At 44.4% G+C, this 576,716-nt stretch overlaps 1 protein-coding gene and 2 long non-coding RNA genes across 5 annotated transcripts; 1 reads left to right on the top strand and 2 right to left on the bottom strand.

Annotated features, from left to right (window-relative positions):
• Positions 1-12,070: 12,070 nt before the first annotated feature.
• On the top strand, positions 12,071-93,629 carry LOC310700680. Its single transcript, XR_014522706.1, has 4 exons — positions 12,071-12,575; positions 17,768-17,836; positions 21,483-21,555; positions 93,441-93,629. It is a non-coding gene; the product is annotated as an uncharacterized lncRNA (long non-coding RNA).
• Positions 93,630-132,209: 38,580 nt separating this feature from the next.
• On the bottom strand, positions 132,210-134,503 carry LOC310696009. The gene is made up of 2 exons (XR_014520385.1): positions 134,386-134,503; positions 132,210-132,483 (listed from the first exon to the last, which is right to left on the bottom strand). It is a non-coding gene; the product is annotated as an uncharacterized lncRNA (long non-coding RNA).
• A 12,368-nt stretch (positions 134,504-146,871) lies between these two features.
• CA10 (carbonic anhydrase 10) lies at positions 146,872-486,550 on the bottom strand. Of its 3 annotated transcripts, none has more exons than XM_083490417.1 (10): positions 486,005-486,550; positions 484,358-484,857; positions 418,707-418,781; positions 341,408-341,550; positions 219,216-219,401; positions 172,406-172,501; positions 169,228-169,300; positions 154,643-154,797; positions 151,308-151,482; positions 146,872-147,665 (listed from the first exon to the last, which is right to left on the bottom strand). In XM_083490417.1, exons 2-10 carry the CDS (start codon positions 484,416-484,418, stop codon positions 147,643-147,645), a joined length of 987 nt encoding a protein of 328 aa, XP_083346543.1. In that variant the 5' UTR covers positions 484,419-484,857; positions 486,005-486,550; the 3' UTR covers positions 146,872-147,642. The 3 variants fall into 3 exon arrangements, with proteins under 3 accessions (XP_083346543.1, XP_083346544.1, XP_083346545.1); XM_083490418.1 differs by lacking the exon at positions 486,005-486,550 and adding an exon at positions 485,867-485,945; XM_083490419.1 differs by lacking the exon at positions 486,005-486,550 and adding an exon at positions 485,667-485,684.
• Between the last annotated feature and the right edge of the window lie 90,166 nt (positions 486,551-576,716).

A 576,716-nucleotide genomic window follows, 5' to 3' on the forward strand; every position in this document is an offset into this window, starting at 1 on the left:
AGCAAGCTCCTTCTTGACCCAGTTTCTGTGTGTGCATTTTCATTGGTCCAAGAGATGGAGTTCTCGCCTTTCCATCCCTCTCTAGTCCTGTGGTAGGCGACATGGTAGCATTCAGATGTTCTGGACTACAACTTGCACCATCCCTGACCATTGGGCATTCTGGCTGGGGCTGATGGGACTTGTAGTTTAACAATATCTGGAGAATGTCATGTTGGCTGCCCCTGCTCTAGTCAATGTGATATGGGCAGCTGTATGTAGGACCAACCATCTTCATGATGGTACTTGGGTCTATGGATGTTGTAGCCCTCTCTGAACCCCCTCAAGCACATTTAAAGCACACACTTTTCTCGGATGTACTTACTGTCATAGACCATTCGGATTGTAAAGTTGGAAGGGACCCTGAGGATTATCTAGTCCAGGGGTCTGCAACCTTTAAGACAAAAAGAGCCACTTGGACCCGTTTCCGAACGAAAAAAAACTGGGAGCCGCAAAACTAGTCATTATAAAAATAACTTTTTTGTCACTTTTTATTATTTCTTTGTTTGACACCTCAGAATTACTCCTCCTCGTAGAAATAAACGTTAAATTAACAAGTTACCTTTTTGTGTGTGTGTGTTCTTCACTCCCCTTCAAAACAGTGACCAGCGTACATGCCCCCTTTCAATGCAGTGACCAGTGTACATGCCCCTTACAATGTAGCGGGCAGGCGGGAAGGTGACGTCAGGACGGTGCGTGACTAATGCACGCACCGCCCCATGTGACGTCACAGCCAGTACAACGCCCGCCACAGTGGGGAGTGTCGGGGCGCACAATGCGCCTCCTTCCCTCGCTAGTATCCGCCCCGGAGCTGTGGCAAAGGTGTAAAAGAGCCACATGCGGCTCCAGAGCCGCGGGTTGCAGACCCCTGATCTAGTCCAAACCCCTGCAATGCAGGAATATGCAATTGTCCCATATGGGGATCGAACCTGCAACCTTGGCATTATCAGCACCACGCTCTAACCGACTGAGATATCTAGCCATTCGAACTTTCTCAGGAGGAAACTGCATACAGAAAGGATTTCCTGGGGTGGAGGTAGCTTTGTTGCACATTAAGGACTGACAAATTTATTAATGTATAATCTGATGAAGTGGATTCTAGTCCATGGGCGCTTATGACATCCAATGCACTTTGAAATGTGTTGGGGGGGGTTGTTTTCGTTCTTATTTTTATTATGCATTTTGTGTGTTTTATATTGTAATTTTATGCTGTGAAGTGCCATGAGTTCTACGGATGAAGGATGATGATAATAGTAATAATAATAATAATAATAATATTGGGAGGAGGAGGAAGAAGAAGAAGATATAAATGTTGGTGTTGACCTTTAAAGCCCTAAATGGCCTCGGCCCAGTATACCTGAAGGAGCTTCTCCACCCCATCGTTCTGCCTGGACACAGAGGTCCAGCTCTGAGGGCCTTCTGGTGGTTCCCTCACTGCGAGAAGCAAAGCTACAGGGAACCCGGCAGAGGGCCTTTTCAGTAGTGGCAGTCACCCTGTGGAATGCCCTCCCATCAGATGTCAAACAGAGAAACAACTACCTGACATTTAGAAGACATCTGAAGGCAGCCCTGTTCAGGGAAGATTTTAATGTGTGACATTTTAATGTATTTTTAATCTTTGTTGGAAGCCACCCAGAGTGGCTGGGGAAGCCCAGCCAGATGGGTGGGGTACAAATAAATTATTATTATTATTATTATTATTATTATTATTATTATTATTATTATACGTTTGTTAGCCTTTTGATGTCACAACACCCTTAGTCAGGGCTGGCCAACCTATAGGAGGAGGGTTGTGGCATGTTCACAGGCTGGTTCAAGATATTTTGCTGTCTGAGGCAAAGGAGAATGGCACCTTCTCCTCATTCCATGTACAAAAGACAAAAGGTGAATCTTACTTCAACACCAGAAAAGGAATACAGTGGTGCCTCGCAAGACGAAAATAATCCGTTCCGCGAGTCTCTTCGTCTTGCAGTTTTTTCGTCTTGCGAAGCAAGCCCATTAGCGGATTAGCGGATTAGTGCTATTAGCGGCTTAGCGGGTTTAGCAGATCAGCTGATAAGCGGCTTAGCGGATCAGCTGATAAGCGGCTTAGCGGATCAGCTGATAAGCGGATTAGCGGATCAGCTGTTAAGCGGCTTAGCGGCTTGGGAAAAAAGGGGGAGAAAAGGAGAAAAAACCCCGCAGGAACTCGCAAGACATTTTCGTCTTGCGAAGCAAGCCCATAGGAAATTCGTTTTGCGAAGCACCTCCAAAACGGAAAACCCTTTTGTCTAGCGGGTTTTCCGTCTTGTGAGGCATTCGTCTTGCGGGGCACCACTGTAGCATCTTCCACTGCACTAGAGCCCCCATCCCCCCAGATAGACTGCGTGTGGCACATACAGCTCTGTGATCTTGTAGAGTGGAGTGGGTGGGGGGCTCAGGAGTAACAGTCCCTGGAATTTGCTGTCTGGGGCAGTTGCCTCACTCTGCCTTATGGTAGGGCTGGTCCTGTAGGTCCAGATGCACCTGTAAAAACAGCTGGCTTCCTAAAAAAGACAACTGAGAAGGATTTCTGCTCTGAGTCTGAGTTTGACCTTCTGGGGAACCTCCGCTAACACTAGCTTGGAATTAGCACTGCCTGTGATCCTGTTGCTTTGCTCCCATACCTGCACATTTGCCAAGAATTTTATGAAATCATAAGCCACCAACATCTTCTCTTCCAAATGAAGCTGATTTGCTGAACTTCCCTTGGGGAGGGGAATATCATTTGACTCTCTTAAGTCCGTTCCCCCCCCCCCCCCAGGCATCAAGCGATGTAGCTCATAGATTCACATTTCCACTGCAGACGCACTCACTCACAAACAAGGCCAACTAGCTGGGGAAGGAGGGTTTTTTTTAAAAAAATAAAAATTAAAGGGGGTTAAATCAGTGGAAAGGAACACATGCGGCATGCAGACATAAATAATAGATTAAAGAAAGCGAATTCTGCAAAGCCTCAGGGAGCTTTTATACATCTGAAAACCTCGTTTCCTCAAGAAAAGTGAACTACAAATGATCTGCAAAAAATATATTCAACTTAGTAGGTTTAAAACACATGCCTTTTTGGGGGAGGGGGGGAGACTAATGAGAGTTTCTGGCTAAAAAAGCAAAAGCCACAAGGGCTGTTTGCTTGGAATATTTATGCAACTCTCTTAAGGCTGGATCAGTAGTGATGCTAGCAGAACAGTTTATCTCCATCAGTTGTAAAGAGCATCGCTTAACTCTATTCAGCTGTATCCCAAGCATCTTTGCTTAGAAGTAAGGCCCAGAAAGTTAGCAGAGAGCTTCACATTGCAGGTGTGGCTAAACTGATAACTCCTATCATCCCTGAGCATTGGCCATGCTGACGGGACTTCACCCTTGATTTAGGAGACTGGGATGGGTGGTACATATGATGCACCATATCTAGTTTGTGTAAAACCAAATGCTTCAGTTCTGAGGAACTTCCCTATGCTAGTTCTTTTGGTTTTACATAATTTCCTTTACAAATAATTGGCCTGGGACCAGAAGCTGATTTATATCTCCCTTTTTTCACAGTTAAAAAAGACATGTGCAATGCCACCCATTGTGGATGCGCATATTTAAAGGCAGACTTTCTCTGGCAATGGGACCGCATAAGATTCAACACATGACTCCCTCTGTGTACTACTGCTTAGATTATCGCCATGCCTTTTAATTGCCAATACAACTAGAAACCTTTTCCGAGAAAAGACTATTTATGTATGTGACCACGGCTGCCCGGATGTTACTGGCCCAGAGTTGGAAAGGAGAAAAAGTCCCGACCAGAGAACAATGGCAGATGAAGTAGATGGACTATGCCGAAATGGCAAAAACGACCGGAAGAATCAGAAATCAGGAAGACCAAAATGTTAATAAAGAATGGGGATTTTTTAAATTATAATTTATCTTAAAAACCATTGTAAACAGTTAATTTTTTTTAGTAGGATTGGAATAACACTTGTAGTTTGATGGTGAATTTTGGATAAAATGGATTTGTAAAAGACTTGGATTATTATAAAAGATGCAGGAGGAAACGATTAATAATAGGACCCACAAGGAAAGGAAGGAAGGAAGGAAGGAAGGAAGGAAGGAAGGAAGGAAGGAAGGGAAGGAAGGAAGGAAGGAAGGAAGGAAGGAAGGAAGGAAGGAAGGAAGGAAGGAAGGAACAATAAAATTATAAAGAAAAGAAACCTGTTATGTACTGAAGTTTTCACCCTGGGCCAGCAGGGGGATACTGTAGATAGTTATGCAAATGAAGGATCGAAAGTGACGTTCAGTGATTGGCTAGTTACAGAAAATGGTTACTGTTGCATTATAGTGGAGCTCTATATAAGCAGGCTGACTGAGCTCCTCAGTTCAGTTCTGTTCCAGCTTACAAATAAAGAGCTGCTTTGGAAGAATCGCTGTGTTGTCTGATACAGTATGTTCACCCACAACTTAACAAAACCTTTTCCGAGTTAACATCTCACACCATTATAAGCTTTGTTTTAGAGCTGTGGTTGCCAACCAGACCCAGGGCAGAGGCATATTTGGAATTGTGAGAGAGTGTCACTCACAAACTTTCAGCCTAACCAACCGGTCAGGGACTGGCTGGATGAGGAAGAGGGATGGGGGCTGCCCACACTAAAGCCCCCTCAAGGAAGGCACAGATGATGATGACTTAGATCCCAGATCCTGGTGGTGGGACACTGAAGAGCATTCTGCAGAAGGGACGAGCTGGGAGGTGTTAGAAGCAGGGGGCTTGAGCGATCAAGGGGGCGTGATCAGAAGGAGCGCCTTCCAGGGGTTAGCAAGGGTCAGCAAACTTTTTCAGCAGGGGGCCGGTCCACTGTCCCTCAGACCTTGTGGGGGGCCGGACTATATTTTGAAAAAAGAAGAATGAATTGCTGTGCCCCACAAATAACCCAGAGATGCATTTTAAATAAAAGCACACATTCTACTCATGTGAAAACATACTGATTCCCAGACCGTCCGAGAGCCGGATTGAGAAGGTGATTGGGCTGGATCCGGCCCCTGGGCCTTAGTTTGCCTACCCATGAGTTAGAGGCTGAAAGTCGCAGTGTGAGCACAGACTCAGACAGAAAGGAATCAGAGGTTGGCCCTGGTAGGCAGCAGCAGGTCTCTTAATCTCAGGGTCATGGATTAGAGCCAGGGCCGGAGTTAGGGTTGATGATGTTCTAAGCTACTGAAGGTAATGGGGCCCTTTATATGTCCATTTGTCCTTTGTCAACAACAAATTGTCACTGTTTTTTCTGTTGAATATATGCTATATGGTAATTTATAGACCTACTATAATAGGTATCTAAAGCCATTTGCACATAACAAATAGGAGTCTACACAACACAAAACACTGTTGCTGTATGTAGGTTTTATTTTATTTGCTTTTTATCTTATATTTTAGAAATGTACATCCAGGTTTTTTTCCTTGGGGGGCGGGTAAGAGAGTGGGGCCCTAAGCTATAGCTTGTTTAGCTTATACGTAAATCTGGCACTGGTTAGAGCCCAACACTGGGGGAAAGATCCCTGCATTGCAGGGGGTTGGACTAGACGACCCACGTGGTCCCTTCCAACTCTACAATTCAATGCCTATGTCTATTCCTATTCTACGCCTATTGCACAATGGTCACACCAAGGTTAGACTATGTCTAGCCCTTATTGAGGAGTCATTCTGATTTGTTTGCGGGGAGGTTATACAATAATGCACATTCATCCTGATTTGCTTGTGTGGTGGTTATACACAGTGCTTTTTTTTCCTTCATGGAAAAAAATGTGTTGGTATTCACCATGAAGTTGTTATAGTAAGTGCCACACTTTTCACATGGGGGGGGCATGTCGAAACTGCGTACCCTCAGTGGCGTAGCGTGGGGGGTGCAGGGGGGCCGTTCGCACCGGGCGCAACATCTGGGGGTTAGGGTTAGGGGGCACAAATCCACGGGTTAGGGGGCACAAATTACTTGCCTTGCCCCGGGTGCTGACAACCCACGCTACGCCACTGCGTAACCTTGAGTACCCCCAGGGGGGGAAAGCACTGGTTATACATCTTCCTGTTAGTAATTCATTCATCCCACACTTTTCTGTGAATTTCTCTGCTTTTCTTTTTTAGAAAAGAAAAGGGGAGGGGGGTTGGATTTGTAGTGACTGAGTGCCCTTAATATACTTTAATTACAGAAACCTAAATTTTTAGCATGCGTTTGAATTCCTATTGCAAAATACTGACGGTCTAGAGGCAACCACAGTTATTTTTGACCTCTGTTATATCCCTCTCATCTTGATGCTTTGAAGACCAGGTATATTTCCAAATTTTGCCCTCCTGAGTTTCCGCCCACTGTTAAGCAGGTAGGAATGTAGCAGAAGGTATTCCTGGGCAGGGGCAAAACTAGGCTTTAATTCATCCGGGTCAAAATCCAGTTTGGCAACCCCACTATGCACATATGTGTACACACACAAACACAGGCTGGGAGCCTCAATGGCGCCCCTCTGGAGGCTTCACCCAAGACAAAAAACCTGGCTAGTCCCACCACGCCCTGCATCTATGACATTGTCCTAGGCAACTGGTTTTGTTTGCTCCTGCAGCTACACATGATGTGGGATGCCGAGAGTCGTAGCAGGTCAGAGGAGAAATGCCCACTCCTAACTGAAGTGTGTGGCGCTGTGGGTTAAACCACAGAGCCTAGGACTTGCCGACCAGAAGGTCGGCGGTTCAAATCCCCGTGATGGGGTGAGCTCCTGTTGTTCGGTCCCTGCTCCTGCCAACCTAGTAGTTCGAAAGCACGTCAAAGTGCAAGTAGATAAATAGGTACCGCTCCGGCGGGAAGGTAAATGGCGTTTCCGTGTGCTGCTCTGGTTCGCCAGAAGCAGTTTAATCATGCTGGCCACATGACCCGGAAGCTGTACGCCGGCTCCCTCGGCCAATAAAGCGAGATGAGCGCCACAACCCCAGAGTTTGCCACGACTGGACCTAATGGTCAGTGGTCCCTTTACCTTTTAAAGTACAGAAGTAATTTCATATAAGAGATATGCAATTGAAGTGTGTACTGCACACATATTGCTTCCTGCAGGTCTGACGTGGGCCAGGCACTTCTAAGCCTGCCTTTGCTGCTAGATAATATCATGATGACAGAATAAAAAGGTTACTGCTTACGCAACAGAGATATTGGCTTGGTAGAATGTTTGACAGCAGGCAATTGGCAGTACTTGACTGACATTCCAAGTCTCATTAAGGAAGAACAATCTACCTCCCAGGAAGGTGCCCCATATTTCCCTAGCAAGGCCCACCTCAGAGAATCCTGGGTCTCAGCCGAGACAGCAAAATGCAATGTCATGATATTACATAAAAATAATAGCACATCTTGTAGGTTAAGCACCGTCTCTTGGGATTTTGAAGACTCGTCCTCTGAGCTCAGCTTTAGGGAATTCTAGGCGCCAAATGCTGAGCAGGCAACCTTGTGGCAGAGGGAATGTTACACCCGAGGGCTCATTTATCATGCCCTGGAAAGCTTGGGTGCCTACATATGACCTCAGGAAACAAGCAGCTGCAAGCAGGACTGGCATGGCTTTGGGAACTGAGCCTTGAGGCTGTATTTAGCCTACAAAGAGGATGCATATGTGTATGTTTTCCCATGCTCTCCTATGAAAATGCTTACAAGGTCATTGCTATTGCACCCATTTTATAGAAGGGAAGACTGAGGCTGAAAATAGCAACCTGGACATCGAAACCTGGTCTCTAAGTTCAAAGTACAGCACTCTGCCAGTGATGTCACGATGAAAACCATCCAATAGGGGACCATCCTTTAAGCAGCCACAATCCATGCAGCATTCCCAACTGCAGACAGACACATTAGCTAGGTAGAGAAGCAAAATCACACAGCCATGCCCACCAATACGTTCTTGATTTGAGTGCTGGGAGAATACGACAAGCTTGCCGCAAAAGCAATCCCTCGCATCTGGGATCCCCCTAGAGCAAACAAGTAACATAACTGCTAAGTAATTGCACAGACAGGTGAAAGATCATCTGCAGCGGCTCTTAATAGCTCTAGAATAGCGTTCTCTTTGCAGAGGATGCCTTCCTCTAAGCAAAAGCTCAGGGAGGCTCAGAAGCAAGGCAGAGCTGTAACTATTGATCTGGCAGTAACTGGCTGACAGCGCAATGTCTCTTTAAGAGCGCACAGCTGTGAGGCTGTGCCAGCAGATATCCACCCATAGTAGCTTCCCTCCCATTTCAAGGGATGTGTTTGTATTCCTGCCTTGTTGCTGATACATAAATCTCATTGGCTTTGTTTTATGGTGCTAGGCAAGGATCTGCCGGCTGTCTTTATGTGGGCTGAACCTGAGGTGAATGAGTTGTCATTTCAGGTAGTTTGGTGGTTGCTGGCCAAGGGTCCCATTTCCAGTTACTCCAGATGCCCCAGAAGAAACTGGCAAGAGCTGGCTGAGCGAATTAGCAGGGATGTTATTAGTGGGTGGCCTGGCAGAGGTGGGGAGAGGGGAAGGCAAGTCCCAGGTCTTTTAGACCAAGCCCCACAGCTCTTTACTTTTTACAAAGCAAAATAGCCAACAAAGGACCCCACCACTCCATACGAGAGCATCTTTCTGGGGGAAACTTCCAGGTGACCTGTTCATCACGATTTCTTTGCACAGAGATTAGCTGACATGGCTATTTAATGCACATTCATTCCATTTTGTTTGCAGGGATGTTAGATGCAGCAAGGCAAGTGTTACTTTCTAGCACATTTCCCCATCTCTTATCACAAAACCTCTGTGCAAGTCTTTCCCATCTATTGTAATTGTGCAACCTGAATTTCTTGGTATGTGATTGAATCCCACCCCAAAATAGCAGCAGGATGGAAACACCCTGAGATTGCATAGATAGCACCTTGTTTTGCTGTGTGTTTAATAAAAGCTTGCCAAGTGGAATTGAATATGTCCTTTTTTATCTGCACCTCTTGGGCCAATTTTCCCAGAAAAACTCCAGAAATTGGACTATAGCAGACCCCCAGAAAAGCTCCCTTTAATTACTTCTGGTGAAGCAACAAGTAGTCTGGCAGCCATTAAAAGAAAAGTAACAATGTTTTCCTGCTTGCTGTCTTTATTCTTGCCACTCCAGATGTTAAGGAGCACCGGTGTGGGCACAGGGCACAGCTGGATGTGCTGAAAACCACAGTACGGGCATGAAAACCCACCCAAAAAACTTCAGCCTGGGCAGCAAAACAAATCTTTGGCAGCAAGTTAACTTTTCAGAAGCTGTCCTAAAATTTCGTACCTCCATTTAAAATAGCCTATATTTAAACAAATACAGTGGTGCCTCGGGTTACGTACTTAATTTGTTCCAGAGATCCGTTCTTAACCTGAAACTGTTCTTAACCTGAAGCTCCACTTTAGCTAAAGGGGCCTCCTGCTACTGCCACGCCACTGCCGCGCGATTTGTGTTCTCACCCTGAAGCAAAGTTTTTAACCCGAGGTACTATTTCTGGGTTAGTGGAGTCTGTAACCTGAAGCGTCTGTAACCGGAAGCGTATGTAACCTGAGGTACCACTGTATGCATCATTGGACTACGCTGTGAGTCTTTTTGGTACCTAGCAGATCACGTCATGTTTAATGAACCCATCTCACAACAAAGTAGGCATCGGATTCCTTACTCTCAGGAAACATCTTTTCCATGCTGAGAATCCCTGCATTTTGCAAAGAATCTTGGGATGCATTCAAAGGCAACTTCTTAGTTCACCCTGGGTCCCTCCCTGCTCTCCGGCCTAGAAAGTGACAGACACTCCCCTGATGTTGCACATTGCAAAAGGAAGATCGGTCGCAGTGGAAAAGCTGCTTCAGGGAAGCTTGCCTGTCACTGCCGATCTAAACCGGCAAGGAACCCCATTATCCCTGGGAACACAGTTTGAAAGCCACTGCAATGGCACTAAAATATTGGCTTGGGGCGGGGGGTTACTCTGGGTGTATGGATTTCTCGCTGTCGAAACAATTATACCAGGAGCTGAGCGGTCTGAGGTTTTTTGCACATTCATGGCAGGGTGAAGCTAATGCGAGCTGACTTTGCCATGCCGTTGTTTCTCAACACATCTCCAGATAGCGAGTTGATGTGCCCTCACTAAAGCTACTCCACATCATCCTACTGAACAGATGCACTCATCTGCAGCATGTGCATGTTTTGAACTGGGATTCAGAGGTAAAAAGGGACACTTTGTACCTCCTAATCGATGCCACCTGGAAGCGTCTTTTCACCCACCCATAAGAAATGCAAGAAGAACCTTCATCTAATCCAGCATCTTTTATGGGATGGTATCATCCATTGAATTATGGTGCTGGAGGAGACTCTTGAGAGTCCCATGGACTGCAAGAAGATCAAACCTATCCATTCTGAAGGAAATCAGCCCTGAGTGCTCACTGGAAGGACAGATCCTGAAGCTGAGGCTCCAATACTTTGGCCACCTCATGAGAAGAGAAGACTCCCTGGAAAAGACCCTGATGTTGGGAAAGATGGAGGGCACAAGGAGAAGGGGACGGCAGAGGATGGGATGGTTGGATAGTGTCTTTGAAGCTACCAGCATGAGTTTGACCAAACTGCGGGAGGCAGTGGAGGACAGAGGTGCCTGGCGTGCTCTGGTCCATGGGGTCACGAAGAGTCGGACACGACTAAACGACTAAACAGCAACAAGCATCCAAAATGCATATGTAAAGTGTTAATTGCAAGAGTTGTAGGATTCTGTGACACCATACATCCTGTGGCAGTTATGGCAGTTGGTACAGTTATGGCAGTTGAACAGTCTTAACAGTTAGAGCGGCAGGTATAAACTGTTATGCAGTTGTCTGCCCCAGAGTTAGTTAGTCTGTAACTATGTGTAAGGTGTCTTAGCAATTTAGGAAACACCCACCTGCATTGTATATTTAATTTGCAACTGCAAGTATACCAAGTAAAAGTTATATGCTCTTTTAAACGTTTTTTTAAAGTGTCTTCCGTAGTTTTTCATAGCAGGGGTAAAGAGAACCAATTAAAGGGTCAAACGACCCAGGGCTGTCTTCCGCATACTCCACATATGGGAACTAGAGTTTAATTCCCATAGTGGCTCACCAGATGTTTCTGGGATGTTACTCAGCAGGGCAGGAAGGCAACACTTTTTCCTGTTACTCCCTCAGTAACTGGTACTCAGATGCCACTCACTTTTATAAAAAAATGAAAATATTTTTATTTATACTTTCCATGTTTACACATTTCACTGGTTTTACAATCATTTTAACATTTCAAAACCTGACTTCCTTCCCCCCTTTTTCTGCAGTTCATTAAATTTATTTGTAATACCTTCTGCATATCCAAATTGACTTAATTTGCTCATTTATTCATCTACTTTAAATATATAGTGTTATAAAACTGCAGGTTATCACAATAATCCTGCCAATGTTCTTATCTGTTTACAATTTGTCTGCAAATATTCAATAAACCATTTCCATTCTTTTATAAAAAGTTTGTTATCTTGATTTCTTATTCTTCCGGTAAGTTTTGCCATTTCTGCATATTCCATAAGTTTTTGTACCCATTCTTCCTTTGCTGGGACTTCTGCTTCTTTCCATTTGGGGGCAAGTAACATTCTTGCCGCTGTAGCCACATAAATGAATAAGTTTCTATACAGTTTAGGTAGTTCTGTCCCTATAATTCCCAAAAGAAAAGCTTCCAGTCCCAGATGCCACTCATGGCCAGCATGATTACTAGCCATTGAGAGAATTCTCATCCGTGATTTTGGCAACACTTCATGCTACGTCAGTGACCATCGCCACATCTCATGGCTGTGTTCCATAAGTTAGTCATCCGTTGTGTGGAAAAGCACTTCCTTGTATCAGTTCTCTTGGCTCCCCTGCCTATCGTGGGATGATCCTGGATTCTAGCATTATGAGAAATGATGGGAGGTGAAGAAGTCTACTCCCTTTCTCCTCAGTATGTGAATGTACAATCTACACTTTCATAAAAATAGAGGAGGAAGAAGAAGAAGAAGAAGAAGAGGAGGAGGAGTTTGGATTTGATATCCCGCCTTTCACTCCCCTTCAGGAGTCTCAAAGCGGCTAACGTTCTCCTTTCTCTTCCTCCCCCACAACAAACACTCTGTGAGGTGAGTGGGGCTGAGAGACTTCAAAGAAGTGTGACTAGCCCAAGGTCACCCAGCAGCTGCATGTGGAGGAGTGGAGACGCGAACCCGGTTCCCCAGATTACGAGTCTACCTCTCTTAACCACTACACCACACTGGCTCTCAAGAGAGCAGGACCCAAGGTTCAGACATCACCGAAATCCGAGGGTAAACCAATTCTGCGAGGTAGTAAGCTGCCACCACTCCTGACATCTGTCCGCCCATCCTGAGGTCTCAGGTCAAAGTCTAGACATCCCTAAGATCCCAATGAACAACAGCTAAAGTTGCACTCTCTGTTTTCAGGGGGCGTTCAAATTACACGGCAGATGTGACCAAAGAGATTGAGGACACCGGTTTAGAATCAAGGCTTAACCCAAACAAGTCCACCAAAACGAAGAGGTAGATATTACATTACTGTAATAAACCCGTTGTCTTCTGCATTTTCCCCTGCCCCCTACCTCCCAGTTCCAAGGCCGAGAGGAAAAGTTGAGCAATGTATGCCTAAGTACACATGGGAGGCTGAAATGCTTCCTTGATTTATGGAGGACCAGGCGACAGGTTCTTTAAAAACCCTGCTCTAAGCATTCCTGCCCTCTCAGAAAGCAGAATCACCAATCAATCTCATTTTGTCCTGGCAATCAACTGTAATTCTTCATCCTCTCCAGCCTGGAAGATCACCTCTCCTTCTGTTTCAGGGATTTGGTCCATGGTACTTCAGGCGCTGCTGGACTACAAATCCCATCAGCCCCAGTGAGCATGGCCAATGACCAGAGATGGTGGGAGCCGTAGTTTGGCAACATCTGGAGGGCCACAGTTTCCTTAACCTTGTTGTGCACCCAAACCTAGCTTCCAAACTCAAGAGCTGTGCACAGAGCACCATCTAGTGGTAACGTCTTGTGAATGCCTCCATTTCTCCAAACTCTATTAAATCAATTTGACTTTTCTTTTTTTAAGCCATCATTTCAAAGACAAAACTTTGCTTTATTGACTTCTGTATGGCCAGTACAGGTTAGGAACACAGGTAAAAACCTTTCGCCTGTAGAAATGACACCAAATTTGCTTGTAACTCACATTGTACCCCTTTTATCACTGCAATTTAACTGGCCCTCTCTTTTTATTGTATATGCTGCGGTTTCGTAAAAATAAAATAAAATGCTTACGTTTATCTCCTGCCTTTTCCCCCACTAGAGAACCTAAACCTTGCAGTGGTTCTCAACCTGTGGGTCCCCAGATGTTGTTGGACTACAACTCCCATCATCCCTGAGCTCTGGCCTTGCTAGCTAGGGGTGATGGGAGTTGTAGTTCAACATCTGGGGACCCACAGGTTGAGAAAGGCTGAAAGGCACCATGCATGTGTTTCCTAGACAGTATCACATCCAGACACTGACCAGCCCCAGCCTCATGGGTCTTCAAACCATACCCTGTGGGTTTTTTTTAAATAAAAAACATAGAGTTTATTTTATTTCCCATTGCTATTAACTACTGTGCTGTGGGTTAAACCACAGAGCCTAGGACTTGCCGATCACCCCGCGACGGGGTGAGCGCCTGTTGCTCAGTCCCTGCTCCTGCCAACCTAGCAGTTCGAAAGCACATCAAAGTGCAAGTAGATAAATAGGTACCGCTCTGGCGGGAAGGTAAATGGCGTTTCTGTGCACTGCTCTGGTTCGCCAGAAGCAGCTTAGTCATGCTGGCCACATGACCTGGAAGCTGTATGCCGGCTCCCTCGGCCAATAAAGCGAGATGAGCACTGCAACCCCAGAGTTGGCTACAACTGGACCTAATGGTCAGGGGTCCCTTTACCTTTACTGTCTGAAAGGGGCAGCATTGAAATGCAAATGTTTCTTTATTTATGGCACTGGTTTTAGCATTTGCATTGCCTGTTATTCCATTCTTAGGTGCTTAACTCTTTAGATCAAATCTTCCACTCCTTATTTGAGGGTTGAGCTATAGTCTTACTGCAGAAAGCTGCCACATTAGCCTGCCCAAGGAAAATGTGAAATACAATCGATCAGCAGCTGCTAGGAGAACCCAGAGTCATTATGGTTCTGGGAAAACAAAGGATGAAGTCAGCATTCTGGGAAAGTGCTAATGAACCAAAAAGCACAGAGAACCTTCTGAGTAATCACCAAACAAATGTAAACAGACCTACATACTAAAGAGACATGTGCAGGATCTGCCTAAGGTGGAGCTCCTGTGGAAAGGGAAGTGCATTATGGGATAAGGAGTCCTCTTCCAGAGTTTCTCATTTATTGCCTCTAATGAGAAATCAGGCTGAGTCACCTTTTCTTTTTCCTGCCAGCTTTCTTTCTGATGGGAAGTGGGCAGTTGCTCCTGGAGACTGTCCAGGATGCTACCAGTCAAGTGTTTCAGGTGGAGAGGCTGCTTTTAGCGGACACATCTCTGGGTTTGTGGTGGCGGCACAGCAAAATGGTGAGAAGGGCGGCGTGTGTGCATTCGCACGCCTGCACACACAAGCCCTGAGTTATGTACTGAAGTTCTCACCCTGGGCCAGCAGGGGGATACTGTAGATAGTTATGCAAATAAGGGATCGAAAGTGACGTTCAGTGATTGGATAGTTTTAGAAAATTGTTACAGTTATGTTGTACTGGAGCTCTATATAAGCAGGCTGACTGAACCCTTCAGTTCAGTTCTGTTCTGGCCTGTGAATAAACAAGACCTGTTTGAAGAATCACTGTGTCGTCTGATATGTTCACCCACAACTTAACACCCTGAACCCGAATCCCATTGCATCAAAATCCTGAAGACTGGAACATATGAATTAAGGGTACAGTCCTTTGGAGACATCTGGGAATAAATCTCAAACTCAGAGGAATCTGTTTCTGAATAAATATGCATTGGAGCGGGCTGCATTAAGATAATATTGTGACCCTCTCCCCCACTTTCCTAAGAATAGACCTACATTTAAAAACTACAATAGCCATCCCATGGGCTGGGCAATATCTGGTTTTCCACATCACAATATATCACCAGCTAAACATCATGATAAGGGATGCGGGTGGTGCTGTGGGTTAAACCACAGAGCCTAGGACTTGCCAATCAGAAGGTTGGCGGTTCGAATCCCCGCAACGGGGTGAGCTTTCATTGCTCAGTCCCTGTTCCTGCCAACCTAGCAGTTCGAAAGCACGTCAAAGTGCAAGTAGATAAATAGAACCGCTCCGGCGGAAAGGTAAACGGCGTTTCCGTGCGCTGCTCTGGTTTGCCAGAAGTGGCTTAGTCATGCTGGCCACATGACCCGGAAGCTGTATGCCGGCTCCCGCGGCCAATAAAGCGAGATGAGCGCCGCAACCCCAGAGTCGGTCACGACTGGACCTAATGGTCAGGGGTCCCTTTACCTTTACCTTTAAACATCACGATATACCGATATATCATGATGCCTGAAATAAGGATGGAACTATGTACAGCGGTACCTCTGTTGCGAAAGGGATCTGTTCTGGAGCTCTAATTTCTGACTTATTTATAGTGCTCCCCACCCCCCGGTGTGTAGATTCACCCAGAGATTCCTATGAAGTGGAGCACTTATTTTTAATCTTAGTTGGAAGGGACTATCAAGACCTTACAATACAGGAATATTTTGCTCAATGTGGGGCTCAAACCCATTAAGAGTCTCATGCTCTACTATCTGAGCTTTAAAACACATTAATATTCCAATTTTCCGGTGTGTATAAAGCAGCCCAAAGTAGCTTACAACTAAAAAAGAGTTAGGTATAGCAATTTTTGAAAACAAATAACAATAACACAGCAGGGATAACCATTTTTTTAAAAAAATGAAGGAAAAGACCAAAAGATAAATCAATCATCATACATGTCATAAGCCTGCTGAAATAAAGAAAAAGCTTTTCAGGGGTCACATCTGCAAAATAAAGCAAATAAAAATGCAATCTGCTTTCCCTGGACTGAACAGCCCCTCAACTCACCAGGTTCTCATAAGATTCTTACTTGAGTTTCAGCTTTTTGTTTGCCTTTCTTTTTATTGTGTTGAGCACGATCTTGAACTGAATGAGATTCTGGATGTTCACCTGCTAATATAAATGCCCCATGTCAATCATGAGCACCGCGCAGGAGGCCACAGGAAGAAATGACTACCCTAGATGGGGCTGTGACTTTTCTCACTACCACAATGCCAAGTTTTGTCAGCAAGCTGGTTAACCCTATGCTCCCCAATGAACAAACAGGTAAGATATGCATCTTGCATATAATATGCAACAGCCCATGCAAACGGTTCTTTTAAAGAAAGCCTGGGAAGAAATGCCTTCCCATACAGTGGTACCTCGGGTTAAGTACTTAATTCGTTCTGGAGGTCCGTACTTAACCTGAAACTGTTCTTAACCTGAAGCACCACTTTAGCTAATGGGGCCTCCTGCTGCTGCTGCGCTGCCGGAGCGCGATTTCTGTTCTCATCCTGAAGCAAAGTTCTTAACCTGAGGTAATATTTCTGGATTAGCAGAGTCTGTAACCTGAAGCGTATGTAACCTGAAGCGTATGTAACCCGAGGTACCACTGTACTAGCAAAATGTGCAATGGTCCATAATAATGGTCCTAGGTCCAATTTCCTGGCATTTTCAGTTCAAAGAATCAGGGAGCAGGTGATGGGAAAGATCTGAGCCTGAAACCAGGGATAGCTGCTGTAATGATTTCTGGCAGGCAAGCAAGCCTGATAAGAAGTAAAGACTCTCCAGCAGTTTTATGTATGTTTATTTGCAATACACATCCAGAGCACGACTTCTTGCCTGCTCGAATTTACAATAGTTGGTCAGTCTGAATTTTCGCCCCTCCCACAGCAGAAAGGATGCCAAACTCCTTCCTTTCCCATCTTGCCCTTCTGTTGCCATCTGATCTTATCCAGACGGCTACAACAGGGACTGAGAGGTTGACCTCCCCCCCTCCCCACTTTCACTCGACACAGACTCAGACCTCCGCTTATCTGCTGATTGCCTAGCAACACTCTGGCTACCTTCCAACTCTTCCTCTTCTTAAGAGCTAACAGAGTTTTCCCCAGGAAGGGGGGTTGAACTGACCTTTTTTGACTCTGTCAGCCAGGTCTCATCTGCAGAGGCAATCTTACCTAATTCCAGGCATGCCAACTTGAATAAAATATAGGGGTGGGGGCAGGTAAGCCCCACCCTGCATAATTGATCACATGATGTAGCGCATACACACCATTTGAATGGCGATGCCCATCAACTTTGGGGGGTGGGGGGGCGGCAGTGGCCCTCTCAAATATTTTATTGAGAGAGCTGAAGGGACCTCGGTCTCTAGGAGTTGGCTCCTATGCCTTATCCATATTTGCTGAAACCATATGAAATCCACTATCTTTTGAAATTTGCACACCTTCCAATTTTCCAGTGCAACTCTCCAGCCACATATTGCAATGTGTACAAAAATGCATATACTGGGGTGAAGTGTGCCTAGAAATGCATATATTAGTCAAAATAACATACAAAATGCATTATATGGGGGGAAATGGCTTCTCAGATTTGTGTGTATTAGGGAAAATGCATACTACATGCATATATTAGGGTAAATCCACACTAACCTGCCTATGAATTTTCATAAGGACTTTTTTTTTTAAGGGAAAGTGATGTGGAACTCTGAAGACTGGAAAAATGAAAAAGAGAAAGAAGCCAAAATTGACACATTTGGTAATTCCTACTGAAGACATCCTCTGCTCATTAAGCAGAATCTTTGGTATAAAATATGTATAACAAATGGTTTTTGGATCTAGTTCTTTAAAATATTCCTCAGTGGTTTTCTGCTATTAGAGCCAACTGCTTTTAAGTGGAAGTCTGTCTCTGTGACTTGAAAAGTAGCTTCTTTTGCAAGTTTTGCAGATTTAACCTGCTGGGAATTTCTGTACACACAGGATAATTTGGAGATAATTTGCTGTGATTTGGGCATCACATTTTTTATTCTTTATGGTGCAGATGCATATCATGTAGTTTTTTAAAAAACGTCATCAGATTATGTAAATGTTAAGTTTTATTTGTTTTTATTTTCCCTTGGAAATGTACAGTGGCACTTTGGGTTGACAGTCACATTTACTGCTCTAAATTGTCATAGCAGGTTGACTCATAGAATCATAGAATCATAGAGTTGGAAGAGACCACAAGGGCCATCGAGTCCAACCCCCTGCCAAGCAGGAAACACCATCAGAGCACTCCTGACATATGGTTGTCAAGCCTCTGCTTAAAGACCTCCAAAGCAGGAGACTCCACCACACTCCTTGGCAGCAAATTCCACTGTCGAACAGCTCTTACTGTCAGGAAGTTCTTCCGAATGTTTAGGTGGAATCTTCTTTCTTGTAGTTTGGATCCATTGCTCCGTGTCCGCTTCTCTGGAGCAGCAGAAAACAACCTTTCTCCCTCCTCTATGTGACATCCTTTTATATATTTGAACATGGCTATCATATCACCCCTTAACCTCCTCTTCTCCAGGCTAAACATGCCCAGACTCCACAATAAAGTTTTGTTTGACTAATACACATAGCAAGCACCTCAGAGAGAAGCTCCCCATGCGCCTGGGCAACTGGAACACAAACATATGTGGGACACTAACAGTCCGTTTTTTCTAAAAAAAAATATGTTTAGGGGTACTCTCATTTTCCTACTCATATTGAAATACTGCCCCTCAATGAGGCTAAACTTAGATTCACAAAACGTTTAGGGGTATGCGTACCCCTGCGTACCCCCAGAAAAAAAATCACTGGACACTAATTATTTCACAGAACACAGTTTAGAACCAAACCCAGAGCATGCTCTGGTGTGCTCCAACTATCTTTTCTGAATTTTATTCTGTTTCTCTATTCCTTGAGACACATTGCCATCTAGTGGCAATCACTGGGGTTTTTTTTTTTTTGCACAATAGTGAGCGAGAGTAGGCAAGTAAATATTTGAATTTCCATGGCAAAGCTAACCACTTCTCCATCACTATGAGGGGTCCCTGCTGTCAAAATTTACAGTGTGGGCTGATGCTACAATCATCATACGTTGCAAAGAAGTAAGCCCCACTGAATTCTATAGGGATTGCTGCCTTATAAGGTTGTACACAGGATTGCAGCTTGAATTGCTTAGTTTTAAGGTGCCACGCAAGATTGTTAAGGCCCCATGAATTTGCGGAGCTTCGGGAAAAGATTTTTTCTTCCCACAGCTTCCCTTCTGTGTCTTGTTTGCAGAATGTGGAATAAGGTGAAGGAATCTATCTCCAATTCTGATGGGAGGTGTGAACTGCAGGATAAAATTGGTCAGCAAGGAAATTATTTGTTTGTATTATTATTATTATTATTATTATTATTATTATTATTATTATTATTATTAATTATTCATATGTATTATTATTATTAAAATTATTTATAGCTTGCTCTTCACTGAATATTTTCAATCTCAGAGCAGGGAAGGTAAAGGTAAAGGTACCCCTGACCGTTAGGTCCAGTCACAGATGACTCTGGTGTTGCGCGTTCATCTCGCTTTATAGGCCGAGGTAGCCGGCGTTTGTCCGCAGACAGCTTCCGCGTCATGTGGCCAGCATGACTAAGCCGCTTCTGGTGAAACCAGAGCAGCGCACGGAAATGCCGTTTACCTTCCTGCTGGAACGGTACCTATTTATCTACTTGCATTTTGACGTGCTTTCAAACTGCTAGGTGGGCAGGAGCTGGGACTGAACAACGGGAGCTCACCCCGTCGCGTGGATTCGAACTGCCGACCTTCTGATTTGCAAGCCCTAGGCTCTGTGGTTTAGACCACAGCGCCACCCGCGTCTCCAGAGCAGGGAACAAAATAATAAAAATAAGCAGAGGGAAAAAGAAAAGCATAAAACAGTGACAAAATCATATAAACAGGTCCAGGAAACAACGAAATGACAACTCTGTCATAAAGTAGACAAGTAAATCTAGAATGTAAAAAAATAAAATAAAAAATCAAGATTTTCCCATTTAAGGAAACACTTAGGTAGAAACCAACGTAAGACATTTACACAGATGAAACCATCAATGGCCTTAGCAACCGTTCCCACCCTGGTTTTCCCTTAAGGCAGCCCACTCACTTGATGTCAGGGACTGGCGGCTGTGATAAGTGTGTGCCGGAGGCAAGGGGGCTGGAGACTGACTTGAGAGCCAGAACCAGCGATTTGTGGGCTTTAGTGCCACCCCAGAGGCAGGAGCCAGGGCAAGAGGAGAGGTCAGAGCTGTCAGGGATGGGGGCACAGGACATGTCAGAGAAGCTGGAATAGACTGGTCAGAGGAGGGTTGGGAGAAGCTAATGGGGGGGGGGGGAGCTCCCAAGGCAACCTGCCATTGACTTTCAATTCTGCTCTACAGCGCCGTCTGGTGTCACATTTTTATAGCACATTTTTAACGTTATAAATTGACCTGTGTAGCTGAGTCTTGGGTTGCCCCAGCCATAATGAAACATTAAACATTAAAAATAACTTCTCTGTACAGGGCTGCCTTCAGATGTCTTCTAAAGGTTGTATAGTTACATACCTTGTTGGCTTGTGAGTTGCTCAACTCCATACCCTCCAACATTTATCTGATGAAAATAGGGACGTCCTAAGGAAAAGCAGGACATTCCGGGATCAAATAAGAAACCGGGATGGCTTCTGTAAATCCGGGACTGTCCCTGGAAAAATAGGGACACTTGGAGGCTCTGTTCTTTTCCCTATGTCATTTTCTCTATTGGATTTGAAGCTCCTGAAGAGGGAGGGGAAAACCATCATTTTTTTCTGCAGGGGTCACCATGGTTGTTTCTGCTGGACACAAATACAGGTGATTTCAAAAGGAACATAAGAAGCTGCCTGATACCTGATCAGACCATTGTTCCAACTAGCTGAGCCTCAGCACGGACTGGCAATGTTTCCCTGTGGTATCAGTCAGGGAGACTTTCCCAGTCCTACCAGGAGATACCAGGAATTGAACTTGGGGCATTCTTCCTGCAAAGCAGAACCAGGACCATACAGCAAAAGGCTTTGCAGATGGGAAGGAAGCATTGTCAACAACAAGGCTCAAGTCAAATAGCAACGATCGCCATTTGACAGGCATGTGAGAGAACCGAGCCAGAAATTACAAATCTGGCACAAGCCATAAAAATATATAATAATGATGTCAATATGTAGAAACTAGAAAGACCGTAGATGGAAGCTCATTAGCATCCCTCAATCCATCAGGTTAATGAAGAACATGGTCCATAAAATATGCACTTGCATGCTGCTATAAAACACAACCCTCCGATGTTTCCAGCTAATAGAATTATTTTTCACAATGCAAATTAATTGCTGTAATTCTTCATCTGTCTCTAGAAACAGGCCAATGAGTTGTTATGGATTAGTAAGCAAACCTGTCCGAGTTCAGTCCTTTCGAAAGCATCCCTCGGTAAGTCCACCTCTCTCCTTTCCACTGACAGCTATCAATCCTGGTGGGGTTCTTGATTCAACTCTGGCAAGGAGTATTCCTGTGGAAACTGCACATGACGTCTTTGTAGGAGTGCAAATATCCAGAGTGTGGGGTCAGGTGGGATTACTATGAGGAATTATAAAATATGCATCAAGCCATTGTGTCCACGATGAATGCGTTGTGCTGACTGGGTTTGAGACATTGTCAGTAATTTCTTATCAAATTCCACAACCCTCTGCATCTCTGGCCATTTCTTCTACTGTCCATTTCTCTTGCTTGACAAGTCACGTACTGCAGGCAGGCATGCTGGGTCATCAAAGACAATGGGCAGTTTCTTTGATGTAGCTTTTCTGATATGTTAATCTTAGGATGTTAATCTTAGGACCAGGAAACAGGTCTCACATAAAGGTGATAATGATCGCTGTCCTCCTGGCCATCCTTCTTATCATGTGTATTGATTGTTTATGACCTCCGGGGTTGCTGAATGCACTCTTTTGTAGTTTTCATTCATTTACTCCAAAAGTATGCATGCTTAACTAGTGTTTGTAGTTTAACTTTGTTCCCACGTGGGGTTTGTTGAAATGCTCAGAAGAAATCTGATTGGTTCTTAGAACACTCTGTAAAAAGTTCTTTTGTGAATAAAACGACCTGGGCTGAGGGGTGGAAGGACGCAGAGATTATTATAGGCACCCTTCCCAGAGTTTTGCTGATTCAAGCCTCTGTGTGTATTCTTATTAATCAGAGTTCAATCCTTCCTTTACTTTGGGAACGCCTCACATCTTATTCAGAGCCACCCCTCTGGCTCATGAGAAAATATGCTGCCTGTATATTTCTGAGAGAGTGACTTGCTCTGTGGCTGCATCCACACCATACATATAGCATCCCAGGAACTCTAGCTTACCCTGTAGCAAGGTTTTTGGTGGGGGTAATTAGAATTAGATTTATTATTTGATTATTGATGTAACCCCCCCAAATGTATTTTTTATAGTTATGTTTCCACCTCTATCTTCAGTACATTTTATTTTATTTTATTGCTATGGCTAGTGGCTGATGCAAATAAAGATTCTTCTTCTCTAGCTTACCCCCAAAGCTACAATTCCTGGCACCCTCGACATACTACACTTCCCAGGTGTATTTTTTTTTGGGGGGGGGGGAGTCCTGTGAAGGGGTGAAGGTCAGGATGACCAATGGAGAGCCAGACCAGAGCCAGGCTAAGAACCTCTGAAGCCATATTATAGAGCCATCTAAAAGCTAAAAGCATAAAGCCATTTTAGAAAGCTAAAGACTATTTCTCTTTCTCCTGTTTGCCACTTTGCCACCTTTTGCAGAGGCAGCTAGCTTGCAAGGATGTGGTTAGGGTAGCTTGCACCTGAGGTTAAGCCATTTCTGAGAAACGACCCCTGACAAAGGCAAGTAGCAGGATGTTTGCTGACCACCGGGCTCCAGATATAACTCTTAAGTGAGAAGGTGCTAAACCACACGACTCGCTTTGGTACATTTCTAGGAAGCAGGGGGTTCAGGGGTATTTCCTGGAACTAGTAAATAGGTTAAGCAGTTTATAAGCTTCTGGTGCCATCTAGTGGATAGGGCAAGCTTGGAACCAAACACGGCAGCCACCAATCTGATTGGTAGAGCTATGATGAATATGCAATAGATGGGGAGTGGTGAGGGGCTGAACTATGCTTTGCAGAAAGGTATATAAGTAGGCTGCCCCTAAGGAGGGGTGGGCATTTTTCCCATTTTCTTAAATGCACCCTTTGCTTTTGTCTGACAAAACCAAATAAAAATCTTCTTCTTTAAGAAGCCTTGCTGCCTGGTTTTTACATTCCTGGTCTGGATACCGAAGTCCCTTTCACTGTACTTTAAATATGCTTTAAGTGTACGGCGTGTACACAATTCCTTCTTGTCAGCACAGATCTTCCAGGAAGACCCACCTGAATGTCGTGCCACTGGGAACTGTACACTTGGTGATACAGTGGATTCCTGGCTCGGGAAAGACCTCCTGCCTAAATTTCAGTGGACATCCACACTGCTGGCCTTCAGCTGAAAAAACATAAAATCTGGCTGTTTTGTTCAGGCCTTTCTTTTTTTTAATATACTTTTCAGGTTTATACACTTCACTAATGTTACCATCATTTTAACATTTCAAAACTTGACTTCCTTCCCCCCTCTTTCTGCAGTTCCTTAAATTTATTTTTAACACCTTCTGCATATCCAAATTAACTTAATTTTCTCATTTATTCATCTTCTTTAAATATACGCTCTTATCAAACTGCAGCCTATTACAATAATCCTGCCAATGTTCTTATCTGTTTACAATTCATCTGTAAATATTCAACGAACCATTTCCATTCTTTTATTTTAAAAAATTGTCATCTTGATTTCTTATTCTTTTGGTAAGTTTTGCCATTTCTGCATATTCCATAAATTTTTGCATCCATTCTTCCTTTGCTGGGACTTCTGCTTCTTCCCATTGTTTTGTTCAGGCCTTTGGGCGCCCTTTGCAGCCGTCATTTGATACTACGACTAAATATGCTTTTTATTCCTCAAGGATACGTGTTTTAAACTGTGAGGACTTTGTTCTTTTATTCATGACTCACCTGGGGATCCAAGGCCGCAGGGCGAAGTATAAATAGCTTAAGCAAAACAAAAGAAAGCAAGAAAGCAGATCTCCTCAGGAAACTGAATTCTGGGCCACAGGTACTGTCAGGGCAGGGCTCTGAAGGCAGAAGGCCAGACCCCTACTCAGTGCCGGATTTTCATATAAGCTAAACAAGCTATAGTTTTTATTTATTTATTATTTAAAGGGGGGGGGAACCCTGGATGCACGTTTCCAAAATATAAGATAAAAAATAAAATAAAACCTAAATACAGCAACAGTGTTTTGTGTTGTTTTGTAGGCTCCTATGATGTAAACAATGGCCCCCGCCTGCTAGCCTGCTCCCTAAAATATCACTGGTTTGCTCATTTCAACTATTTGTTGTTGTTGTTTAGTTGTGTCCGACTCTTTGGGACTCCATGGACCAGAGCATGCCAGGCACTCCTGTCTTCCACTGCCTCCCGCAGTTTGGACAAACTCATGCTGGTAGCTTCGCGAACACTGTCCAACCATCTCGTCCTCTGTCATCCCCTTCTCCTTGTGCCCTCCATCTTTCCCAACATCAGGGTCATTTCCAGGGAGTCTTCTCTTCTCATGAGGTGGCCAAAGTATTGGAGCCTCAGCTTCACGATCTGTCCTTCCAGTGAGCACTCAGGGCTGATTTCCTTAAGAATGGATAGGTTTGATCTTCTTGCAGTCCATGGGACGCTCAAGAGTCTCCTCCAGCACCATAATTCAAAAGCATCAATTCTTCGGCGATCAGCCTTCTTTATGGTCCAGCTCTCACTTCCATACATCACTACTGGGAAAACCATACGGACCTTTGTCTGCAATTACTTTAACAAAATACATACTGTATTTGGTTATGTGCAAATGGCTTTAGATACCTATTAGGTTCATAAATTACCATATAGCATATGTTCAACAAAAAAACCCCCAGCAACAATTTGTTGTTGACAAAGGACAGCTGGACATACATAAAGGGCCAAATTGCCTTCAGTAGCTTAGGGCCTCGTCAAACCTAAATCTGGCCCTGGACCTACTTGGCAGAATGAGGAGGCCCTCAAAATGTGTTAGGACATGCATGCCACATTTTGAAATAAAGTGAAGAAATGGACAATACCATCTCTAAAGAGTCTGTCCCGTCCCCCTCCGCCAGCTGACTGTTAAGGTCTTGCCACCTGTCCTGTATAACACAGGATTGCCCTGTATTTCAACATAAAATGCTATGTCCTGTATCAATACAGTTTTGCCTTGTAATGACCTCTCCCGGCTATTGACAAAAAGAAGAGGAGGTGCAGAGGACTCCTTGCCTGAGAAGAAAGGAGGTCTTCAGTCCTTGTGAGGAAAAAAAAGCCGAACTGGACACCAGGACTATGTTCACCAGGCATCTGATGTTGGGATAAAGGAGTCAGGCATATGTGAGTTCTCTGGTGCTTTGTGTACGTTTGCAGGATTAGGTACTTTGGTCTATACAGTATACAGTTATAATCCCAAGTGGAGCCATTCTGGTTATCTGAATCTGAATTCAGAATAGGAAGAGGCTATTCTGCGAAACCTGTAACCCTCCTGGTGTTGCTGGAGAACAGCTGCCATCACAGCTAGCCAACATGGTCCCTGGTGTGTGTTATTATTTGTTAAGTTGTGGGTGAACATATCAGACGACACAGCGATTCTCCAAACAGCTCTTGTATATTCACAGGTCAGAACTGAACTGAACTGAAGGGTTCAGTCAGCCTGGTTATATAGAGCTCCAGTACAACGTAACTGTAACAACTTTCTGTAACTATCCAATCAGTGAACGTCACTTTCGATCCCTTATTTGCATATGTGGACCTGAACTATCTACAGTATCCCCCTGCTGGTCCAGGGTGAGAACTTCAGTACATAACATCATCATCATTATTATTATTATTATTATTATTATTATTATTATTATTATTAGAATTTATATACCGTCCTATACCTGGAGGTCTCAGGGTGGTTCACAGATGGGAGGGTTGCCAAGAGGAAGGTACTGATGTACAGTGCCCACAGCCAGAACTGTCTTTCAAAACATAAGGAAGTTTCTAGCTCTCCTTGAAAGAGAGGTAAGAAGCAAAATGTTCTGGTATCATCTAAGCAATTTCTGTGAGATGAACTAATCTGGCTGCTTCCACCTTTCAGTGTTTTTGAGCAGGGAGTCAGAGCTGTGATTGACAAGTGAGTTGTTTAGAAATCAGAATATAGGAATCCCTGGGCTCCTAAAGAGCTGCTGTTTTCCCCTCCTATTCAGCGAACATTTCTTTCCTGCTTCTGTCTCACTTTTCTAGTCCAGGGAGTCCCTGTGGATTCACCTTCCTTTTCCCCCTAGCAACCAGGATGCATCTTTCTGGTGGTGGGTTTGTCAGAGATCAGGTACTCCCTAGAAGTTATTTTCTGCAAATGCTACTACACAATAAGTGCAGGTGGAACTTAATGAATCTTCAGTCTCCCAAATGGCAAATGCAAACGGTGAAAACTTTGCAAAGTGGCTTAGGCAGGAGCTAAAGATCAGGCAAAGAATTCACTGTATAGTTAACTTAACGTACAATAGTACACAGCACATGTCCGCCTCATTTGTGTTTAATGAGGCTTACTCCCAGGTAGGAGGGTACAGGATTTTGTATAGGGCTGGCTTTGTGGGGAAAGCAGGGTTCTTCTGCCACAACTGGGTATTCCAAGGAGAAATTCAACAGGTTCAGTCTTTTCTAGTATGGAAACAGAATCACAGGGAATGCTTTATCCTTCTCATTCTATCTGTCAGACATTTTATAATGTTTGTGGCCACTGATTCATTTTGTGGACCCTCCAAACTTCCTGCAATAGAGGACACACATTTGCATACGGCGCAAAATATATGCGAAGCTTATGCAAATCTGTCTCCTCCTTTGCAGGTGGATTTGGAGGGCCCAATCCACAGGCAGAGCCCAGGCACCAGAAAATTCCTGGCCACAGGTTGTCCATCTCTGCAGCGCTCCTGAAAGCCATTCAAACCTATTTAGAAATCCTGGCTTAACAGTCTTAGGCCTTTCATCAGTTCAGCGTTTTTGCAAGTCGGCAACAATTGCTGTGCAAATGACGTGTGAAACATTGTCGAAAATGGAGAGCACATTAGGATGGGGGCTCAATATTAATCTCGCAGACAGTGTGTGTAATAGCAAAGGATTTGAACTGTAAACTGAGCTGGGAGCTGAGGCAGATGATTCTATTTAAAGGCTTTAGTTTTCCTTGTTTCTCCTTTCGTCCTCATTTGCAGTGACATTTCTAATTGCACTATTTGCTCTCAACTTGTCTGATGTATCTTATTATATGCTTTAATGATTTTTATACCCCAAATTGTTAACTCCCGTAGAATAATATCGGCAATATTTTACTCCCGAGAACATTACCCATGGCTGCTTAGTCGCGAGTGGAAATCTTGCATTTAAAAAAGATTAATTCACTTGGGGACATTAACGGCATCTGCCTTTAGAATAATTTAAGTCATGTAATGCTATAAGTATAGTTTTTGTGATGAGTAGGGATGAGAATCACAGAATCAAAGAATTGCAGAGTCATCTAGTCCAACCCTCCACAAAGCAGGAATCTCAACTAAAGCATCCATGACTTCTGCTTAAAAACCTCCAGTAGAGTCCAAAGGATCTTGCTGGATGCCTGAGGATGCCCAGTGAAGATGATTCCAGACCTGGGTGTGAGGCTGTTCATGCAATGATCCTGTGGATAGCTCAGTTGGTAGAGCATGAAACTCTTAATCTCAGGGTTGTGGGTTTGAGCCCCATGTTGGGCAGAAATTTCCTGCATTGCAGGGGCTCGGACTAGATGACCCTCGTGGTCTCTTCCAACTCTGCAATTCTATGATTCTATGCAACTCCTGTGCAATGTCTAGCTCAGCCCTCATGTCTTTCCATAGCCTGCCACCAGACAGCCTTTTAGCTGGGTTTCCCAAGGAATTGAAATCGGGACCCTTCAAGGGATGTGGGTGATGCTGTGGTCTAAACCACTGAGCCTCTTGGGCTTGCCGATCAGAAGGTTGGTGGTTTGAATCCCTGCAACGGGGTGAGCTCCTGTTGCTCTGTCCCAGCTCCTGCCAACCTAGCAGTTTGAAAGCACGCCAGTGCAAGTAGATAAATAGGTACCGCTGTGGCAGGAAGGTAAACGTGTGCTCTGGCTTCCACCACAGTGTCCCATTGTGCCAGAAGCGGTTTAGTCATGCTGGCCACATGACCTGGAAAGCTGTCTGTGGACAAATGCCAGCTCCCTTGGCCTGAAAGTGAGATTAGCGCTGCAACCTCATAGTCGCCTTTGACTGCACTTAACCGTCCAGGGGTCCTTTACCTTTTTACATACCTCATACCCCAAGAGCGGTATAGCAAATCTCCTGTGTTCTCTGCCCGTTAAACCGCACAACTTGGAGTGGATTGGAAGGAGGCTTGTTTGCCCTGTTCAAGAGGCATCTGAGTGCTCTGCAAACAACTCATCAGGCTGCCTTGTTCATTTCAGTGAGAGGAGCTAATCTGTGTGCACGTGGATTTGAACAACAGGATGTTCTCCCTCCGTGTGTTTGTGTGTGTGAAAGAGAAAGAGAGAGAATCACAGCTTTGAATCACATCCACACCATATACAGTAGTACAGTCATTTTGTTGTTGTTTAGTCATTTAGTCGTGTCCGACTCTTCGTGACCCCCTGGACCAGAGCACGCCAGGCACTCCTGCCTTCCACTCCCTCCCGCAGTTTGGTCAAACCCACGTTCATAGCTTCAAGAACACTGTCCAACCATCTCGTCCTCTGTCATCCCCTTCTCCTTGTGCCCTCCATCTTTCCCAACATCAGGGTCTTTTCCAGGGAGTCTTCTCTTCTCATGAGGTGGCCAAAGTATTGGAGCCTCAGCTGCTTAAAGTCGCTTCAGGTTGAGCATTTTGAAGTTACGCTCCGTGGCGACCCAGAAGTAACGGAAAGTGCTACTTCCGGGTTTCACCGCTCGCGCATGCGCAGACGCTCAAAATGACGCCACGCGCATGGGCAGAAGCGGCAAATTGTGACCTGCAGATGCGGGTTGCGTTCTGCTCTGGATGCAAACAGGGCTCCGAAACGGATCCCATTCGCATCCAGAGGTACCACTGTACCTCTACTTACGGACACGATCTGTTCCGGGGTGCTGTTTGCACCCCCAAAAGTCTGTAAGTAAAGCGCCGCTTCTGCGCATGCGCGTGACACAATAGAGCACTCCTGCGCATGTGTGAAGTGCGCAGAATAATTCTGCACGTGTGGCGAAACGTGGAAGTATACACTTCCGGGTTTCCCACGTTCACAACCCGAAAATCCACAACATGAACCTAACGCAACTAGAGGTATGACTGTATAACATATATAATATAGCATGTGGCTTCCCCACCCCCAAAGAATCCTGGGAGCTGTAGTTCACTAAGGATGCTGGGAATTGTAGCATTTGAGGGGTGAGCTCAGTGCTTTTTTTCGGGGGGGGGGGACGCATACCCCTAAACATTTTGTGAATCGCAATTTGAACTATAAAATCACTATGGTGATTTTCTTGAGTGAAAATGAGAGCACCCCTAAATATTTTTTTTAGAATAAAAGCACTGGGTGAACTACATTTCCTAGGATTCTTTTGGGGGTTGAAGTGTTTTTTAATGTGGGTTAAACATATGTGGGCTTATATCTTTATTTCTCAAGCGACTGCAGGCTTCCAGTGACTGCCCAGCACCCAAAGCCTGCATATTGTGGGGTCATTTGACAGAGAAGCATTGTTCAATTGCCAATGCCATTGACAGTTTGTAATCTGTGCAGTCCCCTAAAGGGAGGCTTTTCTGTTATCTTGTTGAAGCCATGCCTAGTACTTTCTCTGGTTTATTGTTTTGCCGTTGCCTATAGATATGCCAGTTTCCTTTCTGGCTCAGTTGCCAAATGACTATGCCACAATTGGTGAATGTCTATTCTGAAAACGTAAAAGGAATTGGAACAAGAAAAATTGAGTAGCATATTATTGTCTACATCATCGTTTTCACAGCCTCTGAACTCTTGTTTGTGCTTTTATTGTCCCTTTATGTGCCTATCTTCAAGGACGTATCATTGATCTTTTGAAGAGGGGGAACCCCATTTGGAATTCTGCTATCATCCTTTTATTGTGCTTTCAGGTACCAACTAGGGATCTTCACTGGTCCTTGTTCCCTGAGCACTGGGAAGGGGCGATTTGATTCAGTTTGCATTTAAAGGCAACTCACCAAATTTTCCCTTTCCGAAAGAATATGCGAATCAAAGCACAGCCAGCCTGTAAAAATTGCACTTCCCTGTATTCTGCAATGCAAGGTATGCAGCCATGCAATCTCCAGCCATGCAAGGTATGCAGAAATGTACCTATTAGGGTAAAGTGTGCAGAACAATACATATATTAATAAAGTAACACAAAAATGTATTAATTCAAAAATGCATTAAAATTTCTTTGCAAATTTTGTTTATTAGGCAAAAATTTCATACAAAAATGTGTCTATTAGGAGAAATTTGCAGTAAGATGCTGACAGATTTCCATCAGGACGTATTTATTTATATTTTAAATAAATTGGTGCGAAAAAGTAGAGAACTGATCTTAAGAGTGGTGAGAGCCAGTGTGGTGTAGTGGTTAAGAGTGGTAGACTCGTAATCTGGGGAACTGGGTTCACGTCTCCGCTCCTCCACATGCAGCTGCTGGGTGACCTTGGGCTAGTCACACTTCTTTGAAGTCTCTCAGCCCCACTCACCTCACAGAGTGTTTGTTGTGGGGGAGGAAGGGAAAGGAGAATGTTAGCTGCTTGGAGACTTCTTCCGGTAGTGATTAAGCGGGATATCAAATCCAAACTCTTCTTCTTCTTCTTCTTCTTCTTCTTCTTCTTCTTCTTCTTCTTCTTCTGGGAAAATACGAGAAACTGAGATGGACAAAAACTAAGATAGATATACCTCTCCTTACTGGGAAGCCGAAGGGAATTTTTTATGGCAGGCTTCACCAACCTCGTGCTCTCCAAATGCTATGGGCTACAACTCCAGCCAACATACCTGTACTGCCTGAGGGCTGATGGGAGTTGTAGTTCAAAACTTGGCACTTGTGGCACATTGCTTTGCATGGGACAGGCCTCCCAATGGGCATTCTTACCCACATTCCACAGGTTAATAGCTTTTAGTGAATAAGTAGAGCTGGATCAAGGTCTCTTGTGTAATCTAGATCCACCTACCCCACAGAAGGCTACCTCAATCCATCCAGGGGAATTCAAGAGACAAAAATGGAGCCTTTTGGTAAATATGCTTCGTTGTTCCAGTCCTGTCTTTTGAACGGTAAATACATAAAAGATAATAAAGGGAAGAGGGGAAGATGCTGCTGCTGTAATTAAGTCTGGCAGAGTCTGGCTAAAATCACAAAGGGAATTCTAACTCTTCTGGATACAGAACTTGTTTTATTCACACTTCCTAGCTTTTATGGGGGGAAGGCACTACAGTGGTACCTCGGGTTACATACGCTTCAGGTTACAGACTCTGCTAACCCAGAAATAGTGCTTCAGGTTAAGAACTTTGCTTCAGGATGAGAACAGAAATCGTGCTCCGGCGGCGTGGCAGCAGCTGGAGGCCCCATTAGCTAAAGTGGTGCTTCTGGTTAAGAACAGTTTCAGGTTAAGAACAGACCTCCGGAACGAATTAAGTACTTAACCCAAGGTACCACTGTATGAAGATTAAATCAGCACCATAGAGTTTGGCTATCTCTCGCCTTTACCTTTTTTTTTTAAAGCAACCAGTGCTTTTTTTCCTCTAAAAAATGTTTAAGGGTACTCTCATTTTCCTACTCATATTGAAATACTGCTCCTCAATGAGGCCAAACTTATATTCACAAAATGTTTAGAGGTATGTACACCCCTGCACACCCCCAGAAAAAAATACTGAAAGCAACAATAACAAAACTAGGAACGTTTCCAGGCTTTGCACTCTATGTTTTGCGGTTGCTGTTCAGCTCTGACACTGAGGTCCAGCTCCGATGGCCTTCTGGCAGTTCCCTCACTATGAGAACTGAAGCTACAGTGAACCAGGCAGAGGGCCTTCTCAGTAGTGGTGCCCACCCTGGTGGAAGGACCCCCTCTCATCAGATATCAAGGAAATAAACAACTATCCAACTTTTATAAGACATCTGAAGGCAGCCCTGTTTTTAATGTTTGAAGTTTTATTCTGTGTTTAGTGTTTTGCTGGGAGCTGCCCAGAGTGGTGGGGAAAACCCAGCCAGATGGGCGGGGCATAAATAATAAATTATTATTGTTGTTGTTGTTGTTGTTATCTTGTTTCATGATAGAGATGTGCTAGCAAAACAAGAAGTCTGTGAGCAGGGATGAAATGATTCCATGGGCAGGATGGACAAAATTATGCATGCTTTAATACTTTTGATACCCACAGCCTAACATAGCTTCAAGACTAGCAATGAGTTATCATCTGAAGGACTATGATCCTGCAACATAGTATGCCGAGGCAGATATTTTTTGCTGAAAAGGCATCTCTTTCCGTTTAGGTGTGGTTGCTGGTCAAGGATCATGTTTGACCTTTCAACCCAGGGCAAGTGGAACAAAGGCTGCAGTGTGGGGTGCAGCCTGCTCCATTCCATCTCCCTCCTCCAAACGTTGCATGGCCATGCTCCATCAATGACATCATGTCAGGCTTCAGGGAATATGATCCCTCCCGCGGTAGCAGCCAAAAAGCAGAGAAATAATTAAAAGTTTTTACCGCATAATTTTAAGGGGACGTAGGTGGCGCTGTGGGTTAAACCACAGAGCCTAGGACTTGCCGATCAGAAGGTCGGCGGTTCGAATCCCCGTGACGGGGTGAGCTTCTGTTGCTCGGTCCCTGCTCCTGCCAACCTAGCAATTCGAAAGCACATCAAAGTGCAAGTAGGTACCGCTCCGGCAGGAAGGTAAACAGTGTTTCCGTGCGCTGCTCTGGTTTGCCAGAAGCGGCTTAGTCATGCTAGCCACATGACCCAGAAGCTCCCTCGGCCAATAAAGCTAGATGAGCGCTGCAACCCCAGAGTCGGCCACGACTGGACCTAATGGTCAGGGCTCCCTTTACCTTTACCACATAATTTATTAATATTCACAGGACGAGATGAGGAATGCAGTTTTCCCTGGAGATTGGCGTTGCTCCAAGTAATGTCCCACCCCACTACACCCCTCCTATTCTATGTCACCCCTGTGTCGGCTAATCTGAGCTTTCTGCCTCTGAGCTTTCTGTTCTACTACCCTCAATGCCCGCCTAGTTCTAGGAGAAGAGGAGTCAGGAATGCTTTCCAAAGACACTGAGTCTGTCAGCTGTCTCTCCCCTGGTGCTTCTTCTTCTTCCTGCTGTTCCTCTCCCAATATTCCCCAGCTTCTTCCCTCTACAGACGCTGAACTATGGCCTTATGCAAACCACTGTTCTAAATCTATACTATCCTACTGTTCTCAGGAAGGTTCAGGAAGGGGGGCTGGTCCCCACCATTCTTCCCCAGTCCAATATAGTGTTTTGTGAGAGAGATAGTAATTGGCCCAAGATCACTCAGTGAGCTTCATGGCTGAGGGGGAATTTGAACCCGGATCTCCCAGGTTCTAGTTTGACGCCCTAACCACTATCCTGACCACCCTGGCGTATTTATTTATTACTAGGTTTATACGGCAGTCCATCAACACATGTTCCCTGCTTGGCTTACAGGGCAAGGAATAAAAGACAGCATAAAAATCCCAGGGAATATTAAAAGCAACAGCAACAAAAATAAAGTACCTTTCTAATCCACGCCATTTTAGCAGCAAATTAGTTTCGTTTTCTTGACTGATTTTGAAATTTGTGCCAAAATATTTATTTCACTGCACTCAAACAAATACTAAAATAAGATCTCAATAAAACTTAAAAATGTGCATTTCTTTTATTTAAAAATAATATTTTTAATAAGCCTGCCTCTTAAGTGGATGCTTGGGTGCAACTCCCCCCACCCCCCAACAGCTCACATAGTGATGTTATGCCTGCTAGTTGTGAGTGGAGAGCCATGGGTACCACACAGTCTGGAGGTAGTCCCTATGCTTCTTTCCTAGTAGTTCATATTGCTCAGCAGCTATTCTGTGACATCACAGCATCTCAGCCAATGACTGCCGTGGCTTCGCCGACTGGCAGGAGGCTTTGCCCGCCTGGCACGCATTACATTATATTGTCCAATCTCATGTGCATGTGGCCACCCAGAAAATATATGAAATCAAAGGGATAAAAATATCCGGTGGCACCAGACACATCAAATTAAAGCAGTGGGGGTGGGCAGGGGATGGGAGGGAGAGATCAGAGCTCATCTTTGCATTGCCCCGAGGGGCAGTTCATATGGCTGCTTTTTGTTTATATTTGTTTGTGCCATTCATAAGGCGCACTGCTCAGCTCTCTCATCCCTCGAGAGTCATTTTGCCTTTGGTTGCCCTTGGGGGAGCCGTCTCTCAGCCTCAGCTGCTGGGCTTCTCAGCATGGGCTCTGGCAGCAAAAGCCAGGATTTATCCATCGCATTTCAAAGAACAGTAAAAGTACACCAGTGCCCGGAATAACTAATACACTGCGCGGGGCCTGGGGAATATTTCTGCAGCCACGAGATGGCAGCCGAAGCCCAGAGAGCGCTGACCTGCCGTGCCAGAGTTGCGTGTGCGTCTCTGCAGCAAAAATGCACAACATAAATTAACACTCTGCTCCTTGAACTGCAAAGATGGTCATAAAATATAAAATGGTGTAACAGCTGGAGAAAGGTACTCATGTAGCATGGGATATAAAATATGCATATATTTGCCTAAAAGGTATTCCTTTCTTTACAAAGCGCAGGGACAAAGGACTGTGCGTTGTTTATGTGCATTATGAAGCCTTAACGGGTTTAATAATTTACAAAGGGTAACTTTCCTTGCCATTTATCTTCATCCTTTTAATACAGAAAGGAAGCAAGTGTGTGTGTGTGTGTGTGTGTGTGTGTGTTTGGCGGGGAGGTGGGAGAAGTGCATTACAGTGTTACATATTTTATCATAATTTCTGTGCCCACTATTTCCTGTAACACTGATTTAATAGTTTAGTTGAAATTTTAGCACTTTCACTCAAAGCCACATACTGTAATTGCATCTGATTAAGTTTCAGTTGGGGGGGGGGATTAATTGCTGTATCAAAAAACAAAACTATTTGAGAGATTTCTTGGCTGAGTTGTTTTGGAGTTCAGAAATACACTTTCCCACCACAGCCGGTACTTAAGAAAACCCGTCGCACAACACTTCTGGGCTGTTGGGATTCTTTTGGGCTGTGATTCCTAAGCACACTCCCTTGGAATGAAGTTCACACCAAATAACTACAGTATGCTAAGCAAGTCAAATAAATCTGCATCTTTGTTTCCCCCCTTAAATCTGTTTCTTTCAGCTAATCACCACGATGGTTGCCATATGTCCTCTTTTTCCAGGGCATGTCCTCTTTTTCATGTGTAGAGTTGTCGTAGCAATCCATATTTAAAAGTAAAGTAAAGGTAAAGGGACCCCTGACCATTAGGTCCAGTAGTGACTGACTCTGGGGTTGTGGCGCTCATCTCACTTTATGGGTCGAGGGAGCCAGCATACAGCTTCCGGGTCATGTGGCCAGCATGACTAAGCCGCTTCTGGTGAATCAGAGCAGCGCACGGAAACGCCGTTTACCTACCCGCCAGAGTGGTACCTATTTATCTACTTGCACTTTGACGTGCTTTCGAACTGCTAGGTGGGCAGGAGCAGGGACTGAGCAACGGGAGCTCACCCCGTTGCGGGGATTCGAACCGCCGACCTTCTGATCGGCAAGTCCAAGGCTCTATGGTTTAACCCACAGCGCCACCCGTGTCCCTTATATTTAAAAGTAGAACTCGGCAAATGTGTCCTCTGTTTTTACTCTTCAAAAAATGGCAACCCTATTTGAATCCCCAAACCTTGATCACTAGAAGCAGAAATACAACTCCACCCTGATCTCATTTCTGAGGTTCTGCCAAGTGTTGCCCTTGTTGTCTAACCACCTTAAATGTGCCTTTTGCCCAAGGAAGTGGGCATGGTTTGGATTATAGCCTTAGGGTCCTGGGTTCTGTAAAATGCATATAGCTTTGGCTCTAGCAGACACTCTCTCTCTCTCTCTCTCTCTCTCTCTCTCTCTCTCTCGTGTGTGTGTGTGTGTGTGTGTAGAGTCAGGGCTCTAATCCCGACTGGACTAAGTTCCGGCAGATGTAGACCCATTTCACTATGTTCAGCCTCATTTTTCCCTTCGTCATCTCCTACTGGAAGCGTTTAGCAGAGACGTTAAAAAACCATCATCTGGAGCAGGACTCCGCTACGACAGCCAAGCTTGTTTTATCCCTGACCCATTAAGCTGGGAAGCCAGGCTGCTTCATCTGTCACTAAACTTGAGCTGCAGCTTTTGTCCCTAGAGAGGGGATGCATCATTTAATTTCTCTTATGGTTCGGAATAACTGGAAATATTTATTGTACAAGTTAATAAGCATACCACTGGCTTGCAAGCAGAGCATCAAGAATGCACAAGCCCTTTCCAGAAATCTTTAGAGGTATTCAGCATTGCGCTTTTGGACTACGGTCCTATGCAGGGAGTAAGCTCTGCTGAACTCTGGGGCTTCCAGACAACCCATTTATTGAGAAATCATCCAAAATAGTTTGCAGGGACATTAGGCGACATTGACTATTTGATGAGCAGGCATTCTGATTTGTTTGTTTGTTGGTGGGTATATGTTGATGCATCATAGAATCATAGACTTGGAAGGGTCCCCCAAAGGTCATCCAATCCAACCCCCTGCAATGCAAGTGTTATCACATTTCCAGTGCGTTTCCCCATCACTTTCCTTATAGCACAAAGTCCAATATTTTAGGGAAGCAGGTTTATTGCACAACAGCTCCAAATCAACCTGAGTTTGCTGGTATATGATTGAATACCACCCCCAAACAATGACAGTCCATAAGTGCCCTTACTTCTATGTAACTATGCATATGCTTGAGCTGTGGTATAATTTTAGTTTCAATTACAGTTGTCCACTGATTAAATATTGTTTAATTGGTTCTGCATTTTACTGATTACTCAGTGAGTAATTAATTTAAATATATTTGCATATTGCCAAAACCTCAATATAGGTGACACAGAAAGCCACAAACTTACAATTTAGCATACAAAAGCTACTACCAATAAGAATGAAAGGTCATTTTTAATATACTTTTTTGTTCACTTTCATTCCTAATGAACAGTAGCCCACCAGAATTAATTCATTTTGCTTTAACTGTTGTGTGCCATAGGCCCCGTGGAGGATCCACAAAAACCGATTACAAAATTAAATCTGAGCAAATACTAATCAGATTTGCCATGCACTTCTATTCATGTCTATTTAGAAGGAAGCCCTAGAGAGTTCAATGGGACTTACTCTCAGGTAAGATTGCAGCCTAGCAACCATCTCTAACAGTCACTGAACAGCAAGACCACTGTATGTGTAATTGCTTTCCTTTAGCAAGAGTAAAATGTCATTTAAACAAAACAAAACAAAACAAACAAAAAAAGACCCACAAGTTTTTAATAGCTATGGAAGAACATTCTTAATAAACTTCGCTTTGCTTCCAGTTCCAATGAGTGCAGAAAATATTACTGGATGCTACTCTTTGATCCTTCCCATTTAATAAAATATTAAGTTTTTGAACATCTGTGAGAAACATCCTGCCTGACAGGGAGTGGAGCCAGTTGATCTTCTCTTGCCTTCTGATGCAAAAGGCAATGCAAAAGTGAAGCAAATCCTCCCACTAGTTCAGCTCCACAAATGGAGAAGTTGAAGAGCACTGTGCAAACCATTATGTTGTTCCAGGTCCCAAGAATGCACACATTGTGAGATTTAGAGCCCACGGCGCTGTGGTCTAAACCACTGAGCCTAGGGCTTGTTGATCGGAAGGTAGGTGGTTCGAATCCCTGCGATGGGGTGAGCTCCCGTTGCTCGGTCCCAGCGCCTGCCAGTAGTTCGAAAGCACGTCAAAGTGCAAGTAGATAAATAGGTACCACTCTGGCGGGTAGGTAAACGGCGTTTTCGTGTGCTGCTCTAGTTTCACCGGATGTGGCATAGTCACGCTGGCCACATGATGCGGAAAAACTGTCTGTGGACAGTCTGCTCCCTCGGCCAGTAAAGCAAGATGAACGCTGCAATCCCAGAGTCGTCCGGTACTGGACTTAACTGTCAGGGGTCCTTTACTTTTATGCATTGGCAGAAAGCGGTTCCAATCAGTTACAGAAGAAGTGGTGACAAGTCCTCCCAGCAGCTGCCACTCATGCCTCATGGGGGACCGCTGGTGGGCTGGCCGGTAAGTTGAATCCCAACAAGCCAGAGGTCCTATAGGGGAATGGTTCTCAAGTTCGGAACATAGGTAGTTGGGATGTTCTGGGATGCATTGCCCTTGAAAGAGCAGGCAAATAGTTTGAGAGTGCTTCAGAAAGCGAGGACACAGCTCCCTTTTATTAGCTTCTGCTAGTGTTACAGGTAAAGCCATTGATAGACTGGGATAGCCTTCCCATGGTGACCAATATGCTGGGAATCTCATGGCGGGATCACCGTAATGCACTCTATTTCCCCTTGAAAATGGTTTTGAAGGTGCGCCAAGTGCAAATTGTTGTAGCTAGGGAGCTGAGTGGAGCTGCCTACTGGGATCATAAAACACCTATCCCACGGGCTTCCAGTTTTCCATGGAGGCAAATTCAATTTCAGTGCCAATGAAGAAAGATTCGTCAGCATCAGCATTGAAACCAAAACACCCCTGAAAGGAGGGCCCTTAGCTCACAACCCTAATGAAACAAAAACGCCTTAAAAGTGTGCCGAATGATCAACTAAAGATGAGCAGAACAATCCAACACGCCCCCCCCCCATGCCTGAAGAGGGTTTGGATTATTGTTAATATTGTTAATTTTATCTATGAATCACTTCCCATGAGGCACCCCAAAGTGACTTACAATAAAAGGTACAGAAAACAGTTGATCGATTTATCTATCAGTTTAATCACTGAAGGTTTGATAACCTTAACCTCCAGCAGAACTGGAGTTGCTCCTTAAAGTTGATGAAAGACCAAAAGAAAAGCTAAAAGTTAAATAAATCCTTAGGCCAGCTGTTGTCTGTTTAGGGGATGAGTTGCTGAAAGCTACACAAAAAACTCTAAATTGTTTTCTTAGGTGTATTGTCTTATCAAACGCTAATGTTTTGTGTGAACTGTGTCTGGAACTATGTAAAACCTGCTAAATCCTCAGCAATATCACACCTTGGCTTGCCTGAGTCACAGTAACCCCCGCTTATGTGTGCTCTAATTTCTGACTGTTTATAGAGGGGATGTCCTTCTTCTCCATACCAAAATGCAAACCCTTAAAAGAAGCCTGTTGCAGCAGAAACATAAAGATCTGCCTTGCTTTCACTGCATCCTGCCTCCATCTATTCATCTCTGGCAAAAGCCAACCACCTCTATTTTTTTATATTGCCACACATTCTGGTCCTGATTCTAATAAGCCCCACACTGTGGTTGATACGTATTTAGAAAAAGTTGGGAACCTAGGCATTTCAAAATGTCTGATTTGACTCTGATTTTGGAGATAAGCAAATTGCTTCCTCCTTCAAATCCTGTACAGTGGTACCTCGGGTTAAGTACTTAATTTGTTCCGGAGGTCCGTTCTTAACCTGAAACTGTTCTTAACCCGAAGCACCACTTTAGCTAATGGGGCCTCCCACTGCCGCTGGAGCACAATTTCTGTTCTCATCCTGAAGCAAAGTTCTTAACCTGAAGCACTATTTCTAGGTTAGCAGAGTCTGTAACCTGAAGCGTATGTAACCTGAAGCATATGTAACCCGAGGTACCACTGTATATTTTGTGGGATGTTTACAATGCAGTCAAACCAACAACACATGTTTGCTACATAGGCACATGATAGGAGCTGGAGCTCACAGAGTTTTCCTGTTGGTTTCCTAGAGAGAACTCTTGAGAGACACACCCACCGTGCCCTGATAGGGGAAGGGCGTGGCCATCTGTAAGCTCCTCCCCTGGCTGGGCACTTCCTCTTTGCTCTTTCACTTAATTCTAGCAATTTAGATTAGAACATATGCCATGTCACAGACACTATCTTAAACTAGATTTTGAAACTGGAATTACCATTTTAAGCCTGCCTGAGCAAAACTGCTGTATCTTCTCCCCTTCAACAAGTATTCTGAGTGAGTAAATGTTACTTTTTACTTTTTACAAGACTGTTTGTGTGAATATTATTTTAAGGGGGAGAAAAGGGGGAAATACCAAGAGAATTCCTGACTGCCTTAAAACGTCCTGGATTTCTTTAACTCAAAGGCGAAAACTAGCCTGTCTAAGCTTCCATTTTAATCTGCAAAGGGATGCATTCTGCTGAACTCACAAACATGAGGAAGGATATTATTATTATTATTATTAATTGAATTTATATACCTCCCTACACCCAGAGGTCTCAGGGCAGTTCATAGGACAAAATCAAAATATAAAACAACAAAATATATAATCAAAATAAAAACAACAACCCAATAACCTAATAAATATGTCCTCTGCTAGCATCTATACACATCACTACCCATTTTGGCTCCTCACTTAACTGAAATATAACAATACATAATACTTCAGGTAATGACTCCCATCGTCCAAACCTTTGGATAGTAGATGGGTTGGTAAGTTATAAAGTTATTAAAACACCCAGACACCCTTTTCCCCCAAAGAAGACCACCCTCTAATCACAGTTGACCCCATTAAAAGGATGAAGCATTTAGGATCCTCTTTCTTTGGTTATCAAGTTGGCGTCTAATCTCGCAATGTTTAGGAATCTAAACCTCATCTACATTATTGGAAGAATGCTCCCTGCACAAAGGCGATGTACTTTAATATTAATGAAATGTAATGTGTAATGCAAATATTTAAGATATCCTGGGGTGGTCTCCCCATAGCGAACTGACGATGAGGCGCACTCATTTCAGCAGCTGCTTTGAATAGGGATGCCAAGATTAAGTACACAAATATGTGCACAGGAGAGACGCCATAACCTCTGCAAGAAAAATGTTGCAGCACTGAATGGGGGACTGGGGGAAAATGTAATTGCCTTGCGCATGCAAAAGGAGATTTAGCAACCCGGGGGCATGTTTACGCGGCAGGCTGCCACGCTTCATGCTGGTATAGTTCTGCTTTCTCATTCCTAAAGCATATTTGTTTTCAGCTGTCTGTACCCTGCCTGCTCTTGAGTCTAGATTTCCTTCTTCCTCAGCCTCAAGAATTGACAAGAGGTATAACTAAATTGGGGAGAACAATACAGGACTAATGATTTTTCTCTTTGTCAGAAGGGATGAGAGGTGACTGAGCCGTAGCTGGGTGAAACTCCCAGCTTTTCAGGATACAGTGGTTTTAAGCGTTTTGCCTCAAATGCTGAATATCAGGTCTGCTCTATACAAGGGCAAATTAAGGGGTTCCCTTAATTTCCCTAAATTAGTTCCCTAAATAGCCCTCCTTCCCTTCCCAAAAGGAACACATGAGATAAAATAGTAAAGTCTTGTGGTATCTCAAAGACTAACAAATTGATTATGATACAGTGGTGCCCTGCAAGACGAATGCCTCACAAGACGGAAAACTCGCTAGACGAAAGAGTTTTCCGTTTTGGAGGTGCTTCGCAAAACGAATTTCCTATGGGCTTGCTTCGCAAGACGACAATGCCTTGCGAGTTCCTGCTGGTTTTTCCCCCTCCCCCCCTTTTCTAAGCCGCTAAGCTGCTTATCAGCTGATCCGATCAGCAGATAAGCCGCTAATAGCGCTAATAGCACTAATCCGCTAATCGTTCAATGGGCTTGCTTCGCAAGACGAAAAAACCGCTAGACGAAGAGAATCACAGAACAGATTTTTTGCGAGGCACCACTGTATAAGCTTTCATGGACAAGAAATAGGATGCTGAGCATGTGCAGTTTTACATTGCTCAGGAAAACACAAATGAAAAGCATTTTACTTATCTTGTACCCTCAACTGTCGTGCTTTAAGTGGGACATCCCAGAATTGCAGCAGCCACCTCGGCTTCTGATTGGATCCCCAGATGTCCTCTTTTGGCTCCCCTGAGAGCGTGGTCTCATTGGCATCAAATATTTGATCCTTTAACCAGAGCTAAGGGATTGATTCCTAAGGAAGTATCTTAGGCCTGCAGGGACAGAGAGCTATGCACACCTACCTGAGAGTAAGTCCCATTATACACAAAGAGGCTTATTTCAGAGTTGACATGCATAGCATTGTAATGTAAGTTAACAATAAGTTAATTCTTAACGAGGACCCAAAATTCAGCTCTTGTACTGCAGGAGGCATGCCAAAGTCTCCTTGCAAAGTTTCCACATTATGTATTTGTTCCATGTCATGAAATGCTGCAGGGTTTGTGTGTGTGTGTGTGTGTGTGTGTGTGTGTGTGTGTGTGTGTTTAAAAAAGGTTATATTGAAATTATAGGCTGCTTTATTTTGAGACGGTATTGGGTTGCAATATTCTAATTTTATCATATCATTGTGCTTTAATAAACTTGATTGATGTTTTGAGTGTTTGGTGCTGGGGGTATTTGTTAAAGGTTTTCAAGGAACTAATAAATACCACGCATTTGAAAAACACCACCACAAATTAACTCCGGAGTACACTGCTGATTGCACATGAAATGGGAATCGGCCCTCTGTATTAGCTTGCTTGATTGCAATATCCCAGGGAGAGGGCAATTTGTTTCACCCATGGCATTGTTGTTTGTGAACTTCTAAATTGAGCCGGGAAACAAGTAACCAGCATAGCCAGAACAAGATCAGAGTTATGTGCACTGATCACTGGGTCTCAGAAAATAGGGGTGGGTTTCAGTTCAGTGTTAGAATGCATGCTTTGCATGCACAGGGTCTCTAGTCCAATCCCTGCTGTTCAGACTCTTATCTGAAATCCTGGAGACCTGCTGTCAGTCGCTTTCAAGAACATTGAGCTAGATAGACTAAACATTAGTCAGTTGTTCCGGTAAGGTATGTTCCAGTGTAACAGCCTGGTGTCCGCATTTTGGACCAATTTGTTAATGTACAGTGGTACCTCGGGTTACATACGCTTCAGGTTACAGACTCCGCTAACCCAGAAATAGTACCTCGGGTTAAGAACTTTGCTTCAGGATGAGAACAGAAATCGTGCTCTGGCGGTGCGGCAGCAGCAGGAGGCCACATTAGCCAAAGTGGTGCTTCAGGTTAAGAACAGTTTCAAGTTAAGAACGGACCTCCGGAACGAATTCAGTACTTAACCCGAGGTACCACTGTATAAGGGTTTATGCATGCAGGGGAGAAAAGGAGAAGAAAGGGTTAAGTTAGGTGTGCTTGTTAATTTTGAGTTAAGCACTAGCTAAGCATGGGACGTGGGTGGCGCTGTGGGTTAAACCACAGAACCTAGGACTTGCCGATTAGAAGGTCGGCGGTTCGAATCCCCGTGACGGGGTGAGCTCCCGTTGCTCAGTCCCTGCTCCTGCCAACCTAGCAGTTCGAAAGCACGTCAAAGTGCAAGTAGATAAATAGGTACTGTTCCTGTGGGAAGGTAAACGGCGTTTCCGTGCGCTGTTCTGGTTCGCCAGAAGCGGCTTAGTCATGCTGGCCACATGACCTGGAATCTGTACGCAGGCTCCCTCAGCCAATAAAGCGAGATGAGCACCGCAACTGGACCTAATGGTTAGGAGTCCCTTTACCTTTACCTAAGCATGTGAGAGTGAGTCAGCACAATCTAAAGTATAAACATAAACATAATAATAATTTATTTATACAGTCAAACCTTGGTTGTCAAACGTAATCCATTCCGGAAGCCTGTTCGACTTTCAAAACGTTTGACAACTGAGGCGCGGCTTCCGATTGGTTGCAGGACCTTCCTTCACTCAGGTGGAAGCCTCGTCGGATGTTCGGCTTCCAAAAAACGTTCAAAAACCAGAGCATTTACTTTGGGTTTCCAGCTTTCAGGAGCCGAAACATTCAAAAATGGAGCCATTCGGGAACTGAGGTTTGACTGTACCCCGCCCATCTGGCTGGGTTTCCCCAGCCGCTCTGGGCGGCTCCCAACAGAACACTAAAAACAGAATAAAATTTTGAACATTAAAAACTTCCCTAAACAGGGCTGCCTTCAGATGTCTTCTAAAAGTCGGATAGTTATTTATTTCCTTGACATTTGATGCGAGGGTGTTCCACAGGGCGGGCGCCATTACTGAGAAGGCCCTCTGCCTGGTTCCATGTAACCTCAATTCTCGCAGTGAGGGAACCACCAGAAGGCCCTCGGAGCTGGTCCTCAGTGTGTTTGAAGCAAGTTTGCTGTTGGCCAGAGCCTAGTTTGTGTTGGGACACTGCAAGGAGACCATATCAAAAGACTATATATGACAACTGTATGTAACTGCTAAGCTGTGGAGCTGCATCTTACTGTTACTAAGGGGACTGACCCTACCTCAAACTGTCTGGTGTTTTTCTGTTCCATTGGTACACTCTGCTGGCGTGTTGAACGGGTACTCTGCTCATGCCCCAACAGTTTCTGAATTCAAGACAGCCCCAGGTAGAGAGTACTGCAGCAATCTAGCCAGGAAAGTAACTTGCGCACAACTGACAGATGCCCAGTCTGTCCTTTCAAGGAAATATTGCCAATTCTTAGCTTCAAATGGCACCAAGAGTGCTTTCTTCCAGCTCCAGCTGGTTCAATAGCTTCAAATCATCACCCTTGCTTCTTTTCCATGTCTATATGGCAGGCATAGGCAAACTCGGCCCACCAGATGTTTTGGGACTACAACTCCCATCATCCCTAGCCATAGGCGCCGACTCCATGGGGCCTGAGGGGGCTCGAGCCCCCTCAAAAATTTTTTTGGGGGGGCTCAGCCCCCCCAATAATCTCGGGCGCCTTTCCAGCAGAGCGCCGCCGCCGTCCCCCGCCTCCTCCCCACCTGCTCCCTCGCCAGCCAGCCAGCCAGCCGCGCGCCCTAGTCGGAGAGCCCGGGCCGTCCACCGCGAGATTAGGGAATCCCCGGGGGCGGGGGCTCCTGCCTCGCTGCTTCGCAGCACCACCGCCACTGCCAAGGCACTGTCGGGGGGAATTTCCTTCCTCCTGGCGGTTTCAGCCCCCGCGAGAACAGGGGAATCCCGACCGGCCACACCTCCCAGCCAGCCAGCCAGCCTATTTAGGGCCGGAGCGGAGGGGGCTCGCCCTCTCTTCTCCGGCTAGCCCCACGTTTCCCGCATATCAGCTGTTCCGGAGCTGATTAATAGGCGCAGCACGCTCTCCCCTATTCGCTCACGAGGAGGCGGTGCCACTTTATTTGCATATTCATGAGCTTATTTATTATTCATGAGCTTTCCCGGGCCCCCCCAATGTTTTTTATAAGTCCGCGTCCCTGTCCCTAGCTAACAGGACCAGTGATCAGGGATGATGGGAATTGTAGTCTCAAAACATCTGGAGGGCCGAATTTGCCTATGCCTGCTATATGTCTTGGCCGTAGTGATTGGTGCTTGTTGGGACTGGTAGGGTAGGAGGCCAACAGTAGGTGGAGACAGAGATAATAACTGGAAGGGCCAACTAATACTAGATTTGTCCCTATCCTCCTTCCTGTTGAGTTCTGCAGGGGCAGCACAGAGACTGAGGGGGAAGCTATGTGCTGGCTGCGAGGACTGACTGAGGATAGACAGAGCTTAGTGGCGCCTTTCAACCTAATGGACCACATCTTGGCAATTTGTGGCAGAAAAGCAGTGAAGGTTTCATGTGCAGACAACACCCCCCCCACACGACTTTCCCCTTCCCAAGCTGACTTTCCTCGCTTGTAGGGTTCCTATTACACCCCCATATGTTTTAACAAAGAGTTCCACCCTTCAACCTGGTGAAATGTTAAAAAATTAACGCGCAAACTACAGGGCTACAACACCACCTTCCGTCCTCTGAAAAATGATCACCTGTACACAGCCAATAAAAATACGAGGTCCTAGCATATTTTTTCTTATCCTGCCAATCCCACGGCCCTGATGCCTGTGACAGTACAGGCCACATGTCACGAGATTTCCTGCTAGGCTGGTTATGAGATTTCCCAGCGCCGTTTGCATTCATTTAAAAATCGCATTTATATCTGACTTTTCCTTTGACGTTCCCAGGCGGTCTCCTGTTCAGTTACCAGGCAAGGCCAGTTCTTTTAGGGATGGCATTCTTATTCGTTGCTATAGGACCGTTTTCGAGGAATGGTTCTTTGGAGTAATTGGAAGCAGCATTCCACATATGAGAGAGTGAGAGGGGTGCTATTTGCCACCCTCATAGCAACAAGTTCAAATGCAGCCTTTTTTGATCCATTCACTTCCACTGCTCCCCCCCACCCCCGAATGACCATAGATCATTTAGGTTAACAAATCTCTGCAGCATTTCAGCCCTGACGCTTAATGGCATTATTCGAAGCAGCACTTGATTTAAGATTTGAACTTTTGTAGCAATTCTTTCTACTGCCAATGAATTTCCACATTTCTAATAAAATGAATATGACTTTTGCCTCTGGTCATGTAGTAAATCCATACTCTCCTGCAGTCGTGTAGTAAATCCATACTTTCCTGGGCTGTAGAATTAGCCACCTCATGCTTCTTCCCATTAAAGATGGAGCTTAAATCATGTTGTGCCTTAGAATGTTTTCCTGGATGACTTGATCCATTTCGGTGCCACCTGCAGGAATTGCACGGGGAATTATTTTATTTAAGATGACATGATTGATGGAGAAAATGTTGGATCTGTTCCGGCAGTTATATGTATTTGCTCTGCAGGTGCTTGTGACACACCCTGTTTTAGAGCTACAGAGATAGATTTGTTCTGTCTTTGTCCTCGACAAATATAGTTTGGTGGAGCTGACTAAAGCCGATGTCAGGGCCAGCCCTAAACATTTTTCCACCTGAGGTGAAGAACAAAGCAGTGACCACCCTTTTCACATACACAGAAGCTGTCTAAGATGGCAGCTGAATCTTATTTCAGTGCTGGCAAGCAACTAGGGGGAGGACTGCCCCTCTTGTCTCACAGCTTTTGCCACCTGAGGAGGTTATCACACTCGGCCTAATGGTAGGGCCAGCCCTGACTGGTGTGTGAATAGACAGACTCATGACTAGCCATTCCAGAATTATCAGCAGTGTTGAGGAGGATTCTGGGATGTACACTCAATAAGTGCAGGGAAGCTTTCCATTGTCTAGTGCTTTGGTCCCAGGATAAAGTCTGAAGGCATACGGGATCATCATCTTGCTGAAGCTAAGCAGGTCTGGCCAGTGTCTGTATGGATGCCTGCCTGGTAACCATATATATGCCACCTTGATGGATGAGAGGAGGTATATAAATATAAGGAAATAAATACAACAGTGGCTTTAAGAATCTTGAGCTGGCCCATTTTGGTGTATACCTATGACATTTTTGTGGCTGTACTCAGTAGTGTACATTAGATAGCTGGAAGTACCTCTGGAGAGGTCACAATGCTGGTAAATTCCTGAATGTGGTTCATATTGTAGAATGCCTTGTTAAGATAGTTCTCCTTGGTGACGGTAGCAGTGATGAATGATAGGAACTCAAGTCAGGAGTCCCTGCGAGGACCAAGACAATCACAAAGGATTTGCGGCTCAATGTTTTTCTTAGTTCTGGCATTATTTTGTAAACTGAAAAGGCTTTTCGAGAAGAAAACATCCAAGTTTTTAATTAAAACGCTTAGTCTAGAGAGTTTAATGAAGCACTGGGTACTGATCTAACCTTTTATTCAAAACAGGCTCAATTACTTCTCAATTAAGAGACCCTTTCAACAGTCGTTTTTGTTTGGCTAACCCCAAATTAAAAGTCTCACAGTGTAATATAGTAGGTGGTGATTCTAATCTGCTTTCTGTAGCTCTCCATCACAAATAATTTGAACTGAGCCTCTCGTGTTAGCATGTTCAGCAGTACCCATGCTTTACGGCAGAACACTTGATGCCAGTCTAACTTGGTCCAAGCAGTTTTAGGGCAGCTTTGCAGTACTTGGATTCAGTTATTATACAAACTGCTTTCAGGCTGTAGATTCCAGAGATCTATGCCCAAAGGACAAGCTGGAATAAGTACAGTATTTGTTGTTTTGCATTGCATCAGCCCGAGAGTGGTATCCAACGTCAGTCCTACTTTTGTCTGCATTGCCTATCTCCTGTGGTTACCAGTTGACTGGAATTACAAGTGAGGAGAGGGATGTTGCGCTCAGATTCTGCTTTGGGGCTTCCCAAGGGCAGGGGCGTAGCATGGGTTGCTGGCACCTGGGGCAGGGCAAGTGCTGTGCTTAGGCAGTGGTCAGTCCCTTCACCAAGGGAGTCTCTCCTTGCAAATCACTGTGTCACCTTGCCTTCCTGTCCTTGTAACGAGGTGGTCTGGGCAATGCACGTGGTTCCAGCAGTGCTTTCCTGCCTTCCTCTTCCTCCTTTGCTCTTCAGTGGGCAGTGGTAGCACCCTCACCCTCCATATCGGTAGGCCAGGGGTGTGGGAGTCCCTTTGCCGGCCACAAGGAGGAGGAGGCGGTGCTGTTGTGGGATGTAATCCACTGGGAGCAGTCAAGTACAACATTCCTTGTTTTGCTAGAGTGGACATGCAAGGGAATGTTTGGTCCAGCCAGTCGAAACTTCCTGTTTCTCCTGGCCTGGAGCGTCCTTCCTTGCATGTGACTAGTGGGTGAGCATTACCTTTCCAGACCTGGTAAAAGGCCAAGGCATGCTGCCACTCTCTCTTTTCCATCTTCCTTTCGTCCTGTGAACTGCTGGACTGCTAGCCTGCAGTCACTAGGTAAAGCTCCCTTATGGGGTAAACCTGTTTGTATACGTTTGAAACTTTAAGCCTAAAATCTGCCTTCAGGGATCACACTGTGCTCTGCCTGATCACGAGTAAACTTTCTTTTTGTTGCTTATGAATAAGACTGTGGTGTCTTTATTCTTTTAGGAAGGATTCAAGGGTTCTTACCAGGAAAATATTAGAACACATTTCAATCTGGACAAGCCAGATTGAATTGCGTTTTGTCTTAAGAAACTCACACGAGTTTGCAACTAGTTTTCTGCTGTGTAAAGGGGAATGCACTCTGCTAAGTGAACGAACTTGCTAGCGCAGGTTAGGAAGGATATTAATAAACAATATATCCTCTCCTGACACCCTGAACATTCCCACAGCTGTTCCATCCCCAAAGGCCCGGCCTGGGTGCGACTTGCCTCCCCGCAGCTCTGGCCTTGAGGAGGGAGCCTGTCGTAAGGGCACCTGCTGGTGTCCTCTCATAAATTTGTGCCCGTGGCCATGGCCCCCCTGCCCTCTCTGCTATGCCACTGCCCATAGGCATCTGGTTGGCCACTAAGATGGACTAGATGGGCGATTTAACTGATCCAGCAGGCTCTTCTTATGTGCAAACCATCCACCCATTAAATGCTCTTATTAAACTCATCAACTTTGATGCCTCACTGCAGTCTACGAATGAAGTCAGAAAGGATGTTAATATGAAGACCTGATCTAGCAAGAGGATAGCCATGGGAATTCTGACCACAAATGCAGAACGGGGGATAATATTTTGGGCACTGATGCTAGGAAAGACTTTATAGTAGAATCATACTTGATGTTCCTCTTTTTCTTTTTCTTTCTTTTTTTTTGGATTTGATATCCCGCCTTTCACTCCCCTTAAGGAGTCTCAAAGTGGCTAACAATCTCCTTTCCCTTCCTCCCCCACAACAAACACTCTGTGAGGTGAGTGGGGCTGAGAGACTTCAGAGAAGTGTGACTGGCCCAAGGTCACCCAGCAGCTGCATGTGGAGGAGCGGAGACGCGAACCCGGCTCCCCAGATTACGAGACTACCGCTCTTCACCACTACACCACACTGGCTCTATGTGTGTTTTCTATGTTGTCTGCCTCAAGATTTCCCAAACATTCACTTTAAAAAATCATTAATTTAAAAAGAAAAGTGAAAGTCTCAGTGCATTAAAAAAAACAGGGAGAAAGAAACAGAGCAGATGCTCATGAAAGTCAGGCTGACTCATTCAAAAACTTACAGGGCAGTAAGCCTTGTACAACCCCAGGAGCCCTTTTTTGGAACAAGAAAAAGACCTTTGAAAATGTGCACCAAGAAACACCAGATATTGTTTGAAAGTGCTTATGGAAGCTGGCAGGGCCTTTTTCATTATTTCCCTGGCACTCTTCGTTTCCTTTTGGATACTAACTTCTTGGTACATTAGCTTTTTTACATGTGATTTCATCCAAGTATTTTATTGTTTGGGTTTGTATAAAACTCCTGTCTTTTGGATAAATAGGAACTGCAATTTTAAAAGCTTCAACAGTGCGCCCAATTAAGATCCACTCTTTTACCCGAGTAGCTTTGTTGCCCTGAAATTCATCCGAAAATTATTTATCAAGAAACGGTCTAATTTTCTGAGAATCTTCTTTTTTGAGCTCCCTTCTAACTGTTGCAGAATATCGCCCACTGTCTTCCCAATTTCATCTCCTGTTACTTGGATGGAGAATTTTGGATCAAACCCAATATAGTTTATGTAGTTTGTTGAATGAAGCAACAGACTTGGCTCCTATCCTTTCTAGTTCTCAGCCCGAGGATGAGATCTGCATTTCTTTGTGGACAACCTTCAAATGAACACGTTTAACGGATGGGTAGAGCTTGGGGGAGGGGGAATGAGTGGGTCAGTGTAAGTGACTCTTACCCTAACTGTACAACTACACAAAAGTCAGAGGAGTCTGTACACACACACCCTGCTCCCTCGAGGCAAGTAAGGGGCTTTATCACAGTTCAAGGACAGATTCCAGAGAGGCAAAATCACTCAAGGAGGGTTTGGAGCAGTCAGTGGAGAGTAATAATAAGAAGAGAGAAGAAGAGTTTGGATCTGATATCCCGCTTTATCACTACCCAAAGGAGTCTCAAAGCGGGTAACATTCTCCTTTCCCTTCTTCCCCCACAACAAACACTCTGTGAGGTGAGTGGGGCTGAGAGACTTCAAAGGAAGTGTGACTAGCCGAAGGTCACCCAGCAGCTGCATGTGGAGGAGCGGAGATGCGAACCCGGTTCACCAGATTACAAGTCTACCGCTCTTAACCACTACACCACACTGGCTCTAAGGGCTGGATAGAAAGGCACCCTACCCTTGTCTTGCTCCATTTCTTCCTTCCTTCACATCTCCACCCCACAAAGTGAATGAACAACGTTGTGTCATTCAGTGAGTGAGCCAAAACTAAGCAGAAGAAAATCTCCCAATACTTTTTCTAGAAAATTGCTTTTCCAAAATGTTGGGTCATTCACCCTCCTGGAAAATATTCAGTGAACCTCCCCCTTTTTAAATTTCTGTAAACAGTGTTGTTTTTTCTAGGAAAAGAGATGCCACAACTCACCACAAATGCCTCCCTTGTTCTCTTATAATGGCAATGGAGCCCACCAGAGAGATGCTAGAATTGAGTTTTGGCTGAAAAATAGGGTGGTCTGTAAATAGGATGGAGGATTTTCGGAAGGAATACCCATCTTCAGAGGAGACAATATATTGTGCTTCTGAGTGACAGTGTTTTGGAGTCCTATTCCAGCCATAGATCTTAGTCGTACGAAGGAGCCATGTGTATTCAGTCTAATATGTGTAGATACCTCCTTCAGACTTTCTGCCCAACAAACAAAGGTCTAGAGGTGGAGTTGATGGGCATGAGAATGATGAAGCTTAGGGCAAGCACTGAAACACAGTGGGGTGGGTGGGGGTGGAGAGGAACCTCTGAATGGGGCCCCAGAACAATGCCAAACTCAGAAGCATAGTCTGGAATAATATACAAGTGCCAGGCTTTGGGAAATTGGCTTCTTCCCCCATGGCAGTAAATAAGAAGATCAAATGAAAGGAACGTCATACCAGTTAGATTCTTTAATAAGCACAGTGACAGACAAAAGATTGCGTCTTGCTAGAAATGGTGGTGCTCCCAGTTAAGGCTCACTACACCCTCTATTGTTCCACATCACTCCTATGTTTTGTAATCGGAGCTTGTACCCTCTGCGCTTTCTGTTCTGAGACTTTCTGAGCTCTTCTCGACCTTGGGAAGGGCAGTGGAGGAATGCTGTCCAACGACTGTTAATCTGTTAACCCTCTCTCTCCCAATGTTTCTTCTTTTTCTAGCTGTTCCCCATTCAGTATTTCCCAGCTTCTGCCTTCTGAACTATGCCCCTCTTCAAACCACTGTTCCATATCTATGCTGTCCTCCTGTTCCTGGGAAGATTCAGGATCAGGGGGAGGGGGGTGGCTCCCACCATTCCTCCTTAGTGCAGCCTTCCTGAGCACGGACCCTGACACCAAGGAAGGCGGATGTTAAGGTTTGAACAGACGCCATCTCCCAAAATTCTTGCCCTATTTGCAAGTGAGCACAATGCCCAGGGGTGTTGGAGGTGGGACCACCATGCATGGAAGGAAGCTGTGAGCAGCTCCCCTTGCTCTCTACATAGGGCTGGCATGTGTCTGTTTCGAGAGACAATGGAGTAATGCACCACTGTGGGGGGTGAGTTACAGCACCTGCTGTGGCTGTAGAGCCCAATATGGAAGAGACATGTTTTGTTGCAGCTGGGGCAGAGGAAGGCATCCAGTTGTGCTGCTGCAGATGTACCGTGATGTTTCCTATCTGTATTCCTCCCAGAGGTCATTCCTTCTTTCATCAGTGCGGGTGGCGCTGTGGGTTAAACCACAGAGCCTAGGACTTGCCGATCAGAAGGTCGGCGGTTCGAATCCCCACGATGGAGTGAGCTCCAATTGCTCGGTCCCTGCTCCTGCCAACCTAGCAGTTCGAAAGCACCCCAAAATGTGCAAGTAGATAAATAGGTGCCGCTCAGGCAGGAAGGTAAACGGCGTTTCCGTGTGCTGCTCTGGTTCGCCATGCTGGCCACATGACCCAGAAGCTGTACACCAGCTGCCTCGGCCAATAAAGCGAGATGAGCACCGCAACCCCAGAGTCGGTCACGACTGGACCTAATGGACAGGGGTCCCTTTACCTTTATGGATGCACAACCTGACCGTCTGTCTCCAAACACTGTGGTTTTCTGCAAGGGATTTCCACACAGCGAGGTTGATGTTGCCAGCGTTCGTGTCATGCTTGCAGACACCTTTGTAACACAGAGTTGGTTTGCCAACGGACCTGGTGCCTGAAGCCAGCTCCCCATAGAGCACGTTCTTGGGCATCTTGCCATCTTCCATGCTCTCGACATAAGGAGTGGTGGAATGGTACCAACTGCATCAAATGCAGAGTTGTGGCGCTGTTACCCTCCCCTCGAGGAGGCTGGCTGATTGGAAGGAGGCAAAACTAGAGCAGTAAATCATGCAGAAATTCAGTGGACAGGCTTTTCTACAGGTGAGTGCCTTGGACTCTGGGGAGCTGTTAATGGATTGAATAGTTTTCATGGCACGCAACCTGTTCTTTCCAAGGACAAAGGGTGGGAATTTTTGATGCATCTTGTCAAACTGGGCCCCACCTCCTTTCTACATCTTTCATGATTGGCACACTGTTGATTCTTTGCTCCATTGTATGCTTCCCCAGCTCTTTCAAGCAGGAATGGGAACTAGCTGACCTCCGTACGTCGTCAGACTAAAACTCCCACCAACCACTGCTAATCTTAACTCCTGAGAAGGTTTGAAGGGAAGGAGACAATATTTGGGGCCTAAGTCATTTAGGGTTTGAAACCCCAATGCGAGCACCTTGAATTGGGCTCAGAAATGAATGGGCAATCACTTTGCTGAAGGCATTTCCTTACAATATAGGACATAATGTTTTGATATATGGAACACTGTACATTATAAATTGCCTTCATATGCTGCCTCATTGTAGCTGTATATTGTGCGCTTGAAAAATTCAGCAAAGTTTAAATGAAAGAAAGAGTGCCTCTACCACCATCCTTTTTTCTGCCGGCGTATTTGATGTCACTGGATAAGGGCATGCCACAGTTACATTTTTCAGCCATGCAGGTGATTTATAGGAAGGCCAAATCTTTATTATGTTTTAGAAGTTAATTTGGTTTTGGTGCAGACATTTTTGCAGAAAATGAGGCTGTAAGAATGTTTTTATGCTCCGAATCTGAGTGCAGCAAATGGAAGAACGCCTAAATGGGCTTACTAGCCGCGGAATGCTACCCAGGACACGTCTCCTGAATTCATAACCTGTGACTGCCCCAAAGGGATTTATTAAAATTCAAAGCATGCTGATCCTAGACCGTTTGATTGGAAACACAAAATTAGGGAACTGACTTTGATTTAGAATGGGGGAGGGAAAGCCCTCTTCATCACAATGCAGATCACTCTGAAGGTGCATTCAATTACCTGATGTCCAGCAAAATAGTAGATGTGTGTTGATATAAGACTCAGCTTCAGAGAACTCTCTCTCTCTCTCTCTCTCTCTCTCTCTCTCTCTCTCCTCCTATATTACAGTTCTAATAAAATTGGATCTGATGTTCTGAAGGATTTTAATTCTCATGAAAAATGTCACAGTCATCGCACTAGGCATTAAACCATACCAATCCTTTGCAGTTTTGTTGGCGATGCCCTACCCCATTAAAAATACCTATTGATAAAATTGGGACAGATACCATAGATGTCTCCTGCTCCCTCTTTGTAAAATGTGGTTAATTGTACAGTGGTACCTCGGGTTAAGAATTTACTGGTAATTTGTTCTGGAGGTCCGTTCTTAACCTGAACCTGTTCTTAACCCGAGGTACCACTTTAGCTAATGGAGCCTCCCGCTGCCACTGCACGATTTCTGTTCTTAACCTGAAGCAAAGTTCTTAACCTGTGGTACTATTCCTGGGTTAGCGGAGTCTGTAACCTAAAGCGTCTGTAAACTGAGGTACCACTGTATTCAAAAGTGTGGGCCAGGGGTTGGCAACCTAAGGCCCATGGGCCACAAGCGGCCCACGGGGGTTGTTTAACCGGCCCACAAGCCACCCCCGAACCGAGCCACCTGCTTAGCAAGTCCCTGTGCGCTGCGCTAAACCAGCATGACACGGGGACTTGCTTCTGCAGTCCCGGAAATCACATCTGCACAGACACAGATGCTGGAAATCGCGGGGGCGCGCGCGATCGGGCCCACAGAGGGATCTCCGCCGGAGTGAAGCGGCCCAGGTGAGGTAAACCGTGCCGACCCCTGGTGTAGGCAGTGCCTGTGCCAGGCAATTTTACACGCTGGGCAAGGCTAACTACTTGCACCACCACCCCAAATTCCCCCTCGCCCCGACTTCAAATTTGAAAATCAGATGCCTTGTAGGAGAAAGAAAAAACACAACACGTGAAACTGCCAAATTTATTTTCAATTGCAAGAATAAGTAATACAACAATCTCTGATGATCTTTCTCAAATAAAACGTTTTCGCGCACAAATCACATTGAATAATCTTGTGAACGGTGATGTTAAAATTTAAGCTTCTAAAAAAATTCTGTTTCAGGCACATCAAAATAGCACTTGACGTGCCTTTCCCTTTGCAAATTTTGTCACCCGTTCCTCCAGGTCAAGCACTGATGCTTGGGCGCATAGCTGCCAAGCCAACTTGCATCTTTTGCCACATTCAGGGGCTGCTCGTGCTGTGCAACCAAGTTGAAGTGAGAGGGAGATAGCAGGAACTGGTGGCTGAATAGGGCGGCAAATGTTGGCTCTCAGAGAAAGTGTGAGAAAATGTCATTTGGGGTCCGCTTTAGGCATAGGATTCCATAGGCTGGCAGCTACTGACATGATCTGAGGTGGTTCTGATTTATCTATTATGTATGGGAGTTCCTGAATGCAGGAACAAGGGCACAAGATCCTTATTAAGCCTATCTTGAAAATTTTCTGGACATGATTCGAATGACAGCACAAGGAAATTCAACTTTCAGAAATCTGCTTAAGGAATATTTAATATTGGGCATGCTGAAACAAACAAACAAACAAACAAATAAACAAACCAAAAGCAAAAACCACGGCTTAGTTATACAGTGGTACCTCGGGTTACATACGCTTCAGGTTACATACACTTCAGGTTACATACACTTCAGGTTACATACGCTTCAGGTTACAAACCCAGAAATAGTACCTCGGAAATAGTGCTTCAGGTTAAGAACTTTGCTTCAGGATGAGAACAGAAATCATGCTTCGGCGGCGCGGCGGCAGCAGGAGGCCCCATTAGCTAAAGTGGTGCTTCAGGTTAAGAAAAGTTTCAGGTTAAGAACGGACCTCCGGAAAGAATTAAGTACTTAACCCGAGGTACCACTGTACCGCATAAAGGGAATTTTAAATTTAGACTTCAGTTCCTATTTTTTGGAAGCCGCCAGATGGGCGGGGTAATAATAATAATAATAATAATAATAATAATAATAATAATAATAATAATAATAATAATAATAATTTCTAAACAGCCTTTGAAGTATCTCTCCACCTGTTGGCACTCTTGCTCTATAATTTCAATTGCTGACTAACTATATCCTATAGGTGACTCAGCTTCTCTCTTGCCTGCTATATGATCGTTCCACTTTCTCTGCTTGTGCCTGCAACCTTGTGCCCAGTTATGCACCCACTGATCTCACTGGGACATAGGCATATGTTAAAGGGCATTAAGTGGTAGCCTAGAGTCATTTTCAGAACACTGACACACTAAGAGAGAAGAAGAAGAAGAGTTTGGATTTGATATCCCGCTTTATCACTACCCGAAGGAGTCTCAAAGCGGCTAACATTCTCCTTTCCCTTCCTCCCCCACGACAAACACTCTGTGAGGTGCGTGAGCCTGAGAGACTTCAGAGAAGTGTGACTGGCCCAAGGTCACCCAGCAGGTGCATGTGGGGGAGTGGAGACTCGAACCCGGTTCACCAGATTACGAGCCTACCGCTCTTAACCACTACACCACACCGGTTCTTCAGCCAGTATTCAGCCAGTGTGGTGTAGTGGTTAAGAGCAGTGGACTCGTAATCTGGTGAACTGGGTTCGCTTCCCTGCTCCTCCACATGCAGCTGCAATGGATATTATCGCATCTTGGGCTAGTCACACTTCTCTGAAGTCTCTCAGCCCCACTCACCTCACAGAGTGTTTGTTGTGGTGGAGGAAGGGAAAGGAGAATGTTAGCCGCTTTGAGACTCCTTAGGGTAGTGATAAAGCGGGATATCAAACCCAAACTCTTCTTCTATTCAGCCACACAGGACCGGCATGAGGATCACAGTGATTCTCAAGTAGACCACATGGCTTAATTGTGGTCGGAGAAATTGTGCTCCGACGGCATGGTGGCAGCAGGAGGCCCCATTAGCTAAAGTGGTGCTTCAGGTTAAGAACAGTTTCAGGTTAAGAAAGGACGTCTGGAACGAATTAAGTACTTAATCTGAGGTACCACTGTGTGTGTCTATCTATACCTATACCTATACCTCTATACCTCTATACCTATACCTCTATATCTATATATCTATATCTATATCTATATCTATATCTATATCTATATCTATATCTATATCTATATCTATATCTATATCTATATCTATATCTATATCTATATCTATATCTATATCTATATCTAATCTATCTATCTATCTATCATCTATCTATCTCTATATATAAGCAATACATAGCTATCTTGCAAGGTTGATGCATTGGTTTCACACGACTTTAACTGTAACGGTGTCCACTCATATAACCCTGGGAATTGTATCATGTATGACAAGGTGATGCTGAGAAATCACAGTTCCCCGAACAGAGGGAATTATAATAAAACCAGCTATAAGGTTTGGATATGGGCTAACAGAATCCTCAAAATGGAAAAGGCCAATAAAAGGTTTTCTTAATTTCCTTCGGTGCTTTGGATAAAAAGAGAGGCTGTGGTGTTTTCCACGTTTGTTTCATTTTTATTCCTTCACAAGCCAGCGTGACCAATATAAACAACAAAACTTTCCTTTATTCCTTTGCCACTGCTTTCCCTTTTCAAGACAAGGCATATTTCTAGATGCATCCTGCTGAAAAAGAGTGCTGAAGAATAAAGTATTATTTTGCTACATAGAATCATATGAGATTCCGATCAATGTCGGCTGACAACAAATGACCTTGGTTCATCCATTTTTCTGTGATGCCCCAGTGATGGTGTTCATTGATTGCATGCCTCACAGAGACCAAGGAATTTCTCCTTTCAACAGCTATGTGAAATAAGATTCCAATACCTCCTTACCACACTTACATTTTGAATGGGAAGCTAGAGTATACAAAGACTAGGGACTCAGCTACATTAGTCAAAAAACAGCGTTTTAAATCCATTATAAACATGCAACACCAGATGGCGCTGTAGAGCACAGAACTCTTCTATGCGATTTTGCATAGGTTTTTTCTTCTGTTATAACGATTTAATTTATGACTGACTTATAGCATTTTCCCCTGTGTGTAGATCCACCCTAGGTGTGTCATGCTGTAAATGTGTGACACAGCCAGTACTATAATAATTTATTATAATAATAATTTATTACTTATACCCTGCCCATCTGGCCTGGCCTCCCCAGTCACTCTGAGCAGCTCCCAACAGAATATTAAAAACATGATCAAACATCAAAAACTTCCTTAAACAGGGCTGCCTTCAGATGTCTTCTAAAAGTCAGATAGTTGTTTATTTCCTTGACATCTGATGGGAGGATGTTCCACAGGGTGGGCGCCACTACTGAGAAGGCCCTCTACCTGCTTCCCTGTAACCTCACTTCTCGCATTGTGGGAACTGCCAGAAGGCCCATGGAACTGGACCTCAGTGTCCAGGCTGAATGATGGGGGTGGAGACGCTCCTTCATGTATACTGGGCCGAGGCTGTTTAGGGCTTTAAAGGTCAGCACCAACACTTTGAATTGTGCTCAGAAACGTAATGCTCCAATCGAAACATCTGGTCTGAAGCATAAGGTTTAATTTATAACATTGTTTGCCCATTTTATCACATGCTTTCTTTAAGGCAATGCAGAAGAAACTCAGTTCATCAGATATTGCCCCTCCAAAAAATAAATAAATTGGGGAGTAGTGCAGTTCATTTCAAGTCCACTTCTGAATTAAACTGGACTCCACTGCATGCTCTACAGCAGTGGTTCTCAAAGGGTGTGCCGCACCACGTAGTGTGGAAGGAAAGGGTGGCAAGTGTGGCGGGAGAATTCAAGGACAATCAATACTATATTTGGGAATGAATCATGTTCTTATGTAGCTGCATTTTTTAAAAATACTTTCTGGATGTCCCATGACCTTATTTTAAAGTTGTTGCATTCTGTGTTATAAATCAAGTCCTGTTCGTTGTTGTTCCTTTTTGTTTTCCAATGTTTTTCTTATCACTAAAAAAAATTGCATGAGCAAATTTTTATTCTGGAACTGCGGCCTGGGTGTGTGTGTGGGAAGACAACCACTGCTCTATGGCATCATTAAGCATGTTATGAGATCTGATCCTTCTGCCAACCCACTGTGAGCATCCAGCCCTGCTTATCTGGCTGCTGCTCTGGTGGTGGCAGGAGAAAAAAGAGCTGGGAAAGGTCTCTCTTTCTCCCCTGGCACCTGGACAGTTGCTATAGCAGTTGCCCGGAGTCAGCTAATCCCAATTGACTAGAACCTCCAGCCAACAGAGTCTTCCATCAGCCAATAAGAGAACCCATTGGGTTACTGGCTGAATGGTCCCTGCTGTTGTACCTCCAAGGGTAACATCCAGTTCTGACCTATGGCCTCCTGAACCCCCTGGCACACACAGCATTTCATAGCTCTGGAGCAGAATTTCATTAAAAACCCCCATAATGGAAATCTCATTCCAGAATGAGCCTGTGTCGTGAAAAGACACCTCAGCATATGCAAAGCGACAAATGTAGCTTAATTTCCCTTCACAATTGACGACAAATTCCTGTTAGCTGCTGACATGTGTAATGAATGCATTGATACATGCCACACATTAGCAAAGATCTCACAAGTCTTAGGTAAATTGGATTGCCTTTGTTTTGATTGCATTTTACTGCTTCTGCCTCTCCTGCCTCTGGTCTGGCCTTTTCGATCATGTCAGGTTGGTCCCTTTGTGGTTAACACCTTTTGAATCGTGAACTCTCTGAGGAGGAAGGCTTGAGGCACCAAACAAGACACAAAAACACTGACAATGTCAAAGGGAACACACTTAAATGCTGCCACATCCTCATTGACAAGAACATCCTCTGCTAATTGCATTAATTTATTGATTCCCCCCCCCCCCGAAGGCCCTGTCCTTTGGTGGGTTGCACATCCGCACATGGCCCTCCTGGCGTTCTGGTTCAGTGTTTCAGTGCAACATCTGATGTGCAAAAAGGTCTCCCTGAAAAGGAAGGAAATGACTTTGTGTGAGAGGCCATCAGCAGCACGGACAGTTAGAGATACATGCATGGTTCCTCAGCCTAGACCAGGGGTCAGCAAACTTTTTCAGCAGAGGGCCGGTCCACTGTCCCTCAGACCTTGTGGGGGGCCGGACTATATTTTGAAAAATAATAATAAATGAACAAATTCCTATGCCCCACAAATAACCCAGAGATGCATTTTAAATAAAAGGACACATTCTACTGATGTAAAAACACCAGGCAGGCCCCACAAATAACCCAGAGATGCATTTTAAATAAAAGCACACATTCTACTCATGTAAAAACATGCTGTCCACGGGCCAGATTTAGAAGGCGATTGGGCCGGATCCGGCCCCTGGGCCTTAGTTTGCCTACCCATGGCCTAGACCAATACACCTGGGAGTGTTCAAGCCAAATGCACCCCACCAGCTATGTACTGTGGTTTGCCAAATGATCGACACTCCCTGTTTTATTGTGTCATTGTCATAGGTAAGAATGAAGGCTTATTGAGCCCTCAGTGTGCTAGTGCATGTGATCCATAAACAGCATTCAGCTCAGTGAGTCAAAAGTCCTTTTGGCCTGTTCCTAGGGGGCAGCGATTTCTATACTGTCCTTTCCGCATTCAACACTGTTTCCATTCTGCTGCAGTTTGGCTTCTGCAAAAACCCACATTGTTTGTCTTGTTATATACTGTGGCCAAACGTAACACAATTCATTATGCAATTAATTTCAATGCAAGGAAAACAACTTCTGTCTTTTGTGCCACAGCAAGGAAAAATGCCAAAAACAATACGGAAAATAATGTAATTATTTACATAACATTTGTGAACAAAAAAAAAACCTATGGCAAATACTGCTTGTAGAGGAAAGGCTTGAACATTCAGAAGCATCAGTGACCCATTTAGAAATAACACTTTCAGCTACAGGTTTATTGGGGCCCATAAAGAAATTGTATCACACAGAGGGCCGCTGTTTAGTCGAACCAACATTAAAGATTTTTGTAGCCAAGATTGTGTCTCGCCTTTTATACGGTGCACCAATCTGGGATAACCCCTACAGGAAGGAACTTGATGTAATTCAAAATAGGTCCCTGCGTATGATATTGGCAGTGCCACATAGTACACCTGGAGGACTACCAAGGACTGAACTAGGTCTCCCCTCTATAAAAGCTTGTATATACACCTCCATACTTTTGTACTGGGGAAAAATATCATTACAACCAGAAGCCACATTGTGAATGTGGAATTCTTGTTTGCATGCCATCTTGTCTATCTCGGGTAGCCAAATGCTTTGGGCTGGACCCAGTTGAATTCTGCTGCACGGTGCTTTCAATGGGTTGACAGTGAAACTTCAAAAAGTGACATGAATGAATTATTGGGGGGGGGGGGGAGTCTTTGCCCTTTTGGTGAGATTGCCCTGGAAAAATAATACCGTATTTTCCCATGTATAAGATGACCCCTATTTTTGGGAGCCCCCAACAGTTGTTGAGCTTCTTCTGTAAGTTCGCTGAGCTGTTGAGCAGCTTTTCGGTGATCTGCCGCTCTGGCTGATGAAACTGGTGCCGTAATGCACCACATACTGGCACTCACCAAATACTCTTCCTAAACTGGGAAGAGCAGGTAAACAGCCTCCTCTCCAACATTTCCCTGCTACCGCTGCAGCATCAGCCCTCACTTCCTTAGCATATTAACCCGTGTATAAGACGACTCCCAATTTATCACATTTTTTTTTTAAAAAAAAGGCTGTCTTATACATGGAAATATACGGTAATTGTGCATTTGTGATACCTCACCCTCCGAGACAGGTCTTCTTTGCAAAGCTCTGGTAATGTCTATGTGAGGATGGAGAAGAGAAACACAGGATTACAGCTATGGGCGTTTTAGAACCTCTGTGTTTTTTATGAAATAACATTTTCTTTAATTGTACAATTAGCAGTGGCACATCTACCATATGCCAGATTGATTAGCTCACAGTTAGCCAGATGAAAAATCATTGCCTGGGTTTCAGAGTCCATTAACAAGCCACCTCTTCAAAGTGCACACATTCTAACGGTGATTTGAAGTTGCAGGGGGAAAACATATCAATTACGACTTGCTGGATGCATGAGCCACATCCTTCCGGGTCCCAGGTTTTTGAGCGGCGTTCCAGAGTAGAACCCTTTCTGACAATCATTCATGCTTTATTCTTTCTTTTGCACGAACGAGGGAATCTAAGGAGTCCTTGAAAACACCAAACTCTGATCCTGGGGAAATGGAGTCAGATGGCTTTAATTTTGTCTCCAACAACAAACCCAACCGGCCAAGAACGGAACAGCCTGCCAGATTCTGATAAGCTGTCGGCTTTTGCTCTACCCTAAATCATACAAAAGAGGTGGAGGCAAGAGCATTAAGGCTTGTTGCGCGGAGCTTAGAGAACACCAGTCAAAGACTACATGACCTTTAAAAAGATCTAATAGTTTTCTCTGGTCACCCTCCTCAAAGGGGATTAAATTGCCCCTCTTGAAGGATTTATTCGAATCACAAAAGCTGCTTGTGTTCACACTTCCCATATCTGGATCCTTTTGCGTGCTGGATGCCGTTGAACCCCATGCTGCTATGGACACATCTGTGCTGCTTATTCCTGCTGTTCCAGCCAAACTCCTCTCTTGGCTGAACTGCAATAGGTCCAGACTAGAGATTGCTCACCATAAAGATTTGCAAAAGCTTTTGTTGTGGAACTTTATAGCTTTGCGGCTGCAAAGAGAAAAGAAGCATGATGCTAAAAGCAAGCGACCAAACAGTCTAGATTTGTAGATAAATGGTGTGTCAGTGTAGTGCTTAGAGGGTCGGCCTAGGACATTGGAGACCCGGGTTCGAATTCCTAGTTTGCTGCGGAGCTCAGTGGATAACCTTGGGCCAGTCACCACCTCATAGCACAAACCTACTTCTCAGGGTTGTTGTGAGGATTATAATGGGAAGAGAGAACTGTGTATTCAACATTGAGCTCCTTGGAAGGAAGGTAATAATAACGGTAATAAAAAAATAAATTTTGATTTTTAAAAATGAACACAAACTAGTCTTTCCAAAAGCCTCTCAGAGGGTTAGGAAGGCCACCTCCAATTGGAAACAACAAGTAAGTAGTGCCAGATTTCAAACACCTCTCAAGTCCCTTAGGACCCAGTCATTATTGTTTGGTAGGCCTTCCTCTGGAAGGATACCTTCCAACATTTTTCTGATAAAAACAGTGCCGTCCTCTCCAACATTTCTCTGATGAAAATAGGGACGTCCTATTCCATATCCTCCAACATTTCTCCAGTGAAAACAGAGATGTCCCCTCCAACATTTCCCTGACGAAAATAGGGACATCCCATTCCATACCCTCCAATATTTCTCTGATGGAAATAGGGACATTCTACCACACCCTCCAACATTTCTCCAATAAAAATTGGGATGTTCTGCCAGTGTTTAAAAAAGAAAAGGTTCTGACCTCCTTTTTACTCCTTTGCCTAGTCCTCAGACCTTAGTTGGCACAAAAGAGTCTTTGAGAAAGAGTATTCTTGCAGAGTACTGCTGCTTTTATTCTTAAAAAGTCTTCTTCTCCAACCACAACCGACAGCTTTTACACATACCAAACGCAACCAGCTTTCTACCATCCAACCAACCCACACCAAACACTAACATTGACCACTCTATATATACAGGTACAATTTGGAGAAAGGTTGCATGAGTCGTTGTAGGCTGCTGACTCATGCTGACTTGGTTCTTTTAGCATTAAAGAAACAGCGGCCAATTTTTAGCCGTGACATGTCCTAAGGAAAAGCAGGACATTATGGGATCATATCAGAAACCCAGGTGGTTTCTGTAAATCTGGGACTGTCCCTGGAAAATAGGGAACTTGGAGGGTCTGGGAAAGGCTTTTTTGGGATGGATGCATGGAGGTACAGAGGATGCAGTGGGAAAGTTAGGTAGAGAATGACTGGTTTCATGAGTGCCTTTTACTCCCGTCATGTTTGATACAACCCAGTACCCCTTCCCTTTCCATTTCCCCATATTTCATTCATTACAGTGCTGCATTTGACAAAACTCTGTATCTGTGCCTGAATTTCTTGAATTAAAAGTTATCTTTTCTTTAGGATCTTATGCCTTATATCCAACCAGCCTTTTAAGTAGAGATCTTAATACAGTACACAGGCATTTTCATTTAAGGGTCAGTTAAATCCATTATGCTCAACAGTTTATATCATGCTCTATCTTATGTGGTGTTAAGTTAGGGCCAGCCTATCCATGAGGTAGGCTGAGGCACCTGCCTCAGGTGGTAAAACACCAAGAGGTGGCAGCCTATCCGCCCTACCTTTGGAGAAGTGGCGACGGCAGCTTTCAGCAAGATTGTTAGAGATCACACTGAAATCTCATGATATCTTGAGCTGCTTCTTCTTTGGTGATCACTCATAGCTGAGTAAGGTTGTCTTCCATGAACATGGTTTGAACAGTGAGTTCGTAAGTGACTGTGGAGGCCAATTCTAGATCCACAAGTCCTTCCACAGTGGGAACATAGGTTTCTGGGCGAGAGTTGATCACAGTGAGGGTTTGCCAAGCGTGCCTTCCTCTTAGCATGTTTCTCCCTTTTGTCCTGAGTTTGAGCATCTTCAAAGCTCATGGCATCTTAGGTAAAGGCTGTTCTCCAGTTGGAGCACTCACAGGCCGGTGTTTCCCAGTTGTTGTTGTTTATGCTACATTTTTTAAAGATTTGCCTTGAGAGAGTCTTTAAACCTCTTTTGTTGACCACCAGCATTACACTTTCCATTTTAAAGTTCGGAATGGAGTAGTTGCTTGGAAGAGATAATCAGGCATCCGCATAACATGACCAGTCCAACAAAGTTGATGTTGAAGAATCATTGCTTCAACACGGGTGATATTTATTTCTTCCAGGACACTGGCATTAGTTCTCCTGTCTTCCCAAGTGATGTGTTAAACACCGTTGATGGAATCTTTCAAGGAGCTGGAGATGGCGTTTATAAGTGGTCCATGTTTCACAAGCATACAGTAAGGTTGGTAGTACAATAGCTTTGTAAACAAGCATTTTGGTTTCCCTGTGAATGTCCTGTTCCTCAAACACTCTGCACTTTAACTGGGAGAAAGCTGCACTTGCAGAGCTCAGGTGGTGCTAGATTTTGGCATCAATGTCGGCCCTTGTGGAAAGATAACTGCCCAGGTAGGAGAAGTGATAGACAAGTGATAGACACTGCCCAACATTACACCATTGAGTTGGATTTGCTGCAGAGTGGTTGTTTTGTGCTTGTTGGTATAGCACCTTGGTTTTTTGGATGTTGAGCGATAGGCCAAGCTTTTTGTAAGCTTCAGCGGATATATTTAGGATGGTTTGGAGGTCATCTTCTGAGTGTGCACACACTACGTTGTCATCAGCATACTGAAGCTCAATGATGGAAGTCTGGAGCACTCTGCAAGATCTTGCCAGAACCCATCGTCATCAGCACTGGTTTGTGGGCACTGCCCACAACCCAGGTAAGGGAGGCTTCAGTGGGAAGGGGGAGCTTTGGGGTGGTGCTGGGGGTACGGCACCTTCCTGTTTTACCCCAGGCTGCAAAATAGGATGTGCTAACTAAATTGACCCCCCATACAGTTCCACCAGATACATTTAAATTACAACCCTCTTTCAAACTATAACACAATACCAAAGTGATACCAAGAAAGACGAAGCCTTATATATATAAAAAAACTTTTTCTTTCATTGAGTAACTGGACCTATCTGTACATATAACATTTTAAAGGTGATTTGAAGAACTAATACAAAATATTTCCCGCGTCTCTTTTTAATTCCGTTTTCAGCCTCTTGTAAGTCAGATAGCAACTGATATATTATTGATAATGCCGTTACCTGGCACATCATTATAACAAATTATTTGGGAGCGAAAAGCTTTCGGCAAACATGTAGAATTAATTGTATTTGCAGATCAGGATCTGCAGTGTAAGCTGGTCTTGTCTCTCGGCTGTTAGCGCTTAACATTTAATTAGTCAAGAACTTTGCTCATTAAACAGAAGTGTTCATCAATGAAAAGAGAACCTGCTGAATAGAGAGATATGGTGGACTCTTAGCAGGTTTAGGCTGAAATTGAAAGTGGCGAGGGAATTGCAAAAGCATTTAGCTGCCTCAGCCAATGCCTTGCTTGGTGCATGTTGGCAGAGTGGAACTGAGGGTGGGGGGAAAGCTATGGGTCAATTTCTGGTCCCGCCCTTTCCATTGAAATCAATGGGAGGAGGAGAGGCACACCTGCCTTTTTCACCTGGTTTGGGGTGTGTACTAAGGGACCAGGAATCCTTAAAAATCGTTGGAACCTATCCGCTTCCCAGAATACCCCTGGCATATCCCTTTGTGGTCCTTCAGATGTCAGAACTCTGACACTGGTTGGGGCACACTTTGGAAGAGCATGAAGCCTCAAAGAGGTAGGCTCCTACATCAGATCTCCCTCTCCAGGATTGGACCTCTACTTCCATTGTCCAATACTCTTCCAGGTACCATAGATGACGCTTAGAGTTCAGATTTTACTTCTGTAGTAGTTTAGTAGTAGAGAATCAGAATCAGAAGAATCTTTATTTGCATTAGCCACTAGGTAAAAGGTAAAGGGACCCCTGACCATTAGGTCCAGTCATGACCGACTCTGGGGTTCATCTCATCTCGCTTTATTGGCTGAGGGAGCCGGCGTTTGTCTGCAGACAGCTTCTGGGTCATGTGGCCAGCATGACTAAGCCGCTTCTGGCGAACCAGAGCGGTGCACGGAAACGCCGTTTACCTTCCCGACGGAGCGGTACCTATTTATCTACTTGCACTTTGACATGCTTTCGAACTGCTAGGTTGGCAGAAGCAGGGACCGAGCAACGGGAGCTCACCCCGTCACAGGGATTCGAACCGCCGACCTTCTGATCGGCAAGTCCTAGGCTCTGTGGTTTAACCCACAGCGCCACCTGCGTCCCAAATCAGCCACTAGCCATAGCAATAAAATAAAACGTTCTGAAGATAGAGGTAAAAGCTTAACTATAGAAAATTCATTTTGGGGGTTTACATCAATAATCAAATAATAGATCTTATTCTAATTGCCCCCGCTAAAAACCTTGCAGTTTTTGCTGTCACCTGATCATCTTGAACTGCTAAAAGAAAGGACATGGTAGCAATGGTTGAGCGACCCAGCATGAACAATAGTAGAGGGGTAATAACCTCACTCCTCAAATCTTTATGAAGAGTGCAAGCCAGAAGCACATAAGCCACTGACTCACAGTACAGTGGTACCTTGGGTTACAGACGCTTCAGGTTACAGACGGTTCAGGTTACAGACTCTGCTAACCGAGAAATAGTACCTCGGGTTAAGAACTTTGCTTCAGGATGAGAACAGGAATCGCGCGGCGGCGGCACGGCGGCAGCGGGAGGCCCCATTAGATAAAGTGGTACCTCAGGTTAAGAACAGTTTCAGGTTAAGAACAGACCTCCAGAATGAATTAAGTTCTTAACCTGAGGTACCACTGTAGTAGGAAGTGTATGGGTTGTTAGAGGAGGGTTAGTACCTCTGGTGGGAGACATGTTCTGTGGTAGTTTGTCCACTTTTGGTCCCGACCCTGCACTCAGCTCTCACCTGTGGCTCCTAGAAGCTGTCAGCATGTGATAGCAGCCACATACTGGGAATGCCTTCGACTGGCTCTCTAAACCATGTGAGGGGTAGCTGATGGGTGTCAAGCCCTCAATGCAGCTTCCTATGCAGTGGTGTAGCATGGGTTGCCAGTGCCTGGGACTGCATGGAGGAGGGGGGAGAGGGAAATGGACAGAGTACACATGCACATTCAACTGCCCAATGGCATCCATGTCACCCAGGAAGTCACAGCCACAGAGATAACAAGAGTCGTTGCATTGCCTGGAGAGGTCACATCCTGGTTCGGACAGAGAAGCTGATTTCGACGGAGCACAGTGAAAGAAGCACGCAGCTGCATTGAGGCATCACCGGGTGTTGAAACTTTGTGCCCCTAACAATTTTGCACCGGGGCAAATGTCCCTGCCCCCCCCGCCACGCTATGCCACTGTTCCTACGGTATAAAGTGGTTTCCTATACTTCTGGTCCTGCATGTTTTAATTTTCATTTTCTCCTCGGGCATGGAACCTGAAAACAGCCACTGACCCCCTATTCCAGTGTTTCATATCCAGTCCAAAGGGCATACAATTGTTCCTTTAAATTATCAGGAGCACAAGGTAGGATGGCTGCTTCCCACCATGAACATGATTTATAAAGGGTTATGCAAATGAAGGAGGAAGGCAAGGCTGGCTCAGTGGCTGCCATTTCCTTCTATGGAACAAAGTGAGCTGCTTACTGATTTTTTTATGCGGTACCTCTTCCACTCAATTTGTGAACTTGGTGTAGATTTACATGGCTTAGATCTCATGAAATTTACCACATGGGAATCCTGTTTCTTGCAAGTTCTGTCCCCGTTGATGGGCTCCAATTATGTACAATGAAAAGGATTAAACTGAGATAAATGGCATAATATAGATAGGGAAAAAACAGCCTATTACATGATAGTTATATTAATTGCATGCCCTTGGGAATCCATCTTTAGATGTTTATTGCAGAAGATTCCCACCTGCAATGCTTCTTGGTCTAGACTGTAGAGCAAATTTACATGGACCCAGCATGTATCTTGGCCACAGGTACGTTTTCAAGGTATGCTCTGCATCAGAAGCGGGGTAAAGGAAATTGTTGATGCGGCTGTTGCTTAGCAATCTTTTGGAAGTTTAGGTGAAATCTGTTAATTAGTCGGAGAAAGACTGTGACCTTTGATGTGTTGCTTAGCAACCAACAGCACCAGGGATATGGAAACGGGGAAAGTTTTGTTCAGGAGGATACAGTGAGAGTCAGTCTGAGTCAAGACATTAAACAAAAAACGTCGACTCCTTGGAGGGTGTATTTACAAAACCTTTTGAAGCTTTGCCAATGTCAGAATTTCTATAGGAAATAACATTGGGGCTCACTCTCTGAATGCCAGCACCTTTCCCACAACAGAAGCAAATTAATTGCTTTGCAAGTTCCTCTTAATTCGGTTTTGGAATCCAGGACAACACTAATTATGATGTGGTTAATCAGATGAAGAGTAAATTAAAAGTTTGATTTGCCTTTTAATTTTTTTAAGCCTATCTCTTGATCAGGGGTCAGCAAACTTTTTATGCGAGGGGCCGGTTCACTGTCCCTCAGAACTTGTGGTGGGCCGGACCATGCGCACGCTTGCACACACACATGTGCACATGCACATGCCTTCCCTCCCTCCTTCCCTCAGAGACAGAGCGGCTGAGATACTCCCTCAGAGGCTGGGCTGGGCTGGGCTGGGGAGGGGGTGCCCCGCTGGTGCTGGGTCTTGGCTTGCATGGAGGGGCCACAGTCACCCTGCTGGGAAGGGCCCCTACCCCAGGGTGTCCATGACCGTGCTGCTAATGTGCCACCACCCAGCAGCACAGAAGAGTCCTCCTGTGGTGTAGTGGTTAGGATCATAGAATCATAGAATCATAGAGTTGGAAGAGACCACAAGGGCCATCAAGTCCAACCCCCTGCCAAGCAGGAAACACCATCAGAGCACTCCTGACATATGGTTGTCAAGCCTCTGCTTAAAGACCTCCAAAGAAGGAGACTCCACCACACTCCTTGGGAGCAAATTCCACTGTCGAACAGCTCTTACTGTCAGGAAGTTCTTCCTAATGTTTAGGTGGAATCTTCTTTCTTGTAGTTTGGATCCATTGCGCCGTGTCCGCTTCTCTGGAGCAGCAGAAAACAACCTTTCTCCCTCCTCTATGTGACATCCTTTTATATATTTGAACATGGCTATCATATCACCCCTTAACCTCCTCTTCTCCAGGCTAAACATGCCCAGCTCCCTTAGCCGTTCCTCATAAGGCATCGTTTCCAGGCCTTTGACCATTTTGGTTGCCCTCCTCTGGACACGTTCCAGTTTGTCAGTGTCCTTCTTGAACTGTGGTGCCCAGAACTGGACACAGTACTCCAGGTGAGGTCTGACCAGAGCAGAATACAGTGGCACTATTACTTCCCTTGATCTAGATGCTATACTCCTATTGATGAGGCCCAGAATTGCATTGGCTTTTTTAGCTGCCGCGTCACACTGTTGGCTCATGTCAAGTTTGTGGTCAACCAAGACTCCTAGATCCTTTTCACATGTACTGCTCTCAAGCCAGGTATCCCCCATCTTGTATTTGTGCCTCTCATTTTTTTTGCCCAAGTGCAATACTTTACATTTCTCCCTGTTAAAGTTCATCTTGTTTGTTTTGGCCCAGTTCTCTAATCTGTCAAGGTCGTTTTGAAGTGTGATCCTGTCCTTGAACAACAACCTTCTGCAGGAACGCATGAGCCATGTTGGTGACCTCTCATCATCACTACTTTGTGACCTTTTAGTTAGCCTGATAAAGGTATTATCCTGCTGTTGGCTTTTTAATTTATGGGGCAGTTCATATCTCAATAATGGGCATTAACTTCCCCCTGCTCAACCTATATATTCCTTTGAGTGTTTGTTTTCTGCAAGTACAATGCATGTCATGAGATTTGCTCAACTTTGTGATTTATCAGAAGTTCTCCCAACAACGACTACAGGGAAAATTAAATCCATAACTTTTTTAAAAGAAAAAAAATCTGCTTATAAGTGGCGATTTCTTTATTAGCAGCTGTTCATCAGCGTGCACAAGAAAAAAAAAAACAAGCTATAGGGTGCCATCAACAGCTGATACCTCTTGTGGTAAAATAATGACACTGAATATTTTCACCCAATTACAATTCTTATATTTCAGTGGCTGGCAGTGAGAAATAAATGAGGCTACATATTGGCATGAACTCAAAGGTGTTCTATAACATTGTCCTGTAATATAAACTTGCATAATCAAGTGAATTAATTAACAGATATCATTCTAGTGTTTCCAAGGACACATCTATAACTACACACTTAAAGGAGGTCGATCCCAGTGTAGTCTCCATAGCTTCCCCCACAGAATCTTGGGAACTGTAGTTTGATGAGGGTGCTGAGAATTCTCTGTTAAAGTTCGGCTTCCTCCCCGACAGAACCATAGCCCCATGTTTTCCCTAAGGAGACAGAATGGCCACTGAAACAATTTACATCTTTAGAGATCTCCTGTGAAACTCTAGGCCCACACTGGAGGTTTTTAAGCAGAAGGTGGATGGCCATCGGCCATGTTTGATCTAGTTGAGATTCCTGCATTGTGGGAATTGTACTAGATGACCCTCAGGGTGCCTTCCAATTCTACGATTCCATGATTATATATAGGTAAAGGTAAAGGGACCCCTGTCCATTAGGTCCAGTCGTGGCCGACTCTGGGGTTGCAGCGCTCATCTCACTGGCCGAGGGAGCCGGCGTTCAGCTTCCGGGTCATGTGGCCAGCATGACTAAGCCACTTCTGGCGAACCAGAGCAGCGCACGGAAACGTCGTTTACCTTCCCACCGGAGCGGTACCTATTTATCTACTTGCACGTTGACGTGCTTTTGAACTGCTAGGTTGGCAGGAGCAGGGAGCGAGCAACGGGAGCTCACCCCGTCGCGGGGATTCAAACCGCCGACCTTCTGATCGGCAAGTCCTAGGCTCTGTGGTTTAACCCACAGTGCCACCTGCGTCCCCATGATTATATATAGTGTGGCTTAATTCACACTCTTGGAGCATCTGGAGCTTACTTGCTCTGTCTTGTTTTTGTTTGGCATTTCATTCTGATCCTTTCCTTTTTTCCTGTGTGCAGCTTCCATTAGCACAACTTAGTTGCCTGCTCTGGGGTGGTTTCCCTCCCTCTGTGTAATCTGGGAGTGCTCCTAGATCCAATACTGTCACTGGAAGCACAAGTGACACAGGGCTAGCCTGGCCATGGCGACCCATAGCACTGGTAACTTTGCAGCTGGATTTCTGCAATGCAATCTATGTGGGGCTGCCCTTGATGTTGTTGCTTTGGAAATGTTGTTGCTTTGGGAAGAGAGACGAACTGGTGCCAGTGTACTGGAAGAAGCAAAGATCACCAATGTCGAAGCAATGTTTCTTCAACGTTGACTTCGTTGGACTGGTCATGTTGTGCGAATGCCTGATTCTCGTCTTCCAAAGCAACCACTCTATTCCAAACTTTAAAATGGTGGTCAACAATGCTGGTGGTCAACAAAAGAGGCTTAAAGACTCCCTCAAGGCAAATCTAAAAAAATGCCCCCCAATTTATCGTCATACCAGCTGTGTGAGGTTTTGGCTAATTTGAGAGATAGTGACTAGGTTTGGGTCACCTAGTGAGCTTCATAGCTAAGTGGAGATTTGAACCCCAGTTTCCCTGCTCCTAAATTGTTGTAACCTGCCCTGGGACAAGGGTAAAGGGGGGGGGGCGGTTACTGGGCTGTTGTTTTTATTTTGATTATATTTTTTTGGTTTTATGTTTTGATTTGATTATACCTGAAGGAGTATCTCCACCTGCATTGCTCAGCCCGGACACTGAGGTCCAGTTCTGAGGGCCTTCTGGCGGTTCCCTCGCTGCGAGAAGTGAGGTTACAGGGAACCAGGCAGAGGGTCTTCTCTGCAGTGGCGCCCACCCTGTGGAATGACCACCCATCAGATGTCAAGGAGATAAACAACTGCACAACTTTTAGGAGACATCTGAAGGCAGCCCTATATTGGGAAGTTTTTGATGTTTTATATTTTATTATGTTTTTAAATGTTTTGGAGGCTGCCCAGAGGGACTGGGGCAACCCATCCAGATGGGGGGCATTATTATTATTATTATTATTATTATTATTATTATTAAGCTTCACCTGTAGAACTGCATCATTTGACTTCAGACTATTGCCTCAATCATGTTATCTCTCCTTTGAGGATTAAAAAAATTTAATACATTCAGGTTTATTTTCTGCGCAGTCCCCCTCCCCCTAATTTAGACAGAGCTCAGGGGAAACCTCCCCCAGGACCCCTCTCTCCCGTAAAACCTGCCTGAGGGGAATTTGATACACCCGACTCTATGAGATTTCCCTGTCTTGCAACTGCAGAACAGTATTGCTGTAATTCAATTTATAGCACCGTAAAGCATAGCATTAACAACAACAGGAGCCAGAGACCAAAATCATAATGGGATTTATGCAAATCTCATTTCCACCTGAGATGCCATGGAATTACTATTTGTAGAAATTATCATTTCATCTTGTCACATTGTAACATGTTGTGTCCTGGCTTTTGTACCTTGTTTCACCATGTTAAATCCTGAGGAGGAGGTGGAAATGACTGCAATATAAAAACTCATCGGCCTGCAGTGAGCTTTGCATTTCAGGCAAACAAGCCGTGTCAGACGTCAGGAATATGCCAGATGGTGTGAGAGATGTTGCTTTGAGGTTCCTACCTGGGGCAGGAAGGATGAAGGATTTTCTAGGAAAAAATAAAAGTGAGAGAGATTGATGCTTATCCACTCTCTGTTTATACTTCTGAAACCTGTCTTCTGTTTAAAAACAACTGGGGAGGCAACAGTGAATTGGGTGCTTTCCCTGCAGTCTCAGCACCTGAGATTTATTTATTTTTTGCCTCCAACACTTCACAGCTTTTCAATTTTCCATAAGGGTGTATGAAATCCCAGGGTCATGCAGATGTCAATCAAAATCCCCATACTGTGCTTTCCTTCCCCTTCTCTACCCTGCTTGATTATTTACCCCTCATATCTCTGTTTTGAGCTCATCACCTCTGGGTGTTGTCTAAGAAAATGCTGTGTTTCTGGCTCCAGCTGTTTGCAAATTACACATTCCTAGCAGTGGAGCTGACAAAAGGTTGCCATTTCTTGTTTTATCTGGTGGAACCCATGTTCGACATTTGGCTCCTTCCAATGGTGGTGAGATCACGGGACGCTCCTTTCTCTTCTGTTTCGGAAAAAGGAACCAGTACTAAAAAAGAGGTTTCATTGTTACTGCCATGCTGTATCATTTGTTTGTTAGCAGCAAAAGGAGAGGCAAAACCGAAAATGATTCTGAAAAGTGCCTTTATCAGGTAATAATAGCCCTACTAAATCAGTGAGAGAGATGCTTCTTTGACAGGAGAATCGTGCAGTCTTCTGGCCCCGAGGAAGGTTGTCATCAGGGAAAATGCACTCAACATTTTATTGTTTTATTAAGAGCTATTATTATTTGATGAATACATTCTTTCCGGTGCTGTCTTTGAGACTTTTCTGTTGTTTCCTTTGAAGCACTGGGCAGGTGGGAATCATAAAATCGTAAAACCACAACGCTTGCATGGAACGTTGTGGGAAATTAAAAGTGTGGCTAAACTCAGCTGGCGGGTGATGCTCAGAGTGCCAGGTTAGGAGGGGAAATTGAGGTAGGCATCAGGTATTGGGCCCTTGCCAGGCTTATGAGCTCCTGGCACCTGTCCAAGGATTTCACACACTGACCCTGGACCTGCATAACACATTTGCACCAAGCCTGCACAATTTCTCACATATCCAACCAAATGCCACCCACTAGGTAAATTGGGTCCTCCCTTAAAGAGGGCACGTATTGCGGTGAGACCTGGAAACCGACACCCTGTGTTGTGGGTGGGTACGATTGGTCAGCCGCAACACCCGATTGGTAGGCCCCTCGTAGCTGGGTGCAATCTGGCCAATGGGACGCAGTCCAAACGGTATGAGGAACCTATTTAAACCCATGCACGTGACCCAGAGCTTCCTCTTTCGGCACGTGCATTTGAAACACCTGCCCACCTCTCCCTACTTTTAGGGCTTTGCGCTTGACCTTGCTATGCCGTTGTGTGTCGTCTGTCATTGGGACGGGGGCATGGCAGGAATTTCCCCACTTTGCTGATTTGCTGTTGCCATTTGGGTTTTGCCTGCCGCGTAGTAAATCGTCACAACTTGTAAGATTGCGGATAGGCTCTGGTTCAGGTGATAGGGATGGGAGAACACTCTCGCCATCCCTTTGTGAAGGGTATTCCGTTAAAGGAATCCAGGGACTCGATGGTTTGGTCAACCCCTGAGAGGGGGTTGTGCCTTTGCCTGAGTCCAGGGGGACATTTGGGTGGCGGAGATAGCCTGTTCCTAGGTTTCCGCTTATCCAGGTGTTCACCCTTGGCTGACCTATGCTGGAGCTGTGGGTCAGCGCTACCTGCGTGGCAGGGAGCTAGTCAAACCAGAGCCTATGCAACCAGTCAGTTTCTGTAATCAATAAAGTTGTGGCTTAAATTCTGCCAAAAACCAAAACCAAAATTTGAGTCAAGTGTGAATTTATTTAGGGGGGAGGTTTCTGGGTCTGAACACACAAAAAGTAAAGGTAAAGGATCCCTGGACGGTTAGGTTCAGTCAAAGGCGACTATGGGGTTGCAGCACTCATCTCGCTTTCAGGCCGAAGGAGTCAGTGTTTGTCCACAGACAGCTTTCTGCGTCATGTGGCCAGCATGACTAAACTGCTTTTGGTGCAACGGAACACCGTGATGGAAACCAGAGTGCATGGAAACACTGTTTACCTTCCCACCGGAGTGGTACCTATTTATCTACTTGCACTGGTGTGCTTTCAAACTGCTAGGTTGGCAGGAGCTGGAACAGAGCAATGGGTGCTCACCCTGTCGCTGGGATTTGCACTGCCGTCCTTCTGATTGGCAAGCCCAAGAGGCTCAGTGGATTAGACCACAGCGCCACCTGCATCCTACTAGACATGCATTGTGGCCAGTCAGGTGCCTGACACCCTTCCTGCCCTGTTGTTGTTTTTTTGGAGTCCCAGCATGCAGCAGAACCAGGAATTTCACAGATCCTCATGAGGAATGTGTTCACAGAGTACCTCCATATCCTAGAAGCGATACCATTTTTGGCATTGCACCATCAACCTTCGGTGTGAAAGGAATAAATATGTACGCCATGACTGCTTCTTATCCACTTGCACGTATTCTGCAGTTGTACAAGCTTTTTGCTGTGTTTTATTTTTGGTCAGTTTTGTGTGCCTGCCCAGATTCTGTGATACCAGATGTCCCTGTTTTTGTTTTGCTAGAACTTTTCATTAGGCTTGCTGCTGAATTCCGTGGTGTCTGAAATTCAGCATTTTACCGGTCTTTTGATATTGTGATCTATTCTAGTTGTGAACCGGAGCCACAGCCACACTTTTGCAATGGTCAGTCTTGATTAGCATGTGATGGGGTGAACTCACAGGAGCACTGTGCACTTATTCCAAATTGTTTAGTGCCAAGTTCCACAATGACATGGTTTTGACAGAACTCACTTGTCCTACTACAGGCTGGCAAGCTCATCTTTTGCAATGGAATAATTGAAAACATAGTTAGCTTTTTAGGAATTCATTGTAATATTCTCTGTTTAAAGTTTAGCAGGTCAAAGGAGCTGGACAAGAAACAATTTTATTAGGAAGTTTTGTAAGGAGGACTTTACAAGTTATTGTTAAAAGGGTTAAAAATAGTGCGGGGCCTGCAAGACAGAGCTGTTCCGCCTGGCCTTTGGTTTGGACTCAGTCTGACCCTTATGTTTCCCTCCCCTTATGGTCTTGATCTATGGGCTACTTTTAAAACGAGGCTGCATTTTAAATTGCATTTTAGCCTGTATTTTAAATTGGTCCTCCCCCCCCCCATTATGTTTTTACTCTAATTTTACTGGTGTTAGCCACCCTGAGCCCGGCTCTGGCTGGGGAGGGCGTGGTATAAATAATAATAATAATAATAATAATAATAATAATAATAATTTGATTTCTAGTAATAAGTATAGTAACAAAATGCAAAATCAGAAAGGAATTAATAAAACCATTAGACAGAATAAAACCATTAGAAGTTGAAGAAAGGCTTAGGCTGTGATAGCCAAAGATTTGTTACGTTGTTTTTGAGTTGTTATGTTGGAAAATATGTGCAAAAACCATATCCATATATATATATATATGAATGAGAAACAATTTTATTACTAAAGAACTAAACATAACAGGTCTTGACTTATTTTGCTAGACCTGCCTTCTGCTTGGGTCTGACTTACCAAACTAGATACAGAATGTGCAATTCAAGGTACATCACTTTTATCTTTACACTCATGGGTTTAAAAAAAAGTCTGGCATGACGGTTTTGTTAGTTCTGGATCTCTGCCCCCTCAGCCCCTTCAAGTGTCCCTATTTTCCAGGGACAGTCCTGGATTTACAGAAGTTGTCCTGGTTTCTGATTTGATCCCGAAATGCCCTGCTTTTCCTTAGGACATCCCTATTTTCATCAGGGAAATATTGGAGGGTATGGACATCTCTATTTTCTTTGGAGGACTGATGGAGAGTATGGGATTATGTGATCCCTCAGCCAAGGATATAAGTAACTCTACAACCTTTAGAAGATATCTGAAGGCAGTCCTGTATTGGGAAGTTTTTTTTAATGTTTAATGTTTTAGTATGTTTTTATACATGTTGGAAGCTGCCCAGAGTGGCTGGGCAACCCAGCCGGACGGCCAGGGAATAATCATAATGATGATGGAATAGGACAGCCCTGTTTTCATCGGAGAAATGTTGGAGGGTATGCGCTGAGTTGATTCTGGATGATTCTGTGAGCAGTGCTTTTGCCTAGCCTGGAGTTCGCAGTAGGAAGACATTATCAGGTAGACTGAACACACACACACACACACACACACACACACACAAGTGTTCTTTTGCTTCCTTTTCCTTCCAGGTTCCTGCTCTGCTTTCCTCCTAAACACAGACAGAAAGGGGGGAAGGGTGGATCCCTTACTATGATGCAGAGGATGTGTTGTTGCTCATTGGCTCGCAGCATTCAAGCATCTGATCCAGTCTCCATATATGGAATGAAGGTTCCATTGAAATCAGTGGGACAAGATTGTCATGAGTTAAGCCCCATTGTCTTTGATGGGACCTCAGTTCAACTGATGTAGTCAACAACCAACTCCATGATAATAGGCCCGTAAAGTCCAGCGAAGACTCTTTAAAAGCAGTTTTACAGAGAACTACAAAATATAATGTATAATAATTTCTATATGATTTAAAATTATCAGAAGGATAGATAGTGGGTGGCATTACCATCTATTTGTCTGACAAATAAATTATTATTTTAATTTCTCTATTGCTGCGTTGAATATTTCATTCCAGCTAAGCGTTAACCACAAGCAGGGTGCTACATGATGGCTTGGTCATCTCTTCCTGATTTTTCCTAACTGCCAACAATTAAGAAGTATTCCTGTCAGAAGAACAAGTCAGCTATGCACTTGGCTCTCAAATTATCCCTGAAAGTATATTTTGCTTTCATGAACAGCAATCTCTTCCTTAGCTTGGATGGATAAGAAGAATATACTTTCCTCATTTATGAGAAAACTTGTATTATGGCCTCAAGGCTCTTGTTTAATAAAGAAAGAAAGCTTTTCCAGATCCACACAATCTTATTTTTGAAAGAGAAAATAACCCTATCATTACACTCTGTGACACTGATCTGCGGTATAGAGCGAAGAAAACGAACTCTTAAATGGTGCCATATTAAATATTTGAAGTCAAAAAATAATATATATATAGCTGTTTCCTGCAAGAGCTGTTATTAGAGGCTTATGAAGAAGTGTTCTTTGTAGAAATAAAGATGCGTGGTAATGGACCTGTAAGCCGATTTGCATGACACATTTAAATTACTACCTCATTGCTCGATATAATCTATCTCTGGAGACATTTCAAATAAAGTACATTTTGAGAGAGAAGTATATGTTTAATATCAGTACTGTCCAATGTGAATTAGATTGTTTTCAGCATCTGAAGAATGTAGAATGAAGGCAGATTAGTGATGGTGGGGTGATGGCAACAACTCCTTGATGGGATACAAGAAATGGGGATTGCAAGTTGTTCATTAACCAAATTTAGCAGGGAAGCTTTATGGATTTTACGTTAGCAATGAAATGCAGAAATCTACAATGGCCTTTTTGTGGAACATGTGGTGATCTAAAGGTCTTCACAAAAGATCAAAATCAGGATTGCTGCAACTGACCAGAAACAGAACTTTTTTTGGTTTGATCTGGTCCTGTACTTGTACAGTGGTACCTCGGGTTACAGATGCTTCGGGTTACAGATGTTTCAGGTTGCAGACTCTGCTAACCCAGAAATATTACCTCAGTTTAAGAACTTTGCTTCAGGATGAGAACAGAAATTGCACGGTGACAGCGCGGGAGGCCCCCATTAGCTAAAGTGGTGCTTCAAGTTAAGAACAGTTTCAGGTTAAGAACGGACCTCCAAAACGAATTAAGTTCTTAACCCGAGGTACCACTGTAATAGGTAATAGCAGCATAATCTGCAAAAATCAGCCAAATGAAGCATCTCGTGCCAAGAAGGTGAGCATTATGACCTGTTGACCAGTGATCTAGACAAAACCAGATAAATGTATAAAGCATACCTTATAGGTCGCTTCAGTTGTCTTCTTCAGAAACCTACAAAAACCTGGACCTAGATCTCTTATAACACTATAAGTGCATTAGCTCTATAGATTATTCATTTAAACACAAAAAATACAAATAAGGACTTGAATAATGTAAAAAAATATACAGGTGCCTATTATTTATTTGTCATGCTTTTAAAACACCCTTCAATCAAAGTACCTAGGGCGGTATACAATTCATCTTAAGAACACAGCCTAAAACATCATAAACTTCCTCTAAAGTACAGAAGGGACATTGGTGGTGCTGTGGTCTAAACCACAAAGCCTAGGGCTTGCTGATCAGAAGGTTTGGTGGTTCGAATCCCTGCGACGGGGTGAGCTCCCGTTGTTTGGTCCCAGCTCCTGCCCAACTAGCAGTTTGAAAGCACGTTAAAGTGCAAGTAGATAAATAGGTACCGCTCTGGCAGGAAGGTAAATGGTGTTTCCGTGTGCTGCTCTGGTTTGCCAGAAGCGGCTTAGTCATGCTGGCCACATGACCTGGAAGCTGTCTGGACAAACGCTGGCTCCCTTGGCCTATAGAGCGAGATGAGTACACAACCCCAGAGTCGCCCGCGACTGGACCTAATGGCCAGGGGTACCTTTACCTTTTAAAGTACAGAAGTAATTTCATATAAGAGATACGCAATCATGTAGATCTCACAAGTAGATTGGTTGGTTTTTGCATACCTACCACTCTCTGCAGGACAAGCATTTGCAATTGGGTGATTTATAAATAAAGCATCTACTTACCAAGAGTTCCATTTTAATTGGTGTGGTTCATCAGTGTGGACTTGGCTGGTGCCAATACAAGTCCCATGTCATCTAAATCAAGATGCTAATGTCAAAGCACCTGGAGGGGTTTGTCTGAGTAGCTTTCCAGTTCAATACCACCACCAGGCAAAGCTCTGCAAGGTCTTTATTGGCATGTGTTCCCCGAACGACTAATTGTATAAAGTGGCATCTCACGTTAGTGTCTGTGGTGATGCTGGCTGTGTATGTGGAAATCTAAAAAGCCAGTTAATATCCTTTTAATTGCTGGAGTTCAGTGTCTCATTTCTGCCTTGGAAATGTGCCAGCAGAGAGATGGACACTGGGGAATGAAAGTGACAGCTTTTGCCAAGTTACTTCTATAGTGTAATATTTTAGCCTATTTCCATCAGTAGCTCCCAGATTTTAAATGGAAAAATGAGAAACAAAAATAGTCAGATTTCTCCAGATTCTCCAGATTTTTGGTCATGGTAATCACCCATATTGGCACCTCTTTTTATGTCTACAGCCACCATTTTGTGCTGGCACCCACAGCACTTATCAGTACAGTGGTACCTCGGGTTAAGTACTTAATTCGTTCCAGAGGTCCGTACTTAACCTGAAACTGTTCTTAACCTGAGGTACCACTTTAGCTAATGGGGCCTCCTGCTGCTGCTGCGCCACCGGAGCACGATTTCTATTCTCATCCTGAAGCAAAGTTCTTAACCTGAAGCACTATTTCTGGGTTAGCGGAGTCTGTAACCTGAAGCGTATGTAACCCGAGGTACCACTGTATGTGGGTATTGGAACCACTTAAAAAAACCAAACCAAACCAAACCAAACCAAACCAAACGGTCCATTCCTAAATCAAAGAGGACCGAGTTTGGAATATTGGGAGTCAGGTTATTGAATACATTCTTCTTGCCTAGGATTGTGCTGCAAATCTTCACTTGGTGTGTCAACGAACACACGCCATCTGCTCAAACAAGCATCATGCTCAAAGTATTTCCACATGGCAACACTACAGCCTTAAAAATACATTTGCCATAGGTGCAATTGGGGAATCTGGGTCTTAAATGGTGCTAATTGAAGGGCCGGTTCCAATAGGAACATGCAGCAGCAGCAGCAGGAGGGACATAATAAGGAAAAGGCACATGAAAGGTTGCATTCTGACATCATGTTTTTCATAGGGAGAAGGATTAGCATTTCCTGATAATCCTCCAGCTCTTTTTCCTGTGATACTGATACAGGCAGCCCCCCAATTTAAGCACATTCAATATGCATGCAAATGCACACCGCAACAAACCCAGAAGTGATTTTGAAAATCCCCCAAACAAGCCCAGAAGAATCCAGAAAGGTCAGAAAAGGCACAGAAAGAGCACCTGGCCTTTGCAATTGAAATCCCAAGAGTCCTTGCACCAACCGTTGAGGCCTGCAGAGAGTTAGAGTTCGGGGAAGGAGGTTATGAGAATGCGATGGTCTTGGAGTTTGGTGGAGTTTTTGCTCTGATTTTTTTTTTTTTTTTTAAAATGCACTTCTTGATCTCACCCACTCTGCTCGACGGTGAAGATTAAAATTTATTCTGAACGTATTGAAACAGAATGCTGGGTAAACCACGGAGTTATTAGTGAGGCAGCATTTGTGTTATTTCAGCTTGGCTGCAGTGTAAAAGTATTAGGATATGAAGGAATCATTGCAGCATGATTGACAGTTCGAGCGGGATAGACAGCTATAGTAAAATGTGCTGTGGCTGTAATCTAATGTGACTACCAAGGCTATAACTAATGCTGGTTGACTAGTAAAAGGCCATAATAAATATGTTGGTAGCTTGTCCTTATTATAGGGCGGATGCCTGGCTTAGAGTGCCAAGCTTCATTAGGCTGCTTTACGGCGCCCCAGTGTATCATTTTTTTCCTGCGTGTTGTAATTTTCAGAATTACAGTAGCATGTCCTAAGGCTGCCATAACAGAGGCTGTGCTGTAAAATGAAAAGCATTTTGGACAGGCACAGGGCATGGATATTTGCAATCTGCCATTCTGCAAAACTGATAAATGGGGAGAATGCTGATTAAAGAAGAGGTTTCTTTTTAAAAAAACAAACAAAACAAAAACAAGTTAATTGCTACCTAGCACTGGTTTCCGCAGAGCAGTAGGTTTAATTCTTGTGCCAAAAAGATGGGCGTTGCCCATAAGATGCCAAGAAGCACAGGATACGCATAAAGAAGCTAGCAAGATTTGTAAGTACAGGCATTTATGCTCATTCAATATGTGTGTGAATGCGCACACGTGCATTGCGCTGAGTCTGGAAGTTACCCAGAAATGACACAGAGAGGGGTGGAATGGGGCAGGGGCAGAATGGGGTGTTTGCAGGGTTTCCCCAGTGGTTTCAAATAGATGTGATTTCACTGACTCGCACAGTCCCTTGGAACACAACCTCCAGCAGCTGTTTCTCCCTTGTACTAACAAGACATGATGCATGTTTCTATCATCAGGGTTACATGTGCACATTATCATAGTAACCACATAGTGCTACACCAAATTGATGCTCCCATTCTCCCCCTCCCACTGTCTGGTCATATAGTCGCAGCTACTTCATTTTCAGAGACAAAAGTTCAGATTAAGCACATCTCTTTCTGGAGGGTCTAATCATGAATGTGCCCATTTTCTGATCTCTCTCTCTCTCTCGGACTGGGATTAGGATGAATAATCAAGCTGTATAGAAATGTGAATTTAAGACCACCATTCAGAATTGCCTTTACTTTTCTGCTTAGACTTTGGCCCTCATACCAATTATTATTTTTGTACGGTTTACAAGCATGTTCTCAAGCAGCATGTTTTCAGCAGACCTGCAAGGCACAGTTGTAAAGTCTTGTCAAGACTTTAAAGACTCTCGACTTCCGGTCGGTGCCAGCGCTTAATGGCGGTCCTACCTCCGAGCTCCGGAGAAGGACTGCTCCGCAAGTTCGGGTCTTACCCGCTACGGCGAGCGGGGGACCCCTAAAATCTCAGGCGCTGAAGCCTGAGAACAAGGAGATTCGGTGGGCACCTTTGCGCCCCCCGGTACTGCGAAAGAGCCTTTTTAAAGGCTATGGAGCGGCATCGGGAGTGAGCGCGGTGCTGAGAGTCGCTACCCAGCCTGCGGAGTGAAGCCGCGTCGCCATAAGCGGAGAGCGCCGATTCCTTCCTGAAAAGAAAATCTGGACTGAATTCCCGTGAGTAGGAGCTGAAAACCAATTGGGATCCTTTAAATTGAGAAAATTGGGCTAAAAGCGGGGAGGTTAAAATTAAGGAAGTCTGCCTCCCCCCGACTGCATGAAAGCGAAAGCAACGGAACTTCAAAGCTGCATCCGTTGAAGCCTGCTCTTTACTTAACTAAACCGGACATTTAAACCTCATATCTCCCCTCTAGCTAGCAGGGCAGAGGGGAGGTGAAAGAGACTTTAGAAACTGCATGATCTACCTAAAGTAAAAATCCTCTGCTGCCTCAGTTATCAAAAGCATGAAACGGTCTGCCTTTTAGGACAATAGGACACTGAACTGACTTTTTCCTGTAAAAGTGATACTGTGACATAAAGTTTATACAGTGTTTGGCTACAGTACATAATAAGATGAAACAGTATATACTGGGAAACGGTGGCAATTTGTAGCTACAAGCCTTCAGCTATACTTGCTTTAACTGTGTTAACTTTTTTTTTTTACATCTTTGGACACTCTCCTTTGTCTTAGTACTTGGACATTTTATTTTTTGGCCATTTTGATTTGCTCCCTCTAGAGGGTAAAGTAAAGTTCGGCACGGCCTAAGAGAGTGGAATTTTCCAACAGGGAACAGCTCTCGTGGGAAACGACCTTGACATGAGTGGCTCACAAGAAGAGATAGTCACAAGAGCCAAGACCAAGCAACAACAACAACAACAGCTGCAGCAGCAACAGACAAGGAAAAGAGGCTCAATCTCAGGCGTAACTGCTGGATCGGCAGGAACAACAGGACAAGAAAAAGGGACAGCTGTCTCTATGGAAGCCGTGACAGAAGCCCTGCTTAAAATAAATCAATCTTTGGAGTCTCTGACAAAACAGACTTCAGAAAATACACAAAAATTAACAGAAATATCAGTAAGACTAAACCAGAATACAGAATCTATAAACAAATTGGTGGAGGAAAATGCTACCACGCGTAAAATTGCTGAAGATGCTAAAGCTACTGCTGGAGAGACGCAAGAGAAATTAGAGCCGATCGCTAAGAAGGTTTATGAGCATGACGCAACTTTGGCCTTGTGGGAGTTACAGAGAAAAGAGAGAAATTTGAAATTAAGACTGATTCCAGAGAATGAAAGAGATAACCTTGTGGAATATCTGACACGGGAGTTTGTTGACTGTTGGGATCTTGAGGAAGACGAATTTAAAATTACAACAGCTTTTAGATTGGGCAAAAAACAGGACAGAAAGACCCCGAGAGACTGCCTGATCACATTTAGATCCAAGGAGGAAAGAGACAAAATATTAGGACTACATTTTGAAAAGGCCTTGCAAATTGGAAACTCAGCTGTACAGATCTTCAAAGACATTCCAAAATATATCTTGGATTTAAGAAACTTCTACAAGGATTTAGCTCTTCTGTTAAAGAAAAACTCCATCCGCTTCAGGTGGGAATTCCCACAAGGGCTGTCTTTTGATTACAACGGAAAGAAGGTGAAAATAAAGACAATTCAAGACAAAGACAAATTTTTGGGAAGAAACCAGGAGGACCTGCAGAAGGGGACCGTGGATCCAATTGCAGAACAAAGGAGAGCATTAGACATCTTGAGTCTCTCGTTTGGACAAAAACCACCACCATCAGAAGAAGAGCAACAACTCGGGGCTGTTGGAGGAGTGCCAGGAAAATAACAAGATGGCGCTGCAATTCCTTAGCTGGAATTGTAATGGGCTCAACGGGCCTTTGAAGAGAAGACAAGTATTTCATATTTTGAACAGAGAACAACTGGACGTGATATGTCTACAAGAAACTCATATAACTAGAGCTCACAGGAGATTACTCACAAATAAAAGACTAGGACAAGAATTTATTTCATCAGATAAAGTCAAGAAAAGAGGAGTTGTAATATATGTGAAAGAGAAATGGGCCCCAAAAATGATATTTAAAGATGAACAAGGGAGATATCTGGCAGTGGAGATACAAGTACAAGGAGAAAAATTTTTAGTTGTTGGAATCTACGCACCAAATGAAGGTAAATCTGACTTCTTTAAGAGACTCTATGAAACCCTGATGGACTATCTGGATTACAATATGATAATTATGGGAGACATGAATGGTGTGGTCTCCACTAACATGGACAAGGCACAAAGACTAACAGTCAGTAAGGAAGGGAGACTTCCTAAGACTTTCTTTGAAATGACGGAAAGCATGGACTTGATAGATATATGGAGAACAAGGAACCCTCTGGAAAGAGAGGGAACCTTTTTCTCTCAAGCAATGATGACCTGGACCAGAATCGACCAAATTTGGATCACTAGTGCTATGGCTCCAAAGATTAAGAAGGTGGAAATCTGCCCAAAAACTTGCTCCGACCATAATGCCGTGAAGATGGAGATGAAACTTACAATAACTGGTCAATTTAGATGGAGAATGAATGACACCCTCTTTCGAGATAAGGAGATCCTCACGAAGGCCCAAAAAACTCTAAAAGACTATTTTGAAATAAATTTGAGGGCCGACGTAGAGAAAAGAGTGATCTGGGACGCAAGCAAAGCGGTCATGAGAGGCTTCTTGATTCAACAAAATACAATAAAGAGGAAAAAACAAAACGAGAAAAAAGAAAAGATTTTGGAAAAGATAAAGGAAGGAGAGAAAAAATTAAGAACAAAACCAAAGTCCCAGGAGATCTTAAGAGAGATTAAGCTATATCAAACACAATATATGGAATTGATGAACCAAGAGATAGAATGGAAGATAAGGCAAATGAAACAAAAGACATTTGAATCAGCAAATAAATGTGGCAAACTTCTGGCATGGCAACTGAAGAAAAGGCAGAAATTAAATACGGTTACAAGCCTAGAAGTGGATGGAAAGAATATATCTAAACCCAATGAAATTAGAAATTGCTTTTTGAGTTATTTTAAAAAACTTTATACGCAAGGCCCGCAAAATGAAGAAGATATAGACAAATTCCTTGATAAATATGGATTACAAAAAATCTCTCATCAAAGCAAGATGGATCTGAACCAGAGAATAACAGAACAAGAGATAGAGGCTGCCATTCAGAACATGCAATTGGGCAAATCTCCAGGACCAGATGGACTGACTTCTAGATATTACAAATCGCTGAAGGAATGGTTGACTCAACCACTAAAAGAAGTTTGTAACGAGATTCTTGAGGGAAAAAGGGCACCTGAATCGTGGAAAGAAGCATATATTTCACTCATACCAAAGACAGAGACTGAAAAGACTCAACTGAAGAACTACCGCCCAATATCACTACTTAATGTGGATTACAAAATCTTTGCAGACATTTTGGCAAAAAGATTTAAAAGAGTGTTGATGGAAAAGATTCATAAGAACCAAGCAGGCTTTCTCCCCAAAAGGCACCTAGCAGACAATGTAAGGAATATAATAGACATTTTGGAAAAGCTAGAGGTGAATATAAACACTAAAGCAGTACTGATTTTTGTGGACGCGGAGAAAGCCTTTGACAATATTTCTTGGAGCTTTATGATAAAGAATCTTCATGGGATGGGGGTAGGCCAAGGTTTTGAGAATGGTATGGCTGCAATATACTCTGAACAAAAAGCTAAATTGATTGTAAATAATGTAGTAACTGAGGAACTTAAGATACAAAAAGGAACACGACAGGGGTGCCCAATTTCCCCATTACTTTTCATTTCAGTTCTGGAGGTGTTGCTGAATATGATTAGGAATGACCAGCAGGTTAAAGGAGTGCAGGTCGGAGCTAAACATTACAAGTTAAGAGCGTTTGCAGATGACCTAGTATTGACTTTGCAAGAGCCAAACACTAGTACGAAAAGGGTGTTAGAAATAATACAACAGTTTGGCCAGGTAGCTGGATTTAAGTTGAATAAACAAAAAACCAAAGTTTTAGGGAAAAATTTAACAGATACGGAAAAGGAGAAATTCCAAGAGGAGACAGGCTTGACAGTGGTCAAGAAGGTGAAATACCTAGGGGTTTATTTGACATCTAAAAATGTGAATTTGTATAAGGACAATTATGAAAAATGTTGGTCAGAAATTAAAAAAGATTTAGAAATATGGTCAAATTTGAAACTGTCAATGTTAGGCCGAATTGCTGTGATCAAAATGAATGTATTGCCTAGAATGCTATTTTTGTTTCAGACCTTGCAGATCCTTGACAAGATGGAATGTTTTAAGAGGTGGCAGAAAGACATTTCGAAATTTGTCTGGCAGGGCAAAAAGCCCAGAATTAAATTTAAAATATTGACAGACGCTAAAGAAAGAGGGGGTTTTGCCCTGCCGGACTTAAAAGTGTACTATGAGGCAGCAGCTTTTTGCTGGCTGAAAGAATGGATGCTCCTCGAAAACACAGACATTTTGGATCTGGAAGGTTTTAATAATGCTTTTGGTTGGCATGCATATCTATGGTATGACAAAGTCAATAGTGCCTTCAAAAACCACATTGTTAGAAAAGCACTATTTAATGTTTGGACAAGATATAAAGATCTGTTGGAAAACAAAACCCCTAGATGGGTGTCACCAGTGGAGGCTAAAGCAGTGAAGAAACTCAATATGGAGGTCGGATGGCCGAAGTATTGGGAAATTTTGGAACAGGATGGAGATAAGTTTAAACTACAAAGCCATGAGAAACTGAAACATAAAGTACAAAATTGGTTTCAATATCGGCAAATAATGGAGTTTTTCAAACAGGATAGGAAAATTGGCTTCCAGGTGGAAAAATCAAAATTAGAAACTGAACTGTTAGAACCCAATACTAAGAACTTATCTAGAATGTATAACTTGTTGCTGAAATGGAATACACAGGATGAAACAGTCAAATCGGCTATGATTAAGTGGGCACAGGATGTTGGGCATAACATCATGTCAGCTGACTGGGAATGGTTATGGAACACCGGTATCAAATTTACGGCATGTAATGCCTTAAAGGAAAATATTATGAAAATGGTCTACAGGTGGTACATGACCCCAGTCAAGCTGGCAAAAATTTATCATTTGCCCGATAATAAATGTTGGAAATGTAGAGAGACCGAAGGTACTTTCTATCACCTTTGGTGGACGTGCCCGAAGATTAAGGCTTTCTGGGAAATGATCTATAATGAAATGAAAAAGGTACTTAAATGTACTTTCCCTAAAAAACCAGAGGCCTTTCTCTTGGGCATTGTCGGCCAATTGGTGTCAAAGAGGGACAGAACTTTCTTTATGTATGCTACAACAGCAGCAAGAATACTTATCGCAAAGTATTGGAAGACACAAGATTTACCCACTCTGGAAGAATGGCAGATGAAAGTGATGGACTATATGACATTGGCCGAGATGACAGGCAGAATCCGTGACCAACGAAAAGAGGCGGTGGAAGAAGAATGGAAAAAATTTAAAAGTTATCTTAAGGACTACTATAAACTTAATGAATGTTAAAGTGTTGTGGTTTTCAGAAACAAAGGGATACAGTGATATAAGGTCAGAATATAAAGAGGACTAAGATGACAGAGGTTGGAAAGTAATAATTGGGAGTTGCTATAAAATTATGGACATTGGGATGCAGAAAGGGGGGGTATGGGGAAGTCCAAGAAAGGAGGTTTATGAAAATATGTTATGAAACTATACGTGTATGTTTGTCTTTTTAAGTGTTTGTCTGTTCTTTAAAAAATTTTGTAAAACCAATAAAAATTTTATATAAAAAAAAAGACTTTAAAGACTCTCTAAACTGCTGCTCTCCCTCTCCTCCAAGATGTTTTTTCTACTGCCAAGGTTCCAGGTGCATGTTTGCGTGGCGAGTTCCCGCCTCCCCCTCAGAAATAAGGACACGAGACACAAGAATTCGAGTTAATGGATCAAATTAGGCCACAATTTTATTGATTACAGGTGGTATTGAGCGGTATTGGCTTAGGCATTGGTCCTATCAACTAACCGGCGGCTTCAACCCGCTTGCTTGAAGACCGGTAAGGGTTAACCACCAGTAGGGGGAGTCCCGCTGATGCACATCAACTAGGAGCTCCCCCGGGGTCACCGCTCGGGGGCGTGCCGTGAGCCCAAACCTCCATAGGCTTAGGACAAGGCCACGCCCCCCGGAATCCTTTACCAGACTACCCTTTGTTTTGGGGGAAGGTGATGACGCTTCCTCCCCCCACTTCTTCTGCATAATAATACCCCCACCAATGCCTAACTGCCCATACCGGGAGTTGTGACGGTTTGCTACGAGGTAGGCGAAAACCAAATGGCTGGTGCCAATCTGCCAACTGGAAAAATTCCTACCAGGCCCCTTGATGGCGACCAACCGAAGTCCATAGCAACGTCAGAGAGCCTAGTGTAAAGGGTGGGAGGGGAGGGAAAACCTGATTAGCTGAGGCGCCAGCCATAAATAGAGCCGGCCACGCCTCCCGGGCCAGCCGAGGATTCCCCTGGTATTGCTTTCAGCCCCCGCGTGTGTGGGGAGGGGCGTGAAGCCCGCAACCCCACCTCCTCCCTAGCTCGGAAGTGGCTTTGTCAGAGGGCGCAGCATACATGTGGAATCTCACAGGGCAGGAAGGGTTTAAAATAAAGCACATGGAAGCAAAACATTAAAACCCCTGTGTGCTTCAAGTTTTGTTTAGCAAACCCGCAGATTCCTTTCCATTCCACCGTTTGACAGATACGTTTGAAAAGATCGATTCCGAAGTCCGTGTTTTGCCATGTGATACTTGCACTTATTGAATGATGGCTCAGTGCTGTGGCACAGCTAACACAACCCAGCTATCACCGATAAGCCTTTCTTATCTTTTTTGTATTAGGAGAGAGAGAGAGAGTGTGTACTTCTTATCGAGGGAACACAGTTCCCCTCTGGAGCCATATTCACTGAGTGGTAACCAATTCATCCGATTGGCTGAACTGAACTTAAAAAGAACCAAGCTGGCTTAGATTAAAGGTTCATCTAGCCTAGCACCCTACTTTCCGCAGATGCCTACAGAAAACCTCCAAGCCAAGCTTGAAGGCAATAGACATTACCTCATCACCTGGTATTCAGAGGCAGGCCGCATGTAAACCTGGTGCCATAGAGTTGTACGCATGACCATTTCCTCCTGCTCCAGTGCTTTCCCACCACTGGTGTTTGAAGTGGAGTACATATGTTGATGTTACCCACAATCCCTAGATATAGCTCCCATAGTTTATTGAGGAATACTGATGTTCGATGCGTTTACCTTCCAACTAGCTCCCATCCAATTTGAAAACGTAAGTCACAGTTAGGCAAAGGTGTGTACAGTGGTACCTCAGGTTACATACGTTTCAGGTTACAGATGCTTCAGGTTACAGACTCCACTAACGCAGAAATAGTACCTCAGGTTAAGAACTTTTCTTCAGGATGAGAACAGAAATCGTGCTCCGGCGGCAGCGGGAGGCCCCATTAGCTAAAGTGGTGCTTCAGGTTAAGAACAGTTTCAGGTTAAGGACAGACCTCCGGAACAAATTAAGTTCTTAACCCAAGGTACCACTGTACATCTGAGGTGGTGTCCATGTGCATGGTATCACTGAATTGGAGTTCACTGGGTTTGCAAGCAAGAGGAAACAAATGGAACAGTGTGCATCGGGTAAAAGTAAAAAAAGGGTAAAGGACCCCTGGACAGTTAAATCCAGTCAAAGGCGGTTATGGGGTGTGGCGATCATCTTGCTTTCAGCCCGAGGGAGCCGGCGTTTGTCCACAGACTGCTTTCTGGGTCATGTGGCCAGCATGACTAAATCGCTTCTGGTGCAACAGGACATTGTGACGGAAACCAGAGTGCACGGAAATGCCGTTTACCTTCCTGCCACAATGGTACCTATTTATCTACTCATGCTGGTGTGCTTTCAAACTGCTAGGTTGGCAGGAGCCGGGAAAGAGCAACAGGAGCTCACCCCGTCGCGGGGATTCAAACCGCCCACCTTCCAATCGGCAAGCCCAAGAGGCTCAGTGGTTTAGACCACAGCGCCACCCGCGTCCACATTGGGTGCAGGGCCATTCCGCAAGAGAGGGAATGGTGGGAGTTGTTCAACAGTGGAACAGCCTCCCGCTCGGTAGTGGACTCTCCTCCCTTCGAGGTTTCCAAGCAGAGGTTGGTGGGGCCATCTGTCATGGATGCTTTAGCTGAGATTCCTGCATGAAACCTTGGTGTCCCTCCCAACTATACAGTTCTGTGAAAACTTGCTTACATTTGTAATCAATAAAAGTTGTGTCCCAAGTACTGTTTGTTGGCATCCTTCGGGGGTCGAGATGCCAGCTGACTAGCCCCCAGCTGGATCATGCCCTTCCAGCCATGACGATTCCCCGATCTCTGGTGCGACGTAAATCAGCGACCATAGGCGCCAACTCCATGGGGCCTGAGGGGGCCCGAGCCCCCTCAAAAATTCGTTTGGGGGGGCTCCGCCCCCCAATAATCTTGGGCGCCCCTCCAGCAGAGCGCCACCGCCGCCCCTCCCCCAGCCCAAAATGCACAGGGTCGGGCTGCATGCCTCCTGCCCTCCCTCCCGAGCAAAAGCTCCACCCAATTTCCTTCGGAGCTGATTAATAGGCGCAGCACGCTCTCCCCTATTCGCTCACGAGGAGGCGGCGCCACTTTATCTGCATATTCATGAGCTTATTTATTATTCATGAGCTTTCCCGGGCCCCCCCTATATTTTTTATAAGTCCGCGCCCCTGTCAGCGACTCAGACTTCAAAAGCCCAAGCATGCTATAGTAACAGAGCATACTGTGCAAACAGAACAGGCATGAGGCTTGTGGAAACATACTAACAGCTAAAGATTTATTAAGCATAAATCAGGACAAAGAAAACACGTCGTATCCCTTTCTTCTCCTCAGAGAGACAGAGTCTAAAGCAAAAGCTATACACACACGGAAGTTCCCAGCAGACTGTGCTGGTATGTAAACAGACATGTGACATGCAACAGTTCCATGTCTGCAACTAAAGGTGGAATGGAATTTTCCAACACTTGTCCTGTATCTCAATTGTGTCTTGTTTGTGTGTGTGCCTGTCCCCACTCATGGCTTCACCACGCCCGGTCCCACAATGTCTGGACGGCCACAGGTCCCCCCCTGCTCTCTGTGCTGTGAGGCTACGAGCAAGGACCACGTGATGCAACTGGGCTTTCTTTTGATAACACCTGAAAGGCTGAGCTCCACTTTTGATTTCACGTACGTTGCTGAAAAGAAGATTTAGCCTCCACAAGCTATATTTCGCCCCTGCTGTACACTGACACGTTTTTAAAAAGAAATACTGTTTCCATAATTTGAACAAACAAGTTGCTCTTTACGGCCCCTTTCTGGGTGATGCACTGCCCCGTTCACAGTCTATCAATATAACTGGGCCACTAACATTTTACAAAGGAGACATAAAGAGGTTAAAAATGTTAGGAGAGTTCTTAGGTTCTCTGCCATCTCCCCCGCCCAGGGTTATTTCCTCTACCCCTCTCTTGAGTTTTTATCTCAGAATAATAGGATGGTTTGTGCTGAGGTGTGTGTTTGCCTCCATGCTTTATAGTTCTTGTTATTACTGCAGTGTTGACCTCAGCACATTTTATTTAGGTTTTTCTGTTTTTCATTTTTTAGTAAACAGCATTATGGAACAACGATTGGACAGCACGTATGAGAAAAGGAATGATTGATGAAAGACGAGCCGCTGGAGAGAGCCCCAATCTGCAAGACACTGAGAATCTTCAGCGACGGGAAGGGAGGAACTGATTTTTCAGTGCATTTTTTTTGGGGGGGGGGAGAGAAGTTTACGTAAAATAAATAAGAATGCAATGAAGAATAAATAGCATTGTAAATTCTAGGAAGCAGAGAGGATGGCATTATGCATTTTATCACGCACACAGCAATCTGGAGTCTGTGTTAGTTTTGAAAGTTCTCAGAGCTACGAAGCCATTCTAAAAAGAGCATTTAGATTGCCAGCAGTCTTCTGGCAAGGTGTTGAAAAGGTGTTGTTGTTTAGTTGTGTCCGACTCTTTGTGACCCCATGGACCAGAGCACGCCAGGCCCTCCTGTCTTCCACTTCCTCCCGCAGTTTGGTCAAACTCAAGCTGGTAGCTTCGAGAACACTGTCCAACCATCTCGTCCTCTGTCGTCCCCTTCTCCTTGTGCACTCCATCATTCCCAACATCAGGGTCTTTTCCAGGAGTCTTCTCTTCTCATGAAGTGGCCAAAGTATTGGAGTCTCTGCTTCAGGATCTGTCCTTCCAGTGAGAACTCAGGGCTAATTTCCTTCAGAGTGGATAGGTTTGATCTTCTTGCAGTCCATGGGACTCTGAAGAGTCTCCTCCAGCACCATAATTCAAAAGCATCAATTCTTCAGTGATCAGCCTTCTTTATGGTCCAGCTCTCACTTCCATACATCACTACTGGGAAAACCATAGCTTTAACTATATGGACCTTTGTTGGAAAGGTGATGTCTATGCTTTTTAAGATGCTGTCTAGGTTTGTCATCGCTTTTCTCCCAAGAAGCAGGCGTCTTTTAATTTCGTGACTGCTGTAACCATCTGCAGTGATCATGGAGCCCAAGAAAGTAAAATTTCTCACTGCTTCCATTTCTTCTGCTTCTACTTGCCAGGAGTTGAAAAGATAGGTGACCTTTAATGCCTTCCGGTTCCAGCCCTGTCCCAGGGGCCAGTTCACACCCACCCACCCAAGTTAACAATCTGATACTTCTTCTTCTTCTTTGGTGATCACTCCTAGCCGAGTAAGATTATCTTCCAACAATCCAATACATGCAGTGGAGGAAAGGGCGCACGTCCTTTCCACAGGATACAAACCTTTGTGATGCAAACACTGCCGTGCACAGTAGGCCAAATTCACAATTGTTCTTCCCTGCCTTTTGAAGGGGAGGGGTCACACAATGTTTGGCTCAAGCAGATATGGACCTATATCAAAGGTGGGCAGAATTCAAATCTTGTCGCATCTGCCGCCCTGATCTGCCAGCCAGATGCAAAATATCCCAAGAGTCAAACAGAGCACATTCTGAGCCTAAGAAAATGTTTTCAGCATTAAACTTTTAGGGAACTCGCAGTCCTTGCACTCAGAAGTCCATTTATTAGCTTTGTACACACTCCCAATTGCTCTGTATCCCATGCACTCTGACCCCTGGTTTGGGAAGTGATGTGCACGAGATGCTAGCCACAAATCCGTAACTGTTATTATTAATATTAATCTATTTATACCCTACCTGATGGGACTGAAGAGAGCTTGCAGATAAAAAAGAGAATCGCTAAAAACATAGGGGGTGGGGATCATTTTTAAAACCACTAAACATTAATAGAATGAAAACTATATACATATAAAAAAATCTGTTTAAAACATATAATAAAAACAGTATGGCACCAGCCCTTTAATGAAAACCAGCAAATTACCAAAAGCCTGTTGGTACAAGAAAGTATTTACCTGCTGGTGAATGGCAACAAAGAGGGAACTCCAGGGAGGGAATTCCGGATTCTGGGAGCAGCCACCAAAGATCTCTAAGTCCAGGCAGGTTCATATGAAAGAATAATAATTCCACTGCCACTACTCATAATCATTATCATAATCGTCCCACATTAATTTCAGTCCCACTTTTCAGGGCATCTTCCGACACAAGATGGCTTACATATGTAATAGTAAATTACAACACATACAATGACAAACATTCCAAACTGTTGAAATAACAATACAATAACACAAAACATCAGCCTTAACGTTAATGTAACAGCACCCAATGTAACAGCACCCAATAAGAATTTCACAACTATTTCTCTCTGCCCTGCTATTATCAGATCCGGTCCTAACCATCAGCTCTTGTTAATGAAACATCGGTTGACCCTCCCGAGCTATTAACCAGCAAATGGCCTCGTTTTCCAACTACAAGTGTGTTCAGTTACAAATAAGCCTAGGAGGCTTGCTGAATTCATCGTGTTGTGTGATTGGTTGACAAATTCTCTGAAGCTATCCTTTAAGAGCTGAAAAGGGAAGAGGCGAGAATAGCCAAATAATAATAATAATAATAATAATAATTTATTATTTGTACCCCGCCCATCTGGCTGGGTTTCCCCAGCCACTCTGGGCGGCTTCCACAGAAACCAAAAAACACTAAAATATCATACATTAAAAGCTTCCCTGAATAGGGCCGCCTTAAGATGTTTTCTGAATGTCAGGTAGTTGTCCATCACCTTGACATCCGATGGGAGGGCATTCCACAGGGCGGGCGCCACCACCGAAAAGGCCCTCTGCCTGGTTCCCTGTAGCTTCGCTTCTCGCAATGAGGGAACCGCCAGAAGGCCCTCGGCACTGGACCTCAGTGTCCGGGCAGAACGATGGGGGTGGAGATGCTCCTTCAGGTATACTGGGCCGAAGCCGTTTAGGGCTTTAAAGGTCAACACCAACACTTTGAATTGTGCTCGGAAACGTACTGGGAGCCAATGTAGGTCTTTCAAGACTGGTGTTATGTGGTCTCGGCGGCCGCCCCCAGTCACCAGTCTAGCTGCCGCATTCTGGATTAGTTGTAGTTTCCGAGTCACCTTCAAAGGTAGCCCCACGTAGAGCGCATTGCAGTAGTCCAAGCGGGAGATAACTAGAGCATGCACCACTCTGGCCAGACAGTCAGCGGGCAGGTAGGGTCTCAGCCTGCGTACCAGGTGGAGTTGGTAGACAGCTGCCCTGGATACAGAATTGACCTGTACCTCCATGGACAGCTGTGAGTCCAAAATGACTCCCAGGCTACGCACCTGGTCCTTCAGGGGCACAGTTACCCCATTCAGGACCAGGGAGTCCTCCACACCAGCCCGCCCCCTGTCCCCCAAAAACAGTACTTCTGTCTTGTCAGGATTCAGCTTCAATCCATTAGCCGCCATCCATCCTCCAACCGCCTCCAGGCACTCACACAGGACCTTCACCGCCTTCACTGGTTCTGATTTGAAAGAAAGGTAGAGCTGGGTATCATCTGCATATTGATGGACACCCAGTCCAAACCCCCTGATGATCTCTCCCAGCGGCTTCATATAGATGTTAAAAAGCATGGGGGAGAGGACGGAACCCTGAGGCACCCCACAAGTGAGGGCCCAAGGGTCTGAACACTCATCCCCCACCACCACTTTCTGAACACGGCCCAGGAGAAAGGAGCGAAACCACTGTATAACAGTGCCCCCAGCTCCCAACCCCTCTAGACGGTCCAGAAGGATGTTATGGTCGATTGTATCAAAGGCCGCTGAGAGATCCAGCAGAACTAGGAAACAACTCTCACCTTTGTCCCTAGCTCGCCGGAGATCATCAACCAATGCGACCAAGGCAGTTTCAGTCCCATGATGAGGCCTGAACCCTGATTGGAAGGGATCCAAATGGTCCGCATCCTCCAGGCATGCCTGGAGTTGTTCAGCAACCACACGCTCAATCACCTTGCCCAAGAATGGAAGATTTGAGACTGGGCGATAGTTGGCCATACTGGCCGGGTCTAAAGATGGTTTTTTAAGAAGCAGTTTAATGACCGCCTCTTTCAGCGGATCTGGGAATGTTCCCTCACAGAGGGAAGCATTCACCACCCCGCAGAGCCCATCGCCCAGCCCTTCCCGGCTAGCTTTTATAAGCCAGGATGGGCAAGGATCAAGGAGACAGGTGGTTGGTTTCACTCGTCCAAGCAGCCTGTCCACATCCTCGGGGGTAACGGATTGAAATTGATTCCATGCAACTTGACCAGACAGGGCTCTAGCACTCTCCCGCCCCAGCCCTGCTCCCACGGTGGTGTCTAGCTCCTTCCGAATATGAGTGATTTTATCTGCAAAAAACTTTGCAAAATCGTTGCAGGAGATCTTGGGGTCTTTACAAGGCCCCGATGGTAAAGGTGGTTCCGTTAAATTGCGGACCACCTGAAAGAGTCTCCTGCTACTATTTTCTGCAGATGCAATAGAGGCGGTGAAGAAAGTCTTCTTCGCCGTCGCTATCGCCACTTGGTAGGCTCGACATTGAGCTCTAACCTGTGTCCGGTCAGATTCGGAGTGAGTTTTCTGCCACTGACGCTCTAGCCGTCTCAGCGATTGTTTCATCGCCCTCAGCTCCGAAGAAAACCACGGGGCTGTCCGGGCTCCATGCAATCGGAGAGGGCGCTTCGGAGCCAGACAGTCGATAGCCCTGGTTAACTCCGCATTCCAGCGGGCCACCAGGGAATCAGCTGAAAGGCCATCAACATGGGATAAAGCATCCCCTACCACTCTCTGGAAACCATTTGGATCCATTAAGTGGCGGGGGCGGACCATCCGAATTGGTCCCACCTCCCTGCAGAGGGGAAGGGTCGCGGAGAAGTCCAGTTGCACCAGGAAGTGATCTGACCATGGCACTTCTTTGGTTTCATTTTTACTTAGTGTCAGATCACCCACGTCGCTAGAGGTGAATACCAGGTCTAAGGCATGTCCATGACTATGAGTTGGGCCCAACTTATTCAGGGACAGCCCCATGGAGGCCATGCTTTCCACGAAGTCCCGAGCGGCCCCTTGTAAGGTCGTGTCGGCGTGGATGTTAAAATCCCCTAGGACAACCAAACTAGGTGTCTCCAGGAGAACATCCGCCACGACCTGAAGCAGCTCGGACAGGGAATCCTTGGTGCAGCGGGGAGGTCGGTACACCAAAAGGAATCCTGTACTGCCCCTATTGCCCAACTTCCAGAACATGCACTCAGAAAACTGGGTCTTCCCAGTAGGACGCCTGGTGCAGACTAATGACTTCCTAAAAATCACTGCAACCCCCCCTCCCCGCCCACATGACCTGGGTTGCTGTGCGTAAGAGAAACCTGGTGGGCAAGCGGCAGCAAGGACGGGCCCATCTGTCTCATTCAACCAGGTCTCTGTCACACAAGCCAGGTCAAATCCTCCATCCACAATCAGGTCGTGGATGGCAGTGGTTTTATTCACCATTGACCTGGCATTACACAGCAACACCTTCAGGTTATGTGGGTTTCCCCTGTTGATTCCAGTATCCATCTGGTCAAGGCCAGACCCGGAGGCAGGGATAGTCTTCAAACAACGACTAAACCTGCCTCCTCGGTAATGACATGGTCTGGTCTTAGCGTAACTCCGCCTCCTGCCCATGATCACCGAGATCGGATGTCCCAGTGCTTCCCCCCCTGTGGAACTTGTCCCAGCCATCGTGTTGGCTGGGGCCTCACTCCCAGGCAGCCCTGATCCCGCCCCTTAAAAACAAAACACAAACTATACAGAACCAATAAAACAACAGAAAACAAAAACAGAACAATTACACTAAAATTAATCCCCAACCAAATATCCATTACACCCACCCACCCCCAGCAAGAGAAAAAAGGAAAAAAAGAAATACAAATTTAAATTGCCACCGACTGCTTGAGGACATTTTAAAACACATTGGAACAGGGAAGCAATTGCAGAACACTTCCCAGCTTCCCCAAAAGTTTGTTCCAAATAAGGGCCTGGGCCACGCCCCCTGGGCCAGTTGGAGAAGGCCCTGGAAGGGAGCAGGCCCTGCAGTCCTCACCCAGCCGATGGTCCGAGGCTTCCCTGCAGCAGGAGTCCCTTTATAGCCGGGAGAAAGGGCCTGGGCCACGCCCCCTGGGCCAGTTGGAGAAGGCCCTGGAAGGGAGCAGGCCCTGCAGTCCTCACCCAGCCGATGGTCCGAGGCTTCCCTGCAGCCGGAGTCCCTTTATAGCCGGGAGAAAGGGCCTGGGCCACGCCCCCTGGGCCAGTTGGAAAAGGCCCTGGAAGGGAGCAGGCCCTGCAGTCCTCACCCAGCCGATGGTCCGAGGCTTCCCTGCAGCAGGAGTCCCTTTATAGCCGGGAGAAAGGGCCTGGGCCACGCCCCCTGGGCCAGTTGGAGAAGGCCCTGGAAGGGAGCAGGCCCTGCAGTCCTCACCCAGCCGATGGTCCGAGGCTTCCCTGCAGCAGGAGTCCCTTTATAGCCGGGAGAAAGGGCCTGGGCCACGCCCCCTGGGCCAGTTGGAAAAGGCCCTGGAAGGGAGCAGGCCCTGCAGTTCTCACCCAGCCGATGGTCCGAGGCTTCCCTGCAGCAGGAGTCCCTTTATAGCCGGGAGAAAGGGCCTGGGCCACGCCCCCTGGGCCAGTTGGAAAAGGCCCTGGAAGGGAGCAGGCCCTGCAGTCCTCACCCAGCCGATGGTCCGAGGCTTCCCTGCAGCAGGAGTCCCTTTATAGCCGGGAGAAAGGGCCTGGGCCACGCCCCCTGGGCCAGTTGGAAAAGGCCCTGGAAGGGAGCAGGCCCTGCAGTTCTCACCCAGCCGATGGTCCGAGGCTTCCCTGCAGCAGGAGTCCCTTTATAGCCGGGAGAAAGGGCCTGGGCCACGCCCCCTGGGCCAGTTGGAGAAGGCCCTGGAAGGGAGCAGGCCCTGCAGTCCTCACCCAGCCGATTTCAGCATTGTAGCACAGGTAAGTGTCTGTGCGGTTACCTAAGTAGGAAGTCTCCACTCAAGCTGGGAGGGGTGGCTAACACCCCAGAGGACAGGCTCACACTTCAAAACGACCTTGACAGATTAGAGAACTGGGCAAAAACAAACAAGATGAATTTTAACAGGGAGAAATGTAAAGTATTGCACTTGGGCAAAAAAAATGAGAGGCACAAATACAAGATGGGTGACACCTGGCTTGAGAGCAGTACACGTGAAAAGGATCTAGGAGTCTTGGTTGACCACAAACTTGACATGAGCCAACAGTGTGACGCGGCAGCTAAAAAAGCCAATGCAATTCTGGGCTGCATCAATAGGAGTATAGCATCTAGATCAAGGGAAGTAATAGTGCCACTGTATTCTGCTCTGGTCAGACCTCACCTGGAGTACTGTGTCCAGTTCTGGGCACCACAGTTCAAGAAGGACACTGACAAACTGGAACTTGTCCAGAGGAGGGCAACCAAAATGGTCAAAGGCCTGGAAACGATGCCTTATGAGGAACGGCTAAGGGAGCTGGGCATATTTAGCCTGGAGAAGAGGAGGTTAAGGGGTGATATGATAGCTATGTTCAAATATATAAAAGGATGTCACATAGAGGAGGGAGAAAGGTTGTTTTCTGCTGCTCCAGAGAAGCGGACACGGAGCAATGGATCCAAACTACAAGAAAGAAGATTCCACCTAAACATTAGGAAGAACTTCCTGACAGTAAGAGCTGTTTGACAGTGGAATTTCCTGCCAAGGAGTGTGGTGGAGTCTCCTCCTTTGGAGGTCTTTAAGCAGAGGCTTGACAACCATATGTCAGGAGTGCTCTGATGGTGTTTCCTGCTTGGCAGGGGGTTCGACTCGATGGCGCTTGTGGTCTCTTCCAACTCTATGATTCAAGCAATTCTGCACATTGGGAATTAAGTAGGGAAAAAATGCTCAGGCACGTTAATGCAGAACGAAAGCAGAAAAGCACCCATTCCTTTGAGAATCTGCCTTCTTCTTTGAGTACCATGTGTGAAATCTCTCTCTCCCCCTCTTTGCTTGATCTGCCGATTGAAGCACATTTAACCTATTGTAACCGGTGAAGTGATTAATGTGCCTGAATCCGAGTTGATCTACAGGGGGAAAAGATTCAACCTGAAATTCATTATATTGTACCTAGGTGAAGCAGGAGAATAAAAACACCCGAAAGGTGGTTTCTCATCTCCTGCAATGATATTTAATGAGAAGGGGAGGGGGCTGAATTCATTTCTCTCACTTTCTAAATATAACTTTATTGACTTGAGTTCATTGCAATTTATCTTCCCACCTTTGCAGCAAGGTTTACTTTCTCAGAAAGCTCCGCTCACCCTTTGGAATTCCTTCTAATAATACTGGCACAACATGCGCTGCAATATTGAGTATTTCCTGAAGCACTGATACAGTTGAATTAAGCTCACAGGCTCGCGCTCCCACTGATCTCAGCGCTCCTGCTTGAATAGCCTGCCAGCGGTGTCCCGTACTTTTCAAACTTTCTCTACTCTAGGAACAATGTTCTACATTGCCCTGTTTGCTAAAGAAGCCCTGAGCGTCCACACTGGGGTCCTTTGCAGACTGCTCAAGATTCTGGAGCATGTTTAAAGCCGCACAGTCAGTTTGGGTACAGCACTGTTACCTGCAATCTGTCCCAGCATCAGCAAATGGTACCTACCGTATATGCATCTGTCTTGGCTGCAGTGTATTTCTAATGCCTTCCTCAAAATGGGATGATCATACCGTCAAACATTTATCCGAAGAGAATTGGGATGTCCTATTCAATAATAATACAGTGGTGCCCCGCAAGACGAATGCCTCGCAAGACGGAAAACTTGCTAAACGAAAGAGTTTTCCGTTTTGGAGGTGGTTCGCAAAACGAATTTCCTATGGGCTTGCTTCGCAAGACGACAATGTCTTGCGAGTTCCTGCTGGTTTCCCCCCCCCTTTTTCTAAGCCGCTAAGCCGCTTATCAGCTGATCCGATCAGCAGATAAGCCGCTAAAAGCCACTAATAGCGCTAATCCGCTAATCCGTCAATGGGCTTGCTTCGCAAGACGAAAAAACCGCTAGACGAAGAGAATCACAGAACGGATTCTTTTCGTCTTGCGAGGCACCACTGTAATAGTAATAATAATTTTAATTCACACCCTGCTCATCTGACTGGGTTGCCCCAGCCACTCTGGGCAGCTTCCAACATATATAAGTAACATAATAAAACATAATAAAACAGTGAAAAACTTGCCTATGCAGGGCTGCCTTCAGATGCCTTCTAAAGATTGTATACTTACTTATCTCCTTGGCTCATGGGTCATATACCTCCATGTCCTCCAAGTTTTCTCTGAAGAAAATGGGGATGTCCTAAGGAAAAGCAGGACTTTCTAGGGTCGAATCATGGAACACTTGTTTCTTTCGGTCCTTTAATTTTCCTTCAGGGCAGCAAAATGTGGTCTGAAAGTTAAAAGGACTAATAACTGCTCTGTTTGGTGAAGAAATATCCCTTTCAATCACAATATTACAGTGGTGCCTCGCAAGACGAAAAGAATCCGTTCTGTGATTCTCTTCGTCTAGCGGTTTTTTCGTCTTGCGAAGCAAGCCCATTGAAGGATTAGCGGATTAGCGCTTTTAGCGGCTTTTAGCGGCTTATCTGCTGATCGGATCAGCTGATAAGCGGCTTAGCGGTTTAGAAAAGGGGGGGGGGAGGGAAAAAAACCAGCAGGAACTCGCAAGACATTGTCGTCTTGCGAAGCAAGCCCATAGGAAATTCGTTTTGCGAAGCACCTCCAAAACGGAAAACTCTTTCGTCTAGCGAGTTTTCCGTCTTGCGACGCATTCGTCTTGCGGGGCACCACTGTAGTTTCAATTGTAGATGCTTTCTGTTTCTTTGTTTTCTTTAAGTTGCTCAAAATGACCACCAATGTTTGTCACTTTTCAAGCCTCCTTTTTGCAGCCTTAATGAATTCCGAGTTATTTTCTCAAAGGAGTAAATAACTGAAGGTTCTGGAAAGGATTTGAATCAAAGGACTTAATGCTATTGGTTGTGATCTGTTGTTGTTGCAGTAGTAGTCAGGGATTCTGAAGTTCTGAACCAGAAACCTTTATAGCCTAGGGCTGGGATTATAGCTTTGGGAGCTACCTGGGTGAGCGATCTGAACCTACAGTGCATTTCTAACTATGTCTCCTCAGTCCTATTGAATTCACTGGGCTTACTCTTGAGTAAGTGGGATTAGAATTGCAGCCTTAGATCTCAGATCACTATTCAAGTACAGATGGGAATAGGACCACCCACAGCTTCTCCTGAAGAGGAGGAAAGAGGATGAACTGCAGGAATAAACCCAGAAAGGCACACCCACCATACACAAAAAATGAACCATAGAGCCGATACGTGATATAATGGCAAAAGCAATGATGCTGAATTATCACAACATCATTAGGAAAAGCAAGCACCTGCAATATTAAAGGAGTACAAAACGCAATAGCGAAAAACACTGAAAATGCAAATGCCTTCAAACACCTGCAGCCGGCACCTAACTAGCTAGAGCTAGGTCTACAATTCACAAGGAGGTTAGAGAGAAATTGTTCCAAAATACATCAGAGCAGACAAGACATCTCTTCATACTCTGAGTAAATCCTGTCTGAATAAATACTGTATTTTTTGCACCATAACACTCACTTTTTTCCTCCTAGAAAGTAAGGGGAAATGTCTGGGTGTGTTATGGAGCGAATGCCTACGGGTGGCGGGGGGACCTGCTGCAGTTGTGAGCAGAGGATCCATGGTTCCCCTTCCTTCCCTCCTCCGTGGCTCGCTTTGAAACAGCAAAGCGGGAGAAGAGCCGCTGAGTGGGGAGGAGAGAGGGACAGAGAGCCTGCTTGCTTTAAGGAGCAAAGTGGGAGAGGAGAGGAGCCTTCTCCCCTTATACTCCTCTTCTTCATTATTAGCAGCATCCTTCTCCACACACCCCACGCATGCTTCTTCTCCCCTTAAACCTCTCTCCTGCATTATTAGCAGCATCCTTCTCCACACACCCCATGCGTGCTCCTTGTCCCTTGAGTGCTTTTCCTTCCCTCCCCACTTAAAACGTGGTTACAAAGCACGGATCCACATGAATCCTCAGGATTTTTGTACTGGGTCACTTCAAATTCACCATCAGATCACATAGCACGTCCATGGCTACATCTTGCACCAAAAAAATCATGCACCCACTGTTGCCTGGAGCCGCAGTGGTGCAAAAACGTGGTTACAAAGCATGGATCCACATGGATCTTCAGGATTTTTGCATTGAGCTACTCCAAACTCACTGTCAGATCACATGTCTGTGGCCACAGCATGAACCACAAAAATCATACATCCACTGTTTCGTTTAGAATATTTTTTTTCTTGTTTTCCTCCTCTAAAAACTACGTGCGTGTTATGGTCTGGTGCGTGTTATAGAGCGAAAAATACGGTATATCCATGGGCCTGTATGCAGAGCCGTCTTTCCCATTGGGCTTAGTTGCACCAGGGCGCCGGCCTCTCAGGGTCGCCCCAGTGAGTGGCGGAGCTGCGCAGCTTTGCCGGCAGCCTCCCCTTTCCCTGCATGCCCACCAGCTGCACCCCATCAACCATATGGCTGGTGGGCGTGCAGCTTGCTCCCAAGCCTCTGCGGGAGGAGAGCGATCCCTGCAGGGGCTTGGGAAAGGTCGACAACTCTGGGAAACGGGGGTGGGGGGCGCCGGAGGGATCTTTGCATCACAGCACTGGATACGCTTAAGACGGCCTTGCCTGTATGATTTGTGTTTCAGAGCCAATGGCAGCTTTTGGAAAACTGGGATGGCAGACATGGTATGGGAAGAAAAGGTTAGAAATGCCTCCTTTCCTATCGCCCCAGCTCTGATTAACTCTGAAGCTCCAGCAAATAAAATCAAACTAAACCAAGGGTCTTCTATATCTTGCCCCTTCTGCCCTTCATAAACTGTGTGAGCTTTCCAGAAGTGTTGGAGGAGAATGGGGATCCCTTCTGTGACTTCACTCGCTATTTAGGAGTCGAATTAGGTTGGAACTGATCACTGCAGTCTAGTACTTGCATCTCCAGAGAAATGTGGACCACACGCCCATGGGTTGAGAATCACTTGTGGTCTTAGTTGCTGTAGAATAACCAGCCTCTTATTACTGCTTAAGTCTGTTTAATCACGAAGGGGTTAATACCCTAGAGTAAGCTATCCCACCTGCCTTCTATTGCCTTGGGAAGAAGTAATCAAGTCTACTGTTCTCCACCAATCTACTTGAGAAGCTCAGCTGTGTCAAGAGGTCTTCATTGATGGTTCCAGTTCAGCTGCATGACTTTCAGAAGCCTCTCTTGTGTTCCTAACCTATACCAATAATTTAGGAACTTTCACCACTTTGTAACTTGAACTGCCTGTGCAACTTTTCTGAAGAATGCGGGCCTCACCTTTGAAGAGTTTGTAAGTAACCCATTTTTAAAAAAAACTTGCCAAACTTGTGGTCTTTTTCCTAAGCTGGGGGAAAAGGGAAATGTTGGAGGTGGGGACTTTTAAGGGGACATTTTGCAACTCACTTGGTGGGGACATATTTTAAAGGTCCAGTAGCACATATTGTCATGCTTTGCTGCATATTTTGTGACTTTAAATCTCTGCTGGGGTTCTCACCAAAGAGTACTTGCCCCAAACTTGGATATTAGCATCCAGAAATTCTCCACGTATTGCACCAATAGTTACCAGCAATATTAAAGAGTGAGCACATAAAACTCAGTGAAGAAAAAATATTGCAAAACAAATTGGACTCTTTATATATAGGTACAGTGGTACCTCGGGTTACATATGCTTCAGGTTACATACGCTTCAGGTTACAGACTCCGCTAACCCAGAAATATTACCTCGGGTTAAGAACTTTGCTTCAGGATGAGAACAGAAATCGTGCTCCGGTGGCGTGGCAGCAGCAGGAGGCCCCATTAGCTAAAGTGGTGCTTCAGGTTAAGAACAGTTTCAGGTTAAGAACAGACCTCCAGGACGAATTAAGTTCTTAACCTGAGGTACCACTGTGTACATATTTTTTTAAAGAGCTGAACTGCTCTGTGAACCTCCCTGAGACCTCCGGGTATAGGGCAGAATATAAATTTAATAAATAATAATAAAACCTGACTGCTATCATCTATTGATGCTGAAAAGATCAAGGTGGGAAACCAGAAATCCCCCCTGCGTAGCCAGCATTTAAGCAAATAGCACTAAACCATCAGTACTGCTACACTAGCTAAACCATTTCTCTGGCTCTGGATTGTTATATGGTATAACCCTTCCCTTGCAAGAAACTTTCATTGCTCCGCTTGGTGATCCTATTAATCCTATTAATCCTTGAATCATCTTTTCAGCCTGGTAGTCAGAGCCCTGAATAGAACATTAAGAGGGAAATGGGGAAGAAGTCTCTGTTCTATGCAACTAGTGTAAATACGGTACATTGATTTAAATAAAAATAAAAGTACTGTTTAAAACAGTGTACCCTATGGGAACATGACTTTAGCAATATTTCTGAGGCATTGGGCTTTATGCAGGTACTCCTTACCACACCAGAGCTGGGCCGCCCCCTATTGGCTGGGGGTGATGGGAAATGTAGTCCAAAACATCTGGAGGGACTCAGGCTAGGGTAGGCATAGGCTGTGATGCGGGTGGCACTGAGGTCTTAACCACTGAGCCGCTTGGGCTTGCCGATCAGAAGGTCAGTGGTTCAAATCCCCATGACGGAGTGAGTTCCTGCTGCTCTGTCCAGGCTTCTGCCAACCTAGCAGGTCGAAAGCACACCAGTGCAAGTAGATAAATAGGTATCACTGCAGCAGGAAGATAAAAGGCGTTTTTGTGCACTCTGGTTTCCTGTCACGGTGTCCTGTTGCTCCAGAAGCGGTTTAGTCCTGCTGGCCACATGACCTGGGAAGCTGTCTGTGGACAAACACTGGCTCCCTCGGCCTGAAAATGAGATGAGCGCTGCATCCCGTAGTTTCCCTTGACTGGACTTAACCGTCCAGGGGTCCTTTACCTAGGCATAGGCTGCTTTAATATTTCTTCTAGTTAAGGTCAGTTGCAGATGGCATGATGGGGCAGATAAACAGCAGTGTCTGAGAGGACCTCTCCAGGGTACCTCTGCAATCTTTCCGTTTGGCATTGTCATGTGGAAAGCAGCAGCAAACGACAGCACACATTTCAGGGCTGCGAAGAGATAAAATCTCTATAATTAAGCGTGGGAGAACTTTTATTTTTCTCCCCAGGAGCCAAAACACATACTACACCTCAGAAGTACTGCTTCTGGAATGATAAATGGTGGTTAGGATTCTTCACAAATATTGGTTGGCTTAGTAAGTGTATGTCTCTCTGTGTACCAGCTCTCTCTCCCCACCTTGTATCAGCGCTTGAGTGGGAGCTATCATTGGTGTATTGATTTCTACACTCCTGTAAGCTGCTTTCACATTTAGCCTGCACTGAAGCATGTTGTTTGGATTCAAGCACGGCTTCTATCGGCACAAACAGCAGCTGATAGGACTTAGGTCTCTCTGTAGATCCCCGTATAAATGCCACTTAAGCTGTTGGCATAGCCTCACCCTCCAAGTGTCTCTATCTTCCAGGGGCAGTCCCAGATTTATAGAAGCTGTCCCGGTTTCTGATTTGATCCCAGAGTGTCCTGCTTTTCCTTAAAGGTAAAAGTAAAGGGACCCCTGACCATTAGGTCCAGTCATGGCCGACTCTGGGGTTGCGGCGCTCATCTCGCTCTATAGGCCGAGGGAGCTGGCGAAACAGCTTCCGGGTCATGTGGCCAGCATGACTAAGCCACTTCTGGCGAACCAGAGCAGCACACGGAAACGCCGTTTACCTTCCCGCCGAAGCGGTACCTATTTATCTACTTGCACTTTGACGTGCTTTCGAACTGCTAGGTGGACAGGAGCAGGGACCGAGCAACGGGAGCTCACCCTGTCACGGAGATTCGAACCGCCGACCTTCTGATCGGCAAGTCCTAGGCTCTGTGGTTTAACCCACACCTTAGGACGTGCCTATTTTCATCAGAAGGTATGGAGTTACGCAACTCCTAAGCCCAAGGTCTTTCAGGACCAGTGTTGCACGGTCCCAGTGGCCGCTCCCAGTCACCTGTCTGGCAGCCGTATTCTGGATTAGTTGTGGTTTAATCAGGCTGACTCACAGGAAAGCCAACATGTTAAATCACAATAAAAAGAGGGGAAATCAATGATATCGATAAGAGTTTAAAATGATGGGAACGTAAACTGCAGCAGCATTAAAATACATTAAAATGCTTTCACCCTCCTTTTGTGCCTCAGCTCAAATGGCTAACGCCTCGTTGTTTTCGGTGACAAAGCTCTTGGGTTTGATCTCGTTGACTCGCTCATGACGTCTTGCTTGCAGCGTGACCACAGCTTGATTTCAAATGACACCCCAGATGGTCGGGAAGCACTGGTACCTGTGAATAGTGGCTGTAACAGACTGCATTTGTCATGTTCAAGCTGTGAGCCTGGGATGTTTCTCAACACAGGCTGACCTCAGTGAACGGGGGACGGGGGGGAGCTGCTCTTGACACATTCCCCATATGTCAGGCATGACTGGTTTGTATTTTAAAATATCTATATCATGGCCAGTAGAGGGGTGTCTGTGATATTTAGGACCAGCTTGAGTAGGAGTTTGTGATATTCTCTTGTGGGTGTCAATAATCAAATATTGGAGTTGGAGTCCTGAAGTGATGGAGCTGGTTTGTTTTCCTTTTGCAAACTTAGGAACCACGCTCAGTCTTACAGGGCCCTTCAAAGTCAAAGAGGAAGAACACTGCTTGTGCGTTCTTCTTGAAGTCAGCAGTGGTTTTCAGGTCCTCTACCGTCCAGATTGAGATTGCATTGATCCTATCTTGCTGACATCCTTACACAGAAACCATGGGATCTTTGCACACTGCAAAGGATTTGGGGAAGTCTTTGACAGGGCATTCTTAGTTGGTCCTGGGCAACAACCAGGCTCCTGGGTCTCAGAATGTGTATTTCTGAGAGGCCACCCTAAAATGTTCCCCAAATTCTGCTGAACTTTGTAAGGAAAGGAGAATAATGCAGCCGTTGTTCATTATCAGTCTTAATACTGAGGAAGCTCTGATAAGTTTTCAAAGAACGCCAGGGTTCCTAGGAACATGGTTTGAAAACATGTGTACCTTTGCCTTGCCTACCTTTGTGTTGAGAAGAAAATCTAGTTATGGACCACGGAATGCCTTTGTTGGCTCACTCTTTTTTGAAGCCACCTTACGCCTGCTCTGATGCCATGAATAATACGTGCACAGGTTATGTTGACAGTTCCCTCCATTTTTCCTTACGCTGTCATCCATCTGAACTGTTAGCAAAATTATTCCCCCGCCCCCAAGGGGGACGTTTAAATATCCCAAAGAGCAACCAAATGTTTTTCTCCTTTAGAGGCTGATAAATATTTATCTTCTTGCCGAAGGCCTGAATTACTTTGCCTTTCATTAAATAGGAAGTGCGTGGAGAGGATGCTTTGTAGATCTACATTCAGGGTGATGAAGGTTGAAAGAGATGTATCCTGCAAATGCAAAACCATCTTGCTGAGGGTGTAATATTCCACTGCTTCATTTCTCCCCCTTAGGAAACTGGTGGGGGTGGTTGTTGCTGGAGATAAATGATACATGGCATGGAGAAAGCGAATAAGGAAGAGGTTTTCTCGCTTCTCTCATCATCACGTAGAACCATGAAACTGAATGATGGGAGATTCAAAATGGACAAAAGGAAGTACAGTGATACCTCCGGTTGCAGACAGGATCTGTTCTGGAGCTCCGGTTGGATCCCAAGGTTTTCACAACCGGAGGTGCCTGTTCTGTGCATGTGCACGGTGCGGTAGAGCACACCTGCGCATGTGTGTGCGGCGAAACCCGGAAAAATACTTTTGGGTTTGCCGCATGCGTAACCCGAAGGATACATATCCAGAGGTTTTCAAACATCTTTGATGAACATTTTGGTTTTTGAACTGAGGTACCACTGTACTTCTTTGCATTGTTGTTGTTGTTTAGTCGTTTAGTCGTGTCCGACTCTTTGTGACCCCATGGACCAGAGCACGTCAGGCACTCCTGTCTTCCACTGCCTCCCGCAGCTTGGTCAAACTCATGCTGGTAGCTTCGAGAACACTGTCCAACCATCTCGTCCTCTGTCGTCCCCTTATCCTAGTGCCCTCAATCTTTCCCAACATCAGGGTCTTTTCCAGGGAGTCTTCTCTTCTCATGAGGTGGCCAAAGTATTGGAGCCTCAGCTTCACGATCTGTCCTTCTTTGCATAGCACTTACTTAAACCCTCCACCACTCATTTGGGTCCCCCCACCCTTTGTGTTCTCTTTTACAACAATGCATACATTATGCAGAGGGTGCCAACACCTTCAGGCCCATGGGCACATGTGGAATTTAGAGAATGCTCTGGGCACCACTTTTGTCTGGTTGCTTTTTCCCTCCCCACGTCTCCCTCTTCTAACAGACTGAAAGAGACATACTCCCCTCCCCAAATGGGTCTGAGTAAAAGCTGGACTCAAGAGAATTAAAATGGACCATCTTGAATTTGGTTTTTCATGGCCCCCCCTCAAAAACGCCATCAAACGGAAGCTTAAAGTGGTAGACTGCACAGGAAAAAAAATAACATCGCCACAAAGGCATTGATCTGAGGCATAAATTCTCACTGATCTTTGTGAGTTTTATATAAGATGAAAACAAAACCACCAACAAATCAAAGAGTGTACGCAGAGGTGGCTTATGCTTTGATGGTGATTTCTGAGGAGGTCCCTTGGAAAAATTATCAGGATTTCTGCCATAGCCTCTTCCTCTATCACCTTTAGATGCTTTTCAAGACTTGCATCAGCAGCTCAGGACCAGATCTCAACCTTGGAAATCATATAGAGCTGAAATTGAGGATGCCAATAGGATTTCTTGGGTCTGGTACACGGTATGTGGACTGTCCCCTGTCCCCTTCCATTTATTGACAAGAACCACAGCTTATGTACACATATTAACTTAGCTACCTCACAGGGCTGTTGCAGTTATAAAAGGGGGGTGGAGAGTAATATACACAACACTGAGCTCCTGAGAGGAAAAGCAAGATACAGAGATATGTTGCTCACGTAAAGAAAATTGAACATGCACAAAGGCACAAAAGCAGCCCCTTTTCCTTTAACTTTAACGTCTTGGAGTCCCAGTATTTACAGCAAAATACCAAACCCCACAAAAGAGCAGAAGTTTGCCAACCCTAATAAATAAAAGCAAGCAAAATACACTTCACCAGTTGGGTGTTTGAATTACCAGCTCTTAATCGAACTCACCTCGCAGGGCTGGTGTGAAGATTAAAAAAACGGGGAGGGGAAGGAAGCGTCAGTTATGTCAAGGGCATTACTTCTGAGTAAAATATACCAAATCCATCCAATTGTATTTTGTAGTGTAAAGTTAGCAAGCACACTCGGAGAGTGAATGAAATAATGTTGACACAGAGGAAAGTGCTTAAACAGACATAGCCCAGTATCCTCCTCCTGTCCAATTTCAGACTAGCAGCAGCAACAAGGAGCTTATGTTTTTGCCCTGGTACTGTGGGAAGTCCTCCTGTAGGGTCCCAGCCTAATAAAACTCTAGAATGTTTGAATCTAATTAGTGCATGGAGGGGTTAAAACCATAGAGTAAGGTGTCCTGCCAGGCTTAGTCTATGTAATCACTTCCCAACTTGAAGGGAAATGGATCACCAAGCCTTTCTTTCTCCCTCTCTCTGTATGCAAGGAACTCTGAGCATGGCTTTAACTAGCCTGTTTTGTTTCAGACTATAACGGAGTCTGAAACTAGTCCCCCGCCATAGCAATAGTTTAGAAACTTTTGCCTTTCATAGCTAAGCAACATTTTGCCTGCATTTTTCTGACTGCAGTATGGGAAAGCACAGGAATCTGATCTTTGGAGAGTTTTGTAAGTAAACCATTTTTTGACTTCCAAAACCCGTGGTCTATCTATGCCATAGCTTGGAAGGAGCTTTTAGAAAGGGGTATTTTACTGACTAACAAGGGGATCACATTTTAAAGGTTTCACAGCCTGCATTTCCACATGTTGCTTTGCTGCATGTTTTGTGATGTCAAATATCCGCTGGCGTTCTGTCGCCAAATGATGCTTACCCCAAACGTGGGTCTTGACTTCCGGGAATCAACACCCGCTTCTCAGTCCCAAGTGCGGGTGGTCAGTATTCCTTCCTCTGATTGCTTAGCAACCATGACTGACTGAAATTAGCAATGTTTCTGCCTTCTGAAGCCTTGGACAGCTGCATTTATGTTTGATTTTCTAACTTTATTTGTAGTTGCCTGTTTGACACATTATTTTTAAAAAATGAAAGCTAAGGGGGTCCTGCTGGTTTATGGCCCTGTGCACGTGTGACCCCCTTGAACCACCTGCCAGTCACCCTTGCGAAACGGCAAAGCGAGAAACAGTATCATGCCTGGATAGCTCAGCTGGTTAGAGCGTGGTGCTAATTGTTAGTTTCTGTTTTGCCACTGAGCACCTGCTTTTGGAGTCACAGGACTCTGTTTACATTCCAGGGATTCCAGGCTATTGGAAGTCTCACGGAGACGGGATGTGACGTTAGTGGTTTCCTGTTTCCTTTGTTCCTTTGTTTCAGTTGCTCTCTGCTTTCATAGAGAGAGGATGTGTTTTTTGTCTGCTTAGTAAGAAATAAAGCATAGAATGTAGCCCAAACCCCTCGTCTCTTTCCTGTGCTGGAAACTCCGCTGAATGGAACGGGCCTTGGAGCCTTATCAAAGGCTCAGGTCATTAAACACGTTATTCCGAAGGACTCAGGGGAAGAAAATGAGCTTTATCAGCTTGGCCGAGCGGAGATCCTGACACTAATAATGCCAAGGTTACAGGTTCAATTCTCATATGGGACAGCTGCATATTCCTGCATTTCAGCAGACTGGTCTTGATGATCCTTGAGGTCCCTTTCCAGCTGTACAATTCTATTATTCTATGTTTGCTTTTCAAGCGGGCAATAGGTCTTCTTCTTCTTTGACGATCACTTGTAGCCGAGTAAGATTGTCTTCCATAAACACGGTCTTAACAGTGAGTCCGTAAGTGACTGTGGAGGCCAATTCTGGATCCACACGTCCATCCACAGTGGGGACATAGGTTTCCGGGTGGGAGTTGATCACAGTGAGGGTTTGCCAAACGTGCCTGCCTCTTAGCACATTTCTCCCTTTCGTAACTGACTGCCCTCACCACTCCATGACGAAAGGAGAATGCAGGGCTCAGAGACTTTGTGGGACATCCTCAAGGGCTTTGCTGTGCACATGGGTGCCACTCTGGGGATCCCAACATTTGGGCCTCGCTTCTCCTAAACCACAAGTATCTTAAATGGCAACTTTTCTTAGCAGTATACTGCTTTATGGGGTTCTCCTTTCGTTTATACCTTTGCAGTGTGCTTTTATTTCCCCAGAGCAGGTAGCAGTTGCAGAGCATATCATTTCAAATGATTTCTTTATGGGGTACATTTTGCCCTCTCACATGCTGAAACAGACGTGTCACTCTGCGGATGTACTTACTGAACCCCTTCAGAAACTGGCAAATGCTTGGCTGCGTTCTGGCGGCGCTACTAATTTGTGTTTATATGTTTTACTGCATTCTACCCCAGTGGTACCTCACACATAATTTTCATGTATCATGCAGCTGAAGAGACTTATTGTACTAATAAAAATATGCCAAAGTTACGGTATGTGTCACATTCTTTTCCCACTAGAGCTTCCTCCTTCAGATTGCGAGAATAAATACCCAGCGCTCATACCTTATTTATAACCTGCGTGTAGCTTCGGGTTCTTAATAATTAATTTTCACTAATGTAAACACCTTTTGAATTTATTTCGGAGACATGATGTATCCACTCCCTCTTCTATCAGTGTTGTATGTATTAATGGGGGGGGGGGAGATTTAGAATACACAACATATCCAGGTCTACTGTCCACATTCGTAGTTTGGTAATGAATGGAAGGTGGAACGACTTTCCAGCCTTGCAAGGATCTTCACAATTCCTTCACAATGGCTTTCTAATTAGTCCCCAAAAGATCAGGTTTGGAGGCAGGATGGTTGTTGCAACAGAATGAGGAGGAGGTAGTTTGTATCCCCTACCTGCCCACAGATTGTCCCCTACCTGCCCACAGATTGACCCTAACCTTTGAAGGTGACCCAGAAACTACAACTAATCCAGAATGTGGCAGCTAGACTGGTGACTGGGAGCGGCTGAAGAGACCACATAACACCTACACTGGCTCCCAGTACGTTTCCTAGCACAATTCAAAGTGTTGGTACTGACCTTTAAAGCCTTAAATGGCCTTGGTTCAGTATACCTGAAGGAGCGTCTACACCCCCATCGTTCTGCCTGGACACTGAGGTCCAGCGCCGAGGGCCTTCTGGTGGTTCCCTCACTGTGAGAAGCCAAGTTACAGGGAACCAGGCAGAGGGCCTTCTCGGTAGTGGCACCCATCCTGTGGAACCAGGGAAAAACAACTACCAGACTTTTAGAAGACATCTGAAGGCAGCCCTGTTTAGGGAAGTTTTTAATGTTTAATAGATTATTGTATTTTAATATACTGTTGGAAGCTGCCCAGAGTGGCTGGGGAAACCCAGCCAGATGAGCGGGGTATATATAATAAATTATTATTATAACATTATTATCATCATAGCCAGTCTGGAAGGACAAAACATGTATTTTTTGAAGCAAAACATGAAGCAAAGTTGCTGAAACCCCTTCACTTTAAACCGTAATGTGAAAAGGAAGCTAGTTCTTTAGTTGCTAGAAACCTTTATGGAGTGAAGGAGTTAAAATGAATGATGAGTGTTTTCTTTGGCAGGTGCAGGCATGGGTTGAAGCCTGTCATTTCTCTGTGCACCAGATGACTTGAAATTTCTGCATGTGAGCAAAATAAATCTCCATACCCAGAAAAGGGGACCTGGTTCTGACTGTTGTTGACTTAATTAAGCTACCGGTGTCTTTCTCTTTTTTTGGCTAAGTAGGAGTTTGAGTCCCGGTTGAAGAACCAAAGTTGCCATCATTCATTTCCAAATGGAAGCTTTGTTTGGACCGCACTGACTTATCTGTGAAGGCAAATAGTGTGTCCATCCAAATTCAGCTGAGCATTATGTTTCCACTTCACTCATTCAGTATTATGTTCTTGGTTGTTGTTGGTTGCTGTGTGTGTGGTTCTCTCCCTCCCCCAAACATCTTGCATTGGGGAGGATGCCATCATCATAAAACATCACCATAGATGCAAAGCCAACACAAAACAAAAGAGAAAGCATTGCTATAAATCAGTTACAACCTAAAGAGAACATGGTACTAAATGTGAGCTCAGCTGGTGGGTCTCACTCTTAGCTTCCAGCGGGCCTTTCCTTTCATCAGAACTGAAATACTTTTTTACTGGCACTGCAAGTAGACCTTACATTTGTTCTTGGACCGAGTTATAGGGCTGAGGCACATAAGTGGCAGGCATGGGGTTGCCAACATTCAGATTTACATTCAGGATAAAACATCAACTAAGTCCAATCTAGATGCATGGGTGATTCTCAAAAACATGATCTCAGAAACAGCAAACTGCTTTATGTACCCAGAAAAAAATGGGGACAAGTACCTGTGATCTATATAAAGGTTTGTGGGGGCCTGTTATAGGGGCATGTCCATGCTCAAACTCAGACCCTCAAAGTATTCCTGTTTTTCAGGAACTGTCCTGGATTTACAGAAGCCGTCCTGGTTTCTGATGTGATCCCAGAATGTCCCGCTTTTCCTTAGGACGTCCCTATTTTTATTGGAGAAATGTTGGAGCATATGCATCATCATGGGGCTTGGGTGGTGCTGTGGTTTAAACCACTGTGCCGCTTGGACTTGCCGATCGGAAGGTCAGCTGTTTGAATCCCTGCGACGGAGTGAGCTCCAGTTGTTCAGTCCCAGCTCCTGCCAACCTAGCAGTTCGAAAGCACCCCAAAATGTGCAAGTAGATAAATAGGTACCGCTCCGGCGGGAAGGTAAATGGCATTTCCGTGTTCTGCTCTGGTTTGCCAGAAGCGGCTTAGTCATGCTGGCCACATGACCCGGAAAAACTGTCTGTGGAAGCGGACAAACACCGGCTCCCTCGGCCTGTAAAGAGAGGTGAGCGCCGCAATCCCAGAGTCGTTTGTGACTGGACTCAAATCCTTTTACCTTTACCTTTTATGCATCATCACAATACAATTTGTCTGAGCTCCATACCTTTGTACATGAAAATCTTTTCCTCTAATCCCAAATCATTCTTTCTCAGTTGCTTATTGATTGCACAGGTATCGTAGTAAACAGTGAAACTTGCTCAAATGGACTCTCTTTTTTCCTGGTTTTTCTTCTTGACTTCATTTTTCAGTTTCTAAAAATACATATAGAAAACAAGCTCCGCATATCCTCACCACCCAAGAAGCATTCCAAACATATGTAATGTAAATAATGCAATCCAATATGAAGTGAGTTTGTAAATAGTTTAGAATTGATCATGTCAGTTAGGTATCTTCTACTCTCTGTCTTAATAGCCTGTCCCAGAATGAGCCGTGGGTGGTGAGGGGACAACCTTGTCCTTTCCAGTTCATCAAATAAACACGTACCATAAAGTTTCAAAATTGTCTTTGTTATTTGTGTTCCTGAGCACTCAAAGTTGCTATGTTAGTTCTTCATAAGGACTATATTCCATAGGGTATCCTGTCATGACTGTACAGTTAAATTAGTAGCTGTTTTCCAGTGTTTTTATTTCATTTTTAGCTTCAGAAATGAAATAGATTATTAGTGACCTCTATCCACCCAGCTCAGTGTTGTCCATGTTGATTGGCAATGGCCTTCCATATTTTCAGACATGGTCTTTCCAACCAAAACCTGGAGATCTGGGGGTTGACCCTGAGACCTTCTGCATGCAAAGCAGTTGCTCTGTAGATGGGCAGATTCTCCTCATTTTGCCCTACACTGCTGCCGCTTCTAGTCTTGTCAGGATCCAGAATCATACATTTGTACATGCCCTATGCACGCCTAGGCCGCTTCCCAGAAGTTGCAGGACACCTTCTAGAACTTAACCAACTCTCCCATGTTCAAAAAGCAGTTTAGAGATCAGGTGAAACTTACCAAGCACACATTAACTTTGGCCTTGTAGGTCACGATTGGTTTGCAATGTGGCATTTTGAGCTGAGCAACCTGTTCTATTGGGATGAAGGAAGAATGCTCTGGGTTACTTTCATGGGCATGTTTCATGGTTCTTCAGAAATGTGTATAAGGTCCACAGAGTTTGCTGCTTTTAGTGGCTGACCGCTAGTGACCATTTAGAATTATATGGTGATACCCTCTTTTTAACTGTACAGTGGTACCTTGGGTTACAGACGCTTCAGGTTACAGACTCCGCTAACCCAGAAGTAGTACCTTGGGTTAAGAACTTTGCTTCAGGATGAGAATGGAAATTGTGCAGCGGCGACGCTGCGGCAGCAGCAGCAGGAGGGCCCATTAGCTAAAGTGGTGCTTCAGGTTAAGAACAGTTTCAGGTTAAGAACGGACCTCCGGAACAAATTAAGTTCTTAACCCAAGGTACCACTGTATAATATGACACACTGCAGTGGAATTTTGTGCCCTGAATGATATAAGCTGGCAGTCCTCCTATTCCTTAACACTGATGCTTCCCCAGGTATTATTACTATTGCTTCTGGCTAGTCTCCTCGCTCCTCCTCCCCATTTCTTAGAGGACTTCGGAAAGGTCTTTCCCTCCATAACAAATCACAGGTTCATCTTCCGAATTTGGCAGTGGGGAGGGCAAAACACAGAGAGACAGAGTTAGTTCCTATTGCAGGGAGACAGCTCCTTTGGCTCTGCAAAGGTGTAGATAGCAAATTTCCTGGGGAAATTGAGGACATGAACTTTTGCCAAAGCGAATATTTCCAGAATCATGGGGAGAATAGAGATAAAGTGGAGGAAGCAGAGAAAAAGATTGAAGGTCAGACCCATCAAGCTTTCAGAGCATGTTGAGGGAAGAGAGATTAGCAACAGCAATATTGAACTTTTCTGGAGACACAAGATTTAGAAGCTTTAATTGAAACATCGGCCTTTGCCTCGACACTCGGAGCATTGAAATCCTTCTTGTTGAAATGTGTGACAACAATGAGAGGAATGATTCAGGCCACAGCAAGTACGGAGGAGACTCTGATTTTCTTTCTTTCTTAACCTGTCTCTCTTTCAGCTACATTTTCCTTTCCTAGGCTGCAATATACCTATTTAATGGAACTAATTCCATGAGACTTACTTCTAAGTAGGGATGGGCAGATCCGGCCAGTTCAGTTTCACTTTCTCATTTTTCCAACCTCTAAAGTTCAGTTCTACACAGTTCAACATCATAAAATGTCCTCATGAAAATTCAGCGGCTTGTTACTGCAGATTTCTCCTAACATACGTAGTTTGTATGCAAGTTTGTCAAATATACATACTTCTGCAAATCAATTTTCCTATCTTATAGTATAGTGGTACCTCGGGTTAAGAACTTAATTCGTTCTGGAGGTCTGTTCTTAACCTGAAACTGTTCTTAACCTGAGATACCACTTTAGCTAATGGGGCCTCCTGCTGCCACCACGCCGTCGGAGCCCGATTTCTGTTCTTATCCTGAAGCAAAGATTTTAACTCGAGGAACTATTTCTGGGTTAGCGGAGTCTATAACCTGAAACGTCTGTAACCCGAGGTACTACTGTATCTACCTTTCAACCCAAGGCCTCCAGGGTGTGTGTGCGTGTGTCAGTCACAACAATTTAAAGTACAATATTAGAAACAGTTCAACCCCAATTACAATCACAATAATAGTTTGGGCCCTAAAAATAGAAATCTCAAGCAACAACGGTCAGGGCAAAGAGGTGCGCCTTCAGCATACGACAAAAGCTGTAGAGTGAGTGTGTCAGACACACTTCTGTGCAGAGCAGGCCCAGCCATGAGGCAGATGAGGCTGCTGCTTCAGGTGGTAGAAGTTCCTCATACGGCATGCCTGTAGGTGCCCTGCCTTCTCTGTAAGCAGCAGTGCTGCAACAATTGGTGCCTATTTTGGACAAGATCGTGGTCATTTGGGGCAAGAAATTGCTTAAGATCTTGTGTAGCGTGCAAGATCTCGCATGATTTGGGGTGAGATCTCACCCAAAATCAGTGCAATCTTGCCCAAAATCGACACCAGTGGCAGTTGAGGCAGGGGTCTCTCCCAGATGCTGGGGATTGAAGGTGGGGCCATCTGTATGCAATACAGAGGTTCTACCATTGATCTACGAACCTTCCCCTTGGAGATGAGCGTAATCTCTTCCAGTCCAAGCTCGGTGGTAGAACATGGGCTTTGCGTGCGTAAATTCTTTGGTTCAATGCTCAGCATTCCCAGGTAGGGTTGGGAGAGATCGCTACCCGAAATCCTGCACCACTGATGGACGGAAAGAATCTCCCACACTAGTTGTGTGGGTTGGACTCTTAAAGCAATCAAGGCTGTAATCCTATACAGTCATACCTTGGATTGAAGTAGCTTCAGGATAAGTATTTTTGAGTTGCGCACTGCGGCGACCTGGAAGTAACGAAGTGCGTTACTTCCGAGTTTCGCCGCTCGCGCATGCACAGACGGTCAAAATGACATCACACGCATGTGCAGAACCGGCAAATTGCGACCAGCTTCTGAAGACGCAGGTTGCGTTCGCTTCTGAATGCGGACGGGGCTCCGGAACGGATCAGGGTTGGCATCCAGAGGTACCACTGTACCTGTTTACTGAGTTAAATCCCTAGTGGACTTTCTGAAGAGCAGGGGTGTACGGAGGGGAGTGCGGAGTGTGTGGGCCGCCCCGGGTGTCACCCTGATGGGGGGGTGTCAAAATGGTGGGCGGCACTCGTCCCCAAGGGGCCTGCAGCGCACACGAGCCATGAGCCATGCGTCTTGGGGCCCGCAGGCTCCGTGCAGTCTGCCCTCCCCCAACTGTAGGACGGCTGAGGCCCCGCTGTGCACCCTTCCCTATGGGTGCTGCACATCCTGTGGTATCCATAGGGATTGGGCGCGCAGCACCTACAGGGACGGCATGGGATGGCACGGGGTGTGCAGTGTCCATAGGGATGGGGCACGCCATAGCGCCCATAGGGATGCCCTGGGATGCCCCACGCCCCCTTCCCTCCCTGTGGGCGCCATGCATCCTGCCCATGGGCATGCCGCCCCAGTTGCCTGAGGGCCTTCCTCCGCTGCTGATGAAGGGGCATACATGGGAAAGCACTGCACTACTTTGTTACTTTGAGTGGGATGGAGGGAAGAGATACCTTGCCAAGCACATCTTATCCAAAGGGGGGGGGGGAATCCTTCAACTCCAGGAGAGATTTAATTTGTTAGAAATAAAGAGGGCAAAGAGTTAAACATTTCACCAAAGCTTTAGACATCAAATGCTTTTTTAAAAAAATGCTTGGAGCTGTTGAGTATGCAGTGGTGCATAAATCACGAAATATAGAAATGCTGTAAAATAGTTTTAGTGGGTGGGTGGGTTTCTTTGGTGCCGGGGTTGGGTGGGGAACCTGCCCAGGGGTTTAGAAGAAAGGTATGATCTGTAAAATGCCAAAGACAAGCATTGAAGTGAGGAGGAATAATGCCCTGCTCAATACCTAAATTAGCCTTTCTGCATTTTTTTTTAAAGCAGAACTACAGCCGTCATTGAGTGGGCAATCTATGCAAGAGGCCTTAGGGCTTCATGTGAGAAAGTTGACTTACTGCCTTTCGGGTGATTGATTAATAGTTCAATCCTCTAGACGTCTATTCAGAAGAAACCCCCATTGATTTCAGTGTAGCTTACTCCCAGGTAAGCAGCATAGGATTCCAGCCTCAGAGTCCGAACCAATCCTTCAGTCTCTTTTCTTCCTCAGAAAAGAGGCTTCTGTTTTTGTCTCTCATTTTCAGGACACTCTAGGATTTATTATTATCAATTTGGGTGTGGAGTTGAGCTTACCTTATAATTGTGAGGTGGCCAAGGGTGGTGGTTGTGTTTTTCTTTCTCTTTCTGTTAAGCCTTTCCCCAGGACTTGGCAGCCTCCCTGGCTGCCCACACTTTCTGATCAGAAAAAGACCTAGTAGGTGGGTTGCTGTGACTTACCGGCTGGAAGAGGGTTGAGGCAGCAGGGAGGTTGCCACACTGAAAACCTTCTAAAACAAATAGACAAAGGAGAATGTAGATTTCCACAAAATGTCCATATGCTAATTTGTATGTGCAGAGGCAAATGTAGATATATAATAAAATGAAAAATAAAATGAAAATCCACTTAAGACCCGGGGGGGGGGGGGAGGGGGAGGGGCGCTTTCCCAGTGATGGTATCCACCATGTGAAATGATCTCTTCCTGGATACTTGACAGGCGCAGTACTGATGTTTCAATCACTAGCTATACTGATATTTTGCTTGCTAAAACTTTTGTGAGCCTTTCGTATGGTACGCCAGTTTTTATTGTTCCTTAGATGTGCACGTGTTTTAGTGCATTGCCTGAAGTTTTTATGTTGTACACTGAATTGCTAACTTCTCATCTTTTTTGCCAAATCATATTTATTAGTTTTCAAAAAAATTAATAAATCAGTGCCAAATCATATCAATTTAATACAAGTTTTTCAGGAAAGTTGACTTCCCACTCTTGGTTCCAGATGTGTCCCTACTTTCCCCTGTTGCTGCTTGATAATCATATTTATTTCTAATTCACATTTCATTCCTTATATTCAATTTACAATACTTTTTTTTCCACCTTCCCATTATCCATCAGCTGTTGATTTATCAATTCCTCTTTGTATATTTACATAAATGATGACATATTCCCTTGCTTCTGGGGTGTCATATATGTGGCTGTGAAGCCCCTTTAACAGCCCCCCCAAATGCAACAGACTGGCTTACTGCTTACTTCCTGTGAAGCAGGAAGCTGGTCCATTATGCACTGCCCCATGAAACACGGTCTTGGTTCCCTCAAGCCCACTTGCCTCCATTATTTCCATCCATTCCAGGACAGTGGTGGCTTGGGCTCTCTGCTTCCTCTTCCTTAGCCTGTTTTTCCTTTGTCGAACTCAGCAGCGAAAGAGAACGGGGGCAAAATGAGAATGAATTGGCTCTGGCTCCATTGACTTTCCTCTCTTCCGCCTTACCATTCCCAATGGGCACCAGCCACCACCAAATGGAAATAGTACACAAGACCATCTTAAAAATATGCTCCCTCCCCGCTCTGAAGACCATTAAGGCCAGAGTCTAAAATTGCCTAAGCTACACCCTTAGGAATATGAAGCAGAGATGAAGATATGTGTCATTATGAGAGTCGCTTGGACCCTTCAGGACCAAGAGATTTGCATACTCTGTAACTTGATACTTCAACTCCATTTACAAAGCACAGGGCATCACTTAAACTGCTGCAAGGGAAGCTACTGTGTTTGCATTGCCGGGGTGAAAATGGACCCTTAGGACCGGGCTGCCAGAGAATGAGCAGTTATGGCATTCTTGGCGAACTCCAAAGACCATTGACTTTGCTTTGTGATTTCAGGCCGGTCACTTCATCTTCCAAATAGGTCCTTGCTATTTCACCTGCATCGCCTCCGTCCTAGAAATAATTGGAGTTAACCAACTGCAGTCCTCCCACTATATTCTCCAGGGGAGAATTTTAGTTATAATAAAGGAAGAGAAAAAAAGGCTTTCATGGCTCAGGAATGCTAATAGGAGGAAGAAATACATACACATGAAATGTGAGGTCCTCAAGGGAGAGAAGAGTCCACTTCAGTATTTTTCCCTCCTCTGCCTCTGTTCAAGAAATATGCCTGCTTGTCTTGCTCTCTTGACCATATACTTATTATGAGTGCATATTCATAGCTGCAGGTACAAGAGTTTTTCATGATACTTTATATTAGGCATAGATTGATAGCCCCAGAAATCTCTCAAGTACTTCGCAAACCTTAAAATTAATGCTAGAATATCTTTAAATATTTATGCCTGTCTTGTACCTGAAAGTACAATATGGCAAAGACGGTGAAGATTTAATGGACTGAGTCTGTACTTTTATATAGATGCATATATATATATAAAGACAGCCAGGAGTACAAAACGAATTTGAGTCTCTAACAGTTCCTACATTTCTAATTACATGTATATTTGTTCCACCCCAGAATACACCTTTTGCGTGCCTCAAAAGGAGTAAAGGACTGAAACTAACAGGAATCATTTTAAGTTCCATCTAAACCTCTGTTCCGCTTTTCCTCTTTCTCTCAAGGTATTTTACTTGATAATGAGCAGCTGCATCATGTTGAATGTTGGAAGAAAATGGCTTTGGCTGATCAAATGATTCATGAAAGGGTGGGCACTAAGTCTACTGGGCTTTGCGAAGTGATTAACAGTTTTCTTTGAGAGCTAACCGCTTCACAATACAAACGGATTGTTTGCAGATTCAACTCTGCCAGTGAAGTTGAAAGCTTTCTGCAGCTTCATAGGAAATTTTTTTCCACAGTGATTAGATTGTGAAGCTGTAGTTTGTTAGGGTAGTGTCCATCAAATATTTCCGGAAGCCCACTGCAAACTGTTCTAGGTCTTGGAAATGTTTGTAGCTAAAACATTACCAATTTGCAGCAAGTTATGAATATGCAAGCAGCTCAAACAAAGGGCACCTGAATCTTTTTTTATATATAATAAAAAACCCCTTCAGTTTATCAGCAAAACCAGGTAGGCAAGTAGGTCCACTATGACAAATTCACAAGCTTGACAAAGTGTTACCTCTATTTAAGACTACTGACCAACGTTTATAAAGCAGTAAGCAAATTTCTGAAGAAGCAGAACTGTCTGAAAGAATGTATGTTGGAGTTTTTTATTGTCTTTGGCCACCTATAAATTTTGTGCCACACGAGCTTCAGCAAGCTGTTACACTCACCCACAAGAAACAGTTGCTGATTTAAGTGGAGTTGCTTTAGTAGCACACACAATATTTACATATTGTATACAGGTCAGGGGTCAGCAAACTTTTTCAGTGGGGGCCGGTCCACTGTCCCTCAGACCTTGTGGGAGGCCGGACTATAGTTTGAAAAAAATATATGAATGAATTCCTATGCCCCACAAATAACCCAGAGATGCATTTTAAATAAAAGCACACATTCTACTCATGTGAAAACACGCTGATTCCCGAACCGTCCGCGGGCCGGATTGAGAAGGCGATTGGGCAGATCCGGCCGGCAGGCCTTAGTTTGCCTGCCCATGGGTTATATGAAGGCTTTTCTCAGTCTGGTACCACACACAGAGGTACTGTGGTACCAGACTGAGTCCTGCAAAGTCCTTGCTGAACAGGGTCCATACACAAGTTCTAAGTCAATTTGCGCTGAGTCCTGCGAAAGCTGAGAGTTCTCTGAGACTTGAAGTCTGGCCATTCTACAATTCCGCACTGACCTACTCCTTCCTGATATTTATTGGAGGCAAATATTCAGAGTCCCACTGAAAGATGCATTGATTGATTCATTGCATATTTTTTTTTATATCTTGCCTTTATTTACAGCACATAGGTGGGATTGATGGGAATTGTAGTCCAAAACATCTGAAGGAGGCCAAGTTACCTTCTGCTTCCATTTTCTTTCCATTGAAAAAAAACGGGAAGAATGTTTCTCACCTTTGCTTCATGTGTTGAACGGCGGCTGGGGTGCATATGTGGCCTATCAGTTGTGGAGGCCATCAAGAGCATTTCAGAATTTTCTTCTTTTGTTTGTTATTAAAAGAGTGGATTCTTTTGGCAAGAGTAGCAACAGTGAACCAGGCAGAGGGCCTTCTCAGTAGTGGCGCCTGCCCTGTGGAACGCCCTCCCATCAGATGCCAAGGAAATAAACAGCTATCTGACTTTTAGAAGACATCTGAATGAAGGCAGCTCTGCTTAGGGAAGTTTTTAATGTTTGAAGTTTTATCTTATTTCTAATAATAGTAATATAATAATTTATTATTTATACCCTGCCCATCTGGCTGGGTTTCCCCAGCCACTCTGGGCAGCTTCCAACTGAATATTAAAAATAATACAGCGTCAGACGATAAAAACGTCCCTAAACAGGGCCACCTTCAGTTGTCTTTTAAAAGTAAAATAGTTGTTTATTGCCTTGGCATCTGCTGGGAGGGCATTCCACAGGGCAGGCACCACTACCAAGAAGGCCCTCTGCCTGGTTCCATGTCACCTCACTTCTCGCAGCGAGGGAACCACCAGAAAGCCCTCGGCGCTGGACCTCAGTGTCCGGGCTGGATGATGGGGGTGGAGACGCTCCTTCGGGTATACAGGACCAAGGCCATTTAGGGCTTTAAAGGTCAGCACCAACACTTTGAATTGTGCTCGGAAACGTACTAATATTCTGTTGGAAGCTACCCAGAGTGGCTGTAAACCCAGACAGATGGCTGAGGAATAAGTAAATAGTAAGAAGAAGAACAACAACAACAACAAGAAGAATTTTATTTACTGATAAGGACTGTGCAAAAGATGATCACATATAGAGAAAGAGCTTTACTAGCCCTGTCTCTCTACAGCAGGTAATGAACGGCTTTATAACTTGATATCTCTTCTGTCTAGCCCCTACATTTGAAGAATAAGTGATAGAAAATGGAAGGTTTTGTTTTGTTTTGGGTTTTTTGGCAAGTTGCTGCCAAACCCTCACAACTACACAACAAAACTGTTTGCACTGGCAATCCCAAAGCTAAACAATGAGACTTCTGGCTCTTTTACAACTTTTAATTAAGCCTTTTACGACCAACTTGGTTTGAAAATGCCTCACCAGCATTCAAAAAAGAGTGATATATGGGAGCCGCCCACATCCGGACCCAAAGGTCGAGTATTAGCCGAGTAACAATGGGCCGTAAAAGCACCTCCTTTGCCGACAACCGCTGCTAATTATGCCATTACATGAATGTAAACGCATTCTCAGCAATGAATCAGTGTGCACCTTAATGGATAAATCATCTTTCTCATTATTTGCAAAGCTGTGGGAGAGAAAATAAATGCATGCAAGGCCACTTCCTGACATTCTTGTCAATATGCATGTTTGGAAGTGACAGCATGAAAAATTGCAGCCGCGACTTAAAAAATGAAAATCCTTCGGGGCTCAGAGAAAACACAAACGAAAAGACTGGTAGCATCTGCATACAATGGCTGTGATATATGAATTCCTCTGGCCGTTGTGGGAAGAGCTGTGGCTGCCACACACATTTTCCCCTTCAACCATCACCAGTCAGAGTAATTAGTGCATAATGAAAAGTATTAGAATAAATTTGGGAGGGGGTGGAGAGAGGGAAGTGTTAGCTGTCCGCCTCCCGAACACCAGTTTCTCTGCAAGCAAATCATTGGTTACAGGAGTGTAAGTGATGAGATGGGTTGGAGAGAAATCTGTAGTCAATTTGAGAGGGAAATCTGCATAACGCTGTAAAGTGCAATATAATAATTTAATAAGGCTATTACCAGCGCTGTGTGTGTGTGTTTTTTGTTTCAACCACTATATGCAAAGTTATGGAGGAGAATTTTACGAGCCTGCCTGTTAATTGGGAAGTGAATTTGAATAAGGAATAAGCCTCTTCTTCGAGATATGCACAAATGCTATGCCCAGCTTACAAAACGAACTTTAATTAAACGTGGTTGCTTGGGATAGCATCTTATATAAATCCCCGATCATAAAGATATTCTGGTGTTTTTATTAATTTTATGCTTTGCTGATTGCTCTCTGTGGCCACGTCCCGAGGTACAAGGGAATGATTCTCTGTTACGTTTTCACTGTTAATTGTATATTGATCTTCGGATTAATTTTGTTGTTGTTAGCTGCCTTGGCCATGGTTCAGGCATAACGGCGTGTAAATATTTAGAATTGGAAACATTAAGATGATTTCACTTTCCTCTTTACCTATAGTGGCACTTGTGTCACATGGGGCGGTACCTATAAAAAGATGTTATTAAGATTAGACTCCTTAGTTTTCAATAGTATATAAAGTTGTTGTACATTACCTGCTGACTTAACACTTACTTTGCTCACAGCTATGAGACTATTTTCCAGTCCAGGTATCTCTAAAGAGCAGGCAAAGGCCTTTATCTCCTGATCTTAACACTAAATTGCTTTGACTTAATTCAGTGATGCAAGTTTGATACTGACACCAAATCACCTTCAGTAGCAGCCTTTGTCCACCAGGGTGTGGGATAAGATCTAAGAGAGCTTTCACATTTACAACATACCCTCCAACATGAAAATAGGGACGTCCAGGGCTATTTTTCTAGAAAAAGAGGTGCCGGAACTCACCATGGACGCCTATCTTGTTCTCTTAGAATGGCAATAGCACACACCTGAGAGGTGCCAGAACAGAGTTCCAGCTGAAAAAAAGCCCTGGGGATGTCCTATTCCATACCCACCAATATTTCTCTGATGAAAATAGGGACATCCTAAGCAGGGCCATCTTTACCCAGGGGTGCAAGGGGTGCGGGGCACCCAGGCGCTAAATTCTGGGGAGCGCCAGGTGCCTGCTGCTGAAGCCACCTAAGCTCTTAACTATCTACTTTTTATGAAATAATAAATAATTTTGATCAAGCTAGAAAAACAAAATACATATATACCTAGGTTTTACTGAAATGTATACCTACTTCCAGGACCGTCCCTGGAAAATAGGGACACTTGGAGGATCTGTTACAACCTGCACATGTGCAAATAATTTATAGTAGTACCTTGGGTCACAGACGCTTCAGGTTACAGACGTTTCAGGTTACAGACTCCGCTAACCCAGAAATAGTTCCTTGGGTTAGCTTTCCTTGGGTTAACTTTGCTTCAGGATGAGAACAGAAATTGCGTGGCGGCGGCGTGGCGGCAGCGGGAGGCCCCATTAGCTAAAGTGGTGCTTCAGGTTAAGAACAGTTTTAGGTTAAGAACGGACCTCCAGAACGAATTAAGTTCTTAACCCGAGGTACCACTGTAATGTAGTGCAGCACTGGGGAGGCTGTGGCCTGTGGGGCCAATAAGGCCCAGCAGGGCCCCCAATTTGGCTTGTGAGACCTGCTTTCCAAAACCAAATGTGCCTGCCCTATATATGATGACCTGTGTGGGGGAAGGCAAAACTGTGTCTGCCTTAAACTGTGCTCTCAATTGTTCCTTAGAAAACGAGGGTTGCTGTAGCCAAGGCCCACTGGGATTGGTTGATCTATGACAGGAGTGGGGAACCTTTGGCCCTGCAGTTGCTGCTGAACTTACAACTCCCATCAGCCCCAGCAAGCATGGCCAATGGTCAGGAATGATAGGAGCTGTACTTCAACAACATCTGGAGGACCAAAGGTTCCTAACACCTGCACTCTTAAGTTCTTGATCACTCACAAGCCTAACCCACTTCCCCCCTCCAGATTACTGTGTTGAGTATATTTTAAAACTCTTCTCGTTTACTTGAACCTCGTTTACAATAATGAACTTCAGGGAGCCTTGAGTTTGTGTGTCCCTGCACCTCATCCTCTTGCGCAGCCATGAGGAGGAGTTCAGAAGTGCCATCTTTCATTTTAGATTGAGGAGCTTGTTGTGTCGTCCAATTGCAGACCAATGTGTTTTGTTGGAACAAGTTGCCTTCAGATTTCATAGTTCAGATCAACCATAGTTTAGGGTTGAGATGATATGCTAAACCATGGTTAATGGGCAACAGAAGTTGAAAATTCCCATCTCCTCCATGTGACCATACTAGAGTAGGAGACGGAAGGGGAGAAAGCAGTAGCAGTTGGGTGGGGTGGCACAGATGGAGTTGGATTGCTCATGTGCCTTCTGAACACTTATCACCATATCCCAAGAGGGTGAGAGGTAGGGCTGAGGAATAGAGAGCCAGGCAGATTGACTCCACTGTCACACCCACACCATGGCTCACTCCCCATGTCTTGCCCCTCTCTTCCTTAGGAACCAGCAGCAATGCTCAGTGTTTGGAAGGCAGGTGAGTAACTACATCCTACCTGCATTGCACCACCCTGAGGCTTATAAAAGCTCATTCTCATAATGCTAACCATGGTTGCATAGGAATGCAGTACATGCACTAGAAAGGTAGAAACCAGGAGATGATAACCCAACATCACTCTTGATTCTACTGTATTTTATATGCCCCCCCCCCCAATTTTAGCCATGGGACTAAATGATTAGTAAAGATGAACAGAAAGAACAGAACACACTCAAGGCTCCTACCTATCTGACTTTGCATATCAGTTGTACCAGAGCTGTATATGTCAGTGTATTTTATAATCTCGTAGCAAAGTAATAATGATAACTAATAATAATATTTTTATTATTATTTGTACCCTTCCCATCTGACAGGGTACCCCAACCACCCTGGTCGGCTTCCAGCATATAAAAACATAATTAAACATTAAACATTAAGTAATTAGTAAATAAAGTACAACCTTGCCATCCATTAGGTTTCCTCTTAAGTTTTGTTTTTTTCTTTCTCTATGACTTTGTGTTGCAAATCATTCTTCACAAAACAAAGTTTTCATTGCTGATTTTCATTAAAAGCTTGCATTTCTCCTCAGCGTTAATGGATGTATTCTCTCAGTTATTTAGTTGTGCAGTTGCTATTGTCTTTTAATATTATCTTTTGGCCTTCACCTTTTTGAGCATTTTCCTATACTGTTGCCTGTTTTCTACATTCTGTAGCTTTTATTGACAGCTTTTATATCTCGTTAAAACAGATCACCAGCCAACTATTACACCCCCCCCACCTTTTTCTTAATTGTCTAAAGCATCCTGGTGGCAAAGATTGAAAGATTAACATTAAAAAATGCCCCCTGAATCTCCATTGAGCAGGCCAATGATGACACTGAAGTTTTTGTGTTGATGTCAGTACCAATTTGGGGCACAACCAACAAGGCTCCTATAGATAATCTAGGATTGAGCTAGGTTATAAGGGTTCAGGTGGTCCATAAAAGCTACCCGGGACCTAAGTTCTTCAGGGCTTTGTAAAATTAATACAAGAACCTTGAACTTTGCACAGGCTCATTTCAAATGAAAAGGATGCTGGTGAGAATTGTCTAGATTAGTAGGTGCACTTGCTAAGATCTTCCTTAATTCCATGTGCATGTTATTTTACCTTTTGCTCCTTTCCATGAGCCGTGATAGTCCCCTAGACTGAAAATAGGTTCTGGGGAGCTGATTTAGACATGATCTCTTTCCAAACCAGAGGAGAAGACTATGAGGTCCTCCAGATTATTGTTGTTCCGTCAGCTCCAGCCAGTTTGGCCAACAGTTGGACATTGAGGACACAATCAAAGCTACCTTGTTGATCTGATGATAGGTGATTTTGGCATGTCCAGGAGCTTCCATATTTCCATATCTCTGCAGGATGGGATCCCTGTGTCACAAAAAATTAGCTGCAAGGAAAAGGTTATGGAGCAAGTCCTTATGACAAAGGGAGAGAGGGAGAGCTTTTCCACACAGATCTTACTATGTTGTTGTTGTTGTTGTTGTTGTTGTTGTTGTTTAGTCGTGTCCGACTCCTCGTGACCCAATGGACCAGAGCACGCCAGGCACTCCTGTCTTCCACTGCCTCCCGCAGTTTGGTCAGGCTCATGTTTGTAGCTTCGAGAACACTGTCCAACCATCTCATCCTCTGTCGTCCCCTTCTCCTTGTGCCCTCAATCTTTCTCAACATCAGGGTCTTTTCCAGGGTGTCTTCTCTTCTCATGAGATGGCCAATGTATTGGAGCCTCAGCTTCAGGATCTGTCCTTCCAGTGAGCACTCAGGGCTGATTTCCTTCAGAATGGATAGGTTTGATCTTCTTGGAGTCCATGAGACTCTCAAGACTCTCCTCCAACACCATAATTCAAAAGCATCAATTCTTTGGCAATCAGTCTTCTTTTTGGTCCAGCTCTCACTTCCACACCTCAATCTTACTATAGCTTGTAGTGTTTACTGTGTTTTATAATATTGTGACTCTGGAGCGGGTGGCACAGTGGTCTAAACCACTGAGCCTCTTGGGCTTGCTGATCGGAAGGTCAGTGGTTTGAATCCGCTCAACGGTGGTGTGCTTCCGTTGTTCTGTGCCAGCCCGTGCCAACCTAGCAGTTCGAAAGCACACCAGTGCAACTAGATAAATAGAGGTAAGGTAAGGTAAACAGCATTTCCATGTGCTCTGGTTTCTGTCACAGTGTCCCATTGCGCCAGAAGTGTTTTAGTCATGCTGGCCCAGAAAGTTGTCTGTGGACAAACACTGACTCCCTCGTCCTGAAAGCGAGATGAGCGCCACAACCCCATAGTTGCTTTTGACTGGACTTAACTGTCCAGGGGTCCCTTACCTTTATAATATTGTGAGTTACCTGGGTGAGCCATGCCACAAAGCATGCTGTATAACAGATATTATTTATAAATAAATAAGAAAGAAAGAAAGAAAGAAAGAAAGAAAGAAAGAAAGAAAGAAAGAAATATGATTATATAGCACTTTTTCCTCAGGTGGTGTTTCTATGTGAGAAACTTCTACTCTACTATAGGAAGTTATTTTTATTTCTTGCTTTCAATTCTTTCTTAAGACCAGTTCTATTTTTCTAGAAACTCACCATGCCAGAACTCACCAGGAACTCACCTCCTTGTCCTCTTATAATGGCAGTGGCACCCATATGAGAGGTGCTGGAACTGAGTTCTAGTAAGTTCCGGCTGAAAAAAAGCCCTGCTTAAGACTTCTTTTAAATATGCAGTGATGTATATCGATTTCTAAGCCCCCAAGCGCAAACCATATGTGTGCGTGTGTTAGGTGTGTGCATGGAGGGGTGGAAGGAGAAAGGGAGAATTTTTGTCTTCAGAAGATTGAAAGGGTGAGGCTGAGGGCAACTGAATAAGCCTGTGGAGTCATTCCTTGCGGTTATATATCAGTGGACAACACAGACAGCTAAAGTATACTTGTAAATAAAGCTAATTGATATTGCTGTTGAGTTCCTTAAAGGAACAGTTTTATGTACTTCGACGCCGTTCATAAAGTCTCGCTGAGCTATCCTGACCTCACTTACTACTAACTTATGTGTTTCCAGAGAAATCCATCTCTGCAAATGCACGGTTTCTGCAGTGGCGGTGCTATATCTGCTTCATTTTCAACCTCTCATTTTGCTCTTTGGCACAGGCTGAATTCCATTTGACACGGCAGAAGAATTCCTTTCCCCTTCCTGGCAGGTCAACAGTTGTGTGGTGGAGCATTCTGCATCTTCCTGCAACCAATGATAAAAACACATATTTTGAGTGTACTGGATCGGGATTATATTAGATAGGTTTGAGGCGTTTTCTGTAAGGAAAGGTTTTATGTTTTGGCCGTGGTGGCACTTACGGAAGAGCTGGGAAAGGTAGACAAAAAGGGAATCATGGTGTGGTGTTTGTGTGTGTGTGTGTGTGTGTGTGTGTGTGTGTGTGTGTGTGTGGAACAGAGGGTGTATTTGGCTTAGAGAAAGTGAGTAAGGTGGAGTAGTTATATAAAAGTATGTGACTGCTTTGAAAAAGGCATTAAAAAAACAAAACCTATATTTTTATTAATTTTCCAATATTCACCCAATATTAATAACATCAATAATACATTTTATTTATACCCCACCCTCCCCAGCCAAGGCCGGGCTCAGGGTGGCTAACAAGCAATAATAAAAACAAGTTGAATGAATACAACTTAAAAATAAGATTAAAATACAACATTAAAACATTAAAATTACACTTTTGCCAATTATACAGAATGGAAAAAGGCAGATTTTACATTTGAGTTCATTGGGATAGATTGCTCTTCTACAATCAGTTGGTGGCTGGAGGAGGGGCCGCCCCGTCCCGTTTGACCACATGAGGCGAAAATGGAATACGCTTTCTCCTGCCTCCCAGATGGCCCCCCCCCCGCTCTCACTGAAACTTGGTTGGGGAGGGCATTCCACAGCGCCCTGTGCCAGAAGCCCCCTCTTGTCAAACTCACCAAGAGACATGCACAAAAACCACCAAGTGTCCCTATTCTCCAGGGATAATCCTGTATTCACAGAAGCTGTCCCGGTTTCTGATTTGATCCTGGAATGTCCCGCTTTTCCTTAGGGTGTCCTCATTTTCATCAGAGAAATGTTGGAGGGGGTGGAGTTATGGGACCCCCAAGCCAAAGAGATAAGTAACTATGCAACCTTTAGAACACATCTGGAGGCAGCCCTGTATAGGGAAGGTTTTTTTTTAAAAAAGTTTAATGTTTTATTATGTTTTTATATGTGTTTTTTCCCCAAAAATTTTTTTATTCATTTTATAACACAGATAAAAAACACAGACAGAAAAGACAAACAATAAGAACAAATTCTTGTCCTATCATTATTTTCTAAACATTGTTAAGTTGACTTCCCCAAGTCCCACCTATCTGATTTTCATTTTACTTCATCTTTAGCAGTTTACATATATCGTAATTTCTAACCATCTTTTTATCATACTTAAAATAACTTTTATCACTTACAAATAATACTATTTTAAAATACCCTATCTTCTACTTCTGACCCTACAGCCTATATCCACTTCCAAAGCTATTCTAAGGTTTAAATATGAACGTATTTTTTAAAATATTCCTTAAACTTCTTCCAGTCTTCTTCCACCGTCTCTTCTCTCTGGTCTCGGAGTCTCCCGGTCAGTTCAGCAAGTTCCATATAGTCCATAATCTTCATCTGCCATTCTCTGATAGTTGGTAAATCTTGTTTCTTCCAATTCTTCGCTAACAATATTCTCACAGCTGTTGTGGTATACAGAAAAAAGTAACATCCTTTTTGGGGATTTCACCCCCCACTATACCAAGTAAAAATGCTTCTGGTTTTTTAGTAAATGTGTTTTTCAACACTTTTTTCAATTCATTATAAATCCTTTCCCAGAAGTCTTTTACCTTGGGGCACGTCTACCACATGTGGTAAAAGGTTCCTTCTTTTTCTCCACATTTCCAGCATTTATTATGTTTTTGTATGTGTTGGCAGCTGCCCAGAGGGGCTGGGGCATGGGCGAGATATAAATAATAATATCATCATCGTTGTGGCGTTTGCCCATTCGTTTGAAAATGTCTGTACAGGGGGAGAGAAAGAGTTAATAGGTAGACCAATAGAAAAGCCAGATGTGGAGCCTACCTGTTTATAAAAGGGCTTAGCCTGAGGTTTAGTTGTTTTGGAAAAGGCAGTTGGGAAAGCAGTTGGCAGACAGTTGGTATTAGAGAGACAGTTAGTGCAGTTGGTTCTTGTGTGAGGAGAGGTACAGTGGTGCCTTGCAAGACGAAATTAATTCGTTCCGCAAGTTTTTTCTTCTTGCGAGTTTTTCGTCTTGCGAAGCACGGTTTCCCATAGGAATGCATTGAAAATCAATTAATGCGTTCCTATGGAAACCGCTTGCCAGGCTGGCGGTGTGGAGAAGGGCTTTTCTCCCCACCGCCAGCCTTCGGAGGAGCCTTCCGAAGGCTGGCTCGGGGAGAAGGGCTTTTCTCCCCACCGCCAGCTTTCGGAGGAGCCTTCCGAAGGCTGGCGCGGGGAGAAGGGCTTTCCGCCCCACCGCCAGCCTTCGGAGGAGCCTTCCGAAGGCTGGTGCGGGGAGAAGGGCTTTCTGCCCCACCGCCAGCCTTCGGAGGAGCCTTCCGAAGGCTGGCGCGGGGAGAAGGGCTTTCCTGCTGTGCTTCCCCACTGTCCCGGAGATTTCCCTATGGGCTTTCGTCTTGCGAAGGAAGCCCATAGGGAAATTCGTTTTGCGAAGCGCCTCCAAAACGGAAAACCCTTTCGTCTAGCGGGTTTTCCGTCTTGCGAGGCGTTCGTCTTGCGGGGTACCACTGTAGAAGAGTTAGAGACAGAATAAAATAAGACTAGGAGGGTAAAGGGGAACAGCGTTTCAAATGCATTTAAAGTTTATTTTTGTTTGCAATAAACTACAATCTTCATTGTTAACTTAAGAACCTGACTGAGACTAAGTGATTTATCAGGGAGGACCTGGTTGGTGGCAGCGGATTAGTGGTGTACGGGTCAATAGTACGTGAGACGACCGGGGGCTCCGTATGAACGCCACAATCATCATCATCATCATCATGATTGAATAGGCTGTCTCTGTTTTCATCGTAAAAACGTTGGAGGGTGTACATGTGTGGCCTTGGTGTCCCTGTGGTGGTGGAGGCAAGTGACAACACCACACGCTGGAATGCTTCCCTCTTGCAGCAAGAGAGGGGTGTTCTGGTGGCGCCAGAAGCAGTGTAGTAGGCAGTGCGCTGCCTCTTGTGCTTTATCGCATCTCACGGGTGGACTGGTTCTGGGTGCACTTGTAATACGATGAGCCATTGTGGCTTCCTCTCCTCAGACAGGATGTTGTGGAGCTGTAAAAGCTTCAGGAGGGCAACCAGAATGATCTCAGGGGAGAAACACCCCTGAGAGCAAATGCTACGGTGTTTGGGTCCTTTTAAGCTTTGAAAAAATGGGGTGAATAAGGGCAGCGGCATGACATCGGTGCACAAAATTAAGAGCCTCTCAAGAAGCTGGAGGTCATTTCAGTGAAGTTGGATGGCGGGAGATGGAGGTGAGACTAATGGGAGAACATCTCTCCAAAGCATAGTTCAACTATGGAGTAGTAGCAGTAATAAAAATAAAATAAAATAAAATAAAATAAAATAAAAATTATTATTATTATTATTATTATTATTATTATTATTATTATTATTATTATTTTGTTTGTTCATGCATGCATGCAGGCATACATACATACATACTCTGGGCAGCTCCCAACAGAATATTAAAACATGTTAAAACATCAAACATTGAAAACTTTCCTAAACAGGGCTGCCTTCAGATGTCTTCTGAAAGTCAGATGGTTGTTTATTTCCTTGACATCTGACGGGAGGGCATTCCATAGGGCGGGCGCCTACTGAGAAGGCCCTCTGCCTGGCTCCCTATAGCCTCACTACTCACAGGGACGGAACTGCCAGAAGGCCCTCAGAGCTGGACCTCAGTGTCTGGGCTGAAAGATGGGGGTGGAGACGCTCAGGGCTGTCTTAAGCATATGCGGTGCTGGGGTGCAAAGATCCCCCCCCCAGGTTGCCAGTCCCAGGAGGGCAGGAGGGCAGAGCCAGCCAGCCGCATCCGCGTCTCGCTGACTGGGTCCCCCCCGAACTCGTGGTGCAGAGCCGTCTGCAGCAGAAGAACCCACCATGGCACTCCGACCAATGGGTGGGCTCTTCCCCGGACTCAACTCTCGGGCCCTGGACTCTTGGCCTGGCGCCCCTGAGAGCCTGGCACCTGGGTGCCCCGCACCCCTAGCACCTATGGGTAAGACGGCCCTGGAGATGCTCCTTCAGGTATAATTTGTCACCACAAATTGTAGTGACGTCTGTTAACTTGGTTGGCTTCGGAGGGAAATTGTACAAGTTTATGGAGGCTACTAGTCCTGATGACTGTATTTTACAATCAGTTTCAGCGGCAGCATTTTACAGTGGACAGTGGAGGAAAACACCTTGTATGTGTAGGGGCGACTAGGAAGTGTGCTGTTGAATTCCCAGAATAAATAGCCTGTTCCTGTTCCTGGTTCAAATAGCGTTGAGATTTTTAAACTCAAATAACTTTCAGCATTTGAAGCAGAGTTTTTTTAAAAAAATAAAAAAATAAAAAATGCAATCTTTTCACGTTTAATAGAACACTAAAAAAAAGTGTTCCCTTTTATTCAAAGATGTCATAGATAGTCTGCTTCCTATTAGAGCATTATAAAAGTGCTGACACTGTAGCACATTATTTTTGTGGTAAGCTTGCAGACCAAATTCAATTAAAAGGTAAATTGTGAAACTGTAACGCCTTAAAATGTCGATTTTTTCAGCTTCAGAGGAGGTTCCTTCGCTCAGAGAACTCTGGGTTTGTTTGTTTTATTGAATATGACCCAAACTCATTTAATGCATTTTTCTTGGTGGAATGCTTGTGTTTTTGCACTACATGAGTTTTATTAAGATGATCTCCACGAGACAGATTCATTCAACACTACATTTAATCTCTCACATTCCCTTTTGTTTTTGCAAACAGCTAATGCACAGGCAACTAGCAGCGTCTTAAATACATTTCTAGCTATAGTGAAATTAATGCAGATAAATTAAGAATAGAAGCAACACAACAATACCCCATCTCCGTTATTTGTGAAAGTGTGCGCATGAAGGGTGGAATTCAACACTGTAGGCTTCCAGTTGTCCCACCTGTACAAGTACTCCAGCTTGCAGATCTCCCACCTCCGTGTGCTGTTCTGGGGGGTTCTCCTGACCCCCTATGGAGCTGATTTTGGGGTGTGTGCAAAGGGAGGAGGGGGTGGGAAGTCACAAGTGGAAATCCTTGAGCAGGGCTTCTGCTGATGGGGGTGGTTAGGTGATTCTCGCCCAGCAAAACCAGGACATCTTCTGTAAATCCATGACTGGAAAACAGGGGCACTTGGGTGGTCTGGGGTTGCTATTCACAGGAGCTGGCAAATTGTATACCCAAACAGCAATATGTGGGCACCTACTCTTACCTCATTTTGACTTGTATGCTGGTTGTTGTTTTTGTTTTGTTTTGTTTATTGGCCTCCTATGAAGACCATCAGTTTGGTTCTTTTGTAGTTCAGTGCTTGACTTGTTCTCTTGGTAGTATGATTCCAGATTGGCCAGACACCTTCTGAGCCTTACTTGGATACAGAATATATGAAGGCTGCCAAACATGGTGCTCTCCAATGTTGTACACTAAATTTAATCTTAATAACCTTGGGTTACAGACACTTCAGGTTGCATTTTTTTGGGTTACTGGCGTGCCAAAACCTGGAAGTACCAGAAGGGGTTACTTTTGGATTTTGGCGGTTGCGTATGCGCAGAAGCGCTAAATCACACTTTGCACATGCGTAGAAGTGCCGAATTGTGAGTTTGCATACGCAGCGCTGTGGGTTGCGAACATTGTGGGTTGCGAACGTGCTTCCCGCATGGATCACGTTCGCAACCAATTGTCCACTGTACTGTACTTCTGTTTCCAGCAGTCCGAGTGAAAATGGCTAATGGCTGGGTATGGGAGTTGTAATGTAACAAAACCTGGAGGGCTTTGGTTTCCTCTGGCCTTTTGTTTACCTGTGTTCTTAGCTTTTTATTGTTGTTTTAAATTGATTTTAATGTACGTTGCTTTGAGTTTCTTGGTAAGGAAAGCGACCATCTCTGTCTCTGTCTTTGTCTTAACTCTGGATAACACTTAATGCATCTAAATGAAATGCACTATAGCCCATGACAGGCAATGATAATTTGCTAGTCCTTAAGGTACAAGAACAGGGATGCGGGTGGCACTGTGGGTTAAACCACAGAGCCTAGGACTTGCTGATCAGAAGGTTGGCGGTTCGAATCCCCGCGACGGGGTGAGCTCCCGTTGCTTGGTCCTTGCTCCTGCCAACCTAGCAGTTCGAAAGCACATGAAAGTGCAAGTAGATAAATAGGTACCGCTCTGGTGGGAAGGTAAACGGTGTTTCTGTGCACTGCTCTGGTTCACCAGAAACGGCTTAGTCATGCTGGCCACATGACCCGGAAGCTGTACGCCGGCTCTCCAATAAAGCGAGATGAGCGCCGCAACCCCAGAGTCGGTCACGACTGGACTTAATGGTCAGGGGTCCTTGAGGTACAAGAACCCTCTGTTGTTTTCCCAGCGTAGCGTGGGTTGCTGGCTCCCAGAGTGGGGCAAGTGTGGCGCCCCCTGTTGGACTAGGCAGCTGGAGTGGCGGTGAACGGAGCCCACTTCCAACAGGCTCCTCACCCGCTTCCTCCATCCACCTACCAATTGTGGAGGCACCTGATTGTGCCCAGGGCCACCCCCCCATGCTACGACTCTGTTACAGACTAGTACGGTGGGCTACTGTTCTGAAATTTCTTTCATTCTGATAATTTTGGCCTTTCAGCCTTTAAACTATCCCCTTCTTTTTCTGTTCAATTACCCACATTTCTGCTCAGCAGTTCTGTTTTAGTGCTGTATACGTCTTCCATTTAAAGCATATCCACAATGTTTCAAAGTTGGTTTGAGCCAAGCCCAGGTTGGTTGTACATCAACTTTAGAACAATGTGCAAAATCCATTGTGGGATCCATAAAGCAGCCCATGGCAATTATTTGTGCAATCACCCGGCTGCACTGCACATAGCGTTTGCAATGACTCTGGCCCTTAGATCTCATGAAGTGCACAGTTTCTGGCTAATGAAAAACTCTGTAAGTTTTCTCTGCTCCAACTGAAAAGGAGGGCAAAGAAGTTCTACCCCGGGCTAAAGAGTGCCTTTAACACTTAAAATTCCCCATAGGCAGGAAATCAGTAGAACACATTATGTATTCCAGAGGCACAATTTGTAAATTCATAGTAATTGTTTCAGCAATCTTGTCCATCTGGCATTCTTGGCTAATATCCCAGAATGGACTCTGCCTTCCTTATTCAGCTGGGACCATAGAGTTGATTGTTTGCTCTTCAACAATCAGCAGGAGCATCAGATATGTGACATGAAGTAAATGAAACCGCTCAGATGCGTGCCGGCCATTCTGGGTGCAAACGGCCATGGAATGAAATGTAGCAAAACAGAGGCGGGTAAAGGACTTCAAAAATTGTAGCATGGTGATTACAGAGGAGCCAGGGCCAAGGGGTCTTCAGCACCCCCGATAAAACATTTGAGGGGGCTGCACCCCCAAAGTTAATTCACATTGCTATTCAAATGGTGCATATGTACCACGTCATGTGATCGATTATGCTGGACGGGGCTTACCTGGGACCCCCAATATTTTATTTGAGTTGGCACCCCTGGGTGATTGCATACCCTCCAACATTGCTCTGACGAAAATAAATCTGGGACTGTCCCTGGAAAATAGGGACATGATGGATGGGCATGGACTTGTCTGTGGCCACAACAAGGTCTCCAGGATAGACGTCCATTACAGTGGTACCTCGGGTTAAGTACTTAATTCGTTCCGGAGGTCCGTTCTTAACCTGAAACTGTTCTTAACCTGAAACACCACGTTAGCTAATGGGGCCTCCTGCTGCTGCCGCGCCACCAGAGCACGATTTCTGTTCTCATCCTGAAACAAAGTTCTTAACCCAAGGTACTATTTCTGGGTTAGCAGAGTCTGTAACCTGAAGCGTATGTAACCTGAGGTACCACTGTACTTGCAGATGCCATAGGATTGCACTGTTACATCTGAATAGACATGTGTATGATTGTGCTGTAAGTCCAACAAGTTCAATAGGATTGCAGCCTCTGATAGGGTAATTTTAGAGCTCATCATAATATGCATATCAGTCTCTTGTTTCTTTATCTGCTCTGTGTTGTTATAGAAAAGGAATGAAACCAATTTAAAACATGATAAGGATCTGAAACCCCACAAAGCTCCTTTATGCTGGCCAAGCTTACTTCTGACTTACCCAGAGGATAAAATAAGATAAACAGCATGCATTTGAAGGGCTTCTGGATTCTGCTTGCACAAAACATTGCATTTAGTGTAGCAGCTCCACAATTCCCGAGCAGTAAAATCATTCTAGGTTAGGCCAAGTCAGACACAGTTGGCTAGCCGTGGATGCTGTCCTAGCAATGAGGCTGGATCAACCTCCTGCCTTTGCTACTGGCTTTGAACTGCAAAAACAAGGGGGTGTCAAGTCACCATGCGTAACTGTGCTTCACGTTTTGGGTCAGATGTGCCGGTCTGTTCCAGATTTGCCCAGTGTACTGAAACTCAGCTTTTGCCAGGTTTCATTCTTGTGACACGCAGGGAATAGGAACAGCAGCGCATCCATCTATCTTAGCTTGATTCGATGTCGTGTTTCTGCAAACGCTGCGGAGACTCTTGTCTGCGAGAGACTTGGCTTTCGTTTAGAGCGGCAGCCTAAGGCAATAGATAGGAGGCTTCTGCGAAGTGAAGTGCACACACGGCGATAATACTCTTGTTTCTAGCTCCTACTGGTAGAGTGCCACTTATTGATAACAACAACAACAACAACTTCAAAAACCGTGTGGAATTTGGACTAGACATTGTTAGCCTCAAAGCACACAGAAAAACAGCCTCCGGGACCCCAGTCAGCATTGCCTGATTTTCTTTATACCTCGTTACCTTAACCCAAGCTTTCAGGACAGGTTAAACATAGAGCTGTGGCAAGGGCTCTCGGCTTTCCCTGTTTTCTTTGAAATTAGGATACCCAACACAGCCAGACAGTTACAAACATTTGCCTTCTTCCTGAACCCTTTCATTTTCTAACTGTTGCTTCTCTGCACCCGTTTTCTGCTTCGTTGCCTTCTTTTAATCTTCATTCAATATGGTTTAATTGGCTGGCCCATACAGTTTCGTTTCCTGGGAGATGGGAGTCCTCTTTGCAAGACCCTCCAAGTGTCCTGATTCTCCAGGGACAGTCCCCAATTTAAAAAAGCCGTCCCGGTTTCTAATTAGATCCCAGAACATCCTGCTATTCCTTAAGATGCCCTTATTTTCATTGGAGAAATGTTGGAGGGTTTGGAGTTATGTGACCTCCGAGCCAAAGATATAAGAAAATATGCAACCGTTAGAAGACATTGGAAGGGAGCCCTGTACAGTGGTACCTTGGTTTATGAACTTAATCTGTTCTGGAAGTCCGTTCTTAAACCAAAACCATTCTTAAACCGAAGGCACGCTTTCCCTAATGAGGCCTCCCGCCGCCGGTGCCCTTCCACCGTTCAGATTCTGTTCTTAGGTAAAGGTAAAGGTACCCCTGCCCGTACGGGCCAGTCGTGTCCGACTCTAGGGTTGCGTGCTCATCTAGCTCTAGAGGCCGTGAGCCGGCGCCGTCCGAAGACACTTCCAGGTCAAGTGGCCAGTGTGACGAAGCTGCAGCTGGCGAGCCAGCACCAGCGCAGCACATGGAAACGCCATTTACCTTCCCGCTATAAAGCGGTCCCTGTTTATCTACTTGCACTTAAGGGTGCTTTTGAACTGCTAGGTGGGCAGGAGCTGGGACCGAACGACGGGAGCTCACCCCGCCGCGGGGATTCGAACCGCCGACCATACGATCGGCAAGTCCTAGGCACTGAGGTTTTACCCACAGCGCCACCCACGTCCCAAAGTTCACAAACTGGGGCATTATTTCTGGTTTTGCAGAGTTTGTAAACCGAATCTTTCTTAAACCGGACTGTTCTTAAACCGAGGTATCACCGTATAGGGCTCTATAATGTTTAATGTTTTAGTATGTTTTTATATATGTTGGAAGCCACCCAGAGTGGCTGGGGCAACCCAGTCAGATTGGTGGTATAATAATAATAATAATAATAATAATAATAATAAGAAGAAGAAGAAGAAGAAGAAGAAGAAGAAGAAGAAGACATTCCTAATCTCATCAGAAAAATGTTGCAGGGCATGTTATGTACTTATAGGCAGGATCTCTCACAAAGGACCTCAAACCCTCTTCTTTTTTTTTTAGTGGCCTTCTGAAGCCAATCTACATGATTTCATAATCGTGCAGCCATTTGTGGGACAAAATAAAAGAGATGCATTTCAGAAATAATTTGAATATCTTACTTTGCACAAGAATAGCCACTACTTTGTAGCTCTCCTCTGCACATCACATGATGGGAGAATGAAAATAGAAGAAAACAGGCTGTCTCATTTGAACATTTCCTCCAGTGCAGACAGGAAAATGGCATTTGGATGAAATGTTGTCTATCAAATTTCCTTTCTGTAGCTTTATCATGGAGCACAGGCACACAGCATAAATGTTTAATGATTGGGGCCCTCAGCCTGGGAAAACTTTGGCATCCAATATCTGAAAATGTCTCTGATTAGTCATTACTGTCACATTTCAAATTATGCCTGAAAGGAGGCAGAAAGCGGAAATCAACCTTGCTTGTTGCTGTATTATTGCCATCATTAAATACGAAATACTCAGGATATTTTTTCGAGCGGTACAGAGAGGAAGGAAAGAGTCTGAGGCTAACACTCAGCATCCTCCCTTCAGTCTTGCAAATATTTTGCAAACATTTGTCTTTACTCATGCCTTGTGTGTCTCTTTTTTTGGATTATGCTTTTGGATGAACTATTTCCTAACACACCGTTCCTCTGCTAATGATTGAATATTTTGAGCTAATGATGACAAGGTAATATTAGAAAGCCTTGCTTGCCAACCAGTCTGGGAGCTAGCAGACTTTCAGTTATAATTCAGCTGCCTTGGTGTCTGGATTGTAAACAAATGAGCTGCCTTGTGCAGCTGCAAGACGAGAACTGAAGTCGTAGGGGAATGAAATCCAAGATTTGGAGAAGCCAGAAGACAAGAGTAATGATGGGCTAGCCTGCCTAGCTTCCATTAGTGCTGGGGCCAGCAATTATAAGAAAAAGTGAAGAATGTTCAGGAAAAACTTATTTATGTTCGGGAAGAAAAACCCCCAAATCCTGGAGTTCTAAATTCACTTGTCACTTTTGCTCCATAACCCCTGCAATTTCCTCCATCGTGAGTTTTCCTTGCTAAGTGATGATGGGAGAACACTTTCTCTCTGTCTCTCTCTCTTCTCTGCTTAGTTGCTGTGGCCATAGTTGAGCTCTGTGTGTCTTCTCTCTCATTCTCTTTCCTCTTTCTCATTCTTCTTCTGTTCCCACCCCTCTACCTGAAAAAGGGCAAGAACAGTTCTCAGGGTGCCAGAATCCATGGGAAATGTAATTTTCCCTAGCACCCGGGATCTATATGAACATGTCCCAGGGCGCCCTGTGTCTGGGATGCTTCTGTGGCAGTTCCAGGAGTGAGGAACTGGAGAAGTTGGGAGGAATAAGAAGAGGAGTGTGGAGAGATACCTCTCTCCCTCTCTGTTAGTACTACAGAAGCTACTGTAGCTGCAGATAGGAAAGTGAAGCGATGAATTGGGGAGGGACAGAATTCTTCTCAGGCTCAGATTAAAATCTGTGTCAGAAAATAATTCAGACGTTATAAAGTTCACCTTATATTGAAGGCAAACTTTACAGATCACCAACACTAACATCCCAAGTGAATGAATTCATCTGGATATGACTTCTCCAGGCAAGATGCAGTACACAATCAAACATAGCATTGACCAGACATGATCTAAGGCAGCAACCGATTTATGTGCATCCAATTGATGCACGACTGTGCAAGTGTGCCTTGTAGCAACCAGGAAGTGGCTGGAAAAGGGGGGGGAGAATGGAGGGGCATAATGGGGGCAGGGTCGTAATGGGGTGTATGCGTGCTCCGATGCCGTGTATGATGACCTGGAACGCAACTGCTGTGCAAATCAGGTGTTGTCTGTGTTAAGAATTAGAAATCTTTCTACTCCTGCTTTTATTGCTGTGTCTGGAAATCAGTTCTCTAACAAGGGACTAGGAACATTGCATTTGCAAACCAGGAATAGATGATGCCAGGTACTGATAGAGCTATTGATGGGAATATAAGACGTGTCAGAGTTTCATCCTTTGTCATCTTGCTGGGGAGAATGGGTCTTGCAATCATCTACCAATCTGTAAAGGTTTCTAAACTATGTGAAGTCGTATGATTGGGGCTCAGAAGAAGACTCCACCTGTTGATGCTTTCTCCCCGATGACTCTCACAACATCTTGCCTTGAGCTGGGAAAGATGGGATTTTATGAGGATCTTATGTGCGGTTTTCTTTGTGGTGCTCTCTCATCCCCATTGGTCTACTGAGAGGTTGAAAGGGAAGAACCCAAGGCTATGAAGTGCATCTGAAAAAGCACTCTTTGCTGCACAAACCAACAATGTTGCTTTAGTAACCTGCTTTTCCTGCATGGCTATTTGCCATGACACACCTTGGCCCCTTTTAAAGTTCTTTGCCTTGGTTTCCATTTGCTGCAATCTATTATATCAGCTTGCAAGCAAAGGGGTAAGGTACCCAGCCACCTGATTAGAGATTTATCCCAGGGTCTTCATATGGTATTTAATATGGAATAAGAGCACACTGTGGAGAAAGGGTCCAGACCTTTACTTGTTATGGTTTCCGCTTTGCAAGCAATATCCAGTAATGTGACCCCACATTTGCATTCTGAAGAGGTGCAGCGCATCCCGGAACCCCATAAATATTTTACCATCTCATTGTACTGCATGGACTGACCAGGGCATGTGTGGCTTGTAGGGTTTAGATCAATGATCCTATTGCTGGGTGTGGGTGGGGATCAACTCACTGAAACATTGTCGAGCCTTAACAAAAAAATACCTTGGGAGAGTGATTTGATGCCTTCCATGTGCAACTTTGATAATGGCAGTTCTTACCACAAGAAAGATCCTCTCCTCTCTCTTGATCTACTGTATTTTCCCCATGTACAAGACAATGTTTTTCCACCCCAATTTTTTAGTAAAAAATCGGGGGTCGTCTTGGGTGAGCTGATGGCTCCTGGCAGCTCCTGAGTCACCGAGTATGATTCAGACATAGAGATCACGGCAATTTGGAGTGCTGCTAGCAATAGCATTGTGCATGTGTCGCGAGCACCGATTAGAGTACAGTCCCAGTGACAGCTCCATGTTATGACCTATTCCCAGTCCATGGGGCCCATCTTGAAACTGAAACTATTAGCATTAAGAAAAACAATTTAGGAGGTTCTTGTTAATGCCACCATCTCCCATGGGAATGGCAACAGAAGTCCCTTTCGCTCATTCTCCGTCCCCAGCTGCAATTGCCATCATGTGTGAGAGAGGAAGGTAAGATGCACCGCTTGACCCACTTCCTGTACATCCCCTCCCTGCAGCCCTCTCTCACATGCTGGGGGCCCAGAGTCTACCAAGGGCGGTGGCGGACAGCGTGCTGGGGCTGTGCCATCCATTCACCTGATCTCACTCCAGCTGAGTCGGGCGAAAGGCTTTGGGTAGTGGTGAGGTTAAGGTAAAGGGACCCCTGACCATTAGGTCCAGTCGTGACCGACTCTGGGGTTGCGGCGCTCATCTCGCTTTACTGGCCGAGGGAGCCGGCGTACAGCTTCTGGGTCATGTGGCCAGCATGACTAAGCCACTTCCGGTGAACCAGAGCAGCGCACGGAAACGCCGTTTACCTTCACGCTGAATGGTACCTATTTATCAACATGCACTTTGACGTGCTTTTGAACTGCTAGGTTTGCAGGAGCTGGGACAGAGCAACGGGAGCTCACCCCATCGCGGGGATTCAAACTGCCGACTTTCTGATCGGCAAACCCTAGCTCTGTGCACAGTGCAAATGTGCTAGCTGAGCCAATGTGGCACTCCTGCTTCATCACCCCACCCCCATCCTAGTGTGCAGCAGCTATTCAGCTGGAGGGGAGCAAGGCAGCTGCACTACTGGCTGCAGGAGACTGAGTAGGTCTCATTGAGATTAAAAAAAAAATTAAATCCCAGGAAAAGCAAAGTTCTTAATTGTTATTGAGTAGAGCAAGGGAGGAGGCTGTGGGGTTTGGCTTACTCTGTAGAACACTTTGCAATTGTCTTTCCTGCTTCTGGTATCTAAATCTTATTCCTTGTGAATCGCATGGCAGAATTAAATGCACACCGCTATATTTTAATATATCCCCCAATGCTTTAGCTTAGACAAACTAGCAATATATTTATAATATATATGTTTAGGGTTTTGTTGCAATTTTTTAAAACGTAAGACAAAATATATAGGAGGACAGAGTAAACCAAAGCAAGTGTAGTAAATTAATTTGTTAAACACATTTATTGAATTGTTAACAGTAACCAAACACAACGTATGACCTTTGTAAAACAAGGAACAGAAAAAAATGGATTAATCCCAGTCTTGGCAGTTCCTACTACAGATATGTGATGAGGGGCAAATATTTCAATTTCCTTTATATTTCTTCAGTGATCTATTTACAATACTTATCCCGGTATCTGTCCATTATTAAATAAACAGAAGGATCATGACCCAGAAACAAGTTTCCCTTAACAATCTCCTAGTTCTGCTTTGCCAGTAACCAGTAATGAGAGTGATATCATGAGCGCTTCCCAAGGATTACTTGGCACACAGAACACAAACCCACTTGGATGCCGTAGTGAACCACCATGTATGGTATTTTTTTCTTTTTAATGGGGGGGGGATGATGGGAGGGGGGAGAAGGGAGGAGGGGTACAGAGGAGAAATTTCATATGTACAAAGTCTGAAAAGTCTTTGCTTGGTGAGCTACAGTAGTTTCAGGAAAACAGTATCAAAATTGTAATCATGTTATCGGTAAGATCATTGTCTTTTTGCTTTTGTTAGGACCGATCATCTATGAACAAATTTCATCTAGCTGAATTCCCAACTTGGCATCCGTTTATTTTTTCTCTTTTCGTTGCAGCACGTGTGTGTGTGCACGCCATCTATGAAGTACAAAGACTGAATGAGGCTGGGGCATTCTGTATTACGTCAATTCACAGTAGTAGCATTCAACTGAGGTTAGGAGTTCTTCCTGCTTCTGTCGGAATCACTTGAGGAGCCATTCATTTACTGGAAAAGGAACACAACAAGAACAACATCATGTAGGTTTTCCACAGTGGTACCCACTTTTTATGGGTAGGGGAAGCTCCCACTTGACTAAAGAAGATCACAGAAGTGCCCTGGGAATACAGATCTTAGGTGAGTCATTGGGAAAAGAACAAAACTCACCTTGCTCCTGGGAGAAACAGGTAGCCTGCTTGCCCATGGGAAGGCAGCTAAAGCAGGCAACTTCTTCAAACTGCTTTGCTGGAGGGGCCTGTGGTTGCTGCACCTCGGTAAAAGCAATTTAATGAAACCATCTCCCTGCGCCGTACCTATGTGGTATAAGGGCCAGAGAGCAATGGCGGCTTCACCCAGTGATCAGTTGCAAGTGAAACTGCCACCTGCAGACAAGTGGCAGAGGGGGTCTGGAGCGGTGGTTTCACTCATGATATACCACTGGGTGAAGCTGCCATCACACTTTGGCCCTCATACCGGTCCTGGGTGATGTATCGATACATCGGCCAGGCCTATTGTTGAGGCTGCTCAGTTGAGGCACGGCTTTCGCAAGCATCAACTGAGGAGCCTCAGCAAAGCCCCATTGTGCCTTCGGCTCTAGAGGAGGGGTCTCACCCCCCCCACTTCTGAGGGCCCAGGTGAGAAGTGTTGGAATGCCATTCTGATGACTACTCCCAAGGAAGCATGTATTTGACAACAGTCTCTTTGTAATGGGCGTTGGAGGGGCCATGGCCTTGTGCATAGAATTTTGAGGGGCACAAAGCATCCCACAATGAGAGGAACACCAGGCTGGGGGTCCCCGCTTCATACCCACCAGGGGCCATCAGCTGCTCGGGCTTCCCCTTCACAGACCCCAGCCTTGCAAGGCTGCTTTGGGGGGTGGGGTGGGGTGGCGGCAGCAGCCTTGCCCTCTTAGACCCCAGCCACGTGTGAGGCTGGAATCAAGTGGCTACTGGGTCTTCACACTGCCCTTCCCGAGCGGCCTTGCAAGGCTCAGATCCAGGGAAGGAGGCATGAGCAGCATGCAACAACTGTGGTACAGTGGTGCCTCGGGTTAAGAACTTAATTCATTCTGGAGGGCCGTTCTTAACCTGAAACTGTTCTTAACCCGAGGTACCACTGTAGCTAATGGGGCCACGTGGTTTCTGTTCTCATCCTGAAGCAAAGTTCTTAACCCGAGGTACTATTTCTGGGTTAGCGGAGTCTGTAACCTGAAGTGTCTTTAACCCGAGGTACCACTGTATTTGGTGATGGTATTGCTCCAGCAGTTGCAGTGAGCCCTCTTTGTCCTCTGCTGGGCACCCCCTCGTGGCATGGAGAAACACTCTGCTGATTAAGAGCACTTTCATCCATTGCGAAGATCAGGTGCTCCTACTGCCTCCCCTCCCCACTATTTGTAGGGCTGCCATATTTCGAAGAAGACAACAGAAGGGTAGCACTGGGGCTGGCTCAGCTGGGAATCAGGAGCCCTCCCACTCCCCAGCTGAGCTGTGCAAAGGGCCACCCGACTGCTTGCCTGCTACCAAACAAAAAAAACCTGGACCTTTCCCCAAGTTTAAAAATCCCAAGATTTTAACCCCCACCAATAGAGGATGTATGGCAACCATTTGTCACTTTGCCAAAGAGTTAAAGCTCCCCCTCCCTGCAGGCTCAATGCGCCTTTGCCCTTCCAGCCCTATTGATGGCAACTGGCGAAAGAAAAAATGAGTCACCAAACTATGTGATGAAAATCACATCAAGTTTGGCCCGTTGTGTGCTCACGTGAGATTGGTACACAGGAGCCAACTCATGACAAGTAAAAAAACGAAGGTAAAACTTTAGCCTTAGAGTAACACATTGAAGGGAGACAGGGCTTCAGAAAAAGGGATAACGTGTTGTTCACAGTCTGGAAATATGAAGAGCTGTCTCCCACTGCACTGCTCCATCTGGCTATATTCTTTGACAGTGACCTTCCAGGATCACAAACCCATTTCTATGTCCTACTTGAAGATGCCAGGGAGTGAATCTCAGGTTCTAATTGTGAAGTCACTGCTGCTCTGTAAAAAACAACCACTACATGATGCTGGTGACTGCATGATGTGTATAGGGGTATAACTGCTACTGTTTAGATCAGACATGAGAACCATAAGTTGTTGGACTACAGGTCCCACCATCCTTGACCATCCACTGTACTCCAATGACATCTAGAAGGCCACAGTACCCCCTAGCCTGGTCTAAATGAATGGGCAGGATCCATATTCACTATCGGTGTGTCAAAACATATACTGTGATTTCTGAAGTATCACTATAGTGAGGTATTTCCTCGTTGCTGACTGGACTGACACACAGAAGCTCTTCCATGGAAACAGCTGTTATTTCTCCTACCCATATCAAATCATTTGAAATTAGGGACATAAAGAGAGGGTTGCCTGTGGAAGGGGCTAATTCTGGCCATCTGGAGGCAACGGCATACTTTTCTCTGCTACCTCGCTGTTTCTCCAACCTTTAGGCCTCTGATATTTGCTGTTTACAGCGGAGGCTTGGCATTTCACTCCAATTTGGAGAGAGAATTTCCCACAGTGCGTATTGTGGAGATTCCTCCAGAATAAGTAATTTCCCCTGTGCAGACATTCAGTCGTTCAAGCCCCTTTCGTTTCCAGCTGAAACGCCTTCAGCCCACCACAAGCATCAGACTCTAGCCAGTACTGTCTGGAGTCATTTTACTTTCCTAACATATGCTCGATTTTGCTTAATGTTCAAGGAGCTTGCTTGAAACGTTGAGAGTGTTTTGGAGAGCGATTGTTGATCAGTGGCAGAACAGCCCATGTGAAGGGGCGTTGGGGACTGGCTGGCTGAAGAAGAAGGCTCTGAAGATGACACCTTAGGGCCCGGAGCCTGATTGTGGGACAGTGAGGAACAGAAGGGCTGAACTGGGAGCTGATAGAAGCAGGAGACTTGAGTGATCAAGGGGGAGAGGGTCAGGAAAAGGTGAGATCCCGAGTGAGAGGCTAGAGAAAGGAGCATGCGTAGAGCTTAGTTTCAGCAACACTTTCATTAAGATGAACCAAGGACACTGCTGTACTGTTGTTGTTCTGCTAATAAAAAGCTGATTGCATTCCGTGCCTTCTGTGTGTGTGTTTGCCCTGTGGATGACCTGGCTCCTTGACAGCTCCTTGACAAGGGGCCATGCAACTGACCTCCCATCAGCAGAGATGATGCTGCTTACTGGGAGGGAGAGGGGTGAGGTGGGGCCGAAGGCTGTCTGTGTGCAGATACAGAGGTAGGAGCATCAGATTGACTCTGCTGGTGCACACGCACAGTGCTGACCTCCCCACCTTTCTCCCTTCCGGTAAACAGCGGCTATTCTGCTGATGGGAGAGCAGTGCACAGCTATTGCCTTTCTTGCCAGCCACTACTAGTCTGGCCAGTGTCTTTGCATGTGAAACGCCCCAGATTCAACCCCAGCATCTCCAAATAAAAGTGGAAAATACCTTTCTTTTCTCCGTCTGAGAGCTGCTGCTGGTTAAGAGTATTAAAAATCCCTGTGTTACATTGACAAATCAACTCACCTGGTTAAGGCAAGGTCCTGCGCTCCTAAGCCTGGTTGCTGTCAAGGGATGCTACAGAATTATGACAACAAGCATTTAAGAAATGAAAATAATGTTGGGAGCATACCTCTGTACTGTAGTTTCTGTGCTCTATTGTTTGGGCAATCTTTTCCCTGTAAACTAAAGTTGATGTTCGTTCGGATACATCGATTGTTGAGAGGCTGGACTGGTCTGAAGTTGTCGCTCATACTCAGAAAAATCTGTGAAGGCTGATTCTGGCTTAGCAGTCGTAATGAATGCATCTGCACAAACATAAATGGACCCACTTAACACAACAAAATTTACATCCGTTAATATTCAGGAGGAAAAAATACGAGCAAACTTTATAACCCAGGACAGACAATTAGTGATAAGTACCCAGAAAATTTACTGTCTGTGCTCTGTTCCCCTGTCTTCTGTTTTTTGATTTCTGTTGATTATCTGGTAGTGTAATGCAATTGCAACGAAAGCCTGTATGCAGTTGTACCTTGGACCTCAAACGCCTTGGCTCCTGAACAAATGGCTCCCGAATGACCGAAACCTGGAAGCAAGTGTTCCAGTTTCTGAATGATGTTCGGAAGCCAAACATCTGGCGCAGCTTCCGATTGGCTGCAGGACGCTCCACATTGGTTTTCAAACAGTTCCAGGAGTTGAATGGACTCCCGGAATGCATTCTGTTCGAGAACCAAGGTACAACTGTATAGGCAAATTCAGTTTATTTCGCCTTTAATGGAAAGCTTCCCATTATGGCTAGGAAATAATGCTGCAATGCCTCTTAAGGGACCCTCTGTGTAAGCTCCTTTCCCCCTGAGGAGTGTGTTAAATTACTGCCCCCTCCCATATTTCTTTTCTGTCTTTCACTGCGAAAAATTGTTATTGCAAAGAAACAATGGCAAGAAAGCAATAGTTTAATCCCTCACCCCTAGCAGGTGGGGGTGGGGCAGCTGACTTAAGGGCAAAAGCATCATTAATCATTATGCAGGAAGAAATAAAATGGTCTGAGCCTACAGTGAGGAAATTTCAATTCAGGAGAGGGGAACCCCTGGCCAAAGGTTGGATCCAGCCTGCAGTCAGATGTAATCTGCCTCCCCGGGCCCTGTGCCCCCTTCCACTCATCAGTGGTTCAGTGGAGAGCTGCACTTTCCCTCTTGCTCAGCTGGAACAGCTCAGCATCTTTTGTTAAACATTGCAACGGAGGGGGAATTGCCATTTGGCAATCTGTTTTTCCAGGTGCGCATTTGTAACTCCTTCCTTTGCAAGGAAATTATGTGAACAATTTCACATAATAAGGTTGCTGGAAACCTGCCCGTTTGAATGAGCCTAATCACCTGCAAGCTAAGGGGCGGGGCCATGGTGGTGGACTGACTGGGGACTTCAGCCATTAGTCTTCACTCAAGTCCACCCATTTCCTACCTGAAGGAGCGTCTCCACCCCCACTGTTCTGCCCGGACACTGAGGTCCAGCTCCAAGGGCCTTCTGGCAGTTCCCTCACTGTGAGAAGTGAGGTTACAAGGAACCAGGCAGAGGGCCTTCTTGGTAGTGGCGCCGGCCCTGTGGAACACCCTCCCATCAGATGTCAAGGAAATAAACAACTATCTGACTTTTAGAAGACATCTGAAGGCAGCCCTGCTTAGGGAAGTTTTTAATGGTTGATGTTTTATTGTGTTTTTAATTTATCATCATCATCATCATCATCATCATCAAAATGGGCCACTTGCTCCCACTTAGGTCCTGTCTGTAGGTGAGTGTCCGGGTTATACGTGGCTATGAAAATACTTGGTCACCGTATTTGGGGCCAGAGAGGAATTGTTCTGCAGACAAACTGACCCTGTCTAGAGGTTTTGTCTTACTCATGGCAACCGTCACAACTTGATAAAAGAGCATTTATTCTATCTTTCACATGCACACACACACCCCCGAGAACAAAAGAGGCTCCAAAAGCACATCTAAGTGACACATGTGAAGCTGATTCAAGTCCCGCTTGCCTGATGAGACCTTTAGGCAGGAGCCACCGCTAAAAGGTTGCAGTAGGAAGTGACAGCCACATCTTACTAGATTATAGTTTTTAAGACATGGGACTGTCTTGTAAGATTGGTGCCATGAATATCAGAGACTGGCGACTGTGCAGTTCTGTTTCCCAGTAAAAAAAAGTATGCATTTAAGCAAAACTGCAGAAGCCAGTTCAGATTACTCATGCTCATCTTGGAAAATAGATATGAAGCCTGAGTATTTCTGGGAGTCCCCAAACCAGATAAGACATTTTCCCCCCAAGCTCAGGTCATTTATACAGTGCAAAGAGATCCTGGAGACAGCTGCCCCGGCCATCATGGTGATTAAGTCTCTGGCAGTGACTGCTCAGCTCCCTTTTCCTGACACTGAGAATCTGGTTGTTTTCAAGGCCCTCTGGCAGTGCTTGGCTCACCTGCCTGCCTGCCACAGAGAAACTGAGCAGTGATTGGCTGAGCTGCTCTGATGATAAGGCAGGGCAAGGAGAAAAGCTAAGTGATGTATGGGAGAAGGAAGCAGGGCTCTATCAACGCAAGTCTGGAGGAGAGGGGTGCTTTGGGTGAATGCAGAGAAGAAGGAAAGGGGGCAGAAATCTGAGAGGGAGAGGAAAACTAAGTGAGTGAATGGGCAGAGAGGCGAGATGTACGGTATATAGGGCAGGTTGATTCAGCATCAAGGGAAGCTGTCTACTAGCTCCATCTGGTACGCCGGCTGAGACCCTGCCTGCCTGCGCACTGTCTTGCCAGAGTGGTATATGCTCTGGTTCTCTCCCACTTGGACTACTGCAATGCACTCTATGTGGGGCTACCATAGAAGGTGGCTTGGAAACTTCAACTAAATCACATTGCGGCAGCTAGACTGGTGACTGGGAGCAGCTGCCAGGACCATCTAACACCGGTTCTAAAGGATCTATACTGGCTCCCAGTACGTTTCCAAGCACAATTCAAAGTTTTGGTGTTAAACTTTGAAGCCCTAAATGGCCTTGGCCGTGTATACCTGAAGGAGCGCCTCCACCTCCATCGTCCAGCCCAGACAGCAAGGTCCATCTCTGAGAGCCTTCTGATGCTCCCCTCACTGTGAGATGTGCAGCTACAGGGAACCAGGTGGAGGGTCTTTTAGGCAGTGAAGCCCTCCGTGTGGAACACCCTCCCATCAAATGTCAAACAGATAGACAACTATTTGACTTTTAGAAGACATCTGAAGGCAGCCCTGTTCAGGGAAGTTTTTAATGGCTGATGTTTTATTGCATTACGTTTCATTTGCTAGAGAGGCAAGGAAGACTGGACTTCACTTTTTTGAACTAACCTACCACATATTTCCCCACACGCTTCGGTTTATTCTCATATCCCTTTAAAAAGATATACCTGAAATTCGTTATTCTAACCTGGCCTTGTCAATAGAGATAGCAGTGCATACCTGCATCCTTGTAATGTAGACAGGCTTGTTCATTAGTATCCAACTTGCTGTTTCGTAGCAGGGTGGAATTGTCATCGACCCATCATATGTAATGAAACTAGAGGTTTCGGGGTAAAGTTGTTCGATATTAAGTCCCTGCAGTAAGTATGCATCGTCTGTGGGATAAATTGGGGCATTGTTATTCACAGGACACAGCATTCACATGACATCTTGAAAGACCTACATTGGCTCCCAGTACATTTCCAAGCACAATTCAAAGTGTTGGTGTTGACCTTTAAAGCCTTAAATGGCCTCGGCCCAGTATACCTGAAGGAGCGTCTCCACCCCCATCATTCTGCCTGGACGCTGAGGTCCAGCGCCGAGGGCCTTCTGGTGGTTCCCTCATTGCGAGAAGCAAAGCTACAGGGAACCAGGCAGAGGGCCTTCTCGGTAGTGGCACCTGCCCTGTGGAACGCCCTCCCAGCAGATGTCAAAGCGATAAACAACTACCTGACATTCAGTAGACATCTTAAGGCAGCCCTGTTCAGGGAAGTTTTTAATGTGTGACATTTTAGTGTATTTTTGGTCTCTGTGGAAGCCGCCCAGAGTGGCTGGGGAAACCCAGCCAGATGGGCGGGGTACAAATAATAAATTATTATTGTTGTTGTTATTTGCTACGAGTGTTATGGCAAAGGAACCTAACGCAACTGGTGTGGGGAACCTGTGGCCCTCCAGATGTGGTGATGGAAGTTGCATATTACAGCAACATCTGGGGGCGAAAGGGTCCCTACCGCTGTAATGCAAGGAACTCGAGGTACTTCTGGTCCAACTGCCCTGCACTTAATATTGATTTCTTAACTGCCCTACATGATCAGGAAGAACAACCTGGACAAAACTGCAGTAAACGGTAAGAGAGATTCAGAAGCCTAAATAGGAAAGCATTGTCTGCTATGTGGAGTCCCCAATCTACACATGTACCTGTGTTTTATTACCTTGATGGTTCAGGTAGTGGCTCTGACATTTATTTTCCTGACAGTGTATGGTTTTGTCATGGGTTTTGGCTAGTACAATAAAGCTTGTTTTGATTTGGACTGCCCTACACTGCAAGGTCGGGTTACAACAGCACAAAATTAATTATTAGCAATAGTTGAAAAACAAGCTACAGTTACAGAAATAGGATGTGACCTATTGCAAATACAACGTGGGTTTGGGGATAAGCTACACAACCTGGCTCTTCTGAGTGGAAAAGCAAGATGGCAATAAATAATGTCCTTCATAGCAGCCCCCCTTGCTTCAACCACAACATTTCATTGTCCTGATATTTACAGCAAAATACCTCCCCCCCCCCCAAAAAGTTCCCCCTGTCAAATAACAAGCAAAGATATTCTAAATATGTGCCGTTTCACAAGTTTGGTGTCAGAAGTGCAAGTTCTCATTCTTAACCTGCTTCACAAAGCTGTTGAGAAGCTAATGGGTGGGAGGGGAAGACAATAAACACACCCTGAGTTCCTGGGAGGAAAACCAAGATGCAAATATCCAACAACGAGCGGCAAACACGGGGCAGTTCCACAACTCTCAGCAAAACACCCGCACACCCAAAACCGTTTGCCAACCGTGATAAACAAAAAAAGCATCCTTGCGTCTATAGGAATTTTGGCTCGCTGCAGCTGCAGGGTGCTTGCAGATTTATTTTGTGTTTTATGTTTTGTTTTGTGGATGCTCCACACCAGTAAGTACCAGCCTGGTGATGGCAAGCAGTCCAGCAGTAACTGGGTGGGGGCTCTGGGTTTCTGCCCCATTACAGCAGCTGCTACTGATTCCAGTGGCAGATTTTGAGGTCCACTGCCTTCATCTCTACATCATCTCAGCACAGCAGCATTAGACGGTCAGCTGGAGTTATTGCTCTCCCCGCCCCCCTGCAGATGAGGGATGGCGAGGCTGCAAGGCAGTAGCTTGTCTACGCCCACCTACTGAGGTGCTGGCAGAGGTGAGATTTGAACTGGGAACTTCTTAGCTGAAAGCTCCATCTCTGAGTACTGCAGAACAGCCATGCAACTTCAAGCACGAGCAACTCTTCCTCATTACTGTGGCTTCCATAGCTTTGAGTGCACACAGGGGGGCACCCAGCACTTGAGCCAGAACGTGACTTTAAATTTAGTAAAACTGCATTTTATCGAGCAGCATGCAGAATGAAAATGCTGACCCCTTTCCCCCCCTTTTGGTTCGGGAGAGGAGAGAGAGGGAGAGAGAGAGAGAGAGAGAAGGGGTTTGATTAACAATTATTATTTTTTCTGTTCAACATATCCTGGAAAGGCCAGGAGTGTTTAGATTTAATTACCCTTGCACTGCAGAAAAAGATTGTTCTACCTTGTTAAGGTTAACGTATGATAATAAAGCTGCTCAGCGAAGCCTAATGCCCTTTAGTGTGCGCAGTGGGAGTGTGGAAGGCACTGAGAGCTCACTCCAAATGCTCAAGCCAATGAGGAAATATGCTTTTAAGCAAACGGCTGGGCTTCCCACTTTGCTGCTTCTTCATCGCATCCTTCCTTCTTTGCTAATTAATGAGCCGTCCCTTTGTAGAAGATTTCAGGGTGCGCGTGCTATGTGCTCAGCTTATAATTAGAAAGAGTCTGAGCCTTTAAAAGCCGCCTGAGCAGATCGGCACCTGTCATGCTGTCTGTGCTTGTACAGCAAAGTGGTTAATAAACAACTGCGGCATTTTTTTTGGTCTCCCTCACAGCAACCCTGCCAGGTTGGTCTTCTAATTTTGCAGATGGGGGTCTGAGGTTAAGAGAGTTTTGCCCAAGTCCACGGAATGAGTGGCAGAGATCAGACCTGAGTTGGTCTACTGGATAGAACAGTGGCGTAGCATGGGTTGTCAGCACCCGGGGCAAGGCAAGTAATTTGCACCCCCTAACCCGTGGATTTGCGCCCCCTAACCTGTGGATTTGCGCCCCCTAACCCTAACCCCCAGATGTTGCGCCCGGTGCGGCCGGCCCCCCCTGCACCCCCCATGCTACGCCACTGGGATAGAAACAGAGCCGTCTTTCCCATAGGGCTTAGTGGTTCATTGTGCCAGGGCGCCAGCCTCTTAGGGGCTTCCCAGCGAGTAGGGGAGCTGCATGGCTCTGCCAGCAGCTTCCTCTTTCCCTGCACACCCGTCAGCTGCGCCCTGTCAACCATATGGCTGGCGTGTGTGCAACTTGCCTCCCAAGCCTCCGCGGGGGGAGAGCGATCCCTGCAGAGGTTTGGATGGAACTATATGGCTGGCGGGCATGCAGCTTCCTTCCCAAGTCTCTGCAGGGATTGCAGTGGCATGGGGGAGAGTTGTGCCCCCGTGGCTGGCAGTGCACAGCTTCACCCCCCCCCCATCCATGGTAATTTTGGGGCACTGGGCAGATATTTGCACCCCGGCGCCGCATCTGCTAAAGACGGCCCTGGATACAAATGAAAGCTCTCCTGGAATACATTGGCATTTGTGCTCCACCAGCCATAGCCTGCCAAAAATCATATTTCAGGTTTTGCAGGATAGCCCCCTGGCTTTTTGTTTCATTGACAGAAGCCAGAGGTCATGGAAAGAGCTGCATTAGGCGTATGTTTCTCTCTGAACAGCACTCCTTCCTTTTCAAAAGCATTTGCCCATGTGGCCAAAGGCACTTTGGATGTGAAGTACAGATGGTTCTTTGGATCCCAACCATTGGTGACGGTAGTGGAAGCCTTGTGCATGCGCGCTCTCTCTCTCTCTCTGTGTGTGTTTGTGTGTCTTACATTTTTTTAAAAAAAATAAAAAAAGTCCATTTCCCATTTAGGGGAAAAAAGCACATGGCATTCAGCGAAGTAGAAAGAAAGTACACAGCGGCTATAGAATTCGAAAGAGAATTATGCAAAGGAAGTTCACACAATGACTCAGAGAGTTTATCCCTAATTTGAACCCAAACAAAAAATCCCAACAGTGTATGATACTGGAGTACCACCTTTTCGCAGTACAAAATAGGGCACTTCAGACAAATGTGTTGTCCCTGCAGCATAAGTGCGACCTTGAGATGGGGTATGAAAGCCACAATATGCAACGAATGTGCAATCAACGGATCACATAAAAAGCCCAAGGTCTCAAAATCTGCTGCTAGTCCTTTTGTTGAGCATTAATAGCATTCCACTTCCGCAATGACGCTTAAGACTAGTCTAACAAACAAACAGAAAGGTGTGTTTTGAACAGGAGTACGTGTGGGTCCTTCCCTGCCCTCTGCTTTTGGAAACTAACAGTAGAAACTTTTTTGGATATTAATGTTCGAGCCAGGGCCAGACCAAGACATTTTGGACCGTGAGCCGAACCACAAAATGGAGCCCTTATCAGGAACAAGGGGAGGGGGAGGTATAGATCTACATTGCGGAAAAGGGTGAGAGGAGACCTCCTATTTGACAAGAGGCTACTGCAGAGAGGGCACGGGGGGTGGCTGCTGAGGAGATGGCAGATCCAGCCTCCAAGGAGCAGTGGCAGTAGCAGCGGGCAATGCATTCCCTGCTGCCCCTGCAAATCCTGCCACCTGAGCCAGTTGCCTCACCTTGCCTCATGTGTGGGCTGGCCCTGGTTTGAGCAAATGCAGGTTAAAACCACTGGCCAAGACCTCTCCATGCACAGCAGAAATAGCCATGTTGGGCAAGCAACACTTAATCAGCACTTCCTGAATTTATCTAACATTCCTATATCCAAGGGCATTGCGACACAGTGAAAGGGCAAGGGCACAGGCCCTTGATACAGATTTGCATATGCTAATATGCAATTAAGATGATGGAGGGCTAGAATCTCGCCGGCAGAGCATCCAGGTGAGAACATAAAGCATGAAATGAAGAAGAAAAGGGGCATATGATCTGGGGTGCAGCTCAAGAAAGAGACCTGGGATTTGGGCTCTCCTGGGTCCCCCTTTAACAACACTCATGCCTGTATCCTCCTAAAAATGTACGGCATTTATGATTCCAGTACAACAACGTGGCAGTAGGAAAAAACACATATAGATTCCTGTAACTCTCAAAATTCAAATTATGAATTATGGTGCTGGAGGAGACTCTTGAGAGTCCCATGGACTGCAAGAAGACCAAACCTATCCATTCTTAAGGAAATCAGCCCTGAGTGCTCACTGGAAGGACAGATCCTGAAGCTGAGACTCCAATAGTTTGGCCACCTCATGAGAAGAGAAGACTCCCTGGAAAAGACCTTGATGTTGGGAAAGATGGAGGGCACAAGGAGAAGGGGACGACAGAGGACGAGATGGTTGGACAGTGTTCTCAAAGATACAAGCATGAGTTTGATCAAGCAGAGGGAGGCAGTGGAAGACAGAAGTGCCTGGCGTGCTCTGGTCCATGGGGTCACAAAGAGTCGTACACGACTAAACAACTAAACAACAACAACAAACTCTCAAAAATGTAAAGCAGAGCAAGGTGAAGACAAGAGAGAAAGTGGTGAAATTTGTAATGAGCGATACAGTTGTCCCCACTCTTAACCGTAGTGAGGTCTGAGCTTTTTCCCAGCTCAACCTTGGCTGTCAAACTGATGTCAGGTGGTTCCTTCATTGGAGCAATGCTTGCACCTTCTCCCCCCTCTTCGCCAGCCTGTAATATTCTGCACAGTTTGTGCTCATGCTTCACTTTTATATGCGCCACAATTGTGGCCAATTCATGGGCTTCTGAGAGGGAGGAGCCAGAAGATACCCTTTGGATTGGACGCACCAGGCACCGTGTGTTGGCTGTTGCTCATGGTGACTTCATGAGGCCCCAAGTAGGTGCAAAGTGTGAATTGTTCTCGTCTCAGAGGAAACGGCTCACTCTAGGAAAAACTAGATGAGCTCGCCCAGGCTTTGAGACATAGCTGTCAACCGTCCCTTATTTGGTGGGAAACTCCCTTATCCCAGCGCTGTGTCCCGCTGCTGTCCCTTATTGATGATATCCCTTAAATTTCCCAGGTTTCAAAGGAAGCAGCTCCTCTCCCTCCCTCCCTGCCGGCCAGGGAGGAGGGAGGCTCCAACTGTATTTTGCTTGGCTGCCCGCCCCGCCCCTCTCTGGCCTCCTCTCCAAGGGCTAACCATAGAGGGGGAAAGCGGAGGAAGGACTGCAAGCGCTTCTCCCATAGATTTGTAATGGTAGACTAGCATAGATGGTCTGATCTGCGGGTTTACTTTGGGCGCTATTCCCCCCCCCTTCCTCCCACCCTGCCTGATGGAACTGAGAGCTGCAGATGGAGCACGAGAGAAAAGATACAGAACTGCAGCAGCATCTTTGTAGCTTGGACTTCGTTTTCCGCAAAAAGTGGTTGCTGTTTGTAGTTATTTAATTGCAGTGTTTCATCAGCTGGTATCTTGAGCAGCAATCTCTGGAAACGAAGGGCTAAAAACCAGCGCGGCTCTTCAAAATTATCTGGTCCCTTTTAACTTCATATTTCAGTTGGTTGACTAAAATCCCTTATTTTGGCTGCTGATCCCTTATTTTCAAGGCTGCTGGTCCCTTATTTTCAAATCTAAGTTGACAGCTATGCTTTGAGATCTTCTGGGAAGGCCTTTTCTCAGTCCTGCCACATTTGCAGACATGTTCGATGAGGACACGGGAGAGATAGGAACTTCTAAGCGGATGCTCCCAGTTTCTGGAACTCCCTTCCATGATCCCCTCTTTCCTTTACTTTCACCAGCAGGCAAATACTTGTTGTTGGGTTCAGACAGGTCTTTTGGCCACAAGCTGACGTCACACACATGACCCTCTGAACACCGGGGAGTGGGGGGGGGGCAAGAGTCTTGGCCCCCAGGAGCCGGCACCGATTATTGCCACCGCGACTGCGGCCTACCTCTCAGGTGCAATAATGTCTAAGGCGGTTCCATTCTGCAGATGTCCCCATTGCGTTTTGTGCAGGGTGGATAAAAATCAATGATTAAACAAACAAACAAATAAATAAATAAGTAGGATTTTTTTTATTTAAATTGGATTTTTTTGATTTAAACCACATTTCTAAAATGCTTTTGGAGGAAAAATCTTTCGAAAGATAGTTTCCTGTTCAAGTTACATTATAGTCCAAAGGCTATTGATCCGGAAATAAGGATTTGTTTTAAGTTTTTCATGTGTGCTAAAACTCTGTCTAAAGTGGTTTTTAAAAAAACAACACACCATTTAACCACATCAGTTAACAAACATGGATACATATGCTATAACGTTATTGTTTTAGTTAAATAAATTGTTTAAATTGTTATTAAGGAAATGATTATTTTTCTCCTCCCACTAAAGTACAGCAGAAAAGTTGTCCAAATATAAAGAGTTAACTTATTAAACCTCACGATAATTTCATAGTTATCTGTCAATGCATTTCTAATAGTATAACCAAATCAGTAATTTTTGATATAACTATAAAAACTACTCTGAAAATTTATAATTCCAAAAATGAAACCTTAATCTGGTTGTAAATATTAAGATTACACCAGCAAGAATGAGTCTTTCTGTAAAAATATATATGATTTAAATCATGTCTTACTTACTAGTGATTTAAATCGTGATTTAAATTGATTTGATTTAAATCAAATCCACCCTGGTTTTGTGATCCCAAGGGAAGAGGAAGCCCTGACTCCAACTCTTGTTTCCTACTTACTGCAGCTGCTTTTTCCATGAACCTCATCACTCTGCTTCCTTGACCCACATTATTACCCTGACTCAAGCGAAGGGCTCGGGACGTGAGGCTGCTTTCGTCTTGCAAGTTTAGCTTCCCAAAGATGGAACTCGTGAGGAGGCATTCGTGCCCATGCATGCATGATGCGCCTGAACTGTGGTGGTGGAATGAGTGGGGGAGACAAGGCAAGGCATCCCTGCCAGATGCGAGATATTTGGCTATGCTTTGGGGGACCCGCAGTTAGTGTGGGTGCCTCCTTTGCTCCCCCCATCTCTTCTCCCACTTCATGGGCTTCATTTCATTTTATTCACATGCTCTGTCTTCATTGCAGAGAACCCCCAGCAAGGCGGTCCCCCCCCCCCATGCCAGCTGAAAAGCACAAAGTCACTCCAGTAGTGTTACTGGGCTGGAAGACGGTCACAATATACTGTATTTTTTGCTCTATAAGACTCACTTTTCCCCTCCCAAAAAGTAAGGGGAGATGTGTGTGCGTCCTATGGAGCGAATGCAGGCTGCGCAGCTATCCCAGAAGCCAGAACAGCAAGAGGGAATGCTGCTTTCACTGTGCAGCGATCCCTCTTGCTGTTCTGGCTTCTGAGAGTCAGAATATTTTTGTTCTTGTTTTCCTCCTCCAAAAACTAGGTGTGTCTTGTGGTCTGGTGCGTCTTATAGAGCGAAAAATACGGTAACAGCCAGAGATGACCTCAGCCCTATTTGCAATGAAGATTGGAAAGTAAACCATCATTTTGCGAGAATTACGTGCAGCTTAGGGTGATTTTGATTTGTTTGTTTTTCAAGCCAGTGACTGGTTTCTGACTCACCCTGGTTTCTCTCTCTCTCCCCTTTTCTCACCTATTCATTATTTATAAAGCACAGAGTGTGATGCACAGCACCAAAGAGTTCAGTCGAAATGAGGCATTTCAAATTCTAAAGGCCAAGTTCTCCTAGTTATCACCCTATTATTTTTTCAGCGAGACGGCTTGGGTGAAAAAAAGAGGTGGTTTCTGCTGGCGGAATGAAAAACCAGGGACACTGAAACACACACACACACACACACACACACACACACACACACACAGTTTTATTGTGACAACTTTGGTCCATCTGCTCTGCCATATGCCCACGCTTTATTATAAATAAACACCTGTAAACAACGCGGTAGAGTCATTAAATGAAAGGCGCAGCCTCAAAATGAGAGGGAATGAAACCTCTGTTAAATTTTAATACTAGATATGTTGCCCCTAAAACGCATCAATCTGCCTTGTGCAGAGTCTGTCCATCTATCCTAGCGTTGTTTATGCCCAATGGCAGCAGCTGAGCAACATCTTTCACAAGGGGGGCTTAGCCTGAGACCCGTTTAAAGTGAATTAAACCTGCGCGTAAGACATCTGATGACCTCTTTTCCACTGCAATGAAAACTTATTCTCGATTTTGTTCTTGGTCTCTGGTTTTTGGTCTTAGAAGCCATGAAACGCAGAATCATTGAATTGAAGAGCTGGAAGGGACCTCTATGGTCATCTATTCCAGCCCCCTGCAATGCAGGAATACACTGGTACCTCAGGTTACATACACTTCAGGTTACATATGCTTCAGGTTACAGACTCCGGTAACCCAGAAATAGTACCTCGGGTTAAGAACTTTGCTTCAGGATGAGAACAGAAATCGTGCTCCGGCGGTGCAGCGGCAGCAGGAAGCCCCATTAGCTAACAGTTTCAGGTTAAGAACGGACCTCCGGAATGAATTAAGTACTTAACCCGAGGTACCACTGTAGTTTGTCCAACGTGGGGCTCAAACCCATGAACCTGAGATTAATACCCTCATGCTTTACCAACTGAGAGGTATATAAAGTTAATACTATTGCTGCTAATAAAAGGTACTAGTGAGAAAAGAGTCTTTATATTTGAAACATTCTAGCTTTGGAATGTTCTCCCCAGAGAGGTTTGTCCAATGCTAACTCTCATGTCATTTTGGTGCCTTTATATTTAATCTATTAATCTGTTCTTGCTTTAAAATAAATTTACCCGGCCTATGGTTTTAATGTTATATTTTTTGTATATAATTTACATTTTTTGTTTAAAGCTGCATTTAGAAATTTTACGGTTACAGGAGGGCATATAAATATTTAAAGCAAACAGATTTGTTGCATGATGGTGGTCTTGTTCGGTTGTCTACTAAAGACATTTACACTCGGGTCTTGAAAGAAACATTACAGTGGTACCTTGGTTCCCGAACGGCTTGGCTCCTGAACAAACCGGCTCTGAAACACCACAACCCTGCAAGTGAGTGTTCCAGTTTGCAAACGTTTTTCGGAAGCCAAACATCCAATACGGCTTTCGATTGAGTGCAGGAAGCTCCTGCAGCCAATTGGAAGGCGCGCCTTGGTTTTTGAACGGTTCCGGGTGTCGAACGGACTCCCGGAATGGATTATGTTCGACAACCAAGTTACAACCGTATTCAAAGCCCGGACTGCAGCAAACTGCACAGGAAGTCCAATTACCATGTTACTTTTGCCTTAGTTTGCTGGCTGAAACCAGTTATCCAAGGTTTGAACATTTGACAGAACGCCCAACATAGATTAGTGCTATGCCACTTGTCACACAGAAAAGAGTGGCCAACTAACAGATGGCCACATGATAACTGGTCAAAAACCATCGGTATAATCTTCCATCACAATATAATTGTACTGTTAGCTTTGCCATGTCGATAATGAATGGACTTGGCACAAAAATCTTAATTGGTCAAGGAATTGCAGGAGTTCTGTGAGCTCTTATGCTATTCTTGATGTTGCATGCACCCATAAAGACAACAAGCATAATCCAAGGCTAAATCATCCACTATTTATTTCCTGGCACTCTCTCGAACCACCGTCAGATCAATTTACTTCCTGCAGCGTAATAGGTAGTCAGTACTTTTTGGTCTGCCAATAACTCCACAGGTATTTAAGTGCAAAATAACCGTGCTTTGTATCTTTTAATCCAGAAATCAATGGTGTGGCTTCCAACGGTTGTTGCAATGTAGGCGTTAAAGTTTTAAAACTGATGGAATTCTGGGTTCTGTCTTTCAAATACAGGAGCCCCAAAATTAGAATGTCTGCAAAAGGTGCAGAAATGTAGAGTTTCGACAAAGATGATGAGCACAAGGGGAGTAAGAAGTTCTTCTGATCTGAGAGAGGACCAGGCTCTCTGAGGCTGCCCTTGGATTGCCTGAGAGTATTCTCCAGGAGACAGAGAATCTGGGTAAAAATCCAAGCCAATCCATGATTGCCACATCCCACATCCCACCATCCTGTCACCTCCCACCCAAACAGATCCGCCCCTTTCCCTTAGCAGCAGCAGCAGCAGCGAAGATACCCTCATTTCTGTTGCTTCATTCATGATGGATAATAGTGTGGTAGGGTGTAGGGGGTTAGGAGAGCTATAGTTCTTTCTGGGGCTGTTCACCTCTCATTTTAAGATTAGCTTTATGAGGCCCCAAGTCCTTTTTTGAGTTTGGTAGGACATTTCTGGCCTACACTTGAAACAGGCAGAGTAGACAACACGTGATGAAGCTCACGGCGAAGAGGACTCCTATCAAGGGCAGCCAACCTGCTTTGAAACATAAGCTTGATGTAGGAGGGCTAAGTAGGCACAAGGAGAAGATGCCCTATCACAAGGACTACATCTGCCAAGGGTGGGAAGCCAAGATGGAGACAAAATGTACTCATCTTCTTGGGAGATTCATATGCAAAAGAAGGAGGAAACTGTTCATCACTGTGTGGGTCAGTTTCATAGATCGAGCTGCAATTGTGCAGTATGTGTCATGTTGAGTTTAAATTCACCGGCACTGGCTTTTGAAAGCCCCCAAATGGTCTGGGTGGGATCAGAGCAGGGGCTGGGAACCTTTTTACACTAATGGGCCACATTTCATTGTTAGTCACCTTCTGAGAACCATGTGTCAGTCTTGGGTGGGTCCCTGAGGGAAAGAGTGAGTAACGCAGTAAAAAAAAAAGTAAAGGTAAAGGACCCCTGGATGGTTAAGTCCAGTCAAAGATGACTATGGGGTTGCGGTGCTCATATCGCTTTCAGGCTGAGGGAGCCAGTGTTTGTCCACAGACAGCTTTCCAGGCCACACAGCCAGCATGACTAAACCACTTCTGGTGCAATGGAACGCTGTGACAGAAACCAGAGCGCACGGAAACGGCGTTTACCTTCCCGCCACAGCAGTACCTATTTATCTACTTGCACTGGCATGCTTTCGAACTGCTAGGTTGGCAGGAGCTGGGATAGAGCTCATCCCGTCGTGGGGATTTGAACCGTCAACCTTCTGACTGGCAAGAGCAAGAGGCTCAGTGGTTTAGACCACAATGCCACCCGCATCAGTGGTAACTCAGTGGTACATTCCAGCTACACAAAAGTCTGAGAATTTTATACCTGCAGCAACAAAACAAAACATCACTCCAGCAAAAATCCAGGCAGTTAGAGCTGACCAGCTAATGAAACAACTTGGGGGGGGGAATCTCCTATGAGCAGGAATCTGAGGGAAAGGAGGGTCATTCCTCTACACAGAGCAGCTGGGTAAAGGAATGCTAGAGAACTGGACCTAGTAGATTGATAGTGCTAGCAACATATGCTGGATGCACAGCTTCCGAAATTGCTTTGGCCAGCCCTCTTTACTGCAAGCATACATCATCTGCTCATAATCTTCAAAAGTAATTTGGTACCCTGTCTTCTAGAAGCCTTGTTTATCTCCTGTTGGTCTCTGAGCTGGATACATACTGGAAGTATGAGTTCTTTGCCCAACTCTATTCTGCTTTAGGACAATTTGTGAACTTCTCACTTAGAGTTGTATCCAATGAAGCCATCCCATTCACAAGGATTTCTGCTTGCTCAATGGAACTTCTCCTCTGTCCACTCCCCCCAGCACATCCACCAATTCTGTTTCCTCCAATTCTCCAAAGCAGAATTATTATTATTATTATTATTATTATTATTATTATTATTATTATTATTATTATTTGGATAGCGCATCAAGGAGGAGGAAAGGGAGGGGAAGTTCCATTGTGTAAAAATGTAAGATTCTATGATATATGTAGGAAAGAACCTAAGACATGAAATGTGTGATGAAGAGGCCCTCAAACAATAGTTTTAGATGTTAGTTCCTGTAAGAACAAATGTGTTTCTTCTGGAAGTGCAGCAAAGAGAGTTTAAACCCAGAATCTTGAGTCCCCCAGTTACTGGCTTTTAAAAAGCTGAAATATTAGAGCAATGATTCTTTAGAACTATCAATATCGTTCTTATCACACTTACAGTCATTTCCATGAATTCCCATAACACTGCATGAAAGAGGGGTGGTTGCTAGAAATCATTAGGAAATAAATGAAGCACTCATCTAAAAACCCACTCTGAAAATCCAAGGGGCACTTGGCTCTTAGGATATTCCTGACCCATCTTCTGTAGAGTATCTTTTGTGATGCTTTGAAAACTAGCGCTTCAATTATTGCATTAACTTTTCCTCATCTTGAACCTAATTCCGCACTCTTTAGCCTAACCAAAATTAAGTGAATGGCACTTCTTATTTTCTTCAAACTGAAACTGAACACTGACTGCACAAATGAAGCTCCTAAGCATGGGTTTTTAAAAAGCCAGCTGTTTAAAAGCAGCACGGAATTCCTTCTAATATAGGAAACAAAATTAGATCTCCCCGCCCCGTGCAATGACACTATAATCCATCATCCAAGACATCTGTGAAATTACGTTCAATAACTTGGGGTTTTTTTGCATTTCTTTTTTGTCCTGAAAATGCTTCTAATCAATACTTGTTACTGCAGGAAGTAATTCTTATGTACTGTCTTTGACAACTCTATTCTAACAGCATTCTAATGCTGATGTTCTAATGCTATTAACTGGGCCACATGCTACCCATCACAGCTCTTGACTCATAGTTTTTGCAAATGGGTTTATGGGCTCTCTTTTTGCCTTGCTTTCCATGCAGGCTCTCCTCCTTACTACCTAGTTTCATCTAAGCATAGCTTATCACAATGTCCAAATTTATTTTATTTAATTTATATCTCACCCTTCATCAGTTTTAATGATCCCAGGGTGCTTAGCAATCAGGCATTGTAGCATGATCTTCACCCAATGTGGCATGTGCCCTGATTGGTTGTGTAGCGCTGAGGGAGTTTTCCTCTGTATGTTTGAATGAATGTCTACTTGTTATGTACAAGGCCTGACCTAAGAACGACCACTCTACTTGTTTCTCCGCAAATTATATACTGTTTTTGTTCAATTTGCTCAGTAGAGTGTTATCAAGACTTTTCTCTCTGGACTCAATTTCCATTATTTAATTGACTTTGCTAACAGTTTTTAGGTGCTGTTGAAATATAATTAGGTCCAGATTTAATTAACCCAGATGATATTTAAGTTCACAAGCACTTTAATATAATAAAGACATGTTTTTGAGAAAGCTTGATGCAACCATGAATAACTAGAAGTTATATCTCAAGTTAACACCAGCTAAGCAGATTGCTCATATCTTGTGTGGTAACTCCTTTTTTTTTTTTTTTAACACCCCATGGTTACCTTTGACATATTTTTTTATTGTGTATCTTCCGTTACGTTTTGATTCTGGTTTGAATTTTTGTTACCCACTTTAAAGGGCTTAGGCTGAAAAGGATGTTTATGAATGTTGAAATAAAAATTCCTTCCTTGCAGGGGGTTGGACTAGATGACCCTCGAGATCACTTCCAACTCTACAATTTGACAATTCTATGAAATATAAATTAAATAAATGTTTCGTTGATCTCCATTCCCTCCCACACCTGAAATACCTGTACTTATATTGAAAATGGTCTCTGACCAAATGCCCCTGACGAAAACTTGAATAAGCTCACAGCCAATTTGGGAAGTGCCAAATCTTGGATTAGGCATTCCTCACAATGTGAATGATCCCCCCAGAACCCTTTATACATTTATTTCAAAAAGAAACTTACTTTTATACGTTATTCTGGTGATGGTGTCTCTGTTAAGCATACGGTTTAGAAATGGATTTGATGATTCAGACACCTGTGAGAGAGATAATCTGTCGTCAAAAACCGGTCACCAAAAACACCTCATTATGGAAAAGTGCATCTGTTTGGATGGTGGGTATTGGTGGAATAAAGCTGCAACTTGGGAATTGGCAGAAAGTTAACTTCTGAGGAGAAGCGCTCAACTCTGCACCCAACATAATTCTAAAGAAATTCTGTATCACCCTGTGAATGAGGCAGAAGAACAGAAGCCTTTCTTCTGCGGAGGAAGGAGACGTTCAAGAAATTGGCAGGACGGGTTTCGACTAAAAGCAAACATATTCAAACCCTTTAATATATGTGCCTTCCTCATTTCTGGTCTTTGAGGTTGTGTGAGACACTGTGACATGAAACATGCTTTCTTCTTTGCCAGATCTATGAATCTGCTTCTCTTTTGTTTCTTCCACTCCTTTTATTCTCCTCAGGCCTCTGCCTCTATTTATTTTGATGCTTGGTTAAATTTTCATGTTGTGGACATGATTCAAGGCCACACAGTTGTTGAGCGGGGCCTGACTGCAAATTTTATATAGGAGTTAATCAGCACTTGACATTTTGACTTGGGTTTGGATGACACGGGAAAGCAATAAGCGGTATCTTCTAGGAATTGTTCAGTACAAAAATCACATTCTCCACTAAGGAAGTCTTCAAAATTCATGAAGCAGCTATTCACACTGCCAACCGCCACCTCCCTCCAGCAGTGTGATTCTCTCTCTTTTCTAGAAACATATTGTTGGTACTGGCAGAAGGGTAGGACTGGAACTGAGCAACCGAGAGACCTATTTTATTGGTCAGTCTTCTGTTGTTATGGAAGAAGCTCCAGTTGTGCCATACAGAGCTTTTCTGCATATATATATATATATTATATATTTAAAAACAACCTCTCCAAAAGTTAAGAAACAATTTGCCAAGGTCAAACAGATCAAAGCCTCACTTGGTCCTGTGGGATGATTTAATGTGATGAGAGAAAAAGGGATTCTACAGAAGAAGAAAAAATATTTGTGGAAAAAACCTACATGCCTAATCATTGGCAGCCTGCAATGTGAGGGCTGAACAATCTGTTTGGCAGCACAATCGGATCTGCAAACCGGAGTGGCTGCGAACCAGCTGAAAAAGCAGTAGGGAGGAGGATTTGCTTAACCCTCTTCCACCCACTGCTTTTCCTGCTAAACCCCTCCCCAAGCCACCGTTTCCCTTGCCATAGCAAACACAAATCTGAGAATCCATATTCGGGAGAGGAGATGGCTGGAGGGAGGGCAATTCAAGGGGAAGCAGTAGCTGAGGAAGGGTTAAACACCTCCCCAACTCACAGCCTCCCCAACCCTCCTCCAGCTGTTTGGACGTGATTCAGAGTCTTACACTTGGTTTTTCTTGCCAAATAGGTAAAGGTAAAGGTACCCCTGCCTGTACGGGCCAGTCTTGTCCAACTCTAGGGTTGCGCGCCCATCTCACTTAAGAGGCCGGGGGCCAGCGCTGTCCGGAGACACTTCCGGGTCACGTGGCCAGCGTGAAGAAGCTGCTCTGGCAAGCCAGCACCAGCGCAGCACACGGAAACGCCGTTTACCTTCCCGCTATAAAGCGGTACCTACTTATCTACTTGCACTTAGAGGTGCTTTCGAACTGCTAGGTGGGCAGGAGCTGGGACCGAAAGACGGGAGCTCACCCCGCTGCGGGGATTCGAACCGCCAACCATGCGATCATCGAACCCTAGGCACTGAGGTTTTACCCACAGCGCCACCCGTGTCCCTACTTCTTGCCAAATATCCACACTCAAATAATGTAACATGAGGCACCTAGCCAGGTTCATTGGGAGTAGGTACGTTGGCCCTCAATGGTTAGTGGTCATACATTGCCATACATTCTGGTAAGTTACTTCAGATACAGTGGCTGAATTTGCTTCCAGGACACTGTCCAGTAGGGAATTACAGCGAAGGTGGCAGAGCAGCAAAGAATATTGCATTTAAAGTGGAAAATACTGTTGAATCATTGTATGGGCAGAGATATAAAGATCCTCAGATTTTATTTTTAAAGTGCAGCCTGCAATTGCCCCTTATGATAATTTCCACAATTTTCTTGCCTGTTACTCATCTGTTTGACATCATTCTCCTCCACCTGTTGGACTTATATGCAAAGGATTTAAAATCAGAATGTATATGTTCAGACGAATATATACATAACATATTCAAATATATGTTCAGACGAATATATACGTAACATATTCAAATATATATTCATCCACTTTACTACAGAATATTTTTTTAAAGTTGCAAAACTGGGGACTGGGCAGTGGGTTGGTGATGTCATGAGTGCTAACCAATAGGTACCTCTGGCTTCTTTTTTTTTATAAAAAAAAACAGAATGAAAATGAACAGGACGAGTTTCTCAGAGCTGACCCCAGAACACAAACATGTAGGCATACAAATAAATACTCTTTGAATATTATATCTGCCTTCACCCCAAGTTTATGTACCTTGCCAAGTGAAGCTTTGATTATTTACTGGGGCTTTAAGGACTCGAAGTAGTAATTCTGAATTTAATATGAAATCCCTTTTAGCATATACTGACATTCAGTGTGCATCAAACTAATATGGCCACAGAAACATCCACTCTAATACCATATGTTAAAAGATGGGAGGGAAAGAGGATCAGAGAAGCATAGAGGCAGTAACAGTGGAACCCTATCAATGTCTGTTTAGAAGTAAGTTCTTTTGAGTTCAACGGGGTACAGGACTGCAGCCTAAAAGAGGGCCATAGTGGATATTCTAAAAGCATCCTTGGAATTAAAACATCTCCATACACTTTTGAAAAAATGGAAATGGTCTGTTGCAATTGAATTTCACACCGAGTACTGAGCCACAGTGATCATTTTTTATCCTAAGGTATGGTGCACAAAGCTACAGAAACAATCTACCAGCTATTAAAGCAATCTACCAGCAATCTACTTAGGCTGCAACCCTGTACACACCTGGACCTTACTTTTGTGTTGCTATGTATTGGGAATGCACTAGAAGAAGGTTTAAATACGAGCAGCCACCAGTGCTCCTATTTTCTTACAACCACCTGAAAGGAATGTAACTCAAAACAGATGAAATTGTACGATACTTACTTTCATAAATATAGAAACTACCACCAAGCCATTGGGACTTTTTGCAGCTTCTGTAACATTTGTATACAACTCATGGTTATAGTGGATTAGTTGAACCTAAGGATAGAGGGGAAAGCAAATAATAAATACTGGAGAATCAAACCTGCTGCTCTCTTTCAAAACGACAAATACGCTTTTTAGAAATTCAGATTTGTTTGCAATGCGATCTCCTACCAAGCTTGTAAATTCATAACAGCACTCCCCCCCCTTTCTCCTTTTATCCTGGAGATTTTGCAGCCCGCATAATTTTAATAATTGCAGTGACCATCTGGCTTGTACTGGCGCTGCACCAGTTGTTCCTCCTCTCTATTGTCAATAAGTGAATTTAACACATTAAGATGCAAAAGGCACCACAGAGGTCGGCACCGTTCTGCTGCTTGCCGTAGCAATTTGCCGCCGTAGCCCAGGAGTGTGTCTGTTTTTCTGCATCCCAGTCTGCAAAGGATGGAGGCTGGAGATGGGCCCTTTGCCCAAGCATGAGAGGTAGAAGCTGGTGGTTAAGGTTTGCAATAGCAACGCAGGATGAACAACTGAAAACAATGCTCAGAACCTGACCCAGACTTCAAAACTGTGCATAACAACCAGAGCTGTGCCACTTGTCACATGCCATGTGGAATACAACCTACCAATCGTCTCGCAGGAACTATGGTTGCTGCCTGCGTCCACACACAATCCACATTCCCCCCCCCAAACCCACTCAAAAACAAATACTCAGGGGACAGCTACCCTACAGGCCCCAATATACAGTGGTACCTCGGGTTACATACGCTTCAGGTTACATACGCTTCAGGCTACAGACTCCACTAACCCAGAAATACCACCTCGGGTTAAGAACTTTGCTTCAGGATGAGAACAGAAATCGTGCTCCGGCGACGCGGCAGCAAGGCTAATGGGAAGCAAGGCAACCCCATTAGCTAAAGTGGTGCTTCAGGTTAAGAATAGTTTCAGGTTAAGTACGGACCTCCGGAACGAATTAAGTACTTAACCCGAGGTACCACTGTATTTTGAAACATGCAAAAGGGCTACTTTGGTTCTCTGGGACACAAATTATGCAGCTGTGATGTAAACCATGTAATTATTTTTGAATACAGAGATTCTCCACCATCATCACCTTGGGGCAGTGACTGCCCATAAAACTAGGCTATGTGAAGATATACTGCACATGATAAACAGTACACTTTGAAGTAGGTTGCCGCATTTCAAAAAGTGAAGATCCAGGCAGAAAAGTTATTGAGCTTTTTTCTGTTCGTTTTCCACCAATTTCCAGAGCCTGCTTGAGGCTGCAGTATTCTGGATATGTCCGGGAAATTTCGGACATATGGCAACCCAGCTTTAAAAAACCTGTAGGTTGCTAAAAGTGTGCAGGATTTTGGCAGAGGGATCTGAATCACTGGAATCCTTTAACTAGAGGTTCCTAGCCATTTACCTTTCAAATTGGTATTCTTCCTGTGCATATCTCCTTGCCTTCTGCTTTCCCACCAAGATCTTTCATTTAAAACCACTCTTTACTTTGTAAACCAAATTCTTCATTGCAAAGCCTTTTGGGGGAAAGGGGGTTGCCTTGCTTCCAACACAATAAAATCCATCATGATGAGTAACTGCCATCAGACCACCAAGAAGCAAAGCCGGAACATACGAAGCACACGCTGTCAACCATTTGAGTGGGATTAAATATGTAGATTGTTAAATGGTAATTGCCTGCAACTTGTGGGCACTACAGCAATGGATTCATCAAAAAATATTGAGAAAAATTGAAGCTCTGGACGGAACAAAGAGGCAAACATATTTGTTAGGTTTCGAGCAAATGGGGCGAGAAAACTGACCAGACGTCGTGAGAGGAGGCCTTGTTGACTGGCATTGTTATATCTTCATATATGGAGAAATAGACTGGAGCAGAACCCCCGACATTTAAGATTATATACTTAATCTTATAAATCAGGACAAAAATGGTGTGACTTATCAATGCAGTTGTGGTCAGTGAAGTGGGGAGGTAGGTTGGCGTTGCTCACCAGCCTTCTGGACACGGAGCATTGCTGCCAATTCCTGAGAAAGGCAAGGTGAACGGAGCGGGGTGCAGTCCGGGCATGGCGGCACAAGCATCAGATGGGCTCTGCTGCCAGGTCTGCACCACCCCTTCCACTCCCTCTCTCTGGAAACAAGAGTGGTGAGTGGTGTCCACAAGGCAGGGGAGCAATGCCGCTCTGCCTGTGCCACCCCCACCAACTGTTGTCATTGGCATCCATCTGGCTTGAGGGACAATGGAGTGCACCTCCAGGGGTGAAGTCAAACTGCTGCATCAGCAGCACCCAAGTGACCTCCCCAGGATGCAAGCCTGGGCAGTGTGTATAATAATAATAATAATAATAATAATAATAATAATAATAATAATAATAATAATTTTGTATTTGTACCCCACCCATCTGGCTGGGTTTCCCCAGCCACTCTGGGCGGCTTCCAACAAAGGTTAAAAATACATTACAATGTCACACATTAAAAACTTCCCTCAACAGGGCTGCCTTCAGATGTCTTCTAAATGTCAGGTAGTTGTTTATCTTCTTGACATCTGACGGGAGGGCGTTCCACAGAGTGGGCATCACTACTGAGAAGGCCTTCTACCTGGTTCCCTGTAGCTTAGCTTCTCACAGTGAGGGAACCACCAGAAGGCCCTCAGAGCTGGACCTCAGCGTCCAGGCAGAACGATGGGGGTGGAGACGTTCCTTCAGGCATACTGGGCCGAGGCTGTGTGTATGGAGGCCCTGGGTTGCCCAAACGACAAGACCCTCTCTCAGCATCATTGATGTGGTCCAAAGGAAAACAGAGCAATACGTTTGGCACCAGCTTGGCTGCAGGAGTTGATGGCAGGAGGAGTGCAAGACGCCATCCAACCATCTTAGCACTTCCACTCTGGAATTGTGTAGGTGCCCTTTATCTTTGGTTGTCTTGGGACATCTGCAGCCCACCTTGTCATTCAAGGGCTTTCATTTATGCGTTTTTGGGACAGCTGAGATAACACTTTTGGTTCCAACTGGTCCAAGTTCACAAGCAAGCACCCCAAGCTTGAGGGGGCATCGTTTGCAGCGTGCAATAAAACAGTGACAACAGCATGCAGTCCTGTTCGGCATCCGTCACTGTCTCTTGCAGTTCTGAGAGTTGATCCCAGCATCTCTGCCACACTGAACTCCTCTTGGACCATGTGTCTGCGTAGCAAAATCACCCCCTGGGTGGCAAAATACTTTGTATCTGATGTTTTTAGCTAGAGAAGTATGACTGTGGCTTGAGTAGTGAAGAGAGCTATGTAGAACTTCAATTTAATTGCTAGAGAGAGAGAAATAACGTCTAAAGCAGGCAGATTTTAATAGGAAGGTCAACATGGTTGGTGCACTGTATTAATTTATCTTAGTTTATAACCCATCAGAGGAGAAAAATAATGCTTGACCTTTTTTTTAACGTTTGACACAGTAGGTTATTTTTTCAAGCAAGCAAACAAACTAAACCGGACAGAAGTAAAAATGTCAAAGGCAATGAAGTCATCTGCAGAGTTTTGACAGCCAGTAGAGCTGGAGGAAACATTAGTACAATCCTATTGTGGTCTGTCTTCTAAAGGGCCTTGTAAAGAATTAATGAGATTTCCCACTAAATGGTGACAAGAGGGCACAGGCTCATTAGCCACGAGTTTATGATTTTATTGTACTTTTTTATTATTATAACATCTTAAGACTTTGGGATTGTGCCCCTGTTGGCATTTTTTTGGACTCAGTAGCAAAGGGTTTCATCTTTATTTCCTAGCTCCAGAAGCCAAGGGCAGGCAAGGAGTTCAGGAAGAAAGAGGTGATGACCTTTGGCTTGCTGGATTTTCCTCTCTGCTAACTCTCAGAGATGGAGTTATCCATGTTGCTTCAAGGAAAGGAGCTGTGATTATAAGGCATAATGAGCCCAAAAGGGTTGTGGACAGAGTTCAGCTCCTGATTCTGTAATTGTGAGGCCTTCTGTGTAACAAACAAATGCTGGATGTGCACTCCTGAAAGAAGAGTTTGTGTGATCAACAGAATAAAATAAATAATAATAATAATAATAATAATAATAATAATAATTATACCCTGCCCATCTGACTGGGCTTCCCGATGGCTACACTGAAGTCTAAAGTCTAACAACGCTCATGAGAGAGGTTTTCACTGAGATGCTACTACAGTGGTACCTCGGGTTAAGAACTTAATTTGTTCTGGAGGTCCGTTGTTAACCTGAAACTGTTCTTAACCTGAGGTACCACTTTAGGTAATGGGGCCTCCCGCTGCTGCCGCACAATTTCTGTTCTCATCCTGAAGCAAAGTTCTTAACCCGAGGTACTATTTTTTGGGTTAGCGGAGTCTGTAACCTGAAGCGTCTGTAACCCGAGGTACCACTGTACAGCTAATGGGATTGGGACACACATTATGAGGGAAACACGAGTTCCCAGCCCTGTGGTTTACTTCACAGCTCCCAAGAAGAGTATGAAGTAGTGGCCTCGTGGGAGTCATGAGAACTTGACAGAGAGACCTGTAGGACTACATTTGTCCCCTGTGCCTGAGGTTGCCCACCCCTGGTCTAAAGTCTGTACCACATTTTACCGTTTGATTCAGTGAAGATATTGTGCAGGTATATTACACCAACATTTTCTGTGGTTGCTCTGAATCCATTTATTGGGAATCCAGTATTCTAGGCCCAGCATATTTGGATATGTGAATAGTTCCCAGGAACTGGGACATTTATATACAATGCAATTTATACAAAATGTTCTACCAATCTTTCAGCCCTTTCAACACCCCTGGGTTTTTCCATGGTCCCCCCATTCCCTCCTCTGAAAAGAGTACAACATAAGAATGCATGTTTGGGGCACAATATAACTGCACGTGAATGTCCGAGAAATTTAGTATGACCTACATGTCCTCTAGCCCTTCCTAGCTTGGAAAAGTTAATATAGTGAATGTAGTATTATGCAATCATATTAATGGAGGTATTTATGAGTAGGCAGTAAGTAATTATCCCCACTCCAGAGATGTTCCAAATAATTTATGTGATCAAGGTTTAACTAAATTGTGATCCACTTTGGCTCCCCAGATTGTAGGCTCCTGACTCTCCTACCCTCCTGTGTACTTAACTTCTTGTTGATTTTTGGCTGAATTAATTAAATACATCAGCCATTTTAATAATAAAATTGACTTAAAATCTCATGGCAAGTAGATTTAAACACCATTTATAATGAAAGGCCAACTACTTTAAATCAACTTAGCAGATGGGGATTGTAACAACTCCTATTTCATTACAGCTGGAGTAATTCATGGCATTAAAATGGCTGTTTGTAAAATAAATGGGCCACAAGAGATGGGGGCGAGAGGGAGAGAGAGAGGAAAGGAAAAATCAGGATGCTGTGGTAATGGGGAAGTATAGGAACAAAGAGAACCGTCTGTCTTTGATCTTATTCCTTCCTACTACCTTGGGTCAGAGAGGAAGGGAAAGGATGTTGAAAGAAGAAAGACCAGGAGCAAGAAGAAATGAAGGTTGTGAGAAGAAGAATCACTCAAAACGAAAGGGTGTAAAGGGTGTGCATTTGAGTATGTGAGAATGAAGGAATAGGGAGGGGCTGGACTACGTGGTAGGTTGCCTACAGCAGAGGAGGAAATTGTCCGGCAGAAGAGGAAATTGTCCATTGGAGTTTTGGTGCACAGATGATCAATCTGTGCGATGTAATCCATTGGTACAGTCAAATGCAACATTCCTTATTTCCCTAGAGTGGGCACAGGAAAGGGGACATCCAGTCAGTGTAACTTCCTATTCCACTGGTCTGGAGCCATAGCTGTCAACCGTCCCTTATTTAGTGGGAAACTCCCTTATCCCAGCGCCGTGTCCCACTGCTGTCCCTTATTGATGATGTCCCTTAAATTTCCTGGGTTTCGTGCTCACCCGGCTCGGAAGGGAAGCAGCGGCTCGGGGTCCTCCACCGCGCGTGAGAGGGAGGAGGGAGAGAGACTCGCCCACGCTGCCCACGAGCCCGGAGGCGGTAGCGGTGGTGGCAGCTTAGGAGGTGGCCTGAGGGAGGAGGAAGAGGAGTGGATGGGGAGGGATGCAGAAGGGCGGCGCTTCAGCGGCCGCTGCCACGCTGCAACCACCTCATGCCGGATTGACAGCATCTGTCAATTCTACGAATGTATGTAATTCTTTACAACAGCAAAATCCCTTATTTTGGCTGCTGATCCATTATTTTCAAGGCTGCTGGTCCCTTATTTTCAGATCTGTAGGTTGGCAGCTATGTCTGGAGCTTCTCCTCCTGCATGTGACCTGGAGGATGGGCGTGGCTGTTAGGATATTTCCGTTCCACCTTAAAAGGGAGCAGGCTTTTGTGAGTCACAGAGTCTGCGTATTTCCTGTTAACAGGATGTTTATGTTTTCTGTTGCTTTTGTTTCTCTCTCTCGGTGCCTGAACGCTGAAGCAGGCGGTCATGCTTTTTCTCTGTTCTGACTAACGCAGAATAAACTTATAAATAATGCTCTCCTGCGTGCATCTTTTGCTGTGCATTATCTGCTGATAAGAGCGTGCATAAGTTCTGGAATGTGGCAAGCTATTTCTGGAGCTCGTGTCGTTGATTGCTGATACTGCGTGTCTACGTGAGACCGATGGACGTCCGGAATCGATGTGGGGCCTTGATGGACTTTGTCTCCCTGGCAGTATCCCAACAGTGGCTCTGGTTGACTCCATAAAAGAGCCGAATCATGCAGCCATTTTCTCACTTGCAGTCTTGTTGTTTTTCTCTTGTCTTGCTTGCTGTTCTTTTGCTGCCATGCTGCTCCCCTGCAGCCATTTTGTGTTATCTTAATGTCATTTTGCTGTCTGAGACATTTGACAAGCAATTGACTAAAATACAACTTAAAATGCAGCCTCATTTCAGTAGAAACTCAAATCAAAAACTTTTTGGGGGATGAAAACGTCAAATCTTCACCAAGGCCAACTATCCAGACTGGTCCTACGTGGGCCAGAAAAAAGCCAGGGAAGTCCCCAAATAGGAGTTCCATCACAGAAGGAGAAAGGAAAGATGAAAGAGGGGAAGGGGATCAAGTTGATTCCAAGCCAAAGGCCAGGTCCATTGCTCTGTGTCCGCTTCTCTGGAGCAGCAGAAAACAACCTTTCTCCCTCCTCTATATGACATCCTTTTATATATTTGAACATGGCTATCATATCACCCCTTAACCTCCTCTTCTCCAGGGTAAACATGCCCAGCTCCTGATCATCGTCTTCCAAAGCAACTACTCTATTCCAAACTTAAAAATGGAAAGTGTAATGCTGGTGGTCAACGAAAGAGGTTTAAAGACTCTCTCAAAGCAAATCTAAAAAAAGGTAGTATAAACACCGACAACTGGGAAACAGTGGCCTGCGAGTGCTCCAACTGGAGAACAGCCTTTACCAAAGGTGTCATGGGCTTTGAAGACACTCGAACTCAGGACAAAAGGGGAAATGTGCTAAGAGGAAGGCACATTTGGCAAATCCACACCGTGATCAGCTCTTGCCCAGAATCCTATGTTCCCACTGTGGAAGGACATGTGGATCCAGAATTGGCCTCTACAGTCACATACAGACTCACTGTTCAGACCGTGTTCATGGAAGACAATCTTACTCGGCTAAGAGTGATCACCAAAGACGACTGGCTTGAACTCTTTCCACCCCAATTGGGAGAAAATCCATTTGTATGTGCCCGTGATGGCTGTTCTGTTTCAAAGCATTTTTATAGTGTGTGTGTGTGTGTGGGGGGGGGAATACAGCTCCATGATTGGTTCCTCAGCTTAGCACAAAAAAACAAACAAACCAGCCTTTCTTGGGCAATCAGAAAGCTATTTCTGCGTTTTCCTTCTTTTCGTAAAACAGGTATTAGCATTTGAAATAAATATCTTTAAAAGATCCTGCGAGGCTGCTTTGCTTTGTAGAGTCACCTCAAGAGCTCTGTCTAAATGGCTTGAGACCCAACGCTTGGTTTATCATCAATCTTCCCTGCTGTTCCTAACACAGCTATGATCAGTGGAGACACTCAGCCTGACAAACGCTTGATTTAAAAGAGAAGGCGCTGATGGCAAAGTGTGCTCTGCCTCGAGGTCGCTTGTTTGTCTCAATATAGTTTGTATTAACAGTAAGTGCCTTGACAGGTACGTCTATTATTGGGAGAATGCCTCTGGTTATTAAATTGATGCATTTTAAACTATGTACGGTAGAGTCTAAATCATGCATTTAAACCTGGGTTTAAATGTTAACTGCGGGGTGAAGTCTGGGCATTCAAAAATCTTGCACAGGAGTTTGAGGCCTCTGTGCCCCACTCCCTCCCTCTTTTTATTATTATTTATTAAATTTGTATACCGCCCTATACTCGCAGGTCTCAGGGCAGTTACAACATAAAATCACAAAATACATTATAAAAACAAAAACAAAACAACGCCCGTCTCGTTCACCTCTGCGTATTAACTTCTCCTTGTCTCTCTCTGGCTACCAATGGATATACGGTGGTACCTCGGGTTAAGTACTTAATTCGTTCCAGAGGTCCGTTCTCAACCTGAAACTGTTCTTAACCTGAAGCACCACTTTAGCTAATGGGGCCTCCTGCTGCCGCTGTGCCGCCGCGCACGATTTCTGTTTTCATCCTGAAGCAAAGTTCTTAACCCGAGGTACTATTTCTGGGTTAGCGGAGTCTGTAACCTGAAGCGGATGTAACCTGAAGCGTCTGTAACCCGAGGTACCACTGTGCTTCTATAAATTGGTTGCCAACATAAGTGCAAGAGACTATCTAGGTTGCTTTGTCTGATCACACTGTTCTTCAAGACCAAATGCTGGTTATGGGGTCTCCAGAGCTGGAGGTGGCATTACGTCCCCCGATCCTGCAGATCCCCTGTCTTGGGTGAGGTCTCAGGGGCTGAATCTACACATACATATTTAAAAAATGCTGTGAAAATACTCTTTTTAAAAAAAGTTTTGAACTATATATGGAATTTGCCATTAGCTCACTAGCACCATCTTGTGTCACATTTATATAATGCACTTAAAACGTTCTATTTGCAGCTGTGTAGCTGAGCCCAGGTATTCCATCTGGTTGCCCCTTTATTCCCCATGTCTTGCTCATGCTGTGGTCCATGATTTCTCAGGAGGAGTCCTTGTCTACTTCCATCTCTGGAAGCCTTGACAGGTCTTGACAGTTTATTGGGGGTATCCAGACCATAAGGAAGTCTCTGAACCATGACGACGATTGAGGCACAATTCTGACCAGATGTTTAAATTGCTGAATGAACATTTTATACATTTGTGCCAATGCATTTAGGAGTATGGAGTGGAGGTGAGAAAAATCACAACGCTAGTCTGAAATGTGAACCTCGTCTCAGAACTTGCGCCTTATCCCTTACCTAGCTTGGAAGTTTCTGAGGCGTACAGAACTGAGAACCTGAAAATATGGATACCTGCTGGATAAATAAGTTCCTTCCAGTATGGAATATCTTAGGGAGCGGGAACTAGTCTTTTTTGCTTAGTAAACTCTGAAACACCATATGCATTAATGGTATATTACTATTATAACTAAAAGGGACGCGGGTGGCGCTGTGGCTTAAACCACAGAGCCTAGGACTTGCCGATCAGAAGGTCGGCGGTTCGAATCCCCGCAATGGGGTGAGCTCCCGTTGCTCGGTCCCTGCTCCTGCCAACCTAGCAGTTCGAAAGCACGTCAAAGTGCAAGTAGATAAATAGATACCGCTCCGGCAGGAAGGTAAACGGCGTTTCCATGCGCTGCTCTGGTTCGCCAGAAGCGGCTTAGTCAGGCTGGCCACATGACCCGGAATCTATACGCTGGCTCCCTCGGCCAATAAAGCAAGATGAGTGCCGCAACCCCAGAGTCGGCCACGACTGGACCTAATGGTCAGGGGTCCCTTTACTATTATAACTACAACCACTGTTAGGGCACCAATCATTTTAGCAAGTCCTTGCGAATATTAGTTTGAACTTCATTTGTATAACAACTACTGCACATTTTCAATGGAGAATTAGAAGGAGCAGATCATAGCTATAGGGAGCTTCACCCCCCCCCCAATAATTTAGCACCAAGAGCATTGTTTACAGTGAAGACTGCAGAGAAAAATCCCCTTTCAGTTCTGGTTTTGAGCTTCCAAGCCCTTGTTATAAGCTATTGATTTTCTTCGGAAGATTCCCTTTGTAAGATTAATTTGCCACAGAACAACTGAGCCTTCTTTGCTTCCCTTGAGGAAAAAAGCCTCTTTTTTGTTCTTTCTTTCAGGGAGAGGGTTAGAATTAAGATTAATTACTCTTATTTTAGCTGACAATTCCCCCTTCCCCCAAATCAGAATGCATCCTGGTTCCATCTCCAAAGACTGCAAGTTTGAGACACAGCAGTTTTGAGCAATCCAAATATAGAGGAGTCTTACTAAGAGTAATCTATATTATGGTTTTTCTTATTACTAAAGCAAGAATTCAGCAGGTCAGTAAGGGGAAACTCTCATTCTGTAGCAAAGCAGCATAGTTCTGGCTGGCAACAGAAACAAAATTTGGAAAACGACAGTGGAAAATGGTGCCTAATGGAAGGTAGAAACAGATAGAGGCTTTAAAAAAAGGTGTGTGTGTGGGGGGGGAGAGAATGAAGGTGAATATATGATGTCTCTGGTGTCCCTATTCATTTCCTTTGTCTCTGGCCAAACAGCTTTGTAGATGTTTGAACAGCTACAAAAAGCCATGATCAGAGATGATATTATGAAGAGTCCAGGGCTCCCCCCCAGCTGGAACTCACTGGAACTCAGTTCTGGCACCTCTCATGTTGATGCCATTGCCATTATAAGACAACAAGGGAGGTGTTCATGGTGAGTTCCGGCCCCTCTTTTTCCTAGAAAAATGGCACTGAATGAATCTAAACACCAAGGGCAATTTTGCTTCCATCTGAGATAACTACATTGTCTGTCTCTCACTCTACCAACAAACCAGCTGAACTGAGAGTCAGTGTAGTGATTCGCATAATGGACTGGGACCTGGAAGACTATGGTTCAAAATCCCACTTGGCAATGAAGCTGATTGGTGACCTCAGACTGGCCATTATCCCTCAGCCTAACCTACCTTACAGGGTGGTTGTGGAAACAAACTACAGAGCGAGAAAGCATGTAGGCCAAAAGCTGTTTAGGGAAGCTTTTAATGTTTGATGTATTATAGTATTTTTAAAAAATTTTGGAAGCCGCCCAGAGTGGCTGGGGAAGCCCAGCCAGATGGGCGGGGTATAAATAATAAATTATTATTATCTTGTGCTTCTTGAAGAAAAGGTGGAATATAAATGTATACCTGAAGGAGTGTCTCCACCCCCATCATTCAGCCCGGACACTGAGATCCAGCACCGAGGGCTTTGTGGCGGTTCCCTCATTAGGAGAAGTGAGGTTACAGGGAACCAAACAGAGGGCCTTCTCGGTAGTGGCGCCTGTCCTGTGGAACGCCCTCTCTTCAGATGTGAAGGAAATAAGCAGCTATCTTATCTTTAAAAGACATCTGAAGGCAGCCCTGTTTAGGGAAGTTTTTAATATTTGATGCTGTATTGTTTTTAACACTCGATTGGGAGCCGCCCAGAGTGGCTAGGGAAACTCAGCCAGATGGGTGGGGTATAAATAATAAAATATATTATTATTATTATTAGGCCCTTTCTGTTGTAGTCCTGTCTACTGAGCAACAATGTGCAAAGCTCAGAGAAGTGGAAGGCCAGCCAACCAGAAGAGTTTCAGAGGTGTACTTGCCTCGAAGTAGAATCAGGTCCAGTCCTAGGGTTGGGCAAACAGCAATCCACATGGTCAGTCTGTGCAGGGGCCAGGGAATCTGGTGATCATGGGGTCAAGTGTCACGACGAGCAGGAAGCAGCGAGGTAGGACCAGGAACTACAAGCATTCTTACCAGCATCTGACTGCTGCTGGAAGCTCTGCTTAAGAAGGCTGAAGCCAGCTGGTTCTCATCAGTGCCTCCTCCTCTGTATCCTTGAAGGCTGATCAGCTTCAGGTGGAGTCACTTCACCTTCTCCCCCTTCAGGCTGCTGTTCAGCAGGTGAAGCTGACTCCTGGCCCATGACAAAACTCCCCCTTGCAAATTCTCTTTTGTCCCACATCGGTGTTATTAGCAAACCACAGGGCTGGGAACTCATGCTTGCCTCTTAAGGTGCCTCATAATAAATAAACAGAATAAAGTTCCATTGCTGTCACATAGAGAGCATAGCTGTTGCAAAGCACACAGGGGGTCCTGGTTCAATACCTAGTTCTCCAGCCAGAAGGACCAGGTGGCAGGGATAGGCTTTAGACTCCAGAAAGCTGCTGTCCAGAAGGTTGTATGTAGGCGGAGACTCTGTCTGCTTGCTTGCAGCTCGGATTGGGGAGATACATAAGCCTCTCTGTTGTGGCAACTGCCTCACTGGGGACTCTCTCATTGCACACCTAGGGGTAGCTGAGAGACGTGGGACTGATGGACAGGCCATCTCCTAACTTGTAAGTGTACTTTTGACAATGAAGAGTAAATTCCTCACTCTGGACCTTCTTGCCTGACAGCGATGCAACCAAACAGATGGCCAAATAGTTTGATAAGGCAAAAGACAGCTTTCACTGCTGTATTTCCCATTGGAAATGAACAGCTAAACAAAAAAATTTAACTGAAAACCGATCATTTCTCTCAGACAGAAAGAAACAAAACCATTGTTTGAAATCTCTCCTTCCCATGCTATTTGGAAAAGTTTCTTTAAAAAGGTTTACCGGTCCTTTCAAAAACTGAAAGAAATACTGTCATTTAATGAGAAGGCTCACCACACAACTGTTTCACAAACAGTAAAAATATTATTATTATTATTATTATTTTAAAAAGAAATGTGTAATAGGTTGCATCCGGACTTCTTCTTTTTTAAGTTGTTCAAGGCTGTTTGCTTTCCCCCTTGAGTGTTGGAGCACATGCGAACCATGTTTTGTTTTGAAGCAATGACATTCTTGCTGCAGCAAGAATTATAATGCAATTCCCAGGAGATGTAAACAGATGAGCCAAGCCAGTGGGAAAAACACACACACAGAACTTGATTTAGTTGGAAATCCCTCCCTCCCTTCTAAATACAGTGGTTAGTTAATTCTGGTTCAGATATTAATAATTCCTTTACATGATGCATCCTGTGCCCCTATTTTACACCGCCCCCACTGTCAATGGGATCCCTCATCAGGACCCAAAGCGTTTCATGGATGGAAAGAACCTTTCTGCTGCTAAAACCCTGGATTCAGCCCAAGTGGTTGAAACTGGAAGAGCAAGAATACGATGCTATTATTATTTTTAAAAAATCATCTTGAAAGTTCAGAGCTGAGATTTGAATCGGGCATTTGTGTGATGCACAAAAGTAAGCTATAGGAATTTAGAGGTGTTCAGGTACTAAAGAAACTACCAGCTGGTTATTGTTTCTCAGTGTTTTAATTTTGTAAACCACTCTGCAACCAAGTCTGGTGAAGGACAGCACACACCTATCACGGCATTCTGCAGAAGGGGGCAACCTGAAGACACCACCCTATCACGTTGTCTGTGTCAGCTTGCATTTCTTAGTGCAGAAAGCATTGATCTGATGTGTAGAAATCCTTCCTATTCTAATTATTTCAAGAGGGTTCTGGAAGCTTCTGTGTGTGAAAGAAACAAGCAGAAGGTTCATGATGTTTGAGTTATTCCTTCAGAGAAGCTGAGTACAGCTGGCTTAAACTGGTTCTGTTATCTCTTCTGTCAAGGTCATGCTGACTATAAAAGTAAGGCCAGAAGGAGCCTGGGTTTCACTTTTCTCTTTCTATCTCTTTTCCTTCTGGTGTGGTGTTCTGTATATCGTAGTCTTATTATAAGTTATTGTAAGTTTAAGTTAAGTCTGCTGCAACTGGATTTCCTGTGGACAGTGAATATCTGTCAACTTTTCCCTTTTTTAAAGGGAAATTCCCTTATTCTGAATAGGATTCCTCACAAGAAAAGGGAAAAGTTGACAGCTATGGGACAGTGCCAATCCTGAATGTATTGGATTTGTGACCATTATGCTCATTTGCCTTCAGTAGCAGTAAAACTCTTCTGGATGAAGCATCAATTGCCTGTGGTCTATTTTTTGGAAATCCTGCAACATGTTTAAGTTTTTACTCTGCTAACTATACATTGGAATCTGCTCTGGGTCAATATTGAGTAGAATTCCATGACAGTCTGCTCCACATGATATTGGAATTGAACCTTCGGTGTGGCAGCACATGCCTTTTGGAACTTCCTCCTACTTGCTTTATATACCTTTTTATTATGTTGTAGGTGGCTTTGGGACACCAAGCTGTAAGCTATTCATAAGTGAAAATAATACTAACAACAAGAACAACACAGTTTGAATAGCAAAAAGCGACACAGATTTCTCTCCACACACTCACATTACAAAGTAGGGTTTAAAAAATAAATAAAAATAGACTATATGGGACTAGCAGAAATGACTGGCAGAATCCGAGACTAGGGGAAAGAGACGGCGGAAGAAGACTGGAAGAAATTTAAGAATTATCTTAAGAAATATTGTAAAATTTATGAATCTTAGAATGATGTGGTTTTTTAAAATTAAATGGAGTACAGCTGTAAAGATCAAGTGAAAGGAAAATAAGGATGATAATTAGATAAAATTAAGGGTGAGGATTTGCTAAACTAAATTTCTGAAATGGGAATGCAGAAAGGGGAGGTATGAGGAGGTCGGTGAAATAAGTTTTATGAAAATAAGGTATTGAAATTATACTTTTTCTTTTTTATTTTTGTTTGTGTTTGTGTGTATTGATATGTTTGTTATAATTTGTAAAATCCTAATAAATATCTTTAAAAAAATAATAAAAAATAAATAAAAATTGTGATGGGCAAGGGGGCTTGGCAAGCACTGTGAGAGATGTCTGAAAGTGCTGGGTTCTACTTGTACTTTATTGGCGACAAGTACACTGCACATAATTGGAGCACAGATAGGACGCCCAAGCAGGTATAAAGCTTATTATCATATTAAAGACCACTAGGCAGCTTCTGTTTTCTCCATCTGTTCATCAAGTACCTCTGCCGAACAGTGGATAAAATGGAGGAGAAGAAACCAGTTGGATCACCGTAACCCCTGTTGCACACATTGGATGCTAAAGCACATTGTCTGTTCTGTAGCTTTTTGGAGATGTGATGGTCACCATTTTGACAGGGATCCTGGCCGTGGTCAGGGTGGGATTAAGTGAATCAGTTCATGGGCTCACAGAGAAACTAATATTTTTTTTCCTGAATAAGAGAGGAGTTAAAGCTTGCTACAACTTCCCTTCCCAACTGAAAGACTTCAAATGTATGCTCCCCAGTTATATAACTCTTTGTCTCACTACAACTCATTAATGAGAAGGAAATAAAAAGGCTTTCCTGAATGCCCAGTGGAGTATACTAGAGAAGCATGAAAGCTCAGCTGGTTTGATGGAAGGATTTGGGAGCGATGCACTTGCTTGGAGGCAGGATGAAAGTAAATCTGGGTCTCTAAAGCTTCAAATGTTTCTATAGGAATTGACTTCTGGTTATGCCGTTAGACTGTTGAACACCCATGGAAAAAAGGGGACTGTTATGTACTGAAGTTGTCACCCTGGGCCAGCAGGGGGATTCTGTAGATCGTTTTCACTCAGATCCACATATGCAAATAAGGGATTGAAAGTGACGTTCAGTGATTGGATAGTTACAGAAAGTGTTACAGTTGCGTTGTAGTGGAGCTCTATATAAGCAGACTGGCTGAACCCTTCAGTTCAGTTCTGTTCTGGCCTGTGAATAAACAAGAGCTGTTGAAGAATCGCTGTGTCATCTGATATGTTCACCCACAACTTAACAGGGACCTTGTAGGAGAGGGGTGTGCAACCTTCCAAAGCCCAAGGGCCGCATTCCCTTTTCAGAAACCTTCCAAGGGCCACATGGAAGTGGTGGACAGGCCGAAAGTGGGTGGACCAAAACATGTAAATGTTACTTTTGTACTGTAGCCAAGTTTGCATACACACTTGCACACCCTTCTCCATTCTTCATCCAGGCAAGCAAACAACATTCTCAGAGTTCAAGGACATATTATAGCTAGGGGGGAAATGTCCAAGGAAGGTGCGAAGCAGGACCAGTGAGAGGCATGGCCTGAGGAGAGAGAGATGGGTTGACTAAGAAATCCTAGTAGGCCTCTGTAGGCCTCTGTAGGGATGGAGGAGGGCATTTGAGAATGCCCCCTCAGGACATGACCAAGAGAGCTAGGAAGATACATACTCCAAAATCTGGTGTGCGTGTGCATGTATGTGTATGTCAAGATCATATATATATATATATATATATATATATATATATATATATATATGCAGGTTTTGGTGTCTTCGGGTGTCTTCCCGTGTAAGAGTTGGGGTGTCTAGGCGACGTTTCGACGAGGTCTCACTCGTCATCTTCAGGCTGGTGCTTTCGGCTTCTTGTTACTGGAACAGAGCAGGATCTCAGTGTTTGAGTTCCTATAAATACTGTTGAGGGGGTGTGGTGTATAGCCTCCAACGTTCTGGGCAGAGAGGAAGTTCCCAGGTTAGTGTGCCTTTTCTTCTTTTGTTCCTTAATTACTTGAGGGAACCAAACGCCTGGCTGACAAAGACCACTTGACAACTGAGTTACAGAATCTCTCAAATGTGTTAATCGCCAATGGATACCAGCAAAACAGGGTTACGAAGCTAATCCAAAAAGAAACACCCCCAAAAAACCAAGACACAGAAGAAAACAATGGCATGGCCCTCCTTCCTTATATCAAGGGCACTACAGATAAAATTAGCAAAATCCTCCATAAACACAATATCAAAACAGCCTTTTGCACCAACCAAAAAATAGCCAATATCCTCAGAAACCCCAAAGATAAAATCCAGTTGGAAAACCAAGGGGTCTATGAAATACCCTGCAAAGTCTGCCCAGCCACGTACATTGGACAAACAAACAGACGAATAAATGCACGTATCGCAGAACACAAGAATGCCGTCAAAAAAGAAGAAAAAACTTCCTCTCTTTTCCAACACATGAAAGAAACAGGACACGAAATTAATTTTGCAGATTCCAAATTGCTCTTTAACATGGAACATCACCACAAGAGAATAATCATGGAAGCCATCGAGATAGAGAAACACCCTCACAACATGAACAAGCGTGACGACACGTCCCGCCTGCCAGACATCTGGAAATTAGCCCTCCCCACAAAAACCGACACCAGAACCAGAGGCACACAGAACGCCATCACCAATCAACCACACCAGACCCAAACCCAGACCCTCTCCACAGATAAATTACAGACACCATCCAGTAGCCAAACCATAGTGGCACCTCCGGATGCTGCACCCCCCTGCAATCCCTACACAGATCTGGCTGGCACAGGGCACAAAACCACAGCTCGCCCCTATACACGAAGCCAAGCCAGAGCACAACTAAGTGCAGTACAGCCATCTTCTCAGAAAAACTCTTCACAAGCTCAAGAGGTCAAGACACGAAAGCTTTAGCAACTAATCCACACCTAATGACCCACCTAAGTGGTACTCAGAATATCACTCAAGAAATCACTCAAGATATCCCTCAAGTAATTAAGGAACAAAAGAAGAAAAGGCACACTAACCTGGGAACTTCCTCTCTGCCCAGAACGTTGGAGGCTATACACCACACCCCCTCAACAGTATTTATAGGAACTCAAACACTGAGATCCTGCTCTGTTCCAGTAACAAGAAGCCGAAAGCACCAGCCTGAAGATGACGAGTGAGACCTCGTCGAAACGTCGCCTAGACACCCCAACTCTTACACGGGAAGACACCCGAAGACACCAAAACCTGCATTCCTGTACCCGTGAAAATCTACGAAAGCATATATATATATATATATATATATATATATATATATATATATATATATATATATATAATTTTTCCATTTTAACAATCCAATCAAATCACATTAAGTATTCCAAATTATACGAATACATATCATATAGTCCGAATATTCTGCCAAATTATAAATTTTTATTGGGACTTCCAATGCTTCAAGTTTGGGGGGGGGCTCTGATCATCTTACATCATCTTATATCTCTACTGCCTTGAGTTTCCAATAGTTCCTTTAAATCTTCCTGTTGTTAACCTTCCTTCTTTCATGGCCTCTGAGTGAGTCAATATCTTAACTGTGTGCCTCTCTTTACAGATAGGTAGCCATGTTGGTCTGCCATAGTCAAAATAAAAAAATTCCTTCCAGTAGCACCTTAAAGACCAACTAAGTTAGTTCTTGGTATGAGCTTTCGTGTGCATGTACACTTTGTATCTGAAGAAGTGTGCATGCCCACGAAAGCTCATACCAAGAACTAACTTAGTTGGTCTTTAAGGTGCTACTGGAAGGAATTTTTTTATTTTGAGTGTGCCGCTCTAAGATCTTACTTGTGTTTCTCCCACTCTCCCCAACTCAGCAATGCCAAATCTATCTATCTATCATCTCTCTCTCTCTCTCTCTCTCTCTCTCTCTCTCTCTCTCTCTCTCTCTCTATCCAAATTCTGTTGGCATATTTATTTCAGCCAGAAGCCAATGCAAGAGTTAAGTGTCTTTAAGCCCCTTAATTCCACAGGGCGTCAGATTGCAAAACTCCGCCTTGGATGGAGAAAGAAGAGATAAGAAAAGATTTTCAGCAATGTAGAAACAGGAGCCACGTAAAGCCAAGTAGCAAGTGCTTAAGAGTCCGAACTGATTTATTTTCCCACTCGAAGTACCTTCTTACAAAGTTTGTTTGACTTTTGTCATGTAGTTTTGATGGCACACGCCTCATGCAGCCACAGGAGTGAGAGGGTTCTGCAGGCCACTGAAGGGGATGAAAGCGAGGCCACGAAGTTCTGTGAGGCGTCTGACTTTCACCAAGATGAATAACGATAATGAGGTATTAAAACAATTGGAAATGAAAGACATGGGGTGATATTAGCATAGAGTCTATGGCTGTGGGCTCAAGCAAAGGCATGTTTGAAGAAGCACAGCATGGTTAAAAATAGCCAACAGCAATCTGGAATAAATGTTTTATTAAAGTGTTGAAATTCCTCGAGGATATTATTATTCAATTTCTGACAACACAAAGGAAGCACATTTCACCTCATGCTTTCCCCCTCCCTTTAAGTAGGAGACTTAGAGATTAAGATGACCAATAATAACGGTGAGCTGTTTGTGCCAATGGGGCCAAAAGCAACAGGAAGTTGTGAGCAGTAAATCCAAATGTGAGCAGTAATTATAATAATATTGATAAAAAAGCAGCGGAATTTCCAGGTGCAGCTGCCTCTTGTTGTTTTATGTGCATGCCCCAAATATAAAAGAATGATTTTCAGATTGGCAAGATGACAGTAATCTTGGCGAGTTCAATAAATAATGAATGTTGTCGTCAACATTCATTTTGACTTCTGAATTGTTTAAAGCCCAGGGAAATGGAATTGCATACATTATATAAATGTTGACAAAGGCTGGAATGGATATTTGAGCAGTGAAACAAATGGGAAATCAGAACATAAGAAGAGCCTTGCTTCTTGGAGCCAAAGGCCTATCTATCTCTGCACTTTGTTTTCACCATGGCCTACCAGTTGCGTGTGGAGGTCCCCAAGCCACCCCTCAAAATAATTCACAAATCTCACATAATTTTTGTTTAAGGTTTTTGGCATAATTTTGGCCACAACTTTATTAAAATACATAATCTGTGAGTGGTTGCTTAGGCATTGATTATGACTATCTGTCCCCCTGCCTGGGACAGAACTGACTTTCTGAACTCCCTCGGAAGCCAGTGAAGGGAAAACAATGTTGGGGATCAGTTGAGCTGAGCGACAGTCCCTCACCGCTCACCCAACCAGTTCCCCAAGGCTTGCCGGCCCTGGTTCCATTTCAGGGATTGGATGAAATTGTGGCAAGCCCTAGGATTCCTTGTTAACCCCCCCCCAAAAATGAACACCTTTGCCTAGTTCTCACTAAGGTGATCAACCTCCACACCACCGTTGGAGGGGCAGGCACAGCCTATCCTGACCCCTCTTCCCTTCCACACCACCGTTGGAGGGGCAGGCACAGCCTATCCTGACCCCTCTTCCCTTCCACACCACCGTTGGAGGGGCAGGCACAGCCTATCCTGACCCCTCTTCCCTTCCACACCACCGTTGGAGGGGCAGGCACAGCCTATCCTGACCCCTCCTCCACCAATTTTTATAACCAATGCCTAACCGCAACCTTACAAGTTGTGACGGATTGCTAAATAGTAGGCAAAAACCAAATGGCACCAGCCAATCAGCCAAATGGACAAAATTCCTACTAGGCCCCTGCCCCAAAAGCAGACGACCCCATGACAGTCATAGCAAGGTCAACCGGAACACAGGGCGGGTGGGTGGGTGATCCGATGCACTCTTGCGAAAGAGAAAGCGAAAGCAGAGTGCCCCCAATATTTAAAGCCTTTGTTCCCACCCACCCAATTTGCAACATGCAATTTGCCTCAGCAACCCGGTCATCCAATCGTTGCTTCAGGCAATAACCATTTAACCTGCCTGGCAACAGAGGGTTGGACTGGCAGCCCCCCCCCCCACAACACATGCTCTCATTTTTGGGAGAACATGCTATGTCTGTGGGCAGCCCACAGGCAGGACCTGATCACAACAGCACTCTCCTCTCCTGCAGTTCACAGCAACTGGTATTCAAATGCCTACTGTCTTCCAACAGTGGAGGTAGAACATCGCCACGGGAGCTGGGAGCCATTGGAAGCCTCCATGAATCTGTTCAATCCTCCTTTCAAGCCATCCAAGTTGGTGGAAAACGAGCGAGGTCCCAACCAAAGAAGAATGGCAACTTAAATTGATGGAATACACACAGCTTGCGGACTTAACACATAGAATAAGAGAACAAGAAGAATGCACATTTAAAGAAGCCTGGAAAATGTTTACTGAATATATGAAAATTGCATTTACAGTGGTACCTCGGGTTACAGATGCTTCAGGTTACAGACTCCGCTAACCCAGAAATAGTACCTCGGGTTAAGAACTTGGCTTCAGGATGAGAACAGAAATCGCGCAGCGGCGGCGCGGCGGCAGCAGCGGAAGGCCCGATTAGCTAAAGTGGTGCTTCAGGTTAAGAAGAGTTAAGAACATCGGTAGAATGTGTGCTTTTATTTAAAATGCATCTCTGGGTTATTTGTGGGGCATAGGAATTTGTTCACCCCCCCTCCAAAATATAGTCTGGCCCCTCACAAGGTCTGAGGGACATTGGACCGGCCCCCTGCTGAAAAAGTTTGCTGACCCCTGGTTTTGGGCATAGTTAGGGAGAAGCTCGTGCACGGACTGACGGCCGCAAACTGAGGCTACCTGAGGGAGTCACTTCATCACTTCTTGACGGCTTCCAAGTGGCAGATTGAGGTGCTTGCTTGGTCTGTATATATTGCTTGCTGTTTAGAATAAAATATTTAATCTTCTCACTCACTTGTGTTTTGTATTACTTCTGAATCTCATTTTAAAAGAACCACCTTCCATTTGTCAAGACATCCTCCCTCTGCAACGACTCGGTCAGGTGGAGCTTAGGTGAGCGGTGAAGCTCCACCATGCTGCTGCCTAACCAGTGGATGAAGCCAAAGTCCCTGGCTTATCACCTCTTGCTCTGTTCAAAGCATAGCCCCTGCAAAGTCAGGCAACCAGATTTTGTGGCGACAAGGTAACAAGGAAGGCTGGACTCTAGCTGCCCCCCCCCCAATAAACACGTAAAGGTAAAGGTAAAGGGACCCCTGACCATTAGGTCCAGTCATGAGCGACTCTGGGGTTGCGGTGCTCATCTCGCTTTACTGGCCAAGGGAGCCGGCGTACAGCTTCCGGGTCATGTGGCCAGCATGACTAAGCTGCTTCTGGCGAACCAGAGCAGCGCATGGAAACGCTGTTTACCTTCCCGCTGGGGCGGTTCCTATTTATCTACTTGCACTTTGACGTGCTTTCGAACTGCTAGGTTGGCAGGAGCTGGGACCGAGCAATGGAAGCTCACCCAGTCTCGGGGATTCGAACCGCCGACCTTCTGATCGGCAAGTCCTAGGCTCTGTGGTTTAACCCACAGCGCCACCCACGTCCCTTGAATAAACACGTAAAGGTAAAGGTAAAGGTACCGCTGCCCGAAGGCCAGTCATGACCGACTCTAGGGTTGCGTGCTCATCTCGCTCAAGAGGCCGGGAGCCGGCGCTGTCCAAAGACACTTCCGGGTCACATGGCCAGCATGACGAAGCTGCGTCTGGCGAGCCAGCACCAGCACCGCACACGGAACGCCGTTACCTTCCTGCTATAAAGCAGTCCCTATTTATCAACTTGCACCTAAGAGTGCTTTCGAACTGCTAGGTTGGCAGGAGCCGAGACCGAACGACGGGAGCTCACCCCACCGCGGGGATTCAAACCGCCGACCTTACGATTGGCAAGTCCTAGGCACTGAGGTTTTACCCACAGCGCCACCCGCGTCCCAATAAACACGTACCCAGCACTTAATTAACTAAGGGTCAAACCTTGCACCCCACAAGCTCTGAATGCAGAAGAAATTCAGGTGGCTCCACACAGCAGGAATTCGGATGACAATTGCACATCAGTGTTGCAAACTGCTGCTCCGTAAATGCTAGGCTACAGAGAAGGAGAGGTGAGAGGTTTTTTTTGTATGTCTCCATTTGTGCAAGGGCAATGGGTGAAAGGGAGACCACAGCAGGATTAAAGTGACCCAGAGTGAAGCCGTAAGCCTCCGAGACATTAGTGGATGGGTAAAAGGCTTAGCAATCCAATTAAAGAAGCACTGGAGCCAGCAACAGACAGTCGCTTTCCCTTGGAAAATGCAGTCACCAATTGATTACCAAGCTGTTCACTCAAAGGAAATGTCGCATCTTTCACAATGGGGGTTATCATAAAGCCTTGGGAGCCGTAGATTTTCTCTTAATGGGGCTCAATGCAGGATGCCCCAAGACAGCCAAACTCCCAAGGAATTCACTTAGCGAGTTGGGCACTTAGCCAACACAGCAATCAAATGTTAACGGCCACCCCATTTCAAGTCCTCCTCCCCTCCGGGTAGCAAAAAGCCCAGTCTCTGTTAAGGTCATTCACACCAATCCTTATCTTTGCTGGCAAGGACCCCAGCCTTCATCAGTCATTGATCTTCAAAGTTCACTTAGATGGCATCAGACCCACAAGGTGTTCATTGTACAGTCGTACCTTGGTTTTTGAACAGCTTAGTTCTTGAACGTTTTGGCTCCCGGACGCCACAAACCCGGAAGTGACTGTCCCGGTTTGTGAACTATTTTTGGAAGCTGAAGGTCTGATGGGGCTTCCGCGGCTTCCAGTTGGCTGCAGGAACTTCCAGCAGCCAATCAGAAGCCACACTTTGGTTTCCAAACATTATGGAAGTTGAATGGACTTCTGGAATGGATTCCGCTTGACTTCCAAGGTACGACCGTATTCCTCAATAGTACCCTGGATTTCAAGCACCATAGAGTGGGAGGTTTTGCAGCTAGAAGGGACCACATCCAGCAGAGAACTTAGGTATGCCAAGATCCTGATAGTGATTCTATGATAATTAAAAATAGCAAAACAAAATGCATGTTTACTTACAACACCCAGTTCCTCCCCTGCTCCTAAACTCGCTGCAAGCGTATTTGAAAACTTGACATTGTAAGCCTATGTACATATTACAGTGGTACCTTGGGTTAAGAACTTAATTCGTTCCGGAGGTCCGTTCATAACCTGAAACTGTTCTTAACCTGAAGCACCACTTTAGCTAATGGGGCCTCCCGCTGCTGCCGCGCCGCCGGAGCACGATTTCTGTTCTCATCCTGAAGCTAAGTTCTTAACCCGAGGTACTATTTCTGGGTTAGCAGAGTTTGTAACCTGAAGCATATGTAACCTGAAGCGTATGTAACCCGAGGTACCACTGTACTTTGAAGTAAGTAATGAGTTCACTGGGGCTTAGTATACCAAGGCTGTAATACTGCAAATGGGACGTGAAGGCCAACAACATTAACCCCAATGTGTGGGAAACCCTAGCAGACGACCGCAGTACTTGGAGACAGTCAGGTTGTGTATCCATAGCAGGGATCAGGGGAGGAATGAGGAGGAGGAACACAGAGAAAAGAAATGTCCATTTTTGCCGTTACAGATGCACAAAGGCATCTTCATTTGTCGTGCCTGCAATAAAACATGTCTGTCCTGTATTGGTCTCTACAGCCACAGCAGGCGCTGTAACTCACCATCTGTTTGACTTTATCCCCGAAGGCACACTCTTCCATTGTCTCTTGAGACAGACGGATTATAACAACTACATGCAGCCACACAATGCAGATGCATAGTTTGACCCAACGGATGGAAGCCAATGGGATTTATAAGCTTGTAAAGGGCACAAATTAAAGGGCACTTTGTGATAAGGTTATAAAAAGAACACGCTTTAGTTCCAAAATTAAGGAATATGCTTTATTCTTTGTTCCACTGGTAATACTCGGAGGGGGCGGGGAATCCTTCAATTACTGCTGCAGGATCCACTGCCTGGAATCAATCGACATCTCCGGAAAGTCAAAACGCTGTCAAGTTAATTAAATGGTTCGATACATTTGCAACTGTAGCTGAAACAAAAATTACCAAATATTTAAGGGATGCTTAGAGCCGTTTAAAAGGTAATTACTGTAGCAGCATTCCACGAACCTTAGAGATGTATTGTAAATTATTCTAAATGCTTCAGTGAAGTTAATATTAACACTTAGAGCAGATACATTAAACATTTTATTTTTTTATTTATAAATAAGTCATATTTGACTCAGCAAATATACTGAGGCAAATATTCAGAGATTTATTGATGTTTAGATTTGCAGTTTTACTTACTTACTTACTTACTTACTTACTTACTTACTTACTTACTTCTTTTCTGGGCTTGGAAATAAAATTCACAGGGGCTCATAATAACGCTTGACTCAAATGCAAGGCAAACATTATGACGCTGCCACCCTACATTTTACATAGTTCCACTTTTCTCCTTTCTGCCAAGCCGACATCCACTGTTGTCCCAGCTGCAGGGCTTTTCTAAAGCAAAATTTAGGACCACTCAGTGTAGGTGTTTATAATTTGAATGTAAAGCAGCAGACCCAATAATTGTCCCTATTTACCCAGGACACTCCCAGATTTACAGAAGCCATCCCAGTTTCTGATTTGATCCTGGAATGTCTCACTTTTCCTTGGTGTCACCAGAAGTTGGGTTCTGAGTTCTCACATGACCTCGGACAGCATCTCCAAGTTCTCACAAGGCCTCAGATGTGATTTCCAGTGCTTCCTGAGACACAGGAAGTCACGACAGGGGCCCTATGGTGTGGGTGCTGAGCACCCACAACAAACCTTTCTGTGGGTGCTCAGGAACCCAGAGCCCTCCATAGTTGGCACCCCTGAACTTTCACATGACTCAAATTTGTGAGCTGCCCATTTACCCCCTGTAACTGCCTATTATGGGATTGACTGCATAATTTGGAAGATTTGCCTGATTTGCTGTTAAGGCATCTCAATAGCGATCCAGAGAAAATGCCACAGAAGACAGAATTGGGATTCATGACCTTAATGGATTGAGGAACTGGGCCAAAGCTAACAAAATGAATTTCAGCAGGATCAAATGTAAGGTTCTACTTCAGTTTAGATCCCTGCATCGCAGGGGGTTGGAACAGATGACCCTTGAATTCCCTTCCAATTCTACAGTTCTGTGATTCTACACCTAGGCAAGAAGCAGCAGCTGTACATATATAAGATGGGGGACGCCCTGATTGCCAGTAGTACATGTGAAAAGGATCGAGGGGTCTTAGTAGACCACAAGTTTAACATGAGTCAACAGTGTGATATAGCAGCAGAAAAATAGCTAATGCTATTCTAAGCTTCATCAACAGAAGTACAGTGTCCAGATCAAGGGACATGATAGTATCACTTTATTCTGCCTTGGTCAGACCACACCTGGAGTCCTGTGTCCAGTTCTGGGTGCCACAATTTAAGAAGGATATTGACAAGCTTGAATGTGTGCAGAGGAGGGTGACCAAGATGATCAAGAGTCTGGAAACCAAGCTTTATGAGCAACACTTGAAGGAGCTGGGTATGTTTAGCCTGGACAAGAAGAAGAAGAAGAGTTTGGACTTGATATCCCACTTTATCACTACCCGAAGGAGTCTCAAAGCAGTTAACATTGCGTGGCAAGTTCCCTCCCCCAATGAAATGAAGACACAGGACACGTTAGTTAAGGTTAATGGGCGTAAATGGCCACAACTTTATTGATTACAGAATTGAAGGTATTGGCCTTAGGCATTGGACCCTATCACTATCTCCGCTGGCTAGGAGTGACTGAACGAAAGGGGAGATCCCGGGGGCGTGCCTGGCCTTAAATAGTCCAGGCCACGCCTCCAGGGTCCGCCGATTGGCGGACAGGGAAGCCGGGGAGGCACGCCCCCGGGGATTCCCTGGCTCTCGCGGGGCTAACACCAGCCCCGCGCTTGTGGGAGGGGCCAGCCCGCAACACCCTCTCCTCCCTAGGCTCGGAAATGGCTTTCTCCTTTCCCTTCCTCCCTCACAACAAACACTCTGTGGGGTGAGTGGGGCTGAGAGACTTCAGAGAAGTGTGACTAGCCCAAGGTCACCCAGCAGCTGCATGTGGAGGAGCGGAGACGCGAACCTGGTTCACCAGATTACAAGTCCACCACTCTTAACCACTACACCATGCTGGCTGAGAGGACTGAGAGGAGCTATGATAGCCATCTTCAAATATCACAAGGGCTGCCACATGGAAGATGGAGCAAGTTTGTTTCCTCCTGCTCTGGAGGGTAGGACTCGAGCCAATGGCCTCCAGTTACAAGAAAGGAAAATCGGACTAAGAACTTTTCGACTCCCTCAGAAAATGGTGGACTCGCCTTGGTGGTTTTGAGGCTGGATGGCCACTTGCCATGGAGCTTTTAGCTGAGATTCCTGCATTGCAGGGGTTTGGATGATAACCCTTTGAAAATGCACGCGGGGACAATCTGTGGATAATTTGGAAGAGGGAATGCTAGGTGTTTGATTCATTAAGAGACATGCTCTAATCTCCACAAAGTTGAGCCTCTTTTATTAATTCAGGTAATTCTGTGCTGACAAGGAACGAATGCCCACAGGCAGTTTATAAACAATCAAAGTCGGCTCTGAGGGATGATGACACAGCCAAGCCTGGTTGATTTTACGGCCCTTGCGCCAACCTCCCTATTTTCTTCAGAGATTCCGCGAGGAGCCATGTTGAAGCAACAGCTCTTTATATGGGCCAAGGCAGTAAGCGGCCTTAGCCACCTGCAGTGAAAAGTTTTATTTGTGCATTGTAAACTCATTATAATTTAAGAAGATAGCCCTCGTTTATCTAGCCGCTGAGTGACTTAATAATCTTTCTGACATTGTGCTTGGATGAATTAAGTCATTAAAAGCAGCTGCAGTATTGTAACTTAGCCAGAGTAAACTCCAGTTGCCTTTGGTACAATCCTTCTGGTATCGCTTGTTTTTTACACTTGACCTTTATCTATGCTTCCTTAAGGATCAGTTTATTATGAGAGCATCTCAGGGCTCTGTTGTAGTGGCTTTGCTCAGTTCAGCTGAACAGAATGCTTACATACTCTAAATTGCCACTTCTCCCAGATGGAAAGCAAAATGTGCAAAAGCCTCCAAGTGAACAGGATGAGGCTCCTAATGGTCATTTGCACCATCTTGTCTCTCTTTTGCTCTTCTGGCAAGCAAAAGAATGGGAAGGAGCCCCAGAGAACGTCTTTGCTGAGCTCATTAAGGAAAGAGATTGTTGATGGGTTCTTCAAAACTTGTCGCAATCCTAGCACAATTTTGCGTGGTTTAGCACACTCATTTCAGTATCGTCTCTGGCCTAGTTCTCATGGTCTTGATAAATGTGTGTTTCAGCAGTACCACATCAGGCTGTTGTGATGGAATGACCATGAGTATGATGGAGTCTTCAGACATTAAAAAAGAAATCCTACGTATAGAAATCCAGAATGTCATGGGAGAAAGCTATGCTAGATTTTGTCTCTCTCTGCCAACTTGTTTTCTACATAAAAGAGAAGTATAGGGAAGTTTTTAATGTTTGATGTTTTATCATGTTTTTAACATTCTGTTGGGAACCTCCCAGAGTGGCTGGAAAAACCCAGCCAGATGGGAAGGGTATAACTATATTATTATTATTATTATTATTATTATTATTATTATTATTATTATTATCTCAAGTGGTGTAACTCAAACACAGGTTGATCACCTTAGTGAGAACTAGGCAAAGGTGTTCATTTTTTTGGGGGGGGTAACAATGTGCTACAAATGAGTAAAATGTAACAGTGCAATGATACTATTTATGGAAGATAATAATTGTATTTTGTCCAAATAAAAACTATTTTCCCCCCAAAAGGAAAACAAGAACTAGGCCTCTCTTCATGGTTTTCTTAGTCGTTTGTCCTGTCATTTTCCATCTAAATAGATGCATGTCAGACTGTGCTAAGGCTGTTTTTCAGTGATTGGAATTTTATCTAAAACTAGACTGGAAATTTGACATCAACTGTTTTCATATTGGTAACCCAAATTGTTGAACTTTGCTGTTTGCTGACATTCAGAAAAAATAGAAGTATGTATTAGTATCAAGTATATATATTAATATATTATTATATGTTAGTACACTATATATTAGTTAAGATAGATTTTCTGCACCCTTTTTTACTTTTGGGGAGGGGTTGATTTTGAATGAATTAGCTCAATCCCTTTTTTGGTTTTTAATGTAGTATTTCATAGGAATTGGTGTGCATTAATGCTCACTGCTTTGCTGAAAGGTAAGAGTACGGGATGATAAAAAGTGATGGAACATCAGGCGATAAATAGGGGGAAAGATGAGTTTGGAACAAATTTTGGATTTCTTACAGAACTGAAACCTATTTCCTTGGTGCTTAAGGTGATACTAATGCAATTTTTCACAAGGGACAGCTGCTCTGACTGCAATAATTTTGAAAGAAAAAACAAATCTCCTTATTAAGTGTTTGGCTATGCTAAATGTTCTTAATTCATAACCCAATTTAATTCTCACAGAGCTTGCCTGGACAGAAATGAATTGCTTTTTAAAACATTAACTCTTTTTATATTGCAAAAAAGTTATTAAAAATTGGCTATAGAAATAAAAATGTTTTGAAACCAAAGCTTTATTGATTTGTGTGTGTGTGTACTATTCATCAGTGAGCTTAGTTAAAGAGAAAATAGAGATCTGGACATATTTGGGATAGTGAACAAATGTTACCCCAATGCTTTCTGTTTGGCCCCTTAGGACATTAGCACTGCCTCTGAATGTATTTGCCTGGCTGCAATGGGCTGTTGAGCCCTGATAAGGCATATTCCCTGTCTGAATAGAGGGTAGAGCGGGTTGTGTGAATGCGAAAATTCACGTTTATAGCTCCATTCACCTGTGCAGCTGGCTTGGCCTGCCATTGGCACGCAACCCCCAGAAAGCTGTCCACGTTATTATTTGAAGGAGAACTACTTGAAAATGATTTACAGGTAGTATTTAACTCTGAGTAGGCTTGCTAAGATGTATAAGAATGAATCAGATAAGTGCTGGAGATGCAAAGAGGTGGAGGGAACATTCTTTCATATGTGGTGGACTTGTAAAAGAGTATTGGGAAATGATCCATAATGAATTGAAAAAAATGTTTAAAAGTACTCCCCCCCCCCAAAAAAAATCACACCCAACCCAGAGTCCTTTCTGTTGGGGATAATTCAGACTGAAATTCTCAAGTGTCAAAAAAGGCTATTTATGTATGCTACTACTGCGGCCTGTGTTTTTTTGCCCGCAAATGGAAAACGAGTGAGGTCCCAACCAAAGAAGAATGGCAACTGTAATGGGTTTGAGTTACTCGTGCGTAAACTGTCCCCGTTAGGGGGCTTAATTGCCTGGGTTAAACCGTCCTGACTGCACAGCCCATCTCAGCGTGGCTGCCTCAGTCGCTAGCAGTATCTGTCTGTGGGCGTTTCTTAAACCTTTTCCAGCATAAAAGTTGTTTGACTCCCAGTCGTCTCCGCCTCTCACTGCACGGGAGTCTTCTGTGCAGGGAGGGCGTGGGTAGTGGAGGACCTGTGCTCTCCTCACTGATGTCCAGGGAAGAATCCCGGAGCTCTCCCTCCGCTTCCCCCATTTGCCCCCCTTGATCCCTTGTGTTACGCCGATTTCCTTCCTCCTCTACCAAACTGCGTCTCCCCCTAGTGCTGGTACCTTCTCCTGCAGAATCGGGGAGCCTCTCCTTCGCCTTTCGCTCTGATGTCAGTTCCCTGACAGCAACTTAAGTTGACAGAATATTAAGCTTGAAGACTTAACATAGAATAAGAGAACAAGAAGAACATACGTTTAGAGAAGACTGGAAAACATTTATTGAATATATGGGAAATAATTGTGTACAGCTGAAAATGCTGGCAGCATTAAGATAAATTCAACAGGGTAAATAAGCTTTGATGGATGCAATAATGGACTACTGAATGGTATAGTTTTTTCTAAAATATGCAGGGATTTATGATATGTAAGGTGAAGCATGGAAAGAGAAGACTGGAAATCTCTGATATCTTAAAGATGTAAAAATGAGTATTTTAAATTGTAAAACAGAAAATTTAATAAAAATTACATGCAAAAGAAAAAAAGGAAGTTGTCCAAAATGGAATGCTGCCCCCAGGCTGAAGAGGGTTCCCCAGCCATGACATCCATACATCCTCCGAATAGTAAAGAACACTGTGTTCCTTAGACTGTTTGGACGCAGAGAAATGGTGGGAGGAACCATCTGGGGAACCCCCAAGGGAAGAAGGCTCAAAGCCAGGGGATTGGTGGTGGGATGGTGATGAGTGGTCAGAGGGAGAAGACTGGGAGGAGGTGTCAGAAGCTGAAGAGGTAAGAGGGCTTAGTGAGCGGGGGAAGTCTATGACGGAGAGAAGTGCTGAATCAGAGGTAGAGGCAGAGGCAGGATAGGTGGGGTAGATATGGGCCACAGATTAGCCACCCCAGATTTAATCAGACATACACAATGATGCCTTGATGCATCAGTGACATTGCCTGACTCTCAAAAATGAGTCATAATACGACGACACCTCGGCCCTAAATATCCACACCCACGTTTATTCTGAAATAACTTGCCCCCAAGAGTCATCCCTACCCTTTCTCTTTACCTGCTAGGTTTGAGTGTTCAAGGTGTTTTGTGTTGGTTTCTTAACACGAGGGGGCATTCTGATCCTCGATTTTCTACCTGCAATCTGAAGCATTAACAGTCGAGCAACAAATTCTTCTTTTCTTCTTCTCTGGCAATCACTCGTAGCCGAGTAAGATTGCCTTCCATGAACATGGTTTTAACAGTGACTGTGGAGGCCAATTCTGGATCCACATGTCCTTCCACAGTGAGGACATAGGTTTCCGGGTGGGAGTTGATCATGGTGAGGGTTTGCCAAGCGTGCCTTCATCTTAGCACGTTTCTCCTCTTAGCAACAAACACAGCAGATGAGTTTGCTGTTCATGCAGTCTGCAACAATCTGGGCTTTTGCCCTGTAGTATTTGTTTGTTACACTTGTATCCTGACTTTCTTCCAAGGTGCTGAAGGGAGCATATGTAGTTCTCTCTCCTCTTACCTAATGGTTTTATCTTCACAACAACCCTTTGCAGGCAAAGAGAGATGGTGGCTGAGCTTCATGCCTGAATCAGGAAACGAACCTGGATTCTCCTGGTCCTAGTCTGGGATTCTAACCATTCTGCCACACTCCATCCCAGGAGTGCAGAACCTTTTCTGGCCTGAGGGCCACATTCCTTTCTGGGGGCCACATGCCAATGGAAGGCAGAGCTAGAGGCAAAAGTGGGCGGAGCAACACATGCAAATTTTGGCTTTGTATAGCAGGCTGGTTTCTGCGCATATTCTCACATTATCAGAGTTCAATGACATATTTCAGCCAGGTGGTGCAAAGCTGAGGCAGGTTAAGGGTTTGGCTTGGGAGTGGGTGTGGCCTGAGGAGAGTTCAAAGGTCAAATGGAAAGGGTTGGAGGCCCACATTTGGCCCCTGCACTAACTTCTCCAGTTTACCAGGTATCTTGGAATCCTATCTTTTTGACCTTCCTAGTCCTCAAAAGCGATGGCAAACCTAGACAGCATCTTAAAAAGCAGAGACATCACCTTGCCAACAAAGGTCCGTATAGTTAAAGCTATGGTTTTCCCAGTAGTGATGTATGGAAGTGAGAGCTGGACCATAAAGAAGGCCGATCACCAAAGAATTGATGCTTTTGAATTATGGTGCTGGAGGAGACTCTTGAGAGTCCCATGGACTGCAAGAAGATCAAACCTCTCTGCGGGAGGCAGTGGAAGACAGAAGTGCCTGGCGTGCTCTGGTCCATGGGGTCACAAAGAGTCAGACACAACCAAACGACTAAAGAACAACAAAGTCCTCATACGGATTCCCTAGTTACGGCACAGAATTTGGATCTGATCGGCACATAGTTTTGAACACAGACAGTCTGATAGTGAGGCCAATCAGATTCAATCAAAGTTCACCATCTTGTCCCTGATCCTGCAACGGTTTCTTGTTATCAAAGCCTGGCTCAATCACCCTGTGGTGCGTTGCCGGCACAGCAAATATTAGAACAGGCCTTAGAGGACCAATGTTAAAATAAAAATTGAAAAGTTGTAATGGTGAATTCATTAAGTTACCCCTGAATTATTGTAAAACTGAAAGCTTCTGCCTCTGGGAGTAACATCCTCTTTAATTAAAGACACGTCATCCCTTAAGCAAGTAATAGCAATCCTTTAGCAACTGAAAACAATTCAGGGGAAAATGCATATTTTATAAGCGACACTGGAAGTTTAGAGTTTTCAGTATCTTAATGGCCCAAAGGGAGAAAATCGGGGAACTTCTTTCTGAACGGGCGGGTGTGTGTGGGAACAAGAGGAGAGAAATATCCCTTTCTGTTTTGTGCTGGCAAAGTTTAAAATTCTGATCCCTAAAGGGAACTAGAATCTGTTATGTGACAGACTGTTCTTGCATCCCTCAAATAAACAGAACAGTTGGTAGCTGAACAAATAAATAAGGGGAACAAAACAAGAAATTACCCAATTGGACTAATTTAATTAACACTTAAAGCAACAATACATTGAGTAGTTATAGTTCTTTTCTTAGGGGCAAACTCTGGATGATACACGCAAATGCATGCAAGAAAACTGAGCGTCACTTTTGTTTTTTAAGTCAATCCTTAACCCTTTCCACACCAGTTGCATTTCTGCTCTAAATCTCTTCGCCCGTCCAGCTATCCATCCCCCTGCCACCTCTTGGGGGTTTCACTTGGTGAGGAAATTATTAAGGACCCCATCCCTTCTCTTTTCTCTATTCAAAAAGAGGCAATTCATTAAAACAAAACAAAAATGCACATTTGCATGTAACCTGCGTTTGGCGCTTTTAAATGCCATTCTAATAGCAACTTATAAAATGTTACTGGGCAGAGGTGGAGTTATTTGGTGAAATGCTGGAAATTGGATTACTGTCTCTCACTTTATTTTCTTAATCAAAATAGCCCCCCCCCCGATTTGTCATTTATTTTTCTACTGGAGGTGCTGCAGAAGTCTGTAAATTCTAGGCTTGGAATATGAACTCCCAACAGATCATAGTGCTGGCAAGGGTGAACCTAATGCCCTTGAGTTCTTTTGTGGTTCAGAGTTTAATCTGAGCTGGAGAAGAATTCCTCCCTTCCAACCCTGCCCTCACTTACCTCACTGTGGTGATGGCTCCAGCAGCTGAGGTGAAGTGGAAGGTTTTAGTCCAGGGGTCAGCAAACTTTTTCAGGAGGGGGCTGGTCCACTTCCCCTCAGACCTTGTGGGGGGCCGGACCCACCCTCTCCCAAAAGCACCCCTGTCCTGAAAGGACCCCCCTCTCCTGAAAGGACCCCCCACTGCCGCCACTCATGCTGCCGCTGCCTCGTCTTCAGCAAACATCGGTGACGTCCTCTGGCCTGGGCGACAGAGGCAGCCTCCACGTTGACGCTGCTTCCTCCTGCTCAGTTCTTTCCACTCGGCCGCTTCCTCTGGCTCCTCCACCTCTGGGTGCCACCCCTTCCTTCCAACTGAGGTGGCTGAGCAGGACAAAGCGGCCGAGCAGGAAGAGCTCAGCAGGAGGGAGCGGTGGTGGTGGTGTGGAGGCCGCACCAGCGTCACCGTCCGCCCAGAGGCGTCCACGGCTTCTGATTGGCTGCAGGAGCTTCCTGCAGCCAATTAGAAGCCGTGTTGTGTTGTGGAAGTCAGTCCCTGCATGGTGAGGTCTCCACACTGCGCTGGTTTAGCGCGGGGACTGACTGAGCGTGCAGCAGGGTCCGCAAGGTTCGCAGGCCGGATTGGCGAGCCTGGCGGGCCACATCCAGCCCTCGGGCCTTAGTTTGCCGACCCCTGTCTTAGTCCCTTCCTCCCAACCTTCCTGGCATATGAAGCATTGCTAGAATGCCTGCATGAAGCCCTGAGAAATGTGGTTTTCCTAAGGCTTTCTGCACATGCTGCTCCACACACTAGGGAAAAGGGGACAAGCAGTGACAGCAAGCGCAAGAGATCAAGGTCTCCTTCACCACTGGAATACCCACAAGCGAGGCATTAGGAGGAAGGAGTGAGAAGACAATATGAAGCTGCAGCCACCAGGAAATTGCTCCCATGGGGGCTCATTTAAAGTGAATTTGTAACACTCTGAGGAAAGGGGTCCCTCTATCCACTTTTTAAACTAACTGCTGGGCCCAGTCCTAATTGGGCCTGATGGAGCTTATTCATCTCTTATTTACCGTGTGTATTCTACAATCAGGGGATAAAGAAGCATGGCAATAGCAAATGCTTTGGTGGAAGCCCCCAGTGCTGCGTAGAATTCTTTCACACAGAAGCCTCATCCAAGTGACATGACTCCCACTTGGAATCCTGGCCCACATAAGGCAAACTAATCTCACGGCAGGTATCCGTTACTGTAAATTTGCAAAAGGGACATGAATTGTGCCTTGTTCCCTTCATTGCAACTTAAACCAGGAAAGGATTACTAAGATAATGTGTCTGAAACTTTTGGCTAACTTAGGGACATTCCCTAATGTATCTACATTAGTGATGTATGGAAGTGAAAGCTGGACCATAAAGAAGGCTGATGGCCGAAGAACTGATGCTTTTGAATTATGGTGCTGGAGGAGACTCTTGAGAGTCCCACGGACTGCAAGAAGATCAAACGTCTCCATTCTGAAGGAAATCAGCCCTGAGTGCTCACTGGAAGGACAGATCCTGAAGCTGAGGCTCCAATACTTTGGCCACCTCATGAGAAGAGAAGACTCCCTGGAAAAGACCCTGATGTTGGGAAAGATTGAGGGCACAAGGAGAAGGGGATGACAGAGGACGAGATGGTTGGACAGTGTTCTCGAAGCTACCAACATGAGTTTGACCAAACTGCGGGAGGCAGTGGAAGACAGAAGTGCCTGCCGTGCTCTGGTCCATGGGGTCACGAAGAGTTGGACACAACTAAACAACTAAACAACAACAGGGACATTCCATCTAAATGCTAAGTATTATTTTCTGCCTTTTTGTAATCTAAATTTCATGGTGTCATGTGGCACTTACTGGCCTCCTCATGATCCTTGCACTGTCAAGACGGGCTCAGAGGAGTTTACTGCTAGTACATCACAGTGAGAAGTGACAGATAAATGTGCTGAGAATGAAAGGCAACTGACCCCACAGGTCACCTATATACAATTCTAGATCTTCTCCAGTCTGAACAATTTATTGTGAGGACTTGTTCTGGAACCACTCTGCTGAACTATACAATGCAATGCTGCACACTCCCTGATCTAACTTTCCAACACTGTGTCACTGCCTGTTACTGAATGACAGAGGGGAAAGACAGTGGAGAGTTTGGTGTGCTGCAGGTGCAATGGCGGAACCAATCTGAAACACCTCAAACTGACCTGTACCCTGCCAATTACAGTGGTACCTAGGGTTACAAACACTTCGGGTTACAGACTCCACTAACCCGGAAGTAGTACCTCGGGTTAAGAACTTTGCCCCAGGATGAGAACAGAAATCGGGTGGTGGTGGTGTGGCGGCAACAGCGGGAGGCCCCATTAGCTAAAGTGGTACCTCAGGTTAAGAATGGTTTCAGGTTAAGAACGGACCTCCAGAACGAATTAAGTTCGTAACCAGAGGTACCACTGTATTATTATTATTATTATTATTATTATTATTATTATTATTATTATTTTGCCCAATATACATTCTCTTCACAAAACAATTTCCCCTAGTATAATACATTTTTGTATATTATTTCTTAATATATGCACACTTTAACCCAGCACATGCATTTGTGTACACATCACTTGGCTGGAGAACTGCATAAAAAAATTAGAGGAAAGTGTGAATTCTGAAGAAGGGCCACGTTTCGGTTTACTTATTGTTTCAGAACGTGCAAATTAGGTAGATGCATGTTTAAACATCTTCCTTCATCCCTAGCAGGCTTCAGGATAAATATCTGGCAGGCTAGTGCTCTACTAGATGTTAACAACAGGATGCTCATGCTTGGGAATATTTCCTGAAGCTTGGAAACCCTAATCACGGAAGACATTTGTAGGAAGAATCAAGTGAAACTTGCCTTTTCATTTTGCTACAACTGAAAGTCTGAGCCTTTCCCAGTTTCATCCGCTTTCCCATAAAATGCATGCTTAGCCCCGCAATATGAAACATAAATCTTTCCCCGAAAGGCACTCGCTTCAATTTTTTTACTTGCTATTTCAAGTGAGTAGAAATAAGGATGTCTGTGTCATGAATCCTGAATATACGTGGCACAGAATTGATTCGTGTCCACAGGAGCTCGGATATCCTATAACTCTATTTGCATAATGAAATCTACATAGAGAATCCAATGTTTTTTCTTCTCAACTAGCACTGTGACAAGAGCAATATTACAGGGAAGACCCTGGGCTCTACGATGACACTCATCACATAACTGTAAAACCAGGGCTAATAAAGAAGATGTACAACTGCAGTCTAAAGGAAAAGGGGAAGGCAGACGAGAACTCAGTCAGTGAGGTAGAGAACTACTTCTGTGTCTGAAGGGGTTCAGGAAACCCTCGATGCCACATGATGGACCCAGTGACTTGAATGGGGCCAATTTCTGAAAAGGTAAAGGTAAAGGGACCCCTGACCATTAGGTCCAGTTGTGACTGACTCTGGGGTTGCGGCGCTCATCTCACTTGATTGGCCGAGGGAGCCGGCGTACAGCTTCCGGGTCATGTGGCCAGCATGACTAACCCACTTCTGGCAAACCAGAGCAGCGCACGGAAAGCCATTTACCTTCCCACCAGAGCAGTACCTATTTATCTACTTGCACTGTGACATGCTTTTGAACTGCTAGGTTGGCAGGAGCAGGGACCAAGCAACGGGAGTTCACCCCGTTGCAGGGATTTGAACCGCCGACCCTCTGATTGGCAAGTCCTAGGCTCTGTGGTTTAACCCACAGCGCCATCTACGTCCCTTTTAATTTCTGAAAAGGGCATGCCAAAATGGGAGCCCTGCTGCCTCAGATGATCAAAGCCCATATGAGGACCAATCCTCAAAATACCTTGCAAATGCAAGCATACCTCCATGGGATGCAGGTGGCACTGTGGTCTAAACCACTGAGCCTCTTGGGCTTCCTGATCAGAAGGTCGGAGGTTCAAATCCCCGTGACAGAGTGAGCTCCCATTGCTCTGTCCCAGCTCCTGCCAACCTAGCAGTTCGAAAGCATGCCAGCGGAAGTAGATAAATAGGTACCACTGCGGCAGGAAGGTAAATGCTCTGTCCAGGGGTACTTTACCTTTTTTTAAAAAAACTTTTTCTTCTTTCCACTGTTGGTTATCCTGCCCCCACCACCCAACTTTAAAGGGCGAGGGGAAAAAAAAGGAAAAAGCTTACTACAGTGGTACCTCAGGTTAAGAACTTAATTCGTTCTGGAGGTCTGTTCTTAACCTGAAACTGTTCTTAACCTGAAGCACCACTTTAGCTAATGAGGCCTTCTGCTGCCACCGCGCCGCTGGAGCACGATTTCTGTTCTCACTCTGAAGCAAAGTTCTTAACCCGAGGTAATATTTCTGGGTCAGTGGAGTCTGTAACCTGAAGCGTATGTAACCCAAGGTACCACTGTATTGTGAAAGAAGGGAAAGCAGTGGGAAGGAGTCCAGTGGGCAAATGGGGTGATGACAAGGAACCCTAACCACACTGCGGATTACACAATTCGAAATGAGAGTTCTGAGCGTCCTTCAGACCAAAACAGCCCCCCCCCCCATTTGCCAATCCCTTTGCTGGTGGTAAATTGGGAGGCAGTTGTTTCAGGGGCTCTGATTCAATACCCTCCCCCATGTTGCAGGGGAGGGGCTTGGGTGCAAGTTTCTAAACAAGGATTATATCAGCAGGTCACGGAGATTTGTAAATAGAGGTGCATTTGTCTTTTAAGCTGATATTACGAAACTCAGTCCTACAGCTCGGTCTAACAAGGAAGTACGAAGAGCAACAGTTACAGTGTCCAACAGTCTGCTCTAACCAGTGATATTTTGGTTGGCATTTTGAAACTGCTATCACTTTCCATTCTCCTAGACTTTGGGCTGGTTCATTAACTGCGGTTTGTTCCACCCATTTTTAACCTTCTAAAACTGACGGGTCGTTGTTCTGTCCCTGCACGCTTTACATATATATTCGCACTTGCCATAACTGACAATAACTCTTAATGGAAGATAAAAATCAAGTAAATTGAGTTCAACACAGTAATTAGTTCATATTTGCATCTGCAGCCTTTTTTTAATTACCTGTCAACAGATTAACAATTAAAGTTGTATAATATGGAGATTGGCTTTGTTTTAGACAAAGGAGTTTATAGAGATGTCAAGGCAAAGATTCTGAAGAAACTAGTCTGCTGTTGCTTGCACACTTCTTCTTCTTCTTCTTCTTCTTCTTCTTCTTCTTCTTCTCCTTCTCCTTCTCCTTCTCCTTCTCCTTCTCCTCCTCCTCCTCCTCCTCCTCCTCCTCCTCTTCTTCTAAACCTATGTTGCTCCCTACACTGAAAACAGCTGCCCCATCCCATTTCCCCCCCTCCTCTCTTTCAAATCCTACCTCTGAACCCATGAGTGGAGTATTTGCAGGAACAAGCTTCCATTGCGTGGACAGGCGGAGTCCCCAGATCCTGCACGGTCCCCCCGTCATGTGGAATAACGACTCAAGACAACGTGCTATGGGATTAAATTGGCCACAACTTTATTAAATTTCAAATGTGGGTAGACCTTGGCTCAGGCATTGTGCGTTCTCCCTCCCCGGTCCCCAGCCGGGGACCTAGGGAGCATCAGGGTTATCCAGTGTGTGTGGGGGGGATGGGCCGGCTCTGGAGAACATATGTTCAAGCAGAGATGGCTGCCCCCGTAACGCCGCCGCCGCAGGAGAGAGCAATGACGACCTTTCGGTGTACGGCCAAAGCCTCCCTTCAGAAAACCCCTTTAACGGGGAACCCTGGTATCGCCGCCGCAATAGGAAGATGGACAAAAGGATTCCGCCCAAGGCCTGATACCGCCAAAGTTGTGACGTTTTGCTACGGGAAAGGCGAAACCTGCCAATGCAGGGAAATTCCTTTCCGGCCCTTTAACAGCGACCTTAACGTAGCAGCGCCCGCATACCTGTGAAGAAAAGTTAACCTGCAAAACCTGTGAAGAAAAGTTAACCTGCAAAATAAGACCTTAACTGAGGGTGGGTAGGGTGGGAGAAGCTCTGGAGCCAAGTGAGGATTCCCAGGTAAGATCCTCCCTCTATTGTGTGGGCAGGTAATCCCTCCTCTACCTGGCCTGGTCTCCTTGGCAACGCTTCCCCCAGGTGGGATTGGACAACTGACTGAGGTAGGCGGAGACCTCCAGGTATCCCACCTGAGGGAAGGCAAAGCCAAGCCTATGCTGTTGGGGCCGCTCCAGATCTAGGGGCTACACGCGTCCACGCAAAGGGCGTCATTCGGGGAGCGGTCATTCTTTACCTATTCCCACAGGCATCCAGCTTTTCCTAAGCTTATACACATTCTGCATTTGTCCATTGCTGACTCCAGCTTGTTAATTTGGGCAGATTCAGAGCTGAATGCTCTCTAAAGTCAAGTCCTTGTAAGATGAATGTATACAAAATGGATTCGGGTTTTTCATTTATATAAAAGATTCCCGCAATTGAGGACTGCTTTATGAACTGAGATATCCTCTACACAAGTAATTTTCTCAAGCAATCAAATACTTCAGATATCTTTTCCCAAGATCATATTCATTCACCTTTTCTCTCTTTGAATTTTTTCATCTTGTAGATTCAAAAGATGGGTGCACAGGAAGCAGTTTGTTAGCACTGCACCAGAGATGAATGCTCTTATCGCACAGATACATATTCCATTTGGTCACCCAACTACTCTGCTTAAGCAAGGATACTTTTAGGGGCAAAAGAAGAGGCTGATCGACAGGTAAACTAGCATGATTTCAAATGTTCAATTAAGGTTAACTCAGTTCACTGTGCTTATTAACTAATTCACTTGCTAATTTATATAAATGTCTTCAAATGTAGCTATCTACTACATTTATTGTGCAACCCCAGGAGTGTCCATTCAGAAGTAAGTCCGACAGAGCACCATGGGGCTTATTCCATGTGAGTGTGTACAGCATTGCAGTCTTAAATGCATTGTACATGAACAGATGTATGTTGTTGTTGTTTGTTGTTGTTTAGTTGTTTAGTCGTGTCCGACACTTTGTAACCCCATGGACCAGAGCACGCCAGGCACTTCTGTCTTCCACTGCCTCCCGCAGTTTGGTTAAACTCATGCTGGTAGCTTCGAGAACACTGTCCAACCATCTCGTCCTCTGTCGTCCCCTTCTCCTTCTGCCCTCCATCTTTCGCAACATCAGGGTCTCTTCTCATGAGGTGGAAAAAGTATTGGAGCCTCAGCTTCAGGATCTGTCCTTCCAGTGAGCACTCAGGGCTGATTTCCTTAAGAATGGATAGGTTTGATCTTCTTGCAGTCCATGGGACTCTCAAGAGTCTCCTCCAGCACCATAATTCAAAAGCATCCATTCTTCGGCGATCAGCCTTCTTTTTGGTCCAGCTCTCACTTCCATACATCACTGCTGGGAAAACCATAGCTTTAACTATACGGACCTTTGTTGGCAAGGTGATGTCTCTGCTTCTTAAGATGCTGTCTAGGTTTGTCATTGCTTTTCTCCCAAGAAGCAGGCGTCTTTTAATTTCATGGCTGCTGTCACCATCTGCAGTGATCATGGAGCCCAAGAAAGTAAAATCTCTCACTGCCTCCATTTCTTCCCCTTCTATTTGCCAGGAGATGATGGGCCCAGTGGCCATGATCACAGATGTATGTAAATGGATGCTAATTTAAGCTCGCCTATTGCCTGATGCTGAAGTTACAGTCAACATGATAGTCATGGATGGGAATCAGCTAGCCAAGAAATGGATTTCCTGCACTTCACAATCAATCTATGCTGATGGAGCACAAGAACTTCATTTGATGGTCCACCTTGGTTAGCATGTTGACTAGGACTCTTAGACTTTGGGTCAGTCCTGATCCTGTGTCAAGGAGCTGTCAAGGAGCCAGGTCATCCACAGGCACACACACAGAAGGCATGGAATACAATTAGTTTTGTTTTGTTTTTTAGCAGAAATAAAAAACACAGCAATGTCCCCTGGTCAGTCTTAACTCAATGGAGGCATTGCTGAAACTAAGCTCTAGGCATGCCCTCTGGACCTGTCTGGTGCACTGCTCAGCAACGTGCAGGGCCCTTCTGGAGCAAGGGGTAAGAGGGGAAGGAGAGTCAGCAGGACTGAGACTGTCTGCATGCATGCTGTGACTCACAGCTTCTAATCCTGTCCTGGATGACCCTCCTTCTCCTGACCCCCCTTGATAATTCAAGTCTTCTGCTCCTATTGGCTCCCAGCTCTCTTCTCTTCTGCTGATTGCTCCTCAGTGTCCCATCACCAGGCTCCGGGCCCTAAGACGTCATCTTCAGAGCCCTCCCTGGGGGACTCTTGGGCTGGTGGCTCCCAGTTCTCCTCCTTATCCAACCAGGCCCTGATATCCTCTCCAATGGTTGTGTGTGCATCTTAAACACATGGTGAACATCATGCCCTGCTACTGCAGAGTTTGAAGACCAGATGCCAGGATGAATGAGAAGGTAGGATAGGGATGCCGGCAAAATGGTTTGGTTGGCCATTGCTTGTATCTGTTATTTGATGCATTGGAGCCATACATTTAATACATACAGCACCATCTTGGAAGCACCACTGCAACCACCAAAGGAGTAGATATAAGAGACAGATTTAAAGGTTAACACATTTTGGACAGCTTTACTGTCCCATAAAGTCATCTTTTTTATTTTTTTTACCATCCTTCATTTGCTTCCTAAAATATCACAGCTACCTCTTGATTTGCATTTTATCTCTCTAGCTATTTAATACATTGCCATGTTGACTTACATTGCTGAATTTGAGCATTCATTTGTAGTCCACAGAGGTTTTGCTATACTGCCCTTACATTAGGCATATGTTCCCTCTTCTGGCTCTTTCCTCCAAGGCTCAATTTTCTATGTTAATAAGCTTATCTTTGAGCTCAAATACTTAAGACTGACCTGTGTCATTTCCCATTGAAAAGCTCCAGAATGTAATGCAGATAGCCTGTGGCAAATTGCAGTTCTGAAATTCAGCAGGAAGAATGCTGAAATCCATTCAACGCCCCCCTTCCAAATGCAAGGCATCAATTGTAGGATTGGGAAAAACAAACTCCAAGAGTTTATGATATAGTTTCCCTCTTGGTTACAGTACTTAGTGTTAACTATAGTGTTGAATTCTGGGTAGCTAGAAGCCTATCTATTAAGCATTTAAAATCAAGCAGGAATTTACCCACAATTAAGAGGACATTAATTAGGATTTTCCCCCCAGACCAATGTTGTGGTTGAATTAATTGTGACCCCCCCCTCACCTCCCTGAGAGGATGACTTCTTTTATTCATGCTCAGCAATATATTCCTGGCAAAGTACACCAGGCTTTTAACCCAGGAGCGGGTGGTATTTGAATATGCAACACAGACTTAAAGCACGTGAGTCCCCATCTCTCCTTTAAAAAGATGAATGCTAAATTCAGCAAATATGTTCACTGAGTTGTATCCATCAAACACATCCTCCCTCTCCCCCTCCATTTGTTCTAGCCCTCCCTCCACCGAGCAGATCAGGGCATGGGGGTGTGTGTGTGTTGGGTGCATGGGGAGAGCAACCCCATTGTGCAACCACAAGTCCTTGCACTAATGGTAGGGCTTTGGGGGGGGGGGTCAACCATAGCGTGTGAAATCAGCACACGGGTGTCAGAAGTTCGAGTTGTACGTAATTTCATGAAAATACTGTTTCTTGACTTTGTCAGGCAGTCACCTACTTTTGGAAAACAAAGACAATGATTGCCATCCATTTTAGTAACACAATTTGACAAGGCTGCAATTAATCTACTGCTCTTTACATATCTGTTGTTCTGCGATGCCAATGAAAACGGCAGGCGTTAATTGACTTATCACTACTTGGTGATAGATGGCATAGGCTGCAGAGCGGCTATTCATCTTCAGCAGAATAAACTCCAGCATCGCTAGAACCTTTTGGTGCGTCAGAAAGAATAACAACAGGATATTGAAAGAGCCTTTTGTACATATTTGTAAGAGGATGTACGTCTCTTATTACCATATTTGTTTGTGCTCTCAGGCACATCCTATTGGGATCGGCTCATGATCATATACTGGGGTCCAGCAGACCTTAAACCAGGAACCGACCGCTTTATATTTTTTTTGCTGAGGAATTTCCTGCTCACCAAAGCATTCCCTGACCACTGATATCGGCTGAGGTATTTTGCTGGTCACTGTGGGGTTCAGCAAACCGGAATACTGCATTTTTAAAATATTGTTTTATGATGTTTATGATCCATTACATTACCCTGAACCCTTCTTTGAAATTCTTCTAGATCATGGTATATGAATGAATGAGTGAATGAACAACTACATTCCCGGTTTCTCCTGATGCATGAAACCAACATCCTAAAAGCATTAGAAACAGGCTGGGGTCTCTCATCTAAACAATACATTTGACCTCACCCACTGATTTCTCCTAGCCCCTGATGACCCCTGGCTGGCTGTAAAATCTCATAAAGATCTCCTCCTTCCTGCTTATTGGAATCATCCATCTTGATTGTCTCAGCAGACTCCCCCCTCCAAGGTCATCTGACTCACTGCTTCTTCTCTGTACTCAATCCACTAAAGTCCATACTGAGTCTGGAACTTGACCACTGCCCTGAACTGCCCCATGTGGTGATCACACAGAGTCCCCGGACGTTTCACAGTCTATTGATCCCTGTGCCACCACTTTATTTCTCGCTGCCACCACCCAGGCCCTACCTGGTGCAATACTGAGTCCAGTCAGGGTTAAATGGGAACATAAACTTCTGTTTATTTATTGCAGATTAACAAGCATGTCGTTTCATAAATGGCATCGGTCAGTTACAATAATGGGGTGCCTATCCAGACCTATAACTTCCGCTACCTGCTCTCACTCACTAAACCACCTCTCAGATATTTACTTGTCTTCCTAGCCCCTAACTGTTCCTGACTCAGCTTATTTCGCTACACTAACTCAACCTCCCCACAGACTCTACCCCAATTCACTCCAACTCCAACCAACCACCCAACTCCCAACGAACTCCTCCCTTTGCCCCTCCCAGAGCTGGTTTTATAGTCCCTCTGACTCCACCCCTGGGTAACCTGTTTAACTATTTTACCTCCAGCACTCTCATATGTTAACGTCACACCCCACAAAGCAGCAATGCTGCTGTTGTTGGGATGGCAGCACCACAACACCACATCCCTCTGTTGACTATGCCTGATGCACCCTCCTCCAAACCCTCTGAGTACAAATCTTCCAGCATTATGATAGGCCTGTTTGACTTAATGGCTGGCTGGACTTCTGTTCTAGCATGACCTTCCATCTGATGGTTTGCTGGGTCCCATACTAAATATGGGCAGATGCCAGCCTCCTCTCCTGTTCCTCTTTGGGTTGGACCGGATTCCTGACAAGACTGCCCAGAGCTCTGATGCAGACTGAAAGCTTCACTGAAACAAGTAAGATAAGCATACAAATCCCGTTCATTTCTCTGAGGCAAGAGATTATCTTGATTGATTTCATTACGGGTCCTTCTTTGCTTGTGAAGAACAAACAAACAAAAACCACCCTGAGAGCCTATAGATAGACCTATTAAAATGCCTAGAAACTATTGTGTTTCCCGCTGTAAAATGGTAAGACCTCTGAAATTAGAAAGGCATTTGACTCTACAGCAATGACTCTTTGTCTTCCACCCCAGTGTCCTGTCTTTAGGTAAGTCTTCCACATCAACATGTCTGCTCAGGAATGCTCTGCTGTGTCCTGCAGAGGAATCTGGGGTATATTCAAGGGCACAGCTGAAGCCTATTGGGTGCATTCTCAACTAACACTGGGTGATGGCGAGAACCAGTAGCTGTGGATTGGAGAGAGACAGGGGCGGAGGAAGGGGGATTGGTGGGGGCGGTCCACGCTGGGTGACATCACTGAGGGGGGTGACATTCAACTCACTGCCTACCCTGAGCCACCGGGGGAAGGGGCGGAGCTGCGCCACTTTGCTGGGGGCCTTCCCCCTTTGTTTTGACAGCTCAGGGGAGGCTTGGGAGTCATGGGCAGGTGGCGTGCCATTGTCCTCCGTTCCCAGGCTGCTTCCTGGGGAGGGGGGAAGAAGAAGAAGAAGAAGGAGAAGAAGAAGAAGAAGAAGAAGAAGAAGAAGAGTAGTAGTAATAGTAGTAGTAGTAGTAGTAGTAGTTTGGATTTGATATCCCGCTTTATCACTACCCAAAGGAGTCTCCAAGCGGCTAACATTCTCCTTTCCCTTCCTCCCCCACAACAAACACTCTGTGAGGTGAGTGAGGCTGAGAGACTTCAGAGAAGTGTGACTAGCCCAAAGTCACCCAGCAGCTGCATGTGGAAGAGCGGGGAAGCGAACCTGGTTCACCAGATTACGAGTCCACCACTCTTAACCCCTACACCACACTGGAAGCCTCCCTCGAGCTGTCAAAAGGAAGAGGGAAGGGAGGTAGGCTGCTGGCAAAGCAGCATGGCTCCCTCCTCCTGCCCAGGAAGCAGCCCGCCATGGGTGGCTCGCTCCACCCCCAATGGGTGGCTTGCTCTGCCCCCATGGGCAGCTTGCCCCTGAGACGCTCGCTCTGCCCCATGGCCCCTGCCCCCGGGTGCACAGCATATGCGCCGCTCCGGGTGCCAGAGCAGGTAGCTCTGCTTCTGCAGAGAGATATTGGTTGTGGTTGGCAAGCTGTCTTGCTGGGGAGTTGGCCCACCACACCCCCATTGCTGATCTTCTCTTTGAGTAACCCCTGATAAGCTTCCAGGGAACACAGTTTGAAAGCAACAGGCCCGCCTCTGTACACCCTTTAACTATTTCTTTCTGTGGTTTTGAGTTGCATAAAAACAATATGGTTTTTATATTTCGCAAAGTGCAGAAATCCTGTGCTGAGGATAGAAACATGAGCAAGTCAGCTCCCCAGGGATCTTAAAAAATAAATAAAATTCTATGCAGAGCTTAAAGCATATTGACATACCTCTCCAGAGAAAGCTTGTCCATTCAGAAGGTGTTCTGATCCCTGACTGTCTTCACTTCCAAAATGTAACCGGATCTCTTCCAATCGGTGGCTGTATGTCATGGGTCCTCCAGAGATGTTGACCAAATGTTCTTTGTCCAGTCGTAGAGAAACATGCCTCCCTGTGTTATACATTGTCCCACTGACCTAAACAAAATGGAAGTGGGGAAGAAAAAGCATGAACTTTGCAAGTCTTGGCTTGCTTCAAGGTTGAAATTTATTTAGTTTTGGTTTCTGTTTGTTTTTACTTTTAACTGTCTCCTGTTGATCTAGATAAAAAGGCTGTGAGGAAATTCACAAACCCATAAGGGCTTCATTTCCCTGCTTTGAGCATTACATTATATATTGAATTATTTTAATAAGTATACATATTTCATGCAAAATATGTAAGATATATACACACACTTTAGCCGGAAGTGTGTGAGGAACACAATAAATGCGATTAGTGTGCTTCTAAATAAGTAGGAGTTTGAAAGTATCCTTTATACGAGACTTGAATAATGACTTCATTACCGGATTTTGGGCCCGAGAAAGGGGAATATTTCATTGGAAGGATTAATTATTTACATTGCATTTAAACATATCAAAGATTCAACTCATTTATTCTCACTGAAAAATTTATAAAAAAACAATTGGCTAAAAGCAGAGTAGACTAGCTTTGCAAATATACAGATTCAAAAACATGTGGTAACCTTACATCCTCCTTGCCATCACTGAGGGCAACACTTCTGTCCCCAGAAGTCAGTTGCTAGTGGGCGGGCAGAGTCACTATACTAACTTCCTGGAAGTACACTAGCTTTCCAGGAGTGGGAGGGAGATCACTATGGTGAAAACGCATTGTTTCGGCCAGTGCATTTTCTGCTTTGTCCCTCTTTACCCTCCCAGTAAGCAAGAGTGACCCATCTAACCGGAAGCTAGTGTAGTAGCTGGGCTCCTTCTGGCAAGCCACACCTATCTGTTCCACGACAGTTGCTACAACATAGATGGTTCACATCTTTTCCTCCAACTCATCTAATTCAGAGACAAATCTCTACTAACTATTACAATCCCCATCTTGGTTGGAAGTTCTGCATTTAAAGGAAATAGTCAGCAATGTATAGAGAACATGATGACCGTGTACATATGCAATAGACAATTTTTTTATAGAATTCCTTCAAACCATAACAAGTCCAAAATGAAATCTTTAGTCTCAAAGTCTCTGAAAATCTTTAAATGACTACATGAGCACCGTTCCACAGCATTTGATATTTTCATTTACATATATTCATTCGAAATAAGATGGGTTTATGAAGCAATTCTATATCCTCCCACCACGCTGACAAAGAATTCTACGAAACAGTAGTCAATATCCGGAATTACTGTTCAGTGTTGGACATCATATTGGCTGAATACACAAAGCTTCACATCTTGTCTTTCATTGTACAAAGTCTGGTACCTCGCTTCATTTAAAGATTTTCAGAGACTTTGAGACTAAAGATTTCATTTTGGACTTGTTATTGTTTGAAAGAATTCTATAAAAGATTGTCTATTGCATATGTACATGGTCATCATGTTGCCTGGGCATTGCTGACGCTCTCTTTGCAACACAGGGGTTTGTTTGTTTACTTATTTAAAGAAAATATGCCAGTTCCTTTCTTCATGTTTCTGTTTGTGGTTCATAGCCACTGGGTTTCACTCTCGGATCACTGACGTACCTGGGCATTTTGCACTATATTATTTCCATCCATTCACTATTACATTTATATTGCATCATTCCTCCAAAGAACCCCAGTTCTCACCTCCCAGTTCCATCCTCACAACCACCACGTGAGACAGGTGAGGCTGAGAGTGTATGGCCGAGTGTATTGCTCAGTGAGCTACATAGCAGTGAGGGATTTGAACCCTAGTCTCCCAGGTCCCAATCTGACACTCCAACTGCTCCGACACACTGAGAATTATGTTCACACCCAGCAGTGGCGTAGCGTGGGTTGTCAGCACCTGGGGCAAGGCAAGTAATTTGCGCCCCCTAACCCGTGGATTTTAGCACTCGAGTGCGAGCGCGCCCCCCCAGATGTTGTGCCCGGCCCCCCTGCACCCCCCACGCTACGCCACTGGGGCTGGGGGCAAGCGAAGGAGCCAAGGACCCCTCCCAAAGGCTCAGCAGGAATTTATTAAATTTATTATTTGCGGAGCCCTCGCGGGCCGAGGCAGCTAAAGCCCCCTCCCCTCGGGCGCCTCCCCGCCCCCTCCTCTCCTTGGGCTGTAGGTGGAGCTCCAGATGCGGGCTTGGCAAACGCCTCTCCTCCTCCCGGCCGGGTCCGGGGGCTTCCAGCCGTGCTCCGTCCTCCCCCCCCCGCGACTGAGACTTGCGCTGAGAGCCGGAGCCAGCGGCGCCCCCTTCTGCCAGGAGACCCTCGCCCGCCCGCCGGCTTCCTCTCGGAGGGTTTTGGGGAGCGCAGGGCGTGGCGAGGCCCCTCGGAGCTCTCCTCCCTCCCAGTCGGCAGAAGCAGCCACCGCCTGTGGCTGGGCTGAGGGGATGGCGGTGGCGGCGGGGTGCGGATGCTGCCCGTGCCCAGCCAGGCGTCGGTGGCGTCGTTAGTGCTGCTGCAGCGTCTGCTCCTCCTGCGAGCAGTGAGTGGAGCGCAGCCGCAGCAGCGGCGGGGTGCGCGCGCGTGCTAGAGCGCAAGGCTGGCGGTGGCGGCGGGGAGCCCGGCGGAGGAACTTGTCCCTTCCCTCTGGACTCGCGCTCCCCCAGATGTTGCGCCCGGTGCGGCCGGCACCCCTGGCACCCCCCACGCTACGCCACTGACACCCAGATGATATTAGCAGAGCAGGGAAGAAACACAATTTCCTGCCTTTCACAAGCTACAGTTCCAAAACACACTGGTAGCAGTGGGAGGCTAAAGTAACAAACAGTGTGGAGTGTCTTGATCGAGACCACCATTGCATAAATAGATTTATTGTTCAACTATGAAGGAAATCAATGCATTTTAAAAAATAAAATAAAAAGATGCATGTTTTTACTGATGCCACTGTAAAGGCAAAGAAGGACAATCTGCCCTTCCCATCACCTTGCTCAATCTTCATTGGGATGAATGGGGCCTGCCCAAGAAGACAACAGTACTCCTAAAATTGAAATGACTGCTCCAGCAAGTCACCCTCCCTTGGGCCTCAAATCCAGCATATTGTGATTTCTTGCTGGCTACCTGAAAAAGTTGAGAGCAGGAAGAGCACAAAACCTAAAAACTCACAGATCCACTCTACATCTACCTTGTTTTTGGATGAACTTGCTGTCATTAGTCCCTTTCTTTATGGAAAAATAAAATTTTGCAGAAGATCTTTTATGACCCACCCCATCCCTGCTGATTTCCCAGTCAATAAAACCAGGGTGTTGCCTGTATGTTTGTTTGCTGACAATCAGACCAAAGACTCTGAGACTGAAAGGAAAAAATGAAATTGCATCTAAAAAGTATAATAAAAACAGTGCTCCTATATAGCACCCATTCATGCCACTAAGACGCATGCTGGAGACTTTTCTTCCTAGTGGATTGTACAATTCCTTCTTGCTCGAGTTCAAGGTAATAATCATTTTTCTTCTCAGCAGTTGTTAGGAAAATAAAAATAATAAATCACCAGGCTGGATACAAACAGTACATTTAAATTATGCTAATTTGTATTAAATAGCGGGAACTATAGCATGGCATGCTTTGTTGAGCTTTAATTTGAAAGGAGTGTCTTGACAATTACATATGATACCCTATAGTTAGTACATCACGCACCATAATCATTAACCGTGCTGCTGTGTCATTTTACCCGTAATAGCAATTACTGTGCTCAAAGGTCTTGTTCTGTTGTTGCTCATTCCCTTGTAAGAAAAAAAAAGTTGCATTATAGAGATGCTGTGATAGAAGTTAAGGTTGGCCATCCAGAGTTCTGCATCATCATATCGACACAGGTACTTTACACCCTGTTTCTAATTTCAAAGGAAGAGTGTGAAAAGTTTCTATTTGTCACATAAAGTCATTTATTAATGCCTGGAGGGGGGGGGGGGACCCCACAAGTTGAGGAGCTTTGTGCTTGCCCTCTAGTTTATTACCTTGATATCTGCATGTGTAGTAAACAAATATCAGATTTGCTTTAATATTTCAATGAGGGCTTGCTTCACTGAATCCGAGCTCTAAAACGCTGAGCAACCGAGCACCCCTCATTGGTTGAAAAGGCAGTTTGCTATTCTGAAACGGCACATTGCTAAATGTTTAATTCACTTCTGAATGCTCTTGAAATATATTCAAAAACCCATTACTTACTCAGCTGGGTGCAAAACTTAAATTAGGCTACCCTTGCTTTCTTTTTTAAAAAATGGTTCAATCGGAGTACTAACACAAACCTAATATCTCTCTATGGATTATAAGGGAGAGCTAGCAAAATACACAAAAGAGTACTCTAAGTGTAGCTCTCTTGACCAGCTACACTCTGGGGCAATTTAGGAAGTATTCCTAAGACATCCAGGCAGCAATCTGCATCAGTACTCTTTTCCACTTGCCCCATGGAAACTTGCTTTTGCCTGATCAGTCTGCTTGGCTTGCTAGCCTGTCCTAGCTAAAGAGCTACAACTCTGTTCGACTGACTGCTGATCTCAGCTTGCTTCGCTAGAGTCCCTGGAACATCATACTGCAAGGACTGACAGGTGTGTTTCATAAGTTTCAGTTTACATGGGTTTTCTCTGGACTTTGTTCCTGGGACAAAGTTCTCAGCACCAGCTGTAGGTTCTAGAGGGCCCTTGAGCAAGATGACCTCAGTGGGTTCCACTCCCTGAACTGCCCTTCCTGATGCAGGAGGTATGGAAAGATAGACCTGGGTGTGTCATCCACATGCTGAAGACACCTCACCCCAAAACTCCTGATCACATCTCCCAGTGGCTTCATACAGATGTTAAGCAGCATTGGTGGGAGGCAGGACAGAATGGACTTGTGCAAAATGCAACAGGCTAATTCTCATGGTGCCAGGAAATAGCTGTCCCTATCTGCTACTATCTGAAAGTAGGAATGGAACCACCATGAAATTGGTGGTGCCACCCCACGTCTTGGAGTCAGCCCAGGAGACTACTGTGTCAATGGCATCAACAGCAACAGAAGTCAAGGAGAATGAGCAGAGTTGCCCCCCTGCTATCTCTTTAACAACAAATGTCATCAATCATGGCAACCAAGGCAGTTTTTGTACCATGAAGGCAGAGATCAGTCCAAAAGCTCAGTTTCCTCCAAGCATGCTTAAAAATGGACTGCAACTGCAAGGATAGAGAAGCGTTCTCCAACTTGGTGCCCCCCAGATGTTTTTGATTATAACTCCCATCAGCTTCAGCCAACATGGGCAATGGTCAGGGATGATGGAAACTTTAGTCCGACAACTTCTACCAAATTGGAAAAAGCTAGTGTACAAGCTTCCATTGTGGTCCAGCCTTGACCAATTTGCTCCCCTTCTTTTGATTGCTAAGGCTGCTGCAACTAACTTACAGGCTTCAAACAGTACATATGCAGTTGAACTGGAGGGTGAGCCTGGTAACAGCCTCAAAACTATAAGTACCCATTGAGTAAGACGGAAAGTACATATATAAAGTACCATTAACATAGCATTTTCATTGGCCATGGTAAGCCTTCATAAGGTTGACTTAGCCTGCAAAATATATTATGTAACACAATGAAGCAGACACTGATATTACATTGAGGTCTATTTTAGTGTAGGATGATTTCTGGGCAAAGGCCTAGAGTAGCCTTTCCCAGCCTTGGATCCCCAGATGTTGTTGGACTACAACTCCCATTGTCCCTGACCATTGGCCTTGCTGGCTAGGGATGATGGGAGTTGGAGTTCAGTAATATCTGGGACCATCACCTCCTGGCAAATAGAAGGGGAAGAAATGGAGGCAGTGAGAGATTTTACTTTCTTGGGCTCCATGATCACTGTAGATGGTGACAGCAGCCACGAAATGAAAAGACGCCTGCTTCTTGGGAGAAAAGCAATGACAAACCTAGACAGCATCTTAAAAAGTAGAGACATCACCTTGCTGACAAATTGATGCTTTTGAATTATGGTGCTGGAGGAGGCTCTTGAGAGTCCCATGGACTGCAAGAAGATCAAACCTATCCATTCTTAAGGAAATCAGCCCTGAGTGCTCACTGGAAGGACAGATCCTGAAGCTGAGGCTCCAATACTTTGGCCACCTCATGAGAAGAGAAGACTCCCTGGAAAAGACCCTGATGTTGGGAAAGATTGAGGGCACAAGGAGAAGGGGACAACAGAGGACGAGATGGTTGGATAGTGTTCTTGAAGCTACCAGCTTTAGTTTGACCAAACTGCAGGAGGCAGTGGAAGACAGAAGTGCCTGGCGTGCTCTGGTCCATGGGGTCACGAAGAGTCGGACACAACTAAACAACAACAGCAACAATATCTGGGAACTCAAGGTTGCAAAAAGCTGGCCAACAGTAAATCATGTGGGGTTTTAAATCATACAGGGAGTGTCCACAAGTAGAGAAGTTTGCTCTTATACTCATGGAGGACTGTAAAGACAGGAGAAGTGATGTGCTGGACTTGGCCTACCAGTGTCACCCTGAAATGAATACCTGAATAGAACTTCTAAATATTCTTAAAACATTGACTCCCAAGCTATATTTTTTAGGTCTTGAGCCTCCAATCACCAGCCATACATGGAAAGCCACCTGATACAACTGCCTGTTTGGATTCTTGTTGAGTTTTATTCAGCATTCTGTGTTGCTCAAATGCGTCTCTAATACAAATGTCAAGGTCTACCATTGCTGTGCATACAATAGAGTTCTTCATTCACAATAAAATCCTTTGTCTACGGATAAAAATTGCGCAGGGAACAAACTAGGGTACAAAATAAATCTGCGTCCTTTAGAAGGCTAAGCTCTTTCTGCATTTCAAGACACAGAACATGGCTCTCAAGGCAGTGGCATGACAAAAGGGAACAAATACAGGACAAATGTAGGTTGTGCAATCTGCATGGCATGGATTGTGCTTTTGGCTCAGGATAAAAAGGTACTTGCTTTTTTGTGTGTGCCCAACTTGGTGCATTTCCAGTTTCAGCCAACCAGAGAGCACAGGGAGCTGCCAAATGGATGCACCCCAATTTTCATTATGCAGAACCTTTCTCTTCCCCTCCAATGTACACCTGTGTTCTTTCAGAAGATGACACACATACCATCATTGATGTACTGCCACTGTCTCTTATGCAATGGCCAATGCAGTTGGTTGAGTGACTGTTAAGATCATCCTGTGGCATGGGCATGTTGTGTAGCACTGACTAAAGTTGTGGCCTTTTCATCTGACTGGAGTAAAAAAGGTAAAGGATTCCTGGACGGTTAAGTCCAGTCAAAGGCCAAGGGAGACGGCCTTTGTCTGCAGACAGCTTTTTGGGTCATGTGATCAGCATGACTAAACTACTTCTGAGCAACAGGAAACCGTGATGGAAACCAGACCACACAGAAATGCTGTTTACCTTCCCACCACAGTGGTACCTATTTATCTATTTGCATTGGTGTGCTTTCGAATTGCTAGGTTGGCAGGAGCTGGAACAGAGCAACGGGAGCTCACCCCATTGTGCGGATTCGAACTGCCAGCCTTCTGATCAGCAAGCCCAGTAGGCTCAGTGGTTTAGACCACAGTGCCACCCATGCCCCATCTGGAGTAGTACGGTATCAGCAGAAGTATAGGTAATCCAGTACACTTATGCTGCTGCTGAGCCACACAATGCTCCTATTGTGACTCTCTTATGCTCTGTTTCTTATTAAAAGAAAACAAAAGAGTGGCATGGCCAAATTGGAAAGGTGGAAAAACGCTCAACATCTGAAATCACTTGATGTGCAGAACTGCTTATTCAAGTTGGCATCTGTCGTGACCACGTAAGCAGTGCTGAGCTTGTTTTTATTGACATGGCACGAAGTAGCCAAGTTAATCATGACCCAAGCTATGAAATGTTGGATTTCAAATGTAAGTTTAGAGAGGATTTGGAGAACCTAGCTCCTCAAATGGCTCTGTCAGCCTTGGTGAAATAATCTGAGGACTAGGCAAAAGTGATAAATATATGTATTACTCTTCATTGGATAATGTCATAAGCAATTATAATTTTGGAGAGAAAATCCTGAGAAGAGGAAGGCAAGGCCTGAAATGACTGGAGAAAAGTGCACAGCATTATTTTATTTTTTTAAAAAAGGATTCCAGGCAAGCAATCTTCCTGCTAATAAAAACTGCATCCTGAAAGCATCTAGTTGGGGACAGAGCAATAGTGTCCACCAGTGCTTTCTTTCTACTCTCAGTTTGACTCAAGAAAATCACCATTTTATAGTTCAAAACAGGAAAAATAAATACAGCAAATGGACATTTACAGTACATGCATTACACTGGGAAAGGAAATGAAAACGCTATTGGAGGTGGAGCAACAAAACTGACCAATCACCATGCTGGATTCCAACTCCTACTTCACACATTAAACACTCACTTCCGCCTGAGACTCAGGAAACACCATGACAGGAAATGAGGCCGCCATTGAGGGTAACAACGGAACTGACGATTCACCATGCTATGAAATGGAACTGGCGATTCACTGTGCTAGAGAAGAAACTAAAATTTTTAAAATTGTTAGTTTCTTCTCCTGTTAGATTTACAAAATGTTTAGGCGTATGTGTCCCCCTGCGTCCCCCCAGAAAAAAGCACTGCTGTCCACACTGGAGCACGTGGGGGCATGCCTGTTCATTCAGAATGATGCAGTGAGTTCATCAGCCATACATCTAATGTATGTGGAATGTGTTGTGGTGAACAGATGTTGTAATGGGTATGAGTTACTCGTGCGTAAACTGCCTCCTCTCTAGGCTTAATTGCCTTGGTTAAACCGTTCTGACTGCACAGCCCATCTCCGCGCGGCTGTCTCAGTCGCTAGCAGAATCTGTCTGTGGGCGTTTCTTAAACCTCTTCCAGCATAGAAGCTGTCTGACTCTGAAACACCTCTTTCTCTCACTGCGCGGGAGTCTTCTGCGCAGGGAGGGCGTGGGTAGTGGAGGACCTGTGCTCTCCTCACTGATGTCCAGAGAAGAATCCCGGAGCTCTCCCTCCACCTCCCCCATATCCCGGGTGTTGCGCTGATTTCCTTCCCCCTCTACCGAGCTGCTTCTCCCCCTGGTGCTGGGTCCTTCGCCCGCAGAATCTGGGAGCCCTCCCTTCGCCTCTCGCTCTGATGTCAGTTCCCTGACAGATGTGGACCTACAACATCTCATGTACAGCATTTTCAGTTCTCTGACAGTTATAATTCCTTAGGAAACTGCTCATTTAAGAACACAACACAACACAACACAACACAACACAACACAACAACACAACACAACGTAACATAAAAACATAAGAGGAGTCTGTTGGATCAGGCAATCTAGACCAGCATCTTGCGCCCACGGTGGCCAAGCCTATGGGAGCCCCAAAGAAGGATTACAACAGCACAACAAAATGTAACTAGAGCTGCTTCAGGATCAGTATGTTTTGCTTCTTGGGACAAAGAACTATGTTAAGCCATCTTTGAGGAGTTTCCCACTTCTTAAAACACTGCAACCACATGGAATTTCTCATACTACCTATATTTACGTAATTCCTCTCTATTTACCACAGAGTGAGTGCATGTCGTTCATACAACAGTCCTGTCCAGTGAAATGCTATCTGAGAAATGTTCTTGTTTGTAAAAAAAAAAAAAAAAAAAAAGAAAAGAAAAGAAAAGGGGGGTGGAGAGCGAGCTACTGAATGCCATTAACTGCTGCTCTTTGGTTCCTATTAAAAGTCAGACTGTAGATTAAAGGAGGAATTACGCAACAGCAACCATTAGCAAAAATGAGGTATCATTTTTCACTATTTGGATTTCATACCTGATTTAGTTCGGCGCCGCATTGTGTAAATGGATATAGGGATGTTCTTCTGGTGCCAGCCCCAGAGTCTGGGAGCTCTCTTTAGGTTTGCCGGTAATGAACCTCATAGACAGAAGGAAGATGTTCAGAATTCTTGTTATCCTCTTAGACTTTCCCCTCTAAATATGGAATGGGTTTCCCATAAAAGCTGGGGCACTTTTTTTGTTAACAATATTGCTTCAGTAGTATGAAGCACAAATGACAAAGTCATAGGAAACCGCCCTGTGATACTTGGATGAAGGGCAGTATAGAAATGCAATAAATAATGATAATATTAATAGTAATAATAATAATAATAATAATAATAATAATAATAATAATAATAATATTGTCCACTGATTAAGCAATGAGGAAAGTCCAGTACTAAGGGCTGGAACAAATGATCTCCTAAGATCAAGCAAATCTATTGTTTCCCCTGTCAACTTGTTCGAGACTCTTACTCAAGACTTGTAAATCAAGCATTTTACTCGCCTCTTGTTCTTTCCTCCTACTGTTTTTAGTGTATAATGGTTCAGTTTATTTTTCATGCCACTTTTGCATTTTTTCCAGAGGCCATTCTGTCTTGTTTCTATTTTCACATGTGACTCCCCCCCCCCCAAATTAGAAAAAAGGCCTGCTCATATACAAACTGCCTTGCTGTCCTATGAGACAGACTGAGGGCAGAAAACACGGCATCTGAGCAATAAGGAACTCTAACCGCAAGCACAAATGTTCCAAATGGGACCACAAAAGCTCTTGGGGATGATGGGACATGATGACAATTGCTTCACAGTGGAAGCCATCTTTCTTCCCCTACATTGCAAAGGCAAAAATGAGGGTCACTTTTGGCCTGGGAGTAGATCTTTCTCTGTCCCCACCCCTGTAGGCCAAGTGTGACAGATGGACATTGCAATCCACCATTATGATGTTGGATGATTTTCCTGGAACAGACATTGAGCTAACCTACCCATAAGTCCCGCGATTCCCTTTGCATCACTTCCTTAAAATTGCTTCTTCCAGTCCACAGGGACAGAGATTGATCTTAGGGATAAGTTATGCATTCTTGTTAGAATATCGGAATGGTCCCATTTGACTTCTTTAAGAACTCCCAGGTGGATCTGATTATTTTAGATATGTGAACTCCATCTCTTGTCATCACTGCTTGCCCCAGTTCCTCAGACTCCTTTCCTGAGATAGTTAGTTCAGGTACTGACAATTTCCCAACAAATACATTTAGAATATCGCCAAATTACAGTCTGGCCGCCCAGAATCTGCTTCATGGATACATATAGGCACAGAGCTCATACACTACGGCGCATCAAGATTTCTTTAAAAATTACAAATAGGATCTTGCCAACGGTACCTAAATGCCAACACAACAGCCTGCAAAACTGTTTTTCAGGTATGTTCCCTGCAGTGTTTCGTCATACCCAGCAGAGAGCACTGTGAGCCCATTGCATACTAGTTATTAAATGCATACTATGTTTACTTCCCTGTGCTGAGAAGGAAAGAAAGAAACATAATCTTTTGGGTAAGTGATACCATTATAATCTGTGACTTACAGTTGCAAAGGCATTGGTATCAGCCATCTGAAACAATTGTGAATATGGTCCCAAGACTCCAGTATACTTCCAGCCTACAGCTTTGAGTTTTCAGGGTGCAGTCTCAGCAGATTGCTTGAAGGTCATGAGATAAATTATATTTCTAGTAGATATGCTTTCCTGGCAAAAAGCCAATGATTTGCCCTGAGTTTCACAGAAAAAAAAGGGGGACGTAAAGCTAAGCAACGGAGTTATCGATAATGTGTCACTTACTGAGTGAGAGCCGCCATGTAAGTGCTTAGCTTTGAAGAACAATAGAGAATGGATCCAATGTTTGATGGGGGGGGGGAGTTCGTGTGAAAACGATCAAATATGAAAGATGAATGGAATGATTTAAATAATGTTTTCATCTCATGGCGAATGAAGGATTTGAAAGGGGAACCATGCTAATTAGTCGAAAGAAAGCTCCACCTAATGTGCCCTAGTTTCATAAGCATCATGGATTTTAAAAGGAGGGGAGGGGAAAATTCAGATTGAAAGGGGCAGGGGAGGTTTCAGTTAGAGTCCTATTTGTTGCTGTTCATCATTACCTCTGCAATAAGAGTTTGGGTGTTTACTTTGCTAAATTGCTCATCTCCGAGATACCTGGAGAAAACCACAGAAACCATGAAGTCCAATTTTAGTGGCTAATGAGCACAATATGTCAATTCCCTGTGATCAAGACAATGGGCTTCAATAATGGATGTGCCATTCTGTATGGAAGAGAGAAAGAGAGAAACAGAATTCTAATACAAGCACCACAGGGTCATGCCAGTCATAAGATAATTATGTACCATGAGCAATTAAAGGCATGGAACGTGTCCTGATGCATTGTAACACCCCATGGGGTTTATATGCCACATGCTGTCTTTCAGGGACAATAAAGTTCCTTATTATGGTCACATTACCATATTAATTCAGCAGTCTGGGCATGTTAGTTACTATGAAGACTACTGCAGATCTAGTGGAGCTTACAGTGTTTAGTGCTAACGGCTGGACGATAGAATGGCCCCTTATTTTCTCCAGCCAGATAACATTAAGATTTTACACTACAAGGGGCTATGGTTCCATGAACAGGTGATTTATAATAGTTTTTCCCCCCTGGATACAGTCCTGAGATTTCACAACTGCAACAAACATGGAGTAACAAAGAAGATGGGGCATTCTGACCATTGTTGAGGCATCACAAAGCTAGTACACGATGCTTTGCAACTGCTGCAAGGATATCCCTCTGGGATTCTTGGCAGATGTGCTGATGCAAATGTTAGAATCTGGGTCCTCTTGTATTTCCAGCTCTTATTCCCATGTTACATCCTGTTCTTGCAAACCTTTCCTGAATACTAAATACAGATGAATAGCATCGTATTTAGAGATTGCGGGGTTTGCCAGCAAAATACACACAAGTAGCATTCTGGTCTACAACCTCAAGCCAATGCTATTGATTCTCAGGTCTCACGTAAATGCAGAAAACTGTGCCTTTAAAAAATGAACAAATAACAAAAGCATTTTGGTTACAATACAACAATATCTAAAAGCATTTTATTTTCGATAACCACAAGGGCAGCATTCGAGTCCTGGGTGGATTTTGCCTATAAAATACGGACAGACTTCTCAAGATGAATCAGGTGTGAGTTCATTTTGAGGAGCACGGACTTTCAGACAAAAAATATATATCAGCCTGGAACCTGCTTGCCAGCTTTGAATTTGGCATGCTATGTAACAACCTGGTCCTTCACTACTTCAGCAGAGCAAAACAAGAACACAAGGACTTTCTGTGGCTGGGGAATTGGAAGTACTTAGTCACAGTGGGTCAAGAGAAGTGTGACCAAAACTCCATTTGTGCAATGGGGTTTTTCTTGATGTAACTTCCTGCCCCCACCGCCCAGCTGTCTCTGATGGTCAAGGGACAAGGCATGGGGGGATATGGTGGGATGCAAGCATGGGGGCTGCCTCAAAAGAACATAAGAATCAAAGAGAAGAGCTGGTCTGGTCTTGTCCCAGATGAGGGAGAAGTTGGCAGGTGGTGAGGATGCAGGCAAATTAAGTGCCAACTCCACTAGTGTATTTCTCTCCCCTGCCAGATTGACATAATGGGGGGGGGGGGCTTTGTATCCAACCTCTTTTCATATCTCATTTCTCCCTCTCTACTATTGGAGGAGGAAGGGAAGCTGTGTAGATTTCTGCAGCTGGATTCAGAAGTTGACCTCAATAAAATTCATTTTGCCTTGAGGCAGACCCTTTGTGGAATGCAACGATCACAAAGGTTGAGAGGCTGCAGTAAAAATGTGCTCATTTCAGGCCCTACCCCTATTAACTGCCAGTGTGGTGTAATGGTTAGAGTGTTGGACTAGGACCTGGGAGAACAGGGTTTGAATCCCCACTCAGCCATGAAGCTCACTGGGTAAACTTGGGCCAGTCTCTTAGCCTAACTTACCTCACCTTGTGAGGATGAATGGGGGGCGGGGCAGGGAGAACCATGTACTCACCACCTTGAGGTCCTCAGAAGATAAGGCTGGCATATAAATATAACTAATAATAATAATAATACTTTTAATGGTGTGCTTGTGGGTGTGGGTGTGCAGACTGAGCTTAATAATTCCGGCCCTTACAGAACAGCATCTCTTCCCATATCTGTCTAATCAATGAAAATCGAGCTCAACTACATTCCCAGTTTTTACAATGAGACTATGAGAGGAATGTCGACATTTCTAACTTTAAAGTATGAAAGTATTTTTTCTCCCCATTCTGAAAATACCAGAGCCAGCAGAAACAGAACCTTGGAAAGCTCCCTCATGCTTTGCTTGCTGCAAGTCGAGCTTTAAACTGTTGTAAAACACTACTTTGAAAAGATGCAAATCAATTTTCTAAAAGGTTTTCTTCCCTTCTTAAATAATAAAAAAAATCAATTGCAAATAATATAATGTGGTCTGATCTTATGCACAATCCCTCTGAGAGAGGGATGCCTGACAAGAGTACACATTTGACCGATACGGAAAATATGTCTGTGTTCTTCCTTTTTCACTTCTTGCTCCCTCTTCTCCTTTACATCTGCACCATGAATTCAGTCCCTTTATGCTGCTGTTGCCAAAAAAATAATTAAAAAGTGCTGCATTGCCTTGGACACAAATGTCTCACCTGGACATTTTACCCAGAAGAGAGTAGAAGGCATTTTATAGGCAAGTACAAGGTCTTCTGGGACGTGGGTGGCACTGTGGGTTAAACCACAGAGCCTAGGACTTACCGATCAGAAGGTTGGCAGTTCGAAAGCACATCAAAGTGCAAGTAGATAAATAGGTACCGCTCCGGCGGGAAGGTAAACGGTGTTTCCGTGCGCTGCTCTGGTTCGCCAGAAGCGGCTTAGTCATGCTGGCCACATGGCCTGGAAGCTGTACGCCGGCTCCCTTGGCCAATAAAGTGAGATGAGTGCCGCAACCCCAGAGTCGTCTGTGACTGGACATGATGCTCAGGGGTCCCTTTACCTTTACCTTACAAGGTCTTCTGAGCCTTGTCAAAGGCTGGTTAAAACTGATCTCATGCACTGCTCTGCCAAAATGCAGTAAGTTTGCCTCAACCTGGGGCAAGAGGTTTTCTGACAGATTTACTAAGTGAAATAGTTGATTTTTTTTATGCTCAAAGAGGTCTTCAGGCCTCTTTGAAACTCACTGGGACTATTTTCAATACTGGTGGAATGATCGACAAGTTTTATTTTGTTAAACTTGTTTATTGATTTCTCAAAAATTAATAAAAACATTTATCTATCTATCTATATAACCTGGGTTCAAGGGGATGGTTTGCAGAAGCAGCTGACTACCAGTAGCAGCTGGTTCTCATTGGGACTGGTGAGGTGGTAGCCAGGATGACCAACAGTAGATGGCGCTACAGCTAATTATAGTTTTGTCCTCCTCCTCCTCCCTGCTGAGTTGTACAAGCACAAGACTGGGACTAAGGAGGAGGGAGCTGACAGACAGAGCCACCCTGTCAATCACTTGTAGCCACAAACAATACCAGGTCAGCTACCAAAGAGATATGCCTCTGTTGAGTTTATTAAAAGGCTTGTTTCTTTGGCAGTGGGTACTGTGAACAGTAACATCTAGTACACTTCCCAGTGTGTGCAGAGTGTTCATGTCTGCCACATGAACAACTCTTTCCCATGGATCCTGGCCACAATCTCTAGGACTCTTTACTTCTGCTGAAATGGTGTCATTAGCAAGTACAGAACTTTCTGTGTAGCAGAAAAAAAATAATATTTCAGAACATGGCACTGTATTCCCCTGATTCCCCCAGAAACAAATATCAACAGCTAAAAAAAACCAATGGATTACACAGTGGTATAAATTAACTGCATAAAGTCAGTTGCTTGCTGCAGCAGTTTGTGCCCTACTTTCCAAGACTTTCATAGCAAGCAATTCTGTATCGTCTCTGCTTATTAAAAACAGAGTGGCAAGATCAATACAGCAATATTTTGTAGAAGAAAATTGAATTTATTAAACTGGTTTGGCATTTTAAAGACGATTAAATCCTTTGTTTATTGGAAATCAGAGGGACTGCAGGAATATTTGGCATGGAAAAGAAAGAACATAGACTATAATAAACTCCTAAGACTTTTAAGTAAAATTATCAAATTGATTTTCCACCTTCTGAAATTGCAAAAATTGAAAACATATAGCAGATCTTTATTATTGAACTATTTTATGAAAGGCTTGATATTGAGGCGCCATTCTGCAAATGGCAGTCCGGGGCAAGTTTAGGTTTGAACCACTGGAGAAATCAGTCTGAACATAGGAAGGAATGAGGAGGATGAACTCGGGCCAAGATGAGCAAAGATGAGATGCAAGGAAAAAGCAGGAAAAAGCAAAGACTCAGTATGTTTTATTATGGGGATGTAGGAATAAGAGTGACTCTTCACTAGCCCTTAACACAGCCTTGCTGACCTGGTGCCTTCTAGAAGCATTGGCCTACAACTTCCATCATTCCTGACCACCAGCTATGTTGGCTGGGACTAATGGATGTTGTAGCCCTAAACACAGAGGGCACACAAAAGCATTTTCCACATCATTCGGGACCTGCTATGGCATGTTAAACTACAAAAAACATGTACAAAATTATTTTTGTGATGTATCCTTGAGAAAACCAATGTCTGTCGTCTTCCGTTCCCAGAATAAAAATGTAAATAAGTTCACGCGGTTGTTTAGGAACAAACAAATTAAAGGGCTTTTAAAGTACGTTGCACACTGAAAGAGCTATATTCATGATGATGATTTCTCTCTCTCTCTCTCTCTCTCTCTCTCTCTCTCTCTCTCCAAATATAGAAGAGATTTATGTGTTTTTGTTATAAATGCTAAAGCATCTTCATACACCATCTGCTGTAGATGTGACTCAAAAGGAAACAGAGAGCTTGAAAGTCACACTTCAGATCACTGTGTGCCTAATTAAATAGGGAGGAATCCATTTCAATTTTTTTGCAATGATAAACATGTGTGTGCTTTCCAAACAGTCAATGAAGCTGTGGACAACAACATACATGATCATATACAAATAACAGCATTCATGTAGAAGACTGGTGATTTGCCTGTCTCTCATCATGGCCATGAAAAGTGGAAGAAGATGTGCAGAATGCATTCCGGTGCTGTACCAGCTGCACTGGCTCCCGGTGGAGTACAGGATCAGGTTTAAGGTGCTGGTTTTAACCTTTAAAGCCCTATACGGTCTAGGACCCTCGTACCTACGGGACCGCCTCTCCTGGTATGTCCCACAGAGGAACTTACGGTCTTCAAACAAAAACATCTTGGAGGTCCCAGGCCACAGAGAGGTCAGGCTGGCCTCAACCAGAGCCAGGGCTTTTTCGGCTGTGGCTCCGATCTGGTGGAACGCTCTGTCACAAGAGACTAGGGCCCTGCGGGACTTGACATCTTTCCGCAGGGCCTGCAAGACAGAGCTGTTCCACCAGGCTTTTGGCCAGGGCAAAGCCTGACTCCCTCCTTTGGCAATCTTCACAGAACTCTAGCCCAATGGTTGCCATCAATTTGATTTGATTTAATTTTATAATGAAATGATTTTAGAATGTTGTATTATTTTATTGTTGTTAGCCGCCCTGAGCCTGGCTTCGGCTGGGGAGGGCGGGATATAAATAATTTCTTCTTCTTCTTCTTCTTCTTCTTCTTCTTCTTCTTCTTCTTCTTCTTCTTCTTCTTCTTCTTCTTCTTCTTCTTCTTCTTCTAGGGAAAGGGGTTGAACCCTAAAATGAGACTGGAGAGTCATAGCTCAGTAGGAGAGAATGTGCTTTGCATGCAGAAGGTCTAAGAGAGGAATGCTTCTGGAACTTAACTCCATCCAAGTTTCTCATCCGATTCTGAAGCACCCAGTCCCCTAACCGTGGACACAGAACAGCACCAGTATATGAGTTATCCTCCATGCTTTCAGCTAGGATTTCTGGACTTCGTAAAGACAGCTGTGCATGGACTCTCTACATCTTTGACTTGACTACGTGATTCATGTAAGCCATGCACCTCAACAATCATGCATGTTTCTTTTAAATAAAAAAGCAGTCGCCATCCCATTCCTCCCCGGCATATGACTGTGCATATGGTCACATCAGTATCCCTCTAAGCTAATGGAAAATGCAAACGTGTACGAGTGCAGTAGTTAAATTTAAAGCTCCTATACCACCTCAAAATGTCAAACACAGACTTTTGTGAGAATTTCATGTGCACCGTTAAGAAATGGTAAAGGAGCTTTAAATGTAACCGGGGCATTTGAACAGAAACTGTACAAGTTTATCTAAACGACTGAAGGACAAACAGAGATGAACAACTTGGGCTTCACTCATCTATGCAAGACATGGAGCTGAAGAAGGCAAGGCAAGGAGGGTGGTGGATCGAACGGGGTGGCAGCCCCTAGCAAAAATGTAAGAATGTCATCATACTGCAGTTGAAAGGATCAGCACAGGGCAGCTTAGACCTTCCCCTTTCCAGGCAACTTGCACTCTCACTTGCCTCCATCCACCTGCGATTCCTGCCTCCTTGTCCATCGGCTCCCTCTCCTGCCTCCTCACCAGCCTCAGCCTGCCTGCCTCTGTCCCCATCTCCCTCCTCATCAGGACACCTCCTGTTCGCAGATTCCAGTGTCCGAGGCTAAAAGGATCACGGTGGGGCAGGCTTTCCTGAGCTCCCTCTGTGGTCACTGCCCTAGAATGGAGGGTGGGGAGAAAAAGCTTCACCCCCTTCTGCTGTCACAGGTGTAAAGGAAAGAGTAGTTTGGGTGAGGAATGAGGGATGGGAAATTTGGGTGAGTTGTAAGGGAAGAGGGGTTGGGAAGGTTCAGGGAATGTGTTGGTTGGGGGGTGGTATAAAAGAGGGGAAGGGGGCTGGCTAGGCGGAGGGGGCAGAGAAGGGGTTTGGGGAAATAGTCAGGAGTTGGGTAAGTGCAGTTGGCTAGCAAATCAAGAAGCAGAGGCAGCCCCTATTATATTTATATTTGTGTTATGAATCTTTTTTTTTTACATCAGTGTTACAGTACAGTGGTACCTCGGGTTAAGAACTTAATTCGTTCTGGAGGTCTGTTCCTAACCTGAAACTGTTCTTAACCTGAAGCACCACTTTAACTAATGGGGCCTCCTGCTGCTGCTGCACCACCACAGCATGACTTCTGTTCTCATCCTGAAGCAAAGTTCTTAACCCAAGGTACTATTTCTGGGTTAGCGGAGTCTGTAACCTGAAGCGTATGTAACCTGAAGCATATGTAACCAGAGGTACCACTGTACTGTATTACATTTCATTTTTTTCTGATCCCAAATTCTTTGCTATCACACTCAGAACAGACCCATTTAAATTATTGGGCACAACTAGTCCAAGTCTACTACTTTTAAAATAGGTTGATTGGCTTCAACCCACAGAATTAATACTTCGGTCAATGGGTGTTCCAGAAATGTCATGAACAAATGAATTATGTTGGCTGGCAGAGCTCTGAGTCTTCTAAAAAAATTTTTTTAAATGTTCACGGTAAGTATGCCATAAAACAGCAGACTCTGTTGCAATGAATAGTAAAAATGGTAAAAAATAAAACCCTGCTGATAGGCTTTCTGGATATGTATGGATTGAAATATATATATTTCAAACTCACTAAAATACTGCTGCTGCTACTTTCTGCCAGATTTTTCGTTTAAAAATAAACATAAAGCCAAACAATGTTATCAAATGCTGCATAATGAATTCTGTCCATCGCAAAGGCCGCAGGCAAATAAAAATATTTCTACGTGCGCTTTACCGACACAGTTGATTAAGTAAGTAAGTAAGTAAGTAAGTAAGTAAGTAAATAAATAAATAAGCCATATGTATTTATTTATTTATTTTTTTAAAAAAATCACAGATGAAATAAAAACATCCACACACAGAATTGAATGGCCCACATCCAAATTTACATCCCTCCCCTCTCAAATTTCTTTTTTTGGGGGGCATGTTTGCGATTAACATGTAGGTTTGACATTTCATCTTGCACTCTGCCTAAAATACTTCAGCATGAGCCCGGGATAAACAGCTGACCCACTGACACATTGCTTCAAACAAATCACAAATCTAAGAACGCAGCACACGCCGCCTACAAAAACATGTGCGCAAGGAATATATAAGGCCAGATCTTCCTGTGAGAACAGAGATTAAGGCTGGGGAAGGATTAGAAATTAATTAAGAAGCTCCGCCATGTTTCTCAATATCCTCTTTGATCTGCTACAAGGCTCTCCCCAGGGGCTTTGCTGCTGCTGTGTCAGGGACCTTTTGAGCTGCAAGTCTAGGCAGGCTTATTGGTCTTTGCGCTTCTCCCCATTGCTCGTCCCAAACTTTTAGCCAGGATAAAAAACAACAACGACAGGCAGCTCCTGGGTAGGAGGAATGAAGTGGGTGACTGGAAGCACCGACTGACCTACTGTCCAGGTCTCTCTTAGATCAGTAGTTTTCAAGCTGTATTCCCCATGGCTTCCCGCAGATGCTTATCAGGCATTCCTCAAGGAGAAGATCAGTTGTGGCACACAAGCTGCCTTAAAAGAGAGCCTGCACACAATTGCCAATCTTTCCCAGCAACTCACAACTGGAGTGTTGAGTGTGTTTGGGTTTTCATTCTCAGTTCATGCAAGGGCAAGGGCAAGGGCAAGGGCAAGGGCAAGGGCAAGGGCAAGGGCAAGGGCAAAGGCAAGGGCAAGGGCAAGGGCAAAGGCAAAGGCAAAGGCAAAGGCAAGGGCAAGGGCAAGGGCAAGGGCAAGGGCAAGGGCAAGGGCAAGGGCAAAGGCAAAGGCAAAGGCAAAGGCAAAGGCAAAGGCAAAGGCAAAGGCAAAGGCAAAGGCAAAGGCAAAGGCATAATGCTCTAATTCAGGCATCTCCAACTTCCAAGAGACTGTGATCTACTCCCACTATAAAAAAACTGGCAGTGATCTACCCATTGGATTGACCAAAGTGGTTGAGCTTTTTTGGGGGTGGGGTGGGGGGAGGTCGATCAGGGTCATGCAATCGACAAGGATCGACCAGAAACGTCCTGCGATCAACTGGTAGATTGCGATCAACCTGTTGGACATGCCTGCTCTAATGGGTCCAAGAACCCTCCCACCACCTTCCCAAAGCCCACCTGGTTTTGGGAAGGAGGATTTCAGCATCCTGTAAGAGCCCTGGCACCCTCTTCCCAAAGCCCAGGAAGTTGCTGCCCAACTTAGAGAGGGAGGCGTGATGCTGAAGAAGGTGATGTCTCGCATGCAACATCGGCCCCCATCGCCCTTGCAAACTGGTGCCTCTGGCCCTAACTGTTCCCCTACAAAAAAATAAACAAATCACCGTGTACCACTGGGCAATGGGTAGACCCAACATGCATGGTGAGGGTCCCCCAGAATCTGAGTATGCACCCCAGAACCCGCCCCAGAGTCCTTTGCAATTAAATGGGCATCTACGGCAATTGTTCACAAATTTACTGGCCAGATAAACTTATTGTGGGAAGCATTTTCCTGGAAACGCCCATGCCAGCTATTACAATGGCATGAGAGGCACTTCTGTGTGCCGAGAGCTACGCTGGCAATTTTGTAATGACTAAGATGTGCCTTCGCACACTGATGATACTGTCATTGGAGATAATACTGCCATTCATTGACTCACTGTGGTTGTTCTTTACAGATACATGAAGGACTGTATCCAATGCTGCCAATTCTGCTCTCCCAACAGATTTACACTGTTGAAATGGAACTGTTGTACCCTAAAACATTTCTCTGATGACAATAGGGACACCTAGTGCTATTTTTCTAGAAGAAGAGTTGCTAGAACTCTCCACAAACACCTCCCTCGTTCTCTTTGAACCCACCTGAGAGGGGCCAGAATTGAATTACAGTGAGTTCCGGCTGAAAAAAAAAGCCCTGGGGACCCTCCAACATTTCTCCGATGGAAACAGGGATGTCCTAAGGAAAAGCAGGCCATTCCAGGGTCAATCAAAACTGGGATGGCTTCTGTAAATTAAGGACTGTCCCTGGAAAATAGAGACACTTTGAGGGTCTGCCCTCTGGAGAAGGTTTTTGTTTTTGGGAGGGGGAAGGGGGCACAACTAGAGGAAGTCCTGTTGCACTTGAGGAATGACAGCATCCCATATAACTCTTCATGTCTTGGTAGGAAAGGGCCAACTCACTTCGCTACCCAACTTTAAGCCTTCCACGAAACCTTGCTTTGCTCACACTAGTCCTCTGAAACTAAATGAGTGGAATCCTGAGTGTACTGCTGCTGCCATTCTGGTATTTTATTTTTATTTTTAATTGCTTTCCCCAAACTCTTCTTTTGTAAAATGCCAGTAGGCTCTATTCGTAAACCTTCTTCTAATGGGTGACCTAGGGTGGGGGTGGTGAGAAGGGTAGCTGGCTTACGTGTCCTCCTCTATTGCTATTTGATTGTGCCTGGTTTGAAAAAAGCCGATAAAAATCTTAATAAGAAATAAAACAAAGGTGGCCAATCAATGTTTGTTGAATCAATAGACTATTTTCTGAAGCTGATTTCACAGCTATCATTCTACTTTATTATATGTGCTAGCAGGGCTAGAGTATTTGACCCAGATCTTTCAAGGGATGGGATGAAAATAACTTCCCTCCCTGGAGTGGGGAGCACAGAAGAATTGTCATGTGTGCATGAGCTGACTAGATCAGATGGCGGAGGGCCTCTTCTTTCTAAACAAAAAAAGTGATGTCACCACTTCAGACAGTAGCTTGACTGCCCCCAACAGGCTGGTGGTATTGCTTAAACTAGTGATGCTTCATGGGAATAATGCAGGTATTCCCCTGCCCCATTTTCTCAGGGGCAGAACGGTCTCCTGAAAGGGTGGAGGGAGATAATTGGTCCAACCATAATTAACATAATCCTGCTTTGTGCAAGGTGTGTCTGGCATTTGCAGGATAACCTGCGAACAAATAGAATTCATGCTGCCTCACTGTGAAAGGATATTTACAAACAAGGCCCTCAGGTGCTTTGCAGGGAAAAATAAATGCGGTTTAGCCTCCTCACAGGCTTACAGCTGTGAGAAGACTTTGAGAATGCCGAGGGTACAGCAACGCAGTGGTGGTAAACAGCAAGAAATCAGCAATACAGATGCTTTGAGAGGAAGTCAAAGCAAAGAAATACATAAACATAAGACCCATCTCTACTGGCTTCCAAGGCGAAAAAGGATGGTTTGCGTTCCAGGTGGACATGTAAGAATTTCTGGAAGCCCAATAGCTCTACTGCAGGTGTAGGGAACTACAGTCATACCTCACGTTGCGTCTGCTTCAGGTTACGTCTTTTCAAGTTGCGTCCTGCGGCAACCTGGAAATACCGGAATGGTTACTTCCGGGTTTCACTGCTCGCATATGCGTAGAAGCGCTAAATCGCGCCGCGCACAGACGCGGTGCTTCTGGATGCGAACGCTTCAAGTTGCAGACTTGCCTCCGGGACGGATTAGGTCCGCAACTTGAGGTTCTACTGTACAACTCCCATCAGCCACAGCAATATAGTCAATGGTCTGGAATGATGGGAGTGGTAGTTCAGCAACAGGGCCAAATATTCCCCAAACCTGCTTTACAGGGAAGAACTATAGGAACTTAGGAGTGCTGCAACGCTTTGTGAATTTTATAATATGACTTTTCTTGCGGTTGTGCTGTTTATAGCCTTTTTAAAAAGTTGTTTTGTTAACAGTGTTTTATAGAAGGTGTTTGCTTTCCTGGTGGTGCTGTGGGTTAAACCACAGAGCCTAGGACTTGCCAATCAGAAGGTCGGCAGTTCGAATCCTCGCAACGGGGTGAGCTCCTGTTGCTCGGTTCCAGCTCCTGCCAACCTAACAACAACAACAACAACAACAACAACAATAATTTATTATTTATACCCCACCCATCTGGCTGGGTTTCCCCAGCCACTCTGGGCGGCTTCCAACTGAATATTAAAAACAGTACAGCATCAAACATTAAAAACGTCCCTAAAGAGGGCTTCCTTCAGATGACTTTTAAAAGTAAAATAGTTGTTTATTGCTTTGACATCTGCTGGGAGGGTGTTCCACAGGGCAGGCGCCACTACCGAGAAGGCCCTCTGCCTGGTTCCCTGTAACCTTACTTCTCGCAATGAGGGAACCGCCAGAAGGTCATCGGCGCTGGTTCTCAGTGTCCGGGCTGTACGATGGGGGTGGAGACGCTCCTTCAGGGCTTTAAAGGTCAGCACCAACACTTTGAATTGTGCTCGGAAACGTACTGGGAGCCAATGCAGATAACTCAGAACTGGTGTTATGTGGTCCCGGCGGCCACTCTCAGTCACCAGTCTAGCTGCCGCATTCTGGATTAATTGCAGTTTCCGGGTCACCTTCAAAGGTAGCCCCACGTAGAGCGCGTTGCAGTAGTCCAAGCGGGAGATAACTAGAGCATGCACCACTCTGGCAAGACAGTCCCTAGCAGTTCAAAAGCATGTCAAAGTGCAAGGAGATAAACAGGTACTGCTCCGGTGGGAAGGTAAATTGCTTTTCCATGTGCTGCTCTGGTTTGCCAGAAGCGGCTTAGTCCTGCTGGCCACATGACCCGGAAGCTGTACGCTGGCTCCCTCGGCCAATAAAGCGAGATGAGCGCTGCAACCCCAGAGTCAGCCTAATGGTACCTAATGGTCAGGGGTCCCTTTACCCTTTACCTTTACTTGCTTTCCTGGTGATTTGTTAATTATTTTCTATTATTTATGTTGTGGTTGTGATGTTCTGCTATTTACGGTATGTAAGCCGCTTTGTGACTCAAGAGAGTGAAAAGCGGAATAATAACAACAACAACAACATCAACAACAACCATTTAGTGAGTTGAAGAGCAAAATGAAGGGTTCATACAGTGGCGAAGGAAAGTATGGCATAAGGAAAAGGGGGAAAAACTCCCTCAAATGAACAGCAACAAAAGGAGAGCAGGCTCAGTGATGGAAAACTATTGTAGCTCAATAAAGCTTCTTTTATTTTCTATTTCTTTATTTTCTCTTTGTTCTTTTTTCTGCTATCTTACCTTTTACTTCACTTCTTTATTGTGAATAGTATTTTATAGAGGTATAAATAACTGTAAATATGAAAGAGACAAAATATTCTCTAATTTTTTCCTTGGTTATATGTATTTTCTTTTTCTTTTGTATTTTCTTTTGTTGTAAATATGTACATTTTTCTGATTTGTACCTAATAAAATATTTTTTTTTTTAAAAAAGCTACAATAAAGACTTTCCCAGGAAGCACTGGAATTGCTCTCTTTTTGTTTTGTTCTGATAAAGCATGGATTAGGCTACCCTCAGGGGGACTGGCTGCCTTATGGTTTGAGACATGATCCACTCCCATTTTCATGCTGGAGAAAAAATGCTTAGCGACATAAAGGGACATGTTATATAATAACAAAGTATCTCAGAAAACAATATGGATTAAGAGTGGCATAAGAAGAGTGTAGATAAGTGGTTTCACTGTGTTATTTGCTTAAAGGTAAATGCTTGGCATAGATGACCCAACATGGGATCATTCACCAGAGAAGGATGGCTGCTTCTAGAAAACATGGTTGAGAATATCCATTGGATTTTACACTTCCACAGTTTTCATAGCAGAATGCATGGAAGGATGCATATTTTGGGATTTAACACATTTAGAAACGTGTGTTTTGATAGAAATTACACTCAGAGTTTAAATTTAAAGCAATCTTTTGTGTGAATTAAATAATAATAATAATAATAATAATAATAATAATAATAATAATGCAGAAGTCCCATGGACCATCTGCTTTGGATGCAGAAAGTCCCAATTTCAATCCCTGGTATCTCCAGTTACAGCGGGGAGAGACTCCACAGCGCAGCAACCTGGCAAAGGGGATGCAGCAAGGAAAACCACCGTCACCTCTCCGCTGGGAAACAGTGAGCAAAGGCGAGTCCCTAGGCAACGCGGCTGATTTGATCGGCACAAGGCATGCAAGCTCCACCCCCCAGTCGTTCTTAGACTCCTTATTGGGTGAGCAAGGCAGCCAAGCAACACAGTTGGAGCCTCCCTCCTCCCTGGCTGGCAGGCAGGGAGGGAGAGCAGCTGCTTCTTTTGAAACCCGGGAAATTTAAGGGACATCATCAATAAGGGACAGCAGCGGGAAATGGTGCTGGGATAAGGGAGTTTCCCGCCAAATAAGGGACGGTTGACAGCTATGTGTTCGCTATTCAGTCTGTTGGAGCAAATAGTTCCTTGCTCTAGCTCGAGAACTAGTTAGGTTTGTGAAATTGCTTCCAACAACAGGGGTTGGTGGGTGTTGAGTAGCACGCCACTGAGGTACACACAACTAAACTCATGGTATATTTAAGCTCACCTGTGAAAATCTCCAACTGTGCTCCCCACTCCCTGTGCAACTCACCTTCTGTTTTATTGACATCTGCAGTTCATGTTTCTTGAACTAAGCCAGTTTCCAGTAATTGCCTCATAAACATAAGGTGAAAAATTACACATCTGGAAAAGGGCTCATTATATAGTCATTTGTCAAGTAACTTCTGCCAAATGGAGCAAACACTAAAAAGATTTGTGCCATTTATTTGTACACAGGCTGGAAGCGAGGGAAATGGGAATCTTAATTCACCAGCTGGGAGTGGCAGAACGCATGCCAACAGAGCACCTCTGGTGCTTGTCTGTTACAACAATACTGGCTGCACAAGAATAATGTCAGACAAGACTGTAAGATATTTAGACATGTAAGGAAATGACCGAGTAAAAACAAAGTTTGGTGTGGTTTAAGCTGAAGTGCACAAGTGCCTTAAGGACACTGGCCTACAGGAAGCTGCAGTAGGCTACTAATTGGGATTCCCGACACATTTCAAAATGGAAGCATTATCCTAAATAGCTATCAATGGAATTCACTTTCACTCAAAGGGGTAGCCGCCAACTTGGATGGCTTTAAGAAGCGGTGAGACAAACTCACGGAGAGCAAGGCTATCAATGGTCACGAGCCACAATGTCTATGTTCTGCCTCCATGGTCTGCCAAGGATTAGATGAGGAAGAGTGGTGGAGACTGCCTGGCCAAGAGGCCTCCTGGGAAAATGCAGGAGAGGACAATTTGGACCTGGGTTCGTGGTGGTGGGAGACAGGATACACCCCAGAGGAGGAAGAGAACTGGGAATTACTGGAAGCTGGGAGTCTGGGAGTCTGGAGGGTGAGGAACAAGGGCAAAGAAGAAGAAGCCATAGCCCTGGGCAAGGACAGGAGTCAGACTTAATAGAGGCAACACCAGCACCAGCTGATGGAGTGTCTATTGAAAGTCTGCCAGCTCCACTTCCCACCCCTAAAACAAGGCGATTGCTCTATGTAACAGAACAGAAAGCCAGGCAGAAACAGAGAGCGTCCCTTGGGACTCACCGCAGGCAGGCAGGAGGGATCTGAGACAGAAAATTGACTCAATGGGAGGAGCAAGACACTTTGGGCAACAGCTCATGCTGAGAGAGTATACTTCATGAATCTTGCTGTCAGCTGCTGACCTCAGATCCTGTATGTGGGCTTCTCCCAAGCATCTACATGGAGTGATCCATCAGTAGACTTCTTAAGTTGCCAAGAGAGTTTTTTTCCCATGTGCACCCAGATCCTTAGAATAAGATGTCCAGCAGGTGGGAACCCCTTTGGTTGCAAGCCCCCAAAGGCTATAAAAACTCCTAGGACTGGCCCATAAAACTCAGGAGCAGGGAGGATAAGAGTCCCTTGATTTATTACTTTCCAAGCAATAGGTAACAGTGAGGTAGCTCCGCAAAAGCCTGCAACCGCGACTTCGCAGCCTGGGGGTGGTGGTGATATTTCTAAGTTTTTACACAAAACATTTCAATTTTTCTCCAATCATATGCATAGAAATATTCCCCCATTACCTCATCCTGGTTATTGGGTACATTTCATGTCAGTTGTGCAAGCTTAGCATCAGCTGTTTTGCTGCTGTCTATATGGTCTCCATGGGATGCGGGTAGCGCTGTGGGTTAAACCACAGAGCCTAGGACTTGCCGATCGGAAGGTTGGCAGTTTGAATCCCCGTGACGGGGTGAGCTCCCGTTGCTCGGTCGCTGCTCCTGCCAACCTAGCAGTTCGAAAGCACGCCAAAGTGCAAGTAGATAAATAGGTACTGCTCCGGCGGGAAGGTAAACAGTCTTTCTGTGCGCTGCTCTGGTTCGCCAGAAGTGGCTTAGTCATGCTGGCCACATGACCCGGAAGCTGTACGCCGGCTCCCTTGGCCAAAAAAGCGAGATGAGCGCCATAACCCCAGAGTCGGCCATGACTGGACCTAATGGTCAGGGGTCCTTTACCATTACAGTGGTGCCCCGCAAGGCGAACGCCTCGCAAGACAGAAAACCCGCTAGACGAAAGGGTTTTCCGTTTTGGAGGCGCTTCGCAAAACAAATTTCCCTATGGGCTTCCTTCGCAAGACGAAAGCCCATAGGGAAATCTCCGGGACAGCGGGGAGCCCTCCTCCCGCCGCCAGCCTTCGGGGCAGCCTTTCGAAGGCTGGCGGTGGGACGGGGAGCCCTCCGCCCGCCGCCAGCCTTCGGGGCAGCCTTCTGAAGGCTGGCGGTGGGGCGGGGAGCCCTCCTCCCGCCGCCAGCCTTCGGGGCAGCCTTCCGAAGGCTGGCGGTGGGGCGGGGAGCCCTCCTCCCACCGCCAGCCTTCAGAGCAGCCTTCCGAAGGCTGGCGGTGGGGCGGAGAGCTCTCTGCCCCACCGCCAGCCTTCAGAAGGCTGCTCCGAAGGCTGGCGGTGGGGCGGAGAGAGCTTCTCCCCGCGCCAGCCTTCGGATGGCTGTCCTGAAGACTTGCGGTGGGAGGAGGGTTTTCCTTCCCACCGCCAACATTCAGAATGCTGTTCTGAATGTTGGCGGTGGGGAGGAAAAACCCTCCTCCCACCGCAAGCCCCGGGAACAGAGGAGAAGCGCTGCGCCCCTTCCCCTCTGTTCCCGTACCTGTCCTGAAGGCTTGCGGTGGGGAGAAAAGCCCTTCTCCGCACCGCCAGCCTGGCAAGCGGTTTCCCTAGGAACGCATTAATTGATTTTCAATGCATTCCTATGGGAAACCGTGCTTCGCAAGACGAAAAACTCGCAAGAAGAAAAAACTTGCGGAACAAATTAATTTCGTCTTGCGAGGCACCACTGTATATGGTCTCCATATAGAAACGTTGTGTTACATTTTTATAGCAAAATCTATTGCGCTTTGTTGAACCTATGTGTATAGCTGCGTATGTTCTGCAATAAAACATGTTAGCTTCTTCTCTTCCCATGGGAAAGGGCGCTTGCATAACAAAATCTTTCTCAGCAGTTTCAAAGCTTTTCTTAAAGGGATAGGTTATCAATCCCACAGTTTCACATACTCCACAACTGTTATCCTGTCCCCGTCCCCCGCCAGAGCACAGTAGCTCCCCACTTCTCAAGGGCATGTAGTTTTGGTGTTGGACAAGTCTAAATCTCATTCACCTTGCATTCCCCATGGTTTTACTCATTACTGGGTTGCTTTAAAAACCTAGCAAATCATTGCCTAAATTTGGGCAAATCTTTCCTCTCCTACAAATCGGGTGGATAAAAAAATCAACGATTTTAAAAAATAATAATTAAAAATGGATTTTTTTATTTAAATCAGATTTTTAAAATTTAAATCGGATTTTTAAAATAGAATGCTTTTGTAGGGAAAATATTTGTAAGGCTGGTTTTCTGTTTAAGTTACATTATAGTCCTAAGGCTATTCATCAGGAAATAAGGATTTGTTTTAAGTTTTCCATGTGTGCTAAAACTCAGACTAAGTTTTTTTTTTAAAAAAAAACTGTTTAACCACATCAGTTAACAAATATGGATACATATGTCATAATGTTACTGTTTTAGTTAAATAAATTGTTTAAATTGTTATTAAGAAAATGATTATTTTTCTCCTTCCAATAAAGTACAGCAGAAAAGTTGTCTAAATATAAAGAGTTAACTTATTAAACCTCACAATAATTTCATAATTATCTGTCAATGTATTTCTAATAGTATACCCAAATCAGTAATTTTTGATATAACCGTAAAAACTACTCTGAAATTTTACTATTCCAAAAATGAAATCTTCATCTGGTTGTAAATATTAAGATTATACCAGGAAGAATGAGTCTTTGTAAAAAATGATTTAAGTCTTACTGACTAGTGATTTAAATCATGTTTTAAATTGAATTGATTTAAATCATGTTTTAAATTGATTTGATTTAAATCATGTTTTAAATTGATTTGATTTAAATCATGTTTTAAATTGATTTGATTTAAATCAAATCCACCCTGCTACAAATGAGTAGTCTTTTTGAATTTTTAATAAGCAATCTTTACTGAAATCTTCAGCAGGAAGATGACCGTTGAAGTAGCAAAACAATAATTCAACACTTACTGAAAAGTTTTTTTAGCTAAAGTTGTGGGGGGGGGGGCGCCACACTCTGTGCCCCAGAGTTCCTTGGAAGTGAAGTGACTGATCCCATCACAAATCAGAAATCCTAGCAAAATGTGCACACACGGTGTGCGATTAAAGGATTATTCCCAAAAGAGTGAGCTCTGTAGTTCTGTATGGTGTTTGCATATTAGCAGCAAGCTAATTAATGTGTAGTTCATCCTTTGGCAACCATTGCTGGGCTCTGAAACTGAGCGAGATTAGCTGGCATCCAGCCATTTCAATCACTGCTGCTAAAACAGGCTCTAAAAATGTAGAGGGGGAGGGGGAGAGGCAAAACACAACCCTTGGAACTGGTCGTTGTCTAGAAATGGCTTTAACAAAGGCCTGGGTCAGATGGTTCAGCAAGCTACACGTATTCAGGCTGTGCAGGGCTTCCAGCAGACTCACGACCTGCCAACTGCATTAACCGGCACCTCCACACGAGACCAATTCGCATGGCCGCTGTGGTTTAGATTATTGTGGTAGTCCTTCTGATGTAATGAACATCGCCACACATATTAAACAACAAAGTATCTAGTGATACCAGGAGGACTGTCGGCTTGTCTTCAGGGGGGCTGCGAGAGGCCTTGCTGTTTCTGCTGCAACATATTAATAATGTGGCTGTCATTCGCATCACTGCCAGCAACCACGGACAGTTCCTTGCTTCTCTGCCTGTTGAGAAACAACTTTTTCTTCTTGTAGGCATTGGCCATAAGGCACTGACCACAGCTGCACTGCACAGAATGCATATATTCAAGCATAAACACAACCACACACCATAAACATTAGCTATTTGTGATTAAAAAATCTGCCTTACACAAATAGTTGGAAATAAATCTTTTTACTTCTCAGGCTGAACACCAAGGATTATTTAGGAACTCCTCCAGATGACGTCAAGATAGAACTAACGGGATAACCAGCCCACTTCGAACTCCCAACTGCCAATTGCTGACGGCCACCTCCTGTCCCGAACCCCATCTATTCTTTGTGAAATGCATTCCCAATGAAATTACACTGCAAAGGCCAACAATAAAGCTCAAAGGAACAAGGTCACAGGACACCTTGTCAGTGGCGTAGCGTGGGTTGTCAGCACCCGGGGCAAGGCAAGTAATTTGCGCCCCCCTAACCCGTGGATTTGCGCCCCCTAACCCGTGGATTTGTGCCCCCTAACCCTAACCCCCAGATGTTGCGCCCGGTGCGGCCGGCCCCCCCTGCACCCCCCACGCTACGCCACTGCACCTTGTTAATTCAGAAAGCTGTAAGCCACCCAGAGTGGCTGGGGAAACCCAGCCAGATGGGTGGGGTATATCATCATCATCATCATCATCATCTTTCTCTCTCTCTCTCTCTCTCTCTCTCTCTCTCTCTCTCTCTCACACACACACACACTCTTTTAAAAATAATGTATATTATAACTGGGGGGGGGGGCAACTCAGAGACCAGGGATGGTGGCAGCAGCTGCCCAGAGGACTCCCAAGGAGAGAGGAGATGAGAGGAGGCTGAGGGAACACTCCACAAGGGAGGTGTTTGAAAAAGAGTGAGAGACTGTCAGCTCTGAAAGCAAGGGATGACATAACTGGACTCCCAAGCCCCACAGGGGTGCCGCAGAAAGAATGTAGTTGGTCAAGGGCGCCGTGGACTCTAAAAGGTTGAAAACCTCTGTCATAGACCCATCATGAGGTTGGGGGGAAAGAGAGGGGAGAGAGATGTGCAGAGGGAATAATGATCTTTCATTCTCAGCATGCTGCAGAGGCTGCACCTCCATAGGCACATAACTCCATATGTGGTGGGGTGGGAATGCTCCAGTGTTCTATCCTTTTGGATATCAGTGCTGCAGGAAATCTCCAAAATAACAAAACAGGTAATAGAAGCAACTCCAGAACTAGCCCTATTAAATATCTGCCAGAGTTGAAGTAAGATTCAGCTGCCAGTACAGCCAGCTTCTGCATGTGGAAAAGTAGAGGCATCATCTTGTCATTTGCCTCAGGCGGCAAAGCATAGTGGCCCTGATCACCGGAGAACCTGTATACATGCAGCTTTCAATTTCATGAAAGGATTTTGGGCTACAAATGTAATAAATAAATATACCCCCCCAACAACACTAAATGAAATGGTGTGGCTTTGTTTTCGACAGAGCGGATTTCCCCTGACATGTTTAATGGGCGCTTCTGCACACGCTCTCCATGACAGAGTAGCATTATTATTGTAAGGTAACACAATTCTAGCTATATTCTAGTTACAGTGGTACCTCGTGTTACATACACTTCAGGTTACAGACCATGCTAACCCAGAAATAGTACCTCAGGTTAAGAACTTTGCTTCAGGATGAGAACAGAAATAGTGCTCCAGCAGCGTGGCAGCAGCAGGAGGCCCCATTAGCCAAAGCGGTGCTTCAGGTTAAGAACGGACCTCCGGAATGAATTAAGTACTTAATCCAAGGTACCACTGTATTTTGTTTCTTATCCTCCACAAAATAGTCCATGGCCACTGAAACACCACCGCTTGCTGCCACTTTACCTATATCAATATACTGATTCCTTCTACCTGCTATTTCTTGGCCTTATTTTGGTCTTCTCTTCCCAGCCCTTCTCCTTTAGCAACCTTCTTGCACCTGCTTTCCTCCTATAGCATATGCTTGCTTTGTCTCTTTGCCCCTTTGTTCTGTGTCCCTTTCTGTTAGAAATTCAAGAGTCACTTGCGGTGCTGAACAAATCAAAGGGATCCCTGTGATAAGTGCAAAGGTATCTATCCTTTTGCCTGCCTTTACAGCCCAGGGATATTTTAGACAGCAGCTCAGGGAATACATGACATGACTTGGTCATCGCTGAAATAACCTTGAAACGTCAGAGCAGTCTCTTTCTCTTAAGGCAACCTTCCTTTCTCTTTACAGAGATCATTCATTTCAGGTCAGATTAACATTGTGGCAATCCCTGCTCAAGATATCCTACTTTTCCTTTTCTCAAATTGGTAGGGTTTTTTTGCGTGATAATCTTTAAGGCTGGGAGGTGAACCAGTGTACTGATTCTACTGTTCGCTGATCTTGGGAAAGTATCAAAAAATGCTTTGCACCATTCCCCACACTTATCCTCGTGAATACAAACTGCAAGCTTGAGGATTAGAGGAAATCAGCCAGGGTGGCACTGATAAAGTCATAAGATCCTGGGGGACTGTTGAGCAAACCCCAGGTTAGTTCTGTATCTCTTCTGTAAAGGGACCCCTGACCATTAGGTCCAGTCGCGGACAGCTCTGGGGTTGTGGCGCTCATCTCGCTTTATTGGCCGAGGGAGCTGGTGTACAGCTTCCGGGTCAAAATAAAATTTTATTATTTGGGCACAGCCTGACCCCCTCCTTTGGTAATCTTCACAGAACTCTAGCCCAATGGTTGCCATTAATTTGAGTTGAACTGATTTTATAATGAATTGATTTTATAATGTTGTATTCTTTTAGCCGCTCAGAGCCCCGCTTCAGCTGGGGAGGGCGGGATATAAATAAAATTTTATTATTATTTATTATATTATTATGTGGCCAGCATGACTAAGCCACTTCTGGCGAACCAGAGCAGTGCACGGAAACGCTGTTTACCTTCCCGCCACAGCGGTACCTATTTATCTACTTGCACTTTGATGTGCTTTCGAACTGCTAGGTTGGCAGGAGCAGGGACCGAGCAACAGGAGTTCACCCCATCGCGGGGATTCAAACCGCTGCACTTCTGATCGGCAAGCTCTAGGCTCAGTGGTTCAACCCACAGCTCCACCCATGTCTCTTCTGTTGTTGTTGTTGTGTTTAGTTGTTTAGTCGTGTCCGACTCTTCGTGACCCCATGGACCAGAGCACGCCAGGCACTCCTGTCTTCCACTGCCTCCCGCAGTTTGGTCCAACTCATGCTGGTAGCTTCGAGAACACTGTCCAACCACCTCTCCTTCTGTCGTCCCCTTCTCCTTCTGCCCTCAATCTTTCCCAACATCAGGGTCTGTCTCTTCTGTAGAGGGCACCAATTCCAGTTCCAGTTATAGCAATTAGGAGTGGGGGCAGCTGCTATCTGATTGTCCTTTAGGACTTTCATATTTAATATTCTGCTACAGTCTTCACCAACTTGGTGCTCTACTCCTGACAGTGCTGGCTGTTATAGCAATAATAATAATAATAATAATAATAATAATAATAATAATAATAATAATAATTTATTATTTATACCCCACCCATCTGGCTGGGTTCCCCCAGCCACTCTGAGCGGCTTCCAACAAAACACTAAAATACAATAACCTATTAAACATTAAAAGCTTCCCTAATCAGGGCTGCCTTTAGATGTCTTCTAAAAGTTTGGTCGTTATTTTTCTCTTTGACATCTGGTGGGAGGGCGTTCCACAGGGCAGGCACCACTACTGAGAAGGCCCTCTGCCTGGTTCCCTGTAACTTGGCTTCTCTCAGCAAGAAGCAATGGGAGTTATAGACCAAAACATCTGGAGAGTAATCAGTCTGGTGATTACTACGCTGCGTGACCCATGGAGATGTCTTGGGCTGGTTGGAGGGGGAAGGAAGACTGAGACAAGAGTGGAGAATTGGGTCCTGGGGAGGGGCCCAGTAGCCTGGCAGTGTTGCTCAAGATGTTGGTGAGGAGATGAGTGGGTTGTCAGGGAAGAGGCCCTCCTCAGTGGCATTGGATGCCCTGACCACAACAGAAGAGTGGCCTGAAGACTCCAGGACTGCTTGCTGTGAATCAAGCACTCCTTGTCCCTGGTAGGTGCCTGAGATTAGACAGGACAGTGAGCTGGTCATGTCAACTCTGCATCTGTGTTAGGGACTGGACTGAAGAGGAGGGCTGGGAATCACCCCCTCTTTCTCCTCTGCTTCTCTTGGAGGAGGAGGGGGAGTGGGGGGATTGCCTCCCCTTCTCCAGTAGTTTCAAGGGAAGAGGGAGATAGGATTGAATTGCAGCAGAGCTGCCAAATTATGAGGCGATAGGAGAAGAAGGGGGAGAATTGCCAGCAGAGACATCCTTGGAAAGCATAGAAGCACCACCACCACTCACTTAGAATTCAAGAAAAAAGGGCTCAAAGACGTTTGAATCCTGAGGCCACCTGTAGGGCCACAGACTGTTGCTGGGGAAAGAAGGTGAGGAGCTCAGAGTGAGCAATGTCACTATGGAGTTAAGGACTGGATTCTTTGTCTTGTGTTGGTGCTGACCTTTAAAGCCCTAAACGGCCTTGGTCCTGTATACCTGAAGGAGCGTCTCCACCCCCATCGCTCAGCTCGGACACAGATCCAGCACCGAGGGCCTTCTGCCAGTTCTCTCATTGCGAGAAGTGAGGTTACAGGAAACCAGACAGAGGGCCTTCACAGTGGCGCCTGCCCTGTGAAACGACCTCCCATCAGATGTCAAGGAAATAAGCAGCTATCTTATCTTTAAAAGACATCTGAAGGCAGCCCTGTTTAGGGAACAGGGTGGCTGGGGAAACTCAGCCAGATGGGTGGGATATAATTATTATTATTATTATTATTATTATTATTATTATTATTATTACACCATGAGAACTGAATAAAACTATAAATATGAACTTTCTTGCTTCTTCCTTGATGCTACCGGGGGTAGAGAGAATCCCCCAAGCCTGACACTTTGCTGCAAAAGATGTATTAATGGTTGCATCCGTGTAGCCAGACCTAGTCGACTCAGCCTGCTTAGAGTAGTGCCTGATTATTTGCCTAATCCCATTGCTTGAAAAGAAGAAGAAGAGGAGGAGGAGGAGGAGGAGTTTGGATTTGATATCCTGCTTTATTACTACCCTAAGGAGTCTCAAAGCGGCTAACAATCTCCTTTCCCTTCCTCTCCCACAACAAACACTCAACTATTATTATTATTTTCTGGGTATATTATTATTATTATTATTATTATTATTATTATTATTATTATTATCATCATCATCATCACAAAGTGTAAACTCATAGTGACTTACAGCATAATATAACACAAAAATTAAAATCAATCTAAAGCTAAAACAAAATAAAAGCTAAAAGCACTCATGCACATTTAAAGCAGTCTAACAAATCCTACCTGCTAAGAGAGGCCACAATGTCTAGAACTCTCCAAGATAAAGGCCAAAAAGAAATGTTTTTGCCTGGTGCCTAAAAGTAGCCAGTGATGATGTCACACATCCCTCCCCGGGGACAGCATTCCATAAATGGGGAGCCACCACTAAAATGACCCGTTCTTGTGCTGGCACTTTCTGGACCTCCCTTGGTGTAGGACAGCACACAGAGAACCTCAGTTGATGAGCACAGGGTCTGCGTTGGCTCATGTGCCTAGGAATGCTCCACTCTTCGAAAGGGGAGCTCAGGGTGTGTGTCAAGTGTTGGACAATATCTTAGCTTATGCCTAGTCATGTATACAGTGTACCTTGGGTTACAGACGCTTCAGGGTACAGACGCTTCAGGTTGCAGACTCCACTAACCCAGAAATAGTACCTCGGGTTAAGAGCTTTGCTTCAGGATGAGAACAGAAATCATGCTCCGGCGGCGCGGCGGCGGCGGGAGGCCCCATTAGCTAAAGTGGTGCTTCAGGTTAAGAACAGTTTCAGGTTAAGAATGGACCTCTGGAATGGATTAAGTTCTTAACCCGAGGTACCACTGTACTAGGAGCTGCATTCTGACTTCTGAACAACGTAGCCTGAAACCTGATCAATGGTGGGAGCACTGTAGTGAATTCTGGAATAAAGCCTTTAATATGAATCGAGCCAAGAGTTCATGTACTGAGTCTACAGGTCAGAGCTGGGACAACATATTCCCACTGCTCAGTTTCTGCAGAGATGTCCCACATGCTGCCTTCCTCTCGCAACTGTATTGGGACAGTTTCTATGTGCCCCGAGCAGACTTTTCAATCGCAGGCTTGGCTGCGGTTCTCACAGGGCTGCGTCAGCCTTCCTGATTTATTTATTATATATCTCCAAAAACACGTCTCTGCTGCCTTTTGGCTCCAGAGAATTATTGATATTCGCTCTGGGGTGTTTCGTGGGAAGTGATTCATAAATGAATTGAATAAATAAATAAATAGAAAAAAGATTCCCCCGAAGCGGTTTGCAACAATAAAACTTCAAAAAAAAAAAAAAAAAAAGCATTCAAGCCGCAATAAAACAGATAAAAGGAAAATATAATGAGATCAAATCAAAGCACATGAAAAGCTTGACATAAAAGAAAAATGTCTTAACTACTTGCCTAAAGGACAATAGAGAAGGGACCTGTCTAATCTCCCTTGGGAAGTAGTGCCACCATGTGGGGTTCTGCGACTGCAAAGATCTTATTCTACATCCCTACTCATTGTTGCTGCCATGGTAGAGCTCAGGATCGTATCCAACACTGCTGTTCCCATCACAAAACAGTAATCTGCTCGTGCAATGGCGCTTCCCCCTCTACTTTCCTACAGCTCCTTGCACACCCTCAAAATAGATAGATAGATAGATAGATAGATTCTTTATTGTCATTACACTAGTGCAACATTGCACCAGTGCAACGAAATTGGATGCCATCCCTTAAAAACAAAAGCAAAACAACAGCAACAACCAAACAAACCACCTTCCAACCACACCCACACCCACACCCATCAAACTCCCAGGTCTCACTATCGAGTTACAGCATTCAACAAGGCCACAGCTCTTGGATAGAAACTATTTTTCAGTCTATTTGTCCTTGACTTGATGTTTCTATACCTCCTGCCAGAAGGCAGTAGTGCAAACAGACTGTATCCCGGGTGAGATGGATCCTGCAGGATGTTGTTTGCTTTCCTAAGGCAACGGGAACCGTACAGTTCTTCCAAAGGTGGAAGAGGGTGCCCAATAATCCTTTGGGCTGTGGTTATGACCTTCTGGAGCACCTTCCTCTCCCTAGCTGTACAACTGGAGAACCAAGCACAAATACAGTATGTAAGTATGCTCTCTATGGAGCCTCGGTAGAAGGACACCAGCAGTCTCTCACTCAGATTGTTCTTTTTTAAAAGTCTGAGGAAATAAATTCTCTGCTGGGCCTTCTTCACCAGAGCAGTGGTATTTGCGCTCCAAGTCATGCCCTGATCCATAATCACTCCCAAAAACCTGAATTCCGCCACCCTCTCCACCCGTTCCCCGTTGATATACAAGGGCTGAATGTCCGCCTTTTTTCCCCTGTAATCCACCACCAATTCCTTGGTCTTAGCCGTATTAAGAACCAGATTGTTCTCTCCACACCAAACACAGAGCCGCTCCACCTCGTCCCGATAGGCGGACTCATCCCCTCCTGAAATGAGCCCCACCACCGTAGTATCATCAGCAAACTTGATGATTTTGTTGCTGGAATAGATGGCTGAACAGTCATACGTATAGAGAGCATAGAGCAGGGGACTCAACACGCAACCCTGTGGTGAGCCGGTGTTAAGGCTAAGGGCTGTGGACACATGTGACCCTACTCTAACCCTCTGAGAACGTTCTGACAAAAAATTCAAAACCCAGAGACAGGTGGAGTTGGGGAGTCCAATCGTCTCTAGCTTGGACACCAGTCTATGGGGGAGGATAGTGTTAAAAGCAGAGCTAAAATCCACAAACAGCAGCCTCACATAATTCCCCGGCTGCTCCAGATGGGACAGAGCAGCATGGAGAGTGGTGGTGATAGCGTCTTCTGTGGATCTATTTGCCCTGTATGCAAACTGGTAGTTGTCAAAAGTTGATGGAAGACAGGAAATAATATGACGACGCACCAGTTTCTCAAAACACTTCATGATGATTGGAATCAGTGCAACTGGTCTGTAGTCATTCAAACTACTGATTGTGGATTTTTTAGGCAGAGGGACAATAGTTGACGACTTCAGGCAGGGTGGGACAATAGACTGGTGTAAAATCTGCTCAAAAGGGTTGGGGGACCCTCTGGAAGAATATTTGGTGGGGTGCATAAGGAGAGGAGAGGAAGCTGAAGTCCCACTGCATGAATACAACGTTGCTCACACATCACTGGATATGAGCCACCTGACACAGCCTCCAGAAATCTCAGCCGATGTCAGGGGCTGGACTGAGAAGGAAGGATGGGGGCCGCCCCCCTTCTCTTGAACCTTCCCAAGAAGAGGAGGACAGTACAGTATAGATTTAGAACAGTGGTTTGCAGAAGGGCATAGTTCAGAGGCTACAGAAGGGAGAAGCTGGGAAATATTGGGAGAGGAACAGCAGGAAGAATAAGAAGCACCAGGGGAGAGACAGATGACAGACTCAGTGTCCTTGGAAAGTATTCCTGACCCCCCCTCTCCCAGGACCAGGTGGGCATTGAGGGTATTAGAACAGAGAGCTCAGAAGCAGAAAGCTCAGATTAGCTGACACAGGAGTGACGTCTATTAGGAGAGATGTAGTGGGGTAGGACTTGACTTGGAGCAATGCCATTACAGTGGTACCTCGGGTTAAGAACTTACCGTATTTTTCGCCCTATAGGACGCACCATCCCATAAGGCGCACCTAGGTTTTTTTTTGGGGGGGGGAAATAAAGGGGAAAAATTTTTTCCCTCCCAAGCGAGGGGCTGGGGCGGGGGAAGCCCGAGCTTCCCCCGACCCCAGCCCCCAGAACAGGCAACTCTCCTCTCAGCGCGCCCAGCCTTCGACATCCAAGCAACTCTCCGCAAGCTGTGGGAGCCCGGCGCAGGCTCCCACAGCTTGCGGAGATCTGCGTGAAGCCTGGAGAGCGAGAGGGGTCGGTGCGCACCGACCCCTCTCGCTCTCCAGGCTTCAGCGAAAACCTGCATTCGCCCCATAAGACACACACACATTTCCCCTTCATTTTTGGAGGGGAAAAAGTGCGTCCCATGGGGCGAAAAATACGGTAATTCGTTCGGGAGGTCCATTCTTAACCTGAAACTGTTCTTAACCTGAGGTACGACTTTAGCTAATGGGGCCTCCCGCTGCTGCCGCGCGATTTCTGTTCTCATCCTGAAGCAAAGTTCTTAACCCGAGGTACTATTACTGGGTTAGCAGAATCTGTAACCTGAAGCGTCTGTAACCCAAGGTACCACTGTAGTTGCTCTCTGTGAATTATTGAATAAATTGCTTGTAAGAACTTTGATGGTTTTCTGATTCTTGACTGCCACTGTGAGAAGGATCAGATTCCCCGAAGCCTGACAGCTAATGTGGAGGTTCATGCACCCTTCAAAAAACTCCAAGTTGCAGGAATGTGTTTGTAGGGGAGGGGTAGCAGGCAAAAGTTACTCTATGCCCACAGAAAGGTACCCTGCTTTTGCACAGAGACATTCCTACTCAACCAGCTGGAATGGGTGCAGGAGAACAGTCATTCACGTGAGTGATTATAGTGGGTGTTATCCAGCCAACTTGTTCCATCAGTGTAGGGATTTCTGCTTTTGCAGTGAAACTTCCTCACTCTCTTCTTGTGCAACCCCTCCCCCCCCGCCCCACGTTCTGGGTTTATGAGTTAGCTGGATGCCACCCTACATTTCCCTTTATTGCCACCACAACGTTTCAGAAGGACAAAGTTTTGTGCAAGAAAACTATTTAAGCATTGCTATTATTGTTTGCTCCCCCCCAACAAACTCCAAAGTGTGGGGGTCTGTTGGTGAAACAATGTTATACAAATGATAATTAAAGTGGGAATTGTGCATCGGTTACACACTCCCTAGGCAACAAATTACTGTAGCATGCAACAAATCCCACTAAGCAGAAATGTTCAGGTGCCAGAAGGGGAGGGGGGAAAAAAGCAGCAGCAGCATATGTCTGCAGAACTAACTAAATTAGAGGAATATAATTTTCTTAAATAAAGAGGAAACACGGAATTAATGGAAGCAATAGTCTGACAATTTTGGCTGCAGTTATTAGTGATGCGCAAGATTGTTATTATAAAGCAAACTGCTCATTACGATCTGATTGAGAACAAATCGACTGATAGCTGTTAATTATGCCTGAGTGTATAGGAATAAAAGAAAGGAAAGAGAATTATTACTGCCTACAAATATGCAAGTGCTCGTGCATTTCTGCTGGATACATCAGAGTGAGATGCAATGGGGGGAACAAGTAGGAATGAGGTGTGTACGCACTCTGAAATTGTGTTGTATATAGAACCAAGACCAGTGCTATTTTTTCTAGAAAAGGAGGTGCTGGAACTCACTGCTCTCTTGTTCTCTTGTAATGGCAATGGCGCCCAGCTGAGAGGTGCCAGAACTGAGTTCCAGTGATTTCCAGCTGAAAAAAAGCCCTGACTAAGATTCTCAGCAAAGCGTTCTGATTTTGTCTGGGAACTATTTTAATGCTAACATGTTTTCAATTTCAATTCTACTTCGAATTCTAACGTGGCTTTTTGGGGGCAGAGGGGGGCAAAGGAAAGCCAACTTTCAGTTTCAAGTAGGACACAGCTAAGTTACAGCTTGTGGTTGGTCTGGAGAGAGCTAAACCACGAGCCCAGATTTTGGACGACATGCTACGCCAAACCGTGACTTAGCTTGAGCACAGCACAGAGACAGAACCACCAGGAAGAGCAAAGGGGTTGCCACCTCGTCCCTGGAAGCCTGCAGTCTTGCACTTAGCCATGGTTTGGCTTAGCATGATTTGTGAAGCAAGGAGATGCGGGTGCCTTTCAGCATTCCAAGTCTTTGATGATGTGTATCCTTTTCCCGTGCATGTTGCTGATTACTGGGAATGCCTTGTTGTGTGCCAGCTTCTATGCTATCAAGCACACAGCCAGAGTTGGGAGAAAACAGCAGCATAGCTCAGAAGGTCATGTGAAAGGCAAGGACCTGGCCTGCCCCAATTGTGCTCAGAAAGAATACATTATAATTCCTTTCTTGATGATGTGTGTGTGTCTCCGCACACATACATTCCCTGTTCTCTATTAGGCTTTCACTGTATTGGGTGAACTGATTAACAGATTGATTTTATTAACGAGGCTGAAATATATGTTGTGAGATGTGCAGACACGGACATTTCCATTCAGCACTTTCGTTAAATGGATGGCAATGCACATGCAAGCTCATTAAGATGCAAGTGCAATGAGCAATTACAGCATCGTCAGCACAATCAGTCAGACATCAGGCGACCCGGATCTGTAATGTAGCATTACTGTGTTTACAGCAGAAAGAATAGGACAGCTTGTACTCTTTTTTAAGAAAGTGTGAGCACAGACACCAGTTTTAACAAGGTCCTGCCTTTAATGTTAAAATGCTGACAGCCAAAGGTTGCATTCACTCGGCAGTTTATTCCATTTCTTCAGCATTTCTCGAATTGTTAATTTCCATGTTATATTTGAGCTTTCACATGACACTAAAGCTAATTCCAGAAAACTAATGGAATATAGCACATGTTTCTGTGTTATTTGATCCCTTAACTCAGGAAATCACCGGAGTAAAGGGACAAAATTTGGGGCAGTATGCTGGCATACAGCTTCCCCCTGATGTTTTCATGGCAGAGTGATGTTGCAACAGAAGCACACCTGTGTGGAAGGGGGGGGCAGTGAGGTTGCCCAAAGACGTTGGTTGTTGTGTCACACCATGACCAGTTGGTGCGAATAAATTTTAGTGTGAAATGCCGGTATGTCAGTCAAAAAGCTACGGTACATAACACAGCAGGTACTACAGTGTGAAAGGAACATCAAAAAATGGGACAGAAATGTTAGCTCTATAATCAGGAAAACTAACCTATCCATTCTGGAGGAAATCAGCCCTGAGTGCTCACTGGAAGGACAGATCCTGAAGCTGAGGCTCCAATACTTTGGCCACCTCATGAGAAGAGAAGACTCCCTGGAAAAGACCCTGGTGCTGGGAAAGATGGAGGGCACAAGGAGAAGGGGGCGACAGAGGACGAGATGGTTGGACAGTGTTCTTGAAGCTACCAGCATGAGTTTGACCAAACTGCGGGAGGCAGTGGAAGACAGGAGTGCCTGGCGTGCTCTGGTCCATGGGGTCATAAAGGGTCGGACACGACTAAACAACTAAACAACAACAACAAACACAATATTCCATGCATCATCATCATCATCATCATTAAATGTCCATATCACCCTTCATCAGAAGATCACAGGGCGGTTTACAACATGAAGGCACCCCAAAGTCTATAATAAAATATAGTTCCAACAAACTGACAGAGGATTCAGAACATAACACATTGGACCAAACAATTGTCAAATGCTTGCCTAATCACATTCACAAGTCTCCCCCAAATTTGGAAAGATGAATGAGGCCAAGGACCACATTAAAAAAAAGCTAAAACTCTGGTAAAACCAGACACTGACTTAAATGGCATCTAAATTTTGCGGCTTTCTGAGTCTGAGACATGCCTCAAATGTTCAGCACTGTGTAGTCACACCCCCAAGTGGCTTGCAGCTTGGAAATGTGACTTATATTTGTGCCACCAACTATGCTGCATGCTAAATTCAGGACTGACAGTTGACCTAGCTTTAGCTTTCAGGCCAATTCAGACATTGCTTTAAATGCAGGAATAACAGAAGTGAAAAATTAGTTGTGCTTCTGAATCTGCATTTGAATCATTTAATAATAATAATAATAATAATAATAATAATAATAATAATAATAATAATAATGTTATTTATATCCCGCCCTCCCCAGCCAAAGCTGTGCTCAGAGCGGCTAACAACAGTAGAAATAGCACAGTTTACATAAAATCACAGTCAATTAATTGAAATACATTCTAAAATCAATTCAGAATCAAATTAATGGCAACCATTGGGCTAGAGTTCTATGAGGATTACAGAAGGAGAGAGGGGGTCAGACTGTGCCTTGACCAAAGGCCTGGTGGAACAGCTCTGACTTGAAGGCCCTGCGGAAAGATGTCAAGTCCTGCAGGGCCCTAGTCTCTTGTGACAGAGCGTTCCACCAGATTGGGGCCACGGCCAAAAAAGCCCTGGCTCTGATTGAGGCCAGCCTAACCTCCCCGTGGCCCGAGATCTCCAATATGTTTTTATTTGAAGACCATAAGGTCCTCCGTGGGACATACTCTCACTGCGAGATGGATGAAATGGAAGATACAAGAACACACCAGAGCTCAAAAATACCTTGTTGCTCAAGGAAAGCTCAGCTGGGAAAGAAAAACTTTTACAGTGGTACCTCGCAAGACGAATGCCTCGCAAGACAAAAAACTCGCTAGACGAAAGGTTTTTCCGTTTTCGATTTGCCTCGCAAGACGAATTTCCCTATGGGCTTGCTTCGCAAGACGAAAACGTCTCGCAACTTTTTTTCTTTGTCTAAAAACAAAGACATGTTTTGTTTATAAAGTTAATTTATTTTCCCTTAAATTTTTGAACTGCTCTTTACAGTATGTGTGACTTTAAAGAGCAGTTAATAAACTGTTGTTGTACCAAATTTGGCTTTGTTTGGACTTTTTTTGACCATAGGAACGCATTAATTGATTTTCAATGCATTCCTATGGGATTTCGTGATTCGCAAGACGAAAAATTCGCTAGACGACAAAAATTGCGGAACGAATTAATTTCGTCTTGCGGGGCACCACTGTATACTCTTTGCTCCCTAGAAGAATTGAATGGTCAGCCTGGGTGGGTATTAATCTGTCTGGTAGGCTCTGTGCTGAGAGTGGCCACCATTTAGATGCCACTCTAGCCATCCTTTGAGGTTTATAGGGTCTGGCCAACCAGTGACACCATCAGCACCGCAGTAGCTATTCTTAACTAATCTGGATGTCAATCAGAGCTAAAGTGAATTAAGGACTGGAAATATAGTTATAAATATAGTTTAAATGAATTAACTCTGGAGCAAAACCAGAGGTCCTGCCCATCCTTAATATGTGCACACACAGCTTAGTTGAAAGGGTGAGCTGCTCCTTTCATTGAATGTCAAAGCTTAAGACTTTTAGATTAAAATACTTCCATGATCAATAGAATAATACTGAAAAGAAAATAGTCAGATATATGCATAGCTGTCAAGTGTCCCTTATTTGAAGGGACAGTCCCTTATTCCAGCGCCATGTCCCGCTGCTGTCCCTTATTGATGGATGTCCCTTAAATGTCCCTTAAATGATGTCCCTTAAATTTCAAAGGAATTTAAGCTAAAGTGAATTAAGGACTGGAAATATAGTTATAAATATAGTTTAAATGAATTAACTCTGGAGCAAAAAAAGAACGACTGGGGGGGGGGAGCTTTCATGCCTTGTGTGTGGCTAGTTAATGCAAGCTGAGGAGGTTTTTGAATGCTGGACGCCATTTTGTTGCACGTGCTGCTGCAAACTTTGCAGTGCAAAGCCAGGCCGGGGAGCCATCTTAAGTTGAGGCTGCATAGGCCTTGTGGTGCATGTGATTCAGATTCTATTCAGTTGAACCTCTGGTTACAAAGTTGGTTGGACAGTGTTCTCAAAGCTACCAGCATGAGTTTGACCAGACTGCAGGAGGACAGGAAGACTGGAGTGCCTGGAACAGGTGAGGCTGCAGGTCCCTTATTTTGGCTGCTGGTCCCTTATTTTCAAGGCTGCTGGTCCCTTATTTTCAAATCTGCAAGATGACAGCTATGGATATATGATGTTGCTATATTATCGTTTAGAAACACATGCTATTTGTGAAAGACAACTTCCCCCCCTCTCCAAGGCATCGCCCATCATCATCATAAAATCTTGAGATATTTTCAGTTTCCTGACAGTCTCATCCCTCACCTTCCCTTGTCAAGAGGTGATACAAAGCATTTATCTTCCTGCTGTGCAACCATCTGCTTGAAAAATACACAAATATTCTGCGCTGATAGACTTTTCAGCCATTACGAAAGTGGATGAAACATGGAATGTTGCTTTATATCGACAAGGTGGATGCAACGTTCACCAGCATGGGCACTATTATGACAACAGGGGACCGCAACAAAATATTGTGGTGTGGAGTGCTCCTGTCCAGTGTTCTAAATAGCCCGAAATTTCTGGTTCTGTTTCATTCCTTCCATACCATTCCTTCAGACTCACAGAAGTCTGTGGCTACTGAGCATTCTCAGATCACATTGACTTGATGGAGGTGGTTCGCCTTTTATTCCCATCTACAAACCTTGAGGTTTCCCCAAGCCTACTGATACCTCCCCATCTTCTTCTTATTATTATCTTCTGCACGGGTGGCACAATTTTGGCTACGCATGGGTTTAAGCTCAACAAATGAGTTCGACATTAGTAGGTAGCATTCTTTATTACTGGCCATATTCAGCACATTAGAAAAGCAACATTCACCATCTAGGCCAGCTCGGGAACTATGGATGTCTTAAAATTTACATTGGTGTGTTGCCATTTTTCCATCTTACTGTTTGTTGTTTGTTTGCTTGCTTTGTATAAGGTATGACACAATACCCTGCTACTGTATCTTTGCGGTGCTGGTAATGGTCATTATGCTGTAATTGGGGGGAAAACTGTCAAAAGAAAAGCAATAATAATAATAATAATAATAATAATAATAATAATAATAATTTATTTGTACCCCGCCCATCTGGCAACAAATACAGGGATTCTTCATACATAATCTTCTGTTAGCGTTAGTAATTTTTATGGTAATAAAGCAGAACTTTATTATTTCAACCATCTTTATAAGGAGCGGTCAACCGTTCTTAGCACCAATGAGCTGATGGGTGCTGAAAGAAAGCCCGTTTGCAGACATGGTATGGATTCAAACCACGCATGCAAATGGGTATTTTCCCTCTGAACGGCTGCTTCCAAGTGCAGCATAAGTTCAAGCTGTGCATCCGCAGGCCACCGTTTACCCTCTGCAAATTGGGAGAGAAAAAATGTCCAGTTGCAAGCCTAGCTTGGATCCGTACCATGCCTGCAAACAGACTTAAGGGGCTCCCACTCAGTGCTCACCAGCTGATTGCCGGTGAGAGCAAACACCTTTGAAGTAGGTGATTGGCACTGACAGTGCACCTTCAAAGGGACTTGTTCTCCTTTGATCAGTTAATCGGTGCTGTGAGACCCTTTGAGGTCACCACTTGATGTCTTGTATTTGGCAGGTTGGCAGTGGCACCCACTAATAATAATAATAATACAGTGGTACCTCGGGTTACATACGCTTCAGGTTACATATGCTTCAGGTTACATACGCTTCAGGTTACATACGCTTCAGGTTACACACTCCGCTAACCCAGAAATTCAGGTTAAGAACTTTGCTTCAGGATGAGAACAGAAATTGGGCTCCAGCGGCGCGGCAGCAGCGGGAGGCCCCATTTGCTAAAGTGGTGCTTCAGGTTAAGAACAGTTTCAGGTTAAGAACGGACCTCCGGAATGAATTAAGTACTTAACCTGAGGTACCACTGTAATATATTATTTATACTCCGCCCATCTGGCTGGGTTTCCTCAGCTACTCTGGGTGGCTCCCAACAGAATAATAAAAAACACGATAAAACATCAAACATTAAAAACTACCCTAAACAGGGCTGCCTTCAGATGTCTTCTAAAAGTCAGGTAGTGGTTTATTTCCTTGACATCTGATAGGATGGCGTTCCACAGGGTGTGCGCCACGAACAAGAAGGCCCTCTGCCTGGTTCCTTGTAACCTCACTTCTCACAATGAGGGAACCGCCAGAAGGCCCTCGGAGCTGGACCTCAGTGTCCAGGCTGAACGATGGGGGTGGAGACGCTCCTTCAGGTATACTGGGTCGAGGCCGTTTAGGGCTTTAAAGGTCAGCACCAACACTTTGAATTGTGCTTGGAAATGTACTGGGAGTCAATGTAGGTCTTTCAAGACCAGTGTTATATGGTCTTGGTGGCCACTTCCAGTCACCAGTCTAGCTGCTGCATTCTGGATTAATTGTAGTTTCGGGTCACCTTCACAGGTAGTCCCACGTAGAGCGTAGTTCAAACCATACAAATGTAATTGGTAGAGAAGGTTTTGTGTGATGTGATTTCCCCTCCTCTCCTGGGAAGGAAGTATTTCCTGATCCTTCTCTTTCCCTCTTCCTCTTCAACCAGTCAAGGGAGCAGATGCCTGCCTGCTTGCTCCAGCATCAGACACATACCTGAAACTGTTTTCGCTGTAAATGAAAGTATCTTACCTACATTAGTTTTTGCTGCTGTCGCTGCTAAGCATGAATAAGGACTGTGAGTAAACTATGTTTTAAAATTACTTTTCAGTCTGTAGCCTGTTTCTTTGATAAACAGGGAAACAAAAGAGAGAGATCAGCCTAATGGCTAATTCCTACGCTTTCATTTAAATTGCTTAAGATGAGATTTAAACTCTGCTGAGAGGGCTTTTTTTTGTGGGAGAGTCTGCAAAAGCCCTGCACTTTGAAAAAGGCTTGCAACCACATTTTTTTCCTTTGCATCAACCCACACACATTGGCCTGTAGAGGGACAGGATCTAGTTAATCTATTCCTCACCTACCTAATAAAACCCATCATTTACTACCCAATGAGACTATATGAAATCTGTGGACTTGAGGGTTTTGCATGGGTATAAGTAGCCAGATATTTATTTTTCTCTGCAACCACAATTACCCAGTTAATCATGTTCTGAGCCACAGGAGTTAAGTCCTACAAGCAATCTTCAAAACTCCAGTTTCAATGTGCTCTTCTCTCTCTCTCTCTATGTATATGGATGCAGGGGGCGGTTCTGGCAGCTGTAAAATCTGTCAGATCACTCTGGCTTTGTTCCTCCCACGTAGAGGGCCATTGATTTTGTACCTAACTATGCTGCTGATGGCAGGCAACACATGGTGCACAAGGTCATCCATGTAGGACGTGTTTGGGAGCTCACTTCTCTGTTTGTCTCGCAGCTTTGTTTCAGCAAACTGTCACTACTCCGTGAAGAGCGGAGAAAACATCTGCTAGCTTTAGCACCAGTGGGGGAGGCCTTTCCACCCGCAGCAGCTGCCTGCGCTGTCTGAGCGGGGATGTTAAGAGAGCTCACACAGCAGCCAGCGCAAGAGGAGATTCCAGGAGCACCAAAACAAGGCTTCCATTGGCTGCTGGTGAGGGTTGATGCAGCCTTTCTTGCAGAAAAGAGAGCTGCTGAGGAGGGAACGGGCAGAACTGAATTTTGCATGAGCCTGTCAACAGAGCACGTGGAGCAACACGGTTTCTCAGCGCACCTTGGAGGCTAAGGCAGGGCACTCATCACATCTGGATTTATTGCAAAGAAGCCCTTTTTCTCGTATTGGGTTTTTCTTACAGCATTCAAAAGCACTTTGTACGAAACTCAGAGTGGCGTATGACTTGGCAGCTATGTGTGAATTCATAACACTGATTTAAGTGGCATTTGCTTTGTGGATATGACAGCTCCCAAATCTCATATGCACATTGATTATTTTTTTAAAGGCATCATATCAAGCTCACTAGCTGAAGGAGGCGCTTGTCTATGAAAGTTCATGACACGATGCAGGCTGCCATGAGATATTTCAGTTGTTATAGTTTTGCCAAGAGACAGACCAGACAGAGGGCCTTCTTGGTAGTGGCGCCCGCCCTGTGGAACACCATCCCATCAGATGTGAAGGAAATAAGGAGCTATCTTATCTTTAAAAGACATCTGAAGGCAGCCCTGTTTAGGGAAGTTTTTAATATTTAATGCTGCATTGTTTTTAACACTCGATTGGGAGCCACCCAGAGTGGCTGGGGAAACTCAGCCAGATGGGTGGGGTATAAATAATAAATTATTGTTGATATTATTATTATTATTATTATTATTATTATTATTATTATTATTATTATTATTCCCGAAGAGTGGATGGAGGGGGAAGCTTTGAGAATGATAAGGAGTCATGTCTCCCAGTAAGGTGCTCATTTCAGAGATCTTCCTATGTCACTGTTTTCTATCCCATCTTGTCAGCCTCCCAGTTCCCTCTTAGGATTGCCAGCCTCCTCTGGCAGAGTTTGTGTTCCTTTAACAACCGACCAACGCCAGGAAATTCAATAGGTGGTGAATTGTTATTTCTTAAAATGAATATCCTGTTTCTCTTCAAAGAATCCATAGCTGCTTTCAACAAACAAACAAAAACCTCAGAAACAGTTTAGCAGCAACAAATGCTTTTTAAAAAAATTGACAAAAAAGGGCTGCACCCTCAAACACAGCAGCAGGAAAAAGGAGGGCATGTGGGTTTGGACCAGAGTTCCTGTGAGCAGAAGCCTGTTCAGAGGACATTCCTGCTGGAGGGATTGTGGAGTTGCTTGTGCTTTGGAGGGTGGAGAGACCCTATGGAAAAATATGGCTGGCTGGCACAACTGGGTTGATTATAGTGTCCTCCAAAACCACCCTGAAGAACCACGTAATAAAAGTACAAGGTAAAGGACCCCTGGATGGTTAAGTCCAATCAGACTTGTTTGTAGTGCTCATCTTGCCTTCAGGCCGAGGGAGCCGGTGTTTGTCCACAAACAGCTTTCCATGTCATGTGACCAGCATGACTAAACCGCTTCTGGCGCAACAGGACACCATGACGGAAGCCAGAGCGCGTGGAAACACTGTTTACCTTCCTGCTGCAGTTGTACCTATTTATCTACTTGCACTGGCGTGCTTTTGAACTGCTAGGTTGACAGGAGCTGGGACAGAGCAACGGGAGCTCACCCCCACCCACATCCCTTACCACATCATAAGCAGGTGATGAAACAAATAAAAACATGACTTGCAGGAAATAGTTTCAATGGAAATTTACAGTGGAATTAATTAGAATTGACAAAAAAGAAAGAAAATCAGGCATGTGTGTGGAGCACAAGGGGAAAAGCCTTGTTGTGCAAGCAAAGTCCTTGTGCAGGGCTTCTATTGACGGGACTCTGAACGTGAATCCTGCGCTCTGTATCTGGATGCCATTACAGGCACAGGAGAATGCTCAGGGAGAATTGGGGGGTGGGGGTGGACAGCAATCCTCCTTTAAAATGTGTGCAAAATTGGTAGCAGTATTAAGAATGAGATTGTCTGGTAACCTAATGTTAAGATTTCAACAAAGCTGATCTAGGAATGAGTTGACTCTCAGATGCTTAAGGTAAAGGTAAAGGGACCCCTGACCGTTAGGTCCAGTCGCAGTCGACTCTGGGGTTGTGGTGCTCATCTTGCTTTATTGGCTGAGGGAGCTGGCATACAGCTTCCGGGTCATGTGGCCAGAATGACTAAGCTGCTTCTGGTGAACCAGAGCAGCGCACGGAAACACCGTTTACCTTCCTGCCGGAGCGGTACCTATTTATCTACTTGCACTTGGACGTGCCTTCGAACTGCTAGGTTGGCAGGAGCTGGGACCAAGTAACAGAAGCTTACCCCGTCGTGGGGATTCAAACTGCCAGATGCTTCCTAGTTCCTACTTTCTTTCTTTCTTCTTTTTAACAAAGGAATACCAATATGTTTTCACTTCAGATGAGTAACGACGAAAGTCCCAGAGAACCCTATGCAAATCAATATGCCAAACCACTGCAAATTAGCAAGCAGAGAGCATTTCATTGACAGTGAACGCTATCTGTCAATCTAAAGTGGCCTTTATAACCAGGAGGGACTGCACGGCTCTTTGCTAGTCAACCAAAGTACAGCAATGACAGTGGGAAGCCTGATCTGAAGCAAGCACCCTCTGCGGTGAGGCCAGATCACTTATTTTCTCTCTCTCCGATGGGTATCATTAGCCCTCTCTCTGGGGAGAAACGCTGCACATCCAAGCTTTGCTTCTTCCCTACCAAACTTCCCTTTCACAGATAATTCCCATAGCCCTTTTGCATGTGTAGAGTGCTTTAACCTTTTTAAAACTAAAAACGAATAGAAATAAACGTGCGTGCAACTTATAGGCCAGCTTCCAACATCATGACACTCTCTAAGTCCAAGCTGCCTTAAAGTTGCTACTCGTGTGAAGAGGGGAAGGGGCTATGAAGCTGTGCTTTCAGGTTTTCCCCGTCCTCTTGCTGAGGTGTTGGCTGCTCATGAGTTCAGCTGTAAGTTCGGCAGTGGGAAGCAGAGGAGGCTGTTGCTTAAGGCAAATGGGGCACAGCCCCTGCACCCTCAAGTCTGCTCTTCGACAGCCATTACTGTCTGTCAGCTTGCTCTTCCATAATACTCAGTGTTACCTAGGAGGAGGGTGGGGAGAAAACCAAAATGTCAGGGACGGGACTGAAGAGGAGGAGGAATGGTGGAGGTCGTGCTCCCCCCCCCTTTCTCCTGTAGCTCTCAGAGGAGAAGAAGAAGGCCGCCTCGAATTACAGCAGGGCTTTGAGGAAGATAAACAGCTCAGAGACAGGTGAACAGCAGAGTTATGAGGTGGAGGCAGAGCAGCTAGCTGACACGCCACTGGACAGCACAACTGAACCCCCTTCTCCCAAAATGTGGCGTTTGTTACGTGTGCAAAAAGAAAGGGCACAGAGGCAGTAGACCACAGAGAGACGCCACAGAGGGAGAGGGGAGGAGCTCAGTGCGAGCAACGCCATCATTGAGGAATGACTGGATTCTTTCACTGTGATGACTGAAATAGATCATAAGAACTTTCTTGTTTCCTCTCTGCTTCTTGGTGCCATCAGGGGGAGGGAGAGCATTCTTCATGCTGGCACAGAATAAGTTGGTTCTGCTGGGCGCACTGGATCTAATGTATTATTTGGCAGCATGTAGAACTGATCTGGGATAGCTCAGCTGGTAGAGCACGCGACTCTTAATCTCAGGGTAGTGGGTTTGAGCCCCAGGTTGGGCAAAAGATCCTTGCATTGCAGGGAGTTAGACAAGATGACACTAGTGACCCCTTCCAACTCTACAGTTCTATGATTCTAACTAGCCACCCCACAGATATAATGATTTGGGTCCTAAGGAGCATGGACAGAGTTCCTCTTGTGTAACAGAGCTTTCCCATTTTCTTCTCCCCATTGTTGCTCCTTGCAACTCCTGAAAATCTGGTGGTTGGAGACTCACTGGAATGGCATGGAATGGGATGACTGCAGTTGGGTGTGGGTGGGTGTGGGGCATCAGTAATTGCTCCCATGTGAGTAGACATGCCTTCACCTTCGGGAAAAAGCTGCTTGGATCTGAGCCATGGGTATTGCATAGAACTCACTCAATGTGATCACAGCGACATAGTTCCCACCCACCCAGTTCCTAGCCCTATCTAAATGGCATTGCTTCTGAGAAAAAATGTTAAATGAGAAGTGGCTCTCTCTTCTGACCCCTCGACTCTGCCAATCTGAATTGGCCTTCATTGTGAAGCTGTAGTTAAAACAGCCTCAAAACACAACATTTGTGTAAGGCGGCGGGGGTGGGCGGGAGATAAAACGTTGTAAGGTTTTATATGGTGGGGATGAGCCAGCTCTATTTATAGGGGCTATTCAACAAATTTTAACATACCCTTATATGTTGTATGTGAAGAGTCATGAAACACAAGCATGCATTATACCCTAAAGCTCTCTGGATAGTGTACTGATGGCTATCTGCCCAGTTCCTACGATTAAAAAATGGCATGGCTGTAAATCACAGAGAGTTTAAATCTCTTGGATTATCATTATTAAATGTGGTTTTAATACTTTCTGTTCAGTACAACACTGGCCTCCCTCTATGCAGAAATATCTAATCACAAACCATTTAAAACTCTACGAGAGAACCTCGTTGCTAAATTAAATGTTTGTCAGCTGCAGAGAGAACAGCAGTTCCAGGTTTCGCCCCACTAGGCTGGAGCTTGGCCACAACGTAATCATCCGAAACGATTTCCGAGAACCGTGTATCCATCAGATTGTCACTGATGATAACAACGGTCTTACCCTTAATGCGATGACACACCTGGGAGCAAAATTACTGACCTGAGCATTGGTATAGAGGGGTGGTGAACTGTGGTGTTGCTGACCCCGTTAGAGGCACACGGGGATTATATGAGATTAATACGTTGGGAACGCCTGTAGTTTGGCAGTAATTCACATGCTTTGCATGCAGAAAGTTTCATGTTTAATTCTTGGTGTCTCCAGGTATTGTTGGGAGAGATTCCTATTTGAAACCCCAGAGAGCTGATGATAGTTTGTGTAGGAACTGAATTAGACCGACCAATGGTCTGACTTGGTCAAATGCAGTTTGACTCTTAACCATCGTACCTAATATAAAAATACAGTGGTACCTCTGGTTAAGTACTTAATTCGTTCTAGAGGTCGGTTCTTAACCTGAAACTGTTCTTAACCTGAAGCACCACTTTAGCTAATGGGGCTTCCTGCTGCTGCTGCACTGCCGGAGCACAATTTCTGTTCTCATCCTGAGGCAAAGTTCTTAACCTGAAGCACTATTTCTGGGTTGGCGGAGTCTGTAACCTGAAGCGTATGTAACCTGAGGTACCACTGTACAAATACTGTATTCCCAGACGGAACCTCTTCATATAGATTTGGCCATCAAATTACCTGCTTCCTATCATAGGTGCCAACTCCCTGGGGCCATGGGTGCTCAAGCACCCACAAAATTCCCCGTGAAGGGGCCGGGCACCCACAAATTTCAGTGCCAGGGCCATGCACACTGCATGGCACCCACACCCATGGTTGCAGGGCCAAGCTGGCACTCCTGCTTCCTAAGTTAGATTCTGCCCATTGGCAATGCCATTCATACCATTTATGGGGGAGGGTCGAATTTGCCACACCCCTCCTCCCCTGTAAGAAGCAGAGAAGTGATATCTCCCTATTGTAGGCTGTTCTGAATTATTATTTATAGGGCTACAAAATAGTGTCCTGCCCAACTGTTTAAAAAGCCAAATATAGATGTGGAAGTGGTGGTTTGGCTGTCCTCTTGTGACATACAAATGGATATAGAGGATCTGACATTAACCAATAATGGTTATATCCAAGCAGTATTAGTAAACCACCGCAGAATGAATTAATTTATTTGTCTAAATGTATAAAGGTAAAGATACCCTGACCGTTAGGTCCAGTTGCGGATGACTCTGGGGTAGCGCGCTCATCTCGCTCTATAGGCCGAGGGAGCTGGTGTTTGTCCACAGACAGCTTCCGGGTCATGTGGCCAGCATGACTAAGCCACTTCTGGTGAACCAGAGCAGCACACGGAAATGCCATTTAGCTTCCTGCCTATTTATCTACTTGTACTTTTACGTGCTTTCGAACTGCTAGGTGGGCAGGAGTTGGGACCGAGCAACGGGAGCTCACTCTCTCGCTGGGATTCGAACCGCTGACCTTCTAATCGGCAAGCCATAGGCTCAGTGGTTTAGACCACAGTGCCACCCACATCCCTCCTAAACATACAAACCACGATGCAAAACAAGCTCGGTAGTATCTAGAACAAGGGCTGCAATGTACTGAAGAAACATTCCTAATGACAGAGATTCTGCTATGTGGGGGATTTCAATGCGAAAACTCGGGGGGGGGGGATGACGAAATAAGCAAAGCTACTGCCCTGGATGAGGACAACATCAACACTGCAGATAGAGCCTCACAAGATAAGACTATTAATAAATATGGGTTAAAACTATATTCCCTTGTATATAAGCACTGCTTGCAACGTCTTAATGGTAGGCCCCTCAATAAGTCACTACACTCATATATCCCAGCATGGGGTCAGTATAGTGGATTACATCTTTGTGTCACATGCTATTTATTAAAATAAAAATAAAAATGGAAGGCAGAGCAGATAGTGATGATCTTTCACTGGTGGCCCAGGTAGGCCACCCAAAGAACAACAAAGACCCCATTACCACACAATCAATGCAGGGAGAGCACATTGGGGATAGGCGCATAAGATGGACATTTCAGTCAGATACTGTCAAACTTAACAGGGCAATCCACCTTCCTGCAACATACTCATTACAAGTGATGGGCAGAGAGAGTTTCACGCATGCACAGTGAACGCTCTTCCCTGTTAATGCAACCATTGGAAGAGGTCCACCAGCCCCTAGGTGCAACATAGCTACTTTATCCATCTGAAACAGGACCAGTTGAAGCATCTGGACCTCTGCCAATCAAGCCTGGCTACCATCAACGGAATTGAGCTGCATGACATCTAAGTGCTCTGGATGAATGGGTTTGCAGAGCTGGCTTCCCGATTCAATACATGGCAACTCCCTCACAGCATTGGAAAACAAGAGGTTGTGGTGTGGATGTGTTTATATCTCCCATGTGTGGCATCTATTTTATGGCAGCAGGCCAGATTACACTTTTAGCTGTTTGGGAATTCACCTGAAGTACACAGCAGCTTCTGTCCAAAGCGCAGCTTTTATCTTTAGATTTTATGTCTGCAATATTTCGTTCCGAGAGGTAGGCTTGCAAAATAAATAAATAATGCTGACAACCTTTCCATGAGAGGAAAGCAGTGCTATTCAGAGTGGAGAGCAGCACATTTTCCAGCTGAATTTCTTTCCCTCCCATCTAACCTATAGTTTTCTATGGGCATGATGTTACAGAGAATATGTGTGTATGTTTTCCAGGGATATGATGTTCTTTCTATACCGGCTCTAATTCCAATAGAGATTCAACACACACCCACAAGCTGGTTTGAGCATACAGTACAGTCATACCTTGGTTCTTGAACGACTTAGCTAGCCGAACAAATCGGCTCCCGGACACCGCAAACCCAGAAGTGAGTGTTCTGGTTTGCAAATGTTTTTGGGCAGTCGAAAGTCCATGCGACTTCCGCTTGAGTGCAGGAAGCTCCTGCAGCCAATCGGAAGCCATGCCTTGGTTTTGGAACTGTTTCGGGAGTCGAATAGACTCCCGGAACGGATTAAGTTCGAGAACCAAGGTACCACTGTAGTCAAATTATTCACAAAATAAAACCCCGATCTCCTCTGAGCAGTTTTGTGGAATGCCTTCAGTACCTTTCCTGCAGCAGTGACTTGCTCAGATTCAATCGCACTGGTCTACACACTTATTTCAGATTCACGGGCACTCATAAAAGTTGTTTCTATAGTGTGGACTCTCTAGAAATCAACTTAAATGCTCCCCTGAGTAATCATGCCTCCATTGCAAGTCGTGATGCAGGTTGTCATATATGGACAGAAAGTATTTGAGCAGTAGCAGCAGCAGTGTCCATGAAATGAAGACATCCTGAGAGCATTCCAAGTTTCTCCCTAGAGAGTCCATTTGGTGGGCAGTGGCATAGCGTGGGGGTGCAAGGGGGGCCGGCCGCACCGGGTGCAACATCGGGGGGGGGGCACGCTCGCTGCCTCCGGAGTCGCCAAAGAGCCTCGGGCGCAGGCTGTAGCAGAGCCGCATGTCTCGCGGAACCGGCGAGCTGTGCGCGCGTCCGGGCTGAAGGCGTCCGGCAGGCAGCGGCTCTCAGCGCGGGCCGCGGAGGGCGCGCCAGGCAGCCCCTCCTCACAGCCCCGCCTCCGCCGCTGCTGCTGCAGCTGCTGGGCCATGTTGCATTTTCCTTGCCTCTCTGCCCCCCTCCTCCTCCGGGCAAGCGGCGTCATTTGGGCAGCAGCGCCAGTGGCAACTCGCCTCAGATCACCTGACGCGGCAGGTTAGAGGTTAGGGGGGCGCAAATTACTTGCCTTGCCCCGGGTTAGGGGGCGCAAATTACTTGCCTTGCCCCGGGTGCTGACAACTCACGCTACGCCGCTGTTGGTGGGTACTGTCTTCCCGAATGCTCTGTAGTTGTTGGCTTTCATATGTTGACAGAAATAATGCAAGATGGAAGAACTCATGGTGTTAACATGATTATTCCCTGGAAACTGTGTCATTCTACCATGGATGAAATAGACAAAAAGGGATGGGGGCGGGGCGGGAAATCAGGCCTTTTTTGGGGGGGGGGCAATCCAAGTTAAAATTATACTGGGGGGAAAGGGTAAAATTTTTGGGATGTGTTTTAAATTCTACACTACAAAGAGAACCTCTCTCTTTCCAAAATTTGGAGTAGGAAAACAGATGTTTCTCTCGCACCCCATGCCCTGTCAATTTTTGTAACCGCTGTGGAACTTAAATCCTTGAGGAACCAACAGAACAGTCGAAACAAAATAAAAGAATTCCTTCCAGTAGCACCTTAGAGACACGAAATGCATGCACACGAATGCTCATACCAATAACAAACTTAGTTAGTCTCTTAGGCGCTACTGGAAGGAAGTCTTTTATTTTGTTTCAACTATGGCAGACCAACACGGCTACCTACCTATAACAGACCAGTGTCACCCGAATGCATTCAGTAATGTTAATGGAACAATTTTAGTGTTAAGGAAGCCCTTAGTTTGCAGGAAGACCTATGCAGATTTTATTACCAGCTTCTTCTTTCACCTGCATTTTGACAAAATCTGAATACTATTGAAAAATGCCACCCCAAAGCAAATTGTACTGCTTTAGAGCACAAATCTGTAGTGCCTTGTGGTATTCCCAATCATTAAAAATATATATATTTCAACTATTTGCCTGATTTAAGAAAGCTTTGTTGATTAATCATAAGTTTTAATCACTTCATCAAATCTGCATAAATCTGCATATGAATAAAACAAAGGGTCTGAAAGGGAACATATGTTAATTACTTTTATATAATGCATGGGTATACTTGCAACAAACATAATCTTAGAAAATAGAAAGGGGGAAAAACCCTTTTCTAAAATGAAGCCTGCTGTTTTAGATGTACTTTTACTAAAGAAAGAAACTCTTTAAAAAGTGTTGCTCAGTTAATTTGCGGGGGTTTTTTTTTAGTCAACCACAAGCCTTTTAATGAATTTAGCAATTTAATTCATTAAATACAGCAGCCATTATTTCTTTGCACAACTATCATAGTTACAAGATTTGGGGCTTTTTCAGTTTTGAGTAAGAGAGGAGATGAAATAAATGCATAGAAAAGGGGGCACTGTGGTCTAAACCACTGAGCCTCTTGAGCTTGCCAATCAGAAGGTCGGCGGTTCAAAACCGCGCAATGGGGTGAGCTCCCGTTGCTCGGTCCCAGCTCCTGCCAACCTAGCAGTTTGAAATCATGCTAGTGCAAGCAGATAAATAAGTACCACTGCGGAGGGAAGGTAAACAGCGTTTCTGTGCGCTCCTCTGGTTTCGGTGTTCCATTGCGCCAGAAGCAGCTTAGTCATACTGGTGTCATGACCTGGAAAAACTGTCTGTGGACAAACGTCGGCTCCCTCGGGCAGTAAAGCGAGATGAGCACCGCAACCTCAGAGTCGTTTGCGACTGGACTTAACTGTCAGGGGTCCTTTACCTTTTTTTTTTTTTTTAAAAAAGTGGTATGTACTGTGTTTTACATACAGTGAAGATTAACCTTCTATAAATATATCCATTCATTTAAAAATCAGTAAATTTTATGTCAGTTGGCTAGGGGAGGCAAAAAATCCCATACACAACGAAAGCGAAGTGTACAACCACAGCTCCTGCAAATTTCTGACTGATTCTTTATGATAAATATCTCCCGACTATTATCATTACAGCATTGTCAATGCTACATCTATTTTAACAGTTTATAAAATATTACACTTTCTTGACATTAATTTATCATGATTATTTTGGTAATGATTTTAAATGCTTATTGATGCGCTGGATTGCAGAAAGTGTAGTACAATTTAATTTTCGCCGCCGTGCATGTAGAAATCACTGTAGGCATTCTAATGATGAAAGAGGAGCTATGCTAATACAACAGAAAAAAGGATGCAAAAAATGATTTATGCTACTTTCTTCTTCTATTTGCAGTTCATTAAGTCACTGTCTTCTTGTAATGACCAAGTGAAAATTAAAGTACTTCAGAGGAGAACTTTAGGTTCAACATCATTAGAAGAAGAGAAATGTGTTCTTTGATGAACTTGACTGGAGAAATCTATAGAGCACAATTTAATCAGACGACACATTGATCTCTGGTGCTGGAAGGCAGGCTTAAGATTGAACAAATCTTTTAAATGCATATTTCTGCCTTTTAAAAGTAGCATATGATCCATGAGTGATTTATTTTTAATATGCTTCAGTTTCATAAGGTACAAGCAGTACACACGGCTTCACTTTGTACACCACATAAATGGAAGAAAAATATTCCAGCCTGGGGAATCATAATTCATTGGCTTTGTGAGGTTCTGGTTTTTTAAAGACAGGCACTCCAATCCAAAGAATTCAATCTGGGCTGTGGAAATAGGTTTTTCACACATACCACTAAAAGATTCTTTGAGCCTCTCTGGCACTATTTGTAGGCATGCGTTGATGCTCTGGGTGTTGTACAGAGGGACGAAGGGAGCCATCATGAATGTATGTTTTAGTTCAATGGTTATCCTATAAGGGAACTCTTTCCACGCCGATTGGTCAGTTGAGCCCATCCACTTTGTGGAGAGGTCTGGGACATTCCATTCAGCATCATTACAGTGGCACCTTGGTTCTCAAACACCTTGGTACTCAAACAACTTGGAACCCAAATAGTGCAAACCCAGAAGCAAGTTTTTTCAGAAGCTGAACGTGCTCCGTTTTGAGTGTTATGCTTCCATTTTGAGTGTAGGCTGAGGTCTGTCTGTTTTTGCTGTTTATTTTGCGTTTTTGTGGCTGTTTTGTTTTGCTTTTGTGACTGTGTGGAACCCAGTTCAGCTACTGCTTGCTTGATTGCGTGACTGCAGTACATTGTTTATTAATTTCATTTTATGGATCAATGTTCTCGTTCGATAGTAAAATTCATGTCAAATTGCTGTTTTAAGGGTTGTTTTTAAAAGTCTGGAACGGATCAGTCCATTTTGCATTACTATCTATGGGAACGCGTGCCTTGGTTTTGGAACGGACTTCCGGAACGGATTAAGTTTGAGAACCAAGGTACCACTGTACTCAGTGCGCACAGGACACTGAGAGGGAAATGGAAATGGAGAATGGTCTGTCTTTCAGGAAAGTGTGTTTCCCATTGCAGGTTTTCTAACTGATGATCTCCTGGTAACCTTCTGGGGAATCCCAAGGTTGTTAGGATCAGAACACTATTCTGGCCAACACAGAATAATGTCTGCTTCAATTATGTACTAATTTAAGCATCCCTTGCGGAATTTAGTGAGATTGCTACATGGCACTTAATCCCAGCAATCTAGGTTGCTCAGTCAGGAAGGTCTCATAGGGCTTTTTAATTATTGGCCCTTTGTGAGAATCCAGAGAAAAGGTGCTTCTCGTGGGGCAGCTACCACAAATGTCTTCCCCCCACCCCCGGGGGCTGCGAAGTTTAATCGCTTTCAATGGCAGATGAATCAACTAAAGTGCTCATTGATTAGGCCATCTTCAATCAGTAAGGGCAAATTTTAATCGCCTAGACAGAGAATTAAGGAGATGCTCATTCATATTTAAAGCTATTATGCGGGAATGAAAGACAATGTTACAGGCAGCCTTTCTGAGCAGTGGCTCATAAATTGCATGTTAAGGCACTGACTCTGAGGTTTTGGTACTTTGCTAATTAATTTCATTTAATTAATTGGTCAATCACTTAAAGAAAGTTGTGAGCAGGGCAAGAGAGGGCACAAAGATGCGTTCATTGACAAATGCAATAACAGTATACTTGTGATTGGTTAAAAAAACTATCTGAACGTTTTTCTCGTCGTCAAGCTTATGTTGAAAGTTGTTGGGGCTAATTTTGACTCTGCTTCAGGGTAGGGTGGTTTAAAACAGAAAGCTGAAGGTTTGGGGTGACAATAGTGCCACACGTCGATAACCCAGGTAAAATTTTACATTAACTTCACTAAAACTTTATTAAGAACCTTTTAATGAGGGTGAAAGAGGAGAGTGCAAAATATGGCCTGAAGCTCAACATCAAAAAAACGAAGATCATGGCCACTGGTCCCATCACCTCGTGGCAAATAGAAGGGGAAGAAATGGAGGCAGTGAGAGATTTTACTTTCTTGAGCTCCATGATCACTGCAGATGGTGACAGCAGCCACGGAATTAAAAGACGCCTGCTCCTTGGGAGAAAAGCAATGACAAACCTAGACAGCATCTTAAAAAGCAGAGACATCACCTTGCCAACAAAGGTCCGTATAGTTAAAGCTATGGTTTTCCCAGTAGTGATGTATGGAAGTGAGAGCGGGACCATAAAGAAGGCTGATTGCCGAAGGATTTATGCTTTTGAATTATGGTGCTGGAGGAGACTCTTGAGAGTCCCATGGACTGCAAGAAGATCAAACCTCTCCATTCTTAAGGAAATCAGCCCTGAGTGCTCACTGGAAGGACAGATCCTGAAGCTGAGGCTCCAATACTTTGGCCACCTCATGAGAAGAGAAGACTCCCTGGAAAAGACCCTGATGTTGGGAAAGATGGAGGGCACAAGGAGAAGGGGACGACAGAGGACGAGATGGTTGGATACTGTTCTCGAAGCTACCAACATGAGTTTGACCAAACTGCAGGAGGCAGTGGAAGACAGGAGTGCCTGGCGTGCTCTGGTCCATGGGGTCACAAAAAGTCGGACACGACTAAATGACTAAACAACAACAACTTCACGTGCAAATAATAACACATGTCAAGACGGCAGTGCACAGAACTTTTCCTTCATTTGCACAAAGAATGGGTCGATGGAAAAGAAAATCAAGCTCTTCCATACTACATAGGTATATCTCAGACAAACACATGAAATATATTTGCTATGTAAATTGCTTATAAAGTCAACAAACAGCAGGTACTGACAAAAAGGTTTGCTAATGACAACACAAGCTTGAGAAAATGGTGACTTACTCATTTCCATTGCCCCGGCTTGCTTTCAGCCTCACCTGATTTCATTTGTCATCACACAGCCAAATTTGATCACCTACAGAGTTTTATTAAAACATCATGTCCACTACATGATTTCTCACTGGCTGGGGGTGGTGGTGGTCATGTGATTAACCCAGGAAGGAGTGAGGGGAAACAGCAGCCATTGGGGTGGGGTGGGATGAGAAATAGTGCCAAAGCAGATGGAGGAAATAATTGCACCTAACAGGCTAACATATTCACACAATCAAAAAAGCTTTAAGGAAGTGTTTCCGTTTCACCAAAACAGTTATTTTTGACTCAGAAATTAAACGTGGCAATCATTTGGTGCAGGTTCATCTGAAAAGGACTTTCCTCTACTCCTGACTTGGCTTCTTTTGGAGCCAGTGGACACATTGGGAATTTTGAGAAAGTGCTGGGTTTCCATGGGTGCATGTAAATGGCCTTGGCCCTGTATACCTGAAGGAGCGTCTCCACCCCCATCGTTCAGCATGGACACTGAGGTCCAGCGCTGAGGGCCTTCTGGCAGTTCCCTCACCACAAGAAGTGAGGTTACAGGGAACCAGGCAGAGGGCTGTCTCGGTATTGGCGTCTGCCCTGTGGAACACCCTCCCATCAGATGTCAAGGAGATACAGTGGTACCTCGCAAGACGAATGCCTCACAAGACGAAAAATCCGCAAGACGAAAGAGTTTTCCGTTTTTTGAGTCGTTCCGCAAGACGAGTTTCCCTATGGGCTTGCTTTGCAAGACGAAACGTCTTGCGAGTTCTTGCGAGTTTGTTTCCTTTTTCTTAAAGCCGCTAAGCCGCTAAGCCGCTAATAGCCGTGCTTCGCAAGATTAAAAAACCGCAAGACGAAGAGACTCGTGGAACGGATTAATTTCGTCTTGCAAGGCACCACTATAAACAACTATCTGACTTTTAGAAGACTTCTGAAGGCAGCCCTGTTCAGGGAAGTTTTTTATGTCTGATGTTTTATTGCATCATCATCATCATCATCATCATTATTATTATTATTTCTGTTGGGAGCTGCCCAAAGTGGCTGGGGAAACCCAGCCAAATGGGTGGGGTAATAATAATAATAATAATAATAATAATAATAATAATAATAATAATAATAATAGGAGGGGCCAATTTCAAGCACTGTGGATTTTTGAGGGGATGTCTTCCAATATCTTTTGTAGAGCAAAAGAAATATTGGCAGGCACAGTGATGTCCAGGGGTACCAGTCCTGCATTACATGACAGCTTGTGAAGATGACCTTCTGTGTAGGCTTGGGTGGTCCCTTGCACCCAATGATACATTAATGCAACGTTCTCAAACTTGGGTCTCCAGCTGTTATTGAACTGCAACTCCCATCATCCCTAGTGAGCAGGACCAGTGGTCAGGGATGATGGGAGTTGTAGTTGGAGACCCAAGTTTGAGAAACACAGCATTAATGGGATGGTGGCATTGGGGGTTATTCAGGTATACAACAAGCCAATGCATAGTTGTTGTTAAGTGTCCAGGCCAGGTTCATATGAAATATTTCACCTCCTCCGACAGTGGAAATATGAGGGAGAGGGAGCGTTTGCTCTACTCAATGGAAGAAAACAGTACAAATCCAAATGTTAAATACCAAGGACAGAGAATTCATGCAACAAAAGCCAGCTCGAACCATTTTTGCTACACTTTAATGCCAATATGCTCATAATCAGCTGAAAAGGTTTCATATCTAGATAATACCAAATCTTTATTTGTCAGGAGCTAGACTGCTCCAGCTAAAGCAAATGTAAGCCTGGGTTTATGTTTTATGCCTTATTTTGTATTGCAAATAAAAACCACAGCTAAAGGGCCCTGAAACTATATTGAAAGAGAATGTGTCAGCAGTCTTCTACACTAGCTAGCATTTTTTACTGTGTTTTTTTAAAAAAGGGGATATTGGAAAAGGGTTAGAAAGTGTAGGATTTACAATCAACCACATGTTTCTTTGAGGTAAGCAGAATACAGTACGTTTCATATTATCCAAACATCTGTTATTCAGCACTCATAATTGTCCAAACCACATGTTGATTCCGGTTCTAATTTTATCTGACTCACAGGGAGCAGAACGAGCTGTTGGGTGGAAAATGCCATATTCCCAACCCCATGTGTTGCTTCTGAAATTAAAAGCAATGGGGATATTTAAAAGAAGCAGTGTCAAGAGTGCATAACTCTTTCTCATCCACCGTTTTTCCATGGAAACCTCTCATCCTGGCTACTCTCCCTGTAGCCTCACACTGAGAACAGGTACCCTGGCATGAGCAGCCAGTGCAGTGGGGTAATAATAATAATAATAATAATAATAATAATAATAATAATAATTTATTATTTGTACCCCGCCCATCTGGTTGGGTTTCCCCAGCCACTCTGGGTGGCTTCCAACAAAGATTAAGAATATATTAAAATGTCACACATTAAAAACTTCCCTGAACAGGGCTGCCTTCAGATGTCTTCTAAATGTCAGGTAGTTGTTTATCTCTTTGATATCTGATGGGAGGGCGTTCCACAGGGCGGGCGCCACTACCGAGAAGGCCCTCTGCCTGGTTCCCTGTAACCTCACTTCTTGTGGTGAGGGAACTGCCAGAAGGCCCTCGGCGCTGGACCTCAGCGTCCGGGCAGAATGATGGGGGTGGAGATGCTCCTTCAGGTATACTGGGCCGAGGCTGTTTAGGACCATTTAGGGCTTTAAAGCTCAATGCCAACACTTTGAATTGTGCTCAGAAATGTACTGGGAGCCAGTGTAGGTCTCGGCAGCTGCCCCCAGTCACCAGTCTAGCTGCCGAATTCTGGATTAGTTGTAGTTTCCAGGTCACCTTCAATGTAGCCCCATGCAGAGCGCATTGCAGTAGTCCAAGCGGGAGATAACTAGAGCATGCACCACTCTGGCGAGGCAGTCCGCAGGCAGAGAGAGTCTCAGCCTGCGTACCAGATGGAGCTGGTAAACAGCTGCCCTGGATACAGAATTGACCTGCGCCTCCATGGACAGCTGTGAGTCCAAAATGACTCCCAGGCTGCGCACCTGGTCCTTCAGGGGCCCAGTTACCCCATTCAGGACCAGGGAGTCCTCCACACCAGCCCACCCCCCTGTCCTCCAAGAACAGTACTTCTGTCTTGTCAGGATTCAACCTCAATCCATTAGCCGCCATCCATCCTCCAACTGCCTCCAGGCACTTGCAATGCTATGAAGCCATCAACCCACCACTGGTTTTGATGCTGCTTACATGGACACAGCGGCCAAGTCTCAGGAGTAGGAAAATATGGCTTTGCAGCACCTTCCACTTGCTTCCTCCTTTCAAACAGCCCTGCTGCTTTTCATGCCAGTAGCAAGACACTGGTCTGAGAGTCCTTTGTTTTCCTCCTCTCGTCATAGTTTGCGCCTCAGAAATTCAGATAAAACAGAGGAGTTGAATGTTGCCTTGCGAGATGGCATTGAAACATCGCAGCTGTGATTACAAAGACCAAATAATGAGCAGGTGTGTTTGTGTGTGAGAGTAATTTATGTGACTATTTAGAATAATAAAACAGGTAGCACCCCCCATCATTCAGCTGGGACACTGAGGTCCAGCTCCAAGGGCCTTCTGGCGGTTCCCTCGCTGCGAGGTTAAAAGGAACCAGGCAGAGGGCCTTCTCAGTGGTGGTGCCCGCCCTGTGGAACGCCCTCCTTTCAGATGTCAAGGAAATAAACAATTATCTGACTTTTAGAAGACATCTGAAGGGAAGTTTTTAATGTTCGACATTTTATTGTGGTTTTAATTCTGCTGGGAGTCGCCCAGAGTGGCTGGGGAAACCCAGCCAGATGGGCGGGGTATAACAAACAAACAAACAAACAAATAATCAATCTGTAGCATGTAGATTGTAGGCACCTCACCTTACCTGACTGCAACGAGAAGCTAAGCCGTGGTTTGGCTTAGTGCAGGGGTCTGCAACCCGCGGCTCTGGAGCCGCATGTAGCTCTTTTACACCTTTGCTGCGGCTCCGGGGTGGATACTAGCGAGGGGAGGAGGCGCATTGTGCGCCCCGACACTCCCCACTGTGGCGGGCACTGTACTGGCTGTGACGTCACATGGGGGCGGTGCGTGCGTTAGTCACGCACCGTCCCAACGTCACCTTCCCGGTTTTGTGGCTCCCAGGGTTTTTTTCTTCGGAAACGGGTCCAAGTGGCTCTTTTTGTCTTAAAGGTTGCAGACCCCTGGCTTAGTGTTATATCCAAACTTGGGATCATGGTTTGTCTCCAATAACAACAACAAACCTAGAAACCTAGGTTACAGCTTGTGGTTTGCTTGGAGTGAGACAAGCCATAAACCCAGGATTTATAATAATCCTAAAACAAATCATTGCTCAGGTTTTGGTAGCATTGCAGCATCAGGAGTGGGGGAACAATGAAGCAGCCATGACTTTTCCACTGTTCACCAGCATGCTTGCTTGTTCATGCTAAGCCATAGTTTGCCTCAATGTCATATTTAAACGAGAACAATGAGTCACGAGCCTCAATGAGGTAAATTAAGGATGTCCCTCTTCGTACACAGCCCTGCCTTAAATGTCCTGAAGCTATGATTAATACATTCAACGCAGTACATTGTTGTCAAACAACCGCAGATACTTTTAATTGAATTTTTCAATAGCCGTTTGAAGTTCTACGCAGTTTGGAAATTTCTGCCTTGCATCTTTTATGCCTTACCAGATTGCATCTGCTCCCCCTTCCCTAGAGAGGCTGATCTCTACAAGCAAGTACTGAGACGTAACTAAGCTCCACACCCTTTGTCACGGACTTCCCTGCTTTGTGAGCCGGAGGAAGGAGGAGGGGGGAAAAGCACCAAACACAACCCATCAATTTTTCATAAGCAAACTCCGTCTTTGATTATAAATCTCTTGTCAAAACGAATTCTCGACATGAATCCCTGCCAGGATATTAAGAGGACATGTGAAATGACAATCTTAAGACTCCATTCAATAACAGCGGTTTATTCGAAGAATGACGGCTTCTCTCCCATCTTCACAATCCCTTTGGCTGATTTGTGTTTTTTTTTATACTCGGGAGGAAGAATGTATAATGTGTAAGTAAACAATACAAAAAGCAAAACTAGAGGCTTGAGATGAAATCCAGCTCAATTAAAATCAGCGGGAATTTTGACACCGACACGATGCAGATCACACCCAGCCAGGTGCATATGGAGACAGTGGCGGAGGGAGGGGTGTGTGGTGGGGGTGGCTCGCCCCGGGTGTCATCCCTGGGGTGTGTGTGTGATATTCAGCATGCTCCCTCAGGCTCCCTCCTTTGGGAGTCACGGGCAGGCGATGCACCATTGCCCCACACTCCTGGCTGGAGGAGGTAGGCAGGCAGGCAGGGGAGAGGATGAGGGGAGAGGACGATGGCTTGGGGTACGCTTGGAGTTGCGGGTGGGCGGTGTGCCGAATGTCAGCCATCAGTGGCTCGCTCCTGCCCCATGGGCGGCTCGCTCTGCCCCTGGCTGCAGGGCATGCGCCACACCTGGGAGGGCATCCTCCGCCCCCCCCTTGGGAACACGCCCGTCCTGGACAGCGCGCGCATATGATTTGCCACTGCATGGAGAGCAGTATGCCCTTAAGTTTTAACTTCTGCTATTTCTCCTGCATTCAGGAGCAGAGGGTGAGCCTGCGCTGTTGGCCTGGCCTCCTGGCCCCCGCTTGGTTGCTGCTTCCCAGAATGGTGTACAACGGGGTGGCGGTGAGGTCAGTGCCGGTGCAATGGCTCAGACCATCAGGCACTCCAGAAGAAACAACATAATACAAATTTAATGGTTCCTCCCAGCTCCTTAATGCAAGCGTTCAGGGAATAACTTGAAAGCTCTCGCTCCACTGTTCACAAATGGTCTGCCTGGAAACTCAAGGGCACCTTTTGCTTAGGATTTCTACAGGGGAGATTTCCTGCAGCAAGTTGTTTTATACTGTGGCTAGCGGGCAACCCTGGAGAATACAGGAAATTGAGTGCTTTTAGACCCCCTTCTGTACGGGACCAGGATGCAATATATTTAGAACTTTCAGTACTGGAGGAGGCAAATCCTGAGATATGATCTGCTGCTGACCACTTACCAACACATGCTGAATAGGGCTGGTGACTGATCCCTTGAGAGGTTGTGGACTCTCCTTCCTTGGAGGATTTTAAGCAGAGATCGGATGACCACCTGTCATGGATGCTTTAGCTGAGATTCCTGCATAGCAGGGGGTTGGACTAGATGACCCTTGATATCCCTTCCAACTCTACAATTCTATTATTCTCCTTTCTTCCCCACTAAATATTTTCTGCCATTTCCCTAACCCTCCAAGCAGATTTGAGGACGGCATACAGGGAGGAGAGAGAGGAAGTCCTGTTGTCCAAGCAGCCCTCATTCTGCTTGTGCAATTTGTAGCTGAACAAATTTCAACTGGTTAAATCTGCATAGATTTACATATGGAAAACAACAGTTCTGAAAAAAAGTTTTTAGATGATACATGCATGAATCACAGCAAGCACTGTTGCAGAAGAGTTCCCTACTATGAATGAAAGCAGAAATACCTCTTCTGCAATGGTGTTTGTCACTGGGAGGGCTTTTAACACGTGTTTATAGAATTAAAAACAGCTGACAATTATTTTCAATTATCGGCTTAATGAATCTGTTCTTCACCCAAGTGATGTGTACCAAAATGCATGAAACGGTGTAAAGTGCACATTAAAGAAATTGTGTATTAATGAAAATAACATAGGAAAATGCATTATATGTGTTAGGAGAAAATGCGTAGAAACCTGTCTGTAACAGATGAAATGTGCACAAAAATGCTGGTGAATTTTCATGACTTTTTAAAAAATGAAGAAAATGAAAATAAATCATATTCTGATGTGGAAACGCAGAGGAGTGAAGACAGGGAAAATGAGAAAATGAAACTGGTGCATTTGCTCAATTTTAGGTGAGACCCAAGTTGAAACAGTAAGACTGAAATCCTATACACACTTGCTTAGGGGAGTAAGGCCCACTGAAATAAATGGGCCTCACCTCTTGGGTAGATATAGTCAGTGGGGAGTGCCTGGCACTGCCTTGGAATTCAAAGAATATGTGTGTGTGTGTGTGTGTGTGTGTGTGTGTGTGTGTAGTGTAATTAGTGAGTTTGGATCCATTACACCAAAAATTTTGATCTGCCATCTTGCTTCAAAACAAGATGGCACCTGAATATAAACAACGATGGGCCACCCCACCTCAGGAAACCTCTGTGTCACCTTTGGCAGCAATATCTCAAAAGGTGTCCAAGCCTGTGCCAAAAAAAATGGGCAAAGGAACATCAAAGATGTTTTGGCCAACCATCTTGAATCACAATGAAGCTTGGCACACAAAGCTTGGCATAGACCCCCCCCCCCCTCTTTCAGGAAACTTCATGCTGAGAGGCAGCTGAACCCAATAGCCAGCAAACAAATTGACAGACGGGCAAACCACCTTCCAAAATATTTAGTCGATTGTTCCGTTAATCTGGCTGACAGAAAGTTCAGTCATTTCCTTGACGTACGTCTGTGGCAGGTATATTTCTTCCACGTCAAAGAATTAATAAAGCCTGCCTTTAACAGTAATACTGCTAAATTGGTTATTTTTCAAAAGGAAGAGGAAAACGCAGCTGACGCGTTTTGTTCCGTGGGGGATATAAAGTTGTTCTGAGTTGCGGAATAAGGTGCATATTTTATGTGCTCGGGAGCAGCGATATCCTAGAATAATGATACTCCTGCGAAAGAAGAGATAGCAAAAGGCATGCAGTGGACTGTGAAGCAATTCAGAGCTTTTAAAGTGCAAAGTGAAAAATCGCCAGCACATGCTGTGTCAGACATCTTTAAATAGCAAGCCTTTGGGCCAAGATCAAATATTTCATTTGATACATCCTCTGCTGGGTGGAATGCGTCCCATACTTGCAAAGGGAGGGGCCCAGCCATTCTCTCGGTTGCCTTCCATCTTTGACTTCAAGGCACCATTATCCTATTTCATCGCTCAGGAAAGTGATGATGAAACACTGCAGCCAACTCATTGTCCCTCCCTCCCCCTCTCTTCCTTTAGTTTCAGGGGTGGACTCTTTTTGGAGATAAGAGAAATCACCTTGCTCTGTCCGCAGATTCAACACACGTCCTGGTGCGATCAATCAGATGTAGCTAACAAAAAAAAATTTATTCCCTGTTGCATAATAAGAGAGAAGCCCATTTTCATAGGTTTTATATGTTAGGTAATCAGCTTCACAGATGATCAAAGATTAACTTTTAAATGGATGCTGCTAAGGAAGATTCTCAGTCTTAAATCAGCTTTCCTGCATTAAACCTTCCTCTTTAATCCTCAGCTCCAAGTAATTTTATAAATAGATAAAATTGGAAAATCTCTTAAACCACACAAGTATAATATAATCAGATGGAACCTGCCACAATCCCTGCTTTTGCTTGGGGAATACCCTTGGGGAAAAAACAAACAAATGATTGGGAGTCTTCTTTGTGCTTGATTGTTCTTCAAGGAATGACATGAAATGAATGTTAAAGAAGAAACGCCAGTTGTTTGCTGAACAAATAATTAATAACTGATAGCAAGGCACAGAAGCCCCCCCCCAACTCCCAGTTACATAATGCCACTGTAGTTGTTCTTTTCAGGATTTTAAAATAGATGCATAGTAATGGAAGCAGCTATCTAGCATGTAGACGCAGCTCTGAAAAGCACCACGCCCTGCGCAACATTTCAGCTAAATTGACCATATGTTGCAGGAGAGTCTGCCCTCCGCTGCATTGAACTGCATTACCCCCATGCCTGGCAGATTGGGATTATATATTCAAATGACAGAATAATGTAACACAGATGTTAAATACATGATATGATCGAACGGCAAGAACTGATGCTCGCTTGGGAAAAACTAAAGTTTAAGCTGAACCCGCACAAGTGCTCCTTGTTCTCCGCATTTGGTTATATCTATACCTATAGATAAACGGGGAAGAAATGGAGGCAGTGAGAGATTTTACTTTCTTGGGCTCCATGATCACTGCAGATGGTGACAGCAGCCACGAAATTAAAAGACGTCTGCTTCTTGGGAGAAAAGCAATGACAAACCTAGACAGCATCTTAAAAAGCAGAGACATCACCTTGCCAACAAAGGTCCGTATAGTTAAAGCTATGATTTCCCCAGTAGTGATGCATGGAAGTGAGAGCTGGACCATAAAGAAGGTGGATCGCCGAAGAATTGATGCTCTTGAATTATGGTGCTGGAGGAGACTCTTGAGAGTCCCATGGACTGCAAGAAGATCAAACCTCTCCATTCTTAAGGAAATCAGCCTTGAGTGCTCACTGGAAGGACAGATCCTGAAGCTGAGGCTCCAATACTTTGGCCACCTCATGAGAAGAGAAGACTGCCTGGAAAAGACCCAGATGGAGGGCACAAGGAGAAGGGGACGACAGAGGATGAGATGGTTGGACAGTGTTCTTGAAGCTACCAGCATGAGTTTGACCAAACTGCGGGAGGCGGTGGAGGACAGGGGTGCCTGGCATGCTCTGGTCCATGGGGTCACGAAGAGTCAGGCACGACTAAACGACTAAACAACAACAAATAGATAAACAAGAAAAATGACAGGAAATTATTGTCTTTGATAAGGCCTTATTCCCCATTTTAGAAACCATTTTCTTCTGGATAATGTGATATGTTGCCCATCCTTTCTGTTTTCTTAACAGTGTCAACGCTTCGTTTCAAGTGTTAGAGCTTCTGTTTTTTTTCTTTAGGGAACTCTTTCATGGACTTACAGATTTTGATGTTAGTGATTTCCCCCAGATATCTATCCTCTTTTTCTTCTTCAAATTCCAGGTTTGATTACAGCAAACAGAATGCAATTATTTCAGGAACTGGCCTCTCCCTACCATAATCTTACTCCAGTGCCATGCAATCTGTAGCTTCTTTTCAAGAGCTTATTGCCTTCCCATGACACAATCCTATTTACTGCGATGGCCCAATCTTCTTTCTCTCACTTATTGTGTGACGATAAATGACAGAGGTTGCAACCCTCTATAGTTTTGCCTTGGGTAACATGCCACTTCCTCTAAACTCGTTAAGTTAGTGCAAGTTTCTTTTTTATGAAAAAATTCTGTATTGAAATTCATTAATGTCATTACAGATTTAACTTCACTCATACACATACATACTATATATATATATATATATATATATATATATATATATATATATATGCTTTCGTAGATTTTCACGGGTACAGGAATGCAGGTTTTGGTGTCTTCGGGTGTCTTCCCGTGTAAGAGTTGGGGTGTCTAGGCGACGTTTCGACGAGGTCTCACTCGTCATCTTCAGGCTGGTGCTTTCGGCTTCTTGTTACTGGAACAGAGCAGGATCTCAGTGTTTGAGTTCCTATAAATACTGTTGAAGGGGTGTGGTGTATAGCCTCCAACGTTCTGGGCAGAGAGGAAGTTCCCAGGTTAGTGTGCCTTTTCTTCTTTTGTTCCTTAATTACTTGAGGGATATCTTGAGTGATTTCTTGAGTGATATTCTGAGTACCACTTAGGTGGGTCATTAAGTGTGGATTAGTTGCTAAAGCTTTCGTGTCTTGACCTCTTGAGCTTGTGAAGAGTTTTTCTGAGAAGATGGCTGTACTGCACTTAGTTGTGCTCTGGCTTGGCTTCGTGTATAGGGGCGAGCTGTGGTTTTGTGCCCTGTGCCAGCCAGATCTGTGTAGGGATTGCAGGGGGGTGCAGCATCCGGAGGTGCCACTATGGTTTGGCTACTGGATGGTGTCTGTAATTTATCTGTGGAGAGGGTCTGGGTTTGGGTCTGGTGTGGTTGATTGGTGATGGCGTTCTGTGTGCCTCTGGTTCTGGTGTCGGTTTTTGTGGGGAGGGCTAATTTCCAGATGTCAGGCAGGCGGGACGTGTCGTCACGCTTGTTCATGTTGTGAGGGTGGGTCTGCAAAATTAATTTCGTGTCCTGTTTCTTTCATGTGTTGGAAAAGAGAGGAAGTTTTTTCTTCTTTTTTGACGGCATTCTTGTGTTCTGCGATACGTGCATTTATTCGTCTGTTTGTTTGTCCAATGTACGTGGCTGGGCAGACTTTGCAGGGTATTTCATAGACCCCTTGGTTTTCCAACTGGATTTTATCTTTGGGGTTTCTGAGGATATTGGCTATTTTTTGGTTGGTGCAAAAGGCTGTTTTGATATTGTGTTTATGGAGGATTTTGCTAATTTTATCTGTAGTGCCCTTGATAAAATCCAGTATCGCAGAACACAAGAATGCCGTCAAAAAAGAAGAAAAAACTTCCTCTCTTTTCCAACACATGAAAGAAACAGGACACGAAATTAATTTTGCAGATTCCAAATTGCTCTTTAACATGGAACATCACCACAAGAGAATAATCATGGAAGCCATCGAGATAGAGAAACACCCTCACAACATGAACAAGCGTGACGACACGTCCCGCCTGCCTGACATCTGGAAATTAGCCCTCCCCACAAAAACCGACACCAGAACCAGAGGCACACAGAACGCCATCACCAATCAACCACACCAGACCCAAACCCAGACCCTCTCCACAGATAAATTACAGACACCATCCAGTAGCCAAACCATAGTGGCACCTCCGGATGCTGCACCCCCCTGCAATCCCTACACAGATCTGGCTGGCACAGGGCACAAAACCACAGCTCGCCCCTATACACGAAGCCAAGCCAGAGCACAACTAAGTGCAGTACAGCCATCTTCTCAGAAAAACTCTTCACAAGCTCAAGAGGTCAAGACACGAAAGCTTTAGCAACTAATCCACACTTAATGACCCACCTAAGTGGTACTCAGAATATCACTCAAGAAATCACTCAAGATATCCCTCAAGTAATTAAGGAACAAAAGAAGAAAAGGCACACTAACCTGGGAACTTCCTCTCTGCCCAGAACGTTGGAGGCTATACACCACACCCCCTCAACAGTATTTATAGGAACTCAAACACTGAGATCCTGCTCTGTTCCAGTAACAAGAAGCCGAAAGCACCAGCCTGAAGATGACGAGTGAGACCTCGTCGAAACGTCGCCATATATATATATATATATATATGCAGGTTTTGGTGTCTTCGGGTGTCTTCCCGTGTAAGAGTTGGGGTGTCTAGGCGACGTTTCGACGAGGTCTCACTCGTCATCTTCAGGCTGGTGCTTTCGGCTTCTTGTTACTGGAACAAGAAGCCGAAAGCACCAGCCTGAAGATGACGAGTGAGACCTCGTCGAAACGTCGCCTAGACACCCCAACTCTTACACGGGAAGACACCCGAAGACACCAAAACCTGCATTCCTGTACCCGTGAAAATCTACGAAAGCAAATATATATATATATATATATTCTTAAATTAGTTTAACTTAGAATGCTAATTTGACCTTCTAATTCCACTTAGATATCAGCGAAGCTAAAATCATATAATGGTACATAAAATAAAACAAAACAGCAAACTAAAGTAAAATAAATATAGACTTCCCATCATTTCCCGATATAGTTGACATTTGTCATTTTGAATGTACTTATAATTATTACCTTACATTTTACATACTTTTTAATACTTTCTTACAACCTAGCATACCAATTTTCCTTTATTTCTTAATATTTAGTTAGTGCAAGTTTCTCAGTTCAACTCAAATAATCTTTCTGAGATCAACTACCAAAAAAACTCAGTTGATTGTAAATTTGAAGGTGACCATTTAGATTTTCCAAGTGTGACGGAGTCACCCAAAACAGCAGCCCTGTGTTTCCTCCTCCTTTCTCCCTAGCACCATGTAGTGTGATATCAGTGAATTGCTCCACCCCCTCTAATTTATTGGCCACTGCTTGTACGAGTGGAGAAACTTCAAAGTTTGATGATATCACATCACGACTTGTACAGTGGCACCTTGGTTCTCAAACTTAATTCATTCTGGAAGTTCATTCCAAAACCAAAGCGTTCCAAAACCAAGCCACGCTTTACCATAGAAAGCAATGCATAATGGATTAATCTGTGGCAGACTTTTAAAAACAACCCCTAAAACAGCAATTTAACATAAATTTTACTATCTAACGAGACCATTAATCCATAAAATGAAAGCAATAAACAATGTACTGCAGTCACACAATCAATCAATCAATTAGTGTCTGAACTGGGTTCTACACAGTCACAAAAAAAGAGCCTCAGAAATAAAAACACAAAATAAGTAGCAAAAACAGACAGACCTCAGTGTAACACTCAAATTGGAAGTGTGGCACTCAAACTGGAAGCGCAACACTCAAAACGGAGCATGTTCAGCTTCCGAAAAAGGTTCACAAACCAAAGCACTTAACTTCCAGGTTTGCAGTGTTTGGGTTCCAAGTTGTTTGAGTACCAAGGCGTTTGAGAACCAAGGTACCACTGTACTACTAAAGAAGGAGGTGATGTGAGGTGCTCTCTCTCTCTCTCTCTCTCTTTGGCAAGAATCACGTGTCTCTTGTGAGATCTCCTTTCAGCCCAAGGATCAACTATAGCATATAAAAGAATTGTAAACTTTTGTTGTTGCTGCTGCTGTTAAACTCTTGTGTGACTTAGCTTCTCAATTTATAAAGCATCAGGGAGAAATATCGCATAATTTATTTGGAAGTAATTCATTTATATTTACCCTCCACTGACAGCACAATTATTGATTTTGTTCTCAAGTGAAAACAAAGCTAAGGGCTGCTGAAAGCCTGTGCTGCAGCTTATATTAAAAAGCCTGGAAAGGTATTTAATTTATGTCAACTTACCCTTGTGCATATTGGAGCAAAAAGAGGCAGTTCAGTGAGTGTACAACAGTGTGTCAGGGCCTTGCTGAATACATAGCTGCATTTTCTACACATTCTTTACATACTCTTCAGGCTCACACCCTGCTTTTTCTACCTACAGACACCAGAAATGATGCAAACCGCTATGGAGAGCATTCTCTTCACTTCAGAGTAACTTTGGATCCTATGTTGATTGCAAGCAATTAGCACAGCACTCTCAGGTGACACCAGTATCTTTGCCACAACTTCTTTAACAAAAAAATTATTTATACTTTTCAGATTTATACATTTCACTGATTTTACAATCATTTTGACATTTCAAAACTTGACTTCCTTCCCCCTCTTTCTGCGTTTCCTTAAATTTATTTTTGATATCTTCTGCATATCCAAATTAACTTAATTTGCTCATATATTCATCTTCTTTAAATAGACACTCTTATGAAACTGCAGGTTCTTACAATAATCCTGTCAACGTTCTTATCTGTTTGCAGTTTATCTGTAAGTATTCAATAAACCTGTTGTCTTTGTCCATGGAGTTTTCTTGGCAGGGATACTGGAGTGGCTTGCCGGTTCCTGCTCCAGGCGGATCACGTTTAGTCAAAACTCTCCACTATGACCTGTCTGTCTTGGGTGGCCCTGCACAGCATAGCTCATCACTTCTCTGAGTTCAAGCCCCTTCGCCATGACAAGGCAGTGATCCATGAACTCATGAACTGCAAGAAGATCATATCTATCCAATCTTAAGGAAATCAGCCCTGAGTGCTCACTGGAAGGACAGATCTTGAAGCTGAGGCCCCAATACTTTGGCCACCTCATGAGAAGACTCCCTGGAAAAGACCCTGATGTTGGGAAAGATTGAGGGCACAAGGAGAAGGGGAAGATAGAGGATGAGATGGTTGGACAGTGTTCTTGAAGCTACGAACGTGAGTTTGACCAAGCTGCGGGAGGCAGTGGAAGACAGGAGTGCCTGGCATGCTCTGGTCCATGGAGTCACAAAGAGTCGGACATGACTAAACAACAACAAAATTGAGTATTTGAAATTGTAAAACATAAAATGAGTCCCATGGACTGCAAGAAGATCAAACTTATTCATTCTTAAGGAAATCAGCCCTGAGTGCTCACTGGAAGGACAGATCCTGAAGCTGAAGCTCCAATACTTTGGCCACCTCATGAGAAGACTCCCTGGAAAAGACCCTGATGTTGGGAAAGATTGAGGGCAGAAGGAGAAGGGGACAACAGAGGATGAGATGGTTGGACAGTGTTCTTAAAGCCACCAACATGAGTTTGAACAAACTGCAGGAGGCAGTGGAAGACAGGAGTGCCTGGTCCATGGGGTCACGAAGAGTTGGACATGACTAAACGACTAAACAAATTCAATAAACTATTTCCATTCTTCTACAAAATTCTCGACATCTTGATTTCTTATTCTTCTGGTAAGTTTCGCCATTTCTGCATATTCCATAAGTTTTTGTATCTATTCTTCCTTTTTTTGGGACTCTTTATTTCCATTTTTGGGCAAGCAACATTCTTGTCACATCTTTGCCACAAAATCACTCGGCACAGAGCATAACCCAGGTTAAGGTACAGAGGCCATGTAAGTTCCAAAGTGACATGAGTGCGCTTCTGACATATTTCCTGCGCATGCACCATGAACCCCCAATCCTGCCTAAGAAGATGTAATTGCCAATGGTAAGTATGGCTGAATCTGAGATTGCCTCACTGCCAGGGCTTCTTCACCCTGAACGAGGAATTCTGTCAGAAATCCCAAGGCATTGAAAAATGAGAATCCTGTGAAAGAAGGTTCTTTCATGTGTGGTTGACCTGAAAAAGTGTAAAAAGGTATTGGGAAATAATTTATAATAAATTGAAAAAAAATGTTTAAAAGTACCTTTCAAAAAATAAAAAATAAAAAATTCAGATGGAAATTTCCAGGTACCAATAAAGGTTGTTTATGTATGCCACAACTGCGGCCCGTGTTTTGTTAGCCCCAAAATGGAAAACAAGCGAGGTCCCAACCAAAGAAGAATGGCAATTTAAACTGATGGAACATGAATGGTTTAGTTTATATAAAATATGCAGGGATTTATGCTATGGAAAATGAATCATGGAAAGAGAAAAAGGGAAGTCATTGTTATTTTAAGGTTGTCTGAATTCTAAATTTTAAAGCAGAATATATATATACATATGTTTGTGTGTCTGTGTGTGAAAAGAAAAATGAGAATCCTGTAGAAATCCAGAGGCATGATCAACAACAAGTACTGCTGTCTAGCTAGTTTGAGATGAATAAAATTATACATAATTGTAAAATAAATAGATAGCAAATACAAAGACAAAACCTCCCTTATGCAGCATGCTACTAACTACTTCAAAGTCACCCTCAGTTTGAACAATGAATTAGTCCAGAATTTGAATGAAAAGAAATAATTTTCTACTGCTCTTCAATGGAACTTTAATTCTTCTGAAAGTGTTTTAATGAGCTTCATAAACAACCTCCTTGGCAGAAGGCTATGTGGATTTTTTTTTAAAAAAATAAAGCCCAATCTTCATAAAAATAATTAACTCTATGCAAATAATGTATCAAATTCACGTACAAACTATACTTCAAAAGTTCTTTTCTGTTACTATGGAAACTTCTGAAGTCATTAGTTTTACAACTGTACTGCAGTTCCATTGTCCACTCAAGACTAACAGATAGCTGGGCTTGGTATCTTGTACTGAAGGCTCATAGGAACTCCAGAAAAGCCTCCATTGCTAAGGCATTTTAAAGTTTTAGCACCTAGTTTAATCTGTTGCTGTCTAACTGCCTTTATTGCTCTCGTTTATGATGATGCTGTTTTATGATTAATTGTATTATATTTTGATTTGGCTGTTTCTTATCTACGCTCTTATGCCACTCTGATATCTTTGATGATGGACGGTTTACTATTAATTTATGAAAGCCATCTTTAATAAACCAAGTATCTTGATGTATTTGTAGCTGGCTTTTGTAGGAAGCCGTAAAGTGGTGAAGCCGTAAGGTTTCAACATTCACCATGTATTACTCTTCCTTCAATAATAGTTGGTATTATTAGCTAAGGTTGTCCCATTTGGCAGCTTGGAGACCACTGTGGTTCTTATTTCTTGTTGTAAGCAACTGAGATGTGAAAAAGCAGCAAGAATATCAAGCCACACAGCAGAAAAAGAACTGACCCTCAAATTAAGATTGATTTTTTTCCACCTCCACATTTATAGTTTTGTTTTGAATTCTTTCAAGAAGAACAATTTCTAATTATTAAGGTGAGAGTCGGGGAGGGTGAAGGAACAAAAGAAAAGCTCAGCGGAGAGAAGATCATAACAGCACAAATGTCTGATTTCAGCATATATATGCCTTTCATGTGCTTAAGAAGAAAAAGCTATCTGCAATGAAGTTGCATTGCACAATCTATAATAAGGGGCCTCTCTTTAATTAAATTTAACTTGGGATTACTGGGTCACGGTCAATATTGCCGTTCTGCTAGTGCTGCAGGCTTTTGCTTGAGCAATGGAACTTCCACCTCCTTTCCCTAGAGCAGGCATAGGCAAACTTGGCCCTCCAGATGTTTTGGGACTACAACTCCCATCATCCCTAGCTAACAGGTCCAGTGGTCAGGGATGATGGGAATTGTAGTCCCCAAACACCTGGAGGGCTGAGTCTGCCTATGCCTGTCCTAGAGTATCTCTCACCAGTTTTGTGTGTGTATTTTCTGATAGTCCTCTAAAATAGTGTAAGACTGTGTTGCTCAGCCTCGGGGTGTGTTAAATGCTACTCAGACTGCAGTGTAAATTATTTTTCTTGCAATTTGCTGCTTCTTTTTGACTCACTACTATATCACAGTGTAGCAGACAAATAATAATATTAAACAACATGAGGACTCATGAGTGGAAATAGAATCAAAACAAACAAGAAAGACTGGAAGATACCATCTCATATACTGAATTGAGGTGGAGGGAAACTTGTGAATCTTTTTGCAATAATCTTTGGAACTGCACATCCATTGCCATGCAAATGGAAGACAAGGGCAAACGTCCACAAACGACTTTTTAAGAATCTAGGATAAAGTTCTGCTACTTGCTGTTTTATGTTAGGCCCATGAATTTCAGTATGTCTGCTCTGAGTAAAACTTAAAGTTGACTACCACCCGAGCTAAATATAACACAACGGTCATAAATGGAATTTACAGGCTTCAGATGTAAGAAGCCATGAATTTAATTTAATTTACTGACCCCCATCAGTCACTTGGTGCGGCCAGTTAGCTAAATCCGGCCCCGTGATATTATACAGTCATACCTTGGTTCTCAAACAGAAAACCAAGGCACGGCTTCTGATTGGCTGCAGGAGCATCCTGCAGTCAATCAGAAGCTGCGGAAGTTGTGCTGGACATTCGGCTCCTGAAAATTGTTCGGAAACCAGAACATTCATTTCCGGGTTTCGATCGTTCGGGTGCCGATTTGTTCGGGAGCCAAGGCGTTTGAGATCCAAGGTACGACTGTATGTTATATAGCCCACGCTTTCAAAAACTTCATTTTAAACTGACAAACTGCAAATTTGTAAGTTGCACATGCTGCTACACAAAAATGAGAGTCCCGTTTCGTTCAATCAATACCTGATGTCTACGGTGACCTTAGTGCAGCAAACTCCTCTATGTGGTTCTAATAAAGCGAAACCCTAGGAAAATCAACACCTTCTGTGCAAGAACTAGCTAATAATTTACAGTCGTAAATTGATACATTTTGAAAATAACACAGTTTTCTACTTATAGCTTTAAAAGCACTATCTTGCTTTAATCGTTACAACAATCATGTTGTAGGTCAGAATTATTACCCCCACAAATTACGAGATATCTAAGGCAATATTCAAACCATGGATTTGCTGATTTATACGTCACTCCACTTAACCAGCTCTCTACAACACCGCCACTTTGGTGAAAGAGGTACCTCTTGAATTTCTGCCTGTCTAGAGGTTCTAAAAGACACATACAGAGTTTCAGAAACGGTGATGGCAGCCCTGTGCTAATTATGCTTTACTTCCAAGTATCCTTCAAAGATGGGACGCGGGTGGCGCTGTGGGTTAAACCACAGAGCCTAGGACTTGCTGATCAGAAAGTTGGCAGTTCAAATCCCCGCGATGGAGTGAGCTCCTGTTGCTCGGTCCTAGCTCCTGCCAACCTAGCAGTTTGAAAGCAAGTCAAAGTGCAAGTAGATAAATAGGTACTGCTCCAGCGGGAAGGTAAATGGCATTTCTGTGCGCTGCTCTGGTTCGCCAGAAGCAGCTTAGTCATGCTGGCCACATGACCCAGAAGCTGTACGCCAGTTCCCTCGGCCAATAAAGCGAGATGAGTGCCGTAACCCCAGAGTCGGCCACGACTGGACCTAATGGTCAGGGGTCCCTTTACCCTTTACCTTTATCCTTAAAAGACAAAGGCTCTTTCCCCTGAGTCCTCCTGTTCTAATTGGGTAGCACTGGCAATGTTTCCAGGGATGCTATGAGAATATCTGCTGTTTTCATGCCATTGTTTTTTCTTTTTGCATTTTCTGACTCACCGTCAATCCTGGGCTGAGCATGCATAGGATTTAGGGGCAGTCTTGCTTGCATAGTGACAGTGTACAGTGGTACCTTGGTTTACAACCATAATCCATTCCAGAGGTTCGTTTGTAAACCAAAACAGGTTGTAATGCAAGGCACGCTTTCACCAATGGGGCCTCCAAATTTTTTTTGTTCGTAATCCCCCCAAAAGAAAAAAGGGTTGTAATCCAAAAAAGGCTGCAAACTGGAACACACACTTCCAAGTTTGACGTGTTTGTAATCCAAAACGTATGCAAACCAAGATGTATGCAAATGAAGGTACCGCTGTATCTCCCCATACCCCACAATTGGAGTAAAGGATTGCCCGGCCCAGCCTTCATCTGCACTGAAAAGTGGCACAGAGTCACACCAGTGTGGTGCAGTGGTTAAGAGTGGTGGACTCGTAATCTGGTGAACCGGGTTCGATTCCCCGCTCCTCCACATGCAGCTGCTGGGTGACCTTGGGCCAGTCACACTTCTTTGAAGTCTCTCAGCCCCACTCACCTCACAGAGTGTTTGTTGTGGGGGAGGAAGGGAAAGGAGAATGTTAGCTGCTTTGAGACTCCTTTGGGTAGTGATAAAGCGGGATATCAAATCCAAATCCAAACTGATACTTCACATGTGTTGATGACTGTGTGCAGTCTAACTCTGAGACTAAACAGCAGCATAATCCCAAGGCTCAAGGTCACTCTGGACACGACCTTCTTCTTTTTTAGCGGCCCCCCAATAAACAATCAAAATTATGATCACATTTCCTGGCAGGCTTGGAAAAACCCATTAATTCTAGTGCTGAATCCCAGCCACTGCAGTCACTGCCAACAATTTGCTTCCTTTTTTTGGGTGCGTGTGTGTTTCGTGCCCAGAATGCCACGCCGTATTCCCTTTGTTCCCCGCCGCACACGAGCCTAATGTAATTTGATAATTGCGACACGGTAGGACATTGCGGAGACATGGGTTTGATTAAAAAATTAATTTCAATACACAAGGATGCTGTGCCTCCCTTGGAATGGTTATGAAAGGCTAATCAAGGAGAAGCGAACCAGAAGACTGGCATTTCCTGGTATGTGGTTACACCTGCCACTCTCTCCTCCCAGTATCGCAGATCGACAGCATGATGGAGCGAAGAAACTTTGACAGGAGAGGCATGCACAGACGACCGGAAACCGAAAGTAAGTTTAGCCACCTCACAAACAGAACCCCCGTTGTTAATTCTGTCGCAAGCCACAAAGACTGATGGGCTGGAAAGATCTTTTAAATGTAATAATATGTATCTGGATGAAGCCTGTGCCTTAAACAACAACAACACGCTCACTGATGTGATTAAACGGAACAGGTGTAAGATGCAGAAGGCAGGGGAAGATATTTTGTGTTTTGGATGTGTTTCTATCCTGCCCCCCCCCAAAAAAATCTCAAAAGCTAGCTCTCATCTGTTGCACTCACTCTCTTTTAGTCAACATTAATCTGCACAGATGGCAAAACATCCTAATCTCTGCTACCAGCTGCAGAGGGGGAATTTTTTTTTAATGAAATGGGAATTTGAAGGTTTATATAGAAAGCACTAGAATCTCTATTAATTCCCCCCTCCTCCTGATGCCCAAATTACGTTATTTGGCAGGTACCGTGGTGTGTGGACAATTAGTAACGTCCACAAAACCCAGCGTCAGTTACCATATGGCTTTGCTGCCATTAAACTTTGGCCTTGGTAACAAGGAGAATTCAAAGGTCCAAGCTGCCCGATAAAAATACATCCCACCGTGATTGTGAACAATTTCAGCCACTCTTAAATAATCCCTTACGTCCAAGTAGTCTGATCCTGTGGTTAGGCTTTGTGGCACGTTAGAGCAATGACCACTGAGCAGAATGTAAAAATAAATAAATCTTTCTTCAACATGAACCTGAACTGAAACCAGGTTTCCTCTGGTCTCCATCCAGGGCTTTTTTTTTCTTTCAGCAGGAACGCACTGGAACTCAGTTCCGGCATGTCTCAGGTGGGCGCCATTGCCATTACAGTGGTAAGGTAAAGGTAAAGGGACCCCTGATCATTAGGTCCAGTCATGATCAATTCTGGGGTTGCGGCGCTCATCTCGCTTTATTGGCCGAGGGAGCCAGCGTACAGCTTCCGGGTCATGTGGCCAGCATGACCAAGCTGCTTCTGGCAAACCAGAGCAGCGCACGGAAACGCCGTTTACCTTCCCGCCGGAGCGGTACCTATTTATCTACTTGCACTTTGATGTGCTTTCGAACTGCTAGGTGGGCAGGAGCAGGGACCGAGCAATGGGAGCTCACCCCGTCGCAGGGATTCGAACTGCCAACCTTCTGATCGGCAAGTCCTAGGCTCTGTGGTTTAACCCACAGCGCCACCCGCATCCCTCCACAGTGCCACCTCAGTCCCTATTACAGTGGTACCTCAGGTTAAGTACTTAATTCGTTCCGGAGGTCTGTTCTTAACCTGAAACTGATCTTAACCTGAAGCACCACTTTAGCTAATGGGGCCTCTTGCTGTCGCCGTGCCGCCGGAGCACGATTTCTGTTCTCATCCTGAAGCAAAGTTCTTAACTCAAGGTAATATTTCTGGGTTAGCAGAGTCTGTAACCTGAAGCGTATGTAATCTGAAGCGTATGTAACCCGAGGTACCACTGTATAAGAGAACAAGGAAGGTGCATGGCACGTACCTCTTCTGGCACCTCTTTTCTGGGAAAATAGCACTGTCTCTAACCAAAGGTTCTGGATCCCGAATCAGCAATGATAAGCAAGGGTTCATTAGAACTAGGGACATGGAGAAATTTGATTCAGTTTGCATTTAACTGACATTTTCCAGAACAATATGCAAACAGTAACACACCCATCCTCTTCAGTCCAAAAATGCATATAATAGGGTAAAAATGAACATACCTGTGAAGGTAACATACAGAAATGCACTGCATTAGGAAAAAGACCTTCATAAAAATGTGTGCTTTAGACAAAACTGCATAGAAAAATGTGTGTACTGGGATAAATTTGCATTAAAATGCGAATGAATTTTCACGAGGACCGTTCTTTTTAAAAAAATACCGTATTTTTCGCCGTATAGGGCGCACCGGCCCATAGGGCGCACCTAGTTTTCAGGGGGGGGGAATCAAGGAAAAAAATATGATTCTCCCCCCCGCCCCACAGCTCTGGGAGCAGCGGACAGGCTGCACGCAGCCTGTGCGCTACTCCAAGACCTTCTCCCTGCTTTTGCAGGAGGTGGCGGAATTCCCCCACCTCCCGCACAAGCCCACAGGAGCCGCGCGCGATTCCTGCGGGCTTTTTGACCAGGAGGGAGAAGGGACTGAAATGGCCAGTCAGTCCCTTGTCCCTCCTTGGGGAAAAGCCCCCAATAGTGGTGCGCTCTTTAAAGGGTGCGCGGCTCCTGCGGGCTTTTCTACGAGGTAGGGGAATTCCCCCACTGCCACCCTCCAAGTCGGGTCAGGGAGCAGTGCTAAGGCATCACGTGCCTTCCCACTGCCCCCCCCCCCCAGCTTGTGGGGCTGGCGGTGGGGGGAAGCACTGCTTCCCCCCGCCGCCAGCCTCAAAGAGCAGACTCTCCTGGCTTCAGCAAAAGCAACGCGAAGCCTCCGGAGCGCAGGCTTCGGAGGCTTTGCGTTGCTATCGCTGAAGCCAAGGAGCCTGCATTCGCCCCATAGGATGCACACACATTTCCCCTTCATTTTTGGAGGTGAAAAAGGGTGAAAAATATGGTATATATAAATCACAATTTCTTTTTTATCACAAATTGAACTGGAAATACAGATAAATGAATTTAAGATGGGGAAACTAGAATACTGAACCTGGCAGATTCACCCATTCTTATTTGGAACATATGGGGAACGTTTTCCCCTCACTAATGAAAATTGGTTAATGCATCAGCTGGACCCAACACTCTTACCCCAACAGAGAATGGAGCCACCACCAGGCTAGGTTCATACAGATACATTGTTTGTGTGAATTGGGCCCTCCATGTAGGACATCAATATGGAGTCACCCTAATTCCCATAATCCTGATGGCAAAAATAAAATAAAATAAATCACCACTATCATGGGGAAGGAGGTAAAAGGTAAAAGGTAAAGGTAAAGGACCCCTGACAGTTAAGTCCAGTCGCGAACAACTCTGGGGTTTTAGTGCTCATCTCGCTTTACTGGCCGAGGGAGCCAATGTTTGTCTGAAGACAGCTTTTCCAGGTAATGTGGCCAGCATGACTGAGCCGCTTCTGGTGAAACCAGAGCAGTGCACAGAAACACCGTTTACCTTCCTGCTGGAGCAGTACCTATTTATCTACTTGCATTTTGACATGCTTTTGAACTGCTATGTTGGCAGGAGCTGGGACTGAGCAACAGGAGCTCACCCTGTCGCGGGGATTCGAACCGCCGACCTTCCGATCGGCAAGCCCTAGGCTCAGTGGTTTAGATGCATATAAATCTATATAATCTATCTATCTATCTGACATCTATCTATCTATCTATCTATCTCTATCTATCATCCACCTACGTACCCACCCACCCTATGAGACAGTTTCACATTACTGGCAACTCCATGTAAACCTTTCTCAGACAGAAGCCTGCTGGTGGCCCTATAGTTTTTGAAGCGATCCTAAGGGGGGGGGGGTTGTCTTATTCATGAACCATCCTTGAGTAACCACAGACCTCTGGGTTAGAACATCAGGCTTTCAGGTCAGTGTGACAACACTCCTTGTTTAGAAATTCACCACTTCTGCTACCTTTTAAAAGCCAAGGAACCCTGCTTTCCAGGAGCCTATGAAAAAGCAACCTGTTTGCCAACTGCACTAAGAAGCTGATGCCTCAGCCTCTTTCAGCAAAGTGTTTTTTCAAAACTATTACAGCCACCATGCGGGATAACGCAGAAAAACAGCTCCAAATGGATGCTATTGTCCTCCAACAAGAGAAAAGCGAGGTAGGAGATCCTCAGACATTGGGATGGTTACACCACAAGTACTCTACTACCAATATTGCAGTTGTAAAGTTCACACACTTTCTTCCCTTTTACTGTAACTGGATCACTCTTGGGATTGCCAATGGATGGATTTGCCTAGAACAGAAGAGAAGGGCTGGCACAGTTTTACATGTTGTATATACTTGCTATGAAATATTTTGAGCTGGATTCCTTGGCTGGTCTGGGAATTTGTTCTCCTGTGTTTATGGCATAACATATGTTCCACGTTCTGTAATGATAGTGAGCCATTATGCAAAGGCTGGCGACTGTTTCCATGACTGACGAAATGATGGCTGAACTCCAGAAGGTGCTCAGAGAAAGGGGACTTCCTTTACATTTCACACTGCCCCATTAGGCATAATGCATTTTAGCCGTGTTGCCATTATTTCCCTTCTGGCTGATCATCAGTATCCTTTTGCACTGCTCCACCACTAACAACTGATTTCGGCACCTAATCGGCTAGTGGCTGGGTGCATAATGGCACAGCTATTCACAACCATCCATTAAGACTGAGACGCAAGAAGCTCACCAACAATTTTGCATGAACGGGGATAGGACTGCTTGGCACCAATGCTGTGGCACTTCGCAATCACTCACCCTGCTTTTCGGATATATAAAAGCTCCAGCTGTTGATAGGCCAATGAAGTTCTTGTAGACATCTAAGGGCCAACCCAAATCCACTGGAACAGCATGACGGTATGTGTACAACACTTCTTGTTGGATTGCACCCCTTCAAACAGCAGGTGGGGCATCATATATGACTGGTTCCTTGAAGGAAGAAGAAGACTAAGCTAAAAGCCTTTTCCTGACCCACAAGCTTTCTGGACTCCCGGTGGTGCAGCAATAAACTGTTAGCACATTCACAAAATTAAGCAGGGTCTAGTTTCAAATTGGATAGGGGAACCACAGGTTGAGATTTCCTACATTGCTGGGGATTGGACTGGATGACCTTTGGGGTACCTTCCAATTCTAGAGTTCTATGATGCTATGATTCCATGCGCAGGAAAAAAAGAAATAGACCACCAGCAGCAGTCTTAAAGCAGTCCAGTCCGGCTGTTCCATGTACATTTTCTACACATTTTATTTGGCACTAAGGAACTTGTGGTTGGTGGCGTTTGACTTCTTCCCTTGCTTTCCCCCCTTCTATCCTTTGCTGTGCTCTTTACTTGACCCACTGGGTGATTGTCCCCGTGATGATAATATTAGGATGTAGGTGTAGCTGATTAAAGCTGTTAACTTTCAAATTTATTTATGAATTCCTTTATACCTACATTGGCTCTCCTGAATAAGTATTAATGGGGAGCTGTTTATTAGCATAGCTGATTGCTGGAACATTTACCTAATGATTAAAGAGAGTTCTGAAAAATTATGTTTCCACTGTGTTGCCTTGCGACAGCAAGCACAGTTTCCCTACCAAATTGCTCACCAGTACAAAGTGGTGGTGGCAGCGGGGAGAGACAGAATAATACAAGAACCTCATTTTCATTTAAGTTCGGGGAAAACGAATCTAAGGTAAGCCAACGGGGATAGCCTACAAGAGTAAAATAAAGCAGTAATTACAGTTTTAATATCACTCCCGCTCATTATAATCAACGGGAACTTTGCCATTTCCTGTTAGGTACAGAATCAGCAAAGACCCACAGGAGTGATTTTCTGTGGCAAGTGAGCCACTGACTCTAGTACTCTAGCCATTAAAAACCCAACATCTGAAGAAGAGAGAACACACACACACAATAACTTTTAAAATCTTTTAACATTCCATAAGGAGCAAGAGGCAACTTTAATCAGATAAATTCTACCGCAAAACAAATGTAAAAATATAGTTTGTGTTTAAAAGGTGCTTTGTTATGTGTATGCAAACTACTTTGTATGTAATAGCTCAATAAACAATCTTGGAGGCTACCGTCGTCCCCCCTATTGCTACGGATGAAAGACAGTTTTCCAAAGACCAGCTAGTGGCCAAGGTGACATTTGAACTATAGTGCAGCACAATTCTTTGCCTCCCAAATTCAGTGGGGTTTATTCCCAAATAAATGTGCACGTTTTACAATACACACCCAGGATTACAATACACTCCCTGACCAGTAATCATCATTGCAACAGATTTATAGTACTTTGCCCCTCCTATTAGTTATGAGAGGTGCATTTTATTCAAGTGTTCCTCTCTCTAGTGGATTATGGGAAGCACCCAGTGGTATAACGTTTATCCTGCCACAACCATTTAGTTTTAATAATATGGCAGCATCAGGCAGACCTAGATGATTCACTAAACTCTATAACCTTTCCCAAAAGGAATTATAGATCACATTAATCTTGCTCATGCACACACACACACACACACACACACACACACACCATTGCAAGAAACCCTCCACATATTCAATGAATACTGACTGGCCACACCCCAATACGAAAGGTACAGTGGTACCTCGGGTTAAGTACATAATTCGTTCCGGAGGTCTGTTCTTAACCTGAAACTGTTCTTAACCTGAAGCACCACTTTAGCTAATGGGGCCTCCTGCTGCCGCCGCGCCGCCGGAGCATGATTTCTGTTCTCATCCTGAAGCAAAGTTCTTAACCTGAAGCACTATTTTTGGGTTAGCGGAGTCTGTAACCTGAAGCGTATGTAACCCGAGGTACCACTGTATTGCTAACTGACACAGTTCTGCTTCCTGCCACAAGTTTGATAAAAGTGTGAAAGGTTTCTGACAGGTACCCCTCCCCTGATCTAGTTACTCAAGAATGAAATTTATCTTCCTATACCAAAATTCATTGTTGTCCATTCAGCTGAGGAACCCCTCTGTCTGTTTGACCTAAAGTGTCTCGGCACAACTCTGTGCAGGTTCTGTGCAGAGAGTAAGTTCAAGAAACAGAACCACAAGGAGCTAAAGAGGGAGAACAAACCGCCCGAAAGGCTACTGGAATAAACGGTGCATCAGCAAATCTGTCAGGAGTGGTAATATCCTTTGAACGGCATCAACAATTAAAGACACCTTCTCGGTGCATGCCGTACTCCCAGAGCAGCCATTAGTGGTGCCAAGAATAACAACAAAGACAAGCACCTCAGCAGTGTCACAGCTATTTAACGTCAACTAAAAAAACAACAACAAAGCCAAGCCAAAATCACTTCACCGTCTTGTTGGGTTCTCTACAAGTGTCAATCAAAGCCGGTGGAAAGAAGGGAGGGAAATGCACACAAAAGCACATAATGCCAGCATTGCGTACTAAAGTGTTGGCTATATATGGTCTACACACTTTTCAAGACTGCAACTTCTCCCTTCAAATTTCCAATGGGAGGGGTAACCAAAGGTGGGATCAGCACAGGGGCCTCACTGACACTGGGGGAGGTCAATGTAGGTGCCATTACTCTGGGATAGCTCGGCTGGTGGAGTATGACATCATCACAAAGCCGCGGGCTCGAGCCCCACATGGGGCAAAACATTCCTGCATTGCAAGTGGCTGGACGAATTTACCCCTGTGGTCCCTTCCAACGCTACAGTTCTATGATTCTAACCTGCAGGCACCATTTTTGTGATACCAGTCCTACATACAGCTAAAAAAGCCAATGCAATTCTGGGCTGCATCAATAGGAGTATAGCATCTAGATCAAGGGAAGTAATAGTGCCACTGTATTCTGCTCTGGTCAGACCTCACCTGGAGTACTGTGTCCAGTTCTGGGCACCACAGTTCAAGAAGGACACTGACAAACTGGAACGTGTCCAGAGGAGGGCAACCAAAATGGTCAAAGGCCTGGAAACGATGCCTTATGAGGAACGGCTAAGGGAGCTGGGCATGTTTAGCCTGGAGAAGAGGAGGTTAAGGGGTGATATGATAGCCATGTTCAAATATATAAAAGGATGTCACATAGAGGAGGGAGAAAGGTTGTTTTCTGCTGCTCCAGAGAAGCGGACACGGAGCAATGGATCCAAACTACAAGAAAGAAGATTCCACCTAAACATTAGGAAGAACTTCCTGACAGTAAGAGCTGTTTGACAGTGGAATTTGCTGCCAAGGAGTGTGGTGGAGTCTCCTCCTTTGGAGGTCTTTAAGCAGAGGCTTGACAACCATATGTCAGGAGTGTTCTGATGGTGTTTCCTGCTTGGCAGGGGGTTGGACTCAATGGTCCTTGTGGTCTCTTCCAACTCTATGATTCTATGATTCTACAGGAGGAGACAACGACACTCCTACAACTATGAAACACTGGTGCTTTAGTGCTGTGACCAGTGCTATTTTTCTAGAAAAAGAGGGGCCAGAACTCCCCATGAATGCCTCCCTTGTTCTCTTAATAACGGCAATGGCGCCCACCTGAGAGGTGCCAGAACTGAGTTCTGGCACGTTCCAGCTGGAAAAAAGCCCCGGCTGTGACCAATTTTATTCTGTTCTGCATGCAGAACATCACAAGCTGTGCATACCTGGCGAAGTTTCTATACAGGAAACAGGGAGATGAACTATGCTCTCCAGTGATAATAATAATAATAATAATAATAATAATAATAATAATAATAATAATAATAATTTATTATTATTTATACCCCACCCATCTGGCTGAGTTTCCCCAGCCACTCTGGGCGGCTCCCAATCAGTGTTAAAAACAGTACAGCGTTACATATTAAAAACTTCCCTGAACAGGGCTGCCTTAAGATGTCTTCTGAATGTCAGGTAATTATTTATCTCTTTGACATCTGATGGGAGGGCGTTCCACAGGGCGGGCGCCACTACCGAGAAGGCCCTCTGTCTGGTTCTCTGTAGCCTCACTTCTCGCAATGAGGGAACCGCCAGAAGGCCCTCGGTGCTGGATCTCAGTGTCTGGGCTGAACGATGGGGGTGGAGACGCTCCTTCAGGTATACAGGACTGAGGCCGTTTAGGGCTTTAAAGGTCAGCACCAACACTTTGAATTGTGCTCGGAAACGTACTGGGAGCCAATGAAGATCTCTCAGAACCGGTGCTATGTGGTCCCGGCGGCCACTCCCAGTCACCAGTCTAGCTGCCGCATTCTGAATTAGAACCTCTGTATACTCTATCCCTTCCCTGCATGTAACTATTAGGAGAAGCTTTATGTTTAGAAGGAATTATATTTTTTACCCATTTTGGGGGGGAATATACAGTCATACCTCATGTTATGTTTGCACGTTTTCAGGTTGCGTCCTACGGCGACCCGGAAGTACCAGAAAGGGTAACTTCCGGGTTTCTCTGCTCGCGCATGCGTAGACGCAGAAAATGAAAATGACGTCACGCACATGCGCAGAAGTGGCGAATTGTGACCCGCGCGTGCGCAGACGCCAGTTGCGTTCCTTTCAGGTTGCGAACGGGGCTCTGGAACGGATCCCATTTGCAACCAGAGGTACCACTGAGTGTCACTGCTTGTAGTTTAGAAATGCCATACGCTATGATTGGGGGGAAATGCCTGACACCTATATCCTGGCAACATCCAGCATGTATCCTGCCAACTATTTTCATGGGGTGAGCCAGATAACAGGATTCACAACTGCACATTTTTTTTGGGGGGGGGGGGTTAGAGGTGCAGAAGAACCTAACAGTAGAAAATAGCCAAAATAAAAGCACTTTTAAGTTCTGTTGATTCCAGGTGTTTGCGTGTGTCGTGAATTTAGGACGGTTGTATAAATGATGACAGCCCCTGCATAAGAGGTTTGGATGCATATGCCGAAGTCTAAGTTCTGTGTTATTGTGTATGCTGTTGCATTTATGGAGCATACATATGAACATCCAGATTAGCAAATTCATCTCTATTTCAATTTTCGTAGACGGCCAATTAAAAATGGAAGCATCAGAAAAGTAACATCTGAAGCAGCTCTTATCCTCTCCAAAAGCAGATGGTCATACAAGATGGATAGTTCTTCTCTTACGGTAACAGCTACCCATACTGATAGCTATCTATCTGTGGGGAGGAATCAAATAAGAAACACCATGGCAAGTCAAAGCTTCTGTTTGGCACTCACAACAACTTCAGGCCCTCCAAGTGTCCCTTTTTCCATAGACAGTCCTGGATTTACAGAAGCCGTCCCGGTTTCTGATCCAATCCCGGAATGTCCTGCTTTTCTTCGGACATTCCCTATTTAGGGAAGCTTTTAATGTTTGATGCATTGCTGTATTTTAATATTTTGTTGGAAGCTGCCCAGAGTGGCTGGGGAAGCCCAGCCAGATGGGTGGGGTATATTATTATTATTATTATTATTATTATTATTATTATTATTATTATCAGCAGCAGCAGCAGCAGCAGCTCCAACACCTCCAGATTATTCGTCTTATACTCTGATTCTCCTTCAAGCCTCAGTATCCTCCTTTAGACAGACCCTTTGAAGTGGAATAGAAAAGGAGATGCTATAAGGAATAGCACGAGGCATGGAAATAACTCTTCATAGGAGAAGAACGGCAAGCGTGAGACAAAGGAAATAACGGCTGAAACGACAGCTGCAAGGAGCCCCTGCATCAATTTGAACAAGGGATTCCTATCCCTTTCATCCAGAGCAATTACACTGGAAAGTTTCTTTGATATATGAGACACCCGCTCCATTAAAAACAAAAAAAAAACAACAACACTTGATTCCATGAAGTCTGTGGGCCGGACTACACATTATATCAAATGTGTAGTATGAAGCACTGGCCTTCAAAACTGAGAGTGAGTAGGGGTTATCATTAGGACTGCAGCAAGTGAGGAAGGATGGCAAATTTTCTTTTCTTTTTTCTCTAAGGGTAATTGTCAGGCTTCAGAGAATCAGCTTCCTCCCCACTTTGGCAGTAGATAAGCAGAACAAAGGAAAATAAGTCTTCTTACCAGTTGGAAACTTTAATGATCACAGCGAGAGAACAAAGAATCCATTTCTAGAAATGAAGGTGCTCCCAATTAAGGGTTTCACCCACTTCATTCTTAGTCACCCATGTCACTAGGTAACCTGATCTTGCAACCACTGTGCTTTCTCTGCTGCCACCTTATCTGCTCTTCTTGACCTTAGGCTGAGCAGATGAACACTTTCAAGCGACAGTGAGACTGTTAACACACTCTCTCCTAGTTCTCCTCCTCCTAGCTGTTCCCCATCCAGTACTTCCCAGCTTCTGCCTTCTGAACTATGTTCCTCTGCAAGAGAGCCAGTGTGGTGCAGTGGTTAAGAGCGGTAGATTCGTAATCTGGGGAGCCGGGTTCGCGTCTCCGCTCCTCCACATGTAGCTGCTGGGTGACCTTGGGCCAGTCACGCTTCTCTGAAGTCTCTCAGTCCCACTCACATCACAGAGTGTTTGTTGTGGGAGAGGAAGGGAAAGGAGAATGTTAGCTGCTTTGAGACTCCTTCAGGTAGTGATAAAGTGGGATATCAGATCCAAACTACTACTCTTCTTCTTCTTCTTCTTCTTCTTCTTCTTCTTCTTCTTCTTCTTCTTCAAGCCACTGTTCCAAATCTATACTGTCCTCTTGCTCCTGGGAAGATTCAGGATCCGGAGCAGGGGGAGGGGGAGGGGCAGTCTCCCACCAATTCTCCTCAGTGCAGCCCTCCTCAACACGGTCCCTGACAGGAATTGTCACACTGGGGAATGGTTTTGGGGAGGGTCACGGCTGGAGATGGAAAGGTTAAACCTCCCAACCCTGTGTATTGTGGTCCTGGTGAAAACCTCTCTTCCCCGGTGCTCAGCACTGACATTAAAAGATCAGGGGCCAGTGTTTTGCTCCATGTTCTCCACACCAACAGTACTGATCTAAGTAAACGGATTATCTATTTTCCTTACCTCCTTCAAGGACAAAGGTAGGAAAGGGCGGCCTCTCATTGAACGTGTGGGATGGAGCACGGCTATTGTATCTGTATTTATTTAAAAAGCAATAAAGGTTTGTTTAAAAGAAAAGAAAAAGTTCAGCAGGTGCTCACTGCAAATTTGACATTACCTGTTTTGGCCAAACAACTGCACCCCTTTCTGGGCAACCTTCTGTGGGTCATGCGCCAGGGGTGAGCAGCATCAGAGGAAAAAGTTTGTGAGGCAATGAGTGTTATCTTAAATGCTAGGTTAATTTCTACGTACGCTTGCACACCCCTATTTTTGTTCTGTGAACAGCTCTGAGACCTTTGGGTATAGGGTGGTATGTAAATTCAAATAATAATAATAATAATAATAATAATAATAATAATAATAATAATATCCTCTATGCAGGCAAGCAAGAGGCACTATCAGAGTTCAAGGACACATTCCAGCTAGGCCAGAAGTCTCAAGAAGGGTATGAAGAACATGACCTGAGGAGAATTCTGAGGGCCTGATAGAGGCCTGCATTTGGCCCCCAGGCCTGAGGTTCTTCCCACTTCTGTTGAGAATATCTTAAAGCTTTTTGAAAGTCCAACTGCACAATGTCAACTGGATCATCCCATTGAATCTGATAGGAATGGATTATATAGGTGGAGAAGGTAGGGATAGTAGGATGAGTGGGACCTGAATAGGAATGGGGGGAGAAATTGCAATTCAGTTCACATTTATTTTGCACTTCCCAGAACAATATGCAAACCAAAATACAGACATCTTCACAATTTACACTTCTCTGAATTTCGCAGCGGCCATGCAATGTGTGCAAAAATGTATATTCTAAGGTAAAGTGTGCATACAAATGCATATATTTGGGGAAAATGACAAACGGAAAATGCAGTACATTGTGGAAAATCTGCTTTGAAACAGTGTGCCTGTCAAGGCCATAGCTGTCAACCTTCCCTTTTTTTTTTTGCGGGAAATTCTCTTATTCCAGCGCCGTTTCCCACTGCTATCCCGGATTGTTAGATATCCCGTAGACTGTCCCCGGGACAGGTGAGGCTGCTGATCTCTTATTTTTGAGGCTGCTGATCCCTTATTTTCAAATCTGAAAGTTGACAGCTATGGTCAAGGCACCCCAGGGCACATACCATGATGAAGAAGTGAGCCAAAGCAGTCTCTCTCTCTGCCACCTGGTAAAAGTATTATTTACTCCTGGCTGTTTTCCATCAGCCAAAAACTTCTTCTGTGTGTCCTCAAGGTAGTATAGAACTTGGCACTTTAGACCTGGGGTGGTACGTTAAAGGAGACCACAAAAGTTTTATAAAACAAGATTAAAAGTTTACTAAAAGGATGAAGAAAAAGCTCTTAGGGGGAAACAACAGCAGCATCGGAATGGTTACATGCACATAAAGCATTCTTCTCAACTGGAGCAAAAACACAGCCAAATAAATGTAGGTTAAATGCAATCTAGTTTTCCTTAGCTAGACACAGTCCTGAGAGCTAAGACATATGCCTGATTTGCCATATCTTGCACCCTTCAGCTGGCATGTGTTTCTTTATCTGTATCCTGAGACACGCCTTGATCCGTTCATCCATTTACCTGGTTCCCCAATTTACCCTCTGGCTGCATGACTCCCAAACACAGGGAAGCTAAATAGTCTCCCCCACCCCCTTCTCTCAACAGCAAACACAGCCTAAGTGCAATCTGCATCTTTCTCAACGATTTAACCAGATTTCAAGTTGATCTCCAGACCCAGCAAGTTTTAATAAGTTAAGCCCATAGCATCCAAACTAGACCTAAATACAACCCATTTTTTTTCACAGCACATATTCGGCAAATCTCCACACACAAATGTGTGTGCTCGGATAAATTCACACTGACGCGCTGATGGATCATGGCAGCTTTTAAAAAAAGATATTTGCAAACTGATGTGGAAATGCAGAGAATTGACCTTCAGATGGAAAAGAGGAGGAACGGAAATGGACAGATTTGCCCATCGCTAGACTTGAAGCACCTTCACGTTTTTGGAGACACCAGCCACTCTGCCTCCTTTATTTAAGCTTAATCTTGTGATTTGGCAAGCAAGGCTTCTTGGGTAATGCTGAGATGTATTTAACAGTAAACAGCTTTTGTGTTTCTCAGCTTTGCTTCGCTGGCTTTAATCACTGGCAAAAGCTCTTTATTGCCATGTATACTCCCCCACTATGAACAATCTCCCTTAAGCACACCAGCCTTATGCCACGTACAGGAAAGCAGAAGACTCCAAACAGCGCACAAGACACAGTTATATTGCCAGCACCCGTGCAACAAAGGCCATTCTTCCAGTGCAGACCACAAGATTCAATACCCATTTCTCATGGAACTAGAAGCACAAGCAATCCTAATGCAACGGGGTGTCATTCCAGAGACAGAACTTTTGCATTCTCCAGGCCATTAAAACAAACAACATCAACTCACAAACGTGCACTGCCAAGCTCTATCGAATCAAGAGAGGAACGGCATCTTTGAATAATAAGGGAATCTGAAAGAAGCGGGGGACATTATCAGACAAACAGAATCTTTTTGCAAATGTTAGCTATGCATGTAGTTGAAAACAGCCAGAGAGAAATTGTGACAGCCTGTCTTCTGATGCTGGTGGGTTGCCAGGAACACGTCAGCAAGAGCGTTCCTGGATTTGCAAATGATTCCTTTTTGGTTTCGGGCAATCACTCCAGATGTTGCGTTTTAACCTCCAGTGCCTAAGACCGGAATCCCATGTAAACTCCCAAGGGAACAAGTGCCACTGAACTTGGTGGGATTTGTGTCCCAGAAGTAGCAAATGCAACAGCTGGGATGGCCTACGGAGCATGTGGACCATTTGTTCCACCTTGGCCCCATTCTGCACTTGCTGCCATGCTGTTCCCTTTGCTGTGCCTAGGACTTTGCTGTTGACATCACTAGCCAGAGGCTGCCTCCAGGCTGGCTGACAACATGAGCCAACCGAGCCCTAATTCTGGGAGTAGGCTTTTATCTGCCAGTCTCAACACAAGTGGCAGTGCCTTCAGCAGCAGTGACACCAAAGAAGGGGGGGGGTGATGTAAGGCCATGGGTCCCCCTTCTAACATTGTTGCTGGGGTTGAATATTTATGGTGTAGTGTTCTGGTGACAATTACTGGAGGTGAGCTTCAGTGGTCTCTTCCTCCGCTGGTTTTGAAGGGGCTTTGTCTTATGCCTGGAAGGAGGATATGGGACTCAATGGGGGGGGGGGAGTTGCGTGGCGAGCTCCCGCCCCCCACCAGGGAGAAATAAAGACACAGGACACCAAGTATTAAGGTTAATGGGCGAATTAGGCCACAACTTTCTTGATTTCAGGAATGAGAGGTATTGGCTTAGGCATTGGTCCTATCGACTAGCCGGCTCCAGCCCGATTGCATGAAGACCAGCATTGGTTAACACCATAAGGGGGAGTCCTGCTGAGGCACATCAACTAGGAGCTCCCCCGGGTCACCGCTCGGGGGCGTGCCTTAAGCCCACACCTCCATAGGCTTCGGACAGGGCCACGCAACCCCGGAATCCTTTATCGGACTACCCTTAGCTTTTGGGGGGAGGTGATGGCATTTCCTCCCCCCCACATCCTCTTAACCCTTCCTTACCAATGCCTAACCGCCAATACCGAGGAGTTGTGACGAGTTGCTACGAGGTAGGCGAAAAACCGATTGGCTGAAATTGCCAATAGGGAAAAATTCCTACCAGGCCCCTTGCGGCGACCGACCGAAGTCTATAGCAAAGTCAGGAGCCTACCTAAACGGAGGGAGGGTGGGACAAAACGTGATGGCTGGCGCGGCAAAAAGAGGGCAAGCTCTGGCCACACCGGCCCTAAATAGGGCGGGCCACGCCCCCCCAGACACCTGATTGGCTGTCTGGGAGGGCGATGCAACCGGGTTTCCCTTGGTCTCGCGGGGGCTGGAACCAGCCCCCGCGCACTTAGGGTGGGTGTGAAGCCCGCAACCCCACCTCCTCACCAGGTTCGGAAGTGGCTTTGTGGGGGCCCCAAACCATGTAGTCACTGGTAGTGAGAGGATGGTAGGCCAGGTAAGGGGATCAAGGAACAAACAGTGGTCTGATCTTCATCTCACCAAGCCTAGTGGCTGTCCTATTAGTCAGTCCTCAAGTCTCTTGGTTGTTGTTTATGAATGCTTCATTGGTATACAATGAGATCCACTTTAACCAAAATTAAATAGTGGATGTGGGCTGACTGAGACCTAGGTGGGTGAGTAAGGCTGAGCTCGCCTCTTCCTGCTAAATCCACCTGGATATTTGGTTCAGAACCAATAGACTTGAGAGCCAGGCTTTTTGAGGGTTTTGCTGAGATCTATTGGAATACCATCTCTCTCCCTTTCCAGGCTCCCTGTCTGTTGATAATCCAGAATGTCTACATCTAGTTCAGGGCCAACAGGAAAGATGGGGGATTCTGCTGGTGTACCAACCCCACCCTACGCTGCTCAGGTTACTCCCTATGTGAGCTGACGGAGGGGTTCTCAAACATAGTGTTGAAGAGCTCCCAGCTATTAGCTGTTTTTCTTTGGGGGTGTCAACATTCACATCAAGGCTGCCTTACCTGGACTAGCCCCCATGACTTCATGGGTACCATGAAAACCATGAGCTTGTCCCCAAATGCCTTCAAACCAGCGTACAGCAGGGCATATTCTGGATGTGATTTTCTCAGCAAACAGACGACAACCTGAAACACTTTGCACTGCTTCCTTTGTTGTGGTGAGATCACTTCCTGGATCAGCGGTGTCCAACCTGCTCTTAATGGGTTCAGTCTGAAGGAGGAAGTTTGGAGCTTGTATGTTTTAAATGCCTTTAAGTTGCCTTGAGACTGATTATTATTTGAATGGTAATAATAACGATGGTGCTAATAGGCAAAAAATATATGGGACCAGGCTGTAAATGTTTCTAGATACCTTACAGATTTTTTGCTCCTTTGCTATCTCTAAGCCCGACAGGAATAATCCCTTTTGTCGATACTATCCATGTAACATACAGAGAAACCTTCTTGGTGGCAACTCTTCAACTGTGGGAATCAGACTATACATTACTTTTACAGCATGAGAAACAGTCTGGCTCTACCTTTGAAGGTTCCCTCTCGAGACACAGAAAACTAAAGGAGGTTGACACACCGATAGGTAAAGGGGAACTGCCAGCTAAAGCTCTATCCTTCAGTTGTTTATCTCCTGTTATCACTATTCGTGGCATCTAATCTTCTCTCCTCCCTCCCTCCTAACAGTAAGGGAAGATTAGACAAATGGTGGAAAGAGGGCAGGAGATAAATTGTGAAAGGGAAGAACGCAGGGCTCTTCTTTCCCCACTGACACCACTTAAAAGTTCTGAACTGGCAGAGCTGGAGTGCTTTTCACGTGGCAAACATAAAGCTTAACCTGGTGAGTGTAGGTGTGCTGATCAGGTGGGAAATAATAATAATAATACAGTGGTACCCCGCAAGACGAACGCCTCGCAAGACGGAAAACCCGCTAGACGAAAGGGTTTTCCGTTTTGGAGGCGCTTCGCAAAACGAATTTCCCTATGCGCTTGCTTCGCAAGACGACAGCCCATAGGGAAATCTCAGGGACAGCGGGGAAGCGCAGCGCGTCTTCCCCACTGTCCTCGGACCTCCTCCCGCCGCCGGCTTCGGAACGAAGCTCCGATGCCGGGCGGCGGAGGGGGAAAGCCTCCCGCCGCCGCGCGGCATCGGGACGAAGCCCCGATGCCGGGCGGCGGAGGGGGAACGTCTCCCGCCGCCGCGCGGCATCGGGACGAAGCCCCGATGCCGGGCGGCGGAGGGGGAACGTCTCCTCCCGCCGCGTGGCATCGGGACGAAGCTCCGATGCCGGGAGGGGGAGGGGGAAAGCCTTCTCCCGCCGCCCGGCATCGGATGGCTTTCCTGAAGACTTGGGGTGGGAGGAGGGTTTTCCTTCCCACCGCCAACATTCAGAATGCTGTTCTGAATGTTGGCGGTGGGGAGGAAAACCCTCCTCCCACGCAAGCCCCGGGAACAGAGGGAAAGCGCTGCGCCCCTTCCCCTCTGTTCCCGTACCTGTCCTGAAGGCTTGCGGTGAGGAGAAAAGCCCTTCTCCGCACCGCCAGCCTGGCAAGCGGTTTCCCTAGGAACGCATTAATTGATTTTCAATGCATTCCTATGGGAAACCGTGCTTCGCAAGACGAAAAACCCGCAAGAAGAAAAAACTTGCGGAACGAATTAATTTCGTCTTGCGAGGCACCACTGTAATAATAATAATAATAATAATAATAATAATAATAATAATAATAATAATAGCACAGTGGTGCCCCGCAAGATGAATGCCTCGCAAGACAGAAAACCCGCTAGACGAAAGGGTTTTCCGTTTTGGAGGTGCTTCGCAAAACGAATTTCCTATGGGCTTGCTTTGCAAGACGAAAATGTCTTGCGAGTTCCTGTGGTTTTTTCCCTCCCCCCCTTTTCCCCAAGCCGCTAAGCCGCTTATCAGCTGATCCTAAGCTGCTTAACAGCTGATCCGCTAAGCTGCTTATCAGCTGATCCGCTAACCCGCTTATCAGCTGATCCGCTAAGCCGCTTAACAGCTGATTCACTAAGCCGCTTATCAGCAGATCCGCTAAGCCGCTAAACCGCTTATCAGGTGATCCGCTAAGCCTGCTAAGCCGCTAATGGGCTTGCTTCGCAAGACGAAAAAACCGCAAGACGAAGAGACTCGCGGAATGGATTCTTTTCGTCTTGCAAGGCACCACTGTAATAATTTATTACTTATACCCCACCCATCTTGCTGGGTTTCCCCAGCCACTCTGGGTGGCTTCTAACAAAAGATTAAAAAGACATTAAAAACTGCAAATCTAATGGCAGCTCGTGGAGTGGGTTCACACATAATCCACACTGATGCAGAAAAGCAGCTCCCACAAAGCCATGTCTGTACGAAGTGAGCCTATGACATTGTTTAAAATTGCCTGCTCCTCTAAGTCTAAAGCATTGTAGCAAAATGCACTGGAGCAAAGTGTTTTCAATATGAGGGGTAATAATACTACTACTCCATTGGCTCCTAGATGGGGAGGGCTGTCACTAAATATTAGACCCAGAACTGACATATGGGGCAGTCCTGATAAGGGCCCAATTGCAAATGAATGGACCAGATATCTGAGAGCTGTTTTTTCAGAAAAAGGAAAAAAAAAACTTTGGGAGAAAATAATTTGGAGGAGTGGCATGGAAAGGGGTGTGCCAAACCTTTCCTTACATCATCAATCACCATCATCATCATTTATTATTTATACCCCACCCATCTGGCTGGGTTTCCCCAGCCACATGCCATTTAACCACTCCAGATCATTCATCCCCAAGTAGCTTCCCTCTGCAACTTTCCAAATGCTTGTTGAGTTTTTAGGGGGATGTGGGTGGCGCTGTGGTCTAAGCTACTGAGCCTCTTGGGCTTGCTGATCAGAAGGTCAGCGGTTTGAATCCCCGCGATGGGGTGAGCTCCCGCTGCTCTGTTCCCTGCTCCTGCCAACCTAGCAGTTCGAAAGCACACCAGTGCAAGTAGATATATACGTACCACTGTGGTGGGGAGGTAAAAGGCGTTTCTGTGCACTCTGCCTTCCGTCATGGTGTCCCACCCATTGTGCCAGAAGCAGTTTAGCTGTACTGGCCACATGACTCGGAAAGCTGTCTGTGGACAAATGCCGGCTTCCCTGGCCTGAAAGGGATATGAGCGCCACAACCCCATAGTTGCCTTTCACTGGACTTAACCATCCAGGGGTCTTTTACCTTTGAGTTTTTAGGACATGTATTTCTGTGTAATGGGGCTTAGAAAGCTGAGATTTCCATAGTATATTATTGTGCACTAGTTCTTCATCCCCACCCCCACCCCTTATTCGAGCTCTGAGATGTTCCAGCAGCAACATTACCTAGGTTTGATTTACTTTGGGTGAGAAAGCATTGGAAGCTTAAAGTATCTGTAGCATTTCAGGAAGCTCCACAGCTCAATGGCATAAGGCCTCAAGTTCAATTCCAAGCATCTCCAGCTAGGAGAGACTCTGTGTCTGAAACTCTGGGGACCTTCTGTGAATCAGTATAGACAATACTGAGCTGGATGGACCAGAGTTCTGATTTGGTATAAGGCAGCTTTCTAGGCATAGCTGTCAACTTACAGATTTGAAAATAAGGGACCAGCAGCCTCGAAAATAAGGGACCAGCAGCCTCGAAAATAAGGGATCAGCAGCCAAAATAAGGGATTTTAATCAACCAGCAGCCAAACGAAGCCTCAAGCAGTGGTTCCCACAGCGCAGCAACCCGGCAAAGGGGATGCAGCAAGGAAAACCACTGTCACTTCTCTGCTGAGCAAAAGTGAGTCCCCAGGCAACACGGCCGATTTGATCGGCACAAAGCATGCAAGCTCCACCCCCCAGTCGTTCTTAGACTCCTTATTGGGTGAGCAACACAGCCAAGCAGCACAGTTGGAGCCTCCCTCCTCCCTGGCTGGCAGGGAGGGAGGGAGAGGAGCTGCTTCCTTTGAAACCCAGGAAATTTAAGGGACATCATCAATATGGGACAGCAGCGGGCGCTGGGATAAGGGACTTTCCCGCCAAATAAGGGACGGTTGACAGGTATGTTTCTAAGTTCCTATGTTTTTGCTTCATTTGCAAATATAGTAGTAAGAGGCGAAGAGAACATACCCTAAGAGGACAGCTGGTTTGCCAGCCCACATCAGATCCCAAGAGACCCATAAACTTTAGCCAACTCTCAGCATTCTCTCTCTGTCAATTTGCTGTTCCTGCACACCCATACAGACTACATTTACCCAGTTTCCTCATCAAGCGCTGATGGGTATCTTATTCAAAAACTCAAGGTTTCCCGCTATCGGCCTACCACTCCGGGCTCTTAAGCAGCAACATGTCTAGCAAAGAAATGATCAGATATTAGCTGGAACAGTGTGCACTTAAAATTCAATTCAGCAGCTTTTTGAAAAAAAATAAATGTCTAGACTTATTTATTGGATTATTCAAAAGGTAAGCAGGGAAGCAGAATGGAATCCCCTGATGTAATGTATTGTGCATCATTGTTAGCATCTTCGATATGAGCTCTTAATGGCATAATCTCGAGCCAGAGGATATAGGCATCTTGCTGCAAATCGGAAATAGAAGCCTATAGCCTTCCAGAAATAAGGGGGTGAGGATTCCAAATCTTTTTCATTAACAGCTGCAAAGATCTGGGACAAGTACAGATGTAAATTGACCCCAAGCATTTCACTATTTGTGTGTCGAGGTCCCCAAGCCACCCCCAAATAAAACACAATTGAGACATAATTTTTGCTTAAGGTTTTTGGCATAATTTTGGCCACAACTTTATTAAAATGCAAGCAATGTGAGTGGTTGCTTAGGCATCTATCTGACCCGGCACGGGGGCAGACTGACATTCGCACGCCTGCGAAGTCAGAAAGGGAAAACATTTTAGGGAGAGAGGGAGCTGGGTACCATGCCCTCACCTCTCCCCCAATGCTCCCAGGAGCTCTTGCGTGGCCCTAGCCCCTTGAATGGGGTTTGGACAAAAGCATGGCGAGCCCCTGGATTCCTTTAATGGAATATCCTTGCAGCAGCATTTGGAGGGGCAGGCACAGCCAATCCATACCCCTCCACCAACCAAATCATAAAACCCATGTCTAACCGCAACCTTACAAGTTGTGATGATTTGCTACGCAGTAGGCAAAAACCATATGGCACCAGACCATCAGCCAAATGGACAAAATAACTACCGGGCCACTGCCCCAAAAGTGACCCCATGACAGGCATAGCAAGGCCAAGCGAACAACCCTGAATATAGGGAGGGAGGGCGGGTGATCCGATCAGCGCAGCAAAAAGAGGAAGCTCAACGCTGCGCGCAGGACATATATAGGCTATGGCTGTCAATCACAAAATGGCAACATATAAATCTCCCCAGCAACAGGTAGAACCCAATTATAATGGTGGCCAACATTCTTTCCAACCCAGCAACAGTGGGGTGTCTTGTTAGCCCCACCGCAACACGTGCTCTCCAAGAAGGAGAACACGCTTTACCTGAGTTTAGACAACAGACCAGGGATGGGTTGGGCTGTTTTGCTGTTTGGGGCAAAACACAAAATGGCACCCCCTGGCTCCAGCTACTCCTCTACCACTGAAGTCTCCTCCCTTTGTCCCCAATTGTCCCCCACCCTGCTGTCTGAGCTGGCTGCCCCACCAAACCCTGTAACAGACATTGTAACTGCAATGGGGAAGGGGAACTAGGCAATTTTCAAATAGGACTTGTCAATAGGACTAAGGTAATTCCTCAAAAGTGGGACGTGAGTTAAACCACAGAGCCTAGGACTTGCCGATCAGAAGGTCAGCCGTTCAGATCCCCGCGACGGGGTGAGCTCCCTTTGACGAAAGCACGTCAAAGTGCAAGTAGATAAATAGGTACTGCTCCAGCAGGAAGGTAAACGGCGTTTCCATGTGCTGCTCTGGTTCACCAGAAGCGGCTTAGTCATGCTGGCCACATGACCCGGAAGCTGTACGCTGGCTCCCTTGGCCAATAAAGCGAGATGAGCACCACAACCCCAGAGTCGGTCACGACTGGACCTAATGGTCAGAGGTCCCTTTACCTTTTTAGTTCCTCAAAAACATGCCACTTTATCAGCCAAAATAATCTTTTATGAGGCTGTGATTCAGGTGCAAAGTATGTTTCTATTTTTTCTTTAATTTTTTAAAGTCAGGGCATTTATTATTATTATTACTACAGGCAGGGATAGATTGTGACTTTTTAAAAACATTAAGCTAGAGACTGAGAAAAGATCCTGGCCTTTTTAAAAAAAGCTTATAAAATTATCTATAACCCTTCTCTGATACCTTGTGGGGGGATTATTTAAAAGAGCTAGGGAATAAGATTTGAGGAATCTCCACTGCAGGAGGAGTGTATATCTTCCAACTTTAAGAGCAATCATTAAAATATTATGTGTAAGTGGTATCTGACACCTACGAAAATTTATTATGTTTCACACTGTTGCATGAAGTGTGGTCAGCAGCGGAAGTTTTCATTTTTTTGCCATTGAGTGTGACGTGCACACGTTCTGGAATTAAGTTATACAAATGAGACCAAAGAACTGCGTGCTTTCAATTGCCTGTGGGTCCATTGTTAATACTTCTTGGATATTATAAATAAGATGTTAGAAAATGAAAGGCGGAAACGGTTTCTAATCTAATTATCGCTGCAAAGACTAAAATAACTAAGATACAGAAAACCCAGAATAGGGTGTCTTTAGAGGACTGGACTTTAAGCGTTGGGAATCAGTTAATTAAACTACAAACCCAGGATGAAGCTGGGAAGATTTACAATATGTTTCAATACAGATGGAACAACTTTATACAGTTTCTACATGCCCCCGGCTGCCTTGAATACTATGTGATTTATATGAAATGAACATTAGTTGCACACAATGTCACTTTACCGGTACTGTATGTTTCACCATTTCAACAATAAAGGTCATGATTCAGCAAATGGAAATCACTTCTAAGATCTGTTGTTTTAGTGGGAGAAATAAGAATATCCTTAACTGTCTCCCATGAGAATCAAGGGTTATGCAACGTACTCAGGTTTGGCTGGATCATTACCAAAGTGTATAATTAAACAAATAACAATTGCAGCATTATCTCAAACATGACAAGTGAAAGGTCAGATTTGTAGCAAAATAAAAACAGACTAATTTACCTTTGATTGTTAGCTGTTCTTGCTTTTTTTGTTGTTGCCTTACAATTAACACTGTTAATGTCAGATTTGTTACTTTGTCTCACTAGCAAATGAATTGGATTTACCACTTAACCAAGCATGAAATGATCTTTTCAATACTAATTCAATAAGCGCTGAATAAGCTGGAAGCAATTACGCCACACATAGGAAGGACGGGCTTTCAAACGATTTTATGTTTTCAGTCACTAAATACGGCATAATTGCCCAAGTGTAGCGTGCAAAGACAAGAGAGTTGATGGCTAAGTCATCGGCAGCCGACCACCAGAGAACTGGGGGGTCATAAAACTTATTGATTAAGGGTAAAATTAATATTCTCAGAAGTTAATGAAATGGATATGCATCTCGGAATGCTCAACTACTAAATACAATAACTTATGCCACGCCCTTCATACCCTTGTTAGAATGACAAAACATGATGGAAAGGTCATTAAAACCCCATGAGTCTCTTGTATGGAGAAGTATGTTTGTTCAAGGAGAAACGATGTCCTTCAGAGAATCTTGCAAAATTGCATGATTGGAGTGAGACACAATGGCTTAATTGGCTTGAAGTGGTGTAGCATGTGGTTGCCACAGGGGCAGTTGCCCCGGGCGCAAAATTGTTAGACGGAGCAAACTTTCACCACCCAGGGCTACTCCATGCAAACCAGGAAGACAAGAGAACGACTCTTCTTATCTCTGTGGCTGTGGTCTCCTGGGTGACATGGACACTATTAGGCAGTTAAATGTGCATGTGTACTCTGTCCATTTCCCTTCCTCCCACCCATCTCTGCACAGGGTGGTATCTCTGCACAGCCCTGGACACTGGCAACCCACGCTACACCACTGCTGGCTTGACTCTCTGCACTTGCACTAGCAGAGAGGAGCACGGAAGCAACTACTCTATTCTGAACTTTAAAATAGAAAACCTAATGCTGGTGGTCAACAAAGAGGTCTAAAGACTCTCTCAAGGCAAATCTTAAAAAATGTAGTATAAACACCAAGAACTGGGAAACACTGGCCTGCGAGTGCTCCAAATGCAGAACAGCCTTTACCAAAGGTGTCATGGACTTTGAAGATGCTTGAACTCAGGATGAAAGGGAGAAACATGCTAAAAGGAAGTCATACTTGGCAAACCCTCACTGTGATCAACTCCTGTCTGGAAACCTATGTTCCTACTGTGGAAGGACGTGTGGATCCAGAACTGGCCTCTACTATCACTTACGAACTCACGGTTAAGACTGTGTTCATGGAAGACTATCTTACTAGGCTATGAGTGATCGCCAGATGAGGAGGAGGGGGAGGAGGAGGAGAAGAAGAAGAAGAAAAAGAAGAAGGTTCAGATCTTGGTATCTTTCAATGATGGTTGGCCACAATGCTGAATGCTATTGACATATTATTTGCATGCACAGGTATTTCTCTCTTAAGATCATCACCTCCCTCCCCACCTTCTCTTTAAAGAACATAAAAGAGCCTGCTGGATCAGGCCAGGGGCCCATTTAGTCCAGCATCCTGTTCTCAAAGTGGAAAACTCTCAGGTAGGACCATAGCCCAAGAGCGGTCTCCCTTCCTGTGGTACCCAGCAGCTTGTTTTTCAGAAGGAATGCTGCCTTCAACCTGCCCCACCACTGGCAGTTCACACTGCTTCTGCGCTGGGAGGGTAGAAAGAGAAGCATGGAACCCCAGTGATCTGGCAGTGAGCTTCAGCTCCAGCAGAAAAAGAAAGAGGGTGGGATCAGGAAGAAGAGGAAGGGGACAAAAGGAGAGGCCCCAGGCTGGCATTTCCCTAGTTTAGCACCACATGCAAACTCAGCCACAATACACAAACATATAAACAGATTCCTTCTTTCTATAGCACCTACATGTGATGCCAAATATTCTCTGACAAGTGGCAGGAAGGACATCAATTATACCTCATGAAGCTAAGTGGCTCTTTTTGTCTAATGAAGGACCCATGTACTGTAAACATTTTCCCCATTATCAAGCCCTTGAGCGTAATTGAAAAAGAATCAGACGGAACAAGCAACTGATTTTTGCTGATGCCAAAAAGACAAAGGCATGGACTTCTAATGAGATCCCCCCCCCCGCCTGCCACATCCCCCTGGGGCAGGACAGAATTGCAATGGGCAAGATTTGCAGAAGAGTGGGCTGTTTCATTTCTCTCATTTAAATAACGTGATATTTGCAACCTTTTTTATGGTGTTTTTCTTTTGCATCTTTAGCATGCCTTAGATCAATGCCGCTAACGTCAATGCAGCTAACAAGTAAAATCAAATATAAGAGTCCACCTAAACGAATAATAAAATGTATTAAAAATTAAAATATCATTGCCAGTCCCATAAGAGCCAGTGCACTGCAATGGATATATGGCTGTGTTTAGAACAGAGAGAAGTGGTTTCAAATCAGTGAAGGTCATTTGGTCACCTTGGGCCAGTCATTATCTCCCAGACAAATCTACCTTTGACAGTGCTCTAGGATGCTATGTTGAACTCTGTCCCTCAGCTAGTCACAGACGCCATGAAAAAAATCCCAAACAAGGTAATGTGAAATTCAGTGAGAAAACTATCTCAACACCACAAAATGGTACACTGAGAGATAAGAGCATCAAGTAGTAAACTGTTGGTTAACCAGACATCTGACTAGTAACTCTTAAGACAAACGACAGAATTGACCCAGGGGCTTTACAACAGGTATTGATTTTCCGACAATGTTATCTGTGATCCTGGATAAAGTTTCGTCTTAGCTTCTGGACAGACCGCTTTACTTTTGTCATCTTAGGAGTCGGAAACCATTATGCCTACAGATTTTGCAGTGTGAAATATTGTTTGTTTCTCTCCCCACCCCCCTCTGCCCTGGTATGTAAACTGATATTAAAGACTAGTCTATTTGTCATTCTGACAGCTCCTGGCTGCTAGAAGAGATTTTGTTATGAAATTTCTGGTCTCCTCCGAGGCTGTTAAACTTCAGAGGTCTTTATCCTTGATTTGTATTTCAGGCATTTTTCAATATTCTCCACCACATGGAACTGGCTCCTACTCACCCTACTGCTCTATTCCTATTCTGTATTTACAGCTCAAATATGCACAGGGAAGGCAAAGAATGTGGCATGCCACAGGAACTCATGAGGAGAAAGAATTAGAACTGGGAAAGGTTCGAAAATAAGCAGAACAGCAAGTATTAGACATCACCCCAGAATTGGCCCTACTAAACATCTTCCAAGACAACAATGCCCATTTACACCACAAAGAACTCATAACCCACCTGCTTTCAGCAGCCGGAAACACCATAACCAGACACTGGAGAGACCTGTCAGGAGTAAGCATGGGCCAATGGTACCAAATAGTATGGGAAACAGCCCTACTAGAAAAATTAACCAATAAACTGAAACTGACACGGGGACAAACAGAAAAAGATGCCTTTACCCCGGTATGGCTCCCCTTTATCACATACACAGCCCAACAAGACAATGACAAGAATCCACCAACAGCATACAAATCAATATGGCTAACCTGATCCAAAACACCCACCCACCCCACTCACACACGAAAACAAAGATCACCACAGCCAATCACAAACAAACAACCACACCCTAGGTCAACCCCAACCTCTCTCACCACCAAAGGAACACAAGTGAACAGCACAAGCAACGCTGAAACCAAACCCTACAACACCAAACCCTACATACATTAAGCATAACAGAAACATCACCACCCAACCCCACCACCACCCATCTTCCCTCCCTCCACCCCCCTTTTTTCTTCTTCTCCCCCTAATGTCTCAACAAATGAAAAGGATTTGTAAAAATGTTACATGGAAAAAATATGAGAGACATTACACTTACTTCTGTAAAACAAAATTTTTTTTAATTAAAAAGAAAATAGAAGCCGGAAAGAAAAAAAGCAGAACATCTGTGGTTGCATGCTGCAGTCCCACAAGAAGAGGACTTTCTGACAATCTCTGGACATTCTGTTTGTTGTTGTTGTTGTTGTTGTTGTTATCTGTGAAGGCTTCTCTGTTAGGGCAAATGGGGCACTTTCCCACCAACCTCATCCAGCCCCCACCTTCCTGCCTCCTTCAATCAGCCTGTTCCTCTTCCTTAAATCCCAGTGTTGCCCCTTGTAGAGCTCAGCAAGAAGCAGTAAGATGGGTGGGTGGAATAGAATGAGTTGGCCCTGCCTGACATTGGCTAGGGTTTCACATACTGGTGGTCTACTTAACCTTCTGCCCAGCCAGTTGTTAAGTGCCAATTTTGCTGCAGAAAGAAATATCGCCATGGTAACTTGAGATATGGATGAAGGCCTCCTGACTGACTGGAAGCAAACTTCGAGGGTCTTGCTTCAAATCAGAGACCATCAAGTTAAAACTGCAACCACAGATTGTTGTTCAAGACCCTGGTTAATAAGCCAATATTAAACCATAGAGACTTTCTGGCCAACTGAATTCTTTATGGACAAAGATATGTAGGGAAGATTGTTATACTGAAGCCACGTGATAGGCAGGAGGACTGACAAGTTTCTTTTTAACCCAATCTTTATCAGAAGCTTCTTTTTCCCCAAAGTAACAGAGGAGCTGGGAAGTCTTCCACACAAAAATTCAGCACTGTGTATAGTATAGTATTAAGTATTAATTAGACACTGGAAGGAATCAAATGTTAATTTCACAGCTTTCCAGCGGAATAGAACATTTTAAATTGGATACTATTCCACAGCTTCCCAAAAGCACACACACACATCTTGGCGTCCCTTCCAAAGTTTATGTTCTGTGACAGCTTTGGCTTCGTTTCATGTAGCGTTGCTGGCAGAACTTGATGCTTTTACATATCCAACACCACACAATACAGACATCAATATGCACTATGGGTAAGCAGTCGCGGTGTTAACATTCAGCTAGGTTATCTTGTGGGTACACATAAGATGTAGCTATGCGCAAGCTATGTCAAATCTTGGCTTGCTAGCTCACTCGACATGGGGCTATGTCTGCAAGCTTCAGCTAATGTAGAACCCCACAGCTCAACTCTAGCTCATTTGCCCTGGTTTCCTGTGAGCTTCAGTAATCAAATTATTGTAATTATTATGAGGAGAGGTTGAAGGAGCTAGGTATGTTGAGCTTGGAAAAGGGGAGATTGAAAGGAAGTATGACAACCATCTTCAAAAATCTCAAGGGCTGCCACATGGGAGCAAGCTTGTTTTCTCCTGCTCTGGAGGATCTGAATCAATGGCTTCAAATTTCAAGAAAGGAGATTCTGATTAAACATCAGGGAGGACTTTCTGACAGTAAGAGCTGTTCAACAGTGCAATGGTTTCCCTCGGGAGATTGCGGACTCTCCATCAGAGGTTTTAAGCAGAGGTTGGATGGCTGTCTATCATGGGTGCTTTAGTTGCATTGCAGGGGTTGACCAAGATGACTCCATCATTCTATGACTCTGTGACTGTCCTAGAGTCTGTGCTGATGTGCTCTCCTGAAGCTATGCTTTGATATAACCTGGTGAAGTAACCAAGATGAATTAAACTGATTTAAAAAGAGAACTTGATTTAAGAAAGATTTAGACTATTGGAATGGCATGCTGAAGATGAAGAGGTAAAATCGGTAATGAGACACTGGGCTAAAGACGTTGGTTATAATATACGGGTAGAAGAATGGAAGAGGTTATGGAAGGAAGGTATCAATTTTACTGCATGCAGTCTGCTTAAAGAAAATGTCATGAAAATAATGTATAGGAAGTATTTAACACCATTTAAACTGGCCAAAATGTATAGAACAAAAAATGACTGTTGGAAATGTAAGGAAGAGGAGGGTACTTTTTGCCACATGTGGTGGACATGTAAAGAGGTAAAAGCTTTCTGGGAGATGATATATAACGAGTTAAAGAAAATGTTTAAAAACACTTTTGTTAAAAAAACCAGAAGCTTTTCTTACTGGATATACTGTAGCGGGGAAAGAGATACTGAGACAAGATGAAAAATTGTTCTTATATGCAACGTCTGCAGCAAGAATGTTATTAGCTCAGAAATGGAAACAGCATGAAGTACCAACAAAAGAAGACTGGCAGATGAAAATGATGGACTTTGCAGAACTGGCGAAACTGACAGGGAGAATCTGGAACCAGCGAGATCAAGTACTGTCTTCCCAAAAGACTGGAAAAAAATTATATTATATTTGAAAGACAACTGTAAGTAATTAACACCATTAGCAGCGTTATCTGAAGATTTGTAAGATGAATTAGTTACCTATTCTGTTTGAGTAATTTAATATTTTAAGTAATGATACAACAAGAATAGGAAAGGAAGTGAAATGCAAAAATGGAAAATTTAATTTTGTAAACCATTAGGGGGGAAGGAGGGAAGTTGTTTAGCCTCGGTTTAGCCAAGAGATTTAATAAGAGGATATGATGTTACATATTGTGATTATATGTAAAATTAATAAAAATCGTCTAAAAAGAAGATTTAGACTACACGATGAAAAAGATCTGTCTATTGTTTATATCTGTCCTCATTGTAAACCATTACAAACAAGAGGGGTTTTACAAAATCTACAGTACCGCTGTTTGTTAAACAAAGTGACAAAGAAAACAAAGCAGCAAAACAGACAGTGATACACATACAGGGATGAATAAATGATAGGCACTCATGCACTTGACACACCATGGGCAAATTTCAGATTGCAAAGGATGCCATCTAGATGCACCCATCCCACTGGAAGCAAAGCGGCTTGAGTGCTTTTCTGTACGCTCCTCCCATTGATCTCAGTAGAATTTAAGCAGGCGTGACTTTCTCTGGATTATGTCAAAGATGGGAGGAAGCCTTATTAGGGAACATCTGTTCTCTCCCTGCAGTTATTCACGTCTTGTTAGGCCTACCGAGAAGCTACCATGGTTTGACAGGAAAATCCTCTAACATCACACTGCTATGCAGGACCAGTTCAGAATGTTTACTCCGAAGTTAAACCCATTGCACTCAGTGATGCTTATGTCCAAATAGGATTGCAGCTCAAGATTATTTAAGTGTCTATTGAAAGTCACTTGAGTGATAAGCAATCATTATTGCACATACCACTTTGGTGTTCCCCAAAGACTGGATTAGGAGTATAAGACTTAAGTTTTAAAAAGTACTGTATTTTTCCGTGTATAAGACTATATTCCCCCCCAAATTTTTAAAGTTTAAAATTGTGGGTTGTCTTATACATGGAATGTTGCCATTATTTATTTCTTAATTTTGGGCTCAAAAAAGAAAGGCCATCTTATTCATGGGGGCGTCTTATACACGGAAAAATTTGGTAATTATTAAAACATGGTCACTTCCTGTGTCTGTAGATGAAATATTTGAAGAAAGAGGAGTCACAGTACTGTATAGAATTGTACTGACCTGTTGGGTGCCGAGTTATAGTTATTAGTGATGTTCTAGCTCAGGGTTTCCTAAACTTGGATCTCCAGCTATTTTTGCACTACAACTCCCATCATCCCTAGCAGGCAGGACCAATGGTCAAGGATGATAAGAATTGTAGTCCAAAACCATCTATAGATCAAAGTTTGGTTTGGGAAATGCTGTTTTAGCTGAAGGTATAGAAGAAGAAGAAGAAGAAGAAGAAGAAGAAGAAGAAGAAGAAGAAGAAGAAGAAGAAGAAGAGTAATAGTAGTAGTAGTAGTAGTAGTAGTTTGGATTTGATATCCCGCTTTATCACTACCCAAAAGAGTCTCAAAGCGCCTAACAATCTCCTTTCCCTTCCTCCCCCACAACAAACACTCTGTGAGGTGAGTGGGGCTGAGAGACTTCAGAGAAGTGTGACTAGCCCAAGGTCACCCAGCAGCTGCATGTGGAGGAGCAGGGAATTGAACCTGGTTCCCCAGATTACAAGACTACCACTCTTAACCACTACACCACACTGGCTCTCAATCAGCTTTCCCCAGCCTCTAACCAACTGAGCTGGTACCTTCCAGATGTTCTGGATTACAACTCCCATCATTCCTAGCTGGGGTTGATGGGAACGGTAGTCCAAAACTTCTGGAAGGCATCAGGTTGGAGAAGACAGACTTAAAAATAATAATTTAAACAAAACTTCATTTTCCAATAGACATGCTATTAGCAAAAGGTTGATTGCCTGGAGCCCCTATGAATAATAGTTAAGTTACAGCATGAATTCATTATTTGCATCTTTATTTGTTAAACTTTCAGATGTTTGTATCAAACTTAATAACTTTCCAAACACTATACATCAAAGCTTCAGATTATTAAGCCCTCTGAAAATCAATCACAAATCAGTTTTCAGATGACACTGATGTCTTATTGCTATTCATTCCTCCTGGACCATTTCTAGCAGTTCGTTTTATATTCCCGCAGTGTTGAAATATGGCTCGTGCCAGTATCTGTCCTTTTAGTAATCACCAAAGCATAGCTTGGCAGTTGTCATAAATTACACTCTCGAAGAAAAAAAAAATGCCAGTAATACTCTGAATTGATTGAACAGCATGGAATCAAAACTAGCTGTCAGAGAATCCATTTGACCGATCTCTCCCTCTATCCTTATCCCTTCTTTTAAGTCAGAAGACTTCTAGTATTGCAATTATTTTGTGCCAACATATGCTGGATGAACCAATTATTTATAAAAGCATTATTTTAAATGACTCTGCAATTGCAATTTTTTGAATGTGCTCTTTCAAAAGAAAGCTATAAAGGATACAATTGAATAATTTTCATTTACCCACACAGCATTACGGAGTTTAAATAATAGCCTGTGGCCAGTGCAAACTGATTTATTCAGCCTCAAAACATCCACATCAGGTGAAATGGCTCTTTGTGATGGCAGAAAAAGAAGACACCATTTCAATCAAACTGCAGGTGCCTTCCAAACATACGTGAAGCCAAAGGCTGGGTTATTCATTATGCTAAGAAAGGCTCACAGCAATGGCTGGGAGCTTAGGCCCATTTGGCTCCTTGGGTCTCATTAAAATAGTCTCTACTCAAGACTGTTCTCTTGTCCCACGAGTGCGAAGCAGTGGTCATTTTCCCAGCTGGAGGGGAAAATAATGGTATGGTTAGTAGAATGGGCAGCAGAACTAGTAAAGACTGTTCTGTAGAGCAGAAGGTTTCGGGAACGGGGCAAACTGTGGGAAGAAGAGTGAGAATAAAAGCAACATGCAGGTGAAGCCAAGCCCACTCTCATATAAGGATACTAGCGGATGAGACAGCAGTCCTTGAGGGACAGAAATAGGGGATCCAAAGGTGAAGACCTAAAGCCCTAGTGGGTGACGTTGGCATGGGCATCCTAGAATACGCTCAGACTCCTCTGCTGTAAACTCAGGTCCACAACATGCCCAAGTTCCATGACAGACAGGCTGATGTAGAAATAATTCCCTGAGCTTGGGTGAGGAAATGTGACTGGACTGCACCATCATTTCTTATTGGCTGCGATAACTGGGGCTATTAAGAGAAAATACAGTGGTACCTCGGGTTACATCCACTTCAGGTTACATACGCTTCAGGTTACAGACTCCACTAACCCAGAAATAGTGCTTCAGGTTAAAAACTTTGCTTCAGGATGAGAACAGAAATCATGCTCTAGCAGCACGGCAGCAGCAGGAGGCCCCATTAGCTAAAGTAGTGCTTCAGGTTAAGAACAGTTTCAGGTTAAGTACGGACTTCCGGAACGAATGAAGTACTTAACCTGAGGTACAACTGTACTTCTTCTAATGAAATGAAAAAAAAAAAATGTTTAAAATAACTTTTGTAAAAGAACCAGAAGCCTTTTTTATCAGGAATTATAGGTACTGACATTCCAAAGGAACGGAAAAGACTTTTCATGTATGTGAGAACAGCAGCAAGGATGCTACTAGCCCAGAGATGGAAAGAAGAAAGAGTCCCGACCAGAGAGGAATGGCAAACTAAGCTGTTAAACTACGCTGAAACAGCAAAAGTGACTGGAAAATCCAAAACACTAAATGCATTAATTGACTTTTACTCCCCTTGCCACATTGTGCTATCACTTCCACTGGAAGTGTACCGGTGCAGTTGCAACTCCAGGAAAACTTATAGGTTAAATATTATGTGATATAAGGCATTTTGAAAAAGTGGATAATGCTAAATTACCCAGAAATATGACTTCGGGAATCAGTTAGGAACATTGATCCATCTAGTTCGATATTATCTGTGCTGACTAGCCAAGGCTCTCCAGGGTTTCAGGAAGTATTTCCCAGTTATACCTGGAGTTGTCGGGGTCTGAATTGGAGATATTTTGCATGCAATGTGCTCAGACCAATGATCTGACTTGCTATACAGCATGTTTCTAAGCCTAATGCACAATTAAAGCATATAATAAACACACCTAATGCTATAGTAAAGTAGAGACACCACCTTGCCAACAAAGGTCCGTATAGTAAAAGCTATGGTTTTCCCAGTAGTGATGTATGGAAGTGAGAGCTGGACCATAAAGAAGGCTGATCGCTGAAGAATTGATGCCTTTGAATTATGGTGCTGGAGGAGACTCTTGCGAATCCCATGGACTGCAAGAAGATCAAACCTCTCCATTCTGAAGGAAATCAGCCCTGAGTGATCATTGGAAGGACAGATTCTGAAGCTGAGGCTTCAATACTTGGCCATCTCATGAGAAGAGAAGACTCCCTGAAAAAGACCCTGATGTTGGGAAAGATGGAGGGCACAAGGAGAAGGGGATGACAGAGGACGAGATGGTTGGACAGTGTTCTCTCATGAGTTTGACCAAACTGCGGGAGGCAGTGGAAGACAGAAGTGCCTGGCGTGCTCTGGTCCAGGGGGTCACGAAGAGTCGGACACAACTAAACAACTAAACAGCAACAAACAACAATGCTAAAGGTACTGTCCCTGAGCAAGGGCCCAGCAATATGAGCAATAGGATTCAAATTGCAAAGGGCATATCTAGTAATCCAGGTGTAGGCTTGTGTCTTCTATAGGACACCAGGCTGACAACTTTTCCTTAATGCAATTTTCACTCCCTATGAGCAAACTGGCAGCAATTTTAGTGTTTTTAAAAGAAAGTGCTATCTCAGGCACTTAAGTCATTTTGGGCATAAGGAGCTGAGGTGTTCGTTGTCTGATTGACATGGGCCTGTACTCGCCTCTTAATAAATTCTTTTGTTTTGCTCCAGTGGTGCTTGTGTGTTGTGAGCATCAAGGGAAAAATGCAAAAATCAGGATTATTTTTCTTTTGCTTGTTTGTGAAGAACAAGAGGATGCACTGCGTAAATTAATGAGAGCCTGAATTTTCGATTAGAAGGGAGAGTTTATCTGCAAATGGGCTTCTTGTTGATTTCTTTTTAAATACATATAATCAAAAGACAAAGGCAGCCTTATTATGAGAAAATTGCAGCATGTGGGGTTTCTTCCGATACTTGCATTCCTTCTGGGGCAATTCATCTGCATGTAAACTCATTAAGTATCTCAAGCTGATATTTCAGGTCTTGGAATCCAATTAGGTGTTCTAGTGACACACTGTCTCGAGGAGCTGGAGAGGCTCTTTGTAATAAAAAGGAAGCCATAGAGTAAATAATGGAGGGATGATTCCATGGCATCATCTGAAATGCTTGCAGGTTGATGGCACAGGGGGGAAAATCCCAAACGCTGCACCTGTTTTCTCATTCCCCACTCCCTATTGTTTTGTATTAAAGCATTCCACCAGCTCAGAGACTGGGGACCTTGCCCAGGGACATCGTGGTGCCAGTGGGCACTGGGTGGTAACTCCTGCTATAAGTTATATCAGTGGTTTTCAACTAGTGCACCATGGCAGCCTGTGGCACCTTGAATGACAATCAGGTAAGCTTCAGGCAGCACCAGCTTCCTTTCTTTCTTTCTTTCTTCCTTCCCTCCCTCCCTCCCTCCCTCCCTCCCTGCTCTCTTGCCCTCTTGCATCTTTGCCTATTGGAGGCTCGCAAGCCTATTTGTTGCAGCGGCCCTGGCTACAAGCTCCCCAGGTGAACGGTGCCTCTGCGGTTGGCCAGGGGCATAAGAGCCAACTCCTAGGTGCCAAGGGGTTTTTGCCCCCCAATAATGTATTTGAGGGGGCGCCCCCAGGTTGATGGGCATTGTCATTCCAATGGTGTGTGTGCACCTCATCACGCGATCAATTATGTGGGTGGGGCTTACCTGCTCCCCCTATTTTATTCAGAACCCCTGGCCAAGGGGCTCTGATTGCCAGGAGCTAAGGTGGCCTCAGAGAAAGCAAGCAAGCAAGCAAGCAAGCGGCTGAGGGAGCCCAGCCCTTGCTGTTGGGAACAGGCAGACAAGTGGGAGGCCGGGCAGTGAGCTGTCTTGTGCTCACTGCATACAAGGCCTGTCTGGGAGCTGAGCGCCTGACACCAAAGGGGAGTCTCTCTGCCATGCAGGCCCAGCAGCGCCCTCTGCTGCTGCCTCCTGAGGTGAGTAAGCTGACGGCCTCATGTTCAGCCCCATTTGTCTGTTTCTGTTGGGCCACTAAGACCGGAGGCATCATCTTCCTAGGCCCCCGTGGGACAGCATGAGGAGGCAACTCTCTTTGGAGCAGAGGGTGGCAGTTCAGAGACTAGCAGATGCTGCAGCGTCCACCTCGATGAGAGGGGAGAAGAGGCTGGGGGAACCCTCCACAAGGGAGGTTATCCAAAAAGGGGTGAGGAGATGCTGGCTTGGGCAGGCAAGGAGCGACATAACTGGGCTCCTGAGACACTGTAGCCTTTCAGACCTTTCCCATTGGTTGGGTCCATGTTGCTCCCGAGAGGGAGGAAGGAGTCAATAGACACCGAGTGTTGGTTCAGAGAAAGAGTTTATTTCTGCTTTCCGGATAGTAGAAAGGCACTGTGTGACCAGTCACAGCAAGCACACTTAAAGAGCAGTTACATACAGGTTATATCCCCTTCAGGTCCCCTTTCCCCCTCCCCAGGAATCCAGCCTCATGAGTTTGTACACGTAAGTTTACATCCTTGAGTATGAACAGAAATTCCTGTTTCTGTACACTTATCTTGGGGTAAAAAGGTCACCCAACTATAGGAGTACTCCTGGCGCCATCCCCAGGCGCGGGGGCTGACAGGCCTGTCTTGCAAGGTCTGTGCGTCAGCATGGTCAGGATAGTTACAACCGCTAAGATAAGACCCAGATCTGCCACCCCGTCTCCACTTGGAACTGACAAGGCCATCCATTAAGCCTTCATGGACTGATAAAGGAGAAGGCTTTGTTTATACAGCTGGGTTTGTGTTATACAGCTCAAGCTAATGGATTTTAGCCAATGGATCATTGAAGAAAGAATTTGGGAATTTGGGGGCCTGGTTCGGGTGACTGCACAGTCAGGTTTGGGTAACCTGTTCCTTCAACACAAAGCACATTTCCCATAGGGGAGCTGCAGAAACAATGAAGTTGGTCAAGAGAGCCATGGACTCAAAAATGTTGAAAACCTCCAGGCTATAGCTTTTGCTAAGACACTGCATTAAGCCTCTCTCGATGTTAAACAGAAAAGCCATTTCTTCTAATCAGCAAGTTGTAAATGGGCACATGATCCATTCACCTGGAGGTATGAAATGGGGTAGATGATGATGCAGAATAAAGCAGAGGTGTGTCCTACCCATAGAGTTCGGACAACGCTTAAAGAGGCACATCAGCTTGGCCATTGACTTTCCTACAATATGCAAAAGACGTGCTCGACTTGCTTCTAAGAGCGCAAGAAGTGACCTTCCAAGCGACCTTAGCTACCTCATCTTAAACACGCTGCAGCAGCAAAGTGAAAACCCCTTCCACAACATGAGGAATTCAAGTCTCCTTTGGGTGCCCCATTATAGGACGCAACAAAGCCAATGCTTAAAAACTGATCCACGCAGAGACATTCATTGCTCTGCGTCTAACCACTCAATGACTTGCCACCAAATGGAATACATGAAGTGCTTTAATTGAAAAGCATGGGGCAAAAGGTGTTGTCAGGCGATGTGAGAGTGACTCACGGTGCTGTTTGTTGGATCTGTGGTGATCGTTGCACACGTAGAAGTTATTACCGGTACTTGATGATACAGCAATGATGTGTTGAATGCATATGTAAAAGCTTCCCTTAAGTCAGTGATGGCCAAACTTGGCCCTCCAGCTGTTTTGGGACTACAATTCCCACCATCCCTGACCACTGGTCCTGTTAGCTAGGGATGGTGGGAGTTGTAGTCCCAAAACAGCTGGAGGGCCAAGTTTGGCCATCACTGCCTTAAGTTGTTCTTAAATGGGATCAACTGAATTTTCGAAGCAGAAATGGGGAACTTCCCTCAGTCCTCCCAAACATACTGGTGTGCTTTTGCTTTTTTATGGCTATCCATAGGCACAATGAGATACTAGCTAATCAGGGATCATATAACGAACAAAAGCAGACCACACCACTATAAAGGCAGTCAGACTGGCTGCACACTTGTGGGGGAGAGGGAATGTTGCCTGTTGCCAAGTGAATGCAGGGGTTCCTACCCCTCTGAGAGTAAGCAATGAAACCAACATAGTACGATTCAGAGAGGGAGAGGATGCACCCCCAAGGTAACTGAACACATACCAACTATCTTTCTGCAATTGCTGCAAAGCCCACCCTTTTAGCTCAGCAAATGAAAAGAGAGAGCATCACCTGGTGGCCTAGGCAATACGGGAAGTGCTTTCTCTCTCTCTCTCTCTCTCTCTCTCTCTCTCTCTCTCTCTCTCTCACACACACACACACACACACACACACACACAATGCCTATTGCACTTTGCTCTTCTTTGCTGTCCCTGTGTGCAACCATCACTGGTAGTGGAGCTCCTTTGGCCACAAAGAGGCAACAAACTCCGCGAGGGGACTTCACTTCAGAGCTATCCCCAATTCATTAAAGATTTTAGAGCGTGGAGAAAAATGCAAGGGACAGAATTCTCTGCTAGTAGCCCACACTGTTAAAACTTTATGAAGCATACCAACAAGACCAGGCACCTCTGAGTACAACACTTAAAACAACATTAATAAGACTAAAGTTAGAACTCATCTAATGCAGAAGTCTCCAAATATTAAGAAAAATTTCCCTGTATTAAGAATAGTACACAAGGCACATTAAAGCACGTCATCAGAAAGATATATGCAGCGCAACATAAGTGTATGTGGTTTTGAAAATGGGAAGGATAAAATGTACAGCAGCTGCAAGAGTGTGAGGGTTCTTCCAGGCTTGCCATTGCTCTGCTGCTTCCCTCTGGGAAAACCCAATATTAGCCGCTGAATCTGTGCAAATGTCAACCGGGTTTTCTCTGGAATGACGTTTGCTCCAATTTATCACTAAAGAGCAGGATTTCTGGGGGAAAGCAGCGGGGCAAAGGCAAAACTGCTTGGCCCCACGCTTTCCAGGTATGGGACAAGCGCAGGTCTGGCTGAGCCCCGAGTTCGAGATCCCAACTGATGAGGAAGGCATTGTCATGCCTATGGAAAAATGCCAATGTGAAACAGCTGTTGCCATTTTTTTCAAGAGCGGAAGCCATGGCTGGAATCTTACCTTTCTGCCCCCTGTGTTTATGCGAAGAGGGGTGAGGAAGGGGTCGAAGATCATATGGCTGGTTTCTATGTTGACCGGTGATTGCCTTTTCCCAACAGAACAAAGATTCCAGGCGGAATTCACCAAGCCCCAAAATGAAGGAACTGTAACGAAAGAAAAGGGAAGGGAGTTTAAAGAAGAGGTTCTGGGAACACGGCAGAGGAAGTCAACGCAAGCACTACTGATATTGTACATCCCATACGAACAATCACTGTGAAAAGTTAAAATAAGGAAGGATCAAAAATTAACACAGTGGTACCTCGGGTTACAGACGCTTCAGGTTACAGACGCTTCAGGTTTCAGACTCTGCTAACCCAGAAATACTACCTCGGGTTAAGAACTTTGCTTCAGGAAGAGAACTGAAATCGTGTGGCGGCGGCGCAGCGACAGCCAGAGACCCCCCATTAGCTAAAGTGTTAAGAATGGACCTCCAGAATGAATTAAGTTCTTAACCCGAAGTACCACTGTAGAATCTTTTAAAGAAGCCAAGAGGTGCAATCCGAACCTCCAATCCTCCACACTAGAGGGTGCTTGGATGGTGTGAGCCTCTGCCACTGAGGAAGCTGCACTGCCAGCGGAAAAGTCCGGCCTGTGAGGAGCCCACCAATGTACCCAAGCAAATGGTGGGCAGGCGGAAGTTATCACAGGGTAGCTTGAACTAGATGTTTCAGGGGAAGGGATAGGGGTTGTTCAGCACAGAATCTGCTAGAGTGGCAATGGCTATACTGCTCCATCAAATCCCTCTGCTGCCATCCAAGGGTTTGGCTGGCTCCCAATACTCAAGATCCTTCATTGTTTTCTCGAGTGGTGGTTGTTTCTCTCGTTTTCCTTTCCCGGGATGCCTGTAACCACTACAGACACTGTGGTTATTTGCACTTTAGAAAGCAGGGAACTGCAGAGAACTCTTAGATAATCCCATGCGATTTTGCAGAATGTACCTGTATTTTTCGCTCTATAACACGCACCCAACCATAACATGCACATAGTTTTTAGAGGAGGAAAACAAGAAAAAAAAAATTCTAAATGAAACAGTGGGTGTATGATTTCTGTGGTTCATGCTGTGGCCACAGACACGTGATCTGACGGTGAGTTTGGGGTAGCCCAATGCAAAAATCCTGAGGATCCATGTGGATCCATGCTTTGTAACCATGTTTTTGCACCACTGCGGCCCCAGGCAACAGTGGGTGCGTGATTTTTTTGGTGCAAGCTGTAGCCATGGACATGCTATGTGATCTGATGGTGAATTTGGGGTGACCCAGTGCAAAAATCCTGAGGATCCATGTGGATCCGTGCTTTGTAACCAGGCTCTCTGTCCCTCTCTTCTCCCCACTCAGTGCTTCTTCTCCCACTTTGCTGTTTCAAAGCGAGCAAAGCGGGCCACGGAGGAGGGAAGGAAGGGGAACCATGGATCCTCTGCTCACGACTGCAGCAGATCCCCCCACCATCCGTAGGCATTCGCTCCATAACACGCACAGACATTTCCCCTTACTTTCTAGGAGGAAAAAAGTGAGTGTTACGGAGCAAAAAATACGGTATTCCCCCCGCCCCTAAAGAAAAAGGAACCAGTCCTTTTTGAAGGCAGCTCTGCTTAGGGAAGTTTTTAATGTTTGATCTTTTATTGTGTTTTTAATATCCTGTTGGACTACAACTCCCAGCATCCCTCACCACTGGTCCTGCTAGCTAGGGATCATGGGCGTTGTATGCCAAAAACATCTGGAGGACCGAGGCTGAGGAAGCCTCTCATAGGGGCTCATATTGATAAGAATTCAATAATACACCTTTAAAAACACAAAAAGGGGGGCAGGGAGATCAGTTCGACTTGTGTAAGAACTTGCAGTTGATGCTTATTTCCACTGGACAATTGGTCTTACAAAGGTCCTGGTGGAAGAGGAGACTGTCTGGCTGAAATATTCATTTATTAGATTTGACAGCTGCCCTGACAGTCACCCTGGAGCTCTGTATAAGGTGGTTCCTGGTTACAGGACCTATTATGCCCAGTCTCTGCAATAACCTCTTGAGGCTGCCATGTTGATTATTTGTGTCTCCTCCTTAACTGTCATCTATGTGATCAGTGCCTGTGGTTGTAGAAGGGGCCTGAAGCTAACATTTCAGCTACAGAAGGCTACTTTCAAGCAAGAGCTTTGGCATACTAGGCACAAACAACTTAGGACACGTTATGTCAAGCTAACCTTTGACATAGTCAAACGATAAATCCAACGGGGGATTTTCAAAGGACAAGGGGCGGGAGGAAGGGTATTCTGCTGAGCCTTCAAATTCATCTGCTCCGTTCTTCCACTTGCACTCATAATGCCTGAAAATTTAATTTCCAGCTTCACTTCCTTTCCCTTGTGTTGCTGCGCTGAGCCTTCTGTCTCTCTCTCTCTTCCCTCCCGATGACAGAAGCAGCAGGTGAGCAGAGGGATTGTCGCGGTGTTTGCTGAAGCAGCAGAGATTCAACAAAGGTGGCTGTGTCACTAGCACTGAACATCAGTCTGTGGCTTAAAGGATATCATTGATCTCATGGAAAAAGCTGGAGGTGTTAAAAATGACCGCGCAGATTTGCCATTCCCATGCTTAAAAGTGTTCATAAACTAATCTGAAAACATGTCTGATTATCATAGCTCAGGTTCAGTCCCCATCATCTTCAGTTAAAATGATTTCAAGCTAGCTTCTTAGATTTATGGGTTACCATAGTTTTCTAATTATGTGTTGGAAGCTGCCCTAATTTTACAAATGGAGGCAGAATATGCATTTTTAGACAAAGAGGTGGGTTGCTCCACCAGGTGCTTTATTTATATTCACACACTTAAACTTTTGCAATCCTGAGCAGGTAAGCAAAACAGGAGGTTGAATGGTGGCTGGGGATAGAGAAATCTGTCAGAGTTTCTATTTTTTTCCAAGCTCAAGTTCTCCACATTTCCACATCAATTTGCAACTTATTTTTTATTTTTTTAAAGAAGTCTGCATTAAAAAAATGCATTTTAGTGTGAAGTTCTCCTAATATAGGCATTTTTGCATAGCGATTTCCCTTAATATAATGCATTCTCAGTAACATGCACATTTTTCCCCTCACACTTTAGGCCAGCATATGCATTTTTTGGTACACATTGCTTGGTTGGAAAATGGCCCTGCAATATTTGGGGAGTTTGGCAGGTGTGGTGGCAGCGCCAATCTGAGCTTTGCCCCTCCCACACTACCCATTACTGGTTGGATTCCCCCCCCCTTTTCCTCTCTGAGCAGGAAGTAGAGTGGGCAAGAAACAAGAAAATTGCTTATTTAGTTTATCATGCTAATGTTCAACACAGGAAATGGTAGCCCAGCAAATAATGTGACTGGATAGCAGTTCATACATTACTAAAATGGTACCTTGGTTCTCAAACACCTTGGTACTCAAAGAACTTGGAACCCAAACACTGCAAACCCAGAAGTAAGTGTTCCGGTTTGCGAACCTTTTCCAGAAGTCGAATGTTCTCCATTTTGAGTGGTATGCTTCCGATTTGAGTGCCACACTTCCGTTTTGAGTGTTATGCTGAGGTCTGTTTTTGCTATTTATGTTGTGTTTTTGCGGCTCTTTTTGTTTTGTTTTTGTGATTGTGTGGAACCCAGTTCAGCTACTGCTTGCTTGATTGTGTGACTGCAGTACAGTGATGCCCCGCAAGACGGAAAACTCGCTAGACGAAAGGGTTTTCCGTTTTTTGAGCTGCTTCGCAAGACGAATTTCCCTATGGGCTTGCTTCGCAAGACGAAAATGTCTTGCAAGTTTGTTTCCTTTTTCTTAACACTGTTAATACAGTTGCGACTTGACTTCGAGGAGCAACTCATAGAACGCAGTGTACATAGTAGCCTTTTTTGAGGTTTTTAAAGACTTTGGTGATTTTTGAAGCTTTTCCAAAACTTCTTTTGCAGCCATTTGGTAAGTTAAGCTTTTAAAACTTTTTGGGGGGGTTTTGGATTTTGGGTTGGGGTGTTTGGAATTCAAGGACTTGGTGTTGGGGAGGGGTTTGCAAGAATCTGGAAGCTTGTGTGTTTTTTTCCTGCATTTTTATGATTTCCTGTGACCATTGGGCCACTCTGCTGTTTTTTTAAAAAAATTCTGGATTTGAATTTCTGTGTGCTGGGTGGCTGGGAGAACAGTTGGGGAGGGGTTTGCAAGAATCTGGAAGCTTGTCCCCCCCCCTGCATTTTTATGATTTTCTGTGACCATTGGGCAACACTGCTGTTTGTTTTTTTTAAAAAATCTGGGTTTGAATTTTGAAATGCTCTTTACAGTATGAGTGACTTTAAAGAGCACTTAATACACTCTTGTTGTACCAAATTTGGCTTTGTTTGGACTTTTTTTGACCATAGGAATGCATTAATTGATTTTCAATGCATTCCTATGGGAAACCGTGCTTCGCAAGACGAAAAATTCGCTAGACGAAAAAATTCACGGAACGAATTAATTTCGTCTTGCGAGGCACCACTGTACATTGTTTATTTCTTTCATTTTATGGCTCAGTAGTCTTGTCAGATAGTAAAATTCATGTTAGATTGCAGTTCTGGAGGTTGTTTTTAAAAGTCTGAAACGGGTTAATCCATTTTGTATTACTTTCTATGGGAAAGCATTCCTTGGTTTTGGAATGCTTTGGTTTTGGAACGGACTTCTGGAACGGATTAAGTTTGAGAACCAAGGCACCATGGTAAAGGCAAAAGGTAAAGGACCCCTGGACGGTTAAGTCCAGTCAAAAGTGATTATGGGGTGCGATGCTCATCTCGCTTTCAGGCCAAGGGAGCTAGCGTTTGTCCACAGACAGTTTTCGGGTCACGTGACTGAACCATTTCTGGCACAACATAACACCGTGATGTAAGACAGAGCACATGGAAACACCGTTTATCTTCCTGTCGCATTGGTACCTATTTATCTACTTGTACTGGTGTGCTTTCGAACTGCTAGGTTGGCAGGAGCTGGGACAGAACAACGGGAGCTCACCCCAGCGCTGGGATTCGAACCGCCAACCTTCTGATTGGCAAGCCCAAGAGGTTCAGTGGTTTAGACCACAGCGCCACAGATACAGACAAGTTTTCTTCCTCATGAATGTGAATCTTCCACACAAAATACCAGCTGCATGCCATCAGGCTAGATATTACTTATTCTACATGGCTGCAATCCCAGGCCCACTCAATGCACTAACAAGCATATTCACATGCACTAACAAGAATATTCAGTCTAGACAGAGGCCCTCTGTAGACTATGAGTGGTTGGGTTGCATTATGGATGCTTAGTATGATCTAGGCAGTCCGATTAAAAGCAATGTGACTTACGTTGGATGCAATGAACTTGTTTCATCAGCTTCAATGGGCTGTGAAGTTCTTGTTTACTCATAAATAACTCTTACTGATTTCGTTGGGTTTTCCTCCCAAGTAGCTGTTCAGAGGCTTGCAGCTGAGGCCACAACTAGCCTTCAGCTGCATTTCAGTCAGCAAATTCCACCCAACGCTTTCAACACGCAGGTGACAGAGACAGGACCTTTCCCACTATATAGCACTAATGCAAAACACATTAGCGTGAATAGCTGGCAAATGGGATGTGTAACATCAAAGAAGTGAGTGAAGCATTCGCATTTGAAAGGCCTTCACTGTTCCCATCTCTCTACAAACACCGGAGAAATGCGTATGGTAGTAAGATTAAAGAAGGGGAAATTTGACATTTTGTACAGTCCCCTTGCCAACAGAAGATATTCAGTTCTGATCACCATTAATACAAGACAGAGGTGAAGGAGGAAAAGAAAACCTTTCAAGAATGCTCGGATTGGCACAGAATAACCAAACCACACACCTCAGCTCATTACAAACTTGCACCAATCATGTGGTGGTTGCTTCTTCACTGGGCATTCAAACTGTAATCCTCCAGACCTCCTGGATAAAATTCAGAATGGGTCTTGATAACATCAGAGGGAGTATGGCAAAGATCAGGTCATCCCCAACCCTGCACTTAGCAGAGGAGAACAGTACAGTGTAGAAAGTTCACTCATACCCTAAAGAGCCAGGTCTCATAGAAACTCTTGTGCAAGTCCCATTATGCCTTAGTATCTTGGGTGCATCATGAACTTTGAGCAGAGTATATGGGCTCCAAACAGCAGACCCTCACCACTCTCCTACTCCTGCCCCGATCAGTTGGAGGTAGTGGGAATGGCTGGGAGCATCCTTTTTCCATGTCTAAGGTCTCAGGCTCTACAGTTGCTATGGCAAAATGTATCGTGCATCCAAGGGACCTGGGCATTATAGCAGCTATATTCTCTATGTTCTTGAACAAGCTGCTAGAATCTCTGTGTATATGTGTGCACATTCTCATATATATATGTATGTAGGTATATGTGTGTGTGTGTGTGTGTGTGCGCGCGCACGCGCCGCACGCAGTGTTTTTTTTTCTAAAAAATGTTTAGGGCTACTTTCATTTTGATTCAAGTAAACCACCATTTTATAGTTCAAATTGGGAAAAATAAATACAGTAAATGGACAAAAGTACAAAGATTCACAAAATGTTTAGGGGTATGCGTACCCCTATGTACCCCCAGAAAAAAGCACTGTATATATGTATATGTGTGTGTGTGTATGAGAATGTGCTCTCTCTCTCTCTTACTGATAAAAACCATTTTATTAAATGGCAACTACTGAAAAATTGTGAGTTTAGCCTCCTCTGGTAATCCATTTCATAGAATTATAGAATCATAGAATCATAGAGTTGGAAGAGACCACAAGGGATATCGAGTCCAACCCCCTGCCAAGCAGGAAACACCATCAGAGCACTCCTGACATATGGTTGTCAAGCCTCTGCTTAAAGACCTCCAAAGGAGGAGACTCCACCACACTCCTTGGCAGCAAATTCCACTGTCGAACAGCTCTTACTGTCAGGAAGTTCTTCCTAATGTTTAGGTGGAATCTTCTTTCTTGTAGTTTGGATCCATTGCTCCGTGTCCGCTTCTCTGGAGCAGCAGAAAACAACCTTTCTCCCTCCTCTATGTGACATCCTTTTATATATTTGAACATGGCTATCGTATCACCCCTTAACCTCCTCTTCTCCAGGCTAAACATGCCCAGCTCCCTTAGCCGTTCCTCATAAGGCATCGTTTCCAGGCCTTTGACCATTCGCTCTCTGTCAATTTATAAAGGCAAATTATTGCTTTAAGACTTTATATTTTTTCCCTTCCCTCCCTCTCTCTGCTCTTAAATACAATGAGGGGGTGTTTTGTTTGAAGTGCCATCTTCTGCCGTTAATCCTATGTTTTTAAAACATATTTATTTTCTTTCTATATTCCCCTCCTGTTCCAAATGGCAAGCAGACAATCTGAAAGCAGAGTTCCACATTTACAAAACTAACTTTTACCAGAACCCATTTTGTTGTCCTTCCTCATTATTGCATTCTGAGGAATTAATGATTTCTTAGAGAGATCAGAACAGCATATATCCAATTTGGATTTAGCGCGCGCACACACACACACTTACCAATAACAGACAGGAGTGGGGGCATTACAAGCCAATTAAACAATGAGTGCCGTTAATTTTTTAAAAAATTGTTCACAGTGCATAACAACGCGAAAGAAAAGAAGAAAACTTTAGTTAAACCAAGAAGGTTTATCCCTTTTTCCTCTAAGAAATCAAAAGCTGAAATCTTATACACATACAAGCTTGGCTGTGACTGAATGCAGTGGGGCTTACTTCTGAGTCGGAAGGCATAGGATTGTGCTATAATAGTAATTTAATAAAATTTTAAGCCTATTCATCATTTTACTTACGAGTGCATAGTACAAGAAGCATTTAACTACTCTGTAGAGCAGTGTTTCCCAACCTTTTTTGGGCAAAGGCACACTTGTTTGATGAAAAAAATCTCGCGGCACACCACCATTACAACCCCGTGACGTCAGCACGCAGCGTCACGCCGGGAGGGACGCACGAAAGTGAAAGTTTTCAATTTTTTCCCTCCCCCTTGCCGGGGAACCTCCAAGCTTTGGGGGTGGGGGGGGGAGGAGGCAGCAAAGCGAGGGACTGAGGGACGGCGGCAGCTGAGGCGGCGGCGGCTGTTGTGGTGGTGGCGGCGATAGCGGGCGGAGGAGGGGGCGGCGGCGGGGCCGAGGTGGCCGGCGGCGGCGGGGGAGGCGGCGGCGGGTGGAGCAGGAGGGCGGCCGAGGCCGGTGAGGGAGTAGGGTTGCCCGGGGCTTGAGGAGCCGTCGCCGGGAGTTGCTGCTGCTGTTGTTGCTGCTGCTGCCCGGACATGCCGGCCTCCTCCTCGTCCGCTGTCTCGTGCTCCTCCCTTTTGCACGCGCTGCCCCGCCGCCGCCCCATTGGCTGGGTCCTGTCAGCTGATCCTGTGTTATTTCCTGTGTGTGTGTGTGAGGGGAGAATGGAGAGAGAAACCTCGGCACCACCACCGCGGAGCCGCCCCCGGCTCGACGCGGATCCTCGCCGCCGCCGCCTCTCACCGCCCGACTCGCCCGCCTCCCTCCCACGGCACACCAGCCAACGTCTCACGGCACACTAGTGTGCCGCGGAACACCGGTTCGGAAACACTGCTGTAGAGAATAGTATGCATATAACTTTCAGATATCTATTTGAATCTTAAAAGAAATAATAATAAAAAAATAGGCAGGGACGTCAGCAGTATTTCCTGGAACCATATGCAAATTGTATCCTTTTTGTGGATGGGGTGGAGGGCTCAGCAATAAATCGGGTACCACACACAAGTAATAAAACTGCCTGGCAGACAGAATGTCAACTGGTGAAGCTTTCCCATATCTGTATTTCAATAGTAGGAAAGGCTTGGCCTATTGACTTCTCCTGCACGTTCCCTCCCTGGCAGGCCTGATGCCAGGCAGTGCCATCATTGGGCACCTTCTGGGGTCCACAGCTCTGCAGAGGGGGAGGCACACTGGTGATTCAAAGAGCCTCTTGGTCCTGCTATCTTCTTGTAAAGGTGAAGGGACCCTTGACCATTAGGTCCAGTCGTGACCGACTCTGGGGTTGCGGCGCTCATCTCGCTTTACTGGCCAAGGGAGCCGGCGTACAGCTTCTGGGTCATGTGGCCAGCATGACTAAGTCGCTTCTGGCGAACCAGAGCAGTGCACGGAAACGCCGTTTACCTTCCCACCAGAGCGGTACCTATTTATCTACTTGCACTTTGATGGGCTTTCGAACTGCTAGGTTGGCAGGAGCAGGAACCGAGCAACGGGAGCTCACCCCATCATGGGATTCGAACCGCTGACCTTCTGATCTGCAAGCCCTAGGCTCGGTGGTTTAGACCACAGCGCCACCCGCGTCCCTAGTTGCTGCTTATTCATGGCCCCTCTCCAAGTGTGCAAACATGACTATAGCAAGAGAAAGTTGTGTTGACTGATCTCAGAGGAAGAGAGGGAGTACAGGGGCAGAGATGAGTCCATTTACGCAAGGAAGAGCTTCCTGAGACAGTTATGACTCAGAGCCCCCTCAAAATGTAGAGTTGGCACCGCTTCCCAGCCCTGTCATTCATCTTCCCCTCTGGCTTGCTGCCTGGCATATCTGGGCCCTGATCGGTTGCCCACAGTTGCTGGCTAGAGCAGAACTGGCACAGGAACAGCCGTGCAGCCGGAAGGAAATCTGAATGCTACAGGGAGACCACAAAACCTGCTGGCTGCTGATCACGGCTGGCTAGCCTTCTTTTAAAACGTTCAAAAACAAAATGAGGGGGGCAGGCAACCTGACCCCAACCATCTCACCTGCAAGTAAGGTAAGCCCAACCTCACCACCTTGAAACCCTCGAGAAATTTCTACTGGCCAATTTCCAACATGTTTTCTTTTAACGAAAAGAAACAATCGGTAAAACTGAGCATCCAGTGAAATATTGACCCGGTCTAGCTTCGGAATATCTCACAGAAAGATACATGAGCAAATGCATCCAATCTCTTGTTTAAAGAGATGGTTTAATATATTTGTTTGCTTATTATTAGCTACCACAATAGACTGCTGGTATGATATGGGGGGGGATCGGGGTGCCATCTCGTTCTCAGGATTGTGGGTGCCCACCGCCGCAATGCAGATGTGCAACGTCACACCCACCGACCCACCTGCACATAGTGTGTGTGACGTCACATGCACTAGGTGCAGCTCTGTGTGATGGCCTGGGACTCGGGTTCAGGCTTGGAACCAGAGGAGTCTCAGTCTGCACCGGATCCTTTGCCTCAGGCACCATCTGAACCAAGTCTGGGGCCTGATCCTGAAGAGTCCCAGTCTGCACAGGTTCCCCTGCAACAAACACCAGCTGGGCCAAGTCAGGGGCCTCAGCCTGCCCTGGCTCCAGATGCGGAGATTACCTTGTTGCCTTCAGCTAGGCCATCACTTACAGCTGCTCCACTACCGGTTCGGTCAGGGGAGGCTAAGGCGGCCCCTGGGTCTAGTAACCCAGTGATGTCTCCCGAGCTGCAGAGACTAAGGTCCGAGAGAAGGAGAGACCTGAGTACTCGCAGGAGGAGTGCTCGCCTTCAGGCGAAACAGGGAGGTGAGTCGCTGGGGGATCAGGACCAGCCGCTACCCTGACAAAGATAAAAGGCTGTCGGACCCCGCTCCAGGTTGCGGGAGCAACATTGCTGTATGCCAGATCCTGCCTCAGATCCTCTACCTGTCCTTGCCTAGTTTCCTGCCTCATGTACTGCCTTGACCCTGTTGGACTGACTCCTAGCGGAACCTTCAGATTCTGGACTGGTCCTTGACCGTGTTTCACAGGATATCTCCGGGCCCAGCACAGTGTGCTTGTGATGTCACACGTCTGTGTTGTGGTGGCTGGCGGTGGCGACTCCTCTTCCTCCTTCTATCCAGAGCCAGAGAGGCACCCTTTTCTGTGGGGATGGTCTCGCACCAGGAGGCAGAGAGACTGCCTCCACATCCAAGCCACAATCCCGGAAAAGAATGGCTCGCTGGCTGGCTATGGAGGATGAAGCTTTTTTCATTGACTTTGTGGGTGCCTGGCTCCTACAATTTTATTATTGATGGTGCCCAAGCACCTACGGCCTCCTGGAATTGGCTCCTAAAGGTAAAGGTAAAGGGACCCCTGACCATTAGGTCCAGTCGTGACCGACTCTGGGGTTGCAGCGCTCATCTCGCTTTATTGGCTGAGAGAGCTGGCGTACAGCTTCCAGGTCATGTGGCCAGCATGACTAAGCTGCTTCTGGTGAACCAAAGCAGCGCACGGAAACACTGTTTACCTTCCCACCAGAGCCGTACCTATTTATCTACTTGCACTTTGACATGCTTTTGAACTGCTAGGTTGGCAAGAGCAGGGACCGAGCAACGGGAGCTCACCCTGTTGTGGGGATTCAAACCACTGACCTTCTGATCGGCAAGTCCTAGGCTCTGTGGTTTAACCCACAGCGCCATCCGCATCCCACCTATGGGGGGAGGGGGATATAAATAATATTGATAAGGAATATAGAACTAAAAGGGACTGGGCTAATAGAAATCCTCCTCCTCCTCCTCCTCCTTTTAAAAGTATCCTTTATGACGAGCTTCACCATGAGTAAACAAACCTCTCTATCTCACTTCAAAATCTCTCTGGTGGTCAGATGAGATCTGCAATACATTTTCCTTCATTCCACATTATGTTATTATGGTATTTATTCTCTTTCTTTTTTTTAAAGAAGAAGACAGTTTTTCACCGTGTCTACTGATAATAGCAGAAGAAGCAATATTGCAGGCTGGCAGATGTAGATTTAAGTACTTAGAGGGGAGGGGGACTTCTTAAATATGAGAGCTGCTCAACAATGGAATTGCCAGGGGAAGCTGCTGGATATTTTCTTGGAGATTTTGAAGAAGAGGTTAAGATCGCGATAACCCCGCCTTATGATAGGGATTTAAGTCTGTGCGGTCTGCTGGGCTTGATTTGATTTTATGATTCATGGGAAAGCACAATGATGCAAAGGAAACTAGTAACTTTTTGCTGTGATAAGCCCATGGGTCTCAGCTGTAAAGGCAACACAATATTCAAGTTGCTGGAAAGAAACTTTAGCATGCTGCCCTAATACACAAGCTCCGCCAGTTGAGGGGCTATCAGTGTTTCCCAAACACGGGTCTGCCGCATAACCATAGTTGGTTGCACAGTCCTGACTGGTGGGTTTTGGTGGTGCGTCCATGGATGCTGGACACATGCATGGCATTTCTCCTTCAGTTTGAGTTTTCCTGATCACTCTGCTTTCCCCTTCCCTTCTGAGCGGAGAAGGTATAGGATACAATGGCCATTTTGCCAGTCTACTAGCAGTGTATCAAACTTCTCATTTTTCAATTCCTGTGATGCTGGCTCATATCCACCCCAGATCAGGCGTGTTCCCTGCCCTGTGGCCAGTTGCACAGCTGAACACCATTCTGTCATGTCTTTTGGTGTCCAAGATTTATGCCTCTCAAGCATTTATGGCATTACGTTTAGCTTTTATGTAAAAGTCGAGAAGGTCATGTGGTTATCTGGAGGCATTAGCATCATGGTTTCCTTCAAGCAGAGTAGGTGGAAGTAATGAATGGACTGCTTTTAATGATGTACACTGAGCTCTTTTCTCTCTCTGTGGTTTCAATTCCCAATTTCAATAAACTAGCTTGAGATTTTATCTTTGGCACCGGTAATTATATAAGCCAAGAATAATTGCTGGGTAAATACAACCTGATTGGCTTTTATTTTACGACTGGGCTTCATTTCAAGCTTAAATTATGAAAATAATGAACTCAGTGAATAAACTGAAGTAGAGATCTTATCAACTCTTACCTCCAACTTTAGAACTTGGACTGATTTTTAGAACTAATTTACATAATCCTTTTAGCCTGGAAAAAATGTGGGGCATTTTGAACTACCATGCCTTTCGTGGCAGAGTACAGGTTACTTGGTCCCTGTGCCACCATGACAGTTTGAAAGCCATGGGATCCTAGGACTGGGTTATTCAGTGCTTTTTTTCTTAAAAAAAAATGTTTAGGGGTACTCTCATTTTTCTACACGTATTGAAATACAGTCATACCTCATGTTACGTCCGCTTCAGGTTGCGTGTTTTTGTCTTGTGTCCCGCGGCAACCCGGAAGTACTGGAATGGGTTACTTCCAGGTTTCGCTGCTTGCGCATGCGTGCCAAATCGTGCCGCACGCCTGCACAGATGCAGCGCTTCGAGTTGTGGGCTTTTCACGTTATGAGCGGGCCTCCAGAACGGATCCTGTCCATAACACGAGGTACCACTGTACTGCCCCACAAAATCAGACTCACAAAATGTTTAGGGGTATGCGTGCCCCTGCGTCCCCCCAGAAAAAAAGCACTGGGATTATTGCAGGTGGCCAAAGGGTATACTGCACCCAATCCATTTGTGACCATATGACACAAGCAGACCCTGTCCCAATAAACTGATCTAGTTCCTCAAAAGCAGTTTTGCTCAGGTGCTGCCTATGCTGTTCAGAGGCTACCTTTCTATGCTAGAGTATGTCTCTCCCCCACATAGCACCTGCCCTTCAACTAGGTGAATCGCATGCTGCTGTGGAGTCTGTGAATCCATAAATCTTAGAGGCAGGGCCAATTGTGCAAGGATTTCCCCACCCAACTCATCACCCTACCAGGAAGAAGGGTAGCAAATAGATAGATATGGCTCACTCCATTGGCCACACCCACACTATGCATTAGCATGGGGTCATACCACGTGTGTGTGTGTGTGTGCGCGCGTGTGTGTGTGGGCACATACATATGAGGGAAGGAGGGGAATGAAAGAAGGGGAGTAGTAAAAGATTGTGTATCCACAATAAGTGCCTTGTTGGATAAGAACAGATGCCCATCTATTGAAGCATTCTGTTCTTATAACGGCCAATCAGTTGCCAATGGGAAATCTGCCAACAGGACCTGAATACAAGAGCACTCTCCTCATTTGTGATACCCAGCAATGGATATCTATAGGCATAATTCCTCCGGGAGTGGAAATAGAACATACCCATCTTAAGTAGCACTCAGTGATAGCCTTATCTTCTTCCATAAGTTATGAATTTCTCTAATTCTTTAGAGCCAAGTTAGTGGCCATTGCTACATCTTGTGTGTGTAGATTCCATAATTCAACTATGCACTGTGTGAAGTCATAACTTCTTTTGCCTGCCCAGAATCTTCCATTATTCAGCTTCAATGGATGGCCCCAGGTACCAGCATTATGAGACACAAAGAAAACAAAAACTCTACATCTCCTGTCACCACACCATGCATAGACATCCTACCCAAAACAAACCTTGCCATCAGACACCAGTGCTCCCACATGCTGAGCAATCAGTAGCTTGGTGAGATGGACTTCCTGACAGTAAGAGCTGTTCGACAGTGGAATTTGCTGCCAAGGAGTGTGGTGGAGTCTCCTTCTTTGGAGGTCTTTAAGCAGAGGCTTGACAACCATATGTCAGGAGTGCTCTGATGGTGTTTCCTGCTTGGCAGGGGGTTGGACTCGATGGCCCTTGTGGTCTCTTCCAACTCTATGATTCTATGATTCTATGGATGCTAGAGTAGGGTTACCAGACGTCCCCATTTCCCGGGGACAGTCCCCGGATTTGCAAATCTGTCCCTGGAATGTCCTCAGATTTCATTAAATTTCCCTGGGAAATGTGATACCCTGCTCTCCTGAAGTAATATGCAGCTAGAGGGGTAGGAGGGTTAAACCACAGAGCCTAGTGCTTGCTGATCAAAAGGTTGGCAGTTCGAATCCCCGCAACAGGGTGCGCTCCCGTTGTTCGGTCCTAGCTCCTGCCAACCTAGCAGTTCGAAAGCATGTCAAAGTGCAAGTAGATAAATAGGTACCGCTCCGGCAGGAAGGTAAATGGCGTTTCTGTGCACTGCTCTGGTTCGCCAGAAGCGGCTTAGTCATGCTGGCCACATGACCCGGAAGCTCCCTCAGCCAATAAAGCGAGATGAGCGCCACAACCCCAGAGTCGGCCACGACCGGACCTAATGGTCAGGGGTCCCCTTGGCCAACTGGACTGGCGGTGGGCTGGCGCAGAGCTGGGCAGCTGAGCGTGAGAGAGAGCGTGAACAAGAATGTGTCCCCGATGGCTGGGAACTGCAGAAGTCAAACTGGAGCAGGGAAGCCTTGTGTTCTATGAGGTTGAGGCTGCTTGAGTTGAGGTACCTCCATTGCGGGGGCTTGGCCTAGATGACCTTCAGAGTTCCTTTCCAAATCTGTGATTCTGTGATCATCCCTCAGTTGCATTCTCAAACTCTGCTTCCAACTCCACTCCCCAGGTTTCTCTTCTCCTCCTCGAGACAGCAAAACAGCTGATGTATAGATGTAATTAGGGATAATAAAGCGTGTATTTTTTTAAAAAAAAAGTGTTCCCAGATTCATTGAAAACAATTTGGTAACCATATGCTAGAGCCCTCAAAAGTTGACCCAATCATTCAACCTGATGACTCCATCCACTTCTACCCAACCACTAGACACAGACCAGGTTGAGAGATGCCAAGGGCAGTGAACTTTCAGGGGCTTCTAAAATACCTCCAAAGAGATGCATTTACACCTGTCACCTGTACTATATACAGTGTTTCAATTCCTGAAATACTATTTATTATATTTGGAAATTCAGGTTGCTTGTAGGCAACTTGAAAAGATGTAGTGATATGGAGACTAGAATACACAAAAGGGTATGTTATTAATGAAGGAATACAATGGAAAAGCACAAGGTAGCCTCATAGCTGGTCTGGAACACTAAAGCCAGTTGAGACATTTGACAAGAAACATTTTTTTAAAAAAACCAACCACAAATACTAACCAACTGCTGCAACAACAGGAAAAAAATGCAATAAATACAAATGAAGGAAAAATAATGTTTGAAGGAGAAATCTACTCATAATCTCTGCTAAAATCTCGAGTGGGTAAGGATCTTGTTTTTTGTTACACGCTCTTTGGTTTTTAAACAGCTGCAGACAAAAAAGATAGACAAAGGTCTATCTAGTCTAGCATCCCTGGTGAGATTCCCCTAGCCATTTTCCAGTAGTCTATCGTCATACTCTCTTCTTCGTTGCCGGCATCTGATATCAGAGGTATGGAATCTTTGCACCTGAGGGGATTCCATTTAGACAGCTTAAAAAAAATATTTTATAGCCCCACACACATCGACACACCAATCGCTTACCTCTCATATACCATACTGAGGTTAGGATGTTTCAGTCATGTATATAATATGCTATGACAACCCACTTGCCTGAAGTCCATATACAACTCTTACATACTGATTCAGCAAGGAAACGTGTGCACAGGAGATTCCCACATAGACATCCCTAGCTGGATGGGGATTTGGATATGTGAACCCCCAGCCTGTGCTGTGTGTTTGTAGTCCTGTTGTTGTTTAGTCGTTTAGTTGTGTCTGACTCTTCGTGACCCCATGGACCAGAGCACGCCAGGCTCTCCTGTCTTCCACTGCCTCCCGCAGTTTGGTCAAACTCATGTTCATAGCTTCGAGAACACTATCCAACCATCTCGTCCTCGGTCATCCCCTTCTCCTTGTGCCCTCCATCTTTCCCAACATCAGGGTCTTTTCCAGGGAGTCTTCTCTTCTCATGAGGTGGCCAAAGTATTGGAGCCTCAGCTTCAGGATCTGTCCTTCCAGTGAGCACTCAGGGCTGATTTCCTTCAGAATGGATAGGTTTGATCTTCTTGCAGTTCATGGGACTCTCAAGAGTCTCCTCCAGCACCATAATTCAAAAGCATCAATTCTTCGGCAATCAGTCTTCTTTATGGTCCAGCTCTCACTTCCATACATCACTACTGGGAAAACCATAGCTTTAGCTATACGGACCTTTGTTGGCAAGGTGAAGTCTCTGCTTTTTAAGATGCTGTCTAGGTTTGTCATTGCTTTTCTCCCAAGAAGCATGCATCTTTTAATTTCGTGACTGCTGTCACCATCTGCAGTGATCACGGAGCCCAAGAAAGTAAAATCTTTCACTGCCTCCATTTCTTCTCCTTCTATTTGTCCTAGTTAGCTACTTTGAATATGACCCAAAAACATCTCAGGATGAGGAGGACAGGGGGTGGGGGTTTGTGGCTTCTCACTGTTTTTCTCTTCTCAGCAAACTGCTGCCAAAACATCCAAACAGGTCACACATGCATTGGATTTGGGCCCTACCCTATTATTTTTCTATGCCATCTGCTTCTGGTAACCTTTCTGCTCTCTGTCTTTTGTAGTTCTGAACTAGGTAATAGTTAATGTAATAACTGTCACATCAACAGCTACAGATCAGCCTCCATCATGTTCCTGCACTAAAATTATTTTGCCTGTCGCTGAGCTTGAACTGTAATTAATTGCAGGCAAATGGAGACTATTTGCACCTCCTCCATAGTGATTTTTTTGGGCTTATTTATTACTTTTCTATTTACTTGCAAGTGTTAGGAAGTAAGAAAGGTAAGCAGGTAAGAAAGTAATATTAGCAAACCAAATCAGTCAGATGATGGTAGCCTCAGGACAAGACATTCTTCAGTTATAAGCTGGGTAATTACGGTTATCCATTTAATTACAAGTATCCAAATACTGGGGCGGTGATATGCAAGAGGAAAGAAATTTTCTGCTCATTGATCTCCTTGCTTGCCAGTTCCTGCACTTCATGTACTCCTCAGCCTGATCTCTGACACGTCAGTTCATGATAGCAGGATGGTTCCCTGCACACAAACAGCTGTGGTTGTTTAGTGGTTAGAGTACTGGACTAGCACTCAGCTATACAACTGCAAATATAACATTTTAAATGTGTTTTAAGTGCAACATACAATGTGACACTAGATGGCAATGGTGAGCTCTATGGAAAATTCAATGTATTTTTTTTAAAAAAGAAAGCATTTTCAGAGCGGTTTTAATGTGTGTCTAGATTCCATCCATTCTTAGGGAAATCAGCCCTGAAAATCGGCCATTTTTGTACATTCTCGACTGAGTGGAGAATAAGCTTCCTGGGACGTTGTTGGCCACTGTGTCAAGCATATGGATTTTCCTACAACCTTATGGTTTCAGAGACTTCATTCCCTTCATTTTTCTCACTGGAAGGCTTCCACAGTGAATGCTTTGTTTGTGAACGGATGAAAAAAGGCCCTTTCCTACTTTCTAAGATGCTGTAACCCAACAGCATGGATGTTTTCTCAGAAGCCAAGAGAGTGAGCTCAGCGGTGTTTACTCTCAAGTAAGCTGCCTTTAATACCCTAGATTTTATGAACATGGCAACAGATGGGAATATTTCATCAGGAGCTCATAGGTTATTAGGAAAACAGCAGAGAGCAAAAGCATACTTTATCTTAATAGAAGTGCCCCTCGATATTTGTGGTGACGCTCTTACTGCAGTATGGCCTAGTGTTATCTCCCATCACAAGAGATCAACAGGAAAGAGGTTACAACAGCCAATATTGATTTTTGGCTTGTATATTTGCTTGGTTTTGGTGTTTTTTTTACAACAGGCTGAATTTCGGTCTTTGTGTAGAGAGTGCTACATTGATATAGCAGCCTAGCATGTTTTAGATTTCTGTTCCCAACTTTGTCCAATATTAGATTTATTAAAACACACACACAACAACAGCCAATCTCTCATCATGCCACACACTTCTGTATCTTTTAAGCTCCCTTTTACCATCTCTTAGAATACAGGTAACTCGCCTCTTATAGGAGGGTTTGATGCCTGTATCTATTTTAGAAATTATTCCAATCGGTTGGTTTTACTGATTTTACATCCTATACCCAGAGTGCAGCAGGTGGTGCTGTCGTTTAAACCACTGAGCCTCTTGGGCTTGCTGATCAGAAGGTTGGTGGTTCAAATCCCTGTGACAGGGTGAACTCCCATTGCTCTGTCCCAGCTCCTGCCAACCTAGCAGTTCGAAAGCACACCAGCATAAGTAGATAAATAGACATCGTTGCGGCAGGAAGGTAAACGGCGTTTCTGTGCGCTCTGGTTTCCGTCACGGTGTCCCATTGTGCCTGTTTAGTCATGCTGGCCACATGATCCAGAAAGCTGTTTGTGGACAAACACCGGCTCCCTTGTCCTGAAGCAAGATGAGCACCACAACCCCATAGTCACCTTTGACTGGACTTAACCATACCTTTACCTTTTTTTACTCTATACCCAGGGCCGATGCAAGTCATTTTGGCACCTGAAGCAAACCACAAAATGATGCTCTCCCCCACCAACAGAGAAGGCATGAGTGAAGATCTACGTCAAGGAAATAACCTGGGAAATAAAGAAGTACTCTGGGAACAAGGTGGGGGGGGGGGAAACAAATCAACCTTACCCAACATAGTTGCACAAGATAGTTCTGCATTGTGCATCCTTTGTAGGTCTGCACTATATATTGTGCTTGACATCAATATCTTTACTGCAAGGCTACCTGCTGCTGCTGCTTCTTTAGCTACTATTATTCTTCCCCTCTATGGCTATTTCCCTCACACATTCTTTCTTTCTTCCCCCCCCCCTTCCAGAAAATGAGGAAGCAGCCCTGTGTGGCAAACACGATTTTTGTAGAAAATACAATTGCCAATTTTCTAGAAGCAATTTTAGCTGCAGCTGCATAATTGTGTTGTGTTTGGTAATAATAGCCGCAGTAATTATAACCTTCATTACTATGCATTGCTGCATCACTTTTTTGCCGACCAAAGTGGTAAAGATGGCTGTCGGATTAGTATCTGCAATGTCTAGATGTTTCATTACATTTGAGATATGCTGATAAAATGGACAGCCTCATAAATTGTAACTGCACTTAATTACAGTTGTTTCAAAGTGGCGTACAAGTAACTCAACACAATAAAGAGGAAAAAAATCAGAATGAACCTTGTTTTATTCACACAAAAATCCTGTAACTTAGATCCGTGTTCCAGTTTTACAGGTAAGAAAACAGAGGTTCTGATAAAAAAAAATAAATCACATCAAATCTATTCCCTCCCTGCAACACATTTTCATTTCTAAGAGTAGCTTACATCAACAATCACTGTATTTTTCGTCCCATAGGACACACCTAGTTTTTTGGGGGGGAAATAAAGGAAAAAAACTTTTCCTTTATTTCCCCCCCAAAACCAGGTCGGGGAAACCAAACCAGGTCGGGGAACAGCGGGATGGCGGCGGTGCGCCTCCCCACTGTCCCCCGAGCTTGTGGGGCTGGCACTGGGGAGAAGTGCACTTCTCCCCAGCGCCAGCCTCCAAACCAGGTCGAGGAACAGCGGGATGGCGGTGCTGCGCCTCCCCACTGTCCCCCGAGCTTGTGGGGCTGGCACTGGGGAGATGTGCGCTTCTCCCCAGCGCCAGCCTCCAAACCAGGTCGAGGAACAGCGGGATGGCGGTGCTGCGCCTCCCCGCTGTCCCCCGAGCTTGTGGGGCTGGCCGATGTCTGCCCGAAGCGCGGGGTGCTCTGCTTCAGGGCGCCCACGCGCCGGGCAGCAGGCTGCGGATATGTGCCCGGTGCGCGGGGTGCTCTGCTTCAGGGCGCCCGCGCACCGGGCGGCAGGCTGCTATCCCCAGGCTGCGGATGTCTGCCTGGCGTGCTCTGCTTAAGGGCGCCCCGCGCGGCAGGCTGCTATCCGCAGCCTAGGGAGCCCTGCAGGAACTCCCGCGGGCTCCCCAGGTGCGCACCAACCCCTCTCGCTCTCCAAGCTTCAGCGAAAGCCTGTATTCGCCCCATAGGACACACACAGATTTTCCCTTCATTTTTGGAGGGGAAAAGGTGCGTCCTACAGGGTGGAAAATACGGTACAATGTAAAAATTAGCATCATGTCTCCTACAATATAAGTTTTCCTAGGGCTGGTGGAGGTCTTACACATTTGTACTGTGTGAAATGTCCCCCTCTAGAGGCAATATTCAATGCTGGGACATGGTTATTAAAAGGAGGAATGCACAAGTGTTTTTCAACCTTAAAGCTATTAAGATTTCAGTGATGAAATTAAGCAGCCTTCTCTAAATAATGGAGCTGTAGATCAGCAGCTGAAAAGGGTACACAAAGATAGATGGGCTTTTTATTTTGAATAAATATGGTTTATGGCTCCATACATTAAGAGCCTAAAGCAAGGATTACGCTGCTAGCATCTTACAAGAAAAAGCACACTCCTGACTTTGTGGTTTCTCAGTTTGCCAGCCTCAGGGAACCCTTTGCAAACTGACTTGTTTGCCAATGAACAAGGATTCTGGACCTGCAACAGCCTAATGTTGCCCACTGCCAGGTTTATTGGGTCTTTCTCTTGCCCCAAGCAAACGGGCTCTGTCTGTCCTGTACATTCAAAGCAGCATTATATAATTTTAAACTGTTGCAGCTTTCTCCAAAGAATCCTGGGAACTGTAGTTAGCTAAGGGTGCTGGGAGTTGTTAGGTAAAGGGACCCCTGACTGTTAGGTCCAGTTGAGGACGACTGGGGTTGCGGCGCTCAACTTGCTTTATTGGCCGAGGGAGCTGGTGTACAGCTTCCGGGTCATGTGGCCAGCATGACTAAGCCAATTCTGGTGAACCAGAGCAGTGCACAGAAACACCATTTACTTTCCCGCCAGAGTGGTACCTATTTATCTACTTGCACTCTGACGTGCTTTCGAACTGCTAGGTTGGCAGGAGCAGGGACTGAGTAACGGGAGCTCACCCCGTCGCATGGATTTGAACTGCCGACCTTCCGATCTGCAAGCCCTAGGCTCTGTGGTTTAGACCACAGTGCCACCTGCGTCCTTGCTGAGAGTTTTTAGGAGACTCCTATTCCCCTCAAACTGCCACAGTTCCTAGAGTTCCCAGGAGCTGTTTGTTTGTTGTAATAAAAACCTGCTCCTTTTCCTTTATGGGGTATCCAAGAGCCCATATACAGTCCTTAAGTGGGTTCCCTATCGGTAGGAGAAAATAACAGAGGCCAACCAGAGTATATTGAGAAGCGAAGCCTGATCTTTATTAACTGTTGCAACAGGGTCCCCACTCACCACATGCAGGAGGGAGGAGAACCCTGAACAATGGTGCACAAGCCCTTATATAGACTTTTGAAATTGCTCACCCTGTAGCCCAAGACCACCCCCCCAAAAAATCATACAGAAGGACATACATCAAGCATCACAGAAGGAGGTGTTCTACAGCAGAGGAGGCAGTCTACAGCAGAAATCCTGTTTGCCAGGATACTTGAAACGACTATGCTACAAGATCTGGACTCCCTCCATGCAGACTGAAGGTGTAAATAGGTGAATAAACCATATTTCTTAAAGCTACAGCAGTCTCTGTCATGTCTCAATTCTCCAAAGGAACACGGACCCTGGTGAGTGTCTGAAACACCCTAGAATCTTGCAGAGAGTAGGGGTGGGACCCAACCTTTCTAACAGTATTTTTCATGCCAATTTCTAACAGTTCTGGCGCATGTGGTGTCCTGGCTCTTTTTATCCAAACTCCCAGAGCTACTTGTTCCACAAGTGCCTTTACACTGGTAGCATAATGTGGTCTGGATTAAGTTATGGAGCAATGGAGGAGAAATCCAATTCAGTTAATAATAATAATAATAATAATAATAATAATAATAATAATAATAATAATTTATTATTTATACCCCACCCATCTTGCTGGGTTTCCCCAGCCACTCTGGGCAGCTTCCAACAGAACACTAAAATACAATAACCTATTAAACATTAAAAGCTTCCCTAAACAGGGCTGCCTTCAGATGTCTTCTAAAAGTTTGGTAGTTATTTTTCTCTCTGACATCTGGTGGGAGGGCGTTCTACAGGGCGGGTGCCACTACCGAGAAGGCCCTCTGCCTGGTTCCCTGTAACGTGGCTTCTCGCAGCAGGGGAACTGTCAGAAGGCCCTCGGCACTGGACCTCAGTGTCCAGGCAGAACGATGGGGGTGGAGACGCTCCTTCAGGTGTTACTTAATATGGTATTGCTTAATTTGCACTTTCCAAAATAATGCACAAACTGAAATACAAGTCATCCTTTGAAATGTGAACATCTCCAGATTTTGCAAAGCAGCTGCAAGCCTGCTAATGTTTGCGAAAATTAATGTACTAGAGTGAAGTGTGTATAAGAATGTATACAATACTGAAAATAACATGCAAGAATGCATGTTGGGGAAAACTGCTTTGTAAAAATATTAACCAAAATTGCATACAAAAATGTGCATAATAAGATAAATTTGCACCAAAAGGCTAATAAACTTTCTTGAGTACTTGAGAAAAGATTGCAGTCTGATGCGGAAAGGTGGAAAACTGAACTAAAGACTGGAAAAATGAGAACTGAAAGAAACTGAAATTGCATATTCTACCATCTCTCAGCATATGTTAACCTGGTGGAAGAGGAGTAGCAGATGGTCTCATATTTCATGAGATGGTTATACTGTGTGGCTTTTCAGTACCTTCCAATTATGATCTTGTGCATGGAAAACAAAACGCTGCAAAACGAGACTATTCAGCATGTACAAAGTCTCTCCACCCCCTACCTCACCAATTCTGCTGTGTTTGGCAAACAAGAATCCCTTCAGAATGCCATTTCGACATTAACATTTAATTATGCAAAAACTGGTAGCTATAATTTTAAAGCATTTTTTTTCCAATTAAGATTATTACCTGGGGAAAATGTGAGGAGCAATCACAATTAGCAACCTTTGGCCCTTTGCTGATCATTTGGTTATTTTCATCTAGACTACAGATATGTCAGTAGGTAACAAAAGGAAGCATATTCTTCCATTACGCTGATTGGAGCCCTCTTAATTCCACTTTGTAAATTGTGCTACCCATAGGGAGGGGGTAAGGATTTTGAGGAAGAAGCATGTGTATAGTTTTATGTAATTAGATTGTCCTTGTCTCGGTGCAATTAGAATTAGTGTGAAACTAAACGAAGCACTAAGAATGATTTACAACAACTTTGTGAGACTGACTACAAACTACTTCTGTTTAACTTTCATGATGATAACTTGGACCACACATATATCACATCTGTCTTCTATGCATTGTAGAATTTCTTCAGCTGATTATGGTGTTTACAGTTAGAAGAGATTTCTTGTACAGTTACATGCAGCAGAGGGACAAGGAACAGCACAACACAAGTGTTTATGCATTTTATCTTTTCTGTAGATCCAACCGGACAAAGTCAAAACAATTTTATTGCAAACTGCAGTCCTTTTGGGGGATTCTGTCAAAAGAACTTAGACCTGCCTAAGATACAGAGTGGCTTTGTGTTTTGAAAATGTTTTTTTTTAATAAAAAAAATAGTAATACTGAATTGTTTGTTTTTTCTTAGTTCTTTCTGCTCTTATTGTTCATTCTTTTATTAACTGTCACAAAGCATTGTGATACAATCAAGAAATCTGAGGTATTGTGATTTTGGGTTTTGTTTATAAAACTTTACCTTCTTGGTTATATTCTTTAGGGTATGTGTATATGTAATTTTGTGTGTGTGTGTGTGTGTGTGTGTGTGTGTGTGTGTGGTTTTAATCTGTTTTGGTATTTTAACTTTATGTTTTAAAGTATGGTTGCAAATGTTATTGTTTTATCTTCTTGTAAATCACTTTCAAGATTATTGTTTTATCTTCCAGTAAACCACTTTGAGGTGTTTTTTTTAATCAATGAGTATATAAAATTTATGAAACAAATAAAGATCTATAAGCTTACGTTCAATTTTAAAAAGCTATAAGGATGTGGGGATGCACACAGCACTGACAATAATCACAGTACTGGCAATAAAAAATCTTCAGTAAGTTTTGCTTCTCACATTACAAATTTGGTAGAGAGAGCTAAGTTTATATGCACAACATCCTCTTGTGGTTTGTATGTAAAGTTCACTTAAGTTCATTTTTACAGCAGACCGAAGTTCAACATTTGGAGCTATTGTTTGTGGTAGAAAGAGAAACTGCTCAATTTGAAATACTTCCAATAAGTGGTTTAGTGGCTAAGAGTCCTTATGATTCCAAAGGTTATCCAGCCCAAAATGTGAGGTGCAATGTGTCAGATGGTTCATACTAGGAGTAAAACATTTCTGTCTTGATGGTAATAATAAGAATAAGAATAAGAATAAGAATAAGAATAAGAATAAGAATAAGAATAAGAATAAGAATAAGAATAAGAATAAGAATATATTTTTATACTGCGCCCATCTGGCTGGGTTTCCCCAGCCACTCTGGGTGGCTCCCAACAGAATATGAAAAACCCAATAAAACATCAAACTTTAAAAACTACCCTAAACAGGGTTGCCTTCAGTTGTCTTCAAAAAGTCAGATACTTGTTTATTTCCTTGACATCTGAAGGGAGGACGTTCCACAGGGAGGGCGCCACTACCGAGAAGGCCCTCTGCCTGGTTCCCTGCAACCTCACATCTCACAGTGAGGGAACCACCAGAAGACTCTCAGAGCTGGACCTCAGTTCCCAGGCTGAACTTTGGGGGTGGAGACACTCCTTCAGGTTTACTGGGCCGAGGTCATGGGCTTTGAAGGTCAGCACCAATACTTTGAATTATGTTCAGAAACGTGCTGGGAGCCAATAAAGGTCTGTCAGGACTGGTGTTATATGGTCTCGGCTGCCACTCCCAGTCACCAGTCTAGCTGCTGCATTCTGGATTAATTCTAGTTTCCGGGTCACCTTCAAAGGTAGCCCCATGTAGAGTGCATTGCAGTAGTCCAAGTGGGAGATAACCAGAGCATGCAGCACTCTGGCGAGACAGTCTGCATGCAGGGAGGGTCTTAGCCTGCGTACCAGATGGAGCTGGTAGACAGCTGCCCTGGACACATTGACCTACACCTCCATGGACAGCTGTGAGTTCAAAATGACTCCTAGGCTGCGCACCTGGTCCTTCAGGGACACAGTTACCCCATTCAGGACCAGGGAGTCCTCCACACCTGCCAGCCCCCGGTCCCCACAAAACAGTACTTCTTTCTGACCACCCTTCCTTAACCTGGTCTCTAGCAGAAAGGGACAATCATATATTGGCTTGACAAGCTGACAGATGCACCAGCCTTCTGCTTGTGCATGCACTTCCTTCTATGTCTCTCTGAAGAACATAAGAACACATGGAGAGCTGGCTGGATCAGGCCAGCAGCTCATTGAGTCCAACATCCTCTTTTCACTGAGGCCTACCAGATTCCCATGGGAAATCAGCAAGTAGGACCTGAGGTCAAGTACACTCACCCATCCTGTGGTTTACATCAACTGGTATCTTCACACGAGTCAAGATTAAACCAGGAAGTCTCTGATTAATCACGGTTTCCCGTTGAAGAAGAGTCTGGATTTGATATCCTGCTTTATCACTACCCGAAGGAGTCTCAAAGTGCCTAACATTCTCCTTTCCCTTCCTCCCCCACAACAAACACTCTGTGAGGTGAGTGAGGCTGAGAGACTTCAAGAAGTGTGACCAGCCCAGGTCACCCAGCAGCTGCGTGTGGAGGAGCGGGGAAGCGAACCCGATTCACCAGATTATGAGACTACTGCTCTTAACCACTACACCACACTGGCTCTCCCAACTGCAACTGAAGCATGGTCCAAAGTGTGACTTTAAGACTCTGGTTTGTTCTGAAGTAAGATTTCCAAGTTAAACAGATAGGATTCCACTGTGCAGCTGGGGTTTTATGTAGCCATGGTAGTGTGGTAGCCACCACAACATTGGTGAGATAATGTGAGAAGTTCAGACTGCATGGGTTCCCCATGTCAATCCCAGGCTTCTCATGTCACCTCGTCAGTGTGGGCAGGAGTAACACTGCTGTAACTCCCATACAATTGAGGTAGTAATAACCTGTGCCACATGTGTCCACTGAAATCTTCAACTGAGGTTCTTCTTTGGGTGCCATATGAAGTGTGATGGCCTGGGACTCGGGTTCGGGCTCGGAACCAGAGGAGTCTCAGTCTGCACCAGATCCTTTGCCTCAGGCATCATCTGAACCAAGTCTGGGGCCTGATCCTGAAGAGTCCCAGTCTGCACAGATTCCCTTGCAACAAACACCAGCTGGGCTGAGTCAGGGGCCTGAGCCTGCCCTGGCTCCAGATGTGGGGATTACCTCATTGCCTTCAGCTAGGCCATCACTTACAGCTGCTCCACTACTGGTTGGGTCGGGGAGGCTGAGGCAGCCCCTGGGTCTAGTAACCCACCGACTTCTCCCAAGCTGCAGAGACTAAGGCCTGAGAGAAGGAGAGAACTGAGTACTCGCAGGAGGAGTGCTTGCCTTTGGGCGAAACAGAAAGGTGAGTCGCCGGGGGATCAGTACTGGCCGTTACCCCAACTAAGATAAAAGGCTGTCGGACCCTGCCCCAGGTTGCAGGAGCAACACTGCTGTATGCCAGATCGTGCCTGAGATCCTGTATCTGGTTTCCTGCCTCGTGTACTGCCTTGACCCTGTTGGACTGACTCCTAGCGGAACCTTCGGATTCTAGACCGGACCTAGTCCGTGGTTCTCGGGTTACCCCCGGGCCCCAAACATGAAGGCTATGAATAAAGAAGTGTATATATTTAAGAGCTAAAAAGGGTATCATATTGGCAGCTCCCATCTCTTTGCTGTTATTTTTGGTCAAATAACATTTTGCTGATGCACTGTTTAGAGTTTCTTGGCCTGATGTGTAGTTTCATCATAATTTTAATGCATTTAACATACTGCTGGCCTTTAGCTGACAGATGTTAATGAAAGCGTGAACATATAATCAATGAAAGAATGAGCATATAAAACCAAAAACAATGCTAGGCTTAATTCAGGTAAAATGTTGATAAATGGAATAGGCTTTCTGGGAATTTCTCAGCAGTAGGATGCTTGACAGGCAGATATGATTCCACTCCATTGGTTTTTGGAACATATTGGGCTTCTAAAAGTATGTTGAATTAGGCTCCATAAAGCAAGGCCACCTAGCAAGTTTCTAGAAGAGGCAAGATTAAAACACCGGAATCTCCCGATTCATAGCTCTCTCTCCTCAGCACATTGCTATTTGCTGCCTACATATGCAGTTGGTGAGATTATTAGGATGAGTACAAACCTGGACCAGGTAAATTTAAGATGTGAATTAGTGTGACCAATTTATGCAACAGGTATTTGGGCGCCAAATGTTAGTGAAGATGCTAACTGGCCACCCAAAGTGGTCTTTTGTTGGAATTATTCAGCTGTGCCATATCTGTGGGGTATGTGAGGTCACAGTCCTGTGAGACAACGGAGTATGTAAATTGTCTATTTGCCATGAAACATCAATACATACTACGTTGAAGCAAGAATAGTGAAATTGCAGCTAAGTAGCTCAAATCATATATATGCCTGACACCCTTCTTTGGAAATTAAACCAATGTCTAGACTTTAACATTCAAAAGCTTTACTTGCAGAAACTTATAGTTGTAGATGAATTAAAACATAATATTTACAGTCACATGCTTATCCAAGCATGGGTTTGCAGTCTCTTCTAACTTCCAAACAACTGTATTTTACTCTCTTTCCAGAGCTCAGCACTTTCAGCCTTTAGTATCTCACCGAGGCCATGCCTTGCAGCTCCTATGAAAGATTTCCACTTTCACCTTCTTCTGCAGCTTTGCTATTTCTTTCAAGCGCAGAAGAAGCACCCCAACACTCGATTCAACTAGCAGTGTTCACAGTGGATTCCAAAACACAGTCCTCTTGCTTCACATAAAATGGAGTCTCTCCTTCACTAGATACCTCCCATGTGACCAATGTTAGCCAAGCACATGAGAACTACTAGAGAACTCTCTAGAATTCAGTTACCAACCAATTAAATTTAAATACATAGTAATGAATACAAACATTTGCAATTTCAGTGAATTAAATTACTACACTTAACATACTACTACATACAGGAAACTGCCCTACACTGAATCAGACTGTATAGTCTACTGCAACTAGCAATGCCTCTGAAGCTTTCGGACATGAGCCTTTCCCAAGCCCCACCTGGAGATGCCAGGGATTCAACTGGGAGCCTTTTGCATGCATAGTTCATGCTCTACCACTAAGCCACGTTCTTTTTCCATTATAAGGGGACTATATCATTTTCTGTGATGTGTTAACATTAACAGTGCTGATGAAGGCTTAGGAATCACAAAGAGGAGGAAGCTGTTGGGAGGAGTCACGGTATGCTGGCTGTTACTGGATTACGGAAGAGGGAACAACTTGGTTTGAACCTCTGTGCTCAAGCCGGGAGGAAGCTGATTAAAAACCTGGCTTTTCACATGCAGTATCAGAGAAAGATGGCCCAGTGGAACTCCACTGAGCACTCAGTAATATTGTTATCTTCTGAGTCGCTTCTCCAGGTGACCTTCCCAAGTGAGGTGGATGAGCAAAGGAACATTTTCAGTGGTGGTACCCTAGTTATGGAATGCCCTCCCCACAGAGGCTCAACTGGTCCTTTCTTGGTGCTCATTTCAGTTCCACATGAAGGCCTTTTTATTTCACCAGACTTCTTTAAAAAGTTTTGTTGTAATGGGCCAAGAGAACATTGTATGCCAAGTGGAATACAAGTACTATAATTAAATAAATATCTAACTATTCTATTGGCATGTTATCATGCCTAAGCCAATTAAACTGAACTGAACAACTCCACTAGATGCAACCAAGAAATTGTTGCTGGAACTCCATGGCTTTACTGTTTTAAAAAGGAGACGGGTAAGATTAATTAAATGAACAGATGTAAGGAGTTGTAAGACATTGTCTCTGAAAGAGATTGGCCTGGGAGATAAAAGATGTCACTCACAAAGACCTCAATTGGTCTGTCTGCATAGCATGCGGTCAGAATGACACTATAAGAGTTAACACAACCTGAATAAAACTCTCCTCCCAGCAAAATTTATAAGCAGGCAAAAGAAAAATGAATTTTTCTATTCCACCATATGTCAAGAGATTTTAGCATTACACATCCATCCATCAAACTATTTATGTAGGCTTTGACTTTGTACAATAACAAAAATTAATGTGCACCCTCTAATGAACGTAACACTCTTACACACCATGGATAGAATGACAATATGATGTGATAGGTTCAAAGACTAAATCTTGATGAACTCAATTACATTTTGATTAAAATGTAAAAGGTATCAATGATTATGAAAACAGCATCTCACACTTAAGTGACAACTGTCATGACAGTGATGTTATACTGTAGTGCAAAAGGTAAACAACCTAGTGTGTGCACACTCAGAGGATGTTGGCCTATAGCTCAACATCCAAAAACTAAATTGCTGCACAACAAGCACAAAACAATAGCTCTGCAGCGCTACTAATCCAACTCAATGGTGTAATGTTGGAAAGTGTTGATTACTTCTCCTACCTGGGCAGTTATTTTCACAAGGGCCAACATTGATGCCAAAATCCAGTATTGCCTGATCTCTGCAAGTGCAGCTTTCTCTCGATTGAAGTGCAAAGTGTTTAAGGACCGGGACATTCACGAGGAAACCAAAATTGTTGTTTACAAAGCTATTGTACTACCACTCTTACTGCATGCTTTTGAAATATGGACAGCTTATAAATGCCATCTCCAACTCCTTGAAAGATTCCATCAACTGTGTCTCCGAAAAATTCTACATATCACTTGGGAAGACAGATGAACTAATGCCAGTGTACTGGAAGAATCAAAGATCATTACTGTCAAACCAATGATTCTTCAACATCAACTTCGTTGGACTGGTCATGTTTGGATGCCAGATTATTGTCTTCCAAAGCAACTACTCTATTCCAAACTTAAAAATGGAAAGCGTAATGCTGGTGGTCAACAAAAGAGGTTTGAAGACTCTCTCAAGGCAAATCAGTGGCCTGCGAGTGCTCCAACTGGAGAACAGCCTTTACCAAAGGTTTCATGAACCTTGAAAACGTTCAAACTCAGGACAAAAGGGAGAAACATGCTAACAGGAAGGTACACTTGGCAAACCCTCACCGTGAAACCTATGTCCCCACTGTGGAAGGACGTGTGGATCCAGATTGGCTCCCACAGTCACTTACGGACTCACTGTTAAGACCATGTTCATGGAAGACAATCTCACTCAGCTACAAGTGATCACCAAAGAAAGAAGAAGACTGCAGTGCGATTATAGTGAAGTAATCATGGTAAAGCACATAGCTCATCATGGAAAGGTGGTTGACAGGATAGAGTAGAACCTAATAGCACTTGATGCCATCATAAGTATTGGATGCTGCATGCATTCTTAACATGCTTAACTTGCTGGAAGGGATCTCCGGGGTCATATGGTCCAACACCCTGCAATGCAGGGATCTTGCCCACAACCATCCCTGGGTGGGCTCGAACCACCAACCTTCTGATTATGTCTGTCCATCTAACTTAGTACTATGTCCACTGACTGGCAGCAGCACTCCAGGGTTTCAAGCAGAATTCTCTCCTAGCCCTATATTTGGAGATACGGGGGATTAAACATTCTGCAGGCAAGGCATATATTTTCCCACTGAGGTATGGACCTTCCCATACAGGATGGAGTGATCTCTACAATACCACCTGTCAGCAACAAAAAACATTTGTGGATGAGAAGTTAACACTGAAATGATTCAGCACCCTCACATCTACCACAGCATCTGAGAACCTCCAGCCCACAGGCATAAATAGGCCCACCAGGAGTCCTAGTTTGGTCCACAAGGCCCGTTTCCCCAAGTGATGCCCAAGTACACTGCATATCTGACATCAGGTGTGACGCAGGAAAAAATATGTGCCTCCCTGCTGAAAGCAGGGTTTGCAGGGGCCACCAATCAACAGGCTGGTGGTGCTTGCAATACCCTGTGCCTTGGCCCACATCAGAATACTGTTGAGAATTGTTGCATGTCACATGTCTGTTTACATTCCAGCACAGCTTGCTGGGAACTTCCGTTTTGTGTATAGTTTTTGCTTTTGCTGTTTTGCTTTGGACACGAAGGAGATCTGACATGTTTCCTTTTGTCCTGATCTACACTGAATTGTAAATATGCTCACACAACCTCTCGTGCCACTTCTGTTTGCACAGTGTTTTCTCTGCTGAATAGCGAGCACAGTCTTCTAAAGCCAGTGTCACAGTTTTATGCTGCACCAAGGACCGGAGTTCGCCCCGCACAACGGCCGGTGGGCTGAGCCAACTGGGGGCCTGCAAATTGCCCCTGTTTCCTTAGGTGCATGCCAACAAATACATGGGGGAAAGGAAAATGCTTCACCTTATATCATCAGGCGATTGGCAAGTAGGTGGCCCTGCCGAACTGTCAAAATGGTCCATGGGGATTGGGGGAGGTTATCATCATCACCATCACCATCATCATTTTATTGGTATGACGCCTTTCCATAGTTAAAACAATGCTCAAGGCGGGTTACAACATGGCAAGATTTACATAATTATCAACATAACAAAAGTCATAAACAATAAACAAAACACATCCAAAGGTGCATAACCAAATGGAAAACAATTTCCACATAAATCATAAAATCTAAAACTAAAAAATTACAACATTAATATCAGTAACAATTTAAAATGACATAGGTAAAAAATAAAAACAGCATCAAAAAAGAGCCCTCTCTGTCAAGCAGCAGCAGCAGTCCTTTATGGAGCCTGTCAGGCCCTGCTCCAAGCCAGGTGGAGAGAGGTAGGGCAATGCCCTTCAGGCTCCCAGCAGGTCAGTCAGGTTAGGATCTGCCCTGTCACCTGGATCCAGTTTGGGTCTCACAGTTCTCATCCTGGATGACACCTTTCTAATAATTCTCCCTAACTTACAAAAGCTATAGAAAACTTCATAACAAAGAAAAGATGAGCATTTTTTTTAAGGCTGGATATAGGAACACTGCATATGGTGCCTTTCCAAAAATGCGGAGGAGATGTACACACCCTCGAGTTTTGTTCTCAATGATAATTTGTAGGCAAAGTTAGTGGAGTTCTCCTGAGAGTGCATGCTGTTTCAATTTCCCCATCAGAGCTCTAAAAAACCTGACAGCAAGCCATGCATCAATTGCCTGACTCTGCAGACCTGCCATTTGCCTCTCAGGGGGAATTGACGGCAATAATATAGAAATGTTAGTTCATCACTTCATCCTGTATGAAGTTAACTTTTCAACTGTTGGAAGAGAAAAGTTCAGGCAAATAGGATAAAAGGTTCCGCATGAAGATTCAGATTTCCTTGGCTCTTTTCTGCTCAGTTTTAGACTTGGATAAAAACAAACAAAACAAAAACGGCTATGGCGTAGCCTGCTCTCGTTTGTCTACATATCAAACTTTCAACATTGGAAGGGAAAACAGAGCACCCTAATGTCTTGATCCCACTTGCGATGTTACAAGCAACACTGTTATTTATTACACAAGTGCCTCCCCTACTCTCAAGCCTCTAGATGACAAAATGAGTAATACAATTCAAAATCCATAAATCCAGTTACAGGAGGAGATCAGCAACCCTTTATACAAAGCTATATTCATTAGATGTCTTACCCATCCTTCGCTATAAGGTCATGGGGTGGGCTACCTCTTGTAAAATAACAAAAAGCACAATCTCAATAGACAAAATGAAAAGCAGGAGGAGGATTTTAACTGTAAACCCCATAAAAACTGGGCCATGGTTAAAACAACACGGTTAATTGCCTCCCCCTTCTTCCATCTTCATTCCACCTGGGACGCAGGTGGCGCTGTGGGTAAAACCTCAGCGCCTAGGACTTGCCGATCGTATGGTCGGCGGTTCGAATCCCCGCGGCGGGGTGAGCTCCCGTCGTTCGGTCCCAGCTCCTGCCCACCTAGCAGTTCGAAAGCACAATTAAGTGCAAATAGATAAATAGATACCACTTTATAGCGGGAAGGTAAACGGCGTTTCCGTGTGCTGCGCTGGTGCTGGCTCACCAGAGCAGCTTCGTCACGCTGGCCACGTGACCCGGAAGTGTCTCCGGACAGCGCTGGCCCCCGGCCTCTTAAGTGAGATGGGCGCGCAACCCCAGAGTCGGTCACGACTGGCCCGTACGGGCAGGGGTACCTTTACCTTTAGCTTCTTCCATTAGCAAGGGCATTCATGGGATCAAAAGCCATTTCCATAAGAGTAAGGGCAGCAATTAGATTCTGTCGTATGCTTTCAATAACATTACAGATGTGGTTCTTGCTGAGAATTGGCTGCTATACGCAACAAGATGGAAAGATACAGTCCTACCCACTATAGAAGAATGGCTGATAAAATTATCAGATCTGGCTGAGATGGCCATAGTCAAGCAACCAATCAATCAATCTTTATTGCGGTCAAAGATCAGAGAGATGAGATGGCAAAGTTAACATGTTTAATTAGAGAAAAATCATTACTGACATTTGTTAAGGGTTGGAAATTTCTTATGGGCAGTCGGCATGAAAGGGAAAAAGAACCGGTAATATTGGGATATGAAGATTGATATTATACTGGTTTATAGAAGATAGAATGGTTGGATTTTAAGGAATGAATATTTTATGTAGCTGCAGAACAGAGAGCTGGAAGTCCTTTTACACTTCAAATTTTCTTTAGCTTTTCCTTCCTTTTCTCTCCCTTTCTCTCTTTTCATTTGGCCTCTCTTCTTCTTGCCTTTTATTCTTTCTAACTTTTTTTTAGATTAAATAGTTATGTTATCTTAGTATATTATAAAAATATATACACTTTGTAATGGGTTTGTGTTTTTGTATAGCTATGAATAAGGTTTTTTTTTTAAAAAAAAGAGAATTGTCAATACTGGGGTGAGGGCTCAGTAAAGTACTGCAGAATAAGGAAGATTCCCAAGAAAATAATTTTGTTCAACCGTAACATCTCAGATAGAGTAAGACTTGGTTTACAGTGCTGGCCCACTGATGCCCGGAGCAAACACACATCCTGGTGTTCTTTTATGCAAGAAATATGGGCCCATGTTGAGAATGGTGCTGTTGAAGGCAGGAGAAACTCCACCATATGCACTTTTCTGTACACGACCCTCAGGCAGAACACTAAATTAACCCAGAAGCACAACATGTGCCCTAATCTACTGGCTTGCTCTGCTGTTGCACTGCTGCTTTGCAGCTCCCAAACTCTTAAGCTGTCTCTTTTTCTTTTCTCCAAGACTGCTGTAGCTCATACAGAATAAGCACCAACACTTTGCAGGGGGGACTTGTAAAATATAATGCATATTTTCTTTTTGGCAGCCAAGATTTGCCAGGAGATAGTACCTCGGAGGCTTTATTACGCGTGACCTTCAAACAAAACAGAATACGTCTTATTTTTTGAATTATTCTACCCCATTGCTACACCGTTTGATGGCCTCCCTCTCGTCACCCAAAATAAAATTGTTCCCTCTTGGGTTAAAAAGGATTAGGAAGAGAGAGGGGGGAAATGGAATGATCTGGTTCAAATTGAGCAGGGGATGTATTGCAGCACATAACATAGGGAAATAAAGTTCCACAATGTACCTGGTGTGGTTCGAGGACCCGATCCCCCCAAAGAGGAATGAATACACAAGGACACATGATATAACTTTAATGGGCAAGAAAAGGCCACAACTTTATTGATTACAGCAAGTGAAAAGGTATTGGCTTAGGCATTGGATTACGTCAGCTGACTCCACCCCCTCAGAGAGGGGTGAGTCTGAAACGAGGGGGGTTTATTCACCAGTAGGTGGAGCCTGTTGATGCTAATCCAACTATAGGCTCTCCCCTGATGTCATCGAGGGTCGTGCCATGGCCTCCTGCCAAGCAGGCATCGGACAGAATACACGACCGCCAGATTCCTTTAACGGAATACCCAAAAATTGAAGGCATAGGCGATGGCCACACCTAGCCCTTCGACACCACAACACATTATTCCAATGCCTAACCTACCCACCAATACCACGAAAGTTGTGACGATTGCTACGAGGTAGGCGAAAAAACCAAAAAGCCTAATGCCAAATGGAAAAATTCCTACCAGGCCCCCCGGACAACCAGGGCAACCAACCTAAGGTCCATAGCAAGGCCAAGGTGGGGGGGACCAAGATCCAAATTAGGGTATGATGAAGGAATTAGGCAGGGAAGGAAAGCTTGCTCACAATTTGGTTATATCTTGTTGTTGTTGTTTAGTTGTTTAGTTGTGTCCGACTCTTCGTGACCCCATGGACCAGAGCATGCCAGGCACTCCCGTCTTCCACTGCCTCCCGCAGTTTGGTCAGACTCATGTTGGTAGCTTCGAGAACACTGTCCAACCATCTCATCCTCTGTTGTCCTCTTCTCCTTGTGCCTTCAATCTTTCCCAACATCAGGGTCTTCTTCTCTTCTCATGAGGTGGCCAAAGTATTGGAGCCTCAGCTTCAGGATCTGCCCTTCCAGTGAGCACTCAGGGCTGATAGGTTTGATCTTCTTGCAGTCCATGGGTTATATCTTAGTTTGCCTAAGAACAGTATTTTCTGATGATGGATCCTGGATTGATCAGCTACAGATTTCTCTGTCCTGTGAAGTCAATGGGAACTCCTGTAACACAGCTCCTTTTGTCATGACTTGGGTAACATGAAAAGTCAAAGCTAAAAAGGATTAGCCCAATATGTAGTTCCTCCCTATTCCACTGTTGTTCCTCCTATAAACGAGAGCAATGATGTCATAGCCCTGGACCAGGAATTCTCAGATTCAGAGTCCTTCCACTATGGTAGTGCTGAGAAAAAAAAGAGACTGGTCCTTCACATGTGAATTCACTGGCATCAGAACCCACATCTCGTTCCTGAACGCCAAGTTGTCACCTCTGTCACCTGACTGTAATGACTGGATCACAGACTCCTCAGCGGCTCATGAAAGACCCCCGAGAAGCTTTCCTCAAAAAGTCCACTCACCCCTCTTGGTACGGTGTGGCAGTCCCTGTGGGGGGGGGGGGTCACCTTATTTTATGTAAGTCTTAGAAACCCTCGCCTGCATTGACCACACATCATTTCCGGCGGCCAGGCCGGAAGTATTTTGATTGCCCCATGCCCAAGCCAAACCTCTTTCATCTGTATTCAATAAAATTGTGGCCTGTTTTGACCCCAAACCAGTCTTGTTGGTCTCTTATTTATATGGGTTGGGGTATGGGGAGCCTGATGCCCGGTCCTGCAAGTCCCTGCAAATTGAAACTGCATTGCCTAGAAGAAGCCAATGACTGAGAAGAAGGCAGAAACTGGCAAGATGAAGAACTTAGGGTTTTCATCCTGACTACCTAAGCCCAGTGTATCAGGTTCTGCCAGTTAATCCAAAATGGGATGTTAAAGTGAAAAAGCAGGCGGTGGTCCAAGAAAAACTGCAAAATGTGATTCCAAGCAACCCACTGTACAGACTTGTACCTTGAACAATTACAGACTATTAGGTTTACTACAACCTACAGGTCTCCCAGAAAAGCCTCCAATTGATCTCAATTACAAAATTGATCTCTATTATATAAAAGAAACACACACTATCAACAGAGCATTTTATAGAAATGCTGATAGCTGCGTGGTGCCAGAATCAAGCTGGAGTCTAATAAATAATAACGCTCTGGTGCTTTTACAGCATTATTTCATGTGCAAAGCTCTTTGCAAACATTAGAGTAATTAGTTTAATTGAACTTAATCCTGGCCTATTCAGAGCTGAACAAGTTTTGTTCCCGTTTGATAAGGATTCTGCAGAGGTGGCTAGTAAACATGGGATGTTATCAAGTATAGTGTTACAAAACTGTGGCTCGAGCGCTGTTGTTTCTCATTGTCCCAGCATCCCCTACAAGCCACAGACCTGCAGAGACTATCAACCTTCCTTTAATTAAGTGAACAAAATTGATTGGAGTAAACAAAGGATTTGAATGAGAGTTGAATTATTGTGGATCTGGAGCTGTTTTTTCTCCAGGCTCAGGGCCACATTTCCCCCATATAAAAGTGCACCCCCCTCCAAGTGTCCCTATTTTCCAGGAACAGTCCTGGATTTACAGAAACCATCCCTGTTTCTGATTTGATCTCCTAATGTCCCACTTTTCCTTAGGACGTCCCTATTTTCATTGGAGAATTGTTGGAGGGTACGGAGTTTATGTGATTCCCAAGCCAAGGAGATAAGTAACTATACAACCTTTAGAAGACATCTGAAGGAAACCTTGTATATGGAAGGTTTTTTTTTAATTGTTAAAAATGTTTTTTAATGGGGCCACCCAGTCAGATGGGTGGGGTATAAAGAATAAAATGATTATGGAATAGGACATCCCAATTTTCATCAGAGAAATGTTGGGGGGTATGAAAATGTTGGTGGGCACATTCCAAGAGTGGGCAGGGCCAGACCCACAGAGCCATTTCCTATGGAAACAGAAGCATATATTTCATAGAATGGTAGCGTTCCTAGAAGAGACCCCAAGAGTCATCTAATTAAGTCTACTGAAGTTTCATCTTGCAGTTTCTTCATTAGACTTTTTTTTAAAAAAAAATTTATTACAAAGCTCTCCTTTATCTTTCCTGACTGTGCAAAAGGCAACTAGACCAGGTTATCCCCAAAGTAGAGGCAAAATGAGGCCAATTCTCTGCTGCCCTACAAGCTCCATTTCCCCCCAATATTTAAACTTTAAAATGGCATTGCATTCCCAAAATTGCATGCATGAAATTTAAAAATCTATTGACACCCCCACCCACCCCCACTTATACACACATACAGTGTTACCTCGGGTTACAGACGCTTCAGGTTACAAACGCTTCAGGTTACAGACTCCGCTAACCCAGAAATAGTACTTCGGGTTAAGAACTTTGCTTCAGGATGAGAACAGAAATTGCGCGGCGGTGGCAGCAGGAGGCCCCATTAGCTAAAGTGGTACCTCAGGTTAAGAACAGAGCTTCAGAACGAATTAAGTTCTTAACCTGAGGTACCACTGTACATATGAATTAAATGGTAGGGGAAGAGAGAAAGATATGATAGTGTAACTCAAGTTGTGTATATTGAACCTGGGTTTTGTCATGTATATACGAAAAGCTGGAAGGCAGTGCGGTCCCCATGTTTGTGGAGTGGTAATGTCACAATGTTGAACAACTCTAAGATAGGTGGGGGCCGAGAGCTTGAATGGTCACAGGCCAATGCTGACCACCCCAGTAATTGAATGGTTAAATGTGCTCCCTCAAACAGCCAGAAGCACCATTCCTGTTCTGTCAGAAGCCCTGAGTGAGTGAGGATTCCATGCCACAGGTCTGCCCCACACAAGCATTGCCTCCATGGGGCAGAGCTGATGTGGGGATCCTCTCAGATCCCTCAGAGCTTCTAACATGACATTTGCTTCATTTTCTGCAGTAGCCACTCACCTACCTCCAAACTAGTGTTATAAGCTCATATCCTTCAACATTTCTCCAATGAAAATAGGGACACCTTATTCTAAGGCCCAGGGGCCTTATCCGGCCCAATCGCCTTCTCAATCCGGTCCGTGTATGGTCTGGGAATCAGTGTGTTTTTACATAAGTAGAATGTGTCCTTTTATTTAAAATGCACCTCTGGGTTATTTGTGGGGCATAGGAATTTGTTCATCCCCCCCCCAATATATTCCGGCCCCCCCACATGGTCTGAGGGACAGTGGACCGGCCCCCTGCTGAAAAAGTCTGCTGACCCCTGCTATTCCATCACCATCACCATCATTTTATTATTATTATAGCCCACCCAACTGACTGGATTGCCCCAGCCACTTTGGGCAGCTTCCAACACATATAAAAAACATAAGACATTAAACAACTTCCCTACACAGGGCTGACTTCAGATGTCTTCTATAGCTTGCCTAGTTACTTAGCTTCTCAGCTTGTGGGGGGTCACAGAACTCCATACCCTCCAACATTTCTCTGATGAAAATAAGGATGTCCTAAGGAAAAGTGGTACATTCAGGGATCAAATCAGAAACCGGGATGGCTTCTGTAAATCTGGAACTGTTGCTGGAAAACAGGGACATTTGAAGGGTCTGTAAGCTGCCTCGAATCCTTCTGATTAAAGGTGCAAAAGAATTTTTTTTTAAAAAAACCCAAAGGTGTCTGAGCAGGTATGCTTAGTATCTTGAGACGCAGCCAAACAAACAAAACAAAACAAAACACCAGATGTGTACGTGTAATAGGTATGAGTTACTCGTGCATAAGCTGGTGCCTTTCTCGGTTAATTTTGCTTTGTTAAACCTTTTTGACTGCACAGCCCCTTCTCGACGTGGCTGCCTCAGTCACTGGCAGAATCCGTCAGTCGGCGTTTCTTGAACCTCTTCCAACATAAAAGTTGTTTGACACCCAGTCTCCTCCTCCTCTCACTGCGCGGGAGTCTTCTGCGCAGGGAAGGCGTGGGTAGCGGAGGACCTGGGCTCTCATCACTGATGTCCAGTGAAGAGTCCTGGAGCCCTCTCTCCACTTCCCCCGTCTGCCCCCCTTTATCCCTGGTGTTGCGCTGATTGGCTTCCCCCTCTACTGAGCTGTTTCTCCCCCTGCTGCTGGGTCCTTCACCAGCATCATCTGGGAGCCTCCCCTTCGCCTCTCCCTCCGATGTCAGTTCCCTGACAGTACGTCACCTGCATATATGAATATCTTTATTCAATATGAGTGTGAAATGCCTTTTATCTGGTACCCAATAGCTTATACTCTTACTATCAAATTCTCATTCTATATTCAGTATGCCTTTAAGCTTGATTAAAAAGAATGGTGTAATTATCATTGGCTTTAATGGTGCAATTTTATTGTCCTTTGAGTTTGTGGACTCTGTTCTACAGACCTATCTGTGACACCCAGAATTAGCCCATCAATGCACATTTGATTCTTCCACTTACAGACACATATACCCATTACCCATTTTCATTCAGCGGTGAAAACACACTTAAAAATAATGGTCATGTCAATGCCAAGATCAACGGTCTAGATTTTATTTCTCTTCCCACCGTCGTTTAGATCAGGACTGGGTGTGTTATAAGCTGTGTGCAGCAGCAGTCGAAAGAACATATTCCAAATACATAGTGATTTGCCTCAATTATGGAGTGTTTTGTAAGGGTAGTTTGAAGAAGATTTATTCAGTAAAGATTAACTATCTTTAGTGCTCTTTTCTCTGTTTAAACATCCTCTAATGCAAAGCTACCAAAAGCCAAGTCAGCAATCATATTAAGGCCACAAATTCCTCTTCAACATATCTAGAGTGTTTCCCCACCCCAATTGGATTTGACAGTATTCGAGAGGACTAAATATGGAAAAGGCAATGCCAGTTTTACAATCACTTTTATTCCTCCCTACTTTTCTCTACAGAAAGAGTATTGACCGCCCCCCACACTCCAATACACACCAAACGGAATGAACTTTTATGACTCAGCAGGGAAAATACAAAGCTTTTTAGGTGGGTTGGGGTGGAGAGAATAAAAAGTTTTCTCTTGAGTTATCACAATACACCCAATGACTTTGTATCTGGCTTTAAGAAAGGCAATTCAGCAATCAAAACAATTCAGTCTTTTAGCCTGGCCTGTGAAAGCACCGTGGAAAATTGTTTGTACTTAAGCTGTGTGCTGTGAATGGAAAACCCCACTTGTTTCTTAAAATCACTTTTTCATTTAACTTCAGAGAAAGTGCCAGGAATAGCTTAGTAATATAAGCCATGGGCAAAAGGCTACATTCACCTTAAGTACGTATGGCTTTAAAAAGAAAGAAAGAAAAAGAATAAAGTATTAAAAAGGAAAGCAATATCTCATTTTTAAACCACTTAAATGTAAATAAATAAATAAAAAATTCATTGGCACAGGGTAGCATGGGCATCCTTTGGCTACTTCCACAAGCTATGGGTATCACCCTCATTTTAAATTATACTCTCTAGGGTCAGAAGACCCAATATAAGTCCAACAGCTTTTGATTAGACCGTTGGATTGTGTTCCAAAAGAGAAAGCCCTGTCTCTGCGTTCCCAAAGCATTTTGACAAGTAATGGCATTGAAATTTGTAATTATGTGGTTCAATATACCAATCTCTCCAGCTCACAATGCTTAGCTATATTATGAATTGAGCAACAATACTCCCCAGAAATTATTTCCTGGCTCTCAGCTATGGGAGGTAGGCCGACAATGTCTCCTGAGGAGATTCCTCTATTTGAAGAGGACAGTTTCCTATATGAAGGAGTTTTCTATTCCAAGAGTCATGTGATCTATGGCTGACCCCTGCAAGATCCAGAACCATAAGAAAGTAGGAAGGGGCCTTGAAGTGGGGCTACCTTTGAAGGTGACCCAGAAACTACAACTAATCCAGAATGCTGCAGCTAGACTGGTGACTGCGAGTGGCCACCCAGACCATATATGTTTCTGAGCACAATTCAAAGTTTGGGTGCTGACCTTTAAAGCCCTAAATTGCCTTGGCCCAGTATACCTGAAGGAACATCTCCACCCCCATCATTCAGCCCGGACACTGAGGTCCAGGGCCGAGGGCCTTCTGGCGGTTCCCTCCCTGTGAGAAGTGAGGTTACAGGGAAGCAGGCCGAGGGCCTTCTCGGTAGTGGCGCTTGCCCTGTGGAATGCCCTCTCATCAGATGTCAAGGAAATAAACCACTATCTGACTTTTAGAAGATCTCTGAAGGCAGCCCTGTTTAGGGAAGCTTTTAATGTTGGATGTTTTATCATGCTTTTTATAGTCTGTTGGGAGCCGCCCAGAGTGGCTGCGGAGGCCTGGCCAGATGGGTGGGGTATAAGTTATTTAATATTATTATTATTATTATTATTATTATTATTATTATTATTATTATTATTACCCAGCCACAATCAGCAGGTCACCTGGTCACACTCATGCCCACTGTGGTGAAATGTATTGCATTTACATTTAAACTGCAGCAAGTATTTCTAATTTTGCATCTATACATATAAATTAGCAAATAATGTGAAAATGGCCACCCCAAACAAGGGAGGATGCTTGTGCAATCATTGCACATCAGCCTCACTTTTCCAAGTCTTCATGAGACTGGTGGTAAAGTTGGTGAGTCAATGTCCAGGAGATTGTACAAAACAACCCAAAAAGTGCCTTAGGTTTTCCGAGCTGGGATGAGAGGGGGAGATTTTTTTTTCATGTCACTGGCCCCTATAAGCTGCTAGTTTGTGGGGGAAAGAGGAAGGGAGGAAGAAGACCTTGTAAGGAGTGATGGTCATTCAATGTCAAAGGAGCTTCTCCCTCAAAATCTTCTTTTGGTACATGCTCCCAACCCGAAGGCCTTTCCCAGGCTACAGTGAATGAAAATATAGCAAGTAAAACAAAAAAAGATCTACTGAAAATAAGAGTTCGGAAGAAACCTATTTTCTGCCCAAACAAGAGGGAGGAAAGCTCAAAAGATTGATCCTGCCTTCCAATCCAGGAGGTCACACTTATCCCTGATATGAAGGTTAAGGCGCTCTTGTGCAGCTGAGCTATGTTCAGTGAAAACACTATTATTGCCTTTTATGCATTGTTAAGTTGTGGGTGAACATATCACACCACACAGCGATTCTCCAAACAGCTCTTGCTTATTCACAGGCCAGAACAGAACTGAACTGAAGGGTTCAGCCAGCCTGCTTATATAGAGCTCCACTACAACGCAACTGTAACACTTTCTGTAACTATCCAATCACTGAACGCCACTTTCAATCCCTTATTTGCATATGTGGACCTGAGTGAAAACTATCTACAGTATCCCCCTGCTGGCCCAGGGTGAGAACTTCAGTACATAATATGCATCAACAACCAAAGCACCCCAGAATATTCTCTGGAGACAAAGTGCATGAAGAGCCCTAAAGTTTTCTAAAGTACAGTGGGCACTTGGGTTGCGAACATGATCCATGCAGGATGCATGTTCGCAACCCGCAGCGTTCACAACCTGTGTCTGCGCACGCACAGGTTGCAATTTGGCGCTTCTGCACATGCGTGACTGCCAAAACCCGGAAGTGGTAACCCATTCCGGTACTTCTGGGTTTCAGCAGTCCGCAGCCCGAAAAAATGCAACCTGAAGTGGCTGTAACCCAAGGTATGACTGTATAATTTCCCCCTTATAAGAGAAGGACTCCTGGAAGCTCTTCAGTGAGTGAAAATGAAAATGGCAATGCAGAATGTAACACCAGTGTGTGTTCAAGATTCACCAACAACATTGCATTCTGCTTTCTAAAAAAATAAAAGGGTGTGTGTGTTTCAGCTCATTTGCCGCCATATTAAAACATACAGTGGTGCCCCGCAAGACGAAATTAATTCGTTCCGCAAGTTTTGTCGTCTAGCGAATTTTTCGTCTTGCGAATCACGAAATCCCATAGGAATGCATTGAAAATCAATTAATGCGTTCCTATGGTCAAAAAAAGTCCAAACAAAGCCAAATTTGGTACAACAACAGTTTATTAACTGCTCTTTAAAGTCACACTTACTGTAAAGAGCAGTTCAAAAATTGAAGGGAAAATAAATTAACTTTATAAACAAAACATGTCTTTGTTTTTAGACAAAGGAAACAAAGCTGCGAGACGTTTTCGTCTTGCGAAGCAAGCCCATAGGGAAATTCGTCTTGCGAGGCAAATGGAAAACAGAAAAACCTTTCGTCTAGCGAGTTTTTTGTCTTGCGAGGCATTCGTCTTGCGAGGTACCACTGTAATTGTGACAGCACATCAGTTCAGCCATTTTGTGGTGTTAGATTCCAGGAAACTGGCGCCAATAAACAGCTTATAAACTTCATGACTATTCTTGGTGGTTCGATGCCCATCTCTGACCTTTCCCAGAGCAGTTTTGTATAAGGCGTCTCAGAATAAATAAACCAAACCGTTATGTTCCCACTGAAAGATAGAGCATCAGCGGAAAACGTGCAGCTTTTCTTCTGGTAAGGTTTAATCCATGAAACATATAAAAAAAAACCCGAGAGGGAAGTCATCATTCGTTAATGCATTTTCTTTTGCCTTTTTCTCAGTCTTTGTTCTATTTCACTGAACAGTCCCTTTTCACCAGTCACACAAATGCCATGAGGGATAGGAATCAGACAGATGCCCAGCCAGGCACACAACTGATGGGAGCAGGTGGCAATGGGTATAATAACTGGGACCAGAATTTTGCAGTCTCCATTTAATGTGTGTGTTATATGAGAATATTAACACTTCTGTTTTAGACAGGAGATTTTACTCAACAGAATGCAAGATACCTTCTGTTTGACTGCTAAACTGCATTATTTCAATTGTAGCAAAATATTTTGTAAGCTAAATGTAGCTACCTAGACTTCATTTTCGTTTCAGATATTAACATATTTTGACAACCCTAGTTCAGAAGGAAAGTTCTCTGAGGTCTTATCACAAAATATGTATTTGTATATTTATTCTACCTCAATGCACACATTTCTAAATGTATTTTACCTTACGATATACAGCTGTATCTATTTTGGATCTTTTTTTCAGATGGGAATTAAAAAAACCCCACACCAAAGTAGGAAAACTGTGAAATCCAAAGGAAATATAAATTCCAATCCATGTATGAATCCAGGTGGTGTGAGTTAGATCAGCTCACTTCCAAATGCACCAGACAAGATTATGGTTTAATGTTATGTCTTTACCAGGTCACCAAGCCACTGATTGCTTTCCTATGTAAAATACAAACATACCAGATGCAAAATATATCTGGCGTTTGAGGTCTGGAGTTGTAAATATGACACATCAGATGCACTTTGTTAATAATCATGCAAATTATGAATATTTAGACAATTGTATTGCTTTTTTCTAGTAACTACAGTCCTTGCAAGTTGAAAATTCTGGCCAATTAAACTTTAGGTAAGTGAATTTGCTCTGTGTCCTTGCATGTGTTCAGAGACAGTCAACAGAAATAATTAATTTCACAAATGCCCTTTGTTGCTAAGCAGATATGACTTTTGCAGTAGAAAAGCCCATGAACGTCATGTCCAGACATTTTGGATTATGTTCCCAGATAGCTGCGAGTCAAATTTAGTTGCAGGCCTAATTGCAACTGCAACTAAACATGCATGCTTCCTTACATATTGGGAATTTGATTCAAATCCACTTGGTTTAAATCAATCCAACAAGCTGTGAGTGTACTAACAATCTGATTTACAAAATCAAAGAACAACGAGTTTTGGCCTCTCCAAGGAGCAATGGATCGACCATAATTTCCAAGCAAATCCCAATATGGGCTTCCTACCTTCCAATCTGATCGCTTCAGATGGTGACAGCAGTCACAAAATTAAAAGACGCCTGCTTCTTGGGAGAAAAGCAATGATAAACCTAGACAGCATCTTAAAAAGCAGAGACATCACCTTGCCAACAAAGGTCCGTATAGTTAAAGCTATGGTTTTCCCAGTAGTGATGTATGGAAGTGAGAGCTGGACCATAAAGAAGGCTGATCACCGAAGAACTGATGCTTTTGAATTATGGTGCTGGAGGAGACTCTTGAGAGTCCCAAGAGAAGACTCCCTGGAAAAGAGCCTGATGCTGGGAAAGATGGAGGGCACAAGGAGAAGGGGACGACAGAGGACGAGATGGTTGGACAGTGTCCTCGAAACTACCAGCATGAGTTTGACCACTCTGGTCCATGGGGTCACGAAGAGTCGGCTAAATGACTAAACAAGAACACCACCACCTTCCAACTGAAAGAGCAGCCATTAATAGGATGCTGTACATTTCACATGAAGATGTGCACCCCAACAAACCCCATTCCATTTTTAGGCAAGATGTGATCCTTGCACATCATTTGCTTCTTCAACCTTTACCTTATTGGTTAGAAAGCATCCAATCTGAAGTATAAATATGTGCCTTATCAGAATGCATTGCACAAAATTAAAAAAGCAACTGACTCTTTGGCATGCTTGCTCCATTTCCCAGATTCCCAAGTGTCCCTGTTTTCCAGGGACAGTCTCGAATTTACAGAAGCTGTTTGAGTTTCCGATTTGATCCCAGAATGTCCCGCTTTTCCTTACGATGCCTCTATTTTCACCAGAGAAATGTTGGAGGATATGGAGTTATGCATCCCCTGAGCCAAGGAGATGAGTAACCACACAAACTTTAGAAGACATCTGAAGGCAACCCTGTGTAGGGAAGTTCTTTGAATGTTTAATTGCTGTATTTTTCCATGTATAAGACTAGGTTTTTCCCCTAAAAAATAATGTCAAAAATTAGGGGGTGTCTTATACACAGATACATCTCCCCCCATTTTCTTAAATCTGAGTCCCCAAAAATAGGGGGCGTCTTATACATGGGGGCATCTTATAGACGGAAAAATACGATATGTTTTTATATCGGTCGGAAGCCGCCCAGATTGGGTGGGGCAGCCCAGTCAGATGGGCAGGCTATAAATAAACAAATTCTTATTATTATGGAATAGGAGGCCCCTATTTTCATTTGAGAAAATGTTGGAGGGTATGCATTTCCTACCAACCAGACCTTTAAAGCCCTAAACGGCCTCGGTCCTGTATACCTGAAAGAGCGTCTCCACCCCCATCGTTCAGCCCAGACACTGAGATCCAGCTCCCAGGGCCTTCTGGCGGTTCCCTCATTGCGAGAAGTGAGGTTACAAGGAACCACACAGAGGGCCTTCTCGGTAGTGGCACCCACCCTGTGGAACGCCCTCTCATCAGATGTGAAGTAAATAAGCAGCTGTCTTATCTTTAAAAGACATCTGAAGGCAGCCCTGTTTAGGGAAGTTTTTAATATTTGATGCTGTATTGTTTTTAACACTCGATTGGGAGCCACCCAGAGTGTCTGGGGAAACTCAGGCAGATGGGCGGGGTATAAATAATAAATTATTATTATTATAACTACAATTAAAGCTCTCCCTGAGTAGCATGGATGGGCAGCCCATGCGGTTCTCCAAACTTCAGAGGCGCTTCCAAGCAAAAACAATTGACATCGATTCCACCATTGTATACATTTCCTCCCTTTTGCTATTTCTCAAAACCACTATCTTTTTGGGGGGAGAGGGGGGCATAGCTGAGTGGTAGACCTTGCATGCAGAAGGTCCCCAGCTTCAGTCCCTGGCATTTTCGGGTAGAGCTGGGAGAAAATCCTACCACAAATCCTGGGGGAGCTGCTGCCAGTCTGTGTAAATATCATTGATCTAGATCAGGCATAGGCAAACTCCGGCCCTCCAGATGTTTGGGACTACAATCCCCATCATCCCTGACCACTGTTCCTGTTAGCTAGGGATGATGGGAATTGTAGTCCTAAACATCTGGAGGGCCGGAGTTTGTCTATGCCTGAGCTGGATGGATTAATGGGGTGACTCAGTAGAAGGCAGCTTCCAGTATTCCTATGTTTGCTCCTGCTCTCATCCATTCCTAGATTGACAGAATCCTACTACATATGTTCTCCAATATTTTTGGTGCTCAATTTCTTTGCAAGCACCACTTTCCATTCTGTTACTCAGTTGGAAGATCCTTTTTATCAACTGCCCATAACTAAATATATCTCGATTGTTTGTAACTTGAGCTAAATTGCTCTTGAGCTTTCTGTGTTGCCAGCACATTTTAAAAATATGCCAGTGAGCAGTGTAGTCAAAAAAAAACATCTTCTTGTTCTACTCCTTCCTCACTCTCATCTTACACCACATTGCAGTGACAGCTTCACTTTTGCCTTTTACAGAAATTTTGAATTAAACATGCCATGCTCATATTTCCGGACTATACTTTTAGATAATGGTGATTGATCTTTTACAGCATTGCATCGTTACATCATTTCCGAAGCTCAACCAACTTAGAATGACTGGGAAGCATTGCTGCGTATTGAATTTGTAAATGCATGCACACTTTAAATAACTCAAAAATGAATTTGAAAGGTGCTTTTGCACAGAACGGCAGCCCTGCAGATTAGTATACCATACATTTTCTTCCATCTATTTACATTCAATCTATTTTAAACCTCAAGGCAAAATATTCAAAGATAGGATTAATCATCCAGTTATAAATCACAACGGAGAAATGAGGGTCTGGGTTTCTGAGCAAGAGTGCTGAACAGCAAAACTTTGCCTATGTAAGTTGACTAATTCAAAGGCAGTTATCACCCAAGTGCAACAGAAAGACTATAAGTGACTTATTCCCCAACATATTCATCATGATCCAAAGCTTCATGGATGAACTAACACACATAAATAGTTCCTGAAAAGTCTATTCACTACAGTAGGGATGGGGAGACACGAGCTTTATTCATTTACGCAAGGGACAGGAAACTTTGCCTCTCAATTCGGTGGGACTACAATTCCCATCATTCCTGACCATTGGCCATGTTGGCTGGGGCCGCTAGAAGACAGAGTCCAACAACATCGGCAAGGTCAAAGGTTATGCCAGATTTAATTAGTATCATTTAGGGTGGCTGGTAGCGGTGAGGAGTCATTTTGTCGCTGCTACTGTGAAACGTTTAAACCAGCTCCGAGTGCTCTTGGAGGAAACTGATTTTCTAGACCCATTTCAATCAGGGCTTAGGCCTGGTTTTGGCACAGAAACTGCATGGGTTGCCCTGGATGAAGACGTCTGTTGGGAGAGAAACAGGGGGAAATGTGTCTGTGTTAATTCTCCTTGACTATTCAGCGGCTTTCGATACCATCAACCATGATATCCTTCTGGAGCGTCTATCGAAGTTGTGGGTGGTACTGCTTTGCAGTGGTTCTGATCCTACCCAGATAGTCATTTCCAGAGGGTGATGTTTGGTGAGTGCTCGTTTGACCCCTGGCTGCTGTTCTAGGGAAGGAGCATGGGGCAGCTTTGGACTTGTTGGAAACATGGCTCCTTCAGAGGCTCCAGAATGGTTGCAGTCTGACACTGCAATAACTGACCCCAGCTAGTGTAGAATTCAGCGGCCAGGTTGCTCACCGGAGCAAGGCGGTTTGAGCATATTACACCGATCCTGGTCTGACTGCACTGGCTACCAGTGAGTTTCCAGGCCCAATTCAAAGTGCTGGTTTTGACCTATAAAGCCTTAAATGGCTCAGGACCGCAATACCTCAAGGACCGCCTCTTTCCATATGAACCTACCCAGACCCTGAGATCACCTTCTGAGGCCTTCCTTCATGTGCCTCCTCCTCCTCAAGAGGTCCAGAGGGTGGTAACACGAGAACAGGGTCTTCTCTGCAGTGGCTCCCCGTCTGTGGAATGCTCTCCCCAAGGAAGTTCGCCTGGTGCCTTCATTATACACCTTTAGGCGCAGGCAAAAACGTTCCTTTTTAACCAGGCCTTTGGTTGACCTGACGGACATTCTATACCCTTTTAAAATGTGACTCCTTTTGGAGGGGGGTGTTACTGGGTTATTGTTCTTATTTTGATTTTATATATTGTGATTTTTTTCAATACCTGAGACCTCCATGAATGAATGAATAAATAAAATATCCATGCATTAAAAAATAAGGAGATAAATTTGACCACACAGGCACACACACACCTCTCACCCTAGCAGGCATCACCCTGCAAGGGCTTTAGGAGTTCTTGTGAATCCACAACTTTGCATCTCCCCCATGCACTGCTTAGAATTGCACTCTAAATACTGCCCTGAGTGAAGTGCTGGAAGATAGTTAAGATATAAAGCAATAAAATAAAAATAAAAAGCTCTTATTTTGCCACAGAACTCCTATTCAACATTAAAACATTTTCAGCATTAAGTTTCATCAAGCTTCTCTGTCCTCTTTTAATGGGGGGCGGGGAGTAACACTCATGTTTTTATTGGTTTTCATTATTACAACAATAAACAACAGAAAGTGGGAGGGAAAGGAACAAACTCTTCTTTCGCAGAAACAAATTAAACAATAATCCCAGCCAAGTCCCCCTGCCTCTGCGCTACAGCACTCTGCAGCAACAGATTAATAAACAAATGACAAAGCGGAAAGTCTCCAGAAATAGTTAAAAAAACAGAGAGGGAGGCAGAAGAAAGAGTGAGCAGCAAGGGACAGAATTGGCGGCAGAGAAGATCCATCATGCAGAATTATAGATTAGTGTGTGCCTTTTCTTCGAGTAAATGCCAAATGCCTTGCCAAGTGGATGCAAAGGTCTCTGGAGTGCCATGTCTGTTAACAGGCACAGTTCTGGGTCGTTTTTACACCCTTTGGTTTCCCATTTGTTCTGAAGTTCAGCATATCCACTGTTCTGCTGAGTGATGGCAAGGTCTTCCAGTGCTTCAGAACAACCCCTTTAACCAAGGGAGCAGCTGCTCTATATATCCAAAGGGATTGCCCAAAAATCAGGCTCCATTTATTTGATTATTTGTGTGATATTTTTAGGCTGCCCTACAATGAACATCCCCTGAAATGCAAAAGCAAATGGAATGCATAGTACAAATAATAACAGATTACAACCAACCCAAAATCAATCAGAAGTGAAAAGGATACCAGCTCCTAAAAAGGAACATGAAAGCAATAAGCAGGATGAAAAATTTTTTTGGACTAGAAGCCTAGGAACAGGCACACACAGAGAGGGAGCATGGACCTGAGCCTCAGGAAGCAAGACTTAGGGCAGGAAGTAGTCTGTGCTGGATGGCAAACTTCTGGGAAAATCCTATAGAGAACCGTACGCCATGTTCTCCTTGATGAATATTCTCTAATAGGGGCAGAAGGATCTATCAATTTTGATTCTCTCCGTCTTTCTATTTTCTAGCCTTAAGTTCAGTTCTCCATGTTTCTGCTGCAATTTGTGAATTTTCATTTAGAAAATCCTCCTGAGAATTCTTCAGAATTTTAGTATGCTTTTTCTGGTAACAAACACATTTTTGTATGCAGCTTTGATGAGCATACACTTTTTCACAAGCATTTCCTACATTTTGCATGTCACTTTCAATAAGGTGTTCATTTGGGGGCACACTTTCACCTAATATATGCATTTTTTGTAACCATTCCTTGGTTGGGGGAACTGCATGGGAAATTTCAGATAAGTGTGAATTTCAAGGGATGGTTGCTTGTCACTTCCTCATATTGCTTCAGAAAGTGCAAACACAATCAGATTTATCCCCGTTTCCTATTCATCAATGCCCTTGGCTCTCGTTTCACTTCATGCTTGCTCACAGTTATTACATTCCCACCCTCTTATCACTTTAAGATATCAACCTGTGGGTCCCCAGATGTCATTGGACTACAACTCCCATCATCCCTGAGCTCTGGCCTTGCTAGCTAGGGGTGATGGGAGTTGTAGTTCAACAACATCTGGGGACCCACAGGTTGAGAAAGGCTGCTTTAAGAGATCATCCTTACCAAGTAAATGGGAGATGCCCACTCACGAATTCCCAGTCCCAGAGACACACTAAGTGCAACGAGAGAAAGGGAGTTTTGCCCCTTGAGCTGAATAGATAAGTGGATAAGCCAGTGGGTACCATTTAACTTGACATGATGATACTAGTCTGGGGTAGGCAATCTAAGGCCCAGGGGCCGGATGCAGCCCAATCGCCTTCTCAATCCAGCCTGCGGACGGTCTGGGAACCAGCGTGATTCTACATGAGTAGAATGTGTGCTTTTATTTAAAATGCATCTCTGGGTTATTTGTGGGGCCTGCCTGGTGTTTTTACATGAGTAGAATGTGTGCTTTTATTTAAAATCATCCCTGGGTTATTTGTGGGGCATAGGAATTCGTTCATTCCCCCCCCCCAAAAAAAAATAGTCTGGCCCACCACATGGTCTGAGGAACAGTGGACCGGTCCATGGCTGGAAAAGGTTGCTGACCCCTGTTCTAGTCCCTGATGAGTAAGGTCTACAACCAGCTGTGTGTACTGATTTGAAGAGTGGGTGCCATGTGCAATCAACGTGCGCCAGAGAACCAATAGCATTCTCTCCAGCAGAAGCCTAGCAGTGCATGATTTTTGCTCGTCTCCTCTTTGAAAGTCACGCCAGTACTCCTTTGGACAAGCAAAAACAAAACAAAACAAAACAAAAACCAAAGGAGGTGTTTGTCTGTTGCCCTATCCCTGGTTCTGTTGCTTGAAGCATCTGGAGTCTTCTGCTCTTGAGAAAGTTGACCACTATGCACTAATTAGTTTTTACTGCAGAGAGTGGCATAATTAGAGAATTAGCAAACAATGATGAGAGCATAGGATGATTTGTGGTATCAGGGTGTAAAAGCAACGGATGCAGACTGGAATTTGATTGGCACTACTTTATTAAGTTTTGGCAGAATTTAGGGAGGCTGGGAGCCCTTTTATGAAGCTCTTGCACATTAATCCAAGCTCCAGATCTCGTTAATACTGATGAGTGAAAGCAGTTAATTGAATTATGTATGAAGTACTGCTGATTAAATAATATTTCACTCCCTGCTGTAGAATTAGCTCTGGTATATTAATGGCTACTGTTGTCTCTAACTCTGAATGTCAGAGGGACCTTTTTCTTCAACCATGTCCTTTAATTTTTTAACCATCTGTTCTACCTTGCTGGTTGCACTCAAACCGCTGGCAGTGCTTTTATAGCACACTGGTCCTCTCAGGTCCTCATTAGCTGTCTCATGTTAGGCAATTAAAAACACTCTCCACAAAATACACTGCGACACACGTTCTCAAACTTTCAACCTTAAGGGCCCACTTGAGATGTCTGAAAGTTGTTGACAAAATGCAATTTCAGGGGCACAGACAGTGGCAAAATGGTGGTATATAGAGACATAATCTGCTGGAAGCAGATTTTTTTAACCCAGATGGAAGTTCACTCAGATTCAAGACCAGCGATTCATACTACCCATATAGGCCGTGATCTCATAATTGTCCCAATGATTGTTGTCAGTTTTCGTATTTCAATTTCATTCTTCAATATTTTGCAGTTATTATTTTTGTAGCACTATTCTGAAGTAGAAGGTAATAGGTTGAAAGGAGGTAAACTAGACTTGGATGTGTATGATTTTTTTCCATGATCACTGCAGATGGTGATAGCAGTCACGAAATTAAAAGACGCCTGCTTCTTGGGAGAAAAACCAACAAAGGTCCGTATAGTTAAAGCTATGGTTTTCCCAGTAGTGATGTATGGAAGTGAGAGCTGGACCATAAAGAAGGCTGATCACCGAAGAACTGATGCTTTTGAATTATGGTGCTGGAGGAGACTCTTGAGAGTCCCATGGACTGCAAGAAGATCAAACCTATCCATTCTGAAGGAAATCAGCCCTGAGTGCTCACTGGAAGGACAGATCCTGAAGCTGAGGCTCCAATAATTTGGCCACCTCATGAGAAGAGAAGACTCCCTGGAAAAGATCCTGATGTTGGGAAGGATTGAGGGCACAAGGAGAAGGGGACGACAGAGGACAAGATGGTTGGACAGTGCTCTCAAAGCTACTAAGGTGAGTTTGACCAAACTGCAGGAGGCAGTGGAAGACAGAAGTGCCTGGCGTGCTCTGGTCCATGGGGTCACAAAGAGTCAGACATGACTAAATGACTAAACAACAACAAAAAGACTTAAAGTAAACACCTAGGGTGGAAGAACACATTTGGGATTCAGCCTGCAACCTCCATAGGGCTGTGATCCCATCTGGAAGAAAGTCCAACTGAATAAGGAAGAGCTTACTTCTGAGTATACCTGAATAGGATTGCACAGTAGGTCATGTAGTGACTTGTCGGTGGTTTCCATCAAACGTATCATGTCCATAACAAGATCATTCATTCCAACGGATCAATAGGTGTATAAGAGGGAATTTAATTCTGTGACATACTGAATGCCCTCAAGAATTACCAAATTTGACTAAACATCAAGATGGTCAGCATTACGTGGAACCGGGCTGCAATTAACACATACTCTAAAAATATATCATACTTTGTTTCCACTGGCAGGTTGTCTAGTTGACCTCATGATCCTATTTCCCACAGATTTATCTAGAATCCATGTAGCATCCTTATAATTAGTTTTAAACTCTTTTATTGGCATGCTTAATGAAGAAAAGGGCACAGGTTCCTCTCCTCCAAAGCAGCTCATAAAAAAAAAAAATCATAACATTTGGGCAAATGATTCCAATGTTCCTCACTAATGAGAAAAGTCAGAATATGGATAGCAAATGTACAGCAAAATGAAAACAAGCAGAAAATGTCTCGCCATCCCCACATTTTGTTGAGGAAAAGGAATCGCCCTGGAATTAAAAGGGGGGCAGTGAATATGGGGTGCTTCATCTAGTGCAAAACCATACCCTCCAACATTTCTGCAATGAAAATATACCCAATTATGCCCATACAGTGTGTGGTGGGTGGGATGGGTGGAGGGAGGGAGGGAGGCAGGAAGAAAGAGAGAAAAGAAGCAATACACACGTAAAGGTAAAGGACCCCTGACAGTTAAGTCCAGTCACGAACAGCTCTGGGGTTGCAGCGCTCATCTCGCTTTACTGGCCGAGAAAGCCGACGTTTGTCCGCAAACTGCTTTTCTGGGTCATGTGGCCAGCATGATTAAGCCACTTCTGGCAAAACCAGAGCAGCACACGGAAACACTGTTTACCTTCCCACCAGAGTGGTACCTATTTATCTACTTGTGCTTAGACATGCTTTCAAACTGATAGGTAGGCAGGAACTGAGACCGAGCAACAGGAGCTCACTCCATTGCAGGGATTCGAACCACCAACCTTCCGATCAGCAAGCCCTAGGCTCTGTGTTTTACACCACAGCACCACATATGTACCTGTAAAAAGGTGGGTGGGTGGAGGGGAAGTAATGCCAAAATCTGTGCAAACATGCAAACAATTGGAAGATCCTGCAGTTGCAAAAAAATAAAAATAAAAAATGTGCACCTGGTTTTGTGGACAAACGACCTGACCACCAAGAGCCATTTTTTCAACAAAGTGGAAGCATTTGCACTGTCAATACAGAATCAATTGGACATCTCGGCTTAAAATACTGGCACAGCTTTTATCTGCAGCAAACACTTTACCGTAAAAAGTGATCCGTGCCGTGTAATAACTTCACAGTTTGGCCATGACTTTATATAGAAAACAGAAATCAATTTCCACAACCACATACATTCATAACAATGCAACAAAGCAAATGTCTATTATTGTCGGCATGCTACTTTAGAAACCTTGCAACTCTAGCTAAACTAATGCTAGCGATTCCCCTCCGCAATGCTGTATGCATCTAGGAAGAAGATGCACTCATGGCATTCGTTTTTTCCAACCTCCTTTGACTTAATGAAGTGCATTTTCAGAAGCTCTGACAAAGGATATCGATGCAAATGCCAAATTATGTTAACAACACAGAAGGAACAGGAGGTGTGCATTCTCTGGTTTCTGCCCCAAGGACTACAAAATGTCTCTTATGGCATCTAGAACAGATTGCAAATGAAATGCAGGCACCCTCTGAATGTTCTGATAGATTGGCTGTGGTTTCAGTCTGGCAGAACATGCACAGGTCCTACAGTAAAGCAATAGACTGGGGTGATGGGGTCCAAATTCCTGGCTGCACAGCTCGGCTGGCTTTCGGTGATCTGAACACTACACTTCCAGGCCATCCAAGAGTCCCTATTTTCCATGGATATTCCCTGACTTAGAGAAGCCATCCCGGTTTCTGATTTGATCCTGGAATGTCAAGCTTTTCCTTAGGACGTGCCTATTTGATTTCCATTCTGAAGGAAATCAGCGCTGAGTGCTCACTGGAAGGACAGATCCTGAAGCTCCAATACTTTGGCCACCTCATGAGAAGAGAAGACTCCCTGGAAAAGACCCTGATGTTGGGAAAGATGGAGGGCACAAGGAGAAGGGGACGACAGAGGATGAGATGGTTGGACAGTGTTCTCAAAGCTACCAACATGATTTTGACCAAACTGCGGGAGGCAGTGGAAGACAGGAGGGCCTGGCGTGCTCTGGTCCATGGGGTCACGAAGAGTCGGACACGACTAAACGACTAAACAAAATTTGCATCAGATAAATATTGGAGGGCATGGAGTTATGCGACCCCCGAACCAATGAGATAAGTAACTTTCCAACCTTTAGAAGACATGGAAGCCATTGGGAAGAAGAATTGAATAGTAGTTCTGTAAACAGAGACCTGGAGTGCTGGGTAGACTTTATTTTTCAAATTAGCTATGGCTAAGAAGATGTCCTGTTGGGGATAATTGGGGATCCATGGCCAAAAAGAAATGTATTTATGGCAAGAATAGGCTTTGCTTTGGGTGAAATAAGTGGATAATTCATTCATTTCATCATCATCATTATTCTTTTTTAAAAAAACACACATCAAGAAGCAGAAGATATTTTGAACGGCCAGGAATCCTGGCAGAGGAATCTGCAAGCCATATGCCAGATATGCGTGGGCACGACATTTCCACACACTTCTAATAATATCTCTGCTTTGTGTATGTTTGCAGAAGGTGGATGCAGCCTTCTGGAGAGGTCCAAACAGTTGGAGAGAGCACCCTGAAACAGGAAGCCAGATGCTTCCAGGGTCCTATAAGGAGTCTGCCAGTAAAATTTGGCCTATATGAACTTGTTTTGCTAGGAAGATTGGATTCGTTTCCTTAGTTTTGCAGAGGACCCTGCAATGAAGCTTCAGGAGAGAAAGCAGTTTTTGTAGAGAAATTCTTGGGGCAGGGCGTGGGCAGGTGTGGGGGACTCCCTGGTCCTGAATGGAGTAACTGTGCCCCTGAAGGACCAGGTGCGCAGCCTGGGAGTCATTTTGGACTCACAGCTGTCCATGGAGGCGTAGGGAAGAGGATGGGGACAAACTCTGAATACAAAATACCCATTTTACAGATGGGGAGCTAAAGCATGAAGAGTATAACCTCCAACATTTTTCTGATGAAAACAGGGACCTCCTATATGATGATGATGGTGACGACCCACCCATCTGACTGGATTGCCCCTCTGGGCGGCTTTCAACAAATGTAAAAACATAATTAAACATTAAACATTTAAAATCTTCCCTATACAGGGCTGCCTTCAGATGTCTTCTAAAGGTTGAAAAGTTACTCAACTCCTTGGTTCAGGGATCGCATAACTCCGTGCTCTCCAATATTTCTCTGATATTTCTCTGATATCCTACCATAGCCTCCAAGATTTATCTAATGGAAAAGCGGGGCATTCTGGGATCAAATCAGAAACCGGGATGGCTTCTGTAAATCTGGGACTGTCATTGGAAAATAAGAACACTTGGAGGGTCTGCAAAATACAAATGAAGGGGACTTTTTGCCTCACCTTCTTCCCTGAAATATGGGTCAAAGGGTCAAAGGTTTGGCTCACACATAATGACAACACCCTAGCAAGATCTGTGCCTCCTGATTCACCTTTCTTTAATATGTAAGCAGTTGAAGGGTTGTCACTGATGGAAGAGGTGCACCATTCTATAGAATGACCCAAGCTTTTGGGTGAAACATGCCCTCTATCCTAGATGAAGGATTAAGTTTGCACATAGCTTCAGGGTGCTCCTGAACCTGGCAATGTCCCTGGATTTTCAAATGACCCCAATAGCTGGAAGCATCTTTTAGCATCTTTTGCAGGTTTGCCACTTATGGTCTTTCTTGTCTGGAGAAATGCTCTCTATGTGAAAGATGCCATTAAAGACAGTTTGTAAATTGTTGTTGTTGTTTAGTTGTTTAGTCGTGTCCGACTCTTCGTGACCCCATGGACCAGAGCATGCCAGGCACTCCCGTCTTCCACTGCCTCCCACAGTTTAGCCAAACTCATGTTCATAGCTTCGAGAACACTATCCAACCATCTCGTCCTCTGTCGTCCCCTTCTCCTAGTGCCCTCAATCTTTCCCAACATCAGGGTCTTTACCAGGGAGTCTTCTCTTCTCATGAGGTGGCCAAAGTATTGGAGCCTCAGCTTCACGATCTGTCCTTCCAGTGAGCACTCAGGGCTGATTTCCTTAAGAATGGAGAGGTTTGATCTTCTTGCAGTCCATGGGACTCTGAAGAGTCTCATCCAGCACCATAATTCAAAAGCATCAATTCTTTGCCAATCAGCCTTCTTTATGGTCCAGCTCTCACTTCCATACATCACTACTGGGAAAACCATAGCTTTAACTATACGGACCTTTGTTGGCAAGGTGATGTCTCTGCTTTTTAAGATGCTGTCTAGGTTTGTAAATTACAATCCGTATAAAATCTGGCTGCCAAAAAGCTAGTAGGACCACAGTGATCAGAGAGCATGCCATCAACAGGGACATGAGTCAACTTCTCATGTTATAAACATGACTATTCATGTATGAAAAGGTTGGCTTCTGCATTCTGAAACGCAGGCCAGATGTTACATATTGCCTCTGTTCTTTCCAAGTCTTTTCTTCTCTGCTGTGTGCTCTGCCTCCACTTTGATGCTGTGGAGTGCCTGCTCAGTTGAAAGTGAAAGATGTGAACAGCTTTTGATCCTAAGATTCTTCCTCCCCACCCCCACCCCTGAATTATCCTCTGTAAAGTGAACACCATGTTGATTATTTGAACAGCTCCTCTGAGAATTCCTCCCACCACAAAGCCCCAAATAAACTAACTTTTGAAATTTAAAGAATTCCCCCCAGTTCTTCCCTTCCTACCACCCAATCTTCCTCCTCCACATTTATTTCTAGAAATTTTAAAGGGCAAGGCAAGACTTCTTTTCTCTTCCATTTTCCTCTCTCCTTGGCAACCCAGTCAGATGGGCAGGGTACACATAAAATTTAATAATAATAATAATAATAATAATAATAATAATAATAATAATAATAATTCCTTCGATAGCATCTCTCCCAAACTTTTCACAACAAATGCTATGAAATTGTGCCCTTTGGTTTTGACACAATCCAGCAAAGGTTAGTCCCACTAAAATCCTCTTCAATATTCTCAAAGGGCCTTCACTGCAGCTAACATTTACTGATTTCTGTCCTCTATATTTACTTACAAAAATAATTCCCAGCTGTTTCTTATTTAAAGCATTCCCCCCCCCCCCATGATCAGAAACATGGCACTTTCATTTCAGAATGATATTTTGAGCAACTTTCTTCAATTAGTGCAAGGAATTATTAAGTTTTATTATTCATGACTTGTGAGCCAGTCTAGCAATAGATAGAAACAGTGAATCGTGCTCTTTGATCTCTCCCCTCTTGGCAGAAACTTATAAAATATTTCTTCAGACTACAGACATCAAGACTTGCAAGCGTCGGATTCCTAAGGGAGCTTGCATGAACATTTCCCTTGGTTCTGATCCAAAGGGATTCACGCTTTGCTTTGGATTTCTATTTCAAATGTGCCCCAAACTTCCCTTTTTTTTTTTTTTTTGCTTTACTCCAAAGGTCTTACTTATACAGTTTCAGATTATGCTCCGAGCAAGAACATTTCGGTGCACAGCTCTATTTTGCACTAAGGTTGCCTCCCTGAAGTGTGGTTTTGTTTTATTAGATTATACCTGCAAATTGTTTCTGCATCTAAAAACAACATAAAGGAGCAGTTTTGAAAACTGCCTGCCTGGCTTGTCAAACTGTTATGAGTGGATATGCCAAGAAGTGAAGAACATGCATTTCTTCAGCTTACTGGAGTTTAACAACAATCTCAAATTGACATATAAACAGATCCCTACGACATATAAACAGATCCCTACCTCAGGATGAGAAAAGAAATCGTGCGCTGGTGGTGCGGCGGCAGCGGGAGGCCCCATTAGCTAAAGTGGTGTTTCAGGTTAAGAACGGTTTCAGGTTAAAAACGGACCTCCAGAACGAATTAAGTTCGCAACCAGAGGTACCACTGTATATGAATTAGAATGAGAGAATGGCAGTTAGAGAACAGGTTAAACTTCACCTATGCTGTCACCCTACAGCTCCCGTTAAGACCATGTGAGCACAGCTTTCCTATTTTAAAATGGCCATTGGGCTACTATCATTACATGTTCCTGGGTAAAGGATGTAGTTTGAACCCTATATAGACCCTCCAAGTGTCCCCATTTCCCGGGGACAGTCCCAGATTTACAGAAGTCATCCTGGTTTCTGATTTAATTCTGGAATGTCCCACTTTTCCTTAGGGAGAAATGTTAGAGGGTATGGCAGGACATCCCTGTTTTCGTGGGAGAAATGTTGGAGGGTATGGAGTTCTCCTGTGTGTGTGAGAGAGAGAGTGTGTGTGTGAGAGAGAGAGAGAGAGAGAGAGAGAGAGAGAGAGGAGGAGGAGAAGAGAGAGAACCTTAAAAAGATTGATTTTAAATTCAGTACATATCAATTACAGGGAAGGCAACTAATTCATTTAAATTAATGTTCAAATGTGGGGTAATAATAGCTAAAGATCATTATAACTAAGCACTAGTAAATCATTTAAATTCATTGTTTGTCTTGTAAAAATCATTAATCTATTAATGTTTTAAAAATTAATTTGAGTAATTCACATGCATTCATAAGATTCTCTATGAGAGTCTGGCTTCAGTCATGGTCACATTGGCACCCCCCCCCAAGGGTTTGCAAAAGTCCAATCCTTTGGTCCAAAAAGTTAGCCACCTCTAAAGTAGAGGAACCGAGTGTGGCTCTGCAAGAGAGTCCCTGTGACTTTTCAAAAGCCCCATTTAGACAACCAGTTTTGTGTGGCTCCTGCTGTGTACTAAATGCCTAAGTCTCAGGACAGGATCGTATTAGGTAGCACATGCAAGAAAATGACCCATTCTACCAAGGACCTGGCATCTGCCCAACTGCAAGCTATGAGATGACCTGAAGTGTGTTTTGAAAAATTAAGTCCCCATGCGCCCACTTCTTTATGCCCATTTGAGTGGGAAGAACTGGCATACACCCCTCCCAATTGCTAAAATATGTGCAGTCACCTCGTTCCAAGGGAGTAAGGTAGGCCGCACCTTCAGGAAGTATGGTTCCGTCTCAGAATGACTGAGAAAAATGGAACAGAACATGCACCGCCCTGCCCTGCCCTGCAATTTTCAAGGAAAATTACCTCTGCAAGTTAGTATAAGACTGAAGACTCAGAGGCACAAGCTGTGTACCCAGGGGTGGGGCTAGCCACCCGTGGGGGCGGGGCTAGCCACCCGCTAGGGTAGGGCGAGTGTCCCAGGGGGCGGGACAAGCATCCCAGGGGGGCACCACCTGCAGCGAGCAGTGAGCGTTCCAGGTGGTGGGGCGGTGATGTCACCCCCCCCAGGATGACACCTGGGGCGGACCGCACCCCCCACCCCTTCCTCTGCCAGTATGAAGAGTGCCTCCAATAATCCCCAAAGGGGTGGTGGCGAAGAGAAAGGATGTTCTTGGGAACCATGTAGCATTTATCACAAAGCTTGGGAGATGCCTCTATAAGGATAGTATGAAGAGTGTTCTGTGGGAAGAGACAAGCTCTTCTGAACATGTGACTTCCCAGGATTCCCCTTCCCACAGCAGTCCCCTGGTATACATCTCATAGGTAGACTGGTGATTGGGAAAGGCTGCTAGGACCATATAACACAGCTCATGAAAGACCTACATTGGTTCCCACTGCATTGGCTCTGAGGTTGTTTATGTTGGAATGTTCAGGGAGGCAGGAGAGGATATATTGTTTAATAATATCCTTCCTAACTTGAGCTAGCAAGTTCTATAACTTAGCAGAGTTTTAACATCCCCCTTTTAAATTCACAGTGGTTAGCTTGTTGCAGGCTAGTTTTAGCCTTTCAATATAAGATTCCTGGTAATCCTCTTTACTCCCCCTTAAAAAGAATAGACACGACACAGTCTTGTGCAAAAAATATAAAAGAAGTTTACTCACATTCAGTCAGTTCACAGATGGATCCCTGAAGGCAGACTTAGGTTACAAAAGTGTATACACATGGAATATATCCCATAAGGAGATAGTTCCTTTGTCCTCTGTTGGCTGAAAGCAAACAGGGCGCCTCTAACTAAAAATATATTGCTTCTTCAAGGAATGGAGTCCAGGGTGTGTGTTTGTTCCTGGTCCTTTTGTCACCTGTACAGGTAAGGTCACACCCATCTCTAATCACATGCAGAGGAAGTTTGTCCCAGCCCTGGAGGAAAGAGGAAGTTTTCTACTGGCTGGATCAAGCATCCCCTTGCATGTCCACTCTAGGAATGTTAAACTTGACTGCTATGTTAACACCAACATTTTGAATTGTGCCCGGAAACATACTGGGAGCCAATGTAGGTCTTTTCGTTTGGAGAGTCACAAGTTTCCTTTCTCTCTTCTCCTAGGTTAATCCCATTATTTTAAAATACACTTCATCAGCCAGGACACTTCAAAAGAGGTTGTAGAATTCTGGAAAAGGAATGAAAGTACACACGCTGAACTCCACCCTCAAAATAGCACAGGATTCTGGCCATTTTGCAGCTAATCTTTTGTTTTACGGTACATGCCATGCTGCTTAAGTTCTTTGACTTCGATCCACAAGACTCCAATGCACACATGGAGCTCAGTGTCAGCCCGCCTTGCTCCATTCTCTTCAGGGCTAGGGAATATTCCTCACACACGTTCTAAGTTTTGCGACACTTTTTCCTACATGAAAGAGGACCTGGCCACCCTGCCTACAAAGAGCTCCCCATGTGCGTTAGTTCTACCCAAGTGTGTCTTGTTTTCCTGTGTCTTTCTTCTATAGTAACCACACTGCTATAAATCTACATCCTTTCAAGGGTACAAAAAGAAAAAAAGGAAAAAACAACATTCACAATAGTTGCTCATGGAAAAAAAACATTAAAAAAAATTCCGAATATAAATAAGGAAGCTGCCTCCTGCCAGAACAACAAGATGCATATCTTGAGGGTTCTTCTTCTGTCACATAAATAAATCATAACTCCTCGTGTTGATTTATTTCCACATCTTCACAGAGAAACCACCTTTATCATTCCCAATGCAGGTTCCCGATCTTCTTGCATCATAAAAAGTAACTGAGTTATGCTTTCACATAAAGTGTAATTTATCTGTCTTACTTCCTCCTCCAAAAACAACAACAGAACAACTACGGTACCATGGGTACCTGATGTCCCTTGCATTTTCATTGCACCGCACGGCTAAGATAATTAACATTACTGATGAATACATTTTTTATGTATTTAGGAAGCCTGAGCGACTAAGCTGCAGAATAGCACTGGCAACATCCTTTAAGGAGAAAGTGTAGTGTATTGGATGAAAGTTGTGTACTAGCACCAGGGAAATCTGAGTTAAAATCCTTCCTCAGTCAAGTCCCACTCACTGAGTAACCCTCTCAAACCTAAGGGTTGGGGTGAAGGATAAAAGGGGCAGGACTCATTATGTTACTCTAAGTCAGGCATGGCCAAACTTGGCCCTCCAGCTGTTTTGGGACTACAACTCCCATCATCCCTAGCTAACAGGACCAGTGGTCAGGGATGATGGGAATTGTAGTCCCAAAACAGCTGGAGGGCCAAGTTTGGCCTGCTCTAAGTTCTTTGAAGAAAATACAGGTTGGAAATACAACTTGTTATCATAATCGCTGTGGTCAACTTTCAACAAAAGTTGTCAGGGCAGTGAACAATTGACAATCAAATACAAAAAAAATAAGCAATAAAACAACAACAATAAAGGCTTATAGGCATTTTGTCTTAATATTCCAAATCTCTCAGCCTTTTCATTTTAAAAAAATCGACGAAAGTGGACTATTTGCTCCAGTGTATAAGACTTAATAGCTGTATCTGAACTTTCATATACAAAGCATGCTTGTATTGTATACAACTATTGGCCTGGTCTTAGAAATAATAATCTAGATACAGTGCTCTTAGTAGATGCAACTAAGTAGATCTAGGTATCGCTGTTTCCCACAAGCACAGAGGTTTTTTTTAAAAAAGAAAGAAATGCAAGAAGCTAGGGGTTTTGAGACGTATGTATGTGTGTATCTATACAAGTATAAAAAGGTAAAGGACCCCTGGATGGTTAAGTCCAGTCAAAGGCGACCATGGGGTTGCGGCGCTCATCTTGCTTTCAGGCCGAGGGAGCCGTCATTTGTCCACAGACAGCTTTCTGGGTCATATGGCAACCATGACTAAACCGCTTCTGGCACAATGGAGCACCGTGACGGAAGCCAGAGTGCACAGAAACACCACTTACCTTCCCACCACAGCAGTACCTATTTATCTACTTGCACTGGTGTGCTTTCAAACTGCTAAGTTGGCAGGAGCTGGGACAGAGCAACAAGTGCTCACCCCATCGCAAGGATTCGAACCGCCAAACTTCCAATCGGCAAGCCCAAGAGGCTCAGTGGTTTAGACCACAGCGCCACCCACGTATAGATACATGTGTACACACGCACACAGTAATGCTCAGCAAATTGCCCAGCAATGTGCTAATGACACACACATAGAGAGAGGGTTTCTATCTCCCTGGAAACGAAAAGCTCAGCAGGCTAGATTTTTTTGATTTTTTTAATGTGCACTATGCATTAAGGTCTGTGAAAATTCACAAATGTGGTTATTTTTATTTGCAACCCCTTCTCTACACCAATTCCTTATCAGTCTCACACAGCCCTCCATGCTCTTCACACATCCCATTCATGTACACTCTTACACTGACACACATATTCACACTAAAACTAAACCAAACACCAACCCCCCCCCCTACATGTGCAGGGTCTTTGTCTCCACCCCCATAAATGTGGAGGGAGAATTTCTGTAGCAGGGTGAGGGGCAGAGTATAATTTAGAGCAATTTCAGTTGCGAGGGATTGCTTTTCAGCAGGCAGCAACACATTTTAATTTTTTTATTTCTCACTTAAATGAAAGCCCAATCACCACTGCATATGACAGCTTGGCACGGAGACCTCTGTAGCTGGAGTTCCATCCTTCTAAAAGTGAGCCAGAATGTTTCATGGGACTGGAAAGAACGCTAACCACTCTTTTATGTTAACGGTTTTCTAAACTCTGTTGCAAAACTCTTTCCGTATGTCAGGGACTGAAACCATGGAAAACACCACCATCCAACAAATTTACTGCCTCCACCATCTTCACTTTTAAATAGCCTCCATATTTTCCATATTGTGTAACATCTCAGTGCCGTAAGAGAAAACCAGGTGGGGAAATGTCTGGCCCAGGGTTAAGCCTTGTAAATAATACAATAGGTCATAGGAGCCAACTCCTAGGGGCCAAGGTCCCTTCGCCCCCCCCTAAAATATTTGAGGGGGCCATTCCCCTCCCCAAAAAAGTTCATGGGCATTGCCATTCAAATGGTGTGTGCGCAATGCATCACGTGATTGATTATGCAGGGCAGGATTTATCTGCCTCACCCACCCAATATTTTATTTAAATAGGCACCCCTGCAATAAGTCAAGTATTACAATTAATCCAGGAACTGGCAAGTGATCGGTCATGAGAAATTAGGATAGGCCATTCTGTTTTTTTGTTTTTTTTTAAAAAATAATTTTTATTAACTGGCCAATCACATCAAATTAAATCATATCACATATATTCCGAATTACAAAGCCGAATTTTAAATTTTGTTGGGGGGACCCATATTTCAAGATCCGAAGGGGGATTCTGATCATCTTCTTGCTGCTGCATTAATGTCCCAACCAGTCCAAATCAGTCCAAATCAGTCCAAATCAGTTCAAACAAAGTTTATAGTTCTACCCCATCTTATCTTGCTGTTTCCACATCACATCTTGTTCGTATATTTTCTCTTTTTTCTTTATGATCTCTTCTGATAGTCTCCTTAAGCCGATAAACACCAATAGTAATAATAGTCCTGTGTGAATTTTCCGTTCTTCCAATCCTCAAATCGAGATGGTTTCCATATATCGTCTGCTTCATAGATAACATCACTCTTTCCATCATAGTCTCGTAAAACTGTCGCACTTAAGTCCCACTGAGGAGTTTAACCCACAATATATAAACAGCTCTATTTCTCTCTTTCTCCTCCCAGACTCAAGACCTCCGACAGAACTTCCCAATATGGCGACGGCATTTTTAACTGCGTCATTCCCAAGCTCTTATACATTCCTCCCTCTTCTTAAAACATGCTTTGGTTCAAAAGTTTATCTCCACACAGCCTTAAATCCACAGCTTAAGTCCTTAAAACGACATTTCTGACTCGTGAGGGGAGGGGATTCTTGTTTAATCACATAGGGAAAGAAGGGAGAGTTTTCCCCCCTCCCCCATCAGTCATTTGCCGTACCTTGTCTTGGCGTATCTTCTCATATTTTATTCTTATCTTGTTTTGTCAGAGATCTCTTCTGTTAGCAGTCTTTACTCCCCCTTCTCTCTTGAAATATGTGCATTCCTTTCATCCAAATTGTTTCCTTTGAAGTTCTGCATCTAGTGGCGCGAATCAGGGACGGCGTTCAGGAGTGCCGAAATCCCACAGGAGGGCTTTGTGCCTAGTGCCCCCAGCCCCACAAATTCGGGGGTGGTATAGGGCACAGCAGGCAAGGGCCGCCCCCCCCACAATCCTGGGGGGGGTTTAAGGAGGCTAATTACCCCCATCATAGCCTCCAAATTACCTCGTGTGGGTCGGAGAGATGTTATTGTCAGCCATCTTCCAATGCGCCCCCTAGTGGCCCCCCTAGGATAGGCCATTCTGAATCAGACCAGGATCATCCACTGAGCCTACATACCTGAACTTTCACAATCCCTTTATGTCCTCTGATGACTTGTGTCCTAAAATGCGCTGGTCTTTACAACTAAGTACATGATTACTTTGCAACTAAGTTAAGTGATATTGCCCTGCATCTCTCAATATGTGCACCATATTTCCATATGCTCGTCAAGTTGTTTTCTAAAGAGCATGTCTGGTCTATGGATGATGTGGTCTGTATGTGTGTTGGGGAGGAATTCCTTAATTTGGGAAAGAAACAGAGTGGTAGGGGGCAAGTGTATGTGTGTGCAAGCACACGCACGTGCACACACGGCTAGCATGTGGCCCACGGAGGGTTGATGGATTAAAAAATGTTGTCCCCCCTGCTCTACGTAGATATAGGTGACTCTTACACTGGGGTTGTGTTCTGGGATAGCACATAAAACCAAAACTGGATATAGTCAAAGCACAATGGGTTTAATGGCAGGTAGGGTTGCCAAAGTCTTCCCTTCCTGGACACCTGCCCCCTTTCCACACCCTTTTTAGAAAAATTCAAGCAGGTAAAGCTAAATACGCACAAATTAAATGCACGTAAACTGTGAGTTACCTGTATAGTTGTACAATGCAAAATGCATGTGTGCTGCCTGGCCAAGGGTTTTAGATTACGTTCTTAGGCTGCATAAAGGCAGCCTATTTTGTTGTCAACCAGTAGTTTTTTATTTCTTACACCAATCAATTGGCCAGCACGCCTGTTCCAAAAAAATGCATCTATGATTTGCTAAACAGGAGACTTAAATCACAGATTTATATCAAATGAGCCCTTTGGTTAGAAATTAAAATGGTTTTAATCAAAGATTTAAATCATATTGATTTAAACCAATTCATCCTGATTTAAGATATCTGCCAAATCCACTCGGTATCTGTGGACAAAAGTCCATTTGATTGCAGCCATCCTTTGATTAAGCCCTTTATCCCAACCAAACTTTCCAGATTTACTGGTTTCAGCTTCCTCTGCCCACCAAAGCCATCATAAAACAGGAAAGTTAGAAGAAGCAAAAATTCTCTTCAAAAACTCTCTCCAGGGAGTCCATTTCCTCTATTACTTTATTTTAATGTATGTCCCAGTTAACCAACTTGAAGAGCAAATTAAAACACCTGGAAGCTTGACTTTCCCCTGAATTCTTAACCCTAGATGCTTCTGTTGTCCAGTAGCCTGCCTGAGAGCAGACACGCTGCAGTGTTACGGGGATCAGCCCAACTGAATTAAAAATTAAAGAGCAAAATGACAAGCGCAATGCTAAAATAAAAAAAAGGCTCAGAGTGGTATCTGAGTCTTCTATTTCTCACAGCTGATATTTGCAAATCAGACTTCTTTCTCGCCCTCCTCAACAGCTGATGGAGAGGAGGAGAAGGGAGGCTTCACTCATCCTATGTTGGGAATTTTGGGAACCAATGGAGATAGGGCTGGCAACACTCCCTGTGCTGTGTTTCGTAAGCACCCAACAGCCAGATGGCTGTCAAGCACTTGGGAAACCTGCGCAAGGGATTTTGACAGGTCGGAACTTACCTGTCATCCATGTGATGGCATAGTCCTATCATGTGATTGACAGGTGAGTTTGCCCTGCCTACCTGTCAAAGTTGATTCACGGGTTCCCCACCCCTGACCTAGAGTGTGAGGTACATGATGGATCACTTTGGAAATTTCCAGTAATTTGTGCTGATCAGCACTTGGGCTCTCTAAAGGCATGGCTCTGTGAATCTATAATGAACTCCTATAGGGAAGCATTGTATCAGGAAGAGATTTTTTTTTAAAAAAAATGGGGATTGCAGTTGAATTCTGCCTTGTCCTCATCCCATAAAATGAGCAACAGCATGCAATAACAATTCACTAAATCTTACATCTGATAAAACATAATTAAGGAAACACAGAGCTTTGGGCAAGCAATAAACACTATATGCCATAAAAATCTTATTATTCTGTATTTAAGTAATGAAACTGTAACAGCTTCTCTACAGTGCCTTAGCATATAGTGACTAACATTTATTTGGAGTGCACAGTGATGTGTGGGTCTCTTCATGCCATTGTCAACACACTATTCATTCCTCCACCCAAGAGAGGTACTATGCAACAACCAGTTAAGTGGGGTGCTTATAATTAGTTCCCTTTGCTTTAGACTGGGCTAAGTTGGCATTTGTGCAAACATCCCTAAAAATTGTGTGGCTGTGCTGAAAAATAAGAAGAAAATGTATCAATGAATTAACTCCCCCTCCCCACTATACCTGGGTGAAAGAATTGGAAACCGGAAGAATTTCAATGCATGGTAATAATAATAATAATAATAATAATAATAATAATAATAATAATAATTTATTTATACCCTGCCCATCTGGCTGGGCTTCCCCAGCCACTCTGTGCGGCTTCCCCAAAAAATATTAAAATACTGTACTACATCAAACATTAAAAGCCTCCCTAAACAGGGCCGCCTTCAGATGTCTTCTAAAAGTCTGGTAGTTGTTGTTCTCTTTGACATCTGATGGGAGGGCATTCCACAGGGAGGGCGCCACTACCTACCGAGAAGGCCCTCTGCCTGGTTCCCTGTTACTTGGTTACAGGGTAGTTACTTGGTAGTTACACCCAGGGGTCTTTAAGAGCAGCCTTGTGACTATCTCCTTTAAGGATGCCCTCACACAAAAATACATTACAATGCAACTTCAACAGAGCTGGCCGATCCCCTTGGCCTGGTGGACAAGGGTCAAGTTAGCAAGTGGAAGGCTACACCATTCAATCAATATTCAGTTATTCTAATTTATTACCTGTCCTTCACCCTAATGTCCCAGGGAGAGTTACAATATTAGAACTCAATACTAAAAACAGTTCAAAACAATTTACAAGCACAGAAACAAGGTGGATCCTAAATATATACACCTTAATCTGTCTTGTATATGAGGAAATAAGCTGTTGCCCAAGTCCACTGTGGAATCTGCTAGGCTCCTGAACAGGGTCTTGTCTTTCTTAGAAGTGGGGATGGAGGGAAGGAAATCAAAATGAACCAGTTACTGACCTATCCTAGGCACTGATATCATATGTATGAGCCTTGCAGGAGGCTGTTGGAACGTCAATTAACATTCTGACTAAAAATACTGGTTTGCATTTTCTCAGAGTCCCTTTCCTTGGGTGGTGCTCATGCCCTGTGGCTCTGACTTTTGCAAGTAATGCAAAATTCACTATGCAAAACGGTAGATCACAGCACTGAAGGAGCAATTACTGCTACCACTGTCCATCTTGTGCAAGCCTCCAAATTGTAAGGCGAGATGTCACAGCAGCCAAGCACTGATCTGAGATAATTAATTCCAATAAAATTCCCATCCCACATGCTGAATGATGGCAGATGCCCTGATTGAAGTTCATTTTTGGGATATTAGCATAGAAAAGCTTGCTGGGGCCTCTGAGACAAGACAGCTGAATCAAAGCAAGGAGTGCTGATCCATATAGCAACCCCCTGTGAGCAGCCTGTCTACGCAAGAATGCAAGCAACAGAAGGCAAAGCCGCATGTCTCACTCAACAGCCTCCAAATTCCAGTGAAGAATGACTTCAGACAAGTTTTAAAACCGCACTCTCCATTTGCGTTTTTGGAAGAAAACACTTTATGCACAGTGGTGCTATAAATTATGCTTATCAGTTCATAGTATGGGACTGTTATAATGATACTCATATATCTGTGGCTTGCACTTGATTCATGCACCCTTTGTAATTGAGATCAGGGTGCAAGAAGTGGCCTTAATGTTGTGTAATGTTTTGGCTGCGTTTCTAAAACCACTTTATAGCAAATCTATCTAATTGGGGTGAACTGCTACTAGTAATGACTTCTGGGCAGCAGCCTTTGTTTTCAAGCAAATATATCTTTAAAGTACTCAATTCCTCTTGAATATTCCTCCCTTTTTATATGTTGGATGCTCATTTGAAACACAAAGGTGTCCGCAGTCTTTTCTACTGCAATCCTTGCAGAACCATATGCTTTCAGTACCTTGGACAGCTCTAAAGCAGCAAAGAATGGGTTTAACATAGATTATTGCAGCCTTCCCCCACCGGATGTTGCCCGGATCTTAGGGGTGGCAACTCCCTTAATCTCTTAACACTGCCTATGTCAGCTGTAGATGTAGCTGATGGGAAATGCAATCCAACAACATTTGGTTTGGGAAGGGTCAATTATTGTAATATAATATTTATTTGTTTCGGTCAATAACCAGTTAAGAAGCGAATAAAGCAAAATACATAAAACACAGTATGATACATTAAGTACAGTATTAAATATAAAATTTAAATGCAATGTAAAATATAAAAATATGAGGAAACAGAACTGAAGGAAAAGCACAAGTGATAGGTATCCCCACAGACTAACTTTTCTCCATATGCAAAGCTGCTACCCTAATAACTTGGATATAACCCATTCACCCAGCACAGCCTTGTAGAATTCTGCAAAACCACCTGATACCTGAATGTCCACATGACTAACAGCGATTAGCATGAGCTGCCCATGAGCTACACACACACACACACACACACACACACACACACACAAAACATCTCCATTCTCTAGCCAGGCAACCATGTTCAATGACACATTCCATCCATGCAACTGAAGAATGTGTGGGTCAAGGGTTGTGCGATGTGTAACTAGAGAGAGGGGTACGATATATGGAGGATCCCGAAAGCCAGGTAGAGATGCTGAGAGGACCACATCCAACCTGCTTGCCAGAGTTTTACCATCCCTGCCTCAGCTATTAATATTTAGGTTCCTTAAAAATATGTGCATTTCAAAAATGCTCTCAAACTATTATTCACCTTACTAATTAACAATAAACATAAATGTAACAATTATGCCTCAAAGAAGAGTACAGCCAGCAAGGCTCCAAAGACTTTGGTCATTAACATGCTTACGTATATTTTCCCTGGGCGTGGTCTAAGGCAGCAGTTCTCAACCTGTGGGTCCCCAGATGTTGTTGGACTACAACTCCCATCATCCTTGAGCTCTGGCCTTGATAGCTAGGGGTGATGGGAGTTATAGTTCAACAACATCTGGGGACCCACAGGTTGAGAAAGGCTGGTCTAAGGCATGGTAGACAAACTAAGGCCCGGGGCCGGATCCGGCCAAATTGCCTTCTAAATCCGGCCTGTGGACATTCCAGGAATCAGCGTGTTTTTACATGAGTAGAATGTTTCTTTCTATTTAAAATGCACCTCTGGGTTATTTATGTGGCCTGCCTGGTGTTCTTACATGAGTAGAATGTGTGCTTTTATTTAAAATGCATCTCTGGGTTATTTGTGGGGCATAGCAATTCATTCATCCCCCCCCCCAATATAGTCCGGCTCCCTACAAGGTCTGAGGGACAATGGACCAGCCCCCTGCTGAAAAAGTTCACTGACCCCTGGAAGGGACCACATTGCTGAAGCTAAGCAGTTCTTGCCCCCTGGGTCTGGGCTGTGCCTGGATGGGCGACTGCTTGGGAACCTCAAATATGGCACCTTGGGTATCATGAGGGAGGAAAATGTTTCAAAGCATCCTTAGGATGTCCCCTTTGGTTTCTTGCACTCCCATCAACAGCAACATTGGCTAGAGTTAATGGAACTGGCATGAAGAATTGTCATAGACTTCAGCCATGTGGCTTGCACATGTTGAATGCTACCAGACTGGTGATCATGTAAAAACCATGCCACTTGTGAAATGTACAAATTGGCTATATCAATGGCCCAGAGACAGTGGTGAACTCAGATGAAGTAAACCTGGATTTGAAACCCTGCTTGGGCATGAAGCTCACTAGGTGGTTTTAGGGCCAATGGCTATCACTCACAGGGTGGCTGTTGGGATATCCCATATAAGCTACCCTGAGATCCTATGGAAAAAGAGAGGAAGCAAATGTGATAAATAAGAAAACTCAATGATTTGCAAATTATCTTTCTCTCTATTCCAGCAGTTATCAGAGAAGACAGAACTGATTACAAGGATTTCAAAAATACGGTGAGACTGGTTCATGATCTCCCAAAAATTATCATGCGTGGGGTCATATTCCGTTATGTTTGCTTTCTGCTCAAGACTGCCAAAAATTCACTCTGCTACCTGGGTTCCATTGCAAATGCAGAATCTTTTCTCCCAAATTGTCAATGAGTGGCATTTACTTCTAGAAGGCATTTTGATACACTTCACAAAAGCGCTTTTCAGGTCAGCTACAAGCTTTTCACAAAGAAAAGGCCAGAAGGCCAGACTTTGTGAGGCAGTGTCTTGAACAATCTGAAAACTGACTATCAGGCAAGTTACAAATAATGGGCCTCCTACGACTTCTTTTGGCCCGGGGTTATATAAACAACCTGTGTGAGGACATGCAGTACAGGGAAAAGAAAGCAATACGACACTGTACTTGCACAGGGTTCAGTATCTGCATTTCCCCCACACACTTGGAAGAAAAAAGCAATTCTTGCTTCCATATTGGAGTCTCTCGGGTGAATGCTATTCCTAAAAACAACCATGCTATGCCAACACGTATTATCGTGCAGGATATAAAAACACAACTGTGGAGGTATACGTCTGAACCAAGGATATGGAAGGTATAACAAAACAATGAACAGGGACTGAAATCCATCCAATGTACAAAATGGCTGTGGCCCTTCATTTTTAATAATAAATGCACTGTATATTACAAGAATGGAGAATCTGTGGCCTTCCAAATGCTGTTTGATTACAGTTTTCATCCCCTAGACATTGGCCATCTTGGCTGGGGCTGAGGCTCCAAAGTCCCAACCCCATGGACTGGCCTGAATTGAAAACTCGGACTGGCAGAAACTCCTGACCTCCTTAGTGGCCAACACAGGGATTTCCCAACTGTCGGTCGCCCAGCCCAGTATTGCTCCCAGGGGTCAGGACCAGTTGCGATGGGCTACAACACACCCCAGGACTGGGTAAGCGGCCATTCTCATCATCCCAGACATTGGCCATGCTGATTGGCGCTGATGTGAGTTAGGGGTCAAACAACATCTGGAAGGCCCTAGGTTCCCCACCCCTAGCACTGATGCTTTTTAGATGCCTTTTTAATTGAATCAAAGACAAATGTTGTTGTTGTTTAGTCGTTTAGTCGTGTCTGACTCTTCGTGACCCCATGGACCAGAGCATGCCAGGCACTCGTGTCTTCCACTGCCTCCCGCAGTTTGGTCAAGCTCACGTTCGTAGCTTCAAGAACACTGTCCAACCATCTCGTCCTCTGTCGTCCCCTTCTCCTTGTGCCCTCAATCTTTCCCAACATCAAGGTCTTTTCCAGGGAGTCTTCTCTTCTCATGAGGTGGCCAAAGTATTGGAGTCTCAGCTTCACGATCTGTCCTTCCAGTGAGCACTCAGGGCTGATTTCCTTAAGAATGGATAAGTTTGATCTTCTTGCAGTCCATGGGCCTCTCAAGAGTCTCCTCCAGCACCATAATTCAAAAGCATCAATTCTTCAGCGATCAGCCTTCTTTATGTTCCAGCTCTCACTTCCAAATACAAATACCTGAATATATATCAACTGATTATTAATTCCTTAATGGAAGCATGCTCACTCTCAATTGTTTCAAAGCTGCCCAAATCAAGTGACATTAGACCAAGAGAAACATTTCCTTTGGATACATTACTGCAAATCTCTACATGTTCTTGGGATTTAGGAAAAGGATAAACAAAAACTAAAAGGCAGTCACTGAACACATCGCTAACATGGCCTGTCAGCCTCTGGAGCAAATAACGAAAACAGAATGGAACATATGATTGCATTTTATGAAGTGCTCACCAAAGACAAATCTCTGCAGGACCTGGAGCATGAATCTGGAATTGCTTAGCATGTTCTACTTAATATTCTAGTTATACACTTGGACATTTAGGGAGTAGCTTTGAGTTTGCTGGGCATTCCAGGCAGAGGCTGACAAAATGGATTTGCAGTTGCTTTGCACTCCTGAGAAACAGTTGCGGTTCTTTTTTATTGTTTGTTAATTCAAGTGTTTCTAAGATGCATTCAGAAAGCCAGTATTATGCACTGACATTTGAAAATGTGAACTAGTTAATACCATGCACACATTCTGTATAATACAGGAAAGAGGCCATAGCTCAGTGATAGAACATATGCTTTGTTTGCAAGAGGTCCCACATTTAATCCCTGTAACTCTGTAGTTGAAAGAAGAATGAGATAGCAGGGAGGAATATACAGTGGTGCCTCGCAAGACGAAATTAATGCGTTCCGCGAGTCTCTTCGTCTAGCGGTTTTTTCGTCTTGCGAAGCAACCCTATTAGCGGCTTAGCGGCTTAGCGCTATTAGCGGTTTAGCGGCTATTAAAGGCTTAGCGGCTATTAAAGGCTTAGCGGATTAGCGGCTAAAAGGCTATTAGCTGCTTAGCGGCTTAGAAAAAGGGGGGAGCGGAAAAACATCGGAACACTCGCAAGACGTTTTCGTCTTGAAAAGCAAGCCCATAGGGAAAATCGTCTTGTGAAGCAGCTCAAAAATGGAAAACCCTTTCGTCTAGCGGGTTTTCCGTCTTGCGAGGCATTCGTCTTGCCGGGCACCACTGTACATTTTTCCAGGATGTTCAAACATATGCCCTCAGTGAGAATAGGCTACTTCTACTACTAATGAGTATCGAAGGCCATTCACAAATCACTTTGTTTTTCTACAAAATTCATATACCAGAGATATACAGTCTACTACTATTTACATGATCACCAATTCCAGGATGAAAGAGCCTTTAATCTTGCTAGTCATAGTGGGCTCTCTTGCAACCCACTTCTATCTTGTTTAGATGTTCAGGGGCTGAAGCAAAATCAGAGGATTATGTCAAGTTGTGAGTTGGTATCCTAGAATAGTTGGGTACACAAGCCCTTAGTCACTGTGGGAAGAAGACATTTTTGTTTGGCATTTTTAATAATATGTGGCAAAGGTATGTGCTGTGTAATAAGCTCTCTGATCTAACGGTCAGCATGCAATTTACATAAATGTGTCATATGTAAACTGGTGTGGCAGCGCTAAAGACTGAGTATGTCCAAATCAGTTGGGGACTCATAATGGACATGCATAAAGAAATACTAGGCTTATCACAACTCTCTGACATGTGCCCACATATCCCAGACAGAAGGGAAAACTGCATCTTCCCTCTAGGTTTTAGAGTACTTAGCATATACCAGTATCCATATTTCCAATTATCTCATTCCAAAATATCTAAATATCCTGAGAAATTCCTCTTGCCTGCAGAATCCTTACTGAATATATTCACCTTTCTGGGAAATTTTATTCATTTGGGTCTGAATAGAGACAATGGTTTCCTATCCCATTCAACACTGCCAAGATGATTGTGTTATCACTGTGCACTGTTTCAGTGAAAGTTCATTTTGCAAGCATTCAAATACTAATAGAATTGTCAGACTGTACTTTTGTGTTCCGTTTTCACTTAATGCCAACCTTTACATCTTTCCCCCTTTGCACCCATGTATATATGTGTACACACACACGCAACCTGGCAACTGAGGATCACATTCTAAGCATCCAAGAAGGAGTTCTAGTTCACAAAAGCATATGCCCAAAGAAAATCTCCTTGTCTTGGAAGGTGCCTGTTGTTTGAGCCAAAGAAAACACTCCTAGACTTTGAATCATCAACATAGCCAAGTGGAAGATAGACCAGCATTCTATTCTTTACGGAATCAGTCTCTCTCTACAATTACAATGCAGTCTCCCCTATTGTTTCATTACTTAGGATCATTTCTTTCTACTCTTGCGGCTGTCGTTCTCTGGAAAATGCTCAGAAAAAAATTTAAAGAGTCTGCCTTTCTAAGATCTCTTGAAGAGAAGGGCCCCACAGATTTCAGTGAGGACTGAATGCACACAACTGCAGCCGAAGGCAGCGGCAAGCTTTGTTGTTCCTCCCCTGACTTCACATAAAAGAAGCTTAAGATGTACGGTTTGGGAGGGAGGGAATCAAGGGAGTTAGAAAGCCACAAGGCCTTCCAAATATGTAACAATGCATCTTTGGCTGAAGTGAAAAATATAGTGCTGATCTGATATGTTCTTCAGATTTTTGTTACAATGCACAGGTGTACAGGTATCAGTACTTCTCAATCTGTTAAATATGATATCAAATAGTACATGCTGGTAAATATGCCAGAAAAGAGCAGCAACCCACACAACCACTGGATTGGAAACTTAGCACCTACCTGGAACAAAACTTCCCTGGACCACCTCTTTATAAGCCCACCAGCCTTCATGGATTTTTGGTGAATTTTGCTGAGCTGTAGGGGGGGAAAATGAAAACAATAAAAATAGGGCAAAATGTTTTCAAAATTTTGATAACTATAGTCTTCCATACTGCTTTCACAACATCCTGAAAATACAAATACTATTATGACAGTCTTGTGCAGAACCATCAAGAGTTGGTAGTGGAGACCGTGCTTCAATTCTCAAATTGGATAGCAGGTCCTATTTGTGTCAATGAGGCTTACATGGAAGCATAAGCTGAGAATTGGTCTAAAAGGAGGTCTTGCACAGTTTGCTTGCATGTGAAAGGCCCTCCAAGTACCTTGCAATGCATTTACGAAAGCACAGCAAACCTTGAACCCCCAAAACAAACACTGAGTTGCCAAACATAGAAAAATGTGTAGCTTATCTAGGAACAAGTATTGAGGAAGCCAATCAAATATTGAGATTACATGTGTTATGTGTAGATGGCAAGCATGGTGAAAGGGTCTGTAGGGTGATGAGTTCTGAGCTGCCACCACCAAAGGTGCACTGCTGCCCATGCCTTTGCCATCACCATTGTCACAGTAAGCATAATAAAGTATAATGGGATGCTGGTAGCACTGTGGTCTAAACCAGTGTTCCCCAACCTTGGGCCTCCAGCTGTTTTTGGACTACAATTCCCATCACCCTTGACCACTGGTCTTGCTAGCGAGGGATGATGCGAGTTGTAGTCCAAAAAAGGCTGGAGGCCCAAGGTTGGGGAACACTGGTCTAAACCACTGAGCCTCTTGAGATTGCTGATCAGAAGGTCGGCTGTTCGAATCCCCACAACGGGGTGAGCTCCCGTTGCTGTGTCCCAGCTCCTGCCAACCTAGCAGTTCAAAAGCACACCAGTGCAAGTAAATAAATAGGTACCGGCAGTGCTTTTTTTTCTAAAGCACTGGGTATGGCTGCGGCGAGAAGGTAAATGGCGTTTCCTTGCGTTCTGGTTTCCATCACAGTGTTCCGTTGTGCCAGTTGCGGTTTAGTCATGCTGGCCACATGACCCAGAAAGCTGTCTGTGGAGAAACGCCGGCTTCTTCGGCCTGAAAAGTGAGATGAGTGCTACACCTCATAGTCGTCTTTACTAGACTTAACCATCCAGCAGTCCTTTACCTTTACCTTAATTCCTGCAGCAGGAAATGAAGAGGTTTCTGAACTTCATAGAGAGCCTCCATGCACAGAGAAGGCTGGGCACTGCATAAGCCATGCTTACTGTGCAGGGAAAGTTGAGGGGAAAGTTGAAAATACTCCCCCCCCCCCGCTCACGCTTTCCAGATGAACAAGAAAGCCAGATTATCGTGGTTTTGTGCCAAATGTCTGGTTGACAATGCAACTGCACAAGAAGGGAGCCAACGACCTAGCAAACACTGTGCCAGTACTCTGTATTTATAAAATCCTTATCAGGTCAAGAAGCATCAAGTTAAACGTACTAAACAGAAAGTCCTAGAGAAAAATACTAACATCCCAACCCCAAATCATGCTGTGTCAGCAACTACATGTTACAGAAAGGCTCACGATGACTGCTAATATTCTGTTGGGCTGCAAGGAGGCAAGATGTGTTAGAGAAAATGCCCAGGATTAGGGAGCCAGTGATACCATCTGAAGGTCACTTAAAATAATGGAGGGATGATAGAAAGCACTGTCAGAACCAATCCTGAATTACAGGGACTGACAGGAAAACTAAGGCAGCATCTATGCTATCAAGCAGGCAAATTGGGGAGTTCATTCCCAAAGGGATGTTCTTCTTTGAACCGCGACATCTCTACATTTGACACCAGTCCTGGGAAAACACACTGGAGAAAATTGTGTATGAAGCAAATGGCTGACATGAATTTGCACTCTGCCATTCCATGCACTGAAGGAGATTCTGATGCCACCACAGCAGGACTCGACATTCTCCGTGCAATGAAAGAAGGCTCAATTTTGCAGGCACGCATTGAAAGGAAGGAGGGGGTAGGAGAGGCATGTGGTTTCCCTCATTCCTCCAATCAGTCTGATGCAAAAGGCCATGAGGCCTTGAAAGATGAGTAAGGAAGGCGGGTATTTGCTTCAAACCTTAATCCACACCAAAGCTGGATTAGTAACAAAAGTCGCCAAAACACAGGGCTGAGAAATCAAAATGAGATAGCCACATGAATACCCCTTGCTGAGCATCCTGCCTGGTGTACACATTTCACAGTGGGCCTCTGCTATTTAATCTCATACCCATCTGACTGGATGGCAGGATGCCTGCCTCTCTCCAAAGCAAGGCTGACCTTGCAATTGGGCTACTGGTGCCAACTACAAAGTAGAGCTTTAAAAATAGAAAACCGAAACAACACTGCCCATATCTTAATTCCCTTACGTGCCTGTCTTACAGATTTATTTGGCTCTGACAAAGCCACAAAGAATCATCTGTTTCAACAGAGAGCAAGCCCATCCTATGTTGTGCTATAATAGCTACAATCCCATTATAACACCTTGGAGAAATGTATCTATCAAGTGAGGTTACACCAAGCTGATGACTTCATGACTCTAGACAAATTAATGTCAGTTGTGCTACCTGTTACATTATAGCTTTGCCTAGAAGTGTGGCTATGAATCTGGCTATTGCCAAAGCAGTAGCACTGGGCTGCCATCAGTATGCTGATGACACCCAACTCTATCTGTTGATGGATGGCCATCCTGACTCGGCCCCAGACACACTGATCAGATGTTTGGAAGTTGTGGCTGGATGGTTACGTGGGAGCCGGTTGAAGTTAAATCCTTCGAAGACAGAGGTCCTGTGGCTGGGACGGGACGATATGGGATTGGGGGGGGGGCAACTCCCATCTCTTGCGGGGGCGCAATTAGTGCCAGCACCGTCCGTTAAGAGTTTGGGTGTAATCTTCGACACCTCCCTTTCCATGGAGGTGCAGATTGCAGCTATAACAAAGGCGGCATTTTTTTCATCTCCACCAAGTTAAGCAGCTGGCTCCTTACCTCTCTCGCCCTGACCTAGCCACTGTGATCCACGTGATGGTCACCTCCAGACTGGATTATTGTAACTCACTCTGCGTGGGGCTGCCCTTAAGACTGAGCCAGAAACTCCAGTGGGTGCAGAATGCCACGATGAGACTCCTTACGGGGTCCTCGCTGCGAGATCACATTCACCCGGTGCTATACCAGCTGCACTGGCTCCCGGTGGAGTACAGGATCAGGTTTAAGGTGCTGGTTTTAACCTTTAAAGCCCTATATGGCCTAGGACCCTTGTACCCACGGGACTGCCTCTCCTGGTATGTCCCACTGAGGAATTTACGGTCTTCAAACAAAAACATCTTGAAGGTCCCATGCCACAGAGAGGTTAGGCTGGCCTCAACTAGAGCCAGGGCTTTTTCGGCTGTGGCTCCGATCTGGTGGAACGCTCTGTCACAAAATCTGGTGGAACGCTCTGTCACAAGAGACACACTGACACTCTTTCCCACTTCCTCCTTTAGCTCTATGCTCTTTTAAGGCTTAGATCTATGCCCAAGCAGTGGAGCAGAAATTGTGAGTGAGAGAGGGTAGGAGGAACAGGGGAGCAATCTGGGAGACTGGGGGCAGGTGTCACAGGAGTAGGGAGAAAGGGGGAGGTAACAGAGACAAGAAAGAAAATATGCTTGCTTGTCATAAGACAAAAAAGTAAGCTTCTCTTTTCAAACTCTGAATCTTCCAAGATCATGGTGGTGCATTCACAGTTTTTATGACCATTCAAATGTGTTTCAATAAGTAATCAGATTGGAGTGAGGCAAAATATATGACATAAAAATAGTCCTGCAAAACATGAAGCCCTTTCTCTGACTTTTGCAAACTTTGAATCAGACCTATTTCATGAAGTTCGATAAAATAATTACTTCTGCTTAAGAAGGTGTTCCAACTCTATGGCATTTTCTACACCTGCAAGGTTATTTATTTGCTATGTCAGGCTTTCCTCTCTCCTCATGCTCTTTGGCTGTCAGTGGAAGATGGAGTATGTTATTGATCTGAGGGACCATCAGTCAAGCAGCTCTTTTATATATGCAAATCAGCAAATAAAAGTGAAACAGCTCCTCCAGAATGGATTTTGCAATAGTCCTATATTACTTTCTTAAAGTGAAGACAGGCTCCTGTTCATGGAAATGTAGCATTTGACGGGCGCCACTATATGAGAAGTTTATTCTTTAGTATACAGAAATGTGGTATGAGGCAATCTGCCTAATAATAATAATAATAATAATAATAATAATAATAATAATAATTTAATATTTATATCCTGCCCATCTGGCTGGGCTTCCCCAGCCACTCTGGGCAGCTTCCAAAAAAATATTAAAATACTGTAATACATCAAACATTAAAAGCTTCCTTAACAGGGCTGCCTTCAGATGTCTTCTAAAAGTCTGGTAGTTGTTGTTCTCTTTGCCATCTGGTGGGAGAGCATTCTACAGGGCGGGTGCCACTACCGAGAAGGCCCTCTGCCTGGTTCCCTGTAACTTGGCTTCTCGCAGTGAGGGAACTGCCATAAGGCCCTCGGTGCTGGACCTCAGTGTCCGGGTAGAACGATGGGGGTGGAGACGCTCCTTCAGATATACTGAACTGAGGCCATTTACGGCTTTAAAGGTCAGCACCAACACTTTGAATTGTGCTCGGAAACATACTGGGAGCCAATGTAGGTCTTTCAAGACCAGTGTTATGTGGTCTCGGCGGCCGCTCCCAGTCACCAGTCTAGCTGCCGCATTCTGGATTAGTTGTAGTTTCTGGGTCACCTTCAAAGGTAGCCCCACGTAGAACGCATTGCAGTAGTCCAAGCGGGAGATAACCAGAGCATGCACCATGTTGGCAAGGCAGTCCGCAGGCAGGTAGGGTCTCAGTCTGTGTACCAGATGGAGCTGGTAAACAGCTGCCCTGGACACAGATGCCCAAATTATGGAATCTGATTACTGTGATGATGACGATTTATATACTACCCTTTATCCAAAGATCCTGGGGCAGTGTGCAACATGAAGAACATAATTTACACATCATCATAAAAAACATAATACAAAGCTGAAAAATAAAATAATCATAATAACAGTCCCCTCTCCCATTTTATAGGCCATAGATTATATAATGGCCAAAGGCCTGGGTAAAGAGGAATATTTTCACCTGGTGCCTAAAGATACATAATGGTAACGCCAGGCTTTGTGGAAAGTATTCCATAGATGGGAAGCCACCACAGAAATGGCCCATGCTTGTGTTGAACATGGATATCCGGTCTAAGAAAAGTTATTTACTACTTCTGCAGCAGAGCACTACTTATACAGTGGTACCTCCAGTTGCGGACAGGATCCGTTCCGGAGCTCTGCTCAGATTCTGAGGTTTCCGCAACTGGAGGTGCCTGTTCTGCGCATGCGCGCAGCATGATAGAGTGCTTCTGTGCATGCGCAAGTGGCGAAAGCCAGAAAAATACTTCCAGGTTTGCTGCTTTTGCAACCCGAAGTTTACATTACCCGAGGTTCTACTGTACTGAGATATACAGAGTTTAAACTTATTTAACCTGCCACTCTTCATCACAGAGTGGTTTGCAGAATAAAAGAATAATAAAAATAAAAACAACTAAACAATATACTAAAACCCAACAAACCTGCCAATAATCTCCAAAACAGCAGCAAGCATCGTAACTTCCACAATCACTTTAGAACAAGTGGATTGGGCGTGGTATAAGTAATAAATTATTATTATTATTATTATTATTTAGAGGGAAAATTGCCACGGTTTAAACAGGGGGATAAACTGATCCTCTAAAGTTGTGTCTTTAAAGATACTGTAACTTCAGAGTATAACCATTTTGAAGAAAATAAACAGTATCCAAGTTAACTTCAGCACATAGTAAGCATACAAACTAGCACCAGCCTCTGTTTGAAGCAAGTGGTTTTTAAAAAATAAAAATAAAATAAAATGTATATTGTTCCATGCTTATCTATAGTCACTGGTGGGGAAAAAGGAATCGATAATTGGCTTGGTATTTAGATAAAAGGTTGTGACTTGGAAAGGGTTGAATAAATATGTAGAAGGTTGTAGCCTATAAGGAAAACAAGTCAAATGCATGATTTTTTTTTATTGCTATTATTTTTTACCTATGACATTTTAAACTGTGATATTAATGCTGCATTCTTAGTTTTAGATTTTGATTTATGTGGAAATTGTTTTCCATTTGGTTGTGTATTTTTTTGATGTGGTTTATTGTCTATGACTTTTGTAATTATGTAAATCTTGTCATGTTGTAAGCTACTGTCAGGGAACTGCCATCGCAGTCAGGAGTGGAGGAAGGGCTCCCGAGCGATGCCGGAGAAGGTCCCAGCAGGAAAGGAGGGGACTCAGTGACCGGGGAAGGAAATCAGCGTTACACCAGGGAGAAAGGCGGGCAGAGGTGGGCTTCGGAGGGATGGCTCCAGGACTCTTCGCCAGAGACCAGCAGGGACAGCATTGGTCCTCCACTGCCCACACCCACCCTGCGCAGAAGACTTCCGCGCAGGGAGGCTAGGCGGAGACTATCCGTCAAGGAACTTTTATGTTGGAAGAAGTTCAGGAAACACCCACTGACAGATTCTGCCAGTGACTGAGACAGATGCAGAATCAGGACTGTCCAGCCAGGGAAAGGTTTTTCCAGGCAACCTTGCTGAGAGTGGCGGCAACTTACGCACAAGCAACCCCTAATTCCCATTACAGCTACCTTGAGCAATGTTTTTAACTGTGGAAAGGGGGCATACAAATAAAATGATGATGATGATGATGAAAGTTACAGTAGGGATAGTAGCTTTCTTTATCGGCCTAACCAACCCATGCTGAGAAGGACTGATTTTCAAGTTCTCACATTACCTGAAGAAAAATGTGTCTTCGCAGCTCAATGAAGCACAAGAGAACAGAGGCTGGATCAGTGGTAAAGTACGGTAAAGGGACCCCTTACCATTAGGTCCAGTCGTGGCCGACTCTGGGGTTGCAGTGCTCATCTTGCTTTATTGGCCGAGGGACCCATTCCGGGTCATGTGGCCAGCATGACTAAGTGGTACCTATTTATCTACTTGCACTTTGATGTGCTTTCAAACTGCTAGGTTGGCAGGAGCAGGGACCGAGGAATGGGAGCTCACCCCGTCGCGGGGATTCGAACCGCCGACCTTCTGATTGGCAAGCCCTAGGCTCTGTGGTTTAACCCACATGCCTGCTGCGAATCCAGGCTTCTGGGCTCAAATGCAACAATTGAAACACTTTACATTATTTAGCATCTTAAATCAGAAAACAACTTGATGAACATGATCTCTTGTTCACTTGCCTTCCCCATTCAAATGTGAATGACAGATCAATAGTTTTACAACAAAATGTAATCATGTACACCCTATTTGGCATGTTGAAAGAAATAAGATGTTCTACTCCAGAAATTAAAAACATAATGCCACTCTGCCAGGCAGAAACTGTAAGCGAATCTGTTGGTAGTTAGGCTTGCAGAAGTCAGGAAAGTAACTTTTAAAAAATTCGACCTTGATTGATTTATATGCCGCTCTCGACAACCGTTCCTTCATTTGAGAACCTTTATAAAGGAACAATGAGGATTGGTTTGAGAAGATATTGAATTATTTAGGTAGATTCGAACAATTTGGGGCAATTAAAATGTTAAAAGTTAAATAAACCTTGTGGAGCGAGGAGTGTTAATGTATATAGAATTGTACATATGGTCGATTTGAATATGCTATTATTGATTATGTATACTCAATGTATCAGCTACCTGGGGGTTTTCACTGTTGGGTTTTGGTTGTTGGTAAAAAAAATAAAGAATATATATATATATGAGATATGGACAAATAAGATGCCATATAGCAGACATGTCCAAAGTCTGTTTTGGAGGCCTAAACCGGTCCCCATGGCAGCAACTTCGGTCAGCCCTCATGCATGTTCACTTCATCAAATCTTGGCCCTCTTTGAAAAAAGTTTGGGCATCCCTGGGGTCAGAGGTTCCTAAAAGAGGATTCTGAGATCCAAGGCACTATTATTCTGAAACTGGCAAACATTATCTTTGTCCTTTACTTTGTGCATTATTATTAATGGGTGTGACTGCCATTAATAGCACAGCTTAGAGAGCATGAAGTCAAATTCAGATTTGCCAGACCATCTTGGTCTTATACACTTCAGAACTTTCAACACAAAACACGATGCTCTTGGTTATAACAAGGCCTTGCCCCTCATCATAACTTGACCTGTATATTTGAGCAAATTTCTTCTCCTGAATCAGCCTGCCTGCACAGAAATAAATAATAAATAAATATAAAGAAAGAAGAAGAAGCCCACCCATTTGACTGGGTTGCCCCAGCCACTCTGTGTGGCTTCCAGCATATATAAAAACAGAATAAGACATTAAACATTATGAAGGGCTGCCTTCAGATGTCTTCTAAAGGTTATATAGTTACTCATCTTCTTGACATCTGATGGGAGGACATTCCACAGGGTGGGTGCCACTACCGAGAAGGCCCTGTGCCTGGTTCCCTCATCTAAACATCTTCCTCATCTAAAGTGAGGTGGGTAGCAAAAGGATCTTTTTTCCTTCCTCATCTCTGGGATTCTTTCTCCATCAGTTTCCTTCGTCTCCTCCCGAGAACTCTTTCCAGTCAGTCCACTTCACAAAGCCATTCCTCCCTTTCCATAGGATCACTGTGAGGTTTCAATTCCACCCAAGTTGACCATTTTGCAGTCCAGCTCTCACAAGAGAAGGAAAATAGTCTGACCACTTTGATCTACAAGGAGCTAGAACGTTTGCACACCAGCTCAGCCAAACAGTGCCAGGGACTTCACAGATGCTAGTACAACACAATGCAAGCTAGCACTGACTCCAATTGAACACAAGGCCATCTAAATAGTCATTTGTCCCACAAAAAAGCAGGGGCACAGCATCTCCCCTCAGCTATGGACCTTTCAGATGGGAACCAGAAGTGATAACTGTGTTTCTTTCATGTCTTTGTTTGGCCCCACAGGTCACACAGTGAGAATGTGCTACAAATCAGCCCCATCGTGTATTGCCTACTCCCTACCAGAACTGCACTTCGAAGTCTCACTGCATGGACCACATGCACACAACCATAACTATGATGCTGTGAAAAAGCTAGTTTCTTCAGATTCCTCTGTTGTGCCTCCAAACCTTCCACCACCAACCATTAGGCTTTCAGCCATTTGCACTTCAGGAAGCCAAGTTACTGTTTTGAAAATATAAAACCAGTTGTGCAGCATCCTAAATAAGACTGTCAAATGCTGTGTGCTCATAATGCCAAGGTTTGCATCCAATATTAGCTCTGCTGAAGAGCAGACCATTGAAATTAATGGAAAATACTGTCTTGGATCCAATAATCTAAATGCATCTACTCTGAGTAAAACTTAGCTGGATACAACCCCAAGCCTCTGCCAGAATGAGATTCCCTAGGCAAAGTCAGATAATGTTTTTTCCTGACACAGAATTTATATCTTGTCTTTGTAAACAAAACACCGAGTCTTTATCTCTTTAATAAAAACCCAATGTATTATTTAGAATAAAGCCGAATCTGATACACGGAAAGAAGCAGGGGATAGGAAAAGATAAGAATCATCTGCCTTCAGTAAGTGTGATTCATCTGGTTATTTCCTTTGAGATTCTAAAGTGGTGCCATACATCAAAACTATATAATTAGTTTTGCTCCTTTAAAATGTCTTCAAACAAAAATGTATTATTTTGTTAAGCAATATATTTCAGGCTTTCCTGATAGTAAAAACAAAGGGCCCACCTGGAGCCCAGCAAATAAAGGCCTGGTTCTCAGTGAAGAGCTACATTTAATAAATAAGAGGCAACAATTCAGGCTTCGGGTGAGAGTTGGAGCATCTTATGACTTGGGGTGCAGAGAAGCATCTGCTAATCGCTTTGGTCCCACAGGGTTTCCTGAATCTCTCACCAGAAACAGAAGCTGTCAGCAGCAGCAGCAGCCTAGTGAGGAAGCCTGAGGCTTTGAGCAAGTACTATCTGGTTGCTTTAAAAGCCAGTTACAGGTCAGCAGAGTCAACTGGGCCACGGGAGGGAAGACTTACGCATATTAGTGCTGCCCTAGTAACCGTTATCTATTTTATTGTATTTTAAAGCTGCCTAAAGAGCTCTGGTTAGTAAGCAGAGTAACACTCACAAACTTAAACCAAGCAAGCATCTGAAAAATCAGAAAGCAAGATAAACAGAACAGTGTTGTTAAGTGAAGGCAGAGCCATACACAGAATCATAGAATCATAGAGTTGGAAGAGACCACAAGGGCCATCGAGTCCAACCCCCTGCCAAGCAGGAAACACCATCAGAGCACTCCTGACATATGGATGTCAAGCCTCTGCTTAAAGACCTCCAAAGAAGGAGACTCCACCACACTCCTTGGCAGCAAATTCCACTGTCGAACAGCTCTTACTGTCAGGAAGTTCTTGCTAATGTTTAGGTGGAAACTTCTTTCTTGTAGAAGGCCTACTGCATGTTGGTGCAGACACATCTACCACAGAATAATAGAATCGTAGAGATGGAAGGAACCACGAGGGTCATCTAGTCCAACCCCCTGCAATGCAGGAATCTTTTGCCTAACATGAGGCTTGAACCCACAACCCCGAGATTAAGAGTCTCATGCTCTACCGACTGACAGTTTCATTTGTGGATCTGTCCCTCATATGTTTCAAAAGCTACCACAATCAACATTGGACTTGTCCATAAGGCATCTTGAGTTACTGTGGAACTGTTTTCCATTGCTATGGCACAATATAAATGTATATTGCATCCAAGGTTATGCTGCCATGAAACCTTATTAAATTTTGCATTAGGGGAGGGAAGGGACGAGAAGAGAAGAATAAAAAACAGCAAGGCATTATCAAGGGTTCACTAAATAAAATGCTTCCATAGACAGACCAGGTTTCTTCTTCTTGTTTTGCTCAAAATACATTCAACTACCATTTCATAAATCCCATACTTTCTCCATCTCAGAATGCAAATGACTAAATTCCTGTAGGCTTACTAATTTTTAAAGTGCTGTGTTGAACCCCACCCCCTATTTTGCAAAAGTCTTTGCTCCCCATGAAAGAGGCATCATTTTTTTGTCTGTCTGGCAAAGTGGCAGAAAATTATATGGAGGTTTTCCATTGTGGGGTCAGGGTGTTGTGCTTACTTAAAATATATATATTAGAGTTTGGAAAAAGGCTAAGGAGTCTTTTCTTTCCTTCTTCTCAAAGTTCTCCCCTACCTACTCTCTTTAGAGCAAAGCAAAGGAAGAGATTCCCCATAATGAATTTTTGAAATAATGATATATATGGCAAGATGGAATCACTGATAATGAAGCCAAGGGCATAAAGGGAGTCAAGCAAGAGAAAGGGATAAACTGTATCCACGCAGATGGATCAAGAAGAACAAGGGCTGAATAAAGACCTTTAGATCAGGCAGAAAATAAATAATTGGTGATTTTGTGAGGGGACTCCTGGAGGCAGAAGCCAGATTGCAGTGAGCCAAGAGAAGACCAAGTTAGAGAAGACTAAGTCAAGACAAATCTCAAAACACCGGGTTGTTAATAGGCAAAAAGACAGAAATCCCCTTTCACAAATTCCCTTCCTGTGATAATGAATGGAAGAAGGACCACGTCCAATGGTCCCGACCCAAGCTTTCCACATTTAGCAATTCTGGAAAGGATGTCTATGCACATCAGTACCACATTATGCTGATATGCAGAGGTTGGGTATAAAGCCAGAGAGGCATGATGACATCACTGGGGCCCAGTGACTGCGACTGCTGCCCTCCTCCATGTGAAGGAACGAACTTGTGCAAGGATCTGTGCATGGAGAAAATTGGGGGAGGGTATTCAAGGTTATAAAGTGGTACCTTGGTTCTTAAACGCCTTGGTGCTCAAATGCCGAAAACCCGGAAGTGTTTCATTTTTCGAGCGTTTTCTGAAAGCCGAACATCTGATGCGGTTGTCGGCTATTGTTTCCAGGGCGCCTGCACCAATCAGAAGCTGCGCCTTGGTTTTCAAACATTTCGGAGGTCAAAAGGACTTCTGGAATGGATTAAGTTTGGCGTTTTTGTTTTTGCTATTATTTTGCGCTTTTGTTTTTGAGGCTCTTTTTAGTTAATTTGTTTTTGTGACTGTGTGGAATTCAGTTCAGCTACTGATTTATTGACTGTGTGACTGCAGAAATGGATAAAAGCCCCCCCCCCCCCCATCCAAACAATGACTATCATCAGTGCAGGTAAGAATTTAAAAAAATAAAAAATTATCATCTACAATACTGTCTTATTTATTTTATAGTATAGTACATTGATTATTGCTTTCATTTTATGGATGAATGGTCTCGTTAGATAGTAAAAATCATGTTTTAGTGGTTGTTTTTAAAAGTCTGGAATGGATTAATCCGTTTTGCATTACTTTCTATGGGAAAGTGTGCCTTGGTTTTGAAATGCTTTGGTTTTGGTACGGACTTCCGGAACGGATTAAGTTTGAGAACCAAGATACCACTGTACTTCTAAAAAGTGAGAGTGTCTGCAATCCTAACTCCACTAACTTGGGAGTGAGCCCCACTAAACTGAGGGGAACTTACTTTCAAGAAGTCATTGTTAGGGCTGCAATGCAAGTTACTTAAATGGGCACTGGAGGAACAAAAATTGGACCAGGAGAAATCTTTCCAATATTTGGAAACTGGGAGTTCTCTCCTCTAGTTCTCCTTTAGCCAAGCGTAGGCAGCACAAGGAGTAAAAGGCAGTGGGCAACACAAGTTACACTGCAGTTTCTCTACAAAGTTTTCCAGCTCTGCCTGTCTTTGAGAATTAAAAGTTCTTTCCCATAGTCTACGAAGCCAAATGCTGGGTATGGAATATGGCACAGAAGCTTGAGGCTATATAAAAGAAACTCAAGAACTCTGTATCTCTTGCCTTTCATCTACTCCTGCAAACAGAAGTTAGGAAAGCTCCTCTGTGCCTTTGAAGGTACAGAAACAGGCCACTGTATAATGGTTTTAAAAAGGAGTACTGGTGCCAAGACAGACTGCTATCCTTCTGTTGCGGTGATCAATATTAGTAACCCTGACTTCCCAAGAAAATCCAGGGTCTCAAAGGCTGATACTCTAATCTCGCTGTGTGGCTTTTCACAAGTTGAAATGAAAACCAAAAGACCTATTTCAGGCAAGAACACTAATTAACCTAAACTCAATGATATTGTTGCACAGCAAGCATGCAGTTCTGAATCTTTGTTAGGCCCCCCTCCCATAGACATTTTAAAAAGGAACAGTTACATTATAAAGTTACTTTTGTGGTCTATTCTATGCCTTTCTTTGAAGTCCCCAAAACAATTGTATCTAAGATGCTAGAAAGATGCTATTCAAACTGACTGTGGGTTGCATCAATGTAGATGAGGAAAAACTTGAAAAACCTACCCACTGATGTTTGTCCCACTGCATTCTAAGGTTTGCACCCCACTATTTCCCATTCAGAGTAGACCCATTGAAATTAATGGGCCTAAGTTAGATATGTCCATTAATTTAAATGAGACTTCTCCTAATATGACTAATGTTAGATACAACCCTAAATATTCTGAAATCAGGCCCAAGCTGTAAAAAGTCTACTCTGGAAAAGCTAGCCTTCATATTATCAATAATTCTTTTTTTGTTATTCGTCAACAGATAAGGGTAAAAAAGGTAAAGGTAAAGGGCGCCTGGACGGTTAAGTCCAGTCAAAGGCGACTATGGGGTTGCGGTGCTCATCTCGCTTTCAGGACAAGGGAACCAACGTTTGTCCACAGACAGGTTTCCGGGTCATGTGGCCAGCAGGACTAAACTTCTTCTGGCACAACAGAACACCAGAGTGCACAGAAACACTGTTTACCTTCCCGCCGCAGCGGTACCTATTTATCTACTTGCACTGGTGTGCTTTCGAACTGCTAGGTTGGCAGGAGCTGGAACAGAGCAATGGGAGCTCACTCCATTGCAGGGATTCGAACCACTGAGCTTCTGATCAGCAAGCCCAAGAGGCTCAGTGGTTTAGACCTACCTGTGTGTTAGCTACTAAAATCAAATCAAGTCTCAGCAGAGGCTGTGATTGACTGGTTTGCTGAAAGTAACAAGATATAATGAATGATCGAATGAACCTGCTTTCGTGGTAAAGGTAAAGGGACCCCTGACCATTAGGTCCAGTCATGGCCGACTCTGGGGTTGCGGTGCTCATCTCGCTTTATTGGCCAAGGGAGCCGGAGTACAGCTTCCGGGTCATGTGCCCAGCATGACTAAGCCGCTTCTGGAGAACCAGAGCAGCACACAGAAACACCGTTTACCTTCCCGCTGGAGCGGTACCTATTTATCTACTTGCACTTTGACATGCTTTCGAACTGCTAGGTTGGCAGGAGCTTTCGTGGTAGCTACTAGTATATTACTAAATCATGTTCATTGTGTTTTTTATTCTATGTTGCATTTTGTGTTTCTTTCCCATTTGAAATAGCATACAGGGTTATCTTTGTTATGGATTTGTCCACCATTATCTACGTAGAGATCAGTATGTAGACCATACATTTTCACAAACCAAATACAAGCCTCTCTATCACGATATGTATGCATGGTTGGAAGATGTAACTCGCTGTGTACATGCTGCAAAAATGCCCAGCTCCTAAAATGGCAACCAGGGAAACCAGATGGAAAAGGGGGGAGTATCCTGCACACTTAAACATTTCTGTAATATACAGTGGTACCTTGGGTTACAGACACTTCAGGTTACAGATGCTTCAGGTTACAGACTCCGCTAACCCAGAAATAGTACCTCGGGTTAAGAACTTTACTTCAGGATGAGAACAGAAATTGCGTGCTGGCAGTGCAGCAGCAGCAGGAGGCCCCATTAGCTGAAGTGGTGCTTCAGGTTAAGAACAGTTTCAGATTAAGAATGGACCTCCAAAATGAATTAAGTTCTTAACCCGAGGTACCACTGTAGTATCAATAGTTGTGGCTCCCTGAAGCAAAACTGATTCACCAAAATAGATATTGTAGAGAAAATAGATATTGCAAAGAACCACACATCAGGCGTCATGATAAAAACCACAATGATATTGTCCCAGGAATAATCCACAAGACTTGGGTGTTTTCTTCTTCCAGCAAAGCCACAAGGAGAAAAGAAGCTTCCTGCTTCCAAGTTTGATTAAACACAACAAATCACTTTGAAAACCCCCAGAAAATGTGGTAGAGTTCAGACCATGGGCGATGAAGCTGATAATAGTTGATAATAATAATAATAATAATAATAATAATAATAATAATAATAATAATAATTTATTATTTGTACCCCGCCCATCTGGCTGGGTTTCCCCAGCCACTCTGGGCGGCTTCCAACAAAGATGAAAAATACACTAAAATGTCACATATTAAAAACTTCCCTGAACAGGGCTGCCTTCAGATGTCTTCTGAATGTCAGGTAGTTGTTTATCGCTTTGACATCTGCTGGAAGGGCGTTCCACAGGGCGGGCACCACTACCGAGAAGGCCCTCTGCCTGGTTCCCTGTAACTTGGCCTCTCGCAGTGAGGGAACCGCCAGAAGGCCCTTGGAGCTGGACCTCAGTGTCCGGGCAGAACAATGGGGGTGGAGACGCTCCTTCAGGTATACTGGACCGAGGCCGTTTAGGGCTTTAAAGGTCAGCACCAACTCTTTGAATTGTGCTCGGAAACATACTGGGAGCCAATGTAGGTCTTTCAAGACCGGTGTTATATTGTCTCGGCGGCCGCTCCCAGTCACCAGTCTAGCTGCCGCATTCTGGATTAGTTGTAGTTTCCGGCACCTTCAAAGGTAGCCCCACGTAGAGCGCATTGCAATAGTCCAAGCGGGAGATAACCAGAGCATGCACCACTCTGGCGAGACAGTCTGCAGGCAGATAGGGTCTCAGCCTACGTACCAGATGGAGCTGGTAAACAGCTGCCCTGGATACAGATTTGACCTGTGCCTCCATGGACAGCTGTGAGTCCAAAATGACTCCCAGGCTGCGCACCTGGTCCTTCAGGGGCACAGTTACCCCATTCAGGACCAGGGAATCCTCCACACCTGCCCGCCTCCTGTCCCCCAAAAACAGTACTTCTGTCTTGTCAGGATTCAACCTCAATCTGTTAGCCGCCATCCATCCTCCAACCACCTCCAGCCACTCTCACAGGACCTTCACCGCCTTCACTGATTCTTATTTAAAAGAGAGGTAGAGCTGGGTATCATCCGCATACTGATGAACACCCAGCCCAAACCTCCTGATGATCTCTCCCAGTGGCTGCATGTAAATGTTGAAAAGTATGGGGGAGAGGACAGAACCCTGAGACACCCCACAAGTGAGAGCCCAAGGGTCTGAACACTCATCCCCCACCACCACTTTCTGAACACGGCCCAGGAGGAAGGAGCGGAACCACTGTATGACAGTGCCCCCAGCTCCCAGCCCCTCAAGACGGTCCAGAAGGATGCTATGGTCGATGGTATCAAACGCCGCTGAGAGATCCAGCAGAACTAGGAAACAGCTCTCACCTTTGTCCCTAGCCTGCCGGAGATCAACTACTGTTAAGAGTTTGGACATTACTGAGATTAATCAAAAGAAGAACCAGAAGGCTCACAGCTACTTGTTCTGATTGCAATACACCATGGAGGGCTAGTTAACTATTGCGGACTTTTTGCAAGGCTGGAGAGAGAAAGAGAGCAATGAATACCCTCCCCGCCACCCTGCACCTCCTTATTCCATTCAGACTCGACGGGCCTTTACCTAGGATTAAAATCACAACCACCATCTAGTGCACAGCTACACATTATCAAATACTGCAGAAATAGAGACTCCTGATTTCATTGACACTAACCAAAAACATTTTAAGTTCCTCATAAAATGATATAGCATCTTAGTGGAAGCTTTGTTAAAGATCCTATTTCAGAACATCCTATTTTCAGAGTATAGTCTAAGCTAGGGGTGGAGTTCAGACACAAATATAAAAGCAGAAAAGTAGGCCATAAAAAAGTGGCAAAGCTGACGGAGCTATTTCTCCTTCCAGCTGTACAGTTTCTTAATGCCAGTCAGTTTCTTATGGCAAAGCCTCACAGACATACCTTTAATGGAGCAGAAAAGATAGCTTGCTGCTAAGATATCTTTTCTTAAGACCAGACTGCAATATCCACAATTGTACTGAGTAGCAGATTATACCATGAGCAGTTTTCCTGAAATCACAGAAATTCTTTGCAGAGTAAGGAGGTGGTCCACACCAGGTAATTATAACTCCCCCCATCTAGCACTTCCCTCAACTAACATAGTTTGTTTGTTTGTTTTTTAAAGGGGGGAAATGAATTACTAGCTCTGTTGACCCTGTTTCCAGAAAAATATTTGACTCAGGTCTTTAAGAACATATTGGTAGAAGGAGGATGTATTCTGGTGGTATATACCAACCACAAGATTTGATTCAGATACCAGTTTGGCGTTTGGAAAACAGTCCATTTCGGTCCAAAGTGTTGCATAACTTTGTAGATTGGGGGTGAATTTAGCTTGGGGTCCAAAAGAGTCTGTTTCGTCTGTCCAAAGCAGTTTGGGGCCCATAAGTGTCCCCTTAGTTTCCAACCATCACCCTGTCACCATTGGGAAATCATAAAATAGTTATAACCGTTCTCTCCTTTTGACAGAAGTGAATGAAATTTCTAGGCACTTTAGACCCACTGAAACTGATAAAGCCTGACAAATTACAGGCAAGGGGCTTTTGTGCTCACATCTCATATTTTTAGATCACATACCCACGAAACCCTAGGGAAGATAAACTCATTTCTTTCTAACTGTTGTTAACTGACCGGGGGGAGGGGGACCGGGGACCAGGAACCGCTACAGCTATCCTGAAATTTGGCAGGATAAATTCCCTCTGAAATGATGAACTTGCCTGTAAGTCTATGGCAGTTCTGGCCAAAAATGGGGGGTGAGGGAATCATCTTTAGAGGTGTCCAGCTGCCATTTAGCACACACACACACACACACACACACACACACACACACACACACACACTCACATGGCCCTGGGGAATGGTCCATGAGCAATAATAATAATAATAATAATAATAATATTATTATTATTATTATTATTATTATTATTATTATTAGACCACCCATCTGGCTGGGTTTCCCAGCCATTCTGGGTGGCTTCCAACAAAATATTAAAATACAGTGGTACCTCGGGTTAAGTACTTAATTCGTTCCAGAGGTCCGTTCTTAACCTGAAGCACCACTTTAGCTAATGGAGCCTCTTGCTGCCGCCGGAGCATGATTTCTGTTCTCATCCTGAAGCAAAGTTCTTAACCCAAGGTAATATTTTTGGGTTAGTGGAGTCTGTAACCTGAAGCGTATTAACCTGAAGCGTATGTAACCTGAGGTACCACTGTACAATAATTCATAAAATATTAAAAGCTTCCCTAAACAGGGCTTCCTTCAGATATCTTCTAAAAGTCAGATAGTTTATTTCCTTAACATCTGATGGGAGGGCATTCCACAGGGTGGGTCCTACTACTGACAAGGCTCTCTGCCTGGTTTCCTGGCTTCGCTTCTCGCAGTGAGGGAACTGCCAGAAGGCCTTCGGTGCTGGACCTCAGTGTCCAGGTCGAATAATGGAAGTGGAGCCTCTCCTTCAGTATACAGGGCTGAGGCCGTTTAAGGCTTTGAATTGTGCTCGGAAACGTACTGGGAACCAATGTAGGTCTTTCAGGAGCAGTGTTATATGGTCTCGGTGGCCACTCCCAGTCACCAGTCTAGCTGCCGCATTCTGGATTAGGGATCAGGCAGAACACAAAATGGTGGCCAGGCTGTCTGTACATATGTTGCTGCAGCCACTTGCAGCAAATGGCAGGGGAGGGGGGCTGTGCTAACGAGGAAGTGTCAAATAATTTCTTCTCCCCCTGGACAAATTGAGTGAAATGGTCCTCCTAATTTCTCAGCGAACAAAAAAAACAGTGGAGAATCTTGAAAGGCCATTTGAACACAGCTCTTGGTGATGTCCCAAAGCAGGGAGGTAGGATGACTTGGAGTGGAGTAACTCCCCACTTAAATCACAATTTAACACACCAAGGGTTGGAGGGCCAATTTAAACCACTCATTTAAAGGGAACTTCTCCCTGGTAATTTGTAATTCCTAGACAGTGAAGCATAAAAATTTGCTACAGTAAAACATGCACATTTACAAACAAATACATATTTTTACCCTACCTACAGGGAGATACTTTGGATAATTTTACGCATTATGTAACTTGATATGTTTACTAACTCCATAAAATGTTACATGGCACACAGCTTGCTTAGTAGATAACTTTGCTCATTATGTTTTTCCTGAGTTACTTAACTTTGCTCATTATGCGTGCAAAGCTGCAAAGCGTTAGGAGTGCTGGCTAAAAGGAAATTGCACACAAAATGGCAAATGTGTTTATTAAACTGAACAAACCAAACAGTTAAATGATCTTTTCACTGACCCCCAAGTCCTCTAGTCTGTTCTTAAAAGGTCCAAAAGGGGACGGTAATAATATCGTGAGCAAATTGCAAATAACAGCACCCATCAACAGTCACCCATGTGAACCGTTGAATCTCCTCCAGTTGCTATGCACTGGGGTGGACGGAAGGTAGATCTCAATCTACTGATAGAGTTCTGGGTGATATGCAATAAATCAGCAAGGATTTATGACCCACAGTTGTCTCTAGCAACAGCAGCAGAAAGGAGGTTTTCTTCCTCTTACTACTTCCCAAACCTAAATTCTACGACTGAAATGAAAAATGCTTGGAGGAACAAGAAGTGGATTTTGTGTGGAAGGACCCTGGGCTCCATTCAGTTTTGGGACCAAAAACAAATTCCCGGGCCCAGAATTCTTTTGTTGCAAAGCTCTACTCAGGCATTATTTTTTACTTGTGCATAAATAAAGTTAATGTGAGAGTGAGCTGTCCAAGCCTGCCAACTCCAGCATGGTCAGCTTTATCCCAGTTTGCCATCCCTTCCACAAGTTTGGGGGCAAAACACCTAAAACAAGGACTCTACTCCACTCCACTCCACTCCACTCCACTCCACTCCACCCCACCCCACCCTTCTGGCTTGCACTCCTTATAAAGACTTGAGGAATGATATTATCCCTCCTCTTTTATTGCCCATTCCAGATCACCCAACCACTGCCACAGTGTCCTTTCTCTTGGCAGATCAAGATGAGCAGGTGACAGCAAAGGCTGCAAGGTTTTTAGCTGGGGCAATCAGAATAAGATCTACTTTTTATTTCTATTCTCTGTTGTTTTATTGCTATGGCCAATGGCTGATGCATATATTCTTTCATTCATTCATGAAGGCTCTCTCCGTGGCTTCAAATTCATGGAGGACTCTAAACTGAAACCCTCCAACATTTCTCCGATGAAAATGGGGAAGCCCTATTTAATAATAATAATAATAATAATAATAATTGTAATAATTTCATTAATTATACCCTGACCATCTGACAGGGTTTCCCCAGCCACTCTGAGCAGCTTACAGCATATATAAAAACACAACAAACATCAAACATAAAGAAACAGAATATAACTTATACAAGCAACAAACAAACCAATAAATCAATAGAAACCAATAATAACAATGAACAGTTTACCGTTATACCCAAATTAAAATAACCGCCAACCCCAACTAAACATTTAACCAACACCAACCTGACAAAAACAAAACAGAGGAACCAAAATTAGCATCGTTTAAAACATTAAATAACTACCTGACATTTAGAAGACATCTTAAGGCAGCCCTGTTCAGGGAAGTTCAGGGAAGTTTTTAATCTATGATATTTTACTGTATTTTTGGTTTCTATGGAAGCCGCCCAGAGTGGCTGGGGAAACCCAGCCAGATGGGCGGGGTACAAATAATAAATTATTATTATTATTATTATTATTATTATTATTATTATTATTATTATTATTTTAGCCGGTTGCCCCAACCCAAGAGTTGTTACAGCATAATAAAACATTAAACATTAAGAAACTTCCCAATACAGGGCTGCCTTCAGATGTCTTCTAAAGGTTGTATAGTTACTTATCTCCTTGACTTGGAAATCACATAACTCCATACTCTCCAACATTTCTTGATGAAAATAGGGACATCCTAAGGAAAGTGGGACATTCTAGGATCAAATCAGAAACTGGCACGGCTTCTGTAAATCCGGGACTGTCCCTGGAAAATAGGGACACTTGGAGGGTCGGAACAAAGTAGAGCTGGAAAGCTGGAAGACGCAGGGCTTGGCAGAGTGTCCCTGCTCACCATCATGGGACACAAGAAGCTGAAGGGCAGCGACTTTCCAGGGTTTCGGACCAAATCCTACCTAGAGATGCCAGGAATCAAACCTGGGACTTTCTGCATGCAAAGTAGTCTAGCACTGAGCCCTTCCTCCAAAGAAGGGTGTTTACTTAACCATGGAGTAAAACGGACAGTGGTACCTCAGGTTACAGACGCTTCAGGTTACATACGCTTCAGGTTACAGACTCCGCTAACCTAGAAATAGTGCTTCAGGTTAAGAACTTTGCTTCAAGATGAGAACAGAAATTGGGCTCTGGCGGCGCGGCGGCAGCAGGAGGCCCCATTAGCTAAAGTGGTGCTTCAGGTTAAGTATAGTTTCAGGTTAAGAACAGACCTCTGGAATGAATTAAGTACTTAACCCGAGGTACCACTGTACACCCTAACAGGGCTTAAGTGCATGTCTTTTTGTGGCTGATGCTGACTGACAGATGTTAGGGTTCAAGAATTAAAGCAGATTCTACTCAGCCTGAAGTCTGCTCATCTGACCTGCCAGTTCATGTCTCTCTATATCAATCCCATGACAACAAATGTAATATATGACCTTGTGATCTCTCTCTCTCTCTCTCTCTCTCTCTCTCTCTCTCTCTCTCTCTGTATCCTCATGGATCTTATTTACATATCACAGAGGCCTTTAATTTAATGTGTTTGAAAGAGGGCCACTGATCCAGTTTTAAATGATCTTTAAGTGTAGGTTTAACATGCTTGCATTCAGATTCACTCAAAACAAACAAACAAACACCATGATGTTCAAAATGCATTTTTTTTCAAAAAATAAAAATCGTCCATCTTTCTCCACCCTGGATAGAGGTCACAGAGAGAGAAGCCAAGAGATCATTCTGTTGCCTCGTATTCTCCCTCAGTTTCTGCCTGGCAATTTTGTTAACTTCCTTAGAGATTATTTCTCGCACCCATCTGTCCATGGTGGTGTTTATCCACTGAGCTTGGAAAATACTCATTCCTCCTCACCCACCCCCCACCTGTATTTGCTGCCTGAAACAGTAATGTTCCTCTGTCACTATGATGCTATACTGTTATTTGAGGAGAATGCATTTTCCATGACAAAACAATCCCATTTCTGACTGACAATGTCCCTGGCTAAGAGACTCGCTTTGTCTGCTTTGAAAAGAGAGTGCAGTGTGGAAGGAAATTCATTCAAAGTTGGCTCGTTTTCCAAGCAGTTTCCCATACATGTGAAGAAGTGCTCTGCATTTCTGAGACCATTACAGAAATAAGTGTGAAGAGCAGGGCCAGATTTAGGTTTGATGAGGCCCTAAGCTACTGAAGGTAATGGGGCCCTTTATATGTCCAGCTGTCCTTTGTCAACAACAAATTGCCACTGTTATTTGTGTTGGATATATTCTATATGGTAATTTATGGACCTAATAGGTATCTAAAGCCGTTTGCAAATGTTGCCATGCAACCAGTCCATGCAGAATATAGGCACTGTATATATAGGTAAAGGTAAAGGTACCCCTGCCCGCACGGGCCAGTCGTGTCCAACTCTAGGGTTGCGTGTTCATCTCACTCTAGAGGCCGTGAGCCGGCGCCGTCCGAAGACACTTCCGGGTCACGTGGCTAGCGTGACGAAGCTGCAGCTGGCGGGCCAGCACCAGCGCAGCACACGGAAACGCCGTTTACCTTCCCACTATAAAGCGGTCCCTATTTATCTACTTGCACTTAAGAGTGCTTTCGAACTGCTAGGTGGGCAGGAGCTGGGACCGAAAGACGGGAGCTCACCCCGCCGCAGGGATTCGAACCGCCGACCATACAATCGGCAAGTCCTAGGCACTGAGGTTTTACCCACAGCGCCACCCGCGTCCCTGCACTCTATATATCGAAATGAGCAAACTAGTGATATTTTACAGAGTTGGCTAGCAAACAGGATCCAGTATTTACATCATAGGAGCCTACACAACACAAAACACTGTTGCTGTATGTAGGTTTTATTTTATTTGTTTTTTATCTTATATTATGGAAATGTACATCCAGTTTTTTTCCCTTTAAATTTTTGCCCCCCCCCCCAAGAGAGTGGGGCCTTAAGCTATAGCTTGTTTAGCTTATACATAAATCCAACACTGGTGATGAGCCCCACCTCCACAACTCAAACAGCTGGTTTGGACTGTACTAGGAAGCACTTGGGACGTGAGTGATGCTGTGGTCTAAACCACAGAGCCTAGGGCTTGCCAATTGGAAGGTCAGGGGTTAAATCCCACCGACGGGGTGAGCTCCCATTGCTCTGTCCCAGCTCCTGCCAACCTAGCAGTTCGAAAGCATGTCCAAGTGCAAGTAGATAAATAGGTACTGCTCCGGCGAGAAGGTAAACGGCGTTTCCGTGCGCTGCTCTGGTTTCACCAGAAGCAGCTTAGTCATGCTGGCCACATGACTCGGAAAAACTGTCTGCGGACAAACTTCGGCTCCCTTGGCCAGTAAAGCGAGATGAGCGCCGCAACCCCAGAGTCGTTTGCGACTGGACTTAACTGTCAAGGGTCCTTTACCTTTACAGGAAGCACTTATCAAATTGTACACCTGTTTCTTGATAATCGATTAAAAGATATGGAAGAAACTTATCCTGTACCAAAGAAGATACAGTGGTACCTCGGGTTACATACGCTTCAGGTTACAGACTCTGCTAACCCAGAAATAGTACCTCGGGTTAAGAACTTTGCTTCAGGATAAGAACAGAAATCGTGCTCTGGCAGCGTGGCGGCAACAGGAGGCCCCATTAGCTAAAGTGGTGCTTCAGGTTAAGAACAGTTTCAGGTTAAGAACAGATCTCTGGAACAAATTAAGTACTTAACCCGAGGTACCACTTTAATTAGAAGGCATCTTCTTTGGTACAGGATAAGTTTCTTCCAAGTCTTTGAATGGATTATCATAAAACTGAGGGTCTAGCTGGCTCAGTACTTTGTACAATGTCTAGTAGCAGCTCCCCAGATTTTCTATCAACTCCACCTAGAGATACAGGGGGTTGAACCTGGAAGCCTTTGCAGGCAAAGCATATGAACTGCTAGGGAGCCACGTGCTTCTGCTCTCCAGTAAAGAGATGTGCTTACAGTAGCTTTTCAGTTTAACCATTGTGGCAGTAGCAGATGGTGACGTGGGGCATCACTGCTGCATATTGGGATCAGTGTTCGAAATTAGCCAGGCACCTGGTGCATTTTGCACCAGGATTTCAACCCCAGGTGAAGCGACCAAGTGAAGATGCCCAGGCGCCAGGATGGCCCCTGATATCTCCACCATCTGGAGGTGTGTGCTTGGGGATCACTGGATCTGGAGTGTTTTCACACGCTAATACCCCATCCTGTAGAATTCTATCAATTCTATCTTATCTGCACAATTGGAATGAATTTCTGAGACAAAAATGCTTTTTTTCTGAGCAAAGAGCAGTCACCGTTAAGAAAAAGAGGTCAGAATAGGTCAATATATGTCAATCAAGCGACTTTTCTTGTTTAGGTTCTCTGAGCTCTTAACCTATAGCTCAAGGTTGTCATATGAACTAATGAGATGTTTAATCAATCAGAGTCAATCAGAGTCAATCCATCCTTTGAAAAATAAGAGTTTGCAGAGCCATCTTGCCCCCCCCCCAAGGCAACTGGACATTCCATTTTGATGACTGTAACTTTGGCTTAAGGAGCCATTTGGCACTAGAGGGACGGGGCCTTCCTTAAACTGCTCAGCTGGGGGGCATGAAGCCTCATGTCTCCCAGCTGAGCGAGCCCCCATACCGCTCTGGTTCACACAAGCCAGAGGGGCAAGGGGTGGGGACTTCCTCAAAGGCTCACTCAGGCAGGCAGATGGAGCTCTTCTGGAACCTTCTCAAACTCCATTTGCCTACCTGCCAGCGCCTTTGCCATCTGCAGGCTTCCTAGCCACCACAATGTATTGCCAGCTCACAATGTCTGAAACTGGTATTGTGATCTACACACCATACTGGTTTCAGACAATTTACCAATATATCGCCCAGCTCTGATCATCACCACATCATTAGGAGTGCAATATATTTTCCAAATTTAAAATTAAATTCAGAAAAACCAAACTATTGCTGCCAAAACTTTTGCTGCCACAGAATGTCCCTGTGTGCTGCACAAAGAATACAGTTCAGCACAGCAAAAGAAAAGAAAATGGGGGGGGGGGGGAGAGAGAGAGACTGCATGCAAAGCAATACATTCAGATGAGTCAAACCATAGTCTTCGGAGGGACACAAAACTAGAAGAGATCTGATTATCAGGGTTGCATTCAGGCTGCCACTAAATTATATATATATATATATATATATATATATATATATATATATATATATATGCGCACACACACATACAGTGGTACCTCGGGTTACAGATGCTTCAGGTTACAGACTCCGCTGACCCAGAAATAGCACCTCAGGTTAAGAACTTTGCTTCAGGATGAGAACAGATATCACGTGGCGGCAGCGTGGCGGCAGCGGGAGGCCCCATTAGCTAAAGTGGTACCTCAGGTTAAGAACGGTTTCAGGTTAAGAACGGACCTCCAGAACGAATGAAGTTCTTAACCCGAGGTACCACTGTAATTGTGTCGTGAAAACTTGAGTTTCATGTTCAAGAAAAAGAATTTAGAAGCCCAATTGACTTCAATGGAACATATTTCTGAGTAGACATGGTTAGGAATGGGCTGTTAAGTTCTTTGGAAAAACCCTCCATCAATCATTTCTACATAAAATTACATCAATACAAAATATTCAAATGAACATAAAATATTCAAATCAAAACAAATTTTTGAGGACGGACACAATTAGTTCTATACTTCCAATTCTACAATTCCACAGATCATTGCAATTTCCCTCAGAAACCTTTCAATGGCCTTTTTTCCCTCCCCAAATGCACATTGTATAATAGCAGTAATTTTTGACAAAGCACTACAATATCAAGACTTTCTAGAGCCAATCCTCTATTGATGACTCATTCATTCTTTTCCAGCTATAATCATTTCTGCAGCTGTTAACAAATTGCCAACTACATCTCCATTATTTCCTTCCACACAGAATTTAGTGTCATTAAAGAGGACCACTTTGGGTGTTAAATTAAATTTGTCGCTTAGTTAAAATTACCAGAAAGGGGATTTCGACTAAGAGGAAGAACTTCTTGACAGTACGAGCTATTGCAGTTGAACAGACATCCTTGGAAGGTGGTAGAAGTTTGTCTACCTCCCCTTCATGGATCACTGCCTTGCCATGGCGAAGGGGCTTGAATAACTCAGAGAAGCTATGAGCTAGGGAACGATAGAGGACAAGATGGTTGGACAGTGTTCTCGAAGCTACCAGCATGAGTTTGACCAAACTGCGCGAGGCAGTGGAAGACAGGAGTGCCTGGCGTGCTCTGGTCCATGGGGTCACGAAGAGCCGGACACGACTAAATGACTAAACAACAACAACAACAAGATATCTACCTGTCAAAGATGCAGATTGCCTGTATTGCAAGAGGTTGGAATAAATAACCCTTGAGGTTCCCCCCTCCAACACTAGGATTCTGTGATTCTATCTATCTAATAAGACTCTGAAATCCTGTCACATGTATAAGATATACATTGGTACCTCGGGTTACATACGCTTCAAGTTACATATGCTTCAGGTTACAGACTCCGCTAAGCCAGAAATAGTGCTTTAGGTTAAGAACTTTGCTTTAGGATGAGAACGGAAATCGTGCTCCGGCGGCAGCAGGAGGCCCCATTAGCTAAAGTGGTGCTTCAGGTTAAGAACAGTTTCAGGTTAAGTACGGACCTCCAGAACGAATTAAGTACTTAACCTGAGGTACCACTGTATGTGTAAGAAACTGGTCTCCTTTGCCACTTAGCTCCAACATTTACCTAAACCTGACTCTGCTCCTTTATCGAACACTAACTATGCAGGACTGACCCTCAGAAAAAAAATAACAGATGTCTTGGAAGAGCATTCATGTGCGTGTTCAGACCCAGAAACCTCCCCCCTAAATAAATTCACACAACTCAAATTTTGGTTTGTTTTTTGGCAGAATTTAGACCACAACTTTATTGATTACAGAAAGTGACTGGTTGCATAGGCTCTGGTTCGACTAGCTCCCTGCCATACAGGTAGCGCTGACCCAGGGTTCCAGCACAGGTCAGCCAAGGGTGAACACCTGAATAAGCGGAAAGCTGGGAACGGGCTATCTCCGCCACCCAAATGTCCCTCTGGACTCAGACACGGGCACAACCCCCTCTCGGGGGTTGACCAAACCATTGAGTCCCTGGATTCCTTTAACGGAATACCCTTCACAAAGGGATGGCGAGAGCATTCTCCTATCCATATCGCCTGAACCAGAGCCTATCTGCAACCTTACAAGTTATGACGATTTGCTACGCGGCAGGCGAAACCCAAATGACAACAGCCAATCAGCCAAGTGGGGAAAATTCCTGCTGTGCCCCTGTCCCAATGACAGACGACACACAACGGGATAGCAAGGTCAAGTGCAAGCCCTAAAAGTAGGGAGAGGTGGGCGAGTGTTCCGAATGCACGCGCTGAAAGAGGAAGCTCTGGGCCACGTGAATGGGCATAAATTGGTCCCTCAAACTGCTTGGACTGCGTCCCATTGGTCAGATTGCACCCAGCTTCGAGGGACCTACCAATCGGGTGTTGTGGCTGACCAATCGTACCCACCCACAACACAGGGTGTCGGTTTTCCAGGCCTCACCGCAATACTCTTTAAAGGAGGACCCAATTTTTGTAACAGGGTTTCAAAAGATACTTTCCTTTTTGACTTCCAGTTCAGCTCCTGCCCTAATTTGAATAGCAATGCTTCTAGAGCTAACTAATAAGTTCTCTACATAATTAACTAATTTCACACCAGGATACTAATGCCCTTATCTTTCCATTTAGCCTTGCAAACCTTTGAAAATTACATCCTTATCCACGATATCAATATTAATTCCAAGTAATTTGGATTTAGACTGATTTAAAAGTCCTAGCGATTTCAACGGGAGAGCTAAGTATTTGCTTAAACGCTCTTATTGCAGTTGATGGACATTTGACGTGCTTACTTTGCCATTCTAGATTACCCTGGTAAAACAATTCATTATCTGAAAACTCGCAGAATTCAGCAGAGCCTGTTTGTCAGTGTTCAAGAAGGACACTGACAAACTGGAACGTGCCCAGAGGAGGGCAACCAAAATGGTCAAAGGTCTGAAAATGATGCCTTATGAGAAACGGCTAAGGGAGCTGGGCATGTTTAGCCTGGAGAAGAGGAGGTTAAGGGGTGATATGATAGCCATGTTCAAATATATAAAAGGATGTCATATAGAGGAGGGAGAAAGGTTGTTTTCTGCTGCTCCAGAGAAGCGGACACGGAGCAATGGATCCAAACTACAAGAAATAAGATTCCACCTAAACATTAGGAAGAACTTCCTGACAGTAAGAGCTGTTCGACAGTGGAATTTGCTGCCAAGGAGTGTGGTGGAGTCTCCTACTTTGGAGGTCTTTAAGCAGAGGCTTGACAACCATATGTCAGGAGTGCTCTGATGGTGTTTCCTGCTTGGCAGGGGGTTGGACTCGATGGCCCTTGTGGTCTCTTCCAACTCTATGATTCTATGATCCCATGAAGAAAAATATCCCTGCGTTCAATGGGACTTATTCCCATGTAAAACAAGTGCTGGCTTGCTGTTGCAGCGAGAGAATTCCCCCAACAAGAGCTAACTTCTTGAATATAAAAGAAAAAAACACTTTAGAAGAAATACACAGGCTTCTTCAAGTAATCAAGATGATAAGTCTTGGAACCACAGCACATTAAAAACCAAAGGGGAGAAAACAAACTAAGAAACATCTCTTTTTGAAGTCAAGATGGCAAACACTAGAAACTGATTAAATACTGCTCTCTTTTTTTGTGCCTCTCCCAGCCTGCTTTCATGAAGATCCATCTGTTTCTCTCTCGAGAACTTCTACGCCGCGATATGAGTGAAGCACGGAAAATGTTCCTGAATAACAAATAAGAATCTAAGTTCATTATCTCTGCCTGGGTGTCATTACAATTATACCATCAGCAATGGCCACTCGCTCCATAAGCTTAATTTTGATCACTGATCCTATTACAGTGTTCAGGGTCAAAACAAAACAGAGAGAAAGCCTGTGAAAGTGACCAGGGGAAGAGTATCCTTCAGATTCTGATTTCAAATGAGAACATGGACACATGTTGAACGCCATCTTGATGCAGAAAAAGACACCGTTAGAGGGGAAATTTAAGGCAGTTAATGATTTCACCACTCTGTTATCTGAAAGGGACTGCTAGCTACGGATGATGGGAGTTGTAGTCCAACAACAGCTCAGAGACCCAAGTTTGGAAAACTCTGATTTAGATTAACATGTGGAGCCATGACTAGTTTTGCCACTGCCTGATGATTATCAGCTTCTGATAACATGGAAGTGGGCTTTTCTCATGGGTGGCCCTTGTGTTGTGGACATCTGATGAAGACATCTGATATCTATTTATGGAAGTTTTTAATGTTTGGTGTTTTATTGCTTTGTTATTAATGATAATATTCTATTGGGAGCTGCCCAGAGTGGCTGGGGTATAAATTATTTATTTATTTATTTATTTATTTATTATTATTATTATTATTATGAGATGCCCTTCCTGCTGAAATAATAGAGGTCCCCCTCAATACTGACACTCCCTCAGCCTTTGAAGACACGCTTGTTTAGTTTTAATTGTTGTTTTCACTGTGTTCATTGTGGCGCTGTTTATTTCACATTTCAATGGCTTGTTTTAATGTTTTGACTGAATTCTTTTTGTCATCAGAGAAGAAAACAGCAATTTCCATTGTCTTCTGACATTTTCACTTTCAGCGAAAGTGAAATTTTACAGTCATCCTTGCTTGTATATTTATTGCAATAAACAGTTAGAATAAAAAAATGAAGCTCCACAAAGAACATAGCAAAATCACACTTGAGAACATTATTCTTTTAGAATGTGGAGAAAGTCTTTCCCCCAGCCCCACATAAAGGCCAAATAGTATACATTCAAATTTAGGAACAAATTATGAAAATGAATGATGAAAGACGGGGGAGGGGGTGTATGCGCAATCCAGCTTGGACTCTGGAAACGTTTGTCTTGCACCATTTCCAAATTCATCATGTCCTTGATATATAATGGATTTTACTTCTCAGCCATAAGACCTTCAGAACGGACAGAACCGTGAAAGGGAAAGCCAGATTGACTTTTTGGCAGGCAAGCACAGTGTAAACACTAATGGAATAATCTTGAAAAACAGCAAGAATTTCCCCAGAGGCCAACCACTGTGTGGTTAGATACTTCTGAGCAATTTAGACCTTAAAATATTTGTCTCATAAGCTTCGCAAGAAAGCTATTTCAATCAGAATCTTCTTGCAAAGGATGAGAGACTTGGCACGGGTAGCCATACCGTCATTAAGGGAAATTCACGGCGGCAAAACTGATTCAAAGGCAATTGGTTATCGCTCAAGAGATTGCCATCCCTATATGCTTAATCCAAAAATCTGAATGCCCGGATCTGCCTACTTGTGAGTAAGGGGTTGCTCTGAGCTCCTGCAAAAGGCGCTTGTAGAAAGGGGAAGTTGTTCTCTACACTTTAAGCTATATTATGGTTGTCTCAGCAGAGCCTCATTACATGTAGGAGAGGGAACAGCTAACAATGGGAGAAGAATTATGATGGCAAGTATACTTCTGCTATTTGATTTAAAGACTGAAGCCCACATATATGATGGAACTGGTTTCTGGTACACAACTGAACTACCAAAGCCCAATCTCCAATTTAGGTCTCGTGCAGCATTTAAAAGCTTAGAATCATAGAATTGTAGAGTTGGTCCCTCAATGCAGGTCCCTCAAGGTCCCTCAATGCAGGAATCTCAACTAAAGCATACATGACAGATGACCGCCTAACTTCTGCTTAAAAACCTCCAAGGAAGGAGAGTCCACTGCCTTCCAAGGAAGACTGTTCCACTGTCAAACAGCTCTTACTGTCAGAAAGTTCTTCCTGATGGTTAGTCGGAATATCCTTTCTTTTGAGAGCCAGTGTGGTGTAGTGGTTAAGAGCGATAGACTCGTAATCTGGTGAACCGGGTTCGCGTCTCCGCTCCACATGCAGCTGCTGGGTGACCTTGGGCCAGTCACACTTCTCTGAAGTCTCTCAGCCTCACTCACCTCACAGTGTGTTTGTTGTGGGGGAGGAAGGGAAAAGAGAATGTTACTCGCTTGGAGACTCCTTCGGGTAGTGATAAAGCAGGATATCAAATCCAAACTCTTCTTCTTCTTCTTCTTTTAACTTGAAGCCACTGACCTCTGGAGCAGGAGACAACAATCTTGCTCCATCTTTCATCATCATCAATCATCATCAACATCATAATTTATTATTTGTACCCCACCCATCCGGCTGGCTTTCCCCAGCCACTCTGGGCGGCTTCCAACAAAGATTAAAAATACATTAAAATGTCACACATTAAAAACTTCCCTGAACAGGGCTGCCTTCAGATGTCTTCTGAATGTCAGGTAGTTGTTTATCTCTTTGACATCTGATGGGAGGGCATTCCACAGGGTGGGCACCACTACCGAGAAGGCCCTCTGCCTGGTTCCCTGTAGCTTTGCTTCTTGCAATCAGGGAACTGCCAGAAGGCCCTCGGCGCTGGACATCAGCGTCCGGGCAGAATGATGGGGCTGGAGATGCTCCTTCAGGTATACTAGGCTGAGGCAATGACAGCTTTTTCAATATGTGATGATGGCTATCATATCTCTCTTCTGTCACAAGGCTAAACATACCCAACACCTTCAAATGTTCCTCATAAGGCTTGGTTTCCAAGCTCTTGATATTCTTGGTCACCCAGCTCTGTACACACTCCAGCTTGTCAATATCCTTCTTAAACTGTGGCACCCAGAACTGGACGCAGGACTTCTGGTGTGGTTTGACCAAGGCAGAATAGAGTGGATCTATTACTTCCCTTGATCTGGACACTATACTTCTGTTGATTAGGGCTGGATGATATCTGGCTTTCAACACGGCGATATATCACCAGATAAACATCTTGATATACTGCTATATCACGATGTCTGAAACAAGGACTGAACTATGTAAAGGCAAACAGGGCTGGGCGACATCTGGTTTTCAACTTCGTAATGTATCACCAGCTAAACATTGTAATATGTAGAGGCACTGGCTGGCTTCATGGTTTTTCCCACATTGTGATTTTTGCATAATACACACACACACACACACACACACACACACACACACCATGATTCACAATATATTGCCAGGTCGAAAACTATGAAACTGATACCATGATATGGACTTGAAACTGGTTTTGGACAATATATTGCCCAGTCGTAACACACATCATTTGTGATATATTGCTAGGTCAAAAACTGTGAAACCAATATTTTGCTGCTGCATCACACTGTTAACTCCTCTTAAGCCTGTTGTCACTTACACTTACACTTAATTTTATTTACGGCTATTAGCCCATAAAATATGTACAAACGTAAAAGGGCAGAGGCATAAAGACCGATATATTCGGCACCAGAAAGAGAACACTACGATGCAAGGGTGGGACATTGAGCCTAGCCAAATAACAGCTTGGGGCCCGGAGAGCTCCAAGGGACGGATCGCAGAAAAAGGAAAACTGAAAACGAGATCCGACATGCACTCTCATCATAACTGTCCGATTAGTTTTGATGTTGTTGTTGTTGTTTTTTAGTGGTTTTTGTGTGTGAGATAACCGCGTTCAGGAATCTCGCCACCTGCAGAGTTACAGAAGGATCTGTATCCTGCAAAAGTAGTGCGGCGTGTGACTCAACAGGCCTGCCAACCAAGCGCAATAAAACAGGACCCAGGAATTTAGTCCTGGCTATGCTATGTAGGGGACAGTTGAACATTATATGTGGAAGAGATTCAACAGTTTTCCCGTCACACACGCATAGCGGAGACACCAAACCCCTGGAAAATCTGTGGCTCAGCAGGTTCTACTAAGACCCCTAGATCCCTTTCACATGTACTATTAGCAAGCCAGGTGTCCCCAATCTTATTTTTGTGCAGCTGGTTCTTCTTGCCTAAGCGAAGAACCTTATATTTATCCCAACTGAAATTCATTTTGTTAGTTCTGAACTGGTTCTCCAATCTGTTGAAGTCATCTAGAATCCTGATTCTGTCTTCTAAGGTGTTAGCTACCCCTCCCAGTTTGGTGCCATCTGCAAATTTGAAGAGCATCCCCTCAATTCCTTCATCCAAGTCATTTAGAAAGACATTTAACAACAACGGGCTCAGGACAGAATCCTGCAGCACCCCACTTGTCACTTTTTCCAGGATGATGAGGAACCATTCACTTGTGTCAATTTTCTGCATACAAAACTTCTCTAAGAAGCCACTAACTCTTTCCATTCATTACTTATATTAGTCAGGGGTCAGCAAACATTTTCAGCAGGGGGCCAGTCCACTGTCCCTTAGACCTTGTGGGGGGCCACACTACATTTCGAAAAATAATAATGAATGAATACCTATGCCCCACAAATAACCCAGAGAGGCATTTTAAATAAGAGCACACATTCTACTCATGTAAAAATGCTGATTCCCGGACATCCGTGGGCCGGATTTAGAAGGTGATTGGGCCAGATCCGGCCACTGGGCCTTAGTTTGCCTACCCATGCTATTAGTTCATCACAAGGGTGGTCAAATCAGAACCCAAGAGTCGCATGCAATTTTCAAGCCATGTGAACTGAAACGAATGAGGAAATCTGCTAAAGTGTCCTCATCATCCTGATCTCAGGGCAGGTAACATTTCATAAAAAGAAAAGTGCAATTTATAAAACCATAATTACTCAGCAATCAACAAATTCCAGTTGACCTGGGGTCTGAGGAAAGTCTCAGCTTGGCACGAGAATGAAGTCACCATTAGTGCCACCTCAGTCTCTGAAAGGATGGCATTCCATATATGACACATTACAGCAGGGGAAAACATCTGCCATATCCCAATATAATCACTAGCGCCCAGAAAGGGAATGCAGAGGAGATCTTAATACTCAGGTCGGGAAATAGATGAAGTAATCCACTCAAGTAATTAGGTTACAGGCCATTTAGAGCTTTGTTAAGCCATTGCTTTTTAAATATGGAAGCCAATATCAGCATTTCTAAATTGGTATTAATTTAGCACAGTAACCACTATGGTACTCAAGATTAAAGACCCCCAAAGTGACATAGTGGTACCTGGGTTCTCAAACTTACCGTAATCCATTCCGGAAGTCGGTTCAATAACCATGGCACACTTTCCCATAGAAAGTAATGCAAAATGGATTAATCCCTTCCAGACTTTAAAAAACAACCCCTGAAACAGCAATTTAACATGAATTTTACTATCTAACAATAGCACTGATCCATAAAATGAAAGCAATAATCAATGTATTGCAGTCATGCAACTGATCAGTCAGTAGGTGAACTGGGTTCCACACAATCACAAAAACAAATCAAAAAAGCAAAATAAATAAAAAACAGACAGACCTCAGTGTAACACTCAAAATGGAAGTGTGGCACTCAAAACGGAGCATGTTTGGCTTCTGAAAAAAGTTCGCAAACCGGAAAACTTACTTCTGGGTTTGCAGTGTTTGGGTTCCAAGTTGTTTGAGTACCAAGGCGTTTGAGAACCAAGGTACCACTGTACATTCATGAACACACGTGTAAGATTATGCTTTTCCTGTATAGGTGTGCTGTTAACACTCCCCGGAATAACTTATGAAACTTTACAATGCAGGAAATGTTAAAAACAACTCCATGATTCATCTTTAAATGTGAGATCTTGACTTTGGCCAAAACTCCTTGTTACTCACTCTTAAGTGCAAACAGACAATAGCTACTCTCAGAGTCGTTGGAGAGGATGTATTTTCCAGAATAGTTATTGCTGCCTTTCTGTATGTGAACTCTCTGAAACACGCTGGTGACTTAAACTGCTCTTCAAACCCTAATCTGAAATATTTAGATATGAAACATAATGGGACCTGCTTATGGCTCCATTTGTTTCAAAAGAGCATTTTAGCAAATGCTATATGTGATTGCTACTCTGGCTGTCCTAGTCTAAAGAAAGAAGTTACTTCCTGTATATTCAACATGGGAGATGTAATTTCCTTAGCAAGTGCTAGTACATAATATCACTAATCTGTGCTTGATTCAGCTCTTAAACATTCTTGAACTCTGGGCAATGGGATAAATTCCTCAAAATACCCCACAATTCACAGGAAAATACATTATTTCACTTGCCTGCCACTTAAACCTAAGCACATGCAGAAACAGGAACAGTGACAGAGTCCACACAGTTGACAAACTCGTGCAACTTGACCGGGTTGCCAGCAATCCTCTTTTGCCAGCCTTAACTCAAACGTTCAGTCTCCTATGATCCCCTTGTTATCTGGAACAAGGCAAGCTATCCCTCTGCTCTGAGGGGCTGCAGCTAATTCAATGCAGAAAGTCACAGGTTCAGGCACCGGCATCCCAAGTTTGTGGTGCTTGCTTTGAAAATGAAGCATGTTTTCCTTTCTTATCTTTTGTGCTTACAATGAATGGCAACTGTGTTTGCTGAACTACTAACTAAGGCACCCTTATACCCAAGACCGTATGTGGGCAATAGGGCTTGGTGATATATCAATACAGTGGTACCTCGGGTTAAGAACTTAATTCATTCTGGAGGTCCGTTCTTAATCTGAAACTGTTCTTAACCTGAAGCACTACTTTAGCTAATGGGGCCTCCCACTGCCCCGCACCGCCAGAGCATGATTTCTGTTCTCATCCTGAAGCAAAGTTCTTAACCCGAGGTACTATTTCTGGGTTAGCGGAGTCTGTAACCTGAAGCATCTGTAACCTGAGGTACCACTGTATATCATTGAAAACTGGTGTAAAATCCATATCGTGATATTGGTTTAATAATTTTTGACCTGGCAATATATTGTGAATATGATATGTGTGCATGTGCTACGACAAAATCACAATGTGGGAAAAACCATGAAGCCAGCCAAAGCCTCTAGAACCTATCCCCATCCTTATTTCAGACATTGCGATTTATCAGTATATCATGAAGCTTAGCTGGTGATATATCACAATGTCAAAAACCAGGTTTCGCCCAGCCCTAGCGGTCAATGGGATGCACTTGCACATTTTTTTCTTGTTTGCTTACTTCATTGAAAACTCTCATCTTTAAATCCTGAGCTTCTCTTTTGTGCCTTTTTCAATGTCTGAATTATGTTTAAATAAAAAAATTCCTTCCTGTAGCACCTTAAAGACCAACTAAGTTAGTTCTTGGTATGAGCTTTCGTGTGCATGCACACTTCTTCAGATACCAAGTGTGCATGCACACGAAAGCTACCAAGATACCAAGTGTGCATGCACACGAAAGCTCATACCAAGAAAGATACCAAGTGTGCATGCACACAAAAGCTCATACCAAGAACTAACTTAGTTGGTCTTTAAGGTGCTACAGGAAGGAATTTTTTTATTTTGACTATGGCAGACCAACACGGCTACCTACCTGTAACTGAATTATGTTTGTAATTCACTGTGCTGATCGCATAGCAAATGCAGCCTACAATCTTGTTGTACAGTGGTACCTCGGGTTACAGACGCTTCAGGTTACAGACTCCACTAACCCAGAAATAGTACCTCGGGTTAAGAACTTTGCTTCAGGATGAGAACAGAAATCGCATGGCGGCAGCAGGAGGCCCCATTAGCTAAAGTGGTACCTCAGGTTAAGAACAGTTTCAGGTTAAGAACGGACCTCCAGAACAAATTAAGTTCTTAACCTGAGGTACCACTGTACTAAGAACATCATCAAATCGACCAATTTACTAACTTACTTTCATCTCTACACGTTTCACTCTTTTAACTCCCAAGCAGGTGATGTGATGGTGCAAGAGAACCATATTGGAAATATATTCCAGCTCAGCTCGCACATTTGCAACCACCATACCTTCAAGTTTATTGTCAGGCACATGGACCCCACCTCCAAGAAGGGTAACAGGATTCTCTCCCCCCCCCCAATTCCTCTGCTTCTGTGACCTTGCAGAAATTTAAGATGACATATTTTTTTCAGCGAAAAGTGGAAATTGCCAGGGGAGCAAACACTTTTGCCACGGGTAGAAATGTCAACGGAGTGATCTGCAAGGCAACGTTATTCTCAAACACTGAAGTTCCAGGATGAACAAACGTAGACATGTTATTAACCGCAAGTCAGCAAAGCTACGTAGAACCTGCGTACAAACTGATCAGCCCCACTTTGGATTACAGAACATTAAAGTTCCTTAAGGTCTGTAGTGGGCGATTTGCCATTTCACAGAGTAGCAACAAGGACATTGTACAGTATATCCCTTTTAACATCATGTTCAGATTAGCCATGCTGCTAAATAAATTAATACTCCCGGCACCTGATGTCAGCATAAATTCAGCTGACATATTTATGTCTAGTGCAATCCCCTTAAACTGAACCCAGGTGACAGAAGGAAAAAAGAAGGGGAAAAATCATAAAATTGCGGCCCTCTTCACACTTACCCAAGCGTAAGCCCCTGTGAAAATATTCAGACTTTCTTCTCCACAGACACTTAGGAATTCATTGTAAAACTATTCCATGTGCTCCTTATATTATTATTATTAGTAGTAGTAGTAGTACCCCGCCCATCTGACTGGGTTGCCCGAACCACTCTGGGCAGCTTCTAAAATATATAAAAAATATAATGAAGCATTAAACATTAAAAAACTTCCCTATACAGGGCTACCTTCAGGTGTCTTCTAAAGGTTGTATAGTTACTTATCTCCTTGACATCTGATGGGAGGGCGTTCCACAGGGTGGGTGCCACCACTGAGAAGGCCCTTAGCACTGGCTGTAAGGACTTGATGCAGAAGTTAGAAGAAGAGTTTGGATTTGATATCCCGCTTTATCACTACCCTAAGGAATCTCAAAGCGGCTAACATTCTCCTTTCCCTTCCTCCCCCACAACAAACACTCTGTGAGGTGAGTGAGGCTGAGAGACTTCAGAGAAGTTTGACTAGCCCAAGATGCGATAATATCCATTGCAGCTGCATGTGGAGGAGCGGAGAAGCGAACCCGGTTCACCAGATTACGAGTCCACTGCTCTTAACCACTACACCACACTGGCTCTCCAATCGCCTGGTCTCTTCTACATAACCTGAAGTCTTTGATTCTACAAACACACTTTTAATCCTAGCCTAGCTAATGCACTCTTTTCCATTTGTGTTCTTTTAAATCACCCCTTCATCAAAACTCCCCATAATGCATGGACAAAAAAACCAAAACACTACCTTGGGGAGGAAACAGAAAATGTCACTGATTTTTTTAGAGAAAGAGAGAGAGAGAGAGGAAAAAAACACACCAGCACATCACTGAATCATCTTGAAATCAATATATAGGCAGAGAAGATAAGTGGCAGCAAAAGAAGAAAGATTTTACTGTTCAAAAAACAAACAAACCCTGAAGATGGAGAAACAGGATACAAGAGTCAGGTAAGAGAAGATTTGAGATATAACTTGTTTGATTTGAGTCATCTGGTTGTACTAAATTACTATCTCTCTGAAAATGCAAGGCTTTAAATGTGAGGGCACCTTGTTCCCTTGCATTCTCTGCCTGAAGGAAACTTTAGAGTGATGCTATCACTTTCAGCTATTTTATTTAGTCTCTCCTGTTTTGAGTGGAGGTTTATTACAACCGGGAGAGGCAGGGGGACATCGTGAGAGAAGTTTTAAATGAAGCGGCCCTTGATTTGGAAATGCAATCTGCAGGCTGTAGCCAGCGGTGCCAGAGGTGGAGTTAGCTGCTCTGGCACTTGGAGTGGAACACATGCTTTGCACCCAGGGATGCGTCCATGGGGGCGGGGCTGAGACACACATGGGGGGGAGTGAGCCACCCCCTATGGGGGGGGAGATGGAGCGAGCCGCCCATGGCAGGCTGCTTCCTGGGGGGGGGGGAGGGAGCCACGCTGCTTTGCCAGCAACCTTCCTCCCTTCCCTCTTCCTTTTGACAGCTCGGGGGAGGCTCCCCCCCCCAGGAAGCAGCCCAGCAGGGGGGGGGGGCAACTGCACTCTGCCAGCCCACAACTTCCAAGCCTCCCCTGAGCTGTCAAAATGAAGGGGGAAGGCCGCTGACAAAGTGGTGCAGCTCTGCCCCATCCCCCAACAGCTCGGGGTAGGCTTGGGAATCATGGGTGGGTGGCACGCCAAATGTCACCCCCCTCAGTGATGACACCCAGGGCAGACCGCCCCCCTGCCCCCTTCATCCACCCCTAAGCAGTGCTGTTCCAGTCATGCTGCAGCATAGCTGTCAACTTACAGATTTGAAAATAAGGGACCAGTAGCCTCGAAAATAAGGGATCAGCAGCCAAAATAAGGGATTTTCAGAGCACAAGTATGTTCAACTTCTGAGCCCTTCCGAGCCAAAGGCAGGAAGCCCAGCCAGCAGCCAAATGAAGCCTCAAGCGGTGGTTCCCACAGTGCAGCAACCCGGCAAAGGGGATGCAGCAAGGGAAACCACCGTCACCTCTCTGCTGGGAAGCACTGAGCAAAGGCGAGTCTCCAGGCAACGTGGCCGATTTGATGGGCACAAGGCATGCAAGCCCCACCCCCCAGTCGTTCTTAGACTCCTTATTGGGTGATCAATGCAGCCAAGCAACACAGTTGGCGCCTCCCTCCTCCCTGGCTGGCAGGGAGGGAGGGAGAGGAGCTGCTTCTTTTGAAACCTGGGAAATTTAAGGGGCATCATCAATAAGGGACAGCAGCGGGACACGGCGCTGGAATAAGGGACTTTCCCACCAAATAAGGGACGGTTGACAGCTATGTGCTGCAGACTTGCCCTTGCGGAAGAGAACTTCTTTCTCCTCTCCCTTTCAACTCCTAGGCACTCTGGGTCAGATTTTGGGGGTACACAGGGAGAAGAGACAAAGGGAAAGCCACATTGTGCAAGCAGAACAACTCTCTCACAGAACAAGATACAGCAGGGGAACTGGGGGAGGCATTCACCCGACCTCCCTGCTGCATAATAGGATGAGGAGGGGGCAAGGCAACAGCATAGTTGTTGCGGTGCAAATGCACTGGCAAGAGCACGGAATTGGTTCCGCTGGTGCTTTTGCACCACACTGACTTTGCCGTTGCATCACCCCTCCCCATCCCAATCAGTGGTAGAAGCTGATTAAGGCGCCAAATGGCTACTTAAATAAAAGTTGCAGTCACCAAAATGGAATGCCGAGTTACCATTCGGGGGGCAAGACGGCACTCAAAGTCTTATTTTTCAAATGAAGGACTGCAATTGATTCTCAGTTAAACATCTGGCTAGTTCAGATGACAATCCTGAGCTAGGTTAAGAGCTTTGAGAACTTAAAGGAGAAAAGTCGCTTGGTCCAGGGAAAGTCGACATACATAATTGGCCTAGTCTGACCTCTTTTTCTTAATGGTGACTGCTCCTGCAGAGGCTGCACAGAAAAAGCATTTTGGTCTCGGAAATTCATTCCAATTGTGAAGATAAAGTATAACTGATAGAATTCTGCAGGGTGGGATATTAGTGTGTGAAAACAGTCCAGAACTAATGACATGAAGATGGTGGAGATGCTGTGTTTCCAGACGAAGGCTGCAACAGGCCTGGCGGCTGCCGAAAACAGTACAAAACCAAAACCCTGGACCTTTTGCAAAGCATTGGAAATCTGCCTGGATGGGGATTTCTCCTTTGGAAAAGAGGACATGTCTACGAAAACCCAGATGTACAACAAACCTGCAACTTTGTCAGCACCACACTTTTTTTTTTTTACTTTGCGTGGCGATTCCCGCCCCCCACCAGTTGGAATAATAAAGACACAGGACACCAAATTTTAGGTTAATGGGCAAAAAATGGCCACAACTTTATTGGTTACAGGTAAGAGCAGTATTGGCTTTAGGCATTGGTCCTATCAGACTATCTTAGGCATGAGAACCGGAAAGGGTTAACACCAGCAGGGGGAGCCCCTGAGATGTACATCCCTAGGCACTCCCCGAGGGGTCACCGCTCGGGGGTGCGCTTTAGGCCCTAGCCCCCATAGGTTTCGGACGAGGCAACGCCCCCCCGGAATCCTTTATCGGACTACCCTTAAATATTTGGGGGAGGTGATGGCGCTCCTCCCCTGCAAATCATCTGCATAATAATACCCCTACCAATGCCTAACCGCCAAACCAAAGGAGTTGTGACAATTTGCGAAAAAAACCAAATGGCTTTAAATCAATGCCAATTAGCCAAGCGGAAAAATTCCTACCAGGCCCCTTGCGGCAACCAACCGAAGTCCATAGCAAAGTTTGGGGGGGGGGACTTAGAGGGAGGGTGGGTGGGAAACTGCAGCTGTGGGCGAGGACGAAAAGGGGAGATCCCGGGCTGCGCCGACCTTAAGTGACCCAGGCCCCACCCCTGCAGCCAGCCAATTGGCTGGCCCTGGGGCTGACGCGGCCCGAGGATTCCCCAGATCGCGCGGGGCCGAGACCAGCCCTGCGCGGGTGTTGGTGGGCGTGAGCCCGCAACCCCCCTCCTTATGTCGGGAGTGGCTTTTCATGGTTATTCATTTCACTAATTTTACAATTAATTTTAGACTTTTACAATTAATTTTGCACTGCGGGAGGCAGTGGAAGACAGAAGTGCCTGGCATGCCCTGGTCCATGGGGTCACGAAGAGTCAGACACGACTAAGCAACAACAATTTTACAATCATTCTGACATTTTAAAACTTGACTTCCTTGCTCCTCTTTCTGGGGTTCCTTAAATTTATTTTTCCTGTCTTCTGCATATATCAGCACCACATTCTAACCCACTGAGCTATTCCATCTATTCAATTTTTGCAACTTTTCCAGCAGCCCGCCTTCAGAACCACACGTTTCAAAAACAGTTATAGCAAAAACATTAGCGGATTGTTAGCAAGCCATCTAGGAGCAACTTAGCAGTGGGCTGGCTGCTCCAGAAATAGCTATGTTTTATATTTGAAACCTACCTGAGAGAAAAATAGAAGTGTATGAGTGTAACGCTAGGAGCTGAAGACACTTGTTGCGGGTGGTAGTTTACCAAGTCTTGTTTCCCTAACATTTCTGCAGTCTTCGAAGAGCACAGGTATAATGAGCAAAGCACACCATCTGTTATTAATGCACTTAAGAGCAGCTGAACACAACACACCTGACCTGCATGGGCATTTTAAAAACAACCCATCTGGAGGAAGTGTTTGCAGACATCAGAATGTGCAATGCAGATTGAGGTGAAAAGGAACCTAAGGGATTGCACAGTCTTAAAATTTTCAGAGATATCAAAGCTTTCTCAACTCTAAGGCCAGAAGCCAAACCGCTGCACCTATTTAACAGTGATTTGTAGACAAGCAGAGGCACAGCTGAAAGCGTTTACTAATCTGTTGCCTAGCCTTGCAAGGTAGAACTTCACATTTCTACAGAAAGCAAATTAACTGAACTCTCCAGAAAAATCAGTGAATCTAATTAGCATTATTTTTCTTTAATGGGCAACACCTTAAAATGGACAGTCTCTGAGTCAATTCACATGTATGAATCGCTCAATAAGCATCACAGCAAAAGATAACACACATGTATGAATTAGACCCCCGTCAGGAGGTATCCTGACCCCAAAAGGAACCTTTTTGAAGGACGAAGATTTATTATGGTTAACAAAATGTTTTTGCTAAACTACCTGAGAAAGTTTATGTTGAAAGACAGTATACAAATATCGGGGAGGGGGTTGTGTGTGTGTATTCATAAATTTAATTATGAGCTAATGGTGCTAAATAAAGTCAGGCTCCCATCACCAACAGCTCATTGGAGGCAATCCTGCCATCACTAACACAGAATAAAAATTCGGGCACTTCCATCATGGTACCTAGGAGTTCCAAATGCCTGGCTCAAAAGGTTTCCGTTCCCATAATGCAATGGGAATCACATCTGACAAATAAGGGCTAAAGTTGTTCACAGAAGGAGCAACTTTAACTGGGTGCTGTGGTGTCTCACAATGCAATGTTCCAGCAGAACTGACACTGAAACACACACACACCTGCTGGATTCAAGAGTTGCAGACAGTGTTTGAAATTAGCCAGGCACCAGGCGCATTTTGCACCTGACTATAGGCCACTTGAGTGGGACGCGGGTGGCGCTGTGGGTTATACCACAGAGCCTAGGACTTGCCGATCAGAAGGTCGGTGGTTTGAATCCCCGTGACGGGGTGAGCTCCCGTTGCTTGGTTCCTGCTCCTGCCAACCTAGCAGTTCGAAAGCACGTCAAAGTGCAAGTAGATAAATAGGTACCGCTCCAGTGGGAAGGTAAACGGCGTTTCCATGCACTGCTCTAGTTTGCCAGAAGTGGCTTAGTCATGCTGGCCACATGACCCGGAAGCTGTACGCCAGCTCCCTCGGCCAGTAAAGCGAGATGAGCGTCGCAACCCTAGAGTCGGTCACGACTGGACCTAATGGTCAGGGGTCCCTTTACCTTTACCTATAGGCCACTTGTGTCCAAGTGAAGATGCCTGGGCACCAGCATGGCGCCTGATGTATCCACCATCTGAAGCTGCATGCCTCGGGATCTTTGGATCGGGACTGTTTTCACACACTAATACCACATCTTATAGAATTCTATCAGTTATATTTTATCTGCACAACCAAAATGCTTTTTCTGTGCAGCCTGAGCAGTGAACAACGTTCTAGTTAATTGTTGTAGCTTGTCTTCATTTACCCCACCCTACTGCCCTGCTCACAGTTGTGAAGAATGGTGAATGGTCTGTGTCATCTTTTGAAAAATAAGACTTTAGAGCTGTCTTGACATTCTGTTTGGGTGACTGTAATGATAATAATAATAATAATAATAATAATAATAATAATAATAATAATACCCGCCCATCTGGCTGGGTTTCCCCAGCCACTCTGGGCGGCTCCCAATTGAATATTAAAAACACAATACAGCATTAAACATTAAAAACTTCCCTAAACAGGGCTGCCTTCAGATGTCTTTTAAAAGTAGGATAGTTGCTTATTTCCTTGACATCTGATGGGAGGGCATTCCACAGGGCAGGTGCCATTACCGAGAAGGCCCTCTGCCTGGTTCCCTGTAACCTCACTTCTTGCCATGAGGGAACTGCAATGAGGGTAACCTTGTTTTAAGGAGCCATTGGGTGCCTAGTTTATATATCTGAGTTTCTAACACTGGACTGGCAGAGTTTCTAAATGCAGAGTGCAGGTGGCAGCTGCTAGTGATACTGACTCAGCAACCTAGGAACCCAGAAAGCTGATAAAACGTAGGCCATCATTCCGGCTTGTTCAGGATTTTGCATGCTCTACCATCAACCTATGGCCCTTTCTCATTTGAACTCTTACTGTGTTTCTATCCAGATCTCTTGATCCAGGCGACTTCCACTGAAAACTCCTCAGGAGGGACTCTTCACACACCTCCTCCCATTATTCAACAAAGGTTGCTTTGTCAGTTGATTAAACCAATGAAAGTTCACAGCCATAGTAAGTACCAATGCATGGACGCTGAATAACAAGAACACCTACTGGTGAATTGTCGAAGAGGAATGGTATTAGAATAAAATGCCTTCTGGCTGTTCCATGGTACAGTGCTCCCCACTTGGTCAATTACAGTTATAATCACATTTCTGGTTTCCTCGACCAGCTGAAGTTTCCTTTATCCGTCTTCAAAAATGACTCCAGGACCATACAGCAACATTAATTTCACCCCAGCCCAAATGTAGTATTTCTGAAAAACTGGCAGGAGAAATTGACAGGAAAACCTCTTGCATATTTATGCCACAGTGGTCAATGGACTGAGTGCTCTTAATAACTCTCCTTTTCCTTGCCCTCGCTTGGAAAAGCTGCCAAAGCTTTGCTCTCAATTCTGACTTTACCTCAAAGGGATATTGCTGGAAACCCACGTATTGCTAGAATGCACCATTAAATCCCTTGATGAGTCTGTAATTGGACGCCACAGCATGTGCAGGAGATCCAAGTTTAAATTTATTAGGCAACAGTCAATCCCAGATGTCTCACAAGGAGAGCTCTCCTTGGGCTATTTGAATTGTTTCTCAGAGGCACTCTTGTTGAAAGAATGAGTGGAAAATGTAGCCGCCCAGTTTACTCTTCCAAGACGCAGAAAGCTACATGAAAGGCATGCGAGCTCTGGTAGTGTATGTCACTGGAACAGATTGAAACATTACCGTATGTCACCATGTTCTAGTCTAGGCAGAAGTGCAATCGTTCATGAAAACCGGTTTGCAGAAATCACACTTAAATTCCAAGCCAGATTTGGGCATGCTTTCAAATCTTCCATTCATCTCCAACAAGCTAAGCAGTTGGCTCCTTACCTCTCTCGCCCTGACTTAGCCACTGTGATCCATGCGACGGTCACCTCCAGACTGGATTACTGTAACTCGCTCTACATGGGGCTGCCCTTGAGACTGATCCAGAAACTCCAGCGGGTGCAGAATGCCGCGGCGAGACTCCTTACGGGGTCCTCTCCGCGGGATCACATTCACCTGGTGCTATACCAGCTGCACTGGCTCCCGGTGGAGTACAGGATCAGGTTTAAGGTGCTGGTTTTAACCTTTAAAGCCCTATACAGCCTAGGACACTCGTACCTACGTGACCGCCTCTCCTGGTATGTCCCACAGAGGAACTTACGGTCTTCAAACAAAAACATCTTGAAGGTCCCAGGCCACAGAGAGGTTAGGCTGGCCTCAACTAGAGCCAGGGCTTTTTCGGCTGTGGCTCCGATCTGCTGGAACGCTCTGTCACAAGAGACTAGGGCCCTGCGGGACTTGACATCTTTCTGCAGGGCCTGCAAGACAGAGCTGTTCCACCAGGCTTTTGGCCAGGGCAAAGCCTGACTCCCTCCTTTGGCAATCTTCACAGAACTCTAGCCCAATGGTTGCCATCAATTTGATCAATTTGATTTGAATTAATTTTATAATGAAATGATTTTAGAATGTTGAATTATTTTATTGTTGTTAGCCGCCCTGAGCCCGGCTTCGGCTGGGGAGGGCGGGATATAAATAAATTTTATTATTATTATTATTTGCCATTTAGAAAAAAATATATATTTCACACAGATTGCCAAACAGTTGAAAGCAAAAACAAGGACTTCTAAGACTCAAGTCCACCAGCTTTGTTTACATAGAGGGCCTGTTGATCAATGTATCAGTGGGTGATTTGGAAAGACAAAGTTACCTGGGACAGGGACCTGGTTTTGGGGGTGTCTATGCTGTTCTTTTGTAATTTTTGGGGGCCTCTTTATTTACACGAATTGGATTTTTTGCTGTGCTCCATTTTCTCTCTGTCTGGTTCTAGGTCCTTCTGATTTTCCAGGTACCACCACATTTGGTACTCCTGCTCTTTGGTAAAGATAACTCCTTGATGTACATCTCTCTTGATAACCTTATTTCCATTCAGGCATTCCAGAGAGCCATTGGCATAGAGAGAAGAAAATAGTTTTTACTCTGGTCTGCAACTTGCCACACTCAGTAAGTCCTCCATCATCCTTTACCAAGAGCAAAAAGATGTTGGTGGTCACCAAAGCATGCAAGATGGAGCTTCATTCCATTAAGACCTGCTACTAATAATATCAACAAGTTGTTCTGCAGCTTTTCCTCACGTGCTGCTACCGCCTTGCCATAAAAGTGCCCTGCTGTCCACTTCATTGCAAACTTTTCTCCAGGAAGGACAAATCAAATTAACTCTGCATGCCAGGAAGAGATGTGCCTGCTCTCGGGTGTGCCAGCTTTGCAAATGCAAGGGGGCTTGATGCTCCTGGAGAAAAATGTGGAGGCACATATTGCCTCTCCAAATGTACCTCCACGCCCTCTCCAACATATACAATGAAGTGACAGAACAAGCCCACTCACTTCCTGGATGTTAAGTTTGTTCCTTAACCAACAACCAATACTTTGGCCACATCCAGAGAATCTCAGTTCTAAAACAGATTATTCTGCTTCCTTCTTTGCCACTCTCTTCCCTCCTCTCCCCACAGATTCTCATCACCCTATATCCTATTTTTTTTATTGTAACTTGCTTTTGCATTGCTGTGACGCGCTACTGGAAATTAATAAAACTCTCAACTCTCCCACTCTCCCCTCCAGTATGGATCAATCTAGTCAAGTTTGCCAAAAACCAATCTGTGATTTTGGTGGTTACCATTCTTCAGCTCTATCAGTGAATTTTTTTATAAAAGCAGTGCTTTTTTCCTGGAAGGACTCAGGGGTATGCATACCCCTAAAAAAATTGTGAATCTTTGTACTTTTGTCCATTTACTGTATTTATTTTCCCCGATTTGAACTATAAAATGGTGGTTTTTCTTGAGTCTAAATGAGAGTACCCCTAAAATTTTTTATTTATTTATTTATTTATTTATTTATTTATTTATTTATTTATTTATTTACGGCTATTAGCCCATAAAATATGTACAATCATAAAAAGCACAAAGGCTTAAAAACCGAAATATCTGACAACAGAAGGTGAACACTGCGATGCAAGGGTGGGTCATTGGGCAGAGCCAAATAACAGGATGTGGCCCGGAGAGCTCCAAGGGACGGTTCACAGAAAAAGGAAAACTGAAGACGAGATCCGACATGCACTCTCATCATAACTGCCCGATTAGATTTTGATGTTGTTTTTTGGTGGTTTTTGCGTGTGAGATAACCGCATTCAGGAATCTCGCCACCTGCAGAGTAACAGAGGGGTCTGTATCCTGCAAAAGCAGTGCGGCGTGTGACTCAACAGGCCTGCTAACCAAGCGCAGTAAAGCAGGGCCCAGGAATTTAGTCCTGGCTATGCTATGTAGGGGACAGTTGAACATTATATGTGGAAGAGATTCAACAGTTTTCCCATCACACACGCATAGCGGAGACACCAAACCCTTGGAAAATCTGTGGCTCAGCAGGTTCGATGGAAGGACATTGAACCTTGCACGAATAAATGCAAGTCGGTGTGGTACTGATGAAAGAGATGACATGTATGATGGAAGGTCAAGTGGTGGGGTTATTCCGTGAAATTTTTTTTTTAGGAAAAAGCACTGTATAAAAGTATGCCATAGTTCAACAAAATTGTGTACATCAGGGCTGTCCAACAGGTTGATGGTGATCTACCAGTCGATCGTGGGGTGCCCCTGGTCAATCCTGATCGATCACATGATCCTGATCAATTGCCCCTCCCCCCAAAAAAGCTGAACAACTTCAGTCAATCCATGAGTAGATCACTTCCAGTTTTTTTATATAGTGGGAGTAGTTTCTTGGAAGTTAGACATCCCTGGTCTACATCATTTGTATTATTCAATGCATGTAACCTCTTTGTTATTTTTTCTTATACAGCAACAGACCATACATTCTGTTTCCAACAAGAGACACACAGATGTTGCAATCCTATCCAATTCTGTGCCATTCCTCTGCTCCAGTTGCAACAAAACATGTCTCTCCTGCATCAGTCTCTACAGCCACAACGGGCGCTGCAACCTTCCAACAACTGGACTTCACCGCCAAAGGCATACTCTTCCATTGTCTCCTGAGACAGATGGATGCCAGCAATGAATAAGAAATACTGCTGTTATGAGAACTGCTCTGTTGCAGAACCAAGCCTCCCTCCCATCAATCTAGGCTGGAACTACAGAAAAGCCCTGTGTCCGTGTTTTAGCCTTCCCACAATCCATGTTTACTTTTTACATTGCGGCTGCCATTTCTAACACCGGACTATTATATGCTATGCTGTAAGAAGCTACAAAGCGCTTAAGCGAGCGGAATCAGCAAATCTGTTGAATTATGGAATTGTGACATCAACTTGCCTGGTGTTTCTTAGCCATCTCAAGGCTCTGTCAATCTAAAGGAGGACTGGGAAAGAAGACTTAGTGGATTAGTCACAACAGGCCATTAATCTCTGCATCCCCTATTTTAATCCTGCCATGACCAATGCGATTGAAAAAAAGAAATTCATTGTGAGCACATGACCACAAAAGCTCCTGCGCCGGGGTTCAAAGATACCTCGAAACCAGCTGAGGTCACAGTTTCTTTATTCAGTAATACTATTTCATAGGAATCCAGTAATTCCCCCAACTTTTCCTGCCTGTTATTTTAGAAGGGAGCCCCATTTCGGTGCTGCAGCAAATCTTCCATTACAGCCAAAGCACTTTATGCTAGTTTCATTTGATATTTCCATTGTAATTGACACATCACAGAAGTTTCATTTGGGGAAAGTGAATCCAATTTATTCTTCTTTTTAGGTACCATGCTGTGAGTACAGCAACATATAAATATTTTTTTATACTAGATAAAAAACAAAGGTGGGTAATTGTTTTCTGTACAAGGCAGTGACTAAGTTGTGATTCACACACCTTCTGTTTATCACAAGATTGCTGTTAAGTACCGTATTGATTGTTGGGTGGGTGAAAATTTTCTTCCTCCCAAATGAATATGTTAAAAAAAATATAAGTTGTAGAACTTATTGTGAATATCTTTTCTGGGAGTACTTGAGACTGGTTTTTAAAAGGGGATGTTAGCAAATGATTACCAACTTTTGTCATACAGGTATTATTAATAATAATAATAATAATAATAATAATAATAATAATAATAATAATAATTTATTTATATCCCACCCTCCCCAGCCGAAGCTGGGCTCAGGGCGGCTAACAACAATAAAATAATACAACATTCTAAAATCATTTCATTAAAATTAATTCAACTCAAATTGATGGCAACCATTAGGCTAAAGTTCTGTGAAGATTGCCAGAGGAGGGGGTCAGGCTGTGCCCTGACCAAAGGCCTGGTGGAACAGCTCTGTCTTGCAGGCCCTGTGGAAAGATGTTAAGTCCTGCAGGGCCCTAGTCTCTTCTGACAGGGCGTTCCACCAGATTGGAGCCACAGCCAAAAAAGCCCTGGCTCTAGTTGAGGCCAGCCTAACCTCTCTGTGGCCTGGGACCTTCAGGATGTTTTTGTTTGAAGACTATAAGCTCCTCTGTGGGACATACCAGGAGAGGTGGTCCCGTAGGTACGAGGGTCCTAGGCCATATAGGGCTTTAAAGGTTAAAACCAGCACCTTAAACCTGATCCTGTACCCCACCGGGAGCCAGTGCAGCTGGTATATTTTATTTTATTATTTTAAAATGTCTATACCGCCCTTCATGCAAAGATCACAGGGTGGCTTACAATATAAAAACAACAAAAATGTGTAAAATAGTAACAAACTTGAGAGGTGCCAAAACTGAGTTCCAGTGAGTTCGGGCTGAAAAATTGCCCTGATTGAAGCCATCACAAAGCAATGCCACCCACCCTTAACTCAGACAGTCACTCCAGAAGGATACAATGTTTGATGGTATTGAAAGTGGCTGAGAGGCTGAGGAGAATTAACAAGGACACATTTCCCCTGGTCATCTTTCAGGGTGACCAAAGCAGTTTCTGTTCCACAACTGGGTCTAAATCCAGCGCCTGGATCTGGTCTGCGACCACCTGCTCAAGCACCTTGCCCAAGAAGGGGAGATTGGCAACTGGCTGGTAATTACTTAGATTTTCTGAACCCAGGGAAGGTTACTTGAGGAGCAGTTTTACCACCGCCTCCTACAAGTTGGCAGGGATCACTCCTTCTCACAGGGAAGCATTCATCACCTCCCTGGACCAACCAGCTGTCCCCTCCCTGCTAGTTTTTATTAGCCAAGAACACAAGGGGCTGGAGAGCAAGAAGAAGAAGAAGAGTTTGGATTTGATATCCCACTTTATCACTACCCGACGGAGTCTCAAAGCAGCTAACATTCTCCTTTCCCTTCCTCCCCTACAACAAACACTCTGTGAGGTGAGTGGGGCCGAGAGACTTCAAAGAAGTGTGACCGGCCCAAGGTCACCCAGCAGCTGCATGTGGAGGAGCAGGGAAGCGAACCCGGTTCACCAGATTACGAGTCCACCGCTCTTAACCACTACACCACAAGAGGTTGCCCTAGCTGATCCAAGCACATTGTCCACATACCGGTAAGTAAAAACACACACACACAACTTAAAAAATTAAAATACCCCCATCTTCAATCTTTATAGGATCCATTTTGTTCAGCTGAATGTAAGGATTAGCTAGCAGAAACAATGCTTTTAATTTCGCTCCATCGCTTCATGGGCTGCAAGAAATTGTGGCCATATTATGAATGTTCTCTCTCACAAAACAGTGGTACCTTGGGTTACAAACTCTGCTAACCCGGCAGTAGTAGCTCGGGTTGAGAACTTTGCCCCAGGATGAGAAGGGAAATTGCACACTGGCCGCGTGGCGGCGGCAGCAGGAGGCCCCATTAGCAAAAGCGTGCCTCAGGTTAAGAACAGTTACGGGTTAAGAATGGACCTCTTAAGTTCGTAACCCGAGGTACCACTGTACCACTAACAATAATAAATACATTTCTATCCTAGGGTTTTCTACTAGTTCTTACTCATGTTGTCTCACTTTCATTGTCACGCCTTCATGTGGGTGTTGTTGTTTTTTTACGGGGTTTGTGTGTGTTTTTAACAAAAGCTGCAACTGACAATTTATGACTACTGTGCTTTTTGACATTGAGAAGGTTCTGCAAGGAGGCACAGTGGTGCAGAAACAAAAGAAGGAGTTCCATTCAGAGGAATGTACAGCTGAATACACCTGAAAATGCAGCCTGTGAATAAGATACAGAGTGAAGCATTTTAGCAGACACAATGGACTCCGTTCTAATCCATGAATCAGACCTCTCAATACTTTTCAGTCATAGTTTTATGTTCCATCTCAATCTCCCAACCTTCCATCACAGTCTAGCTCAATTATTCTTAACTAGAGCCATGGGCTGCCATACACCCCCCAGGGAATATATAAAAATCAGGAGGGGATTCAGAACTTTTTTGGGGGGGGGTGTGATCTGAATTTCAGAAAGCCCCTTCTCCTCTTTTGTGATGGCTTGTGATAGCTTGAAGGGAAGAGTTGTCATTCATCTCTACCCCAGCAATTAAATTACTAGAACAAACAGGGATGCCTCCTTCTCCTCCTCACTTGGGGGTGGAGGGGGGGGGAAGCATTGCAAACTAACACTCTACCTATTTACAACGAGACTAAGTATGTTGTGATGAGCTTGGCTTGAGCAGCTTGGGTTTCATGGCCCAAGCTGTCTGCAAATATCAAACCTAACATTAGGGAGTTGGCAAATGGCCATCAGCTGCAAAGGTTTCAATGAATGCGTACCTGAGATTTGTGCGTTCTATGCATATATCATGGGATGCAAGCGGCGCTGTGGGTTAAACCACAGAGCCTAGGGCTTGCTGATTAGAAGGTCGGCGGTTCAATTCCCCATGACAGGGTGAGCTCCCGTTGCTTGGTCCCTGCTCCTGCCAACCCAGCAGTTCGAAAGCACGTCAAAGTGCAAGCAGATAAATAGGTACCACTCCGGCAGGAAGGTAAACGGTGTTTCCGTGCGCTGCTCTGGTTTGCCAGAAGCAGCTTAGTCATGTTGGCCACATGACCCAGAAGCTGTACGCCGGCTCCCTCGGCCATTAAAGCGAGATGAGCACCGCAACCCCAGAGTCATCCATGACTGGACCTAACAGTCAGGGGTCCCTTTACCTTTATGCATATATCATATACCTATAGCCACATATCACAGACCATCCAAGTGTCCCTATTTTCCAGGGATGGTCCCAGATTTAAAGAAGCCATTCTGGTTTCTGATTTGATCGCGAGATGTCCCACTTTCCCTTAGGACGTTCCTATTTTCCTCAGAGAAATGTTGGAGGGTGTGCATATCAGAATAAAGTTTCCTTGCCCAAAATGCTACTTTTTTGTTCTGTTTGTTTTGTTTTTTGTTACTAAGCAAATGAGGCTCTAGAGTGGTTTTCATAGGGCTCCATGGGATGAAGTGTGGGACAAATCAAAGGGGAGGCTATTGAAGATGGTGCAGAATGCTGTTGGGAAAAGGACTGGCATTCTCCACCCCCATCAAATCTGACCGGCCTTTACCCAATAGCAGCGTCAATTACCATTGTCCTAAATGTAAAATTACTGGCTCGAACATCACAGTAGCTGTTAAGGTCATTTCTAATAAAACTATTAGCATGTGATCCCCTGGGCCTAGCAGAGTACAGCTCTGATTACTGAGCAAAAGTACCAAGGCGACTTAGTGTGCAATAGCCAGAGCAGAGAATTTAGCCTCTAATGATCCTGCTGATCCCTATCAACAGAAGGATACACAGCAGATTTATTTTTTCCTCTCTGAGAAGCACTTAAAACTCTTGGGCCCACTATCTCCTTCTGAGCCATGCAAAAGGCAGATCAAGGCCCAAGTCAGAGGCTGTCAAGAACTGCTCCCCACCCAAAGGTATGTTAAGGTAACCATCAGTATGACACGTTTTCAGACCCACCAAGTGTCCCTGTTTTTCATAGACAGTCCTGGATTCACAGAAGCTGTCCCGGTTTCTGATTTGATCCCAGAACGTCCCACTTTTTCTTAGGGTGTCCCTATTTTCATCAGAGAAATGTTGGAGGGTATGGAGTTGTGTGACCCCTGAGCCAAGGAGATAAGTAACTTTCCAACCTTTGGAAGACATCTGAAGGCATGTCTATATAAGTATAAGGAATAAGGTATAAGTATAAGGTATAAGGAAGTTTTTACAATGTTTAACGTTTTATTATATTTTGATATACTGTATGGTGGAAGCCTCCAATATGGCTGGAGCAACCCAGTCAGGTGGGTGGAGTAATAATAATAATAATAATAATAATAATAATAATAATAGTCCCTATTTCCATTGGAGAAATGTTGGAGGGTATGGGTTTTGAAGTTCTGCCTTAGAAATAAGTCATACCATCTAGCTTTGGTAGCAACCAGGCACTCAGCATATTCTACAGGACGAGCACAAGCTCATCTGCTGCTAACCTTTCAAACATGGACAAGGAAGAATAAAGATGGACTTTTCCCAGTAGTGATGTATGGAAGTGAGAGCTGGACCTTAAAGAAGGCTGATCGCCGAATAATTGATGCTTTTGAATTATGGTGCTGGAGGAGACTCTTGAGAGTCCCATGGACTGCAAGAAGATCAAACCTCTCCATTCTGAAGGAAATCAGCCCTGAGTGCTCACTGGAAGGACAGATCCTGAAGCAAAGACTCCAATACTTTGGCCACCTCATGAGAAGAGAAGACTCCCTGGAAAAGACCCTGATGTTGGGAAAGATGGAGGGCACAAGGAGAAGGGGACGACAGAGGACGAGATGGTTGGACAGTGTTCTCGAAGCTACCAGCATGAGTTGGACCAAACTGCGGGAGGCAGTGGAAGACAGGAGTGCCTGGCATGCTCTGGTCCATGGGGTCACGAAGAGTCGGACACGACTAAACAACTAAACCACAACAACAAAGGGACTAGCAGTAAGCACAGAGGAAATACATTAGGACAGCAATAAAAAGCCTTGCATGTAAGAATCAGGAGCAAGACACTGATGCAAAAAGCAACTTTTTTTGCACACACTCTCATGGTGTTTCTTTTATGCATCTGTTACATTTGTACCGGGCATCACATTTACACAGTTCACACATGCAAAAGATTTCGGCTTGCACTGGTCTCTCAGATGTTCACAGTGCTTGTGGAAATGGCTAGGTGCCCAGCAGCCTGCATAGATATCAGAATCCCCACTACTGATATGGGGAATGTCTAAGGAACTGTCAGGCAGCGGAGGAACCAACTCCCATGGCAGGTTGCCAGGAACGGACGAGACAAGGAAAAGTCCCATCAGCTTTTATTCAATATTCACAGAGAGAGGCTCAGGAATACAGCCTCTCGGAATAATGGTGTTGTCCTGAGTCACTCTCCATCCCCTTTTTCTCCCACTTCCTCATTCATCATCTCCTCTATGGGTGGTGCTGAGGACCTTTTGCTTCTCAGCCCTTTGCTCTCCTACTTTCAAGGCCTGCCGTGTTCTGGGAGAGGGGGGGAATGCTTTCTAAATACACTGTGTCCATCAGCTGTTGCCCTCCTGGTGATTCCGCCTCTTCTTCCTCCTCTCCCATTATTTCCCAGCTTTTCCCCTCATCTGCCTCTGAGCTGTGACCTCCCTCAAACCCCTGTTGTAATTCTGAACTGTCTTCTTCTTCTCTGGAAGGGTCAGGCTGGGGAGGTGGTCTCCACCATTCTTCCTCTGCCCAGTCCCTGACAGGAACACATGAACTTGCCAGTTTCAGGAAAACCACTACCCTTCCAAATAATAACTGCCGAATTCACTGTGGACATGCTCTGTGGGAGGGCAGAAAAGCTTTTAGCAATTAAAAAAAAAAATGTTGTAGGATGGAAATCACTTAACAAATCCTGCAAACCGAAATCCTGTGCAAGAAAAAAACGTCCACTTGCCCAATGGGGCTCGATCCCCTCTCCTCCCTCCACCCCACGTGCACCCCCAAATTCGCTTGTGGGGGCGAGAGAATCCCCAGAACAGTGCACAGAGGAAGGGGAGGGGAGTGGGGATAATTGCATCCGGCAAGCTGATATGCTTGTGCAGGCAAAACATTTGCAATAGTGTGACATTGAATTCCACCCTAAGAGTTATTTATTATCAGCAGCTTGCAGAAAGCCACATCTGACCATGTGTGGTAAGCATTGCATTCAGACAGCTAGGCAAAGAAGCGTTGAAAATGTCAGCTGTTTACTTCTTTGGGTTCATGGTTGACACAGGCAGACAGGCAAGCTCAGACAGACAGACAGAACTAGCTAGTAATTCCTGAAGACCCTAATGGCTCTGAGCTGTACTGTAGAATATTGAGAACCTATTGCCCTCCCAAGGTTGCTGGACTCCAACTCCCATAAGTCCCAGCAAACATAAACACTACCCAGGGATGATGGGAGTTGCAGTCCAACAATATCCAGAGGACCATGGGTTAACCATCCCTCATCTGGGGCAAAACAAAGAATAAATCATTTTCATTTTATTTTACTGAAAATACATGTATTCTTCTCATTAGCTGACTAAGAGAACTCTGCCACCAAGTAGTCGTCAAACCCGACTGAGACTCTTGTAAGATAGTGTTCTTAAAATAAATTTGTCTTTAAGGTCTGAAGTGGTAATTTAATTAAGAGTATGATTATAAGACAAAACTCAAAAATAGTTAACAAGAGAAAGATCTTGTCGTCTTGCAAGACACCAGCTGAGATAGCCTTTAGCCTCTGGTTTAGCCATCTGATAAAAATAATTCCAATAGAGAATGCACACCATAATTAAACTATCCTTCTGTGACATATCCCCAACAGCTAAAAATATGGAGATTTCGGCAATTAAAGGGCTCGTTCCGCAGATGCTGTCCAGACAACGTGATACATGGATGCCCAGGTGATGTGGGCGGTGCAGCTCTGAGAAACTCCCAAACATACTTATAGGGAGCAGGATTTTGTCCGGTTACAACCCACTTTAGATACTTAGAACCCTAAAGTGCAGCAGTCTTCTTCAGCCCCACTTCCCCCTAGCCTTGCTGTGTTGAGCAGCAAGGTCTGAAGGGGGCATATAAGTATTTTGGCCTGAATGTACCTTCAAGCTTCCCCACAACTCAGAATCTGAACCACACAGGTTCCCAGAAGAACTGCAAGAAAAAAGAAGGTAAAAGCAGTGTTTTTTTCTAAATAAAAAATAAAAAATGCTTAGGGGTACCTCTTATTTCCCTGCTCATATTGAAATACCGCAATGAGCCCAAACTTAGATTTTCACAATATGTTTAGGGGTATGTGTACCCCTGCATCCCCTCAGAAAAAAGCACTGGGTAAAGGACCCCTGGACCGTTAAGTCCAGTCAAAGGCGACTATGGGGTTGTGATGCTCATCTCGCTTTCAGGCAGTGGGAGCCAGTGTTTGTCCACAGACAGCTTTCCGGGTCATGTGGCCAGCGTGACTAAACCACTTCTGGCACAACAGGACACCATGACGGAAACCAGAGAGCATGGAAATGCTGTTTACCTTCCCACTGCAGTGGTACCTATTTATCTACTTGCACTGATGTGCTTTCCATCTGCTAGGTTGGCAGTAGCTGGGACAGAGCAACGGGAGCTCACTCTGTTGCAGAGATTCGAACTGCCGACCTTCTGATGGCAATCCCAAGAGGTTCAGTGGTTTAGACCACAGCGCCACCTGTGTCCCAGTTCCCAGTCATGGGAAGAACTGTGAGCGTGTTGAGGCAAACACACCCGCAACACCCTTTTCGATTTTACGACTCAGTGTGGTGAGGTCAAAGGAGCAACGTCCTGCACCCCCTACTTGCTTAGAACTTTAACACCCTTAGACAACTGGTGAGACGGAGCCCTTCAGTACAGGCAACAAGCATTTTAAGCACATCCGATTGACCTGCGACCAGGCGCATTATGTCACCCCCAGAATTGGCTGGGAAGCAGGCTTAAACATGCCAGGAATGCAAGCCCCATACAAAATGGTTGTTGCTTGTTATCTGGTTTTGGTAGAATGCCCCTCTCTATCTGCTCTACTGAAAGCAATGGAAGATGCAATAATTAAAGGGACCCCCCCCAAGGAATGGGTTTAGAGCAGGCATCCCCAACCTGCGGCCCTCCAGATGTTTTGGCCTACAACTCCCATGATCCCTAGCTAACAGTGGTCAGGGGTGATGGGAATTGTAGTCCAAAACATCTGGAGGGCCGAAGGTTGGGGGTGCCTGGTTTAGAGTACTAGGCACATCAAGTTGATGGATTATGCCAAAATGGCCATAATGACCAGAAGAATCAGGAAGACCAAAATTTTTATATGGAATGGCAAAATTTTATAACTTATTTTAAAAACCATTGTAAAATTGTTAGTAGGATTGGAATAACACTTGCAGTTTAATGGTGGATTTTGGACACAATGGAGAGGTAAAAGATTTTGATTATCATAAAAGATGCAGGAGGAAATGATTAACAATAGGACCCACAAAGGGAAGGAGGGAAGTCCAAGAGATTCATTGGAATCTTGTTTTTATGTTTGGATATGTGATTGTAAAATTTTAATGTGAAAACCCAAATAATTTTTTTTTAAGAGCTGGAGTACTATGCACTTTCTGAGATGTTATCGTTATGAAGAACACTTGATTTGCAGATTTTTATTATTATTGCACAAAGATGAAGTGAAAATTATTATAATTTTAAAAGGAAGTGAATAAATAGAGGTAGTCAAATGAAACCTATTCATTTTGTTGTTGTCTTTTTGCTATCGTCATCGCAATTATCAATCTCATTTTTATCCTGCCCTTCCTCTAACCAGTGATCCCAGGGTAGGTTATGTAACACAGAGAAACAAAACAATATGGCCCATCAATAAAACATTAAAAATGTAAGATTCATAAATATTTCATCCATCCCATCTCTGTAAATCCCAGTGACCTAGATATATTGAACTCCTACACCATTAAAAAGCCTGGAAGAAGAGATTCTGCAATCATAGATGCTTTCTTGATTGTCACTATAAATGCCTTATTCCCCATCCAAGGGGAATCCAAGGATTGCTGGAATGTGTAACATGAAAACTTTGCCAAGTGTGCGAAGAGGAAAGTTCTGTATGTGTGGCTTGTACTGTGCGCATGGGAAGAAATAAACATGGGTTGGCTACACACTGCACACATTGAAAAGCAGAATGTGGTATATACTATACCTGTCAACTGTCCCGATTTGACCAGGACACCCAGGAATTACAGAAGCCATCCCGGAATCTGAATGGATCCTGGAATGCCCCGTTTTTGGTAACACGGGAGTTTTGTGTTGTATTTTCCTAGCTGTTTTCATGGATCATGCCACCATTGCTCAGGGGACAAAATCGGGGGCGGTTCTAGCCTCATGGAGGAACAGAAGCCTGAATGTGTATAAAAGGTGTCCCCTTGTTGTGTCACACGACACCCACTGGTGTGAAGGAAATTTAGTGTGACATGGAAGTATATCGATCAAAAAGTCACAATTCTATGACACAAGAGGTAATAGAGCAAAAGGAACATTTAAGTCTTCAACAGGAAAGCCAATACAATAGACCCCATGTCTGAATACACCCTAGGCCTCTACTGCAACCACACCATATTTCCAACACCTTTCCTCACTTATGATATGACCAGTGCTTTTTTCCCTGGGGGTACTCAGGGGTACGCATACCCATAAACATTTTGTGAATCTACGGGAGAAAAAACTATTTTATTTTATTTTTAAAAAAATTAGTTTCTTCTCTAGCACGGTGAATCGTCAGTACCATTGCTACTCCCGATGGCGGCCTCATTTCCTGTCACACTGTTTCCTGAGTCTCAGACGGAAGCAAGCGTTTAATGTGTGAAGTAGTGTGGAATGTGGATGTGTGTTGTTTTAATGATGAAAGTTTGGCCTCGTGTGAGCCAGTGTGGTGTAGTGGTTAAGAGCGGTAGTCTCGTAATCTGGGGAACCGGGTTCGCATCTCCGCTCCTCCACATGCAGCTGCTGGGTGACCTTGGGCCAGTCACACTTCTTTGAAGTCTCTCAGCCCCACTCACCTCACAGAGTGTTTGTTGTGGGGGAGGAAGGGAAAGGAGAATGTTAGCCGCTTTGAGACTCCTTAAAGGGATATCAAATCCAAACTCTTCTTCTTCTTCTTCTCCTCGTTGAGAGGCAGTATTTCAATATGAGTAATGCATGTTCCTTGTACCTTTTTCTATTTACTGTATTTATTTTTCCCAATTTGAACTATAAAATGGTGGTCAAAATGAGAGTACCCCTAAACATTTTTTTAGGAGGAAAAAAAGCACTGGATATGACAACAATTAAAAATCTGCTTTGTCGTCCACAAAGACCTTCCAGTGACTAGTTTCGTTTTGCTTGTTTTTCTTTGGTATGTCTAGTGTTGTTGTATTATGATATACTAGTACTGCTGTTCTTTCTACATTTTAACAATAAAAGGTATTAATCAAAACAAACAAACAAACAGAACATACGAGTTCTAATTAGAAAGGAAAAAATCCCTACCTCCATCTTTCTCTATTGTAGTACGAAACCAAGTATAACATGAGTTTGAGTAGGTTGTGCATAATTTTGCTCCAAGAATTATTTTGCCATTGTGTAAACAAACTCTTCATTTTGGTACTACAATCCACAAAGCCATTTTACTCTATGACCACCATTTTGACTCAGTACATAAAAATGTATCATTTTGCTTCTAATCGAAGAATCCAGCAATTCTTAATAACTACCCTGAACAAGGGATCAGTAGAGATCCAGCATTAGTTCACCTATGGAGTGCAATGATCTCCAGCTCAAATACCACACACCTGTGGATACAGGTGTAACATGAATATTTATATAAAGCATGATTAGGGACACATGCAGGCTTAATAACAGGGCACTACCCATGTGTCAACAATTTCTGATTTTACTTTAATGGTCAAAAATAAATTTACCACTAGGAAGGTGACCAGGCTTCAGATATTGCCACAGTGTTTCTCAAATTTGGGCTTCCAGCTGTTGTTGGACTACAACTCCCATCATCCCTGACCACTCATCCTATTAGCTGGGGATGATGGGAGTTGTAGTCCAACAACAGCTAGAGACCCAACACTAAATCACCGTTCAGTGCAGCATGAATGAGCCAGGGTGGGCTTCAGGCATGCATTCCATTCCCTTCCCTAATATAATTAGGAGGAGGAGACTAGAAGCATCTGCTTCTGGATTTAAACTAACCAACAAGGATAAACTGAAATTAATAATTATGGAAGCAAGCCATGGTGATAAGTTCATGGTTTCCAATCCTGTATTCAACTGCACATCACTTTGAATTCCACTTTGGTAGACTTAGTTGGTAGAATTAATGAACACGATTAATGGATGTGGTAAGTCAATCATGAAGCATCAGTTCATTTCTGAAATTGAGGTACTTCTGACCTGGAAGCTTCCATTTCTGAATCTCAGATACGAGTAACATCACTGTGGTTATTCAGTGGTGATAAAATACTCTGCACATGGCCAGAGCCGCTCTCTCCTATATTCACAACAGGCTTGAAGGAAGCACTCTAGCAAGGCATGGCTTTGTGACTGAGGGCCCCAAAGAATGGCTTACACGTCAGACAGAAGTTTTTTAGATGTGCAGAGACACAAACATGACCGCACCAAAGTAACACCTTAATGTTCTGGAGCATTACTGAGATGTATTTCATTCTTGTATGCTTCCATCTCATGAATTTATCAACACCTCATCAACAATTTAGCGCACTGCTAATGATCCTTAAGACCAACTGATTTTCACACTTAATGGTGTCCGTCCAGATTGAGCACATAACAGTGTACCTAATTGTAACAGCAAGCTGTGTGGCAAATATTAGGTACTCTAGTCAGGAACTGCTTTTTACTGAGACACCATTGTCCAAAACAAAACATCTCACCAGAATGCCTGCCGCTCTGGTATGTTCGTAGTGCCTATCGCCAATGTTTAAAGCAGAGACTCTGTTGTTTTCCATCGCACCTGGCTGACTCCTTCCTAACGTTATGCAAACATTACCCAAGGCTTGTGCAAAATAAATGACAGCGCAGAGAAATGTGTCAGCCATTATGTGATCGGGAGCATCCCACCTACAGCTGCAAATGTTGCTGCTAATTAATCTGTCGTGGCATTACACGGAAAAAGGGATTTGGGCCAAAGGAGCACAGAACACGTAATCCATATGCCTTTTACTCAGTGTCACGATTATCTGAAGGTCCCTGGGAGCGGCAGCCGGGTGGGATCTCATTTTAGCATCCTTGTTTTGACATTGTTTCCTTGGCACAACACTCAATTAATAATGCTTTACTGTAGCATCATTAGGGGGGCTGGAGACCGTGACAGCATCCGACTTCCTGGGAGGATCGGGTTTTCCACAGCACTCAGATGCCACATTTCAGATTATTATTATTTTATTTAAAAATTGTCTATTCTGATAATCACTCAGGTCTTAGAAAATGACACCTACAAGATGCAAAAACCCAACCACCACCCCTCCTGCTTTTTACCAGAAATAGAAAACATCCAGTACGCATGAAAAGTACGCATTATTTCATGAGCAAAAAATAAATAAACACTGCCAAGCTTCCAATATAATGCAGAGATGAAGAACACCACAATTTATCCACTTCTCTCTATCAAAACCACTTCTGGCTAATGTAAACCGTGCCAACACTTCAGTAACTAAAACCCTGGCGTTAACTGAATTACCTGTGTGACTCGATGAGGAATGTTAAGCAGCCAGGGATTGGCAAAATGATAATGAACACATTTTGTTCCCCCATATGGAGCACCCTTAACACACCTTCTGAATTTAAGTGGTCTGCCACAACGCTTCAGGTACCACTAATTTCCATTGCAGAGCCCACCCAGCCCCCCTTTGCTAGGAAGGCTGTTAGCAGAAAACTGCTACAATGCTAATTTCAATTATGTAAAGGAAAAAAGAATGTTTACCCAGATTACTTGCAGTGTAATGGCCATGATTAAATGGCTATTACATTGTAGCCAAAGGTTCTCCAAGCCTATTCCTAGGCTCTTAAAACATATTTTTATGACAAACATGGTCAAAAAAGCCCAGACTGCTATGTTTAGCTGATTTGCCACAATATCATTCCAATGGGACCTTCCCCATGCATGGAAACATGCCTACATGCCTATGAAGGTAAAAGCACAAATCCTGTCACTAATGCTGAATCCTATCCACCAACAGAACAAGCAAGCAGCCAAAACAAACAGCTGCCTCTACCTTCCTAACCTACCAAAGGAGGGGGGAAATTGATTTGAATGTTTCAGCTGGCAAATGTACATTTCCCCTCATTTTAGACATTGCTACAGATATGTAAACCTTTAGAAATATTTTCCTTTGCTTCCAGTTACCTATACTGCACATCTGATATATATATATAGAGGGGGGGGGGAGAGAGAGAGAGGGTTTCATTCATTAAGTTGTCAATGGTGAAAAAATTCATAGCAGGATTCATTCTATGCTCTAACACTTCTTCCTTTACCCAGCCGTGTCAGTAAAGCTACCAGCACACACACAATTTGAGTCAAGTAGAAAAGACGGCTATCAAAGGATGCTCTCATACCCTGGACCATATGACAAAACAGGTAAGTGCATCCCATGCACAAAATATCAGCTTGCTATTTGGACTTAGTGTGGTGTTGTTTTTACTTTTTCTTTCCTTCTTTGCCACACTGACATTTGGGGTTTTTTCATTTCCACCAGGCCTATCCAGACTTCTTCTTCTTAATTTATTTTTTAATGCAAGCCCCTATTTGAAAAAGAAGCATAGGATGAGCCAGTTGTTCACCCTAGTCACCACCACCAAATCCCTGGGGTCGAAACCTTCAGGATAAGATTTATGTTGGCTTTGATGCAACTTAATAAAGCCCTCCAGATGGAAGACTTGGGCACAGGTGGCGTGAGCCACAAGCGGGAGACAGCAGCACTGGCAGACCTACAAGAATGCTCTTGAATAGACAGGGCTCCCAGTGGGTATGCAACTCCTTGCCCTCTCACGTGTGGGAAAGCAGGAGAAAAATCAAGCTTGCTCACTGCCGCATTCGTTTTTGCACCAACTATTACATCAGGTAGCTTTTGAAGAATAGTGAGAGTGTGGATGGTTGCAGAGCTTTCCCTCCCTATAGCAGTTCTTGGCCCAGCCAGTAGGGGGTGGTATTGCAGTGTGCCCCCCCCCCACCTCCCCTTGCAACAGCACCTTGGCTTAGAGCAACAACAGCAGAAGATGGTGGAGAGGGTTTCCGACCTGATGTCGCACAAAATGAAAAGGGCTGGGGGTCTTCAACAGAAAAGCAACTGAGAAGGGAAAGCCCTGCACCTCTCCAAACGAGGCTGGGGGAAAAAGGGGACAGGCTGGTGCATGAGGTGAGAAATTGCCAAAGAGCACAGAGCAGCTGCTGTTGCGAGGCGATTTCCTGAGGGGGCTTTGGACGCTTCTGCCAAATAAAGAGGAGGGGAAAGCAAGAGCAAGCGAGGGCTGGGAATTTATCTTCCTACCTCCTCCACCATGCAAAAGTTATTAGAGCTGAGAATTCCGAGAGGCTCTGAACACAAGCATTCCAAACCCAGAACATGGCAAGTCTGCAAGGTTGGCCAGCGAGGCAATGGATCAGTGTGTGAGATCAGCCTCAGATGACACCACTCTGGAGGAGGGCTGCCAGGGCAAGGCAAGAGCCAAGCGTAGCTTGGAGGAGTGGAGGAAAACCAAAGAAGATGGAAGTTGAAAGGCTCGCAGTTTCCAGAGCACAGCGGGTGGCTAACTTCAAAAAAATGGGGGCTGCCAAATCCTAGCCCTGCCAAACAGCAAGGAGAAGCAGAGATCTGGTTCAAGCCAACAAGCCTGAGACAGCGGGGAGGGCTATGTTTTCACTCGCTTGGCAGAAAAGGGCCTCCCCCAGGGGCTTTCATGCTTGCTCCAGTGGCTGCTTCACCTCTGCTTTCAAGCCGGAGGGCAAAGGCATCTGCCTTCAGGGAAGGGAATCAGCAGCCAAGGTCCCCCTCGGGGGAGCAGGGGGGTGTTTGAAGTGCCTGAAACACCAGATCCGAGGGTCCAGTCCTCCTCCCCTATTGCTCTCTCTGGCTGGGGCGTTAATTATTCCAGCGCGAGTGACGTGACAAATTAAACGAGGCGGCCAAGGCTTCTGAAGTAGAAAGAGCATGTCTTCTACTAAGAATAAATTGCTGTACTGTAATCCTAAACGCCAGGCGCCAGGCCGTGGCTGGTCATTAATTGGGCAGGATCTTTTTGACAACTGGAATTACCTGCAAAAACAGAACAAAACAAAAAACAGAGGAGGGGAGAATGACGGAAGGCCAAGAAGCACAGCGTTAGGTGCCCAGCCAAAAGGAGGCGAGGTGTCAGGAACAGATACCCCCACCCCTGGAGGAATAATTTGGGCTGCGGAGGGGAGGTGGGGGGGAGAGAGGGAGGTGTACAGCATCTCCAATCAGAAACCAATGCTATGGAAACCCTGAAATGTCCCAGAAAACAGAGCTGCCCTCCCACAGCAAGAAGTTGAGCAACTTTCAAAAGCCACAACGCATTCAAGATTAATGAAGCAGAGCAGTGCATTTATTTCAGCCAACACACAAGCCTAGTAGATGAGAGGGATTGGAGGGTGGGAGCTCAAACACCACTGCCTTTCTTTATTACAACCCATGCACAGAGCCCCAAATAAAACAACAGGGACAGACGCTCTTGGGAGGGGGGGTGCGCGATTCCGCACACTTTTAAAATCAAGGCAACACTGTTAATTTCAAAACGTATACTGCTTTGCACGTAATTGGGAGGGGAGGGGAAAGGGAACCCGCTCGTTCTGTTTTGCTGCGTACCTGAAATGCAGATGATGAAATTGGCTTGCAGAAGAAAGAGCACCTCCCAAACAATTTCCATCCTCCGATTCTCATGCCAAGTGCATCCCTCGGCGAAGAAAAACAAGGATCAATATCGCAGTTTGGACGGACCCAGAAAACCCCCTTTCGGACTCGCAGCCTGTATTCCCCAGATGTGCTGACACATGTCCGAGTTCTCCCTCCACACAGCTCAAGCGAGATCCCTTCTCTTCCTTCGCCCTCCAGCAGAGACCAAGGAGCCAACCGCCGGCACCAGCTTCTTCTTCTTCTCCTTCCTCCAGGAGAGCGAGAAAAATCCACCAGATCTCCCAACAAGACATAGACGGGGGGAAAAGCCCGACCGCTGCTCCCCGCTCCGGAAAGTCTCTCTCAATTCCAGGGGACCCGAACTGCCAAGTTGTCCCCGAACTCTGCACGCCTCACTGGGGCATCACCACGGCAATCACACCATCCCGGCGCCTTCCTCTCCAGCTCTCTCACTACAAAATGATGACATGGAGATTAATATACACATTGCAACGGATTTTAAGCTTTTCGCATGGTTATTTCACCTACATCTAAACCAAGGAGAGAGGGCGAGGGAGAGAGGGAGGGAGGGAGGACAAAATACCAAGCGCAGGTTTCCTTGCCAAAAGAAAAAAAAACCCCCCAAAAAACCCCACAGCTCAAGCTCCCGTTAATTCTCCAGCAAAGCAACGGAGATTTTCCGCAATGCAACTGCAGGGGTCGTTCTTCCCTCGCCTACAGATATTTCTCCCTCCCTTCTCTCCATTTCTCCCCCTTCCTTTCTTGCAAAGCTATTGGGGAGAATTCATAGTGGAAGCAAGCAAATAAATAAATAAATAAATAACTGCGGAGCCAAGCCTCTCTTCTCTTCCTCTCCCCCCCCCCGCAAACAGACACACACACACACACACACACACACACACACACACACACAGACACATTCATTCCCAGTCTTTACTTGACACTTTTAACCACTTGATTAGTTTATTGGGGTTAATGAAATCGGCAAAGCGTCCAAAAATTAAGGCGGGGGAGAGGGGGGCGCGCGCGGAGGAATGGCTGTTTTTCTTATGTTTAATTTAAACATCAACTGTACACACAAGAGAGGCTCCCCGCTTCTTTAACTGACTTGAGTGCACACTGGTTTCCCTCCTCCCGGACCCAAGCCCCCTGTTTACAAGAGCGAACCTCGATAACCCAGAAAATATGCAACGCCCTTTTTCTCTCTCTCTCTCCCCTTCCGAAATCTGCATGCAGATAAATAAATAAATGAAACGATTACCCATTGCGCGAAAACCGAAGAGAAACTGCTAAGAGAGTTCGCAAAAGTAGCAGTTGCCTGAGCGGACCCCCGCGGTAACACAGCGCAATCCCAATGCGTGTCTTACTCGGGAGTAAGCCCCATCGAGTTCAGTGTGGGACTCAACACTCCATGGTAAGGGAGTACAAGCTTGCAGCCCTTTAAGGCTTAAACGCACTTACCTCGGAGTAAGTCCCACCGATCTCAACGGGGCTTGCTCTTGACTAGACCTGTGTCGCGTTACGCCGCCATTCATTTAATATCTCCGCGGCGCGCGGTTGCATACTTACCCCTCCCCAAAGCTCCCGTTTCCCCTTCACCTCATATGGGACGCGGGCATCATTCCTCTTTCAGTTTTCCTGCAGTGCCCTCACCACACATACGATAAATAGCGAGGACCCAGCGGCTGCCAGACAGCCCCTTCGCTTTGGGTACAAAAATAAAATGAAACCACACTTTCACGGCGATTTTCTCATGGGGATTCTCCCTGCCTTTCCCCTCCGAGTCCAGGGAACCGCGCGCTCCGGGCTCCAAAGCGCCCGAGCCAACCTCCGACACTCCGCCAGCTCAATGCGCTGCCGAGGCAGGGACCGAGGCGCAAGGCAGAGGCGCGCGGGGACGCGAGCGCTCCGCTACGGGAGGCGGCGCGTGTGGCTCAAAAACCAAGCGGCAGCAGCAGCAGCAGCAACGGCGGCTGCAGCGGCCATCCCAGGTAGCCTTGGCTCTTGACTGCAGCCCAAGCTGCAATCCCGGCTCTTTCTGGGGACCTGGGATTGAGGGCGAGCCGGGGAAAGCGCAGCGGAGGAGCAAGCAATCCCTAGCTGCAAAGGAAGGCGGCGGCTCGTTCCGTGCGCAAAGCATCCAGGCGTTGTTCTCGGGGCAAGCTTTCTTTCTCAGTTCTTTGGGCCATTGCAGGTTTGTTTTTTTGTTTTGTTTTTACACACTACATTAAAGCGGAGGCAGGTTAATGGCGGAGGGGCGTCAGAGCCCCAGGAAGAAGCTGGAGGGGACCAGAAAAGCAGGGCAACTTTCAAAGCGCACAGACGGCCCCAGGTGGTTTAAGGGCGCATCCAGGCGATGCTCTCCCTCTCTTGGGTAGGTAACCGGAAGTAGCGGAAGTGCTGCTGGCTACCTCGAAAAGTAGGGCTGGGTGTGTGGAAGACCACCAGCGCTCAAAGGCTGCCTGCGTTTAATTCAAATGCTTAAGGGGGGGGGGGCGGAGGAACGGAACGCCCAGTTCCAGGTAACAGTTATGCGCAGGGATGCTTGGCACGTAGCCGCTCAGGAGCGAGCTTCACTGAGTTGCATCATCAGGTAAAACACTAGGCAAGTCTGCATAAGACTTACAGCGCAATCGTGAGCATGTTTACTTGGGAACGAGCCCCTCAATGGGACCTAAAGGTAAAGGGACCCCTGACCGTTAGGTCCAGTCGTGACCGACTCTGAGGTTGCGGCGCTCATCTCGCTTTATTGGCTGAGGGAGCCGGCGTACAGCTTCCGGGTCATGTGGCCAGCATGACTAAGCCGCTTCTGGCGAACCAGAGCACTGCACGGAAACACCGTTTACCTTCCCGCCGGAGCGGTACCTATTTATCTACTTGCACTTTGACATGCTTTCAAACTGCTAGGTTGGCAGGAGCAGGGACTGAGGAACGGGAGCTCACCCCGTCGCGGGGTTTCGAACCGCTAACCTTCTGATCAGCAAGCCCTAGGCTCTGTGGTTTAACCCACAGTGCCACTTGCCCCTGGGTATATTTACAGGTGGCACCCTGTAAGTATGGGTGCTGGTGGCACCCATAGGTACAGGGAGGGGGTGGGGCTAGCCAGGTATTTTTTGCCCTGGGTGAAGCTTCCAGAAGGGTGCCATTGAGGCTCCCAGCAAATGCATGTTTGTGTGTGCCAAACTGGGTCTTTGACCCAGGTGAAATAAAGCCTAGTTTCGCCCCTGCCTTAGGCATGCCCCAATGGATGTGCAGATGCCAAAGGCAATTAAAACTGCTAGCCCATTTGCAAAGCTAAGCTAAGCGGGGTCCAATTAGATGGGGGAGTTCAGGTTGAGATTACTGAATGGAAGGGGGTTGGACCATGGGCGTGGCCTGGGGGACAGTGGGGTACAGCTGCCCCCCTTAAGTAAATAAATAAGAATACTTAAAGTAGAAATAATCAGAATATTTGAAATTGAAATGCTCACTGAGGTAACTTGGATGATGACTCATTTATCGCATGGAAGGTATTCCCCGATGTTAATTTTTTATTTAACTTCCAAGTTTTCAAACGACTGAAGATTTTGACAGATTTTTCTGAGCTCTTGGGTTTGAAAGAAATTTAAAACAACTGTTGTTGAGGCATTTCATTCCCGATCTGCTAGACAGAGCCAGACAGAGAGGATGGTGTCAGGAGGGTGTCATCCACCCCCCCCCCCGATAAATCTTGCCTATGCCCACAGGTTGAACTACATGACCCTTGGGGTATCTTTCGACCCTAAAACTCTATGATTCTATGACTAATACCCTGAGTCCAGACTTGTGTATTTAAACTCACTTTTGCCAGCTGCAGGGCCAGTATGCTATTTAAAGAGGGGAAATTGCAAGACGTATTCTGTCTTAACAATTGGGTTTTGGATTTCTTTGTTACACCAGGGATAAGGGTTGAGTTTTGGAAAGTGCCTGGAATGTCCTTATCCTTAAACCAGATGCACCAGTAATTGAGTCTGGGGTTTCTGTGTGTGAAATCGGTGTGTTCCACTAGGTTGTCTCCTGCCCTTTCAGAAATAACTTCCCTTGTGAGGTTTCCGAAATGACTTTCATTCATTTTCTGCCATCGGGGAACTTCTGTGACAGAGGTCTTCTAGTTAAAGATAGGGGCCTTGTACACAGTATGTCACGATGTGCATTCAGTGCTGGGTGCAGGATGGTGCCATTTAGGGGTGCTGTGCACAGGATGTCATCCAGGAATGGTTTTAATCTGATTTGTGCCAAGAGTGCACTTCTCAAGTGGTTGCTGGGTTCAATTATTATTATTATTATTATTATTATTATTATTATTATTATTATTATTCTGCACCTTTTTCCCTGATAGGTACTCAAGGTGGCTTACAAATAAAAGGTAAAAGGTAAAGGAACGTCTGTACGAGTGGTGCTGTGGTCTAAGCTACTGAGCCTCTTGGGCTTGCCGATCAGAAGGTTGGCGGTTCGAATCTCCGCTCTCATTGCTTTGTCCCAGCCCCTGCCAACCTAGCAGTTCGAAAGCATGCTAGTACAAATAGATACTGCTGCAGCTGAAAGGTAAACAGCATTTCTGTGCACTCAGGCTTCTGTCACTGTGTCCCGTTGCACCAGAAGTGGTTTTGTCATGCTGGCCACATAACCGGGAAAGCTGTCTGTGGACAAATGCCGGCTCCCTCGGCCAGAAAGCGAGATGAGCGCCGCAACCCCATAATCACCTTTGTCTGGACTTAACCGTCCAGGGGTCCTTTACCTTTACCTTTTACCTTACAAATAAAAATAAGAATCATTCAAAATGTAGGGGGGGCATAACCCCCTCAATTAATCAATGATAAAATTAAAACTATATATAACACACATATAAGAAATCTATTAAAACCATACAAGTAAATACAATAAAACAGCACAGCACCAGTACTTATGGACCCAGAAAGCACTTTCTCAGGTCACCTATTCATGCAGACCTACTGATGTTGCAGGTCTTGGCCACACCCCCTCACCATGTTTAACTTGCCAGTGAATGAAATAGGCAAAATAGGAAGCAGCACAGTAACTTAGCTGTCTCTCTGTACCGATAACAGACATATATATGCTCTGTTTAGCAACACACCAGTTTCCAGCCCCTCTCTTTTGGATGACTGTGAATTTTTTTTTTTTAAGGACACGGAAACACTAATTGTGGGGAGGGGAATAGAGAACACCTTTGCACACTAGTTTGAAAACATGCACACCTGTCTGTACGAACAGCACAGACAGCAGACGCCTCCTAAGATGATTTGTGCCATGTGCACAATTGCAAACTGCGGTGTCCAAAAAAAGCATGCTGAAAAATTCTAACCACTGTGCAAGGGTCTCATGGCTGTTAACTGCACTGGCTCCAGAAAGCCTCTATGGCTTCTGCATGATTTACCATAGATCAGCTACCTGTGCAGGAGGATCTCAGTAAAAATTGTAGCAACATCTTCCTACCTTCACATTTTATATGAAGATCATAAAACATCAGCATCAGATCACACCCTTGTTGACTGATTGACTCTCTTTGGGAGTGCTGCAGGCTCTCCAAATTCCATGGCCTTCTGCCCCTCTTATCCTGCCTCCTTCTCCCTTGTCTTTGGCTGCCTAGTTTCCTCTTCCTGATTCCCTCTTCCACCAACACCAGCAGCTGCTTCACAGGTGACATGGAAGCCCACAAATCACTGCATCCTTCCCCCTCTCCACTTGCCCCCTCTGCCCACATATCCCTCTGGGCTCCTTCCCACCCCTGACAACAACTGGGGCAATTGGAGAAACATCTGTTGCTAATTCTTTTTACCTATACCATGCTGATAAACATGTGTTTATTATACTCTTAAGCCCCAGGCAATATTTTACCCGATTACGTTTGCATAGTCACAATATTTTCTGTTAAGAATTTGTATTTAAAGTAGGTATTTTTTGTGTTTATTTATTTATTGGTTTTCACATATTACTTTACAATACAGATGTACCAACGTCAAACCATTTCCTCCCCATCCCCCCATACATTTACATTTCTATTTACTCAATCCATCATATTATTCTTTTCTCCTTCCTCCCACTTCCCTCCGCCCCCACTTGATTTCCTCCACATTATACAATTTACAATAATCTTTGCATTCTACAACCGTCTCAAATCATCTATATATTCTTATTATTTTTCCTTACTAATCTTTCTTCCATCCAGTACTTCACATTTTAATGTAGGCATATTAGCATATCTTTTTTTGAGCAATATTTTGCCATATATTCATCAAAACATTTCCACTCCTTTTTTAATTTTTTATTTGACTGATTTCTTATTATAGCAGTTAATTTTGCCAAAATTAAATATTCATTTAGTTTACAAATCCATTCCTCCTTTGTGGGTATAGTTTGTGACTTCCACCTAGCAGCAATCACTGTTCTAGCAGCTGTGCTTGCATATAGAAGAATTCTCTCCCCCTTCCCCTGTGGTATCTCATCATCTATCAATCCAAGAAGATATGTCTCTGGTTTCTTTGTTAATGATATTTTCAACATCTTCTTTAGTTCTTCGTGTACTACTATCCAAAATTTCTTAATTTCCTCACACCTCCACCACATATGTATTGTTGTTCCTATTTCTCCACCGCATCTCCAACAGAGGTTGGATTTCAATTTGTATATCTTTGCCAACTTAACTGGCGTTAACATCTTTACAAAATTTTCTTTAATTTAAAGTAGGTATTAACATGATTCCTCCACTGGTCTGAAATACTTACCCTCCCCAATCTCTGAACCATAATATTCAGAGGGGGTTGAGTGCCAGCATCAAACTGGAGGCCTTCGTCCAGACTATCAAGGGCATCCCGGCTGCATCTTTGACTGCCTCAAGGTTGGCAGACACAACAAGGAGGCCTTGGAAGGCCACGAGAGGAGCTTCATCTCCATCTTTCAGGAGACCATCCATTCCCATCAGCCGAGACTTGGGTGATTTGGACCGTCTGAGTAATTTTGCGGGCAAGCTGCCGAAGAACCATCCTCTCCACAATGGTGGACTGTTGAGTTTAGATCCTGTTCAAGACAAATCACCAGTCTACAGTCAACTGCTTCAGGCCTATAAATGGACAAATAAGGTCTGCAAGGAAAAAAATGTGGTCCACGAAGATGCACTAGAGGCTCTGAGAAGAAAACGCTGGTTGTTGGTTTGTCTACAGGCGAGGAGTCCGAAATATGGTTGTGTCGTGCCATGTTCAGTATCTAAGACAGAGGTGCTGTGAACGATCAGTTGCCAAGTGCAGGAATTAATAAGCTGCTTGTTGTAGATGAGATTCCATTCCCTTGAAGATCAGTCATGTGGTCTGGGGGTACTCCTGGATTTGACCTTGTCAGGTGGCTTCACTGGCATGGAGTGTCTTGTTTACAGCTCCTACCTGTGTGCCAGCTGCAATGGTTCCTTAACAGGGATAGCCTGTTTCTAACCTCTTTCCAAGCCAGCCTGATTTTTTGCCCCTTTGGTTTTGCAACATAAGGAAATGCTGACACCTTCTGTCCATTTTAGCCAAGGGCTTCTACACACATACTTTTGTCTAATGCATAGTTGTTTAAATATTCCTCAAGCTGCATAGAGATCATTATGTTTTTAGCTTGGAGAGGTGATATACTAATACTTTGTGCAGAGATCCAAACATCTAATATTGCCCAGTTTTCCACAGAAGGAAGCAAAGACCTGAGAGCACCCTGAAATGAAGAAGAGCAAGGAAACAGCCATATATAGGAAGCAGGCAGAGGGCCTTCTTGGTAGTGGCGCCCACCCTGTGGAATGCCCTCCCATCAGATGTCAAGGAAATAAACAACTATCTGACTTTTAGAAGACATTAAAAACTTTAGAAGTTTTAAATGTTTGATGTTTTATTGTATTTTTTAATATTCTGTTGGAAGCTGCCCAGAGTGGCTGGGGAAACCCAGCCAGATGGGCAGGGTATAAATAATAAATTATTACTATTATTACTATTATTACTATTACTACTACTACTACTACTACTACTACTACTACTATTAAAGCTTCCACCTCTCCCCCACTCCCATTAGCAACTTAGAGCAACCATGATGGAAGGGAAAGATTTAAATACGCCCCATCTTCATGGTTTAAATATGCGATCCTATGTACAATTCATGTAGATTTAATTAGTATTCCGCATTCAGACTTACAATTCTATGGCTATTGATTCAAAAGTATACTGTGTAGAGTCTTGGCTGTTGGATCTGGTTCTCTACTTGGATCAAGGGGTAGCTAAAGCAATGCCCTAGCAAGCATGGCCAGTGGTCAAGAGTAAGAAAATTTGGAGCAGCTTTAGATTCTTATGAATATGTATCAGTTTTATACCTAATTAACCTGTGGCTTCCCACAAAGCATTCTGAGAATCATAGAACAGGTAAGCTGCTAAGGATTCTCCATTGGAGAACCCAAGTCTCTGCACAAAACTACAGTTCTTAAGGATCTTGGGAGAAAATGGATGGAAGTTAAACCAGTTTGGAGATGCACTTGAGAGTCTGTGGTACCCTCTGTTTGGTTGTTTGGCTACAGCTCCCATCCTTTGTTGCCATAAGTTCAACAGCATCTCTAAGAGGAAAAGATGGAAATAACGCCTAATAGCTAGAAATCAACAGTTCAAAAATGAAACAGTCGTTTCATAGCTACCAAGATGAGTTTGTTTCAGAATCAAAATGACCAAACCTTAAAGGCCACGTCCAACACTGCCATTCTGCTGATGCAATGGTTCCATGCACACAATTTGTCAGGGACTGAGCAGAGGAGGAACGGTGGAGACTGACTCCCCAGCCTGGCCCTTCCAGAGAAGAAGAAGACAGTTCAGAATTACATCAGGGATTTGAGGGAGGTCACAGCTCAGAGGAAGATGAGGGGAAAAGTTGGGAAATAATGGGAGAGGAGGAGCAGGCAGAGCCAGAGCAGCTGGCTGACACGTCGTCACTAGAAAGCATTCCAGACCCACCATCTCCTAGAACATAGTGAGCCCTAAAAGTAGGAGAGCAAAGAGCTCTAAGACAGAGGGCACATAGCAACACCCATAGAGAAGACAATGAGAATGAGGAAAATGCAGAGAATACTTCACAAAACAGTGCCCTAAAATACATACCTGGACTTGTTTCGGTTAATGTCTGCAGAAGACTTTGTGGATATTTAAGTTATAATTAGAAAAATCTTAATAATTATTCATAAAGGAAACAACTTATAAGGAGGCCAGATATAGGGTAAAGGAAGTCTTTTATTTGGTTGTTTGTATTGTTGTATGTTATGCTTATTGTATTTCTGTATTTTGACGTTATGTTGTATATATTAAAAAAAGAGAATGATGAATGAGGAAGTAGGAGAGATGGGGGGATGGAGATTCACTCAGGACAACACCATTATCCAAGAGGCTGTGTTCCAAAGCTTCTCTCTGTAAATACTGAATAAAAAATGAATGGTAAGAAACTTTTCCTTGTCTTTGTACATTCCTGGCAATTGGCTGTGGGAGTATCTTGCAGCTGCCTGATAACAATGGAACTTCCTTGGCCGATCCAGCTCCCTGCATACCCTCCAGAAAAAGAAACCCAAGATATGGAGTGTTGGAGACCCTCTGGAACAGACTTTGTAGAATCCCGAAGCATTGGAAACCAACCTCTGGAATGAGTGCATGAGGCTAAAGTTATCCAAAATCAACAACAGCAACATGCAACCATATTTTTGGCTATAATTTCCATCCATGGTGACATTTCATTCAGTTATTTATTTTATTTACCATTCTGCATTTATGTGAATATGGTTGTTGTTGTTGTTCCTATACCACTTTATATTTTTAAGAAAAATATCTCAAAAAAGTTTACAACACATTCAAACATCAAATACAGTGGTACCTCGGGATGCAAACGGGATCCGTTCCGGAGCCCTGTTCGCATCCAGAAGTAAACGTGACTAGCAACGGCACATCTGCGCATGCGCACGTCCCTTTTCGCCACTTCTGCACATGCGTGTGACATCATTTTGAGCGTCTGTGAATACGCAAGCGGCGAAACCCGGAAGTAACGTGCTTCGTTACTTCTGGGTTGCCGCGGAGCGCAACTGGAACACGCTCAACATGAAGCATATTAAACCCGAGGTATGACTGTAAAACAATCCAGAATAAAACAATGTTGAAGAAAGTCAAATATAAAGTATACATTCAAAGAAAAATGCTTAACAGGAAACTAAAATATTATCTTAAACAATTCAAAATAAAACTTCACAAAGGAGGTCAACTACAGAATACACAGTGAACACAGCAAAGTTACCAAAAAACAAACAAACCCATAAACATTGAAAAGAAAACATTACTGAAGGAAGTGAAACATAAAACACACATTTAAAACAACATAATTAACAAGAGAATAAAATATTACCATAAGCATAGAACATATCTGCTGCTGTCGCTGCCAATCCTGCCCATGGCAGTTCATGACGGGCAGCAACTGTGGCCGTTTGGGCCACAGCCAAGAGAAAGCCAAGATGGCCTCTGGCCTCTTCAGCAGTCTCAGCTTTTTGTAGCTGGAGTCAATCAGGCCCCATCCTCCCAGGCTGGGCAGAAAAAGGCCTGCAAAGCTGGGATCAGGTTTTCCAGGACTCACAACCAAGACTGCCTGGAACATTCCAGTACAATAGCCTACTGCATATTTAGCCTTTCTCATTCCTCCAGATATTTGGCTCCAAGTCTCATCTGCCCCAGCCAGCATGGCCAGCAGCAATGGATTATGGGAGTTGTAATCCAACAACATTTGGAGGGAACTAGGTTGCAGAAAGCTGTTCTAGAGCATGCATGACTAGTCTGTGGCATGGGTCGTATTATTTAGTTCCTGGAACTCCCTGGACAAGAAAAGAAGAGTCTACAGACTTGGCATTGATTTTCCTATGTATTGAGTATTTGCTTGGTTGAAGCATTGTGTAGATGGCCTCCACTGGAGGCAAAATATTCTCATTCTCTAGGCCGGTGGTTTTTCAACCAGTGTGCCATGGCACCCTGGGGTGCTTTGAATGATGGTCAAGGGTGCCATGGGCAACACCGGCCTCTGTCCCTCTTTCCTTCTCTCCCTCCTCCAATGCCCTCTCGCATCTCTGCCTCCCAAAGGCTTGCACAGCTGTTTGTTGCAACAGTTCTGGCTGCAAGCTGCCCAGGTGAATGGTGCCTCTGGGGCTGGCCAGGGGGTGCTTCCCAGGGCTCTGTGGGGCAGTGGGAGGAGGCACCTCTCTTTGGGAGAGCTCAGAGACCAGGGACAGCAGCAGCAGCCACCTGGAGGACTCCCAAGGAGAGGGGAGAAGAGAGTAAACTGAAGGAACACTCCACAAGGGAGGGTGTTCGAAAAGGGGTGAGCGGCTGCCAGCTGTGCGGGCGAGGGGTGAGCCCCACACAGTGCCACAGAAAGAATGGAGTTGGTCAAGGGAGCCATGGACCCCAAAAGGGTGAAAACCTCTGCTCTAGACTGTTCATGCTTCGACCATCTGCTACTAGCAATGTGCTTCTTGGAGACCTGATTTCACATATTGTGGTAACTGCTTCCTCACTCCAAATGTCAGCTGGGGAGAAGGCACTTATGGTTCTGATGGGGGGAGAAGTGATGTCCCTTCCCCTACTTCTTCCCCACCTGGCATGACCTCCAGTTACTTTAAAGGAACGGAAACACTTTCTTCCCCTGGCTCCACACTGGATCTCAGCGGCCCAGAGAACAAAAGAACCTGTGACTCGCGCACGTAATTCCCTACAATTTAGTCCTTTCAACGAGACGTATTACGATGGGCCTAGGGAAAGATGGTTTCACTTCTTAGAAAAGTACACAAAATTGTCCGCAGAAAGCATTCGTCATCATTCCACTTAATCAAAACGTAAGGATTAAATTCCACTCTGGCTTAGACCAGCAGAATCCCACTGACTTCAACAAGTATCCAAGATTGCCCTTGAGCTAATCTGAGTCAAATTCAGTGTTGGTATAAGCAATTCTGCTCCACCGGCCTAAGGTTAATTTTACCTTTTCATTGGCATAGCCTTTCACGTAATGCGAGCAGTGGAAGGCATCTGATACAATTAATGTTAATCAAACTTAAACTCAGAATGAAGTCACTTTTCTTCACACATTTCCAAATTGATCATTAAAACTTGCCGTCTCAAGATCAGGTAATGAGCAAGTGCGTAGCTCCCTTTGCTTCCCTTTTTAAACAGAGAGATTCCCAATCATTCAAAGTTGAGATGCTTGGGGCATGCATAATCTTCCTCAGTTTGTCCCAAGATAAAACAGCTTGGAAGTGATTTACTATGTGGGAGGTAGAATTCTTTATTATTTTGCTCTTACAGCTGCATCAAATGTTTGCCATCCAAAATTGCTTTTAAATCATGGTCCTGCCAAAAAAAAAAAAAAGGTTACAAGGTGATGTGTAACACAATATAACAACAAGAGAATAAAAGGGAAATAGAGAACAAATTGGGAAGGAGACTGACTGAAAGTGGAAAAAATCTAGAAGTATACATTTGCTAACTAATCCATCCTGATTTGTAGGGGTGATGGATATTCCACCTCACCAGGATTATAGGCGAGTCTAAACAGATAAACACATTGGCAGGATTATTGTAATAACCTGAAGTTTCATAAGAGTATATATTTAAAGAAGAGGAATAAAAGAACAAATTAAGTTAATTTGGATATGCAGAAGATATTAAAAATAAATTTAAGGAATTGCAGAAAGCGGGGGAAGGAAGTCAAGTTTCGAAATGTCAAAATGATTGTAAAATCAGTGAAATGTATAAATTTGAAAAGTATAATTTTTATTTTTATTTTTAAGAAAAAGATTGTAGATGAGTCTTGCCCATCCCTACTAACCAGGTATTCTTTCTAAACTGGAAATGCTGGCTATCAGACTTAAGGCCTGTTACATATTAAGTATCCGTGGTTCCAGTTTCTCCTAAGCATAGGAAATTCTGAGAGAAGATGCAGTTCCTCCCCATGTCCAGTACAGTACTTAATTCGTTCTGGAGGTCCACTCTTAATCTGAAACTGTTCTTAACCTGAAGCACCACTTTAGCTAATGGGACTTCCTGCTGCTGCCGCACCGCCGGAGCCCAATTTCTGTTCTCATCCTGAAGCAAAGTTCTTAACCTTAAGCACTATTTCTGGGTTAGCGGAGTCTTTAACCTGAAGCGTATGTAACCTGAAGCGTATGTAACCCGAGGTACCCCTGTATTGCTCTTTCCTTGCCAGCCTCTTCACATTGCGTGGTGTTCAACTAAATTAATGTGCAAGTGGAATGACTTCTGCTTTTGCAGCTAAATTCCACTTTCCTCTCCCCTCTGAACACACCTCACCAGTCCCAAATCTACTCTGGAAGTTTGTGGGGGAGGGAACCCAGAACAGATTTAGGGGGCATGCAATGGGAGCAGAGGGGTTGAAAGTCCTGATGTGCTAACAGAAGTCGTTCTGCTCCTGCAAAGTGATTTTTAGCGCTATGTTGAGTGCAACCCATTGTCTTAAAGAGCTGATGTGATGATGTTCAAGGCCGGGCATGGGTAGAAAAGAAGGCAGATGTAACTTCTGTTGGATCTCTGGGTGAGAGTGAAGCTGAATACAGTTTTGCAAGCCTTTCTGCCTAGGCCTCAACTCTATCCCCATGTCACACCCCCTTTTCCCAGGCTACAGCCTTCACAGATCCTGCTTCTCTCTTTCCTTGAGTGTTTTTGCCTGGAAAGAGTGTGCCTTTGAACTCTGTAATGCCTCTTCTTTGCCTGGGTGGAGGGTCAAGAGTGGTCTGTGAGTGTGCAAAATCTAGTCTACTATACAAAGATAAAAGTTGTATGATTGCTCCCTCTTCCATTTTTGCCTTGCCTTGCCCTCCTATTTGTGACTCCCCTGCCCCAGAAGTTTCCACTAAAAGGGAAAACATCCCTTGGTCTGAAAAAGGTCCCACCATCACAAGCAGTAGTTCATCAGCAAGTTTTTCCAACTCGCAGTTGTTTACCAGTAGCAATTTTTGGTCTAGACCAGTGTTTCCCAAACTTGGGTCTCCAGCTGTTTTTAGACTACCATTCCCATCATCCCTGACCATTGGTCCTGCTAGCTAGGGATGATGGGAGTTGTAGTCCAAAAGCAGCTGGAGACCCAAGTTTGGGAACCCCTGGTAAACAGTTGGAATCTCTGATCTATAGTCAAGATGTGGATTAGTATTTGTTTATGCAGCTCGTCCCAGTGTATGGCTCCTAGAGAGCAGGAGATCATTGGCACCATTTTGAATCTGACCTTAGTTGGCGCACCTCAGGATTCTAGTGGAAACGAGAAATCCCGTGAGTCTTCCCTCACCTGTACAAGGCTGACAATTTGGGCATTCATTTATCTTAGCAAAGTTATCTGTGACTATTTTATAATTGCAACAAATGGGTTCCTTCAACTATGGCAGCCTTCTCTAACATGGAGCCCTCCAGATATATTGGAATACAACTCCCATTGACCCTGCCCATTAGCCATACTGCTGGGAGTTTTCTGGAGCATACAGTTAACCGATAGCTAACACCTGGGTCCAATGGCATGCCTATTGTTAGATTCCAAGTAAGGTACGGTACTTGACCAGTAGAATGGATGTAGTATCAGATGTGGTATTGTATGTGCTAAGTACTGCTGTCTGAAGATAAGAAGCACTCTGTAAGTACTCGTAATTACAACCATTGCTGTTTCATCTCTGGTACTGTAATTTTATATACCATTACAGGCATAAATTGTTAAGTTTTCTGAGAATAAAGTCAATGTTTGTATAAATAGTTCTATCCTTCCACAAAGGGAATTGATAAAAATTTAACATAATCACCGTAGAGAGCTTCTAAGGATCCGTCAATACAATGGATGTTAAGGTAATTATTTTTCTTTATTGATTGCGACATCAAAATCTTGCTAGTATTTGCATTTTTTACTTCCTGTTAAATATATTAGAAACATATACTGATACCTTTTGGATAGTGTTGTTTTTTTTTTTAAAGCAACAACAACACCCAGAAATAAGAGAACAAAGATGATGATTAATTTTCTTAGTAGTTGGTTGCCTCTCAGTGCTTGTTCGTGCAAGTTATTATCACAAAGCCTTATTGTCACTCTAGTTTGTTCCTGTGTGTCCAAAGACTAAAAAATAGTGTGAATATATCAAGTGTGTGTTGCTTATGAAGTAGGATTAAGTAATAATATTTGAATATTTTACCATTTCATTTCTCACCTAGAGGGAGTCTAAGGCTCTGTCCTAATTTCTTAACAGAATTTGAAAGAAATTAGGACAGAGCCTTAGATTCTCTCTAGGTGAGAAATTAAATAGTAAAATATTCAAATATTATTACTTAGTCCTACTTCATAAGCAACAATGGCACTTGGGTTCAACTGAGGTCAGAATTCAAGTCATCACTCATCCATAAAACTCAGTGAGATGACCTTGGGGCTACCACTTACAAGCCTACCCTACATCATAGGACCACTGTGAGGATAAAATGGGGTAACACTCCTCATGCTACGGTGAGATCTTTGGAAGAGCAGTTGTGCTCATTCCTTTACTTTTATCCTCTCCCTTCAATTGCTTCTTTCAATGGCTTCTTGGTCCATCTAGCACAGTATTATCTATGCTGACTGACAGGGGCTCTCCTGGGTTTCAGGTCAGAGACATTCCCAGCCCAATCTCAATATACCAAGGATTGAGCCTGGGGCATTTTTCATGCAGTTCCCTCCTAATGAGCGACACCCCTGTGCTGTATTCAATGACAAGGTAACAGGAAAAGGTTAAACAAAACTACAAAAAACAGAAGTACTGTTCTTGGGGGACAGGGGGCAGGCTGGTGTGGAGGACTCCCTGGTTCTGAATGGGGCAACTGTGCCCCTGAAGGACCAGGTGTGCAGCCTGGGAGTCATTTTGGACTCACAGCTGTCCATGGAGTCACAGGTTAATTCTGTGTCCAGGGCAGCTGTCTATCAGCTCCATCTGGTACGCAGGATGAGACCCTACCTGCCCGCGGACTGTCTCACCAGAGTGGTGCATGCTCTAGTTATCTCCTGCTTGGACTACTGCAACACACTCTACGTGGGGCTACCTTTGAAGGTGACCCAGAAACTACAACTAATCCAGAATGCGGCAGCCAGACTGGTGACTGGGAGTGACCGCCGAGACCACATAACATCTTGAAAGACCTACATTGGCTCCCAGCACGTTTTGGAGTGCACTTCAAAGTGTTGGTGTTGACCTTTAAAGCCCTAAATGGCCTCGGCCCAGTATACCTGAAGGAATGTCTCCACCCCCCATCGTTCAGCCCAGACACTGAGGTCCAGCACCGAGGACCTTCTGGCGGTTCCCTCACTGTGAGAAGTGAGGTTACAGGGAACCAGGCAGAGGGCCTTCTCAGTAGTGGCGCCCGCCCTGTGGAACGCCCTCCCATCAGATGTCAAGGAAATAAACCACTATCTGACTTTTAGAAGACATCTGAAGGCAGTCCTGTTTAGGGAAGTTTTTATTGTTTGATGTTTTATTACGTTTTTTATATATGCTGGGAGTCACCCAAAGTGGCTGGGGAAACCCAGATGGGAGGGTTACTAATAATGATAATTATAATAAATTTATTTGAGAGAAACATGTATGCTTACAAATCTCAGCGCTCTTAATGAACTGCATGAATGTTTGGTGTGGATGTGACGTCTCTGTTTTTTACTGGGGTAGTGTTGCAGCATCCCCAAGTAGGAGTGGTCACGTCATCATATTCCAGTGCCACCCGTGCTCCTCTGACCCTGGTAAGCAGGAAATTTGGGTCCTTACAGATGGTGTATAGATGTGAGAAATAAACACAATGGCAGCAGCAGCAGCAACAACAACCAAACAGTTTACAGACTGTAGAAAACTTGCAAAAGTTTTGTGTATCTTTGTGATGGCCTGGGAATCCGATTCAGAGGGTGAACCAGAGGAATCCCAGCCTGCACAGGAGTCCCTGCCTCCAGGGCCGGCTGAACTGGGGCAGGGCCTTGATTCTGAGGCACCTGCACCTGTGCCGGATCCTCAGGAGCAGGCACCAGGTGAATCCACTCTGGCTCCAGAGGTGGTTGAGGACTCAGTGCCTACAGGTGAGTCTCCCCCTGGGCCCAGTAACCCTTCAGCCGCTCCTGAACTGCAGAGGCTCAGGGCAGAGAGGCGAAGGGAACTGGTTTCTCCCAGGAGGAGTGCTCGCCTTAAGGCCAGGAGAGGCGGGTCTCCTGGGGGCCGGGACTGCCCCTGGCCTCAGAGAAGATAAAGGCCAGTCAGCCCGGTCCCAGGTTGCGGGAGCAACATCGTTGTTGAGTACTTGTTCCTTCCCGGACCCAGACCTGACCCTCCAGTGTTCCTGTCCCCGCCCGGCTTCCTGCTTCGGACCTCGCCCCGCTCCTTGTGAACTGTTTCCAGGCTAGTGACCCAGGACCGGACTTTGACTACGCCAACGGTAACCTTCCCCCCGGGACCAGCACAATCTTATAGCAAATGCCTAGAATTTGACAAATATGGACATTCCAGTGTCAAAGTTGACAGCAACAAATATCAGCATTCACTGGTATAAGCCTTTCATGTCAGACGTATGCATTGAATGTCAACAATTTCACTTCAATTCCTGTCATTGTTCACTGGATGGAACACTTTCAGTTTCTGGATATTCACATTTGCTTGCATACACAAATTGTGTATTAAAAAAACTTGCATGTGATGCACTGGGCATTTAATCTTTTCTACTCAGAATAAACTTCTCCAGTTGCCAATCCTGATGTTGTCAGAGCAGCAAAATCCACAACAGGATTGGTGGGTGGGCATGCTAACCCATTGGGATGTCTTCATTGCTTCCATGTAGTTCTGAATTCCTTGCCCTGATCTTGGACTCCGTGAACTTGAAGCACTGCTTCCAGCCTGAGTAGCCTCACCTTTCCTGTCACCTACCCTGAGTATAAAGGCTGCTGTGACTCCACCTGTTGCTAAGCCTGTACCTCTACTAGAGTAGAGTTCAGTAAATATATCTACCTTACTTATGACTAAAAGCCTGAGTTGTTGCAGTCTGAGTGGGAGTCAGGACAGCTTCCTAAATTTACCATGGTTTTCCAGTGTATTTCATATTCACATGTCTTTTGTATTGTATTAATACTTCTCCCCTGACATCTTTGGCTACTATAATTGTAACTGTTGTTTTCCCTCTGATTGTTACTGTTTTTATTGTTGTGTTTTGTTGTGTGTTGTGTTTTTATTGTCCTGCAAACCTCACGGTATTTCTCTGAAATGAAAGGCAGTGCACAAGGAATTTAAATAAATAAGTCTACAGTAAGAGCTATAGCATAAGACTTGCAGACTTTGTATGTTTAGTTTTGAGTTCATTGCAATATTGGCGTGCCCCATTATCGATAGACCCTTAAATCAAATTTGTGTTTTAAAAGAAGCAGCAAGTTGGGTCACAAAGAGTAAGGCACAGTAAATTAATAAACAGACTAACCTCTTCCAAATGTCAGTGGTAAGGAAACCACAACTCTGAATTTTTTTGAACAGCAATGACCATTTCTTCATTACTGGAATAGGCCAATGCCATTGGAAAATAAATAAATAAACAAGGACATTTGTGATGCTATTTGTTTCTTATTTCATTCATTATTCAAATACATTATTTTATACTCATTACATAAAAACAAAAACAAAAACTTGTTCTTGATGATTGGTGGACATACTGCTTCTTCAGAGGAAACAGGTTAAGTCTCGTGCTTTTTTTCTTACATTCTTTTTCACTAAAGTGAAGAAATAAAATAGATGGGAGAAATTTCTCAAACGGATGCAAGGCTAAGTCCCTTGGTGTTTGCAAACTGTTCTGAAAGTACAAAGAGCTGTTTTGTTGCTGAAAATTGCTGCTATTTAAAATTTTCCCCATGTATCAAAGTGTCAGTAGCACCTGCGGAAACATAGATGTGCTATGTTCGAACCCCCACCTGTGCTGAAAAAAAAGAAAATGAGAGAGTTAGTGTGACTTGAAAAGTAAGGAGAAAGCCCTCAGACTGAAAGCAAGGCTCTATTATTACTTTTTGAAATCTTTTCTATACGTCATTTAGTGGGTATAGTTTTGAAATGCCTAGAAGGGAACATAAAACCTTACTCTTCTCTCATCATTGTACCACTTAGAAAGTGGAAGGTACGAATGGCCGTAACCCTGGAACATTGTTAACAGAGCTTGGGACCAAAGGGGCTTGTAAGATGGAAGCTTTGATAACCGAAACATAAAGATGTCACCGTCAACTTTCTCCAAATATACACGTTTGTTGTAAATGTCACATAAACCTACAGCTAAGTGATGGATCACAACTGTCTGCATTTTCCAAGGATGGCTCTGGATAGAACTTTTAACTCCTTCGTGAATGTTGCCTCTCTTACAGTGACCATGAAGCCATTCCAAAAGGAATTTTGTTCCAGTTTGACAGGCATGGTTCTGGTTTTGTTCTGGTTCAGAAAAAGTTCAGAGTTTTGCACACATTTGGGTAGCCATTGGTAGAGTCCTGGCAGGGGGAGATACGGTGGTGGAGGTTGAGTGGGCCAAGTGAGGAGAAGACATCTTTGTGCTATCTCACCTGAGCCTTTGCCCAGTTGAATGTCAGGACAAGTGAATAGCAAAATCAGTGTCATCCCGGATTTAATCATGGATGAGGATGTTGACCTGGAAGAGAGAGGGATAAGTCTTTCCCAAATTTGTTTACCAGGTTTCCTGGTGAAGCATCAGCATCAGCTTGGTGGATGGCAAGAGGATATTGCTTCGATTCATAGATATTCCAGCTCACTGAGCAAGAGCCCTTTCAAGTAGTTCTTCAGAAATGAATCCCTGCAGTATTGTTGGGTTATTGAGACAGGGTGCTGCCTGACGGCCTTCATTCTTCAGAAGATGGAAGTGGGTGTTGGAGATGCTGTTGAAAAGCCCACATGTAATATTGGGGAGTTTTAATATCAAAGCTAAGGCCTCCTTGTTGGAAGGACTCAACTCCTATGGCAACCACAAGAATGTTTTACATTATATATCTGTCCGGTATATAGCTGAGCTTATACTTGATTTGGTGTTCTGTTCAGAATGATGATGATCTGTGATGTCCTGGGCATATCATTACCTGCTCAGGTTTGGGCTGCTGTTGACATCTGATACCTTCCACAGGGGTAGGAAACCAGTTACAGGTGAGCACCCCTGAAGAAATAAATTACTCTTGGGGATCTTCCTACTGGCAGTTCTATTATAGCCCCGGTTGATCTTTGGAAGAGAGAAACTACCCAGACTATTAGCACAATTGCTTCAAAATGCCCTCTCCCACCACACAAAGTTCAGCTGCCTCCTTGGTTTTGTGAGGTACGATCAAATGGCAAGGAAGGTGACTACAGGGGAAAGCACATGGAAAATGGATTCAGTTTGCATTTACAGATGAAACTACCCAATTCACACTTCCCAAAACAAGATGAGAACTGAAACACTCTTTCAAAATTCACATTTCTTCAAATTTTGCAACACAGTTGCAAAACCCTTGATCCCCTGCAGAAAATCACAGAAATGGCAGACACTCCTTTTCCAGAAGAGTCGCCATTTCATCTCAGCACTAATACTGTACCAATGTGCTCAGTAAGCCGACAGTGTGCATGGCTTCTATTTATATGCTAACTTCATTTTATAAAATACTGCAAGCTGCTCTGCTTGTAAATCTCTCAATAATTATCTGTTATCAGTGCCTTCTTCTTGGAAGCGAGTCCTTTGATCAACAAAATAAGCTTGGGGGCATGATAAATATACAGCATTCTCCCTCCGGTCTTCATGGCCTAGAGGGCCTGAAGAACAAACATTTGTGTGTTTGTGTGTGTGTGTGTTAAGAAAGAGAAGGTAACATTCTGACCTAAGGTGAAACAATTTCACATCCAGGAAAGTCTGTTCCTGCAATGTGTTGCCATATCATGTAAATATGAATATATTTGCTTATTTTGCATCACTGTGTTTCCATGTCAGGTTTAGCACTTCTCTCACACAAGACACAAAACGCTGCCAGTTTAACTAGTTGAGGTTTATTAGCAACAACAGGCTTCCAGCAATCCAAGCTTCCCACAACTCATTTCTCACTATCAGAGTCAGTTGACTCAACTGGCTTCCTGCCCTTCCCAAGGCTAGATATACCCCAGGCCTGCCCTGGCTTCCTGCTGCCCCTCCTTTGTTCTAATCGCTTGCTCCGCCTCCTACTTCTTGGAGACTCAGGTGCAGCCAATTCTTCTTCCTCCTCGGGAGTTGAATCCAACCCCCTCCTACCACCTGCATCCTGCTCCTTCATCTCTGTGCTGCTGCGAAAACTTACAGGCAGCGTTCCAGAGTGAAGGGCTTCTCTCACTTTTGTTGTGTGAAAGAATCAAGTTTCTATTTTCCTCTGCCCACTGGTGGAGGAAGAGGAGTGCGGGGGTAGGGTGACATTGTGGCTGCCCCCTCACCCGCGCTGGGTGCCATGCCCCTGCGGGCAGTGCGCCATGCCCCCTGGATGTGCGTCAGCCCCACCCCCGCCTGCTCTCTGCCCCCTGGTGCCAGAGCATGAAGCTCCACCACTTCCTCTGCCTCTCCCTCTGCAGATTCCTCTCTGCTGGCCATGTCTCTGACATTCCACAAGTCAAGAAGGAGTGCGCAGGTAGGGAACTTTTAGCCTTCCAGATATTGCTGGACTACAACTCCCATCATCTCTGAACATTGGTCAATATCATGGGGGATGTAGTCCACATCTGTAGGAACACAGCTTCCCCACCCCTGCCCTGTCTACTAACCACTGAGCTCCTCTGTCACACTCTCAAACTTTTGGGATTCTACTAGTTATTGCATTTAATTTCAAGTGACCTATAGCAACAAAAAGCGGAAAGAACAGAGAGCAGTTGTTCTCTGAACAATGGGAAACAAAGAACAAAGGAAACAGGAAACCAGTAACGTCACATCCCGTCTCCCTTTCCCGTGGGACTCCAACAGTACCTGGAATGTAAACAGAGTCCTGTGACTGCAAGCAGCTGCACAGTGAGGAAACAGAAACTAACATCGATGAGGAAGAGGACGAAGAAGAAGATCCAAAAAAAGGGTTGCTCTTACGGGATCTACACACACATTCCTAAAGATAACACATTTCTTTCATTAAGGCTCCAGAGCCCTCATCTTTTCTTCCTCATTCAGCAGCCCTGTCTTCATTCTTCACTCTTTGCATGAAGTGCTGGGCAGATGCAGTTGCCATGAAATCCTATGAGTTATCCTTATAGATTATCCTCAGGTTTGATGAAAGGAGATAGCCAGAGGCACATTTCCACTGATAAATTGTTTTTAAAGCACTGGCTCACTTAGAAGAACTCTTACAAACTATGATTTATGCACACTGTTAAAAGGATATTCTTGCCTTCTCTCTCTCTCTTTTTTCTAAAAAGAAATAATATATCTGGGAAGCACAGTTCATGATTTCATGATTCACAGGAAATATAACTAGAAGGGGATCCAAATTGGAGGGGTTAATTTTCTGTACGCTTCCCCTCTATGCACCCTCTTTTGTCATTCCACCCCAAGGTGGTGAGAAGGAGCAATGATATTCCTGTAGGGGGAGATAAAAGGCTGACATCACGGCTCCACATAGCCAATCTGATTTGTCTGTGTTGCCAAGGGCAAGCAAAGCCCTCCCATTGCCCTCACTGTCAACAGAGGTAGGAGGTGCTGGAGACAGAGAACATATCCACCTACAAATGAAATTTACCCCATAGTTCCTGATTGGCGGGATATGGATGGCGCTGTGGGTTAAACCACAGAGCCTAGGACTTGCCAATCAGAAGGTCGGCAGTTCGAACCCCCGCAACGGGGTGAGCTCCCATTGCTCGGTCCCTGCTCCTGCCAACCTAGCAGTTCGAAAGCACGTCAAAGTGCAAGTAGATGAATAGGTACCACTCCTGCGGGAAGGTAAACGGCATTTCCGTGCGCTGCTTTGGTTCGCCAGAAGCGGCTTAGTCATGCTGGCCACATGACCTGGGAGCTGTACGCTGGCTCCCTTGGCCAGTAAAGCGAGATGAGTGCCGCAACCCCAGAGTCGGTCACAACTGGACATTATGGTCAGGGGTCCCTTTACCTTTACCTCCTGATTGGCAGGGACGAGTGTAGCGGCAAACGCAGAAGTGCAGGGGCCATTCATGATATCCACATCCCACTCCTTCACAACCACACACCCTTCTGAGATTATATAACCTTCTAAGATTATTCAGTGATGTTAATAATGCTTAGGGATCCATATGTTGCCTTACAGGTAGATCTACTATCTACATGGGCGAATGCTTTGGTGTGCTCCACTGTGTTCTTTCACAGTGGCTTAAGTACTGTTTTCTTTGAAGTTTCTTTGATGGTTCAGAACAGAAGGTGCACACCACTCTCTTGAAACTAAAGCTGCGTGTATCTTCGGCGTTCCAAAATGCTTAGCTCCAAAGCGTACAGAAAACCCATCTTTGGTGCTCTTCCTGTGAGCCTTCTGCAGAGGGACTCTAGGAGTCAATCCTCAGCGGCTGGCTTACCTCCTTTCCTTCTGATTGACTCCAATAGGCACAAAGGCTGAAAAACTTCTCAATGGCAAAAAAAGGCCTCCCCTTTCATGCTGATTGGGTGGCTGCAGGACACTGGAGACAATGATCCTGCTGCAGAAATAGTAATGGGTCTGTGACCCCGCCCCCTCCAATGACGCTGGACCACTGCATTTCCGTCTGAGATCATATAATAGTGATTCAGGGAGCAATCCTAGCCTCACCTGTAAAACAGTGGAGTAGCCTTAGGATGTTTCCCAAGTGCTGCTCTACCAGCAAAGATGGAGGTATGCTGGCAGTTGTATCTATGTTGCACACTTTCCCAGTCTTCCAACCCATTCATGGAAATATCTGCAAAGGTGTTCCACCAGCAATGTTCTGGGACTTCTTCAAAAAGTAAGTTGTGTGCCTTTGTTTCCCAGTCTGACTCTTTTACATGGCTTTGTATGTGTTGTGGTATTTTATGCATTGTGACTTGCTTTTTTTTAATTGCTAATAATTCAATAATTAGTTATTGTAATTGTGAATTTCTGCTTAACTGTTGTTCACTGATATTTAGTTTCATGGTACACCATTATATTCTAATGGATTATTGAGCGTTACTTTATTTGAAATAAGCTGTTTGTTTCAAAGTTATGTTTTATCATTGTACATATTGGATCAGACTGTTACAAGGTGTGGTCTTTGGCAGGCTTTAAATAACTCTTGCAATGATACAGAGACTTTGGATATAATGGAGGTTGGTAAATTAGATGGACTTACAATATGCGGTTTAAAAAGTTATTTAAAGAACCCAAGGAAGTGAGGAGGGAAGTCTTGAGATTCAGAAGAATCTTGCGCAAATTTTAATATTTGTAATAATATTATTAGTGTGGATCAATTTGTAAAATCAAATAAATATAAAGTGTGTTATAAGGTGTGTGTGTGATCTTTGTTGTTTCCTGAAGTTGTAAAGTTAATGGCATATAGTAATATAGAAAGGCGGTGTACAAATTAAAAGTGAAGTGAAATAATTTAAGTGGGGGAAATGGGGTGCAAGACCTCCCACATCCTAAGCCCCTTTGTTTCTCTGACATGTCTAAGGAAATAATCAAGCCCTGGGACTGGCATAGTTAATCCCCTCTTATTATGGTCTGGGGAAGGATGCAATCTCTCTCTCTCGCACACACACACACACAAAACAGCAGGCCCCGGTTGTGGTGGTTTCTCTACCCTTTCCTTCTGCTGTCAGTGCAAGCAACGATTGCTTTGTCCAGGGGAAACCTGAACCCAAAGGAGTGTGTTTTGCCTTGCAAGGAATGTCTCTTTGAACTCTGATGATGCTTCTTCCTTGCCTGGGTGGAGAATAGAGAGGGATGTGTGAGTGTGAAGAAATAGCCTAATGTGCAAAAGAAAAGTCCATGTTAGTTGTTCTCCCTGCTTTTGCCTCTGAGGATGCCCACGCTTGACTCCGCCAAGGGTCCCAATCTGATAAACGAGGGTTTTGCTCACAAACCACACCCACTTGCCCAACACCTGACGCCATACGTGGAACAGGCACAAATGTAGTTACAAAGGAACCATCAGAAGTTTAAAGCCGATTGGTTCTGACAGCAAGCCCCAAAGGGATTGGCTGTACTAGGGAGTTTCCAACAGGGAACTCCTTTGGTGCAGTGTTTCCCAAACTTGGGTTTCCAGATGTTTTTGGACTACAACTCCCATCATCCCTAGCTAGCAAGATCAGTGGTCAGAGACGATGGGAACTGTAGCTCAAGAACAGCTGACGTGCTTTCGAACTGCTAGGTTGGCAGGAGCTGGGACTGAGCAACGGGAGCTCACCCCGTCGCAGGGATTCGAACCGCCGACCTTCCGATCAGCAAGCCCAAGAGGCTCAATGGTTTAGACCACAGCGCCACCCACGTCCCTAATCCCCAATACTACCTTTTCTCTTTGCAAAGGAGTGTCCAGGAATCCTTGCTGGAAGCATGCCTGCTGAAGCGAGGGTGCAGCAGGATGAAGAAGTCCACCTTCTGCTTGCCCTCAGCTAACCTCTCCTTTCTTGGCCTTCATCATACCCTTGCTTCTTTGCATCTGTGCAGCAGTGTCTGGAGATCCTCAGCCACATGCACCCTCACCCCGAGATGAGTGATAAAAGCCTCCTTTTCTCTCTGTGAAACAACCCCTAATTCACCCCTTTAGGCTAGGGCAAATGGAACCCAATCAGGAAAAGGTTAATTCTGCCCAGAATTTGACATCACTGCCTCATTTATTTTCTCTCTCGCTGCTTTGCAAGCAGAACATGCTTCTCGGAGGGTGTAATGGAGTCACGCAGGCATCGTTGAAAATGCACAGCGTGTCACAAGACCGATTAGGAGAGACACCATAGACACCTGAGAAATGGAGATAGATCTATAATCCTGGATACCCAGAGGCCTGGGTGTTGTTTTTCTCCTAGGCATGAAATGGCATGAATAGTTCATCATCATCATCTCTCTATCTTATTAGTTTCTGGGTAATCTCCTTGCGAAGAGCACTGTCTTTTTACTTACAGTTATTTCACAGATTGAAATAAATAAAAAAAAAGGTAATAAAAATCTGAAGAGTTGAGACCTTTCCTAGCCATTGAAAATGTATGCATTAGGGGAAAGCACACACACACACACACACACACACACACACACACACACACACTCTTCAGTATGCTCCTCTACGGCAAGGGAATTTGCTTTCTGTCTGTCTTTAGGAGCAAGACTACATATTCCCAAAGTAAATTACTTATTTCAAGGTTTTAATACATGAATGCAAAATATGCCTAATTATTTCTCCAGCTGGGAGTTTCAACAGGAACAGATCTATTATGCAACAACACTTGGCAGATTTTTGTGGGCATTGGATAATGTTGGGAGCCGTGAAAAGAAATATAAGCCATAAACTTTCCCTTGAAAGTTCATCCTCTCCTGAAGACTTGTGGAATCCCGAATGCTGGTGAGATGGAGGAACCATTTCACTGTCCCCACTCTTTTAATTTAAATATTCAAACATCATTGTTATCGGAGAAAGAAATTTCATAATGCTAAATCCCACCTAGAGGCAGCTCCTTGATTTGAAAAAGGGAAGAACCATTTGGATTTCTTAAAAATTCCCAGAATGAAAAAGAAGCTTATATCATCCTTCTTCAGAATGGTCAGATATTAGCCCTTGAGTGCCATACAGAAGGTTAGTTTCATTGCTCCAAGTTACAGAGATCTTGCTAATGTGGCTCTCTTTCCCTCCTTTTAATTCTGGCATCTCATTATCTATATACATTTTCCTCACCTTGCTCTGAACACCCTCTACTAGGGACATATTTCATCCTTCCTTAAGGTATCTGTATACGCTGCATGTTGTGCTGAATGTAAATGGGCACAGCCAGGTACAGAGTACCAGAATAAGGTTTAGTGATGCTACAATAGTACTGCCACAGGCTATAAGCTTGAAAAGGCTTCTAATATTTTTTTTTTGCCTGTATAATTTATTATAGGAATCGCCATTTCCCCCATTTCGCTGACACCATCTTGGAATCCCTCCCTTCTTACTTCTCAGTGTTTGGGCACAGCCTGCAGTTGCTCAGGGATGAAGTGAAGGCATTCTGCACATGCTCAGAGGCACTGCATATTAAAAACACATCCCAGGCCTGAACCTTGGTGGTGATGTCCTGTAGGATACCGCAGGACAACTCCCATGGTACAGAACACTAGCCTCCCATGACTACCGTATATACTTGAGTATAAGCCGACTTTTTCAGCACATCTTTTTACGCTGAAAATCCCCCCTTGGCTTATACTTGAGTGAGGGTCTTTTCGGGCTGCTCCTTTCTCCTCGTCCACCTTTGCCGCTGTCGGCGGAGGAGAAACGAGCAGCCCGAAAGCAGCCCTTTTGGGCTGCTTGTTCTTCCTTCGCTGCTGCCACCACCAGCCTCTGCCTCTTGGCAGCACCCTAGGTAGGCATGGGGACAGGAGGGGAGAGAGATGTCCCATCTGCAGTGTGCGCATGTGTGCGTGTACACACACACACACACACACACACACACACACACACACACACATTCCAGCCCACCAGGAGGTTTGTGGTGTGGTGAAACCACACCACAATAGGTTTTCCCAGTTTTTTGTGGTAAAATTAGGTGCCTCAGCTTATATTCGGGTCGGCTTATACTCGAGTATATACGGTACTTTCTGGAAATGGCCCTGGAAGTAGGAGCAGAAACACTAAAGTACAGTCCCCCCCCATCCCCTACCTTCCTGTGATTCGGTCAACTGGCAGAGGAACTAACACCCCCCGGCAGGTTGCCAGGAATGGATAAGACAAGGAAAAGTCATTCGCATCTGCTTCTATTCAATATTTACAGAGAGAGGCTTGGGAAATGCATCCTCTTGGAATAATGGCATCCTGAGTAAATCTCCACCCCCCTTCTCTCCCACTTCCTCATTCGTCAACAGCAGCACCACCCATACGGTGGCCGCTTAAGACCATCTGTCTCCAAGCTCTTTGCTCTCCTACTTTTAGGGCTCGCCGGGTTCTGGGAGATGGTGGGTCTGGAATGCTTTCTAGTGATAACGTGTCAGCCAGCTGCTCCTGCTCTGCCTGCTCCTCCTCTCCCACTGTTTCCCAACTTTACCCCTCATCTGCTTCTGAGCTGTGATTTCCCTCAAACCCCTGTTGTAATTCTGAACTGTCCTCTTCTTCTCTGGAAGGGTAAGGCTGGGGAGATGGTCTCCGCCATTCCTCTTCTGCCCAGTCCCTGACAGGTGCCTCTGAAGGATACTGTGGTCAACTGTATCAAAAGCCACCGAGAGATTGAGGAGAACGAGGAGGGTTGTACTTGCCGACATCTCTCTCCTGATAACGGGGCGGCCAATGCATTTTCAGTGCCATGACCATGGGCATAGCCAGGATTTATATTGGGGGTGAGGGCAGGGCACCCACTTGTCATCATCCTCTGTCTGGCTCTGCCTAGCCTCTTTTGACCTAAAGTGCTCAGAAAAATCTCCAGTCATTTGAAAACGAGGCAGTCAAATAAAAAATTAACATCGGGGAGTACCTTTCAATGGTTAATGAGTATATTTTGGAAAATTACAAACAACACACCTTCTTTCATCTTATTTTTTAAAAAACTAAAACAGGTTGTCTTGGATTTGCTGGAAACCTTTTAAAACTTCCTTCTCCATTTCCTCCCCCCCTCCCGCAGTTTTTCTGTGACACTCAATAAGCATAGCCCATCGAGACGCCCTCCTGTCATCAACCTGAGCCAGGTATGTACTCTCTGCAAGGTCCTGAATGACTGCTCTATGATACAAGTGGTGCATAGCTGAGCAAAACAGAAGAGCCGAGTTTTTGTTGTGGTCGAGCATTTCAGTTTCAAATATTCTGATTATCATAGAATCATAGAATAGAATCATAGAATCATAGAGTTGGAAGAGACCACAAGGGCCATCAAGTCCAACCCCCTGCCAAGCAGGAAACACCATCAGAGCACTCCTGACATATGGTTGTCAAGCCTCTGCTTAACAACCTCCAAAGAAGGAGACTCCACCACACTCCTTGGCAGCAAATTCCACTGTCGAACAGCTCTTACTGTCAGGAAGTTCTTCCTAATGTTTAGGTGGAATCTTCTTTCTTGTAGTTTGGATCCATTGCTCCGTGTCCGCTTCTCTGGAGCAGCAGAAAACAACCTTTCTCCCTCCTCTATGTGACATCCTTTTATATATTTGAACATGGCTATCATATCACCCCTTAACCTCCTCTTCTCCAGGCTAAACAAGCAGATTATTTCTGCTTCTAATTAAGTATTTTTATTTACTTGGTTTTTTATTCTTTTTTACTTGACTGGGGAGGTAGCTGTCTCCCTGCCCCCTGCTTGGCTACACCCATGGCCATGAACAGGCCTACACCTCCCCATCATCCTTGAACATTGGGCATGCTGACTGGGGTGACGACAGCTGGCATCTAACAGCATTTGGTCCCCCATCTCTGGTGTAAGCAAACACTTGTGTGTTTCATAATCAGTTCCAACAAAAGATGTTTCCCACCTTGCTTATGTATTTCAAGGCTGAGCATCACTCAAGGCCACTCCTGCTGCTTTGTGTAGATGGATTCCAGCACCATCACATTTGAAACACCTTTGCTGTTCCTAAGAAGAACTTCCAATAGATTTATAAACCCTAACAAAACAAAACGCCAGCGTCAGGTTGGCTAGTGCACAGGTGTGAATAGAGTGTTCTTAGTTTGGTGATCTAGGGGAAAATTCAATGTTTTCCTTGCATTTTCAAACACATAAAGAGCTGCACTCCCCCAACAGCTCTTAGCCATTTCTACCCGCAGCCTTCTCCTGCCTCTTCTCCTTTTGCTACCTTCTCAACCGGTAGTTGTTTCCTTCACTAATTCCATGGGAAGTTCAGGATCCCTTTCAGATTCAAAGGATTCCTTGGCCTGGTTCAGACATCATGATCTCAGTCTATATTGCTAAGAACAAGCCTTGAGCCTGCATATTCCCTCCCACAGGTGCTGCGTTGCCCCCAAGATTGGGGGGGGGGCAGGGCAGCACGCATCGCACACATGTGACATCATGTGCACATCATGCAACGTCACACACGGCTCTTGGTGCTGTGTGTCAGGAGTGCGTGCAGGAGCCAGGCCCTGGGACTGGTAGGGCCTCGCAGGACTGGGGCCTTCCTGAGTTTGGCCTGGAAGAGCAAGGCGCGGCCACACAGGTGTGGCTTGACAGAAGACTCGTAGCACCTGGTGGCAAGGGCTGGGAGGAGTATATAAGACCAGCATTTCCCTCTGGCTGTTTGCCACAGCAACACACTGCCCACCTAGCTGTGCTTCAGCTTCCTGACTCCTGGTTTCCTGATTTGTGGACTCCTGGCTTCCTGACCCCTGGACTGCTGATTCCTGCTCCCTGATCACTACCCCGGTCCTGACATACCAAGCTGGGACTCGGACTGCCTGTAACCCGGACTGTGACACTGTGCAGACCGATGCAACCTTAATTATTATTTTCTTTAAAAAATGATTTTCAGGTTTATACATTTCAATAATTTTTCTGACTAGTCATTGGGACAAGCTGCTGGAAGTGTATCTGCAGCCATCATGAAGAGAGTTCATTAAGTGTACCAGCCTTTACCAGCACTGCTCCTGGTTTACTTTACGTTCTCCTACTTTCCATCCCTCCTTTCTTCTTTATGCCTGCTGTACAGAAGCATTAGCCCTACTGATCCTAGGCTGCTTCCCCATTCCACACCCCACTGCCTATTCATCACAAGCTGCATGGCTTTCAACACAATGGTTTCAGCACCATCATTCTTTTCTCTGACTTTGCCTTTTGGCTTTCGGTTTCTGCTGCACACACGGTCTTTCCCCCTTGGAAGCCACCAGTGATTGCTTGCCCTTATGAAAAATGTGTTGGTGCCTAAAAGGGGAGCAGTGAGTTCCTTGGGGTCCCCCTTATCTGTTCTCTACATCCTTTGAAATACCAGTCCTGATATTGCATCATAGGGTCCTGAAAGAACAGACCAAACTCCGCATTGCTAGTTTGCATTATTATGATGAGAATGCATGCAAGGATTGAGCACTGCAAAGTTGCAAGGACCATTGGGAGTGAGTGTCTGTGTGCACTTTTTGCACACACAAACCCTCCCAACTCAATGTCAAATCCTGGACGGGGGGGGGGGGGGGGGCGGCGGCAAAGCCAGCCATTGTCAAGATCAAAAGGAAGGAGACAGGTTTCACTTCCCCTGCAATAGTGTCCGCAAGAATATATTGTTTTCGGTATAGGAACTAATTACTGCTGCTCATTTGTTTAGGAGACAATAAAGACTTGTTCTATCAAAGATATTGTTAGAATGGGGGCTAAAATGGCACCTGGACCGAGAGAAGCCAGTTTTATCCTTTCTCAACTGTGTGTTAAATTGCAGCCTGTATATTTTGTTTCAAATAAGGTGTTGAAGACCAAAATAGCCTCCATCTGCAGAAGCTTGCCCTGGATTCTATTCTTTGGTCATGCCAGAGCAGACTTTGCCAACAGATATTCTGAAGTGTAACTCCCATCAGCTGGTTGGGGAAATGCGATAGGATGATGGGAACTGCATTCTCTCTCTTTCTCTCTCTCATTGCCCAATCTACCAAAAGACAGCTTTCCTCCTCTTAGAGTAAGCTATTCTGCAGTTTTCTTGTTAGGCACTTCACTTCTAACAGCATTTTCCACTTGTTCCTTGGTGAATTCTCCTTGCTTCTGCTCTTAAGGGACTAAGCTCCTTCATTCCCCCACAACCAAGCACATCTTTTTCAACTGCACTCTGGTCTCTAGCTCCTGATACTTTGAAATAACTGAAATGAAATTGGGCTGAGCCCAAACTTCAGAGTTCTCCAAAATCTATGCCTTTCTCCAGATCCTGGCTTTGTATTGCGAGTACAAAAGAAAACCTGGATTTGAACTTCAGGATTCAGATTGGATGTTAAGACAGGCTTTAAATCCAGTACTCTTCACAAATGTCCCAGCCTGCCAAATTCCTTGTCCCTACTGTACAGCTGACTGAAAGATTCAGAGAGCAATTGTCATCAAGCATCAGAGTTGTTGCTGTGCTGTGAAATCATCACAATTCACACATCATGTGACTCCCACACTGCATTTAAGGAAGTTTTAAATATCTAAGCCATGACTGTCTGAAGGCATTTGCATTCTGGGTGAATCAGAGAGATTTTGCAGCACCTGGTACCATATCCCATGGATATGGGTTACTTACAATGGGGCCCAGAGAGAATAATTGCAGGTGATATCCTGGGGCCAAGTCCTAATGTGACCTTTCTAGTCACAGTAGCCACTGAATTGGGAGCCATGAACTCTCACAACTTCTCACCATCCTTTCTGTAAATAGAAAAATGGTAAGTTCAGTTGCTGCTTTTTTGTGGAAAGCAGACGTCAGCCAGAAGAGTAGTCTGCAATGCATATAGCAAGGCTTTGGAGCTGATTATCTGAGAAAGGAAATTGCTATCAAAGTCCTCATTTCTGTAGTTAGAGCAAAGTGAGAAGAAAGGATTTCTCCGTCTTGCTGTTGCTTTGACCACAGTCTCCATTCTAAAGGCCACAGGGGTGCAAAACATTTGCCATATTTCTTGTTGATTTCTTTAACATATATATTTGCAGCAGGATGGACGTCAGCCGTGTTTTAGATGGAAGACAAAACAAAACCAAAAACCGAACAATTTCAATGTTCCAATATTTCCAGGAACTCCTCTGATCCTTCATTTATCTTGCCTTCGCCTGTGAATGTGTGCTGCAGCTGGTAGGAAGATCGATGAGAGCAATACAGGAAAAATAAATGCACAACTTGGAGATTAAACTGTGGCTAAGAGTATAGATCCCTGAGCAAATGGCTATATTGAAAGATATACATCGCTTTTAGAAGTCTATAGATGCAGTAGGAAATGTAATAGTGCCTAGTATTAGGTAATGTTCTTCTCCATCAACCTAAACTGAATCTGAATGGCCTAAGTGATTGCCTTCTCTTTAAAATGAAAGGTTTTGAACAACAACAAAAATAGTATCTCCATAGCAGTGTGTGTGCATGTGTGAGAATTAGATTAGAAGTGCTTATTGTACACCCCTTCTTATCTCCTCCATAAGCAACACTTACTTTCATGGTGGCACCAGAAACCCCTTGTCTCTCCAGGCAGCTGTCCTGACCCACAACCTGAGGATTTTGCAGTGTGTGGCAAAGGACCCCACACTCCATATCTTGTCGGCTGACGTTAAGGCTTCAATTGGCTCCAGCTTCCTGCACATACAATATCTCCCTGTTGTTGACTTCGGAGGGGAATGCTTCAGCCAGCAGGACTCCCACTTGAAGTTCTCTGAGATCCTGTTCTTGTCTGATCTGACTTTGCTTTGACCTACCTACATTAGACACTGCCTGTGGGCCATAGACTGGACATTAGTTGATGCTTCTGCAGTATAGACAATATGATTCTTTGCTTCTAGGCTTCTAATAGAAGCTGCTTTCTATCTGGGGGTGTAGTGTTTACTTCTCTCATTCTGTTTAGTCATTGTATGCTGTGGAGTCACCACGGCCCTTGGAACACAATGTACTTTCAGAGTAGGCACTCAGTTCTGATGCGGAGAGAACAACAGCTAATAGATAGTTAGCTGTCCCTGTTGAGAGTACATTTCAGGAACAACAACCAGTCCACCACTCTGTATAATGGCCTCACCCTGCATAGATATGCACTCTTAAAGGTGTGTCTATGCACACTAAAAGGGACGCTGGTGGTGCTGTGGTCTAAACCACTGAGCCTCTTGGGCTTGCTGATCAGAAGGTTGGCGGTTCAAATCCCTGTGATGGGATGAGCGCCCGTTGCTTCGTCCCAGCTCCTGCCAACGTAGCAGTTCAAAAACACCCCCCCCCCCAAGTTTTTAAAAAGTGCAAGTAGATAAATAGGTACCGCTCTGGAGGGAAGGTAAACGGCGTTTCCATGCACTGCTCTGGTTTCAGTGTTCCATTGCTCCAGAAGTGGCTTAGTCATGCTGGAAAAACCTGGAAAAACTGTCTGTGGACAAATGCCAGCTCCCTCGGCCTGTAAAGCGAGATGAGTGCCGCAACCCCAGAGTCGTCTGCGACTGGACTTAACTGCCAGGGGTCCTTTACCTTTACCTTTTTTTATGCACACTGGATATAGGCAGCAGTGCAAGGCTGGATAGATCAGCAAGTTCTGGATAGAGCATTCTTTCTATTCACTTTAGCATCCTATTAGTAATTTGAGCCATGCAAATTCTTCACACAGGGTCTGGGTTCCTCTTTGTCAATTTATTAGCTAAGTGCTCTGTCTTGGGGAACACTATGCCCAGGGCTTCTTCTGCCTTCCTTCTGCCTTCGCAAACGGGGAGGGTGCAGAAATCAATGGGAAGATAGGAGGCCAAACCTTGAGGCAAATTCATCACCCGAGGGAAGGCTATCCATGCCCCTGTTGCTTCCATGCTGATGTTATCGATCCTTTCAAATGGCTTTTAAAACCCTTAATATGATTCTCATAATTTTAAACGTTGCTTTCAAGATCTCCTTCCACTAGCCAAAGGAAGACTTGGCAGGGAAAGTACAGTATGATGAAGAGAATAGCCAGTCGAGCCTAAAAGATAAACTAATAATATAAAGAAAATGTATGCGGGAAGGAGAAAGAAGGCTCAGAAATTGATTCAGTTTCGGGTTGGAATGCTTCTGGGGTCAATGTGAAATGTACAGTGCAGTGGTTAGGACAGGGGTGGAGAACCTGTGGACTTCCAGACATTGCTTGACTCCAGCCCCACACCCCCCAAAGAACCCTGTGGACTCAAAGGGAGTGGCCCAAGGTCACCCAGTGAGTTTTATGACTGAGCAGTGATTTGAAATTGGGCCTGTCCTAGTCTGATGTATAACCACTTTGACACACTGTTGCACCCATATTCCTCCACACTGATACCACTGTAACACTGTAAATTAAAAAACTAAAAAAAATTACAATGTATGAACAAAAGTGGGGGTTGTCAGATGTATTCAGACCACGAATCCAGTGCTGCACGTTCGCTGCAGACCTGATAGAGAAGCTCATTGTCATCTGAAGGCTACATCTGAGGAAGGAATGCCTCCAATGAAACTGGCAGCAGTCTTCTTCAAGCTTTTGGGAAGTGGTATTTGTCACTTCTTGTTGTCTTTGTCCATGGAGTTTTCTGGGCAAGGATACTGGAGGGCAAAGATACAAGGCTTGCTGGTTCCTGCTCCAGGTGGATCATGTTTGGTCAAAACTCTCCACTATGACCTGTCCATCTTGGGTGCCCTGCTCAGCATAGTTCATAGCTTCTCTGAGTTATTCAAGCCCCTTCGCCACGGCAAGGCAGTGATCCATGAAGGGTCCATAAAGAAGGCTGATTGCCGAAGAATTGATGCTTTTGAATTATGGTTCTGGAGGAGACTCTTGAGAGTCCCATGGACTGCAAGAAGACCAAACCTATCCATTCTGAAAGAAATCAGCCCTGAGTGCTCATTGGAAGGACAGATCCTGAAGCTGAGGCTCCAATACTTTGGCCACCTCATGAGAAGAGAAGACTCCCTGGAAAAGAACCTGATGTTGGGAAAGATGGAGGGCACAAGGAGAAGGGGACGACAGAGGACAAGATGGCTGGGTAGTGTTCTTGAAGCTACCAGCATGAGTTTCACCAAACTGCAGGAGGCAGTGGAAGACAGGAGTGCCTGGCGTTCTGTGGTCCATGAGGTCACGAAGAGTCGGACACGGTTAAACGACTAAACAACAACAACATTTGTCACCTCTTAGTGCACTGGCACAACACACAATGCGGCGCCTTGATGATGTGGTCAATTGACTGCCACGTTCTAGACATTGCTTTAAATCACTAGCTTCCGTTGATGGATCTGATGATTGACAGTGCAATTCTCTGCAAGTTTACTTGGAAGCACATGCCACTGTATTCAGTGAGGCTGTGGAGAGGATTGCATCCCTGCAACAAACCCTTTATACAGCGCAAGGGATGCATGATGTCCCCTGGAAGGAGGAGAGAAATGCATATCACTGCCGGCAGCTCTGGTGAGTCGAGGGTAGTTAGCATAATTCCTTTCTCCCTTCTCTTCCACCTCTGTGATCTACATTGGTCTTCAACTGATAGGTGGCTCAAGACCCCCTCTTGGGTCATGGCTTGATCTCACATGGAACACAGTAACAACACTATTGGCATTCAAACATATGGGGGGGATTACTTGGCCACCTGGACCATATAACACCAGTCCTAAAGGCAGCTGCAGAGGACTCTGCTCGGGTGTCTGGGGCGGCACGCCCAGGGGCAGAGCAAGCAGCCCATAGGGATGGGGTAAGGGTGGGGCAAGCTGCCCATAGGGGTGTGGCACACCATGATGCCTCTCGAGTCTGCCTGCCTCCTCCCACTCAGCCGCCCTACAGCTGGTGGGGGGAGGGGAGGCAGCAGGAGGACCATTTGGGCAGCGCAGAGCCTGCGCATGCCCAAGCCACCGCGTCACTCCCACAAGGGAAGTGTGGCTTGGGCGCACTGCAGGCCCCGCAGTGAGTGCCGCCTGGCATTTTATCACCCCCCTCAGTGGTGACACCCAGGGCGACCCGCACCCACTGCACCCTCCTTCCTCCGCCCCTGCCTAAAGGATCTGCACTGGCTCCCAGTACATTTCCAAGCACAATTCAAAGTGTTGGTGCTGACATTTAAAGCCCTAAATGGCCTTGGTCCTGTATATCTGAAGGAGCATCTCCACCTTTATTGTCCAGCCTGGACACTGAGGTCCAGCTCCGAGGACTTTCTGGTGGTTCCCTCACTGCAAGAAGGGAAGCTGCAGGGAACCAGGCAGAGGGCCTTCTTGGTAGTGGCACCTGCCCTGCAGAATGCCCTCCCATCAGATGTCAAACAGATAAACAACTATCTGACTTTTAGAAGACATCTGAAGGCAGCCCTGTTCGGGGAAGTCTTTAATGGTTCATGTTTCGTTGTGTTTTTAATATTTTGTTCGGAGCCACCCAGAGTGGTTGGGGCAACCCAGTCAGGAGGGCAGCATATAAATAATAAAAATATTATTAATAATATTAATATAAGAAAGAAAAGGAAGTGGGTTCCCAATTGCATGTTTGGTTTAGCAGGTTGGAAAGACTGCTGCTCCACAGAATCCTCTGCAGGAAACATGCATAAGGCATAGACCCATCTCTCCAATCCTTTAGCTCATATTTTATTGAAAAGGCAATCTTATTAGGAGGCAAGATCTGCTGCAGCATCGTCAAGCAGCAGAAATAATACACAGCTGCACCAGGGATGATCTGAGACACGTCAACTTTGAATGGGAGATGAAATAAAAACCAGAGCAAAGTTGCTGTCACAGGAATGAAATCAGTGTGTCTGATGTCCTCGTTTACACAAAAGCTTTCTTGGGGATTTAAGGGGCTGCCTGAGTCAGGCCAATGATCCATGCAACCCGGTACTGTCTGCTTTTGATTGGCAGGAGTTCTCTTGGGTCTTGTCCAGAGAGGTATTTCCAAATCCTACTACCTGAGAGCTTTTAATTGGACATGGTTGGGATGGAAACAGCGCTTTCAAAGTATCTGTTTTAGCAGAGGCTCTAGGATCAGGGGTGAGCTTTTTGTTTTGTTTTAGGTGGGGGGACAGACCGTGAATGAGAACCACAAGCTTTCCTGTTTGATGCATATATCTTCAATCCCTTGGGTGGGGGAAGGAAGTTACCACCTTACAATTGTCATGGCTCAAGTGTCTTAACAGCACCCTCCCACCCTCAATGTTCTGATTTAATGCTTCCAGGCCCTGGCTGTAATCTACCAGGCTCTAGTTCAAGAAGACTTCTCAAATGTTATCATAGTGAGCTTCTTTAACTGAAAGTTAAAACTCTCTGAAGCTTCCCAAGTATATAAAAAAAGGGCTTATCTGCACGTACACTGTAAAAGGGAAAGTTGAATGTGATTTTTTCCCCCTCCCCAGAGGAAAATAGGCCCAGAAACTAAGCTATGTTTGGAGTGGATGTGAAACTATCTGTGCTAGTCAGAGAGCAGCAGGGCTGCCCCAGTTCTGAGCCTCCTTCCCTTCATAGAAGCATAGAATTGTAGAGTTGGAAAAGACCCCAAGGGTCTTCTATGTCAGGAGTTCAGCTTACACTCGAGTAGGACCCTGGCAGAGACACATGCCTGACTGGCATGTTCCCTCCCTCCTGGTTGATCGTTCGGGAGCTTCATAAGCTTCATAAGCTTTCTTCTGCCTGAACATCACAGCGACCGATGCCAACTGACACCGGCACACTTAGGGATCCGCAGAGTTTGCGTAACTTGCGTGTAACAGACCTCAGCAACTCAGCATTTTGGCTAATCTACTTTATTTACATATAAACACACACGGCAGCATGGTTCCCTCTCTCTCTAGCATCAGACAGCAAAGAGAAAAAGAACAAAGGACAATAGTCCCACTTCATGGAACACAGTAACACAAACATCCTGTCTCCATCACTTCCCACTTTGTGGAGTCAAAACATACACCGTCATGTGAAAGACAACAATCCCATGACTGCAATCATGGATCAGGAATTCTAACACTCTAGTCCAACCCCCTGCAATGCAGGAATCTCAGCTAAGGAATCCATGATAGATAGTCACCCAACCTCTGCTTAAAAACCACAAGGGAAGGAGAGTCTACAACCTCCCCGGTTTGCTTCCTGGCTGCATGGAACAGCAAGTTGCTGCTCTCTCCTTTGGGTGGATCTGTTCAAGAGGATTGATTCTGTTCTCTGATATGGGAGAGGCTGGAGATCTGCCCATCAGTGGATGTTTGACATGGAAGGCATGGGTGTTTACTCACAAGGAGTTCAACTCTATGGCTGCTTGGTTATTGACTTGCTTTGGTTATTGCTTCTAACCCCATTAGACTCCAGAGGAGTTTTAGCTGATTGAGTCTGAAGCATAGTTAACACTTCATTGTGTGAAGAAGTGGTCCCTGTTGCCTTGAAAGAGGTGGTGATACGACCACTCTTAAAGAAGCTGGCATTGGACATGTTGGTCTGGACTAACCACCAAGCGGTTGCAAATAGCCCCTTTTTAGGGAAGGTGGCAGAAAGGGTTGTGTGGCAAGACAACTGCAGGCCTTTGTGAATGCTAACAATAATCTAGATGTATTCCAATCTGAATTCAGGCCTGGCCATGGGGCTGAATTGGTCTTGATCACCCTGACGGATGACCTTTAATAATAATAATAATAATAATAATAATAATAATAATAATAATAATAATTTATACCCCGCTCATCTGGCTGGGTTTCCCCAGCCACTCTGGGCGGCTTCCAACTGAATATTAAAAAGAATACAGCATCAAACATTAAAAACTTCCCTAAACAGGGCGGCCTTCAGTTGTCTTTTAAAAGTAAAATAGTTGCTTATTGCCTTGACATCTGCTGGGAGGGCATTCCACAGGGCAGGCACCACCACCGAGAAGGCCCTCTGCCTGGTTCCCTGTGACCTCACTTCTAACAGTGAGGGAACTGCCAGAAGGCTCTCGGCACTGGACCTCAGTGTCCAGGCTGGACGATGGGGTGGAGACACTCCTTCAGGTATACAGGGCTCAGGTCATTTAGGGCTTGAAAGGTCAGCACCAACACTTTGAATTGTGCTCGGTAACTTATTTATTAATAACAGGACAAAGTGTGACCTTGCTCTTTCTTCTCAATCTCCCTCCAGCTTTTGAAACCATAGACCAAGCATGGGGAAACTTTGATCCTCCAGATGTTGTTGAATTGCAACTCCCATTGGGTACATCTAGCATGGACAACGGCCAGGGCTGATGTATGCAAAAGGTTATTAGAGAAATAGGACTCCCACATTTTTTTTGCAAATCATGGGGTCCTGTAATTCTTGTATACCTGATGTGACCCCAGCCTGAAGCTATTGTGCCACCCTTCTCAAGTTCTAGCCAGAAAGTTGTGGGGTGCATAGGGGAGACATGGAGAACAAAGGCTAATTCAGTGGTGACCTCCAAGTAAGATACGGTAGAGAAACAAAAGAGAAGAGGAGACTCTTCAGAGTTCAAGTCTTGCACCGGGAACAAGGGAAGAAGACAGAATCAGATGTGGTTTCTATCTCTATTGGAGAAACAGCGTGATAGTCTGACCTCTGACTTCTTTTTAAACAACTTAGTCATATCCTAAGGACAGTGATTCATTGCAGCCAACGTTATCAGCACTTGAGCAGACTCTCCCACAAGGCATGCCTGCGTTGCACACTGTTAAGTACAGATGCAATACATCTGTTCCTCCCTATACTTTTCAGAAATAGGTTTACAAAATTGAAGTGCTATTTTCTCCAGTGGAAAATATTATAAAGCATGCAACCGATAATGAGATTTAGACAACTGGAGCCAAGTTGGCATTGGCTATTGCAATTGAGATCACGTACTCTTCCAGCTGGCTAATTCCTGTCGTTGAAATGAATGTCTCAAATAGATTAATTCTGCACTCCTGTATAAACATATCTAGGAGCAAACTGCACCGAACACAGAAAACCTGTGGCTTTCCAGATATTATTGGACTATTATCCTTGACTACTGGCCAGGCTGGCTAGGACTGACAGAAGTTGATAAGTTCCTCATGCCAGTAGTAGGACTTGGGGGAGACATGCATTGTAGTGAAGATGGGTGTAAGAATGCAGTCTTAATCCTGCCAAATTATATGGGAAGTCTTAAGGTGCAGGGCTTGTTTTGTTCTCTAAGTTGGTTATTGTCCTACTGATTTAATTATGGTTACGACGACCATGGGACCAGCTCTCTAGGAAATGCGTCTATGATTGTGTCTTTAGACATTAACACTTTTATGTTAGAAGATTTATTTTTTTTAAAAAAAATCCTGTTCATAGCAACACTCTTTTGGGAAGAATACATTTTTTCTTCATCTGTTCACTATAAATTGCTGGTTCTGTGAAATGACCTTTTTTGCATTAACAATTTGATATGATGATCAGTGGTTATGAATTTTGAGGTTTCCTTTTTCATTATAAAGCATTTTATTGTTAGTTGTTCATTTTTGATTTTTAAAACAAATATGTAAGCCCCCTTGTAAGTGTATCACCGGAAGGCAGCACAGAACTATTTAAAAATAAATAGATATCACTGAAAACAGTCTATCTTCTATCTATCATCTATCTATCTATCTATCTATCTATCTATCTATCTATCTATCTATCTGTTTCATAAAATATACATACCACTTGGTGGTTAAAAAAACCAACAACACCAAACCTCAAAGTGGTTTACAAAAAAAAAGAAACCAGTTAAATCATCAGCAAAAAGAAAGAATGAAAAGCGACTGTTTAAAAATCTGAGAAAATAATTAGAATTAGCGATAAGCTAAAAAGATATGAAAAGACATGTCAACATGGGGTTTACAAGGAACACTATCTTGAGCTCCTCATAGGAAAGGTGGGATAAAAATGTAATCTGTATGGGCTGCCTGATTTTGGTTGCTTGTTTAGTCGTTTAGTTGTGTCCGACTCTTTGTGACCCCATGGACCAGAGCACGCCAGGCACTCCTGACTTCCACTGCTTCCCGCAGTTTGGTCAGACTCATGTTTGTAGCTTCGAGAACACTGTCCAACCATCTCGTCCTCTGTCGTCCCCTTCTCCTTGTGCCCTCCATCTTTCCCATCATCAGGGTCTTTTCCAGGGAGTCTTCTCTTCTCATGAGGTGGCCAAAGTATTGGAGCCTCAGCTTCACGATCTGTCCTTCCAGTGAGCACTCAGGGCTGATTTCCTTAAGAATGGATAGGTTTGATCTTCTTGCAGTCCATGGGACACTCAAGAGTCTCCTCCAGCACCATAATTCAAAAGCATCAATTCGGGTTGCAGTCCCTCCTAATTTGCAGTAGTGTTTAAAGTTCTGGAAATGTCTAACTTTGGGGTTAAAATTTTATGTGATGCATACAGGATACAGAAGGATGGAGTCTCCATTGTAAACAACACTTTCCGGTTAAATGAAATGCTTATTGCAAAGCCCACTATTTCAAAACATTTCTAGACTACTGAAGGTGATGGAAACAATGAATTTACTTTGCTTACTGACTACTTTCAAATGAGGCCTTGACTTAGCATAAGCCATTGCCTTCGTTTTTGTGTGTCAAATGGTGGAAGCCACACTGTTGTGGGCAGAGTACCAGTAAAGAACAAGACTCAAAGACCCTGAGTTATGTGAACATTGTCTTTACTATCCTTAGCTCTGGTGTCTATGGCAACTTGAAGTGACATGATAAATGCAGGAACTGTTACTGTTAGCAGCCTATGGCTTTTCACTTACATGGGAAAAAACAGAGGAACTGATTCTCAGTTCTTGATGATGAGAGCCTGGACACTTCTTCTCTACAGAGATGGGGGATCTCAGGTGCTGGGAGCCAAATGTCTTATTCTCTCATATATATGAGAATATGAAGCTTTGTTTGTGCTGCCAGGATGACCAGCTGCCTGCAGCTTCCATGTGCTGTTCACATGGTATAGTCAACAAGTGTAAAAACTTTTTATTCAAGCCCATAAGCGCTTGAGTTGTTCACCAAGTTATTCACATGTAACAATCTGTGAGTGCAGTTACCTGTATGTGCAGACAGTTGAGACGTATGGCTCAACAAGTGTACATTCTTTCACACAAACACTTGTACGTATGTGGAGAGTGAGACAGCTCATACCTGGGTTCAGTGTAATGTGTGAACAAGCCTATAGGGTCAGCCTGTGGTGGTTAGCTGATAACCATGGACTGAGCCTGTAGCTCAAACTGAAGGACAAACCTTGAGGCTGGATGGAGGAGCATGAGATATTTCAGGACTGAAGGACAACCAAAGGCATTATGAAAACTGTAGAGCTCAGGAAAGCTTTGCTGCTCAAGCAAAGCATGGACAGGAAACTGATTTTAGTGCTTCCTGTCTAGAAGGATCCAATAGCCAACTTGAGTAGGTGGGGTCAGTGCCGGGACTTGAGATACTAAGCTGCCCATGCAGATACAATGGCAGATACTTTTGGATGGTTCACCACCCAACTTGACTCCCAAATTGAGCCCCAGCAGCTCCTGAAACATAGCTTGCTCCTTCCCTAAGGGCAGTTGAAAAAACCACAAACCAAATTGTGTCTAGACGGATACCAAAAGCAGAATATACAGAAAGATGATGACGTATGGACCAAAGGCTGTCATTATTATTTTTGGATTTGCTCTTGCTGCTCCTTTTAATTTGCAAGATAGCACCCTTCTCTGTTTGAAATGGGCTGCCACCGAAAAGCTTGTTGGTGTTTCTTTGCTTTCTCTGTGTGTTTTGTTCCTGGATTATTGTCTTTGCCATGGTGCTCTCTCTTTCTGGACTATGCTCCAGGTAAGTGGAAGTGATAAATAGTTGTGTGTGTGTGTGAATAGAAGCACCAAAGTTGTTAAGGGAGATACTTCTTCTGTATCTGCCATGGCAGGAACTGAGGCATGGGCTCTTCTTGCAGTATGTTTTTAACTTCTGAGAATTCCCTTCTCCGCTTTTTTAAAAGAACAAAACACCAAAGGGCGGTACTGGTAATGATGTAGAAGTTGGTGCCTTACGCTTCTTGTAATGCCCAGAACAGATAATGATCCGTCGCTAAAAGTACCGTATTTTTCGCCCTATAAGACACACTTTTTCCCCTCCAAAAATGAAGGGGAAATGTGGGTGCGTCTTATGGGGCGAATGCAGGCTTTCACTGAAGCCTGGAGAGCGAGAGGGGTTGGTGCGCACCGACCCCTCTCGCTCTCCAGGCTTCAGGAGAGCCCCAGCGCCAGCCCCACAAGGTCGGGGGACAGAGGGAGGCGGAACGCCGCCATCCCGCTGTCTCCCGAAGTGGTTTGGAGGCTGACGGCGGGGAGAAGAGCGCTTCTCCCCGCTGCCTGCCCCACCACTCCGGGGACAGCAGGGAGACGCGCTGCGTCTCCTTGCTGTCCCCGGACCTGATCGCAAGGCCGGCGGCGGGGAGAAGAGCGCTTCTCCCCGCTGCCTGCCCCACAAGCGCCTGGGGGGGAAATAATTTTTTTTTCTTTATTTCCCCCCCGAAAAACTTGATGCGTCCTATGGGCCGGTGCGTCCTATGGGGCGAAAAATATGGTAAAATAATTTGATTGGACATATCTACAATAACATATACAAATGAGAAGTTATCCTCTCCTCCTTGTCCTTCTCCAGTGCCATTGATAATCCTTACGGTTGCAAAAAGGTACAGAATCCATAAGCATCTGGGTATTCAAGTTTTTTGATTAAAAAGCCCTCATTATCGTTTATATTCAGTGGAGCCAAATGATCTAAAACAGGGATTGGTGAACCTGTGGCCCTCATAATGTCATTGGATTTCAACTCCCATCATTTAGTAGCAAGCAGATTGAGATGCTTACCTGAGCTCCTAGCAGGGGAGCCACTGCTTTTTACTGGAAGTGGCAAAGTAAGTATGGTGCGAATGCATCAGCAGACTCATTCCTGGTAGCGCATTCACACTATGCTGCTCTCTTCTGGTCTATGACCGTAATAAATTTATTCATTCATTCATTCATTCATTCACTATGCTGCTCTCTCTTCCCACACCTCCATTCTCTCCCGCCCAGTAAGCAGTAGTGACTTACCTACCAGGAGATCAGGTAAGTGTCTGAGGACCACCACATTGTCTGATGCTGTCACCGTTCCTAAATATTGGCCATGTTGGAGTCCAGCAGCCCTTGGAGAACTACAGGTTCCTCATGTCCGGTCTGAAGGCATGTGGTGCAGCAAAACCTAAAGCAGGTTTGTGTGCCGTCAGTGCATGGATGGGCAGTCGACTAGAACAGAAGCCTCATATATGCTGTCTTGTACCCTACCATGAATAAAAGTGGATATAAACAGAGTAGCTGCGGGGAGGGAATGTCATGTTTCAGTGCTCACTTGCAAGGGAAAATCAACACTGCATGTAAAAATCTATCATCTCAGGGATAAGGGTTCAGCCTCACTTTTTCTATGGCATGCTATTTTTCTTTATTTTGATTTGAAGTATTCAAAATTATTATGGTTGTTGTTGTTGTTGTTGTTGTTGTTATACTGCCCTTCATCTCAGGGCAGTTCGTAGAATAAAATACTGTCAGTATCTCAGCTCACAGTCAGAGGTAACTGGCCTCCCCCGGGGCAAACTGAGTGAGATACTTGTTTACCTTCCGTCTGCGTCTCCCGGCAGGCTAGGTCGTAAACCGGCGATTCTCCTCGTCAGAGAAGAACACACCCTCTGCTTCTCTCTCCCAGCTTTCCCCCCCAGGGAGGGGAAATGAGACAGACAGGAGTCTATTTACATGTCTTTTATTCCTGTCATTCAGCAGTACATAGAAACGTGACTGCGCCCTTCAGACTCCATCAGAAGAGTCACAACTCCACCCCTGTACTTCCAGCACAGGTCAGATGACACTCTGAGCTAACATGCGGTGCTCCCCCTTTTTCCCAACAGTACAGTTCGAGACAACAACATCCTGTTTTGCATTCCAGCCACTTGCAGCTGGCTTTTGCATTGGTGCTTTTTCCCAACAAATACAAGATAAAATGAAAGTAAATAATTAAACCAAAACAACAAAACAAAGCAATATATACCACCCAATTGTGCCTGAGATGATACAGTTCAGAAGAAGCTTCAGCACTCATTTCTGTTGAAAGTGTAAACTAGGCCTCAGGGTGGGGGAATAGAACTAATCAATTAATTCACTTCAGCTTATATGTTCTTTCCTTCTCTATAACAATGACCAATGATGGGAGTTAAGAGTCCAACAACAGACGCAGGTTCCTGCACCCCAGCATAAGACATCTCTGTATATATCCCGCCAGCTTAATTTGACAGAGACATACATAAATATACCACTGCCTTGCACAGAAATCAACTGTGCCTGTTAAGGCATAGCAGTTCTTTTGCAGGTGTGATTCTCCTGCCGTATCGCGTTTCCTGGAGCTAGAGGTGCAGCCTCTAAATGCGCAGGGAATTCTAGTTGCAAAATGTAATTACCCGAGCTGGAGCTTGGCCAGGACACCAGGGTTAGCAGCACCTCCGTAATATTAATAACACAAGGCACACCATTAGTTTATTTACTCTGTGCCGCGCATAATAATGGACACCTGCAGCAGTTTTCCTCTGATTATTTTTCATTCTTTTCCTTAAAATAATTAGCAGCATGCTTGGTATTAGCTGAAGTGGGTCAGATAGTAAGGAGGGGGAAAACATACCTCCTGTTTCTCAGTCTAAAGCAAGCATCCCTTAATTATTATGAAAAATGGGTGATCTGCAGGGATTTTTTAAAACTAAATTAATTGCTAACTGTATATTAATCGGGGCGGATGTACTCAAAGGGCTGGAGTCAACAAAACAGTTGCACTAGTGAGAGCTGGTGCAAGGATTTCTATTAGTGGGACAGGGAATATTCTCCTCTCCTCCACCCGGCATGCCTGTGAACCCCTCAAATGGCTCAGGGTCTGTGTCAAGAAAACCCCCGGAATAGCTCTCAGGGAGAGGAGAGATGGTTCTATTGGGCAACAGAAGGGCTTGTGCTGGTGAACAGTGAGACTAGTGTGGTGTTGAATGCCACACAATATTTTTAGCTGGTGCCAAGTTATATGCAGCTTGTGTAACAGGACTGAGTCACAGTTTCTGCTGTATTGTATTGGAGTATCTTACTGTGCCAGGAACCGGTGCCCTAATTTAATAATGCTAATGGCAGTAATGGCTCTGTGTTACTAAAAAGTCAAGAAGAGCGGACCTGCGAACTGGCGCTCGGGTTTCTGTAATAAATGGCAAACATGCACCTTTCACAGTCTGACGTACTTTGCCGGTAATATGGCTAGCAAGGTGGTTCAGGCTGTTATAGTGCAGCCAGGCTCCAGGCTTCTATGATTTTCTTTGTCTTTTATTTGAACCTTGAGGTCCACCAGTGGGTAGAGCCAGTTGCCTAGCGTATCAGGGTTTTCCCAAACTTTCCCAAACTGCAATTCCCATCCCTTTGAAGGTGACCCGGACACTGCAATTAATCCAGAAGCCGGCAGCTAGACTGGTGACTGGGACTGGCTGCCGGGACCACATAAGACTGGTCCTGAGAGATCTGCATTGCCACCCAGTAAGTTTCCGAGCACAATTCAAAGTGTTGGTGCTGACCTTTAAAGCCCTAAACGGCCTTGGTCCTGTATACCCGAAGAAGCGTCTCCACCACTATTGTTCAGCCTGGACACTGAGATCCAGCGCCAAGGGCCTTCTGGCGGTTCCCTCATTGCGACAAGTGAGGTTACAGGGAACCAGACAGAGGGCCTTCTTGGTAGTGGCGCCTACCCTGTGGAACACCCTCCCTTCAGATGTGAAGGAAATAAGCAGCTATCCTATCTTTAAAAGACATCTGAAGCCCTGTTCAGGGAAGTCTTTAATATTTAATGCTGTACTGTTTTTAACATTTGATTTATTTTTTTATGCAACAAGTATGCAGTTGCAACTCATGTCATGTGCAGTTGAGATGCCTTTCTCAGAAGCTGCGCTTCTGTTCCAAGCTGTTTCATTGCTGTTCTTGTTAAATAATTGGACTGCAAAACAATTGGGCTACAAAAAACCCCCTGGGTAATCTGCTAAGAATCACCAAGATATCTACCACATATTGGAAATGCAGGGAGGGGAAAGTTAAAGTTTAAAAAGTCACCGGACAAAATGATCTCTCTCTCTATAAATATAATTAAATCTTGTAACATAAATAATCCACTATACCCACATCTTCAAGGTGGTCTGGACTTATCTCCCTCACCCATCTTCAAAACAAGAGTAACGCTTTAAGGAAGATAAAGATGGGAGAGAGTGCTTGGTGCAAGCTCATCCAATGAGCTTTATGGCTGAGTTCGGAATCTGAGGGCCTAAAATTATGGGGGCTTAAGGCTAGTTTTTTATATGCCTGTTGTCTTTGTCCATGGAGTTTTCTTGGCAGGGATACTGGAGTGGCTTGCCGGTTTTGAATTATGGTGCTGGAGGAGACTCTTGAGAGTCCCATGGACTGCAAGAAGATCAAACCTATCCATTCTGCAGGAAATCAGCCCTGAGTGCTCACTGGAAGGACAGATCGTGAAGCTGAGGCTCCAATACTTTGGCCACCTCATGAGAAGAGAAGACTCCCTGGAAAAGACCCTGATGTTGGGAAAGATGGAGGGCACAAGGAGAAGGGGACGACAGAGGACGAGTTGGTTGGACAGTGTTCTTGAAGCTACCAGCATGAGTTTGACCAAACTGCAGGAGGCAGTGGAAGACAGGAGTGCCTGGCGTGCTCTGGTCCATGGGGTCACGAAGAGTCAGACACGGCTAAATGACTAAACAACAACAATAAAGCTAGTTTTATTAGCCTAATGGTTAATCCATCCCTGCTTGACTATAGGCAACTGTTGTGTGATGGCTGCAACATATAATTTAATCCAACTCTTATTATCTCCCTCCTGCTTCTAACCTAGGGGGAAGGCAAATTGAGTGTTATAGTTCCTTGTAGCTATGTTGCCTGATTCACTGTCTCTCCAGAGTGCCAAAATGGCTGAGCTGAGATCTCCAGAAGCAGGGAGCAGAGATACGATTTATTTACAAAATGTTTAGACCACCCTTCAGTCACACATCGAACCACAGGGTGGTTCAAGCAACATATTAACATATTAAATACAAAAACAAGAAAGATGCAATGGCAATTAAAGCAAGTTATAAGTCATCACTATGGAGCATGTCCTTTCTCACTTTGACACATAGCAAGCTCCGCTCTTGCTGGTGGGACAGCAAGAAGAAACCACCACCAATCTCATGGTCCAGGTTGGCTGGTCTGGAGAGAGGTGCTCCAACAGATAACTGTGTCCCAGGTCATTCAGGGCTTTGTATGTAAACATACAAAACTACAATTACGGTAATCCAGAATGCGGCAGCTAGAGTGGTGACTGGGAGTGGCTGCTGAGGCCATATAACACTGGTACTGCAAGACCTACACTGGCTCCCAGTACATTTCTGAGTACAATTCAAAGTGTTGGTGCTGACCTTTAAAGCCCTAAACAACCTTGGCCCAGTATATCTGAAGGAGCATCTCCATCCCCCATCGTTCAGCCTGGACACTAAGGTCCAGCGCCCAGGGCCTTCTGGCGGTTCCCTCACTGCGAGAAGCAAGGTTACAGGAAACTAGGCAGAGGGCCTTCTTTGTAGTGGCGCCCGCCCATCAGATGTCAAGGAAATAAACCACTGATTTTTAGAAGACATCTGAAGGCAGTCATGTTTAGGGAAGATTTTAATGTTTGGTGTTTTTAGTATTCTGTTGGGAGCCGCCCAGAGTGGCTGGGGAAACCCAGCCAGATGGGTGGGGAATAAATAAATAAATAAATAAATAAATAAATAAATTTATTATTATTATTATTAACTCCAAAACCATAAATCAGGTCTGGTGACATATAGGCATCTAGTGCGGATTCCACAAGATGGGCGTTATGTGACTTAATGCACCTGTCAACACTCTAATAGGTGCATTTTGCACTAGCTGAAGTTTCTGCACCATCTTCAAGGTGCACAATGTAAAGCACATCACAGTAATCCAGACACAAGCATACTAGAGCATGCACTATTGCGTCAAGATGTCCTGGTCCAGCAATGATTGCAGTTGGCGACTGTAGTGGGCCTCCAGTCATCCAACATTATTCCCAGGTTATGAATTCCTTCAGGTGGAGTATGACTCCATGAAAAGAGGATGTCCACCCAGTTTCTGGACATGAGAATGCCCACCAACAGTGCCGTCATCTTGTTGGGATTCAGCTTCAGTTTACTGACCTGCATCCAACCAACCCATTACTACTCCAAGTACATCAACTCAGCTTCATCTGGACCAGCTGCTATGGAGAAACAGAGCTGGGTATCATCTACATATTGGTGACGGTGATGAGGTAGGGTGGGAGAAAGAGAGCTATCCTGGTTTACAGGATTTCTGGGTCAGCCTCAATTTTGACAGTGTGTGGTTTTGCTACAGCTTTTTTTTTTTAATATTCACTGTTACTGTCCCCCTGTGATTACTGACCCTGATAGGTTGGGGGCATGCATGCATACATCAAGAGATGTGGGTCACATTTCTGCACACGGCCTGTGATTCTTAAATCCCTGTGTGAGCCCTCCTTCTGCTGAGTCACCAGCTGCATTTTTCAAGATGAATTCTTAGCAGTATTGTTTGACCCAGAATGACACTGCATTCCCTTCACACATATACCATGGATCAAACTATTGCACTGAGCAGGGAAACCTAGGAGTGGAGCAGAGACTTCTGCCCAACTAGAATCCAGACTGGAAGCATGGCATTGCCAGAGTGGAATCAACACCCATGTCTTTCTGGTAGGTTCAGAGCTATTTTTGGGAATACATGAAACATGGAATAACATGGCCTGGGATATTCTAGGGGTATCCTACACCTATATCCTATATCTGAAGGTCTCCAGTTTGCCAAGGGGTAGCACTGTTCTTGCTCTATCAGCATACTAGGGTCCTTAGAGCAGATGATGTGAGTCCTTGTAGAAATTAGGGGACATCTGTGTGTCTATCGGGGCTGGATTTCAGAATCCTTTCTGAATTTGAAATTCAAATTTTGGTCTCCACCAAAATGTTTTGGAGCAGGATATAACAGAGTTTTGAGGAATCTGTGGTTATTGGATATTTTTGGACAACAGTTGCCATCACCCTGGACCATTGACCTTGCTGACCAGAGAAGATGGGAGTTGGAGACCAACAGCATCTTGAAGACCACAGCTTTCTTGTTCTGTTGATTAATCACACCAGCCAAGTGTGCCTTGGGGACCTACATAAGCAAAAGGAACCAATGTAGAATATGCCGGATATTTTTCCAAAGCCAGCTTCTACCTTGACAAATATGTAAGACTTTAAGTCATGGAAAATATATTTCCCCTCACATGTATTGGACTGCTTTTTTGCATTAGTACCTGTGTAACCCCATTTGAATTTCTTAAGGCATATATTTGTGCTGCCAAGCACTCCATCTGTCCCCAGGAGGGAAGCAGCACTTTCTTGCTGCTGTCAGCAAGACCATTTGTGTGAGCTGCCGGGATGCTGGTAATTCACCAAATTTGCCTGCTAGAGATGGTTTTAGAAACCTGTTTCACCAGAGACAATTGGAGATGGTACACCTCTCTCTCCCCCCCCCCCCCCGGTTAATTGTTGGCAGGCTTGTGACATCCTTTCCGTATCCATTGTGAATGAGATTAGAAAGAATACGGGAGTTAAGCATTTAATCAGTCACAACTGTCAGGAACAGTTAGGCTGACCTTGGCTATTCAGCTTGCGTGCTCTGCCACTACACATTTTGCCATTGCAGGTCTTGTTGATGCACATATAACTTGCTCTTCTGACTGGTGCTTTTCTTATTGATGGAAGGATTCTTTAGCGGTGGAAGCCATCATTATTTCTCTCTATAACAAGCCAGTTCATGGGATTCCATCACACGTTAGTGGAATGTCAAAACAAAAAAACAAAAGCAAAAAACAAAAAAACAGAACCCAGGGTGGGTATAAGCCAATGAAGGAGTTGGCCTATGCAGATAGCAACCTCAGTCTCAACTTCCATTAAATTCTATGGGACAAAGAAAACAAGCTGTAATCTGAGAAACAGCTGAGGACAAAAACCTGACCCACAACATTGTTGTTGTTGTTATTTAGTCATGTCTGAGTCTTCGTGACCCCATGGACCCGAGCACGCCAGGCACTCCTGCCTTCTACTGCCTCCCACAGTTTGGTCAAACTCATGTTAGTAGCTTTGAGAACACTGTCCAACCATCTCGTCCTCTGTCGTCCCCTTCTCCTTGTGCCCTCAATCTTTCCCAACATCAGGGTCTTTACCAGGGAGTCTTCTTTTCTCATGAGGTGGCCAACGTATTGGAGTCTCAGCTTCAGGATCTGTCCTTCCAGTGAGCACTCAGGGCTGATTTCCTTCAGAATGGAGAGGCTTGATCTTCTTGCAGTCCATGGGACTCTCAAGAGTCTCCTCCAGCACCATAATTCAAAAACATCAATTCTTCAGCGATCAGCCTTCTTTAAGGTCCAGCTCTCCCTTCCATGCATCACTACTGGGAAAACCATAGCTTTAAGTATACAGGCCTTTGTTGGCAAAGTAATGTCTCTGCTTTTTAAGAAGCTGTCTAGGTTTGACCCTCAACATAGACACCAGGAAAAGGAGGCAGGTTGAGGATGGGATTTCAAAAGGCAGCCTTTATTTTCCTCCCACTTCAGTGAATGGTTACCACTAACTGTCAATATACTGTGGCTATTGCTGGTGTAGTACATTATTGCTGGAGGCTGCAGTAAACTGGAAATAGAGACGTTGTGATGCTTCATGTATTGTTGGACTCCACCTCCCATCATCCTTGACAATTGGCCACGCAGTCCAATAAACATGTTGATGGCTGCTGGTTCCCCAGCCCTGCAGTAAAGTGAATACATGTTGCAAGTAAAGTGAGCGGAATGAGTAGGCAAATAAACAAGTCCATGAGCTACTGAATAAGCCAGCAAAGTGAGTCACTAAGATGCGTCTTTATTCACTTGCTCACTTTTCTTTATTCACTTGCTTATTACTCAGTTATATTCCACACATCATAAAGACAGGCATTTTGTTACTCCAGTAATAATTGCAAAAGCCCTGGGGAAGAAATAATGGGAACCAGCAACTGTGTTTTCCATGTGTGCCCACTGCAAAGAGGGGAGACCATGTATTACAGTGTGTGCATTGCACCTGAAAAATAAAGCCTTATTTGATCTCAAGGATTGCAGCAGAAAAGTCTATGCAATCCCGGTTCTTCTGCACTGACCTTTGGGGATTTGCCGGTAGATTGCAAAGGGCAAACATAAGACAATGTTCATCTTACAGCGTTTAGCCTTATTTGTCCAGGCTGATGATGTACAGTGTTTGTACCACTGGGAATATGCTGTGAGTGCTCCCCGCTCCCATTTTCATATTTATATATTTGGAATCAGGGAGTGAGCAGGTCTCTCATGATAAGACAGGGAATTAAACAAGTTGACATGGAATTAAACAGGCACCTGATGGGCCACAGTGAAATCAAGATGCTGGCCAAGATAGACCACTGGCCTGATCCATCAGAGCTCCTTTTATGTTCTTAAGTAGTACCATGTTGGGCTGGATGGGGTGGGGACCATACCAGTATCGAAAACTCAAGTAAGGTAAGGGCAGTTAGGAGAAGAAGAGCCATAAAAAGCCATCAATGTTGACTTAAGCAAGTGTGTCCTAGAATTCAATGGCCATTCACTTTTCTTCTTCTTCTTCTTTGGCAATCACTTGTAGCTGAGTAAGATTGTCTTCCATAAACACTGTTTTAACTGTGAGTCCTTAAGTGATTGTGGAGGGCAGTTCTGGATCCACACATGCTTCCACAGTGGGGACATAGGTTTCGGGGTGGGAGCTGATCACGGTGAGGGTTTGCCAAGCGTGCCTTCCTCTTAGTATGATTCTCCCTTTCGTCCTGAGTTTGAGCGTCTTCAAAGCCCATGACATCTTTGGTAAAAGCTGTTCTCCAATTGGAGTGCTCGCAGGCCAGTGTTTCCCAGTTCTTGGTGCTTATACTACTTTTTTTTAAAAAAGATTTGCCTTGAGACAATATTTAAATCTTTTTTGTTGACCATCAGCATTATGCTTTCCATTTTTAAGTTTGGACTGAGTTGTTGCTTTGGAAGACAATAATCAGGCATCCACACAACATGACCAGTCCAACGAAGCTGATGTTGAAGAATCATCGCTTCGACACTGGTGAACTTTGCTTCTTCCAGCACACTGGCATTAGTTCACCTGTCTTCTCAAGTGATGTGTAATTTTTTTTTGAGACACTGTTGAGGGAATCTTTCGAGAAGTTGGAGATGGTGTTTATAAGTGGTCCACGTTTTGCAAGCATGCCGTAAGGCTGGTAGTACAATAGCTTTGTAAACAAGCATTTTGGTTTCCCTGTGAATGTCCTAAGGAGATCAGGGAAGGTGTGAAAGGTTTCTCAGAACTGCCCCTCCAGATTATATAGAGATAGATAGCTTTTTTGCTACCACTGCCATTTATTTCCAGATCCTGGCAGCAAACAGCATTTCCTAAAATTGTGGTAGTGAATTTTTCTAGAGTGAATCATAGAAGAATAGAACTGTAGAGTTGGATGGGACCCCAAAGATGGGGGAGATTTACTCTTATTTTGGATAGGCTTGATGTCAGCGCTATCTGATGACATAGCATCATGTTGCAGCAATACTATTTGCTATTGTAAAACCAAACATAATTAGGGGAATATTTCCTGCCAATGGGATCATGGGAAGGAAAGAGATGGCAATTGCCAGCCCATGAGACTTTGGGAAGCACCATAATCCCAAAGTTGCTCAAAGTTGCCTACTTTGTGGTCAGGATATATGCAAGGATTTAATTATTATTTTTTAAATGTTAATTTTAAACCACACAAATCATCAAAGTCCCAGTAAAATCTTCCCTTAATTTTACCTCTCGGAAGACAGAGAAACAGATTAACATTTAATAAAGAGACATTAACTTAAACTGCACTGGAAGCAAAATTAACTTCAAGAGGCTGTATAATAGCAAATCACTTAACATGTCTAAACATACTTCTTATTTTCAGCAAATTTATTTGTAGTTCATTAGGTGGTAAATGCCCTCTCATTCCTTGAAGGCACTAATAGGACAAAATCTCATAAAACTAATATTAGAAACTTAATCCTTTTGCTTGTTCTAAACAGATTCCTGACTACTGAGCTAAATGAACACGGTCTGAATACTTAACACAGATCTTCTTTTAAAGAAGGGGGCTGTATTTCCCTTCTAACAACAGGATGTTGTTGAATAAATTTGCATGCTATTATGCTTCAAATTATGTATTTGCAGATTTTGCGTGCAATCAACTAGTTGGGGTGAAGATATTTATTTTAGTAACATTCCAAAACTAGGGATGGAAGAGAATTTTGTCCAGCCTGCATTTTTAAGCGAACCAACCTAATTCTCACTCTTTGGAATAATACAAGGATTGGATTAAAGTTATCCTTTGCATTTTGTACTTCCCTGAATTTTGGGATACAGTTCTTGGCTCAAAAACCACACCGACATGTGCAAAAATGCACATTCTAGAATAAAAGGAATTTATAAATGTGCACATTGAGATAATATATCTATTTAAATCCACATTGGCACACTTATTAAAACCGCACACAGATTCATGCAGAAACAGGATCGAACAGATTTATGAACGAACACATGTGAATCTGATGTGGATTGAGAAATGTCTGATTCATCCATCCATATGCAAAGTATTTTTTTCTTATGGTAAGAATGTAGACATTTGACTAGGGATGCTGGAGGAATCCATTGAAAATTGACGATCAAGTGGTTTTTCTTCTGTCCATCTGTTCATTCTCTGTTGCAGCACCGACTCTTGCTATGAATACTTTTTGCCTTAATTCTCTACAATGAAAGTTTGTTTTCTTTTAAAAATGCACACATCTCTCAGAAATGAATTCATAAATTACTTTGCAGTGAAAGTTATTTACATATTTACTGTCCAGTAATTGCCACTACCACTGTCCAATAATTGTCACTACCACTGTTGTTTGTTTCCAGGGGAAGCCTAAATGCACTAAGATTGTTTTCCTCACCTAGGGTTGCCATATTCCAAACAGTGAAAACCCAGACAGAAAAAAATGTTGACCCATATGTCCAGGACATTCCGGATGTATGGCAATCCTAACCATGCCTTCTCAGAAGGAAATTCCCACTTAATTCAATGAGACTGACTCTCAGCTAACTTGTTTCCTTTTATAAAACTTAAAACCAAATGGGGTGCATTGCTCATTATTGTTCTTTTCACATAGAAATAAGTTATCTCTTTTCTCTCTACTCCTGAGTTAAAATTTGAGCCTCTTTGTCAAAGTGGGGAGAACCATTGGGATTTGACTGTTCATTTTTTAACCCGTATAACACTGTAGCGAACTTATTCTCCAAGTGCTGATCTTTGGGAAGGTTTGAGCAGGCTTTGGAGTTCACAGTTTGTGAGCTATTTATGTATTAGGCAATGCTGTGTTGACATATGCGTGAAGTCATGCTTTTAGTCCCACTCCGTATGTAACCTCTGCTTCCTAGAACAACCACATGTTCTGCACTACTGCTGGTAAGGGAAGTTCAGAAAGTGCGAACTCTTGATAGCACAGGGGTTCAATTTGATTGGGATTCCTAGTTGTGCTGATCAGAGCTTGACTTCATCAACATCAGGAAATCTAAAAAATATACAGAAAAAAATGTAATACAATATTGTTTATATTCGCATATTGTCTCTTTTCTACACATTTTTGTGCCTTTTTCTTTTTCTTTTTCTTTTTCTCTTTTTCTTTGCATCACTTTAATTCTTTATAATTAAAACCTTTTCAATAAAAATATTAATACCAAACAAAAAGAAAAGAAAAGGTCAAAACAAAACAAAACCACCAGGAAATCTCCAAGCTCCCCAACTTTGATAGGAGTGATAATGTCACAATAATTTGATAAAAGGATAATTTCAGAGGGTCATTTTCAACATTGTCAACTGTGTGTCATTAACTGGCAGGACAATGGGGAGGAGGAAGAGGATCCTGGCAAGGGGTGTGGTTGGGACTGGGACACACTGGAGTGAGCTGGGCATGGGGAAGGAGAGGTTGGTTTAATAAGTACTCACAGAGTCACGGAGGAGGTGAGAGGGTGGGGTCAGTGCACAGGAACCAGAGCAGCAGGGCCCATCACCACAGCCAAAGGGGCCCCTGTCTCCACCAACACGGCGGAATCTGAGATGTAGGAAGCAGCGTGTGGATCGCTCCAGGAGGCTGATGCAGGCAAGGGACCACAGCCCAGCTCAGCCAGGTGGGTCTTGCTAGCTCTGGGAGGTGTGATTCCTCAGCTGCAGTAGAAATGGAACAGTTGAGGGTCACCTGCCTCATCAAGTCCAGATGATGCAATCCGCAGGCACAGTATAAAAGGACAGCAGAGCTGAGGTGCTGGGTCTGCTCAACTGCCCATGTTGAAGGACCTCAGCTTGGATGTTCCAGGATCTAAACGGAACTGTGCTTCACTTTGGACTTGTGCATTGACCCTGGACTGGGGACTTGACATACTGACTTGCCGCCAGGTAGTACAGGGGTTTAGGACTTTGAGAAAAATGGTATCCGTTACAGATATTGGAGAACATTCTGCCATCCCCTTTCCCCCCAGAAGCTTTCTTTCTTTTTCTTTTTTAAAAAATGCTTCTAAAATAAATGAACTTGGGCTTGGCTCCAGTCTCAGGAGAGCTGACCTGACTATGAGCTTTTTGGCCACTGGCAACCTGGATGTAATACAGCCTTACAGTCTTCTGTTGATTCCCCTTGAGGCTTGAAAGACAAGATCTGCTTTCCACTACATAATTTTGACTCCCTCCAGCTCTCCCTCAGGGCATTTTCTATACATTAAAATATATTACATGCTTTCTGTAAACAGTATGTGAGCACTATCCTTTCCCCCTTGTATTCCCCCCTCCCCATTCATACATAATGCACAGATCCTTTGATTTGGGCACAATCCCAAATGTGCAATATTTCACTTGTCAGGAGCCTCTTTACACTGCCTCTCTATGGCAGGTAATTCTTTCCTCGCGGCGCATGTCCTCCATCTCTTTGGCCGTGATGTGCAGAGTGGCGTTAAAACAGTGTTCATAACTCATTCATCATTGCTTCAAGGAAGCAGATACCATCAGAGCGGAATCAAAAATGAACATTAAAATGGAGGCGAGGAGGGAAAATATATATAACTCTGGTGACATGTACAGCATCGCAGCGGAGGTACAGAGAAGCGCAAAAATGAGGTCTTGCGTTTTTCCTTAGGATTTTAGTAAGCTATTCTTCTTCACTTTGGTGCCTGCAATGAACATTGATCAGCTTGATTTTAAAAGGTGGTAGAATGCTAAAATTATACAGTATTGCTGGCAATGTCAGTGTTATTCATGCTCTCAATGGCCCATTACCTATATATTGTTCTTCAGAGGGAAAGTAATGCATTAATGGCTTTCTTCCTTGCCTAAAGCTTGTCAACAATTGGTCTTTAAAGACTAGAGCAATTACCATTTGCATAGGAAACACCCCCCTCCTCCCAATTTAAACCTAGCAGAAGTGGGAATATTTTTTTGCCAGAGGCCTGCCTGACTTTTGAGCAATGAGCAAAATGCTTGTTTCTGACATGTTGCCTGCTGTTGCCCGATTATAAGAATTGTAGGGAAACGTACATAAGAAATTATCAACATTTAGCGAAGGGGTGTGTGTTTATCTGGCAGTTAATCCCATTAGGTGCTAGTGCTTTGGGGCTTATTCCTAAATCTGTGTGCGTAGAGCAGAAATCAAAATAGGCTGTCTCTGCTTCAGGAAAGCATGAATGAGTGGTATATTAACTGGGATAGGTCAGGGCCTGATGGCTTCCAGGCTGGCATGGACTGGTGAGCAATCCAGGGGCGGAGGGGAGGTCCGCCCTGGGTGTCACCACTGGGGGGGGGGTGACAAAATGGCTGGCGGTACCCACCGTGGGGCCTGCAGCATGCCCGAGCCATGTGTCTCTCCTGGGAGTGACGTGGTAGCTTGGGTGCCCGCAGGCTCCATGCTGCCCCAAACGGTCCGCCCGCCGCCTCCCCCTCAGCTGTAGGGCGGCTGAGTGGAAGGAGGCAGGCAGACTCCTCGGAGGCCCCACGGAGCGTCCTGCCCCAGCTGGCCCTGCCCCACGGGTGGCTGGCCCCACCCCTGGGCACAGAGGATGCGGGCCGCCCCAGGCACCTGATCGGTTTGCTCCGCTGCTGGAGCAATGCACCATGTTTCTTGTGGGGAACATCACCAAAATTTGCTTAGCTGGCTTTTAGAGGGATGGACAGTGGCTCCGCCACCCACCAACCCCTGTGCCACCCTGCAGCTCCTCTGCCACCCTGCAGTCACCCAGGACACCAAGCAATCCACGGGCTGCCCTGCAGACCACACTGATGCCCAGCAGTCCCTGTGCTGCCCTACAGAACCCCCTGCCACTCTGCAGTCCCAAACAATGCCCAGTGAACCCTGTCCCCCCACTCCTCCCTTCCTATGCTACTGGGAAATGTTACAATTTGGGGGGGGGGGGCTTTTGTCCTCCAGATGTTGCTCAAGTACAGTTTCCACCATCCCTGGTAAGCATTGCTGGGGATGATGGGAGTTGTAGTTCAGCAACAACTGGAGGGCCAAAAGTTCCCCACATCTGTGTTACATAGTTCATTGCAATGATCTATTTCATCATGTCAAAAACCATATTGCAGAAAGGAGGGGCAAATTTAATGGATTCTTCTTAATTCCTGTAATTCATTAGTAATCACAAGGCTAAGGGTTGAATCCGATGAAGTCTTCTCATTAGTGCTTGTGTATCAGAACGTCCTCTTTCTCTGCTTGCACCATGTGCCCCTCAAATCTCTTCTGGGTTTCCCCCCAAACCTCCCCAGTATATTGGGTGGGGGGGGAGGAGAAGGAGAGGATGTTCTGTTGTTCCAGTCAGACTTTTTGCGTTAATGGGACAGTTCCATTTGCTACCACGTTGAGGGTCAAAGTCAGTGTTCATTTAAATGCATGAAAGCAATCAATTTGCTTATTTAATTATGGATGTTTATTTTAATGTTTTGACGAATTTGTTTTCTTGGGTATTTCTGAATGGCCATATTTTTCAAATGGGCTTTATACCTGTAAATGGCTTAGAAACCGTTTTGGCAACGTATATAAATTACAGAATGCTAATCAAATTTCCTTTAGCAAATGACACAGTTGGTGCAAATCAACTTCCCAATGACTGTTAGGGGTCATGAGGCAGGTAGGGTGACATGCCACGACTTGAAGATTCATAAAACTAAGAACTGGGCGACTGCATGGTTTATCTCCTGACATCCCAGTCAAGGGCTTTGTGTGGGGGTGGGAGGTGGGGTGGGCTGCGAGACATTTGTAAGTCACGCTCACTTCCCATGTGTTTCCTACAGGCTCGTGGTTCTAATCATGCTTAGGACATTACCTGCTCCCTGGAAATTGTTTTTCTCCCGGTCTTTTCAGCAGTTTCATCTCACCAACAGTGCCGTTGGTTTCCCCCTCCTGCTTCGTGTCAGATAAGGTTTCAATTCCACACATCTCAGGTGGCCTAATAGCTGTTTCGTAGGTGGCAGTTTTTTGATTTAGGAGACAACAAAGTTCACCTGGGTACCCTGCTCTGCACTTCAATTTGAGTTTCTGCAGTTTACGCAAGTTGTTTTTCCCCCTCCCCTTATTGACTATTATTTTTATACAGATCACTCTATTCTTACAGTTACATTGCCGTTTCAACTGGGCTTCAGTTGGTTGGAGGGGAAAAGCAGATTACTCTTCTGAACCATACTAAATTCAGCAACACAAAGTGGAATTCTTTAATGTTATCAGCCTAATCTAAGGTGGGTTGCAATGGAGAGGAAAGCAGGGGGTTGGGTCAGTAGTAGTAGTACTAGTAGTAGTACTAGTAGTAGTAGTGGTGGTAGTAGTAGTAATAATAATAATAATAATAATAATAATAATAATAATAATAATAATAATAATTTATTACTTATACCCCACCCATCTGGCAGAGCCTCCCCTCTCTAGAGAAATCTAGAGAGTTCCAGAAAAACTTCTGCTTCTGCTTCACTGACTAAGCATAAGCCTTTGACTGTGTCAACCACGGCAAACTATGGCAAGTTCTTAAAGAAAGGGGAGTGCCTGATCACCTCATCTGTCTCCTGAGAAACCTCTATGTGGGATAAGAAGCTACAGTTAGAACAACGGATTGGTTCAAAACTGGGAAAGGAGTACAACAAGGCAGTTTATTGTCTCCCTGCTTATTTAACATATGCAGAATTCATCATGCGAAAGGCTGGACTGGATGAATCCCAAACTGGAATTAAGATTGCCGGAAGAAATATCAACAGCCTCAGATATGCAGATGACACAACTTTGATGGCAGAAAGTAAGGAGGAATTAAAGAACCTCTTAATGAGGATGAAAGAGGAGAGCGCAAAATATGGTCTGAAGCTCAACATCTAAAAAACTAAGATCATGGCCACTGGTCCCATCACCTCCTGGAAAATAGAAGGGGAAGAATTGGAGGCAGTGAGAGATTTTACTTTCTTGGGCTCCATGATCACTGCAGATGGTGACAGCAGTCACAAAATTAAAAGACGTCTGCTTCTTGGGAGAAAAGCAATGACAACCCTAGACAGCATCTTAAAAAGCAAAGACATCACCTTGCCAACAAAGATGCGTATAGTTAAAGCTATGATTTTCTCAGTAGTGATCTATGGAAGTGAGAGCTGGACCATAAAGAAGGCTGATCGCCAAAGAATTGATGCTTTTGAATTATGGTGCTGGAGGAGACTCTTGAGAGTCCCACGGACTGCAAGAAGATCAAACCTCTCCATTCTGAAGGAAATCAGCCCTGAGTGCTGACTGGAAGGACAGATCCTGAAGCTGAGGCTCCAATACTTTGGCCACCTCATGAGAAGAGAAGACTCCCTGGAAAAGACCCTGATGTTGGGAAAGATGGAGAGCACAAGGAAAAGGGGACAACAGAGGACGAGATGGTTGGATAGTGTTCTTGAAGCTACTAGCATGAGTTTGACCAAACTGCGGGAGGCAGTGGAAGACAGGAGTGCCTGGCGTGCTCCGGTCCATGGGGTCACGAAGAGTCGGACACGACTAAACGACTAAACAACAACAACAACGTGGTTGACCATAGTGGCAACTCAGGCTGCCGTGGCCTCATTCTGAGGCTGTGAAAATGTAGCTTATAGCTGTTTCTTCCCATAAGAAAAAGTAGCATTAATTCCAACATCATCTAGCGATACTGAACGTACTCCTAACTTTTCAACTAACATTTTATGTGCTTTTTTTGACACTTTCATTATGAGATAATGATTTCTAAAGAAATGTACCAAACTGACAAAGAAATAAGATTTATACTGAGCGGTTAATTATTGCGGGTAAAGGATCCCAGCGCTCTCATACCACAAAGCAGACTAGTGAGCCATCTTTATTTTTCACCGTAAATGTCCTAATGCAGCAGTAGATTTATAGCTTTACAGTTGTAAATTCATCACTCTAACTTGCCCCAGTTGGATACCACCAACTTATGATAGGGGCCAGGCAGTCTTCTTGAACCTAATGCACATTAAGTATCATTTGTAGTCTCTTGGTGCTTAGAAGAGGATAAAAAGGGCAGACTTTTCCTGTTCTTTTGAGGCATATGCACAAATGTTTTGGGGAAAAGATTCTGATTGTGGACAGCATTCACAGATACTAAAATAATAATCAAATGATAGCATGAAATCCTTTGTTTAAAAATAAAGGTCCTTAGAACAAGTTTACAAGGTGGTTTGCCTTTTAATTTCATTTAAACAGTTCAGCACCATGAAGCAATAGGGGAGTGGCATTGCTGTGATTATCATATATTATGCCTCAGAGGGATTTCCAATCCCATTTGTTCTTGTTTTTTATTATGTATTTTGTGTTTTTATCTTGTATTTTTATGTTGTGATCTGTTGTTGTTGTTGTTGTTGTAGTAGTAGTAGTATTTCAGCCTGTGTAGGCAAAAGCTGTGGTTTCCAGGAGCCCGAAGCTGACAGAAATTGCTGAAGAAAGAACAAAATAACAAAATAAAGCAAGAGTAATACAGTGGTACCTCGGGTTACATACGCTTCAGGTTACAGATTCCGCTAACCCAGAAATAGTGCTTCAGGTTAAGAACTTTGCTTCAGGGTGAGAAGAGAAATCGTGCTCCGGCGGCACGGTGGCAGCAGGAGGCCCCATTGGCTAAAGTGGTGCTTCAGGTTAAGAACAGTTTCAGGTTAAGAACAGACCTCTGGAATGAACTAAGTACTTAACCCAAGGTACCACTGTAATTACAAAACTTAAAAGGCAACTGTGGGAACACCTTATAGAATTTGGCATAGGTGTGGACCACATTCCAATTCCCAAATTAGTTCAGTGGCTGTGGATCAGACGCGTTGTTCTACAATACGAACTCTCCATTTCACCAACACCCCTAGTTCTCTAATATTATCTGTTTGCCACTCACCCTATAGCTCCAAATCATAGTTTATGGGATCAGGAATCAGCATACTGTCTGCTCACCACCTTTTCCTCTTTTCCTTGCCTTGTGGTCTTGTCTTCATGGGAGACTCCCTGGTTTGTCAAACCACAGTTTGCTGTGACATCCAACTCATCTAAATGTGAAACTGAGCATATGGCTTGTTCTTGGTTTTCTCGAGGTCTATGATCCACTGAATTCTTATTTGCTGAACCTCCAAACCAATGGGGAATATGACATCTGAATGCAACATGTGAATTCAAATCTATGACATAACTTCTGTTTTCTTAATACAGTTGCAACTCCTTAGAGGCCCACTAGGTGGTGCATGAGATGTAAGGAAGTTAAGTTGGGTAAATATTTGTTAGAAACCATTTACTGGTGGCATTTCTGAATATAGATAGATGCTGAAGTTTATGCTCCCATTGAACGAGGTTGTCTTGTAGTTTCTGTGGTCGTTCATTCTTTAGTGGCCATTCTATTAAATAGTGTTTTTGAAACCCCCCCCCCAAACATCAGAAGTCAATTTCTGAAATAATCTGTTTGCTCTAATGACCCAAGTCACATTAATGTTATAGTTACATTAATCAATGTGCCTAGTTTCTATGCTAAGAAATTGAATCATTTGCAAGTAAAGGAATCTGGCTGTCTATCTGACCTTCAAATGCTATAGTGTGAGTAGCAAACAGATAATATTCAAGGAAGGAACTAGGGGTGGGGGATAAATTCATTTTGTATTTTGATGTTAACCTACCTAATTCACACTTCTGGAAACAAAATGTTGCTGCCCTTCAAAATCCACAGTTCTCCAAATTCTGCATTGCAGACCTCAAAAGAAAGGGCTACAAAATGTGTGGGGAAATGTGTATATTAGGAAAACGTGCCCCTAAAAAGGTATAAAAAGGTAAAGGGACCCCTGACCATTAGGTCCAGTGGTGGCCGACTCTGGGGTTGTGGCGCTCATCTTGCTTTACTGGCCGAGGGAGCCGGCGTACAGCTTCCGGGTCATGTGGCCAGCATGACTAAGCCGCTTCTTGCGAACCAGAGCAATGCACGGAAACGGAGTTTACCTTCCCGCCGGAGTGGTACCTATTTATCTACTTGCACTTTGATGTGCTTTCAAACTGCTAGGTTGGCAGGAGCAGGGACCGAGCAACGGGAGCTCACCCCATCGCGGGGATTCGAACCACCGACCTTTCGATCGGCAAGTCTTAGTCTCTGTGGTTTAACCCACAGTGCCACCCGCGTCCCATAAAAAGGTATATATTAGTGTAAATTTCAAATAAGTATGCATTTTGTTCTGGGGAACTGCTTGCAATAAATGTGTATATGGGGGGGGGGGAGAGACTGCATGGGGATGTACCTATTGGAAGAAATGCACATTAAAACTGTTACTTTTTAATTAAAAAAAAAAAACACAGAATGATGTGGAAATGCAGCAAATGGAAAAATGAGAAACCAGGTTCTTCAAGAAACATGGTGGGGTTTTTTTTTTGGGGGGGGGAGCCTGAAAGGCTTTCGGAAATGGGAACTTGGGAACCAGTCAGATCACTGGTCCTTCTCCCTACAGTACCTTGTTTTCCATGAATTTGGATGAAGATCGTTCCTGGCTCTATCTGCAGATGCTGCATAGAATGACTTTCTGCATTCAAATACAGGATCTTGTATTACTTCTAGGCTTTAAACCCTGCGATCTTGCATCCATGCGTGCATTTATATGCACATCCTATTTAAGTTCTTAGGCTTTGTTTACAAATTGCTGGTGGCAAGATTGAACCCAGTAGTGATGGCATGGTGAGGCAGAGCCACCCTAGAAAAAATTGCCCTGCTGTGGTTTAGCTGGATAGTGCTGGGATGGAGTTTGGGGTGCACAGCCCCAGTCTTGCTGCCCCCCTGCCCCCCTGCCCCATTGCTGCAACATCCAAGCAAGCTGCAGCTATGCTGGTCTTAGGGATGGAGGAATCTCTCAATTCTGGGTCCTCATTTTCCTAATATTAACTTCAGGTTTTCCACACTTTATCAGCAATTTTCTCTCTTTTTTCCCTCTTAAGAAAAAAAAATCCTCATGAAAATTCATCAGCACTGTAGTGTGAATTTCTCTGAATAAACAGATTTTTGTATTCAGTTTAGGCTAATATTCACCTTTTTTTTTTTTTTTGCAAAGCCATTTTCCCTAACGCAACGTGTTCTTGTATCTTGTTTCCACTAACACGTGCATTTTCATTTACACATCCCGCTGATATATATGTCTTTGTTTGGCTGGAGATCTGCATCGCAAAATTCGGAAAAGGGCAGACTTCAAAGGAGAGCTGTGTTTCGGTTTGCAGGCTGGTTTGAGAATGCAAATCAGGTAGTTTCCTCTTAAAAGGCAAACGAAAGCGAATTCCTCCACCCATACACTGCTGTCTGGAAGGCTGCTCTATGGCTCTGTCCCAATACATTGGTCTCTATGGATTGCGCCATCAGCCTTTTTACTAGTAAACCAAAAGTGCTAAGAAGAAGAAGTTTGGATTTGATATCCCGCCTTTCACTCCCCTTAAGGAGTCTCAAAGTGGCTAACATTCTCCTTTCCCTTCCTCCCCCACAACAAACACTCTGTGAGGTGAGTGGGGCTGAGAGATTTCAGAGAAGTGTGACTGGCCCAAGGTCACCCAGCAGCTGCATGTGGAGGAGCGGAGATGCGAACCCGGTTCACCAGATTACGAGACTACCGCTCTTAACCACTACACCACACTGGCTAAGAATTATAGTCCTAAATAAACAAGCCTTACAAGGTGTGAGGGACATACTTTGAATCTAAATTCAAAATATGTTTCAGTCCTGTTACCCATGATATAGTTTTACATTTTAGGAAGGTTACCTTGGGTATGAAGATGAGTGAGGGAAAACACACACAAAAAGCTTAGGTGAGTACTTTCTATAATCCAGCTGTTCTTCATGCAATTCCCCCTCCTAGCTGCTTAGAAAGGATTTGAGAGTGTAATTGTGCCATGGGATTCCTTACTGGTTGACTCTGGAAAATGGAATGATTTTATAGGGAAATTCTACTTTCCTTTTTTTTATTATTGCTCAATTTCCACATAACAAATTATCAAACTATATAATCACCAACATAATTCCCCCCTTATTCCTCCCTTCCCCCCAAGACTTCCCTCAGCTCCTCTCCCTGATTTCGCTGCACAAATTTTCTCTGCATATTATAAAATTGTATGTATCCTTACATATCTGTCCATCATGTTATCAACAATAAATTTCTGTATGTTTATTCAAAACCTGCCAAGGAGTCCAGTTCATTTTGTTGCATTTTTAAATCATTTGTGAAAAGTTCCCATTCCGCCTTGAAGTCACAGTTGTCCTTGTCTCGCAATTTTTATGTCAATTTAGCCATTTCTGCATAGTTCATCAATTTCTCTTGCCACTGTTCTTTTGTCGGGGTTTCCTCATTCTTCCATCCTTGTGCTATCAAGGATAAATAGGTTCCTTATTTTCCTTGGCAGGTCTTGTCCTACAATCCCTAACAAAAATGCTTCTGGGTGTTTTTTTTTTTTTTTTCCAAATGTAATTTTAAACATTTTCTTCAATTCATTATATATCATTTCCCATTTTTTAAAAAAATTCTCTACATTCCAACCACATACTATATGATAAAAAGTCCCTTCTTTTTCTTTACATTTCCAACAAATGTTAGAGCCAGTTTTATACATTTTTGCTATCTTTACTGGTGTTATATACCATCTATACATCATTTTCATATGATTTTCTTTCAGAAGGGAACAATCTGTGAATTTTAAATCTGTTTTCCACAATTTTCCCCAGTCCTCAAATTGTATAGGGAAATTCTATTTTCCTAGGAGAGACTTGTGAGGCAAGGCAGTGCAAATTCAAGGGTTTGCTCTTTGTCAAACTTTCTCCCAGTGGAATGGAAGGATCTGGAAGGAAACCTTGCATACAATTCTGAGAGAGGTGTGGATGGTCTGTGGTGAAACCAAACCACACCAGAAAGATGGGTCATCATTTCACACCAGTGGTAGTTTTGTTATTGACTTACGTTGCTTCCAGATGACTTCTTTCTGGAGTGTATTCAAGCTGTTCCATTTGCAGGGAGGTTAAACAATGCTGGCGATTCAATAAGCTTTCATTCTGATTTGTCTGTGGAGAGGTCAGATGACGTCGATAGGGTTGCCATATTTCTAGAAGTAAAATTCAGGACACAAAGGTTGTTGAACTTTTTGGGGAAATGAAACTCAAAGCTGTTGAGCTTTTTAGGCCATCAACCTATAAATCCCAGAAATTCCCCATGGACTCTATTATGGTCAGTTAAATCCTGGACATGTCTGGGAAATTCCAGACCTATGTCAACCCTAGTTGTTTCATTGAAACAACATTTACACCACGCTTCCCGGTGCATTTTCCTGTCACTTTCCTCATTGCAAAAAAAGTCCAGTCCTTTGGAGAAGTGGGTTTTTGCACAAGGCCTTCTCATCAATAGCAATTGCACAACCTGAATTTGCCAGTATGTGATAAAATCCCACCTGAAAATAGCAACAGTCTATGGCACAAGCAGTAGTATATTTTGCTTTTTAGAAAGGTAGTTGTGTTTACATTTTATCTATATATGCAATCAAGGAGAACAATAATTCAGTTAATCCATGCGGTATTTATCAAAGGAGAATGAATTATATAATCAATTCAACTCAGTGTTAAAAAAACTTGGCATGCCTATTAGTTACCATTCCTTCTTCATAGTTCCTTAGATTAATCCTAAATTAGTACATATTGAAAATAACAACAACAACAACAGCAACAACAATAACAACAACAACAATTTATTATTTCTAACCCACCCATCTGGCTGGGTTTCCCCAGCCACTCTGGGTGGCTTCCAACAAAATATTTAAAATACATTAAAACATCTGTCATTAAAAACTTCCCAAAACAGGGCTGCCTTCAGATGTCTTCAAAATGTCAAACACAGTGGTACCTCAGGTTACGAACTTAATTTGTTCCAGAGGTCTGTTCTTAACCTGTAACTGTTCTTAACCTGAGGTACCACTTTAGCTAATGGGGCCTCCCGCTAATGGGGCAAAGTTCACAACTGGGAGCAACTACTTCCAGGTTAGTGGAGTTTGTAACCCGAAGTGTTTGTAACCAGAAGTACCACTGTAGTTGTTTATTTCTTTGACATCTGATGGGAGGACATCTGATGGGAAGTACATTTGCAGAACTAGCCTAATTGTCTACTCAGAAGTAAGGAGAGGTTGAATTCTCCCAGGTAAGTAGGGTTAGGATTACAGAAAAAAATGGCAGTATAATAAAGTACAACACCCTATAAGATTATAAAATACAAGCAATTAACCATAATAAAAAAAATCATTCAAGAATGTTATTTTAAATTGGTTTGAATGACTTAGAGCAGTTAATGTCTAACTCATACTGATTTCTCATAAAGTTTATAAATATAACCCCTGGTTGTTATAAAATCTTTCTTTCCTTTCATCATACCATAGGTACCTTTGACATTTTCATGGTATTCCAGAGTTTAACAAGCCACATTGTCAATGGACTGACCCTCCATTTTGTGTCAATTGCTTATTTTCCAGCTCACAATGGGTTCCATGCTTGCTTATAATGTTCTTACTCTATTGAGTCTTTCAAATAACTCAGTAATGTTGCGGGCAATGGTGGTTTAATATATATAACTTAATATGAGATATAATGATTGATAGATTCTTTCCCAAAATATATTCATTTTGGGTTTCCCCCTCTGATGTGATACAAATTAGCCATATTTTGAGTGCGACTCTAACACTGACCTGTTCTTTTTTTACGTATTATAAACAGACTGTCTGGAGTCAAAGTCCACTAATACAGAAGCTTATAATTATTCTCTTTTATGTTTTGACAGATTGTTTGAGCTGGGCCTTTTATAAATATAAAATGCTGCATCTGATGTGACATGTTTGAACTAGTCATTTTCCCCACATGCTTCTTAAAAACTAACAAACAGTGGCCTGTTCTCCCCCTCCCCTCCAGGAGCAGGGGAAATCCCTGCACAACCCTGTAGGAGAGGCTGATTTTTTTATTATTATGCCCATCCTGTGTGGGGCAGGTGGAGGCAGAGACCGAGCTTGCTAAAGGCAGTAAAACCTTTAAAATGTACCCTTCCAGTGAGTCCCCAAAATGCCCGCCTTTAAAAGATCTTTCTAAGCTATCCCACTTCCCTAGCATAGAGACAGACAACACATTTGGTAAGTCATAAAATTGGTTTACTTACAATGTTTTCCAAAGGTCAGATTCATGTGATTTTCCATACAGAAGTCAGAAAAATGCAAAGGCAATTTAAAATGTTGCCTAGTTCTTCTTCTTATTAAAGATTTTCTTGTTTTACAGAAGTATGTGTAATGTCTCTTGTATTTTTTCTGTGTAACATTTTTACAAATCAGCTTCATTTGTTGAGACATTGGGGGGGGGGAGGTGGTGGAGGGGGGAAGATGGAGGGTGGCGATGTTTCTATTTTGCTTAATGTATGTAGGGTTTGGTGTCAATGTTGCTTGTGCTGTTCATTTGTGTTTCTTTGGTGGTGAGAGAGGTTTGGGTTGGCCTAGGGTGTGATTGTTTGTTTGTGATTGGCTGTGGTGACCTTCCAAGACAACAATGCCCATTTACACCACAAAGCACTCATAACCCACCTACTTTCAGCAGCCAGAAACACCATAACCAGACACTGGAGAGACCTGTCAGGAGTAAGAATGGACCAATGGTACCAAATAGTATGGGAAACAGCCCTGCTAGAAAAATTAACCAATAAACTGAAACTGACACGGGGACAAACAGAAGAAGATGCCTTTACCCCGGTATGGCTCCCCTTTATCACATATACAGCCCAACAAAATGTTCCCTAGTTATAAAAGAACTTCTGATCAGCCCTGTGGGCTTGGAAGCCCTAGCCCTATGTTCTTCTTAGAAGCAACGTCATTCATTTATTCCGGGCAGACAGGGAAGTGGATGCCCCCACCTATGGCTTCTTTGTTAATGACCCCAGCTATCTGGCCGCCGATTGTCCATTGAGAAATTTCTTCCTTTTGGTGCTATTCTTTTATTTAATTAGATTGCATTACTGCATTGAAGATAGAGGATGGCCATTTCCATGTTTCTTTTTATCTCCCTTCACCTGTGAGTGATGCATGTGTTTCAGCTGAGCAGATAGCTGTAAAGCTTATGTTCTCTTTGTTGCAAGGATTTTTAAGCAGTGGTATGGCTATCAGACTCCAAATAGTGGACAGAAAGAGAGTCAAGATGATGCCGGGATCTACTATGGGCCAGGGCCAAATTTGAGAGCGTTTTACACTCTCCACTTGCCCATTTGATGGTGGTGAGAGTTGGGCAGAGGAATAATAATAATAATAATAATAATAATAATAATAATAATAATAATAATATATTATTTGTACCCCGCCCATCTGGCTGGGTCCCCCCAGCCACTCTGGGATGCTTCCAACAAAACACTAAAATACAATAACCTATTAAACATTAAAAGCTTCCCTAAACAGGGCTGCCTTTAGATGTCTTCTAAAAGTTTGGTAGTTATTTTTCTCTTTGACATCTGGTGGGAGGGCGTTCCACAGGGAGGGTGCCACTACTGAGAAAGTCATCTGTCTGGTTCCCTGTAACCTCATCTCTCGCAGTGAGGGACCCGCCAGAAGGCCCTCGGACAACGTTTTATTCCAGAAGGAACCAGTTTTTATGCATCCAGCTGCCTCAAGCTGCGCAATATTAATATCTGAAATAGGAACAATCCAAGTCATTAGCCAGGTAAGTCACTCTACGTTCAACAGAACTGACTCTAGAGAAGTGCTCTTCAACTTTGGGTCTCCAGATTTTGGACTACAACACCTTGACTATTGGCTAAGCAGGCCAGGCAGGATGTCAACTGCAGCCCAACAACATCTGGGGAGCCAAGGTTGACAGCACATTGCTCTACAGACATGGCACAGGAAAGCCACATCCTCAGGCATGAGGAACCACTGCTGCTTGGCCAGGGTCCTATTTTCTGGCGTTCCCCTGAAGAACGTCAGGCAGCTACCAACGTCATTGCCCACAAGGTCCTATATCACTTTAGGGAAGAATGATAAGTTTTAATGACAGCTTCTGGGCATGCATTGAAGCACCACTGCCTCTGCTGCTCTCTCTTCCTCCTCTGCTAAGCCTGTTCTCCTCCCCACATGCATGGAGGAAATAATAGCAGCAGCAGGAGAAGGGCTGAACTATCATGCCACGAGCCTCCTCAAACCTTAAGTAGGCCCTATATTTTTAGGACTGTAATTTAGAAGAGCATATGGATCAACAAAACAATATAATGCTTGGTTAGTTTCACATTTATCACCCAATATTCCAATTAAGACTAAATTTAGGGTTATCGTAGTGCTCCTAGTTGTCATTTTTTTTTTAAAAAAAAATTGATGGTGTGACTGTGATATAATTAAGTCCTGTTAGCTGGAATGAATGTGTCACACTGCTATTTACGGGCTCTGATCACATGGCAATACGATGTGTTGACTAATAGACTGATGCCAGAGTCTGAAACCGATGCGTGATTTTATTAAAATGAGTTGTTTTTGCCTGTTAACAAAATGTAGATGATAGCAAAACAATCTCCCGCTAATCACTATTAATGCCTCTGGCATTCATGGTACAGTATTAATCATGAATGGGCTCATTTGGAATACATTTAATATGATCTAAAATTGTCTAGCAATTTGCAAGTCGTCAATGAAACCCTTCTACAAAAATGATCTGGGGCTTGATATGGGGGGGGGGGCATTTCATGCATGAAGCTTATATCAAGCCAGGCTTTTAAAGAGAAAAACCAGAGCAAACAGCTTGGTGTGTTGATGGAGCGATGGCCCTTGCGCTTCCTGTTTCAGACTCTATTACTACGAATTGTCAATAGTGCCGCACCAACAGTTTCACAGGCACTGTGTAGAAATTGGCAGTGTGCTGACTTTACCCACCTGTGATTTGCATCCACGGAAGTCATTGGCAGGGGAGGAGAAACTTGTGATGCAGTGATTCCAACTCGCACAGTGCATGGTCCTGAACTACTTGAATGGTGAGTAGGAAACTCACCAAAGAGATATCACTTTCTATGCTGATTGTAAAATCTTATCCCATAACAGTCACCGTTTATATCAGATGGGTATGGCAAGGCTTTGGCGGGGAATGTCAGGCTGTGGGCAGCACTCTGGGAAGAGCCAGGAACTGGGGAACAGTTGTCAGGACCAGAAGGCAAGTCACAACCAAAGACATCCCAGAAGCAAGGCAGCAGTCAGGACTGAAGGCTAAACCAGGAGGCAAATATGTCAGGACCAAAGAATAGTCAATGATGCAGGAACATGCCAGAGTGCAGGAAAACCTTGAACTAGAACAAGAAGTCCTCTTCTTTGTTTCCTGTCCAGGAGAATCCAATAGCCATCTGGAGTCAATTTGTTGTTGTTGTTGTTGTTTAGTCGTTTAGTCGTGTCTGACTCTTCGTGACCCCATGGACCAGAGCACGCCAGGCACGCCTGTCTTCCACTGCCTCGTGTAGTTTGGTCAAACTCATGCTGGTAGCTTCGAGAACACTATCCAACCATCTCGCCTTGCCATCTCATTTTTGACCACATCCAACTTACCCAGGTTCATGGTTCTTACATTCCAGGTTCCTATGCAATATGTTTCTTTACAGCATTGGACTTTCCTTTTGCTTCCAGGCATATTCTCAACTGAGCAACCTTTCGGCTTTGGTCCAGACGCTTCATCAGCTCTGAATCTACTTGCACTTGTCCTCCACTCTTCCTCAGTAGCATGTTGGACGCCTTCCGACCTGAGGTGTTCATCTTCCAGCGTCATAACTTTTATATGCCTGTTGTCTTTGTCCATAGAACTTTCTTGGCAGGGATACTGGAGTGGCTTGCCGGTTCCTGCTCCAGGTAGATCACGTTTGGTCAAAACTCTCCACTATGGCCTGTCCATCTTGGGTGCCCTGCTCGGCATAGTTCATAGCTTCTCTGAGTTATTCAAGCCGCTTCCCCACGGAAAGGCAGTGATCCATGAAGGGGTCTGGAGTCAATAGAGTTGCAAATGGAACAGGAAGCCCTTTTATATGCCTTCCTGCCCAGGAGGAACCAGTGGACAGCCTGGGTTGGTGGATTCATTCTCCAAGCCACTTGGTTCCCTCTTTGGCTTTTATGTGGCAGAGGGGAGATGGTCCTCCATCAGAAATGCAAAATCAAGGTAGCCAAATTTCCCATGTCTCCTGCACCCTGTTTCCTGTCTTGACTCCCATGAGTCACATCCTAAAGAAACAGACAAGCAAGCAAGCAAACAAACAAACAAACAAACAAACAAACAAGTAAGTGTCAGTTTAATCACAACTGGGTTTTGGGATTTTCTGAAAAGCAGTTTTGACATTTTCCGCACTGTAATGTTTAATTAAAACATTCTTCAAAACAAATAAAGAATCAGGGCTGACATTTCCCATGCAAGCCTACCTGAGCTCCAAGAATGAATTGGGAAGGTAGACTTTATGAAGCAGTCGTGTTAGGCGTGGATGAAGTGTTAGACTGTTTTATGACTGAAGGACACCTGTGGGAATAAGTCACAGCCAGTCTTGACTAAATAAATCAATATTTGAAGTGGGGGCGGAGGGAGGGGGAGGGAATGTGGACGGCCTGATATAAATTTTTAGAAGTGACGGGTATTGCTAAAACATTTTGAAAAGGATTTCATTTAATCTTCCATAGCCTGACAGTCTGCCCAATTGACACTATTAAATTAATATGCAAAAATCATGCCAGGAGCGAAGAGAAGTAATTCTAAAAGCTGACCACTCAAAGGAAAAGAAAGCGGACACTCTAAGGCAGGGGAATAAAGGCCACTTTTTGCAAGTCCCAGACAAGGTCTTGGGGACCAGGAGATACCAGTTCCATAATGAACTCTTATTACATCACTTAGCAATAAAAAGCTCACAGCTTTGCAGCACATAGGCTCAGGTATTGCACCACACACAAATACTACATACACAATCCTTAAAAAAACAACACCATTGCATTTATTTAAGCAAGAACACACACTTTAATAACATACAATAAAAAAGAAAAACAATACAAATGGTTAAAAACAAAATTGAAACATACACATGCACATGAAGTATAAATTTAGGCCACTTCATTCACTTTTCCTGGGAAAAGTAATAACTGGCATTTTGGGGTAGTAATATTTTTTAAAAATATTTATTTTACTTATATGTCTTCCTTCTTTTTTGGCGATGGCTCATAGCCGGGTAAGATTGTCTTCCATAAACACGTTTTTAAAAGTGAGTCCGTAAGTGACTGTGGAGGCCAATTCTGGATCCACATGTCCTTCCACAGTGGGGACATTGGTTTCTTGGTTGGAGTTGATCACGGTGAGGGTTTGCCAAACGTGCCTTCCTCTGAGCACATTTCTCCCCTTTGTCCTGAGTTTGAGCATCTTCAAAGCCCATGGCACCTTTGGTAAAGGCTGTCCTCCAACTGGACCACTCCCAGACCAGTGTTTCCTAGTTGTCATTGTTTATACTACATTTTTTAAGATTTGCCTTGAGAAAGTCTATTGGCCTCAAGGTCTTATGATATTCTCACTTAAAGCTGAAAAGTTACTAAGAATCCACTTGGTAGCATATTTCATAGGAGGCTTTGGAACACTGTTATCTTGGGTATAAAAATGTATATATTTGCCACAAAGTTGAAAATGAATCTTTTTGTTTGTTTGTCCACCAGTATACCTTAAATTTTGACTATAGCATGGATCCTGCATACAAAAACCAGAAGGGAGGTGCAACATGAAAGTGTGGAACTTCTGCTCCTTATGATGTGAAATCATGCTTGGCATGACCAAGAGAAGCAATATGAATTTGTGTGTGTGAGAGAGAGAGGGGGGGGAGCACATTCTCATCTAGTTGGCCGTCCCTAATCTAGAGAATAGACCATAAAGAGCTGGACCATAAAGAAGGCTGATTGCCGAAGAATTGATGCTTTTGAATTATGGTGCTGGAGGAGACTCTTGAGAGTCCCATTGACTGCAGGAAGATCAAACCTATCTATTCTGAAGGAAATCAGCCCTGAGTGCTCACTGGAAGGACAGATCCTGAAGCTGAGTCTCCAATACTTTGGCCACCTCATGAGAAGAGAAGACTCCCTGGAAAAGACCCTGAGGTTGATAAAGACTGAGAAGGAGAAGGGGATGACAGAGGATGAGATGGTTGGACAGTGTTCTCAAAGCTACCAGCATGAGTTTGACCAGGCTGCGGGAGGCAGTGGAAGATAGGAGTGCCTGGCGTGCTCTAGTCTATGGGGTCATGAAGAGTCGGAGACGACTAAATGACTAAACAACAAATCTAGAGAAAATAGTTCTTCCAAAAAGGAAGGACCCAGTTTTACTGCCGCAGAAATCTGGGTTTTGTAACTCAGGAGAAATGCTGTTGCACTCAGGTCTTGCAGGATTCTAGTTGGTCACTGTGAGACTGGGATGCTGGACTAGATGGACCACTGACCGGATCCAGCAACCTTTACTTATGGGGATGCTCTAAACCACTGAGCCTCTTGGGCTTGCCGATCAAAAGGTCAGCAGTACGAATCTCTGCGACGGGATGAGCTCCCATTGCTCTGTCCCAGCTCCTCCCAACCTAGCAGTTCAAAAGCACGCCAGTGCAAGTAGATAAATAGGTACCACTGCAGCGGGAAGGTAAACAGCATTTCCGTGCTCTCTGGTTTCCGTCACGGTGTCCTGTTGTGCCAGAAGCAGTTTAGTCATGCTGGTCACATGACCCGGAAAGCTGTCTGCGGACAAACGCCGGCTCCCTCAGCCTGAATGCGAGATGAGCGTCGCACCCTGTAGTCGCCTTTGACTGGACTTAACTGTCCAGGGGTCCTTTAGCTTTTTAGCTTTTAGTGTTGAAAAGTGGGAAATGGCAAATTGGGGAGGGGTAATGGAATAGACCAGTGGTTCCCAAACTTGCGTCTTTAGCTGTTTTTGAACTACAACACCCATCTTCCGTAGCTAGCAGGACCAGTGACCCAAGTTTGGGAAACCTTGGAATGGACTATCCTGGAAGAACGGACTGTTCCAAAGTGGAGCATGCAGTTGTGTAGTATTTTGTTTCAATTCCCACTTTTAGTCACATTGCTGCTGCTGTTGATGACAACGATCAGTAAAGTCCCATTGACCAACACTGTGATATGAGAAGCTATAACAGCTCTGAAGCAGGCATCACTTACAGTATTTTCCCCCTCATTCCTCCTTCTCTTGTCCCCATTTACTCTTTGCTTTCATAAAGAGCCTGTCACTTTCAGTCGTTTGTCAACAGCTATGGCGTCTGACAATGGCACTATATAGGTAACAATGTTATGAGCTGCCACCAGTTATCTTCTGTTACCATAGGGAGTTTTCTGTCTCATTCAGCTTGTTCTAAAATAGCATGCTGGGCTGGATCACCCTTTTGAACATCATCTGTTTTAGATTTATTACTGCAAGGAACTTCTCATTTTCCGTAGCTCCTTTGTAGCTCACAGAAGGGGATGCTAGAAATTCCGTGCATATTTTTTTTTTAATATTATGAAAAAAACCCCACACTTTCAAACTGTCCTTCTGTCTACTTCACAAGGTTTAAAAATTGCCACACTGCAGTCAATCACATTGAAAGGCAGCCTGGCTCTGTGGTGGATCAGTTGTCATAGAAACAGGTAAGGAAACCATATATGGTTAGGAAAGTCTCCTTTCCATTCTTGTTAAAAGCAAAAACTTCTCCTTTCTGAGAGCTCCTTCAGAACCAGGGGGGTATTTCTGGACCCACAGCTCTCAGGATAACACATTTTAAAGATGTGGTTGTGTAAAGGTAAAGGGACCCCTGTCTGTTAGGTCCAGTCGTGGATGACTCTGGGGTTGCTGCGCTCATCTTGCTTTATTGGCCAAGGGAGCCAGCGTACAGCTTCCAGGTCATGTGGCCAGCATGACTAAGCCGCTTCTGGCAAACCAGAGCAGCGCACGTAAACTCTGTCTACCCTCCTGCCGGAGCAGTACCTATTTGTCTACTTGCACTTTGACATGCTTTCAAACTGCTAGGTTGGCAGGAGCAGGGACCGAGCAACGGGAGCTCACCCCATCGCAGGGATTCAAACCACCGACCTTCTGATCGGCATTACCCCTAAACAGGGAGGAAAGAGACAGATTTGCATAAAATGTGCATACATGCTAATATGCATATATATGATTTTCAGGTTTATACATTTCAATAATTTTACAGTCATTGTAACATTTCAAATCTTGACTTCCCCCTCTTTCTGTGATTCCTTAAATTTATTTTTAATATTTTCTGCATATCCAAATTAACATAATTTGTTCATTTATTCATCTACTTTAGATATATACTCTTATGAAGCTGCAAGTTATTACAATAGTCCTGCCAATGTTCTTATCTGTTTATTCAATAAACCATTTCCATTCTTTTATAAAAAGTTTGTCATCTTGATTTCTTATTTTTCCGAGAAGTTTTGCCATTTCTGCATATCCCATAAGTTTTCCTATCCATTCTTCTTTTGTTGGGACTTCTGCTTCTTTCCATTTTGGGGCAAGTAACATTCTTGCCGCTATAGTCACATACATGAATAAATTTCTGTACAGTTTGGGTAGTTCTGTCCCTATAATTTCCAAAGGAAAGCTTCTGGTTTGTTTGTTTTTACAAAAATTATTTTAAACATCTTTCCCCATTCATTGTATATCATTCCCTAGTAAGCTTTAACCCTACTACAGGACAACATGATTCCTATAATTTCGACAGAAGTACAATATAGCTCATCATAGTGGAGAAGAGGATGACAAGGGGGCCCGTGTGGCTTCTCCACTTGCAGTCCAGGCGCTACTAAGTGTTGATGGCAACTTCAAGCTTGTCCCCTTCTTGGAGCCAGCGTGGTGTAGTGGTTAAGAGTGGTGGACTCATAATCTGGTGGACCGGGTTCGCTTCCCCGCTTCTCCACATGCAGCTGCTGGGTGACCTTGGGCTAGTCACACTTCTCTGAAGTCTCTCAGTCTCACTCACCTCACAGAGTATTTGTTGTGGGAGAGGAAGGGAAAAGAGATTGTTAGTCACTTGAAGACTCCTTAGGGTAGTGATAAAGCGGGATATCAAATCCAAACTACTACTACTACTACTACTACTATTCTTCTTCTTCTTCTTCTTCTTCTTCTTCTTCTTCTTCTTCTTCTTCTTCTTCTTCTTCTTTGGGATCACCATCTTTGAACTGAACGTGGACTGGCCAGCTTGTCAAATAGAGGACTGTCAAGTAGGAGGGCATGGGCAGCCTAGTGGTAGCCGTTCTCTCACATCTGCTTCAAGTTTTCCAAGAAACATTGATGTGGCATATGGAGCTGGTTGGTAATAGCAAGTGACGTTGGTGGCATTCGGGATGAGGTGTGGCTCTACCAGCATTCTGAGTGCCAGAAGGGAGATGAAGTTCCATATCTGCCTTTGCTCATGTCCCATGAGGCGCAAAGTGCTCTCCTTCACTAGTTCATGCAAGATCCTTAGGTAGTCGTATTTGCTTCTGTCCTCTTCAGGAAAGTGTTTCAGGAGGTATGTCTCCAACTCTATGAAGAACCTAGAACACATGTAATGTTCTAGGTTTTTTTTATAAAAAAAAATCTCCTCCTTGTCCATGGGCTTGAAGTCCATCCCAAGCAGATCGCTGTACTTCAGGAGGCCTGGGACCATAATAAATCATTCATTCATTCATTCATTCATTGATGTGGAAGCATGCACTTTTTAAAGGAAGACTGTTAAGCAAGTGCAAGATGTGTGACAATGTGTTCCCCCCTACCCTTGAGACCTCCCTTCACTGTGGTGAGTTAGGCTACCAAAGTCACAGGTGGGAGCCATTTGTCTCTCCAGATCAGGGGTCAGCAACCTTTTACATCCGTGGGCCAGTCCACCGTCCCTCAGACCATGTGGTGGGCCAGACTATATTTTGAAGAAAAAAATTGAACCAATTCCTATGCCCCACAAACAACCCAGAGATGCATTTTAAATAAAAGGACACATTCTACTCATGTAAAAACACTCTGATTCCCGGACTGTCCCTGGGCTGGACTGAGAAGGCGATTGGGCCGCATCCAGTCCACGGGCCTTAGGTTGCCTACCCCTGCTCTAGATGTTTTTGGACTCCAATTCCCATCAGCCGCAATCAACATGTGCAGCTGTCAGGGACAATGGGAATTGTAGTTTGACAACATCTGGAAGGCCACAAGTTCCCCACCCTTATTCTTCAGTGTTTGTGTCCAATTCCTGTAGAATGTCATTCAAGAAGAGTGGGAACAGCCCAAAGGCTGAATTTCTGTTGGAACTTCTGTGTCTTGCACCAGTTGAGCAGAGAATCTTTAGATGGGCTTCACTGTATGTGATAGGAATACGGATGTCTAATTACAGCTGTAATTAAGCTGTCATTAGCTGCTATTTGGTAGACCCTCCGGCAAACTTCATTTAAAGCTTGAATTACTAGGACAGCTCAAACTAGACATCAAGTGTAATTTTTATCATAAAAATTAAATGAAACAACAAGCCAAAGGCATGACAGATGTTGCCCATGCATAATAGTGCGTGAGGTGTTGATAATGGCTGAACAAAGCTATATTTGTAGCCCTTTGTCCTTGAAAGTTACATTATTGTTATTATTGCTCATTTTGTTTACTCGTTTCTCCTCCGCTTTTGCCCTGGCTGCTCTTTTCGCTATTGCCCGAAAGGCTGACTGAGAGACTCAAAGGAAATCTCAAGAAACAAACTCATCAAAAATAAAGAAAGAATAAAGATTTGGCGGTGTTTAATCATTAACATGTTATTAATGTGAGTGATCTTTAGCCCTATTCAGGAATTTTCCTTTCCTTATGAGCAACGTTACCTTGGAAAGGTGCTAGTTCCCCTTTGCTAAGACACCCCTTGCCAACTCTGCCTCAATATTGTCCACTTGTTGAGAGAAGGTGTGAAGAGAAGAAGCCTGCTGAATGCTTGTAGGCCAGGGGTTGCCCATGTTCCTTGGTCCAGGGGGCACATTTAGAATTTTGAGGAAGTGTCATGGCCACTAGTCACAAAATGGATGCTATGGGCACTTGACAAAACACAAAATGGACCGTAGGCAGCTCTGGCGCATGGGTGCCATACTTTTGTCCCATTGTGTAGGCTGAACCCATGAGCTGATATCTTGCTTGTACAAGGTGGTGGCTCATGGAGGCTGCCTATGCATATTCAGGAGGCCATCAGTTCCTTTAAGAGAGCCAGTGTGGTGTAGTGGTTAAGAGCGGTAGTCACATAATCTGGGAAACCGGGTTCGTGTCTCCGCTCCTCCACATGCAGCTGCTGGGTGACCTTGGGCCAGTCACACTTCTGTGAAGTCTCTAGGCCCCACTCACCTCACAGAGTGTTTGTTGTGGGGGAGGAAGGGAAAGGAGAATGTTAGCCGCTTTGAGACTCCTGAAGGGGAGTGAAAGGCGGGATATCAAATCCAAACTCTTCATCTTCTTCTTCTTTAATGGGCTCCATCCTTTCGCTCTTGTTGGCACTTATACCTCGGACATGTTCCCACAACACATACATTTATTGTCACGTCCCGAGTCTTTGCCCTGAACTAAAATCAAGCATTTGGGCACATATGTGCATATTATTTTCCTTTAACAATGCCTCACCTTTTCTATTTTCTGTTGGTTGCCTCCTCTTCAGTTAGGGGGTAAGCTGCTTCCAGGCAGGATTTTATATTACACTATTGTCATTCTACCTTTTTATAGAAGCTTGATCAAATTGTGCTATACATAAATAGCAATAATTTTGTGAAAGGATACGGGGTTGGCTTGGATGATGCCCATTCGTACCAGCTAAGCCTGTGATTTCGCATCTGCAAGATTGTAGCCTGTGGTAGACAGTATCTCATGAACTGGTCAAACCAGTTTCTTTAGTTATGCACCCTTCATTTATATGTCAGAAGAAGGTGATGGAGAGCAGATGTGTTGCTATAGAGACAACTGACTAGTGATGCTCTTTCAGGAGGGGTAGGCCTTCCCCACTCCCTTTCCTGGCTAGAGGCCATGTCAATCTGCAGGTAGGAGAACAATAGGAAGAGCTAGTTTTTGTTTTGAGTCTGAGCTGCAGTTGGAAGCTGGAAGACACAGAGGCCTAACTTGCTCTGTGTTCTGAATCCAAAACGATGGCTTTGAGTTCTCTGCCTCCAACAAACAAAACCTGATCTATTGGAAACAAGATCTATTGGAATGGTAATGATATGAGCCCTTCCATTCTGTGCTCAGGTTGTTTATACTGTATGTGTTAATAAAACCATATATCCTAGAGACACCACAGTTTCATTAGAAGGAAACCAAACTCTGGGCAAGTCCTGGAATCCCTGGATTCTCCTGCTGCTCGGAAATCAGAACGAATGCAACACTATGCTTATTTATTTCTTAAAACACACATCCCCTAATTTTCAGAGAAGCTTGAGGCATCTTACAACACAAAACACAAAACAATGATGAAACGATACATACAGTTGCATTCATAGTCACATTGAGCAACTCTTTTGCACGGAACACATCAGTTGATTCAGCCCATGGGACAATTAGCACAAGGACTGAAGGTTGCGAGGATTTAAGATTGTACAATAGAATTGCCCCCTTTTTTCTCCTCCTGTGCACCCCCTAAATCTGTGCTTTCTCCTGACCCTCTGCAGCAGATTTTATGAGGGTGTGTTGTTGTTGTTTTTCGGGATGGGGGGTACACAGGGAAGGGGGAAAGCTCCATTGCACAAACTTACCGTATTTTTTGCTCTATAAGATGCACCAGACCACAAGACGCACCTAGTTTTTGGAGGAGGAAAACAAGAAAAAAAATATTCTGAATCTCAGAAGCCGAACAGCAAGAGGGATCGCTGCGCAGTGAAAGCAGCGATCCCTCTTGCTGTTCTGGCTTCTGGGACAGCTGCACAGCCTGCATTCGCTCCATAAGATCCACACACATTTCCCCCGACTTTTTAGGAGGGAAAAAGTGAGTCTTATAGAGCAAAAAATATGGTAAATCCTTGTGCTGATAGAATGTAAAGGAGCTGTCAGCAAGTCAGGTCACCCACCGGGCAGGCACACACATGGCAGGCACAGAATGCAGCCAGCTCTTTATTAACAGAAAACAACATCACAGCAGAGTCCTCTAGTTCCCCTGAATCCAGCTAAGACGTTGCTGAAACTGACCACTAGCTCCACCGTTCCCCCTCTAACCATTCACTCTGGATCCCTCCCAAGCAGATGAAGGCTGCAGAGAGGGGGTGGGCTCCTCTGGGCCTGTCTGGCCCATTGCTCAGCAACGTGCAGGGACTCTCCTCAATCAGGTTGTCAAAGGGGAAGGCAAGCCAGCAGGACTGGGACTGTCCTGCTGCTGTGTAGCAGAGCCAACCTCTAAATATCTGAGTCTGCACTCATACTGTGCCTCTCAGCCTCTAACCCCATCTTGGAAGGCCCTCCTCCTTCAGTCCCTTCTTGATTGCTCAACAGCCTCTGCTTCTGGCACCTCCCAGATCATCCCTTCTGCAGACTGCACTTAGATCCCACCACCAGGATCCAGGATCTAAGTTGTCATCTTCTGTGCCCTTCCTGGGTGTGAAGCTCTAGGGCAGGTGGTTGCCACCACTCTTCCTCATCCAGCCAGTCCCTGACATGGAATGTGTTAGTTGGATACCACCCATAACAATAAGCATGTCCTACACAGCGCTTGGTTTTGGATGGCAAGGCCCTGAGCCCTCCACCATTAAAACACACAGACGCCAATATTTAGGGTGAATGGGATAATTATGTCAGGATACGCTGGGGGGGGGGGGGGGCCGGCACAGCTCCTGGGATGAGACAAACCTCTCTGGAAGTCTTCCTGGTGTTTGTGCAGCTCCGGGAAGTCCATAAATCACCAGTCCCGGCATGCTCCAGTGACACGCAGCAGATATCTATGTGCACACTCACTTAGCAGAGATTTAGGAGAAACGATGTGGAGAATTGTGGGCTCATTCTAAGCTTTTATTCAGCAATATTTACAGGACAAACGATCGTGGCGTTCTCTCACTTCCGCTCTGAGGGAGAACCAAAAGTAAAAAGTACAAAAACACAGAAAGCTGAAGAGATAAGGCTAACTTCCGTTCTCAGGCTTTTCCAAGCCTAGAAAATAAACACAAGCATGTGATGTAACAATCACACACCCAGCAATGGAGGACTGGTATACTAACAAATCCAGGCCACAACTTTATTGGTTACAGATGTGAGCGGTATTGGCGTAGGCATTGGAACTGAACCAACTATATCTGACTCCTGCCTGCCGTGGAGGTAGTCTCATAAGGGTCAACCACCAGTAGGGGGAGCCCTGTTGATGTACATCAACTGCGAGCTCCCCCAGGGTTCCCAGTGGGGTCGTGGCATGGCCCTAGTCCATACCCGGGCTTCGGACAGGATCATCACCGCCGAGTCCCTTTAATGGAATACGCTTAAAGAGGAGAAGCAGGTGAAGGCCACACCTCCCCTCCAATCAACCAGATTTTACCAATGCCTAACCGAAATCAGCCCGAAGTGCTCGCTGGAAGGACAGATCCTGAAGCTGAGGCTCCAATACTTTGGCCACCTCATGAGAAGACTCCCTGGAAAAGACCGCGATGTTGGGAAAGACTGAAGGCACAAGGAGAAGGGGACAACAGAGGACGAGATGGTTGGACAGTGTTCTCGAAGCTACCAGCATGAGTTTGACCAAACTGCGGGAGGCAGTGGAAGATAGGAGTGCATGGTGTGCTCTGGTCCACATCATGGGGTCACGAAGAGTCGGACATGACTAAATGACTAAACAACAACAAGCACTCAAGCCAAATGGCTCACCGCCAACACCCTCAAACCTGTAACCAACACCTAATGCCCTCAATGACATTGGCCATGCCCCCTGGCTGCATGGTGGTTTAAGTAGGTTAAGCCATGCCCACGGTCGACCGGATTGGCTGGCTTGGGGGCATGACGCGGTCAGGACTCCCAGTGACGCAGGCGGCTTTGCCACGCCCCCCACTGTTTGTGGGGAGTGCACAAAGGCTGCCTTCAACCCTGCCCCCTTGGGAAGGGGAGCGGCCTTAGGAGACCACTTGTTTACGGACATAGTATTGTACAGAGTGTGATCAACAAGCCACCTGGGTTGGAATCGGCTTTTGACTGATGGCGAAAGGGAATAAGGGAGGGGAAGAAATGTGAGAAGAGAATTTGGGAAGATATTAGCTATTATATTTCATGTGCAGTTTAACACAGCACACAGCATTGCTTGCAGGGGAAGTCTTTTTGACCCCTTTTGTCCTTTGACCATTCCGCATTGCCGAAAAAGCCCACAACTCCTCAGAGGGATGAGTGACAATAGTAGCAAAGGCCTGCGTTCATTCATAATATAATCCCATAACCCTAAATAGAACTCTCCTAAAGCTGTCACGAAGAAGAAAGAGGGAGGCGAGAAGACAACATAGAAGGGAACAGCAGACTTTAGGGCTAGCATAATTTATCATATCAGATAGCTCGCAACTATCATTTCAAAGAGGCCTCTTGCATTCCTGCACATCTTTTTTCATCTTTACGTACTTGGAGATTCTCGCTAAGAGAACTTGCATATTTATGAGCCACTTGGATTTAAAATATTGCATTGCTTTCAAAGATAACTGCACTGTGGTATTTTCTTTCAAGCGAGTTCTGTCAGAAGCCTCCTATTGCAGGTTGCCCGTGTATCTGTGTGTAAACTAAAATGATTCTGCTCTAAATTTAATACACGGCCTATCATTTGCTACTGCTGCCTGCATTCAAAAGATGAATAATATTTAAGGGACACTTTCACGCATGTCCTTAAATTGCACCCATAAACCGATTTACAGGAAATATAGGGTGGGATTTTGTATGTGCGTGGAACTAGGTCTGTTCATTCAACAGCACTTCCCCCCACCTCTGCCCCCAGGGCTGTTAAATCCACTATGAATGGTTGGGGGAACCCCTAAAACTGGTTTATAGGTTTATAGAGGGTGGAGGAGGGGGACCTTGTTGTGTGAGTGAAGCAACAACAACAACAACAATTTTATTATTTTTACCCTGCCCATCTGACTGGGTTGCCCCAGTCACTCTGGGCACCTTCCAACATACAGTGGTACCTTGGGTTAAGAACTTAATTCATTCCGGAGGTCTGTTCTTAACCTGAAACTGTTCTTAACCTGAGGTACCACTTTAGCTAATGGGGCCTCCTGTTGCCGCTGCGCCGCCGCTGCACGATTTCTGTTTTCATCCTGAAGCAAAGTTCTTAACCCAAGGTACTACTTCCAGGTTAGCGGAGTCTGTAACCTGAAGCGTCTGTAACCTGAAACGTCTGTAACCTGAGGTACTACTTCTATATGAAAACATAATAAAACCTTACACGTTAAAAAGTCTCCCTATATTGGATTGGCTTCAGATGTCTTCTAAAGGTTATATAGTTACTCATCTCCTTGACATCTGCTGGGAGGGCGTTCCACAGGGTGGGCACCACTACTGAGAAGACCCTCTGCCTGGTTCTCCATAGCTTCACTTCTCACAGTGAGGGAACTGCCAGAAGGCCCTCAGAACTGGGTCTCACTGTCCATGCACTCATTCCATGCACACATATGTACATACCGAACACATGTTCACCAACATATGTATTATTTATATACACTAGCCAGCAAATTGGGATTGTTTGCACCTCCCTTACTTTTGTACATTTGGGTGCAAAAAATGGGTTTGTCACAACTTAAACATCTCTAAAATGCACACCGAGGGTAGAAATAAGGGGAAAGTAAATGTATCTCTCTATCTACATGGAAATATGGCATATTACAGCCCACCAATCACATGTTGTAGACAGCTAAATCTTTGAGAAGCTCTTGTTTTTACGGATGGGAATGGGGGGAAAAACCACAGGAGCTTTATGGAACCCCTGGTGGGCTGCCATACATGTCTAGTGGGTCCCTGTAACAGGTAAGAAAGCTATGGACAGAATGAATAAAATGGTAAATTATTTTAATGATTGATTGGATAGATGTAGATCCCACCCTCCAAAATGGAGCACAGAGTAGCCTACAACAACAATAAAAAATGCCACAATCATAATAAAACCATATTTAAAGCCAGCAAATGGAATGAAATACAATGAACAGACGTGATAGAACTATCTGTAGAGGAGCTCTGCTTAATATACGACTTCATTCTGCGCCATGTATCTGCTGTCCACTTGCTTGAAAAATCAAAAGTTTCATTCTAGAGTAATTAATTATGGTTGCTATATGTCCAGAATTTCCCTGACATGTTCAGGATTTAAGCGGTGGAAATAGCGTCCGGGGGATATTTCGGAAAATCTGCAAAATGTCTGTGATTCTGCCTACAGAACCAGGAAGTGCCTTTTGCGGGGCAATTTCCAAAAAAAGATCAACAACTTTTGTTTGGGTGTGGAATTTTACTCCTAGAAATATGGCAACCCTAAATTAATGTAAGTAATTAACACCTCTGAATGGGGCACAGCACGGCCTGAATTTCATAGGTCAATCTAGGAGAAGCTGATAGGTGGGTGACTTTTTTGGGAGGTAAGTGGCTTTCTTAAGTGGCTTCCAGTTATAAACCTATGAAGTGTCTCTTTCATTGTCACAAACATCCTAGTGTCCTCTTCATCTCTGACTGTTCCTCAGCCATTTCATCAACTCCCCTTTAATCACCAATGTTGGCTTGCATTTGGGCCTGCTTGCTTAGCCAACACTGAATAATAATAATAATAATAATAATAATAATAATAATAATAATAATTTATTATTTATACCCCGCACATCTGGCTGGGTTTCCCCAGCCACTCTGGGCGGCTTCCAAAAGAATATTAAAATACTATGATACATCAAACATTAAAAGCTTCCCTAAACAGGGCTGCCTTCAGATGTCTTCTAAAAGTCTAGTTGTTGTTCTCTTTGACATCTGGTGGGAGGACGTTCCACAGGGAGGGCGCCACTACCGAGAAGGCCCCTGTAACTTGGCATCTCGCAGTGAGGGAACCGCCAGAAGGCCCTCGGTGCTGGACCTCAGTGTCCGGGTAGAACGATGGAGGTGGATACGCTCCTTCAGGTATACTGGACCGAGGCTGTTTAGGGCTTTAAAGGTCAGCACCAACACTTTGAATTGTGCTTGGAAACGTACTGGGAGCCAATGTAGATATTTCAAGACCGGTGTTATATGGTCTCGGCGGCCGCTCCCAGTCACCAGTCTGGCTGCTGCATTCTGGATTAGTTGTAGTTTCCGGGTCACCTTCAAAGGTAGCCCCACGTAGAGCGCATTGCCGTAGTCCAAGCGGGAGATAACCAGAGCATGCACCACTCTGGCGAGGCAGTCCGCGGGCAGATAGGGTCTCAGCCTACGTACCAGAATGGCTTCTTTGATTCTTGTAAGACCCTGATCAGTCTGTTTTTGTTTGGCCGATCAGGTAGTCAGGCATGTTTCTAACACAACTTGTAATTATTCTCTCCAAACTCTCAGAGCATCTCCTGGTGTTGTGGGTTTCCTTGAGGTATCTGGCCTCCTGATACTGCAAACCGAATGCTGACCCAACAAGACATTCCTTATGTCCCGTTTTCCATACACTGGGCAGCTTTGAACTCCTTCCTTATTTGGTTGGTTTCTTGTATCAGCCATGGGGAACCTGCTGACTCCCAACTCTCATCAGCCCCAGTCAGCATGGCCAGTGGTTGTCAAGGATGGAAGTTGAAGTCCAGCAAAATCTGAAAAGTCACAGATTTCCCATCCTTGCTTTGTAGTTTGAGCCTAAACAGGTTGAGAAATAAATCCCACTGAAATCATGGGGATTAATTTATAGATAGGTAAGCTTTTTTTGGACCGAAGTCTCAACTATAGTTGGGGAGATAAATGGGGAGATGTTCCTTTGGGTGGAATCATTCTTTCTTCTGGATGTTAGTTTCACTGCAGACCCTAGTTGTGTCCTTGTCTTATCAGCTGTTCCTACTGCACAGGAATGCTCTTACAGCAGGTTTTCTTGCCATGTAGATATGCATGCCCTCCATTTGTCCTTTCCTGTATCTATTCTAATAGTACAACCCCCCCCTAAACTAAAGTAAAAAGACGGCCAGATGGGCTTTGGAGGAAGAGATCTGGAGCTACCCCAGATATACAGGTGCTTGCTAAGCGATTTCCCTCTAAGCTCTCCTGAAGGGGTTGTGTTAATTCAATAAGTGCAAATTATAAAATACCTGGAAAGAGGGGGGGGGGTCCATTGGAGGATAAAGGGATCTGAAGCAACCCAAAGACAAACAGTCACTCTTGATAAATACCAGGTGGAATGTAATTGATTGCAATGCTGAAGCATTACATAGCCATTAGCCACGAGGGTCTCTCACTAATTCGGCCTCGCGTCTAGCCAAAAATAAAACCAGATCTTTCTTAATAAGATCAATCAAGGCTGTTTAAAGATAATTAAGTCATTTTTCAACTATTGCTTTGTGAAATGGCTTCTTCCATACATGACCTGGATAGTAAAAGCAGTAGCTGGAGACAGATGCTCCCTCTTCACTGCAACCCTACCATGTAGAAAAACAGAAAAATAAAGAGCAGCCTGACTCTTTTGCTGGTCCAGTAAGGGATCTGCTTACCAGTTCTGAGTTGGTTGGCTATGAAGGCTGCCCTAGCTGTGACTCTCTGGATACCTTTGGGAGAATTGCTATCTCAGTGATTCAGTTTAAAATAAGGTGTGTCCATTTTCCTAGTACCGTATTTTTCAGTGTATAAGACTAGGGGTTTTTCTTTTAAAATTAGCTTTAAAATTTGCCCTCGTCTTATACATGGGTAGTACAGAGGAGGATTGGGCAATTGGTTGCAGCTGTGAGCAGGAGATTTTCTGCAGCGACAGGGCAGATGATTGGTGGCTGTGTGAAGGGCTGTTTGCGATTGGCTGCCTCTGTGGCACTAGCGTCGTTGATTGGCGGCTGCTGGTCTTTGGCGACGCACAATAGTTAGTGGCTGGTGAGCGATTTCCAGCAATTCCACCCCCAAAAAAGCTCAGCCACTGTTGGCATACCACTACCCCCCTCAAAAACTGTGGGCAATTCACTCCAAAGAAAGCTCAACAACTCTGCCGACGGTGGGACAGATGGGAGGTGGATCTAGTGACGCATGTGGGCGAGCGATTTTCAGCCATCCCCCCTATGAAAAGCTAAGCAACCCTTGCCAAAAAGAAGCTCAACAACTCTGTGCCATCTGCCCCAATTTTCTGAAATCGGAGTCCCCCAAAATAGGGGTCGCCCTATACATGGGGAAAACTATGGTAGTTACAGCATCATAAACAGATAGAGATTGGCAACATTTATGCACTGATAGCTAAAAATACCTTTGTGCATGAACAGAACACACTATCCATTATTATTACACCACATGTTTCAGGTAGGGTTGTAAGAACAAAAACATAAAAATGGCCTGGCTCGTTCTGGTGCATATCATCATCATCATCAATGAACTTTCACATTATGTGTCAAGGAAAGGCAATTTACATGTTAGCAGCAACTTAATGGACAGAAATCTGCATCACCCCTGACTATTGACCATGCTGGATGGGGAAGGTGGGAGTTTGAGTCCAACAAGATCTGGAGGGTTACAGGTTCCCCATCTCTAATTTGCAACAAACAGCATCAGGCGTTAATAGATTAATTGTGTCACCTAGGCTGCAACACAATGTGCCAGAAACCTGTGTTTACATAAGGCTTGAGGGCATCTGCATCTGGTTGATGCAAAATGGACTTTGGTCGACTGCTGTCACTGGGCTACGCTGCGTATCACTTTCTCCTTCCCTTTTTCATTTGATTTTTTGGCACATGCTGATTGTCAGCTCAGTGTGCGAAATGAGCATTATCGGAAAGAACTAGGTTTGAGATTGGATATGAGCCTATAATTTTACAGAAGAAATATTCAGGAAAATAAACTTTATGGGAGGCGGGAACCCCTCTTCCCCAGACAACACAGTGAGGACTGAACTCCTCCTCCTCCTCCTTCTCCTTCTTCCCTGCTTCCAGCACATATAAAAACACCATAAAAAGTCAAACATGAAAAACTTCCCTAAACAGGGCTGCCTTAAGATTTCTTCTAAATGTTTTGTAGTTCTTTATCTTTTTGAATCTGATAGGAGGGCATTCCACAGGGAGGACACCACTGTGAGAAGGCCCTCCACCTGGTTCCTGTAACTTCACATCTTGCAGTGAGGGAACCGCCAGAAGGCCCTCGGAGCTGGACCTCAGGGTCCTGGCTGAACAATGGAGGTGGAGATGTTCCTTCAGGTATACTGGGCTGAGGCCGTTTAGTGGGTATGGGATGCTCACTGACGATTGAGGGGACAGGGCACTGGGGTGGCATAATGGAACAGAATACAGTGGTACCTCTGTTTAAGAACAACCTTGTTTATGAACTATTCGGTTTATGAACTCCGCAAAACCGGAAGTAGTGTTCTGGTTAGCAAACTTTACCTCAGTCTACAAATGGAAGCCGAATGGTGGAAGGGCACCGGCGGTGGGAGACCTCATTGGGGAAAGTTCGCCTCGGTTTAAGAATGACTTTGGTTTAAGAACAGACTTCCGGAATGGATTAAGTTCATAAACCAAGGTACCACTGTATCCTGAAAGCAAGCATGCCTGTAGGCTTGCTATCATTTGTTGCTGTACCTCCTAGGGATCTCTCCCCCCCTTACGTAAAAGGCACAGACATTTGAGGCCTTCATCCTAGAGAAAGTGCCCCAAGCCCTTTGATCCTTGAACCCGCTGCTAGAACAGGGGGTTAAAGAAGGAGAACAGCTAGTTCTGCCACTTGGGTTGCAGATCAGCTGGTCAAGAGGGAAAAAACCACTCCTCAGGCATCACAATGTCTGTTTCTGGTGTCCACATTCTGGGGTGTCAAAGCAATTACAGTTAATGTGGGATTTGACACCCAGTGGATGATCTTCTAACTGCTTTCCCCTGGGTGAGATGTGTGCTTCTCCTGTTTGCACAGTTTCCACAGTCCCGTTGCTGTTTCCAGTGGGTGCAGCTCTCTGAAATCCTTCTTACCATTTATTGCTATTATCCATCAATACGGCAGAGCACAGTTCTACTGATTTTAATATAATTGAAGCAGATTAATTTTAATAACTAAAATGCGAACATAACCATTAGATGAAATGGGAATAAAATTGCTGCCATTGCAAGATAGATTACGGCTTCTTCTTTTTTTAATAAATTTTAAAACAGCTGATTCTGAATTCCTACCTTTGTTAAAAAATAAAAAGTAAAAAGGGCAAGAGGAGGCAGACTTGCTGTTTCAATTACCCTAAAAGTGGTTTTTATGCAGAACTCAACGAAGTAGTATAAAGATAAAAATGCAATACAAAGGCAGGGAGAAACATCCAACACATTCGTTTTCTGATCACACCCCTCTCTCCACCCTGGTTTTGCATGGAGGGAAACAATCTGAGCTTTAAATTCCCAAATCGAAAGGTGGAAATGTGGTAGTGCTGCTCCACGAACTCTGGTGGAAGTGTTAGTGGAAGTCTTCTAACAGCACCACACTCTGTTACGAGGCGCATTAAAGCAGAGATTGGGGACCTGTGACTCCCAGATGTTATTAGACTCCAACTCCAACCATCACTCATCACTGACCATGGTTGCTGGGCTGATGGGAGTTCAACAACACCTGGAGGGTTATGGGTTCCTCATCTCCGCCTTATAGTATGAGGAACACAATGAATTATAAAGTAGTGGCAGTACAGTGGTACCTCGGGTTACAGATGCTTCAGGTTACAGACTCCACCAACCCAGAAATAGTACCTCAGGTTAAGAACTTTGCTTCAGGATGAGAACAGAAATCGTGCAGCGGCGCAGCAGCAGCAGGAGGCCCCAT

Source organism: Podarcis liolepis (genome assembly GCF_965112155.1).
Source record: "Podarcis liolepis genome assembly, chromosome: 2".
Lineage (NCBI taxonomy): Eukaryota > Metazoa > Chordata > Lepidosauria > Squamata > Lacertidae > Podarcis > Podarcis liolepis.

What these genes read in the sequence shown, in the direction of transcription:
- CA10 (XM_083490417.1), bottom strand. Translation starts at nt 484,418, where the DNA reads ATGGAAATTGTTTGGGAGGTGCTCTTTCTTCTGCAAGCCAATTTCATC. An exon ending in TTTCATCATCTGCATTTCAG is followed by an intron (nt 418,782 to 484,357) that starts GTACGCAGCAAA and finishes CCCCCCCTACAG; the next exon opens with CTCAGCAAAATTCACCAAAA. An exon ending in TAAACACAGGGGGCAGAAAG is followed by an intron (nt 219,402 to 341,407) that starts GTAAGATTCCAG and finishes CATTTTGTTTAG; the next exon opens with GTCAGTGGGACAATGTATAA.